The sequence below is a fragment of the Podarcis gaigeae genome, assembly GCF_964106915.1.
Source record: "Podarcis gaigeae genome assembly, chromosome: 4".
Classification (NCBI taxonomy): Eukaryota; Metazoa; Chordata; class Lepidosauria; order Squamata; family Lacertidae; genus Podarcis; species Podarcis gaigeae.
This window is the reverse complement of record NC_139677.1, coordinates 74,118,394-74,617,797: the sequence shown is the minus strand read 5'-3', so window position 1 is coordinate 74,617,797 and position 499,404 is coordinate 74,118,394. Positions and strand designations below refer to the sequence as shown.

At 43.2% G+C, this 499,404-nt stretch overlaps 11 protein-coding genes and 3 long non-coding RNA genes across 32 annotated transcripts; 6 read left to right on the top strand and 8 right to left on the bottom strand.

The window, feature by feature from the left end:
• Window positions 1-75,962: 75,962 nt before the first annotated feature.
• LOC310843942 lies at window positions 75,963-218,657 on the bottom strand. Of its 3 annotated transcripts, none has more exons than XR_014563805.1 (3): window positions 218,543-218,657; window positions 92,534-93,206; window positions 75,963-76,253 (listed from the first exon to the last, which is right to left on the bottom strand). It is a non-coding gene; the product is annotated as an uncharacterized lncRNA (long non-coding RNA). The 3 variants fall into 3 exon arrangements; XR_014563806.1 differs by lacking the exon at window positions 218,543-218,657 and adding an exon at window positions 93,838-93,862 and having other exon boundaries at window positions 76,006-76,253; window positions 92,534-92,764; XR_014563807.1 differs by lacking the exons at window positions 75,963-76,253; window positions 218,543-218,657 and adding exons at window positions 90,301-90,382; window positions 93,838-93,862 and having other exon boundaries at window positions 92,534-92,764.
• DPT (dermatopontin) lies at window positions 83,338-99,024 on the top strand. The gene is made up of 4 exons (XM_083737469.1): window positions 83,338-83,676; window positions 90,210-90,335; window positions 95,333-95,440; window positions 97,043-99,024. The coding sequence occupies exons 1-4, from the start codon at window positions 83,378-83,380 to the stop codon at window positions 97,116-97,118; spliced, it is 609 nt and encodes a 202-aa protein (XP_083593595.1). The 5' UTR covers window positions 83,338-83,377; the 3' UTR covers window positions 97,119-99,024.
• LOC310844145 (lymphotactin-like) lies at window positions 139,843-143,849 on the bottom strand. Its single transcript, XM_083737914.1, has 3 exons — window positions 143,660-143,849; window positions 142,424-142,541; window positions 139,843-141,226 (listed from the first exon to the last, which is right to left on the bottom strand). Exons 1-3 carry the CDS (start codon window positions 143,727-143,729, stop codon window positions 141,094-141,096), a joined length of 321 nt encoding a protein of 106 aa, XP_083594040.1. The 5' UTR covers window positions 143,730-143,849; the 3' UTR covers window positions 139,843-141,093.
• On the top strand, window positions 148,018-150,670 carry LOC310843794 (uncharacterized protein). Its single transcript, XM_083737546.1, has 3 exons — window positions 148,018-148,217; window positions 149,336-149,456; window positions 150,434-150,670. The coding sequence occupies exons 1-3, from the start codon at window positions 148,022-148,024 to the stop codon at window positions 150,555-150,557; spliced, it is 441 nt and encodes a 146-aa protein (XP_083593672.1). The 5' UTR covers window positions 148,018-148,021; the 3' UTR covers window positions 150,558-150,670.
• A 3,267-nt stretch (window positions 218,658-221,924) lies between the features above and the next one.
• Window positions 221,925-236,235, bottom strand: TBX19 (T-box transcription factor 19; the record flags this gene model as incomplete). Its single annotated transcript, XM_083737037.1, has 8 exons — window positions 221,925-222,168; window positions 223,550-223,685; window positions 226,936-227,124; window positions 228,534-228,595; window positions 228,940-229,001; window positions 230,177-230,311; window positions 232,673-232,937; window positions 236,039-236,235. 8 exons carry the CDS (start codon window positions 236,233-236,235, stop codon window positions 221,925-221,927), a joined length of 1,290 nt encoding a protein of 429 aa, XP_083593163.1.
• Window positions 236,236-241,738: 5,503 nt separating this feature from the next.
• On the bottom strand, window positions 241,739-259,645 carry SFT2D2 (SFT2 domain containing 2). 2 transcript variants are annotated; one of them, XR_014563649.1, is made up of 10 exons: window positions 259,348-259,614; window positions 255,808-255,894; window positions 253,823-253,908; window positions 251,723-251,804; window positions 249,390-249,425; window positions 249,243-249,301; window positions 248,042-248,071; window positions 246,439-246,497; window positions 243,669-245,108; window positions 241,739-243,634 (listed from the first exon to the last, which is right to left on the bottom strand). XR_014563649.1 is itself a non-coding variant. In XM_083737534.1 (9 exons), exons 1-8 carry the CDS (start codon window positions 259,408-259,410, stop codon window positions 246,458-246,460), a joined length of 483 nt encoding a protein of 160 aa, XP_083593660.1. In that variant the 5' UTR covers window positions 259,411-259,645; the 3' UTR covers window positions 241,739-245,108; window positions 246,439-246,457. The 2 variants fall into 2 exon arrangements, 1 of the variants encoding a protein (XP_083593660.1); XM_083737534.1 differs by having other exon boundaries at window positions 241,739-245,108; window positions 259,348-259,645.
• A 1,412-nt stretch (window positions 259,646-261,057) lies between these two features.
• On the bottom strand, window positions 261,058-270,698 carry TIPRL (TOR signaling pathway regulator). Of its 2 annotated transcripts, none has more exons than XM_083735025.1 (7): window positions 270,426-270,698; window positions 269,222-269,401; window positions 268,558-268,657; window positions 268,305-268,436; window positions 267,002-267,097; window positions 265,423-265,485; window positions 261,058-263,914 (listed from the first exon to the last, which is right to left on the bottom strand). In XM_083735025.1, the coding sequence occupies exons 1-7, from the start codon at window positions 270,524-270,526 to the stop codon at window positions 263,780-263,782; spliced, it is 807 nt and encodes a 268-aa protein (XP_083591151.1). In that variant the 5' UTR covers window positions 270,527-270,698; the 3' UTR covers window positions 261,058-263,779. The 2 variants fall into 2 exon arrangements, with proteins under 2 accessions (XP_083591151.1, XP_083591150.1); XM_083735024.1 differs by having other exon boundaries at window positions 261,058-264,325; window positions 265,402-265,485; window positions 270,426-270,690.
• A 4,361-nt stretch (window positions 270,699-275,059) lies between these two features.
• Window positions 275,060-287,041, top strand: GPR161 (G protein-coupled receptor 161). Of its 3 annotated transcripts, none has more exons than XM_083736862.1 (6): window positions 275,060-275,251; window positions 278,855-279,266; window positions 280,549-281,273; window positions 281,736-281,840; window positions 282,096-282,215; window positions 283,486-287,041. In XM_083736862.1, the coding sequence occupies exons 2-6, from the start codon at window positions 278,899-278,901 to the stop codon at window positions 283,731-283,733; spliced, it is 1,566 nt and encodes a 521-aa protein (XP_083592988.1). In that variant the 5' UTR covers window positions 275,060-275,251; window positions 278,855-278,898; the 3' UTR covers window positions 283,734-287,041. The 3 variants fall into 3 exon arrangements, with proteins under 3 accessions (XP_083592988.1, XP_083592990.1, XP_083592989.1); XM_083736864.1 differs by having other exon boundaries at window positions 275,119-275,251; window positions 280,549-280,595; XM_083736863.1 differs by lacking the exon at window positions 275,060-275,251 and adding an exon at window positions 275,563-275,633.
• A 2,165-nt stretch (window positions 287,042-289,206) lies between these two features.
• TTF2 (transcription termination factor 2) lies at window positions 289,207-310,776 on the top strand. Of its 2 annotated transcripts, none has more exons than XM_083737913.1 (23): window positions 289,207-289,317; window positions 291,166-291,277; window positions 291,790-291,876; window positions 291,977-292,043; window positions 292,366-293,310; window positions 294,746-294,872; window positions 295,482-295,664; window positions 296,545-296,702; window positions 297,367-297,448; window positions 298,082-298,198; window positions 298,391-298,541; window positions 300,110-300,215; window positions 300,603-300,793; window positions 301,132-301,285; window positions 302,053-302,144; window positions 303,004-303,083; window positions 304,154-304,296; window positions 304,554-304,721; window positions 306,523-306,575; window positions 307,987-308,140; window positions 309,016-309,098; window positions 309,770-309,844; window positions 310,536-310,776. In XM_083737913.1, the coding sequence occupies exons 1-23, from the start codon at window positions 289,290-289,292 to the stop codon at window positions 310,678-310,680; spliced, it is 3,501 nt and encodes a 1,166-aa protein (XP_083594039.1). In that variant the 5' UTR covers window positions 289,207-289,289; the 3' UTR covers window positions 310,681-310,776. The 2 variants fall into 2 exon arrangements, with proteins under 2 accessions (XP_083594039.1, XP_083594038.1); XM_083737912.1 differs by having other exon boundaries at window positions 295,479-295,664.
• Window positions 310,777-317,449: 6,673 nt separating this feature from the next.
• On the bottom strand, window positions 317,450-329,210 carry CPOX (coproporphyrinogen oxidase). Its single transcript, XM_083735149.1, has 8 exons — window positions 328,700-329,210; window positions 325,706-325,849; window positions 325,270-325,380; window positions 323,971-324,112; window positions 323,281-323,499; window positions 321,290-321,394; window positions 318,837-320,236; window positions 317,450-318,684 (listed from the first exon to the last, which is right to left on the bottom strand). Exons 1-7 carry the CDS (start codon window positions 329,160-329,162, stop codon window positions 320,149-320,151), a joined length of 1,272 nt encoding a protein of 423 aa, XP_083591275.1. The 5' UTR covers window positions 329,163-329,210; the 3' UTR covers window positions 317,450-318,684; window positions 318,837-320,148.
• Window positions 329,211-343,042: 13,832 nt separating this feature from the next.
• Window positions 343,043-356,079, bottom strand: LOC310843929. The gene is made up of 2 exons (XR_014563792.1): window positions 352,017-356,079; window positions 343,043-351,494 (listed from the first exon to the last, which is right to left on the bottom strand). It is a non-coding gene; the product is annotated as an uncharacterized lncRNA (long non-coding RNA).
• On the top strand, window positions 346,707-387,872 carry ST3GAL6 (ST3 beta-galactoside alpha-2,3-sialyltransferase 6). 8 transcript variants are annotated; one of them, XR_014563631.1, is made up of 11 exons: window positions 346,707-347,398; window positions 370,926-371,025; window positions 372,233-372,313; window positions 375,535-375,638; window positions 376,339-376,402; window positions 378,927-379,022; window positions 380,164-380,353; window positions 381,891-382,028; window positions 383,069-383,221; window positions 384,246-385,448; window positions 385,518-387,872. XR_014563631.1 is itself a non-coding variant. In XM_083737226.1 (10 exons), exons 2-10 carry the CDS (start codon window positions 370,937-370,939, stop codon window positions 384,330-384,332), a joined length of 1,002 nt encoding a protein of 333 aa, XP_083593352.1. In that variant the 5' UTR covers window positions 346,707-347,398; window positions 370,926-370,936; the 3' UTR covers window positions 384,333-387,872. The 8 variants fall into 8 exon arrangements, 6 of the variants coding, with proteins under 6 accessions (XP_083593352.1, XP_083593349.1, XP_083593353.1 ...); XR_014563632.1 differs by lacking the exon at window positions 346,707-347,398 and adding an exon at window positions 365,426-365,868; XM_083737226.1 differs by having other exon boundaries at window positions 384,246-387,872.
• A 374-nt stretch (window positions 387,873-388,246) lies between these two features.
• COL8A1 (collagen type VIII alpha 1 chain) lies at window positions 388,247-484,499 on the bottom strand. 5 transcript variants are annotated; one of them, XM_083736607.1, is made up of 6 exons: window positions 464,502-464,777; window positions 463,525-463,613; window positions 453,455-453,547; window positions 415,592-415,703; window positions 394,255-394,564; window positions 388,247-393,373 (listed from the first exon to the last, which is right to left on the bottom strand). In XM_083736607.1, the coding sequence occupies exons 5-6, from the start codon at window positions 394,559-394,561 to the stop codon at window positions 391,470-391,472; spliced, it is 2,211 nt and encodes a 736-aa protein (XP_083592733.1). In that variant the 5' UTR covers window positions 394,562-394,564; window positions 415,592-415,703; window positions 453,455-453,547; window positions 463,525-463,613; window positions 464,502-464,777; the 3' UTR covers window positions 388,247-391,469. The 5 variants fall into 5 exon arrangements, with proteins under 5 accessions (XP_083592733.1, XP_083592737.1, XP_083592734.1 ...); XM_083736611.1 differs by lacking the exons at window positions 453,455-453,547; window positions 464,502-464,777 and adding an exon at window positions 484,249-484,499; XM_083736608.1 differs by lacking the exons at window positions 463,525-463,613; window positions 464,502-464,777 and adding an exon at window positions 484,249-484,498.
• LOC310843999 lies at window positions 426,255-443,069 on the top strand. Its single transcript, XR_014563867.1, has 3 exons — window positions 426,255-426,315; window positions 441,816-442,079; window positions 442,863-443,069. It is a non-coding gene; the product is annotated as an uncharacterized lncRNA (long non-coding RNA).
• Window positions 484,500-499,404: the final 14,905 nt, after the last annotated feature.

The window sequence follows — 499,404 nt, the reverse complement described above, 5'->3', positions numbered from 1 at the left end:
CAAGAAAAAAAGGGAAAAGTTGACAGCTATGGTTCATTTCCATTGGAATTATGCAGCATGAGAATGAAGCAGTCCTTTTATTTCCAACTAAAGGATTAGGGAATAAGCTGTTTCATTTCTTGTTTAGATGCACAACAGCATATAATGCTTCCTGTGTGGGGTTAGCACAATTGTTTCAAGGCATTCATCCTCCAGGTCTTTCGTGCTGGTAATTACCAAGTTGTTAGCCTGTCTCGGACTTGACACGAAACACGGAATTGTACCTCCCCCTCTTTTGTAGCACTGTAGCCATCAAACCAAACCAAAGCTAGTAGCTACACCTACAAAGGAAGGAAGCAGTTGGTATGTTTGAATTCTAGCCTTTTCAACAGACAACAATATGCTTTTGTGCCTTTCTTCCAGGGGTATATCTTTATAAAACCTTAACTGTTACAACCCTCCTAGCAGGTGACTATTATTATCTCCAAATAACACACAGTAAAACAGTCTGTCAGTGGCAGGTTCTAAAAGGAATCCAAGCCTCCTGACATCTCTATTCTCTCTCTCTCTAATTTGCAGGACAACACAGGTAAAATGAAAGAGAAACTGTCCTCCATGTCCTTGAGAAAGAGCTACAATTCTCAGAGTGGTTTGACAACCAATCTCTCTTCCCAGGGAACTCTGGGAATGACAGCTCTATGTGGGGAATACAGGGTCTCCTAACAACTCTCAGCACCCTTAACAAACTACACTTCCCAGGATTCTTTGGGGGAAACCATGATGCTTTTAAAGTGGTATGATATGATTTTAAATATATTGTGCAGACAGGGCCTGTGTACAGGGAACTCCCATTTTGTGCACCTTCAATGCACAAGCAACCATGTGTGTGTGTGTGGTGTGTTCAGCACCAGAATAGGGCAGAACTGAGGCGGGGCGGGCTTACACGTGCTCCACTGACGTACACAATGGGTTTGACTCTCTTGTATAATTTTAGAATTGGAAGGGATCTTGGTTTAACCTCCTGCTCCATGCAGGATAAAACATAGGATGATATTCAGTGTCCTTGGCTGTCCAATCTCTGCTTAAATACCTCCACTGAAGGAGAGCTCAACACCTCCCCAGGCAGTCTGCCCCAATATCAAAGAGCTCTTGCCATTTATGAAGTTTCTCCTAATTTTTAGCTGAATGTACGATATCCAAGCATTGGTTCTAGCAACAGGGAACAGGTCGTCTCCATCTTCTGCAAAACAGCTTTTGGAGACAGCTTTCATCACTCCCCTTAATCTTTCCTTTTCCAAGTTAAACATACTTAGCTCTTTCAACGGTTCCTTGTAGGGCTGGTCTTTGAGTAAGTGTGCTTCAGGATGGCAGCTTAAAACTCTGAACTCAAACCAGATGAATTCCTGCTCAAACACCTCCTCTCTGGGGTCTGAGATCTCACTAGGTATTGCCCAGTCCACACATGGATGCCATCCTACACCCTCTGCTTTATGGCATATCTTTGCTCAGATTAATCCCTTCTTACAAAAGATGAACCCTGTTTGCTCAGACTAAACATCAATATATCCCAATTTCCAGCATTCCACAGGTTCAACCAGAAACCCAAAACGAAGCTTGAAGGCAACAGTCCTCTCCTTCTGTTGTTCCCTAGCAACAATTAATTAAACATTAAGTAATAGTTTGCCTGAGAAATGGAGTATCTTTGTAATGTTCTGGCGTAACAAGTTGCATGAAAATGTACGCTGTTGGGAACAATGTAAACGAATTTTTGTTGTTATCCTTATCTTTCATTCTCTCAGTATTCTACTATCATTTCTCTTAATATTTTATCTTCCTGTATTTCAGTAAGAACTGCAAACAGTATGAAGGTCCCTGTCTGAGAGAGAAAGGGAAGGGTAAATTAGAGACTACAAGAAGAGAGGGATGCCGCTAGATGAGAGTTGGTAGGACACATCCTTTTCTGTATGGGACAAAAGTTAAGATATATTTGTGATAGAGAATCCTGTATTTTTCTATCTCTTCTTTCTTCTTTTATTCTCTCTTTTTAAAAATATTTTTTGTGTAACTAGCTTGTCTTTTATTGTACTGTGAAAAGTGTTAATAAATCTTTATTTTAAAAAATAAACAAAATGGGAAAACAATTATGTATTGTTAATGATTCTGCTTTTATTGTTATGAAATATCAATAGGTGCCAATTTTTGAAATGGTTAAAATAAACAAATAGGGCCTTGAATTTCATGTCTTCCCACCACAATTTGCCTTCAGTTCCTTCAGGCATTGTTAGGATTGTACTGTAAATGTGCCAGTCTTGTCTTGTAATGGGGACTGTTACTTAAGTGAGACTACCCATTGGTTAAAAGTTGTCTTTGAAGCTCCAAGCAGACAGGCTACTAAATGTGCTGAGCATTTTATTGGATAATTAGCACAATTAAAGATGGAGAACAAAAAGGGAGCAGGGGCTCTTAGCGCATCAGTCTCTTTATGCTTTTCCAGAGACAGATCCTTTTGTTTGTCTGTTTTGCATCACAAAGACCCTTAGCTGCCAGAAACCATTCCAGCTCATTAGCTTTGCCTTCTTCAAATGGGCTGTGATAAACCACCCCCCACAGCTTGCAATGATTTTGCAGACAGTTTTCCAACATAGAATCATAGAATTGTCGAGTTGGAAGGGATCCCGAGGGCCTTCTTGTCTAACCCCCTGCAATGTAGGAATCTCAACTAAAGCATCTCAGACAGATGGCCACCCAACTCATGTTTAAAAACCTCCAATGAAGGAAGCTCACAACCTCCCAAAGGAGTTCATGGGTACATCGGTTCTTCTTTCCCATGTAGCATTGCACGCCATCCTAACCTCTGAGCGGTGTGAGACGCCATGGGTTCAATGAGCTCACCTAGGGCTTGGTTTCCTTGGAATGAGGGACAGCGGAGGTTGTAGCATCTTTATGATACATGGTTTATTAACACACATATATAGAGACGCGGGTGGCGCTGTGGGTTAAACCACAGAGCCTAGGACTTGCCAATCAGAAGGTCGGCGGTTCAAATCCCCGTGACGGGGTGAGCTTCTGTTGCTCGGTCCCAGTTCCTGCCAACCTACCAGTTCGAAAGCACCTCAAAGTGCAAGTAGATAAATAGGTACCGCTCCGGCGGGAAGGTAAACGGCGTTTCCGTGCGCTGCTCTGGTTCGCCAGAAGCAGCTTAGTCATGCTGGCCACATGACCCAGAAGCTGTATGCCGGCTCCCTCGGCCAATAAAGTGAGATGAGCGCCACAACCCCAGAGTTGGCCATGACTGGACCTAATGGTCAGGGGTCCCTTTTCCTTCCTTATAGCCTGAGTCTATGATGGAGGGGCTCATATCATTAACACCCAAGAAGGTCTTGCTTCTCCCAAAGCCACAGCCTAGGATTTGAGCAGAAATCAAGCATGTCTCTCCCTCACAGCCTGCAGCCTGCTTCTCGCCCAGCTCTCTTACACAACTACTGTATATTGCTTTTGTCTTTCTCACTACCAGCCAGGTGGGGGACGGGCCCACCCATTTGCCCATTGGCACAGAGCAACTGCCTTTCTTATACCAATGACCCATACATAGGGCCATTAACAATGGGATCCTCCATTAGATTTTAACCCTTGCTGGATCCAGGAATTAGAAGGGACTCAGACATCATGCAGCCTAATCCCACAGAAACTGACAACATCATGATTTTCTTCCCTGTTTTTTAGAGAGGGTTGCAGCCTTAATATACACACATGTGCCTCTCGGAGCAATTTCCATTGTATTTCATGGGACTTGTTTCTGAGTAGAGATGTAGTGGGAAAAAATTGAGCCTACTTTTTATTTTAAAAAATATATCAAAAAATGGGTTATAATCACAATAATTTAAAACCATATACATAAAAAGCAACACGATTCAGGTGGCCTGTAACAATATTAGAGGTGGATGCCCTCCACCATGGAGCTTTTAAGAGAAACAGACCGGTGAGAAATTCAGTAGTGCAGTTGTTGCATCTCCCAGTTGTGTCTCTTAACTGATGTAGTCTACTGAGCTGAAAACCTGAGGGTGGTTTTCTTAAGCAAACTCTGAGCATAGCAACTGCTACTGCTGCAACCATCCATTGTGTCTTATAAAGAAAGGCACAAAAATGCTCAGGGACATTTGGAAATGAAAAACACAGTTGCCGCCCCCTCAGAATCCGCACACATCCAAAGGTCTAACAGCTTTCACTTGCAATTCAGGCATAACAAAAGCATTTTGATCAGCTGAGGATATGGACACAGCGATTAGATGTGTAGGTGGAAGTTGCACACTGCCCTAGATTGAGAAGAGAGAAGGGGGCATATGCCCTGGGTGGCAGGTGTGTGTGTGTGTGTGTGTGTAACAGTAACCTACCCATGGGCACAGGCAGGATTTATATTGGGGGGCAGGACCCCCACCTGCCATCATCCTCTGTCCGGCTCTGTCTGGCCGCTTCCCCCCCTGGCCACACCCCTTCCCTTTCCACACCTGCCACTGCCTGAAGCAATGCAAAAGCAAGCCCCTTTGAAATGGGCTTTTTTACAGGGTTTGTTCCCATGCTTTGGGAAGTGGAGGAGGGGAGGGTCATAGCTCAGTGGCAGAGACTCTGCTTCATATACAGAAGGTCCCAGGTTCAACACCCCTCCCCCCACATCAAGGAGGGCCAGGTTGTTTAGGCAAGACGGAGCTAAGAAGTGACGTCTTAATTATTTATTTGCCAAATCTTATCCAGCTTTTCTTCAAGGGAAGCTGGGGCTAAGCCTCCCTGGAGGCCTCTCATCTAAGTATTAAATGCAGACTTGCTCAACTTGATTTGAAGTGGAGGGAAAATCCACCTGGATCATTACTGCGCTTTAAAATTTGTTAAGGTGTATCCAAGCAATAAGCATTGGAAACTGATTTTTTTTTCCGGACCAGTGACTTCCAATCTCTTATTATTTTGAATCTGCGGGTTTGCAGCTTGGAGTTCACAAGCAAGGAGTGGGGGGGGGGGCAGCAGTACAGACTTTGCAAAATTTGTAGATCTGGCACTGATTGCACAGTTCAGTCAATTTCCCCTTGAAAGCCAAGTGCAGGATTATCGCCGTGTAAGCTCTAAAGCTTGTGTTCTCTTACCAACAGGTGTTGATAAATTAAATGTTATCACCTTACTTGCTTTTGTGCCTTCTGGGGCTGATTTCAGCAAAATACGGGGGCAATGAAATCCTTGCTTGTTGATCTGCGGGTAGTGTAAGCCACTGTACAGATGCCAGGCAGGCAAGGTGGATGTTTTGTCTCTCCAACAATCGCAGCTGAAATCTTTAAAGGAAACATAAGGAGTGTGTCTTCTTTGGAATAAAGGAGCTGGACTCCTGATGGCAACTGGGCTGCTATTGCTCCAGCGGCCGCCTCTGAAAAGAAGAAGTGAGAAGAGTGTACTGACCTTGCCAAGCCTCTCCTACTTGCAGAGACTGGTGGAAGAGAGGCACGAAATGGAGGGAGGAATGTGGCAGTACAGCAGAGAAGCATCACTAGAAAAGAAAATGGGCACAATCTGCAAGTCATTGCAATCAAGAGTAAGCCATTGGTAATAGTGGTGTTTTATGTGAAATTTCTGGAGTCCAATCTGGAATATATTCAATAAAGGGCTTTTAAACTTTGCCAAGAATCTTCCCCCACCCTGTGCACATCTTTTGTGCCCTCCACAGTGGTACTCCAGAGAATTAGCAGGAATGCCATGGGAAATCCTTGGGGCCAAGCACTGAGGGTAGCTTTAAACATTACAAAATAGTGCCGACAGAGGCTGCCTGATTTTTTTTTGAGATAATATCTGGCTGACCCTTTGTTGTATGATCCCAGGGTGGAAGAAAACTAATGCAGCACAATTTACAAAAGCAGAAACAAATACAGCATTTTTTCAGGAAAGAGCCAGAGAACTACAATCTCAGCTCCTCAGTTGCAGCAGCCCTGTGAATGACTCATGATTCATCTTTTTGCACATTCTGGGTAGTGTGCAATGCATGGACGTGAGATGCACATAAAAGGAAGAAATGGAAAAGAGAATGTGCACATTGTACAAACATTTTCTGTCCTCATGTTCTTGGCAATATGAAACTGTGTAGAATCTAACTTAGGAATGACACACAAGCCACCTTCACTTGACTTTCCTTCTGAATTTGTAAGTCACTCACAGCACAAGGCACCAAGCTCTGACCTTTGGCCCTGAAAAAAACTGCCTTGAATTTGCCACTGCTGGGAGTAAGGGAGCAAAACAATATAATCAAAGGCTGTTGTTCTGAAATGTCTTTGGAGCTCACAAATCCAATTAACTTTAGAGCCTGCAGATGGGTTTAAGGTTGCAGCCTAAGCTGCAAACAGAAACAAAGCCACTGAAGAAAAGGTTGAAGAGATAAAGGACGATTGTTTTTAAAGTAAAGTATTACTGTTTGGAGTCATTTGAAAGAAAGGTAAAAAATGATGCTGAATGGAAGGTAGGGAGAATCAGATTAAAATGCTGTTACCCCAGCAGCATAGGTCAGCACCATATAAAACCAGGGTAGGCAATATATAAAACCAGGGTTAGATTTTTTTGACTACAACTCCCATTATCCCCGACCTTTGGTCATGCTGGCTGTGGCTGATGGGAGTTGTAGTCCACATTTTGAAAGGCGCTACTAGTGATGGTGGGTTTTAGGTTAACTTCACACTTACTCTTATTCTGTAGTGAATTTGTATATCACCCCCATCTGAAGATCACAGAGCAGTTCACAACATAAAAATACACAATACATAATAAAACAAAGACAAACCAATAACTCCCCTCTCACAAACACATTTAAAAGGCCTTAGAATGTTAATCAGGCAAAGGCCTGGTTGTAGATAAGTGTTTTCAGCTAGTGAAGATGCCTCATGAGTACATGCGGGAAGCAACCACAGAAAAGGCCCATTCTCATGTTGCACCCTTCGGACATTTCATGGAGAAGGCAAGCAAAAACAGTCTCAGATTACAATCACAGGGTGTAGGTTGATTCATATGAGGAAAGGCGGTCCTTGAGGTACAGTGGTACCTCAGGTTACAGACACTTCAGGTTACAAACACTTTCCACTAACCCGGAAGTAGTACCTTGGGTTAAGAACTTTACCTCAGGATGAGAACAGAAATAGCATGCTGGCGGTAGTGGGAAGCCCCATTAACTAAAGTGGTACCTCAGGTTAAAAACGGTTTCAAGTTAAGAACGGACCTCCGGAACGAATTAAGTTCGTAATCAGAGGCAACACTGTATTGCGGTCCTGAGCTATTTAAGGCTTTATAGGTCAAAAGCTGAAGTTTCCAAACCATCTTCAGAGGCAGCCCTATGTATAAAATTTGCTTACAATGTGGGGTCTTGTAGACCCAATTTGAGTTTGATTAATTTTTTTTGGTATATATTTCATGAATCCCAAAGTTTGAGGGTCAGTAGTACAGGTGTTGCAAAGGTGATCTGATGTGTTGTGGGACAACCCCATTGAAGAAGATAACAGACATTACCCAGACTTCATTGTTGGTTGCAAGGGGGTCCCCGTAACAGTTAAAGCTTCAGGGCCCCTTAAATATAAGTCCATCACTGGTTGCAACATAACAAAAGTAGTCAGAAACAATAAATACAACACCAAAAATACACAATCAAATTGAACAATCCCCACGTATATAATAAGAAGATCTAAAATAAAGATACAAAAAATTATTTTCAGCAAGATCCCATTCCACAACAAACCCCATAAACAAGTCTCCAGTCCACCTAAAGTATGAGGGTGAAAAGCAGACATGAAGACTAACAGCACGCTCCCATGCACATCTAGTTATAAGTCTCACTTTCAGTGTGCTTGCTCCCAGGTAAGTGTGCAAAGGATTATTTGGTAAAGCATTGCAGGAATCCAAAGCATGCACGCCTGTCATTTAGAGAATGCAAGCTGGAGGAGGCCTGCAGGAGTAAAATGTTTTGATTCCTATTTGGAGGTACCGGTATGTCTGTATCTTGCATCCTCAGTTACATTCCTAGGATGTATCTGCAAAACTTTCTTTTTAAAAATTGGGCTTTTTGAACATCTTTACACTATTTATTTTTATTTCAACAATTTCTGGAGGGGTAGCCATGCTAGTCTCTTGCAGCAAAACCAAGAGAAAGGCTCATGGCACTTACAAATTAATACCAGGATGTCTGTGTTACGAACAACCTTTTTTTTGGTGAATTGCCACTTCTAACTGCATAACAATCACTATCTGCTCTTTTCTGCCTTTCATTTCCCTCTGATGTCACTGTTTACACATATGCACACAAACATGCACACATGACCCTCAACTGCCAAACCATGTCTATATATCATATAGCTGACAACTGAGAATCTCACTTTATACAACTGATGAGTGGACTATAGTCTACAAAAAGTTTATGCTACAATAAATAAGTTGATCAATATGGTGCCACAAGACTCTCTGATGTTTTTGTTTTACATTTTGCATTATGACCAGTTTGTTCAGAGACACAGTTCACTGAAACAAAGATATCAGCACTATATTCTATGAGCAGTTGAACAAAAGTTAACACTATTAATATTTCTTAGAACTTCTTTTTTCATGTCTACATAATTCAGCACCATCTAATGCCTTTCCTCTCTTGTGGGTTTCCGACTTTGCAAAACTCAGATACTGTGTGAGATGTGTCAAGGGTTATCCTGCTTCATTTTTTATTTTATTTTTACTTCTGTAAAGTTATTAGTGTGTCAACTATGTATCAACCTATTTAACTTTGTTCCCCACTTTTCCTTTCAAAAAAGAGTAAGCCAAAAGACAGCCCATAATCTTGAAATGAAGTGGGTATGTACTAGATCAGCCTTTCTCAACCTTGGGTCCCCAGATGTTGTTGAACTACAACTCCCATCATCCCTTGCTAGCAAGGCCAGAGCTCAGGGATGATGGGAGTTGTAGTCCAACAACATCTGGGGACCTATACACAGCAGTGCAGGGACAGATCAAATCAACATGTGAACTGGAAAGGAGAGGTGCTGTATTGGCTGATGCAGCCCTATGGTAGTACAGCATGGTGTAGTGGTTCTCATAATCTGGTGAACTGGGTTCGCTTCCCCGCTCCTCCACATGCAGCTGCTGGGTGACCTTGGGCCAGTCACACTTCTCTGAAGTCTCTCAGCCCCACTCACCTCACAGAGTGTTTGTTGTGGGGGAGGAAGGGAAAGGAGATTGTAAGCCGCTTTGAGACTCCTTAAGGGGAGTGAAAGGCAGGATATCAAGTCCAAACTCTTCTTCTTCTACATGTCCTCTTTTGGGATTCAGCTTTGTGCTGTACATAGTTGAAAACCATTTACATTTCTGTTCTGCCTGCTGAAGAGTTCTGTGTAACTCAAAAGCTTGCTTACTTTAATGCCAGAGGTTCTGATTAAAGTGCTATTTCTTTACTGATCCTGTATTTCTTCTTACCTGAAGCAACCACTGCAATGGCTGATTCTTTGCAGCCCTGGCATGGTTTATTTTCCTCTGTTATTTGATTTGGTTCACCTTGTACTTACAGGCTTTGTACTTTTGCTGTAATCTTCCACTACTACAGAGTTGACCTATTTGGGTGTGGCTAAATAGGAACCCAATATCCTTTAGGGCACCTTTTTACAGCACACTTCTGCGACTCATTTGCAACTTAGAAGCTTTTAGAGGTTTTGTTTTGGAATGGGCGGGAAGCAGAAATAATATTTTGCTTTGAACATGGAAGAGACGTTTCTTCAGAAATGTCAAAAAATTAATACGGTTTTCTTACAAGTGTTCTGTGTAAGGTGTAATATATGCATGGCATGCCAAGGCTGTGGTTTTTTCCTTTAAAAAATATACATTAGCATTTCAGAATTACAACTCCAGTTCCCACTTCCTCAGTTAAGGATTAAAAAAAGACTTTTAACTTTTATTTCTTGGGTCCTTTTTGTGGGCAGGGATGTCTGGCAAGTCGCTGGCAGCACAATTCTAAGCATGTCTACTCAGAAGTAACTCCCACTGAGTTCTAGGGAGCTTACTCTCAGATAAGCATGTATAGAACTGTATCTATAGTCATCTAACTGTGTGGAGTGGGAGCCAAATTCAACATGAATTCTTTAGAGAAACTATTATTTAAAATTTCCCTTGTTCACTGAGTGTTCACAGAACAAAGAGCCACTGCTAACCCTGACTTTCTGATAGATGCCCCTGCATAATACACATTTTCAAACTCCTGTTTGTCATATTCATACTTTAAACACACTTAATAAACAGCTTTCTAGATGTGCTGTCCATGTGAGTGGGGATGTGGACTCCTGCCTGCATCACAATGCACAGATAAGCCCCATTGAACCTACTGGAATTTTCCATCAATGTGATGCAGGCATAGGCAAACTCGGCCCTCCAGATGTTTTGAGACTACAGTTCCCATCATCCCTGACCACTGGCTCTGTTAGCTAGGGATGATGGGAGTTGTAGTCCCAAAAACATCTGGAAGGCTGAGTTTGAGGAAGCCTGATGTAATGCATCACATTCAGGGTCATTAACTGGTACTTAAAATACTGGCGGTCCTTTACTTTTGGTTGGATAAGGGCTCTTTCCCATCCTAGGAAGACATTATTTCCATACATTTAATTCATGTAAGGAGGGGAGTGGAATCTCCCAGTAGCGGATATCATGGTGAGGCAAAGGCACTTACCAGACCTCCCACCAGGCAGGCCACTGCTACTTACCAGGAGGGGCGAGGCAATGGGGAGGGTGGTGTGGTGCAAACACACTGGCAGGAGATTGGCTCCGCTGATGCATTTGCACTGCACTGCCTTCCCTGCCACTTCCTCCCCACAAGCAAGCAGCAGCAATTCCCTTGCCACAAGGTCAGGAAAACACCTCTGCCCCATGACACCATCTGCTACTGTCTGCTCCAGACTTCTGAATACAGCTGACATGTGTGCAGCTGGAAGACAAGGGCTTTTGATCATGTGCACAGGCTCTGTACAAACATTGAACTGAGTACATGGGAGACAGGGGAGCAGGCAGCACATGTGATCCTATTCTCTCCCTCCATTTGTAGTGAGATCATCTGCACAAGGCTATGGCCTTTCTGGTTTCTGGGCTTATATGAATCATCCCTGCCATATTTTAAAAGCTTGCTTCCAGGTTGAATTAATCTCTGCTTATCTCTCCCAGAGCCAGAAAGCCATCCAGAATGTAATTGCTCTCTACAAGCTCCCAAAAATATTTTTTCTGTAAAAGCTCCAGGGCACACACAAAAACACCATGCAAAGGGATTTTTGACACCCACTTTGAAAGATAGACATTTATATCTTCGCCACCTATGAAATATGTGGCCACACTGGAGAAAAGTCTCCTCATGTAGAAATACACAATGTTTTCTTTAAACCCATTTTTGGAAGCACGGATGAGAAACATAAAGGACAAAAGAAATATTTTCCCTCCTGAACAGAGTATTCTAAATGTGTGCTATCCCAAGTTGGAATGTTTTCAAGAATAAGTTGTTACTTGATTTCTGCCCTGGTACTGCCTGTTCGGTCAGGTTACTGGCAGGTCAAATCTTCTACAGGAGTGCTGGAAGTATGAAGATGAATCTTTGTAAAGGGCAGGCAGGGAAAATGGGCCAGAGGGGAAATGGTTAAACATGTACCTCTTTGTTCTTCCTTTCTCAGCTCTCTGGCTCATTCTGTCCAGCATAATTTTGGTTGTTAAAAACTGCTGAATAAAATATATAGGCACACAAAACTCCATGTAAGGTGTAGCAACCCCTCCCCTTTAAAGTTATTGGGGAAATAATGACCTGTCATTTGCCATTCAGAAGGTTTTATAGCTAAACAAGCACTTTAACTTGGCATTCCCTCAGTTTACAAATGGCCATGAGGAGGAGTTTGGAAGCTTTCCCTTTCATTTTAGACTAATTGCATTTTGTCACGACATTCAAGCTCAGAAAAGCCATAGCCTATGAAACTGGCTAGTTAAAAACAAAAACCATAGTTAAGATTCACCACTGTTTAAGGTTCAAATGCAATGCCAAACTAAGGTTTAATCTAAAATGGAAGTGGGTGCTCCCCATTTCAATGTTTTATTGTGTTTTTAATATACTGTTTGGAGCCACCCAGAGTAGCTAGGGAAACCAAGCCAGATGGGTGGGCTATAAACAACTTATTATTATTATTATTATTATTATTATTATTATTATTATTATTATTACCTCCTCTGACAATGCCAGGGGAGGAGGAAGGATGGGGGAATGTACAAGCCCAAGACTTGCTGCAGCTTGCAAAGCTAAACCATGGTTTAGTTTAGTGCTATGTGCAGTCTTTAAGCCAGAAGACCTATTGTTGACTTGAGAACAGTAATAATGGGTTGGATCCAGACTTAGTCATTCCTCATACCATATAAACTGACCCGGACTCTGCATTCATCATCTGAGGCCCTTCCTTGTGTGTCTCCTTCATGAGAGGTCCAGAGGCTGGCAACACGAGAATGGGCTCCTTCTGCAATGGCTCCCCGTTTGTGGAATGCTCTCCCCAGGGAAGTTCATCTGATGCCTTTATTATGTATCTTTGGGTGCCCAGCAAAAACATTTCTCTAAAACCATATCTTTGGCTGATTAATATTCTACAGTCTTTTAAATGTGTTTGTGGTGGTGGTGGGAGCTATTGTTTTGTTGTTTTCATTTTAACCATTTATTTGTATTTTTATCTTTGAGAACCACACTGAGATCTTTTGATGAAAAGCAGTATATAACTCTAATTAATTAATAATAGAAGAGTAGACCCACCAAATTTAATGGGATTTAAGTTAGTAATGACAAATTTAAATCCCATTGATTTCTAAGCATAACTTCAAGTCATTAATAATGCTAACATTGAAATCTTAGATGCCTAAGTCCTTTTGTATTTGGGTCTGAAATTTGCATGAGCCTCTGGAAATTTCCAAGCTGGAAACAAGACAGACATTATTTCAATGGAGTAACCTGAAATATCATCGTTTTTGATCAGGAACTGAACCTAGAAAGGGGCAGAAGAGTAAAGATAAGAACTTGCATTAATGAAAAAAGTGGTTCAGAGTGGATACGTTAACCAGTAACCAGGTCAAGATACAACTACAACAGTTTCCAGCCGGCCTGGAAAGTTTCTTCTTCTTGTGTAAGAGTTAAATTCTTGCTTAAGGGGAGAACTATTTTCTCTTTAAGTGGTAAATTTCATTCCAACATGAATTAATGAGCTTTCAAATATATTAACCCTTAAATAGAAGCTATGTGTTAAAAAAAACCCTCTGTTGAAAAATGAGAGAGAGAGAGAGCGCAGAAAGGGCTATGAAACAGGTTGTAAACTCACAGCACCTTAGTGTGCCCTGGAGGACACATTCTGAAACGTTAATACTTTGACAGCTTTTTCCAAAGATAAGAAACAATCAGTTGTTTTTGCCACCTCATATTCAGTTGGTGAGCATTTCTTTTCACTGCTGTCATAGGCAGAAACCTTTTATATGCATTGTTATATTGCATCTGTCTGTGGGTGAGCCAGATTGGAATCATTGCTCAGCTAGAAAGCTCACTGCTTAGCCTTGAGGAACTCACTTTCCCTTAGTCTAACCTACTTTACAGGCTGTTGGAAGGATAGGATACTGCTTCAAGCTCTTTGAAGGGTAACCAAATGTAATCAATAACCAAATGCAAGCAAAAGTTAAGCAAAGGGAATAAATTAAGCAACAGGGGGCCAATGCAGAGGCCACTGAAAAGCATTAACCGAACCATGCAGAGTGTAAAACTTCAAAAGGTTTTTAGCCTATGCACTTGTCTGCATGGGTAGCAGTGTCTAGCTGTATTCACATGCAAGCAATGTTGGCATGAGTGAAGAATGGCACCAACAGGCATAAATGCTTTCCGCCAACCATATAGCTTGGGCCTTCCTAAGAACGGTGGCAGGCTCATAGGAGAGCAATACAAATTCAGCACCGATACCTTGAAATAAATGAAGGTAAAAGAGCTGACAGGAGGGGAGATCGGCAAATCAGCCTAGGACATGTATGGTGGCATCAGAAGGGAATGTTAGGAACTATATAATAAAAGTAACAGTACCCCACCCATCTGACTGGGTTGCCCCAGCCACTCTTTCAGCCTGACTTATACACAGAAGCCCATGACTGAGGTTCCATATGATGAGAAGCCTCCAGGTGACTGTAGCAGCTCACAGTTCTCACAGTGGCTACGGCTCTCTTAAAGCTTTCCTTCCAATCCACTATAATGGCTGCTGCCACCTGTCTGTCTGTCTGTTTACCTCCTACAGTGCCAGGCTTCTTGGAGCAGCAGAGAGGGTGAAAGAAATTGTTGCTCACCACAACTTCCTAGTCCCTCTCTGCTGCTCTGAATCTAAGAAGAGGCCGGGCATTGCAGGAGCGAGTGGGCAACGCTGGGACAGTGACACAAGGGGGCTCTCCACCTCTACCTGCTGCTGCAGTTGTCAAAACTTGCTAGCTGCTACAGTCACCAAAGGCTTCTCCTGGAGAGAAGCCTTGTTCACTGGCTCCTGTGTAAAGTGAGTCATAGAGGATGCTAAAGAGAGATTTTTTTTGAGGAGCCAGAGGATAGCAACGCTGATGAACTTCAAAACTTAAAGGCTCATAATTTGAACTTGCAAGCTCATAAAATTTTTATTACAAGGCAAGCCACTTTTGCCCTTAAACTCTTGATCTGTTCATAATTAGAACGCGGATATATCACGAGCTTATGTGCCTATTTGACATCTGCATAGCCTGTTCCATATTCATGAGATGAGGTGCTCAGAAGACAATAGCTGCTGTTGGCACATGCTGAGAAGTTGGTAGCTTTAACTCCTTACTCTCATGTGAAATCTAAGTGTCCTTGATCACGGAAACTGACCTGAACTTTTCCCCCCTAAAAGGGGATTTACAGAATTACCCTTGGCTCCTGTGCAGTCAAATGGTTTGGCAATGCCACACACTACTCTGTGTTTGGTTAGAGTGGGATGGATCAATGCCATCTCTTACGTGAACTTAACCACTGGGAGTGTTCCTCTGAGGTCATCAAGAAGGCCTCTGTATTTGCTTTATGGCTTGTTGACTTGCTTGTATGGAAAGAAAACCTCTTGGACCACTTGCAGTTTGAGGTGCACTGACCTCCCAGCTCAGGCACAAAATATGTGTGTGTCAACTTACAATCCTCAAAAGTCTTTTTTTTTTTAGAAGAGCGTTCACTGTAACACAGTTTGCAACACAGTTTGAGCTGTGGGGAAATTTGCACATCACCGCATTTCGGTAACGCTTGAACTTGTGTGTCAGCCAAGACCTCTCCTCCAAAACTCCTGCTGCCTCTGCCTCCCTGCGGCCTCCCAAGCTGAGTTCATGGGCTAATGTCTTGATTGATGATTCCAGATGAAGGAGACAAATGCAAGGATTATTGTTCTCCATTTGAGAGAATCAAACATGGAAGTGACTCTGATCACTACTCATTGTACTTAGCTACAGAGATGAGTAAGTGCAGTGTTGTAGTGGGCAGGGAAAGAAGTGATGGAACTTGCACTGCCTTGCAATTAGAGAAAAGAGGTTTTTAAGTTATTTTCATTTTTTATTTCTGTTATTTATATACAGCTTTTCAGCAAACACACGCACGCAAGTTCTGAAAGCACTTTAACTCAGTAAATTTGAGTGACAATTTAAAATGCCCTAAAATGTAATTAGAACCAGTGTTCTATAATAATAATAATAATAATTTATTATTTATACCCCACCCATCTGTCTGAGTTTCCCCAGCCACTCTGGACAGTGGCTGTCCAACAAAAGATTAAAAATACATTAAAGCATCAGTCATTAAAAACTTCCCTAAACAGGGCCACTCTATAGTGGTTAGAGTGCCAGACTTGAACTCTGGAGACCAGGGGTCAAATCCCAATTTAGCTACGAAGTTCACTGGGTGACTTTGGGCCAGTCACAGCCTCCCAGCCTAACCTGCATCACAGGGTTGTTGTGGGGGGTTAAATCAGGAGGGGAAGAGCCATATATGCCACCTTGAGACCCTTGAGGGAAAAAAAGGTAAGATAGAAATGAAACAAAGTTTTCATGGCAGTTTATTTTTTGTTCTCGTGAAGACTTGTGGCTACACCACCCTAAACACGTCTGTTCGTGTCTGATCTCAGAAAATGAGCAGGGAGAAGCCTTGTTAGTCTTTGGAATACCAAGTGCCAGAAGACACCTTGAAGGAAAGATACATTAGGGTTTGAACACGGATGTGAAATGAGGGTGCTTCTGGCATTATGGTGGAGACTGCAGGTGAATTACTGTTTCTGCTACAACTGCCACCACCTTCTCTGCTACTTTGTTGTTGTTTAGTCGTTTAGTCATGTCCGACTCTTTGTGACCCCATGGACCAGAGCACGCCAGGCACTTCTGTCTTCCACTGCCTCCCACAATTTGGTCAGACTCATGCTGGTAGCTTCGAGAACACTGTCCAACCATCTCATCCTCTGTCGGCCCCTTTTCCCTTCTCCTTGTGCCCTCAATCTTTCCCAACATCAGGGTCTTTTCCAGGGAGTCTTCTCTGCTACTTACAAGCACTTTATTTACCTGCTGCAATCATAGTGTGAAGCAGTTATTCAGGCACTGAGGAATATCTTATATAACATGTGTCAAACTGACAAATGAAACTCCTCATTGTTAGGTGAAGAACAAATGTGGTGAACTGGAATACCCTATTAAATGACACTGAATCTACAGAGTTCTTTCAAGTGCCGTCGCTCACCACCAAGAAAATACATAGTTCACCATAGTTCATTGGATATGCTTTCCTGCTGTTTCCTTTCCCATCTTCCTGTGAATTCATGGACATCAACATCCGAAGTAGTGGAGGATTCCTTTTCTCAGTCTTCGCCACATTACCTTCATGCTTTGGGGCTTCTCAAATTTCTCTTCCTGTGCTTCACACTCTACATTTTCTGATGACACTATGGATGACTACCCATAATTCTCACTGTTCTGCCCATTACCTCTTTCAGAGGAGGGAGAAAAGGAAAATGTCCTTCGAATTGCAAAGCAGAAGCAGATACTCTCATTATGGATCACGCTCAGCTCTCTGTTTCTCTGTTTTTACCATTTTCAAATATCTCCCACATCTCTATACCCACCTGAATCTGAGGTTAACTTCTGAATATGCTATAGTCTCAAGACAAGAACACAAGTCCCTTCACACCTCCCAATTGCCATCACAGATGTGTTTCTTTACCCTCCTCCTCTGATGCAACTGTGCTGGGTGGTGGAGATAGACATGAGCAAGGCTGCGGTAGAGACCAAACTGGGAACTAATAGCTCTTCTGTGTTTCTTATGGATTCAGCTGTGGCCCAAAGAGATGGTCTGATATAAATATAGGAGCACAGGAATCGGCCAGTACTGACTCAGACCACTAGGTCCTTTGTAACTCGACTGCCTGTACTGCCTATGACTTTGCAGGGCTTCAGATGGGGACACTGGAAAGGTTAGAGAACAAACCTAGGACCTTCTGCATTCAGTGTATGTGCCATTCCACTGAGCTATGGGCTTTCCCTAAAGGCAAGGATGGTGCACAAAGCACAGCCATGGCTTGGGGAAGGAGATGGGTTATGGCGAGGGGATTTCATGAGGGCCATCTACAGGGGCTTGGACACATTTGCCCCATTGGTCTGTTCTGTTCAAGCACCCTACAGGGGCCACTAGATGCTTATAGGAATCCCAGCAGCAGGACATAACAGCAACAGATGTCTACCTGGGAGCCAGTCCCACTGGTGTATACAGGCCAAGGACAGAGGCTAACAATAGAAGTCCAACAGTTAAGGAAACATGGTCCAGGTTCAATACAGCAAGCCAAGTCCAACTTCCAACAGTCAGGCCAGGTTGCCACCTCTGTAGCCAATTCAGGATCAGGGAACCTGGGGTTCAGTCCCCAAAAGCAGGCTTGTGGAGCTCCTAGGGCACCCAAGCTGTGGTCCATGAATATGGGAAGTTGAGCAGACACAGCGCCTCAGCTCTGCTTTCTTTTTATCACTTGAATCTTGATTGCAGCACCTGGGTTTGAAGGGGCATGTGACCCCCACCTGTCCGGAGCCTAATGCAGCTGAGGAATCCCACACCTCCTCCCTAATAAGCCCCAACTGGCCAAATAGTGAGCTAGGCTGTTGGTTCTTGCCTGTCTCAGCCTCCTAGAATGCACCTTCCATTGCCCCCGATGCCTCAGAGCCCACCATGCTTATGAAGTCAGGGCCTCCTCTGGCTCCTGAAGGAACGTCTCCACCCCCATCGTTCTGCCTGGACACTGAGGTCCAGCACTGAGAACCTTCTGGCAGTTCCCTTACTGCGAGAAGCAAAGCTACAGGCAACCATGCAGAGGGCCTTCTCAGTAGTGGCGCCCACCCTGTGGAATGACCTCCCATCAGATGTCAAAGAAATAAACAACTATCTGACATTTAGAAGATGTCTAAAGGCAGTCCTGTTTAGGAAGTTTTAATGTCTGATGTTTTAATATATTTTTAATCTTTTGTTGAGCAGGGTATAAATAAATAAATAAATAAATAAATAAATAAATTATTATTATTATTATTATTATTATTATTATTATTATTATTATTAGGGCCTTGCCCCTCTGTTTCCTGTGCACTGACTCCCCCCTCCCCTCACCATCCCCTCACTGAGTTAGACCTACTGACCTGGTGTAATTCTTATAGGAAACCAGTATCTGACTTAAATCCAAATTCTCCAAAGTAATGAAGACTGATGTTTTATTTAGTGCTGTCCAACAGTGACTTTTCTTGCACTTTAGCAGAAAACTGGCTTGTGTCCCAAAGGATCCAAGAGCCAAGACGTACATTTCTGCCTCTTATTCAGAAAGCCCTGGTTCTTGAACATTAGAGATGTGGTTCTCTGGTTGACATTTCTTCCATAGTCCCACACTTCTGACTCAACTCAGGAAATCTACTGTATTTCATGTCATGCTTTGATTAATAACGGGTGAATTCGCCTTGACTGAGTCAATTCAGAATTGACTCAGTATTTATTTATAAGCTTTCTTGGCAAGCCTTAAAGAAAGAACAACTCCCCTGTTTCTGACTGGGTTGACATGCCTACTCAAAAGCAAGGTCCACTGAGCTGAATGGGATTTACTTCCGGGTAATATAGAATTGCAGCCTTAGCATTCTCTCCTGGCTTGCAGTGTTGACACAGGTGTGCTGATGGGATGAAGAAAGGCTGCAGCATTTGGAACTTTTTAGTTCAGAGAAAAGACAAGTGAGAGGTGACATAATACAGTGGTACCTTGATTTTCGAACGTAATCCATTTCGGAAGACTGTTCAAGTCCCGAAACGTTCAAAAACTAAAAATTCAATATGGAAGCCACATTTCCGGTTCGACTTCTGAAGTGCGTTCGAAAACCAAAGCATTTCCTTCCGGGTTTATGGTGTTCAAAAACCGAAGTTCATCAACAGAGATGTTTGAAAAGCAAGGTATCACTGTAGAAGTTTATAAAATTATGCATGGCATTGAGAAGGTGGATAGTAATTTTCTCTCCCTTAACTCACAGACATCCAAGGAAGCTGAATGTTGGAAGATTTAGGACAGATAAAAGAAAGTTCTTCACGCAATGCATAGTTAAACTCTGGAATTCACTCTTCCTGGAGGCATTAATGGCCCCCAACTTGGATGGCTTTAAAAGAGGATTGGACAAATTCATGGAAGAGAAGGCTATTGAGGGCTACTAGCCATGACGTTGATGCTCGTACCTACACAGTTGGAGGGAGCAATTCCTCCAAGTACCAATTGCTGGAAACAACTGGAGGGGAGAGTGCTCATGTGCTCGTTTTCTGCTCCCTGGTTTCTCACAGGCCTCTGGTTGCCCACTGTGAGAACAGGATACTGGACTATTCTTAGGTTTCAAAGGGAGTGGTGGTGGGGAAAGTGCAAATACAGGGGCTGATGTTAAGCCAGTACAGAATAGAGAGCGGTGTGAACAGTAACTAAAATGCTAGTTAATGAAACAATGGTAAACGTGCTAAAATACGTTGTGTAAACATGGGAGGCTATGCTGTGAAAAATCGAACATTCCTTGGCTCCTGCATTGCTGGATCTCTGATCAGAAAACCAAGGGTGCCAATGAGCCCAAGGCATGCGTTGAACATTTATTTCCTTATAACCATAGGACCCGAGGTCCATCTAACAGGCCTGCCATTCCAATGCACTTTAAAAATCATTAACAAAAGGAACTGATACTGAGCCAGTTCTTTTTCCAAGTGTAGACTTTAGCCCAACCAAGTACAGCCAATTCTTTACTGGAAGCTAACTCGGCTATCTGTGAGATCAAAGGCAAGAATTTTTATTATGTCACAAGATTCATCTGCTGAAGTCCAGTAACTGCTAAGAAATCTTGCACCTCCTTCAGTGTCTGATGAAGAGGGCTGTCCCCTACAAAAGCTCATGCCACAAAGAGCCGGCTAGGGACATTGTCACAAGCGAGAATAAAAGAAACTCTTCAATGCAACTGCAAAAGTGTAAAAAAAAAATGCTGAGAATTCATATTTGCTATACAAGCACTCTATACCTTCCCTTCAGCATAAAGAATGATCATAGCCAGACAATCATATAAATAGTGCGAGAAAAGATCAAAGGGGATTTGATGGCTCATGTGTGAAAACAGGCTGCAGTCCTGAAGACACTAACTAGGAGGTAGTGATGATGGAGGTAGAAATTTGATTCAGGTTGATTTTAACACAAAACAACCCAGCTCTCCAAAACATTATGCAAATCAAAACATAGCTAATCTTCAAAATACACGCTTCTTTGAAATTTATGATATGGTTTGTCAATCAAATAATATGTACAATAATGTATTTGTTATGGGGAAATATATTGTTATGACTTTGTGGGTGCTTGACCTCTGCTAAATTCAAGTTACCAATAGGTGCTAGAACTTAATTGAGGTTTGTGTGTTAAAAGTGTGTGTCACGCTCTTACGCCTTAGAATCTAATCTAGACCTGTGTGCATTTAAGCCTGTGTATTAGACGTTTCTAAATCCTCTGGAATTAAAATGTGTTAAGGATTGATTAAGCCAAGCTGGTGTGTCCTGTGATATAAGAGCTAATTAAGGCAAACTAATTTCCTTAGGACGGGATGCGGGTGGTGCTGTGGTCTAAACCACAGAGCCTAGGACTTGCCGATCAGAAGGTTGGGGGTTCGAATCCCTGCGATGGGGTGAGCTCCCGTTGCTTGGTCCCCGCTCCTGCCCACCTAGCAGTTCGAAAGCATGTCAAAGTGCAAGTAGATAAATAGGTACCGCTCCAGTCCAGTGGGAAGGTAAACAGCATTTCTGTGCACTGCTCTGGTTTGCCAGAAGCAACTTAGTCATGCTGGCCACATGACCCGGAAAATCTGACTGCGGACAAACATCGGCTCCCTCGGCCATTAAAGTGAGAGGAGCACTGCAACCCCAGAGTCGTTCACAACTGGACTTAACTGTCAGGGATCCTTTACCTTTACATTTTTAATTTACTTGGAGATGATAGCCTGGGGTAATGATCTTTTAGCAGGGCAAAAGATCAAAAGAATGGCTCCTCTCCCTGTGTTAGAAAAAGCCAGAGTTTAAGGACTTTATGAGTTAAGCAATGGAGTCAGTAAGCAGTGGGCTATAGAGTCAGAGAGCAACGTTTGGGATCTGTTAAAACCCCAGCCTATGGAAAAAGCCAGAACCTCTTGGAGTGTAATGCTGTACACCCCTTCACTGTATGCTCAGGTTTTATATATGTGTAGATGAACCCTATGCCTCAAAGATACCACAGTCTCTACTGTGCCTCATTTATCCAAAAGGAAATACAGACCCTTGGTAAGAACACCTGGAATCTTGCACTGCTGTAGAGATTGGGGTGATATGTAACAAGTGGGAAATTGCTTGCAAAATGTGTTTATCAGGCAAAATTGCATTAAAAAATGTGGCACATTAGGAGAAGGTTGCGCTAAAATGCTGACAAATTTTCATGAGGGTTTTTTTAAAAATTGCAGAGAACCAAAGTGAAGAATGAAAAAGTAGTGAAACTGCAATTGACAGATTCATCAATCCCTACCAGGATTGAACACAGTGCAATTTACATAGAAGACATGCATAAGATTATATAGTTTGATTACTGTTAAATGGCAATTTCCAGAGGTGTACTCATAAACATTTTATGGCATAAGCTTTCATGGACTGTAGCCCATTTCATTGGAGGCATGAAGTGTTTTCCTCAGTTGCTAATAACATTTAGTACATTTGATGAAGCAAACTGTAGTCCATGAAAGCTTATGCCATTAAAAAATTGTTACTCTCACAGGTGCCACAAAACTATGTTATTTTAATTAATGGCAGAATCTTCTGTGCCGAAGCAACTGTACATAGGGCCAGTATTAACATCTCAACATTAGTCTACCTTCTCCTGGACACTAAACTCCCATTCCTTTGTTGAAAAATCGTTGTGGATTTGTCATTGGGACTTGTCATTCTTGGTGTGCATTTGCCCCTGCCCTCCAACAGAGAGCAAACAAACAAATATTATTTCCGAATGGAGCTTTCAAGAAGAAAACTGGAATAATTTTACCTCTGGGCATGTTCAGAGCTCAGAGTGTGTTCTCCCAATTTCACAACGGAACAAGTAGACAAACATGAGATTTGGAACACTTTCTGGATTAGCCCTTGTGGTTGCTTTTCCTCCCAAATAATTTAAAAAGGCCAGGTTAGGCATACTTGTTTAAGCGTGTGACTAACACTGTATGCAGTTTGGCTATGAGGCTCACTCAGAAGTTCATCGTGGCACCTTGGGCATTGGGTTGGGAGGAGACCCTGTTGTCCTTGACATTCCATGAAATGAGAAATGGAAAGGAAGGGATACCGGTCACATCAAGGGAAGGCCCTTAGCTCAGTGGTAAAGCATTTCCTTTGCGTGCAGAAGGTCTCAGGTTCAATCCCAGCTTTTTCAGGTAGAGCTGGGAGTGTCCCCTGCCTGACACCCTGGAGAGCCACTGTCAGTTAGTGCAGACAAAATGGCGCTAGTTGGACCAGTGATAGAAGGCAGCTTCCTATGATCCTGTGTTCACCATCCATTATGGCTGTGAAATGTCCTATGATGCATATAGGATATGGGATTGAGCAATCAAGGTTAGCTAAACCGGTTTCTCTCTCCTTCATCAAAGGACTCAGCATTTTCCTCCCCAGAAAGATTTCCTGTTTTCAAATATCATGTGTCAATAACATTTATACTTTCATGCCCTATTGCATCAATGTGAGTTATGGAGCAAAGTGGAGTGGCATTTGTTTTAAAATCCTTCCAGACCATTGTACCACACACTTTCCCCTTCTTTCCATTAAGTGGAAATTCATAAGCTGAGAAATGAATTCCAATCTGACAGATGTATTGGTTCCTCTGATATATTTTGGATTTTCAAAATGTGAGTCTCTTTGATCAGAGAACTGGAAGCATCAAGCTTGAGGTAACAGATATTATTCTACAGAGATGCAATCCTAGCAAATGGACTCTTCCTCCTATAGGGAGATGGCAGTTGGGGAAACTCCTGTATAATTTATTTTGAAGACTGAGGAGAACATGAGTATTATTATTTGTATCCCACCTTTATTTCAAAATAGCTCAGAGGAGCTCTTTATCACAATCCCTCTATGAGATAGTAAGATTAGGCCGAGAGACAGCAAGCTGCTCAAAGTCACTCAGTTGAATACCATGACTGATGCCACCCCCCCCCCCCAATTTGGTTTTCTTTCTGCTGAAACAAGAGATGGGCAAAAAATACCGTTTGGTGCTCATTTCAACATGAACCTATGTAATCTTTTATTTCTTCAGCCTTGAAAATTTATTAAAAATCAAAGAACCCAAAACTTCTCTCTCTCTCTCTCTGTCACACACCCACCCACCCACACCTTCTCACATTCTATCCACACAAAATAATCTGAACATGGTATTTTAATAAGCCAAGGTTTAAAAATCCACAGAAGCATAGAGTATAACCTGAGTGGTAGCCAGTGCAATTCTTTGGTTCACCATGATTGAAATGAAACAGGATATCTGTTTCTCTTAAGCCTATTCTGCTTTTAAAAGACTGCTATTTAGCACACCAAAGTTTCAATTATGTAGGTTCATATTCAATATTGCTAGTATGTAAGAGTGAATAAAGGTCTATAATAAATCCTTGAATACAGGCTTATTCAAGTTTATATATCTTATCATACTATTTAAACCTTTCACAACATTAAAAAAATGGCCAGAGCAAGAGATCCAGTATTAAGTAGGGCTGAGATTGTGGTAATTCAGAATCCTACTGCTATTTCTAAATCCCCTGGAATCAGCAAATGTTAAGGGCTAATTAAGGACAAATGTTGTCCCCATCTTTTAAAAGGGGGAAACGAAGACCCAGGTAACTAGTGACTGGTCAGCTTGATGTTGATACCAGGAAAGGTCCTAGAACAGATCATTAAATGTTTGGTCTGTGAGCACTTAGAAAAGGATGCTGTGATTACTAAGACCCAGCATGGGTTTCTCAGAAACAAGTCAGGAAAGACAAATATAATTTCTTTTTTTGATAAACCTTGGTGGATCAGGGGAATGTAGTGTATCTTGATTTCATTAAGGCTTTTGACAAAGTCCCCCATGAGATTTTTGCAGAGAAGTTGGGATTCAATATGACCTTAACAGATTGGAAAACTGGGCCAAAACTAACAAAATGAATTTCAGTATGGACAAGTATAAGATTCTGCACTTAGGCAGGAATAACCAGCTGCACAAACATAAGATGGGGGACGCCTGGCTTGCCAGTAGTACATGTGAAAAGGATCTAGGGGTCTTAGTAGACCACAAGCTTAGCATGAGTCAATAGTGTAATGCAGCAGCAAAAAATGCTGCATCAAGAAAAGTATAGTGTCCAGATGAAAGGAAATAATAGTAATAGTACCACTCTATTCTGCCTTGGTCGGACCACATCTGGAATACTGTGTCCACTTCTGGGTGCCACAATTTAAGAAGGATATTGACAAGCTGGAACATGTGCAGAGGCGGGCAACCAAGATGATTGAGGGTCTGGAAACCAAATCTTATGAAGAATGGTTGAGGGAGTTGGGTACGTCTAGCCTGGAAAAGAGGAGACTGTGAGGAGATATGATAGCCACCTTCATCTAAATGTCGCATGGAATGTCACGTGGAACATGGAGCAAGCTTGTTTTCTCCTGCTCCAGAGAGCAGGACCTGGACCAATGGATTCAAGTTAAAAGAAAGAAGATTCCAACTAAGCATCAGGAAGAACTTCCTGATGGTAAGAGCTGTTCGACAGTGGAACAGACTCCCTCAGAGGGTGGTGGACTCTTCTTCATTGGAAGTTTTTATCAGAGGTTGGATGGTCACCTGCCATGGATGCTTTAGTTGAGATTCCTGCATTCCCTTCCAACTCTATGATTCAGTGTTTACTGGCATTTGGGCCTCTATGCATTCAACACCTGATTTAACCACAGTCCTTGGTAGAAATTTCTCTAGTAACGATTCGAAACTGCCTGCAGTGGTCCATATCTTTCCTTTGCCAACTCGCATTTCTATGTTCCCTTGTCTTGCTTTGGCTACATTTGCCCTCCATTTCAGCCGTCTTGACATTGCCATTTGTGTAAAAGGTCCGAAAGCCACAAAAAGGTCTGCTTTATAGCGTGTGCACTTATCTTTTGAAAGGAATCTTGTTTTCTGATGTGTTTTCCCCCTTCTGTGAAAAAACATCCTCCCATGTACCGCCTTGATGCAAGGAACAAAGAGAACTTGTATAAATGAACAATATGGCGGTGCAAAACAAAGGGCAGCATAGAAGCAAGAGGGCTTTTTTCTTTTCTAGGCACCCCGCCTCCTGCAGAGACTAAAGCTGTGCCATACAAACAACACAATTCAACTGGATTGAAGAGCTCCCCAGAACTGAACTGGCAGGAAGCCTAAAAGGAAACCAGTCAGGAGATCTGCCAGCCTGGGGTGGTGACACTATGAGCAAATAATGTAAATTAAAGGAACAAGGCTGCACAATCATTACATCCCAAAGAAACGTGGTAGGTTTGTAATGCTGGTTCCCAACTGAGTCTCATGAACAAATCAGGAGCCGGACCCTGGTGCATTCACTCCTTGCTTGTGGCTCCTAGAGTAGGAATGGGGTGGATTGGATCCTTAATTCCCCCACCCCGCTTTGGGTCAATTTTGACAGGTGGGCAGGGTTGGCCATTTCTCAAAGTCCAAAGTCCATTTGAAGTCCGTTTGCAGGCACAGCAAACAAAGAGAGGCTGTTGACTGCAAGCCCCTTGACTGCACTAGGGAGCCACTTCTGGGTGGGTGGTCACTGGCAGAGGGGACCCCCGAGTGCTACTTTCTCACTCGTTAGTTCTTGACGAGCTAACAATGAATTAGCTGTCGAGAACATCAAGGAAATGACTGCACAAAAGCTGAGTTTGCCGACTGCAGCATATTGTAAACATGGCCTCTCTTGATAGGTTGTTTGTGTACATTTACTCTGCACTTTCCTTTCTGCCCCCTTGTCTGCTTTGGCTGCTGCAAGAAGCTTCTTTACAGGGTCCAAAAGTTGACACACATGCCCTTTGTTTTGTTTTTAATTTCTGTCCCCTGAATCCAACTCCGAATAATGCTTTGGCAGAAAAAGCTGCTGCTGCTCATGTGAGCTGCAGGGAATGGAATGGTGGGGCACCTGACCTCCAGTTGGTTGTGTCACTGCTGCTTACCAGGAGGTAATGGGAGGGAAGGGGTGGTGAGGTCAGCATGGTGCAAACACACTGGCAGAACCAAGTCGCTGCTGCATGTAAGCCAGGCACCCAGCTTTCATTTACCCCCTAACTACCTACCAAAGCCCCCTGATCCTTCTCAAAAGCTGTTCCTGAGGGTTGGGGGACTTCCCCACTGAACAGTGGGATATGGCAAGGGCTGCAATAGGCAAAGAGGATTGGCAAATCAATGAATCAATCCCAAACACTTTCAGTCAAACTAGGGGTGAGGAACCTTTCCAGCCCAAGGGCTGATTTTCCTTCTGGGTATTCTGAGGGTCACATGCAAGTGGTGGGTGGGGCCAGGGGTTAAAAGTAGGCAGGACAATTAATGCGGATCTGGTGGTTGGAGATTTCCTACAACTGCTATCTTTTCAAAATATCTGGAAGGAACAAGGTTGGGAAAGCTGAGCTTTAACAAGATTTAGAATGGAGAGCCAAGTTTCTAAGGAAGCAGCCGTGCCAGGGTAGAATAATAGAATTGGAAGTGCCCCTAAGGATCGTTTGGTCCAATCCCCTGGATCAAACCTGCAACCTTGGCATTTTCAGCAGCATGCTCTAACCAACTGAGCTATCCAGGGGTTCACATTTCTCTTAAGCTGCTGCAATGAATTTTTCTTCCTTACCAATACCTCCCATTTATTATCAAACCATTTTGGCACAGATGGAACTTTGATAGATTTCTAGCTTAAGAACAGAAGGATTTTGCCTGCCCTTATTAGAAACACAATAAATCATTCTGAATATACTGGATATTAAGGTCCATAAATTCCCCCCAGCAAAATTACACCTGGCTTCAGCAGCACAACTATCTGCTGATATCGATAACCTATGGGGCACACTGAACATTTTTCATGGCTCTACACTTGTCCCAAGATTTCCTCCAGACTATGCTTGCGCTCCGGCAATTCTCACAGTGTGAGATTGCATCTCAGCGAGGAGAAAACTGAACACAAAAGTTTAAATACACAATTTTGCTCCTTCTGCTGCTTATTATTAATGTATTGAATGATAAAAAGAAATTGCCCAGGATGCTGATTGCAGAGATTAAAGATTAGGAAGGAAAAAACTATATGAGATTAAAAGGCACTTCCCTGTAGGGATTTGTAACAAAAGAGGCCCTGTTTTCACTAGCTTGCTACTGCCAACATTCAGCCTCCTTGCTGGAGATGCTTAAGAAATCATATCTAAGGTGACTTTGTTCCACGGCAAAACAGGAGCCATTAGATAACAAAATGGAACAGAAGCAAAGATTTGGCCAATGGGCATTTGTAGATGCATTTGAGTGAATTTCTGCTGAGATTAAAAGAGAAGAAGTAAAATGTTACAGCATAAATTATACATCCCAACACACTTAATTACAGCATAGCTGTCTGCTGTACAGCTGCTTTATTCATCAGCTCAGTTGATCCGTATGTCTGAAAGGACACACACACAAATGGTGGTGCATAGTTTCAAGTCCGGAGAATTTCCCTAGCCTTTCTTTGCTGAGTTTTTATACTACTTCAGATTATATAACATAGGTCTTTGTTGAATGTTTTGCTTGCAGAGGGCCTGCAATGCCCCCTTCCAAACCCTTGAATGGAGGCATTTCCACAGTTGTTCTCTACAGGTCCTTTGACACCATTTCATCCCTCTTCCCCACATTTTCTCTCTCTTCAGGTAATCCAGTCAGTTGTGGCTATATGATGATGTTCCAAAGCTAGTTCAGAGGAAGGACAATGAATCATGGCCTCACTCTGAATGGACAAGACATGTTACCTTTCAGATTTGACCACATGAAGCCAATTCAGATGCTTCCTGCCTTCATTTAGGGAGGGAACTCCATGCTCTTGGTCACAGATGACATACAAACATGCAGTAAACACTGATGTGTAATGGGATCTTTATTCCAGAGTCATGGCGTACCATGGGTTATACTTTACACAAGTATATGGGAGAATTAGTACTCGGAGTACCAAACAAAGCTTACAATCAAAATAATATTCAGCTTAATTATAAGAAAATAAAATAAATATTGATTACAGTGTGGACTCTTATATGATGGGAAAGGACTGGTTAAGCAAGAGCACCTAAATTAGACCTGGAGCTTGGTTACAGCTGGGGCAGGTTGACTTAGAAGGAACCAAATGGAAGGAAGGGATGCCAAACAAAGAAATGGAGCCTAATTACTAAAATCATCCTCATCCTCATCATCTTGCCCATCTGGCTGGGTTTCCCCAGCCACTCTGGACAGCTTCCAACAGAATAAAAAACATAATAAAATGTCGAACGCTAAAAACTTCCTGATACAGAACTGCCTTCAGATGTCTTCTAAAAAATGTGTAGTTCTTTATCTCCTTGACATCTGATGGGAGGGCATTTCACAGGGAAGTGAGATCACTATATGTTGGTAGCAGCAGTAGAAGCATGACTACAAGGGCAAGCCCAATACATTTTGCTACCTGAGGCTAGGGATGGATGAATCTGTCAGTTCTGATTATCTCAGTTTCTCCTTTTTCCAATCTTTAATTCGGTTCCCTATATTTCTGCAGGAATTTACATTCCTTTTTTTGTTTAAATCCTCCAGAAAACCTCTTAGCATTTTAGTGCAAATTTCTCCAAATAATCACATTTTATATGTGGCTTTGACAAAGGTACGTATTTTTGCAAGCAATTTCCCCTAATATAACACATTATGAAATTTCAATCAAGGTTAGCGTGTACAAAGGAAAGCTTTCTTGCTCCAGCTGTTCTAAGAGACATGCTTAGCTTTTCCCAGGCAAAGTGAAAATAACTGGAGTCAAAATGCTTAGAAGAGAAGCATGGCTGAATACCTCAACAACAAGTGTGCTTTTATTCTGAAGAGATGTCCCTGCCTTTTGGCTCACCAAACTCCCCAAAAGGGCTAAAATAAACAATAAGGTTTACAAGAGAGCTACTGGCAAGATAATCCTCTATAAAAATAATGATTGTATACCTATATACCTGAAGGAGCATCTCCACCCCCATCGTTCAGCCCAGACACTGAGGTCCAGCTCTGAGGGCCTTCTGGTGGTTCCCTCACTGTGAGAGGTGAGGTTACAGGGAACCAGGCAGAGGGCCTTCTCGGTAGTGGCACCCGCCCTGTGGAACGCCCTCCCATCAGATGTCAAGGAAATAAAAAACTATCTGACTTTTAGAAGCCATCTGGAGGCAGCCCTGTATAGGGAAGCTTTTAATATCTGATGTTTTACTGTTTTTGATGTTTGATCTTTGAATTTATTGGAAGCTGGCCAGAGTGTCTGGGGCATTGCAGACAGATGGGTGGCATATAAATAAATTCTAAAGATGGGGAGGACTTTAAATCAGGAGACAGTTTGACAGACACCCCTCACTTGGATGACTATCATCCTATAGGTATAGGAAGAATGTGAAGTCCTGCCCACTATGGGTCATAAATTAACAGGCTTCTCTTGTCGTTAGCCCTCCACGAAAGTAACTCGTCCACTTGCCCAAATATTTTTATTTTATTGTCAGCACATCAGTGGCTGTATTTACGGAGAAAACGGCCTCAGTTTTGCAAAGCTTCCTAGCCACCTAGAGGGGATATTTATTCACTACAAGCAACCAAATGCAGGCTTGCAAATTGCACATTGTACGTTCCCAATCTTGATTTAGTAAAGCTGCACAGACAATTAGACCCTGCGTACTACTGATGAATAAACAAGTCAAGACGACTCAATATCTCTAGGGAAACATGGTTTCAGTTTGAATTATGGATAATGCTTTTAAATTATTAATGAAACAGTTGATGAAGTTAAAATGACAGCTGTTTTTCCATACAGGTTTCCCCTCCCACTTTAAGTTCCTTACAAATGACACCTCAACAGCCTTCCTGAAATATACTCGGAGTCGGGTGTGAATTTCATGCTCTTTTGTCAGCTCATAGTAGCAATGAATGAAATTTTCCCCAAAACGTCTAGCTATATATACATTATTTACCCAATGGGCCCCGTGTGATTGGCTAATTCTGGGCTGCTCCTGTAGGCCAATCAGGTTGCGGATTCACCTTCTCCAGAAGCCTGATTGGCTGCTCCTGCAGGCCGAACAGGTCGCTGATTCACTTCCACCTGGAGCTGGATTGGGTGGCTCCTGCAGACCAATCAGACTGCTGCATTCTGGATCCTATTGTTCTAGGATTCAGCTCAGTACATAATACTTCCCCAATGTGGTACCCTTCTGATATTGCTGAACTCCAACTCCCATCAGTCCCAGTCAGCTTGGACAATGCTCAGGGATGATGGAAGTTCCTTCACAGCTACGAAACGAGTGACAGTGAGATGGTGCAGGTTTAATTACGGAGCCTGACCATCCACGAGGAGGCAGGTTTGTGTCTCTGGAACAATGTGGTACCCAATTAGTATACAAGTGGTTATTCTTGATCTGGATATTCCTGTGACAGTAGTGCCATTCTGATTCTTCACTCCTCGATGGGAGATTTCAGATTTGGCAATGAACATAAGAAGATCACTGTGGAATCAAATGAAGGGACCATCTAGGCCAGCCTTATAGCCTCACAGCGACCAAGAACTGGACTTTCCTCTGGGAAGTCTGAAGCAGGACATGAGAACAAGGATGCTCTCTGCTTGTGCTCCTCAGAAACTAGCTTGCAGTAGGGCTACCCACAGCCCCCCGACCCACCCCACAACTCAGATCTCTTCCTCCTTGCCAGTCTGGCTCACCCTGGCCTAACAGATGCAGTCCCAACTTATTTTTAGGGGTGGAGTGGGGGTCATGTTCAATTAAGGTAAAAAGTGACAATCCCAAATTAAACATATGCCCAGAAAGGGGGGGGTAGTCTCCATTCTGCAGGATGCTCCTTTGCGAGTGGTTTCTCTGTGGGGAAACCACTTGTGAGTGAACACCCTGAACCTCACAGGATCAACAGGTGTTGAGCAGAAGCCTTAATCCTGTTGATGTCAGGAAGGAAGGAGAACCATGCACCACTAGGCTCCTACCTTCTCCTGGGGAGATGGGGCCGGTGATCAGGTAGGTCTTGGATTTCCTGTTAGTTTCCCCACCTGATGCCCTGCCCCCTGATAGCCTCAGATCGCTCTGGCCCATCCAGCCCAACCCATCTTCATATCTGTTCAATCTCAACCCAGTTTGACTGATGCCTCTGAATATGCCCAGTTTGGCACACAGCCCTGCTGTTCAGAGACATACTGCCCCTACCATAGGAGGTAATATGTAGCCATCGTCACTAACAGCCATTTGATTACAGCAGTCCTCTCCTACTTGGTGCCCTCCAGATGTTGTTAGACTCTCTTCAGTGCTATTTTTCTAGAAAAAACTCAGAACTCACCATGACCCCCCTCCTTCTATTAAAATGGCGATAGTGCCCACCTGAGAGGTACCAGAACTGAGTTCCTCCTGTTGTTTGGGGCTAAGGGGAGATTGGAGAACAACAGTATCTGGAGATACAGGCTGGGGAAGGTTGGTTCATATGCAGTGGTAACTTGGTTGTCAAACTTAATCCGTTCTGGGAGTCCATTCGACTCCTGGAATCGTTTGTAATCCAAGGCGTGGCTTCCGATTGGCTGCAGAAGCCACATTCGCACATTCGGCTTCTGAAAAACTTTTGCAAACTGGAACACTCACTTCTGGGTTTGTGGTGTTCGGGTACCAATTTGTTTGGGAGCCAAGCCGTTCGAGAACCAATGTACCACTGTATTCTTAAATTTGGTCTCTCAAATTTCAGTGGCACCCTGTGCAACGCTAAAATCCCCCCCCCCCAACTTTCACACTCCGTTCTACAGCATTATTGTGGTGTCTTTTGCAGCATGGTGCCCAGTGCCAGTGCACTGGATGTGCCACCCTAAAACCACCTCTGCCACCTCTATCAACCTTCTGCACCAGCAGTCTATAAGCACCTATTTAACCAGTGTGAGTAGACAAGTTAGTACTAGTCAAAAGGGATCCAGCATGGATGCTAGGCAGCTGCAGTTGGATTCAATCAGAGGAGTGAATGCCTTGCAGGGGAGGTTGATGGAGGACCCTGCAGTAATTTTCCATGCCTGCTACTTCATATCTGTTCAATGTTCTTTCTTTTCAATTCCAGACCTTTCAGGTTTCTGTCTAATCAACATTTAAATTATCTAAGCTGCACAGTAGCGTTGCCATGGCAAGCCCAATAGGTTACGGCTAGATAAGTCACTGTTTTTGTAGGACTTGTAAAATAGGAAGAGAAATGTGCTGGAGTAGTTCTTTGAAAAGAAAAGAATGTGAAGAAGGTAGAGGCCACAGAATACCTCCATGGTCAATGTTATTCATAACCTAAATGCAAAATGGCAGGGAGAGAAGCCACATTTTCTTTTCTAGCCTTTTTCAGTCTCCTCCCACCACCACCTTACACCCCCTTAGTATTCCCATGAAGCTGTCCAAGTTGCAATATTTTTCTTTTTTCTTTTTTTTAAAAAAGAAACATAACTTCTAAGCCAAAATTCAAGCATGAATCATTCCTTTCTTCTCCTCCCTAAGCTTTTGATACCAGCCAGAGAAAGTTTAAACAATGCTTTTTTTTCCGTCTGAGGAGTTGCCAAGCCTGGCAAAATGAGTAGGACTTTTAGAAGGACTTTGTTCATGAGAGGCAAAAATATTATATTGGAGTAATTTATCCTGAAGGCTACAAATGGCTCCTTTAGTTGGCTCTAGCCTCAAAGGCAACAGGGATCCCGCCCCTATGTCCACATCTTGATTAGCAAAGTGAAACACAGCGAGCAGAGAGGTTTGTGGCCAAATGCAGTCTCCTTGGGCTGAAGAACTGTGGCTCCAAATCACTCATCTCTTTAATAAAGGAAGGAAGGAAGCTGCTTATTTATATATTTCATAATATTTATACAGTGGTACCTCGGGTTAAGTACTTAATTTGTTCCGGAGGTCCGTTCTTAACCTGAAACTGTTCTTAACCTGAAGCACCACTTTAGCTAATGGGGCCTCCTGCTGCCGCCGGAGCACGATTTCTGTTCTCATCCTGAAGCAAAGTTCTTAACCTGAAGCACTATTTCTGGGTTAGCGGAGTCTGTAACCTGAAGCATATGTAACCTGAAGCATATGTAACCCAAGCTACCACTGTACACTGCTTGATTGTAAAAAAAACACTTCAAAGTGGTTTACAAACAAGTAACACGATAAAACCAAGAGAAAAACAAAATACGTACAACTAGCCATCATGTTCATTACCAGCCATGTTAGCGTGTGCAAAGTGGCAAAACTGTTGGGGACACCAAACACACTGCTAACAAGAACACAATGCAACTGGTTATATTGGCTACTATGAAATGCTTTTTTCGGGCCTAATTTCAGCAGGAGGAAGGGTGGGGAAGGAGGCCCTGTGGGTGCCAGGAAAGGCCTCTATGGGCTCTGGTGGGCCCATGGGCACCTCGTTGCCAACCTCTGAGCGAGTCAGAAAAACAAGATGGTGACTTACTTTTTTTAGGGAAAACAGCCCCCCCCCCCCCGAGGCAGAGATTGTCAGGATGACTCTGCTCAACATCAGAGTCAGCATTCATTCAGCACGCCTGAAAAGGTACTCAGAGCCTAGTTCAGAGCTGGCTAACTGGGTCATAGAAATTCATTGGCCCATCTAACCTAATATTGCCGACGCTGACTAGCAGCAGCTCTCTCCCTATTGGGAGATGCCAAAAATTGAACTCAGGACACTCTGCATGAAAAGCAGTTGCTCTACCACTGAGCTACAATGTTTCTGCACCTAAGATGGATGACAAAAATGATGTGCAGTTTCATAGGCAGCTGTAAAGGCATCATCTGAAAGGCAAAGAACTCAAAAATAGCTCACTAGTGAGCCAAATAAATATTGGCTGTGGATTTCAGGAGATGAGAAGAGGAAAACTGAACAGATGGAGAGGTGAGATTAAGATGTTTGTGAGCATCCACTGGCAAAGAATGGCTTGAGATAAGACCACCACATTCCTCTCAGAAAGCAGAGACTCCCATCCTTCCCACATAATGATAGCGATGATGATCAAATCAGCTGCGGTCTGATAACAAATCTACAGACTCCAAATGCCTACATCTTTTCGTAATCCTGTTTTGAAATACATTTTTGAAAGAGCTTTTCTGATTTGGCCACCTGTTGTTGATTTTTTCTTTTTTACATCTCTTGAGCATTTCAGCAGATAACTAGAATAGGCTAAAACAATCTTGAATTTAAAGCTTTCCTGGAAGCCATGAAGGAGACGGTGCAGGCTGGTGTAGGAGGAACAATGCAGTAAATTTAAAAAATAATAATAAATGGGGGTGGGCCTGCATAATGCTGGCTAACTACTTGGTGGGAACGGGCATGGAATAGAGTATTCTGGAATAGGTCATGGCTCAGGACCCCTGAATAGGAAGTGAACTGAGCAACTCCACAGGGAAATTCCTTGCAGACCTCTTTGGCCATGGCATTCTGATAAGAAATGAAGGCCCAGCTTCGTTCTGCAACCTTACCACCACTGAAGCAGAGAGGCTAGATGTTCAAAGCATGCCTCATGTAAGTGGCTCGGAAATGAGTTCCACATTACCAGTCATTTGTGATAAGGAAAACCAACAACAAATCCCTAGAGATATAATTTGTGATTCACTTCAGCTTATTTGGGGAAAGGGGGAAAATGGCTCAATTTTGTATAATTCCAAATCTGTTCACTGCACATAACTGTGATTTATTTTTCTTTGAAATGACCATTTTTTTTTGCCTGTGTGCATCTCCAGATATGACAAGGACCATGAAAGGCATTAGCTAGGTCCACAGTCGGGGGGGGGGGGGGGGAGGCAGGAGTTTGAATACTGCCTGCCAACACAGGTGGCAAAACATAGCCCTGGCATTTGCTAGTAGCTTAGTAGCAGGAAGGATTCTCAAAGGGCTCTGGGGGCAGCAAACTGAGTAAGAGGCAACACCCACTTTTTCCTGAGTGAAACCGTCTACTCTCTGCCAGATCTTTTGGTTTTAAATTTCTCGGTAAGTTGTAACAGAAGAGACATGAAATAATTCTTCACCGAACCCTCTGTTTCAATCATCTTAAAGGCTATTATGAACCCTTGATAGATAATTAAGTGGGTTCTTTTCATATTCTACTTTTTTACTTCCATATTATGTGACAAGCATTTTAGAAATGTCATCCCTCCTTGACGGCATCTTGTTATGTAGCGACAACCACAAGAGATCACATTTGATGGCATTCACAACATCACCAGGCATTTACTTCTGTTCCCATTTTACATCACACACCTGTATGCACACTTCTTGTCAGGGCCAGGCCAATCCTTTAACGGCTATACCTAAACCCCTCTGTATTTATATTTCTGGGAGGTGTATTGTTTTCCACCTCAGGTTTCCGAAGGTTCGGGATGGACCTGGAGAGTGCAGCGATCAGAAGATAACTACAGGCAGGCAATGACTGGTTGTCGTATGATGCCGAACCCATAAGTGACCCTAAAATGTCACTAAAACAGCAGAGCGGGGGTGGGGCAGAATGATTTATGCAGCCCCCACTGACACACGCAGGGGTCAAGAACATAACCCCCGTGCAAAACGAGGATTGCCTATACTCTGTTTTTCTTTGAATTGGTTAAGCTGAGAGATGGTCCAGAATCATCTACTGAGCCTTATATCTGAGTGAGGATTTCAGCCTGGGTCTCTCTGGTTTGAACCCCCTACCCAGCACTGTAAAGGAAGAAGATATGTATTTTTAAGAAGGATAGCTTTCTCCCATATGTCACTGAAGGTCCTGCTCCAGAAATCACTCTATCAGAGAGCAGGGGGCCAGGGCCAGGGCCGTCTTACCCATAGGTGCTAGGGGTGCAGGGCACCTGGGCGCCGGGCTTTCAGGGGCACCAGGCCAAGAGTCTGGGGCCCAACAGTTGAGTCCGGGGAAGAGCCCGCCTGTTGGTCAGACTGCGGTGGCAGGCTCTTCTGCTGCGGGTGGCTCTGCACTGCGAGTTCGGGGACGACTGAGGCGGCAGGCCAGCTCTGCCCTCCTGCATGCCTGGGACTGGGCAACCTGGGGAGGGGGGGCTGCTGGGCAGATCGCTTTTCCTTTGACATCCTACCGTTTAGGCATCGTCAAAGCAGTGTGATTGAGGCAAGACTTCAGGGAGGAAGGAACTTCTGATGCTTGTCTTATTCCTGTTACTTTAACAGGTATAGCTGAGATTTTGTTTTTGTTTTTAAAAAAGCATTGCCTCAGTCTTGTTGCCTTGGACACCTTCAGCACAAAAATGGGAAGGCCATATGGTCAATAAGTAAATAAACTACAAGTCCAAGCTCCCATGAGAGATGCTGCGCCAATTCCCAATAAAGATCCTATTCCTTTAGGTGTCTGAAGAGGGACCAGAGGCTTAAACATATACACCTCATAGGTGTATAGCTAACTTGGGTAGGTCCTACCTCAAGCTCTGGAGACCCTGTGACCCTGGTTAGTTTTCAGCTTCACTTCAATAGACAAACAGAACGTTTCATACTTCTTCATGTCAGTTCATCCTGCTTGTTGCCTTAAAATACTTGTGCCTACCCTTCAAAAAACTTTTCCTGGGTGCCATACATTAAAATATCACAAAACAACAAAATCCAACCTATTTTTTTTTTTTTATTATTATTATTATTATTATTATTATTATTATTATTATTATCTGCTGAGTAGTGTTGATCCAGGAACCTACAGTGCAATCCTAACCATGTCCGCTTAGAAGCAAGTTGTATTCATTGAGGCTTACTCTCAAGTAAGTGGAGGTAGGATTGCAACTTAAGGCACAATGGCTGGGAAAGTTGAGGGGTTATAATAGGCTTGGGAATCTAAACAAGTCAGAGTCCCTTGATTCTTTCAAAATAATTTTCTTGCTAGAAGGACTAGTGGGGCTGCAAAATTCAAAGCAACAGCACAGAAAATCTGGGTACAAGTGATAATGTATTAGTCTCAGTTCTTCTATTACTTATTTCATACACTGTCAAGCCCCTACACAGTAAAAGTGAATGCAGCAGGAAATCTCATTTTTCAATTAAAGATGCTGGTTTAGTGAAAAGTAATAATCATAAATCTTCCTTCCACTGCAGCCTCCACAGCAACAGTATTTCATTTCAGCATGAGTAACTGGGATGCAACCTACAAATTTTCGCAAGTCGTGAGCAATGCAGGAAAAGAGCCCTGTTTACTTCATACAATTTAATGAGTACAGTTTCACTTATTTCCAGAAATAATGATATCCACCTAATAGAGTTTAACTATTGATTTTAATTCTGCAGTATAATTCTACTCATATATGAGAGCGCAGCCCTGGTGTTTTATTAAATGGAGCTTTTTTCTCTAAAGTTGTGCCTAAGTGGTGCTTTTATGCAAATCTCCTTACCGGCATGATTTTTCTAAGCTTGCTTCATATGATGATGCCATTAATTCTGCCAGCCTGAGACCCATTTCAGCAGTGCATTCAGCCAATATCACATAAGGGTAGCCAGAAAGAACTCTTCCCCACTTTAGATCTGCAAAGTATAATAGTACCGATAGAACAGCACTGCTAGGAAGAAGGAATAGTGAGGGTGTGTCGAAGAGAGTCACATTCACACCATACACTTAAAGCATTTTTATGCCATTTTAATTATAATTTGTTAAGCATGCTGAGAATTTTAGCTCCCCGAGACGCCTTCTAGCAGCTTTCAGCACCTTTAACAAACTACAGTTCCCAGATTCTTTGGGAAGAAATAATGACTGGGGCAACCCAGTCAGATGGAAAGGGTACAAAAGAATTATTATTATTATTATAATTATTATAAAGTGGTGTAAGAGTGCTTTAAATGTATGGTATAGATGTGGCCTTAAGGTTTGGCGATTAGCAAGTGATGTATTGTCTCTAGGTCAGCCTTGCAAGTCAAAACCACACCATTTAAGAAAGCCTCAGAAACAGTCTTCTATCTACACCTCTGCTCCTTTTCAGTTTTTCAAGTCCTTTTGTGTGGTTTGAGAAAAAGATGGAAGAACCACAGGGAAATTACAGAACAACTATTCTAGTCATAGTTAAGTTATTTATATACTGCATTCCCCAGAAACACCTAAGTCTAAATACAGTAGTACAATAGCAGTGCATAGTATAATACCACTTCAGCACACACAGGTCAACACTTAAGATTTCATTTAACATACCGGTACATAACTAGTTAAGCATGGATAAAGCTCACCAATAGGTCAAGTAAAAAGCATGCAATAATTTCACATCCAAATGCATTCCCAAAGCTAGCAGCCACGTCCAATATTTTATGCCTTAGGTAAAAGTAAAGGAACCCCTGACCATTAGGTCCAGTCGTGGCCAACTCTGGGGTTGCGGCGCTCATCTCGATTTACTGGCTGAGGGAGCCGGTGCACAGCTTCCGGGTCATGTGGCCAGCATGACTAAGCCACTTCTGGTGAACCAGAGCAGCGCATGGAAACGCCGTTTACATTCCCGCCGGAGCGGTACCTATTTATCTACTTGCATTTTGATGTGCTTTCGAACTGCTAGGTTGGCAGGAGCAGGGACCGAGCAATGGGAGCTCACCCCATTGCAGGGATTTGAACTGCTGACCTTCTGATTGGCCAGTCCTAGGCTCTGTGGTTTAACCCACAGCGCCACCCGCGTCCCATTTTATGCCTTACCCTCCTCCAAATTCTTTTGGAAACAGTTCCCCTTAGAAGGTGCCTGGAGCTCCTATGCAGGGCCAGGTGAAAGCAGTCAGTCAAGTTGCAATAACAGAATCTTTCTCCCCTCCCCTGCTCCATAGATGTGAGTGAACAATGCATGGTCCTAAGTGACATTTTGCGCCCAAGATGCTACAAAACCTCTTTAGAAGCATAAGCTGGAGATAACGTAGCTCCACTCTGCTCCTCCCTAAGTCCCTTCATCTTCTGCCCACCATGGCTTGGCAAGGTTTAAAATCCCTCCATGCTGACATCCAGGTCAGACTTCTGAACTTGTCTTGTGAAGTGTTCTGACACAAATTCGGCCCTCTGTCAGACTTTGACATCATACTTGTCAGTCATCATGTGACCAGCAAGCTTGACTTTTTGACAGCTGTTATTAGGCAGCTGGTGAGAGGAAACGCATGGTGGATACTTCCTCAGAACTGAACGGATTTGGTACCAGATTGTGTAGTCTGTTGATTACTGACTGAGGTGCCACACAGGTGGTCTAAAAACTCGAGGTGTGCATTCATTTTGTGAGCAAACAATTGAAACAAAATGAGCTTCATTTGTTTCATGCATTTCTAGTATGCAAAATAACGAAATTCCATTTGTTTTACTTCTGTTTTACAATTAAGCAATCAGAGGAAAGTTTGTATGAATGCAATTCAGATGAATGAAAAAGGAAAATGCTACCCTGCTATAAATTGGTTGTTCTTAAAGGGACAGTGCATGGTTCATTCTCTATGAATGATTACAGAAAGCTGAATGCTGATAGATTCAGGAACACAATGCAAAGTCAAACTATGGAATTCATTCTTACAAAGTGTAGTGATGGCTACCAACTTGGATTTAGCTTTGCTGTGTTAATTTGACGCATGTAGTAGGAGACAAAACCCTGTTTTCATCCTCAACTAAGAGGTTCAATTTGCTGATAAAAGCCATTTCCTCTCTTGTTGAGGAATGAGGCCTTTCAGATCATACAATGTAGCTGAAATTTGGGTCTTAGAATAGCTTAAAATCAGGGCCTCCAGCCCATGCTTCTCTCAAACTCCAAAGCGGAGCTGCTGTAAGCACAACAAATATTCCTTTGCATTGTTGGCTTAAATTCAAGCAGATGATGCAAAGGATGTCCTTTCTGCTGGCATTTCTCGAGATGCAACAGCAAAGGAAATGTTTTACGCTGAGCCTCCTGAGGTCATTGTGATATCAGGTGATATCCACCTGTCAAACTAGCCCACCAAGGGGAGGGGTTGTCTAATAAATGAGCTATTGCGGACATGTTTTTAGGGAAACTTGTAAAAGAGGGAGAGAGAAGGCAGGCAGAAATTGGACTTTACAGGAATTTTAAGGTCAGAAAACTATTGCCTTTGTCTACATGTTCATATATAAAATGTATGCAACCACATTCAAAATGACCCTGTTTATATATGGCTGCTTGAAACCCAGAGGCTCCAAAGAACTTCTGTTTCTTTAATTTTGTTCTGTAAAAGCTATTGAAGGGAGGGGAAAGGGAGGGAGGCAAAGACAGTGATTGTTTATTGAACCACCCAAAATAAGCCCACAAGACCTATAATTCCTCTTCCCTCACTGGTAAAAAAGCATATAAAAATACTAACTTGCAAGAAAATGAAAGATAAACAAAAGGAGGGAAACAGTAGAAATATTTCCAATGTCCAAATTTAGCCACAGGCTGTATCAACTACACGTTCCTGAGGGATTTGAATGATATTAACTTTGTGGGTATCCTTAACTAAAAGCAAACCATTATTTTCACAAAGAGTTAGGCTTGGCATTTCCTTTTTGTGTGGAATGAATGCATTATTATTCAATAAATGTGCAGTTATTTTCCTTAGTTGCTAGCTTTCCTGAGAAGCAGTGCTTCTTCTGTGGGGTATTGCATGTCACCAAGACTCAAGTAACAATTGTCCCTGGCCTAAAAAATGCAGTTTTGCATAGAATATGAATTCTCCATAGGATAGGTGTAGATTTAACATCAAACCACAGTTGGGCATATTTTGATCAGGCTCAGAATTCCCTCCTCTCTCTCCTCTGCTTCTCAAAGCTGACTGAGATTCTCTCTTTCTGAACCTTGTTTATGGCAAACCATGGTTTCTTCTTTCATCCATCAGTGCAAACTATGGTTGAAAAAACAAAGTATGGTTTGAGATTGCTTGCAAACCACAGTTTAATCCTGGTTTGCAATACTTGTTTGCACTTGTTGACAAACCATTGTTTGCATATTTGGATGAAAGAGTCGTAAACAAGGATCACAATGAGGAAATCTTGATGTGCATGAAGAAAGAGGGAGCAGGAAGATGGAACTTATGAGCCTGAGATTTCTCAGCTCTTGCTCAGGTAACACCAAACCATGGTTTGTTATAATGTCTGAACCTATGGTACAAGGCCTGAATAGGGCACTGGCTGGGATGTAAAATGGGCCCTCATTCAGTAACTGAGGGAAAGCTATTTTTTTAAGAGCAGATGCTAATTAACACCAATTAGCTAGAAGAGAGCAAGACCAAAGAAGTGGAACCTCCAACAAGGCTCCTCCTACTGGAAACTGGCAACCCTCCATGAGCTGTTGCCACCTGCTAGATTTCCAGCCAAATTATGCAATGTGTGAAGACTGTGCAAACATTATAATGTTAATAATGCTGCATTCACTGTTGCCAACTTCACCGCTCAGAAATGATTTCTCAACAACTCTTATGACTTACATTTTCTTTAGCCCTTTTCCGTGAGCTGAGCCTTGAAAAAGGGAGAGAAAAAACTCCACAACTCCAATCCACCTTTGGAGGTCAACTTCAAAAGGGATATTTCTCCCCGTTGGCTGTTCTGTGTTCCCATTCCCCCACCCTACAGTCTTGTAGTTTCCCTCCTCTTATCATATACCAGGCACAGCTAATTAACCAATGGCACAGCAGGATACCCCCTCCAATTCCCACATATGCAAAAGAAGATAAGGAGCCCATATGAACTGCTGTGAAATCCACCACCTTAAAATAAGTGAAGACTTCTTCTTCTTCTTCATGAATGGCTACCCCACATCCATGTGAAGTGTGTCTTGGGAGCACTGAAGCAATAGCAGAGAGATGGGAATGACTGGCAGAAATCCCCCATATGATACAGCTAAGGCAACGGTGGTGCTCAATATGAAGAATCATATCTAGGCATGCGTTGGCATCAGTGGTGGTTGATACCCCTGTGGCTGCTAGGGCAGAAGGCAGGTTGACTAAGGGTAGGTTAAGATTACCAGACGTCCCCATTTCCCGGGGACAGCCTGCGGATTTACAAATCAGTCCCCTGACAAAATCCCTCTATTTAGTAGGAAGTTGAAAAGTGTCCCCGGATTCATTGGAAAAAATCTGGTAACCTTAGGGTAGGTGGAGCAAGAGCCAAAGCCCAGTAAAGCCAACAGATTCAAGCTTTCTCCCCGTTCTACAAAAGTAACACCAAGAAGGGAGCTAAAAACCACTGGTTGCAAGTAACAAGGCAGGGAGGTGGGGCTGGTTGAGGCCAGATTGGGTTTGTATGGCAGAGTCCCATTTGTCCTAATGGACCAGCCTTCACTGGTTGGAATACATCAACAGCTTCTGATGTCCACTGCCAGCTAGGGACACAGGAGGATCTGTTGTACATTGGTTTATATATGGATTTTAGTGGTTCAAACCTGATCAAGCTCTGCTTGTATTTGACTGCCTTTTGCATCAAGCACTGAATTATATCCAAGCCACATATGCATTGTCCATCTTTTTAAAGCTAGGCTAATTATTTGCAATGATTTATATTGTTACGTTATATAATTTCTTCAAATATCTCAAATATTCTTCAGATATCTCAAGGGCTGTCACATAGAAGATGGAGCAAGCTTTTTTTTCACCTGCTCTGGAGAGTAGGACTCGAACCAATGGCTTCAAGTTACAAGAAAGGAGATTCAAACTAAACATACAGAAAAACCTTCTGACAGTAAGAGCTGATAATAATAATCATATATATTATACATATCATACACCTAAAAAAAATCAAGTCTCATGCTGCAGCACAGTTTGATAAGCATACTAATATAAACATATTTTTATAGAGTTCTATGCATGGTTATATGTATCTGTTTATGTGCCAGGTACTTAAAGAAAGCTGGAGTTTATTTGTGTATATTATGGGTACAATAATGTGTATAATATGCAAGAATTGTTTGTATTTTTAGCAGAATGGGAGGGGAAAAAACCTTTCCTACTTGCCAAGATTAAGATGGGAATTAGAAAAAACCACAATGCTGTGCCGATAATCTTGACATCAAGATTTTCAGAAAATTCCATCCTTACTGCCAACTCCCACTGCTCTGGGTCCTAGTGCTCCCCTGCCTCCTTTCTGCCTTTCATCTGCCCTGAGGGAGAGAATGCTGATAGAAGCAGGGGGAAAGGAGCAGCAGCATTCACTTGCCTTGCTTTCTCCTCCTGGGTGGTTTGAGGTGAAGGGGGCCCAGAAGAAAAGGGCAAGCCGATGGGCAGTGCAGAAAGCCATGAAGATTGGAGAGGAGGAGGAAGGAAAGTCACAAAAGACATCATGTACAAGGGTCCACCAAAACCTGAACCAGCTCTGTAACTTGGAAGCAGTTGCTGTTTCCCTAGTGTCAGCCATGCCACATCTCTGAAGCTGTGTCCTTCTTTGTAAGGGACAGTCCTCTAATTTGCAGGTTCTCTATTTGAGGGCTGTCTGTCCAAGTCTGATTTAAATGTAAAGGTAAAGGGACCCCTAACCATTAGGTCCAGTCACAGACGACTCTGGGGTTGCCGCACTCATCTCGCTTTACTGGCCGAGGGAGCCGATGTACAGCTTCCAGGTCATGTGGCCAGCATGACTAAGCCGCTTCTAGCGAACCAGAGCAGCGCATGGAAATGCTATTTACCTTCCCGCCGGAGCGGTACCTATTTATCTACTTGCACTTTGACGTGCTTTCGAACTGCTAGGTGGGCAGGAGCAGGGACCGAGCAATGGGAGCTCACCCTGTTGCAGGGATTCAAACCGCCAACCTTCTGATCGGCAAGTCCTAGGCTCTGTGGTTTAACCCACAGTGCCACCTGCCACCAATTTAAATGTAAGGAACCATAAAAGAAAGAGAGTGCAGGAGTCCTGAAGTTGCACATCAACATTAGCAGCACCTGGTCAGCCGACTGAGAAAGCAGACAAGTTTCCCAGTGTGTATTGTACTTCTATTTAAATTATAGCAATTATCACTGATTATTTGTCTATACAAGCAAATGTTCAATTTTTATGCAAGCCAGTTCCATTTTCCGTCTTCTTTAATCATAGGGGAGTTTCTCCAGCACCAGGGTCATTTTCCGTGCCCTTTGCTGTGTCCTTTTCAGTTGTATACCTCTTTGATCTTCGTCCCCTCAGTTCCGTACCAACAGTATAGAACAAAAGTAGCAGAAATGGCAGGCCCCGTGTAACGGTGGTTGCTCGTACCTTCTCTGATGACTGCAGTTCTCTGTGGGAATCTTCTTGGTGACAGTTCACAGCAACTGTGTCTGCTGTGTGGGAATTAACAGAGTCAAAGGACAGCCTGGGTAAACATAGACATTACACTGGCGGCCCCTGAGTGCATCTGAAGGACACCATGATTTTACAGAGCAGGGGAGACCAGTGTGGACAAACATCTTGAAAAAAATGTTGGGTGTGTGTGTGTGTGCAGGGGAAAAAAAGTATCCAGAAGGAGCAGTGACTTCTGGGGGTGGGGTGGCAAGACATTCACATGGCTAGGGCAGTTTTTGAGGGCTCAATCTATCTGGGTAGAGAAATATACTTCAAAGGGTCAGTTGCAGCTTCAAGTAATGTTGACCCCTCTCCTTGCCTTTACTCTTGTCCTCCCAGAATTAAAGTGAGGGGAGAATGGCATCCGATCAAAACTGAATGGAGAAAAGCGGAATTATTATTAATTATTGGGGACCTTGCATGGGTACCAAAACAGGTATTGGTGGGCAAACTGGTGCCCGCAGGCATTGCACTGGCAAACCCTTGAGTAATGTTTCAGCTTAGACAATTTACTCCACTCTTCCTGCAACCTTTCCCCCTTCTGTTGTTTCCTTCCTGCCACCTGTATCAGCTTGGGCCCAGGGCTTCAGGTTTCTATAACTGAATCATGTCAAGAGCATATTATTTTTTTGTAACATGTTGTTATGCACATGATTTACGCCAAATTAAAACTGGCAGGAATGTAGTTGCATTTATTCTAAAACTGCCTTCCTCAAAAAACAGGAAATGGCTCTTGAGAAAACTTGAGCATATGAGCATAGAAAAACAGACTTGCTCACCCTCCATCATCACTGTCACAGCCTCTTTTGCTAGGGTACAGTGGTGCCTCGGGTTAAGTACCTAATTCGTTCCGGAGGTCCGTTCTTAACCTGAAACTGTTCTTAACCTGAAGCACCACTTTAGCTAATGGGGCCTCCTGCTGCTGCTGCACCGCTGGAGCACGATTTCCGTTATCATCCTGAAGCAAAGTTCTTAACCCGAGGTACTATTTCTGGGTTAGTGGAGTCTGTAACCTGAAGCGTATGTAACCTGAAGTGTATTGTTACGGTAAAATCTGGGTGCGAGGCTGCTCTGCCACCCAGCTCGTCCGACTAAGTCTGCGGGTCCCTGCGGAGGAAAATGAGCTCAGCCGGAGACAGGAGCAAGCTGCAGAAGAACCACGTTTATTGCACAACAGGTTCAAGGCGAGATTGAACAGCGAGAAAGGGGTGACATGAACTTTTGAAACTTCCCTCCATGCCCCAGAATACAGTGCAAAACACATCCCAGTTACACCATGAATACATTAAGAAGAGGTTGGGTTACACAGGATTAACATATGGAGGAGGGAGGGGGGAATATGCAGAGCTGGAGATATGTGCAGATAAGCACATCCTGAATGAGAAGACAATGGTCCATGTACTGGCATTGCCTGGAGGAAAGGCTTGGCAGAGTGATTTGACAGGATTAGGGTCTTGACACCTTGCTTGAGGGATTATGGAGGACAGGGGAGGTGTCATGGAGTCCTAGAGAAATTGAGCAAATTGGCACGTTGATTTTCTATGAATTTTATAGATTTTAGTCCCTTTTGACATTGACAATTGGAAATAAATGGATATATTGTGGTGAAGAAGAAGGTGAAGAAGACATGTCCCCCCCCCTTCCGTATCAGTATGTAACCTGAGGTACCACTGTATTGCGGAAGTCTCAGATGGTAGAGCCTCAATTACTCAGCAAAGCCACCTGGGGGCCTTGAAGCCCTTGGAACTTAGTGGATGGGTAGAGGGAAAGAAAGCTCACCTTGGCAGCGGCTGATTTATGACTCCCCCATCTCTAGTGAAGGCTGTAGGCTTCTTTATACTACTTATTCAGGTTCACAGCCCCAGGAGAGAAGGGAAATGGGTCACTTTGTCACTTTCTTGGAGTGGCTGGAGTCCAGCTTGTTGCTTGATCAACAGCCTGGTTGTCTCCTTCCTTTGGTTGACTCTCTTTTCCTCTCCCTCTCCTCCCAAACTCTCTTGCTTCTATAGTTCTGGAGCCTGGCATGTAGGTTATCTGGCCCTTGGGGCACTTCAGTGTAAACATCTATCCAGGCAGGTTGGGGCACAAAGCTACAGGAGAGCCTTCTCTACATCACAGCTCCTGACAATTTCATGTTTCCAAACATCTCTACAAACACGAGAAATGGGAGTCAGGAGAACTTGGGGGCTACTTTCCAATAATGAAACTCACATTTTGGGGATTCTAACAAGACCTTCCAGGTCTTGAGAGCTGTAGGTGCCTTGGCAAGTTCGTCTCAGGTCTTGTTCCTTAAAACCTAGCTAAGAGAAATAATCAATACAACTTGACGACTTTTATAGCTATGCAAATCATTGGCCCTCAAGTTAGTAACTTGGCAGCAGTGCATGGTCAGGGACAGGGACGGGAAAGCATTTTCTTATGTACCTCATTTTAATAGAAATCAATTTACTTTGTAGATTTGTGTCTCTTGTATTTTTAGAAGTGGCTGTTGCTAAGGCAACCAAAGTAGCTGAACATTATGTTTCGCTAAGAACAATGCTTGCTTAAATATTCAGGCAATTTTCCATTGTCAAAAGAAATGCCAAGATCAGGCAGATTATGCAGACCAGATGAGGGAAGTTTAGGTTGGGCCCGTTTTCTTTTCTTGAAGAAATGCCTACGGTATGCAGTGACGACAGCCATTCCACAGCTCTAGACAAATGTATGGCAGGCATATGGCAACCGCAGAACACGATAACAGAAAGCAAAAAATGTCCCTTTCTATTATATTCTTCAGTAAAAAGAGCTATCTATTTCAGTGTTTTTACAATGCCTGGAGAATTTTAGCTTCTTTACTACAAATATTACTATTACTAATATTAATAATAAATTCAAAGGTAAGTAGCAAGGCCAAGGCCTTGCAAATGCTGTAAGGATAGTCTTTAGACTAATTCTTTTTGTATAAACAGCAAGATTTATAGACAACTTAATAAAAGAAAAGAAAAAATTCCTTTGAAGTACCAGTTTCCTATTTATAAGAAAATACCAAGGATATCAACAAATTTTTAAAAATACATATCCACAATAAAATGATCAAAATACAGATAAAGTGAACTTTTTTTTTAAAAAAATAAATGTACAGTGGTACCTTGGGTTACATACACTTCAGGTTACACACTCCGCTAACCCAGAAATAGTGCTTCAGGTTAAGAACTTTGCTTCAGGATAAGAACAGAAATCGGGCTCTGGCGGTGTGGCGGCAGCAGGAGGCCCCATTAGCTAAAGTGGTGCTTCAGGTTAAGAACAGTTTCAGGTTAAGGACGGACCTCCGGAATGAATTAAGTACTTAACCCGAGGTACCACTGTACTTAACAAAATTTCTTAATCTTGCCTGAACAAAAAAAGTTTCTATGCATGTAAATCAGCATGTGCAAATTTTATACAAGTTTGAGCCTTCTTCTCTATTTTGGGTGACTTGTAAGTGTTCTCCCAAAGTACAACTTGCGCTGAGAGTCTCCTTCTCTTGATTATGAGAAAGTAGTTTTCCTAATGTCTTACATAGTATGCATAGTACCCAACCTAACATACCACAGAAAGTTCAAAGCTGTGACCTTAAATATGTCCTGCAGCAACTGATTCATAGGTCTGCTATTCTCCAACTGCATCTGCCACGAAGTAAACATGATTCATGGAGTGTATTCAATTAACCACAAAATTGCTTTGCCGTCCCATAATTCACACTCCAAGTGTCTGTAATGTGCCTGAAATGCATCAGCCAAAGCTAAATACTACTTAGTTTTTAAGAAGTACCCAATATATATTTGTTTTCACATTTGCATGTTGTATCATGCAAACAATTACCTATGGAATGCTTAGAATATCCTTAATAACAGATTTATCTGGACTGAAATTAATAAACATCAGGATAAAAAATTGATTCTTCTATCCCATAGTTGTTTATAATTTTTGATTTTACACAATTATGACCATGATATCCCAGATATCTCTCTACCATTGGTCAATAGTTAAATGATTGTCTGAAAATGTGTGCCGCAATCAACATATTGCGAGCAGAATAAAAGACTACATCTGTAGTAACTTTTGTTATCGGGTTTAATTGTAATTCAGAGCCAGAAATCTCTTTGATACTTTGCTTATTCCTGCTCCTAATAATTTTTAACTAGACAGCAATCCCACCTTATATGGGCAAAGATGCCCTTAAGCTTTCTTAAATCTCCAGAATAGACCAGATATTTGTTGAACATTTCCTTACAGTTGATGCTCAATTTTTTCTCAGGATGTTCACACACATATCACATATTTTTCATCTGAAATGGTGATACTGAATTTCTTCTTTCAGTTTTTTTAATACAATGTCTACATCTGATATTTGCTTCTATTAAGATCTTGTAAAGTTCTGATAGCCAATCTTTTTGTTGTCATGAAGCACTCAGCTGGCCTACATCATTTTATTGCCAAATGTTTTGAGAGATTTCTTCCCATTTCAGTCAAAATGACACAATTAAGACATAAGCACAGTGCTGATATTGGCATCTACAACCACCATGGTGTTGGTCTCAAAGTATGGGCATAACTATTTTCATAATCATTTACTGACATATCTTCGTAGCCCATCCTAATCCTAGATCGTATGGTGGTATGTACAAACACTACAAATTTGAGAAGAGGAGAATATAATCTGTGTCTGAAGGGGTCCCTGTGAAGTTGTTCCAGGCAGTGGCATAGTGGTAAATTTTGAAATATAGAAGCTCATCATGACAGTCCCCATAGCCACAACCCCATGGTGATCCAAAAATGCTGTCAGCTTTGTTGATCCATAATTATATATAAACACATGGAAGGGGGTTGGACTCGATGGCCCTTGTGGTCTCTTCCAACTCTATGATTCTATGATTCTACATACCTAAACAAACACATGCTCACTCACTCACTCACTCACTCACTCACTCACTCACTCACAGCTGCATATAGTATAATACCCAATTTAATGGGATAAGTTGTGAGGCCCTCCAAGAGAACTCTGCTGAGGATCCTCTGCTGAGGATGTCAACAAGAAGGAAGAAGCCATAGAGCACAGCCCTCCAGCTCAAGCCCCAAACTCAGAGCTGTTGAGAATCTCCCACTGGAAGTCTCACAGGCCTCCTCTTCCTTGACTAAGGAGGAGGAGGAAGAGGTGCAATCTAGGCTGCATCAACAGAAGTATAGTGTCCAGATCAAGGGAAGTAGAAGTCCCACTCTATTCTACCTTGGTCAGACCACACCTGGAATACTGTGTCCAGTTCTGTGCCCCACGATTTAAGAAGGATTTTGACAAGCTGGAACGCGTGCAGAGGAGGGTGACAGAGATGATCAAGGGTCGGGAAACCAAGCCTTATGAGGGATGGTTGAAGGAGTTGGGTATGTTTAACCTGAAAAAGAGGAGACAGAGGAGATATGAGAGCCATCTTCAAATGCACATGGAAGATGGAACAAGGTTTTTAAGCAGACGTTGGGTGGCTGTGCATTGCAGGGAGTTGGACTAGATGTTCCTCAGGGTCTTTCCCCTCTCCAATTCTAGATTCTAACTCTGAGGAGGCCCCTTCAGTGTCAGAGAAGGTGAGGGAACTGCACCGCACAGAACGAGCTATTAGGGGAGGGGAAAAGACAGCCATCATCTCTGAGGCACACAACTCCTGATGTTCCTTTGATTCAGCAGGGCTCTCCTTCTGTTCTCACGGTGGGGGAAGGAGTGACTTTGCAAAATGTATTTTCATGCCATGAGGTGAGGTGATCGTGAGTTGCTGGGAGAGAAAGGGCAGGGAGGATGCAGACTGAGATAACTGAGAATCAGGAATGAGTTTATAATCAGTAGCCCTGTTCAGATGTTCAGCTGAATCTATGAGTAGGGCCAGTAAGTCACTGGATGAAAAGGAGTCTGGGTTGTGTCTCAATGCTACCATCTCCCTTCAATCCTCAGTCCCTGCCAGGTGGCACGTGTGAATTATTCATGCCTCCCAGGGTACAACCCAGTCCCTGTGCAACAAAGGATTTGGCACATACTAACAAATTTTCCCAGAGGGGATGCTTTAAATTGACCAGATTTCCTATCTTTGAAAAGAGACAGATCATCTCTTTAGCAAGAAATATCCCTTGAAGGAAGAAGACAAAGGACCTGCAAGGGCAACTGTGAGAACATCAGGACTGCCGGAATGATCAAAGTCTCCTGCTCCTTTTGAGCAATTTGCACTGCCACTCTTTGGGGATTGGGAATAGAGATCCCAACCTGGATTGACTGGTGCTGTTGCTGCTGTATGGCCCAACCCTCAAATTTCAGCATGACCAGATTATTTTGCTGTTAGAGATAGTTCACAGTATGAAAATATCGTTCTCATTCATATGAAAATACAGGAGTGTCTAGCATGGTGGGGGGTGCTATGTACCCGCTCTCTCCATACTGTTGCCCCACCCTTGTTGCCCCACCCCAGTAACCATTGTCAGAAGGACAGCTCCTTGGCATTGCCCTGACGTGTTGTCTGCTCCTGCAAAACTTCATACCCCACTTTCCCTTCCCCAGATGGTTCACACAATACGATAACCTTTATTGTCATTGTCCAACCCAAACAGAACAACAAAATTGAAAAAATCTACACCAGACATTCAGAAACCAACAAGCCTGCTATCCCAACTATCCCAGCCTGGTTAGCCCCTAAAAACTCCAATACACAATGTTTAAACAAGGATAAAAAAGCAGGAACCTATCATTAAAACACAATTTACTGACTAAAAGCACCATCAAAGAGAAGCAGCACAAATCACCTAAATTAACAATCGGTCAGTTAGATTAAGTAGCAGCAGAATCAATAGCTTGTGTAAAGAGAAACGACTTCATTTTCTGGTGGAAAATGGAGTGGAGGATCATCTAACTTCTTAGGGCTGGCAGTTACAGGGTGCCACCATGGAACAAATCCTCATGTATCTTACCATCAGCTGTGCCTCATAAGGTAATGGCACTTGCCAGAAAGGCCCAACAGCTGATCTTCAGGGACAGCGGAGTGGGATGCCTTCTTCCCCTCTGCTCATAAGCCTGAGAGCAGGACCACCAGAACACCCCTTCAGCCTACTTTCCTGCTGGTAAATTCCAGACAAGTAAGACACACAAGACATGCCTTGTGTGGGATGTCACTGTCATTGCTGTAACGCTAGACACTTTAAGCACTGCAGCAGCTAAAGCTGGTACATTGGACTAAGCCCAGTTTTTCAATTGCTGCTTGTAAAGTTCATAGCAATGACCTGCCCCAGGGATAACTGTGGGCTCCAAGCTTTGGTGGTCCCTCCCTGCATAGCCCTGCATTTCTTTCCCCATCACTGTTACTGCAGTCCATTTGCTTGTCCTGTTGCTGTAGGCCCAGTCTGAGCCACTGCCCAGAGGCCAGTGACAGCAAGGAGGAGGGTCTGGGGACTCAGGCAGCTGGTATCACCAATCTCTGTTCTACTGTGGGAGCCATAAGTTGTCTTCAATTGCTTTCAGTGGAAATGGCAGCCTCTGTATGTGAAGGAATGTGGAGGTGAGGCTGCCCCACCCCAGTAAAGTGTCCTAATGCATCCAATGAGGGTGAATGCTCAAATAATAGGTCATCTGGTGGAGCCCTAGAAGTAAGCCATTTCTAGATAGTTCATGAAAGCTCAACTTCAGAGGGAATATGTTGTACTGGACAGATTGGGCTCCCAGCACAATGTCCAATATAAAAAGTGCTGAGAACATAACATAATGAGATAAGATTTTGAAAAGTAATAAAATGTTGGCTTGTTGGATTTAATTTTTAGCTGTGGAAGTACTTGCTTTTTTGTTCTGCACACAATCAAGACATCTACAGAAGGTACATTTTGAGTAAATGCAAAGCAGATGGACAGACTTAAGTGTATGGACCTACAGGCTCAAGTCCTAAGAAAAAAATATCATTTGAAGCTTGGAAATGCTACAGCCTTAAGAGTGGAAGCCCAGGCATACATTCTTGGGAATGAATCCCACCAAAATTACTAGGTTTTGGGCTGTCAATCTGATCCAATTGTTTTAAAGAATATTTTATATCTTAACAAATTTTTATTTTTAGCTTCAGCAATTATTGACATTAGATGTCCGTCTAGATTCATCCAATACATTTAAGCACCTTATGGGTTTCAAGTGTGTCTTCCTAAGAAGCATCTTCCAGATGGAGAGGGTTTTTTTTTTTTTTTAAAGAAAGCATTAATGATTTTAACTATGTTAAAACCAGCAGTGTAAAAACACACACTTTCGTTTATCTAATTTTACAAGAATGAAGCGCTGGATTCATTGAAGCCGATGGGACCTGCAGATGTTCAACATTCGCACAAGATTGGATTACTTACTCATAAAACTAAAGAAGGTTGGAAATTAAATGAAAGCTAATTCTGCAAAACTGGCCTGGTTTCTGTGGTGCAGGAGAGAGAGGGGGACAAAAACATTGTTTCCCCCCTCGGCTTTCATAATTCAGTCAATGTAATTGTTACTTTGTTTAGGAAATAATTGGACTCCGAGTGTCTCTGTGTAAAACAATAGAAAGTGGTGTCCATCCCTGAACAACAGCTACTAGCAATCATATTGAGATTTGCATCTACTCTGGCTAGTCTGCAAGGGGAGGAAACCTGGTAGCAGGGAATGCCCCTTGGCTCCTGACCCCAGGAAGTCAGTCCCACCACAGCACTGGCCACCAAGGGATTCCTAGCTGGTGATGTGTATTTTCCCTAGCCATTCCTATGAGTGAAGGTGTCCAAAACTGATCAATTGGGCTTTGCTTAAGAGCCTCCCTGCACCCAGGGCCATGCCCAATGTCTGAGAACCTAGAGGTTTTTGGGTGTGAGACCCTCTGGCCAGGGCCCTCTCCTCTTGCACACTGAGGGGACTTACCTATCTAGAGGCCAATCAGCAGCAGTTCTGAGGAAGGCCATCCTTGTGTCCTGAACCCCAGCATACCTGGAAATAAGTCCTGCTGGTGCACACAGTCCCAAGGACCACGCTAGAGAGTAGTCAGACAGTCCAAAAGGTCAAATACCAGTCCAGGTCCAATACAATGAGCAAAGTCAAACAGTAAGGCCAGGCTCCTGCCTCTGTAGAAGATCCAGGGTCGGAAAACCTGGGGTCATTCCCAAAGTCACCATCTGGTGGAGTTCCTGAAGCAGCCAAGTCATGGTCCTTTTATCCTTTCCCATCTTGATTGATGCATCTTGGTTGCTCCAGCTGAGCAGCTGTGTCTCCATTTCTTGAGGTGTGTGATCCTCACCTGCCCTGAGCCTCATCCAGCTGATTGACCGCAAACCTCCTCCTAGATCTAGTGAGCCCCATGTTCTCTACCTGGTCTACTATTTTGGGCTGTGTTCTCTTGCCTGCCTCAGTCTCCTACAGTGCACTTCCCTCTGGTCCTGACACTTCAGAGCCTGCCCTTTCCACAGAGAGGGGGGCACATCTGTGTCCCCTTCCTGGCCCCCATGAGCTGCCCCTTTGATAGCCTCTGGTGTCCCATGAATACCTCCTAAATCCCCAACCTTTCCTTGCCCATCTTCAGCTTGTCCTGGTGTGTACCAGCCATGGCTACACCCCTAATTGCAATCCTCTTCCCCTTCCTTGGAGTCCTACCAGTTCATGACACCTTGTTTGTGGGCTTAACCCCATGTATTATGCTGCCCATTACACCCACATAGGGTCAGCCACCATGGCCTTCAGTTGGGGACATCTCCCTTTTCAGATTAAATCTCTGGGCTACTGGCACTCCTGCTTACAAGAGTAATGTTCACCAAGGGGCTTACTCTCTTCTGTTGATGGTTTTCCCCAGGGTTTGCAGGGAAGTGTGCATCTGCATCATGTAGTGGGTGAGGCTGCATGCTACATCAACACCATTGGGCCTACTCCTCAGTTTAGAAGCCCAGACCCAAGTTACATGGTTGGGCCAGAGAGGTATGTGATGGGACAGCCTGATGCCTTGTGTTACCGCACCAATTGTGGCTACAGGCCTGCTGGATGCAGTGGTCATTCTGCTGCGTGAGAATGACCTGGGAAACAGAAAGGCACCAACCTCACCTTTGTGGCCACTGCAGATCTTGCATCCCTTCATGGAAAGCACCCCCTACTGGCTATTATTTGGTCAGAACTCTTGGCATGTCAGCACTGGCAAGGCACTTGCCCGCATGTATTCAGTAACAAGGCCCTGTTCAGACCTGATGGGGTGCACCTCTCACCAATCAGCAAACAAGCTGGGCTGCTGTATAATCACAATGGTCTGTGGGATTGGTTGCGGATGTGAGTGGTTTGGTGGCAAGCCGGTGGCGAAGGGTCGATTCGCGTGGCAACTAAAACATTGGTTTGGATCCTTAGTCAAGGCAGGGGGGGTTGGGAGCCTCACCCCTCTCAAATGGAGTGGGGTACCCTGTTAAAGGGATCCAGGGGGAGGTGCTTCTGTCCAGGTGCCCAGACAGGGGCCAATGGGCCTTAGTATACCCTCGGATCTTGTGGGGGGGTCATTCCTATTTGATGCACATCCCAGAGAGATCATTAACCCAGGACAGACCCTGACACTTAATCAACCAGTCATCAGGCTGGATGATTCAGGATGCACACCCAATGCCACGTCAAAACCTACAGCATACCGTCCAATATGATGTGGCCCAAATCTGGGACACCATCTTCCAGATCCAAAATTCCGTGCAAGACCCCAGACCAGAGATCTCAGCCTGAAATCAAGAAACCAAAAATGGCCGCTGTACTCTTGCAGGGGGAAATGGGATGTCCCAGTTTTTCTGGGGTGCTTGAGGGGTATGTTACAGACATTCATAATGAACCTGTGACCTGTTTAATCCCGACATGTGTCTGTGTTTATTGTAGCCCCCCTGACCCTCCACCAGCGGAGAGCTCATTATGCCTGGGCCCACAAGTTCTCCTATGTCTTAGATACTCCTTTTCCGTTCATGACCTGCAGAAAATTCCCTCTTTTGAAGTGACAGTAAGAAGGCCATGTTGAGAACTGATATTCTTCCTAACCTTGTTGAACAGCTAGCTAAACTTTCACCCACCTATTTGACTTTTGAAATGTGAGGTGGACAGCCTAAAAATAGGGCCATAATTGAAACTAATTTATGCCAAGGGCGATGTTTGCATGGCAGCATGCAAACACAGTATAAATGTTAAACAGGTCCAGCTCCGCTTCCAACTATATCGCAAACATTTTCTGGTTTCTATGCTACCAGCACTGCAACTCCTGGATTTGAAAACCAGGCCCAGCAAATTGTTGAAGATGATGAGAGATGCTTTGTCGGACGTAGAGGGAAGACCACTGGGCATTTTGAAATCTGCTGAATAGGCTTTGTACAAAAAAGCCCTGCTTTGATTTCGGAAGTGTAATAGCTTTCAGTCTGCTGGCGCATATCAAAATGACAGCCTGGAGCTCAGCTGCCATGGTGCTCATGTCAGAATCAAATTACCCCAAAGGTCAGAGTCATTAACATGCATTTTAAAGGAAACGAAAATACCAGTGAAAAACTTACAAGCTTTCACTACTGCAGTATGTAATCTCTGCTGGCACAATCTTCTCCCCAGTTTTAAATTAAGATCGTGGTGTCCAGGACAGGAAAGAAAGAGAGAGCCATTGTGTACACGTAGGGCATCTTGCTACAGTGCAAATCTTTTTCTTTTGGATGCTATTAACATTTTCCAGTTCGAGTCAAATTGTGTTGATGTGGATTCCTGTGCAGTATCTTATCTTCTCTGAAAGCCTGGAAGGGAAGTCTTTTTATTATTATGGATCAATCAAAGCATGACAATACCTAGGCCATAACTCCATATCTTTGAATGGGCATAAAACTCGACTGCGATGCAAGCTACCCATCAGGGATGCCTTTGTCAACAAGAAGTTGAATTGCTCTCGAATCCTTCCATTAGAGCATCTAAACATGTCACTAGCACCTCATAGTCAAGGGTACCCAATGCATTCTGTATTTCCCCTTGTATGGCCCCTTTCCTAAGTCTCAAGAAAGCTAGTGACTTTCTTTTTTTGGACAGAACTGTTCTCCCTCCTCTTATATGACTCCCTAGTAGCTCTTATTTGAGAGGTGCACAGCTATATTTTTCCACTACAGAAAAAGAGATCGCTGTACTAATTTTAGGAGCAAAATAATCAAACTGATAACGTCAATTTAATAGGAGCCCAGGAAAGTATCCTTGGAAATTAAAGGTCTAGCTGTGGCAATGATGGCTTTACCATAAGCCATCATTTTTTTAGGCCAGCAGTGAAAAGAAAAATGTGTTATTCCTTCTGTTTGGGAGAAAGAGCTATATAAGATATACGTGTTTGGTGGGTGAGAATGCTCCCACTGTAATTTACCTCAAGACATTTTCTGAACTTACATTCATGTGAAACTGGCCCCCCCCCCCAAAGCAGGATGTTGCTAGGCACTCAGGGCAAAAGCCCATAAGACAATTTAAAAATAAATAAATGTATAATGCACTTCTGGGCAAATTAAAGATGGCGAGTGGCTAAGGCTTCACCAGCTATGCGTTTTTGTTTGATATCCATGCATCTCGTAGACCAAGTCAAAACAAACATTTAAAAGAGGGGGAGGGGGAAATCTGGGGCCTGTCATAAAAGACATGGGGCTCAAGTCCCCTGGAACACTCCCTAATAACAGCCATGCTTAAAAGTTGCTATCTATGCAACCTGTTTCAAAAAAGCACCTAAAATGGTACTATAAATCTTTTCTTGCTGTGGACATTGTTTCAAGGGATAATGTAGGAAAGACACATATGCCAACACCAGAAAATTTGGCCTGAAGCACAGTCTAGTATCCAGGAAACTCTAGAAAGCCCAAAAGAGAGAATGATTGATCATGATCATTCTCTCACTCGTTGTGGGAATCACAGAGGATATCAGTCTTTATGAAGAACCCTGAATAAAGGGAGCCTGCTGATGTGTTAGAAGGGAACTTGTGATGGAAATTGCTGCTAAAACTGATGGTGAATTGAAACATGTTTGGCCAGGACTGTGTAATATTATGCAATATGAAAAAAGTGGAGTTGAGACTGCAGCGGCGAAATTCTGTATTACTGAAATAAATCTCATTTATACAAACTCTAAAAGAAGTTTAACTGTAGGCTAAGAGGGTTGTAAAATGAACAGAATTGTCAGTCATTAGAAAGCATTTCCAAGGGCCAAAGGCATCAATAATGGCATCTGAGAATACTGAATAATAATAATAATCCCACCCTTCACCTCCATTGCCCCAGTGTGGGTTCCAACGTGGTAATACAATGTTACAATGCAATATTAAATGCAGGTTTAAACAACTTGGGTGAAGCTGTAGACCCCAAAGCAACTATTTTGAACAAAATTACTGATGTTTGGACACCTAGTTAACATTTTACATCAGGAGTGGCTAACCTGCAGCTTCCAGACATTGTTGGACAACAACTCCCATCATCCTGGGAGTTGGCTGTGCTGGCTGGGGTTGATGGAGTCCAGCAACTTCTGGAGGGATAGACATCATATCCATTTTACAAGTTACATTTGCTCACAAGAGCATGGATGCTGGGATGCATGTGATAACCAGCCCTGATTTCCAGCAAACTATTATAAATGGAAGCTGAATTGATTTAAAACTTGGGTTTCAGTATTGTATAACTGTCTTGTTGGCTGCCATAGAAGTGTTAGGATTCGCCTCCATCTGCTAGGCGCAGGCTTTCTGAGAAAACATAACTCTTGCAAAACATCTCCCTAATCCCTGAGAATGTCATGCGTATTAACTGTAGCTCCAGCGGCACAAGTTATCTCAAGGGTGTTCAGTTGCATGCATGTGATAACCGAGGGAACACACCGGCCTAGGCACTCACCCCCTCTGAATGAATGGCTTTTTGTACAGAGTTGGGAATCTCCTTTAAGAAATTCATCTTCACCATCATTAAATGGCCCAGACCCCCAAAACCCTGAATGACTGCCACCTTCCCTACAGGCCTTAAGATTGTGGAAGGGGCTGTCCTGATTGTTTCTCTGCCCGCAGAAGCTCAAGCGGTGGTGACCCAGGAAAGGACATTATTTATGGTACCCTTAAGTTGTGGAACTCCCTCCCCACAGAGGGAACTACTTCCCAACCTGGCACCTTCATTATATAACTCTTGGTGAATGCTGAAGACACACCTCTTTACCCTGGCTTTTGACCCTTGAGATTTCTGTGATTTAATATTGTTTTAAACTGTTTTTAATATTGTGTTTTAATTGTGGTAACCTGTTCTGGCTCTTTAGTGTGAAGGACAGGTTAATAATAATAATAATAATAATAATAATAATAATAATAATAAATGTTGATGATGTCATACAATTATTTTGTTTCTTTTTCCAATAAGATGCACGAAGGCAAGTGGTGTCGCAAGGGGGTGGCGGGGTGCTGGTATGCCCTGGGTGCCATGTCTGGAGGGGTGACAAGAAGGCACCCTGCGGGGTGCTCACCACCCACCCCTGGGTGCGGCAGCGTGAGCAGCCATCGTTCCGCTGCAGCTGCATGTGGAGGATCCACTGTTCGTGGCTGCAGCCACGAGCAGAGGATCCTGACACCGTCCATATGGCGTTCGAGCAGTGCCAGCGGCAAACTGCTACATACAATGCATGTGCAGTGTCACACGCATGCGCTGTATGTAGCGACACTGCACATGTGCTGTACATATGGTTTGCCGCCAGCGCCGCCCAAGCACCATACAGAAGGCGGTGGGATCCCTCCATCGCCACTACAGCCGCATGTAGAGGATCCTCCGTTCATGGCTGCAGCCACGAGCAGAGGATCCCACCACCGTCCATACGGCGCTCAGATGGCGCTGGCAGCAAACTGCTATGTACAACGCATGCATGCTGTTGCACACACATGTGCCCTACGTAGCGATGCCATGCATGCATCGTACGTAGAGGCACAACACATGCATCGTACACAGCGGTGCAACGCGTGCGCAGGCGGTGGTTTGCCCCACCCTGGGTGTTAGTTAGCCTTCGTTCGCCCCTGATGAAGGCAGAAGCATGGCTGCTGGGTCCTGAAACTGGCAGTTGGGAGACCTTCCCGCTGTCGAACAACCGGTAATGTCAGAAAGTTCTTCCTGATGTTTAGTCGGAATCTCCTTTCTTATATCTTGAAGCTATTGCTTCAGGTCCTAGCCTCCAGAGCAGGAGAAAACAAGCCTCCTTTATATATTTGAAGATGCAGTGGTACCTCGGGCTAAGAACTTAATTCGTTCTGGAGGTCTGTTCTTAACCTGAAACTGTTTTAAACCTGAAGCACCACTTTAGCTAATGGGACCTCCTGCCTGCCGCCGCTGCACGATTTCTGTTCTCATCCTGAAGCAAAGTTCTTAACCTGAGGTAATATTTCCGGGTTAGCGGAGTCTGTAACCCGAAGCATCTGTAACCTGAAGCATATGTAACCCAAGGTACCACTGTACCTATCACATCCCCTCTCAGTCTCCTCTTTACCAGGCTAAGCATACCCAGCTCCTCATAAGGCTTGGTTTCCAAATCATTTATCGTCTTGGTCACCCTCCTCTGCACATGTTCCAGCTTCTCAATATCCTTCTTAAACTGTGGTGCCCAGAACCGCAGTCCTATTGACCAACCTTCTCCAATCTGTGGCTGGTTGGAGTTGTAGTCCAAAATTTCTGGAGGGGGCCAGGTGAGGGAAGGCTGCTATTGGCAATTTTGTGTTTGTGTGAATTTCATTTGTGTAAACAGCCCATTATATATCTGGTTTTTTTCCAGGATAACATCTATTTGTTGATGCTTGAGTACATTGGTTTGGTTTTTGTTTTTTAGTATTTCCAGGTAGCATCTCATTGTGGAGAACTTTGAACATGACTTTCCCTTCCTATTGTACTGATGGAGATGTTGCTGGGAATTTTTCTGACCCTCAAAGCTTTTTCACTGAACTCAATTTAGATCAAAGGAAGAAGCTCAAAGGATGAGCATTCTGGCAGAGCACTGTGACTGTTGTGGATCCAAAACTAGTTCCTATGGGAAGTGAACTATGGGTGAGCTTGGATCAGTCTCCAAAAGGATTATAATTAATATTGTGATTAAGATAAAAAAATCCTGTAATAATTTTGTGTGTTTTTTTCTTTCCTGAGGAAGGCTTCTGAATGGTGGTGATAACAGCTGGGGAGCCAGTGATTCAATCTTTTATGCCTTCTTTATCTGTAAGTAATATTTCCCCACTGATTTCTTTCTGCATCATCAGGTGACCTTGACACTCTGCCAAGTGAGGTGAGCACAGTTAATAAATATTCAGTTTTCCATCATTTTTGCTGGGTCAGAAAATGAACCTTATAAAGATTCAGTTGAGGGTTTATTGCCCAATTCGCCCTTTAGAGAGCCTTCTTTTTGCCTTGGCAATGGAAAAAATGCAGGTAGTTTGGAAGCACATCAAAAGTGCAAGTAGATAAATAGGTACCGCTCTGGTGGGAAGATAAATAGGTACCGCTCTGGTGGGAAGATAAATAGGTACCGCTCTGGTTCGCCAGAAGCGGCTTTGTCATGCTGGCCACATGACCCGGAAGCTGTACGTCGGCTCTCTCGGCCAGTAAAGCGAGATGAGCGCTGCAACCCCAGAGTCAGCCACAACTGGACCTAATGGTCAGGGGCCCTCCTTTAGAAAAAAAAAATGAACTGCAAATACAAAAACCAGCGACCAAACTTTTTAAGTTCATCTTTCAGGAACTCATCTTCAAAGTCAAAAATCCCACCCCACATGTTTTGCTTAACATCTGGCCTGAAGAAGAATTCTAGTGAACCTGAAAACTAGCTCACTTCTTTTTAGTGGAGATTGTGTTGCTATTGCTATTTGGATTTTTTCAGCCATGACCCTCTGAGCCATCTAAAAACGACAAAAGGAAGTGGCTTGTAGTAGGTCCTCGTTTTATTTTCTCTTTCTCCTTTGTAGTAAAATGTTCGAGCAACACGTTGGCTGGATGGCAGCCAAATCACTCCGGTAGTAACCTTTTAGCCCCTTCAACCAAAGGAGCGTGGAACGAAGCAGAAGGAGCTCATACTAGCTGCAGGGTGTCAGAAATTCCGAGTTGAATGAGAAAATGCAGAAGCCACAGGAAATTCACCTATGATGAGTCACTGACTTGTGGAAGAACGTGGGAGAAAAGAACTGTTCATCTTCATGATTTGCCTTTCGTCCTCTGCTGTGCTGCCTTTCTGTCACCATCCTCAGCGCCAATTGAAAGCAGTTACAGTGTGTACATATGAAAGAAGGTGCTCTTTTGGCTTAGGAAACATGTGACTAATTGTGACTATGAAGGCTGCAATCCCAAACCCACTTACTAGAGAGTCCCCCCTAAACTAACTTACAGTGGTACCTCGGGTTAAGAACTTAATTCATTCCGGAAGTCCGTTCTTAACCTGAAACTGTTCTTAACCTGAGGTACCACTTTAGCTAATGGGGTCTCCCGCTGCCGCCGTGACACAGGATGTTCTCATCCTGAAGCAAAGTTCTTAACCTGAGGTACTATTTCTGGGTTACTGTGGTATTATTTCTGGGTTAGCGGAGGAGTCTGTAACCTGAAGTGTCTGTAACCCGAGGTACCACTGTACTTGTGAGTAAACATGTATAGAATTTCATCATAAGCTGGTGGTTTCTGCCTATGAAAAGCAGTGAGATCCTATCCATAATCAGTGGCATAGAAGCCAATTAGCTCACTTGCTGTGGATAACTATAGTTTGCAAGCACTCAAGAGAAATACTAAGCAATATGGAAGAGGGATGATGATGATAATTTATTTTTCATTTATACCCCGTCCATCTGGCTGGGTTTCCCCAGCCACTCTGGGTGGCTCCCAACAGAATATTAAAAAACACGATAAAACATCAAACATTAAAAACTTCCCTAAACAGGGCTGGCTCTAGATGCCTTCTAAAAGTTGTTGATTTCCTTGACATCTGAGGGGAGAGCGTTCCACAAGGCATTCCACTACCGAGAAGGCCCTCTGCCTGGTTCCCTGTAACTTCGCTTCTCGCAGTGAGGGAACCGCCAGAAGACCCTCAGGAGGACCTCAGTGTCTGGGCTGAATGATGGGGGTGGAGACGCTCCTTCAGGTATACTGGGCCGAGGCTGTTTAGGGCTTTCAAGGTCAGCACCAACACTTTGAATTGTGCTTGGAAACATACTGGGAGCCAGTGTAGGTGTTTCAGGATCAGTGTTATATGACGGCGACTCCCAGTCACCAGTCTAGCTGCCGCATAGAGGCACCATAGCTTGCTGTTGCCTTCTCCACCTTTTCCTTCGGGAATGAAAACCTGCTGTGGATACAAATGGTCTAGTCAAACTTACAGACATGGATTATCTCTCCATAAGATTTCTTCTGTACAATATTTGAACTTTGAGCTGTATTTGTTCCTGACCATTTGGGGCACAACACCAAAAATAGGCATTTTGCCCATGGAGGAGAAGGTTATCACTAGCTATGAGCCATAATGATTATGCCTCTGAATGCCAATTGCTGGGAATCGCAAACAAGAGAGTGCTGTAATGCTTATGTCCTTCCTGGGGCCATCCCATAGGCATTTGGCTGGCCACTGTGGGAAGATGTTTGACTAGATGGGACTTTCATCTGATCCAGCAGTGCCTTTTTATGTTCTTCAGTTCATACACCCATCTTCTTCTTATATGTCAATGTAATGTAACTGTGAAATTATCCAGTTGTATGGGAAGTACATGAAAAGGTGTACTGGAGAAAAAGTTGGCTTGAATGTGACAAATGAAGTTGAATGTTTGAAGATTCGGAACAGATAAAAGAGAGTGGTGGAGTCTACACACCTATAAAAACACACACACTGTGAAAATGCTTTTTAAAAAAATGTTTTGAAAAATGTATTGAATTTGCCATAGCTCGCCATCGCCATCTAGTGTCACATTTGTATATTGCACCTTACAACACACTTAAAACGTTTTATTTGCAGTTGTGTAGCTGAGTCCAGTTTGCAAGTGTTGCTTCATATTTGCATTATCTTGAGAGGCAGCAGGCTACGGCTGGTGTTATTCTGTGAGAACCTTCTTTCCAACAACGGTGGCAGGTTTCCCATATGATTCATGTCTCTCCGATTATGTGTCTTGAGGGGCATTTCATTTTTGGAAGCCACCCTTGGTATGTTGGGAAGTGTGACAAGTCCCCTCATTAGCTGAATTTCCCAGCCGTTGAAGTGAACAAAATATTATATTGGTAAGCCGCAACTGTCCAAAAATTATGACTAAGCCCTTAAGACTGAAATAGGTTTAGATCTTAAAGAAACAGGCACCTCAGTAAATACACTGGCCCACATCCTTTTTCTAATTTTTGTTTTCTTTAATATTGAACCTCATTCCTCTGCCAAGCTTTCCTTTTGTTTTTTTCTTTTAAAGAAACCTACTTTTTATTATTATTGATTTATCACAACCATTTGCACAAATTAACACATAATCATGCCAATAATAACAGAACCCTAGATGGAGCATATTCAGTATAAAAAAACAAATTACAGAGATGCAGTTACACATGGCCAAGTTTTAAAAATGTTAAGATTGCTTTGTAGTTACTACTTAAAGTTATAATAATGCTTAACATTTGTATAGTGCTTCCAAGCATTCCAAGCCCTTCACAAGCCTTATCTAGTTGCAATCTACCTATAAGGCAAGTCAGTATCATTATTTGCTCTACTGCAGATGGCTGAGGGAAGATAACTTGCCTAAGATCACTTAAGTGAGTTCATGGTGGAGATGAGGTTCAAATAACAACAACAACAACAACAATTTATTATTTATACCCCGCCCATTCCTAATAATAATAATAATAATAATAATAATAATAATAATAATAATATATTTATACCCCAAACATCTGGCTGGGTTTCCCCAGCCATTCTGGGTGGCTTCCAACAAAATATTAAAAACACAATAAAACATCAGACATTAAAAACTTCCCTAAACATGGCTGCCTTCAGATGTCTTCTAAACATCAGATAGTTGTTTATTTCTTTGACATCTGATGAGAGGGCATTCCACAGGGCATTCCACTACCAAGAAGGCCCTCTGCCTGGTTCCTTGTAACTTTGCTTCTTGCAGTGAGGGAACTGTCAGAAGGCCCTCGGAGCTGGACCTCAGTGTCTGGGCTGAATGATGGGAGTGGAGACGCTCCTTCGGGTATACTGAGACGAGGAACTTTCCAATTCCTAGCTCAGTCTCTTAACTTCTGCACTGCACTACACCAGTTTACAAAAACTGAGCCAAGACTCTTCCCAGTTTTTATGACAACGGTTGTAACGGATATCTGCTGCCACTGTATTATGTTCACCCTACTGGACAAAGATCAAATTATATGTGTTGCTCCTCCAACTTCTGCCTCTGCCCTCACCCACCATTTGCATGTGGCCCCTGAAAGGTTATGGTGCAGCCCTCTGTCCCCCATCCCTGCTGTATAAGCACATGATGCTCAAACCACGTTGTGTAGATAGGTCTGAACACGTCTGTCATATTGTGGGCATTCTGCTAGCATGGTGAAGCTAGCAGCAGCCACGCCACCTCTTGAAACAACAGCAAAGTTTGTTGTTGTTAAAAGAAAGAAGCAGGAAAGAGGGGGGGGGGACCCTCAGCCACCTCATATTTGAAGGTAATACCAAAAATTTCAAAATGAAATCACCTAAACCCTGGAAATCATTGAATACCCTCCTCTTTGAAATACCCTGTCCTGTGAAAGGGGGCAGAATCTGTGGCACAGCTTGAGTATTGACAAGTCTTAGCTAAAAACCTAATGGAAAGTGAAATCAATAGATGGTGAAGCAAAACCCCGGTGCAGAGAACTATTTAGGCACATTGGAAAATTTGCATCTCTGTAGGGAGCTGGTATCCCTTGCCATCTTGAACCCGTTAATCCTTGTAAAGAGATTCTGGAGACAGGCATTTGGGTGATGACTCTTGTCCAAGCAGAATGTGCTGCCTCTTTGAATAGGCACTGAGTACAAAGGGCTAGACCAAGGACCACTGTAAGCTTTGACAAGATCCTACATGAGCCACATTTTCCATGTCCCTAATGCAACAACTGAAGTAGTGAACATGTTTAATGTGGCAGAAATCCAGAGGAACAAGCCTGCCAAAACAAACCCAGGCAGCCCTCCAGCAGAATGGTTTGGAGTCAAATGTTAACGTGCACGAAAGCTTTAAGGGGGAATTAAAAAGAAAGAGAGAGAGACTCTTTTACCAAAGAATCACTATGGTCTAGTTATCGCAAACTGCCAATAAAGTGGTAAACTTGTGTCTGGATTGAACTACTTCAGACTACGGTAGAAGTCTGACATAATGGAATGCTCACTTATGGGGAAAATATCCTGTATGTCAAAAACTGGAATTCTAGGCTAGCATCCTTCATCCTCTATAGTTTCCTAGGTTCAGGGTAGTTTTTTGTATGTAAGAGCATTCCATCATCTGAGTTCAAGTAGCACACTCCAGAGACAGCCTTGACCTATGGCAGCAAGTTAGCAAGACAGAATCTGTAGCAGTGTGTGTTAATGATTTTTTAAAAGTTAGAAACAGACGTCCTACACTTCCACAGATATTCATAAATCAATTTAAAAGGCAGCTTCAAATGAAAAGGGGTAAGTGTAGAAATTAGCTACAGTACTTTACCCACGTTTGCCTTTAGTGCAGACCACCTTGGGCATGTCATTGTCCCCTCCCGAAGCTTGCCCAAAAGGGAATATGGCCCTCAGGTTAAAAATAAATAAATCTCCACTCTGCTTTGGAAGAAGGGGCGGGATAGAAATGTGATAAATATTCCAACAAAGCAGAACTCAGACTACACCCAAATATATAATAACATGCCCCAGAAGAATAATGCCTGAATCAGTTCTGTTTTATTTTAAAAAGAAATGGAATCTCATGCACTTGCACAAAAGGCAGCACGTAGATGGGACAAGCAGATGACAGGAGCTCAAGGAAGCAGTGAAGTGAAATGATTGGTAGTTGAATTTTCTCTTGTAAAAGATAAACTTCTGGCACATTTACAAGGAAGCCGTATCCATGCATCACCTCCCGTGTGGCAGCCACATCAGACGCGAGCCACGGAAGACAGAGGAGAGACCTGAGAATTCAAGGAAGATCAATTTCGCTATGCAAATTTCCTTTGTTGTCATGAATACAGAAATGCACAGAACCTTCTCACTCAGTTAGTTTAAACTACCCATTTAGACTATAAATGCATATGACCAAACCAAGGATCCCTCTTTATTTTTCTTGACAATGGTTTTCAGTGGAGGAACAGTGGGTGTGGGTGTGATAAAACTTTTCTTTGCACACCATCTCACCGTGTTTTATCAGGTCAACACACCTTGTAGAGCAGGAGAAGGTAAACCAAAATGATTGATGGACTGGAGCTGCTCCCCTTTGAGGGAAGGTTATTTAAGCTTAGACAAATGGTCAGAGGGGACCCAATGGAAGCATTTACAATGATTCATTGTGTGGAAGAAATAGTTAGAAATATGTTTTGCTCTGTCTTTCACACTACTAGGAGATGAGGTCATTCAATAAAGCTGAATGGTGGAAGGTTCAGGACAGAGAAAAGGAAGTCCTTCTTTACACAGCACATGGAATTTGCTGACAGCTTGTATGACTTTAAAGGGGGATTAAACAAATTGAGAACACAGCCTGCTGGATCCTATCTAGTCCAGCATCCCATTTTCACAGCCTATGGGAAGCCTGCAAGCAGGCCCTGAACACAACCGCACTCTTGTAAGAACCACTATTAAGAAGCCTACTGGCTCCCATGGTGAAGGTAAGGCTATCAGTGGCAAATGGTCATGATGGCTATGTATTACCCCCAGTATCAGAGACAGTACAGTGGTACCTTGGTTCTCAAACTTAATCAGTTCCGGGAGTCTGTTCAACTCCCAAAACCGTTTGAAAACCAAGGCATGGCTTCTGATTTGCTGCAGGAGCTTCCTGCACTCAGGCAGAAGCTGCAGAAGCTGCATAAGATGTTCTGCTTCCAAAAAATGTTCACAAACTGGAACACTTACTTCCCGGTTTGCAGTGTTCTGGAGCTGATTTGTTCGACATCTAAGCCATCGGGAACCAAGGTACCACTGTATGTATCAGAATACCCGTTGTTCAGGATCATAGTGGGACAGTACTATTGCACTCATGTCCTGCTTGTGGGCTCCTCATAAGCATCTAGCTGGCTGCCATAAGAACAGAATGCTAGGATTGGCGAGTCTTTGGTGTGATCCATCATGTGGGGAAGATGAGTGGAGCACAGACCCAGCATACAGGGGGCACAAGATGGAGGGCTTTTCTGCACTAATGGCAATCCAGATTTTCTGCAGATTGCAGTTTGCTCTGATTCAGCAGTAGAGATGGGGTTTTCCCAGTGGGGCAAAAATGAAACAAACGCTCAGCCACAAACCTGAAAAGCCTAGGCATGTGCCTAGAAATGTGGAGCAAATGCGGAGTAGATGAGCCCATACATACTTTGCAACTCCAGCTCATACATTACCAGTCCTTTATGTCTTTGCTCGTTGCTCTCACACAACATGCTAGGGTGGGGTCTGGCTCTTGAGGTGGTACAGAGCAGATTGGCCCAATCTGGGGGCCACAGATCAGGGCCGCAAAGTGATTCAGGTGTGGGGGTGTATGCGTTGTTCGACTTCTCAATTTGTTCTGCTACTGAAATGCTGTTCGGAATACTTTACTAATGTTTCAGCTGTATCTACTATCTTGTTACTGAACCCATACCTCCATAAATACAGCATACATCTTCCTTTGGGATGTCAACGTTAAGGTAATTGTTTATCTTCCCCCTGGATGTTCTGTTCATGAGAATAAGACTATTGCAGCATGATAATTGTTTAATTGTACCATGAAGAGTTGAAGCGCTGATGTTCAGCGTGGCATTCCTGCAAACGTTTATATGGTTCAAAGTTCAGTGTAAAGCCTTGCAGTTTCCTGGAACTTGGATCCTGTTGTTAATTTTTGAACTACGTGCGGCTTACTCAAGAAACTCTGCCAGTATTAATAGCTCATTTTAGTATAATGCTGTGGGCACACTGAGTTCAAGAAGTGCTTCAGTGAGCAATTCTCTTCTTAACGGTAGATCAGAATGGGTTACCCACATAAACCTTTTGGGAGCAAGCCTTGAGCATCAAGGAATGCTACAGAGATTTATTTTGCAAGCAAAGGTTTGAGTGTCAATGAGCTTGCTCTGTTTTGTATTATTTTTGAATTTGGTTGTCTTCATTACTGCAAATAGGCTTGTGGTTTTGCCTGAGTAATCTGACGGATAATTAGGGAATTAACCAAAGGAGGTGGGTGGTTCTTAATGTTCTGGAATCTCTCTTCAGCCTTTGGAATATTATACCCATCACAGATTGTTAGAGAGATGGAAAGACAGTTGGGAGGAGTATGAATTTCAGTGAGTAGGGGAGAGCTATGATATGCCAGAATATTAAGATCTTTAGGGTACATCTGCCTCCTTAAGAGCCTGATGCAGGATTAGCACCTCTGCCTGTTTTTAGAAGTCTGTCTACTCCCAATAGGCTCTGCTTATATACTTGTGAGTCAATAGATATAGCAAATACATCACAAGTCTCCAGCACTTTTTCATCCATGTTAAATCCAGTAGCACTGAATACTTTCACTTTCGGATGTAATCGGTTGATTACAAAAAAAATATTATATTGCTAATACAAATGAAACTTATTACTTCATGTACATACATACGGATAAGTACTTTTCCTCACCATGAAACTGGCCTTGGATATGGCAGGATTCCTGAAGGTGATTTTGTGCTATACAGAGATGATGTGAAACAGTCATAAAATTGATTGAGAGTCAGTGGTTGCCTGTGTTTCGGAGCTTGCCTAGATGATTTATCTCCCTGCTGTGTTTATGAGTTCAAAATCAAATGCCCTGTATTTACTGATTTGCCTCTGATGCATCTAGGTTGATGTCATGGTTCCTAGATGTATCTTTACAAAGGGGCGGCAAGTCAAGGAGGTACTGGGTGGTAGGGAATAGAGAAAAAGGGCTCATGTAGATCGAGTGAACCATAGGAACTAGCCCCACTTTTGGCAGATGGATCTAATTTGGAGGGCTTTTATAGAGCCACGTTTTCTATCTGCCTGCACAAACAAAAGGAATGTATTACACTCATAAATCTTTTTCCTCTCCTTCCCACAAAAGCCAAACAGAAGGCTGGGAGATGTGCACAAGGAGCAGAAGTGGTTTCCAAGAAGATTCAGGGAAAACAAAGCAGGAAAGAATATGATGCAGTGCCAGAATATAAGTATCTCATGCCAGGGTGGGTGTGAAAGGCTTGATGACAGCAGCCATGGCCACAATGGTTTGTCATTTTTTGCACGAGTCTTCAGTTCATGCTCTTCACACTTTACTCTTGTCCTCAGCCATGGCATAGGGATGGGGAAGAAACTGAAGTTGGATTCCATTTTTACAGGAATGTACCTAACTCACACTTCCTGAAAAATACAGACAACACAGCCATCCTTCAAAATTCTTAGTTTTCTGAATTTTGCATTTATTAGGGGGTAGTGTGCAGGAAAAATGCATATGTTGATGCTGGGGGGAATTGCTTGCAAAGATGTCTATATTGGGCAAACTTGCAGGAAAAGTTGTAATTGGCTGATTGGTCTGTCCCTAGAATGTCCATAAGGAGATCTTGTTTCTTATTTTGATAAACTACAGTTTAGTGCTATGTCTGAAACCTAAATAGTTGTTGCTTTACCGGCTTGGTTACTTGAAGGAAACCAGATTTATAACCAGTGATTTGAAGTTTGCTCATTCAACTATCTTCAGTTAAGACTGAATAAATAAAGTTTTTTTTCTGAGTTTGGGTATAAAACTACGCTGTGGTTAATCTAAAGGGAAAATTTCCAGTCTCCTTCTTCTGGTTGCACAGGGGAAGGGCACAAACCTAAGGTTTGCCTGTGATTGTTCCTCTAACCACTGTTTATAATTTCAGCCCAACCCAGCCATGGATTGCACAGGGAGAAATCTAGGCCCATTCTAAATTTTCCATGGAGAGTGATGAATTGATGGGACTTTTTAAAAAATTACTAGCTACGGGTATACTCTGGTAGCCCACGGGTTTAATTAAGCCCACCGGGCATCCTAATTTGACCCATGGGCCTTTTTACCACAATCACACCCAGCTGTTTTGCACATGACATCAGGTGTGGGTCAGGTAAAGCTAATAATCACAATACACCCCAGATTGTTTCACTGAAAGCTAGGCTTGCCTTTGTTGTTGCTTTACTCTCAACAAAAAGGAGCCTAGAATAGCAGGTATAGAGTACTGGATACAAGGGTGAGCTGGGAAATCTTTATATATATATATATATGCTTTCGTAGATTTTCACGGGTACAGGAATGCAGGTTTTGGTGTCCTCGGGTGTCTTCCCGTGTAAAAGTTGGGGTGTCTAGGCGACGTTTCGACGAGGTCTCACTCGTCATCTTCAGGCTGGTGCTTTCGGCTTCTTGTTACTGGAACAGAGCGGGATCTCAATGTTTGAGTTCCTATAAATACTGTAGAGGGGGTGTGGTGTCTAGCCTCCAATGTTCTGGGCAGAGAGGAAGTTCCCAGGCTAGTGTGCCTTTTCTTCTTTTGTTCCTTAATTACTTGAGAGATACCTTGAGTGATTTCTTGAGTGATATCCTGAGTACCACTTAGGTGGGTCATTAGGTGTGGATTAGTTGCTAAAGTCTTTGTGTCTTGACCTCTTGAACTTTGTGAAGAGTTTTCCTGAGAAGATGGCTGTATTGCACTTAGTTGTGCTTTGGCTTAGAAGTCCGAAGAGCCACCATCTTATGTGATCTCTTGTTCCTACGCAACTGCCGAGACAACAAATTAATTCCCACATGCTTCCAACTTAAATTCCATTCTAAAACCCCAGCCACCGAAAGGATCCTGAAACGAACTGAACTATCCCTAATCAGAAACGAACTACACAAGAAAAGATACCTACTAGACCAAACCAACAAAGATCTACTCACTCTTCACCTCAAACTCTGTAACAAAATCCACCCTGCACTCTGGGACAAATGCAAACAACTAGCCGTCTGGAGAGCTGAAACGGAGACCTCACATAAGACAGACACACACACCAACAAACTCCACAAACTAGAGAAACGCCAGAAGCCCGGCCACCCTCCACAGCAACCCATGAAACAAACAGTACATAACATATCAGACAGGATCCTCACCACAACTGAAACCAAAGTACTCTCCAAAGGTTTCAACTTTGCAGTCGCCCCGAGACGCATCCCCACGGAAAACATCATATGCGGAGTCGAAGCTAGCCTAACCAAATTCAACCCAGATGAAGCCAATAAAATCAGACTTGAAGTCACCAACATCCTCTGCTCCAGCAAACCACCCAGAAGCAATTTACACAAAGAAGAACAGAAAGCACTCACCAACCTGAGGAAAGACAACAACATAATCATTCTCCCAGCAGACAAAGGTAATGCCACAGTGGTGATGAACACATCGGACTACCAAGCAAAACTATCAAAGCTACTCCAAGATCCTGCCTACAAACCTATAAAAACAGATCCCACCACCTATCTGGAAAAAACCACCAAATCCAAAATAAAAGCCTCTCCTATCAGTGAAGAAATCCAGCTAAGAATCATCCCCAGAGAAAAATCATCCAGATGCCCCAAACTCTACGGCCTCCCCAAGATACACAAAGAAGGAACACCACTCAGACCAATAGTCAGCTCCATAGGCTCACCTCTACAAAATCTCGCTAAATTTCTCGCCAAGCAACTTCAGCCCTATGCAGAATCCATCTCTTCACACGTACCAAACTCCTTCCAGTTCATAGAAACAATAAAGAAGCAAAACCTACATCCTAATGACCTACTTGTGAGCTTCGATGTTGTATCTCTCTTCACACAAGTGCCCATTAATGAAGCCTTGACAGCTATTCAAAACAAATACAATCCCCCCGAATACATCTTGGACCTGACCAACCACTGCCTAACCAACACGTACTTCATCCACAATGGACAAAGATACAAACAGATAGAAGGAGCACCTATGGGATCACCCCTCTCACCGGTCATCGCAAACCTGTACATGGAACACTTTGAAACCAATGCTTTAGACAAGTCAGAACACAAACCCAAACTTTGGCTCAGATATGTTGACGACACCTTTGTAATTTGGCCACACGGGAAAGAAAAACTGGATAGCTTCCTCACACATCTCAACAACTTACACCCCAAAATACAATTCACTATGGAAATAGAAGCCAACAACCAACTTCCCTTCCTTGACGTCCTAATCTACAAAAAACCTGATGGCTCCCTAGGACACACTATCTACCAGAAAAAAACACACACCAACCGCTACTTACATGCACAATCACACCACCACCCTGCACAAATAAACTCCGTAGCCAAGACTCTCATCTCCAGAACCAAACGCCTGGCTGACAAAGACCACTTGACAACTGAGTTACAGAATCTCTCAAATGTGTTAATTGCCAATGGATACCAGCAAAACAGGATTACAAAGCTAATCCAAAAGGAAACACCCCCCAAAAACCAAGACACAGAAGAAAACAATGGCATGGCCCTCCTTCCTTATATCAAGGGCACTACAGATAAAATTAGCAAAATCCTCCATAAACACAATATCAAAACAGCCTTTTGCACCAACCAAAAAATAGCCAATATCCTCAGAAACCCCAAGGATAAAATCCAGTTGGAAAACCAAGGGATCTATGAAATACCCTGCAAAGTCTGCCCAGCCACGTACATTGGACAAACAAACAGACGAATAAATGCACGTATCGCAGAACACAAGAATGCCGTCAAAAAAGAAGAAAAAACTTCCTCTCTTTTCCAACACATGAAAGAAACAGGACACGAAATTAATTTTGCAGATTCCAAATTGCTCTTTAACACGGAACATCACCACAAGAGAATAATCATGGAAGCCATCGAGATAGAGAAACACCCTCACAACATGAACAAGCGTGACGACACATCCCGCTTGCCAGACATCTGGAAATTAGCCCTCCCCACAAAAACTGACACCAGATCCAGAGGCACACAGAACGCCAACACCAATCAACCACACCAGACCCAAACCCAGACCCTCTCCACAGATGAATTACTGACACCATCCAGTAGCCAATCCATGGTGGCACCTCCGGATGCTGCACCCCCCTGCAATCCCTACACAGATCTGGCTGACACAAGCCACAAAACCACAGCTCGCCCCTATACACGAAGCCAAGCCAAAGCACAACTAAGTGCAATACAGCCATCTTCTCAGGAAAACTCTTCACAAAGTTCAAGAGGTCAAGACACAAAGACTTTAGCAACTAATCCACACCTAATGACCCACCTAAGTGGTACTCAGGATATCACTCAAGAAATCACTCAAGGTATCTCTCAAGTAATTAAGGAACAAAAGAAGAAAAGGCACACTAGCCTGGGAACTTCCTCTCTGCCCAGAACATTGGAGGCTAGACACCACACCCCCTCTACAGTATTTATAGGAACTCAAACATTGAGATCCCGCTCTGTTCCAGTAACAAGAAGCCGAAAGCACCAGCCTGAAGATGACGAGTGAGACCTCGTCGAAACGTCGCCTAGACACCCCAACTTTTACACGGGAAGACACCCGAGGACACCAAAACCTGCATTCCTGTACCCGTGAAAATCTACGAAAGCAAATATATATATATATATATATATAATTATATAATATAATATATATTATATTATAATTATATTATAATTATATTATATTATAATATTATATTATAATTTTTATATATTATATATTATATTATAATTTTTATTAAATTTTCCATTATACAAATTCACCGTATCAATTTTTCCCCGCAAATTTCAACTTTTTAGACTTCCATCAGCTTCTCTGCAAATCATCCATATTTTTTTACATACTTTACGCATTCTCTAAATATAATATTGCCTTTTAGCGTACCCTTACTATCCTGTTTCTTTTTAACAATATTCCTCTAGCTTTCACAAAACTTCTTTAAATCCCACTAGCGTTGTTTGTTCATCACATATACTTTTCAGATATTCTGTGAATTTTGCCCAGTCCTCAATGAACTTGTGATCCCGTTGGTATCTAATCTTCCCAGTTAGTTTGTCCAACTCTGCATAGTCCATAAGTTTAATTCTCCACTCTTCAAGGGTCGGTAGTTCCTCCTGTTTCCATTTCTGGGCCATTAATATTCTCGCTGCCGTTACTGCGTATTGAAAGAGTTTATAGTCCCTTCTATTTATCTCACTTCCTGTTATTCCTAACAGAAAGGCTTCTGGTTTCTTTACAAATGTATATTTCAACATCTTTTTCAACTCATTACATATCATCTCCCAGAAACCCTTCACCTTTTTACATTCCCACCACATATGATAAAATGATCCTTCTTTTTCTTTACATTTCCAACACTTATTACACGTTTTAAACATTTTTGCTAACTTAACCGGTGTGATATACCATCTATATACCATTTTCATGATATTTTCCTTTAACGTAGTACATGCTGTAAATTTTATATTTTCATTCTATACTTTTCCCCAATCATCCAATTGTATATTGTATCCAAAATCTCTGGCCCAGTATATCATAACCGACTTTACTTCCTCATCCATCGTATACCATTCCAACAACATTTTATACATTTTTGACAGGGTGAGCTGGAAAATCTCAGCACAAACATAAAGTCTTTAAGTGCTCTTAGGCAGGTCACTATTCCCTCAAGACTCAACCTCCGCTTTGCAATATGTGCATTTCAAGTATCTTCCTTATTAGAATGCTACATTTAAAATTTAACAGATAATGCTTTTATTGTGTTTTATATCATCTTTTCAGCATTAATTTTTTTAAAAAGCAACAGCAAGAAATAATGCTAACAACCTTTAAACTTTGTTTCTCAAAGATGCATAAAGATGGAAGCAGATGAAAATGAGAATACTCTACACTTCCTTTGCTCCAGTGTACATAGCATATACATAGAGGAATTAAGCCCTTCAGCAACGCTTTCAAGAATGAAGCAATAATTGTGCTTCCCGGAGAACTACTCAACACACAGGCTGGACTCAATCTCATTCCCATGACCAGCCTAAGAATTACAGTCCACTTCTGACGCTTTAACTCAGAAGATCAATTGAGCGCTGACCTCTGCTTTACCCCTGTGGATCTGTGGAGAGTTATTAAGAGTGATTAGTTAGGAATTACCCCACAGCAGTTTGCAATGATATTATTATTATTGTTCTGTCATGGTATAGACACACTGCACAGAACAACAGGAACAAGTTTCCAACGAAAAACTCATGCTGGAAAGAACCCAACTCAATGTACAGACATAGATTTGTTCCCATGACAAGCACCAGAGCTTTTGCACATCTTAGTACTGTTGAGTAAGCACAGCGTCAGAAGACTGGAGGACTGGAGGTATTGGGTTGGATCAAGACTTAGTCATGCTTAGAGTAGACCCTGTTCCATTCATTTCAATGGGTCTACAACTCTCATCATGACTTATGTCTGACCCTAACCCAATATAAGCTAGCAAATAGCCATCACAATAGGTCAATCAATGGGACTGAAGTTAGTCCAAACTTTCAAGTCCTGTTATGACAGGTCAAGTGTGTATGAAAATAGTCTCTAGATTACACAGCAACAACAATTTTATTATTCATACCCTGCCCATCTGGCTGGGTTTCCCTAGCCACTCTGGGCAGCTTCCAGTAGAATATAAAAATATAATAATGTCAAACATTAAAAATTTCCCAATACAGGGCTGCTTTCAGATGTCTTCTAAAAATTGTGTAGTTCATTATCTCCTTGACATCTGAAGGGAGGGTATTCCACAGTGCGGGTGCCACCTCCAAGAAGGCCCTCTGCCTGGTTCCCTGTAACTTCACTTCTCGCAGTGAGGGAACCTCCAGAAGGCCCTCAGAGGAGGACCCCAGTGTCTGGGCTGAATGATGGGGGTAGAGACGCTCCTTTAGGTATCCTGGGCCAAGGCCATTTAACTCCTCCATCCCCTGCATCTGACAATGTAACTGTCTGGAGTGAGATACAACTTTTGGCCTCTCTAAACTTCCTCTCTCTTTACTATGTTTTATGTGCAGAGCTGGGCAAACCAGTTTTCCCCTGGACTGCTGTGGGGAACCTGGGAAATGAAGGATCTTTCCCTTTTACTTACTTTTAAATTAGGGCCTTGCAGTGACTGTCGTACCAAGAAGAGAGCAGGGAGCAGGTAGGTTCCTTCTGATGCTTACTGAGTAGTCAGTGCTTCCAGAACAATGTCCCCTAGGAGTTGTAGTTCAACTAAGGGTCACTGAGATGCCCATGTCCCTTGGAAGTACTACAACTCCCAAGAGAAACTGCTTTGGAAGCTTTGACATGCTCCACTGCCATGGCACCATCCAAATGTAAAAGTAAGTAAAAAATGGAAGTTACATAGGTGGTATGAATCTGAGTCAGTGAAGGTTTAGGGAGCTCAGAGGTCTTTTAAAAGCTCACCTCTCCTTTGATCCAGGCTCAAGTGAATTCTCATGTCAAGCCTAGTTATGTGACATTTCATGACTCTTTGTGGGGATATATTACACCGTGTTGTCACCAAAGCTAGAAGAAAGGAAAGATTAGATTGGAAAGTGAGGCCTTCTTAACCATTCCCCCTCATGCGGTTTTCCACTGAAAAAAATCACCCCCTTCCCTTGCATGTGGTTTTTATGTCCACTGTGAGGGGAAAGACAAGAAGTGGAAGGTAAAAGTAGCTGGGGAGGGGTGATTGTCAGTGGAAAACATGCATGAAGAGAAAAGATTAAGAAGCTGATATAATAATAATAATAATAATAATAATAATAATAATAATAATTTACATAAGATCCTCTCCTCTCATGCAGATCTTCCATTTCAGAATGCAACTTCAACAGCTGCATTCTGTAAAAACAGAGCCCTCTTCAAAAGTATAACAAACTACACTCATCAATAACCCCTTCTTGCAGTGGAGGCTGATGCATAAGGAGAGTGGAAAACTGCCCCACTAAAAAAAAGTCATCCTTTGAAGTGTCCCCACATTTCTTCACATTTTGCAGTGTCATTCTGCAGACTGGTAATGTGTACAAAAATGTATGTGGTAAAGTGTGCATAAAATATTTATATTGGTGAAATATGATAGTACAGTGGTACCTCAGTTACAAACACCTTGGGTTACAAACACCTTGGGTTACAAACACCTAGACTCTGCTAACCTGGAAGTAGCACCTCAGGTTAAGAACTTTGCCCCAGGATGAGAACAGAAATTGTGCGCTGGTGGTGCTGTGGCAGCGGGAGGCCCCATTAGCTAAAGTGGAACCTCAGGTTAAGAACGGTTTCAGGTTAAGAACGGACCTTCAGAACGAATTAAGTTCGTAACCAGAGGTACCACTGTAATGATATTAATAATAGTAATATTAGTGACATGATATCAATGTTGGTGAAAAATAACGAAGCAAAACTGCATTATTAAGGAAAAATGCATTGCAAATATGTATGTAATAGGCAAAACAGCTATTAGAAGAAATTTGCTCTAAAATGAAGCGTTTGGTGGCAGCTTTGACCACATGCACCTCTGACATGCACCATTTGTGGTGGTGGTGGCCAACCTTCAGCGTGGGCTAAAAAGGGTTAGCCATCACATTTCCTGGATATTTCATTTGCTCATGCACATAATCTGGCATTTTGAGGTCTCTGCTTTCAATGCTAGATGCAGCTTTTAACCTGACAACATGCTGAAATATGGCAACTCTTGCACTGTATGATGTGGCAAAAAAGAAATGAAAAAGCAGGCGAGTGCTGGTGGTAGAAGAGTCATTGCTATGGTGATTAGCAGCTCTTGCAGAGGCAAACTCTCTTGGGTATAATGTCATCTTCATTGCTGGAGTTGGACATTTTTCTGTACGATGATGAGTAATCACCCAGGACCTCAATGTAAACCTAGAATGTGTCTCACTGTAGAGCTAGTTAAGCATGAGGATGTTATTTGGCAACGTGGCAGATTCATATTATCATATAAAATTATTGTGAAATCACAGGGACCATGTGAGAATCTCAGATTTCTTTCTTTGAAGAAGAGAAAGAGTCTGATCAGTCTTGCAGTGCAATCCTATGTATGTTTACTCAGACACATGTCCCACTGTGTTCAATGACAATTATTCCCAGGTCTAACTAAACAAACAAAATATGTCAAGGGTGTAGGAAACCTCCCCCAATAAATGAATGGTGTCCATTTAATATTTACTGTTTTAATTATTTGTATATATTTGTATAAATATGTTTTGAATTTATTTATAAAGATAAAACTGGAAATAATACTATTACCAACACTATTATCAAGACATGGAAGCACAACTACCTTTTCTTTTTTGTAGGCTGCAAACAGACTTCACTTTCACAAAGTCTAAAAGCATTTTTTTAAAAGTTGAAAATGGAGACATTTGCAGTTCAAAACACAAAGGTCCAGGCTGGATATAATTCCCCACCACCCTGAGAATTGAAGCTGGTTGGAAGAGGGAGCCCTGTGCATGGTGTGTTCATCTCTCTTTCATCCGTGGCAAACAGATTTTGCAGCTTTTTCTATTCTTTGTTTCAAAAACCTGCAGATCCTGTTTTTAAGGAAGGACCATATCTCAGTGGTAGAGCATATACCGGTACTTTGCATGCAAAATCTCTCAGGTTCAATCCCTTGCATCTTCAGGAATATAGCATCATCATCATTATTTGCAGTTGGGAGAAATTACTGGTACTTTCAGAAACCCTGGAGAGCCATTGCCTGTTGGTTTGGAAAATACTAAGCTAGATGGATCAAGTGGCTGACTCACTATAAATCACTTTCCTATATTCCTTCCAACATCCAACAACAGGTGATAATGAGTAAAAACATATATATGTATATGCAAGGGCAAACTATCTGAAGCATCAGAATTATACCATTAGAATCAAGCCTCTGACTCAAATCACTTTCTGCTCTCTGAAAATCTGTCCCCAGCCTCAGAAATGATCGAAAATGAAAACATACTACTCAAGTATTCCAACACTTGGCCGTCTTGAAAATGGAATTAAAAACACCCTACCCAATAAACATTGGGTGTATGGTTCTAATGTGAGATTCAGCAACTTGCCTATATATCCACTTTTGCTTGGTAATTTTTTCATCCAGGCTGTAAAAAAAATGTTTTATAGCATTGGGCCAATGCGGTTTTATGGTAAGAAGTTGGAATGGTCTTTCTATTCAGAAGAAAGCTGTGAGTATTTACTAGTAATGCAGTTTATAGGATTGTCAGAGGAGTGCCATTAAAGCTGGCTAACTGCAGAATGCAAGATGCTTTTCGGGGAGGTTTCATATCCTGGAGCTGTTATAGGATTAGCATAAATTACCACTGTTTGCTAGGCTGTCAGCTTGAGAACAAAACATCAGGTGGAAACTACGTGTTTAGGAAGAGGATGCGAAATAAGCAGGTGCCACTAGGGATGGGCAGATAAGCCTATTTCCCTTCTGAGTCATAAGTCTGTTTTGTCCCAGGTTTTGCACACACAAAATTAGCACAGGCATTGCATGCATTTTGTACACATTCTTCCACTACAATATCAAATGTATTTCCAATGTATTTCCCCCTAAAATATGTATCTTGGTGTGCATTATTATTTTTATAACCAAGAGTGCATTGCAGTAATTGGAGAAACACATAATCAAGCACATAATCAGAGCACGCCAGGCACTCTTGTCTTCCACTGCCTCCCGCAGTTTGGTCAAACTCATGTTCATAGCTTCAAGAACACTGTCCAACCATCTCGTCCTCTGTCGTCCCCTTCTCCTTCTGCCCTCCATCTTTCCCAACATCAGGGTCTTTTCCAGGGAGTCTTTTCTTCTCATGAGGTGGCCAAAGTATTGGAGCCTCAGCTTCACAATCTGCCCTTCCAGTGAGCACTCAGGGCTAATTTCCTTAAGAATGGATGCATTTGATCTTCTTGCAGTCCATGGGACTCTCAAGCAAGTAGGCATGTATATATATCTGCTTATAAGTTTGGGAGTGACAAATTAGGCCAGTTCTCTTCAAAATGCAGAACAAGCAGGGGCATCTGCGTCATGCTGGCCCATATCTTCCCTAGTATTATTTATCTTAACTTTCACAGGAAGTGGCTTTAGTTTCCAAGTTCACAAGAAGAGGACTTTCCCAGCCTTTCTGCCCAATATCTTTTCAACAGGAAATGCTACACCTTGTGCATGCAAAACATTCCACTGCCATATGTGCTCTAGAATTCAGAGTCTGGAGTCCCTTCAAACAAATTGTGCTTTTTGCAGAACAGAAAGCAGAATACCAGATTTCAGGGCAAAATGCTCCTGCACTTTCTGCTGGCGGGCTTCCCATAAAAGTGGCTCTCTCAACACATGCACATTAGAAGAGAACACATGAACACGTGCTGGATTAGACCAAAGGTTTGTCTAGTCTAGACAGCCAGTGTGGTGTAGTGGTTAAGAGCGGTAGTCTCGTAATCCTGGGGAACCGGGTTCGCGTCTCCGCTCCTCCACATGCAGCTGCTGGGTGACCTTGGGCCAGTCACACTTCCTTGAAGTCTCTCAGCCCCACTCACCTCACAGAGTGTTTGTTGTGGGGGAGGAAGGGAAAGGAGAATGTTAGCCGCTTTGAGACTCCTTAAAGGGAGTGAAAGGCGGGATATCAAATCCAAACTCTTCTTCTTCTTCTTCTAGTCCAGCTTCCTGTTCTCACAACAGCCAACCAGATGCCAATGAGAAGACCACCTGCAGGACATGAGGCAATAGTACTTCCCCCACTTGTGGTCTTCAGGAACTTCAGAGGCATACTGTCTGCAGTACTGGAGGTAACAGACAGCTATCATCAGGGATAGATTAAATCTGTCCATTTCTATTCTCTCTGTGTCTCATTTTCTTACTTATTTGGTGACCCCTATTTCCCATCACAGAGCTATGGTTAAACTATCATTCCCCCTTCCTAGGGAACTCTGGGAATTGTAGCTCTATGAGGGGAAATAGGACTTTTCTAGCAACTCTTGACACCCATAGCAATTTACAGTTCTCAGAATTGTTTGGGGGAAGCCATGACTGTGTAAAATGGGGTGATACTGCTTTAAATGTATAGTGCAAAATAGGGCCTTAGTTAGGAGAAAAGTGGGAAGAGATATGGGTAGAGATGTCATGTTTAATAGGTACCCAAATAGTATTTTAAAACTGACGAGGAAAGGAAAAAGGATATTAGCAGGCTCATTCAACTGACCAAAGGAGACACATGGCAGGAGTTGAAACTAGGAAGCTGGAGGTTGATGACAGCAAGTAAAGCAGGTAAGTTTGTTTATTATTATTAATCATGATGTGAAACCAATTTTGCAGCAAGGGCAGCCTGAGATGTTTTTCATTCTTTGCCTCCATTTCCACACTTGTACTTTAATGCTAACTCTTCTGCATAAGGAGGATTTCAGGACGAAGTTACGGGACATGAAATGATTGGAAATGAAGCCTAATATCTGCCCGGAGACCTTTGCAGGTGCAAACAGCATGGAAAACGAGATGGCGTATAACCATCATGAGCACAAATAACCATGACTGGCTAATTTAAAAGGTGTCTGGAGGGGCCCTCAACTGTTCCACAAGAGTTGCACGTTTTATCCTTTCCCGCCTCCCCAATGATCTGTTGATTTTATCACAGGGCAGCAAGCTTACAGTGCAAAAGTTGCATAGGTACATACTTGGATCCAAGACAGTATTTTTTAATATATGAAGGAATATTTTTCTCCAATAAAAAATAATGTTGTTTCTCCCTCCCAAACAGAGGCTAGGGATGGAATATTGCAACCTGAAGTTATTTCATTGTGATTCCTGGAATTTCAGCTTTTTGCCAAATCACGATTGCCTGCAGCAGTAGCTGTGCTTTCAAATGAAAAAGGTTTTCTCCCCCCCCCTCCTGTCCCCATCTCCAGCTACTGTATGAACATCTGTGATATATAACACTCACCTCTTTTTATATGGGAGCCCTTGGGATTGCAACTGGTTTATAGTCCTAGGAAATCTCAGCTCAGACGATGTCAGGAATTAATGTGCTCATAAAGTTCCACCTTAAAACTAATTGAATGTGTCTGCGGCCAAGTCTTTCGCCCAGAGAAGCTCCGCTAAACGGTGACACATTGTGCTTGGAGCTAGATATTCCACATCTGGAATCCAAATGTTTGACGTGATGCTAGAAAAAAGAAAAAAGCCAGCACAACAAACCAGCAGGACACTTTACAGACAGAAACACAAGCAACATGGACCTCACTCTCCTCTGCATGGTCCTGCCGCTGCTCACGGTGGCCTGGGGCCAATACATGGACTATTATGACCCGTATAGTGACTACAGGGGCAGCGACGGATGGGTCAATGTGTACCGGCAGGGTTTCAATTTCCAGTGTCCTCATGGACAAGTGATAGTGGCCGTGAGGAGCACTTTCAGCAAAAAGGAAGGCTCTGACAGACTGTGGAACTATGCCTGCATGCCTACCCCTCACACCTTGGGAGAGCCCTCAGAGTGCTGGTGGGAAGAGATCAACAGAGCTGGATTGGAATGGTAGGACACCAAGCTTAAACTTTCTTTAGGAGCTGCCATTGTGTGTGTTTGTGAGAGAGAGAGAGTGTGTGTGCGAAACCCATGTTACTCAGCGCCAGGCTGATGCGATGGTTAACAGATAGCAATGCATGTGGCACTAAAACAAATGAATTAAGGAATTAATGCTCTGCTTAAGCCAGTGTGAACAATCCAACAAGCTGCGGTGATGATTCTGCTATGAATTTCCATAGATGAGGCAGTTGCAACTTCATTTATTTATTGGATTTATAGCCCACCTTTACTCCAAGGAGCTCCAGGTGGCATTTTTGGCACTTCCCATCCCCATATAACCATCATAACAACCCCATGAGGCGTGTTAAGCTGAAAGGTAGTGACTGGACCAAGGTCACCCAGCGAACTTCATGGCTGAGTGGGGATTGGAACCCTGGTCTCCCAGATCTTAGTCCAGTGGAGGCAAACCTATGGCCCGTGTGCCAGAGTGGGCACTCAGAGCCCTCTCTGTGGGCACGCACGCCATCGGTCCATCCACGCCGTTGCTGGGGGTTGGCAAAGTGGGCAGCTGTCCCCCCCAGACCACTGTGGGCAGGAAACTCTCACTAGAGTTCCTTGGGCCCCCCATGCCACTGCAAGCTGGAAATGGGTTATTTGTTGCTTGTGCGAGCTGGAGATTGTCTGTGGTCATTGGGCGGGAGATTATTGCCTGTTGTCGATTGGCTTCCTTTGTCTTAGTTTGGTGGCTGCCTCTTGGCATTCCCCTCAAAAAGCTCAACAAGCCTGAACACCCCACCCCCCGCAAAAACTGAACAACTCAGGGCACTTTGTGTTGGCACTTTACGAGAAATAAGTGGGTTTTGGGTTGGGGTTTGGGCACTTGGTCTCACCACCACTGTCCTAGTCCAACACTCTAATCACAACACCACAATGACTCCCATTCATATTGTTCCATTCCTTGCTTCCTCCACATTGTGAATGCTCCTTGATTTGTCTCCCTCCTTGTCTTGCAAGCATGTACCTTTGTCCACTGGTTCAGCAATATTGGCTGGAGTTAGGTGGATAATAGTTCTTGTTGTTGTTTGTAATGAGAAGAATATTTGCTTGGCATGGCTATCATATTCTGTTCTAGCGAAGCAGATTTTAATAGCTCCAGGAAACCTTGCAAAATCTATTTGACTAGAGAAATATTCCATGCAGGGCGGGAGGGGGGAGAGCAATGAATGTACATGAGCAATGATAGCTCTATTAGAATATGTTCAGCTCTCTGAAGAAAGTGCTGTTGATCTCCCGCCAACATTTTAATGATTTGAGAGATCCACCCAGTGCTGGATGAATTTTGCAATGAAAGACTCCTGTTCCTGTTCAGTTAAGAATGATTAAAAGTCCTATCTACCACCTCAAAAGATAGGGAGGGGATATTTTATGTAGTCCGAGTTCTCAGTTTCTCTTCATATAATGTGTGCAGAAAATTCTGTCACACATACTCACTGTGCACTAAATATTTCTAGGCAGAATATATATAAACATGTCTTCTAATGGTTCGGTTTTAAATGCACTGCCTCATTTCCTTGCTTATGATTCTATATATATATATATATATTTGTTTAAATGAAACTATAGATGGAAGAATTATCAAGTCCTTTGACTGGTGGTCAAGTAACCTCGCCCCATTCCCCCATTAGTAAGTTCTTCTTACTAAGGTGTTAAGTTGGTTGCAAGGTTCATCACAATCTCATTTTTATGTTACTGCCTTTAAAATTTGTGTTTGTACTAAAACGGCACCACAACTTTCCCTCAATATTCTAAGGCCAAAAAAGAAAACTGAACAAGAGGGCAAAATCTCTCACCACCCCACCTCCCCTAGGAGCCTTTGGCACTTTGTGTTAAACATGAAAATGTTAACTGAACTCAACAAAACATTTTCACATCTTTTAACTGTATTGCTCATCATTGCATATATTTTTCTTCTCCACTTTGCTCACACAGAATGTGCTTATTTGGCACAAGATAGGAAAGGGAGACCTGCCAGTTTCTTTGCTAAAAAAGAAAGGAAGAGATGGTCTGGAGTTATGTCTTTAAAGGCGAAATGGAAATAAGAAAAAACATCTAAATCTGGAAAAAATATGCATGTTAAGAAAGCATTAACACTCACCTCTTAAGACTCTGGCTTGGAAATACAAATGACCATTCCCCCCCCCCCCCCATGTATGCACAGATATTTTGCTATCGTTAGCTAATATTTTGCCTAGAAATGCTGATGGAGTCTATGAAATAAAACAGGCCTAGATGACTCATCATACCAAAGGATGTACATTTATTTCCCACCCTTTTCTCAAGGCCTGGGTTTAGGAAGTAATATATCTTTGTGCCATTTTATCCTCACAACAACCCTGTGAGGAAGGCTAGGCTTGTTGAATGGTCTCTTTAAATTTGAAGGTTCATTATTGTTCCACAAGATGTGTATGTCTTTAAGGGCCAGAGCAAATAACGTGACCCAGTTTTACAGCTGTGAAACAGTATAGCAGGTGCTGCTAAGTTGTGTTAATTAAGCTGTGTCAGCAATTGGGTATAGTATATAAAGAGCAGCACCTAGCTCTCTCAGTACCCTGGGGGATGGGTTGGTGGTTGGGTCATGCTTGTTGATGTATTTAGTGTAAAAGGAGTTTTTGTTTTTGTTATTAAAACCTTGTTATTTTTGAGTTCCTTGTAATGCGTGGTCTCCCCAGCAAGCTTTCTGCAGCGCAGCTAAACTGCAAATAGCCAACAAGGCTAGGCTAAGAAAGAGCTGGGACAGCTTCATGAGCCTGAGTTCTCCCACTTGCTAGCCTAGCTCTCCCTCTACTCCACCACACTTTCCCTGTGACTGGGGCCACAGATGATGATGATTTTGGTAATGCTGCTAAAACTTGCAGAGGCAGTTTTACTAGTGGTGACAGCGGTACACAAGAGTGTGTAGCCACAAGCAGTAACAGGTCTACTGTACTGCCTTCTACTCTTTTAAAAAGCATTGCTTGCTTCTACCTAACTGGCAATAACATAAGATGTTCCAGTAAACCATCATATAATTAAAGGTAAAGGTAAAGGTACCCCTGCCCGTACGGGCCAGTCTTGACAGACTCTGGGGTTGTGCGCCCATCTCACTTAAGAGGCCAGGGGCCAGCGCTGTCCGGAGACGTGGCCAGCGTGACATCGCTGCTCTGGCGAGCCAGAGCCGCACACGGAAACACCGTTTACCTTCCCGCTGGTAAGCGGTCCCTATTTATCTACTTGCACCCGGAGGTGCTTTCGAACTGCTAGGTTGGCAGGCGCTGGGACCGAGCAGCGGGAGCGCACCCCGCCGCAGGGATTCGAACCGCCGACCTTTCGATCGGCAAGTCCTAGGTGCTGAGGCTTTAACCCACAGCGCCACCATAAAATTAGGTCACATCCAATCCAGACATTTAAAACTGCAGTTCCCAAAGAACCCTGAGAACTGCAGTTTCTGAAGGAAGCTGGGAACTGGGGACACACACCCTGCACAAAAGTAGTTGTGGGGGTGAGGAGAAAGGACTTGGCACTGAGGAAGGCTAGTATGGGGCAAGGAGTGCTGGAGCCTGGGCAAACTCATTACAAACTGGAGAAGGGATGCAGCTCATTGGTAAGCAAAAGGTCCCAGGTTCAGACTCTGGCATTTTCAGGTAGAGCTAGGGGTTGTCCCTTGACTAAAACCCTAGCAAGCCTCTGTGATTCTAGGCTGTACTGAACCAGATTGACCGATGGGTCTGCCAGAGTGTAAGAGAGTTTCCTTTGGTCTTTGAAAACTGTTATAAGAGGGGGGGAAAACCCTGCTCCCTTTCTCTTATGGGGTATTCTGGAGCCTGTATAGAGTCCTTAAGTGGGTTCCCCATTGGTAAGAGAAAATAACCCTGTAGCCCAAGACCACCCCCCAAAACATCACAGAAAGAGCCAGTCTACAGCAGAAATCCTGTTTGCCAGGATACCTGATAATGGTCACTAATTGTATTACCTGGACAGTCTAGCCATTCTTTTGTGATGGTTAATACTTTAGTTCCTGAATCCAGGTCACAGGCTCACCCTATTCATACACAAATACGCCCTTAAGACAGTATTTGCAAGCAAAAAGACAATGGGAAGGCTTTCCTCATTTGCCTCCCTTACTACAGAGGAATATTTGAGGTCATTGGGAGAGTCAAAATGGCTTCAGGATTGCTCTCCCATACTATTGCAGACACGTTTCATATATTTAGATATGTGTGCATTTATGAATATCTATTCTATATCTGAGACCTTAATTTTTTTTCCAACAAAACCATATCCAAATGCAACTATCTTCATTCACCCCTTTTTGCTGACAAAGTCGAAAGTGAGTGTAAGGGGAAAATGACTGGTTAACAATTCAAGGCTGTAGAGCCATTTGAGGTCATGTTCCTTTGGAATGTCTGGCTTTACTTATCCAAGCTGAAACTGAAATCCTTATGTGGAAGTTTTACCTAGTCTTAGCACCTCACCCCACCCTCCACCTTTGTACCATTTAATGATTTAAAAAAAAACTTTTAAAAAACTTCCTTGATGGCGGGACTGGTGACTGTGAAGTGATAGATGAAGCCATTAGCCCAAACGACTATTTGATGGTGATATGACACAGTAACCGTATCAGCGCTTGAGAAAGAAAAGCACATGAAACAATCATCTTGAAAGAACTGCATGGCTTTTATGGTAATAGCTGAGCAAAGCAGCCCTAGTTTATCGGCTGTTTTGAAAAACGGAACACAGGGATTTCTGTGAAATAGTGCCAGCGAAATAACTGCCACACAGTGGTGGCACTATTAGAAGTGCTAATAGATTTGGTTTCCATGACAGGCAAATAGATCTTTAAAAAGCACTTATTCCTAGTCTACAGCAGCATTTCACTTTTGGAAGAATTTACACCTTTGCCAGCAGCCCCTAGAGACTGCAGATAATTTTCTTAGTGCATGTATGGTAGACTATCACAAGGGAAGGTGAATCATCATTATTAACTACTATTACGTTATTGGTTCTGCTGATTTATAAACTATTTCATAGCTACAAGCTATCAAAGCGATGTACAATAAGTTAAAATGAAATGAAATACAAAAGATAGGCTGCAAAGACAAAATTGGTTATAATATATGCAGCTAGCAATCCATAAAACAAATAGCTTATGAGAAAGCCTTCTTAAACAAAAATATATTTAAACTTCAAGGCACCAGGAGCTTGTCTGATTACAGCTGGTAATTGACTCTGGAGGGTTGGTTTCTGGTACAAACTAAGAGGAACCTTGTGGCATGCACAGCAGTGCCCTATCTGAGGAGCACAGTTTTTGGGCAGGCATATATGAGGTAAGTGGGGAAAAGACTTGGTCTGGTTCAGCTACAGGTATGAGACCATTTAAAACATCAGAAAAGGTTAAGCTTCAAGGGCTGGCACTGTTGGGGAATCACCAATGTCCTGTGTACTCAGGAGGGTCGGTCCACCGTCTTCCCATCACAAAATGTCAGCTGCAACTACCAAAGCCTGGTAGGCCTTTCAGGGCTGGGCAAAGGGAAGCCAGGGATAGAGTCTGGGTTGCTTCTCCATATTTTGCAATGTCGTTTGCTAGCAAAGAAGTGTGCATATAAATGCATAGGTTAGTGAGAATACCATACAAAAAATGCAATACATATGAGGAAATTGCTTTACAAAAAAGTGTTTGTGAGGCAAAGTTGCACACAAAAGGTGACTATTAGGAGAAATTTGCACTAAAATATTGATGAATTTTCATGAGGACTTTTTTAAAAGTTGCAAACTGATGTAGAAAATAGAATGACATGGGTTGCACGTCAACCCAGTCTCTGAGTAGTGCTAGAGTCCAGGGGTTCCATGCACTCACCCAGGGTTCCGTTTCCTTGGAATGAGAGATAGCGGGGACTGTGGTGTCCTTTAGGATATGTGGTTTATTTACACATATATACAACCTGAGCCTAAGATGGAGGGGCTCACAGCATTTACACTTTCTGATAGTCACAGCCTTGGAATAAAACAGAAATAAAGCATGTCTCTCACTCTCTGGCTTCTGCCTACTTCTAGCTGAAGCCCCAGGACTCTGGTTATTGTCCTTCTAAGTAGCAGCCAGGTGAGGAGAGGGAAAGGCTTGTTCATTTGCCCAGAGGGCACCATCACTTCTTTTGCTACATTAACGGTGGTCCTTAGGTGACAACTATGCCCATTCTCTCACACAAAAACTTGCCTGACTAATTCATCAATGGAATCCTCCATTGGATTTCAATCCTTGCTGGAATCAGGACTTCAGGAGTTAGAAGGGACTCTGGCATCATGCAGACTAACTCTGCAAACTCACAACAATAATAGTGGGAAATTGGGAACCGAGAAATACCAAAATAGTCATATTTGCCCATCTCTAGTTGCTAGATTCCAGTACTCTGCAAGAAAGTATTTACAGGCATGTTTATAACAACAACAACAACAACACTGCTATTACTAGTAGTACAACTTATTTTCATTATCGTTTTTCTCTTCAGGTATCAAACATGCTCAAATAATGGGTTGGTGGCAGGATTCCAGAGCCAATATTTTCCGTCGGTGCTTGATCGAGAGTGGCAATTCTATTGCTGCCGCTACAGCCGGAGATGTCCTTATTCATGTTGGTGAGTTCACAAAAGTGCACTGAGTTTTTAATGCATTGAGAGCATTTCTAAAAAAAAAATCCAAGATCATTCCCTTAAACTCTAAAAGCAATAAAACCTTTCCAGAGATGTACAATTAATATTTTGTAAATGATTGTGTAAATGATTCCTCAGAGAAAGCCTTCTTAAATAAAAATGCCTTCAGTACGTACCTAAGCATCAAATACTATGTGCCTGTCCAATTTCAGTTGGTTGACCCCAGAGGGCTGGAACTGTAATACAAAAAAACCAGTTTTTAGTACAAACTGAGCTTTAATATAGAACAAAACAGGGTAATTTGATGTATCACAAGCTGAGCAACTGGGTTGTTGATATAGCTGTCCAAATTAGAAACCAGGATGATTTTTGTCTGTGCAGCTAAGATGAGCACTGGCAAATTGCTTCCTTAAATGGACTGACCAAAGGTGATTCAAAGTATCATAGACAAACAGAACTACAAAGGAAGTGAAGTTTTCAATTAGATGTGCACAAGATGTTTACTTGCCTTTTTGTGGGCCAGCTGCTGACCTACGTGCAACAACAATGCATACAAGTCCAGAATAAAAATTGCCTTGCAGATAGGAGGGAAAGTAATCTTGGATTTCCCTTCATAAAATCTTCAAACATCCTTCCAAGTGTCGGCTGATGTTCTGCACCTGCGCGTGAAGCAGCAGCTCTGCCAAAAGTCTGCCTTGTGAAGGAGGTGCTCTCTGCTTTACTAGTGAAGGTCATCATTAAGGCCTTTGCTTACATTTATGAAGGAACTGGTTTTGTGCCTCAGTGGGACAAGTCACGCTACTGTATCATTGAATTCAGTTGTAATCTTGGAGCATCGATTTGCCATGTCAAATTAAGGCCCTTGCCTGGCAGCTTCGGATGCTGTTCATATCTGAAGCCCCACCTCCCTGCTTCTGGCATCCTCATGAGTGTGTGCTTAGGTATCCATCTCTATCTATACACATGAGAACATAAGCAGAGCCTGCTAGATCAGGGCCAATGGCCCATTAGTCCAGCATCCTTTTCTCACAGAGGTCAACCAGATGCCTGTAGGGAACCTGTAAGCATGAGCTGAGTGCAACAATATGTTCTCTATTTCTGATTCCCGGTCAATGGTGTTGTCCAATCCACTTTTTAAAGCCATCCAAGTTGGTGGCTGTCACTACTAGCTAATTCCATAGTTTAACTATGCAGTGTGTCAAGAACTATGTTCTTTATCTGTCCTGAACCTTCCGATGTTCAGCTTCGTTGGACATTCTTGAGTTCTAGTTTTATGGGAGTGGGAGAAAAATGTGTCCCTGTCCACTTTCTCCACTCCACACATCAGTTTATATACTTCTATCATCCCCTCCTTTGCTCACATTTTCTCTGAACTGAAAGAACTCCAAATATTGTAGCCATTCCTTATAGGAGAGTTGCTTCAACCCTTTGCTTGCCCTTTTCTGAGTCTTCTCCAGCTCCACAATGTCCTACACTCTGCACAGAATTTACCCCTAAGACTTTTCAGCAAAGATATGTTTTATCATAAAACCTTGTTAAGTGCAGCCTCCTCCTAGTATTTCCATTTTACAAACTAGATACAGTTGAACCTCGGTTGACAAACGCCTTGTGACGCCTTGTGCAGGAGCTTCCTGCAGCCAATTGGAAGCTGCGCCTTGGTTTCCAAACGTTTTGGAAGTCGAACGGACTTCCTTTACAGATTGTGTTCGACTCCCAAGGTACCATTGTACTCACTCTGTGTCTGAGCTGGCAGACTGGCCCAGCAACTTCTGTGTTCAATCAGGATTTGTGCAGAGTCCCTGAGTCTACATACTATTACAGTACTGCGTCATTTTATGAAGCCAAGCAAACCTTGTGCCCAGAATCCTGTTTGTTGGTGTCTTAATGGTCTGACCTTGCCCACAACCAGCTATTTGCATTACATTATTATTATTATTATTATTATTATTATTATTATTATTATTAATTTAATTTAATTTGTATAGGTCCTTTTATCCGTAGATCTCAGGGTGGTTCATCACAACATACCGTACCCTCTTTATGACACAAGTCTATGCTTTTGTTAAGCCCATGAAGTTCAGAGGGATTATTTGTACACCAATGTGCATAGGATTACAGCTTTAAAGTGTAATCTTATGCACCTCTATTCAGAAGCAAGCCCTGATGAAATCTATAGGTCTTACTTGCAGACAACTGTTCCAGAAATCCAGCCTTCATTTACTAGGAACCTGTGAGATCTCATTAGTGCTGAACGTGGTTGTCTTGTTCTTTTATATGGGACAGTTTTATTACTCTATCAAAATATAATCTTGGAAGGCAAAATAAGGTATTTCCCTGGGAAAGGCTCTAGCAATCAGCTACATTTTATGGTTCTGTGATGAGAGGCCAGCTGTTCTATAACTTCCAGCGTTAGCCTGGAAGGAATAAAGAAGAAAGTTAAATAGAGAAGTAGCAAATTCTTTGCAGATGTCACTGTGATGTTGCATCTATCTGTAAATGTATATAAGTGGAGGGAAATCTCAATCCTCAGCTTGAAGCAGTCTGAAAGATAAACAGCATTTGGAATGCTGTTTATAATAATTTCCCTGCTCCAAGCAAGCAGGGCTGCCGAGGTCCAGAAAGGTTTGGCTGGTGCTACAGCTGCTCTCGCTCACCATTGCCTCTCCAAGCAATGACCACATTTACCAAGACCTTACAGAATTATGGACCCTAACAGATACAACCGTTTCCTCTACACAGTTTGCCATTTGTTAAAGGCATTGATGTTCATGGACTCTTTCACTGGCAATGTCAGTGTCCGGAAAATGGAGCAACTGCAGAATACAGCTGGTATCCCTAGAAGGGAATGGAGGAAGTCTCTTTTGCCCTTCGTCATGCCTCCTTCCAAGGAGAGAGCCTTGCTCAAAGGGTGCTACCCTTCCCATGTTGCCCTCAACATGGCTTCTGGCCACTTCTGGTGATTTTCAACACACTGGCCCGGAAGGAGCCAATGTGCAGCTGGTCCCCCTCAATAGGAGCAGGGAGAGAGGTGCTTTCTCCTCCTTCTTCCCTCCACCTGAGGAGAGCTGCCATGGCTCTGATACTGCTGCAGGGCAAGGAGGAGGAATGACCACCAGCACCTTGGGGCCTCTTCTCTCTCCTGTGCTGTGATGAGATGCCACCTCCTCAAATTTGCTGCCCCAAGCAAATGCCCCGTTTCCCATAAATACATCATTGCCTACCTGGGATTTCACCTGGTTGGTCATTGTGAGAACAAGATGCTGGATGAGGTGGGCCATTGGTCTGATCCAGCAGGTTCCTAAGGACTTTCCATATGCAAAGCAGATGCTCTAGCACTGAGCTACAGCTCTTCCAAGGTTGCTTGTGTTTGGAGATGACACAGACATAGCAGGAAGCCTGAAAGGCAATTGTACATCTCCCTTCCTTCATCCAACTCTCTCTTTCTATCTTTCACACATGCACACCACATGGCAAGAGAGAAACTTACATAGTACCATTGCTCTCTCTATTAGCATGGGAGATAAGTTCCCTTTTAAGAATTTTGAGCAGTTCCAGAATTTCAGAGTCAGTTGTTCTTGTTTGTGTTTGTTAGAGAATGTTCTTCTATTACTGGCAATGTTTAGACAGTGCACTGAATGGTCTTCTGAGGGTGGGGGCGGAGGGGATGAGAAAAAAGAGCCAGGAAATGATCTGTAATTAAACCACATCTGCTATGTACATGACATAGTAAACTACTAAACAGAAAAACCAAGTTGTGGAATATATGTTTAATTATATAAAAAATAGGGCAATTTCAGTGTGTCTATAATCACCGAAAATAGCTAAGGGCTTGTAGACAGAGAGACTCCACTGAAGTAGAATAACCAAGTGAGACACTATGCTCTCTTCATTTCCATTCCTGACTCTGACACAGGCTTCTTCTGTGTACTTGGGCAAGTTGCCTAAACTTTCTATTTCCCTTAATCATTTGACCAAATGGTGCCTTGCGGACTACAACTCCAATCAGCCCCAGCCAGCATGCAAAGGGTGAGAGGGGTCTCACAGGGGCTGAATTTTTGAGGATGCCAGCAACCCTTAAAAAAGTAAAAGAGGAGGAAGAACAGCAAATCCAGGCCCAGTACAAAAGGTTACTCCCTGGGCCAGTCTATAAGAATGCCCTGAGTAGCAGTAAGACATCTGTATTTGATGAAGCATGAATGGGTAAACCAACATGCTGCAGACAAATGCACAAATGCAGATGTTGTTGTTGTTGTTTTATTTTGCCCATCTGACTAGGTTGTCATTGTGACTCTGCATGGCACATCACATGTCACACATCCGAAGCATTTTCATTGAAGAAACTAGCAAGAACTAGATGAAAAGTACTGAAGACAAGAACTGACCAAGACACAACACACTCTCTCTCTTTACATTGCTTTAATTTATTTGTTTATTTGTAAAAAAAAATGTACTACCAATATTAAGGTGAGGGTGGGAATCATGGCACTGAGCAGCATAGTATCCATAACAGATCTACATCCATTTAAAAAGAAATGTCACCCATCAGCTTAATATATCGACCATAGATGGATCGGGTGCGTTTCAAGCAGGTGCCTGAATGCCAATACTGTAGGTGCCTTCCTGCTGTTCATTGGGAGTGCATTCCAAAGGGCTGGTGCTACCACACCAAAGGCCCTGGACTTAGTAGACACAAAATGGACCTTAGGGGAAGACCTTGCTCCAAGAGAACCATCTGCTTAATGCTACATTGAACACAGCCCCTCTGTGTTTGTCAAGAGCAGACATGAAATCACAGGATGTGGGGCAACTACCTGCACTTCAGTTCAAAGTAGGCGTGATATGAACTAGGTTAGGTTACATGTGTGAACAGGTTTTTTAGTGGGCTGACAAAAGCAAAAGTCATAACATTTGAAACATAACTGTTCTTCCTTTTTCTAGAGAAGGCAAATAACTTGATTTTTCCCCCCCCTCCTGTTTAAAAGGTTGACAACAGAACACCCAGAACACTACGGGGAAGATATGGACATGATGATGTATACCTATGATCATTACATCCGTGGAGCAGCCACAACTTTCTCTGGTGTGGAAAGGTCAGATTCAGAAATTCTCTTGAAACCTGAACCTTTCCTGTGCTGCAAAGAAATGGTTTGTTACATTGTAATATTCCCCCCCTCCAAAAAAAACAATGGTGTGGAAGGTACAACATAGACCAAGGGAGGTAGGGACTGTGGACATGGAAGACACAAGTTCCATGATGATCCCTCTTCATGCATTCACTGAGTGGAGACAGAGTGGCAATCTAGCCCTTACCCAATCAGAGCAGTATGGGACTTCTGTATCCCACCCCCTCCTTATCCCTTAACCAATCAAAGCAATAGGGGACTTTCCGTACCCCAACCCCTCCAATCCTCCTCAAGGAACCCTAATTGCAGGGGCAGAGGACTTCAGCTCAAGGGTTGATTGTAGCCCTTTGAGTCTCTCTATTAGGCTCCCAATAGACTCCAGCCAACCCCCTTCCCAAACCTACAGCCCTCACCAGCCCTGCTCTCCTTGAGTACTTTTGCCAGGCTCAGTTTTTCCTTGAATTGTGATAATTCTTCTATTGCTTGTTTGGAAGGAGGACTGGGAGATGTGAGTAGGTGGGAATGGAATGGGGAGAGACCTCTGATTGTTGAGTGTCTCTGGAATGCACCCTACTCTACAAAGGTAGAGGCCACACATCCATTACTCTGCCTAATTTATGCTTCTGGCCCTAACCAACACTTGTATGTGGCCCCCAGAAGCTGGCCCATAAAGGAATGTGGTCTGAAATTGTATTGTAGGCCTAGCAATGCCTGGTCACATTTGCAGCTTCTCCTTTGGCTGAGGGCAAAAGTATTCATTCCCAGGCAAACTCTGCCCGCCTCCTATTTTTCTTTTTTCAGAGAAAATGAGGTCAAATTTCATTGAAAGCAGTAAAGGACTTGCATTGTACTAAGGCATTTTTGTATTTGAAACAAAATGCCAAAAATGATGCCTTCTCCCCTGTTCATTTTTAATTATGGGAAATGTCCACCACATACTCAGTGTCTCTAGCCAAAGCATCTGTTTCTGTTTGCTTCATGGTAATGCATCCTCTCTCCCATTGTTTCCTGGAGAAAGCTAATGTCTAGAAGTACCCTAAACATCAAATTAAGGTTCCTCCAACAACCAGAACCCTGGTATTTAGGATCCAACACCCAATTTTTGTTGAAGTTTCTACCTCCAATAGTTCAAAATCATGAGATGATGATGATTCAATTATTACCTGCCTTTCACCAGCAGATCCCAGGGCAGGTAAGATTCAAAATTCAGAATTAAAAACAGTTAGAACAGATTACAGCCACAACATACAACTCAGGTGTCAAAGGCCAGAGTAAAGACGTGTGTCTTTAGCATTTGCCAAGAGCTGTATATTGAAGTACCCAGACACACCTCTGTGGGGAGGGAATTCCACACCATAGGGGCTGCCACAGAGAAGGCCATACTCTGGCTACACCCTCTGAACTTCCAGCTAAAGTCATTTAGCTAGAGATGATCAAGTCGAAAGAAACGAGCAAAGTTCATCCTGACAGATCACAAAAACAGAAGCCCAACCAGAAGCCTTGCTCTGTTGCAATGTTCTGTCTTGGTCATCACCTAAACACTTGTTTCCTCTATCTTTTCCCTTGCAGGGATCGCCAGTGGAAGTTTATTATCTGCAGGATGACGGATTTTGACTGCCAGTTTGACAATTTTAAGAAGAAGTGAATATGTGCCATGCTTCTGGGGGTGGGGTGGTAGGGGGGAATGAAGGTAGAGGGGAAAGGAGAAAAAAATAGCAAAGGCAATATATCAACCATACACCAGTTTCTTTGCAGATGAGTAAGAATGACTCTTATTCTGCAAAGAGGGCTGCGAAGAACACTGAGCTCAACTTTACAAGACAGGCACATCCATTTGGCTCTTAATTAGGGATTAGATGGGCTGGGTTGATTTACATAATCTCTGCAGAGCATGTGTGCAGAGTACTTCTACTTCTACCCCTTCCTGGCCCTTCGACATACCTGGTGAATGCAACAGCAGGGGACCCATGTTAACACTGTAGTGTGTAGTGTGTGTATTTCTGCCCTTCACTGGGTCTCTTCCAGCACTGACCTGAGAGTATGGGTAGCTGCCTTGTGTGTGTGTGCCTTTAGACAACACTTTGGACCATTCCCTTGATTTTTTTGATTTTTTTTTATTCACAGCTACTTTACATTGTTTAGATGCTTTCTGATATAAACCTAGATGAAGCCATTTCCTTTGCTGTCTAGCTCACCTGTACAGATGCATCTTGATTTTGCATGGCATCTTTGTATCCACTGCGCCCCGTTGTCAGTTTGCAAAAAAGGACCGCCAAAACTCCCAAAATCGTGCATTGCTGATGTTTCAGAGCTAATCATTTGCCAACAAATGCTACCAGTGTGCATGCCTCCTTCAGAATAACCCAGAGCAGCAAGCCAAACCACACAGGATGTTAATCGTGCCCCTTCGCTTGGAGTGCAGACTTCTTATTGCACAAACTAAGAATTGTGGCAACTCAATCCATATTGAGATCTTGGTGTGGGGTAGGAGGGGGCTTTAGCTCTCTGTCCCCTGCTGTAGTCTCAATATTTGGATTGCCCTCCATGCCCACAATTTGCATTGGGAAGGAGACGCAGCTGAGCAAATGGGAGCTCCCCAGCACCGCAAAAGAATTTCAGGTTCCCTCCTCATCTCGACTGGGAATGCAGTGGGGGTGGTATAGGGCTGAAGCTTCCCTACCCCTGATCCAACTCAGGACCCCACTCTGTCAATTTCTGCAGAAAAAATCTTGCTCCCAGTGCCAAACAACATGATTAATGTAGTGCCCTTACAATTAGAGGATAGCAGAGGCATTTTTTTCTATGCCACAATTTTGCAACCCATGAAAACATATCATATTCATATTATCTGTTGTGGGGAACCCTCCCCCCCCCTGATGTCGCTTACCTAAAACTCCCCTCATCCTTGGCCATTGGCCATGCTTTCTGGGGCTGATGGGAATCGTAGTTCAGCAATATCAGGAGGATCAAAGTTTCTCCATACCTGTTATATAGCAAGCCTGCCTGACAGGAAGGATGCCAGAGATTGCTTATCAACACTATCGCCTGAAATATGATCGCTTCTACAATTAATATGTCTAAATTTTAGGTGAACTTTGAAACGGTATCAAGTTGTGTTTTTCTTAATGTTTCCTTTGACATCCTGAATAATCAGAGGCCCATGATGAATAAAATAAGACCAGATCTCCAACTTCTAACTAAAAAGGGAATATAGAGTTGCAGTTTTGCGACTGAACACGATTGTGTAAAACTGACGACATCCTGATGTTGTGTGCTATGTAAGTCAAATGTGGGGTATAACTTTATTGGGCATTAAAAGGTGTGACCATGTCCCTGAAGCTGGTGACAATTTGTTCTATCACAGGAGAGGATTAAATAAATAAAAAAAGGGAAATACTTAAGAACCCAAAGACAACCCTGTTGAAATAAACTATGCAATTTACTCCAATTGCCTGTATTAGGATATCTTTATTATGTCTGGTATTTACAAGCACATTGTCAATTGTTAACCTAATCAACTGAAAAAATAAAATAATTTGGTGATGCAGTAACTTTAAAACATTCTCTACCACCCCTCAACTACCGTATGTTTCTACATTTGCTGGTTGCCAAGAAATAAGTCAATCGTGTTCTCAAGGACTCTAGGGAAAGAAGCAACATTCAGTTTTCAGTCAATGACAACAGGAAATATAACTGCTGGCAGATGGAAGCATTATAACTTGTTCTCTTCACTTGACATACCAGGGGTAGGTGGGGGTCATAACCAGAAGTTGTCATGGCTAGAGCCAAGAGCAGCAAAGATACCCCTTTCTCTCTGAGCTGCTTCCTTTTATCTGAAAAGGAAAAATGGAAATGCCATGTTAGAACTGGCCTTATATCACTGTAGGCCCAATGGTGCCTCACAGAATGAGTCCCTCATTTAAAATAAACAAATAAAAGAGTTGGACACTTTCTCTTTAAGTAGCGATGCCCTGAACAAGCACAAATTTCTGGAAAAGACAAGAGACTGCATGAATTTGCAGGCGATAAGATTACAGATGCCTCTGTGAAGAGCAAATGACTCAGTATGATACTGCCGAAGACCTGCACTTTGTTCACAAACGTTTCCTTGTTTGTAGAAGAGCCTCAATGGATTTGTTCTAGCCTGCTTCAGAGACTTTATCTCACTCTAGTCCCTTGCCAGCTCCTGCTGCTCGCCTTGCATGTGGCTCCTCTCTGTCTCTTTAAACAGTTGTGCCTTGTCCATTGTAATGCTCAACTGCAGCAGCCTAAAAGTCACAGGAAGTATGCATCCACCGCTCTTTTTCTTCATCATGAGTTGTCCCAAATCACTCGAACATATGGAACATAGGAACATAGAAAGCTCTCTGGTGCCAAGTCTGGCCTACTAGTCCAGCCTACTAGGATGAAGCAGATTCACAAGGCTTCAGATGGGGGACAATTCCCAGCCATGCTGCCTTCATTTAGAATTTAGAATGGCCAAACTAGATGCAAAGCTAATGTGTCTTTGGGGATGGGGGTGGGTGGGTGGCACAATTTTAAGCACATTTGGATTTTTGAGCAAGTCCTCTGGATCAGCCCTCTGCCCAAGACAGACAGTATGCTTTCCCAAGGGATCTGTGTAAAAGTCAGATCCAGTAGAATTAATCTGAGTTTTGAAAAATTCATTGAGCTGAAAGAGGAAGTGGTAAAAAGACTTACTCTTCTCATTTCCTCCCCTAACTCTATGATCTGTTCAAGGGGGGGGGGGGAAAGGTATCCATCACCTCATGATGCCTAAGGAGGCAGTGAGGGGTAGGGACTCAGAGGCTTCATGGGCACCAGGGGAAGACCTCAAGGAGACCACAGTGCCCCTGGGCACCATATTGGCAGTCCCTGCAATGTCATACCATCCAACTTTTACAAAGCCCAAACTGGGTTGTGTGTCTTCTGGGACGTGCTCCCAGGTGAGTCACATGGCCTGTACCGTGCTCTCAACCCCAAAAGTAATTTTTTGAGGTGAGAACATGACCTGAGAGTGTGTGAGATTGTGGCACCCAAAATGGCCACCGTGATCTCATGTGAAAAAAAAATGTCCCATTTTTTCATGGAGAACTTCAGAGGTATTCAATGCACAATACAATGTGTCCAAAGGACAAAAAATGGCAAAGCACTCTGATGAATGCAATGTTGAATAGAACACCAGACTGTTCTGCCTTTTGTGTCTATTTATAGTTAATGCCTTTTCTCCCGGCCTTTTGTTTTAATGCACATCCATTTCCACCACCACCATTAAAACTGGAAACTGAAGCAGAACTGAAATTACTTATGCACACAGCAGCTTACTCTTTGGATGTTTATGATCAAACCACCAAGGATAATGGACATCCTTGATGGTATCTGGTTGTGCAAAGATTATGATGTAGTGTTTTTGGCTTTTTTTAATCAATGGAATTCTCTTGATAATGGCGATGATGAGGCAAGAGGACACCATTATGCGGATGAGAAGTCATAATGCTCTTTAAGCATTATGCTTAAAGCATAATGCTCTCTGAGCATTAGATCCAGTCGTGGCCGACTCTGGGTTTGCGGCGCTCATCTCACTTTATTGGCCAAGGGAGCCGGCATACAGCTTCCGGGTCATGTGGCCAGCATGACTAAGCCATTTCTGGCGAACCAGAGCAGCGCAAGGAAACGGGACTCCCAGAACGGATTAAGTTCGACAACCAAGGTACCACTGTATTCACCTCTCTGTGTGGACTGAATTGAATTTCTGCCCCATCCCTACCCCTGTCTAGGTGTCTGTCTCAGTTTTACAAGTATCAGACATGGTAAGGCAGAAGCATGTAATCAAGTGGGGAACACTGTGGGAAAATCCAGACATTAAGATTGAAGACTTGCAGACGATAAGCTGGAGAAGGTTCAGAGAGACTGGTCAGATGAGCGCCTGATGCTTACAGAAATGTTATCAGAGCTTCGTGTATCTCTTGCTTCCCAGTGCAGCTGGAAATAGCTTGCTAGTCTCTTCTCCCCAGAGAGATTGTAACAGCCCTAGAACTGCCTGGCACTTGAAAGGACATGGTGACATGCAAATTCTTCTTCTTTCCATTTCTTTTTTAAAAATAATAATAGCTGTGTGATCACCCTGGAGTCTGGGAGACTTGCAAAGCTATAACTGGGCCTTAGCCGAACTGCTGGCTCTTATAACATAAAAAGGAACTGATTTCTCCTGTTAGTAACAATACAAATGGGAACCAGGAGCGATTTCACTGAATGGAGTGAAATTAATTTGAAATTAATGGAATGTAATTTCCATTCAGTGTAGTTAACCTAGTGTAAAATTAGTGCTAATGAGATCAGTGCTGGGGATGGGCTGTAGCTCAGAGCAAGAGCACATGTTTGAATGCAGAAGCCTCTAGGTTCAATCCCTCACATCTCCAAGCAGGACTTAAAAAATACCTGAAAACCTGGAGAACTACTACTAGTCAATGCTGACAATAGTCAACTTGGTATAAGGACATTTTCTCTCATCCTAGTCAGAAGAAGAAGCCAGTGATTATGCTATGGGTTGATTCTAGAGGTTAAAGGTTATGGGAATGTAGTCCTATATTCACTCACCTAGTAGTACTTTACTTATTTCTGAGTAATGACCGCTCCCCGCTTAAAACGGGGGGCGCCCTTTGCGTGGACGCGTGCAGCCCCTAGATCTGGAGCGGCTCCAGCAGCATAGGCTAGGCTTTGCCTTCCCTCAGGTGGGATACCTGGAGGTCTCCGCCTACCTCAGTCAGTTGTCCAATCCCACCTGGGGGAAGAGTTGCCAAGGAGACCAGGCCAGGTAGGGGAGAGATTACCTGCCCACACAAAGGAGGGAGGATCTTACCTGGGAATTCTCACTTGGCTCCAGAGCTTCTCCCACCCTACCCACCCCCAGTCAATGTCTTATGTTGCAGGTTAATTTTCGTCACAGGTTTTGCAGGTTAACTTTTCTTCACAGGTATGCGGGCGCTGCTACGTTAAGGTCGCTGTTAAAGGGCCGGAAAGGAATTTCCCTGCATTGGCAGGTTTCGCCTTTCCCGTAGCAAAACGTCACAACTTTGGCAGTATCAGGCCTTGGGCGGAATCCTTTTGTCCATCTTCCTCTTTGCGGCGGCGATACCAGGGTTCCCCGTTAAAGGGGTTTCTGAAGGGAGGCTTTGACCGTACGCCGGAAGGTCGTCATTGCTCTCCCCTGCGGCGGCGGCGTTACGGGGGCGGCTATCTCTGCTTGAACATATGTTCTCCAGAGCCGGCCCATCCCCCCCACACACACTGGATAACCCTGATGCTCCCTAGGTCCCCGGCTGGGGACTGGGGAGGAAGAATGCCCAATGCCTGAGCCAAGGTCTACCCACATTTGAAATTTAATAAAGTTGTGGCCAATTTAATCCCATAGCACGTTGTCTTGAGTCGTTATTCCACATGACGGGGGGGACCACTCGGGATCTGGGGACTCCGCCTGTCCAAGCAAACAGGAACATAGGAAGCTGCCTTATATCAAGCCAGACCATTGGTTCATCTTGTTCAGTACTGTCTACATTGATTGGCAGCAGCACTTCAGGGTTTGAGGCAAAGGACTTTCCCAGCTCTATTTGAAGATGCCACTGATTGAACAATGACTTTCAGCAGGTCAAGGGTGTCCTCCACCACTAAGCAACATCCCTTCCTATTCAATGCAATCCTAATAATGTTTACTCAAAAACATGTTTTGCTATATTTAATTCAGCTTGCTCACATTGCAACAGAAGCAAGCACCAATGAGTTGCATGGGATTTACATCCAGGGAAATGTGTAAAGGAGTGTATCCTTAACCTCCTTGGTTCTGTTCAAAGCCATTGACTTGTTTGGGCTGGGTAATGTTATCATATGGCTTATGCAGAACACCTGTTTAGGGAAGCTTTCAATGTTTGATGTATCACAGTATTTTAATATTCTTTAGGAAGCCGCCCAGAGTGGTTGTGGATGCCCAGCCAGATGGGCGGGGTATAAATAATAAATTATTATTATTATTATTATTATTATTATTATTATTATTATTATCATCAATCATCATCATCATCATCATCATCAACATCAACATAGGCTCTCCCTACTGAGGTGATATCTTATTCTATGCCATCACAGTTATATCAGAAAGTATTGCACAATAGTAGTGATTTGTCTCAATGAAGCCAATAGTATGGCTCTAGATGACAACTAGACACAGATCTATGGCAAAGAGTTTGCTATCAGACAGAAATTCAATGAAGTACTAGCAAGCTCTTTAAAAAGTTCATATGTATGTGGAGTGAGGAGGGGAGGGGATAATCCTTCAGCATGGTCTTTTTACGGTGCCATGGGCTGCTGATTGACCATTGCTTTTGCTAGGAAGGATTAATAGTACAGAATAACTCTCCTTCATACACAAATTATTCCAGCTGCATAGGAGTACATTGCTGTCAAAAGGCTCCCCTGGTTCATGGAGGCTATTCCAAGGACAACTCAAAAGTCTTAATGCAGTGTCAACAGGCCAGAATAGTTGGTTGATATTTCCTCTCAAGTGGGTGAGAAGATAGTTCACAATTGTTTTTGCTGCCTTGGATATCGGAGTGAAAAGTAGCTTATAAATCCTGGCAAGAAACAAATAAATAAGCCTCTCTGTCGGCTTGAACAATAGCCTGCCAGAGAATGGGGAAGGTGAAGGCACATCTCAAGCTATTGGGAGCGGGATAATGGAAGGAAGATGAGAAGAAAAGACAACACTGAGGAAGTGTATGCCTTTGCCTGCTGTTGGCCTCCACGTTTGGCAGGGATGGAAAACATTTGGTCTTGCCTCCATCATCCCTGATCAATGGCCTTGCTGGCTGGGGCTGGTGGAATCCAACAACATCTAGAGGCCACAGATTCCTTAGTCTTGACTTGGGGTGTACCTTGTATAAAACATATATTACAATAGTTGAGGTCCTTCTGAAATGTCTTCTCCAAAGAAAGATACTACTGTCTGTCTCAACATTCAAGGAAAGCACACAATGCTATGCTATCCATTATGCAAATTATGGAAAGATGTTAAGGAAACATCTGCATTGTACACCCCCAGTACCTTTGACCTTTCTCCCCACCCAGTGGATCTGGATGAACTGAAGCAATACTGTCTTTTGCAGAAAGGTTAGGCCACAATTAGAGACACGGGTGGCACTGTAGGTTAAACCACATAGCCTAGTACTTGCCAATCAGAAGGTCAGCGGTTCAAATTCCCGTGATGGGGTGAGCTTCCGTTGCTCGGTCCCTGCTCCTGCCAACCTAGAAGTTTGAAAGCACGTCAAAGTGCAAGTAGATCAATAGGTAGCGCTCCGGCGGGAAGATAAACGGCGTTTCCGTGTGCTGCTCTGGTTTGCCAGAAGCGGCTTAGTCATGCTGGCCACATGACCAGAAGCTGTACACCAGCTCCCTTGGCCAATAAAATGTGATGAGCGCCACAACCCCAAAGTCGGCCACGACTGGACCTAATGGTCAGGTGCCCCTTTACCTTTACTAGACTACAATTAATGGCATCAGCACCTGGGAAGGAGTTATCAAAATACTTCCACATACACACTCTTCCCAAAAAAGAAACACATATTTGCAGTTCCCAACAATAAACCCTGGAGAGAATTGGCTTGGGGCCTCCTCTAGATTAGCATTTGAAATTTCGTAAAATGAGATAACCTTGCCAGGGAGTCACAGGACTCCCAACTGGCTTAGAGGAAGCTAGTGCCTGGCACAGCGATGCTTTTGGCAGAACATCAGCTGGTTCTCAGGAGAAGTCTTTAGATTTCAAGGGACCAGCCCTCAGGTCTCAGTTGGCTCTAAGTAAACAAATCTATTTCTATTTCCTAAGATTTATCACATCAGTGGGAGGTTCCAGCTGATCTCTTTTAAACAGTACCAGTTTTCCATGTACCGTGGGATTGTTTGGTGAAATTTCAAGAATTGCATAATTTCAGGAACTGCAAATGCATGCCACGCAAGGCTCAAATGCAGATTTCTCATGCTATGAAGAATACAGTTATTCTCTTCAGTTGGGCACTCTGTTACATTTTGATCATAAACATGACCAGGGCAGGAATTACCATGTATTATTGCAACCTGGAGGGAAATCATTCCTAGTTGTGATTTGGGGGTGATATCAGTGCTTACTTGTAGCTCAGTAAGACATGGTGACTAGCTATGATGGCTATACTCTGCCTCCCAGTTAGAGGCAGTAATGCTTCCATTGCTGGAAACCACAGGAGGGGAGAGTGCTCTTGTGTTTGGGCCCTGCTTGCTACTTTTCCACAAGCATCTGATTGGCCCTGGAAGAATAGGATGCTAGCCTAGTTTGCCCATTGGCAATGTCTAAGCAACACGATGACCATGTACATACGCAATAGACAATCTTTATAGAATTGCTTCAAACCATGACAAGTACAAAATGAAATCTTTAGTCTCAAATTCTCTGAAAATCTTTAAATGAAGGGAGGTACCAGACTTTGTATGATGAAAGACAAGCTGTGAAGCTTTCTGTATTCAGCAAATATGATGTCCAACACTGAACAGTGATTCTGGATATTGACTACTGTTTCGTAGAAGTCTTCGTCAGCGTGGTGGGAGGATATAGAATTGCTTCATAAACTGAAAATAAAATGTTACTAGTTTGCCCATTGGCCTGATCTAGTAGGCTTTTCATAGAATCTTACGAAATGTCTTTACTGGTTATACATTTAACCTAGACATGTATTTTATCATAATGTCTACGTTTTGTTTTAAATACACACTTTTAAAAACACATTTATTGAACATTTTCTTTTGAGGTAAGAACTGTACAGTGGTACCTTGGGTTACAGATACTTCAGGTTACAGACGCTTCAGGTTACAGACTCTGCTAACCCAGAAATAGTACCTCGGGTTGAGAACTTTGTTTCAGGTTGAGAACAGAAATCATGCTCCGGCAGCACGGTGGCAGTGGGAGGCCCCATTAGCTAAAGTGGTACCTCAGTTTAAGAACAGTTTCAGGTTAAGAACGAACCTCCAGAACAAATTAAGTTCATAACCAGAGTTACCACTGTATCACAAAATTCAGGGAACTGTGAAATCTAAAGAATAATTACATTCCAATCTGCATATGAGTCTGGGAGGCACAAATTAGGTCACTTTGCTTAAAGAATGTGGACCAAAATAAACTCTCCTCCATCACTATCTACACTGTTTCATTTCTGACCCTGGTTTTCTTTCCTATCTAGGAACAGGAGAAAGCATATCACCCACAGAGTGTAACTTGCTTTCAGCAGACTAAAGTCAGCAAAAAATAAACAAAAGACTTGTGCTGGTGTGAGAGGTAGATAAGGGGACTAGATTGAGAGACTTTAAAAACCAACTCAGCCCGCAGGGTCAACCCAGCCACAGAGGTGAACTGGGAGTGACAGGTGCCTCAGTCATGTGAGCATCCTGGAGAGGGGGGAGGGGGGAGATTTCAAAAAGTAGCTCAAGAGGTCTCCTCTCCAGCTGCCCTGGGGTATAGGCACAGTTGCAAACAGGAGGAAATATGGAAATGACAGGCACCAATAATGAAAATAAGAAAACAATATTACAGTTGGTTCTTTAATGTTATTTTATGCTACTCAACATACAACAAAATGTGAAGGCTGGGTAGTTGGGGCTGGATTTTAATTTGCCTACAGCACCAAAAAGCTTGGTCCAGCTTTAGCCTGGTGCTTGCACATTATGAAGATTTCCTTTGAACTGTGTGCGTGTGTGAGTTTGTTAACAAATCAGTAAACACTTTAATCCCCACCACAACCAATTGTCTTACATTGGCTTTTGAATACTATTTGGCATTAGGCTTCGGGACAAAATACAAGAAGAAGATTGAAGACTGTGGAAAAATGGAATGTCCCGGTTTTCAAACGTTTTTCGGAAGCCGAACGTCTGATGCGGCTGTCAACTATTGTTTCCAGGGCGCCGGCGCCAATAGGAAGCCATGCCTTGGTTTTCAAACGTTTCAGGACTCGCACGGACTTCTGGAGTGGATTAAGTTTGAGAACCAAGGTTCCACTGTATTCAGAAGGATACTGCCTCTGATCATGCAGGCAGAGCACAGCCCTTATGGCCAGTAGACACTGATAGCCTTATCCTCCATGAAGCATACCCTCCAACATGTTGAGTCTCAAAACTGGGACGTGCGTCTTCCCGACTGTGTTCCTGCACAAATCACGTGACCCGTGTGACCTCATGGAGCCCAAAAGATGCCCTTTGGGGAAGGGGGCTGCACTCTTGCATGAGAGCACGGCATCCAAATCTGTGTTTTGGAGTGCTATGCAAGATTGTGACCCCCACAAAAGTGCTTTGGGGGGGGGGGAGAGATCGCAGCATGAAATCATGTGAGATTGTGACGGCCAAAATAGTTTCTGTGTTCTCCAGTGAAAATACAGGGTGTCCCAGGACGCTTGTGTGGTATGCATAGAGACAGATGTTTAGCCACAAAATCAAACATTCTAAACTGGACAGCTCTAATCAATGGACTTTAACATTCATCCCTGTCTGGCAACTAGGACTCGGGTGAAATGGGAAGACTCAAGATAGAGACTAAGGAAAGCCACATTCATTTGGTAATGTGTTTGCTCAGTGAATGCCAAAGATGGGGACAAAGATGAAGGAGTATAGAATTTAGGAGTGGTGATAGAGCAGCAGACCTCATGAAAATTTTTATATACTGTAGCATTCAGTGAAATAAAAAAGAATGGCTGTCCTGTATGGCCAGGTGTGTACAAAAATACAAGTTGTGAAGAATGGGGTAATTTTGCAATCAGTAAACTAGATGGCCAAGAAAGCCTTCCAAGTGACTTTATAAATGAAAATGTTAGCCCTCTGGATATCAGATACCTGTCCTGACAGGAGAGTGGCATGCCAAGCAAAATGAAGCCCCTGGGTAGTTTTGATTTATGCATTTAAAATCTCTGTTTAGAAACTCAGATCAGAGAAATTGGGCAGAGACATGAACATAAGGACAATAAAGGGACAGACATGCAGGCTGCAGGGATAATAAATATGAATAAGATAGGAAGAAAAGGACTCCAGTAGCTAGGTATGCTATATTTAAAAGTTAGATTTGGGTGTTTGTGGATGCAAACTAAAAGCTACTTTCTAGTCTGCTTCCCTCTATAATACTTGATATATGATGCTTAGGGATGGGAGAATCTGACAGCTTTGGTTTCTCATTTTCCCAATCTTAGAATAACAGAATTGGAGAGTAGGAAGGGATCCCAAGGGACATATACAAATGAAGAGGACAGAACAATTAAATTACTCCATGTCAGTAATAACCATTTATGCATCCAGTGGCATCCATAAAAGAACACAAGACTCTATAATGTGGGAGCCTCACAGGAGACAGGGTCCCCCCTCCATTTTCTCAGCACAGATGTGCCTTCCTAAGGCAGAGCAAACTTGCATCTGCATGGAACTCTGCTCTTGAAATCTTACTTAGGTGGTGCCTTTTAAAAGACTTTGTTTCCACACTTTGCCAATGAGGCAGCAGTGAACTGACCTTGGAGGCTCAGCTGCAGCAGTTTGTTTCATTCCACACCAGGCAGTTCAATTTCTCATACTGTACCCCCATTCTCCTTATTAAGAGGATTGGTGAATGAGTGTGGATATGTGAGTTGTTTTTGCCAAATAGCTCTACCAGGCTCTCTGAAACCTATTCTTATCTTAAGCTATTCTTATTTTACTAACTGGCCAAGAATTGCTGACAAATGCACTCTGACCAGATCCAAATGGAGCCAATTGCTTTGAACCAGATGTTGTTAGATGTATTGGTTTTTATGTTTCTGTGCTTTTATGTTTGTACATATTTTATGGGCTAATAGCCGTAAATAAATAAATTTGAATTTGAATTTGAACCAGAGCAGCAGTTGCGGCGTATCGTTTCAAGAGGGATGCCCTTTTTGTCTGATAGTTTACTATTATATCGGCAGCTGCTGCTGCAGCTGAGTCACTCTTCTTGCGCTGAAAGTCTGCCACAGTTCTTGGGGATTCTGCAGAGTCATAGACTGTGCTGAAAGGATACTCGTATGAGCAAATGTACAGCAGGAGTTCACCTTTCAAAAGGCAGTGGGGTAATGTTCCTGATCTTAACACAAGTGAAACAACTTCACCTAGAAAGGAATTGCATTCACTTTCAGAAGGAATGTATGATTTCTTCTATAATCGCTGTTTCTCCTTTAATTAGCTCCTAATTGTGACTCCTCTCTTTTAAGACCTGAAGAAGCAAGTCCAGATGTGTTCCCCCCCTTCCTACTTCTGAGTATTGTAATATGCACAATTGTTTTAAGTGGAGTTGGGAGATGGCTTTTTTTTAAAAGAAACATTATTTTTTTAAAAGAAACATATTTTACTTCAGTCTGAAAAATGTTTATCTTTTATTGGAATATGGTTATTTATTATTATTAATATTAATAATAGCCTTCCACATACATGGCCCAAGGAGATGTGCAAAATACAATAAAAACAGTTAAAACCAATTTAAAACAACAAAGAAAATAACAGCAGATAAATCTTCAATTGTTTCCAGGAACTGCAAGTAGAGGACACCTTTTGCGTCTTAACAGGAATGACATTCCTATATATGCCATTACTGTCACTCCAGCATTTAATATTTCAGATGTAGTCTAAATTTTCAATTGTCCCCCCCCCCCCCCCGGTACATAGTTGTATTTATGGTATATCTTTATAATGAATTGGTTACAGTGACTCCATCATTCTAAATGAATTATTTGTTTTTCTTTTGTCTTAGAAGGTATTTTATTTGTGCAATTGGATTTGTATTTTATGGTGATTTTAGCGTGTTATTTGTTTGGGGGGAGGAAAGATTGAAACCAGTACTCCAAACTAGTCGGAATAAGGAATAGGCAACCAGCACAACGGGTACAGTCTTGCTATATTGGTGTCCTCCAATGTCTAACACACACAGACACACACACACCCATTCCAGCAACTGTCTTCTGTGCCCATTGAAGTTTCCCAACTATCTTTAAGGGCTCGAGTGGAAACCTGCATACAGAGGAAGTCCAACAAGCCCATTAGCGTGCAGTACTAGATATATGAGTATCTCAAGCACATTACAGTGGAACAGGCCTTCTGGGTATCAGTGAAGGAGTCACGATAACACTGGGAATGAGTGGCTATGACTAATTAGTTAAAAGGCACTTCTAAACATAATTATGCAGTGCTGGAAAACTAAATGCAGCTATAAAAGACTTCTTGCTGAGAAGAAGCTTGTAGAATAATGCACAGTTGCCTTCATTTCCATGGTTACCCAGGTGCACATTAAGTCGAAGCAAAGTCAAAAACATGGGGGCTAGTTTCTCACTGCTTACCTGCTCTTTAATCTTCAGCTCATGGGTCAAATGGGTGGTAGAAGCTATAATAAAATTAGTAGAACTTTGCACTTGGATGGGTAGAAGCAACAGATGGTCTCCTATTTTAATTGGCGGTATAACATTTCAAAACTTCTTTCCTTTCCCTGCCCCCAAGAGAATAAAGCTAAATTCCTGTTCTATAGCTGAACTGAAATTTTGCATTCCTGCTGCCAAATCAAAAACTGGAAATTTTCAAATTTGACTTTTCAGTCCAAATCTTGATGGTAAAATTTTACCATCTTGGCACTTCAGATAGATAGATAGAGTGTTTTTTTTTTCTTTTTAAAAAAATGTTTAGCGGTACTCTCCTTTTCCTACTCATATTGAAATACTGCCCCTCAATGAGGCCAAATTTAGATTCACAAATTTTTTAGGGGTATGTGTACCTCTGCGTACACCCAGAAAATAAAGCACTGGATAGATGATGATGATAGATAGATGATAGATAGATAGATAGATAGATAGATAGATAGATGATAGATAGATAGATAGATAGATAGATAGATAGATAGATAGATAGATGATAGATAGATGATAGATAGATAGTCAGTGTTAAACATAAAACATGCCATTTGTAAAATCATGCCCTATTTAACTTCAAGAGTGGCTGCTAGCCATGACCTCTCCTCAGGACCAAGGCAATAGGACAAATGAAGGCACAAATTTGCATTAAAATTGCATGTGTTGATTTCTGGGTAGAGATGCAAATTTAGAAATACTTCTTGTAATTTAAATAGAAATGCAATTTGTCTCACCATGGTAGGGAAGAGAGTCTGTGGAAGTAGGGAAAAGAGCTTGTCAACAATGAGCTGACAGTGTTCCCCGGTAGTCAAACTGCATATGATATTAGATAAAGGTAAAGGACCCCTGACGGTTAAATCCAGTCGCGAACAACTCTGGGGTTGTGGCGCTCATCTCGCTTTACAGGCCAAGGGAGCCAGCGTTTGTCCGCAGACAGTTTTACTGGGTCATGTGGCCAGCATGACCAAGCCGCTTCTGGCGAACCAGAGCACGGAAATGCTGTTTACCTTCCCACAATACCTATTTATCTACTTGCACTTTGATGTGCTTTCGAACTGCTAGGTTGGCAGAAGCAGGGACCGAACAACAGGAGCTCACCCCGTCGCGGGGATTCGAACTGCTGACCTCCTGATTGGCAAGCCCAATGCTCAGTCGTTTACACCACAGCGCCACCCGTGTCCCACACTGCATATAATATTAGTCACCATTAAATGCAGGGATTGATTTATTGATTTATTTGCAAATACCCAGTGCAGGGAGGGGGGTCCAGTTTGGATGCATGAGGATGACGAGAAGGGGGGGGGGGGCTTCATTCTGAGACCCCCGGGTATAGTGCAGTATATACATTCAATAAATAAAAAAAATAACAAATTGCTCCTTCCACCTGCCATTTGCCTTGCTTTATATTTTAGGGGTGGGGGGACCTATATCAACTAGAAAGCTACATTCCCTCAAGGGCAGCCTCCCACAGGCCTCAAACCAATGGCTTGTGTGGTAAAATAGAGCATGACTGGACTCACATCGTTCTCCATTTTCCATCCGCGGAAGCAAAAGGTACTATCACAGTAACAGTGACATGCTCCAGCCAGTGAAGGGTGTGGCCTGTGGGGAATGGCCTGGACAGAGTCCTGAGAGTCAGACAGAGAACTACATGCGCCCTCTGAGCTGGGAGTTTCCCAGCCCTGCCCTGAAAGGTCCCACAAAAATGGAGGCCTCCTACACTGGTTTTTCATCTCCCTTCAGTAGAAGTGCCCCTTTGGAGGAATGTGGATGCTGCATGAGACATAAGAAAGAAGCAAGGTTGTTGTTTTTTTCTTTCTTTCTTTCCATTTTTGTGCTCTCTGTGGCTCTCTGACATAATTAGTGGGTGTTTCGTTTTCAGTTGCAGGAGTGGGAGAAAGTGGAGGCAGATGTCAGATTGTTTAGAAGATGTCTCTGCTAGAGCACTGGGATATGATGCGCAGCAGCTGTTCTGCTGGCCACTTTCTCGTTTTTACACTCCTTACAGTCAGGCATTCATTCTCTCCACAGCAGATGGCTGGGGGGGGGGGAAGGGGGGAGCAGCAGCAAGACTTTATTTATTCTTCTCCTATAGAGAGAAAATAATAATAGCCATCTTCAAATATCTTAAGGGCTGTCACATGGAGGAGGGAACATGCTTGTTTTCTGTGAACTGCCCTGAGATCTCTGGGTATGGGGCAGTATATAAATTAATAATAATAATAATAATAATAATAATAATAATAATAATAATAAATAAATAAATAAATAGTAGTAAATTTTCTCCTTCCTGCTCTGGAAGGACTCAAACCATTGGCTTCAAGCTGCAAGAAAGGAGGTTCCGAGTAAACATTTGGAAAAAGTTTCTGACAGTAAGAGCTGTTTGACAGTGGAACAGTCTCCCTCAGGAGGTTGTGGACTTTCCTTCCTTGGTGGTTTTTAAGCAGAGGTTGGATGGTCATCTGTCAGGGGTGCTTTAGCTGAGCTTCCAGCATTGCAGAGGTTGCACTAGATGACCCTGGGGTCCCTTCATACTGTAAGATTCTATGATTCTATCATTTCCTTCTATTTCTTTTTTTTGTTCGTTTATCAGAATGCAAGTTTCATTTTTTGAAAACCCTGCATTTTTTTCTTGTTAATTCTCTTTTTAATCCAGAATTCCAGTAACTGTCTGCCCCCTGTCCTTGAACTCTGAAGGATTCCAGCCTAGCTCTTACAGACGGCAGATGAAATGGGAGATCTGGATGGTGCCACTTTGATATAAAGGTGAATCTTACCAGTTGCTGGGTAAGTGGGGAGCGCACTGTTGCACTCAGGATCTGTTTGAGGGCTTCCCATAAGCATCTGGTTGGCCACTGTGAGAACAGGATGGTGGGCTAGATAGATAAGTCTAATCCAGCTTTTCTTATGTTCTATGTTCCTTTGGTAACTAGTGGTCATCAGCTGGGCTGCTATCTCTATACTAAATCAATCGACACAAGATAATATCACCAAGGCAACTATCTGTAAACAAGCAATAAACGTCCATAAGGAGGTTTAACAAACTGAAGGACATTCTCCTTTTTCTATGTGCCTCCTGATGGAAACATGCGGATGGGGACAAATATACCCCTGCTTTAAGTCATTTACATACCCTCTTCTCTTGTATATTGTTTACTACAATGCTCGATGACTAAGCTCTTTAGCGATGAAATGTCAAATTACTGGAACGGCATCCAAGCACTGAACCACTGGTATATCACAACTGGACTCTTTATTACTGCATTTGCAATTGTTCAAGATAAAATCTATTTTGGAAAGAGTAGAAATGAGCACTGAGCCACTGATATATTACAAGTAAACTCTTTATTTACTGTGTTTGCTATTGTTTAAGATAAAACCTATTTGAGAAAGAAACGACTTTTGCCATTTTTGTGGATGTTTATTGTTTGTTTACAGATAGTTGCCTTGGTGATATTATCTTGTGTCGATTCCAATAGTCATTGTATCACCACCCTGTTCATTGTTATATCTCTATATTAGGCCAAGAAGGAAGGCAGTTGAGGAAGGGGACTGAGCTAAGTTTGCAGTTTTTGGAAAACAAGATGCTAGGCTAGATGCTGCATTGGCCTGCCCTGATCTAGCACGCTCCAGATCTTAATAATGTGGTAACAGCATTACAGAACAATTTTTGAAGTAGAATGATGTTTGGACAGTCCAGTCTAAATCCACCACCATTGCACTGTCATTGCCTCAAGGACACGTTGCAGAAGACACCCACATTAAAAACCCCACTTTAGAGGGGCTTCTATGGGAAATAACATAACTTTAGCAGCTTGCATCTTTTCTTCCAGCTAGACAGATTTTGCAACAGAGGTTTCATATAAAATGCAACAGTGGATGATCCAAAGAGCCAGAACTGTTCCCCACTGGCTGTTCAATGGTGTAAGTTTCAATGGGCCTCCCAGAGTCAGCTGGTTGATTCTCATTAATCATGTGCCAACTCTGCGTGATTCAATCACCACTGCAAATTCCCATTCATCTCTTCAGACAGGTACTCTCTGTGCTCAAACTATAATTAGATGATCACTGGGGATGGAAGCCACCTGCTAAACAGGCGCTGGCTTATGTTGGCCGTTGCAACTTTTGTTTTGTTTTCATTCATTCAAGAGCAGAGAGGAGATGGGCCACTAATGGCACAACTGTTGTCCTTCCGCTGGCTGCTGATATTATGTTGACTGATGTTCTTTGAGAGGGAATTATTTTATTGAGAGTCTGCAAGAGACACCAGGAAGAGCACCAGAGGTGTGATTCTTGTTTTTTTAACCTCCTTTCCCCCATTTCTTTTCAAAATGCATAAGTGTGAACTGTAAGCCATTCCAGAGCCTGGGAGAGAGGTGTTCTGATGAAGTAAAATAAATAAGGAGCAAAATGTAGGACTCAAAGTTGGGATGTTGAGCTAATTCATCATTTATCATTCATTTAACAAATCTATAGGCTGGGGAGTATGGGATGTTAGGGTGGGCTAAACCAGGTGAGGGTAGCCATATGCGAAGACAGGCTCCAGTGGATTGAGCGAATGAGACCAACAGTGAGTCCAACAGTCAAGAAGGCAGTTTCTGCATGTTAGAGGGATTTTTGGATTTAATATCCCGCTTTATCACTACCCTAAGGAGTCTCAAAGTGGCTAACAATCTCATTTCCCTTCCTCCCCCACAACAAACACTCTGTGAGGTGAGTGGGGCTGAGAGACTTCAGAGAAGTGTGACTGGCCCAAGGTCACCCAGCAGCTGCATGTGGAGGAGCGGGGACGCGAACCCGGTTCACCAGATTACGAGACTACCGCTCTTAACCACTACACCACACTGGGAAGCGAGGGGCAGATACAGCTCATCAGTCTGGGAAGGTAGCCCATCCAGGAAAAGGAAAACTGATCCTAAACCTCTGCTGCCTTGCAGGGTAGCTTTGGGAGAAGAAAAGGCTAAGGAGTGAACCCTACACAAATCTGGAGTGGAATCCCTAAGACGATTGGATGGCGCCTTGTACGCCTCCTTCTGACAATTCCTGCAACCAAGCTGGTGCCAAGTGTATTGCTCTGTTTTCTTTAGGACCACATCAGTGAGGATGGGGGGGTGTCATCTGGGCAGCCCAGGACCTCCATACACACTGCCCAGACGTGCACCCCAAGGATATCAGTTTGGTGCTGCTAATGCAGCGTTTTGACTTCACCCCTTGAGGCGCACTCCATTGTTTCTTAAGACCAACTGATGACAACAACAACGTGTTTCAGGACAACGTGTTTCAGGGCAAAACTCTGAAAGGCCCACAACTATCATCCTTTTTTTAAAATAAATTTTTTATTAAGAATTTTGTTAATACAGTAGAGAAAAGACAGAATAAACAGATAATAAACAGAAAAAGAACAAACATAAAATTTAACATCTTGTAGTACCCATCTTTTCTTCATCCTTTGGACTTCCTCACATCTCCCGCTCTTGCGTTCCAAATTTATAAGACTTTAGTCAGCAACTTATCACCTTGTTTCAATTCTTATTATACACATTTCCAATGTTTTGTCCCTAACTTTGAATATTTTTATCTAGGTCTTAAATACCTAATTTTAACACAATATTTATTCAAAATTTATTTTTTCTCATAAAATTCACTCATTCTCATAATCTTGTCAACTAACTTTATGGGCCCTGTTATTTTCAAATCTCTCATCCTTCTTAGCACTCATATAATTTACAATGTTTTTGTAAATAGTCCTTAAATTTCTTCCAATCCTCTTCCACGGCTTCCTCTCCCAGGTCTCGGATTCTGCCAGTCATTTCCGCAAGTTCCATATAGTCCATCAGTTGCATCTGCCATTCTTCCAGCGTGGGCAAATCTTGAGTTTTCCAATACTTAGCGACGAGTATCCTTGCTGCTGTTGTTGCATACATAAATAATGTTCGATCATTCTTTAACACCCTCTGGTCAACAATGCCCAAAAGGAAGGCCTCTGGTTTCTTGGGAAAGGTATACTTAAATACCTTTTTCAGCTCATTATATATCGTTTCCCAGAAGGCCTTAACCTTAGGGCAGGTCCACCAGAGGTGAAAGAACGTTCCTTCAGTTTCCTTACATTTCCAACACTTATTGTCTAACAGGTGATATATTTTTGCTAGCTTGACTGGGGTCATGTACCACCTATATATCATTTTCATAATATTTTCTCTCAAGGCATTACATGCCGTAAACTTCATACCGGTGGTCCATAACTTTTCCCAGTCAGCAAACATAATATTATACCCAATGTCCTGTGCCCACTTTATCATAGCTGATTTAACCGTTTCATCCTGTGTATTCCACCTCAGCAGCAAGTTATACATTCTAGAAAGTAATTTGGTCTTAGGTTCTAACAGTTCTGTTTCCAATTTCGATTTTTCCACCTGGAATCCTAACTTTTTATCCAATTTAAAAGCCTCTTTAATCTGAGCATAGTGTAGCCAATCTCGCACTTTATCTTTTAGTCTCTCCAAACTCTGCAATCTCCAATTGTCTCCATCTCTTTCTAGTATTTCCCAATACTTTGGCCATTTGACCTCCATATTGGGTCATTTCACTGCTTTCGCTTCCATAGGTGATAACCACCTCGGGGTCTTGTTTTCTAATAAGTCTTTATATTTTGTCCAGACATTAAACACTGCTTTCCTGACAATATGGTTCTTGAAGTTCTTATGGATCTTAACCTTGTCATACCACAAATATGCATGCCAACCAAAAGCATTATTAAATCCTTCCAAATCTAAGACATCAGCGTTTTCAAGAAGCAGCCAATCTTTCAGCCAGCAGAAAGCTGCTGATTCATAGTACAACCTTAAGTCTGGCAGGGCAAACCCCCCTCTTTCTTTAGCGTCAGTTAGTATTTTAAACTTAATTCTGGGCTTTTTGCCCTGCCAGACAAATTTAGAGATATCTCTTTGCCACCTCCCGAAACACTCCATTTTGTCCACAATCTGTAAAGTCTGAAAAAGAAACAGCATCCTTGGCAATACATTCATTTTTATAGCAGCGATTCGGCCCAACAAGGAAAGTTTCAATCTTGACCAACTTTCTAAGTCCCTCTTAATTTCTAACCAACACTTTTCATAATTATCCTTAAATAGACTCAGAGTTTTTGCTGTTATGTTCACCCCTAGATATTTAACTTTTTTCACCACATTTAACTCTGTCTCTTTCTGAAACCTCACTGACTCAAGTTGTCAATTTATTTTTTATTTTTTATTTTTTGGCCCACAACTATCATCCTATCTGTTTGTGCTCTGCTCTAACTCCCTGTTTCCTTTTTTTAAAAAATAAATAAATATTTTTTTATTAACCGACCAATCACATCAAATCAAACCAAATTACATAAATTCCAAATTACACAGCCGAATTTTAAATTTTTGTTGGGGGTACCCATATTTCAAGTTCTGAAGGGGATCCAATCAACTTCTTGCTTCTTACTGCTGTTTTAATGTCCACAAATCTAACCTTATGATGTTCACAGTACTATCCAGTCCTTTCTTATTGTTTTTCCACATCTCTTGTTGTTATTTTCATATATTTTTCCTTTCTCTTTGTGACCTTTGATAGTCCTCGCAAGCTGGTTAGAACAGTTTGTAATCCTGCGTGGATATTATTATTTTTATCCAGTAGCCATATCCAGACGTTTTCCATATAACATCACTTCCATACATCAAAACAGTCTTAGCGTCATTAATCTTCACCAATCTGCCTCCTTTCTCAAAACCTCTGAGGACATTCACTAGGAATGCAGTTTGAAAACAAGTCCGTTCTTCCTCCCGGCTATAAATCCTTTGGCAAGATGGCGACTCCGAATTAATTGCTGCGCCATTCCCAAAAGCTCTTATTGCTTCTCGATCTCCATAAAGCATACTTTTGGTTAAAGTTTATCTCCACACAGACCTTAATCATCCTGCTTGGGTCAGTTCAACCGACGATTCTAATGAGGAGGGGTTCTTGTAAATCACATAGAAGGAAAGTAAAAAAGGTTCCCCCCCCCATTCAGTCCCGTTGTCAACATACCTAGCCTTTGTTGTATCTTCATTGTAAAATATTCCTGTTTCTCCAACCCGTCGTCGTCTTTCGCAGAGGTCACTTAAATTAGCAGACTTCACTCCCCTTCTTCACTTGAAATATGTGCATTTGCTTCTTTTGTAATTAATTATTCCAAATTGCTGCAGCTAGTGCGCGATCAGAGACAGTGTCCAGGAGAGCCGAGGTCCACACGGGGGCATTCTGCCTAGGGCCCTCACCCCCTTCTTTCAAATTAGGGGGTGATTTATGGGCACAGCAGGCAAGGGCAGTGTTCCCCATTTCCTTGGGGCAACAAGGGAGGCTGCCTACTCCCATAACAGCCTCTTAATTACCCCGTGTGGGTCGGAGAGATGGTATTGTCGGCCATCTTCCAATGCGCCCCCTAGTGGCCCCAACTCCCTGTTTCCATTTGTTTCACAAAATGAATTTCTTGACCCCCTACTGTATAGCTTTTCTTGCATAGGGGTCTTTCTTCCCCTTCAAACCTCCTCTGCTAAACCTCTTGGACTCTGTTCCATTCTCGCATTCTTCCTTTCCACCCTCATAACTATTGCTTCCCAGTCTCCCCAGCTTACTAGAAGAAGACTGGGAAGTAGATGGAATCTCGGCTTCATTCAGCCTGACCTATAAAGCCTTTGGCAACTTTGTTATTATGAGAAACAACAGCTGCAAAATCCAAAATATGGGTGGGGATGTGTGTGTTGTCCTTGATCCAGAAGGACTTTTAAGATTTCCTGTCCCACAGGCCCTGTTTTCCAATTTCAGGAACAGAAAGGGCATGGAAGAACGTTAGGATTGATTTCTTTTCTTTTTGAATAAAATTAGCAGATTACAATTAGGTCAAAACAACCTTATCGGAGAGATGAGGTCATCATCCTTACTGAGCTGTGTCTAAACAACTGAATTGCATGTCCCTGAAACAGTTACATCAGTATCTGCTAACAATGCTCTGAAAGCTAGGAAAGTAGCAATTTTTTCCCTTCCATAGACCCCTTCTCGCTCCCTGGTGTCCTTCAGGCTCAGGCACACCCTTCACACTTTTTTTTCATGACACCATTCACACGTGGCTGGGTATGTGAGAGAAAGGCTATGCCAGCACGGGTCACACACCTCCTATTTGCATGGGGACGCAATATAAACCAGTGTGGCATAATGGTTAGAGTGTTGGACTATGACCTGGGAGAGCAGGGTTCAAATCCCCACTCAGCCATGAACCTTGGGCCAGTCACCATCTCTTAGCCTAACCTGATTCATAGGGTTGTTGTGAGGATGAAATGGGGAACCACGTGACCACCTCAAGACCCTTGGAAGATAAAAGCGGTATACAAATGTAATAAATATATAAGAGACTAAAGTGATGATGAATTTGATCCAAGCAACCTTCCAGACCCTGGCAGATATACGGACTCTGACCAAGAGGCTGACCCAGAAAGCCATGGTGGCCCTGGGATGGACAAACAACGTTGTGGTGGAAGCGCATCAGCGGTAGAAACAGCGCCAAGATCAAACTCAGCAATGAGGACTCGTTTACAACATTAGATACAGGCCTTTCCCTTGCAGAAGATGAAGCACTAGTATTATATCTGCTGAACAGCCAAAGCTAATCCCCACCCCCTCTTATTTTTGTCTTTGTATCAGAAAGGCACCTGGCCAGTTTGGTTGCCAATAAATATTGCCACAGACATTTCTGGGATTGTGGTCTTTCCAACGAGTTGACACTTGTCCAGGATTATTAATTGTCTTACTTTAAATGTTGTGAGGATCCTATGCCCTTTTAAAATGTGTTTTTTGGGGGTAGGGGTTATTGGGTTGTTTTTAGTTTGATTATGTATTTTGTGGTTTTATATTTTGGTTTTATTCTATGAACCAGCTTGAGACCTCCAGGTACAGGGCGGTATATAAATAATAATAATAACAACAATAATAATATTTTTTGTTGTTTAGTCGTTTAGACTTTTATCAATCCCTCATCCATGCCAACTTAGATGCCATAATTTTGACTGTCAGATATGTGGTTTACAAAAAAAAAAAACAGAACTGACGTGCTTCAGGTGTGTCAAGCTGTTTATTGGCCTCAACCATGTGCAAAGTGGAACAGCTTCAGTCCACTGTGGTTTCAGCTGTATCAGAAATGGCAATGGTTTAATTCTTAGATTTTTACACATCTGTAGGACTTTGGCATAGTTTATGATGTTAAGATCACATAAGTAAAAAAAAGTAACATCTGAAAAACTCTTTCCAACAAAAACTACCCTGAAAACAAGTCCCATGGTTGTGTACTAGATACAGGAGCCCACTCTTAGGGGCTGTGGGGGCTTTGACCCCACAATAAAATAATTGAGGGGCCATGGGAGCAATCAAATAAAATATTTGATAAAATAATAAAATATTTGAGGGGGCAGGGCCCCACAACGTTGATGGGCATTCCCATTCAAATATTGTGTTTGCACTGCATCATGTGATCGATTATGTGGGGTAGGATTTACCTCAGCCCCCCACAATATTATATTCAATTTGGCACCCCTGGTACGAGATATGAAGAAAGCCTCTCTAATTGCCCAGACTTGGTGTATTTTAAGGAATAGTTATGATCAGATGTTCAGAGAAATGGAACTGGGGCATAATTTAGGAGCCACCCTTCCAAACAAGGTAGTCCCAGGAAGGCACTGCAGAGCATAAAAAGCAACAACTATGCAATCGTTTATTGGCAAAAGCCCTGAAGAGGGATTCCACAACGAAACATAAAACATTTACGAGCGTACAGTGTAAGACTGAAGAGAGATTATTGGATTATACAGGGTTATAATAAATATGAATATAAGACTCAGAAGCACAATAAGCTTGGTATCAGCATTCTCATTTCATTAAAAAGCTGTACTCCTGGGTGAAGATTTCAGATAAAGACAAAAATGAGACAAGGTGACTGTCTGGTGCTGAAAAGCAGCTCTCCACTGATCATCTTCATCACTTCTAGAGATGGACAACATTTGCACTACTTGAGAAACAGGTACCCACCTATTTCGCCCTGCTGGGCAAATAGCTGAAGCAACACCATCTTGTTTCGGCTGTTTGTTCCCTCTCCTGGCCACCATGGAGCATCTCAGGTTCCCACCAGACCCAATTTGAAAATTGGCCAATTGGAGGTGGCCTGGGGGTGGGGTTTCGGAAGTGGACCTGAGTGCAGCAGTCTTCACTCAGGTCCACTCCCCACCCATATAAGGTGGCCAGCCCTGCTCCTCACAGTGCAGTCAGCCAGGAGCTTTAAATATATGGCGCAAATATGGCCTTTCACTGGCTACATTGAGACTGCCGAGCTGTTCATATCCGACAGTGAAACATGCAAGAAGACTGTGTTCAGTAACTAGTAGCCACTAACCCCCGGTCACCCTTAATGCTGGTTTAATAATAAATCGTCTGTCTGCAACAGTTAAAGAAACGTATTTGCATTAACAATAGGAAATAGAGAAAAAGGCAATCTTACTTGATAGCCTCAACAGCAGGAAAAATGCAGAAGGAATGTCCAGAAGATATCTATGTACCTAGAAATATTAGGCTGTAAGGGAGAACTTAACACTACAGCTACTCCAGGAGATCTGCAGAAGACCAGAGATTGCTTCTCCTGCATTTGTTTACAGATATTCCTGCCTCTTTTCACAAAGATATGGGAAATGTAGCTTCATAAAAATATTGTTCAAGTTAAACAGCCATATTTACACAGAGAATGAGTGGAATTAAATAAGGCTCTTTCCTGCATTCTGCACAGCAGCAAGCCAAATTATCCAGATTTACAAGGTTTTAGAAATAGTTCTTAATATTCTTCAGAGCATTTCTGAGGCTCATAGATTGTAGGCAGCAACCTCCTCCTTTAGACTCCAATTACTGGTGCAAAATAAGTCTACCCAGTTGATGCTTATGCTTGTTTAGAGGTGCAGAATCCTGACCCTTCTTGCGGTAGAGATCAAATGAGAAATTGTTCTTGTGTATTTGCAGAGAGTGTGCCTGTTGTTTACAGCTTCCCCTTCAAATTTAGAAACAGGGACTTTTCTCCCCCTGCTTTCTTCTGGCTACAGAAAGGTCTATAGCTATTTCAGTCCATTGCAGAGATGCCAAGGGACACGATATATTTGGCAGCCTCTTGAGCGCTTGGCAGGAAGAACATTGTAAGTCTCCAGATCTTTTGGAGGACACATTTCTTAGGGATGCTTCGAGTAGTAAGCTTCACATTGCAAAATATCTTTCACTCTAACACAGTTTTTAAAAACCGCTTTCTTAAAATGTTGACCAGCGCTTAGCTGTTCAGGAGTGTCTCATTGGACTGTGTACATAGAAGGCCATTAAAGTCTATGAAAGGAATAGATGCTTGCTGTTGTCTAAGTTATCTTGCCATGGCTATGCTAAATTTGGAAGATTGCCCTGCCCATTAAAGGACAGTGTGATGTCACAGGTTAGAGAGAGATACTGCCAGGCTAGGATGTGAATTTTCAAAAGTAAAGAGGATCATTGCCATATAGCTATGGTTTACACTATTATTATGGTAGGTACAATTCAAAACAGGGGATTGTCCTACAGAGCAGAAAGCAGGAGTGACAGTACTGTGTAACCCAGTGATACAAACTGAGATATCCCTTATCTCACATAGGCTCTGGAGTCTATTGTCCCTCTTGACTTGACATTATGGTTTGCCAAACAATGATATGGCTTACTTCACCTGTTCAGTGGTGGCACTCCATCTTTGGTATGTCCTTCCCAGGGAGGCTGGTCTTGCACAGACACTGCTATATTTTTTGGTTAAGGTGAATACCTCTTTTATTTGTTCCGCTTTTTCGTTCTTTTTTGATCCTGTTTCAACAAAATGGATTTAAAACTTGGTACTGGACTTAATATTTGGTTATTTGTTATTTGATATTTAGTGAATTGATACATTAATTGCTATTTAGCCTTGTGATTTGTGAGCTGGCCTGGGAAGTCTCTAGCAGTGAAGAGTGGAATAAAAGTATATAAACTAACCATGTAAGGCACCTTGTTTCTACACAGTCACATTAGCCAGTGGCCCACTGCTGTGGACCTTGCCTCAGCCTTCTATGTAGCTTCCAGCCATCCCTGACCCTGATGCAGTTCTCCTGCATCTCACTCCTAGGGCCAACAATAAGAAGCTGTCTATTTTGGGTTTTCTCAGTTTATGCCAAGTTTGGTAACTCTATCTCAAGAGGCAACCAAACAAAGGCAAAAAAATGAAGCCACACCAGAGTAGTGTTTTGGTCCACCATCTTGAATCAAAATGGCGCCCAGCATCTAAACATTGACGAAGACTGCCTCTCCCACCTCAGGAACGCTTGTGATGGATTTGGCAATGATATCTTGAGAGTCGTCCAAACACATAGAGAACAAACATACCATTTCCCACAATATATGGTAGATATAAAAACAGTGCACACATAAAATCATTTCCAGTTCAAAATGGATGTGAACTGGGATTAAGATTTTAAAAGGAACATTTTTAGCAGGTGCCAAAAAGGCAATAGAGAAGGTGCCTGTTTGGCATGCAATGGAAGGGTCTTGGCGTGCAATGGAAGGGTAGATGATGCCATAGCAAAGGCCCAATTCTGACATCACATGAAATGGATCTATATATAGAATAGTATCTGCAGGATACCTTCTATAGTGGAATACGATGGTTGATTGGGTGTGGAGGGGTTGAGATGATCTTTTAGGTATCCGGATCTCAAGTATTGTACAGAAATACAGTACTTCTCACAACAGTGGGGAACCTGGTGACCTGGGTGCTCTGCAAGTGCTAAGTGCTGATGGTCAAGTTCAGACCTCTGCTATCCCTACACATGGATTACCCTTCACACAGAGGACAGTCCTCTGTTAAGTAGGAAATATGGCCATCCTGCTTCCATCTGGCACTGAATCAAAACTGCTGCCTGATTATGGCCAAGCGCAGCCTTCCCAGAAGGGGGAAAGTCGTTCAGGGTTGCCTGATGGCCTTGGTCAGAACTGCAAATTGCTTAGATGGTTTGGGACTTTGTCTCCCTCATCTTATTCTTGACATTGCCACTTTAAAAATACACATTGCAGGGGTCGAAAGAAGGAACAAATAATTCCTTGGCATGCCAGCTGCTTCAGTTAGTCACCATGTACTCAGCTCATATTGCAAAAAGCTAAAATGTACATGTGAGGCATCTCCAGACCTCGGCTGGCTTTGCTATTATTCTCTCCCCAAGAAACCTTAGAAAGATGAGGGGTTGCCTCTTTTCCACGTTTCAAATATCTGTATCTCATCTCCCCCTGTGCACAGGGCAGCTGAGTTAAAATAATAAAACTGACAGAGGCATTCTAAAATAATGATTAAACTGCTGAAATACAGCAGGAAAAACACACCCACACCTGGAAGACAATCCAACACCACAAACTCACAACTCCTTCCAAGGTGAAACCTGTCCTTGCTGGCATTGTGTACAACTCCACTGTGGGGCACATCCATCCAAATTATTTTGGGTCGCCGCAAGCAACAGAATAGTTATTCTCCACACGCCATGCCTCATCCTATAGGGATAGAGATAGAATGTTCAATCAGAGTTCATGGGAGTATCACATTTACAGCTTAGTCCTTTCCCTTGAGTTATGCCAACTGGATGAGGCTAGGATTGCACTTAGATCCCCTGAACTGGGGTAGCTCAAAGTTCTGATAATGCAGGCAAGTTATGATGGAACCGTGACATAATTCTACATCACTGCAACCATTATGGAGGGAGAGAGGAAAGTTGAAGACATGGTAAAAATAAGTTTGGAAGAATAGTCTGGAGTCTACCTATGCTGGCAGAAAGCTCTGGCAACAATATAGATGTTTTATGTACCTAGGCAAAAGGAAATTGGGCAGCCCGAGGCAGTTTCTCTGTCCCCACTTCCATCCTATATATCACTTGGTCCATCATCAGAGGACTGTCATCACACAGCAAAGGAGATCACGAAGCCCACTGCATATAAACAATTGCACCGCAGGGTGAGCTACACCAGCTCTGCCATTGAGTGTGTGCAACTATATGAATGACAAGTGGGATCTCTGGGGAAAGGGAGCATTTAGCACAAATGCTGCAATTTGCACAAACAGCAAAGAGCTAAGAGAGAGTGGGGAGAAGAGTAAACAACATGCATCTTCTAAGAGCCTCCTTGCAGGTACCTTCCACTAGGATTCCAGATGCAAACCTCCACCAGGAATATCAGTTCCACAGCTGCAGCTGGGGCTGCAAGGACAAGGCAACCCACATAAAAAAGCAAGAGAAAGCTCTCTTGGAAGGGGAACTCCTCAAAGCAGAATGTCTTAACCCCCCTCCATACTCAGCCACTTTGATCCCTGGAACCAGCACTGTTACAAGTTCCACATAATAATCATTCCACATTTTTCAGAAATAGATATTTTAGTCCATGCTTGGGAACTCCTATTGACACCTTCATCGTACTCTAATTGGCACGTGACATGTACTTAAATCTGGCTTAAATTTAGCTTAAAGATTTTTTGATATGTTTTGAATAGCTGTTTTTAATTGTCCCCCCCCCCCCAATTTCATTGTTTTATTATTTTTGAAACACTTTGAAGTGTGTGGTGTTTTTTATAAAAGAAAACACACACACACACAGACACACCATCAAGGGGTATATAAATTTTATGAAATAATACCTCCCCTGCTCCGCTCCAAAAAAGTAGCTGAGTACTCAAAACACTCGTCATGACCACCACGCATTTCCAATCTACCCGACTCCTTAATGATAAGCAGAAAAATCATATCCATCAGGGAAAGATGTTCTGACACTCTTAGCGCAGTTGATATATTGGAATCTGGCCTAGTGCATTCTTCCTTCCAGAGACTTAGCACCTGATGTAGGTAGGTCAAGGTTGCCTCTTTCTCCTCCTGCACACCTTTTCCAGCACAGCCTCCTATCAGCTGTGAACGGCACTATAATAAGGACACATTCCCTCGGGTCTATGCTCTTTGTCTGGTGCAGAGCCAAACTACCGGGCTTCTAAGGTCTGCAGACACTTGACACTGGCCTGTGGCCAGGATGGTCTCTCACAGCTTCCATTTCTACCACCATTCCACTCACACGAAAGATCTTTAATCTCCAGTTCAGATCTCTCCATGTCCTTGGCTTGTTTGTGGTGTCTCAAAGCCTGTTCGGCCAGTTGCTCTTCCAGAGAGGGTGGCATGTAGCTCGAATTGCTGCTTTTCTGAGTCACCTTCTATGTACTGACCAGGTGGATTCCAGATCCAGAAAAAGCAGCTTCCCGTCATTGCTACCTAGACCTTCTGGAGACCCTCTTGCGTCAGAGGAAGGGGTGGAGCTTAGGTGTTTAGTGGCAAACCACAAACCCCTGTTAGTCTCAAATCTGCCCTCTGCTGACTAGAGGCATGCAAGGTTGCTGGCACCCAATGCTGGCAATACCATGAAAGAGGACATGACATTGCATTGCTGGGGGGAGCCCCACAGTTTGGTCTGACACCACCATATTGGTGGGGTGGGGGTAAACCTGTAGGGCAAATAGCAACCTTGGGAAGAGGATTTCAATTAGGAAAATGGCATGAGGAGAACAGTTATCCTTTTCCGCCTGACTACTAGTAATGCTTCAAAAATTCAGCTAACACCAGAGCAAGTAATACCATTAGGGAGAGTGGTTCCTGGGGATGGAAATAAGATGCTAGGAGGACAGCACATTTTATTAAAAATTGCTTGATTTCACTGCTTGATTGTAAAAAATATATATACAGTAAAACAACACACATTCAAAGCAGTTTACCAAAAAAAAATATGAAATTATCAGTAAAAAACAAATCAAAGCAGTTTGTTCCTCAGCAGCGGAGCAAGTGCTTTGCAAATGGCATCTTTAGTTTAAAGGTTTTTCAGAACCAAGGCTAGAGAAGACCTGTGCCACTGAGGGAGATGAAGCAAGGGGTTGAAAAAGGTGCCGTTATAATAATATGCTTGTTGGGCCAGAGACAAAGTATGGCCACATTCACACCTATCATTTTCAGCACTATGATACCACAAATCCCCCAAAAGCATTCTGGGAGCTGTAGTTTGTTATGGGTGGTGAGAGTTGTTAAGAGATGCCTATTCCCCTTCCAGAGCCACCATTCCTGGAGTTCCTTGTGAAAAAGGATTGGCTGTTAAACCACTAGGGGAATTGTAGCTCTGAGGGTGGAAACAGGGGTCTCCTAGCAACTCTCAGCACCCTTGACGAATGACAGCTCCCTTTGGGAGAAGCCATGCCTGTTTAATACCGCTTTAAATGTATTGACACGGCTGAAGACAGCACAAGGCCCTAGTGCCCAGGAGACTGGCCATGCCCTTTCTGTCTTTACACCGAAAGAAAAAGAGAGGCTTCCTTAACCTCGCATTTTCCAACACAAGCAGGCACATCTCAGTCCTGAGAGCTGCAAATGTGAGTCACCACCAGCCCAGTGATGACTCACGGCTCCTCCTTCTGTCTCAGATTACAGAGAAGTACAGAAGTACAGAAGTACAGAAGAGGAGGAAGGTCGGGCTGAGGACAGCCGCAGTCAAGCCACTCGGTGCTGTCAGGGAATTTCTCGGCCTCTTGCCGCGTCAACACTCGGATCATGAATCTTTCACGTTCGGCAGTTGGCGTATGGTGAGGAAAGAAGCAACCGCACGAGGGAGGTGACAGGAGGGGAGGGGTTTCTCCCTTCTTCCTGCCCGAGCCGTTACTGACAGTTGCTGTGGCCATGCTCTTCCCAGCAAATTAAAGCACTACAAAATAAGTAAGGTGATATCTTTTATTGGAGCAATGTGGGTAAATGGTGAGAGTAGGGACAGCTGGCTCATCTTGAACTGGCAGGCATTTCTGCCCACAGGGTGCCTCTTCCCCCGACCTCTGGTTCTTTCTCTTAAAAGGAATCCTTTGCGATTGCTGTAAAAGATGGGATTTGTCAGTGCAAATCCACATTTTCCTTATGAGAAGAAGGCTCAGGCACCCGGGCACTGAAGGTGGTTGCCCAGAGGCAGAATAAAAAGGACATGGGGAGAACAGACCCTTCTGGAAGAGACTCCAGTAGTCTACAAGATGGGAGGATGGAGCTTGACCCACCACAATATAATGATATATAATTTATTATTATTATTTTATTATTTCGTTTTTTGTACCCCGCCCATCTGACTAGGTTGTCCCAGCCACCCTGGGCAGCTTCCAACATATAAAAAATAATAATAAAACATTATACCTTAAAAACTTCTCTATACAAGGCTGTCTTCAGATGTCTTCTAAAGGTTATATGTCCTTCACATATGATGGGAGGGCGTTCCACAAGGTGGGTGCCACTACTGAGAAGGCCCTCTGCCTGGTTCCCTGTAGCTTCACTTCACATGCTTCTTCTCATTGCCAGAAAAGCATCCATAGCACCAAAACTGGTGCTCTTCTTCCAATGCTAACAGCAAGAACTTAAGACCCACTGAAATCAAAGGGAATAAAGCTCTCACATGTGCACCAAAATTTTCAGTGGAACTTAAGGATGCTTAAACTCCTCTGCATTGTGCTAACGTTTTGTTAAGAATGTAAGGAGAGCCTACTGGCTCAGACCAGTGGCCTATCTAGTCCAGCAAGCTGTTCTCAAAGCAGCTATCCAGTTGTCTGTGAAAATTCTCAGGCAGCATCTGAGGACAAGAGCACTCTCCCCTCTTCCGGCTTCCAATATCTGGTACTCAGAAGCATGATGGCTCCCCCTGTGGAGTCAAAGCACAGCCATCATGGCTAGTAGTCATCACCAGCCATCTTCCCCAGGAATTTGTCCGATCCTTTTTTAAAAGCCATCTAGGTTGCTAAGTTGTTTTATTGATATTGTTATTATATAACAGAGTGCATTATATCCTTATCCTGTTTACGGTGTTGCCCCAAATTTATCTCCCTTCCTCCCCGAGTAAGGCCTTGTCTGAAGGACAGGGGACAACAAGCCGTGTTTCCTTAGCGACACAGCCTGTCTGCGGTCGCTTTTCACAAGGCCGGAGCACTTGGGCAAAGTGGGTGTTTCAAGAGGGTGCCGTTGGTGCCCGCGAGGCGTCCTGATTGTGGGTCGTATTTATAACCCACTTCACAGGAGCAGCAATGATTGCCGAGAGGGTACAGTGGAAAATCTGAGGCAAGAGTTAGAGCTGGGTCTGGGTGCTCTGCAAGGGAAAGTCCCCAATCAACTTGTTAGGAAGGAGTTGGGGGGGAGGGGAGTCATTGCTGCTGCAAAGTCAATTCACTCAGAGGCTTTTATTTTCACAACAAAGGGTCAGGTTTGCACAATGGCAGCCGTGCATGGTTGGGAATGAAAAGTCCACTCCTTAAAAAGTCTACCCGTTGCACAGGCTTACCTGCCTATCTTGTATTTACAAGGGAAGTTTCCTCCATATTCCCAGGTGGACTATTTGTTCTACCCCAGAAGTCATCAACTTTTCTCTTTTGGGGGGCCAGTGGGCACTTCAGAGTGATGTTGTGAGGGTAAAATAGTGAAGACGGAAACATGCACACGACCTGGAGCTTCTTGCAGGGGAAAGTGGTATGTAAATGTAATAAATGAATAAACAAACAAACTTCTGAGAAATTACTGTGGGCTCCAGTCACAAAATGACAATGTGGAGACATAGCAATAAATGACAGCACAAAAAGAGCAGAGGAATGGTGTGGGCTTGAACCCTGTCTCTCCCCCAGTGGTGTAGCGTGGGGGGTGCAGGGGGGCCGGCCGCACCGGGCGCAACATCTGGGGGGGGCATGCTCGCACTCGCAGCTCTCTGCCCCTACCTGGCTCACTTGGGTTAGGGGCCGCAAATTACTTGCCTTGCCCCGGGTGCTGACAACCCATGCTACGCCACTGCTCTCCCCAACCAGCAGCTCCATCAGTGGCTCATGAAGATACCTCTGCCCTGTTCAGAGTGTGTGTCCAATCCTGGCAACCCATGAAATGTGGACACGTTTAAAGGTGTGTGTTCAATGTAGCAAAGGCAAACAGGAACTGAGCACAAAGAGCATGCAATCTCTCACACATTGTGGGTTTTGAGTGGATATTTACTGAGACCTTGCCATAGGTGGTGCTAGCCAGCACACGGGCACCACATTGGCAACCCCTGTCCCCACCCCCCAAGTAGCAGCAGCTCTCCATGGTCTCAGGCCAAGGTCATTCTCTTCACCTGCTGCCTGAGCCTTCTAAACCAGAGATGGTGGGACCTGAACGCTGTATCTTCTGCACACGAAGGATGTCCATGACCTCTGGGCTAGGGCATGCTCACAAAGTCAAGGCCTTTCCTTCCTAATGCTGGCAATTGTTTTCTGAGCCTCATATCACTTCAAAACTTCCATCCAATTATCACCGTGTACGTTAGAAATGTTTATGAATTGGCCTCGCTACACAAACCGGTTCCTGCCAGCCGCAATTGGCTCTGAACACGGAGGGAATTTAAAGCTCATTACTGCTGGCCACCCAGCCAAGCCGCCATCTGATTGCTCTGCCTGATGCCCAGATCAGTTTTCAGCTTGTGATGAAAGGAGTTAAGAATAAATTACTGCCATCATTGTCCACTTTTAAAAAACAACACACAACCCAACAACAACCAAAAACAATGATCTGGTTACAGGATGGAGCCATCAGGCAACTTATTTGCCATGCGGCAACCCTCATGTGTTCTGGGCCAAAGTTGGGCCCTGTTTTTTGTGTATGATGGATAAACAGGATTATATCTCCTTGGGAAAGCTATACATATTTTGTTAATCTGCACATCTTTATAAAATTGCAGGCAAGTAAATAATAGTGCCCAGGACTCTTAACTCCCAGTCCTAAACCACAATAGTAGCATTTGATCACCGCTATTTGACCACAAGAGTAGCACTTATTTCTGCTCTGAGCTCTTATCGTGTACAGTGGTACCTTGGGTTACAAATGCTTCGGGTTACAAACTCCGCTAACCCAGAAGTAGTTGCTCCGGGTTGTGAACTTTGCCCCAGGATGAGAACGGAAATTGCGCGGCAGTGACGCGGGGGCAGCAGGAGCCCCATTAGCAAAAGTGCACCTCAGGTTAAGAATGGTTTCAGGTTAAGAACGGATCTCTGAAACGAATTAAGTTCGTAAGCCAAGGTACCACTGTACATGTCTGTTTCCTGCATAAGCCCGGTTCTGTGGTTGTGGCTTAGTGATTCAACACCATCTTTTTCATCCAGAAGGTCTTAGGTTCAATTCCCAGTATCTCCAGGTAGGGCTGGTAGAGACCCCACCTCCGTCTGAAACCCTGGAAAGCTGCTGGCAGTCAGTGTTGACAATATCCAGCTAGATAGGCTAACTCAGTATAAGCCAGCTTCCTATGTTTTCTACAGCACCATCCTGAGATCTGGGCCTTAGTGTGAAACACAACTGACCTTAGTAGCTATAGAGTGGTCAAGCACTGTGATGCTGTGCCAGTGCTGTAGGGATGTTGCAGGCAGAAAAATCCTAAGCATTTGGCCTGAGGACTCCACACATATTTGGGAACTTGACTTTCTTTCTACTCAGTAATGCTTTTAAACTCTGAAACCTAGTGTTTTGCATGCATAACTGTTGGCTGGTTCAGCTATTGTTGACTTTATTCTTCAGGCTTTATTTTATTGCATGCGCTGTTATTTTAATTATATGTAAACCACTTTGTATAAGTTGCTGCTGTTTTAGGAGAAGTTAGAATAATTAAAAGAACCAAAATAATAATGATGATAAATCTTTCTGTGCTCATAAGTTTTGCCCTTAGCAAAGTTCATTTAGGTCACTTGATAGCATATTTAAAAATTATTAATATAATGCAGCAAGGATTGATTCCTCCAATCCTCCAAGCAAGGACTGATTCCTCCAATCCAAATCACTGAAAATCCACATGCACACTTTTCACAGAGATAAGGATTGCATATGTTTTCAGAACTGTGGCCAGGCCAGTTACTATTCATAATTTTGCCCCTCATAAGAAACAGCTAGGCTTTTTCTCACAATAATATTAATCTGGATTGACCTTTGTATCACCCCTTAATTACCAAGCACATGATTTTACTTTAGAGTGTTATTTCCCCCATTCATCATTACAAATAATCCTGTTTGGAAAAAGCACACTCCTATACATCCCTGTTGGGCAGCAAGTCTCATTGAGTTCAATGGACTTACTCCCAGGTAAGTGTGTATAGAATTGTGGTCTAAATTCAAGAGGATGCGAGCCAAGACAGCCAAACACATTCACACCACACATTTAAAGCACAATGATGCCACCTTAAACCGTCATGGCGTCCCCTAAAGAATCATGGGAAATGAAAACAAAAAAAAATCCTTCTAGTAGCACCTTAAAGACCAACTAAGTTAGTTCTTGGTATGAGCTTTCGTGTGCATGCACACTTCTTCAGATACACTGAAACAGAAGTTTCCAGACCCTTATATATAGTGAGAAGGTGGGGAGGGGTATTACTCAGAAGGGTGGTAGGAATGGGTGATTGGCAGATAGCTGTGATGAGCCAATCACCCATTCCCACCACCCTTCTGAGTAATACCCCTCCCCACCTTCTCACTATATAGAAGGGTCTGGAAACTTCTGTTTCAGTGTATCTGAAGAAGTGTGCATGCACATGAAAGCTCATACCAAGAACTAACTTAGTTGGTCTTTAAGGTGCTACTAGAAGGAATTTTTTTTGTTTTGACTATGGCAGACCAACACGGCTACCTATCTGTAATGGGAAATGAAGTTTGCTAAGAGTGCTGAGAGTTGATGGGAGGCCCCTCTCCCCCTCAGAGAGATACAGTTCTCAGAGTTTCCTCCCAAAGAGAGATTGCTTTTTAAACCACTTTAGAAACTGTAGCTCCGTGAGGGAAATAAGTATCTCTTAACAAATCATCCACAACAAACTACAGCTCCCATAATTCTTTGGTGGAAGCCATGGTTGTTTAAAGGCATTTCAATGGCTGCCTCTGTGTTTCGTGGAGCCGAGCTCTGAATCTCTGGCAGCCTGACAGACTGTGGAGCTGGGAATCCCCTCACCTCAGGAAGGCATTATTACTGAACTCTGTCAGCCCGTGATGAGAAATTCCATGATAAGTACTATAAATGCACAAGAGAGACAGAGGATACAAGCCAGGCCCAGGCCTGTCCTTCCATTGTCTTTGATGCCGGAGGGAGGGATCCTGGCTTTCCTTCTTAGCAACGTTTTCTGTATCTGACCCCCTGAATCACGGGCTTGTTAATGGTTAGACTGAGATATGTGCTGAACTCTGACTTTTGGGGGCTCTATAAATAGAAAAGATCCACTCTGCAGGGGTTATATTTAGCTTTGCTGCACTAGCAGGCGAGGTGTTGCAAAACGACTGCAGTCCATGGAACGGGGCTGATGCAGCAGTTGTAGCAGCTCTTGTGTTATTGTCTAGGCATAGGGATAGCTTAAGAGCACAGAATTGCCTTCCAGAGATGCTGAGATGCTTTTACAGTTCAGGGCTATCAGCCATCCCCATGCAATATATATGCTTTCAGAAGGCAGCGGACCAGAATGAAATGTTGCAAATTTATATTGATGGAAATTCGGGCCCGTACCGTACAAGGCTTCAGTGGGCCTGAAAAAGAAATGAATCCATACTGCTGTCCCCAGGCTTGCACCAGTCAAGATTGTTGTTGTTGTTTAGTCGTTTAGTCTTGTCCGACTCTTCGTGACCCCCTGGACCAGAGCACACCAGGCACTTCTGTCTTCCACAGTTTGGTCAGACTCATGTTTGTAGCTTCAAGAACACTGTCCAACCATCTCGTCCTCTGTCGTCCCCTTCTCCTTGTGCCTCCATCTTTCCCAACATCAGGGTCTTTTCCAGGGAGTCTTCTCTTCTCATGAGGTGGCCAAAGTATTGGAGCCTCAGCTTCACGATCTGTCCTTCCAGTGTGCACTCAGGGCTGATTTCCTTAAGAATGGATAGGTTTGATCTTCTTGCAGTCCATGGGACTCTCAAGAGTCTCCTCCAGCACCATAATTCAAAAGCATCAATTCTTTCGCAATCAGCCTTCTTTATGGTCCAGCTCTGACTTCCATACATCACTATTGGGAAAACCATAGCTTTAACTATACAGACCTTTGTTGGCAAGGTGATGTCTCTGCTTTTTAAGATGCTGTCTAGGTTTGTCATTGCTTTTCTCCCAAGAAGCAGGCATCTTTTAATTTTGTGGCTGCTGTCACCATCTGATCAGTCAAGACAGTTCTAACATAGAGAGTCCATAAGCACGAGACAGTGCCTTTACATGTGGGTTATGTTCAAAGCTACCAAAAATTGAGCTATCATAGTTCTGCAGAGAAGAGCCAAGGCGGCAGCAGGACCTGAGGAATTAAACAAAACAAGTACAAAAATACCCCATTTAGCATACATGTTGTCTTTGCATTTTTAATTTTTAAAAAGTATGCTTGAAAATTTGTACAAATTTTTATATGTGTTTCTCCAAATATATGCAATTTGTGTACACAATTTTGCCTGTGTATTTTTGATTTCCTCCCAACGGAATGCAATTTTGTACACTATTTTCAATAATATATGCATTTTTGCATGCACATTTCAGTATCGTACAGGAAGCTTTGTTTGCATTATTTGGTTTGAGACCTGCATTACAAAATTTGGGAAAGTGTTTGGTTTGGGCAGCGTGAATTTTGTAAGCTCATATTAATCATGCAAACCAAACTAACTTTTCCTCCATCCCTAGCCTGGGTTTTTCTATGTAGCACTTGCTTGCTGATTTAAGTGACTGTAGCTCATCACGTGTCCAATACTGCTTCCAACCTTCACTTATGCATTACCTCTTAGCACAGAGCCTATCCGTGTACAATTTGTACAGCTTTCCCCACCCCATGTGATCAGGAACCATGTCCCTTATCTTCACAAAAACGCCTTTGTACTTTGTTTACTCTTGTCCGTGGGAAAAACTCGTTATTCAATGGGAATTCAGAACCACAGAAGGAATGTACAGAGATACGCTATGGCACTTTTATGTGACATGAGCGCAGCTAAATCAATCAACACTTAGATCCCTCTTGGTAAGTAAGTAGCTATATGCCCCCTGGTGGCCAAAGAACTCACTTTGTCCCCTGGTTTTAATCATACCAGATTTGATCAGAGTGGGGGACACCTTCCTCCAGGTTGAGGATGTTGGCTTTCCAGAGATACTCCTGAAGTCAAAGAAGGGCCATGATGCTGGTACCTTTCTGGCTGTCCAGAGCTTTCTGTGTTACCCACAACCAGTAGTACATCACTGTCTTGCAGATAGGTGCCTTAAAACGAGAGGCACGTTTCTTCCTGGGTCAGGTCAGCTGTTAGTAATTTGCACTTTGGAGTCTCTGGTAATAAAATCAATCTATTTTCAGTGCAGGATTAGCAGCAGGAGACCTGCTGGTTTCCCCATATTTGGGCCCTGCAGCAAAGGACACCTAACAATCATTGGTCAGTTAGAAACATTAACTAAAGTGCCCCTTTCCAGCAAGAAAGCCTGTGTGTTGCAGACCAAGGACGTTCTCTCTCTTTCTGAAAAAGGCTTGGGAAAAAATGCACAGCCCAGTTACTGCAATGAAGCATTACTAATGTGCTCAGAGGCTTAAGTATTAATTGCACTAGCAAAACCAAACAAAAAGAACATCCAGGCAAAGTGCAACAGAGAGCTACAAGCCTCTGAACTGCTAGTATTTCAGCCCCTTGTATAACAGTTTTATATAAGCAATTTTTCCACTGTTAATGTTAATTTTTCTACTGTTAATGATGAAACAGTAGGTTCATGACTCATAAAGGGTTAATTTCTCAAGTGAGAGGTTCGGAAGTTCAAGTCTTCCTGGAATGAGTAACTTGCAACCTGGAACCTCTGCCCCATAAGTTAACAGCCCTGACCTGAGATATATACTTCTTCCCTCTTTATCGGCACTGGATGAGCCCAGTCAATTAGGGATCATACAGTAAGTGTGATGACATCACAGTGCCATGTAACCAATCAGATTTGGCAGCCTCATTAAGAGCAAATAAATCCTCAGAATTTTCAGGTAGGCCTAGGAATTTTCCCTTCCCTAGTCAGAGCAAACAGTACTGAGACAGACCAATGGTTTAGCAGCTTCCTCTGTTCTTATTCTAATGCATACCATGGATTGGGGAGCAAAAGTGGAAGAGGGTTGTTTCAAGCTTGGGTGTGTGGCTGGTGACTGTCCGGGTTGCTGGACTTGGTAGACTTGTGTTCTGTCCCAGCATGGATCTTCTTATGAAACAAGGAATGTCAGCACAGTTGCCTCAGCAACAAGAATGCATTCCCTCTTCTTCTTGACACTCACCCCCGCTTACTGGATGAATACTTTTGCTTCCTTTTCCAATAACCTATGATAGGGTTAGGGACACGGGTGGTGCTTTGGATTAAACCACAGAGCCTAGGACTTGCCAATCAGAAGGTCAGTGGTTTGAATCCCCGCAACGGGGTGAGCTCCCTTTGCTCGGTCCCTGCTCCTGCCAAGCTAGCAGTTCGAAAGCACCTCAAAGTGAAAGTAGATAAATAGGTACCGCTCCGGTGGGAAGGTAAACGGCATTTCCGTGTGCTGCTCTGGTTCGCCAGAAGTGGCTTAGTCATGCTGGCCACATGACCCGTAAGCTGTACGCCGGCTCCCTTGGCCAATAAAGCGAGATGAGCACTGCTCCTAATGGTCCCTTTACCTTTACCTTTATGATAGGGTTGCCATATGCCCTCTTTCCCCAGGACACATCCTCTTTTCCATGGGTATGTAAAAAGAGAGTCGTCCTAGAGATCCATAGTTAGAAGTATAGCCATACCTTGGTTCTCAAACAGAATGCGTTCCACGAGTCCGTTCAACTTCCGGAACTGTTAAAAAACCAAGGCGCTGCTTCTGATTAGCTGCAGGATTGGATGCAGGCTGCCACTTCAAAATATGAACTGTATACTGTATATAACAGGTATACTTTAGTCCGGATCACTTTTTATTCATGTGTCAATTGAGGACAACAGCAGATTCACTATATAACTGATTCTGAAGTAGCAAAGTCACAGCAACTTGTGTACATTTAATATAATTAACATTGAGATAGTTAATCATTACAAATACAGTGGTACCTTGGTTCTCAAACTTAATCCATTCCAGGAGTCCATTCAACTCCCAAAACCGTTCGAAAATCAAGGCATGGCTTCCGATTGGCTGCAGGAGCTTCCTGGACTCAATCAGAAGCCGTGTCGGACATTTGGCTTCCAAAAAATGTTCGCAAACTGGAACACTTACTCCCGGCTTTGTGGCATTTGGGAGCTGATCTGTTCGACAGCTAAGCCGTTCAAGAACCAAGGTACCACTGTACAAAGGCAAGTCTCATGGGGATGTTGCTGGGCTTCCACATATCATGGGTAGATTTATTTTCCCCTCTTTTAAAAAGAGTTTAGTCAGTATACATGAGTGGAACTGATGCTTCTTTGTGACTGTGCATATATATGCAGCCCCTAATATGAACTTGTAGTAAATAGCAATTCAATCCTGACAGACAGTTCCTTGTGCAAGTCTTTTGACATCTTGTTTGCTAACCTTGGAAGAAGAGGATTAACCTACACTTTGTACAGAGATTTAATTTTCTACTAGACCAACTCTGGAAATTATTGTGTGTTTTATGTCTGAAGATGCTAGCCTATTCCTCTAGCTGGCGCACGCTGAAGAAACCTAAGCACTTCTTTTCTGGTTCACTAATTCCCTGTCCAGTCTGAACCAACCTCACACAGACGCCAGAATGTGCAGAGCCTCCAAGGCATAATTTCAAAGAGTACCATCCGGGCAAAGGACTTTGGCATCGTGCTTGTTTGAACTTGATTCTCCTTCTCCTCCTTCCTTAAAAGAAAGAACTTGGATAAGGTCAATTAAACTGGTTTGGAGGTGGATGAAACTGGTGTGCTGTGTTAACAGTGCACATGGCTGGTATTTTCACAGTCAGAGATTCCAAGGCAGAAAAAGACTGATAACTATCCAGTCAGAGTCACTGAGCATAGTAAAAGCTGTTGAATACCCCACTCTTTGTGAATGTTTGAAATAATTAAACTCTCAGACCTCAGCGGAGTGGATAAAGGCTGTTTTAAATCTTCTCATTTGGTTGCCATGCCTTACCTGTTTGAACTGGTAAAAAACTAGGAATAAGATGGAACTTGTTATCTATCTATCTATCATCTCCCTCCCTCCCTCCCTCCCTCCCTCCCTCCCTCCCTCCCTCCCTCTCTCTCTCTCTCTCTCTGTCATCTGTCTATCTATCTATCTATCTATCATCTATCATCTATATCTATCTATCTATCATCTATCTATCATCTATCATCTATATCTATCTATCTATCATCTATCTATCTATCTATCTATCTATCTATCTATCTATCTATCTATCATCTATCTATCTATCTATCTATATCATCTATCTATCTATCTATCTATATCTATCTATCTATCTATCTATCTATCTATCTATCTATCTATCTATCTCTCTCTATCTATATCTATCTATCTATCTATCTATCTATCTATCTATCTATCTATCTATCTATATATATCTATCTATCTTTCTAATCTATCATCTATCTATCTATCTATCTATCTATCTATCTATCTATCTAATCTATCTATATCTATCATCTATCTACACACACTGGCAGTACCAAACATTTCATCAGATTTTTCTTGTGTTCTGTTACACCATGTTGTAACTGAAAAAACCCCGAGCAAGTAGTAAAGAGATGAAATGACTACTATGTTCTTCTTAAGATTTCAATGGGATTTGTACAAAAGCACTTCCTGGTAGATTCTACTTACTGTTAATAAACAAAAGATATAAAATATCATTCAAAGGACTGATTTATTAAGTGCATAGTAAAAGCATGGTAAAAGTAATTTGATCCCAAGTGTTGTAAAACCAACAACTGAATGAACAACTAAGTTCACATGAATGTCTTTGAATTAATATAAGTATATCTCTTCATTCAGCTAAGACATTTAAGATGCTCTTCAAAAGATTTCGTGGCATTATTCTTTTTGTACTCTTGACCAAAAACAATAATAGCTATCTTTTTCAAATATTCTCACTGTCACCTGTATTCTGTTGCTGTAACGTCTAGTTTGATCAGCAAATGGATCCAATGACAGGAAGTTAGTTGATTAATTTTTTAAAGTTCTTCAAAACAGATGACAGTCCCCTCAAAAAATCAAGGAAACGAAAAGGTATACAATTTTGAAGAATAGCAGCAAGCGGCAGTATTATACATTCCACGAAAGTTTCCAGTGATCATGTACTAAACATGAACCAGATGAAGAAAGCACAAATTTGAATTACAGGCAGCTCGTTCTATTTATTCCAATACATAAGTCCACATCCGTGTTAATCAACAGGCCTGTCCTTGATTTCTTTCTTGATACTGCTTTCCTTCTATTAGCTATTTCCTCATATATTTGCTCAACCATATATGAGGCTGTTACAGCCATATGTATCTTAGTGACCTAGGTAGTGCCAAAACTCTTTTGCTAACTGGTACTGTGGAAGAGTGATGAGCTTTACCTAGAAATATGGCTATTCACATGAGATAAAAGGACATTCTGAATATCCATGGGGGCCTCATCATTTTGTAAGTGCCAGATTGGTTTCTAGGGCTCCTCTCCCCCCAACCCCCAGCATCCCCTGGGGTTTATGTTTGTATAATCAGTGATATCTTAAGCACAGGAAACCCTCAGCCATCCTAACAGGGGAACAATAAGTTGTATGCAATCATAGAACACTCTACATTAATATTGTCTTCGAAAGACACTATAAACCAGAGAAACAATATGATGAAAAGGGAAACTCTGAATAAGTACTCCCCAAACACTGAAAACAGCTTCAACTGAAAATATTGAAAGAGCTGCCTTCTTCCAATAAATAAAAAAGGTTATCCTAAAATAATTAAGACTAAAGGCAGCATTAAAATGCTGTAATTGCATCAGCATTGCTTTGATGGATGAATAGATTCCAGTGAAACTACATCAGTTCAGTAACTTTATTTCCAGTCAGGAATTAGCCAAAGTTATGAGCAGCTATTGATGATTTGATGTGCGGCAGCTTAGCTGGTCATTTTCCTAGACGTTGTTCTTCTTTGTTGTATTGCCTTTTTTTGGTCCAAGTAGTTCATGGTTTTTGTCACCCATGGAAGATCATGTGGCACACAGATCTTGACACCTCTTCTGGTGATCAAGCTGCAAGAGAATAGAAAGCAAATCACTAAGTTTAATTTTGTTAAAGAATTATTGTGGATTGTATTTCTGTGTGAAATGTGAAACACAGTGCTTTGGGCAGCTGTTCTGTGTCCACAAGGAGCAAGTGGAATCCAGCACAATGGGACTCAATGAGACTTATTTCTGAGTAGACTTGCAAAGGATTGCAGCTAAAATTTTATTGGCTTCCAGTTGGATTGGTGTCAGTAATAGGTTGGAAGTTTGAATGATGAATGCTGGACACCATTAGATGCCTCCACTTAAAACAAGAACACAAGAAGAGCCTGCTGGATCAGGCCAATGGCCCATCTAATAATAATAATAATAATAATAATAATAATAATAATAATAATTTATTATTTGTACCCCACCCATCTGGCTGGGTTTCCCCAGCCACTCTTAGCAGCTTCCACAGAGACAAAAAATACCGTATTTTTCGCTCTATAACACGCACCTGACCATAACACGCACATAGTTTTTAGAGGAGGAAAATCCGTAGGCATGCCACCCATAGGCATTTCCTCCATAACACGCACAGACATTTCCCCTTACTTTCTAGGAGGAAAAAAGTGAGTGTTATGGTGCAAAAAATACGGTACACTAAAATGTCACACATTAAAAACTTCCCTGAACAGGGCTGCCTTAAGATGTCTTCTGAATGTCAGGTAGTTGTTTATCACTTTGACATCTGATGGGAGGGCGTTCTTTTAAATTAGTATTTTAAATTAGTATTTTTTCCTAGTGTTTTTATTGTAATTTTACTGGTGTTAGCTACCCTGAGCCCGACTTTGGCCGGGGAGGGTGGGGTATAAATAAATTATTATTATTATTATTATTATTATTATTATTATTATTATTATTAGTCCAGCATCCTGTTCTCGCAGTGGCCAAGCAGATGCCATGGGAAGCATGCAATTGGGACCCGAGGGCAAGAGCATGCTGCCTCTGAAAGGGAGGCAGAGCATAGCCATGATGCAATAGTCTCCTATATTAATCACATATATGGTCACCCACTCAGACAGTTATCAGATTGAACATGGAATGAACATTGCATAGTATACACTGGTAATACTACTACTTCTAACTGGAATCTGTGTTTCTTTGGAAAGTCACACAAGCATGTCTCTTTCTTCAGACTTGTAGGCTACTTTACAGTTGAAGATTAGGCAAGATACTTACATCACAGCTTTTACTGGTCTGGTTTGGGTTGTATAACTAGCAAATCTTCGGATGTTCATTTCATTTGTCTCTAAGGTTATACAGTTGTCGAGTGCCATAGTCTGAGATCCAAGCGTTCCTTAAAAAGAGATAAAATATAAGTTTAACTGGCATCAAATAATCAGGAACATTATTATTATTATTAGAATTAGAACTTATTTCCTTCCCCTCACCCTAATGTCTCAGGGCAGGTTACAACAATTTAAAAACCTCCATTAATATTAAAACACGCTATTTAAAAGTGTAAAACAACTTAAAAAAAAAAAAGGGGTTCCTTATAGGGCTTTTGTTCTTGCATGTCTGCAAGTGGTTCTGATTTCTGTTGGTCTTCTAGCCATTGGATTTTCAATACAATAAATCACAACTGTTACTCATTTGTTGTTGTTGTTGTTTAGTCGTTTAGTCGTGTCCGACTCTTCGTGACCCCATGGATCAGAGCACGCCAGGCACTTTTGTCTTCCACTGCCTCCCACAGTTTGGTCAAACTTATGCTGGTAGCTTCAAGAACACTATCCAACCATCTTGCCCTCTGTCGTCCGTTACTCATTTAGGGTAGTGATTGAAATCTCTCTCTCCCCCACCCTGAAAACTGCACTTCTACTGCAAGGAAAACATTTCTTGGCTTCTATCAATCCAGGTAGGAACATAGGTGCACAGGAAAAGATTTCAGCATCCACATGGAAATTATCATTAGGAGTCCCCTATTTATCGTCTTAAGGAAATCAGCCCTGAGTGCTCAATGGAAGGACAGATCGTGAAGCTGAGGCTCCAATACTTTGGCCACCTCATGAAAAGAGAAGACTCCCTGGAAAAAACCCTGAAGTTGGAAAGATTGAGGGCACAAGGAGAAGGGGACGACAGAGGACAAGATGGTTGGATAGTGTCTTCGAAGCTACCAGCATGAGTTTGACCAAACTGCAGGAGGCAGTGGAAGACAGGAGTGCCTGGCGTGCTCTGGTCCATGGGGTCATGAAGAATCGGACATGACTAAACAACTAAACAACAACAACATTTATCCTCTGAGAACTACAGTTCTCAGAATTCCCAGTGTGGAGATGGATTGTTAAACTGCTCTGCGAATTGTAGCTCAGAGAGGGAAATAAGGGTATTCAAACAACTCTTATCACCCTTAACAAACTACGCTTCCCAGGATATGAAATAAACATATGACTACTATTAATAATATTTTAAACATACCTGTAATAATATATATACTGAAGAGCTCGAAAAAAGCGATGGTCAGAATGGCTGCCGTGTAGAGTTTCATGGTTGATCCTTTCCTGAGGTGATGGGACTACAAGTAACTAAGGGCTCCCCTCAGCAGATTTTTATAGCTCGCTGGACCCTTCCTGGACCCTTCCTGAGCAAAAGGCGTAATGGGGAGGATGAGAGGCGGAAAATCTGAGAACACACTTCAGGTTTGGTTTTTTTCTAGTCAGGTGAAGGGTGGGAAAAAACCTTCATCTCTGCTAGCCCCTCATCGACAGCTTTTTCCTGCCACAATGTGGTTACTGCTTTAGCACTTCAAAAGTCAGTTTTATTTTAGGAACAAAAGAAAGTTCTTTCTCTGCAGTGGAAACCAGTAATGTGTCTATGGTTTCATCTTGATGCTGCTCAGTGGAGCCACAATGCACCACACAAATCAGGGAGAAAATGTGTAGCTCAGAAAAGACGCTCATGTGTACCAATGGAGAACCATAACAGGACTTCAAAGATCATCACTCGCTCCATTTCTAATGATCGGGTGTGAGTACTGTTGGCCGTGGGACCAAACCAGCACCACTGTCTCACGCACAAGGAAAGTATTGGCAGGACTGTGGAAACCAAAAGCAGGCCCGTGTGGACTGAGTGTGCTCAGTAGCCAGGGAAGGCCGACTGACTGGGATGGGGAGAAGAAAACCAGGTTGGAGAGGGAATGACATATCCTGGGGAAGGGCAATTGGTATTCCAAAGCATGACTGCACTGGTGTGTTTTCACTGTGCCAACCTTACTCAACCCTGCCAGCACCAGCAATGTCAGTAGTGGGAGGTCATGTAAGTGCCAGGACCTTACCCTGCCGACAGTGCTAGCTGCAACCCAACATGGAAACCCTATGCATAATCCTACTAAATCTAGTTGGTTTAATAACAGTATTAGGCTAGCAAGTGTGAGATCTTCCTGAAATCTCACAAGATCTCATGAGCTCTGTAAGATCTTGCAAGAGCTCAGTGAGATCTCACAAGATCTCACCAGAATCTGCCATTGTTGCTGCCAGGCACTGCTGCACAATCCAGGTAAGGCTTGGGCGGTGGTGAAATTCTCAGCATGTTGTATGCTGAAAGAAAATTATATGAAAATGATGTGCTGGTGGTGGAGGACCTATAAGGTTCTAAAAGCATTCTGGGAAAGCATGAACCACAAAAATCATACATCCACTGTTTCGTTCAGAATATTTTTTTTTTTTATTGTTTTCCTCCTCTAAAAACTAGGTGTGTCTTATGGTCAGGTGCGTCTTATGGAGCAAAAAATACGGTGATTATGTTCAAGTATCTTAACATCGGTTCAGTCATCACCCACACTGAATTTGTTTTGTAGGTCAGGCTGAAAGAAAGAGGTAAAGCAGTGTGAAATATATGCAGAAATTAATGGCTTTTGGAAAATGTTTCCATGGGCAGCTGTGCATATTAAAGGGGCTAAACTTCCGAATAAGAAAGATATCCCTACTTGGGATGCAAACGCTAAAATCTCTAGAGCACAGTACTTATTGGATGCTTTTGGAAGAAAATACCACTGATGCAAACAAGGGCCTAGATTAGGAGTGTCAACTTGCAGCCCCCTCCAGATGTTGTTGAACTCCCATCAGCCCTACCAACATAGCCAATGGCCAAAGAGTATAGGAGTGTAGTCCAACATGTGGAAGGTCACAGGTTCTCCATCCATGAGATGAATGAAAGGTGAAGATATTGTCAGGGGCTGGGCAGAGGAGGAGGAGTGGTGGAGACCGCCTCCCCATCCTGACCCTTCCAGGGCGGAGGAAGAGGAAGATAGTACAGATTTGCAACAGTGGTTTGCGGGAGTTCATAGCTCAGAGGCAGATAAGGGGGAAAGTGGGGAGAGGAGAGGAGCAGCAGGCAAAGCTGGAGCAGCAGCTGGCTGACACATTGTCACTAGAAAGCTTTCCAGACCCACCATCTCCCAGAACCCGGCAAGCCTTAGAAATAGGAGAGTAAAGAGATCGAAGACAGAGGGCACTTAGTGGCACCCGTAGAGGAGATGATGACGACGACGAATGAGGAAGTTGGAGAGAAGGGGGGTGGAGATTCACTCGGGACAACGCCATTATCCCAGAGGCTGGGTTCTATAGACTGTCTCTGTAAAGTTTGAAATAAAAAAAGGACTGTAAGAGCCTTTTCCTTGTCTTTATAATTTCCTGGGCAACTAGCTGACAGCACCCTGACAGATATGTACACCAACATACCTTATGTGCTGTGAGTGACAGGAGTTAAAAAAGTGAAAGATGAGCTTTGATATTTAAAAAATGTACATTTAATTTCAAATACTCATTAGATCTCTTAAAAAAGAAATATAATTAAAAAGAACCCTTAATATTACAATTTTTCTGATTTATAATTATAAGATGAAACATCCACATACCCTGTTCTTGGTATCGTTGATGCCTGTTTTCATCAGGCTAATCTACATTTATAAACATTTATCTATAAACATTTGTTGGGGCAATTTCCAGAAGTAGTTTTATATTTACAATATGAGCAAATTCCAGCAATTCAGGGACACTTTGTTGACATCTTGCTTTTCCACCTGATGACATGAAGGATATTATTAGGAGCAAGTGTAATTTTGCATCTTGTCTGTGTAGCTCTAGAGTCTGCCATGAAATTACATGGAGATGCATTCCCTTAGAGTGCTGAATAGGGGAGCAGGTGGCGCTGTGGTCTAAACCACTGAGCCTCTTGGGCTTGCTGACTGGAAGGTCAGCGGTTTGAATCTGCACAACGGGGTGAGCTTCTCTTGCTCTGTCCCAGCTCCTGCCAACTTAGCAGTTTGAAAGCATACCAGTGCAAGTAGATAAATAGGTACCACTGCGGTGGGAAGATAAAAGCCGTTTCCGTACGCTCTGGTTTCCATCACTGGGTTCTGCTGCGCCAGAAGCAGTTTAGTCATGCTGTCGCCTTTGACTGGACTTAACTCGTGTGTGTGTGTGTGTGTGTGTGTGTGTGTGTGTGATTATTATATTATCATGGGATTGGGAGTTAACCTGGTTGTCATCTTCGGTGTCCCCTCCAATCCTGTTGTTTTACACCTGTAGGATGAGATTCTGTAGAAAATGAGACTGCTAAAATGATCAAAACAAACCTCTTTGTTAAGTTAATGGCTTTCAAAAAGTCTGTTGTATCTTTTGGACTATAGGTGACTGGCTGCCACAGAAACTAGTCGCTGGAGATGCTTCCAAAAGATGAGCTTTTACCTGACTGGAATGTGTCCTTGAACTCTGATCATGCCTCATGCTTGCCTGGATGGAGGACAGGTGTGCATTTTTATGTGCATGTAGAAACTAGCCTACTATAGAAACATACAATTTAAATTCATTTCTCCACCCAGAAGGGAATGCAGCCCTTGAGCTGATATAGGTTCCTTACTGCTGTGTAGGAGAACAATAGACCTGGGACCAATCTCAACTCGGTCCAGTATATCTGAAGGAGGGTCTCCTCCCCCATCGTTCTGCCTGGACACTGAGGTCCAGCTCCGAGGGCCTTCTGGCGGTTCCCTCACTACGAGAGGCCAAGTTACAGGGAACCAGGCAGAGGGCCTTCTCGGTAGAGGGCCCTCCCATCAGATGTCAAAGCGATAAACAACTACCTGACATTCAGAAGACATCTGAAGGCAGCCCTGTTCAGGGAAGTTTTTAATATGTGACATTTTAGTGTATTTTTCATCTTTGTTGGAAGCCGCCCAGAGTGGCTTTATTATTATCAACTTGCAGCTGAAGCTGGGAACATACAGGTGCCCAATTCTGTTCTGTGATAATCCAGTGGCATTGGGTAACCACCTAGATATCTAATGGGAGAACAAACTCTGTTGAAGTGTTAATGCTGCACACCCTTCCATCTTACACACATTCTGTTTAAAGGTGTGAATAAAACCATATTTCATGAAGACACCACTGTTTCCTGTGACTTTCATTCTATCATTATCAGATTATCAAGGACATGGTCCAGCCATCCAAAAGCACCCAAAGGAAGCAGAGCAGGGCAGGTAAGGGGTGTGACCTTAGGGACTATCCTGAGAGCCTTGGTGGGATGCATTTATCTTTCAGGTCTGGGGTTTCCTAGTCCCACCATAGGTCATCTGTTTATATGAGCTGGCTTTCTGAGCTGAGTTTTCGCTCTGGTTTATGTGGCTTCACATACAGCTTAGTGATGTCACTAGGTTGGTTTCCACCACACTTCTTTTCTGTGCCTGAAATAATACTAACCAGATAAATGTTAGAAAGTGACCATATCGTAACAGGAAAAAAGCTTCTGGTGAGTGACAGCACAGAAAAGTTTTGTTGGACAAAAATGATCATCTGCTTCACATCCTCCCCATTACGCCACTTGCACAGGAAATGTCCAGTGACCTATAAAGGTCTGGTGAAGGGATTCTTGAGATACTTGCACTCTCGTCACCTGAGGAAAGGTCCAACCATGAAATTCTATATAGCAGCCATTCTTGCCATTGCTTTCCTTGAGCTCTTCAGTGTATGCATTATAAGAGGTATGTGTGTGATTTTATTCTGCTATTCAGCAGTAGCATCCAAATTGCTTTTTGGGATAAAATCCTTATATTGCTTTAGATACTGGCAAAACAGCTTTCAGTGCAGCCAGTACCCCAATCCATTTTATTGTGTATCCAGTTCCTGAAACAGATACAAGGTCTTGTTTTATGGATGATGATAAAGTATGATATATGTGTGTGCAGGTGGAGATGGAGAGAAGATTTGCTTCAAATTTAAAGGAGAGCCTCCCTAATTTGCAAATTCCAATTCAATAGGTCAAGTGAAACAGACACCCTTTGAAATACTCTGAATTTTGCAATGCAGTTTCCCCGATGCAGTGCAAAAATGCACATGCTGGGATAAAGTGTGCATAAAATGCCTATATTAGCAAAAACAACATACAAAAATATGTTTTGTTGGGGAAAATAGGTTTGCAAGATGTGTATATTAGGCAAAAGCACATAATAAATGTGCATAATACGAGAAATTATCCTTAAAGTGATGGCGAATTTTCATGAGGACTTAAAAAAAAAGAGAAAGCAAACTGCTATAGAAATGTAGAGGACTGAATTTAAGACTGGAAAAATTAGAAACTAAGCAAAACCAAGGTTGGCACATTTGTTGATTCCAGGTGTGGCAACTGTCTACTGATTCTGTTGCATCCCTGAAGCATTTCCATCTTTGTGGAAGATATAATCATGTTCTGTTGTTCTTATTATCCACATTTTTGTTGGGATCATAGAATCATAGAATTGTAGAGTTGGCAGGGATCCCAACTCGACAATTCCTCATATGGCTTGGTTTCCAGACCCTTGACCATGACAACCTGTTTGCCCCTTTAAACGTGTGCCAGGTGCTTTCTGTTCTTTCAGCTGGGTCCAGAGCTCCCTTATATTCAACAAAAAGGGTTCTGGGCATAGCTGATACTGAGCAACATACTTTGATGAGAACATGAACCACCTCTCTGCTTCTTGATGCAATTTCAAACTTCCTCTTCCAGACTGGTAATCTGCAATGGATTGCACATCACATGGTGGGATTATACTTTAAGGAAAACAAAAAAATAAAATAAAAGTGAAAGCTTCATTTCCCCCCTCTTATTTTATGTCTTTTTTAGGAAGCCTTGGGTCTCAGACCAGGCCACGAAGTGTCTGTAAGGGGTATCGTGAAAAACCAATCAAGAAGCAAAGAGTTGTTGATTACGAGAAGCTGGAACATGGACTAGCAAAAGACGCAATGTGAGTATCTGTTCTGCCAAGGCCCAAACAGTTCCTTTGGATTCATATTCTTGTGGGCCTTTGTAAGTCTGCCAAGAATCCCCTCACTTCTAAGCAGCCATCAGTTCAAACTCCTTACGGAAATTAGTGTAGGCCTTGTATCTATGGCAAGATCTGCAGTGGGATTCTCACCAGACATTTATTTCCCCCACAACGTTTCTATTCAGCTTGATTATAATAAAAGCTCGATGTGATTTGCAAAAAGAGGGCACATTGGTGTGTGCTTGGGTCATGTATACTGCCTTGGTTTGCTATTATTTTGGCATATTCTTGTGGTGATGATTTAGGTCATACACAGCCAGAGGAATTCTTATGAACATCAAAAGGGGGACAGTTGAGTGGCTAGTGGAAGACTCTCATGCCATCCTAGAATGCACTTAAAGGATAGGCAAGCATTCAACACCAGTAACCCAACCATGGGCTTACCTCTATAAATCAAATAGTCCCTTCCTCCAAAATGTTTACCAGGCATGTGACATTTCACTAATTCCTACTAAGTAAGTGCTGACTATAGAGATTTTTATTAACTCCTACAAGTATAGTTATAAATCAATGTTATATTATTGTTATAAAGATCAGGTCCAGGCCTTGTTAGCACTTATTCTAGCGCACTTAAGGGGCGATTGCTAACATCAGCTTATCTCGTCATGATCACAGCTCTCTTCTGCAACCTGACGCTAGGGTATATTGTCTAAAACTAGACCTTGCTGAGCTGGACTAAAGTTCATTTAGACCAGCATTATATTTTTAAGACCACTTTCCCCTTGCAAGCACATCCCCACACAAAGCTCCTTTCCCCCATAATGTGACAAACATGCATCCAAGCCAAGGGTAGAACAGCCTTCCCTCATCTGGTGCCCTCCAGATGTTTTGGACTATGAACAAGAATATAAGCCACATAGCTTATTTGCATTGGCTTGCCTTTTGTTGTCTTGCAGATTAACATTAAGAGATGGTTCCAGGGTCTGTGTGAAGCTTGAACGTCCCTGGGTGAAGAACATCATTCACTACGTGGACAGAATCACAATGAGCATATCTAGTCCTCAGCTCATGACCAGCTAGACTTCAGCATGTCAGAAGAAGGGTGTGTCAGAAAGAAAATGAATTGATATTGATTTTTATATATCTCAGTAACTTTGCATTCATGTACCATTTTATATGTTACTGTGTATACTTGCAATACAGTGGTACCTCGGATTAAGTACATAATTCGTTCCGGAGGTCCGTTCTTAACCTGAAACTGTTCTTAACCTGAAGCACCACTTTAGCTAATGAGGCCTCCCGTTGCCGCTGCGCCGCCGGAGCACAATTTCTGTTCTCATCCTGAAACAAAGTTCTTAACCCGAGGTACTATTTCTGGGTTAGCAGAGTCTGTAACCTGAAGCGTATGTAACCTGAAGAGTATATAACCTGAGGTACCACTGTATATTGTTTAACTTGTCTGTTGTTGCTTCTGTTTTCTATACACCGCTTAGAAATATCTTTAATAAACTATGCGGTATAGAAATTAAATAGTCAATAATCAAACAATGTTGAACCACCAGCTCACTATTATTACTACCTGTGGATCGGGAAATATAGTTCCTGAAACAACATAGTTTGGAATGCCTTCCTCCAGTCAAGCAAAGCCGAGGGAACACAGGCCATGGACTGCTGCCTTTCGTCTTAATTGCTTTAGTAATCTTTATTTCTAATTATTATAAGACGTCAGCTCATTCAATAATTTCAATGTTAGCTAGCTGTACAGGGCACACCAAAGGGAATGATGATAGCTCAGTGGTAGAGCATACACCTTGGAAGCAGAAGGTCCCAGGTTCAATTCCTGGCACCTCCTGAAACCATGGAGAGTTTCTGCCAGTCTGTGTAGACAATGCTTAGCTAGACAGACCAATATATGATCATTTTCTATGCTCTTATCCCTCCCAGATCTAATCCCTGATCATTTCCATATTTTATATGCTCTGTCATATTGTTGCACCCTGATTATGGCACTCCTTTCCTAGAGAAGCCTGCCTAGCATTTCTCTGTCATCCTTGAGACACCACACAGATATTTTTTATTCTCCCAGGCCTTTTGATTTTTTGGTTCACATACTGCTGCTTTAACAATGTTGCAATTTTACTGTTGTATTTATTGTATTTTTATTGCATTTTATTGTAGACTGACCTGGGATCATTTTTGTTGATGCAAAGTGTATATAATACCCACATGAATGAATGAATGAATGAATGAATGAATGAATGAATGAATGAATATGGGGTCCCCCCACAGTTCCAGGATTATTTTCTATGGTTTTTCTATTCCATCACACTATATCTATATATCTATATATCTATATATCTATATATCTATATATCTATATCTATATCTATATCTATATCTATATCTATATCTATATCTATATCTATATCTATATCTATATCTATATCTATATCTATATCTATATATATATATATCTATTTGCTTTCGTAGATTTTCACGGGTACAGGAATGCAGGTTTTGGTGTCCTCGGGTGTCTTCCCGTGTAAAAGTCGCCTAGACACCCCAACTTTTACACGGGAAGACACCCGAGGACACCAAAACCTGCATCTATATCTATCTATCTATCTATCTATCTATATATATATATATATATATATATTCAGGTCTAGTAATTCAGGATTCATTCAGAGGGAGGTCTCCTGCAAAGGTCTGATATATTCTAGAGACATAATCAGCAAGTGGCCAAAAGAGGTATAACACATCTCCTAGCTATAATGTGCCACTTTTGTCACAGTGATCTATGCCAAACTGAACAAGATTGGAAAAATAAACAGAAATTGACAGATCCTTCTATTCCTAACAGACACATTTTCCCATTTTGCTTTGTGTAGCTGTTGAATATATTATTTTTCCGGTCTTGTTCAGTTTGCCACATTTCTTCAGAAATTTGCATTTTTTTCTTAAGAAAACCTTAGCAATTCAGCATCCTTTTAGTGTGAATTTATCTTAACAGACACATTTTTATATAATTTTGTCTAATGTATACATGTTTGCAAGCAGTTTTCCCTAACGTGAATGCATTTTTCTACAAATACATCCATTTTGGATGCACATTTCATCCTAATAGATGCATTTTGTAAACATTGTTTGGAGAGCTGCATTGCTAAATCTGAATAAGTGCAAATTCTGAAGGATAGCTGTGTTTTAGTTGACACCCCCCCCAGAAAGTGTGGATTTAACAGAGTTGCCTGCAAAACCAATCTGAAGCAAATGTCTCTTCTGTTTCTAGTATATATCTCTCCCCCCCCCCCCAGCATTCTTACTTTTAGAAATACCACTGTCTGGGAGCAATGAATGCATAGCCAGCTAACACAAAGTTAAGCAGCAAGAAATATCTCTAGCCGGATTTTTTTTCTAGTAGTGATGTGTGGTGACTTGCAAAGGGGTGGTGAGGAGATAGTAGGCAGGAATTATAATGCTGCATTGCCTAGGAATATATTGCCCCCTTCATAATTGTCATAAAGTCCCTAGTAAAAAATGAATTCCAGAGAGAGCAGATGTTAGTGTCAGTTCCTGTCTCACACACAGAAGTCCTGGTGAGGAGAGAGTTAAAAACATAAGGATGCTATAGAGACAGGCAATTAATTAAATCATTTCACAAGCTCGTCATGTTTTGATTCCATACTGTGAGCAGCAGAATTGGGAACGCATGAACCAGCACAAATCTAAAAGGGACACACACAAGTTCAATAACAAATATGTGTAACAGTGTCATGAGCAGCAGCCAGAGGATGTTGAAGAGGAGAGAGAACTTGCAACTGGAGCAAACTCCAGAAGACACTGCTCTGACAGGGACCTCCAGGTGAGGTGAATCCCAGGAGCTGCCATCTACACATCTTCTGGAGGTTGCTCTGTCCTCTTCCAAGGTTGCCATTTCTGAAATGCTGGCAGAGCCAAAGTCTCCATAGTTCCCTCAGCTATTGCCTGAGGAATCTATCATGGTGCTTTAAGCAGCAATGGCTCCCTAGGTGGTGGTGGTGCAGTTGATCTGAGCCTTCTTCTATACATTTAAATCTTCAGTTGGGCCCAGACCATTGCTGGAGTAACACCACAGTCTGCTGCTTTGGGATGCCCATAGCCACCTCACCTGAATTCCTCCCAGCTCCACGTGGAGCTGTCCATGGTTCTGCTTCCCGGCCCGAACTCTTGGGTTTCCCTGCCCACTTTGCAGATTTCACTAAGGACAGAATATACTGACGTTTCCATACTGTTTAATACATTAAGTGCCAAAATCAGCAATAAAATAAAATCAGCCACACTGAGGTTACAAATTTAAGTTCCACATATTAAATAGAACATCTACTACAACTTCTTCCACTAGGCTCAAATAATTAATTTATAAAATCCCTAATGCAAGCACATAAATAGGTCCAGATCTGGCTTTCTGGGGGCCCTGTAGAGACCCTTCTTCTATCTTGGTGGTCTCTAGCATCAATGAGCAGCAACAGCAGTGCTTGGAATCAGCACTGGATGAAGGTAGCACCATTTCAATTTTCCCAAATGCACCCAATGTAATGTTGCTCCAGAGTATTATGGGGAATTAGAATGGCACTTCCAACAGAGATTCAGCAGCCATCTTCTATGTTAACCTTTAAACATTTGCTGAAAACCTTTCTATGCTGCCAGGCTCATGCAGACCACAAATAAAAAAGATTTCTGTAATGGTGATTTGTAATTTTAATGTGTATATATAATTTTTTGTAAACTGCTATGATATTTTTTGTGATGGTATTGTAAATACCATTACAAGTATTTTTTGTAAATAAATAATATCATACTACATGTCATCATAGTCAGAGTTTTGTCTTTTTAAAAATTACTTTAAGCAGAAGCAGATGATTTTTTTAAAAAAGAATGCTTTCTTTACTTAAGTGCAATTCTACTAATAAAAAATGGTAAATTATGAGTGAGCAAATGGTACCATTGGTCTGATTTCAAGGAGGAAATTAATAAAATACCTTCTCAGCAGTGGCGCCTGCCCTGTGGAATGCCCTCCCATCAGAAGTCAAAGAGATAAACAACTATCTGACGTTTAGAAGACATCCGAAGGCAGCCTGTTTAGGGAAGTTTTTAATGTCTGACATTTTAATGTATTTTTAATCTTTTGTTGGAAGCCGCCCAGAGTGTCTGGGGAAACCCAGCCAGATGGGTGGGGTACAAATAATAAATTCTTATTCTTATTCTTATAATAATCAAGGGGGTCTACAGCTGCCAGAGAACAGGAAATCATTAATTTAGAAAGCTGATTTCAAATAGGAGACCTTTGTTGATTTAGAATTAGATAGGACTTCCACATGCTTAGAGACTCTTGCCTATAGGAATGAATATTATGGGTGGGCTTCTTAAGAATGGAGATACTATATCAAGTGCTATTTGAAACCACTGTTTTAATTCCACTTTGAGCTGGACAGAAAAGAGTAAAGTCTAAGCTGTTCTAGGAGCCCTGGAGTGGAAAGAAATTCAGCACATTTTGAATTCAAAATGGAGGTGGGATTACAGTAGTGATATGGCAGTGGAGGATGAAAGGAATACAACAGCAAGGAAGGCCCCTTGGCTTTCCAAATTTCCTTAGCAAGATCTGAATTGACCCAATTCGTATCATTCAGTCTTTTCCAAAAACTTATTTCTGCAGCCCTACTTAGCAATCTATGGAAGTGATGACACAACCCTTTCATCTGTCTCAGTGAAATTAATGCAGAATGAGAAGATGGTAATTTGGGGGAAGTACTGTAATCCCCTATCACAGAAACCATGGCATCAGTGATGTGCAATTTAAAGAGCTATAGAAGGAAAAGTGAAGAGTGGCAAAGGAGGACAGAGCTCCTGTACTAAAAGAGGAAATTTTGTACATTGTCATGCAGAAATAAGGAAAGTCACATGTGCTGAAGCTTCCTATTCTACATATTGACCAAATGTACTAGAGCCCTGTTCTCCCAAGGCATATTGGCCATCTTTCCAGAAAACGGCATGGTGGGTTCTCCACAGTTACTATTATTATTCTGACACATGGACACACCACCTTTCCTTCAGGGAGCTCACCCTTAAAGGAGATTACCAATACTGAACACATTTTCTGAACTCCCCTGAGCATCAAAGAGTGCAGGAATATGAACTAAAAGTCTTGTGGCACCTTAAAAACCAACAGATTTTGCAAGGCATAAGCTTTTGGCTTTCACAAGGCCAAAGCCTACTTTGTTAGATGCAGAAAGATAAGAGGAGGCTTGTTGAACAAAGGACCATTTTGGCTTCCCCTTTCTATACCTTTCCAGCTCTGTGATTTCCTTTCTAAGGGCCAAACTAGATATAAATTATGTCCTCCATAAAAGAGGACGTGTGTTGCGGTGAGACCTGGAGACTGACCTCCTTGTTGTGGGTGGGTCTATTGGATATCCACAACACCCAATTGGTAGGTCCCTCGTTGCTGGGTTTAATCTGGCCAATGAGGTGCAGTGTGGTGTAGTGGTTAAGAGCGGTAGACTCGTAATCTGGTGAACCGGGTTCACGTCTCTGCTCCTCCACATGCAGCTGCTGGGTGACCTTGGGCCAGTCACACTTCTCTGAAGTCTCTCAGCCTCACTCACCTCACAGAGTGTTTGTTGTGGGGGAGGAAGGGAAAGGAGAATGTTAGCCGCTTTGAGACTCCTTAGAGTAGTGATAAAGCGGGATATCAAATCCAAACTCTTCTTCTCTCTTCTTTTTCTTCTAAATGGATTAAGGGACCTATATAAACCCATGCACATGTCCCAGAGCTTCCTCTTTCGGTTCGTGCATCGGAACACCCGCTCACCTCTCCCTAATTTTAGGGCATTTTGCGATTGACTTTGCTATGCCGTCGTGTGTTGTCTGTCGTTGGGACAGGGGCACGGCAGGCAGGAATTTTCCCCACTTGGCTGATTGGCTGTAGGCATTTGGGTTTCGCCTGCCGCATAGCAATTCATCACAACTTGTAAGGTTGCGGATAGGTACTGGTTCATGTGATAGGGATGGGAGAACGGTCTCGCCATCCCTATGTGAAGGGTATTCTGTTAAAGGAATCCAGGGACTCAGCTTGATTTGGTCAACCCCCAAAAGGGGGTTGTGCCTGTGCCTGAGTCCTGGAGAGCATCTGGGGAGTGAACAGAGTCTGTTCCCAGGCTTTTCACATGACCTATGATGGAGCTCTGGGTCATCGCTACCTGCAAGGGTGTAGGAGTTAGTTGAACCAGAGCCTATGCAGCCATTCACTTTTTTTGTAATCAATAAAGTTGTGGCCTAAATTCTGCCAAAAACCAAAACTAAAATTTGAGTCAGGCGTGTCTTTATTTAGGGGGGGGGTCTCTGGGTCTGAACACGTAAAAGGGCAACAGCCAAATTGTATGTTGCATAGAGATTCCCCTTCATGCTACTAAACCCCCTTTTCACGTCCCCAACCCTATTTTTGAAGCCACTTCGGTTCTGCAGCCCCACTTTGCAACCATTTTCCTTTCCCCCCCCATGTCCATGCCTCCCCTCCTCCTCCTTTTGTGCAATTTCCTCTTGCACACCATCCACCCCCTTGGGTCAGCCTCTGTATATTCCTCCTCCCACACCTTGCAACTACTGAGCACCCTTTTCACCCTCCGCCCAAGTATGAAGCCACCATCCCCTCCTATTCTGCAGCCTTTTCTTTCAACTTTCCTTTGTACGGACGCCGCCCCCATCATGCCTCCTCCTCTTTCCTGCAGCACCCTTTGCACGCTCACCCTGTGCTGTTATATGTCACTGTATCTTTCAAATGCAGAGACTCTTAAGAGCAAGGATGTCAGTTGGCTTGTTCAGTTAGAGAAAGTTCAGTTCAGTGGATGGATGTTGTTCACAGTGCTGGTTTGTTTTGTTTTGTTTTGTTTTGTTTTGATGAGGTCTGATGCTCATATATTGACAAAAGTGTCTGCCATGCACAGCAAAAAAAGGGAAAAAAGAACTTCCAGAATCTGGGAACTTCATACTGAAGGCAACACATGGAACCAGGTGTGAAATACATTGCATGATATTACAATGGAATATCTGAGGGTGCTGCATCCTTTATCCTTCTCGTATAAGGCAGCTGATGAATTGCAGAAGGAGAAGTCTGAGTATAGTGTGAGGGGGAGGACAGTGGCATAGTCCTCCTCATTTCTCTCAGTACCCTCTCTTTCTCCTCCACAGCATTGCAAATGCCCACCTTAACCACAACTATTTCCATATGCCCCCCCAACTCCTCTCATCTCCAGTTTTCTTCCCCAATGAGCTGATTTTTTTTTTATCACACACTGAGAGGCAGGTCCTTCAACACCACCTTTCTCCCTACTTCCCATATTCCTTCAAGCGCCACCTTTACCCCTACACAATTCCACTTGCTCCTTCCCCGGTTCCTCCTTTCTCTATCCTATCACCAGAAGATTAAAGCTGTCTCTCACAGAAAGAATCTTATTTCCCCACCAAGACCTTCCCTTAACACTTGCTCAAGTCATTTACTACAGATACGAACAGCCTCCTTTTTCTTCCTTCCCCCTTCCTCCTCCTTCACCCCTTTAGAATCTTGGGAAACAGCCAATGAAAATAACGTGATGACTGATTAGTGCAAATATAATATAGGGAGATAAGTTAGCTTAACATCTATATACTAACATGTAGTTTATATCATATTAGTGTAATTGCCCTCTGGAAATTGTTATATATTGATGATATGCATTTTTAAAATTCAAAATTAATACTAGGCCCATTATTACAAATGAGGAGTGGAACTTATAAATAAATAGGAGTGGAGAGGGATTCAGGTATGAATGTGGATGTATATGATTGTACTGTATATTTGTGTGGGCATAAGATTTCCTGCCCTACCCCTCAGATTATTTTCTTTGTTACTTTCTATTTCCTTTGTTACTTGCATTTTCCAGGTTAAGTGTTTTACCTTTGAAACAGCTCGGTAATTTTTCAATCATATTTGGGATTCATTCCCTTTTCTGGCCACAGTTCAGCCGTGTGGCTCTCTTTGTTTCACCTGGCAAAGGCCCACGGGCCCTTTCCTCTATCTGGTGCCTCCATTGTCCTTTGTATTCCCCAAATCTACGTGTTTCTTTCATGCCCAGGTGCATTTGTAAAGGAGGAATACAGGTTTTCGCATTTGCCAGTACTGAGAGGAATGTAAGGTCAAGCACATACCTCTCAAGGGCAGGAAAACATTTGCCCGAGGCCATCGCAATACTTGACGGAGCAGGTTAGTGTTGCTAACCAGCCAAACGCTTTACAAGTTCATCTGAGCTTTGCAGCCTGCTTGCCTCCCCCTCTCCCCCCCCGCAGTGTTTTACAACTGAGCTGCTGCACATTCAAACCACACCACTGATGATGTAGCCTGCCTGTCCCTCGACTTGCCACTACGCACTGGGCATTGATAACCCACATCCTGCTTGTCCAATTACATATGTGTTAAGTCAAAACCAAGCCACTCTTTCTCACTTGGATGTAACCAAACTGGTGTCAAGACGGAGCAATGCAGAGAGAGGAGGAGGAGGAAGAAATGCTTTCCTTTCGGTGGGCTTTTTTTCCCCTTTTCCTGAGACACTTACCCTGCACAAGTTCACCAAGTGGGGGAAGTCTCTACATCAAGGAAACATGATATTAGTTGCACAGAGAGCAGCGCCCCCACTGTGGTTATCACACACCTACTGTCCCCGTATGTTCCACCCTCTTGGCTTTCCAGTGTACATTTCTGAGTTGTATCTTCAAGCTGGCTTTCCATGCATTACTAGTGCATGGTGGGGGAAACCACACACTGGACTTTCCTCCTAGAACTGTATTATTACAACAGAACTGGAGGGAGGGTTAAATAATTGGAAATGTTCCACCCTCAGTACAAAAGAGAGAGAGAGAGAATCATTTGTAGAAAGGTAATCTGTCAGGGAAAAGGGCTTTATCCAAGCCTTCTCCATTGCATACACACTAGCCTATGTGTAAAGCAAAAGTTGAGTTTTTCCTCAATCCAGAATCATTTGTGCTTGTACTCAACATGCCAATTTCAGCCTAGATTGATTCTAGATCAGGGGTAGACAACCTGAAGCCCGTGAGCCTGATGCGGCCCAATCGCCTTCTCAATCTGGCCCACGGACGGTCCGGGAATTAGCGTGTTTTTACATGAGTAGAATGTGCCCTTTTATTTAAAATGCATCTCTGGGTTATTTGTGGGGCCTGCCTGGTGTGTTTACATGAATAGAATGTGTGCTTTTATTTAAAATATATCTCTGGATTATTTGTGGGGCATAGGAATGCATTCATTTTTTTTCTTCAACATATAGACCAGCCCACCACATGGTCTGAGGGACAGTGGACCGGCTTATGGCTGAAAAAGGTTGCTGACTCCTGTTCTAGATCCTATCATCCAGAAGGATTAGGGTGGTTATTTGATACATGTCTAAAAAGCCTCCCCTTGATTTGGTTATCCACACCTTTTACTCCCTGCACAGGCCCCAGATGAATGAAGAAGGACGTGGAAATTACAATCTTGATATATGCACACTCACAGTGTCATTGGGCAGGTGTGGATTCGTGCGCACACTGCATTGCTGGGACCACATCATCTGTTTTCAAATGGACACACTGAGGGCTAGTGCAGAACGGATCTGCAATCAACTTTTATATTTGGAATGAAACCAGTTTCTCAAGAAGTGGGCAATTTCTGGGCATTTTCTGGGCAAAAAATATGCAAAGGATCTAGATGGTGTGTGGGTTCCATGGAAAAAACAAATACAAATTCATTTATTCTGGAATAAAATATCCTGTGTGCATCGCCTCCATTTTCTATGTCACCCCACGCCTTGCAGATCCAGGCCTACACTGCCAATGGGCCCTGTGTCCCTCAGCAATGTCCAAAGGCCCTGATCCACTAAGCGCTGGGGTGGACCTTGCAGAGTCAGGTCCAGGCTGCCAACAGGTTCATTACCAGAAATGGGATTTCAGCTAAAAACTAGAAAAAAATTGACTGCTTGATTGTAAAAGGTGGAACGATGGGCTCTAGTCTTCTCTTATTTTTTCCCCAAGTCTACAAACTAGCAGTGGATGACATAGCAGGGAGGGGGTGCTTACCTGAGCTCCTAGCAGATGGGCTGCAGTTACTTCCTGGGATGCATTAGGCAGCAGCATGGTTAGCACAGCGCAAGCACACCAGCAGAGCCAATCTGGCACTCCTACAGCATTTGCACTGCACCACCCTCTCTGCTCCTTCAACTCTCTTTCCTGGTAAGCAGCAGCAACTTACCTGCTGGGAGGTCAGGTAAGCATCTCCACCCCACCCCACCACCTACTGCTCCCACAAGCAAGACCTGAGTGTAACAGCACTCTCCTGCTTTTTGATTCCCAGCAACTGGGAATTCCCAGAGCAAATAATAAGCTAGGAAGTCAAGCAACAAGAGGTGCAATGCAAATTCAATAAAATCTCTGCTGCGGCAACTGGGAGACCACTTTTTCATGTGGTTGTGGTATCTTCTCTGGAAGATGGTATGAGCAAGACAGTCAACAGCATTCCCATAGATAAGCAATTGAAGTTGCCTCATTAACCAAGCATGTCTAGAAAGAAACCATCTGGAGCTGGCTGGAAAAACAATTGGAGCTGGCAAGCTTTTCTTCCCCTCACAGTTCTGGGTACATGTAGACCTCCCCCCCTTTTCATATTTCCGTTCACAAAGAAGCGAGGAACAATTGGGCAATGATCAATCCAGTTTAGTCCATCTGTGCCACTCAGTGGATGTGCTATGGCAGAAAGCCAACCGGTTAAACTGGTTAATTTGGATTTTTTCTATAGCTAGGCTGTTGTTTCCAAATTCATGCTCTGGCACTATTACAGTTTTAATGAATGTCTGTGACACATTAATCCACCCTCTTCTTTGTGAGGGGCTGGAATGCACTGCATCCTCCTTTGCAGAATATTTTGTGCACATGGTGAGAACCCACTTCTCCTCAGCCAGAATCTCAAGAACAATGGACCAATTTTGTGAACTCAAGGGGGCTCTGGACTTATGTCTTTCCAAATTCACACACACACAAAACTGTTATGGCATGGAGGGGGCAGGATTAAGCTGTCCAGTGGGGGAGTCCAATATCCCACTGGGTGCATGGAAGTTACTGGGTGCACCTAAGGAGCTTTTTGGATCCTAGTCACCTTGGATTATCCCTTTTGACTGGGTAAATACACACAACTGGTGAAATATTTAAAAGGTGAAGTCTCTGGGTTGGAGCAAAGTTTAAGAGATAAGTGAAATTCTGGTGTGAATACAGTCACTTCCAGACAACCTGCTTATTGAGCATTCATCCTGATTTGTTTACAAAGTGGTTAAATGATGTTGCGTCAAGCAAGTATTACTCCACACATTCCAGTGCATTTTCCTGTCACTTTCCTTCTTGCAAACAACCTGATGTTTTAAACAAGAGGGGTTTTGTACAGGAGGTCCAAATTAGTTTTTATTGGGCAACCTTGATTTGCTAGTATGTAGCAGGTCTTCCCTTTCGTCTTCCCACACTTTTCAGTGCATTTCACTTTCCTAACCACAAAAAGTCCAGTCATCTTTTTTTAAAAAAAAAAAAGTGGGTTGTGCAAGGGTGACACAGTGCTTTAATCCACTTTAATTGCACAAACTGAAATCCCCGGTGTGCATTTAAATCCCTCCCACAAAATAGTGGCAGCCTGGAGGTACCATGTGTCCCAGATGGGATTGGCTTTGTTTCTGTGGTTTTTGCTCCTCGGCTGTGCTCTTCCTTTGAAACACTAGCAGGTGAGCATGCTGATCTTGAATTGTCTTCAATTAGTAGTGCATTTGTAATTTTTTCCCATAGATAGTAGCTATGGATTGGGCTAGGCTTAAAGAAAACAAAATTCACGAGATACATAGACATCATCAACTAGTCTTCCTTTCATGTATCAAATCACCCTGGCAACCTAATTTCATGATGACTGCACCTCTAGCGTGTGTGTGTGTTTTAAATGTCATGTCACGTTTTCTTATCTGATTTTCCCTGTAACATAAGCCTCTAGTGTGGTTTCTGTTTTCCAAGAGCAGACTTAGCAAGCTGCTCTAGTGCTGACTGTGTGCTGCTTACCTGACTACTCCACTTGTCAGTAACAATATAATATTACAATCCCCAACAATCCCCAGTTCATCTGGTTCTTCGTGATCAGATGGTTCCATGTGTCTTTACAAGGCTAAGCCAGGAAAGAGACAACAACCCTTGGAGACACGCCCTGCCCAGTTAAATGTCCCACGGCCTAAATAATTTGAAACAAGCCCTGTAGGCTATGCAATAAACAATTAAACACACTTAAGTTCCAGCTTCAGCTTCATGTGAACAGAACAGAAGTGGTTCCAGACTGCATCCTAAGGTCTATAACAAACTCAACTTGAACTTTATTCATGTAATTTGCAGCAATTTATGCTAGTTGAAATGAGACACAAATGCTTTTGCTTACGATGAATAGGTTGTCTTCATGGATTTGTGTTTTCTCTGTTTATACATCGCAGGATCACTGAAAGCAGAAAATGGTAAACTATGTAATGATGATGCAGATTTCAGTTAAATAGGATCTGCCATTTTACTTGAACACTGCATATAAATCAGGGAGCCCAGCATCCTAGAACTGGCTTGGAAAAAAATCCAGGGTTTTCTTTTTCAATGTTAGGATAGTCCAATTCAGTGGTAATCAAAACATTTTTAATAGGAGCTCTAAATGAGTTATCCATCTAGACTTTCTGTTTCATAGTCAACATGAAAAAGCCCAGTGATTCTTACAAACCTCTGTTGAATAATTCTATTAAGCACAATGCAGCTTACTTTTGGTCTTTTTAAGCACACTAGTACTAGAAAACCTCAAAAGTGTCCACTTCATACACACACCCCATAAAATATTGCTTTTTCTAATTCGTTGAATTTTCCAAAGAAAATATTCATTCAGATTACAATACTAACCCCACATATCTGGAAGTAAGACACACTGAGTTCAGCAGGGATCACTTCTGTGAATACATATTTAGGGTTGCAGATTAGAAGCCACATTTCCTGTTACAAGAATGAGCTTGCTACAAGTTTTGGGGTCAAGTACTTCCCTCCCTTTTCATCTTCTTTTCTGCCTGCAAGCAGATCAGAAGCTTCTGCTTTCAATTTTAACCTAACCATAGTTTCATGTGATGTGTGAACTTTGGAGACTACAGCCTGTTTAAACTAAAATTACTGAGAACAAGGCAGGATCGAACTTTCAGTTCAGTTTCTGTTTTGTTCTCAAAGTATATTTGAAACAAACCCCTAATTCCTCAAATTTGCGCATAAGAAAGAACTGTTTGAATGTTTCTCTTTCTCATTAATGCAAAACACAGGGAACAGCTTACTGAGGCTTGTTCTCTTGGGAGGAGAACCATGGTTTTCTGTTTACCAGGTCAGCGCACCAAAGGACATGAGGAACTAAGGTGTACTCCCTCCCTCATGTGATAAGCAGGCCGAGAGCTGCACCCTTCTTAAATTTGTTCACCGGTTTCCACCATCTCCCTTTCTGCACCCATGCTCCCAAGGCTGGAGGCATGTAAGGGCTGTGAAGGGTAGTGAGGTACTATTAGCAGGCCCTGCTGATGTTGCTGAAGGCACAGAAGCACTGTCGGGAAAGGAAGTTAGCAAGGCTAGCTTGGACAGGGGAAAAAATAGCTCCAGATTTCCCAGATAGAGCCATCTCTATCTCAGCTCTGCACTTCCATTCTTGACAGAAGCACCTGTGCTTTAAAAGAGGAAATGCAGCTAGAAAGACAGCTTTTCTTGTGATGAGGCAGCAGAGATGGGCAAAGAGGCATCTGCTGTACTTCTTGCCACTAGCAGTTGCCAAAGCGACCTACTCTTTTGTTAAGAATTGTCAAATGTGCCAGGTAGCAATGACTGAGGAAGACCTGTAGACCAAAAGGCCCATCTAGTCCAGCATCCTGCTCCCACAGTGGCCAACAAGATGCCCCTGGAAAGCCCACAAGTGGAATATGAGTGCAACAGCACACTTCCAGACTTGTGCTCCTCAACAATTGTGTTGAATTGTGGGTGAACATATCAGACAACACAGTGATTCTTCAAACAGCTCTTGTTTATTCACAGGCCAGAACAGAACTGAACAGCAAATAGCTCAGCCGGCCTGCTTTTATAGGCAGCCGGCTATCAACATTGTAGCAACCACAACTCAGGGTTTCCCGCCTAAAGTAACTGATGTGGACCTGAGTGAAAACGATATACACAATACCCCTGGTGGTCAGGGTGAGAACTTCAATACATAACAGATTGGGATTCAGAGGCACATCCTCTTCAATAATGGGGTAATATAGCCTTCATGACTGGTAGTAATTTATAGCCTTATTCCATAACACCCAAGTGCTCTGGAAAAAGTGACACCCCATTTTTTCACACAAGATTGCGGCAGCCATTTTGGGTGCTGCAATCTCACATGTTCTCATGCTGCACTCTCATCCCCCCCAAAAAAGCAATTTTGGGGGCACATTTTTGGGTGCCACACAAGATCTCACACCCCCCCCCCACACACACAAAAAGCACTTTTTCAAGGCAAGAGTAAGTCACAGGTCACATGGCTTGCCCAGGAGCACATCCCAGTTTGGGGTTTTAAAAATTTTGATGGTATCTTATTCTCTGCATATACTTACTTTCTGTATTCTGAACCAAGAGCTAAGTTTATTCTTGATTTGTTATGTAAGATACCTGATGTGGATGACCAAGTGAAAATCACACATTTGTTGTCTGGTTTTGACAAATTTGTGACAAAGTTGCGAGATTTGCAGTTGCTCCCAAAAATTTGAGGAGAATGTTCATTGAGGATAACATAGTGGACTATAAAGATTTAATTGCGAATGAAACACAAATACAAATAAGTTTTTATATTTCTCTGTGTTGGTTGATATTATGCTTTAATGTTGTATCTATGTATATATTGTATAGGGTGTATAATCCTTTTTTTCAGTGGTTGATATGACCATGATGGTTGAAACAACAACTAACAATAAACAAACAAGCTTGTTTTCTGTAAATGTGTCTAATCTCCTTTTAAAGCTTGATCTGTAATCAAGTATTTGAGTCAAGTACAGTGGCCAGATGCAAGAGAGAAGAGGGGATTTCAGTGAAGCTTGCTGAAATTCCCTCTTCTACACAACTATTAAAGGTGCAGTAGACCTGTCTTCTTTTGCATCTGGGTACCCTAGGCTCAAACCAAGACACTTTTAAGATTCCTGAAAATGTATGGGAAGCACACTCAAGAGACCACACCACATCTGAATGTATTTTAAGAGTGCTGAGAAATATAAACATTGATATTATGACTATGCTATTCTGTTAGGAAAATCCATTGTCTCTCAAAACAGATGGATGGCAACAAAGAACAAAATTTCTGTTAGCTTTGCCATGGCTTGCCTGTTGACAGTAAATGTTAATTTATGGGCAAGTCAGGTAGCTGGTTGCACCAGCCATTTAAATGATCAGCTTGCCCCTACCTGCAGACTGGGAAGAGGCTGTGAAACTAGAGGTGTGTGCACAAGCCCTCAGGTTTGCCTTGCACATGTAACTATGTGGTTTTTAAAAAACAAAACAAAAATTTGTTGTTTTGTGTAATTTTGAGGTCTCTCCACTTCTGTGCTTTGGTTTCCTAGCCCCTCTGTATAAAATAAAGCCCTCTGTTCCCCAACAGGGAATTTTTAAAAGGCTGAAATGTTCCCTGCTGTTGGCCAAAGTGGAACACATTTACAAGCACATGGTTCTCCTGAGAATAGATTAAGCCTGCTAAATTTCAGGCAAACAGGCACAGCTTTTTAAAGAGAAATTGTATCCATAATTAGTAGTATGACAATGCCTTGCTCTTGTTCTTTCTTACATTAAAATAGTTATGAGCAGGCAAAGTGGTGCATATTCTTGCTTGTACATTTTTAAAACCTTCCTGCAGGTTGTTTGGGTCATGTAACCACAGACTTCCATGATAGGACTTACAATATATCCTTCTTTTAAATTGTTTCTGATATTGTTTTTAATGTTGTAACCCACCCCAGGGCCTTAGGATGAAGGTTGGGTAATAAACACAAGAAGAAGAAGAAGAAGAAGAAGGAGGAGGAGGAGGAGGAGGAGGAGGAGGAGGAGGAGGAGGAGGAGGAGGAGGATGTCAACAATGCTTATTCTTGCTAAAGTACAGTGAATTCGGATTTTAAAAGCATTTAACTTAAATTTAAAAATCTTCTGCTGCTCTGCTTTTACGACTAACCTCAATCTGGAACTTCTCAGTGCTCTGTCAACAGCATTTTGGGCAGCCTTGCTTCTTACAAATCCCACACATCCTGATCTGATTTGGGAGTATTGGTATTGTGCTTTGACTCAGGGTGTGGGGAAGGCCCCTAACTCATTCTGTTTCACCTTATTATTCAGCCTCTGTGCAGAGCTGATGCCCATTTCTTGTCTGAGAGCGGGTGCTAATAGACCAGACCTGGAAAATGCACAATTTGAATTTGGTGAGGGAATAGGACACCTCTAAGGACGCAAACCTACGCTCACTTATCTGAAAGTAAGACCCACTGAACTCAATTTACCTTGGAGTAGATATGAATAAGGATATGTTGCAAGTTTTTTAAGCCAGTTAGCAGATGCTTATGGTGCAAGCATTACGATGTATACTCAGAAGTGAATCCTACTGAATTTAATGGGACGTAATCCAAATGAGTAGTGTTAGAATTACAGCCTAAGAGAACTTCAAACGGCTTCTTCATTGATAGTCTTTAAGCAGGCAGTAAATATATTTTTATTTTGTAGGTTTTTAATGGCCTTGAACTGGATGTTAACTTAGCTGACTGGTCGTTTTTAATGTGTGTCTCTGTGTGTGTTTGTTTTTATAGTGGCTTTACTGTTCTCCGTTTTTGTGTGTCAAGATTATACTTTTATTGTTACAAACTGCCTTGGGACCCAAAAGGCAATTATATAAACTTATCTACTTGAGAAGACCATCCATGAGAGAACAAAAACTAAAATCTGGGGCATAGTATGCATAGTTAAGCTCACACATGTGGTTAGAACCAGAGAGGGAAGACAGCAAAATAAAGTCCTTATGGAGGAAAGTAGTCTCTTTATAAATTGTCCTCCTCAAAGAGAGCATGCGTTGCAGTAAGATCATCAAGGCCAACCTCATTGTTGTGGGTGGGAAGCAACTAGATAAGCCACAACACCTGATTGGAGGACCCTAGTTGCTGGGGTACAATCTGGCCAATGGGATCGTTTGTGCATTAATCGAGGGACCTTTATATGCCACTGCATGCTGCATTGAGCTTCCTCTTATCGCAGATGTGTACTGAATCACCCGCCCACCCTCCCTATATTTAGGGTCTTGCTTGACCTTGCTATGCCATTGTGGGTCATCTGTTTTTGGGACAGGGGCCCGGTAGGAATTTCCCCAACTGGCTGATTGGCTGGTGCCACTTGGGTTTCACCTACTGCGTAGCAAATCGTCACAACTTTGTAAGGTTTGGCAGTTAGGCATTGGTTCAGTGGTGGTGGAGGGGATGTGGTTAGGCTGTGCCCACCCCTCCAATGCTAGGGTATTCTGTTAAAGGAATCCAGGGGCTCGCCATGCTTTTGTCTGATCCCCTTCCAGGGGTTAGGGCCATGCAAGAGCCCCTGGCAGCATTTGAGTTGAGCTTGGGTCATTGTACCCGGACCAATGCTCCCCCAGGATGTTTTCCCTTGCTGACCTCTGCCAGAGTCCAGTGGTCAGCGTTGCCCTGCAAGGGTGCACATGCAGCTAGTCGGAACTAATGCCTAAGCAAACCACTCACAATCTGTAATCAGTTGTGGCCAAAATTATGCCAATAACCTAAACCTAATTTCTGCGTCAATTGTGTATTTATGGGGAAGCTCCTGGTGATCATAACACACAATGTCCTGGAATAATAAGGTAGAAGATAATGAAAACCCATTTGTGTTACTTAGAATCTGATAGTATTGGCCTGTTACGCTTGACTTTGGCATGGAAATTTGTCCTGAAACTGTATGTTCAGATAACACTTTCACTTTTGTTTTGGGGGTTTGTTATTACATTTTGTTATGTTTTATTAAAATCACACACAGACACATTTATCTGCATGCCACCCTAACCTCCGAGTGGTCCAAGATTCCAGGGTTGCCAAATGCTTACCCAGGGTTCGGTTTCCTTGGAATCAAGGACAGCGGAGACTGTGGTGTTTTTAGGCTATACAGTGGTACCTCGGTTTTCAAACGTCTCAGTTGATGAACATTTCGGTTTTCAAATTCCATAAGCCTGGAAGTAAATGGTTCGGTTTTTGAACATGCCTCAGAAGTCAAACATGCCATGCGGCTTCCACTGAGTGCAAGATCCTGAGCCCTAGCTATCAGCTATTCAGTATCAGGTCAGTTGCATTGCTGCTGCTTACCAAGGAACTAGAGGGGTGAGGCCATGGCAATGCTGGTGCGGTGCAAATGCACCGGCGGAGCATACTGGGCATTCCAGACCGTGTGTTTCCACCGCAGCAGCATTGGTATCACCTCACCCTCTACCTCCCAGTGAGCAGCAATGCAACTAACTGGAGGTCAAGTGAGCACCACTGGCCCCACCATGCCATCCACTACTGGAGAAGAAGGTACAGTTGCTGGAAGCATCACCACTATCAGAGGAAGTATGCCTCTGAGTGCCTGTTACTGGGAATCACAGGAGGGGAGGTTGCTGTCGCACTTAAGCCCTGCTTGCAGGTTTTCCACAGGCACCAGATTGGCCACTGCAAGAACAGGATGCTGGACTAAATGGGCCCTTAGCCTGGTCTGGCAGGCTGTTCATATGTTTGCATGCCTGCTGTGTAGTGTTTGCTGTGTACTGTGATCCCTTAATGCTTGTGTAACTGTGACTTGTTTAACTGCAAAAAGGAAACACAACGCTTTTGCCACTTCAAATTAGCCACACTGGTGCTGTGCATAGTAGGTTTCAAAGTGCAACTATTGAATGTTAAGTGATAATGAGGATGTGCCTTAGATTCAGTTAAGCCCTGGAAATCCACACCCTTTCAATGTCAAAGAAAAGAAAATGATGTACTTTTCAGTTAGGGAAACATTTACAAAATCCCCTTCCCTCTAGAAGCAATGCTTCAAATGACTTTTTTTTTTTGTGTGTGGGAAACTCTTTTCATAAACATGGTTTTGCACTCACAGAGCAGCTGGAAGTTCCAGACTTATAGAGACAATTTTCTTGAAGCCTTGTGGTGTGTTTAGTATTCTTCAGTTTCTTTAGGCTTTCAAAGCATGTTGATATAGGTTGAATGGGGATTCTGATCTACGTCAGAGATTATGGCTATAGAATCCAGCACTGGTGCTTATTCTGGATCAATTAGCAAGGGTGTGATATCTTATATGCAACATTGGTTGCATTCCAAATGCTTTGAACATGCTGAGTACAGATCTGGTACTGGTCAATTGTGTATTGATTGAGAAGCTTGCTACTGGCGAATGCCTTTTGTTTCACATTGAATATAATGGGTTTCTGGGTATTTTTAGGCCTGCTAATGAGCTCTGTTTAATCAGCCAGAGAAAATATCACCAAGATAGGGTGTCTGCTCAATGGTTCTCTTGGCTGTCCGCTGTTCTGCTGATTACATGTAAATGATTTTTATTGCAGGTCTAGAAATAGCATTTCAGGACAGGTGATCATCATTGCAAACATGACCTCCAATATCAGTCATCTGTAGTTTTCAATGAATGCACGGCATGTGCAACTGCAGTTCCAGGAATGAAATTTCACTTGGTCACTTTGGTACTCGCCTGGAATCAATAGGTGACATCGTGCTTTCTCCTCTTGGTAGTCGACAACTCTCATGTGATGTCTGATAATAATGCTGGATGGTGAATCGCACAGATCAGGCATACCAATCCAATAGTTTCACCATTTATACTGAATCTTTGAGGGATTCACAACAAAATCCTGTATCTGTCTAATTCAAAGTAATTGCCATTGAGTTGGCAGATAAGGTAAGTAGGCACAGGAGTACAGCCTTAAACTCTCTGGATATACCAAATCAGCACAAATCATGAAGCAGGTCATCAGAAGGGCATCCCTATTTATTCAAAAGTGAGACTCCCTGCAACTACGACAGATGGCCTACTTCTTCAGGATTCATCCTAGTTGATTTGCACAAAACTCACATGATGGTTAGACTATATCTGAGCAATTTGTTTGCGGGACAGATATAGGACACTGAGCATTTATCATGCTTCCATCCTGATTTGATTTGGGGTGTTTATACATCTTCCCATTAATCGTTCATTCATCCAACACACTATAAATCGCCTCCCAAACCACAAAAAGTATGTTTGGTTTGGTTTTCAAGTGGATATGTTGTGCACAAACCTAAAGTTCTGGTGTGTGCTTGAATCCGTCCTGCAAAATACTGACAAATCTCAAGGCACCCTAAGTATGTGTGGGCAGGATTGCAACCTTCATTGCAGTTCACTTTCCTAAGTCAAAAGAACCATATAGCTTTTTTCCTCTCTCCTCTCTCTCTCTCTCTCTCTCTCTCTCTTTCTCTCTCTCTCTCTCTCTATATATTGCAGTTCCAACTAAAAGCTGAACCGTAATTTTAAAACAGGTATTAATATGTCGTTCAAAACTATCAGGCTATCCATGTAATGATTGAATGACTCAGCAGATGACTAATGTTTTCACCTATATATTTGCCCTGCAATATTTATTTTTTTTATGTGTAAGGCAGTTTAAGGTGCTCCTGGCAGAGTCCCTCTACAACTCCAGAGTTCTGCCTGTACTTGAGTCATAGCTCTTAATTACCACTGACTAGGGTGGGGAAGATTGATGGATGTCATGAATTATAACCATTTTCCCCAAACGTATTTATACAGAAACCGTCAAGTCGCTCCAACATCCTGTTTAATTTCATGCGAACACATGCACAAATGTCCTTGGAGGTTGTACACTGAGTCAGTCCCCAAGGTTTCGTTAGAAATTAGCTGCATATATTTTGAATCATATAGGAAGTCCTTGAGAAACAACACATAAAAACTGGATAGAAGAAGCAGATACAGAAAAGTCAAAGCAACACACGTTTAACAGGGAGAAGAAGCCATTTTGTGAGTCAACATCAGGGATTGCCTTGCCTTTAGGTTATCTTGTGTCCCTTTGCAACACAAGCAGATAGTAGGGATTTTCCCATTGATAATGTACAGGGGGAGGTCAGAAGGAAGCTAATCTATGTGAGTTGCTGCATATGAGTGGCTTCCCCTCTGTTGCTTTTAAGAACCATTTAAAGTAGTCTTCCCAAGTTATGGGCAGGGAAGTATCAATCTGAGAACAAGACAGCTTTCAATGAGACAACAGTTATCAGTGACTACTGCCTTCAGTATTAGAGGCAATATGCCTCAGAATACCAGTTGTTGAGATACATGATCAGGAAAGAGCTATTATGCTCATGTCTTCCTTATGGACTCCCCAGAGGCATCTGGTTGGTCAATGGGGGAGCAGAATGCTGAACTATGTAAGACTTTGGTCAGAGTCTGCAGAGCTGCTCCTAGGATCTCGAATGGATTTTGTCAAATATATGACATCTCCTCTTGGCATTAGCTGGAAGCAGGGATGGAGGAAAAACTGATACAGTATTCATTTAAGCCAAATCTATCAAATCCTCACTTTCTAAAATAGCATATGAACCGAAACATAGCTAGCCTTCAAAATCTGCATTTATCTGAATTTTGAGATGCAGTGTTTACAAAGATGCCTATATTAGGGGAGAATGTGCACAAAGGCATATATATTAGTCAAAATAGCATACAAAAATGTGTATTTTTGTCTGCAAAAAATGTGTGCATTATTATAAAAAAAAAATCATGAGGATTTTTTTTAAAAAAAAATCAAAATCTCAAATTGTTTCGAAATGTCGGAAGCTGAATTTAAGATTGGAAAAACTGAAAGACACATTCAACCCCAGCTGGCAGCATTAAAAAAAAAGGTACAGGGAATGTACCTAAATGTTTAGAAGAGGAGAAAGGAAAGTAAGTCAGCAAAGTTATAATATTACGATGTGGAGTGAATTATGACTTAAAGGCATAGATATGTTTTTAAGGACACATGGACAACATTTTGTGGTATACTAGATTTAGCTGAGCTCAAGTCTGTGGTGAAAAAGTCATGCTATGCTTCAGAAAAAATTTGGTAGCAAAATTTCTGTATCATTCAAAAATGATGCACATTTTGCAAGCTATTCTTTGTGATTTGTATAGTTGGGCTCTATGCAGAATCTGGAATTTTGGTGGCAGTGAAGCAGGGAGAGCATATCGTGAATCAGCAGATGCAGTAAAAATGGAGATTGCAAAGTAATGGTGTTTTGAGCAGACTATGGAGGCTGTATTCCCTAATATATATATTCTGAGATACTAGCTTCTAGTTTCACAAACACACAACCATGATATCAAAGGCTCATCCATACTTTTTGCTGAGAATTCCTGTTTCCTGTGTGCAAGTCCAATTGGAAACTCATGCAGTTTACATTTTCTGCCCTAATTAATTCTCCAGCCTTTCCCATCTACATGAGTAGATGTTCCATATCTGCAATATGTGCTTTTCTCCCTGCCCCTCAATTGCTAATTCCCCACCCTCCATTTCTCCTCAAACTGGGTGTATGTGATGGTATAACTTTACCTGTATTCATATTTTTTTAAAAAAACAACAACCACCACCAACCTCCAGAATTGTCCAAAAGCACATATCTGCTGGCATAGCAGTAAGTCACTGTTTCCTTTTTCACTGTCACAGTGAAGACATGTGTTTTTCAGACCTACTCTAATGCTGTTTTTGCGCACTGGAGATTCAAATTACTGATCTGCCAGAAATAGTGTGGGCAGGTGTCTCTCATAGTTAGTTCCCTATTGATAAAACAGGAAAACAGCACCACCTGCTTTCCAGAGTGGCTTGAAATGAATGTATCTAGGAACCCTGCAGGTCAGACACACTCTCTCTCTCTCTCTCTCTATATATATATATATATATTCATAAGATTGTAATAAAACCTCAAAGCAGTTTACAAAAAGAATAAAATAATAAAATAGTTAAAAGCAACTATTTTAAACATTCAAAAATAATTAAAATCAACTATAAGCTAAAAACCAGCTTGAAACACACATCAACGTTCTATATGTCTGGATAGGCTTGCTGCTGCCTAAACAAAAAATCTTCTTAGCGGGTATCAAAACCAGTACAGTGAAGGGACCTGCCTGATGTCAATAGGCAGGAAGTTCCAAAGTCTGCATGCTGCAACACTAAGCAATTGATTTCAAGTACATGGTATTTATATTGCTGGAAATCCCAACGTGCTGCAGCAGCAGTTCCCGACCTGTGGGTTGTAAATTACATTATTTACTTATTTGTTAAATTTGTATACCGGCCTTTATCTGCAGATCTCAGGGCAGTTCACAACATGAAAATACAAGATAAAAGAACAAAATACATGATCAAAGAACAAAGAAAAAAACACAAACCAATAACCCTGCTCCCACAAACAACATTTAAAAGGGTATAGGATGTTGAACAGCCAAAGGCCTAGCTGAAGAGGAATGTTTTCGTCTGGCGCCTAAAGGTGTATCATGAGGGCACCAGCCTGTGCAGTTGGTCTCAAGCTTTATAACCAAACCCATAATAATTATTGCTTGTAATCCTTAGCTGACTTGATGAAAACGTCTTACAGCTTTTTGTTTCAATGGCCTATTATAATGCTGCGATGACACTTGTAACCGAATGTTGGGCAACTTCATGTTTGGGCAAGTCTTTGTGGTGAATTTATACTGACTTACAGCTTGGGAACCATCCTCTGGTGGCTGGCAGCAGAGAAGACCGAAGGCCCAATGTCAGGGAACTGACATCGGAGCCGAGTGGAGAGGTAAGGCTCCCCAATAATGCCGGAGAGGGAACTAGCAAGGAGAGAGAGAGAGCTTCCGCTGGGGAAGGAAACCAAGGTGACACCAGGAAGAAAGGAGAGGCTGAGAGTACTTTGGAGGGGAGGCTCCGAGACTCTTCCAGTGAGATCAGTGAGAGTGCAGGACCACCGCTTGGCACGCCCACTCTGCGCAGAAGGCTTCCGCGCAGAGAAGCGAGGCGGAGACTTGCTGTTAAGGAATTCTTATGTTGGAAGAAGTTCAGGAATCGCCCACTGATGGATTCTGCCAGTGACTGAGACAGTCGCGCTGTTAGGGCTGTCAAACTGGGGAAAGGTCCAGCTATACAACCAGCTTGGAGCAGTTTGGAATTTACGCACAAGCAACCCCAATTCCCATTACACCCAAATTTCATGCAACAGTAAATGGATGGGTCGCCACACCAATTAAATTTGGTGGCTTGGGAGCCATGGTGCTACAGCAATCACTGTGGATCTCAAAGCAATACATACTAAATATGGAAAACTAAAACATACACACACATGTGGACTGTAGCCTAGCAACCCACAGTAACATGTGCAGAAAGACTCAGGATATAGTGAGAGATTTGGAGAAGCTATGTGTCAACTGTAGAAAAGCAACAGGGTTATGCAATATGTTTGCCATGAAGCATACATTGATATATTTTTTCTTTATACCCGCAAAACTAGGAAACTGAGGTTCTCAAAACAAACTTAGCTTCCCATTTCCCACAAGGTCTACTGAACAATAGGATCATTCATGAGTGGCAAAGGGCTGCAAGATCACCTTGATTGCCTTGTGCACCACTACCATAGTAATATGACTTTAAGAAATACAGTGTCAATCCTTTCCCATAAACGCACACCCAATCTTCTCTTAGAACCATAATGATCAGAACTGCAGAAGAAACTATTAAAACAAACAAACAACTCAGGACACACTGCACCAGGGACTTCTCTTGCTGAAACCCCACTAAAATGAATTATAGCTCTGGGAAAATGACAGGTCCCAGGATTTTTGAGGGGAGGTCATGTGCTTTAAATGTGTGTTCAATGTGCTTTACTTGTGTGGTGTGGATCTTCTCTTAGAATGAAGTTCAAATGTACTTTCATGCTTACAGCTATAGATGCATTTGCTGCAAGGATGGGGAACCTGTGACCCTCCAAAGGTCGTTGCAAACCCACTTCTATCATCCCTGACCATTGGTCATGCTGACTGGGGTGAATGGGAGCATCTGGAGGATGAAAGATTTCCCATCCCTGTTTTACTGCTTAAATCAACTAGAAATGGAAAAAAGCATTAAGGGGACAAAATGGTGTGCTTTGCTGTTATTGCAGAAAAGCTTTTAGCATCACATTTCGCAATTACAACACACACACACACACACACACACACACACACACACAAACAGAGCACCACCGCAGTTCGCTTTTTTGACTCGGCAAATGTCCAAAGTGCTAGAAAAAGAATTCCTGGTACCTATCAACAGTTCTTGGAAACAGATTAGAGAGGAGGCTATTCTTGATTCAGATCTAAGCAGCACACAGGTGTTACTTCAGGAAGTACATTTGGTTGAGCCACAGATGCAAACAAAAACCCCATCCTAGCGCAAGCGTCTCTGACAGCCTCATGTTCTGTCAGTCAGGTGAGCTGAGAACAGGAAATGTGCAAGATGTTCAGTACAAAGCCTAATAAACCATAATTAGGGTGTTTCTGCAAACCCAGCGTCCTGTTATGTAAAATATTCATAGCGCACGCACACAAACGCTGGCCAGTGTGAGGGATATTTTATGGTGAGTTCAATCTCCTGAATTTGCAGCCAAAATCTTAGATATGCTATCATAGGCATCACTAGGGACAGACTAGCAGGTGCAAATAAAGGACCCCAGTTCACCTGGCCCCCCTTCCATAACTGGGATAATGGGGCATGGTCCTTTGGAGAAGAGAGGTAATGGGGCTGTTGTTTACCTTAAATCCAGAACAGTCAGTGCTGCATCCTCTGTATGCACTCTCATCAGTCCCAGCCAGCTTGTCACTCTTAAGTACTCATAAATACTTGATGGGAAAACAAGTCAGATGAATAAACTAGTCCACGAAAGCTTATGCCATAAAAAGGTGTTGCTCTTTAAGCTACCACAAGATTCTTTGCGGTTTTCACTGCAACAGACTAACACGACTACCCTTGTTGTTGTTGTTAGCTCAGGGAAACGTAAATAAGAAATTATTTTCCTTCCTGGACTATATTAGTTCCACATCTAAAGTGTTTCATTCAAATCCGCCTTCCCTGGCATTGGTTGCAGCTTTGCATGGGGATGCCATGGGATGGACTATCTGCAAATCTGCCTGACAGTTTTGTTCACTCTGCAGTGAACTGACTGAGTGGAAGTAGCCTTATCTGATACATCCTGCTGGATTAACGGGCTGACGCAGAGATTGGGAGGCAGTTGTCCTTTGGTTTAGTACAGGCTTCTTCAACCTCACCCCTCCAGGTGTTTTTGGCCTACAACTCCCATGATCCCTAGCTAGCAGGACCAGTGGTCAGGGATGATGGAAATTGTAGTCTCAATACTACAGGGCCAAGGTTGAGGAAGCCTGGTTTAGTGCTTTTCCAAATTTTCTGCTACAATTTTTGGCTCAAAAAATGTTCTAAAAAGTCATGTAAAAATGCATATTTTTACATAAAAAGTGCAAATGAGCATAAAATGCATGTTTTAAGCTACACTTAAAACATGTATTTTGTGAAATTTATGAATAAAAATAATGCAGATTTCTGTCTGTGGGTTGTTTTCTAAATCGTAAACCAATGATGGATTTATGAGCACCTGCAAAACTGACAGGACTGCCAACAGACTGGTCCATTTATTCTGAGATGTTGCTGCAGGTTCTCCTCTGCTCATTTCTCTGGGGAGCTTCTCCCATATTGGAGAAAGTCCCAATGCCATTATATCATCATTATCATTCTTGATTATGGTTATTTTGTCGGATATTTTGTTGGCAGTGAGTCAACATGTTTCAGACTGGAATCAAAAACGTAATGGTGGGGTGTACTTTTTCTCTCCTTGCCTTTCTGCAAACTGTTTGGTAGTCAGTTGTGGATCAGAAATGACTGCTGCAGTTAACATTTTCTGAGGATGCCATCTGGCATCTATCAAGGGCACAGCAGTCATATTCTCTTAGGGCCACTTTGCACTGAGACAAATCTCCTGCATCGTTTAGGAAATGGCACAAACCCCATGTGCAATTTGTCATTTCACATGGGGTGAAGTATGTGGGGAGGGTCATGCAGTTGAAATAACTTAATGGATAGAAAAGACAATCTTGTACTAAGCTACCCTCATTTGAGAAAGGAAGAAAGCACAGGGAGAGCTTTCTAGTTTAGGAAGATACAATGCTAGTTCGTTTTAGACAGAACTCTGTTCCAGCTGTGCCTGGAGACACCTGGAATTCAACTTGGGCTGTTCTGCAAACAATGCAGATGTTCTACCACTGAGATACAGCCCTTCCCCAAAGGGAAAGGAATTTGCATAAACTCAATGTGATAGTGGGAGATGCAGGTATTTAAATTCCCCCCTCCCCCCCCAAGGTTATGGTCATCAACCTAACAATGGCAGACCTTGGGCTCTCAAATTTCAGTGGTGCCCTGTGTGATCCTAAAATGTGGTGTCCCTCCTACCTCCCATGCTGCACTCTCCATCATTGTTGTGGCACCCCCTGCGATGCCAAACCAGTTGCGCTACCCTAAAACCAACTCTGAACCTGGTGCTTCCCCTGCCTATGCTGCCCCAACCCAGTCTCAGCAATCAGTGTCAATGGTTCAGGCAGGAGAGCAGCTGCAAAAAGATAACCCTTTGGGCTAAGAAAGGGTCCTGCATTCCTCACCCACACCCATGTCCGTTGTTAAGAACAAACCCACTCAACCCACTTGCTTTTCTCGTCTGATTGCACAAGATCCATGCTTAATCACAAGGTACTGCTGCTGTCATGCCTCACAGAGTTGGTCCAAGACAATTTGGTACCTGAAATGAAGGACTGGTGCTGCCTCTTCCATTCCAAGTATCAAAGGTGGACCAGACTGGAAGTTGAATCTGGCTGGATGAGGGAGTGCAGAACAGGCCACAGGGCATGCACAGCTCCACTTACATGCCACATCCTCCCCACATTTCACCTGAGGCAGCTGCCTCACTCTGTCTCATGACAGGACCATCCTTAATATCTCTTTTGGCGCTTAGAAGCAAGAATTTTAGAGGGCATTTAAGGCTGGATAAGGTTCCAGATTACCCATAGCATATGAGGGCACAAGGGAGTAATGATGACTGACCATACAACTCAAGACAAGGCATCCATTCTGTTGCTTTTCTTGGAAGGGAGTGGTCTTGATCCACCATGTGCTACTCCCACATTCGCGCTGTAGAGCTCAATGGGGGAAAGCAGGGGGGCAGGTGTTGCCTTTGGCAGATTTAACATCTTCTGGTGCTGCTCCTGCAAAACCCAGACAAACATGGACAAAAACATCACCTAAGCAGATCACGCTCTCAGAAATGTTCTTCTGATTGAGTAATCCTAGGTTTTCCTTTGCACAGTGTCATCCCATTAATTACAGCCTCTTGGAGTACTAAGTAATTTCTCATCTTCTTATTTATCTGATCCATACACATCTCCCCTTTTTTTCATCCTTCCTGGCAGACTGGTCCTCAGGGCAAAACTACACGTGATGCTCCATCACGACTCTGCCTTCTTCTTTTCCCCCCAAAATGGGGTCACAGGGGCTGCATCGTGCCTCAGGAGAAGGTCTTCTTAATCGTCCCTGCTGGCATTTCTTCTGCTAAAAACCTCATCCCAGCTGCTTTTCCTCCCATGAAGTAGTGACCCTTCTGCCAGAGCAGGGAGGGTGAGGGTTAAGAAGCTCCTTCCCTGCCAGTGTTCCAGAACAGATTGCAGCCTCCATGGATGCAATCTGTAAGAGAAGAAAATGGGGGTAGGAAGAACCATACACAAATAGCTTGGCCCTCAGTTTTCAGGTTTCATCAGCAGAGAACAGGAGGGACCACATCAGAGGTGCTGCCAGGCCCCACAAAATTCAAACTAGGGCCCCTGTGGCAATTCCTTTCTACCCACACCACTAGCTGAAGAAAAGAACTGCAAGCAGTTCAAACCATGGGTCTTAACACCACATATCAGAATACCCTTCTCAGCTTGCGAGAGCGATGGGGGGAGGGGCAACATTGTTTGTGTGTGTGAAGTCACACATGTACAATGTCCTGACATTCGGTGTGTGACATCAGGAGGAACTGGGGGTGAAGCCGAATGCAGCGGCCACACAGCTTCAATGGCCGGCAGCTCCATGCTTCATCTACGTGCTTATGGGGCATTGAGAGGACCCAGGCTCCACCGCAAAAATATTGAGGGGGGATGAAAAGGGCCCTGTCCCCAGGAGCTGGCACCCCTGGACAAGCCCATTCTTTATAGTTCTCAGACTGTAGTACTCCTCAGTCTGCTTTTGAGGGAAGCCACTAAGCTGTCTCTCTACCTGCTAGCAACTTACCCACCTGCCTATTGTTCCCTCTGCTCCAGATCCTTGTCACCTCTCCAGCTGTTGTGGCCTGGATCTGACAAGCGCCTAGGAAAATGAAACTGAAGAGCTTAGCGTAATTATCCCCCTACTAAAGAGGTGAGGGACCCAGCCTCTGGGCCGAATTAGGCCAGCCAGGACTTCCCATTTGGCTCTAAAGGCCATTTGGTCAAGCCACACCCACTGACTGTATACTTGACACCACATATGATGTCAGCTGTGGGGCAGGTAAAGATCTGACTCACTTGCAAAGCCGTGTGCATATCACAGTCTTGCTGAGTCCCTTGCTCAATACTAGGCAACATTCACACCATATATTTAAAACACTGTGATACCACTTGAAACAGTCACGGCTTCCCTCTAATAATTCTGAGAGCTGTGGTTTGTTAAGGATGCTGAGCTACAATTCTCAGAGAGGTTTAACCATCCATCCCTCTTCCCAAGGAACTCTGGAAATTGTAGCTCTGGGAGGGGAATAGGGGTTTCCTAACAACTTCTAGCACTCTTAAACAACCCCATTGAACAGACTGGAGCTTCAGAGGAAACAAGCATAGGATGGTGTGTTCTGTCTTCAATGCTTAGTGTTGCTGCCATTGGCTCATAGGCTCAGCCGCCATCTTGGCAACATGAAGACATTTTTTCAGCTGAACATTTTCATGCTGCTCTTCGTAGGGCTTTCAGGACTCCCTGACTGCAGAATTCCCTCTCTTTGGACATATGCTCATCCCTCTTGTTGACATCTTTTTCATCATCTACTGACAACACATCTGTATGATGTCTAGCAATATGATTCTGCTGCTATTTGTTGATTGGGCCTATGTATTCTGTTGGTGGTGATTTTTATGATAGAGCATTGTGCTTTTTATTGGTTACAGTCATACCTCATGTTATATTCACTTCAGGTTACGTGTTTTCGGGTTGCAGATCGCAGGAAACCTGGAAGTACCAGAACGGGTTAAGCGCTAAATCACGCCTGCACAGAAGCACCAAATCGTGCCGGCGCCTGCACAGACACGGCGCTTCAGCTTGCGAACACTGTGGGTTGCAGACGTCCCTCCATCATGGATTATGTCCGCAACCGGAGGTTCCACTGTACTGCTAATACTTTGTTTGATATTTTATACTCACCTCCTGTGCTGGTCCCGGGGGTAAGGTACCGTGGGCGTAAGCAGAGTCCACACGAAGAGGGGCGAGGTCCGAGGCGGAGAGCCGGGCGGGGAACAGGAACGCTGGAACAGGAGACCGAGCAGGGAACAGGAACACCGGATGATCAGGAACAGGAGGCCGAGCAGGGAACAGGAACACAGGAAGGTCCGAAGCCAACAACAACGTTGCTCCCGCAACCTGGGACCGGGCTGACTAGGCTTTTATCCTCTTCTAAGGCGGGGGGCGGTCCCGGCCCCCAGGAGCCCCGCCTCCTCTGGCCTTAAGGCGAGCACTCCTCCTGGGAGCAACCAGTTCCCTTCGCCTCTCTGCCCTAAGCCTCTGCAGATCAGGAGAGGCCGAAGGGTTACTGGGCCCTGGAGGAGGCTCACCTGACGCCACTGAGTCCTCAAGCACCTCTGGGGCCAGAAGGGTTTCACCTGGGGCCAGCTCCTGGTGCTCTGCCACAGGTGCAGGCTCTTCAGCATCTAGGCCAGGGGTCTGCAACCTTTAAGACAAAAAGAGCCACTTGGACCCGTTTCCGAAGAAAAAACAACAACTGGGAGCCGCAAAACCATTGCGACATTTAAAACAAATATAACACTGCATACATTGTTTCTTAGCCCAATGTTATCCTCGTCATTATAAAAATAACTTTTTTGACACTTTTTAATTATTTTTTGTTTGACCCCTCAGAATTACTCCTCCTCATAGAAATAAACGTTATATTAACAAGTTACCTTTTTTTGAGTGTGTTCTTCACTCCCCTTCAAAACAGTAGCTGCAAATTGCAAAGCAATAGCAGCAAATCAGCCAGCGGCAGCCTGTTGGGGCTCCCCGTGCTTCAGGCGAGTGTCTGCAAGCCTTGCGCGCCCGGCAGGAGCTCCCGTCGGGCGCGCAAGGCTTGGGGCGGCAGCCTGTTGCCCGAAGCACAGGGAGCCCTCCGGAGGGCTCCCCGTGCTTCGGGCGAGTGTCTGCAAGCCTTGCGCGCCCGGCAGGAGCTCCCGTCAGGCGCGCGAGGCTTGGGGCGGCAGCCTGCCGCCCGAAGCACACGGAGCCCTCCGGAGGGCTCCCCGTGCTTCGGGCGAGTGTCTGCAAGCCTTGCGCGCCCGGCAGGAGCTCCCATCGGGCGCGCGAGGCTTGGGGCGGCAGCCTGCCGCCCGAAGCACGCGGAGCCCTCCGGAGGGCTCCCCGTGCTTCGGGCGAGTGTCTGCAAGCCTTGCGCACCTGGCAGGAGCTCCCGTCGGGCGCGCGAGGCTTGGGGCGACAGCCTGCCGCCCGAAGCACAGGGAGCCCTCCGGAGGGCTCCCCGTGCTTCGGGCGAGTGTCTGCAAGCCTTGCGCGCCCGGCAGGAGCTCCCGTCGGGCGCGCGAGGCTTGAGGCGGCAGCCTGCCGCCCGAAGCACAGGGAGCCCTCCGGAGGGCTCCCCGTGCTTCGGGCGAGTGTCTGCAAGCCTTGCGTGCCCGGCAGGAGCTCCCGTCGGGCGCGCGAGGCTTGGGGCGGCAGCCTGCCGCCCGAAGCACAGGGAGCCCTCCGGAGGGCTCCCCGTGCTTCGGGCGAGTGTCTGCAAGCCTTGCGTGCCCGGCAGGAGCTCCCGTCGGGCGCGCGAGGCTTGGGGCGGCAGCCTGCCGCCCGAAGCACGCGGAGCCCTCCGGAGGGCTCCCCGTGCTTCGGGCGAGTGTCTGCAAGCCTTGCGCGCCTGGCAGGAGCTCCCGTCGGGCGCGCGAGGCTTGGAGCGGCAGCCTGCCGCCCAAAGCACAGGGAGCCCTCCGGAGGGCTCCCCGTGCTTCGGGCGAGTGTCTGCAAGCCTTGCGCGCCTGGCAGGAGCTCCCGTCGGGCGCGCGAGGCTTGGGGCGGCAGCCTGTTGCCCGAAGCACAGGGAGCCCTCTTGCGCGCCCGGCAGGAGCTCGTCGGGCGCGCGAGGCTTGGGACGGGAACAAAGGAAAATGCGCCTCCTCCCCTCGCCTCCACCCCGGAGCCGCGGCAAAGGCGTTAAAGAGCCGCATGCGGCTCCGGAGCCGCAGGTTGCCGACCCCTGATCTAGGCCTTGCCCCAGTTCAGCCGGCCCTGGAGGCGGGGACTCCTGTGCAGGCTGGGATTCCTCTGGTTCATCCTCTGAATCGGAATCCCAGGCCATCACACCTCCCTGAGAACTCTTCTTGAAGAGCGGTCTGCAATTAACATTACTAATAATAAATAACAACAACCTTCAAGATCCCATCCGTCTCTACAATTGCATAAAGCTGTTCTGTGGCCTTTATTTTGCAAACCACACACCATCCTGGTGTAGGCTGCTTCTCCTTTTCTTCCTGGAGGGGTAATTGAGTCCTACGAATTGGCTATAGTGCTTTGGGATCTTTCTGACTGGAGTTATGTAAATGTAAACTGCTCACAGCAGAGCTCTGAACATGAAGCTTATAGTCACGACTCCCGTGGCACCTTTGCAGTTTTATGGCATGTACAATTTATATTCCTTCCTCAGCTCATTCGTGCATATCGGTGATGAGGCTGTCACTCTGCAATCTTCCCCCTCTGCCTTAGCTTCTTTATGGGGCAGACTGAGAGAGGAAACACCAATGTTCTTGTCTCCATTTTCAGAAGAGCAACTGTAATTCCCAGGAGATTATCAAAGGACCATCTCCCCCCCTGATTTCAGCCTTAGAAGCTTCTGCCCTAGCCAGCAATGCCACCAGAAAATAGCAATTAAGAATCACGTTCCAACTACGAGGGAATAGCAGCCTGGAGGATCTTGATAAATGTCACAAGGCTTCCATATTGTAATAAATTCACCTCCCTCCCTTCCCCAGAAAGAAAAACACTTCACATTTGAAATTAAGGCTGCTGTGCTCCAAAGGCAATTGACGTACTGCTTCTCCAAAAGGAGGTATCTGTTTGTGTCATATAACAGACCAAGTCTACTCATCTCATTAGCCCTCCTTCCCTTCTTAGTTATTTACATGTTAAGTTAAATTTCTGAGCCCCTGCAGACTGGCGTTCTATTGCTGGCATATTCTGTGATATGTTCTTGACACAATAGTACTGCATTATTGGTGGAGTTTTTCTGCTTTATACATTTAAAGCAGTATCAAACCACTTTTAGCAGTCATGGCTTCCCGGGGGGATCCACTGTTAAGGCTAGAGGCAGTTTTAGGATAGCATGGCCGATGTGGCCACACTGGGCACCACACTGGGGGGGGGGGTGCCAGAGGTGGTGGGCTGCCGTATTTTAATGTCACAGAGGGCATCACTGAAATTTGAGAGCCCAAAGCCAGCCACTGTGTTAAGAATGCTGAGAGTTGTTAGGAAACCTCTGATCCCCCTCACAGAGCTAAAATTCTCAGACTGGTTAAACAGTGAATCCCTCTTCCTGATTAACTTCCTGCAGTTAATCAGGATGGCAAGACAAGAGAGGGCCAGATTTGATGAAGTGAGGGCCAACCAGAGTTGTTGAGCTTTTTTTAGCATTGAAGTTGTTGAGCTTTTTGGGATTTTACCACAGGAAATAAACTGCCACAGGAACCGGATTAAACCAAAATAGGCCCCCAAAATGGATTATGGTTCTGCTCCTGCTGGGTTGAGTCTTCAATTTGCTTGGCTGTGGCAGTGGCATAAGGTGGAAAGGAAAAAACTAAGGAGTTTGTGGGATGGAGGTGGTGATGTTTGTAGGTGAGGTTTGGTGAGGTCCAGGGGTGGCAGTGGTGAAGGAAGAAAGCCAGGACACAGCCTGTTATGTGGACTTTGTTTGCCTGAGCTTGAGTCTGGACTAAGGATTCTGAGCCCCTGTGTTCTGATTCGATGTGTGATATCCAATCACAGAACATTTCAGGATTGGGGCCACTACCATTGGCCCTTAAACTCTGAGTTATGATTCGCAGCTTGGGAGTTTAGACAGCCAATCACGTTGGGAGTGGGAGTGGGCCAGGCCTTCAGAAATGTATATAAGCAGTTGTTTTGCCCCTGTTGTCCAATTCTCTTAGTTCAATAAAGGTTCTTGCTGTTATCACTGTGTATTGCCTTGTGGGAATCCACCTACACTTCACAGCTCCTAGTATACAATATTTACTTTAAATGAATAGAATAGAAGCAATTAGCTTTTTATTTTATTTTTAGAATCCTTCAAAGTTTAGTTATTGTTCTTGGAACAACCAAAAGTAATGTAGTGTGGTTCTGGATATTGACCTCGTAGGCTGGGAACAGGAGTGCAATGCCGTTTTACTGTTACTGAATCCCCCACCTGCAAAAAGTAGAACAGGAAGTTAAAGAAAACAGTAGTGGTATATGAGAAAAGCAAACACCAGCAGAAAACGACACCAATTGGGGACATGGGAATGCCAAGGACAGTGAATAATTGCTCTCTGTGGTGCAGGGGGATTAGTGAGTCAAAACTAAGGAGAAGGAATCTACACTGGATGTTACAGAATTGCTGATGCATGGCAGCAGGGCATTGTCTGTAGAGGAGAGTCAAAATCTGATGGCTCTGGGATTTTAAAATGAGGCCAGACAATATAGTGAAAACCTTCTGCAAAAAACAGCCCTGTGGTGTCAAGGCTGGATGTCTTAACAGACCTACTTCCAGCATTTTGTCCAAAGAGATTATATTGTGATATAGCAGCTCTCACCTTGGACAATTCTGCTGTGGTTCACAGATTATACAGAGGGTGTGCGGGGGAGACAATCAGTACTGTCACGGGCCAAATAAGACAAAGGCATTTGAGGACAGAACACAAGGAAATTTAGATGGGCAGTATTGAAAAAAGGAAAGCCAAGCAGCCAAATAATCAACCACAACAGCAGACTGACCTGAAGAGGCTGTGAAAACAACATCACAGGGTAAATTAAATTCCTGCAAGTTAGGAAAACCTAGTATATATAGCATAGCGCCAGGGGTAATATTCCAGGGATCATGCGTAATGACAAAACCTTATATAGTCAAAGCACATTGGGTTCAATGTGAGTGGGATTGCCAAAGTCTCTCCCCCTGCCCGATGTCCACCCTTTCCACCCCCTTTTTTATTTTATTTTTATAAAGCTGAATGATCACACGTTAAATGTGTGTCAGTTGTGAGTTACATGCACACACGTATAGAAGAGAGGGAGATTCCTTGCTGAAACTAATGAAAACTTCTAATCCAAAAAGCAGAATCTCATGCCCAAAGTGTTTCATGTTTTCCACCTTCTGCATGAAGACATCTTTTACAGACATTTCCCGCCTCATTCCACGCCTTTCTGTTTATTCTGTATAACACATGGGACTTTCTGGTTGTAGGGTACCTTTCTGACAGAGATAGTTTATCTACAGAAAATACGATACATTGTGTTGCTTTGCATTGTGTTATGCTGCATTATATTAGCAAGACGGCAGACATTTTGAATGTCTGAGTCCATTTGGATGCAAACTTGTATCTGGATCTAGCCTGATGTATGTCTAATACAGGAATGACCTTCCAACCATTTTGTCTTTCCACCTTTGAAGAATCTAGGTGAAGCGCATTAGCTTTGCACCATCAGAACAAAATACTAAAAATAATAATTAAAAAACCTATCTTGTGGTGTTGTAATGCCTTTCTTTCTCTCTAATATTACATTCTTGTTGCTAGATGCCAGTAAACTGCTGATTCAGCAAGTCTTCTTGGGTGCTCCAGATTCATGAGATCAGTTCCCATGACCTAGGCAGATGGTTTTTCAGAAACAGCGTACAATTGCTGAGTGGCCTAGATTATGGCTCCTGCAGTCAAGCTCCAGAACATTCTGCTTGCAGTCTCAAAAACGAGCAAATTCTTTTTTTTCTTCTTTTATAGATGGGAACATCATTAAGCTCTAATGATCCTAATTTCTTTCTGTCCATTTTCTCCCCACTGTATATACTTTTATACACCTCTGCCATGTCCCTACTTGCCTTTTTCCCCAAAACAAAAAAAAGCCCTGAATCTTCTATTGTTGAATAGGATCGTTATCAGTAGCCTGCAGTGGGTGAGTGAGTCCTCCTCTGAAAAACATGTCATTGTTAGCATGTTAACCCGTTGCACATCGTATTGAATTTGCTATTGCAAGTTGACTTGATGGCTGCCAACATGGGCAGTTTTTAAAGGGGGATTAGACAAATCCATGAACTCTGAAGATCTCAGTGGTCAGTAGTTATGAAAGTCTCTGAATACTAGCTGCTTGGGATTGTGAGGAGGAGAGTGTTGTTGCCCTCATGTCCAACTTCTAGGCTTTCCATAGGCAGGGATGCCAATTTGAATAAAATATGGTGGGGCAGGTAAGCCTCTCCCTGCATAATCAATCACAAAATGTGGTGCATGCACACAATTTGAAAGACAATGCCCATCAATAAGAGTGGGGGGCAGAAGGGACCTTGACCCCTAGGGGTTGCCTCCTATGCTGGATGGCCACTTTGATAACTAAATGTTGAACTAGATTGGTCCAATCCAGCAAGACTTTTCTTATGTCCTTCAATTTCCCAATTTCCTATCAGTGATATGGGAAATAAGAACATTTGTCTGTTTCAGAGATTGACCTCCCTGAGCACGTGACCCTCCAGATGGAGCCAGATGGTGCTGGACTTCAAATCCCACCATCCCTGACCATTGACCATGATGGATGGATTTGATGGGAGTTGCAGTCCAACAGTGTCTGGAGGACCACAGTTTCCACATCCCTCATCTATTTAGCTGCAAACCTGCATGTGTAGGAAACCTGCATCTACTGGGGTGAGGGGGGTGGAGATTGCTGTTCTGATATTATCTTTGCAGTATGGGAACAGGCTAGGCTCCAACGATAATACATGCATTATCTTGAAGGTGTCCATGATTCAGCTGCTCCCATCTGCAACACAACTCCAGAAACTGGGGCAAGGCTGGGAAGAAGTCACATTGTGGACTCATTACGCATGGCCCAGGGCTCTGGCATGGAAACTTCCGCAGTGCAAATGTAACATCAGAAGAAGATCCAAGCCATGAAGTTCTGTGGGAAGGCAGAAAGTTGGTCTGTACTCTGTCTGCTATACATAGCATTTGCAAAAGTAAATGGGACAAGCTTACGCATTTGAGTGCTGTTGACTTTTTAATTTCACAAGATGACTGTGCGTAGGTGCACGACTTCATTTTGATAGGAATGGACAAGGGAGACTTCTCTAAGAGATTGTTAAAAATTAGCGTCAAAAGATGATTTATGGGACTGGCAGAAAAAGAAATCCTTTGCCAGTGGGAAAAATGGAAGAAAACCACACAATCAATGTTTCGGAGCCCAGCATCTGAGACAGAATAGCTTGTGGTGGTTTAAACCACATGCTTGCCTAAATTGAGGCGGTAAATGAGCAAACACAAAGCGGAGAGTATAGAAGTCCTGGAACCCATATTGTATATCTGTGCAGGAGTAAGCTGCTCTGTAGGCAAGCCTCTGGAAGATATTTCCATTCCCCTTTGAATAACTAATATTGATTCACATTTTAAAAGCCACAAGATGCACCTAAACTTTTAGGGGTGAATTCATTGCTAGATATACAGCTGACACTTAATGAAAAGCATCATCCATTCATCGGTGGATTTTTATTTTTTAATTGAGAACCAGTGGCATCTCTATAAACAAAGCCACAGAGCTGGACTCCTGGCATTTGCATTACTGCTGCTTGCCTGAATGGGAAGTGGTGAGATAGTGGCTGGGTTAAGACCATACAGCAGGTACACTACACTGGCAGAACCTATCCGGCACTCAAACCTGTGCAGCACCAACAATCCAGGTAAGCATCAACAATGCCCATGTGGGGAGGTGGCACTGTGGCGCTGGCCCACTGTAGGGTTGCCATATGTCTGGATTTTCCTGGACATATCCAGAATACTGCAGTTGGCAGCAGTGTCCAGGCGGAAATCAGTAAAAATGTCTGGGAACATGCAGGTGTATGGCAACCCAATGTCGGCAGTGCCGTTTTTGCCGATTTCTATAAAAATAGCTAAAAAACAGCCATTTTCCTTTTGCTCTTTTGCCCAGAAAACTCAACAACTTTGACCAGAAACGACTTTTCTGTCCAGATTTTCACTGTTTGAAATATGGCAACCCTAGCTGACTATGCCAGCTGATTCTGGGCAGGGCAATAGCTAAATCAACCAAGATAGGCCCCTCAACATAATTTCTCAAGCAACATATTCCTTTGTAATAAACAAGTTGTTATGCATACTTTGCAAGGCTGGCCCTTCCCCACAACAGAGCAAAACGATTGCTCTTAGGCATCGCCAGGAGAGAGAATTTAGATAAAATCAGGAGCTGGTGTTTGAACGGTGCAGCAAAACTCTTGAAAGTGTTTGCCCTGAGAGCTGTTCTTCAGGCAAGCACAATGTCTTGGGGGCAGCACTGACTTTTCCACATGGTTCAAATCGGTCAAAGTGGATAGCTCAGTTGGTTAGAGCGTAGTGCTGGCAACACCGAGGTTGCAGGTTTGATCCCCGTAAGGGACAGCTGCATATTCCTGCACTGCAGTGGGTTGCACTAGAAGATCCTCAGGATCCCCATTCCAACTCTGTGAGAAAGTCAACCTGACACAGAGTTATGCAGGACTGGTGGTGTGCCCTGTTTGCTCATGAAACATGCAACTGTGGCAAATTAAACGAGTGACCCAGTGCTTGTAGCTCAATGGGAGGGCATGTGGCTTGCATGCAAAACAGCTCTTTGACACACATACACACGGCATTCTGGAATATAAATAGCTAGGAAAGGCCAAGTTAAGGCAAAACTAGTTTGCTTATACTTTTCTTGTAAAGCCATACTCGGCAGCCCAGATTCACTTTTCTGCACAGGACAGTTTCTAAATAAAAGAAGATTTCTATGTCATCCACTCAAACATCAACAGAACATAAGAAGAGCCCTAGCTGCCTCAGAATGAAGGACCATCTAGCCCAGAATCCTCACAGTGGCCAACCAGATGCCTAATGGAAGCCTGCAGGCACCTGAGTGCTTGTAAAATGCAGAAGCTCTGAGACATACTGCCTCTGGCAAGCAAGGTAGAACATAGTCATCAAGGTTAGCAGCCATTGTTAGCCTTATCCCCCACAAATTTATCTAATCCTCTTTAAAGCCATCCAAGCCATCATTATGGAACAAAAGCTTTGCTAAGGGTGTTGCTTTCAGGAGCTTGTGAAGTATGTCCCTCGGGAGGTAGCTAACAGGCTCTCTGTCAGGGATGGAGTTTACAAGGTAATTAAGGTTGGAGATCTCTGCACAAGGTAGCATCTATCTATTTTCTCTTGGAAACTAAATTTCCTGCTCTGTTAGTATTGTAGTAAAACGACTTTGCAATTAACCTTCTAAACTCAGTGCTGTCTGATTCTCATTTCAAAACTCAGTTCACTCTCCCCACTTGGCCTCAACTACATATCACTAATATATTACTAAACTGTATTCTTTGCGAGGGGGAAGTGAGGAGTGATCAGCGGATCAGTTTGCCACCCTGCATTCTTTAGGAGGAAGGATGGGGAGTAAATTCAATAAGTAAATAATAGAATAATATTACTGCCAGTCACCCAAAGGTCTACTCGCATGGAAGCCAACTAGACCAGTAGTTGAATCTTACTTGTGATGAGATAGTGTCCTCAGCAATACCTGAAGGCAGGAGGCTGGCTTATGGGTCACAGGACAGGCTGCATAGCACACACAGCTCTGTCTTGCCACCTTCACCACAGCCTTCCTAATGTCAGCTGCCTGAGGTTGCACTCCCGCCATGCCTAACAGTAGGGCCAGCCCTGAGAAAATGCAAGGGGACATGGTGGCTGAGAACGCAGCACTAGCAACTTCCAGAAGTGGCCGAGAAAAATGCAAGGGAAACTGTAAGAGGACAAGAAGTGGAAAAGGACTTCCTTCCATCATGGCAAGACCTAGCAGAATGAGCAGGAGAGCCTTCAAATGCAGAAGGACTGGCTTACCAGATTTTTAATTCATTGAAGACAGGTTACCATCTAAAGGGTAGGACATATGACTATGAAATCCATGAGTTTTAAGTTACCAAACTGCACCTCTGGAACTAACTAGGCAGGGTCAGAGGGCCTGACATGGCTGGCAGATCATCTGCAAATGGATTAGCACTATCTGACATAAACAACTTAGGGGCTTAGCAACAAAACCTGCTTGGTCAAGTTCTTCCTTTAATGGTTTCCTCAAAGATGCTCTCAGGTTTTCAGATGCATGACACCTTGGGGGGGGGGGTGTTGTTGTTTTTCCTGTGTAGATGAAGGTCGGTCTTCATGGTAAAAGATAGTATCTGTTTTCACAGCCACAGACAACAACACCCTTCTCTTTTCAGAATTCTGATGACATGGCACAAGAAAGGCTGCCTCCCAGATAGAATTTTTGGGTTCCTAGAGTTCACTCCCATATCAAAAACAGAAAACGGGAAAAGCTCTACATGGGAATTAGGGCCGATACATAGATTACTGGAGCAGTGTGGAGTCACTTCCTTCTAGCTTCTTCCTATACGGCTCCATTCATGCATGATAGGTGAAGGAACCAGGTGGGCACAGCCATGGCTTAAGGTGCCTTCTCATGCCTATACCATCCTGGCTACAATGTGCCCTGGAGCACAGGGGCATGGCAGGAAAGTGCTGGCGTGTATGAGATACCTATGATACCTTCTTCTTTTTTTAATAAAAAATTTTATTTGTTTTCCAAACACATAATCAAAACAAACAATAAACAAACCAAAAACATACAAACATATAAACATGTATAATTTCATAATCTTGTTTTCATACACCTTACTTCTCCGACTTCCCCATACCTCCCTTTTGCTGCATCCTTAATTTTACATTTCTTTAGCAACTCCTCCAATTAGTTAATTATTTAATTCACTTTCATTACATTCCTTTTTCTTTAACTTATTAGTTACAGCTGCAATTCTCTGTTTCTTATTCCCTGACATCTAACCCTCCTCCATTTTACAGCAATTTTTAAGATATATCTTAAATTTCTTCCAATCTTCTTCCACTGTCTCTTTCCCCTGGTCGCGAATTCTGCCGGTCATCTCTGCCAATCCCATATATTCAATCACCTTCGTCTGCCATTCTTCCAGAGTAGGTAGTTCTTGTGTCTTCCAATACTTTGCCAGGAGGATTCTTGCTGCTGTGGTAGCATACATAAAAAACGTCCTGTCCTTCCTTGGCACCAATTGGCCGACCATGCCCAGGAGAAAAGCCTCAGGTTTCTTAGGAAAAGTCCCCTTTAGGACTTTCTTAATTTCGTTATAGATCATTTCCCAAAAGGCTTTAATCCTCGGGCAGGTCCACCAAAGGTGATAGAAAGTACCTTCAGTCTCATTACACTTCCAACATTTATTATTGGGCAAATGGTAAATTTTTGCGAGCTTGGCTGGGGTCATGTACCACCTATAAATCATTTTCATTATGTTTTCTCTTAAGGCATTACATGCCGTAAATTTAACACCAGTGGTCCATAACTGTTCCCAGTCAGCAAACATAATGTGGTCCATAACTGTTAACACCAGTGGTCCATAACTGTTCCCAGTCAGCAAACATAATGTCATGACCGATGTCTTGTGTGATCGGTCGAGATACCTATGATACCTATGAAGAGGAGACTTCTCTGTGCAGGGCACTGAAACGAATGGCACATACAACAGCACAATTCTCAGAAGGTCAGATTCTGTTGCTGGCAAAGCTAGTCAAAAGCAGTGCTTGGGGGGTGGGGAGAAGGTTTTCATCACACACGCAGAAGTATCTTTCACTAGAGAAGATGAGAGACAGATGGCATATCGCTTTATGAAGTGTGTTACACTTGATGGAGTCAGTCTTGAAATCAGTTTAAATCTGTTCACAGTATATGCAAGCATTTCCAAATAAGTCTGTATCTTTATTTGACTTTGGCCAACAGAAATAGCTTTAGCAAGAGTTTTCTCTTCTTACATCAGTACCATGAAGGCTCCCTACAGTATAGAGATGCTTTGGTGATCAAACCCATTTATGACTGCCATCTTCAAATATCTAAAGGGCTGTCACATGGAAGGTGGAGAAAGAAGAAAAAAGGAGATAGGGCGGGCAATAGGCTCTAGTCTAGATTGCTCCCAGCAGCTCCCCCACAAAAAAATTCTCTATCCCTTCCTCATTTTGGAAGCATCACCATTGCAGTGCTATATAAGAGCTTTCCTAAAGCAAGAGCACAGCAGCCTTGGCAGATGGATGCTGTTTGCTGAACTAGAAGTATGGGAACAGCTCCCGGTGCTGGAAGAAAGGAGTGAGATGTCAACAGCTGGAAATATATGCGGTGTGTGTGCGCGCCCGCCCGGTGCAAGTTGAATCAGGCGTGTTAAAAATACAGGGTTGCGTTCCACACATGTGTTGGTTTCAGCAAAGCACCTTCAGCTTGAAACTTAATCACCATTTCTTGGATCATTGGTCAGCCCGCTTTCTGCAACGTTGCAGTAGCTGCCAGTCCTCCTTGGGAGGGAAAGAAAAGCTGTCTTCAGAACAGTGTCTCAAGAAGAATGAAAATGAAAGGCATATTTTGTTGCCCATCAGATTGATGTTCTCTTTCTCCTTCACTCAAAGCTCAAAACACAGGTAGCTGAGGGCCATTGCTGTATTCCTTGTGCTTACTGCCTTTCAGTTATGTATTTTGATTTCTACCGTTACTGCAGTGGTGGCATAATATTGTGGCTGCATACACACCATGCCTTTAAAGCACATTCCTCTGCCCCCATAGAACCCTGGGAACTGTAGTTGGTTAACAGTAATGGGAATTATAGTTCTGTGAGGGATAAACTACAGTTCCTAGGATTTTTTTGAGAGGGGGAATGTGTTTATAGGCAGCCTATGAACTGGAGGGCTATACAATGTCACCTTCATGGATTTTTTTGAGGAGGGGCTTTGACAAGAGACCCTAAAGAGAAAGTTGCCCCACTGCCTCATCATCATTGTTTTAGGGAATGAATGAATGAATGATTTTTGATGATTTACTCATGGAAATGACTCCAAGTGACTTACAAACACATTAAAAAGACTTACAGCATGGGTAGGCAAACTAAGGCCCGGGGGCCGGATCTGGCCCAATCGCCTTCTAAATCTGGCCCACAGATGGTCCGGGAATCAGCATGTTTTTACATGCGTAGAATGTGTCCTTTTATTTAAAATGCATCTCTGGGTTATTTGTGGGACATAGGAATTCGTTCATTTTTTTATTTTTTTCAAAATATAGTCCTCCCCCCCACAAGGGACCAGCCCCCTACTGAAAAAGTTTGCTGACCCCTGACTTACAGTCTACAAAGGCATTTGAGGCTGAAACATCTTCACACAACACTTCTGTGCCGTCGAAGGCTCTTTTGGCGAGTTTCCATTTGGAAATAAACAGATATTGTAACCATTCTGCTCTTGTAATCATAAACTCAGGCCCTTTATGGGTGAATGATGAACTCAGTTCCTTGCCAACCCCTCGCCTGGAGGCTGGGGACTTGCTTATCATGTATTGTCCTTGAACACTTTGTTCCCAGACTGAATGAATGGATGTCCATTTTATCTATAAGGTGTAGCTCAATAATTTCTTGTAAAGTGAATAACAGAACCTCTTTGAGACTACGTTTCTCTTTTTTTGAAGCTGGAATCTCTTGACTTGCATAAAACTGTTTGTGAAGCCATGGCATTGCACTGAGAAACAAGTGACAGGTCATGAACCAAACAATGATAATGGCAAACTGTTGAACAGGATTTGAACCAGTTAAATCATGTCCCTATAAGATGTGTTTTGAACGTGTGCAAAAGAGAACAAGTTATTCCATCCGCTCTAACCACCCTCTACAATATGCTTTCCAGATTCTTTGCCATCTCATTACAGCCACAACCCACTCAAGAAAAGGAACGGCAAAATGATGGGGCATACTACAACCGTGCTGCTAATTCCAGCAAAAGTTCATCATGTTCACTTGGCTGTAAGGGGAAGCCTGGAAGCAGGACATATGCTCAGAAACAATCTCCCCACTTGCAAATCTGAGAAACTGGTACAGTGGTACCTCGGGTTACATACGCTTCAGGTTACAGACTCCGCTAACCCTGAAATAGTACCTCGGGTTAAGAACTTTGCTTCAGGATGAGAACAGAAATCGTGCTCCGGCGGCGTGGCGGCAGCAGGAGGCCCCATTAGCTAAAGTGGTGCTTCAGGTTAAGAACAGTTTCAGGTTAAGAAAGGACCTCCTGAACGAATTAAGTACTTAACCCGAGGTACCACTGTATTCGGAGGAATATTACATTCAACAGTGGAGAAAGTACATAACCATCATGGCTAGTTGCCGTTTGTAGCCTTACCTTTCAAAGAATTTTTCTAATCCTCATTTAAAGTCAACCAAGTTGGTGGTGATCACTACATCTTGTGGGCACAAATTTCAGAAACCATGTACAGAAGAACCACCCACATGTCAATCGTGTGACATCATAATGAACTCACTGGTGCACCCAAACCAAGCAGAATTGAACTCCCCACACATCAGTTGGTGCACAGAAGGCTCACCCTGCGGTTTGGGTGAGCCTGCCAATTCCCCTTGACAACTTACTAGTGTGTCTGAACTGAGCAGGATTGAACACCCATTCACCCCTGATTTCTGCAGAATTTGGGTGCGCCTACCAGTTTGAACTCACTGGTGCCCCCATGTTTGGGTGAGCAGGCCTAAAGGGGAGGCCTAGTGGGGGCAGGCTCCCCACCACTGAATTAGGGCTTGGGGATGGTGTTAGAAGCTAAACTAGGTTGATATCTGTTTAATACAGATATCTGGAGAGCCAGTGTGGTGTAGTGGTTAAGAGCGGTAGTCTCATAATCTGGGGAACCGGGTTCGCGTCTCTGCTCCTCCACATGCAGCTGCTGGGTGACCTTGGGCTAGTCACACTTCTCTGAAGTCTCTCAGCCCCACTCACCTCACAGAGTGTTTGTTGTGGGGGCGGAAGGGAAAGGAGAATGTTAGCCGCTTTGAGACTCCTTAAAGGGAGTGAAAGGCGGGATATCAAACCCAAACTCTTCTTCTTCTTCTTCTTCTTCTTCTTCTTCTTCTTCTTCTTCTTCTTCTTCTTCTTCTTCATAGGATCTTCCAACCTTACAGACATACATTGTGCTTTTTTTTTTTTAATCACTTCATAGGAAGAATGCATCAGCTCAGTTTTCCATAGAAAAACAAAAGGAATTCAGAGCGTTCCACTGTCAAGGACAACTCAAAGCTATATTCATTGCCATTACCAAAGTGCTTTGCCAGCTCCTTCACTCACGCTGCTGCAAAACCAGCCAGCTCTGAAAAATGTCACCTTCACGAGTGGTCATGATGATAGATGACGGTTCCGTTCTGGCAGCATCTGACCTGCCAACTGGCTGAGGAAGGAGGGAGGACTTCTCCGTAACCATAGAGCCATTCTTCATACATCTCTCAGGCATGCTGTTGTGATGCCTCTTAAAATCTCGGATATTAGTAAAGACAAATGACAGCCTTGTGGTTTAGCATATTCGTCATTTGTGACTGTCAATGGAGAATGCCGTTCTTGAGATGTGGGTGTCAGCCTTCCCATTTCAAGATAGATTGCTTTGTTTGAAAACAGATCTTCTTAGTAGTGAGTTCTCCCCGCCTTACTTGACCAAGCCCATGAAAATACTACAATAAAGGACAAATGTTTTAAACTGAGCATCAGTCCACACCTGCACTTATCCAAGCCAAGAGGTTTTCTGCATGTCCTATGCTTTTGAGGCATGAGTCTGAGTGCCTCATCACTTACCCCCAGAAAACCCACTCATTAACAATAAATCATAACAAGTGGCAATCCATGAAAAATCTGATTGTCATTTGCTCCAATTCAGCACTAAACCACGAGTTTTCCCAGGCAGAAACAGGAGTGGGGATGGGCTCTGAGTGTTGGGTATTGGAGAAAAAGTCTAAAGGGGAAATGGTGAGAGAAACGCATGCAGGAGCTAAATTATTTAGAACTTTGCATGCACAAAGCTGTGAAATTAACCTAAATATCAAAGTATTTCCAAATTTTCAAGGAAGGAAGGATTCATCCCCATTCAAAAAGGTGGCTCTATGGCAGAAAGCTGACGATAGATAAGGTAGGTTGTAATAAAAAAAAATCAAGGGTGGTCTGGAATAGGAGAGGCTAGTCCTGAAACTGCCCGTGATGCTGTATTGATTGACAGGACGCTGGTCACACCACATGGCTGAGGTCAGCTCAGCTGTGTGGGCTGATGGGAATTGTAGTCTAAAACATCTAGTGGGTGCCAGGTTGCATTACGGTTTCAGACCGGAGGGGCTTCCTTATATGATTAAAATTATAAAACATATGAACAAATATTTATTTAAGCTTTATAATACTTCAAACACATTTTAGAAATGTATGCGTTTTACTGATTCAATAAGGAATAAGCCATTCCTGGCATTCATTAAATTGGTTGTAGTTTTGCTTGTGGTTCTGACATTGTTAATTTAGTCATAACAGCATATTCGTCTCCCGTTCTTCTGTTGCAAATGTTTCCCTTACTCTCCAATATTTAATATAAAGGGTCCTCACTGCTGCTACCCTATAATGGATCTCAGCATCTATTATTTATGCTTTTCATTTAGGCCAAAATAAAATGAAATTCATTCCTATTATTCTGTTGAGCATAGAAACATAGGAACCTGAGTGAGATCATGGGTCCATTTTGATCAGCATCATCTACACTGGCTAGCAGCCACCATACAGTGGTACCTTGGGTTACATACGCTTCAGGTTACAGACTCCGCTAACCCAGAAATAGTGCTTCAGATTAAGAACTTTGCTTCAGGATGAGAACAGAAATCATGCTCCGGCAGCACGGCGGCAGCAGGAGGCCCCATTAGATAAAGTGGTGCTTCAGGTTAAGAACAGTTTCAGGTTAAGAATAGCCCTTGGGAACGAATTAAGTACTTAACCCGAGGTACCACTGTATAACAATACAACTTTTATTCAACAGAAATAAGACAAAGAGACAAACAGATGGACCCCTTTCTCCACCAATACCACCATTATCACTGCCACAATACATTTTACCCCTCAGTGGTGGTGGCATAAGAAAGTTTGCACATTTTTAAAAAGAAGAAGAATACCAGAGAAGGAATTATCATCAGTTCACGGGGGGGGGGGGGGAATCAATATGATACCAATATAACACAAAACTATAAATTAGTTTCACAGTTTAAAAGGCATTTGAGAACAGAAATGAAAGGAAATTAATGTAGGCACCAGCAGGGGGGGTGAGGGGAGCCTCTTTGGCAAATTATGCCTCAGGGTGTTGGAGTAAAGGAAAATAATTATGATTCTTCAGCAAATTCATTCTGGAACATTCAGCCATGAAATATTGCTCCTTCAGTGCTGGGGAGATGTTGTATCCCATCAAAAACAAGTATTTTCTCAATAGAAGGTAGCTGGACCCTGTGCAGTCAATAGTGTGTTTGTGTGTTGAGGAAACCATGTTCCTCTAGAAAACCCCAGTAGTTTCGCCTCCACTGTCAAAGTCAATATGCTTCTGGGTACCAGTTGCCAGGAATCTCAAGTGGACAGGATGCTGTTGAGCTCATTGCCTTCTTGCAGGTTTTCTACAGGTATCTGGCTGGCCATTGTTTGAACAGGGTGCTGGACTCAATGGGCCATTAGCCTGATCCAGCAGGTTCTTCTTATGTTCTGAGGATGAATGGTTAGCCACCAGCCCCAAAAGGCAAGATGCCCAAAATCATCCCACTTGTCTTTCATTCCATACCCTGCCTATTACAGAGGGGGCTCCAGCATCAACACCATCGTCACTGAATATTTCTCGAGCCACCCAAAATGTACAAAGCATCATGCAGCATTTCAAATCTATTCAGTCCGGTTGCCAGAACCCAGTGTGTTAAAAGGTAAGCAGCACAGCATTGAATACTGTGGAATGAAAGGAAGTGTGGCAAAATTTTCAGAGGGTGGGTGGGCCTGAACTGCTGTCGCAAGCATGATACCAGTTAACTAGTGTCCTGGGGAGAACTTTCTAATTTTAATTTTCAAATACTTTTTGGGAACTTCTTTGGGGCACAGGAGCTCTAATCCAATCATCATATCATTAGTTTTTCTCCGAGATGCTGTCCTGTGTGAGCACCACGAATGACTCAGTTGCCAAAATAACTTGAACCAGCCTTGGGAAGTACTTATGCACCCTGCCTTCAGGCAAGCAACCACCATTTGCTGCTTCACCTCAGGTAATAAAATGTCTTGAGCTACCTTGAGGACTGTTTATTGCATCACATAAGGCTACGGGGGGTGGGGTGGGGAGAGAAGAGAAATCTGTCTTTGAGGAGGAGAGAAAAAGAGAGCTGAATTAAGCATCTGGAAAATTACCGCAGCCTCTCAGCTTCTGCCACTTGCTACCCGGGATGAGTCATCAGCTGGTTACCAAGGCAACAGCTATTTTCCTCCCGCTGTTGATCAATTTTGTCTGCACAAAGGTCCTATGAAGCTGTGAGCTGTGTAGACAATGCTGCCAAGTCACAGAAACTCCCACCAAGCACAAGTTTGCATTTTAAGCTTGCCAGGCTGGGGTTGGGGTTGGGGGTTGGGGAGGGGGCCATCAAATTCTTACCAGGATTTTTTCTAATTCCACCTCCCCGTTTTGCATGGAGACTGTATCAGCCTCTCAGGTGCACGTGCGATTCCGCTGGTGCTACTACTGAGCTTTGCAAACAGAAACTCCTGGTACACAGCATCCATAAATACAAATCAGCATCTCATCCTGGGAAGCCAGAAAAGCTATCAGCAACAACACAATGATGGAACCACAGGATTTAAACACCGAATCAGAAGTGGCACCAGAAGCCCAGGTTACGAGGCCACTGAAGTTGGGGGCGCTTCCTGAATTGTGTTCTGGCATTCATTTTTCCACTCACTGTGTGGCCTTGGACAAAATCTCCTTCCGTCATGATTTAGGGGAGCGTGATCAGTTCGGTTGCACTAGGTGCAGAGCCTCGGGGGCACTGCAGGGGGTGCCACAACTATGATTTAGAATGAGCAAGAGAGGCGGGGGGGGCAATGAATGTTGGTGTTGCACAGGGTGCTACTGAAATTTGAGACCCTAAGGCCTGCCAGTGGGTGTGGTGTGTAACAACATATTGGCTTAATGAGCAGGGATATGTTTATCCAAACTGGGTTTGTATCTGCATCAACACACCTGCTACTTTTCATTTCATTTGGCTTTATAGATCCCTCGTTGGGCTGTATAAATGTGCTGGAATTGAGTCGGAACACTTGGGGGTTTTATTTTTAAATTAGTGATCACTAGATCTGTACTGATACTGATGCGCATCTTGTAACCGTGACCAGAATAAACTTCCCCGGGTCTTCAGGAAACAGTAGCTGTAGTAATCAACCTCAATCTCCGAAGATAGTTTTCCCAGGGCCAAACTGCAAAGCGGCTGTTAAGCGCTGCTTTGCAGCTAGAGCAGGTTTTTAAAATGCAAATGGCATCACATGGCGAGTGGCTGGTAATTAATGGGATCAGAGCAGAGACGCAGGGAAAATGTAACCCTTTTCTCTCCTGCTGGAGTCTTGAGGAAAATCCCTCCTCTGAAATTAATATTTGCTTTGGTGGGGGGTGATATCCCCTAGCGGCACCACTGGGGGAATTCCTTGCAATGCAAATAACTAGCTTCAGAAGAGGGATCTTCCTCAGGAGGGATGCTCCATGAGTCAAAAAGGCTTCCTGCTTGATAAAACGCAAGCCAGAAGGAGTCACACAACAATAGGAGGGTGCTCCGGTCTGTGGGCTGCATTATCAGGATTCCCCATGCCACCCTGCTCCACAACTGATGACACATTAGTGTCATGGACTGGCTGGGTGTAGAGGAGAGGTGGGAGGCACCAGCTGGGGAACCCCCAAAGGAAAAAGGCTCAGAGGGGATTGGTGGTGGGACGATGATGAATGGTCAGGGGGAGAAGAGGGCCAGACTAGGAGGAGGAGGTGGTGTCAGGAGCTGAAGAGGCAGCAGTAAGCAGGAAGAGGCTGGGGCAGTCCAGAATCAAAGGCAGGAGAGGAAGGGACCAGGAGACAGAGAGGAGGCAGGCTGCTGAAGAATCCAGGGAGTCTCTCCCTCCTGCTGCAACCAGTTCCCCTCCGCCCCAGTCTCCCAGAACATATAGAGGGATGAAGAGGGCAGAACAATGAGAGACAAGACGAAGGAGCCCGAGATTGCTTGGGAAGGACCTGGGGGAGGTGGGTCTTAGGCAGCTGTAGGAAGGTGGGGACCTTCACTTGCAACTGCTTCATTGGGATAAGACCTACTGGGAAGAGTTGCTGTAATCACTAAGCCTGCACTGTTTGGTTTCTTTGAATAAAGAGTTAACTTCATCAACACCAGGTGTTTTATTGCTAAACTACTCCTGAAACCGGCTCCTGACAATCAGGTATGAGACAGGTGAAGATGCAGCTGCAAAGGAATCCTTGGAGGTGTTCAAGTGCGCTCCTGATTGTTCCTTGGCAAGCAGGGCTTGCATTTGGCACTTTTGAAATTTAACTGCAAATGTGCAACCCCCACTGGAATTTCTGCTGGAGGGCAGGCTTCCCACCAGTGACTTCAAGTCTGCTTGGATCAGCTACAGTCCAGAGTCTAACCCATTCTTCTTCCAGTGCTTCTTTCATTTCCACAGCCTTCTGATTACAAACTAGATGCTTTAAAACAAAAAGGGCTCCTTTTGGGCAAAGGAAATTTAGAAATAGTGAACTGAACATATGCAAACTATGCATTAATGTTCACTAAGAAAATAAATACAGATAGGTAATAGTGCCTTTCTAATGACCTCAGAAATCAAGCAGAAATCAGGAGGAAATGTAAGCGTTATAATCCCAGCACATCTATACATAGACCCTTCATGGGGGGGGGGGGCAGCCATGGAGGCGAGAAGGAAAAGCCCTGCTAAATGGGTGAATACGTTCACTTTCAATAGCACTTTTCCTTCCTTCTCCTTCATGCCAGCACTCTGAATATTTGAATATACGCAAATGCTATTCTTAGCAGTCGCTCACGAACATGTCTATAAAACAGCATCTATTATCTTGTCACTAAAGTGCTGTTGCTCCCATGAAGCTCATTTCTTAGCATTGCATAAATCTTGCCCTGGAGTGTCATATCAGATGTGCTCAGTTATTAACTTTTCCCTTCCATTAATCATTTGCTGCAAAGATGCAGCAAAACCTAATCCTTGCTTTTTCAGGCATCCCAGGAAACTGGGGCATGAGGTGGCAGCAAATCGAAGTGTAGATTCTACTTTGGCCTCCAAAGCTGACATGGTTGGCATTTCTGTTGAGGTTCTCATCACACTGTGGAATGAGATGTGTAAAGCCATCAACAAGATACCGTATTTTTTGCCCTATAAGACTCACTTAAAAGTAAGGGAAAATGTGTGTGCGTCTTATGGAGCGAATGCATGCTGCGCAGTTATCCCAGAAGCCAGAACAACAAGAGGGATTGCTGCTTTCACTGCACAGCAAACCCTCTTGCTGTTCTGGCTTCTGAGATTCAGAATATTTTTTCTTGTTTTCCTCCTCCAAAAACAAGGTGTGTCTTGTGGTCTGGTGCGTCTTATAGAGCGAAAAATACGGTAATTCCTGAATGCCTTTGCCCTCACTGTGAACCATGTAGGTCCCCTTTGAACCCTAGTGACCTGATGCAATGAAACAAGAGGGTCAATGGCTAGAGCACAGGTGCTGAAAATCTCAGCCTGCACCCAAATGAAAACACGCGAAGTCATATTACCATGTCTGCCAAATGGCAGTGGCAGTAGTGGAGAAAGCTGACTTCTCCCTCACCGTTGTGTCCACAAGTAGCCACCTAAGAGAACTTTCCCAAGTGGTGAACAGGCTTTTGACGTCTGGCCAAAAGAGCGTTGCTTTAGGGACAAACTCTCTCAGATAGTAAAATTTACCACTCGAACTCAAGCTGGGCTATGAATTTAGCTCCCTGACAAAATCAGAGCTTGCAGCCACTGAGGATCAGCTGGTCAGTCCCACCTGCAAACCCTGCTTTTCTGCCAGGATCGCCTGCAACAGGAGTTCCCAAACCTTGCTGTTGGCAAGGATAGGCTCCACTCAAGAACTGTGCTTGGGAGAGCAAGGAACGGAACCAACGCCAGCAGGACAGTAAATTTGGCAGTAAATTTAAAAGGTGTCAGATACAAACCTGCTTACCAAGGGACAATGAGGAGGGCACTTTATGTGTCCCATTTGTGCTTTCTGCAGCTGCATCTTTACCTTCCTGAAAGCTTTCACCACATAAAAGAAGACCTTTCATAGAACCATAGAATCATAGAGTTGGAAGAGACCACAAGGGCCATCGAGTCCAACCCCCTGCCAAGCAGGAAACACCACCAGAGCACTCCTGACATATGGTTGTCAAGCCTCTGCTTAAAGACCTCCAAAGAAGGAGACTCCACCACACTCCTTGGCAGCAATGCCACTACCGAGCTCAGGAGGGGGTGGGGTTGCGGGCTCCCAACCACGCCCACACGCCCGCGAGGCTGGCGTCAGCCTCGCGGGAAGCAGGGATTCCCTAGTTTCTTCCCCGCGCGCCAGCCAATCGGCTGGAGGCAGGGGCGGGCCTTTCAGAGGCCACTTAAGGTCGGGGCAGCCCTTGGCTCGCCCCTTTCCTACCTTGCAGCTGCGCGATTTGGATCACTTGGATCGTCCTCCTGGCGCTGCTGCTTTCTTTCGCTTCCTGGTTCTAGCGACTCGCTTCTTGCTCAGGATCAACCGTACCTCCTTAGGCTTACACCCCCACCGTCCCCGGAGTCTGAGCGCCGGCAGCGCGCACGGTTCGCGAGCCGCCAAGTCCACGCTTCTCCCCCCTTTTGCCTCGCCTGCTCGCCGCTTTAGCGGGCGAGCCTCCCGGAAAAAACTACACTCCACGGAGGGCGTCGCAAGGATCGTCGGTTAGCGAGCCGCATCAGCGCTCGCTGGAGGTTTCTAGCCGGGAACGGGGGAGCTGCGGGGGCGCTTTGGGGGGGTGTACGGGCGCGAGGTTAGAGGCACTGGTGGTTTTCTTTTCCGTTTTCTTACCTTCAGTTCTGCTGCTGTACTTTGTTCTGCTGCCATTTGTTCTGGGTTGCATTTGTCTCATCGGCCACTCCGCATCGCTTAGCTAAGGTGCGGAGCTACTTGGGGGCAACCTCACCGCCTTTACTGGCTTGGAGGCAACCTCAGCGGCCTACCTAAACTTCAGTGGTTTGTGGGGTTGTTCTCAGCAGCATTTTTGCTTCAGCGTCCAGGTTGCCTGGACAACGGCTCGGGCCGGCCGCCATCTTAAGTCTACCACGTGGCTTCTACGGCGGCCATTTTGGGTGAGGCAAATTTGGTAGAAGGGCTCTGAGATCAGCCTATTCTTTCAGTACTTCGCCTGGGGGGCTTATTTGGGCCTCGGTGGATACTTTCTGTGGTTTTACCCCGAAATAGATTACTTTAATTCCTTCATTTCCGTTTATTACTTTTTAGCCTTTGCAAACTTTCTAGTTTCTTTCTCCTTTAAACCCCCCCCTTGTTTCTTCGCTAACCTTTGGCTGGATAATTGTTACTCTTTTGGCCAAAATTATTAATTTGCCATTACAGTTTATTCGGGCATTTGTTTCCCTCCCTCGCTAACTACCAGCGCTGGTTGGCAATTTTATTTCTCCTTAGCAAGTCCTGGGATTTGTTGCCTATCAGTCAGCAGCCGGCTAAATCTCATATTTTGGCCTTTTTTATTCTAATTATCCTTTCAGTGTCTACTCCTTGCTAGCTTGTTCTGCAATTAGGCGTGGTATTTACGCTCCAGTTATTTACTTCTATAAGCAGATAGGCTGACAACTATTAATAGCCTGACTGTTAATACTTCTTCCTTACTTATTAAATAATATATATATATATTTATACCAATAAATAAATAAATAAATACAATAAAAAATAATAATAATAATTTTTTAAAAATAAAATAATAATAATAATAATAATAAATAAATAAATAAATAAATTTTAAAAAAAATTCTTCTTCTATACTTGAACACAACTTCATAGGCCAAGTAGATAAGCAAGACCCTGCCAATTTGGAACAGTCTGCTTGAAGTACCTTTTAGATTTTGATCAATAGCTGGTAATACATCAAACCGATCTAGCGCTCCGTGCCAATTTCCTGCTTTCTGCCTTCTGCTTTATTATGGAGGGCAACAGTAATTCCCAAGCACCTCAGCCTGGTAATGTTCTGGTGCCAACAGGCCCTTGCAATCCTCAGGCCCTGGCTCAGCTATTTTCCGCTCTTCAATCCTTTTACGCCCAGTGCAGGGCACCCATCACTCCCTCTCCAAACATTGTAGAAGTGACTCAAGATTGCATCCCGGATACCCCCTCCAGTCAGCAGGGTCAGGAGGGGCCCTCCACCAGCGCAGCTTCTACGGTCCAGCAGGCCCCCAGCAGGCCTCGGACACGTCTGCAAACGGCGCGTGCTCAAAAGTCTAAGTCAGGTCCACAGAAGGGTAAGGCGCCTGCTCAAAAGCCTAGGGCCAATACACAGAAGCCTAGACCATCGGTGGCCTCCCCTGCGGTCCCTCGACAGGAGGTAATAGACGTCCCTAGTGTTTTTCAGGACAACCCAGGGCAGCAGAGTTCTTCGGAGGGGTCAACATCGGATGAGGAGATACTCCCACAGCCAATTCACACAGAAAAGCCTTTAACGGCACTCTTGACTGGAAGGATGGTGCTTTGGTCCAAGACGTTAAAGTCTCAACCAACTCCGCCACTGACTTTATTCTGGGGAATCACCTCTCTAAGAAGAAGAGGAATAAGATATTAAATGGTGATTACGTTGATATGTTTTCGTTGCTACCCCCAGCTCAAGTTAAGGGAAAAGGGGAGAAAAGAAGGTATTACGGTAAAAAGAGGTACAGGGCTCCTCGGGTTGAGCGAACTTTTGAGAATTGGCTTAATGGGTATCAAGTTTTTATGGCAGTAGTGTCCGGTTGTTATCCCAAACGGGGCATGCACCTCGCGTCTTACCTGGCGCACGTCAGGCGGGCGCGGGAATTGGCGGGCGATGAGGCCGCCTTGGCGTATGATGAGGAATTTCGGAGGAACACCTCGCTGCTGTCCTCTACGCGATGGGACCAAAAGGACAACAACTGTTGGATGGAACATGTGGGGCCGAACATCGAAAAGAAATCCACTGAGCAGCCAAAATCTGGTAAGGTGGAGACGCAACGCCGTAGACAGTGCTGGGACTTCAACAAGGGTACCTGTCAGCGCGTAGCCTGTAAGTACTTGCACGAATGTGATAAGTGCTTAGGCAGCCACCCAGCAATCAACTGTTACAAAGGGAAGCAGCAGCCCTTTCGCGGAGGCAGGGGTCACCTCACCCGGGGTAATCGAGGTGCCCCCGTGGGACCCGCTGGTCCCGCCCAAGGGCCGTCTGGGTCCCGATACTAACGTTTCCCTCAGCTTGGCGTACTCCCCGATAAAATTACAGCCCCTGAGAGCACTGTTGAAGCTTTACCCAAATAGACAAGCGGCCTGCCTCTTAGAGGAAGGGTTTTCCCAGGGTTTTAGAATCCCGGTCACCTTCACCCCCAACGCCAGTTGTCCCCCTAACCAGAAGTCTGTGCTAGAAAGACCTGACATTGCCACAAAAAAAGATCCAAAAAGAGATTGCCGCCGGGAGGGTGGCCGGGCCCTTCACTTCCCCCCCCCCCATTGTGGGTTTGCATATTTCTCCCCTTGGTATTGTCCCTAAGAAGGCCCCCGGGGAATTTCGTATGATACATAACTTGTCTTACCCCAAGGGAGCCTCGGTCAATGACGCCATCCCCCAGGAAATGTGCACAGTGAAGTATGCCTCCTTCGATCAAGCCGTGCGGTTGGTAAGGAGTTTTGGTAGGGGCGCCTTTATGGCAAAATGCGACATTGAGTCGGCATTTCGCCTTCTTCCGGTCCACCCAGATGACTATCGTTGGTTGGGTTTCAAGTTCCAGGGAGCCTTCTTCATCGATAAAGCTATGCCTATGGGTTGTTCGATTGCCTGCGCTGCGTTTGAGACCTTTAGCACATTTCTGGTATGGGCCTTAAAGTTTAGAACTGGTTCCGAAGGGGTGGGACACTATCTGGATGATTTTATTTTGGTGGCGAGGAACGCTGGTGAGTGCAGGACTTTGCTTCTAGCTTTTGAATCCCTAGCCAGTGAACTGGGGGTCCCTTTGGCAAGTGAGAAGACAGAGGGCCCGGTCACGACCATGACGTACCTGGGTATCGAACTGGACACTTTGGCCCAAACTTCTCGCTTACCAGCTGAGAAGTTGGTTGCCTTAAAAGAACTTATTGGCCAAATGCTGCCTTTAAAGAAGGTCACCCTGAGACAAATTCAATCCCTTCTGGGGCACCTCAACTTTGCCTGCCGTGTGGTTTCCCCCGGCCGCCCCTTTTGTGGCCGTCTAGCTAAGCTGTCTGCGGGTTTACGGTCTCCACATCATAGGGTTCGCCTATCCAAGGCGGTAAAGTCCGACCTCCAAGTTTGGTTGCAATTCCTAGATGGTTTTAACGGCATATCTTTGTGGCAGGATACCTTGGTCCTGCAGTCGGATTTTCAGGTACATTCGGATGCAGCCGGATCCTTAGGTTTTGGTGTGTACTTCAGGGGGCAATGGTGCGCCCAGCGTTGGCCTCCCTCTTGGCAAGGGAAACCAATACTGCGTGATTTGACATTCCTGGAATTCTTCCCTATTGTAGTCGCAATCCACATTTGGGAGGAGCAGTTAAAAAACCATAGGGTTTGTTTCTGGACGGACAACCAAGCGGTTGTCTCAGTTCTGAATAAACAATCTTCACATTCTCCTAGAGTTGCTTCGCTTTTGCGGTAATTCGTCCTTTCATGCCTGCGGTTGAACCTTCACGCTTCTGCCAAATTCGTTCCCGGTATAGACAATAACATTGCGGATGCTTTATCTCGTTTCCAGATGGAACGCTTTCGCTCATTGGCGCCGGATGCGCAGCAGCAGCCGCAACCGTTTCCGGAGCACCTCTGGAGTATTGGCAACGAGAAGCAATAAAGGGAGTATTGTCCGCACTGGCTCCTTCTACTCTCAAATCTTATAATAAGGCATGGCTAGACTTTACATCTTTCCGCAGGAAGAAAGAGCGGTTTAGGCCTGGCAGGCCGCCATCTAAGTCGGAAGTCATAGAGTATATGGTTCGCCTTCGAGATCTAGGTCGGGCTCCCAAAACCCTCAATATTCATTCGGCGGCAATATCCTTCTTTTCTAAAGCCTTATTCTCCGTCAATCCCTGTTCACATTTTGTTGTCCGGAAAATGCTGGAGGGCTGGCGCAGGGCCAGACCTCAGGGCCAAGACGGTAGAAGGCCCATAACGCTGGACATACTTACCCAAATCCGCAGAAAGCTTAGGGTCCTTTGTTGGTCAAGGTATGAGGCCAGATTATTCTCTGCTGCATTTTCCTTTGCATTCTTTGGGGCTTTGCGCATTGGTGAGGTGGTCTGCGTAGACCGTGCAGCCAATAGGGGCCTATTGCTGGAGGATGTAACGGTAGCCAGCTCGAACGTGATACTAAAAATCCGCAGTTCCAAGACCGATCAGCTGGGCAGGGGAGCCTTTATCCGCCTCCAGGCGACCCAGAAGGCTGGCCCTTGCCCAGTAAAAGACGCTAAGAAATATCTGTGTGTAAGACCGAAATCTAATGGCCCCTTTTTCTTGCATTCCGATGGGTCCTTTCTCTCTAAACATCAGTTCACGAGGGTCATGCGCAAAGCGATCACGGCCATTGGTCTGCCGCAAGAGGAGTACGCTGCGCACTCCTTTCGCATTGGGGCGGCGACCACCGCCGTTCATATGGGTTTACCGGCTGAAAGGATTATGGACATGGGGCGTTGGAAATCCAACGCATACAAGGGTTACATTCGGTAGCCTTTTTAATTTCCTGTCACTCTTTTCTCTCCTACTCACCAAGGGCATCCCTCCTGACCCGGCTTTCTTATTCTATCCTTCCAGGTGCTGTTTTGGTGCGACTGTGGATTATCGGTCACAGTATCGTTCATTGGGCTAAACGTCGAGCAGAGCGCAGGCGACGGGATGCCGACCTCCTACTACCTAACAATGTTAAAGTGTCATGGGTTACTAGGCGTGGTATGCATTGGGAAGAATTCTTCCCAGCCATATCCAGAAGAATTGCGGAAGAAGGTTCGCCTGACGCCTTGATCATACAACTGGGCGAGAACGATCTGGCTTATAGGAAAGGGGTAGACAATGTGGAACATTATCAATGACTTGGAACTGTTGAGGGCGTCCCACTCTAATATTACAATAATTTGGAAAGGCGAGTTTGGCGGGATGCAGCGAAACCCGCAGCGGTGGATAAAGCCAGAAGGATTGTGGAGCGCACCGTGGCGTGTAGGGTGGCCGCAATGGGCGGACTGGTCATCAAACACCCGGAAATTCAATATAACAATGATACGCTCTATCGCTGGGATGGCGTGCATCTATCTGATGCTGGCAATGATATCTGGTTGGCTGATATTTTTCAGGGAATTAGGGATTGGTTACAGGTCTGAGGGTATTGGCGGCGAGCCGGCGTAACGCGGCTCGAGTGGCGGTAGGCATTGGCCGGGGTATTGTCATGCAAATGAGATCGGGGGGAGGAGCGCCATCACCTCCCCCAATGCTTGAAGGGTAGTTCGTTAAAGGACTCCGAGGGGCGACGCCTCGTCCAAAACCTACGGAGGCTAGGGCCTAAAGCGCACCCCCGAGCGGTAACCCCTCGGGGAGCGCCTAGGGATATGCATCTCGGGTAGCTCCCCCTGTTGGTGTTTAACCCTTCCCGGTTAGACCGGATAGACAGTTAGGGGCCAATGCCTAAAGCCAATACCTCTCTTACCTGTAATCAATAAAGTTGTGGCCATTTTCGCCCATTAACCTAAATACTTGTGTCCAGTGTCTTTATTCATTCCTCCTGTGGGGAGGAGGGTATAGCCACGCAAATTCCACTGTCGAACAGTTCTTACTGTCAGGAAGTTCTTCCTAATGTTTAGGTGGAATCTTCTTTCTTGTAGTTTGGATCCATTGCTCCGTGTCCTTTGACTGGCACAGAAAAGAATATAAAGCAGGCACCAGGCCAAACTCTCTGGGACTTGAATGTCTTCTTCTGTAACCCATGCAGCCTTCATCTGTGCTAAGGCCTATAATAAACCATCATGGTATTTTTATGTGCAGAGGTCTATGAATCTTTAATAATAGCCATAGCAATAAGAATGATGATGAAAATACCTTGGCTGTACAGTGCAGAATATTGGGCTCAAAATTAGCTAGGCTTATGAGTGTGTCCACCCCCCACCCCCCATCAATCCCCTGCTCAAGGAAGATAGCTCAGCACACACAAGTTACTAAAACAGGCTTCCCCTTCACATTTCCTATCCTGATCTCCCCACCTGGCTCATATCACAGGGTCCTTCAAAATATTTTTTTAAGAAGCAGAAAATTCTTTCACAAACGGTGCACATGGGATCATGCAGTATTGTGTTAAGCTTTGCTTTCTTGTGGAGTGATATTGTGCCTCATTTTTTAACATGTCCGCGTGCACAAATTTGCATTTAAAAATGAGTGCTACCCTTCAACTTGCCTGCATTTTCAAAATGGAAATGGAAATGGCTTTTGTGATATTTCCCTGCAAATTACCATTCTCAATATGGCATGGAATTTAATGATGAAAATGTTGGAAGTTTGTCATAAGAAAATGTCACTTGCTGTTTTTCACTGTGTTGTTGACGCTCTGTGCAGCAGAAAAAGGAAATACGGAGCCTAGAAAAGAAAGTTTCTTAGGGACAAACTAGATGTTGCACTGGAGACAGGTGTGACGGACACTGGCCAGTTTTGCTGAATGAAAAATAGGCTGCCAATCCGAGTGGAGGAACTGTGGGGGAGATGCTACATAACTCTTTCCCCTGACCATTTCTCCACTCACCTCTCATAAAGTGCTTTTTCACCTGTTGGGGAAGAGACACAGGTAAAAGATAGGTTCCAATTCCCATCCACCCCAAGGGTAAAAAACAAGATTTAGAGTTGATTTTGAGCCAGAGAGTAACAGGAGGAGAAAGAATTAAGCAGTCTAACTTCTACTATTCCTCCATCCAATGTGGCAGCCTTCCAGGACTGCTTTTTATTTTTAAAAAAGTTTGGATGCATTTCAGGTATATTGTCTCATTAGGTACCTATAATGACTACAACAACTGAACAGAAATGATCAAATACACTATTGGCCCGTGTAGTGCTCCTCCTGATTGGCTCTGAATAATTTATTTATATGCCACCATAAATGGATTGTCTCCTCCTATGTCTGACTGGCAAAGAGACATTGTCACATCTTCCCCACAGCATCTCCACAATGCCCTCTGGAGCATCACTGCGTTATCTCCATGTCATGGTTGCATGGGCCTATGGCACCCACAATGTTGCCATGGACTCAGTGACTGTCATTTTCGCTGCATTCTGTGTGTTTTGGAGTGGTGTATTTATCCCCTGTCTGTCATGTTAATGGAAGCTGGTCCATTAGGTTGAATGAGGCATTGGCCCACCAACCTCACTCTGCCCTCAGCAAGTAGCATGCCTCCTTACATGCTACCAGTCTGGAGGGTGGCACACCCAGTCAGTTTCCTCTTCCATAGTCTCACTGTTGCTCTGTCAGAACAGGGAAGAGGTTGTGGCAAAAAGTGAGAATTAGTCCACTCTGCCTGTTGTTGGCTCTGACTCCAACTACTGTTGGTCTCCTGACCTTTCACCTTACCGGTCACAATGGACAACAGCCACCACTGCATCCTCAGCTGTGTGAGTGCAGGATATGGGGGATGTCACAATGGTATATGGGCACCACACCCACTGACACAACTGGTACTTAGGGTTGATCTGTTAAACTGTCTACTGCCTTTTTGTGCCTTAACCTGAAAACTCTGGTGCTTGTCAGGGTGGGTGGGTGCAAAAGCATGTTTTCACAAATCTGCTAATCAGTCATGCTGACATGAAACAAGTATTATGTATTCTATCTGCATTAGGTGATGCTCTTTCTGAGCAAACACAGGAACATTAAAAGCAAGCAAACCATATTGGTTAAGGCCAGAGATTCATCTAATTCAGGATCCTGCTTTTCACATCAGCCAAGTATCAAAGGAATTACGATCCCACCCCCAGTGGCAGTCAAAACACAGATAACCGAAAAGAGTTCTTGCCATGTAATTTACATATTCAGTATTCACAGAGAGACAAAGGAACACTGTCTCTACTACAAGTAAAGTCCACCCCTTCAGTCCCTCCTAATCTGCGTCATCCCTGCGCCAGCTAGTCAGTGTTTTCTTTCTGTTCTGCTACTCTCACAGCCCGCCTGATTTGGGGAGGGGGGTCAGGGATGCTTTCAAGAGACACTGAGGTCTGTTATCTGTCTTTCCTCCAGTGCTTCTCCTTCCTGGTGCTGTTCCCCCACTATTTCCCAGCTTTTCTCCTCAGCAGCCTCTGAACTATGCCCTTCTGCAAACCACTGTTCTAAATCTATACGATTCTCCTCTTCTCAGGAAGGTGCGGGGGGGGGGGGGACACACAGCTCCCACCATTCTTCCTCAGTCCAGCCCCTGACACCAAGAAGCATCAAGCAGCGCATGAAAGCACCACATCTCCCTGAGACTGGCACCCAGGTGCTTTGCTGCTGCCTTTGATCAGGGTGGTCCCATAGACAGCCATCACAACCAACTTGCAGTGACTCAGATTCTAACTGAGGATTGGTGCAGCCACAACCCAGAATACTAACCACTATAGCATGCTGTGAAACTGTGGAGAAGCCTGACTTGCAGTGTCATTCAGCCTGCCTCTCTTATCTCATATTAGCCGCTGTTAGGAAGTACAAGAAAACACATGAAAGCCAATGAATGGGAAGTCAACAAAACTCTATTTATGTTAGCTAAACTCATTATCACTCAGGTATCATTTATGCACTCACAGAGGCACACATCCCTTATCACCATGTTTGCCTCTGGTTGGTGCTCTGAGAATTCATAAAATCCTTCTCCCAGCAAATCTGGGTCTAATTTTGTAATCTAAAATGGTGGTGTCACTATGTACACACATGCTGACATCCACATACAGTATATGTGTTAGATGAGTAAGAATGCTAAAAAGCCATTTAAAGCTAACCCATTTGTTACGGCATACGCTTTCATGGACACAAGCCCACTTTGTCAAATGAAATCTGAGTTGGCATGATATATATGAAGCAGGAAATTGTGAGATGGGGGCTGAATGGCAATGAGGTGGGAAAATGACAAGCAATGAGAAGTAAAGCTGAAATATATGTTAAATAGGCACACCTTTGATCCTTTACTCAAGCAGCTTGATTGGCGATGATTGCTGAGATGATTGCATTGATTGACACCTATAGTGGGGCAGGTAACCATTAAAAACAACAACAACCCAGTCATAGATATTCTGGCATCCTGGTTGTATCAGCTTCTGAATTTCATGCACATTCTTACCAAACTGGCAGGGCTTAAATATGAATGTCTTTCAGCTCTGTTGCCAAAATGATCCCTTTTTTCCCTCATCAAACAGAGGGTGAGTCATTAAACTGCCACCTGACACCATCTGCCAGCATGTGGGGGGAGAGGCAGAAGCTTGCAAAGCAGTGAAGGAGACTTTAGGAGGCAGAGACCACAGACTGAGGAGACACACTCCTTTCAGCTGTGGGTTTCGCCTGTGCAAGGAGCAGCCAATGCAGTGAGGGTGGCGCCCCCTCCTGGTGCTGCTGCTTACAAGGATGGGGCAAGGGCTGCAGAGCCAAAATGGTGCTCCTACAATGGCCCCAGTCAATGCAAAACACCATTCAAATAAGCAGCAGGCGGCAACACTTGTGTCAAGAGGGAGGCTACACAACACCAGCACCACACTTTGCCTGTGATTTCTTCTGTGATCAGTGGGAGAGCTATTCCCAAGGAACACAGCGCTTCTAATCCCAGGTGGTTTCCCTGATTAGGACTTGTCCTGGGCATTTTTTAAAGGGGGAACTCGGTCTCCCATTGACCCTTGCTGGGGTACTTGTTTAATTGTCAGATTTCTGACCTGCCCTTCACCTTAAGGACCCAGGGTGGATTGAAGCAATGTAATACAGTGGTATCTCGGGTTACAGATGCTTCAGGTTACAGACGCTTCAGGTTACAGACTCCTCTAACCTAGAAATAGTACCTCGGGTTAAGAACTTTACCTCAGGATGAGAATAGAAATCACATGCTGGCGGTGTGGCAGCAGCAGGAGGCCCCATTAGCTAAAGTGGTACTTCAGGTTGAGAACAGTTTCAGGTTAAGAACGGACCTCCAGAATGAATTAAGTTCTTAACCCAAGGTGCCACTCTATACAAATATGAAACCAGTAAAACCATTCCCAATTGAACAGAACAGCAATAGTGGGTGACATCATTTTGGCATGCCTTTTTCATGACCAGAAATATACGGTGTGCAACGTACACAATAAGAGGCACATCATTGTTCCACCATTTTATGTTGTCTTCCTTGTTATAAAATGACTGCTTTTCTGCATGTGTGTGTTTTACAGGCTGCACAGGTGTGTGTGTGTTTTCATCTTTCCCATCATGGCAATTCCTTGGTACTAGGACCAGTTTGGTTTTCTGAGAATTGGCAGTGTCTCTTCTGTTATTGTTGTTGTCCTAGAGCCCTTCCCTGCCAGCAGATCCAGTCATGAACAAACACCCCAGCCTGCTCCTTTATGTCTGAACAGTTTCCCCACTTTTCTTCTCTTGTTTTTCTACTAACATGAAAAGGAAATGGTGGGGGGAGAAAAGGCTGCTCAAAATGAGTCTTCTGGAGAACCAGGTTGCCATTCTAGGCAGCTCCCTTTGTTTGCTGCAGGAGTCTCTCTGGGCAGAGATGAGTCATACATTAGCAGTGCAGAGACTGCGCCAGCCAAGCAGCAGCCATTACTCTCTCAGCAAATTTGTGAGAGAACCCTGCTTTAGAGGGGGAGCCCAGGAGGAATGAAGACCCAGGACAATATCCCCCATCTTTGCCTTTCTGGAGGCAGCTAAAAGAATAAGCAAACTCCCCCCTGTCATCTTTCCACCCATGAAAGTGAGACATGTGGGTAAAGCAACAGACAGAAAAACAACCCATAAGCATTAGCTTGCACAAGTCAGAGATTTGGCATGTGCCCTCTATGTTCAGCACCAATTCCAATGTGGATAGACATGGCTGCTCCTGTCTAGCCCTTCACCTCTCATCGTCTTCTTTCAAATTCTTCATGCCATGGGTCAGAGATGGGGGCTAAGTGCTGCCTCTTTAGCAGGGCCTCAGGACTCTCTCTCTCTAGGCCAAAGCCCGTCCCCAAGCTACACCCCTCACTGGCCCTGCACCACTTCTTTCTTGAGTACTTTTGCCTGGCAGTTTGCACTTTCACAGCAATAGCTGTAACCCAGCCATACTTGGGCATTCGCAGTTCTCTGAATGTTGTGATGCAGTTCGCCCACAACGTAACACATCTAATAGGGGTAAAGTATGCATTCAAAAGCATATACTAGTGAACATAACATCCTAAAATGCATAATACTAGGGGAGAAACTGCTTTGCAAAATATGTCTATATTGGGCAAGATGGTATACAAAAATGTGTATATTAAGAGAAATTTGCTATTAAGATGCTGGTGAATTTTCATGAATACTCTTTTTCTTAATCGCAAACTTATGTCAAAATGTGGAAAGCTCAACTTAAAAGTGGAAAAATGAGGGAAACTAAAATGGGCAGACTTACTCATCCCCAGTGACCTAGCCACTTGCCCAAGCAGTTTCCTTTCTTTTGGTGAGCATCTTCTCTTATTTGGGTCAATCCTTTCTCCTGATGGCTTCTTTTCAAACATTTTATGTTGTTGTTGCTCCCCCATCAAGATCTAAAACCCTCCTTAGTTCTGGACTGGGGTTATTTGGAGAAGAGGTTGAATTTCCAGGTGGGTCTCTGTCATGTGGTGAATGTGGGGTAAGTGAAGCTAAACTTCAGTTCCCAGATGGAACTGCATGATTCCAGGATCGTCCCAGTGTGCATGTCAGTGTTTTGGGTGGAAAAGAAGCTCTCAAGAACCAGATGACCTTTTCCTGAGAATTATTCAAAGATGCTGAATATGTACTGAACCAAATGGAATCTGCCCATCATTGTGTTGAATCATGTGCTGATTTAAGATACAGAACTATATACTGTAGACATTGATTTCCTGTTCCATTAGTGTCTGACTTTATTGGGAAGCCTTTCGTACAAGAACCACAATGTGGGGGAGAAGGATCAATAGACATACCCACCAACAAGGCATATGCCATTAAGGTTGCAGTCCTTAATAAACTTACTAAAGTGTAGAGCTGAGTAGAAAGTGATTTGACTGAAAAGTCATGAAATTACCTCAGCAACCTGAGAAGAAATGGTTCTGTGAAATTGCCCCACCCTGATTTTGTTTCTCTAAATTATTTCATGAAGTATTCAGCACATTTACCTGGGAGTAAGTCCCACAAATCTCACATAGCTAATTTCTAAGTAGGCATACATAAGACTGCACTGTCAATCTCTTACTCCCCACTCTCCTCACAAAAAAACAGCATGAGATGCCTTTTGAATCTTCAAATAAAGCAGTGGGGGTTGCAGTACATTCTTATTTTTTAAAAAAATAAACATAAAACAGTAGATCAGGATTAAAAATAGTATTGCATGAAATGGCACACTGAGACTTTCTATTTTTAACAAGCCCATTTCAATCTCTTTTTCAGTCACCTTTGAGAAGGGGATGAACACTGCTCTTGGGGGTGGGAGGTACATTTTTATTTTTACTTGTATTATTATTACTTGGTTTGAAATAAAATAAACATTTAAAAAGAAAGGTTCGAGCGATTTTTTGCTAGTTTGTCAGTGTTTAATATAATCCCCACAAACCTCACTCACCCAAGTTTTCCACTATCTCCCTCGCAATCTCCTCTCATCCTTTGAAGTCTCCTCCCACCATGCGTGTTTCTCCCCTTCCCAGATGGTGGTCGCTCACATCCTACTACATAATCTGTCACTTTTCCATTGTGTCATTCAAAGTAAAACCAAGAAACTAGGGGCATCTGCCTTGAAGAGCAAGTGGCAGACCGTTAACCTCAGGTTAAGCCCACAGAGCTGGGAAGACTTTAAACACATCTCGTAGTCACTTGTCCCTTACAAGAAAGGTGAAGGCAGACATCTGCTTGCCACTTTCTCAGGGATGAGAAATGATTGTTTTATACAGTGGTACCTCAGGTTAAGAACTTAATTCATTCTGGAGGTCCGTTCTTAACCTGAAACTGTTCTTAACCTGAGGTACCACTTTAGCTAATGGGGTCTCCCACTGCTGCCACCGCGCCTCCACCACATGATTTCTGTTCTCATCCTGAGGTAAAGTTCTTAACCCGAGATAATATTTCTGAGTTATCGGAGTCTGTAACCTGAAGCATCTGTAACCTGAGGTACCACTGTATTTTGTATACAAACATTACCTTTTCATATATGACATGGGGCTGCCACTCTAACTCCCATAGAGCTTCTCCTTCCCGCCCCAAGGAAAGGCTAAGCTTCTTTTTACACCTTCCTTAACCCTGTGTCTGAAACCACTCCTAGTCTGCAGCCCTGCTTTTCACCCATACCTGCCCCCCCCGCCACTTGCACACAATCCACTCATAGGGTAACCCCGTACATATATTGCAAAATCTAAGCACTCTTTTCACCTTCCACCCATTTATGTAACCACCACCCCCTCCTATTGTGCCACCCATTTTGCACCCCACTTTCATCTTCACCCCCATTCCCATGCCCTCTCCTCTTTCCTTTTGGCACCCCCACCCACATTTTCACCTTCACCCACTTTCCCCTCGCTTCTCCTCCCTTTTCTCAGCTCCCCCCCCCCCACTGCCTTGCACACAGACCACCCTCATTTCCACTCCTCCGTATACCAGGTCAGACTCCTGGTCCATCTATATACATGTGAATATTCCTGGGGAAAGATTTTTAGACTAAGTCTGCCACCTAGGGGCTGAAATGTTGTATAGTTCTGTGTCAGCCTAAGACCAATACGCACAACAACAGCAAGAGAAACAAATTTATTGAGGGTAAGATTTCATGGACCGGGGTCCATTTATCAGATGCACGACTGTCAATCCTAAATGCCTAAATCTGTAAACACGGCTTTTGGAAGAATAAAAAAGTAGTATGGGCTGAGGGAAATAAAATGCTGAAAGGTCAGTGGTAATTACATAAAGGCAAAACAGCGACAGTGACTAGGTGCACTGGGAAAAAGTTTGCAAACTGGAACTAGTGGCGTAGCGTGGGTTGTCAGCACCCGGGGCAAGGCAAGTAATTTGTGCCCCCTAACCCGTGGATTTGCGCCCCCTAACCCTCAGATGTTGCGCCCGGTGCGGCCGGCCCCCCTGCACCCCCCACGCTACGCCACTGACCGGAACACTTACTTCCAGGTTTGTGGCGTTCGGGATCCGATTTGTTTGACAACTAAGTCATTCGAGAATCAAGGTACCACTGTGTTTTTAATAGAATTTGCACTCCCATTGATTCCAACTGGAGGATAATAAAATCTACCATCTGGAGGGTTGGTGTGCATTATTTTCCCCCATGGCAGAGAAGGGTGGCTTTGGAAGTGCAGTCTTTCCAGCAGCAACAGCTGTGGTCCAGAGCTTTCTGCAGCTTCAAGGAAGACGCCTACAAGGACAAAGGTCTCTCTCTCACCTCAGAGGATAGTGAGCTGTTGCACTCGGGTCCTCCTTTCAGTTTTCCATAGGCATCTGGTTGGCCACGGTCAGAACCGGATGCTCGACTAGACAGGCCACACCCAGCAGCCTCTGCTTACATTCTTAAGATCTGAAAAATCCCATGAACCTCAGGAGGCCTTCACAGGGACCTTCAGATTTCAGCCTAAAACTACATGCTTATTTTTGTTTTTGTTTTACTTAGCCTACCCTTCCTCCAAAGAGCTGAGGCAATGGCTGTGTACAAGGTTTCCCCTATCATCCTCGCAAAAACCTTCTGCAAGTATGTGTTTTCCTGTGCACTGACAGGAGTGGGTAACAGGCCAGGTTGGGAGAGCAGCAGGAGAGAGAAGCAAATAACATAATAGCCAGAGAGTGGCTGTGATTTTCCACCTTGATTTTCTTCTTTTTTCTTTTCATAAACTGCTTTGAAGTATTTACAATCAAGTGGTGGTGTAGAAACCTTATGAAATAAAATAAATAAATAGGACTTCCAAGACCTAGAACAAATGTGAGGTCAGCCTCTTTTCTCCAGAGGAACTAAAACTAAGTCGCAAAGGCAGGGAGAAGTGCTTTAAAGGGCAATTGTAATTTATCTATAATGACTATGCACTCGTGCCACAGTGCCATGTCTACTTTTAAGTACAAACACTGTAGTCTGTGAAAGCTTAAGCTGCAAACACACTTGTCAGACTTTAAGGTGCCACAAAACGCTTCGTGTTTTCTCTCTCTCTCTTTTTGCTGCAAGGGATTCCTCCCGATATCCCTCTTCAACAAGCCCACCAGTCCTCCAGTGTTTCAAAAGGGACCTGTTTTTCCCTTACAGTTTTTCAAACCAGACAAAGGGTGGGAGTGGAGGTGAATGGAGAGTGTGTTGCAAAGTTTATTCTGGTCCCAGAGAATTGGTGCCTGCCTTCTGGAACAACGTACGCCTTGTAATATGTGAACAGAAGTGCGAGAGCATTTCTGTGTCAAACATGCCTGCCAGTGGCACCAGATACAATCGCTACCATGTGCATGTTGTTGGATTAAAAACTGCACTGAAGCTGCTAATCCTGTGCCCCATAATGTGATGCATTTCCCAGGCCATTCTCCAATTAACGTGTAAGAAAAATAAGGTGTGAAATATTGGGGGGCGGGGAGCATTCCTTGCAACTTACAAGCTTATACCTCCACCCACATAATATGTCTGGGGGAGAAAATCATTTTACATTTCTCTTATTCTCTCTGGCTGGCACCTCCTTGTTAGTGATGAGCTCAGAGTTGGCATGTGCAACCTGCGGAATGGCCAATGCTATTTCAGGTGTCCTCCTTCTGCACAGGTGTTACAGGTAGAAGAAGCCTTTAGGTCTTCTACCTAAGAGCATTTGCAAATGTGAAACTAAAAATGCTCCCAAGTCTCATTTTTTGTCATTTATGAATGTTGTTAATGAGCAAGCGAATTCAGAATGCAAATTGAATACCTTTTCCCCTTTCTTGACATATCAGTGTAAGATGGCACATTTAAGGTGGCAATCCTATACCCAACTGACCTGGATGTAAGCCCTATTTGACCACAAGAGATCTTACTTCTGAACAGACATTATTGGATTGCAGTAAGTTCCTTTATTTCTACTAGAATCAGGTAGAAATTCAAAAATAATATTTTCCATTTTTATTACATCCAGCCAAGACATGTTAATTCTCAAGAAGATCATGAAAACACACCACAAATCTCTTGGATGGTGAACTCATCTGCCATGGAGTGTACTCAACATTTAGCAGGGTTAGAACATGATGGCATTCTTCATGCATGAACACTACATAGCAATAGTAAAGGAAGTAACATTGACCATATTATAAAGTTGGAGATGGATGATCATAGGACTAATTTGTGCAATTTTGCTCTTCCCTGGGCACCTGCTCATATTGACCAACTTCAATGTGTGGTCATGGATTAGCAACTGATTTATTTTTGTGACTGAGCCAAGTGAAGAAAAATAAATGAAGTGATTGCCAGTAGCTGTGGCTGATCATCTGGTTGTGCACATGGCTTGTTAATGAAAATATGTACGATTGCAAGTCCACAACTTGCATGAGTGCAACCGTCATAAGAACGTAAGAGCCCTGTTAGATCAGATCAATGTAGTCCAACATTCTGTCCACTGTGTGAGCAGAATAAATCACTCAGCGAATCTTCCATATAGGAGAACAGCATATAAGGCCTTTACAAAACACTTATAAAAGTATTTTTATAAACACCAAAAGGACTCCAAGCATTACAAAAAATTAGATTTAACATCTGCTGGATGAACTTGCTGATGGGAATACAATGAAAATCTCCCCTCTCCCAGGTGGGCATGCTAAGTGTTGCTCACAACATGAAGAGACACAGTTCTGATCTTAAAGCACTTACAACCTACAATAGACATTCAAAGCAGGGATGGTTGAATAGGATGAGCAGAATAGGTTCTTATTTTCACCAGTAAGTTAGTTCAATGAGATGTATCCTTACTCATTTGGTCTCTCTTATAGCTTAAACTCTGAAGAAGTCATGGCAATGTCCTTTCAAGAGACAGTGTTCAAGGAGAGCACTGTGATGTAATGTCTTTCAGTAATGAATATGTTCCTGAGAAACCATCTGACCTATATGAAAATAGATTGAAATAATTTTAAGTTCTATGTCTTCTTAATGGGAGTCTTTCCTCCTCTCTTATTTGACATGACTGGTAGCAAGAGTTCCTCATCGGGATTTGTTTTACTCTGTGCCTGTAAGGCTGGGAACTGCAAGAGCAGAAGGGGTCTCCTGTTCTTCTTTTGGTCCTACGATACTTGCCCAATTCACCATCCAGGATTTCAAGATGTAGAAAAGCCGGCACATCACTAAACATGTTCTTTGCTGTTCTGTCCAGGGTGCTACCAGGCATTCTTGTGCTGCCCAGTGGTCCTTTAAAATGAATGGGAGGCTACAGATGCCCAGGTGGACTCTGTTAACCTGGAGAAAGTGGGCTCCAGTTGTGCTTCCATGCTGCCGGCAACTGTACCCTGCAAAGGAATTGAAGCAGAGGACGATGTGGCAGGCAATGCAATGTTGCTTCTCAGGAATGGTCCAGGAGGGCTGCTGCTTGCATCACTCGCAAGGTTGGCCACATTGAGGGCATTGTTGCTGACTGTCCATAGGCATGGATAGTGACTGAAGCAAAGCAAAGCAAAAACAACAACACTCAACAGTTGAAATTTGCAGTGGTCTCTAGAGATGCTGAGGGACGCGGGTGGCGCTGTGGGTTAAACCACAAAGCCTAGGACTTGCCGATCAGAAGGTCGGCAGTTGCTCGGTCCCTGCTCCTGCCAACTTAGCAGTTCGAAAGCACGTCAAAGTGCAAGTAGATAAATAGGTACCGCTCCGGCGGGAAGGTAAAGGACATTTCCGTGCGCTGCTCTGGTTCTCCAGAAGCAGCTTAGTCATGCTGGCCACATGACCCGGAAGCTGTATGCTGGCTCCCTCGGCCAATAAAGCGAGATGAGCGCCGCAACCCCAGAGTCGGCCACGACTGGACCTAATGGTCAGGGGTCCCTTTACCTTTACTAGGGATGCTGGGTGTAAAGCACTTCTTGTAAACTAGCCAGCTGTTAACCCTAAGTCCTTTTGAAAAAAATTACAGCCAAACAGAAGCTATGGAAATCTTTCAAAAGGTGCAATGCTCCTTTTATTAAATAGGGTGCCTTGTGTCCTACTGTACAGAGGTTAGTCTTTCATTTGAAGGGCTGTTTGGTCAGTTTAAATAATTGTAAGAAGCAAAAGCAAAGATCTTGAAGCTGTCTGTCAACAACTTGCACCTAGGCAGCGCACTAAGCAGACACACAAAACTCCCAGTCAGTTTTCACCCAGTCTGCTCCACTATGGTGGGTTGTATTGCATTTCTATTTAATTTATTTCTAAGTATGCTCCATGCATATAAGCTAGGATAGGAAAAGATTGTGCAATTGCATGTCCTCTTTTTTTGACCAGGTGTAAAGGCCACCCACTATTGGCAGAGTTTTTGTCTTAAAGTTATACATTGTTATTTCATTGTTTTACAACCAGATTGGAATCCATAGTCTCTACTGGGACCTAGGTTCATGCAATTTTTGAATCCGTTCTCATTCTGCCACCTCACATGCCATCCTTCGAACAAATGGAATACTCCCCTGTCTACAGCTACATCCAAGTGGAAATTAGGATGGAAGGTAAGGCTATGCTAGAGCCTTTCTCCCTACTGTACTGGTGCTTCACTTCCAGGCCTTTTCCCCCCATGGAAAAACTGAATCCCTTCCTTGCCATTCCAAGTGAAACAATCCACTCTACAATCTTAGTATTCTACCATCTCATTCTGCTGCATGTGTAGACCACACCTTTACCCATTTCCTCCACAATTTTGTGGAGAAGGTTGAGCAAGAAGAGACTTATTCATATCCAGGGAGGCCACTGTCATACGTGATGGTTCTCCAAGGGAGCTGTTACACCGAAAGCTGCTAAGGTTGCTCGGTGGCTGCTGCTGATACGATGGGCAATTGCAAATCGATGGTGTGCTTACCTCGGACCCGGGGTGGCCGTACCACTGTTGTGTGGCACTGGGAGCAAGTTGCCATGGTGACTGGAAGGTACTGCAGCCCAGCCTTCGTGGACCGATGGCACTTGAAGTTCATTGTTGCTGCTTTCTATCAAATTCACTTTAGAAAAGGAAGCAGAAGTTGTTAGCAACAGTGACATGTTTCTAACAAAATTATTTTAAGATGAAAAATTAGAATGCATTTGTTTATTTGTTGTTGTAACTGCTTTGAGATCCTGTACTGAATGTCCTGGAAGATTGAAGTGTTCTCCAACTGGCTTCTCTGTCTTGTGATTCCTGATGTCAGATTTATGACCATTTATCCTTTGGCAGAGGGTTTGGCCTACTTGTCCAATATAGAGAGCTAAAGAGCACTGCTGGCATTTACTAAACTGAAAACTATGGCAAGACCGGTTCTGAATAGAGATATTGGATTCTTGTCTCATTACACATGCTAAAGCTATTTTTGGTCATCTGCATACTATCCCATGCTTTTTCCCGTACGACTAATTGCAGTCATCAACAGGTTTACCATACCCATTGAGTCAATCACCCATCTCCTACTACCCTACTGAGAAAAACCCCACCCCACCCTCCATATATAAGGGTCTAGTGACTTCTGTTTCAGTGTATCTGAAGAAGTGTGCATGCACATGAAAGCTCATACCCGGAAAATACCATATTTTTCGCCCTATAGGACACACCTTTTCCCCTCCAAAAATGAAGGGGAAATGTGTGTGCGTCCTATGGGGCGAATGCAGGCTTCAGGAAGCTATCTGCAAGCCTTGGGAGCCCAGCGGGAGTTCCCACCGGGCTCCCAAGGCTTGCGGACAGCAGCCTGCAGCCCGAAACCCAGAGAGTGCAGCGGAGCGCGCCCCGGGCTTCAGGCAGATATCCGCAAGCCTGGGGAGACCGGCGGGAGTTCCCGCCGGGCTCCCAGACTTGCGGATAGCAGCCTGTTCTGGGGGCTGGGGTCGGGGGAAGCTCGGGCTTCCCCCGCCCCAGCCCCTGGGGGGGAAATAAAATTGTTTTTCTTTATTTCCCACCCAAAAAAACTAGGTGCGCCCTATGGGCCGGTGTGCCCTATAGGGTGAAAAATACGGTACTTAGTTGGTCTCTAAGGTGCAACTGGACTATTTTTATTTATTTATTTCAACTGCATCAGACCAACTTGGCTACCTACCTGAATCTAGAATCATGGAAAGCTAATAAATGTACCCCTGCCCGTACGGGCCAGTCTTGGCAGACTCTAGGGTTGTGCGCTCATCTCACTCTAGAGGCCGGGAGCCAGCGCTGTCCGCAGACACTTCCGGGTCACGTGGCCAGTGTGACGAAGCTGCTCTGGCGAGCCAGCACCAGCGCAGCACACGGAAACGCCGTTTACCTTCCTGCTATAAAGCGGTACCTATTTATCTACTTGCACTTAAGGGTGCTTTCGAACTACTAGATGGGCAGGAGCTGGGACCAAATGACGGGAGCTCACCCCGCCGCGGGGATTCGAACCGCCGACCATGCGATCGGCAAGTCCTAGGCGCTGAGGTTTTACCCACAGCGCCACCCGCGTCCATCGGAAAGCTAATAGCTCAATATATTTGTAATTTGTCTAATCCTTTTTAAAAGGCACCTAACCTAATTGCCTTCCTGCCAACCTAGCAGTTCGAAAGCACATCAAAGTGTAAGTAGATAAATAGGTACCACTCTGGCGGGAAGGTAAACAGTGTTTCCGTGTGCTGCTCTGGTTCGCCAGAAGCGGCTTAGTCATGCTGGCCACATGACCTGGAAGCTGTACGCCGGCTCCCTCAGCCAATAAAGTGAGATGAGCACTGCAACCCCAGAGTCGGTCACGACTGGACCTAACGGTCAGGGGTCCCTTTACCTTTACCTAACCTACCGTATTTTTCTCTCTATAACACTCACATTTTTTCTCCTAAAAAGTAAGGGGAAATGTCTGTGTGTGTTATTGAGCGAATGTGTGGTCACTGGAGCCGACTGCCCCGAGTGCAGGGGCAAAAATCAGATTGCGCGGAGGAGGGAAAGCTGTAGAGAGGAAGCTGCTGCTTTCCTGCATTCTGCCTCAGGGTCTTACTGCCCACCCTCTTCTGTTTTCGGTTGCTGTGTTTGCTCAAACGCAACAAAAAGCAGGGAAATCCCCTGCCCTCCTGGCAAGCAGAGGGGAAAGGAAAGGATCGCATCCTTCCTTCTAATTCCTTCCTAGTCACACTGCGCGCAGGCTCCAGCTCAGGTTCCGTCGGCTAGGAGCGCAGCCGACAGCCACCACCTCCTCCTCTCTGTGCTGCTGCGTCCAGCATTCTAGGGACTCGCAGGCAGCCGGAAAACATGCAGGTGGGAGAGAGAGAGAGAGAGAGAGAGAGAGAGAGAGAGAGGGGGCTGGCTTGGGTGGGTGGGGGAAAACTTTTGCCTTCCTTTCCTCCCTCCCGTTAAACCCCTCTCCTGCATTGTTAGCCAGCTGCACACCCCTCTCGTGCTCTTTGTCCCTTCTGTGTTTTTCCTTCCCTCCCCACTTAAAACGTGGTTACAAAGCACGGATCCACATGGATCCTCAGGATCTTTGCATTGGGTCACCCCAAATTCACCATCAGATCACATAGCATGTCCGTGGCTACAGCCTGCACCAAAAAAATCACACACCCACTGTTGCCTGGGGCTGCAATGGTGCAAAAACGTGGTTACAAAGCATGGGTCCACATGGATCCTCAGGATCTTTGCATTGAGTCACCCCAATTTCACCATCAGATCACATAGCATGTCCATGGCTACAGCCTGCACCAAAAAAATCACGCACCCACTGTTGCCTGGGGCCACAATGGTGCAAAAACGTGGTTACAAAGCATGGATCCACAGAGATTCTCAGGATCTTTGCATTGGGCAACCCCAAACTCACCATCAAATCACATGTCTGTGGCCACAGCATGAAGCACAAAAATGATACATCCACTGTTTCATTCAGAATTTTTTTTCTTCTTTTCCTCCTCTAAAAACTATGTGCGTGTTATGGTCAGGTGCGTGTTATAGAGTGAAAAATACGGTAATTGCCATCCCCACATCTCAAGAGGTAAGGGAGGGTATTGCAGAAAAGAGATTCCTAAGATGCACTCATGAACTTGGGAAGGGGAATTCTTTGAGATCATAAATATCTTTGCCCTTAATTTAAAGAAGAAATAGGAACCATTTATCCATGTGTGGAATCAATAGGGGAAAGTTCTCCTAGGAAAACTCTCTCAGTTTCTTTGACTTTTGATTTGCACTTGTTAACATTTGCAATGTAAATTGTGTGCTTCCTTATTGTTGCTTTTTAGGTCGTTGCTCTTTCCCCATAAATAGTTTTTTAAAATGTCAGGCCAAGAACTTACCTGTTGGAGAGTGATTTCTTTGCATGTATGAAGCAGGGTATGGAACAGCCCTATGTCCTCGAAGGGTTGAATAGTGCTCACAGCCATGGTGAGAATGGGCAGCAGGAAGAGGAAAAGTCCCACCATACTGATAGCTTGAACTTCCTGCTGTGCACATGGCATCTGGGTTAGAAATCAACCAGCCACCCACTAGAGAGACATTAAGAAAAGAGCATTGATCAAGGAAAATAACAGCAAATGACAATCTCAAAGCTCCTTTCTTTGCTTCTGTGTGTGCGCGCACACAATCTACCAAAAATGTTTCAGGCTCAAAGAGAAGGGGGAATTCTTTTAGTTTAAGATACCCAAACAGCCTTAGTTTCACTATCAACATAAAGCCAAGCCTTATGAGGAACTCTCTCTCTCTTTTAAAGTTTCTCTTTTATTTATTTAAACTTTTCAAGTTTATACATTACACTTATTTTATGCATTTCACTAATTTTACAATCATTTTGACATTTCAAGATTTGACTTCCTTCCCCCTCTTTCTGCGGTTCCTTAACTTTATTTGTTATACCTTCTGCATATCCAAATTAACATAATTTACGCATTTAATCATCTTCTTTAAATATATACTCTTATAAAACTGCAGGTTATTGCAATAATCCTGCCAATGTTTTTATCTGTTTATAATTTATCTGTAAATATTCAATACACCATTTCCATTCTTTTGTAAAAGATTTGTTGTCTTGATTTCTTATTCTTCCAGTAAGTTTCACCATTTCTGCATATTCCATAGGTTTTTGTATCCATTCTTATGAGGAGCTCTTGAGGGGGCTGGGTATGTTTTTAGCCTGCCTAAGAGGTGAGTGAGAGGAGATATGACAGCCATTTTCAAAAATCCAAAGGGTTGTCACATGGAGGATGGAGCAAGCTTGTTGTCTCCTACTCTGGAAGGTAGGACCCAAACCAATGGATTCAAGTTACAAAAGATTATGACTCAACATCAGGAAGAACTTTCTGATGGTAAGAGCTGTTTCACAGTGCAATGTACACCCTTGGAAGGGGATTGATTCGCCTTCACTGGAGGTCTTTAAGCAGAGATTAGATGGCCATCCGTGATGGATGCTTTAGTTGGGATCCCTGAATTGCAGGGAATTGGACTAGATGATGCTCAGGGTCTGTTCTGTGATTCTAAGAAAACCGTAAGAATCTGGTAATGAAGGAAGTGCAACCAGCTTAGCATGCTGGTAATTTAGGAAGTGCAAATGGCTTAGCATGCAAGCAGCACACAACAGAAAGGTTGGGGACAAAATAAATAAATAAGCAGCAAACAAACTGTTGTGGGTAAAAGAAACCTTCTGGTTATATGTCATCCCATCAACAACCAGATGATATCCGGCATACAATGCTAATCAAAGGAGGTAGAGCTGGGAGGGGGAGGGGAAGTATAAGTCAAATGGTAGCTCTTGAAAATAGAAGTAATGTTCCTGATGTTAGAAGGTTAGCTATCCCCCCAGAAGCCTTTCTGGTCCTAACCACTGACAGATCAAGATGCTCAAGCCAATTGGTCATTGGCATTCCCAAATATGACAAAGAAATCAAAAAGCAAAACTTACAGTGAGAATATGTGATGTGCTGACTTTCAGAGACAATATCTGAAACATCCTTGGGGTGGTTTCTGAAAGATAGTATTATTAAGGTTATTTCAATTCTAGCAAAACTACGTCCACAGAGATGCCTCCCCAGTTAACCATGGAATTAATTGAGTAACCTTGGTCTGATCATTATTTTTCAACCTTACCTGCTTTTTGTGAGGGGGTACAAGAGGGAAAGTCCAGAATGTTTCTTGTGGGGAGTATGGGGTACAAATGTTGTTATTGTTTTAATGCCCCATCATCACAGTGCACCTTACATGTTTATTCTGCCAACAGAGCAAGTAGCAAGCCTGGGGACGATTATCTGAGGTCACTACAGCACAAAAGGGCAGCAGGTATAATGAGGCTTATTAGGAAATAAATTCACCTTTCTTTTGCATCCAGAAAAGCTTTGGCAAAGGGGTTGTACTTGATCTTGAGAGCTGTTATCTTGAGTTTGGAAAAAGAAAAAGAGTTGCATTAGCAAGAAAAATTGACGTTTGACAACTGATCATCTGAAGCCTGCCATTTTCCAGAGTAAGTTTTGCCAGAGGCAATCACTCTCGCGGAAACTTGCATTCTATTTAATCATGTAGTTATAAGTCAGTGGGTTCACTATACTGAAGGACTGCCCTCTTATGAAGCAGTGGCATTTAGTTTGCTGCTGGAAGAAAATGAATTATAGGCCCCGAATTTCTGTTCCATATGCTATTGGGCAGCATCCCAGTGCCAACATCCACAGTGCCCCTAGAGAAGCCAAAAAGATGGTTAAAAGGCCACAACAACATGGATAGAATTTGTTTCTTTCTCCTTTATCATTAAAATAAGCAAGAACTAAAGCCCTATTCTGGTGTTTAGGGAAAACACATGTGACTAAAAGTGGGCAGAGTGGGCGGGCATGCACACACAGACAACCTCCTTCCATTCTCCCTATGTACATTAATGTCACTTCTGACCTTCCATGTTCAGCATACAGGTCTTGTGGTTCGGTGAACGTGCTTAGAACGTGCATGACTGGACACCTGGATAACACAAGGTTTCTGTTTGCAAGGAGGATTCTAAGCATATTCACCCAATCACACTTAAAATCTGCTTTCAGACCTTCATATTGGACTTAGGAAGATGTGTAGGGAATATACACAGGAACATTGATCCCGTATATGTTTACTTCAAAGGCCAAAATAGGGCTCAATACTTTTCCCCACAGGCTACCTGCAGTAAAGAGAGAGAGAGAGAGAGAGAGAGAGAGAGAGAGAGAGAGAGAACTAGGCACAGAATAGGTCTAACAAATTCTACATTAAAAAGATGAAATCTTAACATAAAATTGACCATCCAACTATGAAAGTGGACAGAACAATAAATAAGTGGAAGTGTCGCATTTTGATGAAGGCTGACTATTGTTGTTCTATATTAATTTGTTTATCATCATTTATATCCTGCCTTTCTATAGGATATTCAGGGTGGCTTACAATCAAGATTAAAATACAATTTTAACCAAAAAATCCCACCCCTTTCATCCTAATTTTAGCATTTAAGTAGAGAAGCATATCACTGGTTTTAGCATACATAGTTATAGGGTTTTCTTAAACAATTCCCAGCTGTTTTGATGTTTCATCCCCACCTACCTCTTCATTTTGGTAAGCAGTCACAGCTATGAACTGAGTTTCAGGAAAGGAACAATTCATTACCATCCTGTGTGGGCCTCCAACTCGAACAATATGAACTTGCGGCTCATATTTGTGCAGAGAATTCAACATAATCTGTGGCAAGAAAAAGTGAGGCAGAGACTGACCAGAAATAATGGTCCTGAATCAACAAAAAAACTAATTGTGATCACGTCTCCTTGAAAGCAATGAAACTGAAATGAGCTGAGACTGGTTAGTTCCTTTGACTTCAGTGGGGCTTAGGCATAGTCTGAATTAGCCCTGGATCAGGTCTAATGTCTTATTCAATTCCATATCATTGGCCTGCATCAATGGTAGCCAACATGGTGCCCTCCAGATGTTATAGACAACATCTACCATCATTTCCCAGTTAGCATGGCCAATATCCAAGGATGATGGAAGTTGTAGTCTGAATCATCTTGAGGGCACCATGTTGGCCTCCCCCTGGCCTACATGGCTCTATCTTACCTACTCCAGCTTAGGGGAGAGGGAAAGTTATGCGTGAATGCACACATGTGTGAAAAGGAAGCACTACTGAGGCAAGAGAGAGGTTGGAGAGCTAGCTGAAGGAATCATGCAGCGCAACATATCTCTCTTGGAATCACTCAGATGTGCGGTATTTTTTTAAGAAAATAACAAATATCAGTAGCCCCGATCACCTCAACTGCCTGAAAAACTAAGCAAACCAAGAGGGCCGTCCCAATGCATTGTCATACTATGGGAGAAAAAGAATGTAAATTAGCTGTGAATCATTCAGTCCTGATATGTGGGCATCCACTGGTCTCTCAGGCTTGTATGTGGAGAGGCCACGTGAGGGCTCATTGAAAGTGGGGGCATCACGCACGAGGCACAGTATCCTTGTGATAACATGAATTGCATGAGAGCAGAGTGCTCACAAAATCGCACTGATGGATACTTTCCTTGCTATGTACAAAGTTATAACTGAAATAATTTTGTGTGGTTATGTTTGTTGTTTGTAATATTTAACGAAAATAATAAAAACAAGTTTTCAAAAAAATAAAAGCCCCCCTCCCACCCATTAAGACCATTAGGTTCAAGAAATAAAATTATCTAGCTGCACCACCATCGCAACAAAAAACATGGGACTACAGCACTGCAGGGAGCCAGTGTGATGTAGTGGTAAAAAGTGGTAGACTTGTAATCTGGTGAACCGGGTTCACGTCTCCACTCCTCCACATGCAGCTGCTGGGTGATCTTGGGCTAGTCACACTTCTTTGAAGTCTCTCAGCCCCACTCACCTCACAGAGTGTTTGTTGTGGGGGAGGGAAAGGAGAATATTAGCCGCTTTGAGGCTCCTTAGGGTAGTGATAAAGCGGGCTATCACATCCAAACTCTTCTTCCTCTTCCTGCATGAGTGTTTAGGCAGCACCACAACAGCTAAGACATCTGTATTGCAGTTTATATGCAGCTACTGTCTATCACTAACTATTTAGAATAGGAGCTACTGAGGATTAATGGCATTCCATTCCCAGTTCTCTTTATTCCTTTCCATGACTGAACAATCTTGTACTTAGGATATAGGCTCAGCATTTGGGAAGCCAGGATTCCATTTCAGGTTTGCTACTATTCCGCTGTGTGACTGAACTGGCAAGCCAGGGGTCCTCTGTGCCTCTGTTTTCTTATCTGATGTGATACTGAGCACCATTTCCCACTTCATATCTTTCTCAGAAGGCTAGATTCATTAAGATCCTGACTGCCTGTGACCACCAACAAACTAGAGCATACAAGATTGAAAGTTCGCCCGTTGCTTGCTAATGGGTTTTCTGACAGTTTTGTTCCAATACAAGAGTTTTGCACAAAACAAGTCAAAGGCAAGGCGTAACATTGTTTTTAATATGCATCTAAAGCTACAAACAGCCCAACAGAGCCAACTTTCCTCTTTGCATTTTTAAGGGTCTCGGAGAGAATGCCACTTATTTTCTGGTACAGGTACATGTTTTCTATTATTATTCCCAAGGCCAAAGATGATTCAATGGAATATTGATAATTATCATGAAGCAAAAGCAAGCACAGTAATTATTTCATTTAGGAGAAGCCTTTTATTCGAGTACCTGACTATTGCCAACATTCCACTTATGCACCAAACGGCATGGGGGAGAAAACAAAACCTTAATACCCACAATCATTTCCCCCTTCTCTGAAGTCCTGTGTAAAAACCTTAACACACAAGAAAAAACTATAGGGGGAAACATCCCTGATGGTTAAACCACAGCGCACTCTGTCTCTCTTAACATCAAGGAGTCCATTAAAATCTGAAAGCCCCAATTAAGACCTGTTTATTCCTGTTTACATTTGGACTCCATGGAATAATTGGCATCTGTGGGTGAAGAGGCCTCTAAGGGCCCTTCTAATTGCGTAAATGCACCCTTGATATTTCTTGATTGGTAGAAGCCTGAAACCAAAGCCAAAAGGCATGGAAGAAACAGGGTGCCATACCTGCCCATTGCCATTCAACTTGTTGGTAAGTTTCACTTTACTGAAAGATACCGCAGCCTTCATCCAGTGCGCCCCAAAGTTGGGAGAGTCTGGGTGGATATAGACACAGCTGTGATTCGATGGCTCTGGCTTTCCGGCTGGGACCCATTCTCCATTCACATACTTCCAGCGGTGGCTGTCAGTCGGAGCAAAATCAAGCAGGAAGGAATACATGGCATTGGGATCCAAGCCCGAGACACTGATCTTTAAGACAGGGAACATCCGTCTGTAAGAGAAACATGAGGAACGGGGGGCATTAAAACTCAGAAATCATCTTTCTCAATTACTTGTTCAGTAACTTCCTTATAAATTATGTCTGGATCTGTTTGCGTGTCGAGGTCCCCAGGGCCACCCCAATAACTCACACATCACACAGAATTTTTGTTTAAGGTTTTTGGCATAATTTTGGCCCCAACTTTATTAAAATACAAAAATGTGAGTGGTTGCTTAGGCATTGGTTGCAACTATCTGCCCTCACCATGGGGGACAGACTGACATTCCGCACGATGCGAAAGTCAGAAAAGGGGAATACACTTGGGGATAGCGATGGAGCAGGGAAGCTGCCCTCAGCCCTCCCCAAATGCAACCAGGAGCTCATTGCTATGGCCCGAGCCCCCTTGACAGAGTGGACAAGCAATAGTTAGCCCCCATTCCTTTAATGGAATCCCTTGCAGCAGCAGCATTAGAGGGGCAGGCACAGCCAATCCATGCCCCTCAACCAACCAAACCATAAACCAATGCCTAACCGCAACCTTACAAGTTGTGACGATTTGCTACGCAGTAGGCAAAAGCCAAATGGCCCCAGCCAACCAGCCAGATGGACAAAATTCCTACCGGGCCCCTGCCCCAAGAGCAGACGACCCCATGACAGGCATAGCAAGGTCAAAGCGAACAACCCTAATTCTAGGGGGGAGGATGGGCAATCCAATGCACGGGCGAAAAGAGGAAGCCCTAGCCTAGTGCAAGGAGTTTTAGCATTTCTGGCTGTCAATCAACAAATGGCAACATTAGCTTCTTCCCAACAACAAGGGAAGTCCAATCACATCAGTGGCCAATGATCAATTAGCCCGCCCCCAACTTTGGAGTGTTCTGGCGGCCCCCACCGCAACATGTGCTCTCCATGAAGGAGAACACGCTTTAACATCACAATGTGCTTTCACCAAAACAGCCAGCCATGATTGCATAAGCTAGCATGCATTATGACCAGGGCAACGTTTTCTGTTTCTAATAAAGAGTTAAGAACCCCACTTCTGGATCTCCTTTGTCCAGCATCCTATTCTCATAGTGGCCAATCAGATGCCTACAGGAAGTCTGCAGCCCAAGTAGTCATCCAGACCCTCCAAGTGTCCCGATTTTCCAGGAACAGACCTGAATTTACAAAAGCTGCCCCATTTTCTGATTTGATTCTAGAAGATCCCACTTTTCCTTGGGACATTCCTATTTTTGCCAGAGAAATGTTGGAAGGGATGGAATAGGACATTCCTGTTTTCATCAGAGAAATGTCACTACATCATCAATACAACTGAGAGGGGATTTGCTTGCCAATCTCCCCTTCCCTCTCTCTTACAAACAACAACTGCATTTAAGCACATTTCAGTACCAAAATGGTTCATCTGATGCATTTATTTAATGCTGGTTCCAGGTTCCGAGAAGAACTTGGGCACGATATTCTCAGGTACCCAACTGCCCCTCCTTGCCATTATCATTGCGTCCATTTACCCTTTAGGCCCATACTGAGCACTAAGACAAAACCTTTGATAGACCTATCATCCATGAACATTAACCATCATAGTTAAATGAAAACGAAGTGTTCAGAGGTACTATACCCTCAAGGAACAAACAAGGCTGGCCCTAATATTAGGTAGAATGAGGTAGCCTCCTCAGGCAGCCTGCATGTGAAGCAGAGGCAGCCAGTATTTGTGTCCCATACTGTCCTTTACCTCAGCAGCAAAATATCTAGGGCTTCTCAATATTTTGTGTTGACCCTGAAAGATTTCAAGTTTCAGGTTCAGTTCTTGTTCACTAGAAAACATATATTTGAGGTAGCAATCCTATAATATTCTATGGAGTGACGCTCTTTTGAGCCCAAAGTTCTGAACAAGTATGGTTAGGAATGCACTGTCAGTTTGACCTAATTTGGGGGGGTTGAGAACAGATTCCGTGTAACCCCCTGATTCTAACCATGTTCATTTTGTCAACAAACAATGTAAATCAATATTTTAACAAAGTTCTGGGTGGATTTTGGCAAACATCAGCTTGGGTATTCATGCGCTCTTTCTGCCATGATGTCAGACCTGTGTGTGGCCCATCATATATGAGAAAAACACACATGACCATTTAGATGTCATGAAAACCCATCGCTAATTGCATAATGTGCACATATGTTGAATGGGTCACCACTTTTTGTTTTAATGTTTATTTCATTAATGTGTTTTTGGCTGGCTTTGCATTTTGATGTTAAGTCTATTTTGGGGGGTTCTGTTGTGAACTGAAAAGCAGGGTACAAATTAAAATAAAGTAATTTGCGTACATTTGCCATGCTTGTTGTCAAACACATAGGTTATATAGATAGATATCTGTGCAGGAAAATCACATCCAATGGAGCCCTTATAAGGTACAATCTTTCTGCAAGAAAGTTCTGTATCTCTGAGGGTGGGGGTTAGAGTGTCAGACTAGGACCTAGTAGCCCAGGGTTCAGATCCCCTCTCAGCTAAGAAGCTCACTAGGTAATCTTGGACCAGTCATGCTTCTCAGCCTAATCTACCTCACGGGATTCTTGTGGGGATTAAATGAGGAGAAGGAGAATCACGACTACCACCTTGAGCTCCCTGGAGAAAAGATGGGATATAAATGCAATCACTCATTCAATAAGACTGTGTACTGCTAACGAAAATACTATTCCAGAAGATGATGAATGTTTTAGTTCTTTTAACTTTCTGCTTATTCATTAACATCCATCAGCTACGTACACATCACTCAGATATTCCATCTCCAAATCTACAGAAATAGCAGCTCTCAACAACCTCTGAATTCTGGAAAAGGGTAAATGGGCAGGTTTGTTCATATATCAAGAAAGACCAGCATTTGTTCAAAGAAGTATTTGGGTGCAATCCACTGGCAAAGTATCCTGCCCAAGCACCACTAAAACAACTGGGAGCTGTGCATTAGTGCTACTACTCCCTGCTCTCGTTCAGTCCCATTCAATGGTTCTTGCGCAGGAGAATCCCCCCAGTGAGTTGTTGAATAAACTAAGTGCACAGTTAAGCTGCTGTCCCTTAAACAGTTCTCTTCATCCCTCGCTTCCTCTAAGCAGAAGATAAGACTCACCTGCCATTCTTCGTGACAATCATCTCATTAGTAACTTCTCTGAATCTCTGCCATAGTGCAGCATCCTCTAAGACAACCTGGAGCTGTTTTTCGGTGGGGTCTCCTTTGTCTCTGCCAGCTTGGAGCTCATTCTCCACCACATTGAGCAGCCTGGAGACAGTGCAGTCACTATGTTTCTTGCAGCCCAAATCAGTCATGGTGACTTTAATGTCAGAAACTTCTCAGATGACTTAAAAAAAAAAAGCAGCAACAACAACCCCACAGATCTGAACCTAAACCAATTAATTAGCCACAGTGGAACAAATGTGCTCACCTCAGCCTTTTGCCACAGACTTGCTCTTCCCCCCACTATGTCCCAGCAGGAGGATGACACCTGTGTGTTAAGGTTTTAACATGCACACACAACCATTTTCTAATTACTGACTGTCAGGTGGGAGACAGCCTGATTAGGCAATTGGCTGCCTCTGAAGAAGAATCTTCCATTCAAATCACCAAGCTTTTATCTTTTCTGAGGAGGGTCTAATTATTCTGCTCAAGAACTATATTTCCATTAATGAAAATGGTTTAATGCCTCAACTGAAACAGTGAATGGAAAGTGGGTCTGTGCAGATGCAAATACCTGCTAGAAATGGGAGAAGTAACAGCATTCAACAGCAATCTGTGGGGATATTACTTGATGGATATACAAATCTGCCCATTTACCTGTTATATATTTCTCAACAGCAAATCTTCTGCTCAATATCAGACCATACTTCCTTGAAACTGGAAAATAACTTGTGCAAGTTTCCTGTATTTGAGATTAAGGAGCTAATTCTGGGAAACCATTCATAAGAGCCCACTCCTAGGGGCCGTGGGGGCTTCAGCCCCCACAATAAAATATTTGAGGGGGTTGGGCCCCTGCTAAGTTGATGGGCATTCCCATTCAAATGGTGTGTGTGCACTGCGTCATGCGATCAATTATGTGAGGGGCAGCCTTACCTGGGCCCCCACAATATTTTATTCAAGTTGGTACCCCTGCAACCACTTGTTCCATTTCAGAGTGCTTTTCTTGCCCAGATTGCACTTGTGAGACTGCAAAGGGATGGTCTTATAAATTCATCATGCTTACAAAACTCAGTTTGGCGATAAATCGTCTGAATCCCCTGAATAACAGCCTAAATATCTAGGGCATTTTAGTTGAGAAAAAAAGTTAATAAGAAGGGACATGATGGGAGCATATAAAACTGCATGTGGTCAGCAGTATGGAGAAAAGAGATAGGGAAAACATTTTCTCCTCTCATAATACTCTCATAATACTGACGTAGATGGCTTTACAAGTGGAATAGTCCATTAACTAAGCGTAGTTTTACTCAGAACAGTCCTTATTAAAATTAATGAACATTAGTCATGTTAATTGAATTCAGTGGATCAAGTTGAATTCTAGTTGAATACCATCCTTGACCTTGAAGGATCTACCAGCCAGTGTAAAAATATCATTGTAAGTGTTCATTATATGTTTACTTGAGAAAGTGTGTTTGGGAAACTGCATGTTTGCTTTATAGGTAGACATTGCACACCATCATGTTGTATTCCTTGATTTTGGAGAGGGTGTCAAATGCTGATTTCTAACTGAATTCAGTTTTTTTAAATATATGTTGAGCTGGAGAGACTTGGGCTTTATCTCTGATCAGTTACTAAATTCACTGAGTAACCTTGGACCAGTCACCCTCTGAGTCAAGCATAGCCAACATAACAAAAGGATGATGTGCAGGCTAGACACATCTCCTAGGCTTACAACAAAAAGCACTCTGGAAGATCATAAAATCATATCAGAGGTGGAGGGGAACCCAAGGATCATCTAGTCCAAGGATCATCTAGTCCTGGCAATGATCTACCCATTGTCATTGGAGAGAGGAGGAGTGTGCGTGGGGTGGGTGGATTGCCCAGAGTTGTTGAGCTCTTTTTTGAGGGAGGATTTACACAACCATTCATAGGAGCCCACTCCTAGGGGGAGGATCTACCGGTAGATCGCAATCTGCTGGTTGGACATCCCTGAGCTAGCCCAAACAGCCTGCAATGCATATCATGACATCATTGCTCCTGCTGAGAGCTGCACTCTCTCATATTAACATTGGTTAAAACACATGGTGCCAGTGATTAGTGAAGCCGTTAATGCTTCAGTAAACTATTGGCTAAATAAAACATAATGGAACAGGGTGGAAATTGCAGAATATTCTCCTGTATACTCAGTATACTCTGCTGAGAAATGGGAGAAAACATAGTTTTCAAGATGCTTACTTCACCTTCATAAGGGAAGATAAATTCAACATCAATATTGCCAGATTCATTTAAATTAGCATAGGTAATTATTGACAATTTTATGATAAGCTATAAATTATTAGAGACATCACCTTGCCAACAAAGGTCCATATAGTAGAAGCTATGGTATTCCCAGTAGTGATGTATGGAAGTGAGAGCTGGACCATAAAGAAGGCTGATCGCCGAAGAATTGATGCTTTTGAATTATGGTGCTGGAGGAGACTCTTGAGAGTCCCATGGACTGCAAGAAGAACAAACCTATCCATTCTTAAGGAAATCAGCCCTGAGTGGAAGGACAGATCGCGAAGCTGAGGCTCCAATACTTTGGCCACCTCATGAGAAGAGAAGACTCCCTGGAAAAGACCCTGATGTTGGGAAAGATGGAGGGCACAAGGAGAAGGGGATGACAGAGGACGAGATGGTTGGACAGTGTTCTTGAAGCTATGAACATGAGTTTGACCAAACTGCGGGAGGCAGTGGAAGACAGGAGTGCCTGGCGTGCTCTGGTCCATGGAGTCACGAAGAGTCGGACACGACTAAACAACTAAACAACAACAACAAATAAATTATTGCAATTATATATCTGAATATGGTACTTGAGGGAGATAATTTAGCCTTACCACACCTAATTTCCATTGTACAGTAGATCAGGCATATCTTGATACAGTCAAACCTTGGTTCCCAAATGACTCCGTTTGGAATGTTTCGGCTCCCAAATGATGAAAACCCAGTTTTTGCTCCGGTTTTTGAATGTTTATCAGAAGCTGAATGTCTGACATGGCTTCCACTTGAGTGCAGGAAGCTCTTTCAACCAATTGGAAGCCGTGCCTAGGTTGTCAAACATTTTGGAAGCCGAACAGGCTTCCGGAATGGATTACGTTCAACAACCGAGGTTTGACTGTAGTGGGTGGGTGGAAAGCAATCATTTGGCCAAAGACTGAAACCTTCCATGCTTTGGAAAAGTAGTGTGTGGTTTGACTGCTCAACCATACTTCTCTTGGCTTCCCTGAACTCTATAAAAATTGAGACCTCTTCTTCTGCCATTAGCAACTATCACCTTAGCTATTAGGCGCTGATGTGCACCAGTCCTGCAGTCTGCCTCTCTCAGCCACTAGAAACACGGTTAATTGGCCCTTTATCTGAACTGATCCCTGCAAAAAGCAATGAAAAGACTAATCTTTCCTAAATCACGTAAAAGTCCAATAATCTCCGATGGTGTCAAACCCTGATTAAAAACACCAGCAAAGCAGCTGTCTTTTTGTCCTTCGTAATTATGACTTGGCATTGTATGTCATGGCTGGGTGGGTATTTGGTTTCCCCAGGCTTCTGGAACTGAACGTACAGGGAAGGGACGGCATTCAAACAGGACGTCTGGGAGATGGAAAGAATGAGCTTGTTTCTTGCAGATTTCATTTGATCAAGAATGTCTCCTCTTTTTTTTACATGCAGTACAAAAGTCTGTAGGAAAAAACAGCTATCAAATATCAGACAAGGAGGGGGAAAGACCTTTCCATCTTCCCCCCAACCTTGTATGATGTGTATTAGCTGAAGGGGGAGTTTTAGACTGAGCTTAATCAGCAAATCAGTAAGTCAAGAAATAATCTCAAGCAACGTCTAGGCAAACGTGCACACTGGTAAACCTGCGCAAGCAATGTTAATGTATTAAGCATTCATTAGTGATGACCGTTGCCTGGACCTCTTTGTAATATTCTTTAAAATCAAATGTCACCATGCTTTGGATTTACAGTATTAATGGCAAATAGTTTGGCAAATGCATTGCAAAGACAGGGATGCAAATTATTGGTGTTGCACTATGGCAATCTGACTTGCTGTGCAACATTTATGGTTTCATTCTATGCATGTCAGACGATAGGATGTCCCACTCCTGCATGTTTATGCCAAAGGTGCACTATTCTGACATTACACAAGTTCACTCATTTACCATGTGATAACCCAAAATAAAGGGACGCGGGTGGCAAAGGGACGCGGGTGGCACTGTGGGTTAAACCACAGAGCCTAGGACTTGCTGATCAGAAGGTCAGCGGTTCAAATCCCCGCGACGGGGTGAGCTCCCGTTGCTCGGTCCCTGCTCCTGCCAAGCTAGCAGTTTGAAAGCACGTCAAAGTGCAAGTAGATAAATAGATACCGCTCCTGCGGGAAGGTAAACGGCGTTTCCGTGCGCTGCTTTGGTTCGCCAGAAGCAGCTTAGTCATGCTGGCCACATGACCCGGAAGCTGTATGTCGGCTCCCTTGGCCAATAAAGCGAGATGAGCGCCGCAACCCCAGAGTCGGTCACGACTGGACCTAATGGTCAGGGGTCCCTTTACCTTTACCTTAACCCAAAATAAGCTGTTTTTTTACCAAGTCAGACCACTGGTCCATCAAGATCGGCATGCCTCTACTTCACTGACTGGAAGTGAGTCTCTAAGGTTTCAGCCAGGACTCTCTTACCTTTCTGCCATTTGAACTAGTAATAATTCAATTCTTATACCCCGATCAACTGCCTGGGCTGCCTCACCCACGCTGGGAAGCTTCCAACAAAAATTAACACACACACACCCCCAAAAAAAACCACCACCCACAACCAAACAAACATCAAACAGTAAAAGCTTCATGAAATAATAATAAGAAAGCAAGCAAACATTATCTTCCATTCCATGTTCATTAAGAACCTTTCATATGTAAGGCTGTCCTCGGATCTGGTGTGGAAGGCACAATTAGTGCAGAACACAGTGGCCAGACTGCTCAAAGGTTACCAGCAACATGTTACTTTTTTGCTGAGAGCGCTGTGGTGGTTGCCCATGCGTTATGTTAATTCAGAGGTGGACAACTTGGACCCAAATATCTGAAGGACCTCCTAATCTGGCAGAGGGCCTTCTCAGTAGTGGCACCCTCCTTTCAGATGTCAAGGAGATAAAGAATGACACAACTTTTAGAAGACATCTGAAGGTTGCCCTGTATCGGGAGGTTTTTAACACTTGATGTTTTTATTATGTTTTTAGATTTGCTGTAAGCCACCCAGAGTGGCTGGGAAAACCCAACCAGATGGGCAGGGTATAAATAATAATAAAAATTATTTATTTATAGTAGTAGTAGTAGTAGTAGTAGTAGTAGTAGTAGTAGTAGTAGTATTCACCAGCTCAATCTCTGATATCTTCTGATAGGGCACTTTTGCTGGTCACCCATGCCCCAGAGATTAATTCATCCCTTATCTGGGGCTGCACACTTAAAGTGAACTGTAAAAGACTGTAAACAATTTCCTGTTCCCATTATGGTATGTGGCCAACACTATTAAAATCTAATCCATTGTTCAAAGACTACTCCATAGCTTCAGTATCAAATTTCAGCTTTCTTGAAATGTTTTGCAGTGCTAACTTTATTGAAAAATGATGTACACATGTGTTGAGAAACCAGCTTTATTACAGAAGAGATAGTGCAGTAAGAGTAGTACAAAGTAGTAGTTCTTTTTTTAAGGCAGAAAAAAAGACCAGCATATACAAAAGGTACAATACAAAAGCCAACAAGAAAAGTGTACAAAAATGGAACATCCATTCAAGCTTTTTAAAAAATCAAAACCTTATTACAAAAGTCTTCATTAATGCAGTCATATTGCATGGTGCAAGTAGGCACTTTTTTGTTTTCCAAAAAAGTACATCTTAAAGAAGCCACCTTATATTTAGTAGCTGAAAGGCCTTAAGCTATGACACTGACATATTTGTAGTTAAGGCCAAGACTGGGTTCATCTAAAATAGTGTTGTAACAAGTGTGAACAAGCTACTGATTAATTTGAGAAAGTGACCATATACATCGAGGACAAGAAGAATATGGAACGAAATCATTTCCATAATGTGAAAAAATGCTGTATGCCAGAACACAAAGGGTAACTATAGCAGAAATTTAAAATTCAGTATACAGATGATTTTAAGGTCCTGGGAAATAAAAATGTACAAAGATAGTGACAGCTATGTCTTACCACCATAATCCACATTTAGCAAAGGTCCCAGTAAATAAAAATCAATGTCATGATTTGAATATTTTTAACTATGTCCAATGTTATCAAGTGACTTAAAATTGGACTGAATTAGTTAAAAAAAGATATTCAAATCATGACAAATATTCAAATCACAACATTGATTTTAACATTTGAATAAAAACCCCAATCTTTAATATAAATGCAGCAGCAGTGTCAATATTAGAAAGGTACTCAAAGACAGATTTTAAATAGAAAAATTGCAACTAGAAAGTATCGGTACGAATATCTGAAATGCATTCCATAATTAAACATTGCAATATTTTAAGAGGAGCTGCTTTAGAAGAGATGCAGCATTGAGGGCTTATGTGTCTCAATGTGCTAAATACACAACTACTGATCCTACCCCTTTCCATACTGAAACCGAGTGCACTAATAATCCAAATTTAATAAATGGATTTCTGAAAAAATGAACTTTCTCCCGATAAAGTAAACCTATTATTACAGCAAGGAAACTTGACAAAACTGCTCAAGTTCTTCTTTTAAGATTTGTGAGTTCCAGCAGTACACTAGCATCGCACTTAACATCCGGACAAAAACCTACATTACTATTGTGCAGCATCTACAATTGGCGGTGAAGACCATCTAAATCAAGGAAGTTTTGAGAATTTTAAAGAATGCAAAAGCACCATTTTACCAGAGGCGACCATGGGGAAAATGTGAAACAAAGGTTCCAGCTTGTGATGTGCACATTGCCTTCTACACTTTGGGGAGGAGGAGGAATAGACCTACTGTCTCTCTCCAGGATAAAAAAGCTGGTAAGAAGATCAGAGCTGGTATTTTAAAAAGACCCAATAGGATTTATGACTCCCCTGTACAGAAAAACCAGACCCCCCAAACTCTGAGAAAAGTAGATGAAGGGCAGAGTTGTCCCCTGCCACTTCTCAGCAATGACTTCCCAGTACTGAGCTACCAAGCCCAGATGCTGAAGGATCCCTGTCCCTTTTAAGAAAATTCTACCTGGCTCTTAGCTTACTGTAATGATGTGATGAGAAAAGCCACACCAGATGAAATTCTGCCTTCTGTGCAACAATAGCTGTCTTAGGGTATGACTGGCAACCCTGCAACCCTGTGCCTTTTCGCCCTATGCCTATATGACTAATAAATCAAGGCTGCAATTTTCCACTTGCGCACTGTAAATTGGTAGACCACTCAAACCAAGAAATTTCACAGACTTTCATTTTTATAGCTTACTGACATCAGAGCTGCAGTTCTAGAATCTTAAAAAAAATTATAAAATCCTCATAAATACCTAATTTTGCAAATCTCTAAATCTGCTTGCTTGGCAAAGCTGCACAGTACAACTAAGCTTCCTAAAAACCCAGGTTATAAATACTCAATAATATCCTATGAAAAAGCTATAGAGAAAGTTTTAGACAAGATTAGGGTGTATTCTGGTACTCCAGAGTTGTTCAAGGAAATTTCTGTGCTCAGATACACAAGTGCTAGTCTCTGCCCAATGATGGGAGAAAGCAGAATAGGAGGTATACTAGATTAAGACGGTCAGTCCCAAAAGCCACTACAGCAAAGAATTTGTTCAGTGGCTCTTTTCTTTTGCAAACAAACACCTGCAGCTTCAAGGTTTCCCAAAATGCTCTATTGACAATTCTAAGACACAAGCTTTAGGATAGCATTAAAAAAGGACAAATTACTGTACAGTATTTCTTTGAAGGGGAGAATACCCTTCATTCCTTCTTACATGGAGACAAAAAAATCTAATGACACCAGTTCAAGAAGTGGAATGCAGCAAAGATTTCCAATGTTTAGGTGTTTGGTCCAATCATTACATGATCATGTCCTATTAGGAAGCCAGAGTGTCATGAACACAAGTCCCTCCAACTGAAAGCAATCATCAGCTAGGCAGACAATGTAAACAGAAATCAAAACAGCAAGATTAAATAGGGGAAAGGGAGTTTGAAAAATACAAGATTTTCCTCCTCTCCACAGTTGGGAGAGCTGTACAAAGCCATATTTTAGATGGATGTGGGTGGGAATCTAGCAAAACCAAAGCAGCAAGAGTGGCAAATAATTCATGAGGCAATGTTAGCACTAAGGCAGAGGTCTTGATGTTACTTCAGAGACCATAAAAAGTAGGCAATAAACTGCTTGCAGAAATGGAAGGGCACTTGCTTGCTTTCATGATTCCCACTAGTATATTTGCTCATGCTGCTTCTGTTGCTGGTTGGACAATGAATCAATGTCTCAGTTATATTACAATAAGGAATCATGCCTGCTGTTCAATTAGAAGGCAGCTCCTCTAAGTTCCCTTATACGATTGTAGGAGCCAAAAAGTACTTTGGGACCCAGAAATAAACTCTGAAAATCAATCTCTTTGCTATAAGGCCACAGTAGCCAATGTGTAAGCTGTTCTTTGGACCCTGTAAATTAAGAATGTGTGACTAGTAAATTTAAATCCCACCTACTTTGCAATTACCATAATATCATTTTCACCAGCAAAACAGCAAAATCTGAAGTTGACAATATTGCACCAAACGCACACAACGGCTTAGCTAAGCGAGTGAAAGGAATGTTTTGTTGCTCTTTGGGCTTCTTATCACAAAACTCATTACCCTTGGGAGAATACTTTGTAGCTTTGTCCAGTGATTCACAGGTTCACTTAGCAAGATTAATAGCCTTGCCCCTAGGAAGGTGTGTTCAGATGCAAATGCCATATGACTGTGCAAACCTTCTAGTCCTCAAGGTCACATTTCAGTGTAAGGAGATGGTGCTTATCTTGCTGGCCTGCACAAAAGCAATGAATTATATTTTGAAATAAAGATGACAGCTCTCAGTCAAAAGCCTTTACAACATTTACAACTTTACATCAGTCAGGTTGTATATTGTTTTCCTTTCCCAAAGCACAAGTCAAATTACAGTAAGACACTTTATAGCATGGGTAGGCAAACTAAGGCCTGGGGGCCAGATCAAGCCCAATTGCCTTCTAAATCCAGCCCGCGGATGGTCCGGGAATGAGCGTGTTTTTACATGAGTAGAATATGTCTTTTTATTTAAAATGTATCTCTGGGTTATTTGTGGGGCCTGCCAGGTGTTTTTACATGAACAGAATGTGTGCTTTTATTTAAAACGCATCTCTGGGTTATTTGTGGGGCATTGGAATTTATTCATTTTTTCCCAAAATATAGTCCGGCCCTCTCACAAGGTCTGAGGGACAGTGGACCGGCTCCCTGCTGAAAAAGTTTGCTGACCGCTGCTTTATACAGAGGCTTCTGCACACAGAGAGAAGTGCTTATGCCTCCTCTACATCACAGACCGGACTTTATCTGCAGTCCCAGCAAAACTGTGGGTTCTGTTTATGCACATCTCCAAACTGGAGCGAATATGTAGAAAAGCCTTTTAAAATTGACAAAATATATGCCTACTCATAACAATGGGTAATAAGACACACACACACCCCCACTCCCCCAACTTCTGGAGCAGATTTTGAAGGTGTACAGTGGGCTGCAGAAGAGAAAAGGGGGAAGTTCCATTGCTCAAGTTGTACAAGTGGAACAGCAGTGTAGAATACAACCCAATATGGGCACCTAAAAGACTATCTCACAATTAATTTCTCTTTTTACAGTGTGACATTAGCAAAGAGCAAAAATTTGGGACATCTCAGCAAATACAGATAATCATTAAGCTGCCTCACTTTATCCAGAAACAAGCTCCAATGAGTTAGACTGTTTAACACTGGAGCTAACAGGCTGAATCTAGACATATCAAAGAAGAGATTCAGTTAAATGCGTTGTAAACTTCATACAGGGAAATCCCGTTGGTGAAAAATGGGCCTCCACAGCACCATCTGGTGTCACAGTGTTATAACGTGTATAAAATGCTTTACAAATGTAGTTGAGTCCTCAGTGTACAGGACAGTTTATATTTGTTTTATGGGTCTCTTTTGTAAGCTATCTTGAAAATCTAGATTTAAATACACATTTTCAAATAAAATAAAATAAAAAGCTAGCAATGTTTAGGTATGCTACTTAAGAGAATAGTCAGAGATTACTGCATTAAAAAGAAGGAGCTGGGGATATAACTATTTTACCACAATATTTCCCCCCGCAATACTTACCAAGTTGTTTGAGTCTCTGTTATGTGATACACACAGTGACACACTTCTTCACAGCATCCCTGCAAAAATAAAAACAAATACACCGTCCCCATAAGTATTTGAATAAGCTGCACAAATATTTGAAATGTATAAGCAATGACCCTTCACAGCAGCAGTGATTTTTGACAAACAGAATCATCTTAGCACTGCTAGGTAAATTAACACCTGTAGTGGGACAGAAGCCATCCTCTCTACCGAATTGCAACTTCTCAAGCAGTTCAATTCTATTAATCCAAGTCTGAATAGAGACAATGGTTTCCTGTCCCACTATAGGTATGAAGGGTCACCATGCTCATTTTGCAAATGTTCTGCTCTAATTATATGGCCACTTCACTCAACAATGCTAAGGTGTTTTTTGTTATCACCAATCACTGCTGCTGTGAAGGGTCAAATTGCATACACAAGCTCTAATTCCACTGTCTCATAATGCATTTTTACCTTTTACATTCCACTGCCATTTAACCCTACCTTCTACATTAATCTTTTCCCTTTTCAGCAGTGGTGGTTAACCCACTGACTGTATATGGCGCTATCTGCCAATACAGTGGTACCTTGGTTCCCAAACGGCTTAGTTGTCAAACAAATCGGCTCCTGAACGCCGCAAACATGGAAGCAAGTGTTCCAGTTTGCAAACGTTTTTCGGAAGCTGAATGTCTGACGCAGCTTCCGATTGGGTGCAGGAAGGTCCTGCACCCACCCAATCGGAAGCCACACCTTAGTTTTTGAACAGTTTTGGGAGTCAAATGGACTCCCAGAACGGATTAAGTTTGAGAACCAAGGTACCACTGTATACAGGTTTTGGGTGGCCTGCAGGGACTCAGCAACAATTCTGTGGCATCCAAGCCTATGTACAAGTGAGGATCACATTTCATCTGATGAAGCATGTGCCATAATAAAAAACCTTAAATCTTTAAAGCACCACCAGACTTTCTTTTTTCTTGCAATAAACTAACATAGCTACCTGTCTGCAAATTGTTACAAAGACTTTCAACATAGATCTATGGGTAGTTTTGCCACAAACAAAAATATATAATGCTGCTACTCTCTGTTCCCACAAAACCAACATTTTCCATGAAAACTTGGTTCCACTCCTTAGCCCCTAAACCTTACTGTAACCAAAGTGAAATATGTATCTGAAATAACCTCACATTCTTTCCTTATTTGCTCCTGCCTCCACTTCCTCTGTTGTCTCTTTTTATCAAATTATATATTTTAAGCCCTCAGGGCAGGAGCCTAGCCTCTTGTACTTTCTCAAGTACAGTAATGGCACTATATAAACAATCTAAATGATAAACATTTGTTTGTGATTTATTAATCATAAAACACATTTCACAAGAGTGCTGAGCTTTCTATATTTTCAATCACGCAGTGCTATTTCAACCCTACGAGTGAAATATTTCACTTCCTCTATTCAATCATTCCACATAGCAAGTAATCTCGAGAATACAGAGAAGAATGCATTAAAGGGAGATTGATTTTTCCAGCCATCCCTATCACAGAAGAAATTCCCCTTTTATGTTTTATGACCTGGGTAGCTCCTGAAGCAAATGGAGGTCAAGATTACCTTGCATATGGTATGAAGGAAATGCTGTACCTAGAAGAGAGAGAAGACAAACACATGTATTAGGAAGAACAGGCGAATACACACACTCTCTCTCCCACAGAGTGTCAATGCCAAGTCTGCATAACACATGGCCCAAGCCAAGGGTAGTCTACCACATATTGTGGCTTGATAAGTGACTGACAAATTAAAACTAGCATTTGCTTTCCAGTTTAGTTTTCCAAGTATCCATGTCAGGATCAGTTTCCATCACCTCTCCCATCATTTCCACATGAAGTAGAGTCTCCTTCTGGGAGAAAGGTAGAATATAAGCTCATTTTCTCATTGTTAGCAACATCTGCGCACATGGAGACCACTTGTGAAAGAGGAAAGTGGCCAAATGTGGAAGATCAATAGAAGTTGACAATAGTTCAGCCGGGCCTTAGTGACTCTTGCTTTAAGGTAACTAACTAGACTTTCATAAGAAACTTCCTGTCCAAATGGAATCCCCAATGGCAATTGGTTGAGAAAATTTTAGGAGGCGGTGTATTTATGGACATTGGGCTTCATTATTGCAGTCTTTTTATAAAGATATGTGACAGAGAGGGTGAGGGAAAAAACCTCTCCTGTTATACATATACACAAACCTATTGCTATTAATAAATATAAAATAATAATAATAATAATAATATCGATCTCTAAAGCACCTAAAATTTTCAAAGCACTGTACATATATTAAAACTAGGGGATAGCCAATTCTACTCAGTGTGCTCAGCATCCCCCCACCCCTCTTTATTTCAGTTTTTCCCTCCCCAGGACCACATTTTCCCCTGCCTGCCTCAATTTCTGCTCAGGACAACCTCACCATGCCTCTGGTTTCATTAGACCTGCCAAAGAAGCCTCCCACAGTGCCAGGAAGAAAGACAAGGAGGGAGAAGAAGCCACCACCACCCCCAGCAGGAAGGTGGAGCCTTCCTCTGCTGTTCTCCTCCGCCCACTCAGGTGACCCATCCAGGCTCTGAGGTGGATTCCTGCAAGGGCCAGTTTTCAAATCTCCATTCAGTCAGTGTGCTCACCCTTCACAATGTTGGGGTGATAGACGAGTATAATTTTAAAATATTATACACACACACACACACACACACACACACACACTCTAAATGAAGACAGTTCCTGCCTGTAAGCTCACAATCCAAAAGACATAAAGGGGGGGGGCATTACTTACCATGCTAAGGCGAAGAACTGCAAAATGCAGAAGATGAGGGCAAGTCCCTTATTGTGCCACTGAAAGAGGAAGAAATCATCATAAATCAAGCAAAGAAAATGTCATTAAATTTATATGCATAGTTACATCGGAGATTCAAGTACTTACCCAAAAAGCTGCGCAAAGAGTTAATATGAGGCATAACTAAAAGAGAGGAGAAACAATCTTAAAATAAGCAAAACATTAAAACTGTAACTGAAGATGAACAGGGTTTTTTGGGTTTTTTAGCACTGGACTACAGTGCCAGGCTGCAATCCTAAGAATACTTAAGTGGGAATATTTTTCTTCTTTTTAATCGTCTGGTTTAATTCATCTCTGTGCTAGAAATTGTCAGACTGCATGTTTTATGCTATTGTTATTTTATCATACTGTATTTTATCTTTTTATGTTTATCATTCACCTGGAGAACACAAATATTGGAAGGCCTTATTCTGAGTTAATTATTAGCGACAGTCCCACTGAACTGAAGTGAAACTTACTTTTGAGCAGACATGAATAGGATTGCACTGTCAGTCTGAACATCTGACCCAATAGTACTGAAGTAAAAGGTAAATGTACCCCTGCCCGTACGGGCCAGTCGTGTCCGACTCTAGGGTTGTGCGCCCATCTCACTTAAGAGGCCGGGGGCCAGCGCTGTCCAGAGACACTTCCGGGTCACATGGCCAGCGTGACGAAGCTGCTCTGGTGAGCCAGCACCAGCGCAGCACACGGAAACGCCGTTTACCTTCCCGCTATAACGCGGTACCTATTTATCTACTTGCACTTAAGGGTGCTTTCGAACTGCTGGGTGGGCAGGAGCTGGGACCAAAAGATGGGAGCTCACCCCGCCGCAGGGATTCAAACCGCCGACCATGCGATCGGCAAGCCCTAGGCACTGAGGTTTTACCCACAGCGCCACTCGCGTCCCATAGTACTGTAGTACACTATAGCTAATTTAAAGTAACCCAAGGATCAGCAATAGATGAGTGACCTATGCATTTTGGATTTTCCAGGGAATTATGGCAACACTTTTGCCCCTGCCTCATGAAGAAAGGACCTGGTTTTAGCAATATACCAATAAGGACACCCCAAGTGTATCAAGTTGGGGTGTCCTTATTGGTACAGAACTTCCTAATTAAATACTCCACTTAATTAGCAGGTTATGTACCAATAAGGACACCCCTACACTATATAGTTGCAATGAATCAGAGGTCAATAAAAGCCCTAAGAATATGTCCAATATATTTGTCAAACTATTTCCAGTATATTATCCCAGCACAAATAAAAAAAAAGACAAAGCCCCCATCTCAAACATAGTAGCAGTCATAACTAAGAAACATCAGTCCAGTTCCAAAGGAGCAGTCTAAAGATACACATTTGCCATGACAGCTAAATGGGATCATTAGATACAACAGACACAATAGCCCTCCAGGTACAAGGTGCTGGGGACATACGGGAATACAAATCATTTACAGTGGTGCCTCGCAAGACGGAATTAATCCGTTCCGTGAGGCTCTTCGTATAGCGGTTTTTTCGTCTTGCAAAGCAAGCCCATTGACAGCTTAGCGGATTAGCGCTATTAGCGGTTTAGCGGCTTTTAGCGGATCAGCTGATAAGCGGCTTAACGGCTTAGGAAAAGGGGGAAAAGGGGGGGGGAAACCCGCAGGAACTCGCAAGACATTTCGTCTTGCAAAGCAAGCCCATAGGGAAATTCGTTTTGCGAAGTGCCTCCAAAACGGAAAACCCTTTCGTCTAGCGGGTTTTCCGTCTTGCGAGGTGTTCGTCTTGCGGGGCACCACTGCATTTATTAGCCTTCCTATAAATAAATGCACATAATTAAGTGCTACAAAAGGCCCACATGCCCATTACAACGTAAGCTATATTAAGAAGAACCAACAGAACAATCCTAGCACAGTTAACAAACCATGGGGAACCTTCTTCAATCCAAGACCATGTAGCCTGTGGTGTGTGAGGCCAGAGGCAAAAATGAATGGAATATTCAATATAAATGTTAGCTTTCTACAGTAGGCTAGTTTCCACACACAGTCACACACCATCATCCAGCCAGGTGACCATGAGACATTACCAGAGTTCAAGACAGAAACATTTGGAATGCAATTTTTTTTGGGGGGGGGGTGGCCTAGGGAGACTTGTGAGGGCCAGGTAGAGAGGGCTTGAGGTTCCCCACACCTCCCTTAACTGCTCCTTCGGTTCATGAGACTTGAACTTACAATTTTTTATTATTATTTTACAAGAAACACATGCTGGAAATTCTGCCCCTTTGTTTTGCATCACTTGTTTTCTGACTTGTTTTCTGACTACTGATATTTTACCACAAGGTACTTTTATGTGCTACATTTGCTTGTATTTTAAAATTTAGCAAATTCCCTTTAAAAAAGCATTAACACCGATAGCCTTCTCAATTCAAATACAAGTTAAAACAGAAAAGTTTTGTTACTTACAAGCATAACAGATGTAGCTATCAAACGAGTGGGTTCAAACATTCTTTTCAACTGATTCATCGGTCCCATAAGAAAGACAGTGCTATAAGAAAAAATTATTTAACCCATCTGCTAAGAGCAAAACACACAAATGCACATTATACAAGTGTAAACTGCTACCATTACTGTATTGTAGGAATCATAAACAGACCATACTTTAACCTCAAAGATACTATAATCACGTAATATAACTCATAAGAGAAAATTAGGGAACACGCTACAGTATTGGAAAACAAGTAGTAAAATCATATAGTATCAAAAGCAATACAGAAGCCATGCCAACAGAGTTAAACTGTTTCGCTGAACCCCAATCATAAACATGAGACAGGGAATAAGAGTTGAGAGGGATACAATCAAAATATTTCGATTGTAAAATATTTTGATGGTAAAATGGAGAAAGATTACCGTAATTTTCGCTCCATAACACACAGTTTTTTCCTCCTAGAAAGTAAGGGGAAACGTCTGTGCGTGTTATCGAGCGAATGCAGGGGAATCTGCTGCAGTTGTGAGCAGTCCGTGGCTCGCTTTGAAACAGCAAAGCGGGTGTAAGCGGCTCCTGTCAGCGAGCCGAGCCGGGAGGAGGGAAAGAAGCAGAGCGGGCTTGGCTGCTTTAAAACAACCCCGTGCTCTATGTCCCTCTCTCCTCCCCACTGAGCTCGCTAAGTAGCAGCAAAGCTTTTCAGCCAGCCTAGCCGGAAGGAGGGAGAGAAGCAGAGCGGGGTTGGCTGCTTTAAAACAACCCCGTGCTCTCTGTCCCTGCCTGCAGTTTTTTGCTGTCCGATTTTGGATTAGCCACTATAGGGGCTGTGTATGTGTGTGCTTGAGCTATCGTTCTCCTCCTGCTGCTTCCCGTTCACTCTCCCAGTGCCCCTGCGCTCTCCTGCGACTTTAGGATTGATACTCTGTGTGTGTGAGGGATAGCTCTCCTCCTCCTGCTTCCTGTTCACTCTCCCAGCGCCCCTGCGCTCTCCTGCGACTTTAGGATTGATACTCTGTGTGTCTCTGCTATCGTTCTCCTCCTCCTGCTTCCCGTTCACTCTCCCAGCGCCCCTGAGACTTCCAGCGCCCCTGCCACTTTAGGACTGATACTCTGTGTGTCTCTGTGTGTGAGAGCTATCGTTCTCCTCCTGCTGCTTCCCGTTCACTCTCCCAGCGCCCCTGCGACTTCCAGTGCCCCTGCGACTTTAGGACTGATACTCTGTGTGTCTCTCTGTGTGAGAGGGATCGTTCTCCTCCTCCTGCTTCCCGTTCACTCTCCCAGCACCCCTGCGCTCTCCTGCGACTTTAGGATTGATACTCTGTGTGTCTCTGCTATCGTTCTCCTCCTCCTGCTTCCCGTTCACTCTCCCAGCGCCCCTGCGACTTCCAGCGCCCCTGCGACTTTAGGACTGATACTCTGTGTGTCTCTGTGTGTGTGTGCTATCGTTCTCCTCCTGCTGCTTCCCGTTCACTCTCCCAGCGCCCCTGCGACTTCCAGTGCCCCTGCGACTTTAGGACTGATACTCTGTGTGTCTCTCTGTGTGTGAGGGATCGTTCTCCTCCTGCTGCTTCCCGTTCACTCTCCCAGCACCCCTGCGCTCTCCTGCGACTTTAGGATTGATACTCTGTGTGTGTGAGGGATAGCTCTCCTCCTCCTGCTTCCAGTTCACTCTCCCAGCGCCCCTGCGCTCTCCTGCGACTTTAGGATTGATCCTCTGTGTGTCTGTGTGGCATCCTTCTCCTTCTCTTGCTTCCCCTTCACTCCCCCAGCGCCCCGGCGACTTTAGGGCGACTTTAGCATGGATCCACATGGATCCTCAGGATTTTTGCATTGGGCTACCACAAACTCACCATCACATCACATGTCTGTGGCCACAGCATGAACCACAAAAATCATACATCCACTGTTTCGTTTAGAATATTTTTTTCTTGTTTTCCTCCTCTAAAAACTATGTGCGTGTTATGGTCTGGTGCGTGTTATAGAGCGAAAAATACGGTATATATTTCAAGAATGAAGTGCTTAGTTCATTCACCTATTTGATATTCTGAGCAAACCTACTAATTCAAGGAAAAGATGATTACCTTCCAAGAGACGCGACATTCCCCAGTGTGTAAAATACTGCAAACAAGATGAGCCCTTTTCTTGGAACCCATAGCAGACAAGTACCCTGGAAAGACAGACAAAAGAAGGAACATACACTGTCACTGTAAGGGAAAAAAGTCTGTAAAAACAATTATCTGTAAAGAAAATAAGTATTTTGATTGCTCTCATTCATCATCACATAAAATGTGTTGCCTTAAGTTTTCTTTTGTCAAAGCCTTTTTTAAAAATAGCATATGTTACTATTATTTTACTTTCATGAAAAATCCTCTTAATATTTCATCTAAAAGCAATAATATTTCAAATTTAGATTTCATCAAGCTGGGAGTCATGCAACATGATCCCAAGTTGCCTTCTGTAGTGGCTTTGTATTGATCAGATGTATGTGCTGTTGTTTTAAACTGTATATACACACTTATATATGCACATCTATATATATGTGTAACTGTTTTGTGTCTATTTTTAGTATCCTGCAATAGTGGGGAGCAAGACAATCAACTGAATCAGCATTCAATCAGTCTGTCCTTGGTATTCTGAACACTTAAGTAAGCCAGGCTCACCACACTGGGAAAACAAGAACTGCAGGCTGCATGTACCCAGTATCATGAAGGTTAGGTGTGTTAGCCAAGGTGATGACTGAATACAAGTTTATGACTTGCCTATCAAGAAGGATTTGATATCCCAAGTATGAATGAAAAAGATCATATCACTGGCTTATTGTTGGTTGCTTGAAAGTATCCCTAAAGCATCAAACACGTCAAATTTACACAAAGGATATTATAGAGATTATTGTTATTAGTCTTTCCAGTCTTAGAATTTATGATGGTTTGGGCTGTATTTTCTCTCTGAACAACAGGCTTCTCATGACACTGCAGAAAACTTGCAAACAATATTCCACATCAAATTACCGTATTTTTCGCCCTATAGGACGCACTTTTTCCCCTAAAAAATGAAGGGGAAATGTGTGCATCCTATGGGGCGAATGCATAGGAAGGTGTGCATCCTATGGGGCGAATGCAGGCTTTCGCGGAAGCCTGGAGAGCGAGAGGGGTCGGTGCGCACCGACCCCTCTCGCTCTCCAGGCTTCAGGAAGCTATCCGCAAGCCTTGCAAGCCCGGCAGGAGTTCCTGCGGGCTCGCAAGGCTTGCGGGCAGCAGCCTGCAGCCCACAAGCTCGGGGGACAGCGGGGAGGTGGAGCACCGCCATCCTGCTGTTCCCCAACCTGGTTTGGAAGCTGGCGCTGCGGAGAAGCGTGCTTCTCCCCAGTGCCAGCCCCACAAGCTCGGGGGACAACGGGGAGGCGCAGCGCCGCCCTTCCGCTGTTCCCCGACCTGGTTTGGATTCCCCGACCTGGTTTGAGGGGGGAAATAAAGGAATTTTCCCCCCTTTATTCCCCCCCCAAAAAAAACTAGGTGCGTCCTATGGGCTGGTGCGCCCTATGGGACAAAAAATACAGTACATTTAGGTTGCAAAATTTACAAGCTGGCATCTAATGATGCAGAATGGATTTCTGTTTGTACAACTTGTAGGACTTCCCTTTGCCTTTCTCCCTCTTTTGCACCCCTAAAATCCTCCTCAGAAGGTCCTTCAACCCTCCAGAGAAAATTTGGACAACTCATAGGGGTTGCAGGAGAAAGAAGAGGAAGTATGCCCGCACAAAATTGGTGTCACCTGTGAACATTTACATTGGAGTAAACCCTACTAATCTACAGTAGGACTTTTTCCACAGCAAGCATGTAAAAGATTGCACTATCTCAACTGATGTGAAAATAAAAGGGGATAGATCAGTCACCGTGATTACTCTTCATGGAGTCAAAACTTTTATATTCCTTTAGCAATGATGGAGCTGAGTGCAATACTGAGCAGCTGGGGGGGAAATGGTTGCCTTGCACTGTGGAAGATATTATACAAGAAATCCAAACTTTATCCAACAAAAGGTGATGAGGTGGGGAAGGAAAGCTCTTACCAGAATGGAACACAGAACGCCAATAGCAAAACAAGCTATAAAGCCTTTCAGTCTCGTACTCCAGCTTAAGGAAGATGCATCAATCACCTGGAAATAATTTTTTTTTAAGAGAGTCTTATTAAAATTGTAGTGTCAAGGTTTTAAAAAGGCATGCATCAATATACAGCCAGTTGCTTTCATTTCCTTCCAGCAGCTTCACTACACGAGAAAACTTAAAAACATGCTTCTAACATCTTTGTGAAAAGTGCCTCGTCTTATCTGTTCTATGAACAGATATCATTTCCTCAATGTTAATATAAGGCAATATTCAATTTTCTTCTTCTTCAACAACAGCTTCTACTCATCACTCAAGGCAACTTTGAGCTTATTCCTTTCACATGTTCACAGAAAGCAGCTACATTTCCCTGGCCATTAGCATTATTTCTATTCTAATATTAAAAACAAAGAGTGTATTGAATCCATTTCAACTGTTTTGCATAGTCAAAGTTTCGTGCCAAGTTTCTCCAAAGAGGATTCCATTTAAAAAAAAATACTGGAAAAAAATACTAGAAAAAAATCCAACTTTTATAACAAATACATTCAAATAGTTGTATTATGTCTGATTCTACTCTACTAATTCCTTCTTATGACATAATATAGTTTTGAGAATACTATAAAGTTTCTATCAGCTATCGGAGTACAAATATTTTGTAAGTAAGGGCATTCCTGTAATAAAAGCAGATTTGGATCATTTTAGTCATTGTTATAAAATCCAAGAATAGCAAAACCATTTAGTTTTTTAATCTATATAACATCAGCCAATTAATATGCAGTTGTCTGAAATCCAAGCAGCTAAAACATGGAAACAATAACCTGAGATCAAAAGCATTTTAGGCACATCCAAAGTGATCACTCTCACCAGATACTTTGAATTACCTTTTTTTAAAAAAAATGAAATGAAATGAAAAATACTTTGGCCATATTTAACGCAGCATTGGATGGGCTATTAATTTCACAAGTGATTTCACATCTGGGCATCAAAAGCCTCATTGGCAAAAAAAAAATATGCCAAAAAGAAAAAGGTGGGGGAGGCACAGAATGATAAGCAAGCAGAATTTAAAGCATGCTATCAAGTAGAATGGAACTGATCCTATGTTTCCAAAATATTTTGTTGTATTTGTATTTATTTGTATATTTTGCAACAAATTATTTTGTTCAAAATTATTGTATTTTGATAATAAATTGATGGAAAAAGCAAACTAAATTTAAACTAAGATCATCCTGGGACATAAATAAAGATTATCATACCCAACATGTCTAGAGCATTTTCAAGTGTTCAGAGAGCTTCAGTTATCTAGTTGCAATCCTTACAAAAACCCTGTAAGTTACATGAGTGTTATTATCCATCAGATTGCAAACGGAGATGAGGACTGAGGCTGAGCGAAGGGCTTGCCTAAGGCTACTTGGTGAGTTCATGGCAGAGCAGAGATGAAAACCCAGGACTACCTGATATGGAGCAAGGTCTCTTAGCAGCCAGACTACATCAATGTTAACTTAGATACTTCCAGATGCAAACTTCAAGGTTGCTGGTTTCCTGCAGGGATGTTGTGTTTTCCCAGTCCAGATGTGTTTATTAACAAGGGCATTCAGAGGTGAACTCCTTGCTGCTGAAACTACAGCATAGCACTGTGGTTGTGCAAGTGTCATAGGTATATCACTAGTGATAATGACAACTCTCTCCACAAACAAACATGATAAGCCTCATATTGTGAACTTTGTATTACTGATCTCCTGAAGCACTTATTCAATGCCCTTTAAAAATAAAATAAAATGCAGTACAACTATCCCACTTTTCTAACCATTTACATTACTTTTAAAGTCACTTTGAATTTTAAAAGATTCCCTTACTCTTGATATGCTCGAACACCGGCCAAAAAAAAAAAAAGGTAATTAAGTATTCATCAAGCTGTTTACCAAACAAACAGAGCACACAAGGAGCAGGCCTATCTCCCTACAGCAAGATTAGTCCTGTTAAACTGGGAATAGAATATCATGCTACATCTGCCAAGCTAGAGTAAACAGCACAAGTAGCGGCAAGGATAAGAACCACAGAGGATCCAATAATTTTTCACCGCTCATCCCACCATTCTAAAAGCCCCCCCGCCCCACCCAATTAAACCTACATTTATTGTGTTGAATTACTTTGGGGAACCAGCTGATGCCAAGGGTTGCATTCAGAGCTGACTTTGTACTAGCAGAATGCCCTTCCATTTATGCAAGAAACAGCACCTTTGTTGGAAGAAAATGCTGTCCATAGTATTTTCTTTCTAGCCCCCTATCACACTTACACAGCAAAACCAAAACAGGTTTTACTTATGGACTTCACCAATCAGTAGTGATTTAATCTGCATTAATTGGTCAACTAAAGCTTGCAGGCTAAGTTTTAGAACATACCAAGCAATCACAAAGATACACCATGAGACAGTGGTGTTTTGCTTTCCATCTCCTTACGTTTTGCAAGTTCTACCGAGGGTGCTGTTAGTATGTAAACAATTATGACACAGCTTCCCTTTGGCCTTCGTCCCTTGAGCACAAAAGCATACAGTACAAGAAGTGCCCTTCCGTAGCCTAGGATCATGTTCTCACAGTGGCCAACCAGATGTGCAATATTAACACACTAGCACTCTTCAGCTCCTGCTCTCTAGCAACTGGTATTCAGAGGCATGCTGGGTGTAATACTAGAGTAAATATATAGCTGTCATGATAAGCAGCCATTCAGTCTGTTCTGTATTTTTCACTCTTCCTTCAGTATGTCAAAAGAAATGCATTTAAGCCAAGTGATCTGTTGAAAGACAAACCGGCGAAACCAATTTATGACTCTTTGGTCGGATGCATAAACACCAAATTAATATCTCTAGAACCGCCCTAACCTGGGTGGACTCTGTGCACCTATTCAGCACCTGCTGAATTACAAGCAAGGTGTGGGTTCAAGTCCAGTTCAGCAACAGGTAAGTACCAAAAGGGGAGGCAGCATTTTTTTTCTCTCCCTCGGGTCAAATGAAGTGGGGCGAAGAGAGTTTTGAGCAGTACTTAGCGTATACAGTACATGAGAGCTTGGATCCTGGGGTTTTTTTCCTGTGACGTCAGATCCCAAACACCTGGGCGGGCAGGAAGGCAGCAATTAAACGAGAAGCATCAACACGCACTTTGGCCAAGAGAGGGGAGAGAGAGCTGGGCGCTAGGAAGGGTCTCTCGCGGCGCAGTTGAAGGCTCAGAAAGCCCCCCTGGGCCGGGGGAAGGTTATAGGCTACCTTCCTTCATGGGGTGGGGGGAGGGAAATAGCAGGTAGCTGAGGAAAGGTGCGGGGAGGAGAGGGATGGAAGGGGCCCAAAAATTCCAAGCAACAACGACGGCCTCAGCTGCTCCCCTGAAATTGGTGAGGGGGGCTAAGCGCCTTAGGGGTGCGGAGAAGGAACTGGGAAGCTGCTGACGCAGAACGGGAGACAAAGCCAAGGAAAGAGCCTCCTTCACCCCCCACTTTCCCCCTCCCCCGGGGTTTACCTCCGCCAGTGGCCCCGGCTCCTCGGCGTCCTTCCCGTTGAGAACCCGCTTCAGCTTGTCCATGACACTTGTCGCCCCTCGCGAGCTCCACTTCCCGACGCGGCTGTCTCCACTTCGCAGCCCAAGCCTTTCGGAGACTACAACTCCCAGCAATCGAGGAAGGCCGGGGCTCGCCAAGCTTTCCCTCAGCGCCTGGAGCAGTGCATCCTGGGATATGTAGTCGGAGGGGTGCTTCCTCGCACCTGCGCGTTGCAGAGCTCTTTGGACTACGCCTCCGATCCTCTTTGTGGCAACCGAGTTTATGTCCAGTAGTAGGCGGGTTGCGCCGGTGTGTTTTTTTCCGCAGAGAGTAGCAAGCTTTTCCCCGCCCCCCTTTCCTTCTTCTCTATGCTGATGGCTGTTATTTACTAAATTTGTATAGCGCCCCTCACGCGAAGATCTCGGGGCCGTTCACAACATAATAATGCAAGATGAGAACACGAAATACATGAAACAAAAACCAGTGACCTCCCTTCCCACAAACACATTTAAAAGGCCTTAGAATGTTAATCAGCCAAAGATATGTCAAAATGCTTTTGACTGGTGCATAAAGATATGTAATGAAGACACCTTCCTGAGGATAGCATCCCATAAAACGAGAGGCACAGCAGAAAAGGCCAGTTCTTGTGTTGCCACCCTCCAGACCTCTCCTGGTTTGAAGATGTTGTGTCTTCCTAAATAACTGGCAGGGCACATTGATTAGTATTCCTGTTTTGCACACTGACTGGGAAATAGCAGCTTAAGCAGGCTAAGGGAGAGATGGAACCCAGATTCACAACTCATGGTGATCAGGTGCAATCCTAGCATTGCTTTTAAAAAGAAAAAAGAAATTTAAATCTGGGTTAGAAGATCTTTTTCAGAGTATTTTCCCCAGATAGATTTTTGTTACTTAAAATCAAAACCCAATTACTAAAAAGTGTCAATAGTTTGGGCCAGTGTGTAAATGTGGTTGTAGCATATACACGCTACCCATCATTAAATGTTTTAACTGTTGCCCCACTGAAGGCTTTCTTAACATACATAGATAGTGATTCTCATGATTTTTGTCTGGACCATAGCATGGGACTGAAGGGTGAAATGGCAACGCCACACTGGCCGCAAACCTAATTGTGCAGTTATTCATTTTAAAATGTTCATGTTAGATGCCAATATGCATTTCCTAATGCTAAACGAGATGTGACTAAATGTAAAGATCCATAGCTGCTCATCTGCTCCTTTCACTGAAGGTTGACAGTGCCATCTTCTGTCTTCTAGATGTACAGCACTAGGGTATAGTATGCAAAATAACACATGGGGGGAGAAAACAGGGTGTTTAAGTGGTATCCCAGTTTTAACTCAGGCATATAAACGGTCAAAACATTCCTTTCCACATGTGATCTTGTAATAGCGTCCACACTGGCCATCGAGGTAGTTATCAGAATACAATCCCACTTGTAGAATTTATGGTCACTATAAGGGAGGTGGTAGTGAGCCTGTGACCCTAAAGATGTTGCTACCAGGACTCCCACCAGCCCTGATCCTTGGCCACACTGGCTAGGGCTGATGGGAACTGGAGTCCAATTGAACAGCTGAACCAGTTTCCCCTTCCTACAACAGCTTTAGATCAATCTAATGTTATTACCAGGCTACTTAAGGAAAATACTTCTTTCTCACAGTAAAGACAACTGGAAGTTGAGAGATTAAAATGTGGCATACATTTTTATTTAGCAACAGCTGGTTATAGTACAAACCCATCACTTATGTGGCTGACTAAAGGACAATACGAGAGGCCTTTGTGTGTGAAAATCTTAAAACTGCTTCTGCACAAATCCCACTGAAATGAAAGGGAGCTATACAGTGCAATTTCCCCCCATTTCAATAGACTTGTGCTAAAGATACTGAGGGTATGTTTAACACAAGAGACTTGCTTGTCTTTCCTTTGTCCTTCAACTTTCTGTATGTATTTTCACCCGGGTTCCTTCCCCAGGTCAAGCAATCATCATCTTTGTTCTGTTTATTATATGACTGGTAATAATGAAAGAAGAGAAAGGTAGCCACAACAAAATTAACAGTTAGTATGAGCAACTGAGATATTCCTAAGAATTACAGAATCAGCTGACCATCTGCATAAATTGTGGTGTTGACACATGCATGTTATTTAAAGGGTAAAACATACTCAGTTCTTTAGAAGAATCGCTTTGCAGTACAAACTGCATCACTGAGTGATTTGCATGAAGTCAAGGTCTTCCATATGCAGGTATGTTCAGTGGTGACCTTTTTACCATTGATCCTTTGGTATCCACCTTTAAAACTCAGCATTCCGATCCTATGCATGTTTACTCAGAAATAAGTCCTACAATGTTCAAGGGAACTCCTGTTAAACATGCATAGCATTTGACTGCTTTGAAACTCCAAAGCAGATAGGTTTTAGAAGTGGGAAAATGTAGAATAGAAAAAGAAATTCTTGCTCACCACTGAAAAATGAATTGGTGGCACAGAAAAACAAGCAAGCCTGAAACAGTTGCTCAGACTCTTCACCGTCATGTGAAACCGAAGAAATACTGTCATGGCAGCAGAAATGCATATGCTATTAGCAGAATATCTCTAAACTTCCACTGCCATTGGAGGGGTGGGAATCCCAACTTAAGTTTTCCTTTGGAGGGGTGGGAAAGCACACCACACACTTCCCCATCTCCTGCAATCAGTACAATTAATCTCTTCTCTTATTAGAAAAAAAAACAACAGGACCATAACAAAGCACATGAAACACAGGTTTTCATCCAATATATATAGCTCATTAGAAAGGCAGGAAAAGGGCTTGGTAGCAGAGTACTCTCAGTAACTTGTTTTCAGTTAAAATATCGATAACTTAAAATTACAAGTTAAACATATTTGAAGTAGACTACTACGAAGTAAATAACTGACACCATATAAAGGAATCTCATGAATTTACATACTCTGGTAATGTAATCAATATTAACTCCCAGGGTTATTATTTTTTAATGGGAGGTAACATGCACCAAGAATATGGTACTGTTCAATCCATTTCAACGATTACTCCCTATTAAAAATGCCTAGCTTGCTTAAGACCAACTCCATCAAAACTGTTAGAAAGCAACCTACCGTGAAACACTACTGGACCAAACTGATTATGCAACTCTTTAGCTTGGATCCAAAGGTATCTTGCACAAATGGAAATGGGACTTCTGCATGCACATTGGAAGCCCTGTCCATTTTTTTTCAATTCCTCTGTTCCACTGCATTTTGAGGGACCCTCAGTCCTCGAGAGTTGCTTTTGGCGGAATGTAGGGCGAGGAGCAAAGAAAGCCCCAATTTGCAAACCGAGTTCCGTTTTGCCTCCAAACTTTTGTTAAATTGCTTTTCCAAGATCTATGAAACGGTCATTGTGTTGTACTTAATGATGTCTGTGAGAGTGGAACAGACTTTTGCTCACACAACAGGACTTCACATTCCCCTTCTCCTCAGTTTGCTCCAGAGGGTGAGATTTTGGAGGTATGCTTGGGTAGGAAAGTAAAATCTTGCTCCATGAGCAGTATACAACGCAGTGCTGCCTTAGTTTCATTTAGAAGGCATCAGCCTAGTTCGCATACCAAATTAAACCATACTTTACACGTCGTTATTTCACCCATGAAATCACCCACCACTTCTGACTAAGCTACACCAACCATAAGTGGAAGCCAAGGTTTCTTCTTTGTTTACCACTCATGGTTTGGCAAGAATCAAATCACAAGCAGAGGGTCACATGTTCCAGCATGTCCAACCCAGGCTTGTTTCCTCCTCTGTGTGCCACAGACAGAAGCCAGGGAGAGCTCATTTATGCAAAACCAGTTTATTTTAAACTACGGTTTAATGTTGCATGTGAACAAGGCCAAATAGTGTTTCTCATGTATTTCTTACTTAAAGACAGACACCGTGCAACTGATTAAAAGAGTAATACCATCCACTGAGATCCAAAAACTTACCAATGTGCTTAGTTCTATGAATCTTATGAAACAAGGCCCTTGTATAACAAAGACTATGTTAAAAGAAAGTTCATAGTAGCTGTACAAGCTTATGAATGAGTCTTGATTTTTCCTAAACCCACTAAACTTTCTTGAAATGCTGTATGCGTCAAAAGAATTACTGGTGATTTGTGGGCTTATTTTCCAATGTCAGGTAATTTCAGTCCAGAACCAGTTTCAGGGCACATTTGAAATAGACACAACGAAAATATTAGCAAAAGTTTGAAATTAGCTCCCTGCTCCTGCCCATCCACAGCTACAGAAATTTTAGTCAGACATCCAAATAGATCTGTATCTAGCAAGTAGATAAATCTTCAGTGACAACGACCGAGGCATTACATGGTCTCCAGAACAAGGTCTGTTTCGAGTCCACAAAATTACGGAGATCCCACTTAAGTGCCTTTTGGTGCTGCTTCAGATTCAGGATGCAAATTCTCGGGGAACTCCAACTTCTCACACATGTTCTCCTTGACAGGTAAATACTGAGCAACCTCATTAGGATCCGTGAAAAGGGGTGGAGGAACATGCTTAAAACCAAAAGAGAAAGAATTATGCAGAGCCCAGCCAAAGAGAAAACATATCTATATACACTTAAAAGGGGCACTGCTAAACTTAAAGTAGAATTATTCATATTGTTAATATAACCTTTACACATATTAACACTACCAAATTTCTGCTTCAAAGCGAGTCTCTCTCCCATAAATGGGCAGCTTGAGAAACATGTTTAGGTAGTGAAAAAGTGCATTACCCTGGAGACTAAAGCTCAGTAAAAAAAAAACTATTAATAAAAAAGGTCTTACTACACGAAATAATTTTTAAATTTAATTTCCCTGGTAATAAAACCTTGTAGATGCTCATGAAAGGTAGCACCTGCCAGTGCCCTATCAAAAAGTGATTTGCATCAAGAAGTTACCAACACTGACAAGAAAAAGACGCTCCTGGGGGGGCCACTAGGGGCGCATCGGAAGATGGCTGACAATAACATCTCTCCAAGGTAATCAGGAGGCTGTGATGGGAGTAAATAGCCTCCCTACCCCCCCAAGATTGTGGGGGGGGCTGCCCTTGCCTGCTGTGCCCTATACCACCCCTGAATTTGTGGGGGTGGGGGCACTAGGCAGAATGCCCTTGTGCGGATCTCGGCGCTCCTGGACGCTGTCTCTGATCCGTGCCTCTAGCTGCAATAACTTCAAAAGAAACAATTAGGAGGAAGTGAATGCACATATTTCAAGGAAGGAGGGGGAGTAAAGACTGCTAACTGAAGAGATCTCTGAAAAACAAGACGGGTTGGAGGAACAAGAATAAATCATGAGAAGATTCACAAAGGCTCGGTATGGCAAAGGGACTGGATGGGGGAGGGGAAAAAACTTTCCTTTCTTTTCTCTATGTGATTAAACAAGAATTCCCCCCCCACACACAAGTCACAAGTCAGAAATGCCATTTTAATGACTTAAACTGTGGATTTATGACTGTGTGGAGATAACTTTCTAACCAAAGCATGTTTTAAGAAGATTGTGGAAAGTATAAGAGCTTTGGAATGACGCAGTAAAAAATACCGTCGCCATGTTGGCAAGTTCTGTCGGAGGACTTAAGTCTGGGAGGAGGAATAGAGTTGTTTTTATATTGTGGGTGAGACTCCTCAGAGGGACTTAAGAGCGACAGATCTGCGAGATGGAAAGAGTGATGTTATTTATGAAAGCGATGATATATGGAAACCATCTTGATATGAGGATTGGACGAACGGAAAAATTCACACAGGATTATAATTGTTGTTTATCTGCTTAAGGAGATTATCAGAAGAGATCATAAAGAAAAAAAGAAAAAAATATACGAACAAGATGAGATGTGGAAACAGCAAGTTAAGACTGGATAGAATTGTGAACATTATTTGGATTGATTTGGACATTAACGCAGTAACAAGATGATCGGAATCCCCCTTCGGAACTTGAAATATGGGTCCCCTCAACAAAAAATTTAAAATTTTAAAACTTATTTTTTTTAAAAAAGAGAAAGTCGCTCATGCTGAAAATGTTAATACCTTTAAGCTTGATATTTTGCTTTCCCTCGAGGTGTATTCCCGTAACATGTAGTGTTTATCAGCCTAGTAAGAAAGAAAACAGCTGAAATGTAACTGCATAAAATAATATATGATTCTACAGACAGACATGTTGGAAGGACTGGTCATGGGGAAGAGGTTAATTCCCGTCATGGACACAAATCACTCCTTGTATGAGATAAGCCAACAGGTGCAGCATCAGCCAAACCAGTTGCTGTGGCAACTGCCCAGTGCCAACTACCAGTATAGAGGTGCTTAAGCTGTATCAGTTCATTTGTCAGTCAGTGAGTCTGTACTTGACTCAAGAGTCTGTATTACATCTTGTATTGCTGGAACAACAGAAATATTTTGCATTTGTCTAGATCTGTATCTGCAAAGCCTTATCTTCCTAGCAGTGGACTATTTTGGACCTTAAGCTGCCTCTGTGTGGTGACTGGAACTGGGGGCCACTTCCACTACGTGGGTATCTCACATCAGATTCCCAGATTTACTTCAATAAATGTGAATACACAGAAATTAAATGTAAATTGACAACGCAGATGGTTGGATTTGAAAACATGCTTTTCCCATTACCATTTAGACTAAACTAAAATAGAAATCTGTTGCATCAGACCTTAAATCGCTATCATTTTCAATGAAGATGAGTTTTTGACATCCTCTAATCTACAAATCTGAACAAGTAATGTACCAATTGTGTCTTTCACCAACAATATCCTTGAAGTAATGAAAATTACCCAGGTCGTATGGAACCAACTAAATCAAGCAAGACCAATTTGAAATAATACCTAACAAATCTTTTCATATCATTTGTGAGTGACAGAATTATTTTGTCTAGTTTTACAGATACTGTTCCATTACATGAATGAAACTTGACAGTTGAACTTGACATCTAGACTTGACAAATGTTCTGGTTACTGAATTTATTAATTTGTATATTAATTTGCATTTATTGCAATGTGTATTTTTGTTTATTCATTTTGAATTTTTGTTTACTGGATTGTCTTTTAAGGTTGTCAACTGCCTTAGGATGGGTATGGAAAGCATATGTGTTTAAAATGGGGGAGAGAGAACACTGAAGGGGGAGAGAGCAAGCTAGTCCCCCCCCCCAAAAAAGGGACTGTACATTTTGCTTCATATTGCAGGATTTACAAATGCTAGGAACTTACTCTTTTTTAAAAAAGAAAGCTAGGAAACCAGAGATTATGGTTACTCCAGGGCAACTCCCCCCCCCCATGCCCTTGCATAAATCTACCAAGGGTGCACAGTTCTAAGGGGACAAAAATCATGTGCAGAGAAGTCTGTACTTAGTCTTCTTAAGACTCCAGGAACCTACTCAAACTAGATTGACAATTCCTAAGAAATAGGAAGCCATCTTCCTGCACCTATCGCGATATCGCTAAAGAGCGCTCTCTCTCTATATATATATCTTTTGTAATGGCTTTGGCTAGACAATATAAATAATAATAATAAACATACAAATCACAGCATATGGCATTTCATTTCTAAATATTAACCATTTTATGGTCTTCAAAACAAAATAAGCATATTAGGATTTCCTTACTTCATGATAAATCCTTGTATCATTCATTCTGATAAGCACACCATCAACTCGCAGGAAAAACCTCAAGAGCACAAAGAAGCTTGAAGGCATTACCCTCTGTGAAAAACAGGAAAAATAATTTGCACTTGCACACATCTACAATATTTTGCTCTTAAAAGGTAAAGGTAGCCCTGACCGTTAGGTCCAGTCACGGACGACTCTGGGGTTGCAGCGCTCATCTCATTCTATAGGCCGAGAGAGCCGACGTTTGTCCTAATAAAAACTTCAGTGTGTAGCTCTTTTTCCACTGTTCAACTAAAATACTTTCTTGTGGATATTTATCCTCTAAAAATGTAAATATTATGCAAGAGTAAAGCTGAACTAAAATGTCTGACCTGTACTCAGTTTTAATACAAAGTCTTACAAAAACAACAACATGCATAGCAATCACAACTTTAGTGTTACAGAATATACATTGTTACAAAGTAATTATTATCAGAAACTCATATTTAAATCTTCAGACAGCATCTCAGATTGCACAAAAATAATAAAGTGCCAACTACAAGTTAGTATCAAGTTAATATCAGTACAGAACTTCAATTGAATCGGAATAGCCTTCACAATATAATAATCTTGTCCTTTTAATGGAACCTCATAAGGTTCCTGTCTCAAAGTCTTAAGCAAAGCAAAAGTTGAGATGGAAACTGCATCCAGCCCATCTTTACTGGTTATTCTGTATTATATTGCTTAATGTCAAAATAGGCTTTTAAGCAATTTACAAGTACTATACACAAACCAATACAGTGGTGCCTCGCAAGACGAAATTAATCTGTTCCGTGAGACTCTTCGTATAGCGGTTTTTTCGTCTTGCGAAGCAAGCCCATTGACAGCTTAGCGGATTAGCGCTATTAGCGGTTTAGCGGCTTTTAGCGGATCAGCTGATAAGCGGCTTAACGGCTTAGGAAAAGGGGGAAAAGGGGGGGGAAACCCGCAGGAACTCGCAAGACATTTCGTCTTGCGAAGCAAGCCCATAGGGAAATTTGTTTTGCGAAGCGCCTCCAAAACGGAAAACCCTTTCGTCTAGCGGGTTTTCCGTCTTGCGAGGCGTTCGTCTTGCGGGGCACCACTGTATATTACTGAGCTTCTGTTGGCCTTTGGGGGGGGGGCGGGGAGATAGAATTAGCTGACATCTAAAAGGAATATCTTTAACACAGAGAAAGAAATGTAAGTTGGGGCACTACACCTTTTCGTTTTTTTCCTTCAGTCAAACTCTAAAGACATTTCCTACTGTAAGATATAACATGTACAAAGTGACCGAACTCACTATTTTTACACTCAGGCTTGAAACTCCATGATCATGAAGTTCATCTTCAAACAGAAGTATTTCCTCAAAGAACATAATCTGTTCCCTGGCTTTTAGTTTCTCTGTATCTATATGTTCTGTTGTGGGAGAAACCTGGAAGAGGCAAAATAATTTAAAAGTTAATGTTTTTTTTTATAAGAGTGCTCTTCAGACATTGTTTAACTGCTTAGTGCCACAAAGTATGCAGCCATTAATAGCAGAATTAAGAACGTACCTTTAACTTTAACGTATCACCTAGAAGAGTTCCTTTGTAATCTGTGGTATAGGTCCAGTCATATGGTTTAACAACTTCCTTTGTGTGCTCAGGCTCAGACCTCAAGGAAAAAGATACACAACTATGTAGCATGTCAGGTTCAGAACCAAAGGATCTCTACAGATAGACCCAGTTTTTTATAGAGGCTATGGAAATGTTGCCTGTATATTTGCAAATTCCAAGAGATGTTGAAGATTGACATAACATTATCAGCTGTACAATATCAGATTAGTTTATTCTAGATTAGAAATCATAGATTGTAAATTTTTTTGCTCAAGTTTTTTGCTCAAAGTTGTTGGCTAGCACATCTGTATTAGCAAGCAGAAATGTCAGAAACCTATTTCATCATAACTAAAGTTGTGGACTCAAGAAGTAATAAATATATGAGACACTGTTAGTGGGTGGTTCCCTGACATCACATTCTCAAAAACCGTGACTCAAGGGAAAGAGAAAATGTACAATAATATGTTGTTTATGTTAAGGGAGAAAGTGACAAGCATTAAGCATTTATTCAGGTTTCCTCTCAAGTGGGTGACATAAAAAGTAAAAATCTAAGCTATTGCTCCAAAGTAGCTGAATGTATTAATTTGTCATATTAGATTAGATTAATCTTATATCTTATTACCTGCTTTCTTGCCACTCCTCTGCACAGGCAACTTTAACCATACCTTGAGTGTTATTTACACATCTTAAGGCATCAGTTGCATTGAACTCTATTCCAAAGAGAGATTCATGTTGAATTCTTAAAACATTGTCTCCAAACATCATTTCTGGAACACAAGGCATGTGTAGTTCTTCAGCTAATCTGCATGGAAACAAAAAAGGTATGTCACTTTGGAACTATTTCACACTTACCACATAATTTAAAACAGAGACATAATTTGTTCTGAAGAATATTACAATATGCCACATCTAATTCCAAATATAGTAACACTGAATCAGCTGTGCTTATTTAAGATGAAATTAGCTCTGGAGAGTTTATCCTTCTCCAAACATGTACGTTCCTTTCATTTTTGGTCTGTCTCATAAGTCCCCAGCTAGACCACAAGTGGTTAATTCACTGGAGGTCGCAATTTACTACAATACCTTAGCAGCACATGGGCACCACAAATACACTTGTCATCAACGTCAGCATTTAACAAGAGGATTTGCCACAAATGTAGCAGCACGCGAAGCGGCCCTCAGAAAGCAAGAAAGTAAACTACAAACATATCACTTATAAATAACTGGTGAAGTGTATATTATCTGATTGATCAGAGGACTTAGTCGTCTGGCAGAAACCTTATACAGTGGTACCTCAGGTTAAGTACTTAATTCGTTCTGGAGGTCCGTTCTTAACCTGAAACTGTTCTTAACCTGAAGCACCACTTTAACTAATGGGGCCTTCTGCTGCTGCTGCACTGCCAGAGCGCAATTTCTGTTCTCATCCTGAAGCAAAGTTCTTAACCTGAAGCACTATTTCTGGGTTAGCGGAGTCTGTAACCTGAAGCGTATGTAACCCGAGGTACCACTTGTAACTTGATTACTTAAAACAGCATGCCAGTTCAGAAACATTACAAGCATCCCCACCCTCCTGCAAAGCGTTTGCTTTCTGCACACTTGGGTTCAGGTGAGATTTTAGGAAAGTGGAAAAGGCTGTTGGTCGGGGGGGGGGTCACTTTACGTTTCAGCTGCCCAGGAAGATTTCCGGGCTTGTTTTCATTGAAATCCCATCAATAAAAGCCGCCGGCCATCCGAATTGGCCCGCTGCAACCTGAAGGGCTCGGCCGACCCAGAAGCGAAGGCTCTGGCGACAGTGTTCCCCAGCATCCCCGGCCCCCGCCTCGCACCTCTCGGCCTCCGACGACTTGATGATGTGGGTCCGAGCGGCCGTCAGCTTCCACGGCCCGAAAGTGAAGTCTCTCCGGCTGCTCTTGAATACGGGCATCATGTTGGCGGCGACTGAAGTAGCATAGAGCGGGAGAGAGAGCGACTTCCGGAGACCCTTCCACGAGGAAAGCCCCGAAAAGGAGCCGTCGGAGGAATGAATTAGTAACGGGGTCTGTTGTTGCTTTTTCCCCCCCTCCCCCAAACAGCCACCTCCGGAACCAGAAAGAACCCTGTTTCCGCTTCCGGGTTCATCACATGTGCGTTGCAAAAGAGGCTGCGGTCTTTTGCTAGTAACATTTCCGGTTCTTGGTTGAAGTCGGTGCCGTCTCCCATGTGCGGGGCAAATGCATATGAATCAGTGTGGAAACTCAAGCAAGGAGGCCCTTTGTCGATGAGGCGTTTGCAATAGTTACTCCCCCTTTTCCCCAAATCCCATGCAAAGGGAAAAAGAGACTAAACAAGGATGAGAGCCTCGTTTGTTTTCTTCGCAGGGGTTACACCACCGGGTTGGTGGGTGCGGAGTTTCTGCCCTCTCCAAAGCCTTAGAGAAAGCAGAAAGTAAACAGAAAGTGACATGCTTAAAGTGATGGCCGTTCATTTTCTATCTGCTATGTAGTTTTGAAATAGCCCGGGAGTGTATGTAACCCATAGGTGCAATGTTTTCGACAGAATCGTTGTGTCTGCCCAAAAGATGCACAGGGTTTTGTTTTGTTTTTAAAAGTGGCCGACAGGCTCCCATGCCTTTAAAGGTTTCGTTGCAGGCACAACTTCAATTGCTGCAATCCTCCCCATATGGAGACATGGGGGTTGCATCTGTTGAGTATCTGCTTTTTATGCAGCCCTGTAGCCACAGGAGGACCTGACTCCCTCAAGGATATTCAGAGGCACGTTCTGTGAATTTTTAGTTTTCATTTAAAAACAAACCTCTAGCTCTTGCAAGATATAAATGCAGTCAGAATGATACCCAACTGAGCACTAAGAACTAAATTTCCTCTCACTATTCAGTAGTCTGGCTAATGAATGCACTATGTCCTTATTTTTACATTGTATAAATCATGTTGTTGTTGGCATCTGTCTGTCTCGAGACAGTGGAAGAGCGCGCCTTCGTGGTTAAAGTCAAACAGTTGCAGAGTCACAGTGCCTCCTGTGGCTGTAGAGACTGATACGGGAGAGATATGTTTTGTTGCAAGTGGGGTAGATGAAGGCTTCTGGTTATGCTGCTATAGGCGCACCATTGTGTTGCTTCTCTTTGTGCTCCTCCCAGTAGTTGCTCTCCCTCTACTCCAGCCTTTCTCAACCTGTGGGTCCCCAGATGTTGTTGGACTACAACTCCCATCCCATACAACCCCTAGCTAGCAAGGCCAGAGCTCAGGGATTATGGGAGTTGTAGCCCAACAACATCTGGGGACCCACAGGTTGAGAACTGCTGCCACTGCTGTAGATACACAAACTGTCTTTCTCTAGGCACTGTGGTTGTCTGCAGGGAATTCACACAGGGCATGGTTAATGTTGCCACCCTTCATGTCACATTTGTAGACATATTTGTAACAGAGTTGATCTGCTAACCGGCCTAGTGCCTGAAGCCAGCTCCCTGTGGAGCACGTCCTTGGGGATCCTGCCATCTTCCATTCTGCAGCTGTGACCAAACCAGCGTAGACGTCACTGGGAGGACAAGCTTATTGGCAAGGCAGCTATGGTATTGGTTCGCCTCTCCAAAAGGCTGTGGGAGAATGTGATGCTAACAACCAAGATCAAGGTCAACCAGGCTTGCCAGTTAACCATGCTGCTTTATGGAAGTGAGCTGTGGATGACTTATAAATCAGTGTTTAATGACTTGGTATATGGCAATTTCTTATGTTCCCCTGGGGATGGGGGGAGGCAGCAGCTTCTGCTCATCCTTCTTCCATTCTCGCTCCAGCACACCAGACTGCCCTTCCCCTGAGAACAAGGAGCAGCAACTGTTGTCCAGGCTAAGGGATGGCCAGTTGAAGGTGCCCTGCCCAGGGTGTGGCAAAATCCTCCACCCTCATATTCCGTATCCCTCTGTTCCATAAGAGTTCTGTGTCAAACATTCATCAAAAATCTGTTATCTTTTCATTTTCTGGCCAAGCACATACTTTTCCTTTGTTCCTTCAACTGCCTAATTAACAGTTTCTATTTACTTTCTAAATCATTTAATCTAAATAGGGAATGAAATGGTGCTTTAAATTCTGCCAGTTGGATAGAGCTACGTGGGTAGAGAAGAGCAAGGAAAGACACCGAATAAACAAAACGCTTACTTCATCATAACTCTTCATTTATTAACAAAACCAATCAAATGTTACATACACGAAATGCTTGCTTTTAACTTTTCTGTGTCTTCTAACACTTGCCAGCAGCTTAACTGCATTTAGGAAACACCCACCACAGAGTTTTCTGTTCCAACACTCAGTGAGCGAAAGGATTTTTCTTTTGGCTAGAAAGCATGTTTATCTTACTCTTCCACATTTCAGAGATGAAATTAGGCCAGCTCTTGAGTGTTCGCAGTAGCCTTATTCTTACAGCCAGGACTGGCTGAGTCCAGATACATATTTATAGATGTTGTTACACAGGACTCTTCTCCATTTACTGTACATCATAAATTTCCTTTTTCATTTTTTCAAACACTTTAAGAATGTTTAATCTCACAAATAATATGGTTCTTCTTATTGCAGAATAGCTGAAACTCATTTTTACATGTTGCTGTTACTCAGCTATACAAAAGTAACCCATATGTACTCAGAAGCTGCCAGATCCAGTCGTCTTTCAACAGCTCAAAAGCCTAGCTGCTAATCCATGCTATACACAACCCCAAAGAAGTGTGTAGAATTTGTAACTCAACTGTAAGACTATAAAATCTTCCTCCAAGGAGTTCAGGGTGATATACACAGTTCTTACTGCCTTTTCATCCTTAAAACTTTGTGCAACAGGAGACACTCATCTTTCTATTACAAGTGGTGGCAAGAATGTCAACGGCCAGCAAATGGAAAACTTGTTCACCTCTCTCCATTGATTATTGGTTTGGTATAGTCTGGGATATAGCTCTCTCTGAGCATCTTACATATCAATTAAAAGTAACTAGGGGAGAATCTAGATCGGATCATATATATGCATCAATACAACAGAGATGGAACATAGACAATGGTCCTATTTAGTTTGTAGAGAGACTATGTTCTAGAAGAATAGGATTAAGTGATTTCCCTTGTATTGTGATTATAAAAGATGCATCACATGGATTAATGGAGAGTATTATTTTCCCTTTCTCTTATCCATTGTAGTTTTCCTTATTTTCCCCTTACTGATATAAAAGTTTGATGTTGTTTTTATTTTGTCTTTATTTTTAAAATTAATAAAGTTTCTCTCTCTTTAAAAAAAAAAAAAGCTTTGTGAAATAGGTAAAGGAAGAGATTTTGCCCAGTGAGCTTCAGGCCCAAGCCGAGATTTGCAGCCAGATCTTCCCAATCCTAGCCAGACACATCCATACCAGACATTTAAAGCATATTTACACTGCTGCCATGACTTCCCATAAAGTATCCTGGGAACTGTAGTTTGTTAATGGCACTGGGAATTGTGAAGAGTAAATTACAGTTACCAGGATTCTTTGGGGGAAGCCAGTGTTGCCACTACTCCACACTGGCTCTCAGCTTAATTCATTTTGGATCAGTCAGAAGAATTTAGCCCAGGCGTGGGCAACTTGAATCCCTCTGGAGTCATCTTCCAGGGCTGCATTCCAGAGGTGGGCAGGCGTGGAACCAAAACTGGGTGGAACAACTTCTTTTCTTCCACCGGCTTCTCCTTTCCTCTCTTTGCTACCAACATTCTGAAATTACTCCAAGGGCTGCATGAAATTAAGCAGAGGGCCACAGGTTCCTTAATTCTGCTTTAGTTTGATGGACTAGGACGCAAACTGTTGGAAAACCCGCTGAATTCTAAACAAAAAAAATTTCCTTCCAGTAGCACCTTAAAGACCAACTAAGTCAGTTCTTGGTATGAGCTTTCGTGTGCATGCACACTTCTTCAGATACACTCTTCAGATACACTGCCGCTGAATTCTGTAACTTCATTGGAGGTGCTTTGTTATTGAAGGAAAGCCCTTGTTGCAAAATTAGCTGTGTGCTGTTCTGATCTTGCCCTAAAATACTGTGGATTCCATCCCTTTCCCACAAATACTCCTTTCTCTTCTTATCTCTCTCTCCGTGTTGAGTCTGGTGCACAGCAAAATGGAGGGGAGAGAGAAAGTTTATGGAGTGTGAAAGACAGGAATCCTGAGGGTGGAGGGGAGAACAGCTATATAATATAAACTGTTTAATACTGGCGGTGAACCAGAGTACTGCTTAGGAACATCTCCCAGCTGCTGGTTTTCGAGTAAACCGCCTGGTCTCTAAAAGGCAAGGCAGCACTTTTGCCCAGGGCGAGCCTCGGCGTCGTTTCCTCACGTTGCCCGGCGCTGACTCGCAGGCAAGCGCGGAGCCTTGGCTCTCTTTCGCCTCGCGAGCGCGAAAGATCAAGAGGCGATATCAAAAGAGGGGCAGCAAACTGGGGAAGGACAAAGGAGGGGAGGAGCGGGGGGGGAGGAATGGGAGGAGCGAAACGGGGACTGGCGGGATGGGGAAGAGTAGCTGGGAGGATGGACGGGGAGGAAAGGGGGTCGGGCGCATTTTCTGGGAGTCTGGCGGCAGCGGCGGCGGCTGTGGGGGGTCCTGGGCGCGGTAACCTGACTCCGCTGGCCCTGGACGGTCGAGCAGGAGGAGATCGGCCGGGTCTGACGGTGAGTGGGTCTCTCTTCCCCGCGCCCCAGCCCGGGATGAAGGGAAGGTGCGCGCAAGGGCGAGAGCGCGCGCGCGCAATGGAGGGGCCATTGTGTACGAGAGGAGGTCCCGGCTGGCCGCCTCTTCGGCGGGGGACCCTCCAGCCCCCGGGCGGGCTCTGGGCGGCCCCCGAACTGGCGGGGCCTCCGCGGCTGCGGAACAGAACCGGCTTTGTCTATCCCCGCGGCTGGCAAGGCGGGCGAGGGAGGGAGGCGCGCGGAGAGCTCCGCCGCCGCCGCCACCGCCACGGCCCCTTCCACGCCTCCACGGGTGGCAGCTCCAGAGGAAAAGGGCTGGGCTCCAAAGACGCTTGCACGGAGCAAAAAGAAAAAAGCCCGGCTGGTTGCGGGCAGCTCCGGGGACTGGGGCGCAAAGACGGCTGGGGAGAAGCGGAGGGCTTCGTCCACTTCTCAGGGTGGCGTGTCGAGAGCATCCAGGGAGTGGGGGACTCGGAACCGACGGCCTCCTCTGCGTTTGGGTTGCTTTCGACGGGTGACGAGAGCTTGGGCTGGCAGGGATCCCCAGATCTCACACCCAAAAGCGAATGAGATGGGGAAGCTTCGTTGCCCGAATCCGTCTTTTGGTGCATGCAACTCTAGGCCTGCTTAAGATCACAGACGGCTTCCATTGATTCTCTCTCACACACACACAATTCTGCGGGAAGGAGTTGCTGCCTCGTGGTGGAACCCCGTGTCGCTAGCAAATGTGTGAATGAAGCAATGCACTTGGGGAAAGAATCCTAGACTGGTAGAGTTGGGAGGGGCTCTGAGGAGCATCAACCTCCTGTAATGCAGGAATCACAACGAAAGCATCCATGGCAGATGGCCATCCAACCTCTGCTTTAAAACCTCCAAAGAAGGAGAGTTCACCACGTCCCATGGGAGTCTGTTCCACTGCCCAACAGTTCTTACTTTCAGAAAGTTATTCCTGATGTTTACTCAGAATCTCTTTTCTTGTAACTTGAATCCATTGGTTCAGGTCCTGCCCTCCAGAGCAGGAGAAAACAAGCTTGCTCCATCTTCCATGTGACAGCCTTTTAGATATTTGAAGATAAGGCTCACATGATTGGTCTTGCCCATATGGTTCATAGCAAGGGCAGCCAATATGGTGCCCTCCAGCTGTTCCGGACTACAACTTCCATCATCCCTGACCATTGGCTACAACATCTGGAGAGCACCACATCAGCTAGTTACCCGTTTTATAGTACTGTATTACATTTCTGCACACAAACAGGACTGCACCACAAGAAAGAGGGAACCAATTGTTCTGTTTTTTTTGTGGATGAAAAGAGCTAATATACAGTGTAGGATTTCTGATCTGTATTAGTAGGTCCCTTTTTTGAACTGTGGTATTACATGTTCTGCATTAATTAATAGATCCAGATCAAAAGGGCAAAGGTTGCATTTGTGTCCCTGCATGAAAAACTGCTGTGGTGTACATGCAAAACTAATGTTGAGCACTTAAAATCCCATTGATGTCACCAGATCTTAGAAAGTGCTTGCATTTGACTAGAATCATACCTCTGATTGACAGACCTTTGGGCAGCTTGCTCAGGGTACCAGTGGTAACCAATGGAGGGAGTAGGTAAGGTAAAGGTAAAGGTACCCCTGCCCGTACGGGCCAGTCTTGACAGACTCTGGGGTTGTGCGCCCATCTCACTCAAGAGGCCAGGGGCCAGCGCTGTCCGGAGACACTTCCGGGTCACGTGGCCAGCGTGACAAAGCTGCATCTGGCGAGCCAGAGCCGCACACGGAAACGCCGTTTACCTTCCCGCTGGTAAGCGGTCCCTATTTATCTACTTGCACCCGGAGGTGCTTTCGAACTGCTAGGTTGGCAGGCGCTGGGACCGAGCAGCGGGAGCGCACCCCGCCGCAGGGATTCGAACCGCCGACCTTTCGATCGGCAAGTCCTAGGCGCTGAGGCTTTAACCCACAGCGCCACCTGCGTCCCGAGGGAGTAGGTGGTCCTTTCTAAATGTATGAAAATGCTTTGAGATTCCTGATGAGTAAGAATTGCTACTGCCCTACATGTGTAAAATCTTTCAGAATTCTTGAGCACACTATTGCTCATTCAACAGAGAAAGGTACTGCAGATTGTGGGCAGAAATCCCTGCTTCCATTTAAAAGCTAGAACAGGGAGATATTCCTATCACTAGCTATCTGCTTGTGTGGAATGCAATAAATGTTATGTACTTAACCCTGTTGTTGATTATTGTTATTACTCAAAGGACAGATTTAATTGGTGTAAAGGGAAATAGAGAATTATCTGTGTACCAAGCAATTAGATACACAATAGTCACTGTGAGACAGATCTGTTACCCATACAATGAACTCTTAACTCATTGCCGCCTCAATTTTGCTACTGCTACTATAGCTGGTTGAAATTCTTGAAATGTCAGGGAAATACTGAAAAAACATTGGAGGCTAACAGTGCAAGCCTAACCATGTCTGCTCGGAAGTAGGTACTGTTGCATTCAATGGAGCTTACTCCCAGGTAAGTAGGGTTAGAATTGAAGTCCCATAAATTTCAATGTGAAGTGTGCTCAACGAATTTACTCTGGATCCAAATGGTGATGGGTGCCACTTTTCAGTAGATTATTAAAACAATAACGATCAATAAAACTTTATAATAAAACAGAAGAGGCTAATCTTGCAGAAGCTTTTTTCAATTGCAGGAGGGCAGTTACACCCCTTGGAACTGGGTGGTGGCAGCTCATCAAGCTGTTTCTGCTTCTTCTCCTTCACCTCAGGGCAAGGTGGCTGTTTGTTTACACTGAGTTGTGCCTTCCAATTGAGACATCCCCCACTACCTACTGTATTGGCCCGAATATAAGCCACAACTCAAATATAAACCGCACCTTGAAAATTGATGGGGGGGGGGGAGGGGAGGAAAAAAACAATACCCGAATATAAGCCGCACCCTTAAAATTGGAGGGGGAGGGGGATTCCGAAAGGCATCCGCCCAATGAAGTGCAGTCACACAAGAGGAACACACATGAAGCTTGCCCAAGGAGGGTGGTTGGGAATCAAAAGGGGGGTGAAAAAGCACCCGTCCCCAACAAGCACACTCTCACCACCGAAGCCCATACGGTCGTCAGCTGCCTAATACAGTGACTGCTTTGCTGGCGGCCTTCCCCCTTCCTTACCACAGCTCAGGGGAGGCTTGGGAGCGGAAGGTGGGCTGCGCACCATTCCCTTGCGCTCCTGGGCTGCTTCCTGGTGGGGGAGCCACGCCACTTTGCTGGTGGCCTTCCCCCCCTTCCTCCTTCTTTCTGGTGGTTCGGGCAAAGCTTGGGAGCCACGGTTGGGACGGGCACCCTTGTCCCGCACCCCTGACGGCCCTCGTGCGCAGCTGTTTCAGCAGCGATATCGTAAGGTCACAAATATCAGCCACACTTTAACTTTTCACAGTCGGAATTTGAGGGGAAAAGTGTGACTTTGGGCCAATATGGTATATATGCAGCATTCCTCAAGAGAATAGGACAGACACTGAGTGTGAAAAATCTGCCAGTAAGTCTCCACCTGCATTGGCAGAGAATATATATAGTATCTCTTCTTTTTCAGGTGTCCAGCATGTCCTGGCTGCTCCAACACAGGACGCTCCGACAATGAGCATCAACTCGCCTCTCAGCAACGAGAACGCCTCAGGGAACCTTACCGTGCTGGAAGACGGAGCTGGCCGAGTTACAGAGTCCATTGCTATTATTGTCATCACCATTTTCATTTGTTTAGGAAACCTGGTGATTGTCCTCACTCTTTACAAGAAGTCGTACCTCCTCACGCTGAGCAACAAGTTTGTTTTCAGCCTGACCCTGTCCAATTTCCTCCTCTCCGTGCTGGTTCTTCCTTTCGTCGTGACCAGCTCCATCCGGCGGGAATGGATCTTCGGAGTCGTTTGGTGCAATTTCTCTGCCCTGCTCTACATGCTGATCAGCTCGGCCAGTATGCTCACTCTTGGACTCATTGCAATCGACCGGTATGTTGTCATAGAATCATAGCATCACAGAGCTGGAAGGGACCCTGAGGATCATCTAAGCCCAACCCCTGCAATGCAGGAATATGCAGCTGTCCCTTATGGGGATCAAACCTGCAACCTTGGCATTATCAGCACCAGGCTGTAACCAACTGAGCTATCCAGCTGCTTTCATTACAGATGGGATGTGGGTGAGCAGTAAAGACAAGCCAGAATACACCTGTGCAGAGAGGGAGACCCGGCTTAAAGTAATACAGGACAAGATTGTCCTGACAGAAAATACTTTTGGGGGAGTCTACAAGCGTGGGTGGCGCTGTGGGTTAAACCACAGAGCCTAGGACTTGCCGATCAGAAGGTCCATGGTTTGAATCCCCGCGACGGGGTGAGCTCCCGTTCCTCGGTCCCTGCTCCTGCCAACCTAGCAGTTCAAAAGCACGTCAAAGTGCAAGTAGATAAATAGGTACCGCTCCGGCGGGAAGGTAAACGGCATTTCCGTGCGCTGCTCTGGTTCGCCAGCAGCGGCTTAGTCATGCTGGCCACATGACCTGGAAGCTGTACGCTGGCTTCTTCGACCAATAAAGCGAGATGAGCGTCGCAACCCCAGAGTCGGTCACGACTGGACCTAATGGTCAGGGGTGCCTTTACCTTTACCTTACAAGCATCAAAGAGTGATCAGACAGAACCATTCCTCTATGAGGCCTCCCAGAAGACATCTGGCTGGCCACTCTAGGAAACAGGATAAGAACATAAGAATCCAGTTGGGTTGACCAATGGCTCATCTAATCCAACGTCTTGTTCTCTCAGTGGCCAGCCAGATTACAATGGGAATTTTATTTATACCCCGCCCTTCCCGGTTCAGAAAACCGGGCTCAGGGTGGCTAACAACAAATTCAAAACACTTAATTGATGCAACAAAAAACAGCATAAAATACAGTATAAAACGTGAATAACAATAAATTCATAATTCAAAAATCAATTTAGTGTGCACTAAATTTAGTGTGCACATTCATGTAACATCATAAATGTCAGCTGGTGCTCCAGCATACCTAATTAAAAACTGCACCATAATGACAGATTTGTACAATTTATATTTTAGCATCATCACTTTGTGTGTCCTTTGAGCTCCAAACCATGCAATAGCTGTATCTGTAGAAGTTGCCCATTTGGTTGATTACTGGGGCGAGTTTCAAATAACCAAGAGCAAGTTTTTTAAAGAAAAGACTCATTTCCCCTTCTTACTGCATGCTTTGTTAGGTTGCTGAATCCTCCTTTTATTTTTCCTCAGGTACTACGCTGTCCTGTACCCGATGGTTTACCCAATGAAGATTACAGGTAACAGAGCTGTTGTTGCCCTTCTGTACGTCTGGCTGCATTCCCTCATCGGGTGCCTTCCTCCGCTCTTTGGCTGGTCTTCGTTAGAGTTTGACCAGTTCAAATGGATGTGTGTGGCCGCGTGGCATAAAGAAGCAGGCTACACTGCCTTTTGGCAGATCTGGTGCGCGCTGCTGCCCTTCTTAGTCATGATGATTTGCTACGGATTCATATTCCGCGTGGCCAGGATTAAAGCACGGAAGATTCACTGTGGGAGCGTGGTCATCGCAGAGGAAGACACCCAAAGGAATGGGAGGAAAAACTCCAGCACTTCAACGTCCTCGTCAGGCAGCCGAAGGAACGCTTTCCAAGGAGTCGTTTATTCTGCCAATCAGTGCAAAGCTTTGATAACTATCTTGGTTGTGATTGGTGCTTTCGTAATCACATGGGGGCCTTATATGGTGGTTATTACATCCGAGGCACTTTGGGGGAAAGACAGCATTTCTCCTGCTTTGGAGACACTGGCAACTTGGTTGTCTTTTACAAGTGCTATTTGCCACCCTTTGATTTATGGACTCTGGAATAAAACGGTACGCAAGGAGTTGCTGGGAATGTGCTTTGGAGACCGGTACTACAGAGAATCATTTGTTCAACGGCAAAGGACATCCAGATTATTTAGTATTTCTAATAGGATCACAGGTAATAAAGCATGGTGGTATGGCTTATGGTATGATTTCTCTAAATACCACTTTCTCACCCAAAGGCTTGTTGCCTTTGTATTATTTTTATGCTTGCCAGGTGATGTTGAAGAAATATTAGTAGTCTCTCAAATGTGTTAGCTAAGGTTACTTAAACATCAGTTGCTCATGTTGACAGGGAAACATTCAGATTCCACTACCACTGAAAGGGAGAGGAATAAATTCCCCGTCTTTGATTTCTCCTTTGGAGATGGTATTCCTGTCATTTGGTGTTTAACTCTGGATTATGCAGACATACTTGTAGCAGCCTTTTCATTAACTCTCAGTACAGATGCTGCAGTTTAGCTGTTGGCTAATCAAACAGCTGGATAATAAGTCGTGGGAGCTTTGGAACATGCTTTTGTTAAATCTCCCAGCACTTCTCCAGGATGCAGTTTGCTAATGCTGAAAGTCTTTTTTGCAGATTTGGGACTCTCTCCACATCTCACAGCTCTCATGGCAGGTGAGAGGACTTTAGGACACAGCAGCAGCACCGGCGATACAGGTTTCAGCTGCTCTCAGGATTCAGGTAACTCTTCCTTTTTTAAAATGTCACTTGCATTTTCCAAGTTGTGAGAAACTATTATTATAAGAAACTGGATTAAAAGTGGCACTTGCTGGTAACAGTGTTTAGCAATTTAAGGTGCTAGTCTTGATCTATATAGCCCTCCATGGCCTGGGACCTCTGTGCCCAACAGAATGCTTCCTCCCATTTTTTTTTTGCGCGTATTCATCATAGTAATTCTTCCATAAATTAACTGTACAAGCCATGGTCTTGTTTTAGGAACAGATGTCATGCTGCTTGAAGACTATAGTTCTGATGGAGTTCATCACCCACATTGCCTTTATCCCCATCGACGGAGGAGTTCTGTGACTTTTGAAGATGAAGTGGAACAAACTAAAGGTGTGCTGAGGCTGGGTATTTTAGTCCAAAGCAGACAGAAAACACTTAAAATATTACTGTGTACTATTCAAATGTTAAAAACCAGACAGATCTCTGTCAAAATAGCTTACAGCTATGAGACATAAAGTGGAAGAAAAGAGATGTTGGATGAAACATAATTTATTTACTACTTTTACCTTTCAGTCAATACATAAGGTGTACAGTCAGTGCTTTTTTTCTGGGGGTAATCAATGGCACACATTACTGGCGCCTTTTTTCTAAAAGAAAAGCACTTGACTATATTCAATTTGGAAGGTTTTGGTTCAGCTGTGGTGTGGTGTGTCATCTGGACCAATAAACTATGGTCAACACTAACTATGGCTAGTTTCAAACAAGCCAACAGAACTCAGATTACTGAAACCAGTTGGATTAAAACTAACCATATTTAATATTAGCCATTGTTCCAGATCTAGATGACATGACAAACTGAGGTTAATCCAAGGTGGAAGCTTCCAAACTCCTCCAGGTAGTGAAGGAGCAGGGGAGGCTGGCAGGGAATGTGTGACTTCAGGAGGTGACTAAGCTTGATCAGGTTTCACTAAACTGTTCGCGTCTTGCTAAGCCATACTTTAGCATGGCAGCTGTTCTTCACTAATGGAAGCTAAGGAATAACATGCAAAAAGCCAAGGGGTGAAACATACAGAAAAGAAGGATGAAAACTACTTTAAAAACAGGGGACCCATATAGGGGAGCTATAGATTGTAAGTGGATAAGACACAGAAGACAATAAAATAAAGTGGGACCTGAGTTAAGCAAATTGTTCAAGGGCAACTTGAATAAGTTGCAGGTATTGAATAAAATAATAACCTGTAATTTCTGTGCTACCAGTAAGACCAGGCATGGGCAGGTGTTTTGTTAGCTCATGGAGCTGGGTGCAAAAAACAATGATACAAGTACTTGTCCTGTTATTATTACTGAAGTCAGTGTTTAATTCAAAACCATTTTTTTCTCCATTTAGATGACTCTTGCGAGCAGCCTCAATATCTGCTGCCAATGCACTGTAGTTTTAAGTTTACGGATAGATGTCCTGATTAGAATATCAGGCATTTGCTTTGCTTTGATTCTCCATTTGGTTAGCTTTAGAATTATTATGTTATTCCATGGTAGAATCCTGAAATTATCTGTATTAATAGATCCACTGAAGAGCTACTTTGTGTATGAAGTCTACAAATAGTTCCTTGTGGGCAAGGCTTCCATACATTCTTCTAAACTGTCTGTTTCCTCTATTCAGAAGCGGCAAAGAATTCTGTTCTACAGGTAAAAGCTGACGTTCATAAGTCTCTGGACAGTTACGCATCCAGCCTGGCCAAAGCTATTGAGGCAGACGTGAGGATCACCTTGTTTGGTGGAGACGCTTTACCTGGCTCTCTGTTTCCAGTGCGAACTGTGACAGGCAGCAACGGTGGTGCCCGGCGTGGGGGCAGGACCCACGTTGGCCAAAGACTGCAGCTACAAAGCATTGAGGAAGGGAACACTTGAAATTTCTTCCGAGGAACAGACGGAACCACTAGGGACGATACAGGGCCTTTTGAAAAGAAAGCAAAATGGCCTTCAGGGTTTTAGTCCAAGGACATCTAAAAAGAAAAAAACCTGAAGTCTTGTCTTAACAGTATTAGAATTTGTGTGCATATGTCAAATATATGTGTTTTGCCCTTCAGGGTAGGGTTAAGGCCACCTTGTGCCTGACTGACTGCTCAGTTAGGAAACAGGTCAAAACGAAAAGGAAATTAGAAGTAGACCAGGGAGGCTACTCACAACATGAATGATAAACTCTGCTTCTTGAAGTGATACGGGATTCCTTACAGGATCCTCTTCCTACTTTTTTTTCTTTGATTCCACCCACTGACACTATCCATTTGAGACCGCTCCTTTCCTCCACCCACCCTATGCTTTCATAAATGCGAAAGTTTCCTTCACATGCTCCTGGAGAACAGTACAAAGAAACACAACAGTTGCCTTAATAGATCAAGTGGAGTTTGTCATGTCTAGTGTTTGGCAATGGCTGAGAGATGGCATGATGTGGGGAAGACAAGGAAACTGAAAAGGAAAACTTTCAGGCATCAAGGATTGGTTCCTTACCAGATCGGAAAGGAGATGAATAGGCTGCAATCCTAACCCCATTTGTCTGGGAATGAGCCCCACTGAATTCAGTACTTCTGAGTAGACATAAGTTAGGACGGCACTGTAAAGCAGGAGGTGTTTTATGGTTGGACACGTGCAGAAATGTATGTCTAGTCTTACCTTAATGACTTTTGAGAAGTGCTGTGTATGTGGTTTTAACTAATGCACAACAGTTGAACCAGTTTTTACATCCCATTGGCAGTGTTTGCAGGTAAGCTGTGAATCAGGTTTTCCTGATGTGTAACCAGCATAAAGTGAGTGTTTGAAAACTGGAATTCATCAAGTTATCCACAACACAATGCAGCTCATACTCAGTCAAACTGAAACCTTTTCAGACACCTGCTTGAAAGCCTCTGTCCCTCTTTTCTTCTCTCCCCTCCCCCATACTTCTTTTTTGGGTTTTACAGAAAGGCTGAAACCTTCAGTCCGCTAAAACAATTGGGAGTTTTGCATAGCTATCACTAATCAGGCTTTGACAAAAATTAGCAAATGGTTAGCTCAGAATTCTGGGTTCGCAGGGGCAGCTTTGAATTCAACATTGCATGCTGCGAGGCACCTTGCCTTTAAATTCTCCTTTTATCTCATCTATAACATACAGAAATAGTAGGTGCTATTTACCTACTTGTTCCATATAAGATTACTTAAATAATTATCATACAGTGGTCAAAACATATTTCAAGTGCCATGAATAAACCTCCAGACATACAGTATGTCCATAGCTACTAATTCTTTAAGGTTAGAAGGGAGAAATGAGACTCTTTTTAGTGGTGGTGCTTTAGCATGGTCTCCTGAAGACCACTTTTAATTTCCACTTCAGTTCTGCTTAAATCTGTGGGAACGGCTTCCAAGTAAATATGGTTGGGATCACAGCCATGCAGGCTGGGGGTGATAAGTGCTGGAGTCCAACAATATCTGGAGGGCCACTGGTTCCCCATCCCTGCTAATAGCCTAGTGAATATGCTAACAATGCTTTTATGTGCATGGAAGAGTTGCTGAATTTTCCCTTCTAAGTGTTCCTCCTAGCACCACAGCAAAATGGTGCCCTGAAATACTCCCTTTCCTTTACAGGGTGTGTGGAGGATGCCATAAGGTGAGGCTTGAAAAACCTCTGGGTACGCTTTTAAATTTCATAAGGATATGTTTCCATTTGTATTACTCCACTCAGTAATGTAAATCACTGCGTGACAAAAAGCACTTGCCAATCTTTGGTTAAACAAATGAATCTTTAGAGTAACCAATTATTTTTATGGTAGGTAGGAGTCCAAGATTTTGCACAGACTTTTTCTCAAACCATCTACCCAAATGATGTTTACAACAGTTACAACTGTGCCAAGAGCTTTGAAATGTTTTATTATTCTGTGTATAACACCTGTTCTGCAGTACGGAGCAGCTCTTAACAACTTTGGTAAATGTGTTCAAGCACTCTTGCTGCTAATAACCTTTCTACAGAACAGCAGCATTTTTATACTTGCTTTTCCCTTTCCTTAACTGCAAATGGAAAATAATTACATATTTCAAATATTAAGGAATCCACTCTAGATGAATCCCAGGTGGAGGCTAATGTGGCTAACATCTAAGGCTGCAGTCCTAAATACACTTCTGGGAGTCTCATTGAACTTAGGAGTCTTCACTTCTAAGTAGATATACTGCAATAGTAGCATAGACACAATGTGATTTTTTGGGGGGGAAGATTATCCTAACTTTACCTGTTGAAGAACTGGCATCTTGCAGGGCTGGCCCTAATTTTAAGCAGCGCAAGGTGGCAGATGCTGGGATAAGGGAGAGCAAAGATGTTGTAGGGACTCTGCTTCATACAAACCAATCTGTGCCCTCTAAGCTGCCTGGAGATTGGGTGGTCTAGTCAGCCTCTGTATTTGAACTGGGGTGGAGCTGGAGCAGGGAACCATCCTGCCTTTCACCTCAGGCAGCAGCATATCTTGGGCCAGCCCTGGCATCTTGCAATGTCTTCAGGTCATTGTCACATCTGTGCCTTCAGGACACTGCTACCAGCTCCCTCAGACCCCAGGTAATTCTCAAGTCACATAGTGGCAATGGAGGCTTGTGCCCCAAATCAAGTAGCCAAAAGTATTTTCAAGAGACTGATATGGTTTCTCTTGCCTGTATTTCAAAGAAAAAAGCCCATTGGAAGTAATTGGGCCTATTAAACCAGCCTTGTTTCCGTAGTGGAGGAACAGATGGAGGAGTCAGATAGCTATGGTCAGCATTTGCTGTTTCATTGCAAAGAACTTTGAAAGGGTGAATAGATAAATTTATGGAGGATAAGACTATAAATGTTTACTAATCCACGATGCCTATGTTATTTCTCACATCAGAGGTAGCATGCCTCTTGGTGCCTGTTGCTGGGGTTCATGACAGGGAGAGTGTTGTTGCACTTATGTCCTACTTGTGAGCTTCCTGTAGGCCTCTATCTGGTTGGTCACTGTGAGAACAGGATGCCGGATTAGATGGGCCTTTGCTTTGGTACAGCAGGTCTCTCTATTTCCTTATGGTACTCTTACTGAGAAGAAAAGTAAGTTAATGAAATAATATTGTCATGCAGATTTTTGTCATTGTTGCATTCTCATTTTGTATTCCCTCCCCCAATTGTTAAAAAAGATATATGGTTTTCTATATGAATGCTTTGAAAAATTAAAAAAAAAATGTATCAAGATAGTGATTTTCTATCCCAAGGAAAACTGTCAGGAAAATAAGGGATTTATTAGACATTTGCAAGGATCAACTCTTTCAACAAGGTCTGATTAGGTGGCACACAAAAAAACCCACAGTAAATTTAACAATTTTCTACAAAGCTTTTGTTTCAAAATATTATAACAGAAGTTATAAGTAGGATTATGTAATGCCTGTATGTTATAGAACCTTTAGGCCTTATACAACACAATTAACTGGTAATTTAATCTTTAGCCTATCAGCACATATTTTCTCTGGATTATTATTATTACAATTATTAATTACATGCATATCCCATCTTTCCTCACAGTAGCTCAAGGGTCGTGTACGTGGTTCCTTCTCCTCACTTTATCCTCACAACCCTGTGATGCATGTTAGGCTAAGAAACTGACTGGCCAAAGGTCACCAACTGAACATGGCTGAGCAATGATTTGAACCTAGGCTTCCTTAGTCCTAGTCTGGCATCATAACCATTACACCACACAGTTCTTTAATCAAAACAGAATATTAAGCAGTGCCTATAGATATAGTTAAAGTTGCAATGCTAAACATGGGAGTAAGAGCCATTGCATTCACAGGGTCTCACTTCTGAGTTGACATGCAAAGTATTGCACTGTTGTCTAGAAGTATAGCAAGTCTTAAGGTTCCATAAGTTTACTTACGTTTGTGACATTAACCTCAATATATACCTGTTTTCAACCACACAACCTGTTTTCTGCCTAAAACAATTTCCAGATAAGTAATAATAATAATAATAATAATTTTTTATTTATACCCCGCCCTCCCCAGCCAAGGCCGGGCTCAGAGCGGCTTACAAGCAATAATAAAAACAAGATGAATGATTACAATTTAAAAACAAAAATAAAATACAACATTAAAATAATGGAACATTAAAATATTAAAATGTAGCCTCATCGCAGGAGAAGGAAAAGAAAGAAAGAGGAGGGGAAAAAAGAGAGAGAGAGGGAGGGAATCAAATTGGCTCCAAGCCAAAGGCCAGGCGGAACAACTGTCTTACAGGCCCTGCGGAAAGAAATCAGATCCTGCAGGGCCCTGGTCTCATGAGGCAGTATGAAGTAGGTGTATGCTAGTGTTAATCTCTTGCAGCAAAACTGTTAAGTTGTGGGTGAACATATCAGACAACACAGCAATTCTTCAAACAGCTCTTGTTTATACACAGACCTGAACTGAAGGGTTCAGCCAGCCTGCTTATATAGAGCTCCACTACAACGCAACAGTAGCAACTTTCTCTAACTATCCAATCACTGAATGTCACTTTCAATCCCTTATTTGCATATGTGGACCTGAGTGAAAACTATCTACAGTATCCCCCTGCTGGCTCAGGGTGAGAACTTAAGTACATAACAAAAACACCCTGTGGCACTTTAAAGATAAGAATATTTGTTGATTGAAGAAGCTGGGGTGGACTAGTGGCCATCAGATAGGTATTGTAATCTTCATTTGGCTCCTTTTTCTTTGTAGGTGTCCAGCTAGTGCATATCATCAAGCCAAAGGCCACGGTCAAGCACCAATGGGCCTTTCCTTTCCCAAGTGATCACCTATTTACCTCTCTGTGTTTATTTCAAAGCATTTCCACACTGTTAATATTTCAATAATATGTTGAGCGGTGTTGAAGTATGTATACTTGGCACACCTCTAGCTGGCCCCTTTAGTCGGGAAATGGCTCTCAAAGCGTTTTACAGAAGCCAGAATTTAGACCAGTGGTTCTCCAAAGGGACTGGGAGAGGGCGGGATCTCTGGGGGTGCAAATGACACTGGGGAAAGCGAGCGCGAGCTCGTCCAACTGCAGTTCATCACAGGGCGCTGTGTGTCTGCAAAGAGCATGAAACCAGTCGCCCAGCTGGCAACAACCCGGGGAATTCCGAAGTATGAATCCATTGGCTGCTTCCCCCACCAACCAGCGCCCCTTTCTTTCCCCTCCGCTTGCTGTGATTGGGCAGCCGTACGGGCAGAGGAAACGCCGTTCGCGCTCCGTCTGCGCTCTGTGGAGGCTCAACACCCCGTCCGTATTTCCCTCCGGCCCGCCTACTTTTCGTCGTGATTGGCTCCACCGGCGAAGGAGGACGACGCGATTGGCAGTTTGGGGGATTGACGGGGCGGGAGGGCGTTACCTCAGGTCTTTTCTCTCCGCTCCCGCCCACCCTGTACGGAATTTTGCCGGGTTGAGGCGACAGGAAGGCGAGGCGTCTGCTTAGCGGCTCGGCTATGGAGAAAGTGCTGTGCAGCGGGCACGGTGAGGAGCCGGGAGGCGCAGGCGGGGCGCTCGGGTCCCTGCGCGTGGGGTGCAGATGTCTGGCTCTTTTTGAGATTTTGTGCAACTTTCAATACGGGCCGAGCTCGCTGCTCGAGCATGCTTTTTCACTTTTGCACCTCTCTTTGTTATTTGCAAATGGATTCCTTGTTACCAGTCGATGCTTTTATTATTATTGTTGTTGTTGTTGTGTGTTTTTTTTTTTTATTATTATTATTATTATTATTATTATCATCATCATCATCTTTGGCGTTTTCGTCTCATTTTTTGTTTAGGTTGTAATATCTCAACACTAAAAAGTAGTAAAAAATAGTAAAAAAATGAAGTTTGCTGGGGCGATCGAGCATGTCTTTACTTGCTAGGCACCAGGCTGCCTCCTTTGCTTTCAGAGAGCTAAGGAAGGGGAAATAGCAACACCAGCAAAATAACCAGAACTACTTTGGCAAAGTAGGGATGTGGAAGGCACTGTGGGTTAAACCACAGAGCCTAGGGCTTGCCGATCAGAAGGTCAGCGGTTCAAATCCTCACAACAGGGTGAGCTCCCGTTGTTCGGTCCCTGCTCCTGCCAACCTTGCAGTTCGAAAGCACATCAAAGTGCAAGTAGATCAATAGGTACCACTCCGGCGGGAAGGGAAATGGCATTTCTGTTCACTGCTCTGGTTCGCCAGAAGTGGCTTAGTCATGCTGGCCACATGACCTGGAAGCTGTACGCCGGCTCCCTCGGCCAGTAAAGCAAGATGAGCGCCGCAACCCCAGAGTCGGTCACGACTGGACCTAATGGTCAGGGGTCCTTTTACGTTTACTTTGGCAAAGAGCCTGGCAGTGCTTTGCGCTCAGGTGTGTGTCAGGTTTCTGTGCCTGGCTGCAAATCAGGGCCAGATCGACAGCTTCTGCTGCCTGAGGCTGAACAGCAATTTCTGGCCCTTCAGCTGCTGCGAGACTACAGTTCCCATCTCTAACCATTAGCCATACTGGCTGGTGGGAGTTGGAATGCTGCAACTTCTGCAGGGTAGACTGTCGGCTGCTACTGCCGAGGTACATAGCCAGTTCAGTAGTTATGGCTTAAAGCAAAAAAAAGGCCATAAGCTTCTCTCTCCCTCTGTGGCAGTAAAAATACAGCAGCAGCAATAATACATTAACTAACAATTTGCTTCCCTTGCATACCACCCAAAACTGGTAGTTACCCTACTCTGACTGATGGGCCTATGCTAAAACGCAGGACCGGGGAAGAACTGGATTCATATAATAATGGCATGGGTTGACTATACACACTTGAGCTCAGTGGGTCTTTTGAGTACACAAATATAGGCTAGTGTTGCACACTCTGTCCCTTTCCTCACAAGGCTGCAGACCTCTTGGAATGACTAGAGGCTCAATAGCTAATCCTGATGAGATTGTTTGCAATACTGACAAATGGAATTCTTACTGGTTGAAATATGGATTTTAACTTTTTCTTAAGCAGTAGAACCCAAATGCAGCATGAGTCCTCACTCACGCTGCATTTGGGTTCTACTGCTTAAGAAAGAATCACAGGTGTGAATGTCTGTACAAGGTACAGAAGTGGCTAACTACAGCACTAGGAAGGCTAGTCTTTAGCAAGTCAATATGTCTCAACCTAACCTACCTCACAGGCCTGTTTTGAGGATAAAATATGGCTGAGAGAGAAAAAGAACTTTGTAAGCTTCTTGGGGAGGGCAGGCAAAGAGTGAGATGAAAATGTAATAAAGACATGCAGGTTCTTGAAGTGAGATGAAATTTTGACTGATGACACAGAGCCTCTGTCATGTTTCTGTTTTCTTCATATTTATCTTTCACTTTGTTCCTGTCCAGGGCACCCCTGCCTTTTGAAGACTGGTATCCGGGATGGCCCAAACAAAGGCAGAAGCTTTTATGTGTGTGGTGTCCAAGGCCAGCAGCCATGTGAATTTGTGCTGCTCACAAAGTAGGTTAAATACCTTTCTGTTTCTGTCACTTTTAGTTGCACAGGATTAAAAAACAAACCAAACCAAACAAACCATGGAAGATGGTTTACGTTTAGTCCAAGTTACTTTTTAAAGGAGAGCTGTTTGGTGTCATTGGAAAATAGATCTGTGCTGTAGTAACATATTTGGGGGATTAGAATAGGTTTCAAATTTGGGATCAGGTGATAATGTATTGATTGGCGAGTGAGTAGCCTTGGAAGGGATTGCTTGCCTTTGTAGTAGATGGCTTGGCTTATTTATTGCATTAATACTGAGTGTGGTCCCATTATGTGATGCAAATTTCCCTGCTATGGTGCTAATTGTGTATATGCCTGTTGAGGTGGTGGGAATGTGGCCCTGGCATGTGGCTAGAGTGTTAGATTGGATGGTCATCTTGGGCAAAAATCTAACAGAAAATTCTCCTGTGCTGAAGCTGTTTTATGATTCCTTAAATTTTCCTGCTTATATGAATATCCCTTGTTCCTTTCCACAGGCTTTGCCCTTCTCACTGCTTGGTGCATGAGAAACATGTGGTGGACCTCCAGTTTTTGATGCAGCAACAGGAGACAGACACATACAAGTATATTTTCTGAAGAACCCTCGATATTTCTAATGGCAGGGATATGGGGTATTAGTACTGAAAACTAGCTTCATTCTCCATGTTTTGTTTCCTTTACCAGGCTGTTCTATCGCTGCAGTAAAGCTAAACTGGAAGGGAAGAGATGGTGTGGAAGTATCCCATGGCAGGTAGAAAGAACAGAGATTGGAGGAAGTGTATAGGGTTTGGATGTAATGAATATTAGTAGTCATGCCATTTGTTATGAAGAATGGGGAACTACAGGACAGCATTTTAAACTCAATAGCTGTGTAGTTTCCGAATCTTCAAAAAAAAAAATTATTATAACTTTTAAAAAGACATGAAAATAAAGATCCCCTGAATGTCATTTTTTTATCCTATGTATGAGTTTCTGTGCAACTATTCTGCAGAAGCATAGAGAGCACTTAGTTCTAGCTTTCAAGATGTCTGATTTATATGGTAAACTTAACATTCCACCTGTGTGTTTTATAGGATTCTAAAGCCACCATATTGCCAAATAAGCCACAATCTCAGCAAGTCTCGGAAGCAAGTCTGCTCCATAATCATAGAGATCAAAGAAATCCATTCAAAGTACCAAGTAAGAATCATGAATCTTTCAAACAAACAAACTACAGTGAGGACAAAAACTTATCAAGAAATGAGGATAAAATACAGGTTCTGGATAAAAAGGATCAGCTGAAGTTGCCATCTGAATCTGTTAAGAAAGAACATCCAGCACCAGAGAAGATCAAGAACAAAAAGTTGGGAGAAAAATGTGAAGAATCACCCAAGGAAGGAATAGAAACAGAAACAAAAGCAAGCGAGTCCACAACTGAAATTAAAAAGCCAGTATTTTTGGATACACACAAATGTAGTTCAAGCAAAAAGTTTGAGACAACTTCTGGACACACAAGGCAGGATTCAGCTCTGAGATCTGAATATGGATTGCAAAAAGAGGAAGGTCCAAAACAGTCATGGCCCAGGTTCAGTGGCCAAACATTAGGTGTAAAGCCTATTAATGAGGCGCAACTTGTAAGGAGAGGATCAGAAACCTGCAGGGACAAAGCAGTAAAAATGAAAACAAGTAACAGCTGGGGAACTGAAGAGACAACACTGATGCCCAGGCAAGTTGTGACTGTTCAGGAATTAACAGGCTTGCCAGCGGTGCACCCTAAAGAAAACCCAGAGAAACTATTACAATTTAAAACGGCTCCAGAAGATAAAAGCAGTTCTGGTAAAAATGCCAGCAGTGATGAACGTGACAGATTTGTATCTTCCAAATTGCCTGTTGGGCAGGAATTGGATTCCCAACAGCAGAAGGATCGCAGTCAAAAGAATTTGTCTTCCACATCACACATTGCCTCTTTGCAAATGGCAGGAAGTCTGGATTCCAAAGCTCTTCATAGCCAACTTTCAGCTCAGCTGAAGCAGAAAAAGGTCTCTCTTTCGATCATACACTTGCTTGCTTATTCTTTCTGTACCTAATCGTCAGAGGCTTCCCATATTAAAATAGCAACTCCTTGAGCCTTGGTAAAACTGGGCTAGTTCTATAAGCATTATAAACCATTAAGGTATTGCCGCCATAGATGAAGGTGCTCAGACTTTGCCTTAGGCCAGTGTCACACAAAGTGTGTTGCACACATTTTGTCTGAAGCCCACAAGCTTGTAATGAATATGCAGTTTAGCCAACACATAGTTGTCATCCCTACCCCCCCCCCCCGGGAAATATTTGAAAAAAGCAGTCAACAATAAAGCATTTAAATACATATATCCAAATCAGTGATGTGGGTGTTCTGGAATTTTTTGAATTCCTAATTAGGTAAATTTTCATCCAGAAATTGTCAATTGCATTGGAAAATTTTCTGATGCTACAGTGATGTACTTTATCGTTTATTTTGCTCATATTTATCAAAGATAAAAAATCTTGCCTAATACTGTATCTGCAATTGGCATCCATTCATTGTTACTAATGCACTTATTAAATGGAAAAGGGAAACCTAAACCACTTGAAAATTTTCTACCCCACATCTCAGATCCCTGTGTGAAAATGTTACTATGGTAAATTTACTTTTTGGACAATTTTAACCCTTTAATCTATTCTGAAGACTATAAAATAAAATGACACCTGAAGCCAGCCCTACCATTAGACACAGTGAAGCTTGAGTGATGTTAACGGGCAGCAAATAGTTAGCTATTTGATTTATCATGCTTTTACTGCCAGTGTGGGAGAGGAGCTTACGGGCTTCTCTGCCTGAGCTGCCACAATAACTTGGCCACCCTGTGTACGAAACACCTTGATGTAAGTGTATTTGGGGCATCATTTGCTCTTCTGCTTTAGGCAGCCAAATATCTGGGGCTGATTGATGGCAGCAGTATTGCACAAGGTGGGTCAAAGAGAAAGGGAGGGTGAATAGGGGCAGCAGCAAAGTGGAACACAGCAGTAACTTCTCTTCAACTTCCCCAATACTCAGTTATTTGCTGGTTCCAGTTATGTGTGCTTCCTTCACGCTCATTGACATGTGGCACTCTTCCTTCTTGGAAGTTCACAGGAAAAAATTCCCTAATCCGGCATTCCACTGATAAGAACATAAGTAGTCTGCCTGGTTGGACCAAGCACTGTTCTCTCAGTGACTGACCTGTTCCTAGCAAAGGGAAGTCAGTGGGGATATGTAGACTTGTGCATGCAATGGAGTACATGCAGCATTTATTATATGAGAGTCATCCAAATTCCTGCTTGCTGGTTGATTTCTATGTAACTCTTAAATATTTCAAAGCTGTTGCGGAGAAAATGTCTGGTAAAGGTGGGGAAGTTGAGCATTCAGGTAGTCAATAACACATTTCTCTCCCTTGTTTTCCCCCCTCTTCTCTCTAGAACACTTTGAAAACCGTGAATGTTCAGGCTCTACCCGATAAAGGCGAGCGGTTACTAAAGCAGGTGCAGGACCTGGAAGCAGCACTGAGTTCTCTGAACCTGGAGGCAGAAGAAAGTTTAAAGGAAGGTAAGCTTATTCATTCAGAATTATGAACATTCCGTATGCCTAAGGAAGAAACATTTTCCTTTATCATTGAGGACATAGTTGCATTCTTGATCTTCCAGAAGCAGCAGTACTGGTATCATCATGCCTCTGCCAAGAGCCCCAGCAAAGGGCTCACTGATAATAACCCCCCCCCCTCCTGACTTGCTCCTCCTTTTCACCATTGCAACCTGCTCATTTTCCTCTCTTGTCTCTCTCTGGCCCAGACAATGGTGGTGAGGAAGAGGAGGGGCAGTAGATGCCACTGCCTGCTTGCTCATTGGCTCTCTGCCTGGCATGCAAGAAGTGGCAAGGACAAAGGAGCAGCTTATAGACTCACAGAGCAGGTCCGGAAGTGTCCTCCCAAACCTGAAGTCAGCCCTGACAGGCAGGGAAGTCAGATAAGCTGCCTGTGTCAGCGCCAAGAGTTTACCTCTCCCGTCAGTGGAAGGCCGCAGGTTCTCTCTCCCCCCCCCCCCCAGTTTAACAAAACAAAATACGGAGGAGTGTTTGCAGCCTGAATTGGTACTGTCCAGGAAAGACTGTACCACTTAACAATTTTCTGCATATTTCAATCGGGTTTTTTTACAGCAGTAGACGTGAACAGCAGTAAGCGTGAAGAGAAACTGCACAATCCGTTCTCCAAGACCACCGTAGAACAGCCAAATACTGTTACAGGGCAAGGACCAAAGCCATTCCGGGAGCCTCAGGTAGCCAGCTCCTTAGAGCACCACCCTCCTTTGGGATCTAGTCAGTGTTCCAGTAGCACTTATAGAGGTAAGTGGGAGAGGGGGCAGCCATGATGAAATCAACATGGTTTTGTTACAAGTACAGTGGTACCTTGGGTTACAGATGCTTCATGTTACAGATGCTTCAGCTTACAGACTCTGCTAACCCAGAAACAGTATCTTGGGTTTGCTTCCGGGTGAGAACTTTGCTTCAGGATGAGAACAGAAATCGTGCGGCGGCACCTGGAGGCCCCATTAGCTAAAGTGGTACCTCAGGTTAAGAACAGTTTCAGGTTAAGAACGGACCTTCAGAACGAATTAAGTTTTTAACCCAAGGTACCACTGTATCATATGAAGGTTGGGCTCCCCTCGCCCCCAGCACATTCATTTACAAGTGGGAAGGATTCCATAAACGGGCCTTCTCAGCAGTGACTCCCCATCTGTGGAATGCTCTCCAGGGAAGTTGGCCTGGCGCCTTCATTATCCACCTTTAGGCACCAGGCCTAAAACGTTCCTTTTTAACCAGGCCTTTGATTGATCCGATTTACATCCTGTGCACTTTTAAAATGTATTTTTATTTTTATTATGTATTTTGTGGTTTTATATCTTGATTTTATTCTGTGAACTGCCCTGAGATCCCTGGGTGTAGGGCGGTATATAAATTCTAATAATAATAATAATAATAATAATTATATGTGTGTGTATGTGTATATATATATATATATATATATATATATATATATATATACACACACACACACATACATACATACATACATACATAGCTGTGCTGTTAAGTGAAGACACTTCCCCATGCAAGTGCTTAACCTACCTTGCTTGTACCTGTACCTTAACCGCTACATCACACCTCCTTCAGAATCAGCACTGTGATTGCTCATTGTTCTAATTTTCCTGCTACTGTATTTTAGAGGATTCCCATATGCAGGCCCTTTATGGAGGCCGAATGACTGAAGACCGTCTCCGAGCCGTGTATGATGCCACCAGTGATGCAATCAACCAGCTTCACAGTTCCCTTAAGTCCTGCCCAAAGGAGGAGACAGTGGCTGAGGATCCACCTGGGTTAAAGGTGAGCTGGGACAAATTAATAGCATTCCGCAGCTTGCTTTTCCTATAATCTTTTCTCCCCAATATGTTGCCAAGTTAAGAAGTGCGTTAGCAGTGCACCTACAAGTATTGAGCGTTTTTTGTGTAGGCAAGAAAAAAATCACGGAAAGGGGTTGAAATAATTTCATCTGTGATCTTCTGCTTTCAGTAAAACCCTTCAAGGTTTGCCTTCCATTTGAAACGAATAGCTACAAATGTTTGCTGCCACCTAGCAATAGGGAGCAATGAATCTTACTAAATTGTACAGGTGCAGTGTTGCTCATCTGCTTAAGAAGAATGTGACGAAGCTTAATAAATGGCGGACTAGTCACAACCATCTTAGTTTGTGGAATCGTAGAGTTGTAGGCTGATTGCATAACCCCAGTTTTAATGGCCTGGGAGTGGCCAGTGTTCATTACCTGACATGTATGCCATTCTGGTTACCTTGGAGATCAGGGATAGGGAGCCTGTGGTACCCACCAGTGCCAGCCAGCATGACCAGTGGTTCGGGATGATGGAAGTTCAAGTCTTGCAACATCTAGAAGGCTTCAGTTTCCCCATCCTAGCTGTAAACTCTGCGCAATTGACCTGTACCGTAAATACATGAAAAAGCCATTAATTCTGCACCTTATGGCTGGCTTTCTCAGGTCTCCTTGCTCCTGCATCAGAAGCAGGCGCTTGCTTGGCTTCTCTGGAGGGAGAGTCAGAAACCGTGTGGAGGAATTTTGGGTAAGGAACTATTAGACATTATGTGATTCTGGTGTTTGCTGTCAGATAGATTGTAATGAAAGTAGCTTTGCTTTTAGGTTTCGTGTTGAACAAGGGGGTGAATAGGAAGGTTGTTCCACCCTCAAATATTAATCTGAGCTCTGGGAAAGGGCCTTAGGTTTATAACAAATCTGTCCTATGGCCCTTGAAGGATTTACAAACATCCTGTCTTGGATGATGGAAGGCTGTTAGTGAGAATGGACAGATCCTTACAATGCAATCCTTACTTCATCTTAATGTTCAACTAGAGCTTCTCTTGGATAAACCTTTTGACTAGCTTGTGAACCTCCAGATATTGTTGGACTACGACTCCCATAATCCCTGGCAATTGGTCATGCTGCCTTAGACTTGATGGGAGGTGGTGTCCAAGAACATTTGGATGACCACAAGTTGCCCATGCTTGGATGAAGGAACATTTTCTACATTGTCAGATCCAATTCCTTCTGTTCCCTGAAGGATGGGGCACCACAGCAAGACACTTAGCAAATAGTTTTACCTGCCAGGCAGTTGAGTCAGCAAGTTAAGATATCCAGCACCAAACATGCCTATCACTCCCTGATTTCTGTTTTGTTCTATGCTGCTTTTTCTTCCCAGCGGATGATATGGGCTTAGGGAAGACTCTGACAATGATTGCTCTTGTTCTGGTTCAGAAGTGTTTACAGAAAGACAAAGGGAAAGAGAAGAAACTCGAGCTTTCAGTGTCAAGACAAGGTACAGAAATAACAAGATACTGCCAATTTTAGCAGCACCGTCTGCACTTGTTTTTCACCATTTAATAAAATGAGATTCTCTTACTGGTTGGAAAGCAAATGTTGCAAATACTGCCTGCAGTATTATGATCTTTTCTGCATTACTGAGACGTTACCGTGAAACATCTTTACCTGTTAATGTTTGCATTTCAAGATACCTCTGTAATCGCTTCCCACGGCACGCTGATTGTCTGCCCCGCGTCTTTGATCCATCACTGGAAAAAAGAGGTAGAAAGACACGTCAGAAGCGGCAGGCTGAGGGTCTGCCTGTACCATGGATCCAACCGAATTAAGAACACGACTGTGTAAGTGCACAGCTTCTAGCTCATTGGAAGTTAAAGAGCCTTAGCCTGGTCCAAAGCTTAGGTATGCTGAATTGCAGAAGCACAGGCATAGAGAACAGATGCAACATAGTCACTTCAGTTAAGCTAAAGAACACCTTTTTTATTGTTTGAGCCCAACCTGCTCCCAAAGTGCCTAAAGGACCATATGATTCCTTATGCTCCACCTCTGAGATCCTCTTGGGACACTTTTGATGGTTTCCCACACTTCAGCTGGCCTTCAGGAGACACTGAGCTTTTAGTGCGGCAGGTACTGCCCTTTGGAACTCCCTACCAGTAGAAGTTCAGCAAGAACCACCCTCCCATCTTTCTGAGACTTAGGGAAAAAGAAACCCTGGCACAAAGACTGCTTTTAAGCTCTCAGCCTTGCTAGCTCTGGAACTGCTAGGGATTCTCTCGCGAGACCTCGCGGGACAATCTGACCTGTGAGATCTCGCAAGAGCATCCCCACCTTGCCTGTGTATACAGGGTTCCTTGGGTTAAGAACTTAATTCATTGTGGAGGTCTGTTCTTAACCTGAAACTGTTCTTAGCCCGAAGCACCATTTTAGCTAATGGGGCCTCCTGCTGCTGCTGCACTGCCGCTGCATGATTTCTGTTCTCATCCTGAAGCAAAGTTCTTAACCCGAGGTACTATTTCTGGGTTAGCGGAATCTGTAACCTGTAGCGTATGTAACCCGAGGTACCACTGTACTTGAAACTGTGCAAGCTAAATGTGCACAAGATGTGGGCAATGGGCATACTGCAGCTGTGTCCTGCTTTGTGTATCTTGTTGCTGGAGGCCATTGCTGCACGTCCTTACAAAGCGAATGAGAAGTACTTAATCAGTTATTGGGCTGAGGTGATTCTACAGAGTGTGTTGTCTCTTCTGGTGTCGACATACAAGTTCTGTGGCATCACGTGTTCTATTTTGTCTCTTCCTTTCCCCATCTCTGCCAAGAAAATATACACACAGTTGATAGAAGTCAAGTTTATTATTACAATATTCAATTTATATATCTCCCTTTATCAAAAGATCCCTGGGCAGCGTACAACATTAAGAACACATTTCACAGAGCACTATAATAAAAGCATAATAAGAGACAGCATAATAATAAACTAATAATAAGAGCCCGTCCCCCAGTATTAACAAGCCATAGAACACATAATGGCCAAAAGCCTGTGTAAAGAGGAATGTCTTGTAATAATGGTGCCAGGCAAGCCTCTCTGGGGAGAGCATTCCATAGACAGGGAGCCACCACAGAAAAGGCCCGCTCTTGAGTTGCCAGGTGACAAGTTTGCCATTGGTTCCCCTTTTTCTGTTCCTAAGAACACTCTGTGCTGAGTTATTCACAGGCTGTGGCTCCAAGCACTCTTATTGGAGAGTAAGCCCATTGGACACAATGGACTTTACTTCTGAACAAGCATACGTACGATTGGTGCTTGTGAGCTTGAGAGTGACCTTTCGGAAGCAGCCACACTGATTCTGCATCAAGATTAAAATCCTAAAGTGGTCGTATTGCTTACTAGCTCTCCCTTTCCTCTTCTTCACAGGCTTTCTGAATACGACATTGTTGTCACTACTTACAGTATTCTTGCCAAGGAAATCCCTACACAGAAGGAAGAAGCAGAAGTTGCTGCTGACGACCATGTTGTGCAGGTGACTGAAAGCGTGCCAGACTTGCTTTTAGGAGATGCTGAGATAAAAGCTGCATTTTAGTCTTAAAATGCATGTGGTGGGTAGCCTTGCCCCATCAGATTGGTTTGTGCCAAGTTAGCAACAAGGATATCATGCATTGCATCTGAGTTGTGTAATTGCAGAGAAGAGGAGAATTTGGCCAAAAATAAAAAGAATTAAGTCTCAAGTTGAAATACGTTTTTTCAAATTTTATTTGTTTGAAATATTAAATCCTTAGTACAGAAGGAGTAATTGTAATCTAATGTCATAGACTCGGACCCTGACCAAATTAAACTATTTTTCAGCTAACCTCTGCCCCCTTTCCTTCTAAGTCTTACATTTTAAAACCAGGTCTACTTTCTGCTCTAGGATAAGTCCGTTCCCTTCTCTCCCTTGCTCTGGATACACTGGGCTCGAATTATACTGGATGAGGCCCATAACATCAAAAACCCCAAAGTCCAGGCCTCAATAGCAGCCTGTAAATTGCGAGCTACCGCCAGGTGGGCCGTCACTGGGACACCCATTCAGAACAACCTCTTGGATATGTACTCCCTGCTAAGGTGAGTTGAACACACCTATGATTATGCCTTGTAGATTAACTCTGATTTGCAAGTCTCTTCTTTAATCGGCCTTCAACCTACAAGTTTTTCTCTCACTGTCTGTCACACATGCTGCAAAGAAAGAAAATTCCTGTTTTCCTAAGACGCACACCTTCAGAAAATACCTGCACATTTAACAACACCTTAGGAAAAGTGCACACCTTAAAAGGGGGGGGCTAACTTTTGTCCCAACACCTTTAGATGGAAAATATTTCCTGGCCACCCCAATTCCATGGAGCCTAGTTGTTGTACTTCCCCTGTCACTCCTGCCTTCCTCGTGCTGCCGTTTGCCCTCCTAGATTCCTTCGCTGCTCTCCTTTCGATGAATTCAAGGTGTGGAAGAATCAGGTGGATAACAATACAAGAAAAGGAGGAGAGAGGTTGACGCTCTTAACGAGGAGCCTCTTATTGCGAAGGACTAAGGACCAGCTGGACTCATCTGGCAAGCCTTTGGTAATTGATGGCCCATCTCCTTTTGTCTGTCTCTTGGATTTGTGTTCTCTTCACTGATGGTCAGTTAGGGCTGTTCTGCACATACAGCCAAATGTGCCGTTTTCCTTCCATCTGCAGGTTTCATTTACCAGCAAACGAAGTGTTCTGGCTCTTGATGCTGAAAAGGGATCAGAGCACTCCAGAAACAGGAAGGAGTGCCCTGATCTGTTCCGTTGTTTCCTGAGCTCATCACCATCATCAGCACTCTGGAAACATTGGACTAGAGATCTCCTTCCCCTTTCTGGCTCTTGATTTGCTCTCATTGGCAGCTGCTAGACGACAGGCACTTCATTCAGTCCTGATGCCATCAGTAAATTGGGTCAGGGGCTGGCAGGCCACTGAAAATGGCTTGGTGAGCTACTGGTTTTCCACTCACCCGTTCGTGTTCTGTACATTGCTTAATTTTTTCTTAACAAAGGGACTCTAAACAGTGGGATTTTAAGCATCTGTCAAAATTTGCCTCTTTGGACTTACTGAGGCTGTGTTTTGGCTTCCTGAAAAGCTCATTTTATTATTAGTTTAGGTATTATCACAGAAGTTCATTTCATTAAAATACAGAAGCGTAAAAGGAGTCAGAGCTCAATCTGCGTAGAATCCTTAGAACTGCTGGTGGGCAGAAAGCAAAATGTGCCATCTGGACCTTTCATAGGAGAAATGTCTCTTTGAAAAGCCACTTTAGTGCAAACTATACAGACACACTTTTCAGTCTGTTTCTTTTCTCTCTCTAGGTATTACTGCCTCAACGTTGCACTCGACTGCACAGACTAAAACTCTCTGAAGATGAGCAATCGGTGTATGATGTGCTTTTCAGAAGATCAAGGTATGATAGAGACCTGTGAAGGCATTAAGAATGAGTTCATTTCAGCCTGTAAAGGACAGTGTACACAATGACCTCACTTTCTGTAGCCCTCCTGATGCAAACCTTCTCTGCTCACATCCCTTCCCTAGATGTCCTGATAATTCAGTGCTCTATGCAATAGGAATCACCATCTTGGTCACATACCACTTAGAAGCCAATTTGGACATTAAGTGGTGCATTGATTAGTTGATTAGTGGTGGTAGTGCGGTGTATTAATTCATTTAGTAGTAGGGTGGCATACTAGTTATTCATTTTTATACCACTTTGATGTTAGAAGAAACTTCAAAGTGGTTTATAAAAAGGCAGAACACAATAAATGAATTTATTAATGAAAGTAATATCACTAGTGTAGTATCTTAATTAATTTAGAAGCAGTTCTAGTAATAATAATATCTCTGCAAAGTATTTCAGTGTCCTCACCTCCTGCCAAATAAGGGAGAATAGTACTATTCCACCCCCTTTAGTGCTTTCACATGCTAAGCATTTTGTTCCTCATTGACCTAGATTCTTGTTAGTCTCCTGATAGTTTAAATGAGGACTTTATTTTCTGGCATGTTGATGCCGCTGCCATTATCATGTTGTTAGCAAGATGATACTAGGAACAGAATGTGTTCTGTCTCAGCAGAGAGTCGTTTTTGAAAAGAGAACAGAACTGTTTTTTTTGGGGGGGGGGGCAGGAGTCAAATATGCTGCCTCTTTTCCCCCAAGTTTTCTCTCCTTTTGTGTTCATTGTTGTCCCCATCCATCTACATTTATCGTGCTTATACCGTGGAAACGGGTTGCAAAACTGCCTAAATTTAACTGTGGTTTCTTCAACCAGGTCAACCCTGCAGTCCTACATCAAACGGCAGGAGATGCAGTGTACAGGACAGCAGCTTGGGGAGAACCCATTTGACAAAGGTTGGAATTTAAACTCTTTGCCCCGCCCCCTAGCAACTGCAGAAAAAGTGTTGAGAGGGATGTGATGAGGGTGGCCTCACCCCACAGCTAATTTTGTCCTGTTCTGTAGCTATTCTACAGTATATATTTCAGCAATCTCCAGAATACAGTGCAGGTGAGGGGAACTCCAGGGGCCGGATGAGGCCCTCCAGCCCCCTCGATCTGGCCCTCAAGGCTTTTTCCAAGTTGCGCTCCCTCCACAGCTACAAATCCCCCTCATCCAGCTGTGCCCCTCTTCTTTGCACCCTCCCCAAGTGTTTTTGTCTGACTAAAAGGTATCCTTGAACTCTGATAATGCCTCTTGTTTTCCTAGATGGAGGATTGAGAGTGGGGTGTGTGTGTGTAAAAATCGAGCCCACTATGAGGAAAATTTTCATTTGTTGCCCCATCCACTACCAGCCTGTGGTCCCTGGAAGATTGCCCAAATTGGGGCGTGGCCCTCAGTCTAAAAACGGTTCCCTATCCCTGTTTTAGTGCCACCTGCTATACTTTGTTTTGAAAAATTTGCAAAAGATCTGCATGCCTACATTTCCTGGTTGGTTTTCTCCGCCCCAAAAGAATAGTAATATAAAGGTTTTTTCATAATACAATACTGTTGAAAACAAACTAATCTCAATAAAATCAGAAAAAGAAAAGAAAATGCAGAGTCCTGTCTCGAAGGTAGCACTTAACCTCGACTCGCACAAAGATGTCCTTTCTGCTTCCATCCTCTCAGCTTGGGAAACCTTCCCTTCCCTGCCTCTCAGTCAGGGTCCTTCTTAAACTCCTTGTGTGAATAATCCCAGTCAAGACCCAACAGCAGAGGACACCATGGAAAACAAAAGAGGAAGGAAGGAAGGAGAGGAACAGAAGAGAAAAAAAGAAAGAAAACTAGATAAAAAGGACTTCCCATTTCTATCTGTCAGTTATATACTAAAAAAAATTGTTCAAAATATTCACTGGTTGGTTTTCCGATTCTTCTTAAAGAAACTCTGAATGGTAGCTCCAGGAATCCGTTGCTCTGACACCTGTGCCATTTCATCTTCTGACAGGAGCACAGCAGTTTAGATGCCACCCACAAGGCACCCTGGAAAAGCATAGCCAGGAGGCTCCTCCCGTCTCCACTACCATTCACATCTTGTCCCTTCTTCTGAGGCTCCGCCAGTGCTGCTGCCACCTGTCCTTGCTGAAAGTGGTAACTAGGCTTGGAGGCACCCGGTTCAGAACTGTGGTGTGCAGTGGTTAGAGAGTTGGGGGTTTGGGTCCTGAAGCTCCCTGGGTGGCCAGTCACAATCTCTCAGCCTAGCCTACCTCACCTGGCTGTTGTGAGGATAAAATGGAGAGGGGGAGGAACCGTGTAGGCCACCTTGAGATCCTTGGAGGAAAGGTGGGATAGAAATGTAATTGCAATAAGAAAGTTGCCATGCCCCATATGTATTCTTTACATTGAAGGCTCTGGACCCGACTAACCTGAATAGTGAAGGCATCTCCCTCTCCTTGGAGGAGCAGCTCAGTGCTTTGACCTTGTCTGAACCCAATGATACCAGTGACCCTATGGTGTACCTCTTTGGTACAGCTTTTAGCGTGGATCTCTTCGAAGCAACCAAACAGAGCACCAAGGTATCGTTATTATTACTTATTTAGCATGCGTATGAATCACCTAGAATCCTAGATCTCGTGACTGATTTGCAGCAAAAAGAAATGCAGGAATCAAACATCTGTAGATAAAAACAGAACACAAAGAACAACATTAACATTCCTAAAGGGCTTGCTGAAATAAATATGTCTTCACTGCATGTCCCAATCTGTATAGTGTTGACATCTGCGTCTCCCCTGGGAGGGTTTTCTGTAACACTGAGGCTACTGTGCTGAATTTTCTCTTTTGAGTATAGCGAGAACTAATTTCTAGGGCATGAAGCACCACCAAAAAGCTCAGCTCCTGACAATTTTGGTGAGCCCATCTATTATTTTATTATTATTTATTGAATTTGTATACTGGCCTATACCCGTAGATCTCAGGGTGGTACATAATAAAAAAACCACAAAATACTTAATCAAAACAAAAACAGAAACAACCCAATAATCCCCCATTCCACAACACATTTAAAAGGGCATCTGATGTCTATTAGTTGTGGCGCTCTTTAAGGTAACAGAGCTATGACAATCTTTTCTAGTAAGCTCTAAGGATCAGGGGTTTCCTTCCCTCCACTTTTATTTTTTTAAGAACTCCAGTTCAGTTAATTTCTTCAGCTCAGGAATGGGAACCTTTGACCCTCTAGGACAATGACTCTCCCCAACCAGCATGGTCAGTAGTCCGGCACGAACATCTTCTGGCAGGGCACACATATCCCATCCCTGATTTAACAATGCAATCCTAACCATGTCTACTCAAAAGAAAGTCCTGTTGAATTCAGCTGAGCTTACTCCCAGGTAAGGGGTAGGATCGCAGCCTAGGTAACCATTTTAACAAACAAAAGCTATAACTCAGTACAAAATGTATTTCCTTCTTAACAGTGTGCAGTCAAACACACAGTGACAAAGAACCAAGTTTTCTGTTGTGGGATTTATTTGTGTACCTACGCAATACTAAGTGGGCTGCCCACCTGTTTCAACTTTGTAGTGATTTCATATAGCAAGATGGGAAATCCCATCTTAGATATGGGTTCCTAAAATTTGTAGGGCTAACGTTAGCATTAGTACATCCGGAGTCAACCTATCATGTTTGGAGAGAAATGGGAATCATCTCCATTTGGCCCCTCCTCAACTGAGATCAGTTCTGTAGCTTTAAGAAGTGGTATCTGAGTTGTTTATTTTTCCCTCTTCCCTCCCCATCCACTTTTCCTTTTATGTTGTGTCTTATCAGGGCTTACTAGTAGTTTGATCAGGATCCGTTGGCAGATCTCAGGATTATTTGTAGTAGATCAGCAAGGGTTTCTGACTCCCATTGTTGAACAATGATAACAACAAAATGTATTTTCCATCTAAATTAGACCACTGGAATGAAGAAAGCTACGCAAGTGTGGACCTTTGTGTGAAAGGAACGTGGGCTCAGGTCATTTCTAGTACTGAAAACAAAATCCTAGGCTTGGAATTAGCTCAAAGACTTCTAATTTTTTAACTCTGTCTGTGTGCCCTTTGCACCTGGCTCTGGTTGGCAGCTCTTAGGCTTCTAGTGAAAAGCAAGCCTTGTATTTGCCCACCACTATTTTAGATTGCAAGTCCAAAGCCATGACTCCCTTGTTATTGATCTCTTACGCAAACAACTCTGAGAGCCTTTTCAGCTGGAGTGGAATAAAAATGATTTAAATAAATGATGCAATCTCAAGCAGCGTTACTTGAAAGTCAACCCCACTCAACTCAGTGGGACTTCTGAGTAAACCTGCTTAGGGCTATAAGTGCATTTTCCTTCCCCTCCTTCTAGCTGTCGCATCTCTTGGAAGAGCTGAAGGCCATCAAAGGGCGTTCCCAGAAAGCGTAAGTACGGGCATACCATATGTCTCTTGAGGAACATCAAAGGGTGGGTTGGGATGCTATTTAATGTAGGTGTGTAGGTAATGGTGAGAAGGACCTGCAATTGCCTCTCCAGAAGCAAAGGCAGGTAGAGTTGTGTATCTGGATAGGTGATCACTCAGAAACACAGGGTTTTATTCAGCTGAGTTTTACTCAGAGTAAACCAACTGGAAGTAAAGAACATGGTGAAGTTACGCCTGCTGGTTTCAATAAGTTTATTCCATAAATCTTAGTTCATACGATGTATAAGATGTATACCTTAGAGTAAGAACAATACAGTCATACCTCTACTTACGTATCCCTCTGGATATGGAATCTTCGGGTTACGGCCATGGCAAACCCGGAAGTGTATACTTCTGGGTTTCAGCACATGCACAGAAGCGCACCTCTATTTACGTAATTTTTGGTGTGCGAACGGACCCCAGGAATTAATTAAGTTCGTATCCGGAGGGTCTACTGCACGCGAATAGAAAAATTAAGAAGGGGCTTCCATTTCCCGGTGCAGTTTCTGAACACTCTTGCAGTGCCAACCTCAGGATTCCAAATGCATTGAAATCTGGGAGTATTCAAAGAGGGCGAAAGAGAAATGTAGATCCCCATGTAAACTGGTAAAGCAGGTATGGGGAGGACTCTGCTGTTGACACGTCGTGGGGCTCCGATTCATACCAGCATCAACCAGCCCAGTTAATAGTCAGGGGTAATGGGAGTTGTCATCCAACAACATCTGGAGGGCTGCAGGTCTTCATTCCTGGAATAAAGCTTGTAGCTTGTCTTTATGTTTTCAATACTTAACCACAGAGAGAAAGCCATCACTAATGACTTGGTAGATTTATTAAATGAATGGTGGAAAGAGATTAAAATGTACGAGATCCAATTCAAGAAGAATAGTTTCCAGTAATTTTAACATTCACAATGATACTTGCTTGGCGTTTGTATGCTTATGTATCGCATTCCAGCCATTTTAGAATATTAATACTTATCACTTTATATAGTACCACCTCAAATGTTTTTAAGTACTTCATATACACGTATCTCAGTACACTTTACACCAGCCAGAAAAGATGGGCTGTTGTTTAATTTTATTTTTACAGTTTCAAGGCCTCCTTTTCAAAACATAAAGCTTTCCCAACATGGCATAAGATCATAACAAAATGTTTAACATTTCTCCATAAACCTGCATATAACAGAAAGTAGGGGTGAGGTGAAGGCTGAGAAGCTATAACTTGTCTAAAGCCACTTCTAGTGGGTTTGTAGTTAATGTGAGTTTTGCACCAGGGACTTGATTGATTGATTGATTGATTGATTGATTGATTGGTTGGTTGGTTGGTTGATTGATTGGTTGATTGGTTGATTGGTTTCTCTCCCCCCTTCCTAGTGTCATTGTTTCTCAGTGGACTAGTATGCTGAAGATTGTGGCAGTACACCTTGAGAAGCTGAGCATGAAATATGCCACAGTGGATGGCTCTGTGAATCCTAAGCAGAGGATGGATGTGGTTGAGGAATTCAACAATAATCCTGAAGGACCTGAGGTAGGGGAAAAGATCAGAGAAGCTGCTGAGTTTTGTAGCTTGTTGTCACTGTGACTATCGGTGGAAGGTCTGATCCTTAATTGCTAGGCAGGGTTAACCAGTAGCCATTTTAGCCAAAAATCTGTGACAGTCCTATACCCACTTGCCTAGGAGTAAGCCCTATTGCACTCAATGGGATTTACTTCTGAGTAAACATTCTAGGTTTAACATACCATATACTGTAAAAACAAGCATTGCGGGGCACGCAATTCTGCATTTAAGAATTTCTGCTTTATAAAACACCAGTCTAGGTTTCTAGCTCATGATGTTGATAATTATATAGTCACTGGCCCGTAACATTTTCTAGGTAGCTTACAAATTTTATATATAAAAGATATATAGATAGATATGATATAGATAGATATAGTAGATAGATGAGATTATACACACACACACACAATTAAAACAAAAAGTCAGTAAAAACAACAACATAAACCTTTCCCTAGCAGAGACAAAATTAAACTTGTAAAACCACACTCTTGACTAAAGCCCTATCCTCACTTACCTGGGAACAAGCCCCAGTGAATTCAGTAGGACTTACTTATAAGTAGGCATGGTTAGGATTGCGCTGCAAGAGAAGGAGCGTAAGGTTTATTTTGAAACTATACCAAAACAGCAAAGGTCTAGGTAGGGGTCTTTGGGAGGAGGTGATACTTCAGATAACCTGGGTCCAAGCTGTCTAGGGTTTTATAGGCTAAATCCAGCACTCTAATTGATTCTGGAAACAAACCAAGAAGCAGTGTAACTGGCAAAGTATAAAGTGTACACAGGCTGTGCCGAGGAGAAACGGTGTATAAATGTGTTGTGCAACACCTCACAACTTTCTCTTGTTACAGGTGATGATGATCTCTCTCCTGGCTGGAGGTGTTGGCCTCAATCTAGTTGGAGGAAACCATCTCTTTCTCCTTGACATGCATTGGTAAAGATGCGGCAGCTTTTGCCACTTAACAGAAACCTTCATGTGGTGTTTCTTCTGTCTCTGTGTGTGTGTGTGTGTGTGTGTGTTTGCAGCTGCAAGAATCAGATCTGAGTTGACCAGAAGGATAGGATCATTCGGGAAGGACTCCAAATTATATATTTGGTTCCTACAAATCGTTGCAACTGGAAAATATAGTGCATATTTCTGTAAACCACATAAGAGGGTTTTGTTTTCTTGTGAACTACTAAGAGGTTTTGCTAAAATTAAGTGGCATATAAATTTTGTTTAAAAATATTCACTGTTAAATCTGTTGTCAGTAAATCACCTTGCATTAGCAAATCGCCTTCCAGATTAGTTCTTAGTTGGTCTTTGAGAAGATGAGGAAGCAGGGACTCATTTTATCCACAAGTACCTTCAGTTCAAGGAACAGGATTCCAGGTGTGCCACAGAACAGGGGGAGGAGGATGACAAGAAGCTGGGAGGAAATTGAGGGAGATGTTGTCACTACTTCTTCCAAGGCTGAGATAGATTTAAAGTGTTAGGGGATAGCTCTGACTTGCTTTTTGGCAGTCCTGTGTACTAGATGTAATTGTATGAGCTAAAATATCTTTCAGCTAGATTAACCTATAGTTATAAAGAGGGAAATGACTGAACAGTTTTTAAAATTTCAGGAATCCAGCACTGGAGGACCAAGCCTGTGACCGCATTTACCGCGTGGGACAGCAAAACGATGTCACGATCCACAGGTCCTGCTTTGCTTTTTGCACCATCTCTGTTTGCATAATTTCTAGAGGTCGTGAGATTTCTTCAGGTGCTATATGGAAGGGGCTGAAGTTTGGGGGGGGGGAATATTCTGATCTGCTCTCCTGATCTCTTTTCATGAGCTTTGTAAGTGATCACAGCTCAGCTCTTCTAAAGCAGCGGTGGGGAGCCTCTAGCATGCAAGCTTGATTAGGGCCTTGAAGGCCATTTCCCCAAACCACACCCATTTGGCCAACACCTGACATTCCTTGTTGAAGCTTCACTGTCATCAAAGGAGCTCCTCTCGATGCCAATCAGTTGGTGGTGCTTCTTCAAAGGGGCTCACGTTCAGTGCTCCACAGATTATTGGTGCTGAGAAAATCTGCTCAGAAAGTAATTTGTCAGCTGATTGGCATCAACAGCCTACTCCTTTGAAGAGTTTGCTTTCAGCACTGATGGGTGCTGCAGGGAGTCCCTTTGAAATCATCACCTTACATCATATTGACACGCGATGATTGTTAGGTGAACTGTCCCAATGCCCTGTCAAAGTTGGCCAACAAGGTGAAGGGTGGAGAGTGTAAGGATCCAACCCTCTGGCCTGATTCAGTTCTTTGCGCTGTGCTTAATTTATTTTGAAAGCTTGACCAATGAGGATGCACAAAACCTGTACTCATAATGCTGTGTGCTTGATTTTAGGTTTGTCTGTGAAGGGACAGTAGAAGAAAAGATCTCGGAGCTACAAAACAAGAAAAAAGAGCTGGCCCAGAAAGTGTTGTCAGGAAGAGTAGATTCTTCGACAAAGCTCACCCTGGCAGATCTCAAGCTCCTTTTTGGCATTTAAACACTGTTTCTGTTTTAAATATGTGGTTGCCACGTTTGTATGTGCCTTTTGAAAATTCACTCTATTAATGAATAAAAGTGGTTAAGTGTTGCCTTACCTCATTCTTCATAATTAAACCTTTCTATAGGAGGACGTACCCTACTTGTGATCCTTTGAAATTTGGGAAGAATGATCCGCCTATGTCTGATATTGAATCATTGCTAGCTAGCCAGACTATTGTATTGTGTTTTTTCCACCCACCTAGTATGCTCCATTGCAAGGTAAATACTTCTCTCCATATCACATGGCCAGCAATGGCCAGGATCCTTTCCTTTGAACTGCTGTCCCAGTGAACACCAACTGAGGCCACTTAGAAACCTGCTCATCTGCAAGAACTTTAGAGACAAAGTGGTTCAAACAGCATTTGAAATATTGAAGGTCATAACTTGCCAACAAGATCTAAAACAACAAGCAAATGCTGCAGATTGGATTGGTTCAGATCATGCCATATACTGCAGAAGGATGGGCAAGCATGTTAGGAGTTGGATGGTACAACTGGGAGCACTAACTGGAAATCCCCAAAGATAGCCAGATCCTTCTAGTGGTTAGCCAGATCTCTGTGGGAAAGCAGTGAGCAGGATTCAAGCACAAAAGCACTCTTATACCACCCCACTCCTGTGGTTTCTGCCAACTGGTATTCAGGAGGACACTGCCTCTGACTGGAGGCAGAGCTTTTTTCTTTGGCGATCACTCGTAGCCGAATAAGATTGTCTTCTATAAACACAGTTTTAACAATGAGTCCGTAAGTGACGGTGGTGGCCAATTCTGGATCCACATGTCCTTCCACAGTGGGGACATTGGTTTCCGGGCAGGAGTTGATCATGGTGTGGATTTGCCCAGCGTGCCTTCCTCCTAGCACGTTTCTCCCTTGCGTCCTGAGTTCGAGTGTCTTCAAAGCCCATGACACCTTTGGTAAAGGCTGTTCTGACTGGAGCGCTCGCAGGACAGTGTTTCCCAATTGTTGGTGTTTATACTACATTTTTAAAGATTTGCCTTGAGACAGTCTTTAAACCTCTGGCCAGCAGCCTTCATGTTAAATGGTTCCAAAAGGGATACTGGAGCCTCAGATCAGAATGAATTCCTAAATTTGCTGCTGCATTTTTTTATCTCAATCTGTTTCCTAATAATTTACACACCAAAGCTTCCTTCAGGTTGTGTGTCTGTAAATGTATTTCACTAAATCATGCTTCCTCTGGAAAAGGAAGTATATTAGCTATGAAAGAATTATTAATCTGATCCTCAAAGAGTGCTGTCTTGGGGCCATTTTTATTTCATATGGTGATCAGACATTTAAGCTTGCACTACATAAATTGCAAGCTTGCGATAATTGAAAATAGGACTTGCTTTATACTGCAAAAAGACTATTCACTAACCTTGTATAAATAGAGCAAGTTTTGTAGCCTGCAATGGTCTTGGAACCTCTGCATAGAGATTCTCTACCTGGTTCAACAAAAATACTAGACTGATGGGTGTGTTCTAGGGAGATGTGTAAGAGGAAAACACGGGACACATGAATAGCTTGCCAAAGGGTGAACTGAGTGTTAGCAAGTCCTTTGTTTTATATGCCATACATATTTAAAATGTATGGATTGAAGAATGTACTCAATGTAATCTTGGATTATGTTTGAGATTACTAGGACCTGTTTGAGAGCCTAATTTTCTAGGTGTCAGGATGGCCGAGCGGTCTAAGGCGCTGCGTTCAGGTCGCAGTCTCCCCTGGAGGCGTGGGTTCGAATCCCACTTCTGACAAACACATTTTCTTTGTTTCAGTGCTAATAACAGCCTGCATTTCCCTATGTAGTTCCCCACGTAGATTCTTTTTAAATCTGCGATGTGTTTTGCGACTGAAGAAAGATTAACGTATTCGAAACAATATTTCCCTCCTGTATTATTATTATTATTGCCCTTCTTTAATGTAGTGTTCAGAGGTTGGAGGAAATAAATATTTTTATCAAACTTTTCTGAACGATATATTGCCAAGGCGGCGGCAGAAGGGTCAGAAGCACAGAGCGGGGACCAAAGAGGTGCCCCCACCCAATTTCAGTAAGACATTGCGGGAGCAATGCCTAATTGCTGCAGAAGCTGCTAGCAGAGGCGAGAAGCAAAGCGATCTGGAGAGACGGTCTGCAGTCAATTCGAGCCTGGGATTCTTCTTAAAGGAACACGAGCCCTTTCAGATCATCCCCCATTGCATGGAAACCAAGGCTTCCATGCCCTCTCATGTTTGATATGAGGACAAGGTGGAGGCATGTTTGCTGGCCCCGGTGAAATGCAGGCACTTTGCACATGCTCCGATGCACAATCTTTGCAGCGCCCCCTTGGTGTTGAGCCCTGCCACTTAGGTGTGAGTAAGCGAGCTTTGAGTGAGGCAGTTGTGAGGAGTAGCTTGTTTGTTTGTTTGTTTACTAATAAAAAGTTTTATTTATAAAGAACTACCATTCGACACCAATTTTAGAAAAGTTATTGAAAATTATTCAAGCACAAATTAAGTAACTGGCTTCATTCTTCACTCTTCAGACACCAATGGTAGAATTGGGAGTGATACCATTAAACCACCGCCTGTTTTCTTCTATAGGTTTAAAAATTAAAATAATAAGCAAAACAGACTCAATAGCTATTTCTAGTTAGAAATACTGTAGAAGAGTAATATTGTCTCCTTTTAACATGATTCGACCCAGCTGTGTCCTTGATTTTGTCTTGGAGTGAATCTCCTCAGCATCATCCAAAACCAAGTTCATATATTCATCAAATCCAAATACAGCCTTCTATCCTCATGCTCTCCTGTTCATACAGCCACACCTGAATTCTGGACCTATTCTGTAGGTATCTGAAGATGTGGTTGATGGGCCATCACTGTCTGCACCTTCTGGCCTTGGGCTGGGAACGACCCCTGACAGGACGAGCTGACTTAGGCTGGACGGGGCAGCCCGCTTGTTTGATTGATTGATTGATTGATTGATTGACAGCGTGCTGCTTTCTCTGTTGCACATCAACGGCCGGCTTGAGCTTTGTGCTTTCTCTTTGAGCGCTTCCTTTTCTCGGGACAGGAACGCTTTGCTCAAGCTGAGATGCCACAGAGCAAAAACCATAGATAGAATAAGCAAATGATGATGCAGCCCCTGTAGCTCTTTAGGAGGGGGAAAAGCTTAAACTGGAAGAATGAAAGGAACTCTCAAGGCACCGCTGGGATTCGAACCCAGGATCTCCTGTTTACTAGACAGGCGCTTTAACCAGCTAAGCCACGGCGCCTATTGTTACATCATACCTTTATTGAGGCCTCCCCTAAAGAATAATTCAACTACTGCATTTCACAATGCAGGAATGTCTAAATGCCAGGATGACAATTAGATTCTGAGTGTGTGGGCAGAGACTGCTTTATCTGTCACTTAGCAAACCTTAGTAAAAAAAAAAATATGTTCTTAATAAATGTGGTTTTTGTTTTGTTTTTATTTTGCAAATACCCAACAAGCATAATCAATAACAACATCTTGCTTTATTTAGCATGAATTCATAGCTGTCAACTTTCCCTCCTTTTTAAGGGAAATTCCCTTATTCTGAATAGGATTCCTCGCAAGAAAAGGGAAAAGTTGACAGCCATGAGCATGATATATGTTAGACCCACCCTCCCCTTTGTGGGGAACATATATAGGAGTCGATCCCGGTAAGGCTCGATGAATTGCAAACCAATTTTCCCCTTCCATGATATGAGATTTAGGAGATTTCAAGGAAAATGCACCCCAGAACCCAACCCGGGATCCTTCCGAATAAGCGAGTGGCTCCTAATTTTGCTTCAGGTCTTGCAGAAGGAATAATATAGCTAAGAGGAGAGGATAAAATTGTGAAACTCGCTTCCCTCTTAGTGTGCATTCAGTTTATCACCTCTGATCCTTCCAGCTGAAGGTCCCCTCGCTTGCAGAAGCGGCAGTGAGCTGCTGAGAGGCGGAGGGAGCTCACCATTCATTCTTTGCAGAAAAACAAGCAGCGATCATTCCCCTGGGTTTTTGCTTTTCTCCGCCGCTGCCTGTGCATGAGATTGGGCAGGCAACCGCCCCAATTTCCCTTCGCAATGAGAAAAATATGCGTGTTTTCAGAGTGCGGGCATCAGGGGAAATTCGATGTGCTGTATATAGTCTAACTTTGAAAAAAGCGAAACTTCACACTAGTATTGAATTTCTGGAAGGGGCAAAATCCAAGCGCCTCTTTCAGCTATGGCCGGTTAGCTCAGTTGGTTAGAGCGTGGTGCTAATAACGCCAAGGTCGCGGGTTCGATCCCCGTACGGGCCAGCTAACTTTTCTTTGCTACTTTTCTCCCCTTGGGGCAAACATTAGTTTTATAGATAACAGTTGCTTTATTTTTATATTTATTCATGGAAATTTCCCCATAGGCTTTACTTTGTTCTCCAGGATGGTCTCTGCCCTGCAATTGGCTTCTGCACAGTATGTATAAATAAAGTCTCTTCCTTCTGCATCATGTCTCCAGTGCACTAAAATGGTTTCTTTTTTAATGGATTGCTTTGTGCGTCCCTGATAAATTGCGTTAGAGAGGCTGGAGGAAAGAGGACTCCATTGTATTCTTTCCCTCTAGAAAGACGGGAAACATTTCTAAAAGGGGAAAAAAGAAGCAACAACTGGAAACAAAAGGTGGTTACTGTATCAGGTTTCTATCCTGCTTTCTTAAGACCAGAAAACAAGGTGAAAACTTTTGCCGTGACTCGGATTCGAACCGAGGTTGCTGCGGCCACAACGCAGAGTACTAACCACTATACGATCACGGCGCGCCACCGCTGAGCTGGAAAATTCCTCGTGAAAAAGCGTACTTGAAAACGATTAGCAGCGAGAGATGCAGTCTTTAACATTTTGCTGCAGGTTGTAATTAAATTGTTTAATACTGCTCATTAAGCAAAGCAAAAGCCTCCTTCTGATTCATTAAGTACCCGCATTCCTTCTGTGTTTTTTTTGGTCTTGGTCCTGTTAACCTTTGTGTTCTGCATGCATTTATACTATTTGGAAATATTTTTCTTCTGATGACAGCCTATATAGTTTTACTTCTGTAGAAGTATAAAGGTATCGGATGGTTTCTCACACACATGTTACCATTTTAGCCTAGATAGAAGCCCACCCATTGCTCTGACATCTCTCCTGCCTCTTCCTTATTCAGAAAACGCAAAGAAAGAAACTAGATAGTAAAATTTAATAAATATGTTGCATGTTAATGGTGAGGAATATTTTAGTTTCCTCTCCACCCTTCCTGCAGTTGAATTAAGCCCCTGATGTCACAGGGTAGCTTTCTTAATCCATAACTACCGTAATACAACACCTAGTTGCATGGTATTTATTGAAACTTTTGCTTTTTCTTATTTAAAAACACTTTTCAATGGACCTAGTCTAGTTTATATAGAAAATTTAACAGGTATCTTAAAATAGAAGGAATCTTCAGTGGCGTAGCGTGGGTTGTCAGCACCCGGGGCAAGGCAAGTAATTTGTGCCCCCTAACCCGTGGATTTGCACCCTCTAACCCTAACCCCCAGATGTTGCGCCTGGCCCCCCCCCCTGCACCCCCCACGCTACGCCACTGGGAATCTTTGCTGGGGGCTTTCTGTAGTAGAATCTTTTTGGTGACACTCAGGAAACTGAGCAAAACAAAATCTGGGAAGCCAAAAAAGAATCTTAAATATTAACAACTTAATGTAGGGCATAACATTTAAGGCCATTGAGCACATTTTTTTTACATCATTTTTTGAAAGCAACAGATATGAAGAAAAGCAGAATTCCCCCTAGGGAGCATACTACAACATGCTGCAAAACACACTCAGCCTGCTTTCTTAAAAGTTGTTCTCAGATTACCTATAGCTGTGTACAGCAGTGTGTTTTCCAACTTTCACAGAACCTAAAAGTTAATATAGAACCACCACTTAAGATGCATTTTGGATGAGTGGGTACATCTGCACCCACCCTCACAGAGCAGAGATCTTATGGCAAATAAAAGCACTATTTGTTTGGGTGTGTCTGCACCTTCAAAAATAAATGCCTATTGAAGTTACCGCTGCTGTTTGAGAAGGTAGTCAAATCCCAACTTGGGAGAAAGGCAGGATATAAATATATTAAATGCATAATTTTGAATTTTGCTTAAGGTCATCCATGTGCCAGAAGAATCAAAACCTAAGCAGTGCCTTTTCAAAACACTGGTCTGGTTCGAAATTCCACAAAAACAGAACTGTTAGAAGAGTGAAATTTAAGTTTTGCTTTTGAATACGAGGTACAATAGTGGGCAGCCTGACTGATAACTTTCAAAATATATTAAAAAATTATATATACACGAATTTATATAAACAATGAAGTTATACAGAGTAAGTGTCCCGTGAAGGAGGCATGAGCAAATGAAGTTATCTGGGTGGTTCTCAAGTGTCTTGAGTTCTGAGATGTCCTTGAGGAGCTGGGTGGATCAGGATGAGGGGTGGGATGAATTACCTGCTCACAAGCCCAGGGAGGAACCTACCAGGCTGACAAGAGCCACATCAGACTCCCAAGAACCATCACAGCAATGTGCATGCAAGACCACCGATGAGGAATCCAATCCTGGGAATGACCCCATGTTCACATTGCCTTTGTATTCTGTATAGAATAAACCACTTAAATTACTAACTACCTACTCATGACTTTTCATCGTCTGTGATGACTGCCAGAAAATATAGCTCCCTAAAACCTGAAAGAAAAATGACCAGCACACAGGTTTGTAGCCTCAGCTGCTTTATTCAGTTTCACAGTAAAGGATGTAAAGTTCTGCTGGCAAACAGAACATTAAAGTCAACAGCATTTTGTATGAAAACTAAATAAGTTATTAGGTTTTGTAGATTTGAAGGCTGTGCAGGAGGGAGAATGGAAGACATGGAAAAATTCAAGGGGGGAAAATTCCCCTTTTAAACCAGGGGTTTTAAATGATTGGGGTCGGGAGAAATCTTGGAAGAAATTGGAAACGCTGTTGTGCAAAACTTGAGCAATATTTTCAAATAGTTACAGCCAACTAACACTAGTGCAATTGTTCTGATTCAAGATTCAAAAGGTAGCAATGTAAACAATCATAGCATTGCTACTGCATTGGAGGACTTATCAAGCAACACGCTTAGCACATGATACTGGGAACTTTCAAATGTTGTTGGAGGCAGAATATCATGAAGGATTCGGTCAAATCTACAAAACATGACAGCCTTTGGAATTTCTCTGACTCTTCCAGCTTCTCCATTGCCACAGATTCCTCCATTTTCTGCACTGGGTGAAAAACTGAGGAACAATTGACAACACACATTCACACAGAAACACAAAACTGACTTTTGCACAAAAGAGCTGATCCATTTTTGGAAACCCATAAAGCTCGGCAAATATCCCATGTATGTTTACTCAGAAGTGCTCCAATGAGATCTAGCGGGTTTACTCCCAAGTGTGTGCATAGTATAGTGCAGAATATACTACTGAAAATTTTAAATCCAGAGGGGAGTTTATTTGTGGCCTTCTGTATGTTGTTGGGCACTAACTCTCATCAGCCCTAGCCAGCATGGCTAACAGATCATGAATTTTACAGCCCTGCTGCTAGGTTTCTAGTAAGGGAGACCACTGAAGGTTTTGCCAAAAACAAACCAACCACTTAAAATTCTAAGGAAGCACAGTCCGGCTCAGTTGTTAAAAACGTATTGTGACCTTCGCTACAATGCAAGTAGAAGAACATCATACCATAGGTATAGAGCCATTTCCACATGTAAAATCTAAGCCTTGGTGTTTAAGAAAAGCCTTTCAATGACAAGGTGCAGGTGCAGTAAACCTGAGATCAGAGAAGCCTTTCTTCATAAATCTGATGTGACAGAAGTATGTTTTGCTCTTTTTAAGACATTCTCAGCTGACATTCTTTTATCACCACACATCCCTACAGTACATTCTGCCAACCCAAACAGGATCAATTTGAATTAATTGAGGCTTTGGGGCAGTGGTGTAGCGTGGGTTGTCAGCACCCGGGGCAAGGCAAGTAATTTGTGCCCCCTAACCCGTGGATTTGCGCTCCCTAACCCTAACCCCCAGATGTTGTGCCCGGTGCAGCCGCCCCCCCTGCACCCCCCACGCTACGCCACTGCTTTGGGGGCCTTTTGGGCTGAAAAGTGGTATAAAAATAAGCTTTCTACGGTCTACATGTCTACGGTCGTTTTCCAAGTGTCACTAGGCTCACTTTTAGGTTTGGAATGAATCACTTGCAAATGTTAATACGAAACAGAACTGAAAATCGAAAGGTATGCATTCTATTCCATGCAGCTTTTTCATTTTATTTACAAATGTGGGAAATACAAAGAGGGCACGACTTCTAAAATTGGTCCAAGCTGTCACTGCTCAACTGCTCTTAGCCATGCTTCTGGGCCTGTAGAAACTCCTCCCTTGCTCAAGGTTAAGGCTTCTTGAGGGCAAAGGCTGAAAAAAAATCATCCAGCAAGTGAGAAATGTTACTTACTCTGTGCATCTGCTTGGAAAATGTTCAAAAAACTTGCACATGTTCAAATATGTAGGAACATAGGAAGCTGCCCAATACAATATCAGACCCTTGGTCAATCTTACTCAGTATTGTATGACAATGACTGACAGAGGCTAGTCTCCAGAGTTTCACACACAAAAGGATTCCCTCTTCCCTACAGGAGAAACCAGGGATTGAACTTCTGGATGCAAAGGATCCGCTTCGCTAGTGAGCTACGGCCCTTTCCCAAACGTAATACACTGTACTTTATATAAGGTAATTTATGCAGTACTGTTTGTGAACGCATATTACAGGAACCTCAACTGGTGATCTAGTGACGGGAAGCCACTGTCCAAATTTCTTTTACATTGTTCTCATTGCAAAATATTCCCCATCATATTACTCATTTGAGAAATTATTGCACATCAAAAGGACAAGCTTTAAAATACATGACCCCATGGGACACAAAGTGGATTTAAAGAGAAAGCAACTCTTAACTGCTGAAATGGGCTAAGATAGCCTATAAAAGAATCATGCCAATCAGGAGGGTAAATCAAAGGGGGTTCCTGGAAAAACAGCTTTGGGCCTAAACCTTAGGAGCCGGTGCAGAGTTTTAGGGCAGTGTGTGCCGACCACATTTTGAGCGCATTTCACCTTGTTGGGCTGCCTCTGCACCAAGCCTGTTGCATTTTCAGCAGTGTATCATACCGGTACAAATGGTCAAGTGATCCTCCCACCAAGAAACTGCTAATGGAGCAGCTTGTGTGGCTTTTAAAATGGATATTTACACATAACAAAATTGAAACACTATTTCTAAGGCACATGATAAAGAGAATAAGTAGATAAAAAAACTAACTGCCACACAATGGCAGCTTGATGAGCAAGCAGGCAGGAGTTTGGGTCCTTTCTTCATGGCTGCTGAGGGCAGCCGATGCAGCTGGTCAGGGCACCCAGTCTTTTGGATGGCGCAAAACCTCTAGGATTTCAGCTTCCCTGGAATTCTCTGGGGGAGAATGCATGTATTCCCACCTGCAGACAATTTTAAAATTACAAACATACAATTACTTTCAGCTGGAGAGCAGGATGCATGCTTTCTAGACGGTACAGTTTCATACTACTTTTGATATCCCAATGGGTGTCTATGTGATCTTGATTCACTAGAGAGGAGGGGAGGGGGGTGTCCACCAATTTCCCCCTCTCCCTGCAGCCTGTGGCACTCAACCCCGCCTAATTCAGCTCCCAAGAGTTGGGGACCCTCTAGGATAGCTAGGAAGACACGTAAGTAAAGCAGTAAGAACTCCATGAGAAAAGGTCTACCTGTATGTAAAGCAGGACTTTTGAATATCCTTCATCTCTTCCTCATACTAGATAAGTATCCAAACCACCCTCCCTTATGGTAGCAGCATCTCTCTCCACAACAGGAAAATATGCAGATGGAGGGACTCGGGGGGGGGGGGGGAGGCTGTTGGCCACAAACCCAGGTGAGCCCTCATCAGACCCTGAGGTAGTCTAGGGGAAGCAGAGCTTCTTATACTGGCCAGACACTCGGCGTGTTCTTCATTTAAGCATCAAATCCAGAGGAGCAGAACAAAACCAGTAGTTGGATACTTTCCAATGGAAAGGCAAGTTGTTTCTTATTGGTAGCAATATCCCCAACCAGCCAGCTGAGTTCCCCAAAATTAAAAATCTGAGGAACTACTGAGTTTAGGTTCACAACATGGAAAAAGACCCAGCTGATGGCACTCCCTCACAGTTGCCCATTCACTAAGCACCCAGCAGCAGCAAATATCTATCTATCCCCACCTCTCTCGGGTCTCTCCAGATGGAAGTGTTCTTCTCACAGTGGCAAGGACATTCTTCACCTAGTGTTGGCTTAGTGCGCATGGAAATATGGATTCTGAGAAAGCTAGTTACTGCTACTTATTGAACAAAGCTAGCTAGCTAGCACACATTTGGAGCTGGACTCTCTTTAAACTCACTGCAATGAAATCTTGTTTGCAATTAAAAAGCAACAAAACTTGTTAGTTTTCTATCAAGCAACACCTGAAAAGTTCTGTTTAGAAGTTGAGATTATGCTCTTACCTGGCAGTGAGTGGCAAAGACATAAGAATGCTTTCAATCCTAGATCCTGGTGTTGCAAGTCCAAACTTAGTACCTCTGTCATAAACAAGATTGAATTCCACATACCTGTGGGAGAACACAGGGGAGAAAGAGAGACTTTGTTTCCCTAAACTGTGTTACTAATTCTGGCTTTGCTAATTACAAGTAAAGGAAAGAAGTTCTGCAGGAAACTCTACCCCAGTACATGGCCAGGGAAATCCTGCATAAAAGCCCTAGCCTTCATGATTTTACTAAGCACTTTCCACATATTTTCAGGTCGAACTTCATTATAAGCTAAAAAAAAAAAAGTAACTCAGAGTCCAAGGATCTTAAACTGAATTCTGAAAGTCGATGCTTGCAGAGAAACTTGGAATAAATCCAGCCATGCACATAGGTTAGCAACATTGCTAGTAAAAGAACTGCTCAATTGCTTGGCTCAGAAACAAAAGAGCATCAGTGTGAGACCTACTTCAGCATTTGTGCAACAATCAACGCTCAGTATTGTCTCCCTGAACAAAATAGGAAACACAGAAAAACTTTTATTTTTGCAAGAATGAGGAAGACGGGCTTCCAAATAAGCTGTCTGAATGAACTGTCAAATGAACATCTACCTTCAAGTCCAGTCACAGTAGACTGAAAATTACATTTGAGTCCTAGGCATAATTTTGCCATTCCAACACATGAACCAACCACAGAAGCCTTCTCAGCTCTACAGCAGCATCCTTATCCCATACGCTAATCCCCTCCCAGGGCCACAATCTCAACTGGTCACAGGTCTCCTGCCACCTTCTCTAGTTGCTACCTTAGAGTATAAGCCATTGTCTTTGAAGCAGGACAGAAAACGAATGCTTAGTAACATTTTAAAAGTTGGAAACAACAAGTTTTTGGTGTGTCTCAAATTAAAGGAGAGAGAGGTTGAAAGCTAAACAAAAATACAGTGATACCTCGGGTTAAGAACTTAATTCGTTCTGGAGGTATGATCTTAACCTGAAACTGTTCTTAACCTGAAGCACCACTTTAGCTAATGGGGCCTCCTGCTGCTCCCACACCATGGAGCACGATTTCTGTTCTCATCCTGAAGCAAAGTTCTTAACCTGAAGCTCTATTTCTGGATTAGTGGAGTCTGTAACCTGAAGCATCTGTGTTGGTGACACATCATTTCGCAAACACAATAAAACCCCTTTCTAGCGCCGGCAGGAGTGTGGGGAGCGTTTGCACGACACACATACACACTGCAGCCAACACACTAATGTGTCACAACACACAGTTTGGAAAGCTCTGTTATAGGATACAGCCAGAGTCACATTGACTGCAATTTCAAAATGTGCACAGCAGAGAACTCTCTATCTTAAAGACCAGTCACAATGAATGGGGAAAAGAGGGGTTATAATGGTCAGCTTGTTGCTCCTTATCTCAGTGCAAGGAAAACCAGAACTCAACTACCCTAATCCCAGCCTCTACATGGTTTATCAGAAGACACGAAGCAGCCCCTGTGTTTTCTCCCTTCAAGCAACGCCCTGATCTCACAAAACCAGAACCATGCTCCAAGGCTGTCTTTAGAATCGAAAGATAATCAGACATAGTCAGCACTTGGAATTTCAAATGCTGCAACAAGATTGTTCAGAAACTGTCATTAGTTTGTGGATACAAGTATGCTGATATAGTTCAGTTTTATTTGGTGGGGACGTGTTTATCTTGCCAACAGGGAAACAAATTCAGTGTCTTCCGATTAAGTTCTGGGCACAACTCAACAGGTTGGCAGTTAGAAGCCTGGTAGAGCTTCGCATGATGAAGAAATTAGAATACCACTGACTTAGAACAAAGACACAAAGAAGGTTCATGGTTACTTCAAATGTATTAAACTGACATTTTATGAAAAGGGGGCAAAAAGGTTTTGGATTAGCTATCTTGCTGATCAACTGACGAGCAAAAGAGCACCCCTTCCCCATGGTTTGAAGCCTTCCAAAGCTCACCTCCCTCTGCGGATCTGCTGCCACAATTTTTCCTCTGGTGAGAATGTGTCATGGCAGTGCTTCTTCACAATGGGAACATAGCAAGGCACAATGGCTTTGGCACAACTCTGCACAAACTGAAAGACTTCTTCTTTTGAAGGCGAGTCCAGGTCATCAAAAAATATGCCTCCAATCCCTCGTCGTTCTCCTCGGTGCTTGATATAAAAATAATCATCACACCTACAACCATGAATGTTAGGCACAAAAAATTTGGTTATATCGGCAGATTTTGAAATACATCACTATATACAGCCTTGTGTGGGGCACAGCTGCATAACGTCCACCTTTAGCAGAAGAGTAGGACGAGGGGAGGGGAGGGGAGGGGAGGGGAGGGGAGGGAAGAGAGTCAATTCTCTTTGGTCCCATTCAGTTCTTAACGACATCAAGAGTACAGACATTGGCTGAGCAGCCCTGTTTAGGGAAGTTTTTAATGTCTCATGTTTAATTGTGTTTTTAATATTCTGTTGGGAGCCCCCCAGCCAGATGGGTGGGGTATAAATAAATTATTACTATTATTATTATTATTATTATTATTATTATTATTATTATTAGATAGAGGACAACTTTAAAACTATAGGACAAAAGCTCCAAGATGTTTTATGATAGTTTCTTCCTTCCTCAAGGAAAATTTGATTAGGGCTTTGTACATACCATTTCTTAAACTTGGGGTACAGCTCTGGATTATGCCGATCACAGGCTTCCTTCAGAGTTTTGTGGAAATGAACGGCGTCATCTTTGTCCAAGTAAGTTGGAGTGAGGTCTGTTCCACCACCAAACCACCACTGTGTCGTACCTAAGGGCAAAAAAACCCCCCAACAACAACTACATAATTATTTTACCCATAAGAAAGTTACTAGATATATCTGAACTGTTTCCAATGCTCCACGACCTGAACTCCACTTATGCAATGGGAGTTCCCCTTCCTCCCCTCACTGCCATGCCCACAAAATCTGCTCTGGAGGGCCCTGCAACCCCTTAGAGCTGATTTTGAGGGTATACAGGAGGCTGCAGCAGACAGGAATGTTCTGCAAGCGGAAGTCTCTAACTCATCACTTTTTTACACTTACTCATGTAATATATGAATAATTACATGCATTTACTTACTGACTCATCTGTAATACACACACACACACACACACACACACCGTGAACTTAAGGCAACTGCCTGCATTATACTAGCCAATACATCTGAGGAAAATTTTGAAGGGTAGTTGAGAAAATTGATTACATACAAGGCACTTATTTTAACTTCTGCACTCTCCCAGGCTTATGGATGAGAGAAATTCTTTTAAAAAGTAATAAAAACCAAGTTCATATATAAAAGGCAGGTTGACACTACTGTCCCTTGGTCACAGAATACATATCAGAACACCCTGCAAAATAATAATAATAAATAATAATAATAATAATAATAATAATTATAATTATAATAATAATTTATTATTTATACCCCGCCCATCTGGCTGGGCCTCCCCAGCCACTCTGGGCAGCTTCCATAAAAACCAAAAATACAGTAAAATATCACACGTTAAAAACTTCCCTGAACAGGGCTGCCTTAAGATTAAAGCATCTTAAATGCTTCCTAAAATAGTTGTGGAAAACTGAAGAGACCAGTGTAGGATGTTATGACAAGCAGATTCCACACCACCTAGGTTAATCGGTAAAATTCATGTTCCTTGAGAAAGTCATCTCACTGGGAATAAAGGAGATAAATTTTCTACCTACATCTTCTCAATCTTCTTTTCTCCCTCCTGCTGACTTCTTTAATAGGTCATGGCTGTAGAGATCTGTTATACATGCCACAGATCATCTTGTTTAGGCAAGCAGAGGTTAAGGAGGGCAATTCTCAATCTCTTACTGCAGCATAAGAATTCTCCCTTTTAAAGGTGGGCTCCATTATTTTTTCACTCACATATAATTCAGACACTCCTGGTTCATTACTGTTCTTACCATCGGCCTCCTCAATTTCAAAGTATCTGTAGTTGAAGTGTATGGTGGGGACGTGAGGGTTCTTTGGATGAATAACGGAGCTGACTCCCATAGCACAAAAAGGCAGTTTTCCTATAAGGCAAAATAAAGGAAGTCTGTGCCAACAAAGAAAACACCATCCAGCTCTAAAACAAAACATTTTTTTCTAACCATGCTTCCAATTCTGCATCGTGTATCCCAGAAGCAATGTGCACAGACCCACAACTTTTTAGTCTTGGTTTGTTTTTTGCTGAGGTGACACTGGAGCTCTTATGCACCTATAGCAGAGCCTGAGCCTTGCATTGTGCCTGAGCCCTGCCTCAGCTTGCCCTGTATGCAGCCTGAAGCCTGCCTTGCTTTGCTCCCATTCAGAGCCTGGCCTTGGGCAGATCCAGATTTCCAGAGCAACTTGCCTTACCACTTTTGCCCTTCAGGGTTTTCCCTCTGCTTCTCATCTGTTGAGCTGCTTCTTCAGAAAGGTGTCCAAAAACAACAGATACATTAACTCCGGCCTTCTCAAAGACTTCTCCATTCTGTAGTACGCAGCTGATGCCTCCCCCACCTGTTAAAACAAGAAGCAGGATTTCATTTCACTACCAATCAGTTCGAAATTAGTGTACGCCATTTGTAAAGACACCTGTTCATATAGTTATCCAAACCTAGGCAGTTTGGTAGCTTGGCTCCTCAGAACAGGAAAAGGCAGCACTCAAACTACAGAGGAGGGGCCAGGTGGGACTGGACACTTTTACACTTTGTGGATGATTTTGCTAAAACTGGTGGCAGTCAGAATGTTGAGTTAAATTGATGTTAAAGTCTTCCTTTCATCCATGCCCCTCAATCATGGGAGCAGTGGGATAAACTGTGCAATGATAAAACTTTCAATAATTATCTTGAGGCATGAAAAATTCACAGAAGTATTATTTCAATTAAACTTCTATCAAGTTGGGATGCATTACTACATGGAGAGACGGCTACTAATGACCTGAGGCTTGTAAGGAACAGTCACCGACCATGTTCGCAGGTCACAATACGCAAGATGGCCAGCATATTATGGTTTCAGAAATAAGCAGCATGCTTGTGCCCAGTCAGATTATTCCTTTTTCGCCCTGCCCCAGGCACAAGAAGGAGAAACAACCCAGGAAATCATCATTAAGAGTGGCTTTCTATACTGCCCAAAACAAGGAGAATCCTGGTCTGCTGCCTCCTAACAAACCAGCATTTATAAGCCAACAACAAACTATGGGTTAAGTCTGGTTTGCTAAAGAGCAACAAACCTGGGTTTGGACATCACAGGAAGTCGAGCTTAATTGCAGCTTCCTGGCATGCAAGAAGGAAGAGTGAAGCAGGAGTAATTGGGCAGTGGCTTCCAGTAGGCTGCTGGTTCCCAATGTAAGCCAATAACCTTGGCTTATTGTGATGTGTGAACAAAACTACGATCTGTTACTAAGCAGAACTATAGTCAGAACTACCTTCCACCTCATTAAGCAGAAAGAAAATCAACCAATTAAGTTTTTCTTAATTTTTTCCAAAAAAAATTTAAAGTGATATTTTTATAAAGCTTCCTCTCAAAAATGATGTGCATTAAGACAAAAAGTAGACCTGATAGTTTTTTCTGGTTTTAAAGATGCAGTGTTCTCTGATATTTGTAAAGAGCAGATAGGACCTCAGTGGGACCCTCCTTTCTTATCTGCTTCACTCCACGCACCCTGCATGCCACACTGGTCTCAATCGTACAAAACCCTCCCTTGAAATCAGTCGCGCTCATCTTCAGAAGTCAACTGCCCATTAAACACAAATCATTTAAGGGTATTTTGCCTCTAAAAAATGGTCTAGTTCAATTAACTGTGCAACTTTGACTTTCACAACTCTTCTGCTTCTGTTAGGTAACATTTTGTTCCTGATCTGGTAATTCAGAAGCAAATATGGTTAACAGGAGAAAACTGAGAGGCATTTATTAACAGCCCCTGAAGCCCTGGGCACAAAGTCATAAGCAGAAACTGTTCAAAGGTTAGGTACGCTCATATTAATTACATATTAAAAATTCTAAGATTAAATTTTTTACAACTCTAATTATCAATCTAAGGCACGCACTTCCCAGATGTCTACCCGTCTTCCCTAAAGGACGTCCCTCTCATAAAGAGACTTGTATGAACATACAGTCCAGATCCCATACACAAAAGATGGACTAAAAAAGTCCCAAATATAAGATATTCTAAGCTTCCCACCCCTTCCAATCTGCAACTTCCTTATGTTAGGCATTTTCAGTGTATGTACACAAAGACCACACTCTCTTATGCTCCAAAATAAGCTATGTCCTAGTTGATAGCTATAAACACAAATGGATTCAAATTCACCCATAAACACAGTGATGTCTTCATTCACCAAAATTGCGACAGATCCACTGAAAGGTGTCAAAAAGCAATTAATCCTCACTTTAAAAACTTCCTGCTAACAGCTCACACTTACTATAGCGGTGTCAAAACACAGCCAAACATGACATTGTGGCAGTTACACACATATATACAGGCACCCCTAAAACTCACATGGCCCATACTCAGGTGTAGGTAACACAGGTTACATATCCTTTACTCTTGCACTAGTTTATTGCAATCACATTCCAAGTCACCAGCTCTTTGGGTGAAGAAGGGAGTCAAATCCAAACTAGCTATTCTGCCTTTGTTTTGAAAAGTGTTGCTCAAGCAGTGCTTGCAATCCTGTACACACTTATGAGAAAGTAACCTTGTGGTTATTTCCCCATGAGTAACCTTGTGGTTGACCTTACAACAGAACCAAGTCCCTTGAGTACAGTGGAGACTATTCTGCATCAATGAGGCTGCAAACCTAACCCTGCTTACTTAAGGAAGAAACCCCCACTGAATTCAGCAGGGCTTATTTTCTGTGTAGAGGTGGTCAGAACTGACTGCCTTTAAGGAGAGGGTGCTTTGATGTGATGCTTTTATCCTAGATGATTTCATTGAGATCCCTGCATGGCAGGGGTTTGAACTGGATGACCCTCGGCATCCCTTCCATCCATAGCTGTCAACCTTCTCTTTTTTTGCACGAAATTCCCTTATTCCAGCGCCGTTTCCCGCTGCTATCCCGGATTGCTAGATATCCCATAGACTGTCCCCGGGACAGGTGACGCTGCTGATCCCTTATTTTCAAATCTGAAAGTTGACAGCTATGCTTCCAGCTCTACGATTTCAGCGATCCGTTTGCTTTAACAGATCATATAAATTCTATCGAATTGTTATTACTTTCTACGCTTTTTTGGTTCAAGCCATCTTGAGAGCCCTTGCCAGGAGGAAAAAAAAAAGCCAATGACAACAATAACTCCGGGAGCCCGAAGTGCACGTGTAGGACGTGCACTTCCGTGCGTGTGCTCGGCACCCCCCTCCGGAACTTGGGTCACCTTCCTTCCTCTCCCAGCGGTCCACGGTGAACTGGGCGCCGCGGTCGACCTGGGCCAGGGCGCTGCACACCTGGCTCTGCGTCTCCATGATGAGCAGCTCCATGCGGCTCCGCATGGCCCCGCGGCGGTCGCGCAGCTCGCCCAGCCCGCTCACCGGCGGCGCCATGAAGCGCTCGCAGCGCAGCGCCAGCTCGTCGTCGCCCTCCGCCTCCCGGCCGCCGCCGCCACCAGCCAGCTGCCCCTGCCGCCGCTCCATCTCGGCCCGCCGGGCCAGCCCCAGCCCGGCCAACACCGCCGCCGCCGCCGCCGCGCCCCAGCCCAGTCTCTCAGCCCAGCGGGAAGCTCCCGGCGGCGCCCCGCAGCCGCCTGCCCAGAAGCTCCTCCTGCAGCAGCAGCGCGGCCCGGCGCGCAGAGACATGCCCCGGGCGCCCGCGGCGCAAACCCCGCGCACCAGCAGCGACATGGCGAGCAAGCGCGAAGCTCGGCCACCGACTGCTTCTCGCCGCCCGGACTACAAGGAAGAGGCGCACACGCCCCCTCGCCTCGGGAAAGGGGCGGGGGAAGCAAGCAAACAATCCCGAGCAAAGGCTCCTGGGGAACGTAGTTCGGCGCTCCGTCGTGGGCGTCGCCGCCGGGAGGCAGCCAGACTACAACTCCCAAGCTAGCTCCGGAATGGGCGTCCGAGCGGGGAAGCGCCTGCTTTGCGCAACGCGGCAGGCAGGGGAGCACGTAGGGCGCGCTGTCAACGCGGGCTGTCAACGCGGGCGCTGAGCAAACTGAACTAAGCCGCCCTGTGATCGTCGGAGGAAGCGCGGCATAGGAGTTCAATAAATCACAATAGTAAAACGCGCCCGCAGCCCTGGGTCGCGTTTCTCTTAACGTGAGAGCGTCGGATCACGATGCATCAAGAGGTTCAGTCCTAAGCACTCGTGGAGTAAAGCCAGACAAAGGAATACCTAGTCCTGGTATATTTATCAGTTTGGCACCACCTCGGCAGTTGGGGCGACTTGCACTAGCGCTGCCTGAAGCGGTTGCTTCATCACCCCACCTGGTGGGTGGACTGACTGCAGTAGGTGGCCGAACTGATTATAAATGGCCAACTCAGTCTTGGAGAAGAGGTGGTGCTTTGTGGTGTTGCCTTCACTGGCCTCTCTTACATAGATCAGCACAGGAAGACCGACCTGGAACCATTTTTGATTCCCAAACTGACCAAATGTTTTCTCTACAAGGTCAAAGGAAAATGGAAAAGCCTCCCCATTGTCTTTTCCTTCACAAATCCTGTCTTAAGGGTATGTCTGTGTTTGAATAGGGTGTGAGCCTGTGACATGGCCAAGGAACTAAGTATTTATCATTACAAAAGACTGGCCAGGCTCCTCAGGCAATCCAATCTAGTAAGCAGGGTATCCAATCAAGTAACCTGCCAGACAGGTGATAAACAACGACAGGAGAAAAACAACATTCAAATTTCTGTTACAGATAGGTAGCTGTGTTGGTCTGCCATAGTCAAAACAAAAAAATTCCTTTCAGTAGCACCTTAAAGACCAACTAAGTTAGTTCTTGGTATGAGCTTTCGTGTGCATGCACACTTCTTCTGTTTCAGTGTATCTGAAGAAGTGTGCATGCACACGAAAGCTCATACCAAGAACTAACTTAGTTGGTCTTTAAGGTGCTACTGGAAGGAATTTTTTTATTCAAATTTCTGTTTTAGACAGAAATTTAGAAGGTGCCTGATGAATCTCTGTTGGCAGTGGATTTCATAGAACTAGGCCAACAACACTAAAGACTTGGTTTCTTGTTGCTGTTGCTGAACCGCACTTATAGATCATCCAGACTTCCCTTTGTGCCTTGTTTCTAGGCATAGGTCCACAGTTTAAAGCTCCATGTCCAAGTAAAGACAGTTCTGAAAAATAATTTTGAAAACAATTCTGTGGGAAACCTGAATTGCCATTTGTTCTGATTCAGTGTTAAAGAGTGGGTTTTCCTGGGGAAAGACACAGATCGGGAAAGTGCAGACCTGTGTCTAGAAAGCATGGTGCAAAAACTAAGTGTGGATGAGCTCTATCTCAGGGAACAACCAATGAAACTCTTGCAGTTAATCTTAGTGACTGAGGTGGCATATGAGGGTTCAAGTGGTCCCTGAGGTATGCTGGACTGAAGTTGTTTAGGGCTTTGTAAACTAATACAAGGACCTTGAACCTCGCCCAGTAGTAGATGGGCAGCCAGTGCAGATGTTTAAATAATGCTGTCACATGTACTCCGACAGCAGGCTGGCCTCTGTGTTCCACACCAGCTGGAGCTTCTGAACCAGCCCCAAGGGCAACCACACACAGAGTGGTTATAAGCTTTCTTAGTCACAGAGAAAGCTTAGGCCTCCAGTGACATATCCAGGGGTACCTGCAAGCTTGACAAAGGGTAAAATATACATTCTATAAACAAACAAGAGACTGGAAAATCAGAAGTTTCTGTAAATCCACAGCTGCCCTTCTCCTTCCATTGTCTAGATTTGCCAGTGTAAGTCTATGTCAGGGAATTGCCATCAGAGCAAGAAACGGAGGCAGGGCTCCCAAGCGATGCCGGAGAGGGGATGAGCAGGGGGGAAGGATTTCAGCGTAACACCCATAGAGCAGAGAGGGAGATGGAGGAATTGGTGACAGGGCTCCAAGACCCTTCCCCCAAATCTAGTGGAGAGAGCGCTGGGACGCCCCTGCCTTCCCCTTACTTGCGCAGACGCGTTCCGCGCAGAGAACATAGGCGGAGACTCGGGGTCAAACAGCTTCTATGCTGGAAGAGATTCAAGAGACGCCCACTCTCGGATTCTGCAAGTGACTAACAGGTCACGGAGGGCGAGCTCCGACCCTGGGCATGGTTGGGGTAAGCAAACTAACTGAACTGAAGTAAGGTTACGCACAAGTAACCCCTCACAATCATTAGTCTATGTCCTTTGAAGCAACTCATAGCTAATTCAAGGATGCAGTCAGTGAGGTGGGATGCCTTGTGCACTCTACAAAAATGCAAAAACTTGAGAGTGCGGCAACATAAATTCTCCAGTAGGTGGCAGCAATTAACTTGGGTGTACGCTGCAAATGCTTCTGCCATCTGGAAGGCAGGAGGAAATTTGTATTCCAACCAGCAGGTATCAGCAGAGAAGGTCCTGTAGCTGCTTTCAATGTCTAGACTCTTTCTTTCTTTCTTTCTTTCTTTCTTTCTTTCTTTCTTTCCTTCCTTCTTTCTTTCTTTCTTTCTTTCTTTCTTTCTTTCTTTCTTTCTTTCTTCTACTCCAAAAATATTTCTGTGACAAAAAAATTCAAAAGGTCAAATTCCATAATATTGCAAGGGAAGACATAGACATAATCTGCTCTTCCCTTGAAACCAGTTTCAGGAGCGTCTGCCTGTCTATGGCTAGACTATTTCTGAAGCATCAGCCAATCCCGAGGGAAGCAGAATCCCAGCTCCTAGAATGGCTCACACACTTATAGCCCTAGTAGGGATTACAGAAGGATGACCCCACTTATTAGCGGTTTCAACCAACAGGAATTGCAGCCTAGGATTTCCCCCATAAGGTTAGCAAATCTCTGCTAATCTCTCTTCAGGATTAAGTACAACTGTAGTTCAGCTCTTAGATCTAGTGGCAACAAGACTACCAGGTCACCCTCTATACCCACCAAATGGGTATAGAACATTCAGAACATGCTGAACCAGGGTGTTCCAGGTGCAGGGAGCAGCTGAGCCAGCCAAGGATCCAGTGGATCCCAAGCTAGTCTCATCACTGTGACATGATGGCATTGGGCCTGATCGCTGCAGCACCTCCAGGCTGGCACGGCACATTATGGCTGGTGTGTGTGGCAGGGCCATTGTTGCATCTGCAACCCCGCCCATCCAGTAAGTCCCAATGCTCCCCAGCAGGCTTTTGGATTGCTGCCTTCTCCTTTCTTGTCCAGAGTTGCCCCTGCACTCCCAGTGACACTTGTGCTCAGGCTGAAACAGGCTGTTACGGAGGGCAGTTGCCAAAGAGCCCAGCTCCAAACACAAGAGTTTGGAGTCCCTATATTGCTTTGGAAGACTGTCATTCATTCAGTTGCTATGTTTTTGTAGCCATCCATCAATTCTCTTGAGGGACGCGGGTGGCGCTGTGGGTAAAAGCCTCAGCGCCTAGGGCTTGCCAATCAAAAGGTCGGCGGTTCGAATCCCCGTGGCGGGGTGCGCTCCCGTTGCTCGGTCCCAGCGCCTGCCAACCTAGCAGTTCGAAAGCACCCTCGGGTGCAAGTAGATAAATAGGGACCGCTTACCAGCGGGAAGGTAAACGGCGTTTCCGTGTGCGGCTCTGGCTCGCCAGAGCAGCGATGTCACGCTGGCCACGTGACCCGGAAGTGTCTCTGGACAGCGCTGGCCCCTGGCCTCTTGAGTGAGATGGGCGCACAACCCCAGAGTCTGTCAAGACTGGCCCGTACGGGCAGGGGTACCTTTACCTTTACTTTTTATCAATTCTCTTATACAAATATTACATGAACCAAATTCCTGGAAGCTTCTGTCACGTTATAATGGGCAACGTCACTTTATGTAAATTGCTTTGGATAGAATCTTTGCTCATTCTTTTGCATAGCAAAACTTTCCATCCATGGCTTAAATTTGATGCTAAGGATTTTAGTCCAATGCAGACTAGGCCAGATATCATCATTTAGCTAAATTATATATTTGGCATGCATGGCTATGTAATGCAAGGCTATATGCAAGAAGATATGAGATGAGAGATCTGGCTCTGAAGAATTTAGAAAATTGGATGTACTGGACCGATGTCTCACCTCAGTAATGAGGGCCAACAAACTGAAGCTCAATCCAGGTAAGACTTTTCTGGAAATGCCAGAAAGAAAAAGGAACTTTCATCCATATATGATGGAATGTAAGCAGATTGTGACTTTTTCTCCTGTGGAAAGGTATCGGAGATACTATAAGAGAAAGTGCAGGATGAAGTCTGCAAATAATAGCAACAATAATGCTATTAAACCATTCCTACAGGTCTCTCAACGTGGGGCTTTTAAGCAGGAACTGCCAGAACCCCAGTCAGGGCTCGGCTGTAGTTCCTCAGAGGCTCCCAGAAGAAGTCCTCCTCAGGAGAAAGGCTATACCTCAGGTACAGCCCTTTACTAATGAAAATTAGTAAATAGACACTCCACCTGAGTATGAGGGGCCTGGGTTGCCTCTTGAGGCAGAGAACTATTTCTGGGCACCTCTTACTCCAAGATGGAGCTATCAGGTGGCAATTCTGGTAGTCACTCCCTCGAGCCCAAGCTAGATCATTGGTATGGGCTGCTCCTGGAAGTCACTAGTCTCTGGAGAAGGAGACAAAGGGGGTTGGGCATGATATCCACACTCTTCAGTTTTAATAGCAACAACAGTCTGTTTGACATCACAGAATATGGCTTTTAAATAGCAAGCGATGGCATTATGTAGATTTAGAAAAAAACGCTGTCACAAATAGTACAAGGTCACTCCAAGACAGATGGGGTTGTTTGAACAGCTGCCTAAAGGAGATAGGGTTTTCCATGAGTACGGTTTGTTGTTAGCACATTGCAGTTGTGTCTAGATGTTGCAATTTATGACCTACATGAAAATCACGATAAGCTTCAGGGCCTATGCTTCCTTTTTGTTCTCTCAGCTACATTTAGGCATTCAAGATATATTTTTCAATTAAACTTTCAGAAGGCAACACAGCCATTTCTAATCCTTTGCCCTGAAATCCACCATAGGGGAAAGCTTTTCACATAGTCTTACGTTAATAGTCCATAAATACAATGGCCTCAATTTTTTCAAAAGTTTGCAAATGTCATGGCTTGGCACATCACATTCATATATATATATATATATATATATATATCACAGTCATAATCCTTAGGAATAAAGTGTGTATTGAGCTTGAATCATAAACACACCGATATATTTGTTCAAGTGTTGCTCACATAAGTTAACCAAAAAATGCCACAGCTGTTGTATTATTTTTTGCATCTCCTTCCCTAATTAAAGGGGTAATGGAATAAAAACTTGACTGTAAAGACGCTATCATGGGTGGCCTTACTTCTGAAGATGGAGGAAGCCCCAAAAGTCTTTGCTTGGAAGATCAATACAGAGCAAGTTCACATGGGGAAGTTACTGCAAAAGATACATAAATAAGTGGATCTGGAACAAAATGTTACAGTATATCCCACCATCCAGTACAGTAAGTCCTCTTGGCCAAGGCCGCTGAGAATACAATGTTCATGTTCAGGACTCTGGAGAGGATGAGCTGTAACAAGTGTAAAGATAATAATAATTTATTATTTATACCCCACCCATCTGGCTGGGTTTCCCCAGCCAGTTACGAAAGAGGACACTTCCTGCATCTCCCCTGCTGTTCTATATAGACCTAGTGGCTCAGTCAGCCCCAAATTGACATAGATAGATTGAAAGACAGTGTGCTATAGTGGTCAGAGTGCCTGGGAGACCAGGGTTCAAAATCCCCACTTGGCCATGAAGCTCTTTGGGTAACCTTGGGCTGCTCAGCCTAACCTACCTCACAGGGTTGTGTTGTTGGTTTTTTTGGGGGGGGTTGATTGAGGAGAGGGAGTACCATGTTAAGCTACCTTGAGCTCCTTGAGAAAACAGGTTGGTTATAAATGCAATAAATAAATAAATAAAACAAATATATGTATATATAATATTTAGGTATTGATAGGGTGTGTGTGTGTGTTGGAGAGTGTGAAGGGGGGAAAGCCCATTTCAGTTTCTTTTCTCTCAAAACATCCCTGTACTGTATCATCATCATCATCATCATCATCATCATTATCATTTATTAACTTGATATCATGCTCTTCCTTCCAAAGGAGCCCAGGGCAGCAAACACAGAAGCGATAAAACAATGAAAACATCTAAAAACAATTCCGATACAGAGACAGACTGGGCAAGATGTCTATCTAAAAGGCTTGTTGAAATCCTCTTTTGGAAAGCTAATTTTATCGTGTGGTTGGGGACATTTTTTTTTACTTTGTAACTTCCACATACACGCACACAACTACAATCTCCCTCCAGCATGCCTTCTGTGACCTAGAATCATAGAATCATAGAGTTGGAAGAGACCACAAGGGCCATCGAGTCCAACCCCCTGCCAAGCAGGAAACACCATCAGAGCACTCCTGACATATGGTTGTCAAGTCTCTGCTTAAAGACCTCCAAAGAAGGAGACTCCACCACACCCCTTGGCAGCAAATTCCACTGTTGAACAGCTCTTACTGTCAGGAGGTTCTTCCTAATGTTTAGGTGGAATCTTCTTTCTTGTAGTTTGGATCCATTGCTCCGTGTCCGCTTCTCTGGAGCAGCAGAAAACAACCTTTCTCCCTCCTCTATGTGACATCCTTTTATAAGAAGGACCTGCCAGGGACTTGAGTAGGTTGATACTCTTTTCCTTCCCTTTCTATTTTGTTTTCTAATTCCACATACAGCTAGTCGCTGGATCTTCCCTCAACCCTGCAATAGGACAGCATGCTTCACTCAACTGGGGGAAGCAGGCTAGCTTGGGGGTGACACCGCAGTAGACCATGGAGCGGACGCAGCTCTCTCCTCCAACACCTTTCTCCCACTTGCTCACGGGTTTTCTTGCCTGCTGCTCACCACCCACTGAGACAAATGCTGCAATGCCAGCATGGGCATGGGCATGCATGATGTACCCTGGAGTCCCATCACTTGATCTGACTGCTTCTTTGACTCCTTGCTCAGTCTGGGGCCTTTCCCAATGGCGCTGTCTGTGATGCATTGGGAGAAAGAGAGGTGAAATGTACAAGGCAACCCATAAGTTGTTAAGGTTTGCTGTTGCCACCCCAGGGGAGTGGGAATGGCTCCGGAGGAATGGCAAGGTTGGGTGGATTGCTGCTTTACACTGCTATGTGTTTAGTTTATGGGTGGGCAGGTACAATCAGATTTCTTCAGAAGCCTGTTTGCGGTCTGTATTTCTTGTTCGGCCATGCATTGGACTGAGAAAACCGTAGATCTGACGCAGCATAAACAAAGTCCCATGCTTTTGCAAACATTCTGAAATCTCTGAAGCAAAACCAAAGAGTGTTGCTACTCATAATATCTTCTGGTATATGGTGCCTTCCAGAATTGTAGTGTCGACTAGTTAACTGATTTTTCTTTAAAGATTTTCTATTTCACTTTATAATATATGTCAAATGGAGAACAATTATAACAACAGATGAGAAACAAAACGATAAAACAGGCATGCGGAATGAGTGCGGTTGTGCAGGAGTTAAAATAACCAAGTCCAAGTAAAGACTATTAATGTTATCAGATCATCAGGTATAGTTCCAGATTTGCCCGGCTAGTGATGAGGGTTTCCTTGAAAATGATGGTTCCACTGTATATTTCATAAAAGAATGCCGAATCATATAAAAAGATTCAGGAAGTTGTAGTCGAAATATAAAATTATGAGTAGTTTCTTGGGAAGGAGGAGGGTTTGGCTTTTATCTCATTCATTAAATTCCTTTCATACTTGTTCTATTTCTTTGGAGCTGTGGGAGTTGGAAAACTTCCTCAATGTGTCAGCGTATATTATTGAACTTCCTGTTTTTGCAGGAAGTCAAAGGAACAGTGCTCTGGTACTATGAAGGTGGCCAAGACGGGCCTCGCCTTGATCAAAAGACAGGATGTTTGTAATGATAGCGTGGAATGTTTTGCTGTCCTTGTGTGTGACTCTTCTGTCTCTTCTCCCTTTCAACTTGAGCCAAGTCTCACTCGTGGTCCTTCCACCATCTTATCTGCCACTTTCATATGGGCACAATTTTTGGCTGTCAGACGGGGAGACACCAGAGAGGTAATTCAAATGGAATAGAATTACCTGTGCTCAGATATCTGCACTGGCTCCAATTTGCTAGGGAGGCAAGTTCAAAGTGTTGCTATTCATATGTCAAGACCTTAGCAACTTGGGACCAGATTACCTTCAAGTTTGCCTTATTCCATGTATGCCCACTAGACCCCTTTGATCTGTGCAACTGGCCCTGTTACAGGTGCTGCAGTATACCCCTTCCGCATTTGTAAGAAATCAATCTTTGAGTGTGGCAGCATCTAAACTCTGAAACTTCCTGTCTTATTGGCACGAGGCACCTTCACTGTACTCTTTTCGGCGCCTGCTAAAAACATTTTTGTTTTAACCAGAATCTTTCTTACTAGGAATTATAGGTGAAGAAATACCAAAGGAGCAGAAAAGACTTTTTATGTATGCAACGGCAGCTGCGAGAATGCTTCTCTACTCCCAGAGATGGAATGCTTCTCTACGCCCAGAGACAGAAGGAAGACAGTGTTCCAACCAGGGAGGAACGGACAATTAAAATGATGGAATATGCTAAAATGGCACAAATGACCGGGGAAATCAGAAATCAAGAAGATAAGAAATTTAATAAGGAATGGAAAAAATACATAGACTATCTTGAAGAACACTGTAAACATTTAAACTCGTTAGCAGGATTGACTTAACACTTGTAATGGAAGAATTTGAAGGTTAAAATTTGGACACATACCAAACACAGATAAATGTTATAAGATGCAGTATAAAAAGATTTATAATGGGAACCAGGAGGGGGCGGAGGGAGATCTGAGGATTCAGGGAATCCTTATATGTATAAAATTTATTGTTGTTTTTTTTGAAAGGAAAAGAGATTTGCAAAAACCGAATTTTTCTGTTAAAAAAACTTTTTGATTGAATGGAGATGTTTTAATCTGTTTTTAGCTTACTGCTGATTGAATGTTTCAAGAGTTGTTTTATAGCTTTTACTGAGAACTCTGTTGAGAACTCTATTCTCTTTGTAAACCACGTTGAGATGTTTTTTTACAATCAAGCGGTGTATACATTTTACGAAGCAAACAAACAAACTGCATATACCACCTGAAGCATTTTGGGGGAAGTAGCTTAGGAGGATACAAAAATGAAAAATAAATTATTGGAGGATGGGGGAGTACCATACAGATGTTCCCTAAATGTACTCAGAATAAGAACAGGATCAACAGAGGGTGGTTGTGTGCCCTGCTTTCTAGATGACACTGTCCTTTTTGAAGTGCTGTCTGGTTCAAGTCCAGTTTGTGGATAAAGAAGCATCAGGAGGGAGAGCAGGAGGGGGCCTTGCTGCTGCCCATCAACAGATAACACCTGCATAGCAGACAAATGGATCACCTGGTTATAGTCTTCCTCACTCTGGCACTGTATGTCTATTTAAATAATAGCACTTATCTAAGTTTGCATCTGGGATGCAGGTGGCGCTGTGGGTAAAACCTCAGCGCCCAGGACTTGCTGATCGCATGGTCAACGGTTCGAATCTCCGTGGCGGGATGCGCTCCCGTTGCTCAGTCCCAGTGCCTGCCAACCTAGCAGTTCGAAAGCACCACCGGGTGCAAGTAGATAAATAGGGACCGCTTACTAGCAGGAAGGTAAACGGCGTTTCCGTGTGCGGCTCTGGCTTGCCAGAGTAGCTTCGTCAGGCTGGCCATGTGACCCGGAAGTGTCTGCGGACAGCGATGGCTCCCGGCCTCTAGAGTGAGATGAGCGCACAACCCTAGAGTCTGTCAAGACTGGCCCGTACGGGCAGGGGTACCTTTACCTTTTTACCTTACATTTGCATCTATACATATAAAACAGGGAATCTAATGCAAAGTTCCAGTATGAAAATTTTATGCACACTGGTATCCCCTTTTGTGGCCTGCCCCCGCTCCTTAGCAATATATTAAATAAACATTTTAATAGTAGCTTTGAAGAGTGAGTTCAGTTAGCATGCACAATAAACATAGTGCATGCAAATATAATTTCCATTAACAGAGCTGATGGCGTCTAGTAGTTCGGGGTATGGCTGGTGACAAATGGGGGGGGGGGGAGAACGACAGGAACAGTATATGGCTAAGTTTCTCTTTCTCACCTGAAATAATGTTGCAAGAAATCAATGATAAGATTGTCAGTGCCGTTGCAGCAACAGAATGTGCTCTGGATATCTTGTACCTGCCAACTTCTACTTTAATATGCTTTAGTATTACTGTTTGCTGTATGGCCTGCAGCTATATTCTCACAAAAGCAAGGAACTGGATATAAAACACTCCAGTCAAGAGACTACACAGAAAAAAGGAGTAGGGTCCGTAGGGACACTATAGTTCTTGCAAACCTGCTGTGATGGCTTAAAGTCTAACCCTCCAGCACTGCAAACATTAACCACATCAAGTATAAAGAAGTCCAGATCTTTGAGTCAGAGAACAAATAATATGTAGCAGGAATAAATGAAATAATCCATGAAAACCTTTTTAAAACACTTATCTATCTTCTATCTATCTATCTTACAGGTGAACAACTAAACAGAACAGTAGCACAATAACACTTATGCCTTTCAGAATGTTGGAATATTGGATATTATTATTCTCCAGAGATACATATGTCATCAGTCATGGGGATAGACTTTTGTTATCAAAAGTCACTTTTCCAAAGATTTCTTGTGTTTGAGGTGGTGTCAGGTGTTGTCCTTTCTTCATGGTTCTTAATTTGTAGGTCATTTTTTCCACGAATAATATGTGAATTCATGATGGTAAGAAGACTCCTCCAGGGATCAGTCCAAAGGTCCAACTAATCCAGTGCCCTGTATTCACATAGTAACCAGCCAGTTATCTATGCGAACCCCATATGCAAAGCTGGAGAACAATAGCTCTCTCTTGCTGTTCCCCAGCAACAGATCCTCACATGCATGAGGCCCTGGATTCTGGAGGTGGTTTATAACCATCATAGCTATAACCAATTAATAACGTAATATTTGTGTTGTAGCTGAACGGAAAAAATGAGGCTTGGGAAAATTAAACAATGCATCAACTCATTTGAAAGGACACATAATTATTAACAAGGGTTTAAGAATCACAGTGTGTCCAGCTTTGGGGGAGTCCCCTGACATTTCAGAATACAGTGTTTGATGGTCACAGAATATGAACCCAAACACATAAGCAAGGGGCAGAGTATGAATGTGATTCACAAAATTTATTATTTATACCCTGCCCATCTGGCTGAGTTTCCCCAGCCACTCTGGACGGCTTACAGCAAATATCAGAACATACTGAAACATCATATATTTAAAAACTTCCTGATACAGAGCTGCATTCAGATGTCTTCTAAAAGTCAGATAGTTTTTTATTTCCTTGACTTCTTTAAGGGAGGGTGCTACACAGGGACAGTGCCACTACAGAGAAGGCCCTCAAGGTGTAACCTTAAAGTTTACAAGCTAAATAGATACAAGACAGACATTTATCTTTATCACTCTCTTATCTGCATGTACATGTAGCACTATAAACACACTGACTTACATAAACACTTAGTTTATGGCAGACAATCCTGACCATCCCTCATAAAAAGAAGCAAAGGTCCATCTGCTCCACCATGCTGTTTTTCACAGGGGTTAACAAAGTGCTTCCAGAAAGCCCACAAGCAGATGAAAATAGCAAGAGCCATCCCCTGCTTTTCAGCTAGCAAAGAACACCACTACCTTGGAACCAGAAAGTTAATACCCACCGACAGGCTTATCTCCATATTCTTCTCTAATGCCACCTTATCACCTTCAAAATTGATGGTCATCACCACATTATGTGGCAGTGAGGTAAGTTAATTATAACCTGTTCGAGGAAATAGCCCACAGTTCTGCAAACAGAATGGTTGCATTTGGGCACAGTGCTAAACGATGGTTTTGCATTAAATGAATTAGCATTAGGTTCAAGAGATCAGAAACCACACTCTGCTGCCTTCCAACTTCCCTCCTCAGCTAGTATCAGACATCGAAAGCCCTGAGAATGGGGATCCCTGTGGAGTTTAAGATATCCCAAATACCGGTATCTGAAGATGCACCTTCTCTCTTGCCAACCTGTCAAGGTATTTAAATTGGCAGGGGAGGCCCCACTTGCAATACCCTACTTCCCACTCAGTGAAATTTTGGGGGTGGTAGCATGTGAGGGAGCTTTCTCTGGGGGACCCCTAGACTGTGGAATGCCCTCCCCTCTGAGGTGCATCCCTCACAAGTGTGTGTGTGTGTGTGTGTTGGCAAGTAAAGACACACATCTTTGCCCAGGCCTTCACAGGAGATTGGAATAAATAAAATAAAAGTGAGCTACCTCCTGCAGAATGTTTAACTGGTCTGTTCTAACTGTGGTTTTCATTATTTTTATGTTTTATGCTGTTATGCATTTTACTTATGTTCCCCACTTTGGCATCATGCAGTGAAGGGTGGATTATAACTGTGATTAATAAGCAAGCCTTGACTAGTGGAGCTCAGGACTTTGTTGCCATCGTGGGGGCTGTTCCAATATGTGATTGGACTACCACATGTAGGTGTGAAACATGTATTATCAACAATGGGACACAACAAATCAGGACTACTTCATTCATGGCATTTTGTACTGTGGCGTAGCAAAAAGCATTGCCTGTGAAAGTCATGCAATCATTTCTTCCTCCAACCTCTTTGGAAGTTCTTGTGTACTGCAGTTTTTGAACATGCGTTATGTACAGTATGTATTTTTCTGTGTTGAGATTCTTCCTTTAAAATAAATGATAATATGTTTATAATTAAATTAGCATGAGAAAAGTAATATATTATCCAGCAGCAGGACAAAATCAGTAGCCAGGTAAAGGAAGCTCTGTTTTTGAGTGCTGTAGTGATAGGCATTTTGTTGAGTACACCAAAGAGTAAATTATGGTTTTCATGAGAAACAGAACAGTTGATCAAAGGTCAGCCTTCGCTGTGGGGGCGGGGGGGGAGAGCATAAATAAGCAAATTAGGTGGCATAAGCCATCACCCTCTGCTGGAATTTCAGTTTGTTTCAGTTCAGTACACACTAAGCAATGAGTGCAGCATGGCAGGTTTCTCTTCCCCAGCGTTGAGTGGCATCAAGTGGCTGAATCCAGTTCTGCTATTTTGCAAGCAGAGAGACAGGGATGGTTCAGGTGCAATGTCAAGTGGTATGATTCTCTGTGCATGAACCTGGCTGGACTCTCTTCTTCCCCGCCATGCTGCAATTTCTTTTCTCCTTCACGGTGTGAGGCAAAACACAGGTGACTGTTTCATCTGAATTGGCTATGGCTTGTGTTTTTCCCTGGAAACCAATATTAGAAACCAGGATCAATACCTGGTTTGCAGGGCAAGTGCAACCATAATTTGCTGGTTTGGTTGAAGAAAAGGAGGAAGGGAATCAACATGCACAAGGGTAGAGATACTGTGTAAGTTTTAGGATCCAGTTGGATTCATGTGCATAATACAAAACAATAGTTTGGAGATACTTTTAGATCAATTCATCACATTCCATATCTGAAAATGCAGATTTGGGTGACCAGAATAAATTGTGTAAGGTCATATTTATTCTCAAAAATCACGGTTTTTAAAGGAAGCTGGTGATGTATGAAAAAAGAGGAAATAATAGAAGGAACATTTTGATAAAATGGCCAGTGAAGTGAAGGGGAATCTCACTCCCTCTCTACCCAGCTCCTTCAAGCCCCTCGTTCTCTCATAGCTCCTACGTATCTCTCCATCCCTGCTTTATTCAAACCTCTGCTGCTGTTTTATCTTAAGCCCCCCCTGCCTTGACTTCAGGTGAATCCAAGACTGTGATACAGCACTATAAATCCTCCAGGGTGGGCTGCACAATGAAAACCTTACATTTTTATCTATATAGAAAGGTCGTATGCAAAATTATTTGTATCTTGGCTTTTCTACCAAATGAAGCTCAAGGTGGCAAACAACTATAATGCAAATACAATAAAATATAAGAAAATAGGATAAAACAGGAAGAAAATACATTTTAAAAAACAAAAAAAAACCCAAGGTAGCTAAAATAGCAATAAAAACTACAAAACCATATGACATATTTATAAGTCAGCTTATGAGTTATATTTGCCTTCTTGTGGAAGTTTATCAGAGAAGGATCTAGCCAAGTCTTATTTGGCAAGGAGTTCCACAAAACAGGGGCAGCCACTGAGAAGGCCCTCCCTCGAGTTCCTGCCAAATGTTCTTCAAATGTTGGCAGCTCAGAGAGAAGGGCCTCTCCCTTAAAATTAGACAGGCTCATAGGGGAGAATGTGCTCTTTCAGATAATGCAGTCGCAGATCATGTAGGGTAAATCACAGAATTGAACACTGGAAATGCTAGCCATGACTGATGGGAATTGTACCCAAAACATGTTGAAGGCTAGGTACCTATATTCAGGCAGCACTGGTGCCTAGCCAATTAGCAGTGTTGACATTAGACTGACTTGCTTTATTTGCCTTGGGGCACAATTTCTCTGGCTTTCAGTTCCAATAAGTAAAATTGGGGCACTAGAAGGCAGACTTTCAGGCTGAAGTGGTAGTGTTATATAAAAGAGAATACACAATATATCAAAATCTTGGAAACAGGAAGTGTCACATTTCTGACAATCACATTTAATCTGCCCATTATGATTAAAGCTATAAGCAATCTTATTTAATCTGCTCGCTATGAGAAGCACTGCAGTTATTTGCAGGGTGTTGGACAGGGGTCAGCAAACTTTTTCAGCAGGGGGCTGGTCCACTGTCCCTCAGACCTTGTGGGGGGCTGGACTATATTTTTTGGGGGGGAGGAATGAACAAATTCCTGTGCCCCACAAATAACACAGAGATGCATTTTAAATAAAAGGACACATTCTACTCGTGTAAAAACACAGTGATTCCTGGACTGTCTGCAGGCCGGATTAAGGTGATTGGGCTGGATCCGGCCCCCCGGGCCTTAGTTTGTCTACCCATGAACTAGATGGTCCTCAGGGTCCCTTCCAACACTACAGTTCTATGATTCTGAGAGTGGAAACAGGTTTGATCCTAAACTGAAAGTAAATGTAATACTAGCCTGCAGCTCCTCGTTATAATGGCAAAGTACAGTGAAACATAGATCTAGGGTGCAGCCAAAAATAATTCATGGAAAAGTACACACTTAAGATTTCTCTCAGATACTGATGTGTCACTCAAGTTCCTCTTATTTGGAGTTTCGAGACTATTTTTCAAAGTGTGTTGACACAAACCTAGCAAAACTAGTGCAGATTCTCTGGTGAATATGTCATCTTGTAATGTAATACCAGTGTTTTATGATGCACAGGACAGCATTCTGTGGTTTTGCTTTGAATTGCACAAGCCAAGAGTAAAAGGCAGCATGTCCCAAGTGTCTTTTCTTTACCTTGGGGAAAGGGGTGATTCTTTCTGCAATGGTTCAGCTCCTGAGTTGAAGGTATGATAATGGATTCTAATCTTGGCTTTTCGGTCTACCCAACATGCATTGATCATAAGTTTTCTGTAGGTGTTGAATGGCCTTTACATAACTAAAATCATAGTGGGAAACAAACATATTGGAGTTTCAACTAATAGGGGCTTTGTGGGCAGGAAGACTTTTGTTTCACATGCCCTTTACAGAAAATACAAAGTTAACTTGTGTCAGAAATGTAGATATCTTTCCATTTTTTATGGGTAGTGGTGGCCCTCAGAAACATTAAATCATTGTAGCAGCTTACAACTTATTAGCTCCCACCCAGTGAAGTAAATAATAATTTTCCTGCAGGATAACCCTCACACATTCTCACAGTCACAGGACAGAAACTTCCCCTCAGCATATCAGCTGAGGATGGAATTATCACCCCTCCCTGCTTATCAAATCATTGATCTGATGACTGGAGAGGGGGAAATTTGCATCTCTAAAGCACTCTGTGCCCACTTTATTTATTTATTCATCTTCGTGGATGCCACCACTACCAAACTGGTAAAATCTTGGGGAATAAAAAAGAAAAGGCTTATGGGAGGGGCTGAACCAGACCCTCAGTTTGGGTGTTTTCTAAGAATATCAGATTGCTTTACCAGAAGCCCACTTTTAAGAATGCAGGAAGGAAGGAAAGACATCTGGTTCTGTCAGAAGAGCTTCTGCAAGAACAGGGCAAATAATGCTTTTTAGCAAACAGTATCCCAACGTACAGTAAAATTAAGTTATGCAGGCAATAGCGGACTCTCATACGCTGCCCTCCCCATCAACTAAAACAACAGAAATACTTAAGTAACTGACCAATCATGTCGGTACTGTGCCCCCCAACAAAAATCCTGGCTTTATGCCTATGGGACTCCTGTGCTTGACAGAAATTAGGAGTGCCTTCTTCATCACCCTGTTTGTCTTTCACCCTAGGTTTGTCCTAGGTTTTAATTTAGACCGTGTTCAGTGGGGCTTACTCCCTAGTAAGCCTGTACAGCCTCACCGCCTCAGACAGCCTTTACCTGAGAGTAAGTCCTATAGAAAAGAACTTCTGAGTATATTTGACTGTGTTGTTTACCTCCCATTCTGTTCTCCCTCAGAGAGAGGTCAAACAGAGAGGGAAGCTGGAGTTTGGACTCTGGTGTAAAAAAAGAGAGAAATGTTTCGCTTCCAGTCTAGAATCCACATCTTCCCAATGTGCTGGTTTCCCCCTCTCCCAGAAGCCAAACAGGAGATGGAAACTCTGGGCTATCCTCACAACAACACCAGCAGCTCCTCCTGCCTTGTGGGAAGCACCCCATGCAGAAAACACGTGTGAAAGAGCTGCAAGCAAACAGGCCCTAACAACCACATTACCAACCCAGGAAAGAGGGCCTTAGGTGTTCACTCCCAAGCAGAAACACTGAAGTTAATGAAAGAACGTGCTGCCTTAGGTGCATTAAATGTCAAGAGGTCTGCTAAGAGCAAAAATAAAACACCACCCATCAGGGGTGCCAACCTGAATAAAATGGGGGAGGCGGGTAAGCCCTACTCTGCATAATCAATCATATGACGCGATGCACGGACACTATTTGAATGGCAATGCCCAGCAACTTTGGGGGCGGACGCCTCAAATATTTCATTGGGGTAGGAGTGGGCGAAGGGACCTCGGCCCCTAGGAGTCCACTGCCTATTTAAGGGAATGTGTCCCCCCGGCCCAAAGCGCCCTAACCTTTTAACCTTGGAATAAAGTCACCAGGTTGGCGCAGGGGGGGTTTCCCTTCCTGGGAGTCTTCAAGGTGGGGAGGCTCAGCCCGGCTCTAGCTTTCCTGCCTGGAGCAGGGGGCCGGGCTCACCCGGGCCTGCAAGGCCCCCTCCAATACCCAGCAATATTGGGGGCTGGCTTGTGGCAGGCGAAAGCCCTCCGAGACCTCGCTCGGGCGGCGTCCCCTAGAGCGCAGCTGACTCGTCCAGCTGCCGCGTCTCCTCGCCTGCCTCTGAACTTTTCCTTGTGCGCGGAGGAGGGGCCGGGCTCGCCCCGCGACCTGGAGGGCTTCCCTCTCCTCGAGTGGGCAGGCCGTTGGCGGCGGCTGCAGCGGGCGGAGCCTCCTTCTCCTCCTGCCGCGGACTCCCTCGCCTTCTCGGACTTCTTGCTCGCAGCCCAGGCGGCGCAGCGCCGACTTAGCGCCAGGCTCTGTCCCTCCGTCCCTCCCTCCCACCGTCCGTCCGTCCGTCTCCCTCCTCCCTCTCTCCGCCACGGCCTCCTGCCCAGATGAGGCTCCGTCCCTTCGCGCTGAAGACCCGCCGGAGCGACGGGAGGGCCGAAGAGTGAGGCAGCAAGGAGCCGTCGCCGGGAAGCACAGGCTGCTGGGAGCACAAGGCGGGAAAGTCCCGGCGCTGCAGCGCAAGCGGCTCCAGCCACGCTGGAGGTTAGCGAAAGAGCAGCAGCCCGCCGGGCGCGGTAAGGAAAAGCGAACGTCTGTGGAGAGGAGGGGCCGCCTGACGCTGCAAAGATCTCCGCAGCTGCCTGGCTGTTAGGACGCTGGCGCCTTCCCCACCTCTGAGGGAGGACTTGCCTCTTGGGCCAGCGGGGGGGGGGGGGGGAGGGGCCAGCCTGGGTGAGTTGAACGAGGTCGCTTGCGAGGCGACCCTTCTTCTCTCTGCGCTTCAGTCTGTTGCAGAAATGGGGGCGGGTGGGATGCAAAGCTTTGCGCGGAAGGATTGCGGGTACCAAGAGTGACACTCCGCGCAAATCTTACGTGAAGCGGATTATTTCTTTCCCACCTGGATTTATCGGGGGGGGGGGGGAGGGGAGGGATCTCTGCGTACGAAGGCAAAAGGAAAGTGGGTATGTCCTGCAAGCCTTGAAGGCTTTCCCACCTCAGGCTTGGAGCGAGGGAGCGCGTGGCTGCACGAGAGGGTTTCGAGAAGAGCTTGGCGCTGCGGTTTCAAACTTTTTAGGACGCGCGAGAAAAGTGCCCCCCCCCGAGCATCCGCGCGGGTTTCGGGGTCCTGCCTTTGTCTCTCCCCAACCTCCCCCCTCCCAATGTGGCATGTATTTTGGGAGCGAGGCAGACAGAGAGAGCGCTTTCTTCCTTTCAAACTTCCCCTCGCATCGGCGAGAGACGCAGCCCGCGCTTTCCTGGGGAGGATTCCTGCAGCGATCACAGATCTCGGGGCTTCTCTCCTCGTGCTTTTTCAAAGCCGGAGGGGAAACCTTTCCCGGTTTCCATGCCTCCCTGTCCCTCCTGCCTCCCGTGCTTCCAGGAAAAAAGGCGAAAAGTTTAAGGCCTCGGAGTGAAACGAGATCTGCTGAGAGAGGCGTGACTTCCTCCCTCTCGGTGCTGTTAGCAAGCAGCCGAAAAGGGCCGACGTGGTAGAGAGCGGCTGCTGCAGCAGCAGCATCGCTCCTTGAAAAGGTTAAATGCAGACAGGCAGTGGTGGCCCAGTCATCCCTTCCCTCACTAGCCCGCCCCCTCAATCGTTGTGGCTTATAATTTTCTCTGTCTCACTTTTCTTCCTACGCTCTTAAAAACATTTATTCGGTTTTGGTCCTGGTGAGGTGAGTCTGTGCAAACAGTTTAAAGAGATGTCTGGGCCCTTTGATTTTTTTCCGCGGTGAAAGTTAGGCAAGTTTAAACAAGAACAGCCTTCACCTCTTGTGACTTTTTTTCCAAGTACCTTGCGCCTATTATGTGTTGGTTTTACAGCTTGCAGCCAAAAGGTTTAACGAAACCATTCCCACTCTCCACAAACATTTGTCTTTCCACAAATCCAGACTTCCAGAATGGTGAAATTCTGAATTTTATTGAGGTCAAGACTTTGGTCCTAGTGATGTTAATTGACTTTATGTTTTACAACCAATATCAATTATAAATATACTTGGGTGATATCCAACTAATGTATACTCAAGACTAGATCCGTTGAAATCAGCAGGCTTAAATCCACGAAACATTACACATCATCCATACTTTGTGTATGTACTCATCTCTGGTCCATTTGCTTGAAAGCTGAATGGAAATCATTTTGAGGCTGTATTCACACAGCAGTTAATTCCATTATCCCAGCTGTCCCTGAAATGCTAATCTCAGCATGTATTTGAACTTTTAGGTGTCATAAAAGCCATTTCTGGAAATGTAGCAGAATATAGCACAAGTTTAGCTCTCATTTCCGTGTTATTTCCTTCTAGACTTCATTTGCAAATAATACAGAAATGGGTGCTATATTCTGCTGTGTTTCTGGAAGGGTGGAAGTTCAAACAGAATGTGCAAAAATGACAGTTAAGGGGAACATTGTGAAAATGGAATAGACTGCTGTGTAAATGCAGCCTAGGTAAGTGGACTAGACCAACATGGGTGAATTAAAGGTTCTGGAAAATGGAATAGCAAATTCTGTAAGTGCATGCGTTTAAGAATCTCTACAGGACAGAGTGAAATTTGGACACTGTAAACGGGCATGAGAGAAATGGTCATTTGGTTGTCAAAATTGTTGCTTACTGTTTCAAGCTGTGGCTTCCCTTTGTTGCTTGCTGCACGGTAATCATAAGACCCATTTATAGACTGTGTAGTCCACCCCTGAACATATTTACTTCCAAGTCCCACTGATTTTAATGGTGCTTACTACTAAGAAATGTCTGTTAGATTGCTATGTAAACTAGGCAAACTGAACAAAGTTGCTCAAACATGCTTGCTTTACATGTTCATCACCGTTTGCTTCCAAAGGCTTTTCTCTCTGCATGTGTCCCATTTTTATTTTAGGTTTTAGTTTTTGCACATGAAGGAAATTTATTGGAAAGGCAAGGCAACATGGGCTATAGAGTGATGGAAAATATTTTGTTGTGGTTCTCAGGTTGATTCTGTTGTTCTTGGACCATTCCTTGGGGAAATCCCCAGATAGAGATCCATGTCTGTCTTTAGAAAAACTGACAGCCTGTTTTATTTTTAGGCTATTGGGGGAGAAAAGAGAAGATAAAGCTGATTTGATTAGAAGTCCCATTTAAAACAGATGGATTTGTAATGTAATTCTCCAGTGCACTTGATTTGCTTTTATATAATTTTCCCACATCCTTTGGAGATGTGTTACCTCTTAGCATGCTTAGCCGTGTTTTGGGGTTTGTAATATTCACTTCTCCTCTGCATATGATTTGTTGTCATTTCCTTTTGGATATGGGCTTCCTCTTAGAACAGGCATGTCCAACTTTCAAGAGAGTGAGATCTACTCCCACTATAAAAAAACCTGGCAGTGACCTACCACGGTTTTTTTTATGAAGCAATTATTGTTGAGCAGATTGCAATCTACCTGTTGGATATCACTGTCTTAGAACATTTCAGCCAGGATTTTGTAGGGAGAGTGATTAAGTTGAAGTGCATCTCTGCAGCAGTGTTGTGCAGAATGCCTCCTTCCCTTTGAAGATCTAAAATTTAAGTGGGGGAGGGGGAATTAAACGTACATTTGCAATTCTGATCCATGTTAGAGAATGAGAGTATAAACCAGTGTTACAAACTCAGATATATAAGCTAATCGCCAAACAGCAGCTTAAACCTAGTTTACAGTCACTGCAATGCAATGTCTAGGCACCTTTTTCCTAATTAGATTTACTGTTGTTATTATTAGTATTCATTGGATTTCTATGCCACTTTATATTTTAAAGAAAAAATCTCAAGGTGGTTTACAACGCATCAAATAAAACAAATTCAAGCTTTCCCCTTATTTCTTACTTAACTTATATAGCTTCCCCATAGGGCCTGTGAGATAACAGAGTTCAAATCCCCACTCAAGCCATGAAGCTCACTGGGTGACCTTGGGCCAGTCACAGCCTCTTAATCTACCTCACAGGGTCATTGTATGGATTAACTGCGGGGAGGGGGAACCATGTACTCCTTGGAGAAAAAGATGGGATATAAACGCAATAACTAAGCTCCTCTGCTTACTTCATTAAGAAAACGGGGGGGGGGGGGCAGCCAGATGGAGATGTCAGGCATCAACCTGGCATTCAGAGATCTCCACATGGTCGCAATTGGACCCATGCTAGTTGCAAATTCACCTGGTGTCAGGGGAATTTTGAGCACTGGTATAAGCCCTGTATTTGGAACTAATCTGCAAAAAATTATCCATGCCCTCAAACACTAATTTTAGGTGCTAAGTTATGAACAGCAACAGGTTAAAAATATCCTGTCAAAATTAATTTTATAAACACACTTTTTATAAATAAAGATTTATTCTTCCCCTCAAGCCACTTCTGGGAGAAATGATGGAATATACTTCTAGGGAAATGAATAATTGTTGCATGTTTTCTATACAATTTTATATTTAAAGGCTATTTTAAAATTTTGGTTTGAGGACAGACCTCAGTCCACATTTTAGGAACACTGAAGTGCACACATAGCACTGAGGCTGGACATACTTGTGCTCAAGAAGTTTTTCAGAAGTACACGGGATAAAAACCAGCTTTCCCACTCCTACTCAAGTTAATAGTGCTTAACTTGCTTACTGTGACATGCACTATGAATACATAGCCTTAGGGCAACATCTGTAACCTTCATTGAGGGGAAAATACACTTGGTTGTTTAGTCATTTAGTCATGTCCAACTCTTCGTGACCCCATGGACCAGAGCACGCCAGGCACTCCTGTCTTCCACTGCCTCCTGCAGTTTGGTTAAACTCATGTTTGTAGCTTCGAGAACACTGTCCAACCATCTCATCCTCTGTCGTCCCCTTCTCCTTATGCCCTCCATCTTTCCCAACATCAGGGTCTTTTCCAGGGAGTCTTCTCTTCTCATGAGGTGGCCAAATTATTGGAGCCTCAGCTTCACGATCTGTCCTTCCAGTGAGCACTCAGGGCTGATTTCCTTAAGAATTGATATGTTTGATCTTCTTGCAGTCCATGGGACTCTCAAGAGTCTCCTCCAGCACCATAATTCAAAAGCATCAATTCTTCGGCGATCAGCCTTCTTTATGGTCCAGCTCTCACTTCCATACATCACTACTGGGAAAACCATGGCTTTAACTATACAGACCTTTGTTGGTATGAAGACATAGCCTTAGGGCAACATCTGTAACCTTCATTGAGGGGCAAATACACTAAGCTGATGTAAAGCTGTTGATGTATATCACAGCTTGAGTAAAAGGTACACCTCCAACTTTTTTCAACATTATGCAAAGACTACATGTTCTCATCAGGCAGAATTTGGAATCAAGGCCTGGAATGCATTATCCAGTGGTTTTCTCGATTTCCTTGTCAAGCATTATGCAGAGCGGCCCTGAAAGCATACCCTCTAACATTTTTCCAATGAAAATAGGGACATCCTATAGTCTTGGTCTGTTCAGGAACAGAAAAGAGCCAATCTTTGGGGAGTTCAGAGGTGTGGAAAAGATGGCTTTGAGTGTGCACTAGTCACTCTGAAAATGCAGGCTTGGGAACACACCTTCTGTACCATGCAAATTAGCATGTGTTCGGAGTGCCTTTTCCCTGTAATCCACTTAAGCAGTGGAGTTCCATGCTCCTTTTCTCTGCATTTTTTTAAACCAAAAGGATCCTACGCCGGCTACAAATCTTAACTGGAAGAAAAGCAGGAAGGGAGAGGCTACTTAATTCTAGGTTCCACGTTTGCTTTGCATCTCAAAATCACCCCCCTCCCCAAGCTGCTTGTTTTTAACCTATGTGGGGGAGCATCTTTCTCTCTGCTGGGAGGAAAGCAATTTGGAGAGCATGGCTTTGAGTTGGTGGCCAGAGAGGAACTTGTTCAGGAATGGGTCTCAAACTTTCTTCAAGAGAGTTTTTGCTTTCCTCTCTACAGCACTTGACCTCACCCTGAATGAGAGAATAGTAGCATGTAGTGGCACAATTTTACTCCAAAGAGCACTGATTAGCTCAACAAAGTAACAGTGCAGTGCAGGCTACTGTAACCTGTGCAGGCAGTGGAGTAGTCCATACGTAATCTGGTCTGAGCCAGGAACCTCATTCCTCCACTACTTAACCTGGTGGGGAGCTCAGTGGTAGATTGTCCAGTATATACTTGTCCAGCAAAAACCCCTGTATGAGCAACTCCTTGGAACACCAAGAACAGGCATGGCTGTTGAACTGCTGAGAAAGGTCTCAACCCTTACCTTTTGCCTCTGTCCCCCCTCCGCCAGTTGCCTCCAGCCATTTCTTCCTTTGAAATTGCAGCTGTCTAATAAAGTACCCTTGTGAGTTGTAGGAAGTTATCTGTCCCATTGCCGCTCATTGTAATGTTGGCAGTAGCTTTGCAAATGCCTAAAAAATTATTAGCCCACCAGCTACATGAGGTTGCATGGGCAGATTGAGTAATGGCTCTGGTAAGCTGATAGATGGTAAGGAATTGTTGCTTACCTTGGTCAAGGCTGCATTTCAGGTGTGACCATGTCAACCCATAACTTAGCAATCATTTATTTCTTCTGTCCTTGTATAAAGCAAAGTCCTTTTACTGCTGTCAGATAGCTATGGGTTTAGATGTGTTATTGATTTATGGTGTTTGCATTTTTAAAATCACAGTATTATTTTATTATACAATGAGATGCTGCTCTTGGATTTAAAAGGCAGGGGCATATAAATCTTCTAAATCAAACACTGGAAGGCACACAGTCCTATTTAGATCTTTATCAGGAAGCAGAAGGAAGCAGAAAGTTAAATGTGTGAGCAGAGTAGTGAGTCAAATACTGAAACGGCTGAAACAGGACAAAAATAGACAGTAGAAAGTGAGAGGGAGAGGCACACTAAATGAAACTGTTGTAAAGACAGTATGAATAATAGAATTGTAGAACTGTAAAGTTGGAAGGGACTCCAAGGGTCATTTAGTCCAAATCCCTGCAATGCAAGAATCTCAACTAAAGCGTCCATGACAGATGGCCTTCTGATCTCCGCTTAAAAGCCTCCAAGGAAGCAGAGTCCACAACCTCATGAGGGAGTCTGTTCCACCATCAAACTGCTCTTACTGTCAGGAAGTTCTTTCTGGTGTTTAGTTAGAATCTCCTCCTTTCTTGTAACTTGAATCCATTGGTACAGGTCCTAACTTTGGAGCAAGAGAAAACAAGCTTGCTCCATCTTCCATGTGACAGCCCTTCAGATACATGAAGATGGCTATCATATATCCTCCTAGTCTCCTCTTCTCCAAGCTAAATATACCCAGTTACTTCAAACCCTTATAACATTTGGTTCCCAGGCCCTTTATCATAGTTGTCACCTTCTGAAGACAGCCCTGCTTAGGGAAGTTTTTAATGTGTGACATTTTAATGTATTCTAATCTTTGTTGGAAGCTGCCCACAGTGGCTGAGGAAACCCAGTCAGATGGGCGGGGTACAAATAATAAATTATTATTCATCTGCACAATATCCTTCTTAAACTGTGGTGTCCAGAACTGGATACAGTACTCAGGGTATGGTCTGAGCAAGGCAGAATAGAGTGGTATTATTACTTCCCTTGATCTAGACACTATCTATATGTCTGTTGATGCAGCCTAGAATAGCATGACCTTTTTTGCTGCTGCATCACACTGTTGACTCATATTAAGCCAGTGGTCTACTAAGAGCCCTAAAGCCACAAAAGCTCATGGTTGGTTACCTGTATATGGAACTCAGTATCTGAGATCCTCCTCCTTGCCCTTCTTCTTAAAAAAGCAAATTTCCAGACCTTACGTATGTAACAAAGATGCAGGTCACAAGTGTGCACACTAAGCAGTGTCTGTAGTAGTCAGTAGTCAGCAGTCAGCCAGGGGCTTGGCTGAAAACTGTAGAGACCTTGTTGAGTAAGCATACATAGGATTTTGCTGTTAGTAGAATTTTCACTGCCCAGGATCTAAAGCTTTAGTTTCCAACACCCCCACTTTCCTTCACTGATATATATTAGAAGCAGGAGAATTATGCAAGTTCAGACAATCTATCCAAGGACATAGAATTTGTTTTTTTAGGTTAATTCTCTTCATTTCTTCAGCATAGGCAGTCCTGTCCTTAGTGCAAAGGGAAAGCTTTGTATGGTAGACAACTCTTCTGATCATTACCTCTGATTACAAAGAGATGTTTGTTCTTTTGGAAAGGAAGTTCATGTGCTATACAAGCTGACATTTATGGATTTGTATTCCCTGCTTGACGTATAGTGGTATGGAGAGTTTGGCATGCTGGCTGAAGCCAATGAGAGATTTAAGGATGTAATCCTAAGGCATTAGTGAGTGGGAGCTGAAGGCAGTTAGATGAGAAATGAGGGCAGAGGAGTGAACTCTGTCCTTTTGCAGGGTTTCCCCCACCCTTCTTAATCAGTTACCTCCCCTTGGATCCTAGCTTTCCCTTGGTTCTGCCTTTGCAGACCTCACTCTTAACCTTACTAGCATTTATTTATTTTAACAATTTATATATCTTTGATTTCTCTGAAAGACTAATAAAAGAGTAGAAGGAACAGAACAAAACAAACAAGTCCTTAAACCCGATGTACCTTCAAAATTAGTAAGAACAAATTCGAGGTTGGGGCTCTCACATTGGTAGGGCAGGTCCTTAACACTGTGTGTGCAGTGTGGGAATCATCACATTAACTAACCCTTCTCTGATGTACATCAGTGGACTGCAGTAGGGCTGCAGAACCTGTAAAAAAAAAAAGTATTTTCAGAGCTGAAAAGGTAGCAAATTTTCAAGCTGCAGACAGTGTTCTAAATTCCCATTGTTTTAGGAGCATTTTGCGACAGGGCATTTCATAACCGCAAGCAGTTTTTGACCTCTGGGAGCAGTCCTGCACCTAAGATTTCTGATTAAAATTCAGAGTGGTAGGAAAGGAGGACCTTTTTTTTTTTTGCTTCCCACTTCCAGCTACTCTCTGAAGACTGGAGAAGAGACCCTCCTAAGGATACTAGGGGGGTGGGCAGGGTAAAGACTAGACCATGTGAAAGATTAACATAATATTTTAGCTGCAGTTCATTCATTTTCAGCTTTGTATTCTTGTTATGTGTGCCTAGACATTCCGTTGTTGCGCCCATAACCTAGGTTTAAGGTGCCGTTTAGCTCCTAGCTTTCATATCTCAGTTTCTAACACTGGCCGCAGATCCAGAAACTTTTCTTGTCTTTCAGCACTAAAGGTTAATCCAGTAAGAAGTATCTGCTAACCAGTTAGCTCCCCTTACACACAAATAATCTTTCTCAGGGGTCAGCAAATTTTTTGTGGCTTGGGCCAGTTTACGGTCCCGCAGAAGCCACTGTGGGCCGGAGTGCGTGTCTGCGCATTCACGTGCAAACGCTATTTCCGACGCGGAGGAGGTGTGCGCAGCTTCCCATTAGCTGCAGGAGCTTCCTGCAGCCAATGGGAAGCCGGCCAGCATCACAGAATGTGGTCCCCTTAGTATTCTGAAGGTGGTCCCCTCAGTATTCTGAGATGCAATATTCAGGTAACTCGCATTTAACTTGTGGACGTTCAGCTTTTTGTGCTTGGCAATTATTTTTTCTATCAAAAGGGTGAGGCATCCGTGAAAAAAGACTTTGGCAATCCCACCCATCCTGGAACCCAATGCGTTTTGACTATACATTATTTTGGCTTTATCTGCTATCCCCAGAATATAATCCCAGTGTATGCTGAGAGTTGCCTGTACAGCCTCAAAGAAGGGCAGTGGGGCAGGCATCTGCTAACTGTTGGGGAAGCTTACCTCCTGCAGTTTGTGGAGTAATTGCCTTTTGAAAAGAGGCAAGCAGTTATGAGAATGAGGTGTAACAGAAACTAGAAATGTTTCATAGAGCTGCTGGTCCAAGACTTAATTACTTGAAGTCTTTCCCATTAATACGCCTTATGGCACTGGTTCTCAACTGGTGCGTGGAGACGCATCAGTGGGTTGTGGCATGACCCAAGGTGGGTCACAGCAGGAGCACTACCATCATGTGAAGATGTAGTAAAAGATTGGGAAATGGGTCTGCCAATGCATGTTTGAGTTAAACATGGGTTTTGGGTCTAAAAAGTTTGAAGATGCCTTATGAAGACTGGAAGTGCTTATACTCTTGAGTCATTATTTCTAAGCAGGTCCGTTCAAGGTAAAGAGTGATATTGTGGGAGACAGTTATTAGCTGTAAGCTTGCATGCCAGTGGTGTGAAGGGGCAGGGCTGTGAGACCTCATGGAGGATAAGAATACAGTGGTGCCCCGCAAGACGAACGCCTCGCAAGACGAAAAACCTGCTAGACGAAAGGGTTTTCCATTTTGGAGGCGCTTCGCAAAACGAATTCCCCTATGGGGTTGCTTTGCAAGACGAAAAAAATCTTGCATCCCCCCGTGGGTTTTTTCGCTTTTTTCACCCTTTTCTTAAGCCGCTAAGCCACTTATCAGCTGTTCCGCTGATAAGCCGCTTAACAGCTGATCGCTGGAAGCCGCTTGACAGCTGTAGCGCTAATCCGCTAAGCTGTCAATGGGCTTGCTTCGCAAGACGAAAAAACCGCTATACGAAGAGCCTCACGGAACGGATTAATTTCGTCTAGCGAGGCACCACTGTACCCATGTCTACTAACCTAGATGGCTATGTTCTACTTCCTGAGTCAGAGGCAAAAGGCTTCAGGATACCAGCTGCTGGTAATGGCATGTGCTGTTGTGCTCAGGTCCTGCTTGCGAGTTTCCCACAGGCATCTGGTTGGCCACTGTGAGAACAGGATGCTAAATTAGATGGGCTATTGGCCTGATCCAGCAGATTTTTCTTCCAGCAGAGCCTAATGGAAAAGGCCAGTGGCCGATCTAGTCCAGCATCCTATTCTCACAGTGGGTGATCAGATGTCTGTGGGAAACTAGCAGGCAGGATATGAGCACAAGAGCCCTCTTTCTCCTATGGCTTCCAGCAACTGGTATTGAGAAGTATTGCTGCTTCCAGCTGTGGAGGCAGAGCATAGCTGTTATGGCTAGTATGTTCTTATGAGTCCCTTCTGTACGACATAGAGAGGTAGGGCTCATTATTGAGATGGATGAATGAACAGAGCCCTTCCTTTCTCTTCCACCTTATTGTTGACTCACAGTTGTTAGCAAACCTGATACCTGTGACATGCTGCTGTTCACTTGCCCCTGTTTATTTTTCTTTACGGGGCTCTCATGCTTCCGCAGGACTGCAGGCTTTGAATTTCTGAAGGCTACAAGGCTATGCTGGAAAATAAAATGGACTGTGTGACTTATCTCGTGATGGTATTCCATGTCTTGTGACCTTTTGATGTTTTCCTTAGCCTTTCCGCTCTCAGAGTCTTACGATTACATTGGAATTTTAGCTTTTATTTATTTTTTAAACCAAGCTTTTCCAGAAAAACTAGACGCTCAATAGAGAGAGCATTTCTTAAAAATAAAAAGATACCTTCCTGTGTTACTGAGCTATAATCCTAAAGAGGTAATGCTAGTAGGTTATATGCCTGAGCTTGTAAAGTGACACTGTTGAAACTGGTGTCAGCTGGAGATATGTTATAATTGAAACACAGACTACAGTGTGCTTAATTTTATTGAAATCAGTGGTCTTAAAAGCATATTTAATTTAGCATGGCATGCTGTCCATTTTAAAGGCGATACATTTCTCCCATTTCTTTATAGTGCAGGAACTCATGTTTATGCAAGCATAACATGAAAATCCCCTTCTTGATATTATTATTTTTTGTATTAAAAACTTTAGAAGCCTTTTATAATTGAACTGAACTACAGTTAAGAACCAGGATGTGGTTGTAGCTGGTGGCATTGAGACAAACATGTGACTAAGCTTAGTTACTTTGTATATGGTATAAAACTTCGGGGTTATATAGATGGCTGAAAGGAAGACATGCTACGTACGATATTACCATAATGCTGTTAGACAAATCTATGGTGTGACCACAATTAAGAGTACAGTTGTACCTTGGAAGTTGAACGATATCTGTTCCAGAAGTCCGTTCGACTTCCAAAATGTTCAGAAACCAAAGTACGGCTTCTGATTGGCTACAGGAAGCCAGTCAGAAGACACTGAAGCCCCATTGGACGTTCGGCTTTCAAAAATAGTTCACAAACCGAAACAGTCACTTCCGGGTTTGTGGCGTTCGGGAGCCAAAACCTTCAAGAACTAAGCTGTTTGAAAACCAAGGTACTTTGTACTGTTCTGGTCGCCTCACCTCAAACAGGATATTGTAGAGTTGGAAAATGTTCAGAAAAGGGCCAAAAAAGTGATCAAGGGGATGGAGCGACTTCCCTATGAGGAAAGGTTGCAGCCTTTGGAACTTTTTAATTTAGAGAAAAGGCAAACAAGAGGTGGCATGCTGGAAGATTATAAAATTATGCATGGCATGGAGAAAGTAGATAGAACTCGGGGACATCCAGTCAAGCTGGATGTTGGAAGATTTAGGGCAGATAAAAGAAAGTACCGTATTTTATGCACCATAACATTCACTTTTTTCCTCCTAGAAAGTAAGGGGAAATGTCTGTGCGTGTTATGGAGGGAATGCCTACGGGTGGCATGCCTACAGATTTTCCTCCTCTAAAAACTATGTGCGTGTTATGGTCGGGTTCGTGTTATAGAGCGAAAAATACAGTACTTCCTCCTGCAGTGCATAGTCAGACTAAGGAACTCGCTCCCCCAGGAGGCAGTGGTGGCAACCAACTTGGATGGCTTTAAAAGAGGATCAGATGAATTCATGGAGGAGGAGAGGGCTGTGGATGGCTACTAGCCATGGTGCTGATGCTCTTGCCTCCTCATCTGAAGGCAGCAGTGCTTCTGAATGCTAGTTGCCGGAAACCACGAGAGGCAAGAGTGCTCTCGAGCGCATGTTCTGCTCCCTGGTTTCCCGCAGGCATTTGGTTGGCCACTGTGAGAACAGGATGCTGGACTAGGTGGACCATTGACCTGATCCAACAGACTGTTCTTGTGCTTTTATGGAAGGTGATTTGAAGAAAGAAATACAGGGGGACCTCAGGTTAAGAACTTAATTCGTTCTGGAGGTTCGTTCTTAACCTGAAACTGTTCTTAACCTGAGGTACCACTGTAGCGAATGGTGCACCGTACTGCCGCCCCATGATTTCTGCTCTCATCCTGAAGCAAAGTTCCTAACTCAAGGTACTATTTCTAGGTTAGCCGAGTCTGTAACCTGAAGCATCTGTAACCCGAGGTACCACTGTAGGCACATTCTAAGTCCACCACTTAAACCGCACTTGCATGTTACAGGAGAAAGGCAGAACTTCCAACTGCAGGTATAGATTGAGCACAGTGAGAAGCTCTTACTCCGACCCCAGTTCCCAATCCTAAAGGCTATGGTACACTGTTGGATTTCACCCTTGACTTGAACATTTCAGCTACTTATCAGGCAGGGTTTTTAAAAAAATGAATATTGTACCAGCTTGTATCAGGGCAAGAACAGAAGGGGAATTTAAGCTATTCTGGCCTTGTTTCAGTCTTGATTAAAATCCGTCCTTTGAAAGTGCTGTTAGCTTGCAGGGACGGAGAATCACCACACAGATGCCAATGGAGGATCTCCTCCAATGCCAACTGCACCTTCAAAACAGAAGTTTTCAGCAGGCTAGGAAGGATTGCCTGCTCTGATTAGTTATCTCACACAAGCACACTAGCAATGCAAGTTACATGAAAAAAACAACAACATGTTGCAAGTTAGGTGGAAAAGCACATTTAACTTCAAGTATAGTTTAGGTTTGAGTGTTGGGAGTATGAGATGTCTGTATGTAAAAAGAGTGGTATGTGTTGGAAAGCAAAGTAGGTGCAGAAAGGATTTTTTTAAAAAAGCTTGTTTCATGGGTTTCCACTTAATCAGTCCTTCTTTTACTGTATTTTTGGTTTCTATGGAAGCCGCCAGAGTGGCTGGGGAGGCCCAGCCAGATGGGCGGGGTATAAATAATAAATTATTCTTTTTTAAATTATTTGTTCTTTAAATAGTTGTCAATGTAGCATGGCTGAATGACATTTACAGTGCAATCCTACCCATGTTTGCTCAGAAGGAAGGGTCGTTTAGTTCAATGTGATTTGCTACCAGGCCACTGAATATAGGATTGCCATAGTTTCTTTTATACTCGTGGAAATGTATTTGATTGCTTCATGTTAATCAGCTTTACTTTTCATGAGAGTCTCATGTTACAATTGTGCCACCTCCTTTTTCTCTTCCTTTGTGTGAACGCCAAAGCAAGTGACACTGTCCATTTTTCCATACGCTTTAAAGATTATCCCTTCTTTCATAACTGTTATGCAAACTTTACATAACCTCCACAATTTTTCAGTTGAAAATGAGATGATGGTGCCTTTAAAAAAACCCAAAAACATAAACCTGATTGACAGAAATCTCATAGCACTAGTGAATAATAATAATAATAATAATAATAATAATAATAATACATTTCTTACCAACTGAGAAACAAATGTATTTACATTTTTAGATGCCACCAATCTGTGGTTTTTTGCTTCTTTTTCTTTCCATCACGCCCAAACTTGTTCTCACGCATTTTAGATTTATCAGAACTTCAAAGTGATATGTTAGTCATTTTCTACATGCAGTAGCAGATCAAGAAAATATGCCTCGGGAATAGACTTCAATATTACAGAATCAATACATGCCAAAAACTAGTTCACATAGATGGAGTCTGTAGTGCAGAAGTGCTGTCAAGTGAGTTCCTAGGAAAGAACTGCCCCCATTATTGTACTTTTGGAGCAAGGATTGCATGGCTCAGTTTGTTAGAGCATGGTGCTGATAACACGAAGGTTGCAGGTTTGAGCCCCACAGCTGCATTTTTCTGCATTACGGGGGATTGGACTAGATCAGGGGTCAGCAAACTTTTTCAGCATGGGGCCGGTCCACTGTCCCTCAAACGTTGTGGGGGGCCGGACTATATTTTGGAGAAGAAAAAAAAAGAACGAATTCCTATGCCCCACAAATAACCCAGAGATGCATTTTAAATAAAAGTACACATTCTACTCATGTAAAAACATGCTGATTCCTGGATTATCCGCGGGCTGGATTTAGAAGGCGATTGGGCCGGATCCGGCCCCCGGTCCTTAGTTTGCCTCCCCATGGACTAGATGGTCCTCAAGGTCCCTTCCAACACTTCAATTCTATGATTCTAAGGATAGTGTGCAATAATGAGGTCCTAAAGGGGAACCTGTCATTTTTCCAGAAACAGATGGTCTTCATTCTTGGAAAGGCAAAGGAACCTTTCTCATCCAAGCAGGCAACAGTTCCTCTTGTCCCAGGATACAAACCTGAGATGGGGAGCCTGAGGGCAGGAAGAGTTGTTGTAAAGATAGGAAGCTTTGGGGAAAGGTTATCTTGGCACAGGAAACAAAAGATTCATACAGGCCTGCTGCAAGTTTCCTTTTGAAACATGTTTCTTTGAAACTGCCTGCAGCTTGCAAGTTGGTCTTTTGTGAGAATGTAATGAAGCATGCAGGGACAAATAAGCCTCTGATAAGATATGCTTTTGACCACAGACACGTGCCCTTTCAGAGCAACGCAGGGGATTTTGGAAAGAGCAAAAATCAGAATTATGAATTGCAGATTTTTCTCAGTGTTTCTTTTCAGAAAAGAATTTTTATCATGTCTGCTGTCCGTCTGTTCAAGTGCAAGGACTCCTTCACTGTAAGTGTCCAGTGACTTTGCAGCGAAAGTGGAATAATAGTTTTCTGGTTTGTGCACAAAAAGTGGGGGAAACATTTTTGGACCATAGCTTGGGCCACAGCTCAGTGGTAGAGTGTCTGCCTTGCATAAGAAGATTCCAGGTTGAACCCCTACCATCTCTGAAACCCTGGCGAGCTATTGCCAAGAATTGTTTTGTTCGCACATAATGCTGAGCCGAGGTTTATTAATATGTGGTTTCTTAAATGATGGGCTAGCATTAATGTGAACCCAGGCCAGGCAGCTTAACTATGGTTTATTAACTATGACCAAAGTTCACTCATTAACCAAATGTTGTGGCTGGCTCACAAAACATTAGTTAACATCCACCATAGCTTAGCATTATTTGTGAACTTGGACTGTGGGTTCTTAACTATGGTTAATGAGCTGTCATTGCCCCAAAGCATTAGCACTGTGAGTGAAGAATGGTTCTTCTTGGCTTGCGTCTCCTTTAATGGAGAAAGGGAATGTAATAAGCCACAGTTTAAGTGACCATCTACTTGATGCCTCAGTTTTAACTGTGGTTAATGTTAACTTTGGCATAGTGTTATGTGCAAACAAGGTCAATACTGGGCTAAGCAGACCCAGTGGTCTCACTTCGTATCGGGAAGATCCCTGTGTTCTTAAGAAAAGCAAAAATGTGTGTGACCATCGCACATGATTATCTACACACGAGTTACGCATTGTTTCCTACAGATTCAAAGGTATTTTGTAACAAGTGAAGTGGTTCTGAAAATCAGACAGCTGTTGCAAAAGTCTCCTTGAAACCTGCCTTTATAGACTGGGTGCATGAATTGTAACTGCAGCTTGGCCTTTTAGTGCTTTGATTTTAGCTTACAATTGGAATGCTCACATTACTTCTCCCATGCAACCCTTTTCACTCTATATAAAAAGCAATCCAGTATATAGTATCTCTGGGTCATTCTTCCTTTCCTATAAATATATTTTTAGAAAATGAGGTATTCTTCTGTCAGGAAATAAGAGGATAGAGAAGGGAAGGGAAGGGAAGGGAAGGGAAGGGAAGGGAAGACTAGAGTAGGAGTGGAGAACCTTTGGCTCACCAGATGTTCCTGAACAACAAATCCCACTAACCCTAGCTCAGCAGCATCTGAATGGTGTTAGGATGGGCTGAAAGACCCTAATAATAATAATAATAATAATAATAATAATAATAATATTAACTGTATCATTATACAATGATATCATTGTATAATGATATACAATGTTTAATGATACAGTTAATACTGTTAGGAGCAGAAAAATCACACTGGCTCATTAGGGAAAACACATATTAGAGCAACAGTAGATGATATTTTTATTGGGACTGCCTAAAAGATCAGAGTAGTGAACAGAGTTGAACTTATCCGGTAAGCAAAAACAAAAATTAAAATCCAAAGGTTATGGGAAAAGAGAATGTATATATTGCAGGACCTGTTGAGAAACCCAAGCCTGCAGTTTGTAATGGAATGGAAGGTGGGTGTTGAGCCTGACTTAATTGGGAGCAGTGATCCATGTTGTGGAGGAGAACCATTCAGATTCATATACCCTGAAGTTGTGTGCCCATTAAATACGGTCTGGCTCCCCCCCCAATGGTTTGAAAGAGAGTAAGGGGGCACACAAACAGAAGAGAGGGAGAGGAAATACCATACGCAGCCCAAAGTGCTGCACTAGCAAAGCTGTTTAGCTGGATGCCACCCACCCTGTTCTCTCTACCACCACTGATGAGATCTTTATGCCCAGGGAGCTTTACATGAACGTACCAGAGATCTGGTCTCCCTCTCCAGTTGCAGAGCAGCACTCATAGATCTCATAACAGCCCCTTAGCAATCATTCTGCCAGATTTAGGATTGCTCTGTAAGTAACAAAGTTGCTATGGGAAAAAATGGAGGGGGGGAATGTGCTTTCATTATCTGTATCCCAGGGATCTACAGATCCAGTCAGCTTTGGCACTGCTTGTAAATAAGAACAGCTTCTTGCTGATTGATTGTTTTAGAAGTGAGTAGCTTTCTGAAAAAAAAGAAGTTTAATTGGCTGTCTAGCATTCTGCTTGCTTGGCTTTTTTATTTTTATTTTTTTGGCCAAGTGCTCAGCAGCATGTTTTGTTTCATACTGAAGCTCTTCAGAAACAAGACACTCCCTACTGTCAGCGTAATTTGCCTCTTTCCTCCTAAGCACTAACTAATGAATGTCCATGCTACTCCTCCTACAGGATATAAGAAATGTTTCCTTCCTTGACCTATCTGTGAACTTCTACAAAAAATAAAAATACCCATTATCTCATATAATTGTATGTTTAATGCATTTTCCATTACATTGCCATTTCTGTTCAAACAAGCTAATCCATACATCTAATAGTATTATTCCTGCCTTTGCCTTCTGTGGCTTGTAAATCAGGCTAGAGCAATTGATGACTCATAGGCTAAATGTATGTGCATGGGAGAGAGGTATTCTGTATCTAGATGTTTTATCTCTCATAGTGGGTTTTGGACACAGTGCGCCCCAGCTATGTTAAGCACATGGAATCCATAACCATGAAGCCCTCTCCTTAAGCAGTTGCCTGCTTAATTTATAGCAGTTGCCCAGAAACCAGCCATGCAGCTTGTGCAGCAAAATGCATTTATATCTTAAACTAGTGTCCTGCTGGATCAGGCCAGAATACCCACAGTGGCTAACTAGATTTCTTGGGAAGCCAGAAAAGAGGGCAGCAGACCTTCTGTGCTCCCCAGCAGCTGAGGTTCCTGAGGTTCCACACAGTTGTCATTACTGGTAGGCACATGTTCTACATGGCTCTGTCCAGTCCACTTTTAAAGGCATCTAACATAATTGCCAGAAAAAAAGCAGAAAGCAGAGACATCACCTTGTCAACAAAGGTCCGTATAGTTAAAGCTATGGTTTTCCCAGTAGTGATGTATGGAAGTGAGAGCTGGACCATAAAGAAGGCTGATCGCCGAAGAATTGATGCTTTTGAATTATGGTGCTGGAGGAGACTCTTGAGAGTCCCATGGACTGCAAGAAGATCAAACCTCTCCATTCTTAAGGAAATCAGCCCTGAGTGCTCACTGGAAGGACAGATCCTGAAGCTGAGGCTCCAATACTTTGGCCACCTCAAAAGAAGAGGAGACTCCCTGGAAAAGACCCTCATGTTGGGAAAGATGTGGGAGGGCACAAGGAGAAGGGGACGACAGAGCACAATATGGTTGGATAGTGTTCTCGAAGCTACCAGCATGAGTTTGACCAAACTGTGGGAGGCAGTGGAAGACAGGAGTGCCTGGCATCCATGAGGTCACGAAGAGTCGGACACGACTAAACGACTAAACAACAACATAATTGCCATCGTCAGCAGTTCGCAGCAGTGAGTTCCATAAATTAAACACGCGTTGCATGAATAAGTAGTCATTTCTGAATCTGCTACTACTCCACGGTGGCTGGTACCCATTGGGGTGGAAGGCAGGCAGACCAATAGTAGGTGGCGCCAGAGCCAATTGGAGATGGGGAGAACTTGTTCTAGTTTAGCCCCCCTCCTCTTCCCCACTGAGTTCTGCAAGGGGCAGCACTTGTACACTGCAACTGCAAGGGACCCACCTCCATTGCTGCTAAGCAACTTCCTCATTGGAGGAACCTGAGTTTTAGTATCACGAATGAGAGGGAATTCTTTCTTTCTCCATGCCAGGCATAACTGTATACATTTCTAGCATCAAGCTGTTTGGCAAGCCACTAGTCTCCCTATGTGGTCCACAACTTGCTTTTCCTCACCTCTTACCTTGTGCAGCAATGAGACTTGAAAATACGCTTCCACTTGAACTAATGGAAGGATGCTTTCAAATTTAATTGCTGCACAGAGGACATTGGGAGGGAGGAGTTTCAACTGGAGAGGGAAGGATTAACCCTCTTCTCCCTGTGTGCTCTTGCCCTTTCACTTCATAATTAGGCTTGGAAAAAATCTTGTGAGTGTTTTTTCCCCAATATGAATTTTTGCATGGGAGGGAACTTGGTGTAGTTTGTAGCTTTGGAGGGAATGTTACCGGTAACTCTAGTAACAGGCTCTCTGAAAATCACCCCCCACTACAATAATTTCAGGACAGAGGTATGTGTGTGAGAGAGAGGGGTGTGTGAATATGGATGGATGTGTAGCTGGGGGAGATATAATATAAATTAGTGTGTGTTAGGTATGAGAATTAATGAATGCTTTACCTTCCCAAACAAAACATAAAACTTTCGCTCATCTATGCTGGCACACTCATCTGCTTGAGGGGGCAGTGTTTTATTTTGCAAAATAATTTATTTCCCTGAAGGTCCCATAGGGTTGCCATATTTTGAAGAGCAAAAAAGAGGACACATTTGCTGAGTTTTACTTTTAACCATGAATTGCTATGATGACTCTGCCCATGAAAAAGAGAACAGGTCCTGGAAAAAGAGGATAGATAGTCCATGGTGGTACCTGCTTGTGGATGAGATGGGTTAAGCTTTGATGTTTAATGTGGATCAGCCACTCTGGCTCAGTTCACAAGGCTGGCTAAGACAAACCATTTTCACCAGGCAACCCCAGACTTGGCCCTCCAGCTGTTTTGGGACTACAACTCCCACCACCCCTAGCTAACAGGACCAGTGGTCAGGGATGATGGCAACTGTAGCCCAAAAACAACTGAAGGGTCGAGTCTGGGGATGCCTGATTTTGACTATAGCTGCTTATTGATGTGGTTCTGCTCCATGTGCATAATTCAGACCTAAGCTAACTGGTCCATCACTCCCTAGACTCGAATCACTCAGCATGAATTCGTTTCTCAAATGCAAGCTATTCTGTGAGACTTTATATCAATACAACCCCCTCATTTTTTAAAAAAGTTATTAGCAATTTCAACATAACAAATTATCAAACCATATAATCACATACATTATTTCCCCCCCTTCCATCCCTCCCTCCCTCCCTTCCCCCACCAAAAACTTCCCTCAGCTCCTCTCTCTGATTTCTCAGCACATATTATTCTCTGCATGTTATAAAATTTTACATATCCTTACATTATCTATCTAACATGTTATCAACCAATAAATCTGTGTATATTTATTCAAAACCTGCCAAGGAGTCCAGTTCATTTTGTTGCCTTTTTAAATAATTTGTAATTCTTCCTTAAAGCCACAGTTGTTCTTATCCCACAATTTATATGTCAGTTTAGCCTGCTATGCATGACTCATCACTTTTTCTTGCCACTGTTCTTTCGTTGGGATTTCCTCATACATCAATACAAACTTAGTTTGAGGAAGTTCCTAAACATGCAGCACATTGGAGTGCCCATCACAACGCATGTTGCAGAAGTTGAACTTCTCCAATTCTACTATCCTTAGCTTCTCGAGGTCTTTTGCTGTCTTAAATAAGCGCCAAGGTAGATGTGACACCAAGTGAATTGTTAGGAAGCCATTTAGGGCTTTGAAAGTAATAGTAATAGGCAAGTAAAAACAATTTTTACAGGGACCAGAGTGTACAAGGTGGTGAGGCTTAGTTCTCTCCCTCACTGGAATCACAACAAAAGCACCCCCTCCAGCACAGGGGGGAAAATTTCATTGGGCATGTAGCTGCAGAAAGAACCACTTTTGCGTACGGTCTCTGTGGAAATAATTTCTGTACCATCTATTAAAATATAAAACTCTGATGTACTTTCTGCTTTCTAATGATATATTGAGTCCTATGTCCAGGTTGACCTTATTTATTCATTATTCTTAGCTGCCTGTTGTTTCTAGGACTCCTCCCCTGGAATAATGACTTGGTGCTACATCTTTCTACCATCAAGCTACAACTACACACAAACAGAGAGAGAAAGAGACCCCTCTTTCTCTGATCTAGGCATGTTTCCCTGAAGAAGGACTTAACACTGTGCTCTGCCTCTGTCTCCCACAACTGCTTATGCCCCTGGTCAGCCCCTCTTTTTCCTAGCCCTCTAAAGTGCTGTTGCACCTGTGCCCCACTTTCTGGCTTCTTGGAGGCCTCTGCCTAGTCACTGTGACAAGAGGATGCTGGACTAAGTGGGCCTTTGGTTTGATCCAGTAGGGTTCTGCTTGGGTTCTTAAGTGCCCTGGTTCCCAAATTTTGTTGCCACTTTGTCAAATTTCTCTCTCCTTTTGGTTGGAAACTAAAGGAGTGCCTCTTGCTGAGCCAGATACGACTCAAAGGCTTCCAAACAGAAGTAGATACCGCATTTATGTGGAGTCCACCTGATATGAGGTCCTCTCCAAACCCTTTTTCTTACTGGCAGAGGAAGAGACAATAGCAACATCACATACTGCTGCTTCTTATTCATCTACGAGGGACCGCCAGAGAAGAATAAGATATATTGCCCACAATCCTCCCACACTTCCTTTGTTTGCTTGTTCTTATATTGATCGTTCTATTTCCTTCACCTGCAGATAAGGAGGGCCCAGTGTGTTGGTAGCCTCCATTCTGGCAAGGATTCTCTGTAATTTAAGAGCTACTTGGATGGCAGACATGCTCAGGAAAGGGAAGCTTTCCACACCACTTCACCATGTAGGAAAACGTTTCAAGCTGCTAAATGACTACCTGCCAGGCAACTGTTAAATGCATGGGAGTTCTGCCAGAAAAAAGTGCTTTGCTGTTTGAAATGTTCACCCACAGCTTCCTCTTTCTTTTATCTGGGTGCTAAGAGCAAGTGGGAGGAGTCTAATAGAGACCAAAGCTCTTGCAAAGTTCAAGTGGGTTGCTTCTTATGAAGGTCATGGTGCATCCACATTTAGAATACTCTGCTTGGTTCTCTCCTCCCCACTCCCAAGCTCAAAAAGGATGCTGTACAGATGTGTACAAGTAAAAACAAGAGGCAAAAAAGCAGTTATGTGAGCAGGAGTCATAGCATCCTGCTGCAAAACAAGAGGCTTTACAAATATAATTTGGAAGGAAGGTAGCAGAGGTTGATGGTTATGAACTTTTGTAGGCCTGGTGAATACAGAAATTGTTTCCCCTCAACACCCTAGAATGCATTGGAAGTTGAAAGTTTTAAATTAAAAAGCTGACCAATTTTAAAAAAATAAAATGCATCTGATCAAATAAAACCACAGAGAAGCACCAGTGAAAACCTATATTGGAAAAGAAGCAAAGGAGATCTTGAAATACCTGCCCTAACAAGATATTTTCAAGCAGTAAAACTTGGCCTGTATCTCAAGGTGATTCAAAATAGGCAAAGCAATTAAGGCAGAAAAAGAGATCTATAATAGCAGTTCTGGAAACTGTTACGGCACAACTAAGAACATACGTTATTGATTCTCAAGTCTTGACATCCACTCTAAATCTGTATTAAAAGTTTGGCGTAAACACTAACATCAGTTACCTTCAAGCAGCATTCGAAACTTCCATTGTTCTAGGCACGTTTTGTGACAAGTAATTTCAATAGCATGAGCAGTTTCTGAGGTCTGGGCGCAGTGCTGCACCTAAGATTTCAGATTAAAACTGTAGAGTGGAAGGAAAGGAGGACCTTTTTCTGCTTCCCCACTTGCAGCCACTCTCTGAAGACTGGAGAAGGGACCCTCTTAAGAATATTAGAGGGGTGGGAAGAGGAAGCATGGCTTTGTTTTTTGCAGTCTTCAGAAGAGGACTAGACAATGTAAAAATGAATATAAGATTTTAGCACAACTCATGTCATCTTGGCCCCATTGAGGAAAGAAATGCTAGAGTCCCTTCCCCTCCACTGCTCCCTGGCCATCTGTGCTCTTGAGCATTTAAATCAGCCTTGGTTCTCCATTTAATAGAGTGCTCTCTTGCGTAAATCTAAAGTCTATGCTTGTTGGGGGGTTTATAGAGGTTTTCCATTTTGCTGAAGCAGGTTGACCAAGATGCTCAATACAGAAAGCCATGTTTAGGAAATAGTATGTCAGAGAGAATGAACTGAGCTGTTTTCAGCAAGCCACAATATTTGCTACAGAGGAGGTGTTTTACATAAAGCGGAAAGGAAACAAGCTGAAAACAAAGACAGAGAGCAAATATAGGAACAGATTGCTACGAGGCCCTTAACCAGGATCACGGAGGATATTATTACAGAACTTAGCTTTGATAGCTGGTCAAACAGTTGTGAAAGATCTACCATTTTTCCAGGCTCAGAGCAAAGACTATGCAAGATTTGTTTCATGACTGGTTTATTTAAACACCTTAAAACCTATTGAGCAAACACAGCTGCCTTCATATCATATTAATAGGCAAGCATGTCAATGAACCCCTTTGTACTTCAGCTGGAATTCGAATGAGTAGTCCATACACTTAAAGAAAACCTGTGAAACTGATAAATGACAGGTGACAGATTATTTTCTTTCTTTCTTTCTTTCTTTCTTTCTTTCTTTCTTTCTTTCTTTCTTTCTTTCTTTCTCCCTCCCAAATAGAAATAACACTAACGATTCTCTTTTGAACTTTTGTTTCAGATTTGACAGTCATGAAACGGATCATATGTGCGATTCTCTTGGGTGCGGGAGTGATGTATGTTATACTACACCGAAACCTGCGAAGGACAAATGACTATTGGTAATTACAACATCTTCTTAGACTTAGACAAACTACCTGTTAATTTGTCACTGCAGATCTGTCCCAGAATTGTTTGGCTGTACCTCTGCAATTGCATGTCTTACTCAGGAGCTGGAAAACATGTTGGTAGGTTAGTTAGCAAATGTGTCTGAGGAAAAACCAAATGACTGCAGAATTACTTATGACATTATAGGCAAGTGTCTCTGACCCCTCCCCCATTCCTGGCCTGAGAGGGACTTAATCTGAAAAGGTAGCACTACCTTATTTTGACTAAGGATGCTTGAGGATTTCACAGTTTAAAGTGATTTTTAATACTCAAACTGGAACACCATGATGCTTTAATTTTTACACTTTTCTGAAGTCTTCAGTACAGGAAGACAATATGGTTATACATTTCCTGAATCATAAATTTATTCTTGAAAGAGGATTTCATTATCTCTGTGAAGTCTGGTTCCTATTTACAGGAGGGCGGTAATTCAACTGTGTTGGTAAATGTAAGATTAGTCTGCTGATTAGTATGTACCTCTTAAGGGTCAGGATGGTTGCTGTACCTTCCGGATTGAATGTAAGACAGGAGCTTGTATCAGGGTCACAGATAGTTCATGAATGGTATATTTTATCTGAAACGTATGCCAGTTGCACTGACGCCATGATCCATAGAAATAAACCACGAGAAAAGCACAGACTTAGCACCCATTGTTAATCCGCTTACTCATCTTTTCTCTGAATTAGAAAACCCCAAATGCTACAACCCTCCTTCTTAGAACTATTCCAAATGTAGTTGCACCATAGATTTGTATAACAGCACTATAATATCAGCAGTTTCCTTTTCAACTTATCTTGTGTCGTATGACAATGTGGGTGGGGCATGTCATGTTTCAAAGCCTTCTGCATTCAGCTCTATTAAAGTTCTCTTTTGGGTGCTTTTTAATCAGTCATTGAACTTGCAGAATAAGTAGCCTATAAACCAGGGAAGAAGCATATGCAATTCAGCATCACGTGTTGTGTAGTTTAAGGCATATGACTCTTGTGCACTGAAAACAGTGTAACCTAGAAAGACTTAATTTGAGATTGAATGCTGCGGCAGGTTTTACAGATTGTCTGTAAATAAAATGGTGGGTGTGTGTATAAAATGTTGCTTCAGATGTTCACTACCTCCTATCGGTCTGTCTATTTTAATATGGTGAATTTGTTGTTGTTGTTCTAGGTTGCCCCCTACAGATGGAGGAGACAGAAAAGGACAAATAATAGGTTGCCCTTACAAACCTGGCGTTTCATCTTTAATAAAGTAAGGGGAAAGGGGGAAAGGGGTCATCAACCCAGATTACTAATGGTCACCATGTGCTGAATGGGCTTGCAGTCCCCTCTTCCAAAAGCAAGGGTGGGCGACTTCTTTTCTGTTGCGCACTATCCTACACTATCTCTGCAGTTTCTTATGACACCTGGAAGCATAGATTTGATCCACGGTGGGAAGAGTAAACCCTATTGGATTTGATGGGGTTACTCTCAAATAAGTATACTGATGAGGGGTTTTTTTAAGCATTACAGAGCAATACAGTTTTCTGGAAAGCAAGTGAAGACAATTATTTTCTGACTTAGCATGTGTGCTCACATACCTCGCTTATCAGACATTTACCCGAAGCGATGCAGTCAGGAAAAAAAGTAACAAGATAACAGCACCCACACCAGTTCATGTTACCCCCCCCCCAAAAAAAATACTGGTCCTTCTAGTTGTTCTGCACTAACTACACAGAACGAAGGCAAAAAGCCAAGGAAAATAAGCAAGGCCCGAACAAGAAGGATGGAACTCTGATGGGATAGAAGAGTGGGGCAGCTTCAGAAGGTACTAAGGGCCATGTTCAATAAGGTTGTGGTTTGCATGCAGCTCCTCATCCACAGGCTTCCCACCTGAACCACAAAAGAACAAGTTTGTAGCAGAAGCAGCTCACCAGGTGGGATGGAGCCACTACACTAACTTCTAATCAAGTGGGTTGCTGCTGTTGATCAGGAGGGGCAAGGTAACAGGGAGGTATTTGTGGTGCAAATTACCAGCAGATTGGTTCTACCAGCGTATTTGCACTGCACCAGCCTCCCTACTGCCTCGCTCCCCTCCCTCCAGTAAGCAACAGCAGCCTACTCACTGGAGGTTCAGGCTGCCTTTGTGACATAGTGCACCATTTACCAATTTAGGCTGCTGCACTTTCTGTACGACTGTCTGGCCTCAGTTATTCACACCCTGTTATTCTCCAGCTTAAACTACTGCAAGGTGTTAACCTGGGCTACCTTTGAAGGTGGTTTGGGAACTGCAGTTCATCCAAAATATGGCTATGACTTGAAAAACCAATGCAGTTCAACACCAAGTATGCTGTATCAGTGCAGTATAATCAAACTACTTTATACAAGTCAAGTGTGGGCACAGACCACCCTAAGTGCAGATTTATGTACAATAAGAGCAGGGACCTCTTTTTCACCAGTGCAGCACTAGAGCCACAAAAACATGAGGATTAGTACCAAGCAATGCATATCAGGCATCGAGCCTGCATGCCAGACGCCAGCTGGTTTTTGTCTATAAAAGCTACACTTTCCAGAATGTACATATGAAAATGTTTCACTTCCGTTTTCTGTTCTGCTTTAACAGCCTTCACAAATGACACACTCCCTCCTAAAAGGAGTTTTTTAGGCACTTTAATCCATCTTCCTGTTTTCCTGATCTATTAAATACTGCATTTTATTCAGTCTTTCATAGGATATAAAAGTCACTTCTGGAAATCTAGTGGAAGTTTTGCTCTCTTTTCAGTGATCATTGCTTCCAGAAAAGGCATTTACTATGGAATAGTCAGGCTTATTGGGCATCCATAACAAATGTTTTCTGAGCACTTAGTCTTAGAGAGGTGATGAAAACCTTTGAATGCATGTCTGAAGGGAGATTTTGGATGTTGTTGTTTAGTTGTTTAGTCGTGTCCGACTCTTCGTGATCCCATGGACCAGAGCACGCCAGGCACTCCTGTCTTCCGCTGCCTCCTGCAGCTTGGTCAAATTCATGCTGGTAGCTTCGAGAACACTATCCAACCATCTTGTCCTCTGTCGTCCCCTTCTCCTTGTGCCCTCCACCTTTCCCAACATCAGGGTCTTTTCCAGGGTGTCTTCTCTTCTCATGAGGTGGCCAAAATATTGGAGCCTCAGCTTCAGGATCTGTCCTTCCAGTGAGCACTCAGGGCTGATTTCCTTCAGAATGGATAGGCTTGATCCTCTTGCAGTCCATGGGACTCTCAAGAGTCTCCTCCAGCACCATAATTCAAAAGCATCAATTCTTTGGCGATCAGCCTTCTTTATGGTCCAGATCTGACTTCCATACATCACTACTGGGAGATTTTGGATAGGTGAGAGCAAATCAATGAAGTTTAATTTAGAAAAGATGGGAGTTCTGAGTGTTGAACAGACTGCTGTATGAGTTTTGGATGAAGTTGCATTCCATCTAAAAGAGCCAGGTGCACAGCTTGGGGGTTTTCTTGGATTATGTGCAATCTGGAGACACTGGTGACCTAGCAAGCTAGGAGTGTCTCGGTTTATGCTAGTTCACTAGCCACAGCTCTTTCTGGAGAAAAAGATCTTGCCTCAGCTACACATGCTCTGGTTTCATGCAGAGGAAATTATGCAATATGTAGGACTGCCTTTAAAGACAGTTCAGAAACTTTAGCCTGCACAGAATACAACTTTTAAAATACAGTTAGACCTTGGATCCCGAACGCCTCCGTTTTGGAACGTTTTGGCTCCCAAATGCCGAAAACCCAAACTAAATACTCCAGTTTTTGAACGTTTTTCAGAAGCCGAACATCCAACACGGTTTCCGCTTGGGTGCAGGACATTCCTGGGACCAATTGGAAACCGTGCCTCAGTTGTCGAATATTTCGGAAGCTGAATGAGCTTCCAGAATGGATTACGTTCGACAACCGAGGTTTGACTGTACTTGTGGGAACCAAGGAACACTGTGCTGTCTACAGTGGCTGCCTCTTTGTTTCCAGGCTCAGTTTAAAGTGCTTGTTTTGACCTTTAAAACACTGAAAGATTGGGGACCAGGTCTGCACTCTTATGAATCTTCCTAGATCCTACAACCAGGCTCAGAGGCCCTGCTTTCTGTATAACAACAACAACAACAACAACAGTCATCAAAGCTCATCATCAAAGACAGGGCCTTTCTTCTGGTTGCCCCACATTTCTGGAAATCTCTCCCTAAATAAGTACACATGACTTTCCCTTACTATTACGTAGACCTTTCAAATTTACTTGTTTCATTCATTTTTTTATTGACGTGTTGTATGTGCTGGTTGTTAACTACTCCCATTTTTATTTGTTTTGGGGTTATTTATAATGCATTAAAATTATTGTCTGTTCTTGTCTGAAATGTTGGTAAGCAGTCTTGGGATAGTTTCTTTTTTGGTACCAAAATGTGGCATTTTATAAAACAAATGAACTAACATTTTAATATTTCCCCCCTCTTTTTTCCTCTAGGGGGGAAAAATTCTATCCTTTTCTGTGCATTAACGATTTTGTAAAAGTGTCTGGGGACCATGGAAGTCACAGGATCGAACTACCTTATGGAATAAAAGGAGCGGGTAAGCCATTGATATGTGCTGCATTAAATATAAGGTTATGCAAGATTAAATGATGAAAGTGAACCTTTCATTATTTATTAATGGGTGTAAAGTTTTTTCTGAGCTGTTGCTGTTTAAAGGCAGTATGGGACACCACCAAACAGATATGGAAAATGTAGAATGAGATTTCCTGCTTCCCCCTCCTCATTCCACTTCAAACATGGTATTGCATTCACCCTTCTTTACCTGCTTATAATTGGGGTGGAGAGGAGAAATTGAATGTTTTGGAAGGTCCATGCAATATTTTATTTTAAACAGCTGAATTGCATGTGGTGCCTGCAGGGATATGGAATGTGCAGAATGGGCCCAATTTAATTGTGAGGATGCATATCACAGAAACACTCTGGCACCTTGGTTGGGAGCAGGGAATTATAGGCTGCTTCCATATATTTGCATCAATTAACATGGAATAGAGATAAGCATAAGAAACTTGTATTCTTCATAATCTTTGTATGACTATTGCCACTGGGCTTTTAAGTCTCTGCTCCAACAGTGTTCATGAGATTAAAAGGCCATAAACTTATTTAACAAACTCACACTGACCTCTGACAATTTAATATTTTATTTAAAAATGCACATACCACAATTACGTTTAATTTTGTTGGTACAATAAAGTGCTGATTCTTAATTAATGATTTTTCTAAAATAATTTGTATTACAGAAAGGTATTTTCATATGGCACTTTCAAGACTACAAAACTGCAGAGTATTCACTGAAGATGATAGGTGAGGTTCTTTTTGTGTTATTGCCAACTGTTGATCAAAAATACAGTCTTTCGATTGATATAATTGCTACCATTTTAGCTGAGATTAAGGCCCATGTAAAAAACAAACAACAAACCCAGCCGCCCAGGACACACAAGATGGAATTGCTCACCGCATAGCTCAGCTGAGTTCTAAATGCAAATTGAAACTCAAAAGGATTTGCCCTTTTGATTGTTCATTTAAAGAAAAAAATCTGGGCAGTTCTTCAATTGTTGACATCAATATTCATTCATTCTTTCATTCATTTAAAAATGTTGTTAGCCATTTTAATTATGATGATGATTTTAATTTATTATCTACTCTTTAGCCTAAGGTCACAGGGCAGGTTACAATCATTTAAAAGAGAAAATTTTAAAAAAAATCCAGTTTAAAAACATAATTAGAAAAAGATACCAAAAAAGGGTCTTGTGAAAAATAGAATGGGTCCTGAAAATATACATTCAATTGCCTGCCCTTCACTAGCTGGTCCCATTTTAATGTCCTGGATCCATGTGATTTCTACACCATAACTTCATATTTGAGGGTGGCTTAATTTTTAAATACAGTGGTACCTCAGGTTACATATGCTTCCGGTTACATATGCTTCAGGTTACAGACTCTGCTATCCCAGAAATAGTGCTTCAGGTTAAGAACTTTGCTTCAGGATGAGAATAGAAATTGGGCTCTGGCAGCGTGGTGGCAGCAGGAAGCCCCATTAGCTAAAGTGGTGCTTCAGGTTAAGAACAGTTTCAGGTTAAGATCGGACCTCCAGAATGAATTAAGTACTTAACCTGAGGTACCACTGTATGGATAAGGTAGAACTAAGAACATAAGAAGAGCCCTGCTATACCAGACCAAAGGCCCATCTAATCCAGGATTCTGTCCTCACAGTGGCTAGCCAGATGCCTGTGGAAAGAGAATGTTGTTTTCCCAACATGGGGTTCAAACCCACAACCCTGTCATTAAGAGCCTCATGCTCTACCAACTGAGTTATCTTGGTCCATTCGTGTTGCCTGTGATACTGCACTGTTAGGCTCATACACACAGACTCCCATGACTACTAATCTCTCACTCTATTCAATTCATGCCTGTGGCAGCAACTCCCTTCTGAAGATTCCTTAGGGCAGCACAGGGGAAACCAACCGCCTGATGGCAAACAGAGTCTTTCTCCCCTCCCAGTTCTCTCTTAGGGCTGGAGGGTGAGGCAATGCAGGTGGAAAAAGCCATTACATGTTGGTCAACACAGAGTCTCTCACCTCTCATATTGTGGTAGCGAATTTCATTGTGCTTTGTGAAGAAGTACTTCTTTTTGTCTGTCCCAGATCTCCCAACATTTAGCTTCAACTCCCAACATTTGGATCACCCTCGTTCTAAAAGGATGAGAAGAAGGGAGCAAAGTATGTTAAGTTTAAAACAATGCCAGAGTTCGAAAGAACATTTCTGATTTCTCCTGGGGGGGTGAAGAGGTTGCTTTGGATAAAGGTGAAGGGTTGTGCAGTGCAAACAACACCACAGAATAGACTTACTGTTGCTGGGGAATGGAGAGGAAGGTGGGAGGGTATTGTGTTGTTTTATTGTAGATTGGTTGCTGTGTGCTGAGCACTGATATTTGGTTTCGGGGAGCTTGTCACACAGCAGTTGCCTTTTTCTGCTTTTTCCACACCAGAATGTTACACGAACCAGTGTCGTTGGCTGCTTCCTAATCTGGCTCATGAGTGCCATGCCCCACTCACAGATAACAAATAAACTTGTTACATTATATGCATTTATGTCAGCAAGCAAAGTGCCATATTCATGAATTTCTTGTGCACATTGTGCATTCTTGTTCAGGCTCCTGGGTGGGAGGGAAGAAAGGAAGAGAATGATAAGCAATTAATGCCTCCTTTGAGAATGTCCAGCCTGTTTCATAAGCAGAGGCTTGTGAGGCTAGAAGGACCTTAAGGACAGGATGTACCCACTGCCTGGTGCTGTCTAGGTAGGTGGCTGGAATGGCAATTGAGGTCCTTCAGAAGAAGAATCTATTAACCGCTTGTATGGCCCAGCGGGAGAAGGGGCTTCACTGCAGGCTTATGAAAAAGTTAAGCACACTTAGTGGAAGAAAAGCTTTGTGGTGCTCCCATTAGCCCCAGCAAGCACAGCCAATGACCAGGGATGATGAGAATTGTAGTCCACAGCATCTGGACAGGACCCTACTGTGAGTCCAAGAGCAATACAAGACCAGGAAAACCTGAAAAGAAGCTTCAGAAGCTGCAGTCAGGAGCAGAAAACTACCAGGAGGGCTGGCCGGTCCTAAAATCCCCCCTTCTGCTTAATTCCTCCAATACATTTGGTTATATTCCCTATTCTTTTTTCCTCAAGTGGTTGGCTATCCACTTTCATTGTCAAATTGTCTCAGGGTTTAAATGTTTGTGCTAATTATGTTGTGAGGTGGGGTATATTAACCCTCCCCAAGAAAAGCATCTTCTCCACAAAACGTTGATTGATCACAATCTCTTTGTTCCAGCAGCCCATCCTGTAAAAAATGTGTTGTTGTTGGCAATGGAGGGGTGCTTCGAAACAAGAGTCTGGGGGAGACAATTGATTCTTATGATGTGGTAATCAGGTAAATGGATTTTTTTTTTTGGCATTAATTAATAAGTTTTAGTAAGTATTTCTATTGTTCAGCATCATTTTCCCTATATGAATCTTTTGTTCTTCTGCAAAATAGTGGCTACCATGACTATTTCCTTTTGAATTAAAGGCCACTGTCATCAGTCTTGGGTGCTAGTATTTTAAAAAAATAGCCAGCTTCTCTTTTGGTACAAATCCTATAATTTTCAACTTTTTGGGTGGGGTGGGGTGGGTGGGAGGCAATATTTGAAATTATGCATATAGGAAGGAAGCATAGGGACAAGAAGAGAAATACAGCATATGAGAAGGTGTTGAAGAATTAATTATTCCTTGACAGCTGGTTTCTCTGTTCCACCAGCAGCCGCCAGCCCAGGCTTTGTAATCTCTCAGAACCCAGTGAGCTTCCTCAATAACTTGCTTTTCATGAAAGAGAATGTACACTTTACTCTTGAACTGTTTGTTCAGCAATAGAAATGTTTGCTCAAGACTGATTTGCATATTGGCAATGAAAAATCTAGAGAAGCTATGAGTGATTTCACTAAACCATCTCTTCTTTATAGATCTCTTTTTCTTTAACTTCCTTATATAGACAGGAGTATTGTTACATTGCCCAACGTTGCTCCTGTTAACACTGTGGCAGCCCTGACCCAGTTTTTTAAAATATGGTGTTGGGTGGGGGTTTTTTAATAGTAAAAGAAGTGGCCTTATTTTCATCAGTGCTGGCCTAGAAAGAGAAGTGGAGGTTTCCACCCACCCTGCCCTCTTCCCGTCCTTTCCCTAGAATGCCACTGTGCCCAGGTGTGCCCAGAAATGTTCTCCATAGGGACAGAAGAGGGATGGGCAGCTGGAGGCGAATGCTTTGTCTTCTGGTCTCCCTCTAAAATTCTTTGGAAAGGGCCCTGCCTGATAAGTTTGGGGGTAGTGGCCTCTGGTGATTTGACTCGTGTTTTTCATCCTAGTTTTGCCTGTTTTAGGTGTGTGGATGTGTGATCTGTTTTGTGTGGGGATGGGCATATGTGTCTTAGAGGCAGGTAGCATGGCAGAAGCCGGACATCTGTGTAGGCATGAAGCTGTATTGCAGAAAAATGGGATTTATTTTTTATAACCAATTTTTTTTAAATGTTATTCAACAGAATGAATAATGGACCTGTTGTAGGCTATGAAGAAGACGTCGGAAGAAAGACAACATTTCGGCTCTTTTATCCAGAGTCTAGTTTTTCAGATCCAATTCACTATGACCCTAACACAACTGCGGTTCTTGTTGTCTTCAAGACCCATGACCTAAAATGGCTTTGGGATCTGCTAAGTGGCCAGCGTTTAATAGTAAGCCAGTTTTATTTTATTTTTTAATATGCAGACAGTGTTGAAAATGATGTTGATAATGAAATGTACATGGATTCTCATCAGTAAAATTCCCTTACAAAAATAAAATATAAAGCTCTCATACATTTTTTTTAAAATACAAAATGCATTAATTAAAACAACAACAAATTCAAAATATTATATAACTTTTGCTCACAGAGACCAAATAAAACTATAGCTCAGCTTAAAACTCCACTAAAAGAGCAGGAATATAAAGGTTTATTTAACACCTACCATAAACAATGAAGTCCTAGGGTTTGTTTTACAACATATGTTTCAAAGGCCTGGGTGATTTAAAAATGTCTTAACCTAGCGCTGAAAAGACCATAACAAACATAAGAACAACCTGTTGGATCAAGCCAATGTCTCATCTAGGCCCATATGTTTATAGGAAACCAGCAAGCAGGACTCAAGCAGAAGAGCTCTCTCTCTTCCCCTTCCAATGGCATAATGCTGGAACAAAACCTTCATCTACTGTATATACACCTTCAATCTGTGCCCATTGTCTATAACAGCACCATGCCATAGGAGTCTGTCTCTCGTCTTTGAGTTTGGCAGAGTTAAGATGTTCTTGTTCTGTCCTTGTCTAATTGTTTCCTTTCTTAGAAAATACTTGCATTCCTTGTATATTTGTTCCCCACCCACATGCTCACTTAAAAATGGCAGTGATCAAAATCCTCCTCTGTAATCAAAACATCAGGCCTGACTGTGTGTCAAAATGTAGTGCTTCTTTGAAAATGGAAACCCCTTTTCCCAGCCCCTCTAGTCTCTGGGCAAAGGGACATTACCAGAAACCGTAGATCTGTCTAATAAATAGAATCCACTCTGCATCAAAGTCAGCAGGCAGATGAAGCTACAGGTATTAGCTTTTCATCAAGCTGCTAATCAGTATAATCACTGAAGCTCTGATCAGTTCATTCCTCGAAGTGGAAAAATATAAACAAATTGTGTTGCATTTTTTCTTAGGATCTGAAAGGTTGCTGTAATTGCTTACATATAGTTTAGCCAGATATATAGCTTTTAAGAAGTTGCCAAAAATATGTGAATTATGTTGTAATAGGAAAGGCTATCTTTCAGTGACTCCTCTTGACCTTGACACCATCTATTCTGAAAAGCTCTGTGGTTCTCCCACAAATTCCCAGCACAATGTTTTAAATTTCTTGCCAGTTCTGTTATACGGTTTTCTTGTTATCTAGCCATGAAAAAGAATTATCATCTTATTGTTTTCACATTTAGGAAATTCATTATTCAGTCATTTCCCTTTCCCATAAATGTTGCCCCATGACACAGAACGCATTCAGGAACTCAAAGTGACTGAGTATTTACAACTGGGGCAGCTTCTTTCAGGGTGAGGCTGCGTGTGGTTTCTTTCCCTTACCTCTCCCCTCTCAGTGATGTGTGACCTCGTCGAGATAATTTCCCTTCCAGTAATGTGACTTGCCAAGATGTAACAGAGGTACAGTTTCGAAATGCTAAATGTAAGCTCTTTGTTCCACAGAGAACAAATGCCTTCTGGAAAAAACCAGCAACACAAATGATATATAAATCCCACCAAATCAGAATCCTTGATCCCGCCATTACCAGGAAAACAGCCTATGAACTGCTCCACTTGCCTACAAGGTTCTCCAAACACGTGGTAAGTATTATTTCACACTGCTCATTTCAGGAGAACTATTACTGTCCCTGCCATTCTACATGAGTTGCAGGCTGTATAAACCCTAAGTCACATGGTGAGCCTGTACGAATAGAAGTCAGCATGTTTGTTTTCCTTCCTTCTGTGCTGTATTTCAAGATTTTTTAGGATAACCGATTAGGGCTATTATTAAACCAGAAGATGATGATGATGCACAAGCACCTTGAAATACCATTTGGCTTTGGAGTTTCCTGTGAGGAACTCTGTAACACAGCCAATGCCACAGGAAGCCTGTGCTATAGAAAGAAGACACATAAACCCACAATCGGGTAATGCCTTTATCAGGATCAATTCAGATGTCATAAAGTAGTGTGCAAGCATCTGAGTTTTCCAGGACTCCTTCTTTATACTAGATGGCCAAGTTGACCCTTTTGTTCTTTTGTTTAATATCCAGCCAGAAGGTGATTTATGTAGAACCTAAAAGCTTGCTTGCTGTTTTGTGAAATTTGAGAGGTTCCTAATATTAGATGCTCCTAATAATGGTATAATCCTGGGCTGGATCTAGACATATCAAAGCGGCGTTTCAGTTAAACACATTGCAAACTTTGTATGAGAAATCAGGTTAGCAAAAACAGAACTCCACAGCGCCATCTGATGTTTTTTCTTTGCCAGTGTAGCTGAGTCCCTAGTTTGACTATAATATAGGCTGCAAAGTATTTTGAATCTGGCTTTTAGTTCTCTGAAGCTTGAAATGAAAGTTTTTAATTTAGGCAAAACATTTCTTTCTCCTTAATAAGTAACCAAACACCAGGGCTGTTTTTTTAGCCAGAACTTGCCAGACCAGAACTCACTTCTGGAACCTCTCAGATGGACACCATAGCCATTAAAAATAGGTGTTCATGATGAGTTCTGGCACCTCTTTTTCTAGAAAAATAGCACTGGCAAACACTAATACATTGTGTTCGTGTGATGAGTGTGTTTGTAGATAAAATGCTTTTGGTTTTATGCAGCTTGTATTTTTGTGCTTTGTTTTGCTTTTTTAGAAACCCAAGCATCCCACCACAGGGTTAATCGCCATTGCTTTTGCATTTCATATATGCAGTGAAGTTCACCTGGCAGGCTTCAGGTACAACTTTGAGGATCGAAACAGTTCTTTGCACTACTATGGTCACGACACCATGTCTCTGATGATCCAGGTAAAGTGCTACTTCCTTCTTAGCATGCATGTTTTGCTTATTCCATTTTATTTTAATTTTGATTGGATTCTATCAAAGAGTGGGTTGGTGCTAGCAGAAAGAGAGGGTGCCAGATTTTCGCAGAACCCCTTCCAGTCCTCTGTACATATTGTTTCAACGCCCCACCCCAGTTGTAGGATATTTCGGGTTCAAGGGGCTGCAATGGGTTGCTCCATCTTGCGTGAGTGAAAATGCTTTCCACCAGCGCAAAGCCGCCATTGGCTTTAACCCTGTATTTCTAATCTATGGTTGGGCTCAGTTGGTGCATAAAGCAAAGTGAAACATGGCTTAGCATGGATTTGTGGGTTCCTGGAGAGGAGATTGGGATCCCTTTGCTCCTCCTTTAGTTCTTTGGCTTAGCATGTCATCCAAACCCAGGCTCATGCCTTGTTTTGCTTACAGACAAACCACCAGCTGTATGTTTTTCTGGTAGGGACCCTCATTTGAAAAGGCTATCAACTAACCTAAGGGAACTGGATGGTGGTCTGCAGCACTTCAACCTGAGAAAGCTTTCTCTGTTAAAGTTGCAATTTACATAAAGGGGCTTTCTTAAGTTGTCACTTAGGGACAATCTTCCACCATTTTTGCTGACCATGGCAAGGATGTGTCTGCCCCCTTGCAAACATAACAAGCCCCAGCCTTCCTCCCTTGGAGCTGCAGAGGTGGGCATGAAAGGGAGGTGAGGAGCTTACTTGGCTGAGCAGTTGTTCAGGTTTCCCATTTCCTTGCTCAGAAGCACCTGAAGCATGTTAGCTGTGCAGTGGCAAGACTAGCAAGCAAGTTCAGGGAAGTGGCACCATCATTTTTGACTTGGCTACCGAGTCCAGTTAAAAATCAAGGACCCTTGGTTAGAATCCCATTTATTTCAGTGAGATTTAGGGTGCTTAATGTTCCCCTGATAGGGCCCCGGGATTAAGATGCAGATACCCCCTTTTCACTTTTTTAAAAAGATTACAAAATTCTGTGTTATTTTTGTTTTGCACAGAATGAATACCATGATATTTCTGCTGAACAAAGGTTTCTGAAGGAACTTGTGGACCGCAGCATTGTGGTCAATCTCACAGAAAAATGAATATGGAAGAATAATCACTATTCACCACCAGACTGATCTGGAGTGGGACGCGGGCTCATTTTTTATTTGGATTCTTATTTTTTAATAAGATATCTGCCAAGTTATTTAAGAAGAGGATTGAAGAAGACAGGTTGTGCATAACCCCCAAGCGTTGAAAACGCTGAAGGATGCCTCTGCCTTGTTGATACTTGACCAGCAAGCAACCATCAGAGTTAATTGACATGTGTGGATTTATTGAATAATGGAAGAAACGCAACCTTCCGCGAATAGTGTTGGAGATCTATAAAAATGATACAACATGGAGTTTTCAGTTGCTGGTTTCTTTTTCTTCATGTTCTTCTTTCCACGCCCACCCCCAATTTGCTTTGTCCCCATGTGATCACTTAGCACCATCGTAGACTTTCAGAGGTCTAGGTTTTGGAAGTGGGGCATATACAAAGCCCTCTGTCAAATTTGTGAGTGAAAAAGAGAGGTGTTAAAAGAGAGGTCCATGAATGAACCTTCATCCAGCTCCAGGATGGCAGAAATGCTAGAAGTCATTTATGCTACTTAATCCAGCTTGGATGGATACAACCATTGGCCTTTCCAAGGAGAATTATGGGTTAAGGCGACACAGGAAGTGGCTGAATTGGTGGCCACTGGTGAATCTTCTTCTGAACAATACCAGAACTGAAGATGTTTGTTCCAAACAGTCAGTGGTTTAGAATCCTACATGAAGCCATAAACCATAATTTATATTGGTAGTGCATGCAATCTGAAGGCTAAGAAATGTTGAGGGCTTATGCATCCCTTTTGTGTTGTTAATGTTTAGATCAGTTGAGCAACTGTGAGACACCTTTTCTGCTTTCTATTACTTGCACTGTTCATTTTTTTAACATAACACTGAAGTCTCTCCCTAAAAGGGTAAGAACTCTTAATAGCTGAGATGTTCTTTTAAACAATGCACATTGTTGGTGATTTCAGCTTCATAGTTTTAGCCAAAGTCTGCCTGAAAATTTCACAGAGATGTGTGTGAATGAAGAAAACCCAACTTGTAGGTTTTTCCCTTGATGGGGCTGTCCATTCGCTTAACAGCTTCAAAGCAGGAAGGAAGAAATTGTGGTCTTCCCTTCATAAGTGCTGCATGTATTCAGCTGCCTGATTCGAGTCCCACCTGTTGATTAGTATGGTAGGGCTGGCAATCAGGCAGCTGCTACTCAGCACTGGGGAGGCGGACAGCTTCACCTGTCAATTTCTGATCTGATTTCCAGATCCAGGAGCCGTGCCAAAGGGGTAAAGAGAAACCCAGTTCGCAATGCTTGCAGGTGTTATTGCATAGGCCTCCATTTTCTCTCTCCTTTGCATTGTTCATCCATGAAATGTCTAGGGTTCACGCAAACATTGCAAGATAAAGCATTGCAACACAAATTATTATTACTAATAATGAGTGAATCCTTTTCTTTACGTGGAGGCAAAGTGATAGCCAGTGCTTCATCTCCTTACCTTTTGGCATATTGGGCTGTTGACAGAGGTGTAGGCACTGTACTGGTGGGAAATCTAGAGCTGATTATCCCTGTACCTTTTTCTAGGAGCAAATCAGTTCAATAAGGTCTGATAATAGAAATTTGGGAACAGGGCCATATTCAGGAAGGCTAAGTGGGTAATAAGTGCCTATGTAATTTGTGTGTGTGTGTGCACTTGCTAAATCTTCCATTGGACCCACTCAATGCCCTTTCTCTCTCAAATGCAAGTGTGCTCTCCCAAATTATCTATACCAAAGTTTGCAATGATTCTTCCCAAGGAAGATGATCCTAAGTTTCTGGGTCTATTTGGTTTCAGTTTTAAACCCTCCTCCCATCTGGTTTTCTCATTAATTAGAGCACTTTTCTGAAAGCATTTAAGGTCTCTGCTTGATATTCTTCTATAAAACTAATAATAATTTTGCAATTACCATGTTTGTTTAAGATGCTCCCCCACCTCTCATTACCATTGTTTATATACATGCATGGCTTACGATTCTGATTTTGTACATAAGAACTGGCCTATGTGGCAACGTACTTATATGCCTTGGCATACCGATTACTTTTCTCTGGAAAAAATAATAATTCATACCATTATGTGATTTCTGTATGACTCCTGGCAGCTGGTAGGAAAAAAAGGTACAGAATATGATCTAAATATATATATCTCTGAATCCTCGCTGACTTGTACCTAACACAGTTATTCCCACCTGTAAAAAGTGAATTTTTTAAATAACAAATGAACAATTGTACTGTATAGCCATTTTGAAAAGGTATAAATGAGCCCATTTATACATTTAAAAGTTGACATTCATTTAGCACCTTGGTAAAACTGCAAGTTGATAGATGACTATTTTGATTTGTCTCTTAAAAAATATACTATTTGTGGTGTAAGGTCACAGTTTCCTCTGCCACACCACTCTGTTTTAGTCTGATAACTGTTGTGTGATTTCCCAGGGCTGGCTCCAGGTTCGAGAAATGCCCTCCCCTATTGGTGGGCCTTGGTAAGCTGACCAGTCCATGACAGCAGCCAGTCAGAGTGGCATTCTAGACAGTACTGAGTGGCTGAGAATAGCTGCCATTTTAATTTCCCACAATGTCCTGGAGCATTGATATGCAGGGGGAATGGTGGGATATTTATATGACAGCTAGGCAGCCAGGTTCAGAGAGCTGAGCTGAGAGGAAAAGAGCCCCCCTCAGAAGCAGGTATCAGTGGTGGACCCTGAGAGGGTCCTGGGATCCTGGCTGCTGCCCAAGCTTGCCAGCTACAAATTCCAGCCCTGTGAATTGTACAACAGTGCTCGAATGTGATGTCCACTTGTGACCCTGCCATTATTTTCATTCCTACAACAACACTTGAGAAGGCTTCCTTTATCCCCACCCCCAGCCTCACCCTTCGAGAATAGTATTTCAACACATACTTTAAGTGATTAAAATGTAGCATTAGTGTGCAGTCTAACAGTACCACATCCCAAACACCATGTTTTGGGTTAACTAATCCCAGTCCTTTAAGTACTTTGGCTTTTCCAGGTTCTATATTGAGGTCATTGGCTCTATTCTTGAAAGCAGTTTCATTTCTCTCAGTTGGTTTAATAATTTAAGGGAGTACTGGTATATGAGAATGGAAAAAATGATGGCTCAGATTTGCACTCTTGAACTCTTCAGTATTTTGATTCTGATATACTATTGTTAGAATTCTTAATATCAAGCAGCAGATGTCACTGTCACAAGAAATGTATTTTGTAGTGAAAATCAGCTAGTGTTACGTCACTGTAGACCTTAAATGCTTGTCTTTTCTATCCCCCAAAGCCACCTTAGCTTTCTTACCATTTAAAATGTTGGCATTGTTTTATACTTTAAGTATGTATGTGTGTGTATGTATGTAAATTCGTATCTTGATAAATGAAAATATTCATGGCTTTTCAAGTTTGTTGTCTGTTGACCCAGATTTTGTGGTCTGTTGTTACTATTTGTTTAAAATGAAACTATCAATGTGAATACAGAGACTTATTTTTGTTATAATAAACATACTGAAATGCCACACATGGATTTGTTGTCCTCTTTTGAAAATTAAGTAAATCCAGTTGTGCATCAATATTGATTAGATAGGCACACATGATGCAAAAAATATGACTGATGGGATGCAGAAAGCATACACACAACTCCACAATTCAATCTGAATCCTATACATGCCTACTGAGAAGTTAGTCCCACTTAGTTCAGTGTGGCTTACTTCCAGGTAAGTGGCTAAGTACAGGTAAGTGCAACCCTAGGGCCTTTTTTTACAAATCACAGAATGGGTGCAACACATAACTCATCATGACCCGCCACACTTTCCCTCCCAAAATCATTATAATTCCCAACAAATGCCATTGTTCTTGCTTTTTGTGGAATGACAAGAAATAAATATGCCGAAACATTTCAAAAAGGTATTTAATAAGATCTTTTACAATCAGTACAAAAAAATTAAATACAAATTTATTTGCTATTTTCATCTCTTCCATACCTATAGCCTAGCAACGGGCCCCAGAATACCCCAGTTTAGAAGCTTCCTATCATCTCAGCATTCTAAAAACTTCTCATTTTTTCATGTCTCCGTTATTGCAGTTTTGTGCTAAAAGATATGCTGCATGAAACTCTGTGTTTAAATAATGGAATGGCTGAGTTATGTTGTACGTGTGATATAAAAATTGAAAATTAATGACAGTATTTAAAAAATCATAATAATAATGGAAGCGCTAGTTTGAGTCCATACTCGTTGCACGTGAAAGAGGCTTCTTTCAGTTAAACATGGTTGGGAGGATTCAGCAAACAAGCCCCTTCAGTGGAAGTCAAGGACTTCCGCTTGTGCAACAGGGCTTCTTCCCCCTCATCCCCCACACCCCCCCACCCTGGAAACTGGCTTGAGGTGGTGGTGTCGGGAGAACCCCCAGAACAGCACACAGCAGGAGAAGAGAGAGGATTGTTCCATCTGGCAAGTTGAAACGCTTGGGTAGATTCAACACTTGGAAGGGCACGACGTTGAATTTCACCCAGAGGCTTCCGCTTACGTGAAGAAATGACATAACCTCGTTTAAACTAATGTAGCCAAAGTGATGTGCAGCTTCGAAAAGCATCCTTTTTCACTGTGACGTTAGCACCGTTGTTGAAGTGAGAGGACACAATCCATCAAAGGGTTAGAGCGCTTAAAACTCATTGATGCTGCTCCATGCTAGGGGGTTGTATACCTGTTGCAGAAGGTTTCTAGACCCACATCTGTACGAGGAACCTTGGGCCCACGTGAGTGCTGCCCATATGGAGGAAAAGCTCAAGCTGCATTGCTGCGCTCGGCACAGTTTGCATTTGCCACATCACGCTGCATGTGGCAGAGAGCCACCCTCCCCCTCTATATAAATACTGCGGTAAGGAAAAGAGGTTGCAGTTAGGAAAATCTTAGGGGGTGCAGACTCCTGCTGTAGACATACCCCAAGGTTCTGGAGGGGTAAACTCTGTTACCCTTTGAGAGGTCTCCAGAGTAGCCCAGCGTCTCTTGAAACCCAGTTGTTGGGTTAGGGCCATTCTTGTACATGCAGTTCTTTCCCTTCTCTGCCTCCACACAGTCCTGTTCAGCTGTTTGGTGATAGCACTGATCAGATGTTCATCAGGAAGGAAGCAGGGATGAATTCAGTTCCCCCTTCCTCTTCTCTACCAGAAAGTCTTCATGGTTGTCACTAGTTTGAGCTACCTTTTGCACATGCACACAGTTTGCTCGAGGCCAATGGATTTAAGGAGGTCTAACTCTCTGCTGGATTGCGGCCACAGCATACTGCTGCTTTCACATTCTTAAGAATCTGCAGCCTGCATGTTCTCAGGGACAGGCGTTTGCAATGAGGAAGGAAGCACACATTCAAAGGACTGGGAAGTGGTTGTTAGCCATGTGACGTGACCTCCATGAAGGAGGCCCTTTCAGGAGACGACTGACAAAACAAAAGCCGCTGTGCTATCCTGAACCATTGCTAGCTAGCTTACCCACCATTTATTAAGTGAAGATAGAAGTGGACCAATGAAGAGGCAACTTCAGTTCTCAGCTCATTCCAAAGAAAACTATTGAGTCCCAAACAAAGAGGCAAACAAGATGGGGGGGGGGCATAATTCAGCCAAATTTAAGCTTGTTAATGTTGCTTTTGATTTCACTGGGTGTAGGAGTGGCCAAACTAGACATGACATGGAGTTCATGTAACTTCCTCCTCAATGAAGCAGTAGAGGTTGCAATCCAGAACTGGAAAACCAGTAGGGAGAGAGTGGAGTCACTGTAAACTCTTTCCCCTCTGAAGATAACTCCACTGAAAATCATTCCCATGCAGCTTTTCCTATGGAGAAAAGGTGGTTGGGAAAGGGGGCTGCTTTTAGCTGGAAAACTGTCAAGAGAGGAGAAAGTTAAAAAGCTGCTCTCCTCCCTCCTACAGGAGTCTTTTATTTTTGCAGCCTCTTTGGCTGCAGTGTGTGTGTGTGTGTGTGTGTGTGTGTGTGTGTGTGTGTAAACTGCAGATGGGTGGGTGGGAATATGTGATTCTGTGTCAAATGTGCTTTGGTGCTAAGCATGTACAGTACGTAGCTTTCACCGAATGAAATCAAAGCAACCTAGAAGTGCTCAACTCTCGCTCCATCCATTGGTGCTTGTTTGAGATATATCTTTCAGCACCCATGACTCAGGTGTCATAACCTTGCCTTTGTTACATGTTCACTATTCCATATATCTATTTCCAGAGGTCTGTTGGCTGATCTGTGAGGCAGCAGGGATTATCTAGCAACCACAAACCTGTTCTGTCCTCACCTTCACTTGTCTTAACATAACAGATACATTCACCTGGACTGAAAGTTTTATCTAAAAAGTCATTGTTTTCCAGTACTTATAGATCTAGATAAATGCCTTTGAAAGTACTCCAGTTGCTGGTGAAATGACCCACTGCTCACTGGAAAAAAGAACTGGGAAAGTTTTCCTTGGATTTCTGAGGACTTGGGGTCATTTCCTTGCTTAGCTAGCACCAAAAGCGATTATTTTCTGTCATTCTTTGCAGGTATGAGTTGGAAGAGTCCTGCACAGCAAGAAAAGATTATAGGAAGGAGAAGCTTAATTTACATTGCAGGATTCTACACCTCTAGTTCACATCCGCATCATACATTTTAAACACTCTTATACTAGTGCAACTAGTACATTGCTGAGGGACTTCAACTTATTGCTCCACTGAATTCCTTCCTTGATGTGGATGTGACCAGCACTACTGTTGCTGTACAGTACTCTAAAATCAGCACCACTGTTACTTTTTCTTTCCCATATCCTCATTTAGCTGAATGTTTCAGGTAAGAAAACGGTAAAAGCGCATCACATGAGCACCTGATGTGAACCCCGACGTAGTCATTATCCAAGGCAAATGTTGAACATGTTCAGTGTACAGCAGCAAATAGATCCCCACTGGGTTTGCCACCACTTTTCTCTATAACAAGCTGTAAATAATGTTTGAAGTTGTAATTTTATTTGAATGATTGTACATGTTGGTCCAAAAAAGAAAACAAAATAAAAGTCATTAAATGCACCTTTCAAAGGTATAGATTTGGAGAACGGGCAGGGGGAGTTTTTGTTCTGTCCGAGTGTTTTGGTTTACATGGGATACAATAAATATCCTGAAAAAGATGAATGGACATATTGCCCAGCATAGAGTCCTGCTGCTTGTTCGGATGGCATCTGGATATAAACTCTGTCACCTAGCGTCAGCTGAACGACGGCACTCCCAGAAGCTTGGTCCAGGAAGCCTTTCTTGTACTCATCGTACGTGTACATCAGAGGCTCGTTGTTCTTGAACAAAGCCACCCAAACATTCCCCCCTTTACAGTGAACGTGGTAGGCAAAGTAGTAAATCCCTGGGATCTCGCAGGTGAAGATGCCAGTCTGTGGGTTATAGTTCTGCCTGCCATTGTAGAGGAGCTTGTCAAACACCACAGGAACTCCAACCCGTGGGAAAGGTGTGGTGAGCTCAGCTGTGAAAGCTGGCATCTCATAGGAAGCGGCGCCATTTTTGATTTTCTTGTAGCCGTATGGCGTCTTTGCTCCATCAAGGCCTGGACCCACCTCAGGCAAATATTGTCCCATAGCTGGCGGTGTGGGTTGTATTATGACTGGTGGGCCTGGTGGGCCAGGAGGCCCTGGAGGTCCCTGGAGGCCTGGCTGGCCAGGAGCACCAATGGACCCAGGCTTCCCAGGTGGGCCTTGCATCCCCGCAATTCCGGGTTTCCCTGCTCCTGGAAATCCTGGCTGGCCTGGTAGGCCTCGTTCACCCTTCACCCCGGGAAGTCCGGGAGGCCCAATTGGGCCACTGGGTCCGGCGATGCCTGGGATTCCAGAAGGGCCTTGGAGGCCTTGAGCCCCTGGGATCCCAGGCTCTCCTTTGGGACCCATGGGCCCATGAGTACCAGGCAGACCTGGCAAGCCTTTGTGACCAGCTTCCCCTTTTGGTCCGATTGGGCCAGGTAAGCCTCTTAGGCCTGGAGACCCCACTTCTCCTGGAAAACCAGGCTTCCCTGGGAAACCCTGTAAACCAACTTCACCTTTTGGACCAATTGGTCCTTGAGGGCCAACAGCGCCAGCTTCTCCTTTAGGCCCTTGAAACCCCATAGCACCTGAGGGCCCCATTAACCCTGGCAATCCTGGTTGGCCTGGTTCTCCTGGTGGCCCACCCATACCACGTGGGCCCATGTGCCCCTTTTCACCCTTAGGCCCAAGTGGTCCTGGAATACCGCCCATGCCACGCTCACCTTTAGGCCCGGGGAAACCTGGCTTCCCAATCCCAGGCATGCCAGGAGGCCCAGGTAAGCCTGGCAAGCCTTGCTCACCTTTCCCACCTGGAAACCCTGGCTGCCCTGGAATTCCATCTTGGCCTGGTTTCCCCACACCTGGAAGGCCAGGAGGACCCTGAATTCCAGGAGCCCCACCTAACCCTTGAGGCCCTGGCTCTCCGGGAAGCCCTGGTTTGCCTGCAGGTCCCTGTGGGCCTGGGAAACCAACCATTCCTGGCTTGCCTACCCCTGGAAGCCCAACAGGACCTGGAGGACCAGGTAAACCAGGTGGACCTTTTAGCCCTGGCAATCCTGGAATCCCAACACCTTTATCTCCTTTTGGGCCTGGGGGGCCTTGCATTCCAGGTTGCCCTTTCATCCCTGGCTCGCCCTTTCCTCCTGGCTGTCCTGGCAATCCTCTATCACCTGGCTTTCCTATTCCAGGGAGTCCATGAGGTCCTGGTTGTCCTTGGGGCCCTGGAATGCCCATAGGTCCAATCTCTCCCTTTGGCCCCATCTCTCCTCTTGATCCTGGAGCCCCCATCGCTCCTGGTTTTCCTGGCATTCCGGGCATGCCTGGTTTGCCAATCCCTGGATATCCTTGTGGACCTGGTTTTCCTTTGGCTCCTGGCACTCCGTGTCCTGGTATCCCTGGTGGTCCAGGTGGGCCTCTTGGTCCAGGCTCCCCAGGAGGACCCTGCTCACCTCTCAAACTGGCTAATGGAAGTTCTGCTGTACAAGAGAGAAAGAGGGAGTGACAATTAACCATTATGTCAATTGACTGGCCAATCATCTAAGTACCGGTACTTCAAGGGGAATTAATATAGTAAACTTTTGCCTGGATTTGATATCCCGCTTTATCACTACCCGAAGGAGTCTCAAAGCGGCTAACATTCTCCTTTCCCTTCCTCCCCCACAACAAACACTCTGTGAGGTGAGTGGGGCTGAGAGACTTCAGAGAAGTGTGACTGGCCCAAGGTCACCCAGCAGCTGCATGTGGAGGAGCAGAGACGCGAACCTGGTTCCCCAGATTATGAGTCTACCGTTCTTAACCACTACACCACACTGGCTCTCAGATTTGCTGCTAATGCAGTTGATACCACAACTGAGGTGGCTTGATAACCACAGTCTTCAAACAGCATTGCCATTTTAACAGTTAAAAACCATGTTGCATATTTTAAATGGCTATCTCCACCATTTTCAGTGGCACAGTGTTATTCTCTGAATGCATTCCAAATATAAGACTCCTGCTTTCAGATGTACATGCCATAGCTCCCTTCCTCTACCGTGTTTCAAGTAAGAGTTCTATCTCTTAAGCTAAGCGTGTGTATTGAATTTGGAAATTCTGAATATTTGGGGAATAGGTATGAAACTTCATCCAAATGCATGCCTTAGGTTTCTTGGAAATATTTATATTTATATATAGTATTTTAAAAACCTCTTTGGCATGTCATGCAGAAACCCCCCAGAGCTCCCTCCAGAAATAACTCTTTATGTTCACTTACTATTATACAAACAAATATACATATTTTCTGTTAAATGACAGAGGGATGGTTAAGAACCGAAGTAGGAAGGAGCAGAAAGAAGGACAGCTCATGTCTTGCCAATGTTACCTTTTCCTTTCTTTGAAATCCCCTTCTTGCCAAGCATGGGTATCTGTGGGATTTCTTTGATGTACTGAGGCACATATTCTTTCCCATAGGGCAAGTGTGGGCCCTCCTTGGCCATGTGCTGCATTGGAACACCATCTTTGCCCAGTGGCATGTGAGGTACTTGTTGCCCCAGGGGCTGGTACTGCGGCACTTGGGGAGGCATCTGCTTGATCCCATAATAAGCTCCTGCTTGGGTGGGCCTCAGTAGCCCAAGGTAAAGGGATGCAACCGCCGTCAAAAGCCACATAGGTGCTAGCAACAAAGCCATAACCTGCAACAAAACAGAACAGAACAGCAGTTGCAAGGGAGTGGGAAATGGCAAAGACAATTGTATGGCAGGGGTGGAACCATAGGCACTGAGAAGAAGGAGGTTTGTGGTGGCTGCAGTTATCTTAACCTCAGTGCTTTTCTTTATAGTACTGGGTGAAGCAGCTATAGCTGTAGCCACCATCGTATTCCCAGTGGCACATCGTATTCTTCCCATGGCACTGCATGGTAACAACATTTCAAACATTTCTTATTAAAAGGAAGGAAAAAGGAAGCTGAAATCAGTCACACCTAGAGTCCATGGGTCCCAGCCACCAAGGCTATCTAGGCTGGTTCCACACCTTCTCCATCATTCAGTCAGCAGGAGAAGATGCCTGGAAGATCAACTTGGAGGACTTGAACTTTTGTTCTTCTTGAATTATTTGGTTCCTAGCTATTTTTGTGTGTGCATGTTCATGAAGCTAGTTGCTGGTTTTTTATTGCTCAGGCGCAGATCTGCTGGTGGAGGGGATGAACTCCATCCTATTTCTTTAGATGTAATTCTTTCAAGTGAGCAATCTGGGATGGGTTTCTTTGACCCTTCAATAAATGCTGCTCTTCCTTTGTCAAATAATGTAACCTTCCTGCTCTTCTGATACATAACATTGTTAAACCGTGGGATTTGCTACCGTGGTGCAGTGATGGCTACCAATATAGGCAGTTTTAAAAGAGACAAATTCATGCAGGATAAGGCTGTCAACTGCTAGTCAAGATGGCTATACAGTGGTACCTCAGGTTAAGAACTTAATTCGTTCCGGAGGTCTGAAAATGTTCTTAACCTGAGGTACCACTTTAGCTAATGGGGCTTCCTGCTGCCGCTGCATCACTGCTGTGTGATTTCTGTTCTCATCCTAGAGCAAAGTTCTTAACCCGAGGTACTATTTCTGGGTTAGCGGAGACTGTAACCTGAAGCGTCTGTAACCAGAGGTACCACTGTATCCAGAATCAGAGGCAGCATGCCTCTGAATACATCTTGATGGAGAACGGCAGCAGCAGGGGGTCATTTTCCCTCATGCGCTGCTTGTAGGCTTCCCAGAAGCATCTAGTTGGGCTGCCATACTTATGGAAAACAGGACGCTGGATTTGATGCACTTTTGGTTGAATGCAGCAAGGCTCTTCACAAGTTCCCTGAGAGAAAGAGCTAGAAGAAGCTAAGATTTGGCCTAATAGAACTAAACAGAAAAAAGAGGGTGGAAACCACGAAGCAGCATTTGTAAGTGCACACTAGAGGGGGTGTTTGCTGTACAATTCTATACAATCCCCACTCTTCTGAAAATCCAGTTTTTTTGTTTGCATCATAATTAAATTTGAAACAGTCATTTCACGTTGCATTTATATGAAATTCCGAGGGGGGAAATATCTGAAGAGAGGTTGAGAGTCAGTAGCGCTCCACAGTAATAATGGATAAAATCAAACATTTGCAGTCAAGTACAGCTAAGTCTGCTATGTTCAGCATGGCTAGATTTGCTATGAAAGCGATCCAACTTAGAATAGTTTATGAGGACAAATGCTTGGATCAAGGGCTCTTACCTCAAGGATACTTCTTTGTCACTAGAGGCCCAAGTGTCCTCTGTGGCTAGGAATGCCTTCTACCAGCTGTATCTGGTTTGTTAGCTATGAAACCTCCTGGACAGGGATCGCTTGACCACTGCATTGGTAACCTCGAGGCTCAATTACCGTACTGTGTTCAATGCAGGGCTGCCTTTGGGCCTGGTTAGGAAGCGCTAACTGGTGCAGAGTTGCACAGCTGTGGGGCAGGGCATAGTTGTGCCATGACACAGACTCGAAACAGGTAGTTCTATTCTTTTGGGAAAACGCCCACAAAATGGGTAGACAGTTAAAGCCTCAGGCATTTACAAACATTCTTTACACATTTTTTTAAACTAAGTAGTGAAAGTTAAGAACAAATGTCCCAATACTTGGTAGAGGGGGCCACGCACAGTATTAACATATTTGAGTAAGGCATAATGTGCCAGTTCATAATTACACACAGCTTCCATTCTTTGCTTTCTATATTCAGTCGATGTGGATTCAAAAGTCAGCTAATTTAAGACCTGACTTATCAGGCAAAAACGACCAGGAATGCGTGGAATATCACACTCAACAAAGCCCTCAGTATGACACTCTCATCATTTGCATATGTAGATATAATTCCAATGCAACCATTTGATAAACAAAACTCTATTTTGTTTGGTTTTTTGGTTTTTTCTATTAAAAACATTTATTCTGCTATCAAGCAGAAAAGTAATAGTTACAGTTTTATCACATTTGCAGATTCACGGAATTTTCACACTTCAGAAAGAATTGTCTGTATATATATATAATTTTCATAATTAAGCCTCACAAACATGGCCAGGGAAGAGGATTATATGTGTGTTTTAAATATTTTAGTGCTGAACGTGTGGGTCCTGATTTTTAAAACAGCTTATCTTCATGAAAGAAAATCTGTTATGCATAGCTGTCAACCTTTCCCTTTTCTTGCGAGGAATCCTATTTGGAATAAGGGAATTTCCCTTTAAAAAAGGGAAACGTTGACAGCTATGCTGTTATGTGATACACAATTCAGTTATAGTCTTCCTCAGCTTGAGCCTGTATATGCCATTTACATTACAAAAAGAGTTAAAGGTGTATTTAGAATATTGCAATACAGGTGTAGGCTCTGTCTTGTCCTTCCCAACCCAAGTCATCCCACCAATTTCCCCCTGCAAGTGGATGTGCCCCTGATACAAGGGTTACAACAGAATTGTGAGTCTCCTCCTTGTTCTCATGGACTACAGTCACTACACAAATCAGCTCTAAGAAAGCATATCTCATCATGGAGGAGATGAACTGACAAAAATATGGTTTGGGGAATTCTCAGCATGATCCGAGAAGCTCCGTTTGCCCCCAAATCAGTAGACAAATAGCTCCACTGAAGACAACTGGAATGAACTTGCAAGTTTTATTTCTAGGCTTAGCATCTCACTAGCAGAGAACAGAGGAGGAATAATGAAAAACTTGGGTTGAATGGATTCTTTGTGGCCTAAAAAGGACACACCTTAAAGTATGGAGCAATTCTACTCTACATGATTCAGTATCGCTTTATATTTACATTTGATTGAATAAGTCAAAGCAAATTTAAGGACCCTGAAACTCCCTTGATCATTTCACTAAACAGCAATGAAATCTTTAAATAAAGGATTTCAAAAGTAAGCACACCTTTTCAACATTTTAAAACAGAAGATGCACTTCAAACGAAAAGGCTTATCTGAGAACAATTCTTGCCCAGTTTTATTTATTTAAATTGATACCCTACCCTTCATCCCAGAGGAGCCCAGGGGGGCAATGTAGACCTCTTTTGCATTTCCCTTGTTTGATGACTCAGCAATCCTAAAGCTAGTAAATGCAGGTTCTAGTCCATACACTGCAGCACTAGTTTTTAAACTGAATAGCATATCGCCTAGAGAGCTGGGAACAAGATTGTGTACAATTACCTGAATTATTGTTGCTCATATACTCATTTAAATGCAGATATGCAAAGTTATCCATTCTGCTCTACATTTAAAAGGTTTTTTTGCCCCCTTTTTTGTTCTTGTTAATCTGGTTTGAATAAGGCTGTTCAGTTTAATATATTGCAAAGGGCTGACAAATCCAACTTGCAAAAGGAGGATGCAAATTAACGGTTCCACCAATGTTTCAAGTATCTAAACAATCCCATTAAAATATCTTGACATTTGAAAGGATAATTGACTGTTGAAATGGGAGTGTTTTCAGCTTCAAAGTATGCCCCTAATACGTTTAGCTTTTGTGAGATGGCCCTAAAAGCTTACACTTCATTTTCCCTTTTGCATGAACCTCTTATAACCATCGTCCCCACAGGATGTCTTCTTGCTATTTTGATTTCCTTAAGGGGATTTTGTCATTTTTGCTGTGCTTTCGAAAGCAGTGAAGTGACATTGGCAACAAAGCTCTTTTATTCATTTTTAGGAAGCATGAGGAACGGCACAGCAGATCTGCAAAGGTGAAAGCAGGCTACCTCGAAATAGGAAAAGACCCCCAAGCAGGCTCTACAACATTGCTATGATAGAGTGTGTAGCGTTTGTAAAAGAAAATGCATTTATTGTTGTTCTAGATTTATAAAATGCAATTAAAAATATTACCTCAATGAAAGCATCAGATAGAGTAAATATAATAAATATAAATACACACAGAGAGAGGTTGAGAGAGAATATCTCAATTCGTCCAGCTATAGCTTGTTGTAAACATTTCATCTGTTGGATGTATGACTACAGACCCTGGAGAAGCGACTGCCACCAAGGACATATGACTAGAAGCTGCTATTGGCAGAAGACAACTGGCATATCACACTGATCTCGGCCTGACTGCACTGGCTGCCATAGTTTCTGGGTTCAAGTCAAAGTGCTGGTTTGGACCTATAAAGTCTTAAACGGCTCAGGACTCAATACCTCAAGGACTGACACTCCCCACATGAACTGACCCAGACCCTGTGATTTGGGAGTTTTTGGTGGTGGTGGGGGGGACATATCCTTGAAATAAAGAAGTCTTTGGGCTTTTATTTTAATTTAAAAGCATTTTTCTTAAAAAATCGCCCTAGTTGCCATACATCCGGGTTTTCCTGGACATTTTGCAGATTCAGCAAAAATCCACCCGGACGCCATTTTGACAGTTCGATTCCTGGACATGTCCGGGGGGAAAACAGATGTATGACAGCCCTCCCTGCCTGTGTTCATAATCTGAGGCCCTTCTTTGCTTGCCTCCTCCATGAGAGGAATGGAGTGTGGCAACATGAGAATAGGCCTTTTCTATGGTGGCTCCCAGTTTGTGGAATCCTTTCCTCAGGGGGCTCACCTGGCGCCTCAATTACATAGCTTTAAGTTCCAGGCAAAAACATTCCTCTTCAGCCAGGCTTTGGGTTGATTAAACAATTTATAGCCTTTTAAACTGTGGCAGGTGGTGGTATTATTTTTGTTTGTTAGTACGGTATGAACATACATATTTTTATAATGTAAACCTGTGATCCATGGATGAAGGGAATTATAGAAACAACAACAACAACAACTTATTGGCTCCCAAAAAGTATAATGTGAACAATGGTGATTGGCTCACCAGGGCAAATGGGGCCCTACCCCACCTGCCTCAGTCTGCCCCCAGCTAGTCCCCACATGCCTACTCTCTTCCTTACAACTCCCTCTCAAGTTGCCCCCCAGCTTCTTCCTCCTTTGTCTCAGTGGTGCCCTTGAATAACTCAGCAGGGGCAAAATGAAGTGGAGGCAAAACAAGAATTAGTAGAATTAGTAGAACAAGAATTAGTTCGCTCTGCCCATTGCCGTCTGTGGTTACCTGTGTCATTGACTCTGGCTCTCCCTACTGTTGGCCTCCCTCCCTCTCTTCCTTCCACCCCACCTATCCCAATGGCCATCAGCCACTACTGCATATGAAGCAGCCTTGAAATGCTTAAGTATGATGCTAGCTTAAATTTGCTTAATATTATTCTTGAATGTGATTCTCTGTTGCAATCCCATGGTTTTATGGCTTGATTGCTTGCCATAAAATACTTTCTTACCCACTTCTTTCTACAAACTAGCAAAACACAGCATTGGCCTTTCATTTGTTCACTTTGATGCTGTGCACACTGTGTTTTCTTAGTTCTTGCCTCCATGCTGCTTTATGGCTTATCTCTCTTTCAGAAAAGTACAGCAAAATTGAAGTTTGTGTCTTGGGCCTGAGTCTCTGCCATGTACAGTAATTCAGCCCACTGTACTTTGATTATCCCGTCCAAGAAGGGGTGGGGAGGGAAAGACAACCACCTCTCTTATTTTCTTTTCTTTGTATTAATTTTATAGCTCCTTTGAAACCCCAAATCCCAGTCCAAGGGAGATATTCAAACCATGAAAAATGTCTATACAATATTTTTCTTGAAAAGGTCTCTGGCCCTTCAGACCATTTTTATTGGAAGGCAGCATTTCCCCCACCCAATTGCAAAAGAGAAATCTTGTCTTGTGCGTACCTTCCCTCCAATTCTGGAAGAGAAGGTATGTCTATCCAAAAAAGCAAAATGAAGTGCTACAATCCACCCCAAAGGAAAACAAAGCTGAAAACCACTGGCCACATATGTCTCTCCCCCTCCCATCTCTTTTGCTTTACTGTTGTCGCCCTTTTCAGGTGTTCACCTTGATCACAGGAGGGATAAACATGTGCAGGTAGACAAGCATGTGCACATTTTCATGTATACCCCAATGAGAAGCCATGCCTTCAGTGTTTTGGACCTCACTCTCTAGAACTCCCTCCCACAAGAAGTTAGAAATTGTCCTTACTAAATGTCAGATTCTTGGTCAAGATTGTCTTATTTATTTATTGTCTTCTCTTTTTGTAAACTACGTTGAGGGTGTGTGTGTGTCGTGTGTGTGTGTGTGTGTGTGTGTGTTATAATCAAACACTGTATACATTTTATGAAATAAATAAAATAAAATAAATTTCAGAAGACTTTGCACCATGAATGCTTCACATATTTTTTTTTAATGGTTGAGATTTTAAATTCTAGAGGTTTTAAAATTTGGAAGTTTAATTTAGGCTGTAATTTTTTGCATATTTCAAAAATTGCTCTCTGCTTTGAGACCTCAACAGTAAAAAGCAGGATATACAATTTAAAATAAATAAGCATCCTCTGCATTAACATCCTCTGCATGCTGGCTGCACCCTCTCTTCCTCACCCCCTCTCTGAATTTAATGCAAAGGTCTGAAAGATGTTTCAGCTGAATGCTGTTAGAAGAGGATACTCCTGTCGTTTGATATGGAGAATGTTCTATAGATTGGATGTAGCCTTGCTTTGACTCTGTAGGCAATTTAAATGATAGCTTCTAAACCCAGCTGCCCAACTCTAATGGGAGTGCCAGAATTTCTTTTCTTTTCGGATAGGGGCCTTAGGGCAGGTGGCAGCAGCTGAGTCCCCAGCAGTTGCCCAAGGGTGCTTCATGCAGTTGGTGGGCCTAATCGGCCCATTCCTGAACGTATATTTATTATAACTACTACATAGGCTGCTCATGGAGCAGGGAGACTACTGCAGCCCTGTTATACGTGGTGGTCAGGGCAAAAGGTATGAGCGGCAAGATTGCTTTGCCTGCAGGTGGTGCCACAATTGGGCCTGATGCTGCTGCACAATGGCAATGAGACGGATGTGGGATCCAATGGATCCCAGGCAGACTCATTGTCTCCTTGCTTCTGGAATGCTGCATTTTGGGGCCTTCCACTAGTTGCCACCAGTGGAACTCCCACCCACCTGACAGGTGGCAAGAGATCAGCTTAGTTAGGAGTGCTGGATAGAGGGACCCTTCTGCCCTACCATAGGGAGCGGGCGGCGCTGTGGTCTAAACCACTGAGCCTCTTGGGCTTGCCGATCAGAAAGTCGGCAGTTTGAATCCCCGTGACGGAGTGAACCCCCGTTGCTCTGTCCCAGCTCCTGCCAACCTAGCAGTTTGAAAGCATACCAGCACGAGTAGATAAATAGGTACTGCTGTGGTGGGAAGGTAAAAGGCATTTCCGTGCGCTCTGGCTTCTGTCACGGTGTCCTGTTGTACCAGAAGCGGTTTATTCATGCTGGCCACATGACTCGGAAAGCTGTCTGTGGACAAACGCTGGCTCCCTCGGCCTGAAAGCAAGATGAGCGCTGCAACCCCATCTGGGGTCCTTCACCTTACCTTTACCTTTTTACCTCTACCCCACCAACTCCCTCTCACTATACTTTTTACTTGTTCTTTATCTACAACAGTTTGAATGAATTATTTTTTCCTGCTGAAATCAACAAAAAGAAGTAACTGTTAGTATTTCACGCCTCCGATGTTGCAGATGAGACTGGTGTAAATCACATGCCTGTCTGGAAAGAGTGTGGGAACGGAAGGCAGTCTTATCTCTTCCGCTGTATGTACTATTGTACTGTACATTTGCTTTTACTTGTCCTTTTTTTCTTCTCTCGGAGCTGGAGAGAGAGGACGCCATGATTCTGTTTGTCTGTACACAGTGTGTAAATAAATACGTAGATTAGCTCTACGATGTCTCACGCTTCTTGCTGTGTTATGCTAGAAGATTAGTGTGCATATATCATTTGATATATGTTGCTGAAGCGCACTGGAGAAGAAGGGAAATGCCTTTTACTGGAGGACGCTTGGAGTCCAGGGGCACCCCAGGGTATTTTTCCAACAGCGACTTCAGTAACAGTAGCCCTTGTATCCCATTGAGGGAGGGGAGAGAAGCAGGCAATGGAATAGCTCTGAAAGTTACATATATGGCTGATCCTTGCTTTCCAAAGAAAGCTGAGAAAGCAGGCACACATGTATTGTTTCCTGCACAATTTTAATACATTCTAAAAAGCAGCTGATCACCGTTCACAGGTCTCTGAATGCATCTGGAAGTGGGATTGTCAAGGCAAAATTCTGTTCACATCGCTCACTGGGATGCACAGCTGCCTCAGCAGCCAGTCTGCCCCATACCTGGAGAAGTGAGCATTTCTCCTCCTCCTCCTCTGTAAGAAGCTTTGCCTGCCAAGTGTCAACACTACTGTCAAGCCTATAAATCTTGGAGATTACTTTTGTTTGGAACTTCTCCTGCTATCCTGATGAGGAAATAATGGAACTGCCGAATTCCTCTGGTACATACAAAGCTAAATTGAAAATAAAGTTGAAATGTAATCAGGCACAGATGGTTTTGATATATATTTCTGAGTGGTTTAATCACTGTGTCATTAGTTTGCCAAATAACACGACTGGGATAAGTCAGATCTTAAGCCATATTCTGCTTTTAACAGAAACGATCAAACATGTTGCTTCGCTGGCTGTACGCGAAGAAACATTGTGATTGGGTTTTTTTACCCACGTACAGAGACCGGATGGAAGAAAATACAACAGCCCCAAATGCCCTCTGTATTATTATTATTTTTCAAAAGAAGACTGATATTTTAATAACCTAGATGGACCAAAAAACCAAGGGTTGGGTTTCCCTGAAAAGCCTGTTAGCATGGCGCTTGTTTCTTGCAGAAACCAAGCAGTTGACATCAGTGAAAATGAAGCAGGCCTGTAAGTTTGTATTTTAGAGGTGGCAGCATACAGTGCCAGGAGGAAATTGAATATTTGACTTAAAAATATGAAATGTCTTCAGCTAAGCTGCCTATCCATGAACTCATGTTTGAATCATTAACTAAAATGATAAATCCATGCAAAGGCAATTTTGCTTCTGATAAGAAGAACATAAGAAGTTGCCTTATACTGAGTCAGACCATTGGTCTGGATTTGCCACACCCAAGTTTACTGTGTGTTTGCCGCTATTTGCGTTCCTTAACAGATTGGAGAACTGGGCCAAAACTAACCTAATGAGTTTCAACAGGGACAAATGTAAGGTTCTGCACTTAGGCAGAATAACCAGCTGTGCAAATATAAGATGGGGGATACCTCGCTTGCCAATAGCACATGTGTTATGTACTGAGTTGAATAGGATCCAAACTGCAGCAGTCTGATTGGTCCTAGAACAATAGGATTCAGAATGCAGCAGTCTGATTGGTCTTAGAACAATGCAGCAGTATGATTGGTTGGCAGGAACCACCCAATCATGCTCCAGATAGAAGTGAATCCACAACCTGATTGGCTTACAGTATAATTCCAGAATTAGCCAATCATGTGCAGCCCATTGTGTAAATAATGTATATAAAGCAGATACTTTGAGGGGACTTTCATTCATTCCTCCTCACCACTATGAGCTGAATAAAGAGAATGAAATCACTTTGCGACTCTGAGTATATTTCAACATGTGAAAAGGATCTAGGGCAGTGTTTCCCAACCTTGTGCCTCCAGATGTTTTTGGCCTACAACTCCCATCATCCCTGACCACTGGTCTTGCTAGCTAGGGATGATGGGAGTTGTAGGCCAAAAACATCTGGAGGCACAAGGTTGGGAAACACTGATCTAGGGGACCACAAGCTTAACATGAGTCAACGGTGTGATGCAGCAGCAAAAAAAGCTAATGCTATTCTAGGCTGCATCAACAGAAGTATAGTGTCCCGATTAAGGGAAGTAATAGTACCACTCTATTCTGCCTTGGTCTGACCACACCTGGAGTACGGTGTCTAGTTCTGGACACCACAATTTAAGAAGGATATTGACAATCTGGAACATGTGCAGAGGAGGGTGACCAAGGTTATTAAGGATTTGGAAACCAAGCCTTATGAAGAACGGTTGAGGGAGTTGCAAATGTTTAGCCTGAAAGAGAGGAGACTGGGGGGAGATATGATAGTTATCTTCAGTCTGAAGGGCTATTATATGGAAGATAGAGTTAGCTGGTTTTCTCCTGCTCCAGAGAGTAGCACCCAAGCCAATGGCTTCAGGTTACAAGAAAGGAGATTCTGACTAAATATCAGGAAGAACGTTCTGACAGTAAGAGCCGTTCAACAGTGGAATCGTCTGCCTCAGGAGTTGATGGACTCTTCTTCTTTGGAGGTTTTTAAGCAGAGGCTGGATGGCCATCTGTCATGGATGCTTTAACTAAGTTTCCTGCATTGCAGGGGGTTACACTAGATGACCCTCAAAGTCCCTTCCAACTCTACAATTTTATAATTCTAACTGTAAGCAACACCAATTTTAATGGTTTTCCTCTGTAAATTCATATCTAGCCAATAATCAAATATATTGAGGAAAAACTGGCCCCATATAGCTCCACTCAGGGTCACAGGTGTTTTGGCGTGAGTGGATCAGTCATCACTTTCAGCTACTCTCCTTTCCAGGCCCACAGCTTCCTTGAATCTCTGGTTTCGTTTTGGTTATGCTCATAACTATTTCCGGTATGCTCCAGAAGAAGAAGAAGAAGAAGAAGAAGAAGAAGAAGAAGAAGAAGAAGAAGAAGAAGAGTTTCGATTTGATATCCCGCTTTATCACTACCCGAAGGAGTCTCAAAGCAGCTAACATTCTCCTTTCCCTTCCTCCCCCACAACAAACACTGAGTGGGGCTGAGAGACTTCAGAGAAGTGTGACTAGCCCAAGGTCACCCAGCAGCTGCATGCGGAGGAGCGGAGACGAGAACCCGGTTCCCCAGATTATGAGTCTACCACTCTCAACCACTACACCATACTGGATCTCTGAACAGAGTGTAGCATTATATATGTTTTCTTTTTGTTTGAACCCTCAGATCTGCACAAAACTAGAAAACTGCAAAAGCATACCACATTAAAAACTGTGTGCTGAGAATTTACAATTGCTTGACTGCAGGAGATGCTGGGAATTGAACGAGGGAATTTATGCATTTACTGTACCACTGAGTTTCATCCTTTCCCCAGATATTCAAAGAAGACTCTACGGTACAAGAACCCATCAACTGAACGCTATCTAATTTAGATTGTAAGCATCTTGGGTCAGGGGCCTAGCCTTTTTGCTCATGCTACTCTTTAAAAGGCTATGTACACAAACAGTGATTTATACCTAAGCAAGCCGATCATCTTGGTTCATTTTGAACCTTGTGTATCTCAGCAAGGAGTCAGCACATCTGTTTACATTGTCACAGGGTCTCTAAGGTTTCCCTAGCACAGTAAGCTCTTTGAAGAACAGACAGGGAGACAATTCTTCCAGCATGTTCTGTGAATGTTTTAGTAATGGCAAATAAAAATAACGGATTTACTTTGATGTCTCTGGCTCCAGACAGAAAGCACTCTGGGGGCCTGACTGTCCGTAGTGGAAAAACTGTTACTCTAGAGATCAAGGACTGATAAGGTGGTGTCCAGCTGCCACTTACCATGAAATGTTACCACGAAAGGCTAATTCATAGAGTTTGTAGCGTAAGAGAGAACTGATGAATTCCTGCATCAAGTGTCTCTAGGGCACAAAGCTAAATGCACATCTGAATCCTAAGAACATAGGACGTTAATGCTAAGTCAGACCATTGGCCCTTCCAGCTCAGTATTGTTGACACAGACTGGCAGCAGCGGCCAAGACTTTTACGCAGGGGTTTCCCCCAATCTTACCTGGAAACACCACGGATTGAACCCTGCAGCCTACGACAGAGTAAGCTCCCGTTGTTCTGTCCCAGCTCCTGCCAACCTAGCAGTTCGAAAGCACACCAGTGCAAGTAGATAAATAGGTACTGCTGTAGCGGGAAGGTAAACAGCGTTTCCGTGCGCTCTGGTTTCCATCACAGTGTTCTGTTGAGCCAGAAGCGGTTTAGTCATACTGACCACATGACCCAGAAAGCTGTCTGTGGACAAACACCAGCTCCCTCGGCCTGAAAGCGAGATGAGTGTCATACCCCATAGTCACTTTTGACAGGACTTAACTGTCCAGGGGTCCTTTACCTTTACCTTATGCTCTATTACTGTGACACAGCCATTCCCCATGCTGATTATGTGGGTTAATATAGTCAGTAAAGGGGTAATGACCAACTCTATCCTGAACTATTCATATTACTCACCATAGGCTCAACGTTAATATCTCACCCTTGGACATCTGCAACCCACACCCTGGAAAGGCCCATTTTTGTGGCTTGATTTTCTAAGCAGTTGGATCTATCTGCCATTCCTCACAGTGGCCCCAACATAACACCACTCTGGCCCAGGCTTATATATTGCTGAAAGCCATAATTTCCAGTTTGAATCATAATTTATTGTGCAGTCATGTTATCAAATATTTACCTAAACTTCATTCTATTTGTTTTCTCTTATTAAAAGAGGGTTAGACTATCAATGGCTTTTTTTTTATCTTGCTAGGAATCACAAGGGGGAAGAGCGTTGTGGTGAGGAGAGAGCTCAGGTCTTGAGGGGTTTCCTTTGCACCTGGTTGGACACTGTGAGAACAGGATGGGCCTTTGGTCTGATCCAGCAGGGCTGCTCCTCTGTTCTCAAAATCTAAATAGAATGGATCTGTTGTTTTCCTTGGTTGAAAAAAGCAGGGCAGTAGATTAGCCTGACTTGAACCAACTTTGAGTGAACTCACGCCGCCCATGATCTTTCCTTTCCTTTCTCTGATCTTGTTTTTACTGTTGTTAAGAAACTTTCAGATAAATAAGACCAACAGAAACCTCAGAACGTTCAAACGAAACCACAAACTAAGCATGGGGAGAAACTCTAGTCAGTCTGCAAGTTTATAAGTTTTATTCAGCAATACAAAAGCTGAAGAGCTTTTGTGCTTCAGGCTGTTTATTGGGCCAGGAGGCCAAAAGTTTTAAAGTCTAGCCACCCAGGTTGGGAAAATAAAAAGTCAAAGTCTGGCTTGAGGGGAGCCTGGGGTGTGTGGAGCTGTAGCTCAATGGTAAAACACTTGCTTTGCATGCAAAAGTTGCCAGGCCTGTCAATGTAGACAATACTGAGCTAGGTGTGTCACTGGTCTGACTTGGTTCGAAGGGAGTTCCTTGGGCTCCCATGACTCCACCATAATATCTCAACACTGTCCAGAAACGGTGCTGAGTGCTGCTCATTGGCAGAAGCTGGTTACGTTAAGATTTAAACCAGTGCTCAGGTATGCATAATATGATCTTGTAGTCTACAAGTCATCCATCTCTCCTGTGCCAGAAGAGAAACAGAAATCTTTCTAAATACAGATACTTGCACGCATAATGAAAAGAATGCAATTTCAGAATGTATGCCAGAGAGGGGGAGGGAACCAGACGTCCCAATTACAAACATCCTAAATTCTATAAATTTAACCAAAAACATGGCAATCGCTGAATGTAGCTGGTGAAATAAGAGCATTTGTTTAAACCCTGGCTGCTATTATAGAATGCTACTGGCAAATACAAGTGTGCAGGAGGGGTGGGGAGGGAGAGAAAGTTTGTGCTTTTCTACAGAAAATTCTGATTTTATACTGATCACTAGGTGGCACCACTGATCCACTCAGTTTCAACAGTCATGCTTTGAAGAAGATGAGCTGGAAACTCATAAATTTCTCAGTGTTAGGACAGGTGCATTATGCAGAGCAAGCCAATAAAAGAACTATTTAGGCTACCTTACACATCACAAAATCCCTACACCAAAGGCATAACTTGAATTGTGCACATAGAGAACTGTGTGGAATAATTATCACAGACATTTGCTGAATCCACACTAGTGCAATACCTGTATTAGGCTAACCAAAATGCTACAAAATAGTCCACAAACTTTTGAGTGTCCCAGAAACTTTCATCAGCCTGCATTTTATTTTCCCTTGTGGTTCAGCACAGCTGCATTTAATTTCTGTAAGAATACTTCCTGGGTTTTCTCACCCATTCTGTGCACATGCAGCCAAACCTGCTGAGAAGCTGTGATCAAGTACAGCTTCTCATAAATTATACACAGAGCCATAAACTCCAGGTGCGCAATCATCACATGGGACCAACATACACAAAATAAGCATTATTTCCTACCAGCGGCTGGGAATCAATAGTGGAGCGAGTGTTTCTATACTCATGTCCGGCTTGCAGGCTTCCCATAGGCTTCTGCTTGGTCACTGTGAGAGCAAAATGCTGGACTATATGAACCTTTGCTCTGATTCAGCAGGAGTGTTTTATGTTCTTAATGTAATTCCATTTTTAAAGGCATTTTACAAGGTGGGAAACACCCCAAATGGCCTATTTGCAGAACCATTTTTTAAATAAAAAAATTGAGGGCTATTCATTTAAGCCACATGAACTCATCTTTTTGGCACAACCATCAGATTGGATAATGCTTCATTGCTCCAAGCACACTTCAAGCTTATAGCTCATCGTACCACAATACAGCGTGCTAGAAATATCTGAGACATTTTTATGATCTGAATATCTGTAAAACACGTGCTTCTTACAAGAATTTCGGTTGAGCAGCCGTCCCACACAGAGACAGTTCAAAGTGGCCTTTGTGGGAACATAATCCAGGGCACACACAAGGTTACTGGGTTTGCATGGAGTCTTTTGCAATATCCAGCACTCCCTACATAGATCAACCATAAATCCTGTGATGTCAGCAACACTTTTTGAAGATGAGATCTCTTAAGAGATGCTTTTTTTAGGGTTAGTAAGAAGACATGGGTGGCGCTGTGGGTTAAACCACAGAGCCTAGGACTTGCCGATCAGAATGTTGGCGGTTCGAATCCCCCCAACGGGGTGAGCTCCCGTTGCTCGGTCCTTGTTCCTGCCAACCTAGCAGTTCGAAAGCACATCAAAGTGTAAGTAGATAAATAGGTAAACGGCGGAAAGGTAAACGGCGGAAAGGTAAACGGCGTTTCCGTGCGCTGCTCTGGTTCGCCAGAAGCGGCTTAGTCATGCTGGCCACATGACCCGGAAGCTGTACGCCGGCTCCCTCGGTGACGTATAAATGAAAAATCACAATAGATATTTTGACACCTCTCTCTCTTGTTAACACTTCATCTGTTTGACAGATAGCAATAATGAAGACCATGGTGAAAAAAGAATCCCTGACACATCCACCTTTTCTCACCCCCCCCCCCGGATTGTGCTTTCATATAACTTTGGAAAAGGAACGACCTTGAAATACCAAGCACCAAAGTCTGATACATTCCTTTGGACTGAGTGAGAGTGCCAAGAATGCATGAATTCCTGGTGACCTTTAGCTGCAAACTGTGAACTTTGTTCACTAAGCGTAATGCATACTTAGGCATCATTACTCAGGCCCTAAGCCAGACCCTTTCCTTTCCTCTGCCATTACTTACGTAGTGACAGTTTGCCAAACAAAGTGAGGAATGGGAGCATTTGTCTAAGTAAATGCTGAACCCTGTTCTCGAAACCATCGCTTCTCAATCTGTGGCTCCTTCCCAAAATATGGAAGGCCCAAGAAGAGGGATGCTATTCACATGGAAGAGCGGTAGCAGAACTTGCTACCGTCACCCGTCTAGACAGCCACTGCATGTTTACAGCTTCTTTTCAGCCAAAGGCTACTCACTTCACATTGCAACAGACTACAAGGCTTGGTCCAAATGCTGCTTTCCTCGTGACCTGTCTCACCCCCACAAAACCCCTAGGCTTATGAAATAGGAACTAAACCTGAAATGACCTGTGAGACAAATTTCAGTTCACCAACAATTTGAATCCAAATACCTGTATTTCAGAAGGTTCCAAATTTTCTTTGTGAGTATGAATTTTTGAGGAACTGTGATTGCCTTCCCATTTTGACTTGTGGATGTGCATGTGTGCATTCTCAATCCATGGTGCCTTTATTCAGTCGGGGTGGAAATTCCACTCACAGGAAGTGATGTATATGACAATTTATAATTTCAATGTCAGATTATTCCAGAGAAGAGAACAGGCCCAAACAGGCGCGCTGACTAGCGCCACATGCCGTGTTCCTGCCGCATGAGCACACCACCCTGATATGTTGTGCACATGCCACATGGCTTGCACACATGATGCAAGCACACCACACAACGTGCATGAGTAATGTGAGCACATCAAGCAGCATGCACCCACCACATCCATACGTTGCCATGGGATATTGAGGGAGCGTGGCCCGTTGCTTGAAAAAAAAATATGAGGGGCCAAGGCCCCTCGGCCCACCTATCTGGTGCCCCTGGACGCAAACAGATGCCCAACAGAACAATTTTATTGCTAAGGACAGCCTAGAACAGCAGCATAGCTAACCGCCCCCGTTCAGACACAGTGCCCCCTACAGCTGGAGTAGCAGCTTAACAGTTAAGTTTCACATGACATCCCTCGTTACCTGAACCTTAATTTTTTTTCAGGCTCAAACTTCACTACAAACTTGCCAGATTCAGTGCCTTTACATGAACCCCCCCCCCCCAGAAAAGAAATCCCAATCCAGCTTCCTTCATAACTGAATGCAGCGGCAGTCACTAGCACAAAGACCCTGGCAATATCACCCAGTGAACATGGTGCACTGATAATTTCTCCAGATTAGTCCAGTCAGTCTATGGTTGAACCTCAAATTTATTGCAACAGAAGCAATCATACACCAGTATGCTCTGAAAGATGAGCTTTTATTGCATACAAAAAGTCTCCCAGACTCCGACGCGCTGGGAAAAGTCCGCATGCCCCTTTTTTTGGCGTCTCCTACCATCTGAAAGGGCACACCTCAAGCTTAAAATTAAATTTATATATAATGCTTTGAATCTGCAATTCAGAATGTACTGTGCCCAAAATAAGTTGAATTTAAAAAAGAAAATTTGAGCACTTATATTTTATTACAGAATGATTTTAGGTATACTAACATGTAGAGCTTGCTTTTAGGAACATGATTCTAGGTACTGTATGATTTGTCCCAGAAAAAATGAAGGAAGAATTCATTCACTCACACACTTTCACACCCCCCCCCCCAAACCCGTTGGATGGTTATATGAATTCATAATAAATGATATTGCACGTGAATGTTGTGCATCCCTTTTGGTTTAGGTAAATATGTCATGGATCTAATTGGAATGACTGTTGGACACAATGTATATCAAAGTACAAATTTACACAAATATTTAATAATTGCTATAAAATAAAGTATTGTAAGCTTGCCATTTATTGCAAACATACGGAACAAGTTTGGTAATTCCTGGAATAATATGAAGTATATGCTACGCTTTAGATAACTGTGCACACAAGATGTAGTCCAATTAATCTTAACATTTTCCAACTCATAGGGGGTGTGATCCGGCCAAAGTTAAGCACTGACGCCCTACCAATTTAAAATAGGAGAAATTATCAAGTGAAAGTGCTCTTACATATTTCCCATGGAAATCAAGGGGGGCATATTTGGCTGTGCTATATTTGGTCAGATTGTGCAATGTCATTTTTATATACAGTGGTACCTCGGTTCTTGAACTTCTCCATTGACGAACATTTCGGAACCCAAACACAGAAAACCCAGAAGTAAATGCTTCCATTTTCGAACGCGCCCCGGAAGTGTTTTTCAATTTTCTCAACTGAATTTGCAGACAGCCCCTTTGTGCCTCAGTTTTCGAACATTTTGGAACTCAAACGGTCTTCCGGAATGGATTACATTCGAGAACCGAGGTACCACTGTAATTATTTAAAGCTATTGAACATTTAAAAACAAATCCATTTCAATGTTTCATTGGTAACAGAAATCCTTATGTTTGGATTTTGGCTATTATTGGCATGGGGTTTCTGAGCTTAACAATGTCTTGCACGGTTTTATTTTTCTAGAAAAAGAGGTTCTAGAAAAAGACTCACCATGAACACCTCCTTTGTTCTCCATTGGGGCCCACCTGAGAGGTGCCAGAACTGAATTCCGGTAAGTTCTGGCTTATTTTGTGCTCAAATAAAGCATTAAAGCAGATAAGCTTTAACACCATCACACAAAAGACACTTCCCTGGAGGTGTGGACGAACTATTTGTGTTGACCCAAAGCTTATTATGAGGTGCCCACCTCCAGTTCCTCATTTTCTTCTACATATTTTATTATTTATTTCATTATTACATTTATATTCCACCTTTTATATTCCAAGGAGGTCAAGATGGTGTACATAGTTCTCCCCCCTCCCAATTTAATTCTTGAAACAAACCCATGAGGTGGGCTAGGTTAAGAGACAGAGACTGGACCAAGCACAGGTCATCACCCTGGGGGCTTCATGGCTGAGTTGGAATTTGAATCAGGTCTCCCAGGTCCTAATCCAACACTCCAACCACTACCCAATATTGCCTGTGCTTTGACTATTATTGGCTTGGGATGTCTTCAAGTTTGACAGTGTCTGTCAGATAGTTTGGATAACACTGAGCTAAATGGGCCTGTGGTCCGACTTGGTGTAAGACAGTCCCTGTGACCTTCTGCATGCAGACCAAAATGCATAAATCGTGACAAATCTGTGCTAGCTTGTGCCTTTAAATTAAAATCAAAAATTCCAGTTTGACCATTGCGTAACTGATACTAAGCTCGTGAGTCCCTTTGAGGTTGCCTTGATATATTCCCCCTGGAATATATCTCTCATTTGTATGTTCAAAAAAGCATACATTATTTTTCTTAAGTCCTTTATATATATCCACTTGGCGATGATTAAGTTGGGCCAATCCTACATTGGATTACAGCAAAGGAATCCCAGACAGACTGAAGAGACTCAGGCAAGCACATTCTTAAAATATTTTGTTACTTTAATCTAAATCCTTAAGTCTGACTATTATTTTCACATGATTGTGTGTGTGTTTTTCTATAAAAAGTTTTTAAAACCGCCAACGGGTATATTTCTGCTTTGCCTAATGCTTTCAGAGAGAACCCTGATGAAAGCTGAGCATCTTCTTTTCACCTGCATAAATTGAACATATTTTCCTTTGGGGTTTCAGAAAACGCAACATTGGAAGGCCATTTGTGAGGGAAGTGGGGAGTGGGTGGGATTTAGAGACAGGAAATCCCAGAGAGGACCTCCTGTTTTTGGTGGAGACAATTATAGTGTTGCTTTTGGTTGGAGCCCAGAATCTCTATTGGATACAAATGTCCTTGGCAACAGACATGAAGCCTAAAAGCTTACAGATCTCTGTAAATTTGGGAGATGGGACCTGCCACTGAAGTTTGCATATAGCGTTAGCAGCTTTGCGTTGGGGGTAAGTTCGCATCAACAGTGTGTTTTCAATTTCATAAAGCTGGCTGATCTCGGTAGATAAACACTCATTGTGGTGGAATATTTGTGCCAAGGTTTGTCTAAACCTTCATTACATTCCGATTCTTTTCAGCGGCTGCAGCCGACTCAGGAAGGAGAAGGCACCAGTTTGCTAAAAGGGACAGCGCTGGAGTCAGTATTCAAGGTTCTGTTTCTTTGATTAGCTTGCGGACTTGTATAACTTCTCCAAGTATTAGTCCCTATGTCCAAAAGAAGGAGTACGTTGGCTTGAGTCCTGAGTTGCTCTTCTGTTCATGCAAAGTATGTCCATCAACTCCTCTTTCTACTTGCAGTCCCCTACACTATATCCTGCACCATTCCCAGCAGTGCCGGCTCTAGGTATTGTGGGGACTTTGGGCAAGGTGTCTTCATGACACCACTCCTCCTCTCCATGGCTCTGTTGCCCACTCACTTGTCCTTCTGCCTAGAGCCAGCAGTCAACCAGAAGGCCCAGGGTTCTGAACCAGTCCAACCTGCTGACCATGTGTGCCAGGCCCAGATGGTAGAGTGCAGGCTGGTCCCATCTGACCCCATCCACAATGGCACGTGGGCCATCTGCCACCAGCTGCCACCTGGGCTCCGAGAAAGGGTGAAGGGTGTCCTTCCTAGATCCAGCCATTCTGGGCAAGGGGGCCTGGAAAATCCCTACACTACTAAGCAGTGAACTGTGTGACAGCGCAAGCATTCTCCTGGCCACCTCACCCAGAATGCCTGGTTCTGAAGGATTCCTACTTTGGCTCCTTTCCAGAACCCAGCAGTGGCAGAGAGATCACCATAGCTGCTATCACTACAGCAGCAGAAAAGCAGGTGATTCGCTGTGGTTCCTGCATTACAGGGCCCCTTCCAACTCTTTAATGCTATGATTCATATATTTTTTTAAGTAAGAGAGGGGGCAGGGGGAAGAATATGAGACATGGGGGAGATCAGTGGCATAATGTGGGTTGCCAGCTTCTGGGCTGCATGGAGGGGTGGGAGGGAGTGAAATAGATGGAGTAGGCATGCACATTCAATGGCTTAACGGCATCTGTGTCATCCAGGAGATTACAGCCTCAGAGATAAGAAAATAAGAGTCATTCTGTTCTCTGGAGAGGTCACTTCCTGGTTCACATGGAGAAGCTGCTTTCAACAGAACCCAGTGACAGGAGCACGCAGTTGTATTGAGGCAGCACCAGGTGTTGAAATTTTGTGCCCCTAACAAAACATGGGCCACAGTAGTGGCATACATAAATAGCCTTTTTTGTTAGCCCCAAAATGGAAAATGAGTGAGGTCTCAACTAAAGACGACTGGCAACTTAAACTGATGGAATAAGCTCAGTTTGCAGACTTAACTTACAGAATAAGAGAACAAGAAGAATATATGTTTAAAGAAGATTGGAAAATATTTAATGAATATATGGGTGAAAATTGTGTACATTTGAAAACATTGGCAGCATTAAGATGGTGGTACTTACATTAAGATTTTGGGGGAAAGGATGGAGCTGTGAGTTAGTGCAAGAGGGTGTTCAGAAGCCTTGGTTTTTCATCAGACTTTGGAAAGAAAAGAAATATTTTTATCGCCAGCACCTAGAAAAAAATAAGTTGAAAGATTACATTTTGAACTATAAATCACCTCTTTGTAAACAAACAAACAAACAAACAAAAATCCTGTAGATTTTTTAAAAAATCATACAAATATTAGATTAGAATTTTCAACCATAAATAGTTCAATTTCAATTTAAGATTTTACAGTGAAATTTGACATTTGCCAAAGTAATACTGAAGTGGTGGTGGATTTTGTGGTGGAAAAACTGCCATTTCTGAAGCCCTACTGGTCTGCAGCAGTCAGTGTAGAAGGTGTGTGTAAATAAAGAAATAATAGCATATTAGAATAAACAAAGTATCAAAAGGCTTAAGAACATCAAAATGTCTTTACATGGCATTGCAAAGAAGTTCTCTGTGGAATGAGTCCTATAAATTTGGTGCACACAACTCAGAAGGCCCTCTCTCTGGTTGTCACCTTCCTAACTCTAGATGGTTGAAGCCCATCTTCCAAAGATGACCTCAGTATGATACAGGCAGGTTGTTAAATTATCCTGATTTAAGACCTAGTTGCATAATTTGCCGTTCCACCAAAGACACTGGACTAGTTTACACACTCTCTCAAACAGAAGAGGACTGTATCTTTTTATCATGCTCACCACGTGTGTCTGCTTCAACCAGGCATCTATGCATGGATTTAACATTTCTTTAGTGTTGACATGCATAAAATCCACTGAATTCTACTAAATAATCAGTTCCATACAGTGTTCCATATTTGATTTGGATGCATAAAATCCACTGCATGGTTAACGTCCAACTTATATATGGCAAGCATGATCTGGCCATCAACCATGCATTAGACCTTAAACATCTATGAAAAGTTTATTCATTATACCGCTGGCTACACATAGAGGGCCAATGGTCCAGTTGGCATTATAAATGCATCTGATTGGCAGAACAGGAAACTGCAATCTCCATCCACACTTAAAAACTATGTGTAACTTCAACTAGGGGGAAAGGTAAATCAAACAAGTCCAGAGCCATGATGAAATAAGGTGATGTCCACAGTGGGGTACGATAACTGTGATTTATTAATGACATGTACTAGATTGAGTGTTTCCTTCTGATGCAGTGTTGAAGATGAAAACTATACCAAGTGATGTACTGTATCTTTGTCATTCTGACAAATGCTGAAAAAGAGAGGTAACAACTTTGCAATTAACCAAGATCACTATAATGATTGTTTCAGTTTTAGCAACAAGAGGGCTTTTCAATATGTTTATTTATCTTTCTTCCCATCTTGTAGATTCAAATATTTGTTTCTGAAATTTGAAGGTCTGTAGCCTATTGGGCATAAATGCTGTCTTTCTTATATAATGACAATGTTTCCCTGTTGTCATTAAGCAGATTCTATGAAAAAGCCTACAACAGCTTTTGACAGATGAGTCACATTGCATTTTCTTATATATTGAGCCATCAGAAAAATCAGGAAGCAGGACAGAAAATCAGGGTAGAGCAAGACCTTTAGCAAGGCAGAATCCCAAAATATAACTTAATTACATATAAAACATTATCAAAGCACACACAAAAGATATGCAATTTGAAAACCCTGGCAGAACATACCAAAGCAATGATTACCAATAATTCGGTTACTAAGGCTGCAATCCTATGAGTAAATCCCACTGAATTGAACAAGACCATTTCTGAATCAACATGTGTAGGATTGTCCAGTTTGGCTGTAATCCTATACTCTCTTACTGAGAGTAAGTCTCGTTTATTATTTGTTTATTGTATTTATACCACACCACTGAGCTGAGTGAAAGCATTCACTGAGTCATGTTATGTCATCAAGCGATTAGACTTCTACCAGGCACATGGCCTAAGCTCTCTTAGCCTGGGGATATTTCTTCCTCAGATCAAATGCTGGCATTAAGGGATTCAGTAATGTTCCCCCGCCGCCGCCACCCCTAGTACAGTGGAGGGCTGGTCTTCTGCAGGTGATCACAGCTCCCAGAAGATACACAGCTATAAGCAGGTTCTCCATCCATCTCTAGGATCCCAGGATGTTCTTGCACCACAGCTGTTGCTGATGAGTCTCCTCCAGCACCCACTGGATGTGAGTGTACTATTCAAAGCACAGTGGTTTTTCATTCAGTACAATATGGTTCATATTCAGGAATAGGCAGCCTACACTAGTAACCATTCAAGATCCTCAGAAGTTAAAACTGCATTAGCATCTTTATAAATCACATTGCAGTAAAAATGTCACGGGTAATTGGTGAAGACAGATGATCAGGGATAAGTGCTTTATACCTCTGCCACTATTGCTAATGACAAGATGGTCCTTTCCAAGGAATTGTGTGTTTTTATTTATTTGATCATTAACAGGAGCCTACTGTAAATGTGACATGTAAACAAGCACCACATTTAATGCATTTCTGTGGATTTTAAAAATTCTTCCTTTCACCACCCACTTTCTCTCTCTCAGCTGTTTGTAGGTGCCAAGGAGGGACTAGAAATTCTAAGAATGGGTTTAAAATTCGATGTACTCCCTAGACATTTCTTCTCTTACTTGTGAATAAACCCCATCATATCTGGGAGATGAATGGGATCATGGCTGAAGCTGACAGCTGCACGAAGGCAATTTCTGGGGGTGCTCAATTGGAGGGATGGAACTGGGGGTGGGTGGAGGGGCAGGGAAACCAACTTGGCAATTCACATCAGGCAAAGACATCCCAACTCTGTCTCCACCCTGTGGACAGACAGCAGGCAGCATGGTGACACATCCAAGCATAAAGGTAAAGGGACCCCTACCGTTAGGTCCAGTCACAGACGACTCTGGGGTTGTGCGTTCATCTCGCTCTATAGGCCGAGGGAGCCGGTGTACAGCTTCCAGGTCATTGGACTACTGCAATGCGCTCTACGTGGGGCTACCTTTGAAGGTGACCCGGAAACTACAACTAATCCAGAATGCGGCAGCTAGACTGGTGACTGGGAGCGGCCGCCGAGACCATATAACACCGGTCTTGAAAGACCTACATTGGCTCCCAGTACGTTTCTGAGCACAATTCAAAGTGTTGGTGCTGACCTTTAAAGCCCTAAATGGCCTCGGTCCAGTATATCTGAAGGAGCGTCTCCTCCCCCATCGTTCTGCCCGGACACTGAGGTCCAGCTCCGAGGGCCTTCTGGCGGTTCCCTCACTGCGAGAGGCCAAGTTACAGGGAACCAGGCAGAGGGCCTTCTCGGTAGTGGCGCCCGCCCTGTGGAATGCCCTCCCATCAGATGTCAAAGCGATAAACAACTACCTGACATTCAGAAGACATCTGAAGGCAGCCCTGTTCAGGGAAGTTTTTAATATGTGACATTTTAGTGTATTTTTCATCTCTGTTGGAAGCCGCCCAGAGTGGCTGGGGAAACCCAGCCAGATGGGCGGGGTACAAATAATAAATTATTATTATTATTATTATTATTATTATTATTATTATTATTATGACTAAGCTGCTTCTGGCGAACCAGAGCAGCGCATGGAAACACCGTTTACTGTCCCACCGGAGCAGTACCTATTTATCTACCTGCACTTTGACGTGCTAGGTTGGCAGGAGCAGGGACCGAGCAACGGACGCTCACCCCGTCGCGGGGATTCGAACCACTGACCTTCTGATCGGTAAGCCCTAGGCTCTGTGGTTTAGACCACAGCGCCACCGCATCCCAAGCATAGTAATGTGGAAAATACCATGCACATTTGAATTGAAGCACAGTGAAAAATAACCTCACTTTGCTGTGTTTTAAGATGGTAATGTGTTTACAGCCTTATTCGGGGAGCTATCTTCTAGATGAGGTGTTGTCAGTTCCTCAAATCCAGCTTTTTCCTTTCAATCTCAGCTTTCCCACACACTCTTGTCTCTCCAGTCTTAGGAGGAGGAAGATCCACACAGACAGATTTATGAGACATTACGACATCACTATATTCACAAGTCAACACATTGGTCCAGCAAAATACTAGACTGCACATGTGACCTTATATGCTTGAAGTAGTAGTTATCCATGAGTCTGAAGTTAGCTCACTGAGAGACTTCTTTTGTGGAAACTGAGGATGCATTTGCACTACACATTTAAAGCACATGGCTTTCCCCCAAGAATCCTGGGCACTGTCCTTTGTTAAGGGTGATGGAAATTGTAGCTCTGTGAAGGGGAAACTACAGTTCCCAGGATTCTCTGGGGGAAGCCACATACTTTCATGTATGATGCGTATGCAGCCTGAGTTACCAGGGCATTATTTATCATAGTGTATAATCATCATCATCATCATCATCATCATCATCATTTATGAAGACTATGGGTCTTGAATTTCCCACTCGGTTAATCATGTCAGAAAGGCAACACTCCACTATAGAGGCAAACTAGGTAAAACTGTTTGGGTTTCAAAAACTCATCTATGCAAATGTCTTGGAAAGGGAGAGCTCTTTGGAGGTGATACACAGAGACAGCTTCGAAGCTCATGGGCTTGGTATGATATTTTGGATGCATTTCATAGGATGTGATGAGAGTCTCCTGATCTCCACCAGCTGCAAATGTGGTTGTAATGGGAAGAAAGTAAAAAAAAGTAAAGAAAAATGATAGGAAGGGGAAATAGTATTATGGTCAACTCCTGATCGTTTAATGCGCTTATTGTTTTGCAGCTTGGTGCTTGCTAAGGCACAGGGTTGGTGTGGGGATAGTAACATTTCAATTTGTCCAGGACAAAGTAAACAGCAAAAACCCCAGGACAGCTCTGACAGTGTGCTACATCAGTAAATATTGTGTTAAGCATCCACTAAAATCCTGGCAATGTCCCAGCATTTCAGACTGAAACTAGGTCCCAGATCAGGTTTCAGAATACTAGTATTCAATATTATCAGCATTGCTTATTATCAGGGCTTTATTTCCAGCAGGAACTGACCAGAGCTCAATTCTGGCACCTCTCAGGTGGGCGCTATTGCCATTATAAGAGAACAAGGAAGGCATTTGTGGTGAGTTCTGGCAAAATAGTACTGTTTATTATATATAAATGTTTTACAGTGGTCCCTCAGGTTACAAATGCTTCGGGTTACAAACGCTTCAGTTTACAGACTCCACTAACCCGGAAGTTGTACCTCGGGTTAAGAACTTTACCTCAGGATGAGAACAGAAATCACACAGCGGCGGCACAGCAGCAGTGGGAGGCCCTATTAGCTAAAGTGGTACCTCAGGTTAAGAACAGTTTCAGGTTAAGAATGGACCTCCGGAACGAATTAAGTTCTTCACCAGGGGTACCACTGTAATTACATTGCTGAAGAAACAACAACATTCAAGGTAATGTACCAAATGCAAACAGCATGAAAGTACAATAAAGAAAACCAGTAAATGTAAACCAATGACTACAGAATGATCCTCAAAGACTAAGGGTGCAATTCTATGGTCAATGGGAAGGCATCCCAGGAGCCACAGGATTGGGTAGGTCTCCCTCTCTGCAGCACGCAGGTCTACGCATGGAGGCCACCTTTATGCAACTCTGTGGCTGTCCCTTCCCTACTGCACTACTGTTGATGCTCCAATAGCAGTAGAATGGGGGAAAGGGACATGTTGTCTGCTGGACCACCATGGACAAGGTATCCCAGAGAGTGAGGCTTATCTCATTCCATGTCCTGCATACCTGAAGGAGCGTCTCCACCCCCATCATCCAGCCCAGACACTGGTCCAGCACCGAGGGCCTTCTCGCCGTTCCCTCACTACGAGAAGTGAGGTTACAGGGAACCAGGCAGAGCCCCTTCTCGGTAGTGGCGCCTGCCCAGTGGAACGCCCTCCCAGCAGATGTCAAGGCAATAAACAACTATTTTACTTTTAAAAGACAACTGAAGGCGGCCCTGTTTAGGGAAGTTTTTAATGTCTGATGCGGTATTGTTTTTAATATTCAGTTGGAAGCAGTCTAGAGTGGCTGGGGAAACCCAGCCAGATGGGTGGGGTATAAATAATAAATTATTATTATTATTACTTGATCTTAACTCAACCATAGTTCAGATTAATCCCAGTTCAGAGTTCAGCTGTAACAGTAAACTGGAGTTATCCCAAAAAATTCTGACTCCTCATGCTTCCATTAGAGGAGGAGAAGATTGGTGGAAAGTGTGCAAACTTTACTTCATACAATTTTCTCGTTTACTCAGATAAAATTATATTTTTCTGATTTTCTCAGATAACTTGAGGCAGTAATTCAGACCCATTTTGAAATTATAAGAACTGTATTTCATTCCTTTCATTCCCAAGGCATTAATTCTTCATGATGACAAAAACAGCTGGACAAAATAGCAATGACAGTCTTGGCGGAGTGTCACCATTTTGACTGGCTGGTACATAGGCATGGATGCAATATCTTCTTGGTGCTGTTAGTCTCTGACAACTTCTAATAATACAATCTGTTGCTATTGTCCACTCTGCCAGGAGCACTCCCAGACTGTCACTATTTTTGCGTGGGCTTCAACCACAGGCTTATTTATTATTTTATTTCATAAAATGTATATACTGACTGATTGTAGAAAACATCAAAGCAGTTTAGGTTATACTATTATAGCTGATTGTCCTAACTCAGTCTGGACTGAACCCAGCACTGTAGGCTAGTCACATGCACATGTATGGTGAGTAAATAAGTCATAAGTACATACTGGTCCTAAGGCTAGCAAGTCACCTAGACTGATTTTAAGAGATTTCACAAAGTTTGTGAGACAGGCAGAGGTATCACAAGCTATTCTTTCATAACAATGGCCTCTGGCTGCCTTCCCAAATACTTGACTGAAGAAATATGTCAGTTAATAGTAAGCATGTACCACAGCAGCATCTGAAGACATTCTTTGTTTTTTTAACCCTCTGTTTTTATTGCTATTTTAAAAGAAAAATAATCACCTTTAGTGTGTGTGTGTGTGTAACACAAAAGTATTTATAAGAGCCTAAGTAATGCAGTTAATAGAGTATAAAGGGACCCCTGACCATTAGGTCCAGTCATGACCGACTCTGGGGTTGCGGCGCTCATCTCACTTTATAGGCCGATGGAGCCAGCGTACAGCTTCTGGGTCATGTGGCCAGCATGACTAAGTTGCTTCTAGCGAACCAGAGCAACGCACGGAAATGCCGTTTGCATTCTCGCCAGAGCGGTACCTATTTATCTACTTGCACTTTTGATGTTTTTTCGAACTGCTAGGTTGGCAGGAGCAGGGACCGGGCAACGGGAGCTTACCCCGTCGCGGGGATTCGAACCACCAACCTTCTGATCGGCAAGTCCTAGGCTCTGTGGTTTAACCCATAGCGTCACCTGTGTCATATAATGCGTCATATAATAGAATATATGCTCCAGTTAATTCCCAGCCGCTGTCAACATTCAGTTACTATGGTTTTGGGATTTTAAAGAAGAACAGGGATATGTGCAGTGCAGTGTCAGAAGACATACTGAGCTGGTTCCATACAGAGAGTGCACTCTAAATCCCAGATGCTGATCAGCAGGGCTGCACGGAGAGGTGAGGCCACTGCCACATCAACAATGCTGCAGCACATGGCCAGGACCAAGTGTGGCAGGGGACAGGAAGGTTGCTTTAGTCTGGAGCTGGTTCAGTGACTGGGGCCAGTTCAGGGGCAATTTTGCTGCATAGTGGCACTGAAACTGGCTTGTGATGACACAGCCCTCAGGCTGCCTTAGCCCTTCTATTCCATGCCCCCAGAATGGGTCTTTTCCAGCCGGAACTCGCCGGAACTCAGTTCTAGCACCTCTCAGGTAGGTGCCATTGCCATTATAAGAGAACAAGGGAGGCGATCATGGTGGCTTGCGCTTCCATTTAAATGGGTCCCGGCCACGCCTCCCCAGCCAGCAGATTGGCTGGCTGGTCGATGATGTAGCCAGGACCCTCCGGGCAACGTGGGACTCCGCCCCCTGCCCCCAGAGGGGAGTGGGCAGCCACGTGGTCCACCGCAACTCCTCCCCACATTTAAGTGGAGCGGATTTCTGGCTTCTCTTTTTCTAGAAAAATAGCATTGCCCTGAAATACCCCTTTCTTGGATCTTCTGCTGGTGCTCCCAGTGGGGATCCCACTGGTGGCAATTTTTGCCAGTCTGCCCATTGGCTTTGCCAGCAAAACTTAACCTGCAAAATGTTTTTTTTATTACTTTGCCCATTAGTTATGACTGCAGTTGTAAAATACAATGATGAAGATGATTAACAATATCATTGCACTAAATTCCCGATTCTTTCAAAAATGCATTTGTTCTGTGGACATATGACCTAACCAGTTTTCCTTCTATAATTTCAGTGGGATCAAGTTAAGGACTAAGACCCATTTAATACAGTGGGGGACAACAAAGGTCTTTTTGCAATTACATGTATTGCAGACAGTGATATTCATTGTAGCTTAGTAACAAACAATACAGATTCCATTGGTCAAATAAACAATTAATAAAATGGTCTGGCAAAGCAGAGGATGTTAGCAAACGTCTACAAGTGAAGCATTGAAGGATTTCCCAAATATTTATCCAGAGAGTCTCAGCTCTTACACCGCAGAGGACAATACGTTCTTTGTCTCACTTGAACTTGCACAGACAGAAAGTATGTTTGCATGGGATGGGATCACGACGAATGGTCAGGTTTGGAAGGCATTCAGGCAATAAAGAGTTAGCAGTGGGGCTTGACAGATCATTCTAAAAAAGACCTGCTACCGCTAGCTCTCAAGAGAAATGACCGAATATGTTGTAAACAAGAAGATTTTGAACATCAATCTTAAAAGTGTTTTTAAACAATCCTTCAGACAGGGATGAGGAACCTGTGGTCTTCCAGATGCTTTTGACTCCAGCTCCTACTACCCTTGACAATTAATGCTTGACCATGTTGGTTGGGGCTGGAGTTGGAGTCCAGCAACATCTGAAGGTTCATCCTTGTCTTAAGATCTACAGATATAACAACTGTATATTAATACTGTAGCTCCTATCTTCTCTTGGTGAACAGCTTAGAAAAAAATACATATAATACAATTTATTCATGGAGCATTTTAAGTCAATTATGATATATAAAAAGTTATCCAGAGAAGGCATTTCTATTACTAATTTGCAAAGCACACACACATACACACCACCAATAACAATAAAAACAATAACAATACCGCCAATATTAAGAAAAATTACGGTATCCTGATAGTGAAAAGCATAAGATCAACAGTAAAATTGCATTTATAAAACAAATACAAAATACATCAATGAATTAAAACTTGTAATACTTGGTTACATATACATGCAATACCAAATTGATATTAACTGTCAGGAGACATTCCTGTTTATATATAGGTTTTACATTAATGGTGTAATTTCAGAAATGCAGAAAAGATAATTTCAGAATAAAAACAGAAAATTTTATTTCATGACTCATGAGTCATATATATGGGGGGGGGGGAGTTTCTCATGAATTTAAAAATCTGTCACATCTTTCCATTAAAACTGTAAACCAGATATAAGTTTTAAAAAATAAAGCCAACTAGATTATTGAATTGTGTTCACCTCAACAATTTAATTCTGCACAAGCTGAAAATCTAGTAGCTTTAAGAAAATCAGCTTTTAAAAACAAACAAAAAAACCCCCCTTTAAATATACAAACAGCAGCCAAGGTTGTTGAGAAATGTTCTTAATGTTCACAGGGAGACAATGAAGTTTTGAAAAATCTGAGGCAATCTATGACTGTATTGAAGCTGTGGGGGGGGGGTGAGGGGAAGCGGGGCAGGGAACATTTCCCATAAAATTCCCTAGGTTTTAATTCAAGATGCTGACCTCACATAGGATATTTCACAAGTTATAAGAGCACAGCTGAGTCTTGTGTTTCCAGTTGTACGGCTTTTGAAGTAGCAGACAGTCTGATGGCATGACTGGCTTAAGAGCTCTAAGTGTATTTGGCACATAAATTATTTGGCTTGAACTTTGCATCTACAGCCACAAGCTGTCATTCTACAATAAAACAATATATGTTGTTCAGAGGGGAATTACACCAAGCAATAATAGTTCCTTATTTTAATTATATCTATTTTAGTATGATTGCCACTGCTTTGAACTATTCTTTCTTAATGCTGCATTGTCCTGAGACATAGAATTAAGGAGAGGAGCTGATCTATGGATGTGCATCATCATCATCATTATCATCACCATCTATTATTATTATTATTATTATTATTATTATTATTATTATTATTAATACCCTGCCCATCTGGCTGGGTTTCCCCAGCTACTCTGGGCGGCTCCAAAGAGAATATTAAAAACACGCTAAAACATCAAACATTAAAAACTTCCCTAAACAGGGCTGCTTTCAGATGTCTTCTAAAAGTCAGATGGTTGTTTATTTCCTTGACATATGACAGAAGGGCGTTCCACAGGGCAGGTGCCACTACCGAGAAGGCCCTCTGCCTGGTTCCCTGTAGCCTCACTTCTCGCAGTAAGGGAACCGCCAGAAGGCCCTCGGAGCTGGACCTCCGGGCTGAACGATGGGGGTGGAATTGCTTTGAATTTGATTCTTTGGAGAGAGTGAAACATATCCGTAAAACTGATGCCTTGCTTTAATGAGTGCTAGCCTTCAAGGATAGATGTTATGAGATCCATGCCAAGAATGCATCCATCAACTTGCCTACAGGTAAGGAATGGGAAACTGAAGTGCTCTTAATTTCACATCACTGACCTAAGGGGGCCTCTGGATGGATCCCACCCTTAACAGCATATTGGTTACACAAATGACTGCAGCCAAGAAATGCAGTAGTCCGTTTACATATGGAAGCTAAGAAGCAGAGAAGCAGCTGCCTCCTGAAGGCTAGTTCAAATTACATGTGGGTGTTTTATGATACTGCACCCAATGGATTATGTACATTTTGCTACTCTTATTGACTGTGTAGTGAGTGACCTGTTGTCTTTGTCCATGGAGCCTAGACAGCATCTTGAGAAGTAGAGACATCACCTTGCCAACAAAGGTTCGTATAGTTAAAGCTATGGTTTTCCCAGTAGTGATGTATGGAAGTGAGAGCTGGACCATAAAGAAGGCTGATCGCCGAAGAATTGATGCTTTTGAATCATGGTGCTGGAGGAGACTCTTGAAAGTCCCATGGACTGCAAGAAGATCAAACCTCTCCATACTGAAGGAAATCAACCCTGAGTGCTCACTGGAAGGACAGATTGTGAAGCTGAGGTTCCAGTACTTTGGCCACCTCATGAGAAGAGAAGACTCCCTGGAGAAGACCCTGATGTTGGGAAAGATGGAGGGCACAAGGAGAAGGGGACGGCAGAGGACAAGATGGTTGGATAGTGTTTTCGAGGTTACCAGCATAAGTTTGACCAAACTGCGGGAGGCAGTGGAGGACAGAGGTGCCTGGCGTTCTCTGGTCCATGGGGTCACGAAGAGTCGGACACGACTAAACGACTAAACAACAACAACAAAGTGAGTGACCAGTGCCGGATTTACGTATAAGCTAAAGAAGCTATAGCTTAGGGCCCTACTCTCTTGGGGGGCCCCAAAAAAAGTTAAAGGAAAAAAACCTGGATGTACATTTCCAAAATATAAAATAAAAAACTTACATACATCAACAGTATTTTGTGTTGTATAGGTGCCTATGATGTAAGTAATGGCCTCCGCCTGCTAGCCTGCTCCCTAAAATATCACTGGTTTGCTCATTTCTATATATAGGGTGCCTACATTCTGCATGGACTGGTTGCATGGCAACATGCGCAAATGGCTTTAGATACCTATTAGGTCCATAAATTACCATATCGCATATATTCAACACAAAAAACAGCGACAATTTGTTGTTGACAAAGGACACAGGGGCCCATTACCTTCAGTGGCTAAGGGCCTCATCAAACCTAAATCTGGCCCTGTGAGTGACCTTCTGAATGCAGTCTTTGGGTGCTCCAGATGAATTGTTTGTTCACTTAAAACAGGGGTGCCCAAACCTTTTTCAAAGAGGGCCAGATTTGATGAAGTGAACTTGCCCCAAAGTTGCTGAGCTGTTTTCAGGATTTCCCCCAGGACATATACTGCCACAGGGGCCAGATTAAATCAACTGGTGGGCCACATCAGGACCCCAAAAAGGACTTTGGACAGGCCTGCCTTAAAAGATGGTTGCTAGTTGGCACTTTCTAGCGCAATGAGATTGTCCATTGTCTAATGCAAAAAGTCCAAAAAGTGACAGGAAGAATATGGGATAACAACCACCAGTTGGCAATGTTGTGTAAGCACTGCATGCACATATGAATGCTCAATAAACAAGTGATACAACATTTTCATGTCATCTAGTGCATCTTCTTTAGCCAGCCATTTTGTTCCCATTCTTATCTGGTACAAGTCAGGTCACCTTGTTTTACAATGTCTTCTGCATTTCCAGTAATTCACTGTTTAATTTCTGTCAGTATTTTATGAGATTTGCTTCCCAAAGCTAACTCTAGATCCTGTAATGCTCTTAACATATCAGCAAATCTGTCACAGTAGCTACTTTATTTAAACAACAACACCTCTTCTTTGGTGGTGGAATTAAGACATTCCTAGCAGGAGCAGTCTGCCAGGGTGCTTAACTCTGAAAGGGTTGTATGACCAAAAGAATGTTTGGAACATGCAAGCAGGAAGCATTTCCTCCTGCGACACCTGAGGGGAATATATGTGAGCAATTCGAAGAAAACAGCACAACAGCAACTGGATTGAAAAGTGAGGTGGGGGAGGCCGCTTCACATTTAAAGGTGAATTAATGTTGTACTGTATTTTAATTTATTGGAAGATGCCCAGAGTGGCCAGGGAAACCCATTCAGATGGGTGGCATAATAATAACAATAACAATAACAATTCACACTTCATGAAACAATATCAGAACTGAAACACAGACATCCTTCAACCCCCCCCCCCAAAAAAAAAAATTCTGAATTGCAGTTCTCTGGCCAATTAATGTATGGGAAAATGTATATCCTAAGTAAAGTGCACATACATAATGTAATATGAGCAAAAACAATATCAAATGTACATTATATAGTGTCAAATGGCTTGCAAAAAAATGTGTCTATTAGGAATTCACATGAAAATTCTGATGAATGTCCATGAAAACTTTTTAAAAAAGAAAAAAGTATATTCAAACTGACGTGAAAATATAGTAAAGTGAACTTAAGATTGGGAAACGAGAACCCTAAATGATTCACCTATCCCTACTTGGAAGTGATACTAGAAAAAATCTGCTAGCTGGAGTGTGCCTTTGAACTGTGCAAGTGTGTCTTGCTTGCTTGGATGAATGAATGAAGGATGGAGGGTGGGGGGGTGAGAGAGAGAGAGATCTTTGACTTCTGCATGGCTGGATTGAAGGTAAGAGTCATATTCAATACTCTGCCCACTTGTGTCTCTACTGGCACGTTCACCAATTGTAGTGGTTTTGCATTCTAAACTCGGGCTACCTCTCAGTAGTAAACAAGTTGCAGTGAAATCCTTGCTTAGACGTAAGCCTCACTGAGCTCAATGATTGTACAGGATTGCAAGCAAATGTCTGGCCATAAGTCGTTACAGAGCTGACCTTTCAATAAGAAATAAAATCCCTTAGAACCAGTGGAAATGGAAACGTACAACGAATGCAATTTGTAATAGCATTCAGTGAGAAATTTCCAAGGGCCAACTAAAAGTTGCTTAATTCATAATGTATGTAATGTATTAGCCACCATTTGCCTGTCAACAATCTTCTCTTGGATGTTCTTGTGAGACAAATGTTAGGCATGTACTGTTGAAGCAAACCTGGATCCGAGAAAAGAGATATAAAAATAAATGAAGTTGCTGAAATATTAATTGCTGGATTTACAAAAAGTCTGCCTGTCTGATTGGCCTACCTCTCTTTTCCACTGAAGTCATTTGATAGAACTCCCAGGAATTTCATTATGAGTTAGGAAAGTACTGAACAACCTACTCAAATATCTGAATGTGTGCTGTGTATATAAAGGTCATATAAGGCTTACAAGGAGACATAATAAAGGGATTTTGTCAGTTAAAAGCCAGGGAAACAGAACTGCAAGGCTAGTTACACAATACAAATGTAAACTGGTTTAACAGCCATTCCCATTTCTCAAGAAAATATGGAAACTGAAGTTCAATGGAGGTGGAGACGTAGGGTTGCTCTCTACACCTCTCCAAACTACAATTCCCAGGATTCTTGCAGGAAGCCATGACAGTTAATGAGGTATAAAACTGCAGCATATTGCCTGTGCCTTGCTACTGGTCCACTTTAACAGCTGAGCTGTTGCTTGCAGTACGTTATAGTACCTACATGTATACATAGTACCTACACATATACAGTACATTACAGTATCTACATGTTCTGTTAACAGAGGACAGTCCTCTATTTCAGAGTGTCCTCTATTTGAAGCACTGACCAGTTCAGCTCTAAAATAAAGAACCGTAAGAAGGGAGATCAGGAATCTGCCCATCAGCAGGGGGAAGGCAAGCTGAGAACGCACACAATTGATTCGGTCACAGCTTTCTCCCACGATGGGAAAGATCACTCTATTTACATTTTTATTATTTTTATTATTTTGTTTCTTGACTCTGTTAGTTGCTTTATCTTGCCCAAGGCAACCCAGAGCAATTTAACAACTAACCAAACAAAATACCTACATAGATACAGTACATTAAAACTAAGTGGCGGTGAAAGTAAACATTTCTATATATTCATCTATGCATAAGATTGCCCAGAAGGAAATACAGCCCTCAGCTTGACAAAGTTTCTAGTTATCTCTATAACATTTGCTTACTTATAAAATTATGCGCTGTTGAAAGTAGACCCTTAACTCTACACACTTTGGACACAAGAATGAAAATTGTTGCTCCAATGTGCTTTTTAAAATTGTGTTCATTGCATAAAACAGCTCACAAACAGTATTTCTGTGTGATGACACCATTGCCAAGTGTGTACATTGGTGCTCTGTATATACCAAACAATGGGATGTGGGTGGCACTGTGGGTTAAACCACAGAGCCTGGGACTTGCCGATCAGAAGGTTGGCGGTTCAATTCCCCGTGACGGGGTGAGCTCCCGTTGTTCGGTCCCTGCTCCTGCCAACCTAGCAGTTCGAAAGCACCTCAAAGTGCAAGTAGATAAATAGGTACGCTCCAGCGGGAAGGTAAACGGCGTTTCTGTGTGCTGCTCTGGTTCACCAGAAGCAGCTTAGTCATGCTGGCCACATGACCCAGAAGCTGTATGCCGGCTCCCTTGGCCAATAAAGCGAGATGAGCACTGCAACCCCAGAGTCAGCCAGACTGGACCTAATGGTCAAGGGTCCCTTTACCTTTACCTATATACCAAACAGTGAAGTGAACTGGAGTGAATCAGGGGTTTCCCCCCTTCCTGGGTCAAAACTCATTGTCAATACATGCCCCCCCCCCTCCCGCCGCTGCCCCGCAAGTCAGACCTGGGACTCTCTAGTACCCGTGTCATTTTGTTGCTTTGTTTCTGCACTGTATTTCCAAATGCAGTCCAAAATGTTGTCTCTGGAACATTGAAAAACTCTGGATTATTATTAAAGCACATCAGTGGAGGATTTTTAAAGAAAGAAGAAGAAGAAGAAGAGTTTGGATTTGATACCCCGCTTTATCATTACCCTAAGGAGTCTCAAAGCGGCTAACATTCTCCATTCCCTTCCTCCCCCACAACAAACACTCTGTGAGGTAAGGCTGAGAGGCTTCAAAGAAGTGTGACTGGCCCAAGGTCACCCAGCAGCTGCATGTGGAGGAGCAGGGAATCAAACCCGGTTCACCAGATTACAAGTCAACTGCTCTTAACCACTACACCACACTGGCTCTCATTTAAGTTTAAAAAACGACAACAACGCTACATTGCTCTGCTTTAACAAACACACACAACATCATCCATAGGGCTCCAGAACTCAGAATGCAGTATTCTAGACAGCCTCACACTGTGAGACCTATTGGGGACCTCTAAAGGCCTAAAATAGCACACACACCCCCTCAGAGTTTAAATACTGTGCCGAAAGTGAATAAATGTGTCATTTCTGCTTTTTATGAAATCTTGTGAATATGAGGTCACCACAGTTGGTTTGGCAAGGCTAAGCCCCTTGCTAGGAAAGTTCAGGCCAGTTTGGTTCATGACCAGATTGGGAACCTGGAACTGACAATAGCTTCACAGATGTGCATAACAAGCATCCTGGGAGTTTTTAAAGATAGTATATTTACTTTCGGAAACAGAAAAGGGGGGCATTTTAGCATCCCTTCTTGTAGCATTGACTACTGGACTTTGCCTTGTTAAATTCTTCCTCCTTCGTGTAGGATTTCAAGCTTCTTATTGGCTTGGCTTTTGTGGCATTCACACCAGGGCTGGTGTCAGCACACGGAACCCTCAGGCCAGAGACCCAGGATGATGGCAGGACTGACTATGGATACGTACCATGCAGCTCTTTAAATCTAGATGCCATTTTAACTTCCCACAATGCCCCAGGTACAGCACTGAAGGCCGGTCAAAGACATTCCGGGAAAGACTGAAGCTCATTGATAAAGCATCCGCTTTACACGTAGTCCGTCTTAGGCTCAATCCCCAGCATCTCAGGTTGGGTAAGAGAGGCTCTTGCCTGAATTCCCGGAGAGCAACAGCTGGTCAGTGTGAATAATACTGAGATAAAAGACCAATGGTCTCTGACTTGCTGTAAGGCAGCTTCTATGTTCCCTGGTGAAGGACAAAACACCCCCTCATTCAACATAGGCTGTGTACACACCACAACTTTAAAACACCTTTCTACCCACCTCCAAAGAATCCAGGGAACTATAGTTTATCCCCCACAGAGCTACAATTCCCAGCACCTTGAACAAGCCAAAGTTCCCAGGATTCTTTGGCCGGAGAGGCAGCCTGTCCCATTTTGATGCCTGAGGCAAAACAGGAAGGTGCTGCCTCCTCCTGCTACCGCCCCCTGCCCTGCTTTGCCTTGCTTACTGGGGCTATATAGCTTCTGATGAGATCTTGCAAGAATTCCATTAGATCTCATTGGAACCCAGAAGCTGCAGCAACGCGGGGTGGGCATCCCACTGCCACAGGATAAGCAAGGAAAAATGGCGGCCGCAGTGAGATCTTGTGACAGCTCTGCAAGATCTCACCAGAAGCCACTTCTCCAGGCAGTGGCAGGAGGGGTGGGCAGGGCCCCCACAGGAGTGCCACCCCTTGGGATTCTACCACCCAAGGCGGCTGCCTCAATCCACCTCAATCCCTGAGGTTATCTGAATGTGCTATAAAGTTATGTACGTAGCCTTAGAGAAGCCAACTGGACTAGTAGTTCAATCTTACTTCAACAGTTGTACAGTGGTACCTCTGGTTAAGAACTTAATTCATTCTGGAAGTCCGTTCTTAACCTGAAACTGTTCTTAACCTGAGGTATCACTTTAGCTAATGGGGCCTCCTGCTGCCACCACGCAGCTGGAGCACAATTTCTGTTCTCATCCTGAAGCAAAGTTCTTAACCTGAGGTACTATTTCTGGGTTCTGAGTCTGTAACCTGAAGCGTATGTAACCTGAAGCTTATGTAACCTGAGGTACCACTGTAACAGGCTAGCATCCTTCACTGTACTCAAGGGCAATGGGCTAGCAGAGAGGGTTTTAAAATGTGCTTTGAATGTATGGTATGTATGCAGCAGCCTATGATGTTTTTGTGAAGTATATGGACCTTCAGCTTTCAATGCTGGTCGGCACATCTTTCCTATGTTACCAAGGAGGCAGATGGATCAAGAGTAGCATAAGCAGCGCTTTTTTTCTTTAAAAAAAATGTTTAGGGGTACTCTCATTTTGACTCAAGAAAATCACCAGAAAAGGAAATGAAGCCGCCATTGGAGGTGGTAACAACGAAACTGACCAATCACCGTGCTAGATTCTAACTCCTACTTCACACATTAAACGCCCGCTTCCGTCTGAGACTCAGGAAACACTATGACAAGAAATAAGATCACCATAGTTGGTAGCAGAGGGACGCAGGTGGCGCTGTGGGTTAAAGCCTCAGTGCCTAGGACTTGCCGATCGAAAGGTCGGCTGTTCGAATCCCTGCGGCGGGGTGCGCTCCCGCTGCTCGGTCCCAGCGCCTGCCAACCTAGCAGTTCGAAAGCACCTCCGGGTGCAAGTAGATAAATAGGGACCGCTTACCAGCGGGAAGGTAAACGGCGTTTCCGTGTGCGGCTCTGGCTCGCCAGAGCAGCAATGTCACGCTGGCCACGTGACCCGGAAGTGTCTCCGGACAGCGCTGGCCCCTGGCCTCTTGAGTGAGATGGGCGCACAACCCCAGAGTCTGTCAAGACTGGCCCGTACGGGCAGGGGTACCTTTACCTTTACCTTTTAGTTGGTAGCAACAGAACTGACGATTCACCGTGCCAGAGAAGAAACTTATTTTTTTTATTTTTTTAAAGTTTCTTCTCCTGTTAGATTCACAAAATGTTTAGGGGTATGAGTACCCCTGCATCCCCCCAGAAAAAAGCACTGGGTGTAGTATTACACTATGGAGGGGAAATCAAAATCCAGGGTTCTTTCTTGATTAAAAAAAGACCCTGAATGTCAATCAAGAAAGAACCCTGCTCCAAGCCATCTAACATTCATCAGCCTGTAAGATTTCCAAAAAGCAGAAGAAAGTCGTGTCCATCAGGGGATTAACAGATGGGGCTGCAAGACACAGGAATGTACCTGTGGATGTGGCTGCCCACGCACATGTTCTGAAACTAACGCCTGCACCAAGCTTTCCCAAAATTAACTGATGCAAACCCCTCAACATGTGCAGCAAGTTTATCCTGGAGCAGCAAGCACTCAGAATCCCAAAAACATGTTTTTTAAAACAAGTTTCTTACACTGACTGTCTAGAGAAAAGCGGGGGGGGGGGGAGTTCTATGAGTGTAATAAATGTTAGCTTCTGGAGGTGATCTATTAAGCAGCACCGTAGCAGGGAGGAAGACAATGCCCCCCTTTCTTCCCTCCTCGCTTATGTAGGCCATCATCCAGAGCTGTCAAGGAATCAAGCCCTTTCGGCAGAGTGTTCCCAGGTGCTTTCTGTCTACTGGAACGCAGCAGAAATCCCGAGCCAAAGGGACGGTGACTACAGCCGCTCGATTACACGGATGATGTGGGGCGCTTGTTTGGGCTCCTTTTCATTTCCCTGTCCTTCGGACTTCGGAATGTGAGGTTCGTTTCAATCGGATAACATCTCTGAGGCCACTTATTCCTGTCTGACCTTTTTTTTTTACATGTCAACACAGACTTACTTAGCTGGCTCCCTTTACCTCTCTGTACTTGGAAGAGCTTTACATAAAATAAAACACATGCCATTTTCATGCTTGGCTCCCATTTGGAGACCCACCCACTGCTGCCTTGTGGAAAACTTTGAAAACACCCTAGCTAATGAAAAAGCTCTTAGCAAGATCTAGATCTTCGGCATTTATCTACTCAAGCTGCCATCCTAAACTGCTTGGCTGGAAGCGGGGCTTGACTTAGCCCTTCACTCTACTTGCCCAGCCACAAAGGTAATCTAAGTTCATGTAATTGCCAGTGTCCATTATCTTTGCCTTTTCCACCCCAAGCCATCCTCAAATGTCAAACTGTATTCATTTTCCCGCTTTCTCTGATTGCAAAGTGCCATGGACAGGAGTATATCTATTCATAATTATTTTTTCAAACCCAAACACTTAACATCTTCAACTACAAAAATAAACCCATGCAAAAGATTAAAAATACATTAAAACATCAGTCATTAAAAACTTCCCTAAACAGGGCTACCTTCAGATGTCTTCTAAACATCTGATAGTTGTGTATTTCTTTGACATCTGGTGGGAGGGCATTCCACAGGGCGGGCACCACAGAAGGCCCTCTGCCTGGTTCCCTGTAACTTCACTTCTTGCAGTGAGGGAACCGCCAGAAGGCCCTCGGAGCGGGACCTCAGTGTCCAGGTTGAACGATGGGGGAGGAGACGCTCCTTCAGATATACTGGGTATACACAGAATACCTTTTAGCTTATGCAAGAGACCATCCATAAGGTGTGGCATTTGCATTTGTTGCCACACTTTACCCTGTTTTAGCCAGTCTTTCCTTTTTGACAACTTTGCTACCCACTGTGTTCCCCTGATTCAAGGCACACTGTTTGTGTGTTCATGTGTTACATTCAACAAGTGTACTATCTGAAAACTGTACATGCAACAATTGAGCTATACAAATGAACAAGTGTATACACTTGCACAAGAGCTTGGAACCTGTGCTCAGTGTAATGTAGGGACAACCCTTTTACGGGTCTCAGAGTGGCTTATTTTCCCACATCACAGAATAGCCCCACAACTAGTCTCTTTGGTGGACATGACATTTTTCAACTTATTTATGGATTGTACACATTGAATTATGAAATCCTGCAAATGTTAAATACTTGGAAGGGAATATTGTGTGACGACAGTAAATAATAATAATAAAAATCTACCAGTGTGCTTTCTAAACTGTTGGGAAATGTATCATTTCAAGTTAATCTTCTAAAAATTCTCTGGCAGAGTCATGGATCCGCCCCATTTATACTTGCTCACTGCCATATCACGATCCTTTTGTGCATGTAGTATAAATAAGGATACTTATGTTTTCTTTGTCAAGTGCAAAACCTTATGGGAGAAATAGTTTCTTTTTCATAAACACATCACCTTACAGGCTCAGTTTTACACTGTCATTTCCAATGCAAATGACAGTAAGAGATGAACAAATGTGTTCAGGTAACGCCACCCCCCACCATAACTTGATACTAACGTCTTAGCCTTGATTCATTTTCAAAACTAGTTAACATTTGGGGGCATAGATGCCAGTGGTGGCTGGTGTCCATTGGGACTGGTAGGAAGGCAGACAAGCAGTAGCCAATGGCATGTGGAGCCAGCTAATTCTAGTTTTGCTCCCATCCTCCTCCCTGCTGAGTCCTACAAGGGCAACACTGAGACTAAGGAGGAGGAAACTGACAAGCAGTGCCAACCCCCTGGGCTTGTTGTTAAAAAGAAGACAGGCAAGGTGGTAGCTGCCTAAGGCCAGGCTGATAGTGGTGGGGCCATGCCTCCTTTGTCCTAAACAAGTAACTTCCAGGGATGGATGGGGTCCCCAGTAGTAGCCAGTGTGGTGGTGAGGCGCTGCCCTCTCAACACTGGCATTGATGCAGATTACCTGGATGAGATGGGGCATTCCCACCAGTGTGTCTGCTCATCTCCACTCATGCTGTCATTGTGGCCTGCTCCATCCCCATCCAGTTAAGCTGCTGTGATGCCAGTGCTGGGTGGGTGAGTGGCTCTGTCCCACAACACCATTTGTTCCTGCTGATCGTCTGGTGGTTACTTGCAAGCCAAACACCCATGTAATGGTCAGTCATCCTATGCTTTTGTTTTTATATACCGTATTTTTCGCTCTATAAAACGCACCAGACCACAAGACGCACCTAGTTTTTGGAGGAGGAAAACAAGAAGAAAAATATATTCTGAATCTCAAAAGCCAGAACAGCAAGAGGGATCGCTGCGTAGTGAAAGCAGCAATCCCTCTTGCTGTTCTGGCTTCTGGGATAGTTGCGCAGCCTGCATTCGCTCCATAAGACGCACACACATTTCCCCTTACTTTTTAGGAGGGAAAAAGGGAGTCTTATAGAGCAAAAAATACGGTATGTTGTAAGCCGCCCAGAGTGCCTGGGGCAAACTAGTCAGAGGTACAGAGGCTGGGTACAGATAATAAAATTATTATTAAATTATTATGCCCCTCTTATTTTGTTTTATCCCTATGGATATCTGCTCTCTTCTCAAAGTCATTGGTTGATCTGTTCTCCAAGTGGATAATTCTATCTAATCTAATCTAATCTAATCTAATCTAATTATTTAATTCTTCCATGTATATTCCATCTTTCCTTCAAGGACCTCAAGGTGGTGGTGTTCATGGTTCCCATCTCCCCATTTTAACATCACAACAGTCATATGAGGTAGGTCAGGATGGGAGAGAGGGAGACTGGCCCAAGGTCAACCAGTAAGCTTCATGGCTGAGTGTGGGTTTCAACCCTGCTATCTCGGCACTTTAACCACCATACCAGACAGGCTCACCCTTCCAAATGAACCACCTGGCCCAGAATATACTTCTTTCATGTTCTATATTGCTCACACAACTCAGCCCATTGCATGAGGAACTATTTGCCCCCATCCATTTCTATTTCAACACATTGTGTATGAGTCTGCCTTGAACATTGCTTAGAAACTCTCCTTAATATTTCTGCTAGTCTTTGAGGCTCTTACTCACCTTTCCGTTGAGTGCCCAGACCAATGAACTTGCACGCTATGAGGCCCTTGTACTTCAGCCTGCAATGGCCCAGAACTGTCTACAGAACATACTGTTTTACCCTCACCTCCAAACTGTGAGAAGTTCCAGGCCCAGGGCTACAGGGTTTCATGTTCTTTGGATGAGAGAACACTGGTGATATTTGCTTTATTTGCAAATATGCAAGGAGAAGAAATAAATATGTTCCTCTGAAGCAGACAGTGTCTCTTTCATCAGATTGCCAGAGAACAAGTTGTGCAGAGAGGAAAAGACCCTCACCCCACCCAGGGCTGGATTTAGGGTTGATGAGGTCCTAATCTACTGAAGGTAACGGGGCCCTTTATATGTCCAGATGTCCTTTGTCAACTACAAAACATCACTGTTTTTTTGTGTTGAATATATGATATAGGGTAATTCATAAACCCAATAGGTATCTAAAGCTATTTGCACATAACAAAATATGTATTTTATCAAAGTAATTGATACAAAAATGAGCAAACCAGTGATATTTTAGGGAGCAAGCTAGCAGGCGGGGCCCATTACTTACATCCTAGGAGTCTACACAACACAAAATACTGTTGCTGTATGTAGGTTTTATTTTATTTGTTTTTTATCTTATATTTTGGAAATGTACATCCAGTTTTTTCCCCTTTAATTTTTTTGGGGGCCCCCAAGAGAGTGGGGCCCTAAGCTATAGCTTGTTTAGCTTATAAGTAAATCCAGCACTGACCCCACCCCTAAAGCTGTACCATAGTTGGATTCAGTTAAACCAAGGGTGGAAGACCTTGTTCTGCCCAACAGTTGCATCCCCCCCATGAATAATTTTGTGGGTGTTTAGTCCAGTGGTGGACAAAGCCAAAGGCAAAAATTGGTTAAGACCAGAGGTAAAAGAAAGCAGAGCAATGGGTGTAATTCTTACCTTTGTACAGTAGGGTACATTCCTGCCACACAATGGTGTCATCCATTTGTTCCCCTCTTTTTCAAGTGATGTTTCCATCTTTACTCTTATCACAGAAAGCCGAGTTCCGTCCCCCGTCCCCCAAGAAAGACAGAAGAGCAGTGAAATCTCCACAGGGGTAAATGCCATTGGCAATAATCTTCTGTCTTCATTAAGAGCTAAGATTTTGACATCACTGCTCTGCACACATTCACTATAATCTTTGCAGCGGCACCATTTTACCACCTATTTATTTTTGAACGAATCTTTTACTTGGCAGCAAAATACTTCTCTCTCTCTCTCTCTCTCGGTTAAAAACTCTAAGTAATAGTGAAATGCCAGTTCAATGAGCAGTATAACAGTCGAACACCTTTTGCGGGGGTGCAGAAGATGAAGGGTGTGAAAACCCATTTCTAGTCATTAACACCTTAGTAAGTTAATGGTGATGGGGACAGATTTCTCCCTATCATTTCTCTTATGGGATAATGGAAGAAGTACTAATTTTGTACACACCGTACAGGCATTTGCTCATACAAACAAGAGTTTAGAGGCTGTAGTCTAGGAACAGATGGATCAGTTCATATCTGGTCCATGTCAGTTTTGTATGTGTCTATGCATAATGTGCTGGAGACCAAGCACTCAACCTCACCACACATATAAAACAAACTTATACCCCACCTTAAGAGTCATGGCTCTCCCTCACAGAATCCTGGGAACTGTAGTTTATTATGGAGACTCCTACCAACTCTCAGCATACTTAACAAACTTCAGTTCCCAGGATTCTCTGTGTGTGTATGTGAGGGGGAACCATGACACTTAAAGTGGTGTAAGGGTGCTTTAAATGGATGGTACGGATGTGACCCAACACAGGAGTGACACAGAGAGTAGGAGTGCATTAATTTCTACTGAACTCTAACACAAAGATTCCATTTAAAGTGTTGATTTGCCTTTGAGAAAATAGTTATCACTGGGATGTCCTGTGACTCCCTCCCTCCCTCTCTAAGCTGGTTAATGCATAGCTGTGAAAAGGCCACGTCCTGAACCTTTTCAGAAATCCTCGGTTTTCAGGGGGTTATGAATGCCGAGTGTAAGTCAGCAGAGAATTTCACACAGGTCCGAGGGGAACTGTGTATGTGTGACAAGAAGCCATGCTATGAACAGCATCCTGAAGGTATTCTTTTTCTTCTTCCAGGCTCTGGCTGGAAGAGGATGGTGATTATTTGACTGCTTCCAGATTCTTGGATTGCGGCGGCAGCATTTCAAAGAATGTGCTGCTTTAGTAGAGGACACACCCCTACTACTAACATTTCTTGTTCATTTCCTACAGTGTAGGAAAGAATTCCAGATGGAACGGTGCAACCAGGATGTCCTAAAATGACTCTCCCCTCCCCCTCCCCATGCCGTGGATTAGTTTTAATAATAGCACCTCTTTTGCTGATACTTCAAGGATCTGTTCCTGAGGCTCATAAACACATGAGCTTCTGCTACTGTTTTCACTGCAAGGTTCGGTCGCAAAGGGAGTGCATCCAAAATGACCCTGATCCCAGTGATTTCAGAGGTCAAGCTTACAAGTTGATTTTCTTTCCCCTCACCCCCACCCCTTTTACTGCGATTGACTGCCTTGCCAGTGTGGTGTAGTGGTTAAGAGCGGTAGTCTCGTAATCTGGGGAACCGGGTTCGCGTCTCCGCTCCTCCACATGCAGCTGCTGAATGACCTTGGGCCAGTCACACTTCTCTGAAGTCTCTCAGCCCCACTCACCTCACAGAGTGTTTGTTGTGGGGGAGGAAGGGAAAGGAGAATGTTAGCTGCTTTGAGACTCCTTAAAAGGAGTGAAAGGCGGGATATCAAATCCAAACTCTTCTTCTTCTTCTTGCAAATACCCCAACATATTTGAAAGAGGCAATAAGCCCTGAGGTGTGCGGGAACATTCACAAGGTGGTTGCCCAACTTATAGGCCCATTTCAAAACTTCGATCCAAGTAGAATGAAACACACCTGGGAGTGAGGAAGCATCACAGTGGCAATGCCCACTCCCAAACCACACATACTTGATTCAACAACTGAATCCATTCTGGGGCAGTACGAGCCCCACACCCCTCAAAGGGCTACATGCCTCAAAGGGCTACAGTGACTCAAAGGTGGAAAGGGCTTAAGTGCACTCGGACTGCAGCCCTAGGATCATTTACTTGGCAGCAAGGATGATGAAGACATTCCATTTAGATTGCCATCAAATGTGAACCGACCTAATCCACACATTCTCAAACCATAGGAGCAACGAAACACAGCCATGCTTTGAGAAGTCACACTTCTCTGAATTTTGCAGGGCAGGTCTCTGGTAATGGGTACCAAAATGTATATAATGGAGTAAAGGGTTCATAAACATGCATATACCAGTGGACATAAAGCACAAAAAATGCATTTTCAAAAGAGAAAATTGCTTTGAAAAAATGTGCATATTAGGCAAAATTGCATGTATGTTAGGATAAGTTTGCATTTAAATGCTGGTGATTTTTTGTGAGGTTTTTTTAAAACAACAACAACAACCACCCTACCTGTGATCTGATATGGAAATGTGGAGAACTAAACTTCCCAGGGAACTCTGGGGATTGTAGTTCTCCAAGGGGAATAAAGGTCGCCTAACAGCTCTCAGTACCATTAACGAACTACAGCTGCCATAATTCTTTTGGGGAAGCCATGACTGTTTAAAGTGGTAGAATATTGTTTCAAATGTATAGTGCATATAGAACCTTTGTCTTTTAAAGCTCCTCTTGCTCATTTCAGAAGAGAATGCTGGAAGTAGCAATGGCAAAGGAGTCAAGGAATGTGATGAAGCTCTTCAATATTCTCTGTTAATCTGCTCCAGTAATTTTTGTTGGTAGATTATAATTTTTGGTTGCATGTTGTACTCTCAGGCACACCGTGGAAATGTGATGGATAAACAAAGGATTTAATCCAATCCACCAGTGAATTGGCAACTTCTGCCAGAATATTAGGAGAAGCAGCATCAAGACAACAATGTCTATCCCTCTTTGGAGCCATTGGCATTTCTGATGTGACAGTGAGGAATTATTGCGCTTGCTGCTGGAAGCATGTGTACACTGGCTGGAATGACACCTAGGCGAGGAAACATACCGTATCGACTTCAGTCATTTCGAGATATTCTCACACCTCAAAGAGTATGTGGTGCTGTCCATTCATCTTTTTAAAATGGGTGTTTGTCCAGGATTGTCTATGCTAAATGCAGTTTTATGTAGCAATTTCTTCAACAGTTTGGTTGTTGAATGGGGAAAGTGAAATAGGACTATGGTCAACCACCAAGTGACTAGGGGCCTTTTCCATTGAAACAGCACCTTTGCCCATAACAATGGAAGAGTTATGCCAATTATTCAGTTTCCACAGACCTCCCACACACAATTGGGTCAAGCAGTACTTCTGTGTTCACCAGCAAAGAGTTTGAGGAGTTCCTCTCTGCCAATGGGACCAAGTGGATCAGCTGACGTTAGTTGTAAAGGCAAGGCAAACTGCGCTAAAGAAGGTTCTAGGAAGAACCATGAAATAAAATATCTCTTGCATGTTTGCTGTATATCAGACAATACCGCACATACTGCTACTTACTGATAGACCACCAGTTGAACTGATACATGGCAAGTCCATTTACACTTGATGGGACTTGCTGAAATCAAGGATGAGTCTTTTGGAAATAATAATTGATTAAGCAGAATCATGGGAGCCACCACCCTGTAGCCCACTTCATGCATGAATTTCATAAAATAATCACCATAAGATTTGCATATGTGCGTGTAATTTTTGAAATCATCACTATAATTTAAATAGAAATATAATCTCACCACTGCAGGGAAAACCAACTAGGTGACCTGTGTGCATGATCTGTCTGCTGTCCTGGTGCTAATTGTTGATGGCAACATCAAAACCTCTTCTCTCCTTTATTTTGAAACCAGATTTGGACAGCCCTTCATAAAGAGGACTATGCTCTGTATAACAGGACAGGACACACAGCCACATTTCTGGACATTGCACTGAAGCAGCTCATGAATACGCAGCTGCTATCATTATAGGCTTCCATACAACCAGGTCCCAGCTATGAAAGGGATTTCTGTGATGCTTAAATTTACCTGGGCTTAAGCATCTGGGAGGAATTCACTGAAAATGGACTACCAAGCAGGTTCCCTTCTTTTTGGCCATTTGACCACCATCACGACATGGACTCTTGCTATGAATGTTTTTTTACCTTAGTTATCTACAATGAAAGGGCTGCTTTAAATAAAAGTCTGTTTTAAATTCATATATACAGTATACCAAAATTGTCTTCATTGTACTGTTTTGGGGAGGAGTAAGAACCACTCCCGGGGCTTTTCCCCCAACAAATATTTTGCACTTCTGCAAACCCTGAAGCTTCTCCATATTTGCTGATCCCTCCCTCTTGAGCATAGCGACGTGGGTGGTGCTGTGGTCTAAACCACTGAGCCTAGGACTTGCCGATCAGAAGGTCGGCAGTTCGAATGCCTGCGACGGGGTGAGATCCCGTTGCTCAGTCCCTGCTCCTGCCAACCTAGCAGTTCAAAGCACCTCGAAGTGCAAGGAGATAAATAGGTACCGCTCCAGAAGTGGCTTAGTCATGCTGGCCACATGACCTGGAAGCTGTACGCCGGCTCCCTTGGCCAATAAAGCGAGATGAGCACCGCAACCCCAGAGTCGGCCACGACTGGACCTAATGGTCAGGGGTCCCTTTACCTTTACCCTCTTGAGCATGGCTGGTGCCATTCTGGTTACATAAGCATCCACACTCAGATAATGAGTTTGCTATTAATATATTGAATATCTTCCCTTATATTATGATGTGGAAAGACCTACATTAGTGATGGGCAAACTTGGCCCTCCAGCTGATTAGGACTACAATTCCCATCATCCCTGACCACTTGTCCTGTTAGCTAGGGATGATGGGAGTTGTAGTCCCAAAACAGCTTGAGGGCCAAGTTTGGCCATCACTGACCTACACTATTCAGAAGGAATTAGGATGCTTGTTAATTAAAGTGTTTAAAGAAACACTACCCCTTCCTGTCTAACTTCTGTAGAATTCAGTAACTTCTTTTCTCTTTCTCCAAGCGGTGATTCATTTGAATTCCTTTTATTACGTCATTTTTATCATCAAGTCCAAACTAGAAACAGAATCTGTCTGGATCTTACTCATAATGCTCAAACCATTAAAAAAAATAATCGGTGAGAGCACTAAATCTCTAAAATTGTATAATTAAATTGGCATAACACTGGGCTGTGTGTTTATTGTTTTTAATAAACTGGATTTTTACACAAACGGTAGGTTGCAAAATCCACTTGCCAACATCTTTCTGCAATTGCCAGGTTTCCTGCGTCCTGGGCCCAAAGCGCTCGAGGGACAAATTCGTTGCAAGGCTTCCCTTGGAGTTCAGACAATGGAGACGTGTTACTGTACACATTCCTAATAAGAAACAACACCCTATCACATCCAGAGAAGCAGAACATTTTGTATAACGTTTTTTAGCATTCAAAAACCAGCATCTCATATAGTATCTCCTGCAAGCCTTACAACAAACCCATAAGGTTGCATTCTAATCTTCACACTGAAGATGGGGGGCTGAGATTGAGCGGTTTGCCAAAGTGCATGGCAGCGGGGACATCTACGAACATAAGAAGCTGCCTTATATTGAGTAATCTTGGTCCATCTGCGTCAGTTTTGTCTACACTGACAGACAGCAGCAGTCCAGGATTCTAGACAGGGGACATACACAGGATTCTTGGCCCTCTGTATGGGGAAATGCCCAGGGAATTAACATGGGGCTTTTTGCATGCAAACCATTTGCTCTTACCCTGAGAAGAGGGTTTCGATCGAGGAGATAGATGCACCCACCAGAGAAGGTGAGCGGATTTGACCACAAAAGATACCAGAACTGTGTTCTGGCACATTCTGCCATAAAAAAGAACTGATAATGGTGATTTTTGAGAGGGCTTTACCATAATCAGATTGCAGAATGGTCCCTCATTCTAATTAGTGGGAAAGGAATATGTGATGGCCTGATTGCTTCCAAGACATGTATCTCAGTCAATACTAACACCAGGAACCACATGGCAGCATATTCTAGGGGATGCAGTGCACCTTAAGGGTGAGGAGGCTCGCATTAGACAAACCAACCAAATCTTTCTGTGCATTCCACAACCTTACCAAGAGCAGCTGTTGCCGTACAAAACATTTCCTCCTGGCTATCATTTAACTAATGCTGTGTTCCAACTGCTCAAGCGTGTATTTCCCAGAACCAGCTCATCAGCTCATACCTTTCCCAGCACTGGTTAAAATGCTGATTTCAGCACATTGCATCCATGATGGAATGGTCCATAGGCAGACTGGCCCTCATCTTGGCTTCGCTGATGTGGTCCAAAGGAAAGCAAAGCAATACATTTGGCACCAGCTTGGCAGCAGGAGTTGCTGGAATGAGGAGTACAAGATGCCATCCAACCGTCCTAGGGACTCCACTCCAGATTTGTGTAGGGTTTACTCATTAGCCTTTTCTTCTCCCAATGATGTCAGGCAAGGCAGCGGGTACAGATTTTTCATCAGGGTTTACTCCCAAAACCTTTCTCATGAATGAGTATAGCTGCCAGGCAGCAGAAGTTCAGGATCAGAGTTTTCCTTCTCTTAGATGGGCTACCGCCCCAAGTTGACGACCCCCATCTGCCCCTCATTTCCCTCCACAGCACGTGCAGAAAGTCTTCATGATTTTTGCAGAGCAGTTTCCACTAAAATAACGTATTCTCCCTAATACAGTGGTACCTCAGGTTACAGACGCTTCAGGTTACAGACTCCACTAATCCAGAAATAGTACCTCGGGTTAAGAACTTTGCTTCAGGATGAGAACAGAAATTGTGCAGCGGCAGCGGGAGGCTCCATTAGCTAAAGTGGTACCTCAGGTTAAGAACAGTTTCAGGTTAAGAACGGACCTCCATAACGAATTAAGTTCTTGACCTGAGGTACCACTGTACATATATTTTAATAGCCAATTTACCCTGGTATATGTATATTGCGAAAATTCGTAGACATGAGAGTTTCAAAGGCTTGCTCTTGTTTTGTAAAGTGCATATTAGGCAAAGGTAAAGGGACCCCTGACCATTAGGTCCAGTCGGGGCCGAATCTGGGGTTGCGGCACTCATCTCGCTTTATTGGCCGAGGGAGCCGGCGTACAGCTTCCGGGTCATGTGGCCAGCATGACTAAGCTGCTTCTGGCAAACCACAGCAGCGCACGGAAACGCCGTTTACCTTCCCGCCGGAGCAGTACTTATTTATCTACTTGCACTTTGACGTGCGTTCAAACTGCTAGGTTGGCAGGAGCAGGGACCAAGCAACGGGAGCTCACCCCGTCGCGGGGATTCGAACCGCCGACCTTCTGATCGGCAAGTTCCAGGCTCTGCGGTTTAACCCACAGCTACACCCACATCCCTGAAGTGCGTATTAGGACAGTTTAAATTCAAACTGGATTGAATTTCACCGTGATCCCTAAGGTTGAGTGTGAGATGACTGGTTGAAAGGGAGTGTCGTTCCATAACGGACACCACTAGAGGGGGAGCAGCAGAGATACACAAGACCAAATACCAGGGAAAGTCCCTGGCTGGGTTAGGCTGTAGAACAGTCTTCCAAAGGAAGTGAGAGAATCTCTCCTCTCCCTGGGGACCCATAAAAATAAGCACTTGAAAACGTACTGCGAGGAACAATGCCGTTCTGGCAGGGAGGCAGGATGATCTAATGTGCCTTTTCCATCCTTAGAACTGCACAGGCCATGAACAATCTGACCCTACTAGCAGCTCCTCGTAGACAAGATTTCCAAGATAAAAACAGGAATTTTTCAAAACTATGTCTGAAAGCAGATTTCTGTGAGAATGCTTTGAGAGGATTATTATGACCTTTTTCTAAGGGTCCTGCTATGTGGGTGGGGAGGGCTTCCGCTGCTGTGTGCTGCCAAGGAACTGGGAGGGAAGAGAGCAGGAACAGGATGGGAAAACCATTGGTGAGGGGAGAGAATCCAGCAGGCAAGGCCTCCTTCCACCTGCCTTGCCCCACTCTTTGGCCCTAGGAGTCCTCATAAGGGAGCTGGTCCTGGAGGAAGAACTGTGAGGGGAGAGACTTTGTCAGGAAAGGCCTCCTTCCACCTGCCTTACCCCACCCAGCTTCTCAATGTGTACTGTATTGTTTTATGTACTGTGGCTTGCCATTGTTTCATTTTAGTTTATTATTTATTGTAACTGCTGAGTGGATTTCTGTTTAACTTTTATATGTTGTTGTTATTATTATTATTTAATACTATTCTAATGATTGTTGAATGTTACTTTTTGATATAGGTTACCTATTTTAAAGTTATGTTTTATTATCACATTTTTGTATTGCATTAGATTGTTATAAGATGTACACTTTTTGTTTCTTCAGCTTGTACACCGGCTTGAGTATTGTAAGATAGAAAGAGGGTATACAAATTAAAAATGATGATGATGATGTCATTCTGCTTTATCAGAGCCTGGGTGACATTTAGGGCTAAATGTTGGGAGGCAGAGGGGAACAGACTCCAATGGAAAGTGGTCATGGACCTCGAAGATTGGGAGTTAAGACTGCTGATTAATGGATCTCTGAGAGCGGAGCGACGGGCGGGACAAATAAATCAAGTGATGAATCACCATTAAAAGACTGGTATGTTTGGAGCGAAACGGAAAGGAGGTGGAGGAAAAAACTTTTCTTTTTTTTGCCTTATGTGAGTATTAATAATCCTCCACCCCAGAGAGAAGAATTGTTGCAATTTATTAATCACAAGCAGGAATTCAAGAACTGTGTGGAGTGAATTATTGATCAAAGAGAGGATTGGTAAACATCGGAGAACGGAGGAAAGTTTTATGACGCAGTTTCAAATAACGTCTTGTTAAGACAGGCTTGCCTAAGAAGGATGGGGAAGGAGGACTAGGGTCATCGGAATGTGAATGCTTATAGGAGTGTGATCTGGACCTTGGCAGAGCCCTCTGAGATATGTTTGGCAAGCCTGGGAAAATCAACGGACAGACCGAGGGAAAGTCTCTTTACGGAGGTGTGGAAATGGCGTCTGTCCTTATGTGATATGATTTTTGGAGAGTGTAAAACCCACACAGAGGATGTTTGTTTTCAACCCGCTTGTGAAGATTATCAGAGATCGCAAAGAAAGGAATATATGATAACAACAAGAAGATGAGGAAAGTAACAAAGAGACTATCTGGACAGAACTGGATAGAACTGTCTAATTAAAGCAGCAATATAAGTGATGGCTGGACCCTTTTCAGAGCTTGAAGTATGGGTACCCCCAACAAAAAAATAAAAAATTTGGCTGTATAATTTGGAACTAATGTGACTTGGAAATAATGTGATTTGATTGGCCTGTTAATAAAAATTATATTTTTTTTAAAAAAGGAAAGTGGTTATGGACCTGATGGAAGACTGCAAGCGCACTCCTCAGTTCCTGATTGATGACTGTTAACTGGGGAAGAGTGATATAGCATTGTTGGTTGCAGTTCCTAATGGGGGAAGGGGACAAAGGCTTAGATAAGCAAGCTCTTACTGCGGCAGAAACTTCTGTATTGTGTTTTCTATATCATTTAAAGTGACAGGAAACATATAGGGATTTGCACACAAACCTCCCCACGTGTCTTCATATGAATAAGCGTTTTAATAAAATACAATGTATTTTGTTTTTATTTCATATTCAAATCTCTGCTGTTTTGTCCCACACTTAAACATAGCTACTGGTGGGTAGATGGAGGAAGAAAATAACGATACAGTGTGGTAGTGCTGACAAAAAGTTAAGAATAGTCAGTGACAGGTTGCAGCTATGGAAAAACAAACTAAAGTGTAAGATTAATAAATTACTAATAGAAATAAACAATAAAGCAGTAGTGGTGGGAGGGTTCTCTACATCACTTTACACCATAGCTGTCAACTTTCATATTTGAAAATAAGGGATCAGCAACCTCACCTGTCCCGGGGACAGTCTATGGGATATCTAACAATCCGGGACAGCAGCGGGAAGCAGTGGGAAACGGTGCTGGAATAAGGGAATTTCCCGCAAAACAAGGGAAGGTGGACAGCTATGCTTTACACTTGAAAGAAAGAAAGAGAATAGAATCATATATTGAAAGTAAAATGGATTAGTCTGACCACAACAAAAACCAAAACCCTTCAGATCAGGATAATGAGCCTTAACATGCCTTGTGTTTATTTTTGGTTGAATAAAACGAACCTCTTTAGAGACTTTGACCAGTATGATGGTGTTATCATGTCTTAAATAAAATAACCTTGGGTTACATATGCTTCAGGTTACAGACTCCACTAACCCAGAAATAGTACCTTGGGTTAAGAACTTTGCTTCAGGATGAGAACAGAAATCGTGCTCTGGCAGAGCGGCGGCAGCCGGAGGCCCCATTAGCTAAAATGGTGCTTTAGGTTAAGAACAGTTTCAGGTTAAGAACGGACCTCCATAACGAATTAAGTACTTAACACGAGGTACCACTTTGTATGTGTGTGTGTGTGTGTGTGTGTGTGTGTGTGTGTGTGTGTATGCTAGATATATATTTCAATTCTAGGGATGGATGGAAACTTCATCTGCAGTTTATTCCAGAAATAGTTGGGAGAGCCTCCTAGATTACTTAGCTGAAAGTTCTCCAGAAGTTTGCCAAAGTTGCTCATATTGGCTCTGGCTTGAATTGAGTCCCCACTGATAAGTGGGTGCAGGTCAGTTTTGCTTGAAGACTTCTGGTTCCATAGAGCATAGTGTGTTGGAGGCATCCAATATAGCTGCTGAATTTTCAAATGTAGATTTCATAGTGGCACACTGGGGTTCTCCAAACCTGCAGGAAACCACTGTCGTACACACTAATTTAGCAGTAAGTCCCATTGAACTCCATAGAGCAGACTTCTGATTAAATATGCACAGTGTTGCTATAAGCTGTGTGACAGGTTGAGTAACACAACTAAGCTTAGATACATCACACGGCAATGGCAAGCTAACTTAAATTTCAACTGTGGAGTGGAAATTTATAACTAGAGTCTCACTGTCTGTTTTACAGCCCGATTTCAAGAACACATCATCCTTATTTTTTCAGAGCAACTATCTCTTTTTAACAAGACAAGTGAGGGTCAAGTGTGGAGGTTCTGGATGTCTTAAAAAAACATCTGGTCATGCAGTGCTTGCTCTTTGAAGATGGAAGGAAGAGGGAAAGTAGGGAAATTATTTATATGTGTGCACATGCTGTGTTATAAACCTCTGAGTAGTGAGATTGCCGAAATGATCTGTGGGCAGTTCCAAAAAGAATGGGAGTCTGCATATTTTCTGCTGATGCAATGACTCAGTGGTTTGGGTAAGCTGTGACATGAAAGGTGTCTTGAGTTCCAATCTCATTTTAGGAAAGAAGTCCATGGCCTTGGTGACTCCCATTCAGCACTGTTAAGCACAGTGGTTGAAGCACTGTACTCAAGGGTGACTCCTCCTGAACAGACGAGGAACACTATCAGAGGGAAATCACCTGTCTGGGAGGAAAGTAGGCACAGGAAGTTCTGGCCTGTCTACTCAGTGAAAAGGTCAACTGTAGGAATTTTGAGACTCTGAAAGCAGTAGAGCTGGATCTTCGGTTCTGGCTGAAAGGGGGAAGGTAACTTTGTTCCAGGGACATCTCCAAATCCTCTCACTTTATGCTTCCATGCCAAACCAAGAACATGAACAATGAGACCAAAAATTTGATATTCTATACCAAGGGTGGATTTGAAAGCAGGAGCTGGAAGCTTTCAGCTACAAAAAGAAGCAGGCCTTTTCAATAAAAACTAATTATAGTAAGATTAGAACCCTTTTCGGACTTCTCGGCCTTATTGTATAGGCATAACATTTTTATTTGTGATTTCTTATTTAAAAAAAGGAAGGTAAATGCATGAAAAGTAAACCCTGAAAAGATGAAGAAAAATTAAACTCACAAATGGATTTGTTGACAGAAAGAAATGAGACTGATCTATTTGGTAAAGTTTAGTAGCTCCATTCTGACATTGTGTTCTCTAATCCTCCAAGCTATGGTTTGGAAAACCAAACAAATCCTATGCATGCATACTCCTTCCTCTCCTTGTGAACCTGGTTTAAAAGAACGCATCCTAGCTTCTCAAAGCACAGCTTTTCAGTATTGTCCAAATCGACAAATTGTCGTTTGAGTAAACCCTCTGAACCAGGATTACAAACTACAGGTTTATTCTGGTACGCAACCTGTATTTGAGTGGATCACTCTAATCACAGTTTCCTGGTCTGAACCTCACAGGAAACTTTGGTTTGACAAACTAACAAGGGGACACAAGGGTTGGGAGTGTGTGTGCGCACGCATACTACAAATGGCCCAAATTCTGCAGCCCATACATTAAAGAGGGGGTATTTATTTTTTTGTGCGGTGGAGAAATTGGGGGTGGGGTATCTGTGGTAGGCTGTGCAGCCCACCTACCATTTCTCCTGGAACAATGCTGTTTGGGGCCATTCTGAGAGGTAAAAATCTGAAAGGTTTGCTGCTGCCACAGTCTTAAGGAAGCCCACCACTGCTAAGACTAACCATGTTCCCTGAAGTCGCTGCCTCCAGAACATGTTCAGCGGTCCAATTTCACTTCCCCACTATCACCACAAAAATCTTTTATTGATCTTTCATTTCAGTCCTAGCACACACAGTTCTCCAATCTAAAGTTGGGAGGACTAACATGTTATTATTATTATTTTTAATTAAGGAACACTTTAATTGAACATAATTTAAAAAAGGTGTATCATTATAAAAGTTAGCTATTACAATTCCCTATATATTTATCTAATGTACTAGTATTATTATCCATATATAAGAAACCTACTATATTTTTTATGAATGCGTTCCAGATAACACTATATTTGTCCATGCAAAGTCTACATCTATAAGCAGTCCATTCATAATTTGCAACTGTAGTCATATCTTTAATCCACTGAATGGACCTGTACATACATCTTTCCAGTGCATCAGTATCAGTATTATGGTCGCAAAAGGGGCATGAAATACCCATTTACATTGTCCAGGTGTCACATTCCACATATGTAGCTCAAAATAATATTTTCCTATGAAAACTTAATTTTTTTTGCACAGTCATATTTATGTAATCCACCACTTTCTCCCAAAACTTAGTAAGTGTTTTGTTGTTGTTTAGTCGTTTAGTCGTGTCCGACTCTTCGTGACCCCATGGACCAGAGAACGCCAGGCACCTCTGTCCTCCACTGCCTCCCGCAGTTTGGTCAAAGAGTTTGGATTTGATATCCCGCCTTTCATTCCCTTTAAGGAGTCTCAAAGCGGCTAACATTCTCCTTTCCCTTCCTCCCCCACAACAAACACTCTGTGAGGTGAGTAGGGCTGAGAGACTTCAAAGAAGTGTGACCGGCCCAAGGTCACCCAGCAGCTGCATGTGGAGGAGCGGAGATGCGAACCCGGTTCCCCAGATTACAAGACTACCGCTCTTAACCACTACACCACACTGGCTCTTTAGTAAGTGTAGGGCATTGTAAAAACATGTGTTTTAAAGAAAGATGCTTCTGACTAAATCTCCAACAATTTTAATAGTTCTCTCAGACCACACATTATCAATACGTTATTGCAAAGTAAGAAAGGTCGTAACTGAGTAGTAGGACATCTGTTTTGAATGCAGAAGGTCCTAGGATCCAATCTCTAGCACCTCCTGGTAGGGCTGCCTGAAACCATGGAGTACCACTGCCAGTCAGTGTAGACAATACTGAGTTAGATGGATCAATGTTCTGGCCTAATATAAGGCAGCTTCCCATGTTCCTGTTCCTGGGAACTACACACATGCCATCTTGGATTCCATGAAGGAAGAAAGATGGGATATAAATAGAATATAATAAAATAAACACAGCCCTCTCGGTCTCTGTTATAAAGATCATTTGTCATGAGAAATGGAATAGTGACAGTAATTTTCTTATATCCAAAAAGCAAAGCCTACTTGGCATATAGTTTTCAATAGAAGTATAAAGAAACCCAAGTTCTTTGGAAAGCTTCAATTAATAATAGCAAATTGTTGTTGTCATTACTTATTTCTACTATGTCTTATTCAAGAAATTAGACTGTCTCATCACAATAATTTGATAGTTTAGTCTGCAGGACTTCTGCTCTCATCCTTAAAAGTAGGAACAAGACAGTTTGCAAATGTCATGTCTCAATAGCTCTGCAAGTTGATTATATTAAGAGCTGGATATGAGCAAAGCCATTACATCACTTTTCAGGGCAGAGAAGAGGCAGGGGAAAGTGTGACTGAGTTGAATAAGGATAAGGAAGATCCAGATTCAAATACCTAACCAGCCATGAAGCTCCTCGGAGGACCGTGGAGCAGTCGCTGTCCCTCTCAGTCTAATCTACTTCACAGGTTGTTGTAAGAATAAAACGGGGGAAAGGGGGGCATGGTACCCGGAGCTCTTTGGAGTAAGAATGAGGAGAATGAACTCACACAGATTCTCAAGAACCTTCCTAAAGACTCTCCCCTGAATCCTCAGCAGATTAGCTCCATTCTTTTCATGTGGCTTGTTTTTGTTTCCAGTCCCTATGGTTTCAAAGGAAAACAAGAGGGTTGTGTATTTATTTTCAAGTCCCAGAAAACAAAATCAATCCTTTAGAAATTTCCAAGGCCATCTCATGATGTCCAAACTGCCAGTTTGTAACTCTGAATAACTGGAGACAGAAAACTCTTCTGGTGTGCTGATATTTCATTTTCATATACGTATGTGGCTTTTCTGTGATGGTACGTATGGAGAATCCTCATCTCTCCCCCCCTGCGCACACACATGACAGCTAATATGTTCTGGCACCTATGGCACTTTTATAAAGATATGAGTACCAGCACACACACACACACACACACACACACACACACACACACACACAGCCTTTCCAGCACCACTGATGAGAATGAAAAGAGATAGAATTTCTCTATCACAGCCTTCATTAAGGGAAAGGTTCTGATGATTTACAGGTGGCTGTACAGGAGCCCCCCTCCCAATGTCTTGCTGTTCATCAAACTCCTCCAAGTCACCTGGTGTTAATTATAATGTTCTATAATGCCGGAGGACTAGCCAGCAGAGTCGCAGCACAAGTGCCGGCTCTGTGGATACACTCTGTTTCTTTTGAAAAGAAACATCCCGTCTTCAGATTGTATATTCCTCCTGGATTAAATTTCTGTGAACCTTGTGCGGAGTTAAAGTGACTGAGGAAAGCATGAGCCTGGCTTTGAATCAACCTCCTATTTTCAGGATAGAAACTACCTCCCTGCACAATATACAAAGGCTCCCAAGCTGCAGGCTGCAGTATTCAGACCAGTGGCCGAAAGAGAAAGACCCAGGCATGGAACAATATGGGGTTGGGAAGTCAGGCCTGGTTCACCCAGTATATGTACTGCTATGCAGAGGCCCAATGGTACTTTATGTAGCACCTGTGCCAAGTTGACTAGGCCTGCCTTCCCATCAGCCACCACATAGTTGCAGTAGCTCAATATAAAAACACATATCACCACACTGGTGGCTACTGCTGTGGACTGCATGCTTTGCATGAAAATGGTCCCAGCTTCAGTTCTTAGCATCTCTAGGTAGGACCAAGGGGAAAACCTCACCTGAAACCACAGAGAGCCACTCACAGTCAGTGTACAGCCAGGAACAATTGTGGACTCATTTTGAGATTGTAATTGTTCCTGTGCAGCCATATGATGTCAGGCACTCAGGACCGCAATACCTCAATGTCTGCCTCTCTCCATATGAACCTACCCGGACCCTGAGATCATCTTCTAAGGCCTTTCTTCATGTGCCTCCTCCATGAGAGGTCTGGAGAGTAGCAAGACGAGAATGGGCCTTCTCTGCAGTGGCTCCCCATTTGTGGAATGCTCTCCCTAGGAAGGTTAAGCTGGTGCCTTCATTATACACATTTGGGTGCCAGACAAAAATGTTCCTCTTTAACCAGGCCTTTGGCTGATTGACATCCAATGTTCCTTTAAAACATGTTGAGGAGGGGGAGATTACTGGGTTGTTCTCGTTTATGTTTTTATTATAGGTAGGCATGGTTTGCCGCTTATATTCAGCAATGGCAGCAAGAGCAAGGAGGAAGAGGAAAGCCAAAGGGCTCTGGCCAAACCCGACATCGCCATGTGGAGTCACTAGGCAGCTCCCTCCCTCTAAATTTCTCATGGTGTTCAGTGTTGGGTGGCCAAGTGGCCACCATTTAAATTCCTTAGTGTTGTTAACACAGTGTCACTCAAGGGCATTGTGGGAAATGTAAGTGGTGATCACCCAGTACCACTGGCTGGAAGAACACAAGCACTGCAACAAGAAGTGAGCCTATTAAGGCTATACACCAAAGCCCCTATCAAAGCCTGTAGCTGGCCCGGGCTCTGTGGGTTGGCAGTCAGACCCCTGTTGGGGTGTGGGCTTTGACAGGCTTTGAAATCTTGACATTAGCCTGGTTTCTGTGTTTATTTTAAATGTTGACCTGTATGTGATGCCACAGAAGAGATCTGCACCAATTAATGGAAATAAGACATACAACAGTGCCATGGAAGATGGGTTTTAGTTTTAGAAAACCATCCAACACATTTCAGTCCTGTTACTCTCCCTACAAAGTTCTTCCTCCCAACTCTTTTCAGGTATAATAGATTACCTTATTTAACGTGTGTGCTATCCCTAACCCCCTGGATTTACAATGAAAGGGGGGAGCCCCCAGAGTAGGGATACTCAAGGAATTTGATTTGTGAATTGCAACATGAACTGACCTGGTTTACAGATCCCAGAAAAAATGGGCTGATCAAAACATGGCAGTCAATCAGATTTTGCATTTCTCCCAATTTTGTGATACAGGCCTTGGCTAAAAACAAACAAACATGCATTTAAAATGTCTGCTTTGCCTATTTTAGAATAAAATAAGTGGAGATGAATTATGCCATTAATGTATATTTTGTGATAAAATATGCATTAAAATACACATTTTTGTTCAATTAAAAAAAAATCACAGAACAGGAACAGAGGATGCCAATAATATGCCTGAAATTGACATGCACAGAAAATAGTGTGACTCAGCCATCCCTAGTCCAGACAGTCTCTTCAATGAAGTGCCGCTGCCATGGGGAAACCACATTCTCCCAGAACATGCTGTGTGGCTGCTGGGATGCTATTTTAGAAGTTGCCCTGTTCTTACCCTGCTCCACACATCCTTTACATCCCCACTGGCTCATCTGCATGAGTTCTTACTGCATGTTACATGGGCACACTTGAATTTCCCCTCCTCAGGGCCATTATGCCTACAGCCAAGCACAGGTGCACCCAGCCATCAGTTCCCTGACTCTCTTCACTGAGGTTGCTTCCTTGAAGGATACAGTTGGTACCCACAGGGTTGCAGTGCAACTGCAGGGCACACCCCTTCCAGAATCGTTACTGACCCCTTCATCAGCTCCATTTCAGTCTAACTGAATGAAAATAGCAATTAATTCATGTTTTGAAAAATCCAGCTGTTTTGAGTGTCCCCTTGACTAATGGAAAAAATGAGCTTTGGCCATATTCCGTATAAGCACCTAAATACATGCATGTGTGTTTATTTTTTTTGCTTGCTCCTAAAACTGGAAGTCCTGTTTTTTGGGGCTTTTTTAGATTGATACCACCTGTGTGGAGGCATCCAAGGCATCTAATGTGTGTCAGAAGGTTCTAAACATTTCCAGTCCCACTTGATTAAAGGCTTAGCGTACTGTATTGGAACCCTTCATCTAATTTGCACCAATCTTCATTATGTGCCGTTCAAGGCTTTGCTCTCCAGCTGATCCAGCACAATGAACTTTTTTTTTAAGGGTTCCTTAGGTGCAAGATTACACTTTATTAAGAAATAAACGTTGAGAAAAGAATGTGGCTCTGAATATATTTCTATGGCTTCCACGCCTAACCGTCTCTTTACGGTTGTAAAAATATGTTTTCAATTACTCTTAAAACCTTTGATTCAACCTAGTTTGAGAAAGTCAAGATGAACAGTGTGCTCCCCCCCCTTTCTTCTTTTTACTGCCCACACAACATAGCATGCATTTGAGCTCAGGAAGAAAGAAAACCCTCCAATGTAACATTCAGATAGGAACACAGAATGTAACAAGACACATTCTGAATGGAAAGTACAGAAGAGCCAAGAGCTGACTTTGGCCCAATTCATCTCCTCATGGTTGAAAGAATGGTATGTAAAGCAGACAGGAAAAAGTTTGAGAATTAAGGAAATTTTATTAAGCCCTGGAAGAGAATAAAAAAGGAGGGGGAAGCCTACGAGTCATGTTTGCTTAAAAAACGTTTTTCAGACCATCTCAGAGATTATGCCAAGTCTTCAACTGGCAAGTGATTCAGGATGAGCCAGCTTCCCCATTCCATTCTGTGACTGCTCAGAGGGTTTGCTCTGCCCTGCGTTCCACGCCTTGTGGGTTGTGCCTTGAATAAGGAATTCAAGCTGGAACTCGAGCATGCAGAGTTTTCATCAGCTCTCAGTTCCTACCACTTGTTGACATCTCACCACCACCACCACCAGTCTGGCTGCAAATGCAGGTGTCCACCATCAATCAAAGACTGCAAAATGAAGTTCTGATGTGAATGACGTACGACTGCATCAACATTCTTTATTTTTACTGATGCGCCCATGTTCTCCATCGCAGTGCTAAAATGCCACACGCGACCATGAAAAGATCTGTTTGTGGATGTAGCTGAAATCACATCAAGGCTGCAGTTTGATCGCTACATGCATGTGCATCCATATTGTATGTATGTATTTGTATGCTTCAAGGGGAGTCAGAAATGAAGAACTGAAAGCTCAGCTATTCCAGATTAGATACATCTAAGCTATCAAGATAATTTAAGAAGGATATTAACAAGCTGGAATGTGTGCAGAGGCAGGCAACCAAGATGATCAAGGGTCAGGAAACTAAGCCTTATGAGGAACAGTTGAAGGAGCTGGGCATGTTTAGCCTGGAGAAGAGGAGGTTAAGGGGTGATATGATAGCCATGTTCAAATATATAAAAGGATGTCACATAGAGGAGGGAGAAAGGTTGTTTTCTGCTGCTCCAGAGAAGCGGACACGGAGCAATGGTTCCAAACTACAAGAAAGAAGATTCCACCTAAACATTAGGAAGAACTTCCTGACAGTAAGAGCTGTTCGACAGTGGAATTTGCTGCCAAGGAGTGTGGTGGAATCTTCTTCTTTGGAGGTCTTTAAGCAGAGGCTTGACAACCATATGTCAGGAGTGCTCTGATGGTGTTTCCTGCTTGGCAGGGGGTTGGACTCGATGGCTCTTGTGGTCTCTTCCAACTCTATGATTCTATGACTCTATGATTCTAACCATCTTCAAGTATCTAAAAGGCTGTCACAGGTAAGATGCAGAAAGCTTGTTTTTGCCCCTGGTATGGAGGGTAGGACTTGAACCAATGGCTTCAAATTTCAAGAAAGGATATTCCAACTAACAACAGGAATAATTTTCTGACAGTAAGAGCTGTTTGTCTGTAGAGTTGACTCCCTTGAGAGGTGGTGGACTCTCCTTCACTGGAAGTTTTTAAGCATAGATTGGATGGCCACCTGTCATGGATCTTTAGATGGGATTCCTGCATTACAGGAGGGTTGGATTAGATGAGCCTTTGGGTCTCTTCCAACTCTATGATTCTATGATTCTGATTCTATCATCATTTATCTATGAGTCTGTGAAACTCTTAACAAAAAATGGCCATCTACTGTTCTTTAACAGATCTCCTGGGACAGGAAGTTCTGCAATTCTGAAGAAGCCAGCAAAAATGCCTCTGTGCACTAAGAAACTCTAATGCTTTGGTGGGGGCTCCTGAGGGCCACATTCCTTTGTAGGAAACATTCTTGGGGCCACATGCCAGAAGTGAGTGGGGCCAGAGCCAAAAGTGTGCGGAACAATGGATGTGCGAGCACAATTCCAGGTGTTGGTGCTGACCTTTAAAGCCCTAAATGGCTTTGGTCCTGTATACCTGAAGGAGTGTCTCCACCCCCATCATCCAGCCCGGACACTGAGGTCCAGCGCCGAGGGCCTTCTGGTGGTTCCCTCACTGCAAGAGGTGAGGTTACAGGGTGTTACGAAAAAGGAGCAATGCAGCAGCGAGCTGCAGCTGGCTGGAAAGCCAAACAGGATGTTGATGTTTGGGACTGTACCGTGGGAACGAAGGGACAGTCTATTCACTGTACTGAGCACCGGATGTTAGCTCAGAGTGTCATCTGACCTGTACTGGAAGTACAGGGGTGGAGTCTCTCTCTCTGCTGTTGGTGTTTAGAGAGTGCAGACGTGTTTCTCTGTACTGCTGCAAAGACAGAAATAAAGGCATGTAAATACATTTCTCTGTCTCTTTCCCCTCCCTGGAGAAGGCAGGGAGGAGGGAAGAGTGGTGTGTTCTTCTCACATTTGAGGAGGATCGCCGATAGAGACCTCGCCTGTATCCTGCCGGGAGTCGCAGACGGGGAGGTCAACAAGGAAATCAAGCCGGGTGCCTGGAGAGTGGCACATTCCTCTGACTAAGGCTAAAGATTTCCGACAGGCAGAGGGCTTTCTCGGTAGTGGCGCCTGCCCTGTGGAACGCCCTCCCAGCAGATGTCAAGGCAATAAGCAACTATTTTACTTCTAAAAGCCAACTGAAGGTGGCCCTGTTTAGGGAAGTTTTTAATGTCTGATGCTGTATTGTTTTTAATATTTAGTTGGAAGCCACCCAGAGTGGCTGGGGAAACCCAGCTGGATGGGCGGGGTATAAATAATAAATTATTATTCTTATTATATAGAGTGGTACCTCAGGTTACAGACGCTTCAGGTTACAGACTCCGCTAACTCAGAAATAGTACCTCAGGTTAAGAACTTTGCTTCAGGAGGAGAACAGAAATCAAGCGGCGGTGGGGTGAGTCCCCATTAGCTAAAGTGGTACCTCAGGTTAAGAACAGTTTCCGGTTAAGAACATACCTCCTGAATGAATTAAGTTCTTAACCTGAGGTACCACTGTATGTGGCTCTTACCTTTGCAGAACAGACCACACTCCAGTCAGGCTGGGGAATGGCTGGGGAAACCCAGTCACATGGGTAAGGTGTAAACATTGTTGTTGTTGTTTACCTGTTGCATTTCTGCAGCAGTTATGTGCTTGTTATAATGAACCAAAACTCTGAGAAACTATTCCACAATATGAATGAGTGTTGGAGAAGAATGAAAGTAGTAGTATTTCATCTGCTTAATCCAAAGTTAGTGTGTGCGGCTTATCAGACACCAGACTGGATTGCAACTAATACTCTAGTTGGGTCCCCCTCCTCCGCCCAAAATAAGCGAAAAGCAGTTGACAGATCCAAAATGCACACTCTTCTCCCATGAAAACATTTTTTCCATTCTTGCTTTTCCAAAAAAATGGAAAGTTCAAAGCTTAACTACTTTTTGTTATGAAAGAATGAATTTTCTACAAGAGGTTTGGACAAAGACATGAGCCTATGTAATTGCCCTGTGGCTGGGTGGATAGGGAAGAAGCGGGGAGGGGCGGGTGGGGATTTTACTTGTCAAGAAGCAACGGGAAGCAAATACATTTGTCTGGATTAAGAAAGATCCAACATTACGTTTTCAAATCTGGGCTGCTGGTGTTTATCATTTGCTTATATACCTCAAGCTGACAAGTCAAATCGAACAAGGGAAAGAAGCAAAATAATGCTGTGGTTGGATCCAAAGTAGCCCTTCCCCTTGCAAAAGCAGTTCTTCACAGAAGTTCACAAGTTCCGGTGCTTTTGCAAACTGAAGTGCAAGATGTGGGTGGGTAGGTGGCAAAAGTAACATCCCCGTGTTCCTTTTTCTCCCTGTAGCCCATAGCTGTCAACCTTCCCTTTTTTTTTTTTTGCAGGAAATTCCCTTATACCAGCACCGTTTCCTGCTGCTATCCTGGATTGTTAGATATCCCGTAGACTGTCCCCAGGACAGGTGAGGCTGCTGATCCCTTATTTTCTAGGCTGTTAATCCCTTATTTTCAAATCTGAAAGTTGACAGCTATGCTGTAGCCTCCTGCACTGCCTACAGGGCTGGTCTACCCAGGAGGTGGGTCATACAAGAAGTGGGTCAGGGGCAGGAGTGCAAGAGGCTTTGCCCGCCCCACTGCTTCTGCAACTGCATGGCAGACATGTTGGGTTTCCTGGGCACACAAGTTGATGTGGGAAGTGTTCCCAAGGCAGACTATCTCCTCCTTCTTTACTCTTCTCCTGACAGGCTAAGAGCACCCTGTTCAGACAGGCTTTTGGCGACGAAGGCACAGGCAGTGCTGATCACTGAGCTGCTGTCAGGGTGCACTGTATTTTAACTGCTCGTTCTAAATGTGTTCTGGTGCATTTTGATGGTTGCTTTTGAACAGTTTGCTTTTATTGCTTTGTACTTTATAATGTTGTTTTTAAAAAGTTTATTGTAATTATTTGTATATTGTAAACAAATTAGAGACACAGACAGACAGTTAATTCTACTGATGTTTGGTTGTTTTTAAATTATTTTTCCTATGTTTTCTATAATTATTGTTTTAATTTGTAAGCCACTTTGAGTCCCGTCGAAGAAAAAGGCAGGATATAAAGATAATAAGAATAATAAATAATCCTTGAAACACAACTTGAGAGAAATGTGGGATATAAATACTAATACAGTGGTACCTCAGGTTAAGTACTTAATTCGTTCCGGAGGTCCGTACTTAACCTGAAACTGTTCTTAACCTGAAGCACCACTTTAGCTAATGGGGCCTCCTGCAGACGCCACGCCACCGGAGCACTGTTCTGTTCTCATCCTGAAGCAAAGTTCTTAACCTGAAGCACTATTTCTGAGTTAGCAGCGTCTGTAATCTGAAGCATATGTAACCTGAAGCGTATGTAACCTAAGGTACCACTGTACTAACATCAATGTTTAAAAGCTTCTGGTCTAGAGTGAAATTCCTTCAGCTGCTTCATTTTTCCAGGCGTTTTAAAATGAAAGGCAGTGACAGTGACCCAGGGACATAGGAATGCAGGGAACTGCCTGGGTTAGAACAAGGGTCCAGCTGGTCAGTATTATCAATACTAACTGGTAGACAGCTTTCCAGCAATTCAGACAGAAAACTTTCTCATGCCTACCTGGAGTTGCTGGGGAATGAATTTGGGAACCTTCTACATACAAAGCACTTGTTGTCTCACTGCGTTACAGCCCTTCCCCTTAATGCTTGCTGCTCATTAAAGCAGCCCCATCGCCTTCATGTTAATGCTTCCCATGTTTTGTAAATATGTGACAAGGAAGTGTACAAACTCCCTCCAGTTTCTAGATACCGTGCAAAATTGTCCTGGCGCAGGCACCCGTCTTTCTTATTTGATTTTATTATTCATCACAATATCACGGAACAAGTTTAGCTGCGATGAGACAAGGCACAGCTGAACTGTGGGCTTGTACAAAGTCTCGGCTCAGTCTCCATCCACCAATTAGCCAGTGAGCTCCCCTGTTAGCATTGCTGATTTGTAAACACACGAATTACTCAGCTGTGATTACATCACAATTGAAATGATTTATGCACCAGTAAAATGAACAGCAACTAGGTCATCATGGCACATCAAGTCTGGATGCTGAGAAGAGAAATGAGAGGGTTCCCACGAGGCAAGACACAGTGATAATAGCAAAAGCCTTTATTAAACTAACAGAACTAGACAACAGGGGCAAAGCAACTGCTAATATACATTTCTGAAGGCCTGGGCCACTCCCACTCACAATGTGATTGGCTGTCTAAACTTCAAAGCTGCAAATCATGACTCAGAGTTTAAGGCTAATGGCAGAGGCCCCAATCCTGAAATGATCTGTGATTGGATATCATGTATCAAATCAGAACACAGGGGCTCAGAATCCTTAGTCCAGACTCAAGCTCAGGCAAACACAGACCATTGAATATATAAGACTCTCCATCTTGCAGGCATAATCCATTGGATGGACTCCCAGAACAGCCTCAGTAGTAGCACAATCAGTCCAGATCAGCTTCTGAGCCCCTACTTTGTGTCTTTGCAAGATGTGTCTCCTCCACAAAAGATCTGGAGGGTGGCAACACAAGAACAGGCCTTTTCTGCAGTGGCTCCCTGTCTGTGGAATGCTCTCCCCAGGGAAGTTCGCCTGGCTCCTTCATTATACAGCTTTAGGCACCAGGCAAAAATGTTCCTTTTTAACCAGACCTTTGGTTGATTTGATTGACATCCTATGCCCTTTTAAAATGTCTTGGGGGGGGGGCGTTATTGGGTTGTTTTTATTTTGATTATGTATTTTGTGGTTTTATATTCTGATTTTATTCTGTGAACCGCCCTGAGACCTGCGATATATACGGCGGTATATAAATAAAAATAAATAATAAAAAAGGCTAGTATAGAAAGTAACACTTTGAACACCATGGACAGAAAACTATTTCAAAAGGGAGCCCAGGCAAAAACTTGAGACCAACCCATCATCTGCATGTTGGTCAGAACGAGAATTAGAACTAGCGATAGAGGAGCAATTGTAAAGGCAAACTTACAAAATTAGCACTTTCCAAGACAACATGCAAACTGAAACACAGCTGCCCTTCGAAATTGGCACTTTTCCAAATTTTGCAATGCTGTTCTCCTACAAGCAATATGTACAAAAAGTGCTTATATTAAACTGTACATTAAAATGCATATATTAGTGGAAATAACATACAAAAAGGCATTCTATATGGGGATTGCTTTGTAAAAAAAAAAAATGTAGGAGAAATGGCATAGAAAAATGTGCTGACTAGGAGAAATTTGTGCTAAAATGCTGGCAATTTTTCATGAGATTTTTTTTCTTTCATTTAAAAAGCTGCAAATTGTGAATTTAAGATTGGAAAAAGGATAAAGCGAGATAACCCAAACTAGCATATTCATCCACCCCTAATTAGAAACTGGAGTTTGAAAGGGGCACATCAGTTGTTATGGACTGGTTGGATGCAAAGGAGTGGTAAGAGGCACCAGCTAGGGACCCCCCAAGGGAAGAAGGCTCAGAGCCAGGGGATTGGTGATGGGACCACAATGAGTGGCAGAGGGAGAGGAGGGAACAGGCTGGGAGAAGGTGGTGTCGGAAGCTGAAGAGGCAACAGGGTTTAGTGAGCAGGAAAAGGCTGTGGCAGAGAGCAGTCCAGAAGCAGATGCAGAAGCAGAGGCTGAAGATGAGAGGGGTCAAGAGGCTGATGAAGAAGCCAGGGGTCTCTCCCTCCTGCAGCAACCAGTTCTCTCCCTGCACCTAGTCTCCCATTAGAAGGTGGAGCAAAGAGAGAGAAGGTGAAGGAGTCTCAGGTTGCTGGGGAAGGACCTGGTGGGGGAGGAGGCTTAGGTAACTATGGGAAGGAGAGGACCTTCAGTCCTCACAACTGCTTCATTGGGGCAAGATCTACTGGGAAGAGTTGCTGTGCTCACTAGGCCTAGCCTCCTGAGCTATTTGTTCCTTTGAATAAAAAGAGTTAGCTTCATTGACACTGTGTGAGATATTACTGACCTGCTCCTGGCACCCATCTCAGGCATCAGTACTTTAAGAGCACAATAGCCCTGCTGAATTACCAATGGTTCATCTACTTTAACATCCTGTTTCCCAGTCGGATGCTTCCATGAAGGCCACAGGTAGGCCATGAAGGCAACAGCCCTTCCCCTTCACTGTGATTGAAAGTCAGAGGCATATTGCCTCCAAGCCAGGTGGCTCTGTAGCTAATAGGTCTTATCAATGGCAACCTTCCCTTGAAAAGCCATCAAAGCCAGTGCCCATTGCCACATCTTGCAGTGTTGAATTCCAGAAGTTAATAATGTGTGAAATGGAATTCAATTGGAACATAGCTAGAATGCCTGCCCTGATTCTACCGCCAATCAGCTTCATTGTTTCCCCTTTGTTTGGCCCCCAGAGTACCATTCCAATCTATATGAAGCTTTCTTTTTCAATCCATCACAAGGCAATGGAACATGCTGCATGCAGAAGCAGAAGGATTAAGTAGGCTGTAATATGCATAAATATTCTAATAAAAATCTTAGATTTACTGCTTGCAGAATTTATTGTGGAATTTGAGGATCTTAAGATGCTCAGATTCAAGGAGCCATGTCAAAACAGATTAGCATTAGAATATAGCCCTTTTGAGCAGTGCAGTCTGGATGCATGAAGGAGCAAGTAGGAATGGGCAAGGGAAGTCCTGCCAACTCAGTAATGGCTAGCAAGCAATCTGCATTGTTCTGAAATGGGATGCCATACCCAACACATAGAGCTTCCAAAGTGGAAAAGAGAACCCTGGTTAACCAAGCTTACCATCCCTGTGTTGGAAACCCTATGTGTGTAACACCAATTATACAATGGCTAGGAAAGGCAGCATCAGTAGATTCTCCCCATGCATTTTCACTTGCCTCTGTAATTCAAACAGAATGCCTGCAGAGCGATTATGCACTGCAAAAATCCAGATAGAAATGCATGGATATCACCTCATCTCGTTCTAGGAGTATAGCATACTAGCAGCTTCATAGCCGTCATGGCTTGGAATTCTACAAAACAGCAGCAAAATCAGTGCAATTCTTAAAGTTTCAGTCCACCATCGTGATTCAAAATGGAGTCCAGTGCTAGCCAAACACAGACGGAAACCTATTCCTTGATCCCAGGAATCACCATGCAAAATTTGATGATGACATCTTTAAGATGTGTCCAACTGGATAGTAAACATACAAGCAACTTTCCAAAGTATTAACTCCATAACTTTTCTGGAAATTACACAAGAGCGCTTCCCAAGTTGAGGGTGTATGGGCTATTTCGCTACTACATCTTTAATTCCATTCTTCTTCGAAGAAGCTGAGGGCACTCCACCCAGTTCTCCGCCGTTCCATTTTATTCTCACAATAAGCCTGTGACTGACCTGAACAGGGATTTAAACCCAAGTCTCCTCGAAAGAAAGAGCTCAGTACTGTACTAAGGCTCTGCCACACACTGGCCAACATACATTTTCCAGGTTACATGGGGGAACTTTGCAGGTTGCTATTCTTATTGCTGCTGTTGTTTGCAAAAACCGCTTCCCCCTCTGCTGTTGCTCCAGAGCCCCCAACTCCTCCCCACCGCCAGCTGCTCCTTTCGCAGAGTGATCCTTGCCAAAGCAGGAGTACGTAATAAAACATAATGAGATCATAGTTCTGTAGCTAATCAGATTTGGCTATGTGTCCATGTCACATGCCAATTCGGACTGAAGGTAAGGAGCAATTCAGACTGAAGGCCAGTGTCCTCAGGGCAGGAGCCAACCATCCACATTTTTGCAAGGGATGAAAAAGTTTGCAAAACATGTCCCAGGATTTAGGCCATTCCTGCCGACCATTTCCTTGTGGTGGAAACATACGCTTCAGGTTACACACTCCGCTAACCCTGAAATAGTGCTTCAGGTTAAGAACTTTGCTTCAGGATAAGAACAGAAATCGTGCTCCGGCGGTGCGGCGGCAGCAGGAGGCCCCATTAGCTAAAGTGGTGCTTCAGGTTAAGAATAGTTTCAGGTTAAGAACGAACCTCCGGAACGAATTAAATACTTAACCTGAGGTACCACTGTATCTGTATGCAGTGCTTCTTTTAAAAAAAATGTTTAGGGGTACTCTCATTTTGACTCAAGAAAGTCACCATTTTATAGTTCAAATTGGGAAAAAATAAATACAGTGGTACCTCGGGTTACATACGCTTCAGGTTACATATGCTTCAGGTTACAGACTCCGCTAACCCAGAAATAGTGCTTCAGGTTAAGAACTTTGCTTCAGGATAAGAACAGAAATCGTGCTCCGGTGGTGTGGCGGCAGCAGAAGGCCCTATTAGCTAAAGTGGTGCTTCAGGTTAAGAACAGTTTCAGGTTAAGAACGAACCTCCGGAACGAATTAAGTACTTAACTTGAGTTACTACTGTACAGTAAATGGACAAAAGTACATAGATTCACAAAATGTTTAGAAGTATGCATACCTCTGCATCCCCCATGAAAAAAGCACTGTTTGTATGGATATAATTTGCCAGGAGACTGGCTACAAAAAGGAACAGGTAGAGCTAAGAACAACTTAACACTCTTTGCCAATGTGTCTGGCTTACCTACAGGCATCTGGCCTTTTTCTTGGCTGACTCAGATATCTGCATTTCTTTGGCACTTTGCATTTTGCCCATGCCTAGCCTTTCCACTTATTTTTAAGGAACAAGTATAGACTTGCGGTTAAGGCACCAGGATAGGAATTAACTGATCTGGTTTGTGTTTCTGGAGCTGGTACAGTTTTCCAGTGTTTTTCGCCAAGTGGCTGAAGCTGGAATTCTCCAAAGAGCTCAGCTTCGCGCACACACAGGGGCAAATTTCCTGAAACATTCATCAGGCATCATCAAGCGAAGCGACTGTACCATCATATCTGGACCACAGATTTTGGGTGCACATCTCAACATCTCTCTGCACCCATTTCTGAACAAAGAGACTAACGTGATGCAACAGTCTTCATCTTATCAGGGAGAACATAATGCAGTCATCCTTGTCAGTTTCCAAAAAAATCTACCACATCCCCTTCCCGCCCATGTATAACTGTTTTATGTAGCTTGACCAATGAATCAAGTTGTTTGCCTCAGCCGCAAACCACAGGAAAGTGACTAACTGCAAATACTGTGGCTTCATTTAAAACCCCAATATTAATTTGAAATTATTCTTGGCCAGAGGTGGCCAGCCTTTTGGGGCATGTAGGCACAATGGCAAACTAAAGAAACTGGTGTCAGTGCCACACAAACACCCCACAACCGAGTCTATTGGCTACAAGATAATGCTTCTTTCAAGTTGAATTTTGGTGAGGGGAAGGGTACTGAGTACTAACGGTCCATGTACACACCATTACTTTAAAGCATATTCAAAACATGTTTGTTCCCTTAAAGAACACCGGCCACGGTAGTTCGCTTCTCACAGAGTTACAATGCCCAGCAGCTTTTAACAAACTACAGTGCCCAGAATTCTTTTAGGAGAGAAAGGTGCTTTGAATGTGCATTAAAGGTATAGTGTGTCTACAATGTCAGTAAACAAAAATCTGACTACATTATGATAGTGTATAATTAAATGTATTTAATACAGTGGTACCTGTGGTTATGTACTTAACCACAGGTACCACTGTATTAAAGACATTTAATACAACAGCGGCAGCAGGAGGCCCCATTAGCTAAAGTGGTGCTTCAGGTTAAGAACAGTTTCAGGTTAAGAACGGACCTCCGGAACGAAGCACCACTTTAGCTAATGGGGCCTCCTGCTGCCGCTGCGCTGCCAGAGCACGATTTCTGTTCTCATCCTGAAGCAAAGTTCTTAACCCGAGGTACTATTTCTGGGTTAGCGGAGTCTGTAACCTGAAGCGTATATAACCTGAAGCGTATGTAACCCGAGGTACCACTGTAAAACACATTTTGGTTATTAAAAATGCATTTTACAACATTTAATAACTTTTTTAAAATAAATGTTCTGCAGTGTTAATACACATCTGTAACCCTAGCCAAACTGCTGAAATCACCTCACAAACAGCAGACAGGTAGCTGTAATAACCTGTTGCAGCAAGAAACAGAATTCTGTGGCCCCCTAATGACTAACAAATATATTGTGGTATGAGCTTTCATGAGCAAAAGCCCACTTCATCAGACGCATGACAAACAACATGGGTGGAGGCAGGAGCATTGTGGGAACACCACAGAATGGCTACAACCACCCTGCTGCTTATAAGATAGGAAGCAGGAGCAAGATTCTGACAGTGAGGATAATAGCTGCTTTCTGTTAATGGTTGCCCATGGTTTGGTCTTGAGAAAAGGCATGGAAAGAAGTTGGCATATTCATCCCATGCTCTAATAAAACTAGTGATTTGATGCTGATGTTGATGCTGATGAACAGAAAGCAGCTAGCCACTAATACCGTTATTACTATTAATTATTTTTGTATATTACCTGCCCTTCAGCCTAGGGTCCCAACAATTTAAAACATTAAAAACAATTTAAAAACCTACAATTACAAAAGAAGTTATCAAAAGTAACGAAAGGTCATACAATTATTTAGATTTAGATTTCCAGTCTTTCTGCATTAGAAATCTCCAAGGCCGTTTACTAAAAAGAGACTATGGGATGAGATGTGCTTTAGCTGTGCTTGCAGGTGGATCTAACAGTTACATTAGCATTATTTCGGTCTATTCCTCAGCTAGTTCTTCAACTGCTATTAAATTACAAGCAAAACTTGTGTATACACCCTTGCACGCCAAGAAAGCTTTCTAAAACTTTGTGTGGTTTTCTTTCCCACCCTGTTGGCTGGGTTTTGTTTTGCTCTCTTCCATCATCACCAACTGTCCTTTTAAATGGTTTATTAAGTACCCCAGATAAATGTCCAACTGCCTGTCCCTTCTATAATGAACAGCAACTTTTCCAGACATATATTAAAAGCAAGAAACAAATATGAAACAAATGGAAAATTGGTTTCGAACAATACCTACCAGGTAGAACGGGGAAACACCACACATATGATGGCAATGGAGAACAGAAGAGAGGTTAACCTTGCTTTATGCAGCTGCCAGATCAACGACTAAGTTTAGGATTAATGAGCCATTTGTCCCCTATTCCCTTTACGCCATGCTACTTTTTGCAGGAACATATAAGCCCTCTTCAAAACAGATGTGACATAAATCACACACACTCACTTTCCACACATTGCAGATAACACATCACAGGGCTGGAGGGATAGTTAAACGCCGCAGAAGACAGAATCACAACTCAAAACGATATTGACAGGCCAGACCCATGCCGAAAACAACAATTCAACAGAAATCAATGTTAAGTCCTGCATTTAGGCACAAAAAGCCCCAAAGGAACAAGTGTAGTCTGGGGAAGACCGGACTTGGCAGCAGTAAACATGAAAAGGTTCCATGTGTCCTAGTGAGCATGAGTCAGCAGTGTGATAAAGCAAATGCAATCTTAGGAAGAGCTAAGAGAAACATAGTGTCCAGATAACAAGTAGTTTTGTTGCTTTCTGCTGCACTGGTCATATCACACTGGTGTGCTGTGTCTGGTTCTGAGCACCATATTTCAAAGAGAATGGCAAACTAGAGCATAACCAGAGGAGGACAACCAGGATGGCTTGGGGTCTGGAAGGTGAGTCGTATGAGGAATGGTTGAAAGACAATGCAGGTCACTCATGGTCAAAACCAAATCCAACTTAACACACTGATCTGCAATCATTTATAAGCATAAAGGGACCCCTGACCATTAGGTCCAGTCGTGGCTGACTCTGGGGTTGCGATGCTCATCTCGCTTTATTGGCCAAGAGAGCCGGCGTACAGCTTCCGGGTCATGTGGCCAGCATGACTAAGCCGCTTCTGGCAAACCAGAGCAGCGCACGGAAATGCTGTTTACCTTCCCGCTGGAGTGGTACCTATTTATTTACTTGCACTTTGATGTGTTTTCGAACTGCTAGGTTGGCAGGAGCAGGGACCGAGCAATGGGAGCTCACCCCATCGTGGGGATTCGAACCACCGGCCTTCTGATCAGCAAGTCCTAGGCTCTGTGGTTTAACCCACAGTGCCACCTGCATCCCTATTTATAAGCATAGTTCAGACTTAATGCTGAAGCATGGTTTGCGGTCTAAACCATGGTTTTAGCATTGAGTCTGCATGAGTCTTAGGCTCATACCATCAACCCATCTCCTACTAGCTTTTCTCCTTGTGGTGTCCAAATGCAGGGAACTGTGATTAGTTATGTCAATTGATATCATAACCTTATGCAAGTTAACCCATCCCACTGAGGTCTACCAAGTCTTTTACCTACATAGGTGAGCTTACAACTTTAGCATTCAGCTCCAAATACATTTGCCATGGGAGAAGAGCCATATTATGGTTCTGCACATTCAGCGGTGACCTCTCCTAGAGCCTGAGCTCTTTGGGGCCCCTCCAAATTTTTTGAGGAGAGGCTGGGTGCCTCAATGTTTGAAGAAATCAGGGGGCAGAGGACACCAAGCGTGGAGCCAAGCATGGTGTGGCTTCAACAGCCGGCTCCTTCTCCTCCTTTTCCTGCCGCACAGGGGAAGGAGGCAGGAAGCAGTCCCTGGGCAAGCAGGGAATTGTGCACCCCCATGCGGCAGTTCCTGGCTGGTGGCAGTGGCAGCAGCAGCAGCAGCAGGAGCTGCCAGCCATTGAAGCCATGCTGCTGTAGCATTCGACTCCTCCTGGTGTTGCATGCATGACATCAGTCTGCCCCCGGAAACTCCCTCACAAATTGGAGCCTCTCTGCACAGCCAAGAGTGCCCATGGACAGATGTGCAACCACATCTGACTTCACAGTTAGCTCGTTCTGCATGATGTAAGCATCAGGCTTTAAGGAGTCATCCATGTTGACAAATTGGCCATTTCCCACCCTGCATGGCAAAATATTCAAATTTTGACATAGGAACCCCTATCCATCCTGCCTCTGACCCCAACCCATCATTTTATTCCCCTTCCTTCCCTCCCCCTTCCCTTTTTATGAAAATTACCCACTCTGGGATCCCACAGCTAATTCTCCCCTGGTCTCCTCGCTGGCACAAATAGGACTAATTTAGCCAGCTAGCCCTGGTGATCATCTAATGTTTATTGGATGGATTTCCCCCCTAAATTGATTTTTGAATTCTGAATGTATTGTTATTCACGTTTTATACTGTATTTTATGCTCTTTTCGTTGCATCAATTAAGTGTTTTAAATTTGTTGTTAGCTGCCCTGAGCCCGGTTTTCTGAACCAGGAATGGCAGGGTAAATAAAAATGTATTATTATATTTTTTTATTATTACTATATCGCATCCTTGCAACTGTACTCTTCCCAAGCACTGAGATGCTTCATTTTTGTTTAGTTCTGAGAAGGCTCCACTCTTGTTTCACCCTGATTGACAGCTGTGGTGGGTTGGCAACATGCCACACAGGCCAACCAAGACTCACACGGGGAAGGGACTGGGAAACTTCACAATACTTTTGACCATGGTCAGCGTATCCTTAGAGAATCCATTCCATATGTAAAAAAAATGTTTTCTTGTATGCTTCTCAGCAGGGCTGGACAAAGCTGTTTAATGGAGAGCACAGAGCTCTTTGATGATCCCAAGTCTTTTGGTTTGGGGTTGTGGCCGTGTCCCCTTTGAAGCTAAAGATATGATTTATTACTTATGAAAAACCAAAGAATCAGCTTTGGCCTGGACTGTTTTGGAAAGCTCACTTTTCAACATTGCCTTGTTCTTCACTTCCAGCGCACATTGACAAGTAATGGCATTTCTGGAACAACTAAAACATGAGGGACTTTCTTCCTAAAGTCCAAATTAGCATTTTCTGCAGCAAACAATGTGAATGCTACTATGGCACATTTCATCTGCTGGCCAAGTGGAAATGAGCAGAGAGTTATTTCTTTCCTCTTTCAAAGAATGTGCTTTATAAGAAGTGGATGCCAGTGGAAGGTGCTGGCTTAACTGTTCTAAAGTGGAGCTGAATTAAATTTAGCACAAAGTAGCACAATTTATGTCCGTCTAATTTGGCTTTCTCCCTTACAAATGCTGCTGGGCTGAGATTTTGGGGAGTGGGGTAGGGAATCCATAATATAAAAGTGTTGCATTTGGCAAGCTGAGTCTTAACATTAAAGCTTAAAATTCCTCAGGGAGACTTAAGATTTAGGGGACAATCAAAGCCACACACAGAGAAAGAGAGAGCGTGCATTGTGCTCATTGCCATAGGGGACTGCATGGTCTCCATAATTTTTGAAAAAATGAAATGCAGACATTTCTGTAGCACATTAGTATCCTACTTCACATACTACTTGTGCAAACAGGGAAGGAGAGAAGACAGAGGCTAAGAAACAGTGCTCCTGGCCCTGCCCATAGGTCACACAGTTCCACCCCAGCCTGCCACCCACACTTTAGCATAGCCATCTGAAGGCCACCCTTTGCATGGAGGCTTCCCTAGATATTGGAACTCTGCATGATTTGTGTTCTGGGGAAGCCTCAGGTCAATATTAAAATAGCAAAGTCTTTCTCCTTCACAAAAAAGACAAAGGGACCCCTGACCATTAGGTCCAGTCGAGACCAACTCTGGGGTTGCGGCGCTCATCTTGCTTTATTGGCCAAGGGGGCCGGCATACAGCTTCCGGGTCATGTGGCCAGCATGACTTAGCCGCTTCTGGCAAACCAGAGCAGCGCACGGAAACGCCGTTTACCTTCCCACTGGAGCGATAACTATTTATTTACTTGCACTTTTATGTGCTTTCAAACTGCTAGGTTGGCAGGAGCAGGGACCGAGCAACGGGAACTCACACCGTCGCAGGGATTCGAACCGCCGACCTTCTGATCGGCAAGTCCTAGGCTCTGTGGTTTAACCCACAGCACCACCCATGTCCCTCCCCAGACACACAGCCATGCTAACACATGGACAGCAGGCCCAGGGCTGGGGTGGGAGGACCACATACTCTTGGAGTGGGGCCAAAAGTGCAGTTCCTGGCCCCTTTCCACTCATTTCCCCTCTTTGTAAGGAGTGAAGAGGAGAGCTATTGTGAATTCTGGATGTGCCCCAATGGTGGTGGTGGTGGCGTGTCCAGGTTTCTGATCCCCAGAATATGGCAACCCTATGAAAAGGGTTGCCCACTCCTGTGTTAAAGGAAGCTTCTTTCACCTCTTTGCCGTTTTGCTGACTCCTAAACATGGAATCCGTTTTTAAGCACATTGTGGGTATATCCCTTCCATGATTATTTAGGGCTTGTATATCTTCAGAGAGTCCCATCAAAGACCCCAGTCAGGATGCTCAGAGCTCCACAGATATCTCCCCAATCACATACACCCCAAAGATTTCTATGATGAAAATAGGGATGTCTTATTCCATAATAATAATGATAGTAATTTTATTATTTATACCCTGCTGATCTGACTGGGTTTTCCTAGCCACTCTGGGCGCCTTTCAACATATATAAAAATATAAAACCTTTTTTATATCCCATAGAAATGCTGGAAAACTGAATACAATAGCTGTGCACAAATGGTTTATCAGAACTCTACACCCTCAACAGTGGGCAGAGAAACTGCAGGCGTCATTTCATCTATTTTCTCCAGGGGAGAAGAAATTCTCCAACAGCTTCTCAGTGTCAACGCTCCTTATTAGCACTAGTAGCTGCAAGGGTTTCTTCTTCTTCTTCTTCCCCTCAGGTTTTCTCTTCCCCTTCCGCACCCTTTATTTTATGTTGACACTGCCCTGGCAACAGCAGCAATTCTTTCAGCGACCTAGTCACCATTTTTGCATCTTTCACAGTGACCTAGATCTAGCATCATTCCAGGATACAGTATATAGTGTTTGTTTGTTTGTTTTGTTTGTGTGTTTTTCTCCAGAGAGGAGTGGGAAGGTAATGGCAGCCAATTAAAAAACATGGTGAGGAATATCTAGAAAAAGTCAGCCATGGCCTTTTCTCCTTGGCGAGTGGGATAAGAAAAAGAGACATCTCAGAAAAAATGTCTTCTGAGAAATTTCAGCTCAGCTCTACTGAATATCTCTTGCTCATTCTGCAGCTGCCTGAGGCAAGCAGCCAAATTCTATTTTTCTGCCTGTATGATGGATCACAACTCTGCATAGAACTGGAGTGGAGGCATAAAAACTAAGGTGATGAGAACCAAAGAACAAAAGTTGGAGTGGAGTGTGGCAGTGAAAACAGATACCCCACCCCCACCCCGACCGGCTTCTGTAGTACTTGAATGTATAGAAAGTTACAGGATTGCAGCAGGAACCTAGGGGACATGCACTGTTTAGAAACAAATCAGTATGTCTCCTCAAAACATTTGTAGTCACAAATAGCATGGAAAGTGGGATCGCGTATAACTGCCCTGCTACAGCCATGAGCACAAATCATAATAAATGCACATTAAAAATATGTCTGGTAGGATAAAGCCCAAGATATTTAAACTTACTAAATCAAAATATATTCAATAAGACAAACAGGGAATTCACTAATTTTAAGAATATTTTTTTTAAAAAAATGGAAAACTTGCCAAATAATCAGTAGGCCATGGGGATCAGTATGCCATTAGACCACCAGGAAAAAGGAAGGTGACACCACAGGAATTCAGCAGAGAAGCTGAATGAATGAAATAATGGAATTCATGCCAGAATTCTGAAAGAAAAAACATGAACTTGATGTAACTAATTTGAAGTAACCATTGCCTCAAATATGTAACCGTCCTGATATCTTGTGATGAAGGACAGTATTGTATTTTTATTTATTTATTTATTTATTTATTTATTTATTTATTTATTTATTTATTTATTTATTTTAACAACAACCTGCCATTAATATTGACAGCTTTAGCTGAAGAATAAGAAGTTGCTATCTGAAACACCGGAATACTGTACATACAACAGGCCTCAGTTCAGCAGTTTGCAAAGAAATTATTTTAAATAACAGACATGGGTTCTGAATGTGGGTTCTGAAATACAGCACTGACTGATATCAACTGGGTTTGTTGTTGGGAGACAGGTATATTTTGAGATGGCAGGCAACCCTGTATTGAATACAGTAATCTGTCTCTGCTATAATGAAAACCACCAACTCAGAGAGCAGAATACAAGACCCAAGGGACAAGGCATTATGCAAAAACTAGCCCTACATAAATATAGTCCTAAGAATCTTGACAGACACAGTAGTCATAAAGCAACCACACCCACATTTGCAGCATATATTCAAACCACTATGGTACCTCTTTAAACAGTCATAGCTTCCCCCAAATAATTATGGGGATTGTAGTTTGTTAAGGGTGATGAGAGGGATTGGGTATTAAAACACTCAGAAAATCGTAGCTCTGTGAGGGGGAATAGGAGATCACCTACTAACTCTCAGCCCCCTTAACAAACTACAGTCCCCAGAATTCATTGCAGGAAAGCCATGGCTGTTTACAGCAGTGTCATAGCACTTTCCTTGTATGGTGTGAAGGTTGCCCATATTCAGTAGTTATTGACAGAAGGTTGCTTTGGTTACTGCTGCACTGGCAGGGTCTAGTTTGCAGAGTGTTTTTGGCTACTAGGAACTCTCTTGTCACAGGAGTGCCTTCCTACTGCAGTTGTGGAGAAGACCTTGGAACAAATGATCCAAGACACATGCACAGACATAGCAGTCATCCACTTACTGTGTACTCGCAGCCTTGGGAATAGTGTGCGCAGCCTTAGCACTGCAAGCTGTTGGCCACCCAGCCAGACAGCAAAGAGAAGTGGAAAACAGAACACCAGTGAATTCTCAGAACAAGAGGGCTGGATGCATTCAGTATCTCGCCCCCTCACCAGAACCAGAAATGAATAACTTTCGCATGGATCTAAGGGTATTTGCATGCCATGGGTTATGTCCATGCTACAAATTCAAGCCAACTCCATCCCAACAACCAACCCATCCCTGCCATAAAGAAAAGTATCAGAAAATAAGCATCGTATTTCAAGAGGTGTCACAGAAAGTGCCTATAATACAAACTGGGGTTTAAGCTGCTCTGTTCTGTTTTTCTGCTATATGTTTTTAGAATCTGAAATGTGAGCAGCTCTGAAACTGTCTTCCTTCTTTTTAAATACTTCTGATACTGCCTTTCGCAAAACCACCAAGGCGGTGTGCAAAAAATATATATTCTATGATTCAAATCCCCACTCAGTCACAGGAACCTTGGCCAGTCACTGGACTCTAAACTACCACAGGGTGTTGAGGATAACACAGAGAGGCTATCCTGAGGAACTTCTGGAATAAATGGAATGGAATGGAAGAAGGAAAAACTCTGTCTCATCACCGCTCATTGTCTTCCGCAAAACTTCAGAAAAATTATGTCATTTTGCATGCCTTTACAGAACTCATCTTTCTTTGACAGAATTAGCAAGGGCAAATTACCACTAACTCATCTATGAAATTCTGCTGGCAAACAGCAGCTGCATAGGGTTGGGTAAGAAATATATTTTCCATTCCAAAAACAACTGCAAACTTCTTATTTCTTTTCAACTGGGAGAAATTTGATCTTTTAAGCGTTTTGGTGGGTTCTTTTAAAACCGAAATTTCAGAAACATTTGAGATGAAACATTCCAGTATGACATTTTTAAAAAATGTGTAAATGTTTTATTTTGTTTGGACATTTTGGAGACGTTTTGTTTTGACTTGCCGAAACAAAATGTTTTGACTCAACACTCATTGGCTTAAGAGGGGCCTAAAGCCTGCATTTTTGGAACATGCTCAGCTAATAACTATTTCAAGACACCATTACAGGGATCACTCAGCACATCATCAAAATCTTCAAGTGGAGAGTTGAAATCTCAGTCAATCAGTAGGCCTTGGGGTGGTTCATCCCAACTGGCCAGCTGCAAATAACAATCACAACTAGTCTGCCTCAGTCTCAGGGATTTTTCATCCTTACATGACTTTTTACTGCTTGGCTTCTGTAACAAAGAAGCACAGCATTTTGCTGTAGGTAGCAACCTGCTCCAAAAAAATTGTTAAGATCACTCATTAGATTTGGGCAAGAATTGGTTTAAATGCAGCCTGCTCCTATGGCAGAATGGGATATTACATCCTAGCCATCCCAGGATGAATGCTGTTAAACCACCGGGTTGTATATAGGGATGGGCTAATCTGTCAGTTTTGGTTTCTCACAGTTTCTTAAGTTCAAGACTTCACATTTCCACATCAGTTTGCAATTTAAAATGCTTGTGAAAATTAATCAGCATTTAAGTCCAACTTTTTCCTAATAGGTACAATTTTTGACGCATTTTAGCCTAATATACACCTTTCTGCAAAGCATTTCCATAATGTAATGTTCTTTTCATTTATCTATGCATGGTACACGGACTGGTACATGACATCTTGACATCCTCTTGTCATATTACATAGCAGTCAAGTTTGCAGCCCTCATGACCAAAGCAAATTTAAGCAAAATAAAAGGATGAAGCTAAACATGGAGGTAGAATAAAGGTTTTAAAAATTGCTTAGCTTTCCCATTGAGAATAAGATGTGTGTAACACAAGCCCATGCATGTTTATTCATAAAGAAGTTTACAATTGCAACCTAAATCTTTGGCCAGATCATGTCCCATGAAAGCACAACTTACAAAGGAGTGATACTAGCAGTTCCAGATGGTTCAGTTCTGTTGCGCTCAGCTATCATATAAAATGTGAAGCCCTCAACTTGTTTTTTGATCTCTCTGGACTGCAATTTCATTCTGCGTGTAGAATAAGTCAAGTCAAAACACTTCAGCATGACCAATTCATTAGATCATTAAAACGGCAAAAAGAATTTTACATCTTCCTGTCTTCTGTAACTCCTAATTCAACTTGATGAAATGTGGCACGTGTAAACAAAACGGCTTGCAAAGCAGACAGTGTCTTAATGTGGGAAAACAAGTTTGTGTATTTCCCTGCATATTTAAAGCTATTAGTTTGTCTGGTAAAAATCACCACTGGTAAACACTGTATCACTTTTGCCCCTTGATATAAACCACAAACAGAACAGATCAATGCACTAGAAGTGAGAAGTGACAAGATACAAGGGGTGGGAAACCTGTGACCCTCTAGCTCTTCGTGGACTCCAACTCCCATCAGCCTCAGCGAGCATGTGCCAAAGGTCAGGGATGATGGGAGCTGGAGTCCAACAGTATCTGGAGGACTGCAAGTTCCTCACCCCTGCATTAAAACAAAAACTCTAAGAAACTTGTTAGCCTGGAAGAGGTCACTTGTGCAAATTAATATGGACTAGATCAGCCTTCACCAACTTGGTGTCCTCTAGATGGTTTGGACTAAATCTTCTATCATCCCCAGCCAAACATCTGAAGGACACCAGACTGACTGGATAGTGGAAGAATGCCAATGTGAATGTTGTACATGCATTTTAGCCAATATGTGGTTCCAGTCAAATGACATACATCAAAAACGTACATTTGTGAGAACAATCTTACAGGATGCCTGGTCATGCTGTTGGTTGAGCCTATTAGGATAGCATCTGAGGGCAGGAAGTGGGCAACATATCAGTAGAGCACATTGCAGGTGGTAACACTTGAAACCAAATATTGGCTCAACTGGACAGAGACCAGAAATCTGTTTCTAATGGGAAAGCCCTGAATTACACAAATAATACAGAAGAAGGCTCTTTTGAATATGTGTCAAGACCCTTTCTCTTATCACTGAATAACTAAAGCTAGGTTCCACATAAGGGGTCCCACTTCCACATACATGCCAACATCCAATGAGTGTGTGATAAGGTACCAGAAAAACACTCAATGAGCATGACACTCAGACCCCTAGTGGCCAGGAATTCTGCCACACACATACAGCTTGCCTGCCCAAGTTCTTCCAGTAGACTGGGAGTGGAAAATCTTTACGTTTGTAGGGTTACTGTCTCACAAATGTTGAACACTGTCACAGGGCATGGCTGGCATGCATGCCAGAGTGAAAGGGGAGTGGTCAGTAGGCACATTTCTGCTATCCACACACAATTTATCGAATTCCTGCCATTGCTCATCTGAACTAAAGCCAAGATATTTTTCTGAGAAATTATCTTGTCCCTCACTTTTTCCTCACTCCCCTAAAAAATGAAGACTACATTGCATAATTATCTCCAAATATTCTCCACTATTTTAGTTCATTTTTCGTGGTCACCATTCTCCCCCACCCCACTGCCCTGGAAGATGCAAAATGATGGCCATGCTGCCATGACAATTGCCTGTGTTGCCAGTGAGCAGCAACAGCAACACACCCTCACCCCATAGGAAATAAACAGAAGCTGTGCTAATACCACTGCTAAAGGTGAGCCCCACTCCTAGCAACCTGCTGGAGAGTTTCTCCTCATTCTAGAGAAACTTGGTGAAATTGTCCCTCCAGTTTCGCCACCCACATATAGGGTGGAGGATTTTGACAGACCATCGGCACACAACAGTAGACCACTGCGGATTTAGAGGAATTGACTTTTGAGACAGAGGGGTAGGAGTTTCAGGTAGGTTTGAATCTAAGTATCTCTCATTGTAGGCATTAAGCACTGCCCGGAACTTTCCAGACCTCACATTCCTGTCACGGGCTGGCCAAGTCAGAACAAGGCAGATGGATGGTTTCCTGAGTACCCAGGGGAGGGCTCTGGTGGGATGGGGAAGTCTCTGCCACAGTTGGGACAGCCTGAGGACGAGAATGCTGGGGAGGGTCCAGGTGGGGAAGATTCCTTCAACCTGCACTCTCACCTAACCTGTCGTCACAATGTGAGCCACAAGCCCCGCCTCCCTCTCCACAGCTGTTTGAGCCGATCACACTACCCACCCCAGGATCGCCAGACACTGGACGTATCCCTGCCTCTCCACCTTGTATATTTTTTTCTGGTACTGAGGAACGCTCCCTGATGCTATTAGACATCAACAGCATCAGTGTGTGTGTGCTTGTGCAAAATCAACATTGTGTGATCTCCACAATCGGGACCAGTGGAAGATTCCCATGGAAGGTTGTTCAGGGTGGCCTGTCTAATTTTGTGTGATTCCATGTTCCCCATGACAGCCATTTTTTTGTTATCCCCTCTCCCCTGGAACTATTTTGTGCCTGGAACCCTCAAGACGCTCTCAAAATTGACAGTGTGCCCATTGATCCAAAAAGGTTAGCAACCACTGTGCTAAACCATAGTTTAGTGTTACACCTGGGTGAATATCATGGAGCAGGGAGCCTTTACTGTAAAGAATGCTCAGATTAAACCAAAGTGTTTTTCCAACAAAGCAGGGTTCCTCCTGCCTTCATTCAACAGATTTAAGAACAGGCCTTCAACAAAAGACTGAGAAAACCACAGAGAGAAACGAATTAATAAATCCATCTGAAAAGAACTATGGGCTGTGGATAACATTCTGGCAGGAGAATATCCATCAGGAAAGCAGCAGTTCACTTTGCCTTATTTGAAACCCAACAGTTAGAATTCGAGAGGGCTCAAAGCAAGTAAGAAAGCTGTAATTTTGGAATTTATGTGGAAATTACAATCATCCCCCAAATATAATAGCTAACAGCCTTAAACACAGGGGAAGCAAATGTTAAAAATGACTACGTATCACAATGAAATAAACTGCTGACTTTTCTTTGAACTCCAATGAATTCTTGAGAGAGCCAGAACACTACAGCTAGGACATTTGGAGAGCGTGAGAGGGAAGGAAAATCTTCTGAACAGAAAATATGGAGCAAACAGGTCAAAATACTATTCTGACATAGAGAATGTTCATCCAACTTGGATGGCTTTACAAGAAGACTGGAGAAATTCATGGAGGATAAGGCTATCTCAATGGCTATTAGCCGTGATGGCTATGCTCTGCCTCCACAATCAGAGGCAGTGATGCTTCTGAATACAAGTTGCTGGAAACCACAGGAGAGGAGAGTGCTCCTATGATCCAGTTTGGCCACTGTGAGAAGAAGATGCTGGGCAAGATAGGACATTGACATCATCCAGCTGGCTCTTCTTATGTTCTCTTATGCAAGTGGCATTCAAATTCTAGGCTGGTTCTAGACCAATTATACTCCAGGTTAGACCCATTGAAATAACTGGGGCTTAGGGGTGTCAACTTGAATAAAGTAGGGGGGACAGGTAAGCCTTGCCTTGCATAATCAATCACATGACTTGGCACACACACACCGTGTTGATGGCAATACCCATCAACTTTGGGGGGACCCAGCCCCCTCAAAGATTTTATTGGGGGGCGAAGGGACCTCGACCCCTAGGAGATGGCTCCTATGGTGGGACTTATGTAAGCCATGACTAACAAGTCCCATTAATATCCATAGGTCAACTCTACATATGACTAAGTCTGGACCCGACCCTCTTTCCACAGTGAGGTGTTGAACAATGGAGTAAGTATATTCCAGGAAATCGCAGGTCACATCTGTAACATACAGCCAAAGCACTCTTATTCCAGTTTAAGAGTCATGGCTTCCCCCCAAAAGAATCCTGGGAACTGTAGTGCGTTAAGACAGCTGAAAATTGTTCAGAGACCCCGGCAAACTACAATTCCCATGATTCTTTGGGAGAAGCCTTGACACGTAGTGGAATGAAAGTGCTTTAAATGTGTGGTGTGGATGTGGCTACAGCAGTCCTGTACACACCAACATCCTGTGTCCAACTGGAGTGCTGGGAAACTGCTGAGAATACCACCCTTTTACAATGTGGTACATTTGTGTTGGACGTCTGTGCTCTTTTCTTGATCTAACTCAACAGCCTTTCCTGCATTGACCTCACTCTATAGATGGATTTCAGTGCCAATACTGCCATAAAATATATGGTTCTAACAAGCTGCCCTCCTCCCTCCCCAAAAACACATTTGAAGATACATAATCATTTCTGAAGCTAGGCACTGCTTAATTTCCTCTGGTCAGTCCAATGCTGAAAAGTGACACTTCTCTGAACTCCTGACCTATTTTTCAAGGCGGGAAAGGCACCTGTAGGAGAGTTTAGTTTGTATCAGGAATATTCCACTACACACCACAAAAGCAAACAAACCAGCTCGATTTACAGCAGTGTCTCACTTTCAACACATGCAGCTATTCTGTGTTAAACACATTTTGTCAAGTGTTTCCTTCTGGGAATACTACTTGAAGTACATTTTCAGACATATTTGGTTAAGAAAAACTTGCATGATAAATGGAATTTCACAGTAGGATCTTATTTTAACCTGAATTCTTCAGATAGCACATTCCTTGAATTATAGCCTTGCAAGTTTCCCCCCCTCAGTTGTATGTGGCTTGTTTCGTTTTATTATTTTTGCTAAAGTCTAAAACTTGATTATCAATATCTATGTAAATAATAATAATAAAGAGTGTGCTCAAACAACAGTTTAAGAATAAGGAAATAATTTAGGAATGTATTGAGCTATTCTTGTCCAAAAAAATTGTGTGCTCAATTTGTTTTTCAAAAAGTACAGATTCGCCCCCCCCCCCATCTCTAAAGCTTAGCAAAATGTTCTGTACTTTAATAGCAATTTCAGAGGACATCAGACACTTACGTAACTTTCGGTTGGACTTTTTCCTGCTACTATGAGATAAAATTTCAGTTGCTTACTCTATAAAAAGAATTGCAATGCTTACTGTATCAAACCACACCTCCCAAACTAAATTAATACAGCATTTGTGGCATCCCACCAACTGTGTGGCTGCATTTAGAGAGAAACTGTGTGAAATAATATTCAATAATAGCAAAGCAGGGTTCAGAAAAGGAATGAAATGGCATGGATCTGCCTTAAAGAGTACAAAAATGTTATATATAAAGCCATGCAGCCCCTGTTTTTCTGGATACAGTTAACTGCCCCTACTTACACAATACTAATTCCTGATCACTTGTGTTTCTATGCAGGCATTCCTGGATTAGGGTTTATATGATGGAATTCCTTTAGAAAGGGGACTTATGTGGCTAATGCCTTGGCTCACTTGCAGTGTGAGAATTGCCCCTAGAAACTGAAGTGCATTTCTATGGACAGACAATTAGAGGGGTGCATTTAAGAAATGCTTTCCAAAGCCTTTGCTTTTAATGCCTCTAATTCAGTGCCAGCACTCTTTCTATTGAGGCTAGAATATGTAAACATAACTGGCTCACTGTTGGCCCCTGCCTAAGAAACATGTGGAAGATCTATTGCTTCATGCTGCTACACAGGCAGAGATATCTAACACAATTTATCCTTTAGGAAGGTGCAGCACAGCTTGTCCTATATTTTCAGGAATTGGGACTTCGATCTCGAGGCATATTCTCAAGGTTCCTGGCTTGACAACTTCTCTCTGTTGTCAAACACCCACCTGACCGGTGTTCCTCCACAAAGGCAGCAATCCAAACATGCCTTATTTGCAGAGCAATAAAATGTGCAAAAAGATGCTCTTTCCAAAAGTTAGGAGGAAGCTTTCCCAAATATGACAACAGGCCCTTTCCCTAGTATTAAGGAAAATCTTTGCACTCCTTGAAAGCCCACATTTTTGTTGATAACTTAATGACAGAAACATAGTTTAACATAACAACAGAATTTAAAAATGTTAAATAACATTTCCAGGCATGCTGCTTTATAGATACATATAAAATACAGAAGGGAAAAACACTGCCACAGATGTTATACATTTCCTAGTAATTTAAGCCATTTTCTTTCATTCTGAAAACAGTTTGCTACTTGTCAGTTGCAAAATACCGACAAAGCATCCCCAAGAGGATTATCAGCAACGCTGGCACATGTCACACAACAACATCTGGATGCAGCTGAAGCAATTGAGATAGGAGCATTCTTACCTTGAGTTTGCAAGGTCCCAAAGAGGGGAAATCACTGGCTCACCACGCTGGGAAGACTGAAAGAGTGCTCTGATCAACTGCCGGTAGCATGCAGTTAGCTTTTATGTCTAGGTGGGAGGAGCTGCTGTTCAAAGTAGGTGGGCAGAGAGCAGAGTCAGGCAGTAGCCAGAGGCGACTAGCAGTATAAATACTTTGCTTTAAGGGTTGAAGAGTGTGTCTGGCACCTGGGGGAGGGAGAACAGCATCCTGATTTAAAGCAGATCCACATCATGCATTTATAGCACAGCCAATGCCTATTTAAAGCACATGATGTCACCCCCACCAAGGATCCTGGGAACTGTAGTTTGTTATGGGTGCTGGAAATTATAGTTCTATGGAGGGAATTACAGTTCCCAGGATTCTTATGGGGGGATCATGTACGTTAACTATATTATGTGGATCTGACCTTAGTTTTTATTGCCCAATAGGTTGTAGGATGGTGTATTATTATTATTATTATTATTATTATTATTATTAACAACTACCCTTCACTCGTGGGTGGCACTGTGGGTTAAACTACAGAGCCTAGGACTTGCCGATCAGAAGGTCAGTGGTTCAAATCCCCGTGACGGGGTGAGCTCCCATTGCTCGGTCCCAACTCCTGCCAACCTAGCAGTTCGAAAGCACGTCAAAGTGCAAGTAGATAAATAGGTACTGCTCTGGCGGGAAGGTAAACGGCGTTTCCGTGCGCTGCTCTGGTTCACCAGAAGTGGCTTAGTCATGCTGGCCACATGACCCGGAGGCTGTACGCTGGCTCCCTCGGCCAATAAAGCGAGATGAGCGCCACAACCCCAGAGTCGGCCACGACTGGACCTAATGGTCAAGAATCCCTTTACCTTTACCTTTACCCTTCACTCTAAGGTCCCAAGGCAGGCTGGAAAATTCTCCTAGGCTGATTCTGAGTTTCTTGAATATGCTGCAAAGCAGAAATGGTAGCACTCTTTAAGGTGGTGGGTCCTTTACTGGTCTTGGAGTTCTGGCAAATGTCTAACCTTGTTGCCCTACAGAACTGGCCCTGATGTCTGATATAAACCGAAGTAATTTTCCACCTCTGAATTATTTTTTCTTGCATTCATCATTATATATATAAAAAACAGACTTTAAAAAAAATTCTCTTTATAATTAAATAACCCGATTCCTAAAAAAAAAAAAAATCTGCAGATAACTTTTTTTTTATTCAACACAGCACCATTTCAGAAGTAATTCCTCTTCCTTTCATTTTATTTATTGACTATGGGATAGAAGACATTAATGATTTCTTCAGTTGTCAAGAGAGATATTTATGAACAAGTGGTCTGAGGCAATATTCCATCTTCCATTTATCAAAGACCTCCCAAAGACTTTCAGGCAGATTTATATTTGAAAGAGTCAATGTTGAAGAACTGCATTTTGGAAGAACAACTGATTTACCTTATGAATTCACAAAGTTAAGAAGTGGATGCTGAGAACAAAGCTTTTTGCTTTTTTATTTGTTTCTCTTTGTATTCCAGCTTCTACACTGATGACATGAAGCAAAAGGTGTGGCTCAGCATTTAATTCTTCCCACCTAACAGTGACATGGAAAGTTTGAATACACCGACGCTGAAGAGGCAAATGATGGTCTTTTGCAGTTCTAGTATTTTCTGCTGATTTAGATAATTGCGTATAATAACGATTTCACTTAGGGGTCGAGCATCCATATGCAGTGGTGTGGACCGAGTATGCAGTGGTATGACTGGCAATTGTGACTATATTTATGTTATAAAGTTTAAGCTGCATATTTTATTATGCATGGAAGAGATTTGTATAATTTGCATTATATTCACAGTTCTAAGGTGCTGGTGCTAGAATAGAACATTGTGGATCTCTCTGGGCAGATTCCCAGAATGCCGCGCCAATAATTCCTCTTTGCTTTCTCTCTCTGAAATTGCAGAGAAACCACCTATTATGGATGTCCACAGGAATTTTGGGGGTTTGGGGTTTGTTTTTTTCAGGGGGTGAAGTAAAACATTGAAAGGGGGAGCAGGCCAATTTCTCACATACAAAAATGTGTCTTTAAATTTTGCCTCATTCCTCAGGTTCTACCAATGGCAGGAACGTACTCTTTTTTAAAAGAAGGAAAGAAAGAAAGCTGGGAATCATGGAGTTATAACACCGGTTCTGAGAGATCTGCATTGGCTCCCAGTACGTTTCCGAGCACAATTCAAAGTGTTGGTGCTGACCTTTAAAGCCCTAAACGGCCTCAGCCCAGTGTAACTGAAGGAGCCCAAGAAAGTAAAACCTCTCACTACCTCCATTTCTTCCCCTTCTATTTGCCAGGAGGTGATGGGACCAGTGGCCATGATCTTCGTTTTTTTGATGTTGAGCTTCAGACCATATTTTGCGCTCTCCTCTTTCACCCTCATTAAAAGGTTCTTTAATTCCTCCTCACTTTCTGCCATCAAGGTTGTATCATCTGCATATCTGAGGTTGTTGATATTTCTTCCGGCAATCTTAATTCCGGCTAGGGATTCATCCAGCCCAGCCTTTTGCATGATGAAGTCTGCATATAAGTTAAATAAGCAGGGAGACAAAATACAGCCTTGTCGTACTCCTTTCCCAATTTTGAACCAATCAATTGTGCCATATATTAATATTAGTATTTTATGCCAAATAAAATAGCAATTAAATAAAAAATGAGGTTATAAAATGGTGCTCACCAAAGAGGTTATAGGAAACATGCAATGAGCTGTGCTAAGTTCACCTGCTTAGTAGGTCGCTGACCATGTCAAAAGCACAGATCTTTAAAAATGGGAGTGTGAAGGGTTCTACATCTGTAGAAGCTGTGCAAATCTTCCATTTTTCTATTTTAAAAAGTCAAAATTTCTGAGGTAAGAACAAAAGTCAGAAATAGTATTGGGTCAATTCAGGAGTACAGAATTTTATCTCAGCCAGTGCCTGGATTGGATTTTTATAATATATGTGTAATCAGTACTTTTATTCAGGGGGTACTACATACCCTTGAGTACTCCAAGAAAAGCACTTTGTGTTATGGGTTTAACTGTTTTTATATATGCAATTATTTTGACTGCTTTTGTATACCCAGTTGTTTCATATTTATTTTTATGTTATTGTGGAATTGCTTTGAGATGCTTCAAAGGAAAGCATTAATCAATGAAATAAATAAATGTTGCTTTTTGCAAAATGGAGACCACTCATGTGAGGAATTATTGTTCACCGCCAAGCAGTTAAGGCCTTTTCCAAAAAGGAAATGTCATGTCTTGGCTGTGGCTTGGGTGATTGATATGATTGCTCAGCACTTGGTCCTTTCATGGGTACACAGCAGTTGAGAACATAGCCTGAAGACTGTTTCCAGTCCTGGGAACCCGCCTTGCGTGGACCATTTTTAACATGTTTCATATATATTCCATTTATATTGTAATTTATGTTACGTTGTAAAAAGTGCTGAGTTCTCACTCGGGCCCGACAGATGAATTTGTTACTTTAAGCCTATTTTTAATGCAAACATGAAGCCTAACTTCCTTTTCTCAAGAAGATATGGGCAACATTCATGTCACTTAAGAGTTACAGTGCCACATTTAATGGGCTTTTGTGTCATAATGGTTGGAAGGGAATTGATCTATAATGAACTGTTTATGAAAATATTGGTCTCTGGCAAAAGAACCAGGATGATCACAATACTATCTGATCGTTCTGTCTAGCCCATCTTCCAAAGATATCAATGGAACGGCATTTAAAATGGTGGAAGGATTATTTTTTAAAGTTTTCTTTGAATGTAAATCTCACATTGCCCTTTAATAAAATGTCTGACAAAGGCCTGATTCTGCAGATTCACACAGTTCAATCTAGTGTGTGCTGTGGGTGGTAATACTTCACAATCTGCTGTTGTCTCTAGATCTTCCACATAGTGATTCCTATAGATAAATTTTAAGGGTTCAGTGTTATACAACAGAAACTAAATCCAGTCATGACTGCACTGGCCTTAATATCAACATATTCCAAATTCACATACAGACTTGACACTTTAGTCTCACCACTTGAAATAACTGCCCTTTATCTGTCTGACTAGCCTGTAAGTATTTTCTACCCCAGGTCAGAAGACCGTAGACTGCTGAATTTTCAAGACCAGACTTTTTTCTTTTTTCTTTTGCTAACCCTCCTTGATTGAGTTTGATGGCAATAGTCTTGGGTCTCTAGTACATGTTTCAGCTGCTGGACTGCTGTAAGAGAAAGATGATGCAGAAATAGATAATATAGATTGATGCACATTATAGGGAAAATACAGACATATTTGAAGCTACTCATACACTGACCATTCAGCTTAGAGCATGAGTGGAAGTTCCATGCTGCCTTATTATTTTTCCACAGATCACGTTGTCAAGAAACAGGCTCTCTCCCTGTTCCCAAGAGATCTTCTCATTTTGCACATCCAATATATGGTATTGCTGCTCTCCAGAAATAATCCATGTGTGTAGGTTAAATAAGTTCAGAGTGTTAGCAAAGTGAAGAATCACTAATTAACAGTCTCCAACAGATCTACATTTTCTATTGAAGCCTGTAACTCCTCAACTTTTTGCAGATTTTGTTATTTTGTGTCATTGTTCATCTCAGATTTGACAGCTTCTCATATCTTTTTTCACCCACCCCACATTTGTTGGTATTTATTTTGGATTTTTAAAAGTATCCAACTGTTAACTTTCTCTAAAACACTTTAATGTTTATGCTCAGTGTATTTGTAAACACCAAGCCAAGATCATTCTGTCCTGAAACCTTTAGGATAAGTTCATTCCAGCAAAAGATCTACTGCAGCCATTTTATTTTATTTTAGTAATACTGTGGCTATGAGTAGATCACAAGACTTAAAACAGCAGCACTGTAGCTAACCTTGGAAGAGAAGTTCAGGAAGCCACAGTGCCACCTTAAAAGGTAAAGGGGCCTCTGACCATTAGGTCCAGTCATGACCGACTCTGGAGTTGCGACGCTCATCTCGCTTTATTGGCCGAGGGAGCCGGCATACAGCTTCCGGGTCATGTGGCCAGCATGACTAAGCCACTTCTGGAGAACCAGAGCAGTGCACGGAAACGCCGTTCTCCTTCCCGCTGGAGCGATACCTATTTATCTACTTGCACTTTCACGTGCTTTTGAACTGCTAGGTTGGCAGGAGCGGGGACCGAGCAATGGGAGCTCACCCCGTCATGGGGATTCGAACCACCAACCTTCTGATCGGCAAGTCCTAGGCTCTGTGGTTTAACCCACAATGCCACCCATGTCCCACAGTGCCACATTAGGACACCACTATTTATTGCAGGAATGAGGATCCTATGGCCTTCCAGATGCTGTTGGAGTCTGACTCCCATCAGTCCCAGCCAGTATGGCCAATGATCAGGAATGATGGGAACCGTAGTCTAACAGTATCTGGAGGGCTATGTCTGGTTTATACTGAGCACTCTAAACAGAAGTTAATGGGGTACCTGTTCAGTTGCCAAACTATGTTGCTTGAAAATGTTTGCCAGCACCCTAAACATCAGGACTTTCAGAGGGCTCCATATGCCTCTTGGAGTTGCTTTCAAGAAAAACCTTTTCCTGGCATTCCAAGTACAGTGGTACCTTGGGTTATAGATGCTTCAGGTTACAGACGCTTCAGGTTACAGACTCCGCTAACCCAGAAATAGTACCTTGGGTTAAGAACTTCAGGATGAGAACAGAAATTGCACAGTGGCAGTGGGAGGCCCCATTAGTTAAAGTGGTACCTCAGGTTAAGAACAGTTTCAGGTTAAGAACGGACCTCCGGAACGAATTACCGTAAGTTCTTAACCCGAGGTACCACTGTAGCTGCAGCCTTTCCCTCCCTTGTCTACCTGCCCAGACATAGTCATGTTGCTCATTTTGTGGCACATCAATAACTGAGACAAACCTCTTCCTGCTTTCAAAAGCTTCATTGTTCGGTTGCCTGAAAGCAATGCTTTCCTGTCACAATGAAGCTGGCAAATGGTTCTGGGTGGCAGCTGCCTGTCCTGTCCCCGCTCGACGGCGGAGAAGCAGAGGCATGCTTGGCAGGTCATCTCTTTAATTCCACTGGGCAAATACTTGCCAACTTGGGCCTACAGGGGAGCAGCAGACACAAGCAGCACTCTCAGTTGTGCAGGTGGCTTGCGGGAGCTGATGCCCCTGGTCCCAAAGGTATGCAAGAATCACATATGTTCCAACAAAGGATCCAGTTCCAAAATACACTTGTGATTGTTGTGAAGGAGTGAGGATTATCTCTCACTGCAAAAGAAACCCGAAGCTCAGAGGGACCTCTGCTCTAATCTTGGCATGGCAAAAGACAAGGAACTTAAAACAGTGTTGTGTTAAAATCAATTCTTTGTCATTTCTTAAGCCTGTGCTTATATTCTGTTAACAAGCAGGAATCTCAGCCCATTATGCTTTCCCTGGAGCTATTTCTGTTTAAGAGAATCATTTCACATTATGCCACAATCACTTACCCTCAATAGCCAGAAGCTATGTTGATGGCTGTGAGCTAACCATAACAGCTCTCCCTTGCTGTTTGCCTTCTTAGATGTTTGACTTCATAGTCTCTCAAGGCTTGGATTGGAAAACAACCCTTTCCAGCCTGGGACTCCTGTTTCTCGACCATGGCAGCCTAAAAGCTTCCACAGTGAAGAATTTAATTGAGGTAACATGGGCTGCATTTGCAGGAGACTGTATTCCCACAAAAGTGAATCTGATTCGGCAGACATTGCTAGCCCTTCCACGAACCTCCTGTGAACACTGGTGAATGAGGTTCATTTTGAAACTTGTCAGCTGGTCAGGAAAAGAGATGCCTAGTTCTTTCACAGTGATAAAAGGTCTTTCCTATGACACTCCTTTTGACGAAGTGAAGTGATGAATATCACATCACTTCCTGGGGACAGCTGTCATGAGCAAGCAGTTAACTGGGACAGCAGAATCATGTGGGGTAGTTTTTGCTGGAATATACAATAAAGGCCCTTGACAGGGAAAAGTGGAGATTTGAACCCTGGTCCTCCAGGTCTATGGTCAAACCACTACACTGCTCTGGCTGTGATGCAATCTGCATAGATGCAAATGTAGAGATCAATTATATAATTTAAATAGAAAATTAAATTATGCTCAGTCTTCTATCCAAGGGCTGATGGGCAACTTCAAGGTCATGGCTTTCTGTCCTTACGGTTCAATGTCTTTCAACCTTATAACAGAGAACTTTGAACAGAGTGCAATCCTCTGACAACCTCTCAAACAGAGGACTGCAAAATAGGACACATGACCACCCTAGCACCAATCAACACTGTTGCTCCCTAACAGGAGTGGATTTAAAGAGACAAGCCAGTGCTCGTAGCCCCACTTTCATGGTATAGGCCTAAGAAAACTCTCTACAACAGGAAAAGCTAGGTCTTAATTATATCTCTCCTTACCTTACCTAATGGCTATATGGATTTAAATCAAAGGCAAGTCCATCAGTCACACAGCATCCTTAATTAATCAAAGGGCTGTAAATATGCACAATGTAACATTGAATAATTTACTGCATGTTTACTTACAATCCTATTTTGAAAGTGTGCCTGAGCTCCTGTCAGCAAAATGCATGAATCACTCATACTCTGATAGGCACATCCTATGTTCTAGTTTCTAAACAAGTTTCCCACAAAGGCAGCCTTGGAACCAGGATTCTCCTAATTTGGACATGAGCCTCTGTTCCCTGTTTAACAAAGACACACCAAGTGTAAAACAAAGCAAGCAAGGCATTAATATTAACAGTGCTCTTAACATAACAGTACCATTGATGTTCTTAATAATAATAATAATTTTTTAAAAAAATATATCTGTTGTGGGCAAAGTTGTGTGTCTTCAGATGACTGCTACCATTTTGACGCTTCCAGTTGAGAAGAAGAAGAGTTTGGATTTGATATCCCACTTTATCACTACCCTAAGGAGTCTCAAAGTGGCTAACATTCTCCTTTCCCTTCCTCCCCCACAACAAACACTCTGTGAGGTGAGTGGGGCTGAGAGACTTCAGAGAAGTGTGACTAGCCCAAGGTCACCCAGCAGCTGCATGTGGAGGAGCGGAGACGAGAACCCGGTTCCCCAGATTACGAAACTACCGCTCTTAACTACTACACCACACTGGCTCAACCACTACACCTCACGTTGAGGTGAATACAACCATATTAGGAAGTGCTCTGTGACATCCATCCACATGATAAGGTAACATTAACATCTGAAACCAATCAGAAATCCAGGAAAGCAGGGATACTTCAACAAAACAACAGCAACAACAATACCAACAACAAGAAGATAGCTAGATAGTAAATATGACCAGTATGAAGAAGATTCTTATGCATGGGGCTCAGAAGTGTGGACCTCAGGACCCTGATGTAGAGCTATGATTCCAAACAACCATATATTCCCACCTCTGTAGAGATAGAAAACAAGTTCCACATGGTCACAACTGGACATGCCCCAGTTGTTTCCTCTACTCTTGAGCAGAGAGGTATGTCTCCTTATCTGTGAGTGTTATTCAAGGTCCTGGGAGCGTTGCCATTGGCTAGATCAGTGATGGTGAACCAGTCCAACAATATCTGGAGGGACACGGGTTCCTATTCCTGGCCTAGATCCTGTTGGGGGGAGCCCAACCCGCTGCTGTTTTTAAACTAGCCCAGTTGTTGCTTTGCTGCCCTCCTTCTCTACACCTCAGGGGCTTTGCTTCCATCTTCAGCTCACTAAACTTCCAGTGCAAGACAAAACAGGATGGCCATTGGGGAGAGGACCTTCTCTGTGCTGATGCCTCATCTATTGAACTTCCTCCACAGAGCAGTTCACCAGGTCTTCCTTGCTATCATTTAGGCTAGGGTTACCAGACATCCCTGTTTCCCTGGGACAGTCCCCGGATTTCATCTAATGTCCCTGGGAAATGCAGCAGTGGCAGTCTCAGCATCCAAGAGCAGTTGGCTCTGGCTGGCTTCAGGAGCTGCTAGGAAGTCCCCAGATGATGGTGGTGCAGGGGCTCTAAGATGCAGTTTATGGGCTGCCTCCACCTTCCCTGACGCCAGCAACTAAGCTGTGAAGGGGCTTCATGCTGCCTATCGGAGGGGGCAGGGATCTCTCAGTTAGGCAACGGGAAGCCTCCCTTCCCAGCTGAGGGATCCCCACCCCCTCCTGCTTGCACGCAAGTAGGAATGGGATTGGGGCTGCTCCAGTGGGAAGGGAGGCATTGCACTGCCCGAGCCTTGCCACTGCCGCCACTCTCGCCTCTCCTTCTCCGCCTTCCATGCCTGACCCACCACGCATCGCCTCCCCACCACTGCCACCACCACCGCAAAACCAACAGCTCAGGGGTTGCCCAGGCTCATGGAGAAAGGAGACAGAAGCCTTGGAGGAAGGGGAAATGTGGCGGTTGAGGACAAGGTGGCGACCGCCCCTCTGCCACTGCCATTGCTGCAGTATCAACGTCCTGAATGTGTAGTAATTAATTAATTAATTAAAGTGTCCCAGGATTAATTGAAAAAAATCTGGTAACCTTAATTTAGGCACCCAGCAAAACCTGTTTTAGGAGTTGTGGGGTTTGGGCATTTGCTATTAAGAGAATTTATTTGCTTTTTTCAGGCTTTCATTGTGATCTTTCTATTTTTTTTGGGGGGGGGGGTTGGTTGGTTCCCATGTGTAGGTAGTTATTTACTATGAGTTGCAACCTGCCTTGAGGATTATGTGATAGCAAGGTGGGATAAAATTATTTTAAATTAATAAAAAATACAGCCCACATCCACAACATGCTGTGTTTGCAAGTTCTACATAGGATCATTCTCAAAATGGTGGAAACACAGTTTCTTAAATGTGATACTGGAAATATGACTAAAGATTTATTGAAATTCATGTGTGTGAAGAGGTTATGGGAAAATAATTATCCCATAGGTGAAGCCAGGATGCAAAGCAAAGTATTTGACAGCAGGGAGTCTTTGTTGAAAAAGTAACCTAACAAATGCATTATTCTTGGGCCAAGTATTTTGTCAATAACAGTCATCAGGGAAGACAAATAAACAGAAAGAAAAGGGGCTTAGAAGGAAAAAAAAAACTTCTGTCACATAATGCCTTAGGTGCACCTTGGCACCCTCGTCTTTGATGCCTGAGATGTATATTTTCAGGACCCACCCTATTTTTATAATTGTAGATTTTGTCATTGTAAGTTTTTTAAAGCAGTTTTTAATGTTGTATTCTAAATTGCTGCAACCTGCCCTTAGGATGAAGTTCACAAGGATGATAGTTCACAAGACAATGGATGATCATACTTGAATGAAATAGCTATTCTGTTAAAATGCTTTATATATTGTTGTTGTTTAGTCGTTTAGTCGTGTCCAACTCTTCGTGACCCCATGGATGCCAGACACTCCTGTCTTCCACTACCTCCTGCAGTTTGGTCAGACTCATGTTTGTAGCTTCAAGAACACTGTCCAACCATCTCGTCCTCTGTTGTCCCCTTCTTCTTGTGCCCTCAATCTTTCCCAACATCAGGGTCTTTTCCAGGGAGTCTTCTCTTCTCATGAGGTGGCCAAAGTATTGGAGCCTCAGCTTCACGATCTGTCCTTCCACTCAGGGCTGATTTCCTGGATAGGTTTGTTCTTCTTGCAGTCCATGGGACTCTCAAGAGTCTCCTCCGGCACCATAATTCAAAAGCATGCTTCATATATAAAATATACCTATTTATTGCAGGTTATACAGAAAAAACCAGCTTGAATTGTTTGTACTGCTTGGGTTGCTCCTGCTGATGTGGAGACAAAGCTAATTTCCAATAGTGTGTTGACAACACAACATTGGTGGTGATACACTGTAAGGCTCTGAATCCAAGTGTGTTACACACTTGGATCCAGAGCCTAATATTAACTAACTGCTTTTCTGCCTCTCCCTATGCTAGGTCCCAACACTTAAATCCCAACATTTTAAATCCCTGCCTTCATCTATCCCTCTAAGCTCTGCTGCCTGAAGCTGCCTGCTTCACCTTGTTGCATGGTAGGGCTGGACCTGTAAATAAAATATAGCCTTTTAAAACATGTACACACACACACACTCCTTATAGATTTAGATATAGATATATCAACATCACACACACAGAGTTGCATAGAGATCTAAACTATGCACTCTCCTATAAATTGAATTGGATTTTCCAGTGGAGCAACAAAGCATGACTTAAACACAATCTCTGCAGGTTTTCCATAAAAGTATGCTACTTCCGTGTTGTGTATTACTTTTTATCAAGCCTAGGACACCGTGGTTGCAGTGATGGGAAAAATGCTGAAATGCACAGGTATGAGACAAACCCTAATCTTTTCCAGCTCTTGACTATGTTTTTATTTATTGTTTAAACTAAGTATATCAGTTTGCAAGATCTATTTTTCTTCTTCTTTGCTGAGGCTACTTTGTTCCTAAAATTATAAACTTTATCAATATTTGGTTAAGCCAAGACTCCTGGAATAGTTTTGCTGTAACTGTTGTCATTTTATCATTATTTCTGGAACAGGAAGTGCTACAAAATAGATGGTTGAAAAACTGAGTCACAGTAACAGAAAAAGGACCCTGTCCTCCTTTAAAAAAGTGTTTTTTAGTGATAACCAGTAACTGCAGCACTTACCATTTGCAAGAACAAAAAGCCAAGCTCTTAATGGAAAAAATATTCTAAGAAGAAAGTTCCTTTTCTTCTAAGAGTTGCTTTGTGCTGATTGTCCTGGAACAGGAGCTGCAAGAGAATGATGCAAAGCCTGATGCGAAACTAGGGGCTGGGTGGGCAGGACAAGAGAGATGGGATCTATCTAAAGGATATTCCTCAGGATATCCCTGGATTGAGGAGTGGTAAATCAGGGAATCCAACAGAAAACTGTGCTCTAGGGATTGGAGGAAGAGATGAAGGAAACCTTGTCAAGGTGTTGCAGAACTGGGCAGTAAGTGACTAGGCAATGTGCTCCAGGATGGTGTGGCTATTTTAATATTTTCTGAAAGCTAAACCTTATAGCAGGGATGGGGAAATCTCAGACCTGGAGGGGATGGGAACAGTGGCCATCTCTAGTTGATGTTCAAGGCTCCCTCCAAGTCACAACTTTCAAGCAAAATCTGCTTCATTAACTGGTTATTTTTAAAAAAATGGAATTTATACACCAAGCTATACCTGCAAGTTTCAGCAATTGTTTGATTGCTTATAATGTTTTTATGCTGCTTTTCATGAATCTCAAAGCAGCTTATAAACAATGAACAGCATGATAGAACATAATAGAACTTCACAGACGCAGCACAAATCATATAGAATAATGAGCAAATAATCAGTGAAGCAATTACTATCTATAAAAGACTGTTAACAAAGCGACAACTAAAAAAATAAGCTAAGCATCACAGTTAAAGCAGAAGTCATATTATACGGATTAACAAATAATACGGCATTTATAATCTATAAAAGAAAATAAAGCACATTAGCAAAACAGCAGCCAAAAAATAAACTAAGCACTGTTGTGTTCATACACAACTCATAATCTTTCACTCTATTCAGCTCATTAAAACACACACACACACACACATAATGCCTGCAGCAGTGGCTCCCTTCTGAAGGTTTCTCGGGCTGGAGGTGGAGCAGCAGAGGTGAAACCAACCACCGCTCTCCCCTTCCAGTTCTTTCTCTGGAAACAGCTCTCTTTGGGCTGAAGGACTGTGGGCAAGGCAGGTGGGAAAAGCCATCACCTCTCCTTGCATGTTTTTGCCTGACTGGAATGTGTCCTTGAACTCTGATAATGCTTCTTGCAAGAGGGATATATTGTTGTAAAGAAATTCGCCTACTGCACAGAAGGCAAGGCACCAACTGCTGCTAGTTTAAAGTTGCCGAAAACAAAGCCTGCCAATGTGAATTATGACTTCTCATTGTCCAGTGTATATCTCTTGTGCTGTTTCCTAGGGAAGCTCACCAAAGACAACAGACCCAGAGGCCCTCATTATTTGTGAAAAGTGCTTGGAACAGTCTTGACCTCAAGCGTTTCTGAAGACCTTTCATTATTCCTGTTCCTTCTGTCAAATATACAGAGGCCCACAAAAGGAGAGAGCTGTAGGGTGTGTGTGTGTGTGTGTAACTATCCCTTATGACAGGGATGGGAACTTATGGTCCTCTAAGTGATGTTGAACTACAACTCCCATCATCCCTGACCATTAAGCTATGCTTGGTGGGCCTGATGGGAGCTGGAATTTAATAAAATCTGGAGGGCCACAGGACAAGATTAGCAGTTGACACGTCAGCTGTTGTTAAAAGATTATGCTACTTCAGCACCAGAAAGCATCGTCCATTTCCAGCTCCTTTGGTTCCTGCTAACACAAGCAGAATAAATATTTAGCAGTTTATAGCTTTCTTTCCTGTAGTGGCTACTGCAGTTATAGTGGATTAGAGCATGAACTAAGAACTGGATGTCTCAGTTCAAATGTCGGATCAAGCATGAATTTGCTGATTGGGCTCAGCTCCCCCATCAGCAGTGATGGAATAACACCACTAAGAAACTCCTTATATAAATGCAAAGTTATTATTCTTCCATCTTCACTAGGACACCTGGGTATCTTATTTGCAAGGGCAGCATGGAACAGAGAAAGTTCCTATTCTTTCTGACTATAAGCTGTCACACACAATGCTTCCCCCCCTTCCTATGAGTGGTCCTGTAAAGAAACTGAAGGCAAACAAAGCCTTTTGCCCTAACTCCAAAGATGGGGATGGGAGCAGGGAAGGAATGCATCTATGAATGAACAATATGACTTCTTCTGAGCATGAAGAACAAGCACGAAGGAGTTTCCCAGCCTGCTCACAGGTCCTTATAATATCAGTGGAAACACTTGGTCCTGACAAGTATTAACCGCTTTCAGTTTTAACCTGAGGATTGTAATTTGTCCAGTTTTAATTTTAATTTATTTGAATTAATTTTGGGGTGCATTTTAATTGATTGATTGGTTGTTATATTTTATATGATGTTAGCCGCTCTGAACCTGGCTCTGGCTGGGGAGGGTGGGGCACAAATAAAATATTATTATTATTATTATTATTATTATTATTATTATTATTATTATTATTATTATTCAACAGCTAGCCCCTGCAGCTCTTTCTGTCTCTTATCTCTTGGGGGGCAGAATCTGAAACTGGACTGTATCACCAACTGGCAAGATCAAGAAAAGATTATCCCACACATCCCAGCACATCACTAATCATAATGTAACTTTGTGTGGACTTTTTTTTGGGTGGGGGGTAAACTACTTTGTGAGCTAGGCTGAAAAGCAGGGCATGAATGCAATTAACTAGCCAAGCAACTCACTGACTCCATCACCAAGAAAATGGGGGTACATTCCCCATTTCCCCCACCTGTCCCTAAAAGAAAGGCAGAATATATTTGCATGCCCCCAAAATCACCAGAATGGATGTAAACGTGTTTGTGAAAACTGTGGGCACTCTTTTTAGCTTATCATTAGCCAGGACTGATATCCAGGACCCAAATCCTTCTGCATGATAGTGTGACATTATGGGAATGATCCCACTCAAAGTTAAGCACATTTAAACACCATTGATTTCAATGGGAGGTTTAGTTTTTCCAGTATTTAAGTTACTTTAATCAAAATCAATGTGCTTAATTTTTGACTGGATTAGGTTCTTAGAAACAATAGTTTTTAAAAATGATAATACTCAGGATTCTAACAAGAGCCAAACATGGGGCAGTCATGAGTTTTGATTGTTGGCTTTATAGCTTTTTCCAATTATTTTGAAGTACCGTTAGATTTGCTTAGTGTGTGTGTGTGTGTGTGTGTGTGTGTGTGTGTGTGTGTGTGTGTACATGTACATTTATTCTCATTTCTCATACAACAGTTGTTCACTGGTCTAAGTGCCAATGTTTGGGTTGGCTTCCATTGAATAATTTCATGGTTTCTTCCCTCACCTTTCAGGTAGCCAATAGTTTGCCTTTGAACAAAACTTCAGACCCCAATTGTTTTGGAGAGAAACTTTTTCCCTTGTAGGTTTTATAGCAAGTATTGATTAAAATGTACTTCAGAGAAATTCCAGTCTGTTTAACCAAGAGCGCAAGCACGCAAACCCATAATGGGAAGCCAGAGGCCCCACTCTTCATT

Coding starts and splice junctions, on each gene's coding strand:
- LOC310844145 (XM_083737914.1), bottom strand. CDS start 143,729: ATGAAACTCTACACGGCAGCCATTCTGACCATCGCTTTTTTCGAGCTC. Junction 142,542..143,659: donor CAGTATATATATTATTACAG/GTATGTTTAAAA, acceptor TCTCTTTTTAAG/GAACGCTTGGATCTCAGACT. Junction 141,227..142,423: donor AGACCAGTAAAAGCTGTGAT/GTAAGTATCTTG, acceptor ATTCTCTTGCAG/CTTGATCACCAGAAGAGGTG.
- GPR161 (XM_083736862.1), top strand. CDS start 278,899: ATGAGCATCAACTCGCCTCTCAGCAACGAGAACGCCTCAGGGAACCTT. Junction 281,274..281,735: donor TATTTCTAATAGGATCACAG/GTAATAAAGCAT, acceptor TCTTTTTTGCAG/ATTTGGGACTCTCTCCACAT. Junction 281,841..282,095: donor CAGCTGCTCTCAGGATTCAG/GTAACTCTTCCT, acceptor GTCTTGTTTTAG/GAACAGATGTCATGCTGCTT.
- CPOX (XM_083735149.1), bottom strand. CDS start 329,162: ATGTCGCTGCTGGTGCGCGGGGTTTGCGCCGCGGGCGCCCGGGGCATG. Junction 325,850..328,699: donor CCGCTGGGAGAGGAAGGAAG/GTGACCCAAGTT, acceptor TTGTTTTAACAG/GTGGGGGAGGCATCAGCTGC. Junction 320,237..321,289: donor TCTTTGCCACTCACTGCCAG/GTAAGAGCATAA, acceptor AATTGTCTGCAG/GTGGGAATACATGCATTCTC.
- COL8A1 (XM_083736611.1), bottom strand. CDS start 394,561: ATGGCTTTGTTGCTAGCACCTATGTGGCTTTTGACGGCGGTTGCATCC. Junction 393,374..394,254: donor GATTTCAAAGAAAGGAAAAG/GTAACATTGGCA, acceptor TCTCTTGTACAG/CAGAACTTCCATTAGCCAGT.
- TIPRL (XM_083735025.1), bottom strand. CDS start 270,526: ATGATGCCCGTATTCAAGAGCAGCCGGAGAGACTTCACTTTCGGGCCG. Junction 269,402..270,425: donor AAGTCGTCGGAGGCCGAGAG/GTGCGAGGCGGG, acceptor GTTTCCATGCAG/ATTAGCTGAAGAACTACACA. Junction 263,915..265,422: donor GCAAAATATCAAGCTTAAAG/GTATTAACATTT, acceptor TTTGGTTTTAAG/CATGTTCCTCCACCCCTTTT.
- ST3GAL6 (XM_083737223.1), top strand. CDS start 370,937: ATGAAACGGATCATATGTGCGATTCTCTTGGGTGCGGGAGTGATGTAT. Junction 375,639..376,338: donor TTATGGAATAAAAGGAGCGG/GTAAGCCATTGA, acceptor TTTGTATTACAG/AAAGGTATTTTCATATGGCA. Junction 376,403..378,923: donor GTATTCACTGAAGATGATAG/GTGAGGTTCTTT, acceptor TCTTTGTTCCAG/CAGCCCATCCTGTAAAAAAT.
- DPT (XM_083737469.1), top strand. CDS start 83,378: ATGGACCTCACTCTCCTCTGCATGGTCCTGCCGCTGCTCACGGTGGCC. Junction 83,677..90,209: donor AACAGAGCTGGATTGGAATG/GTAGGACACCAA, acceptor TTTTCTCTTCAG/GTATCAAACATGCTCAAATA. Junction 90,336..95,332: donor AGATGTCCTTATTCATGTTG/GTGAGTTCACAA, acceptor CCTGTTTAAAAG/GTTGACAACAGAACACCCAG.
- SFT2D2 (XM_083737534.1), bottom strand. CDS start 259,410: ATGGACAAGCTGAAGCGGGTTCTCAACGGGAAGGACGCCGAGGAGCCG. Junction 251,805..253,822: donor AATGTCGCGTCTCTTGGAAG/GTAATCATCTTT, acceptor TTTTTCTTATAG/CACTGTCTTTCTTATGGGAC. Junction 249,302..249,389: donor CTCTTTGCGCAGCTTTTTGG/GTAAGTACTTGA, acceptor TTCCTCTTTCAG/TGGCACAATAAGGGACTTGC.
- TTF2 (XM_083737912.1), top strand. CDS start 289,290: ATGGAGAAAGTGCTGTGCAGCGGGCACG. Junction 291,278..291,789: donor GAATTTGTGCTGCTCACAAA/GTAGGTTAAATA, acceptor TCCTTTCCACAG/GCTTTGCCCTTCTCACTGCT. Junction 300,794..301,131: donor GATATGTACTCCCTGCTAAG/GTGAGTTGAACA, acceptor TTGCCCTCCTAG/ATTCCTTCGCTGCTCTCCTT.
- LOC310843794 (XM_083737546.1), top strand. CDS start 148,022: ATGATCATCTGCTTCACATCCTCCCCATTACGCCACTTGCACAGGAAA. Junction 148,218..149,335: donor CAGTGTATGCATTATAAGAG/GTATGTGTGTGA, acceptor TGTCTTTTTTAG/GAAGCCTTGGGTCTCAGACC. Junction 149,457..150,433: donor GGACTAGCAAAAGACGCAAT/GTGAGTATCTGT, acceptor GTTGTCTTGCAG/ATTAACATTAAGAGATGGTT.